The sequence below is a fragment of the Crinia signifera genome, chromosome 3, assembly GCF_055691185.1.
Source record: "Crinia signifera chromosome 3, ASM5569118v1, whole genome shotgun sequence".
Lineage (NCBI taxonomy): Eukaryota > Metazoa > Chordata > Amphibia > Anura > Myobatrachidae > Crinia > Crinia signifera.
In genome coordinates, this window is record NC_139219.1 from 45,824,555 (window position 1) to 46,401,270 (window position 576,716).

The window sequence follows — 576,716 nt, forward strand, 5'->3', positions numbered from 1 at the left end:
ATTAGTGTAAAATTAAAGTGATAGTAAAAGGGATAGGGGAAATTATATGTGATAGGACTTACCAAGGTAAGAAGTAATAATAAATGTGAAGGGTGCTACATATATATTAAACAAACTAAAGGGGTGATTGAAAGTATACGATATGATGCCATGGAGCAGCCCAGCAACAGCAGCCCAAAGAGCCCTGAGCCCCAAACACGGTCCCACAGACTAACACTCAGCATATATGTATAGTAGGACTTACCCTCATAGTGCCAAGCTGAGGTGTGCAGTCTTGAATGTTGGGACTCCAACCTAATTAAAATCAATTTGGGACAGGTGGGTGGGGTGCAAGTTTAGGAGGAAGGCGTCTCTAGTTCCTTCCAGTGTGTATGAATACACAATATATAGTACATAGGGGGAGGGGCCCTAAACTGCACACCCTGGACATATGAGGTGCTACCTGCTGAGACTTGTAGTGCAGCAAGCAGGAGGAGGAGTTTGCAGGTGCACACTAAATATATATGCTAGACCTTTTAATATCTTGCTATATTGCATTTGAGGTTATTAGCATAGTAATGGCCATTAGTATCGGCTTGTCCACCGCGTCCAGGTTACCTCATTAGGACAAGTCCCTAACACTACTCTGGGACAGGTCCAGGGCACAGGGCCCCCCAGGCCAGCCCAGCAGAACCACCCCATGGCATCACATTAGTGTAAAATTAAAGTGATAGTAAAAGGGATAGGGGAAATTATATGTGATAGGACTTACCAAGGTAAGAAGTAATAATAAATGTGAAGGGTGCTACATATATATTAAACAAACTAAAGGGGTGATTGAAAGTATACGATATGATGCCATGGAGCAGCCCAGCAACAGCAGCCCAAAGAGCCCTGAGCCCCAAACACGGTCCCACAGACTAACACTCAGCATATATGTATAGTAGGACTTACCCTCATAGTGCCAAGCTGAGGTGTGCAGTCTTGAATGTTGGGACTCCAACCTAATTAAAATCAATTTGGGACAGGTGGGTGGGGTGCAAGTTTAGGAGGAAGGCGTCTCTAGTTCCTTCCAGTGTGTATGAATACACAATATATAGTACATAGGGGGAGGGGCCCTAAACTGCACACCCTGGACATATGAGGTGCTACCTGCTGAGACTTGTAGTGCAGCAAGCAGGAGGAGGAGTTTGCAGGTGCACACTAAATATATATGCTAGACCTTTTAATATCTTGCTATATTGCATTTGAGGTTATTAGCATAGTAATGGCCATTAGTATCGGCTTGTCCACCGCGTCCAGGTTACCTCATTAGGACAAGTCCCTAACACTACTCTGGGACAGGTCCAGGGCACAGGGCCCCCCAGGCCAGCCCAGCAGAACCACCCCATGGCATCACATTAGTGTAAAATTAAAGTGATAGTAAAAGGGATAGGGGAAATTATATGTGATAGGACTTACCAAGGTAAGAAGTAATAATAAATGTGAAGGGTGCTACATATATATTAAACAAACTAAAGGGGTGATTGAAAGTATACGATATGATGCCATGGAGCAGCCCAGCAACAGCAGCCCAAAGAGCCCTGAGCCCCAAACACGGTCCCACAGACTAACACTCAGCATATATGTATAGTAGGACTTACCCTCATAGTGCCAAGCTGAGGTGTGCAGTCTTGAATGTTGGGACTCCAACCTAATTAAAATCAATTTGGGACAGGTGGGTGGGGTGCAAGTTTAGGAGGAAGGCGTCTCTAGTTCCTTCCAGTGTGTATGAATACACAATATATAGTACATAGGGGGAGGGGCCCTAAACTGCACACCCTGGACATATGAGGTGCTACCTGCTGAGACTTGTAGTGCAGCAAGCAGGAGGAGGAGTTTGCAGGTGCACACTAAATATATATGCTAGACCTTTTAATATCTTGCTATATTGCATTTGAGGTTATTAGCATAGTAATGGCCATTAGTATCGGCTTGTCCACCGCGTCCAGGTTACCTCATTAGGACAAGTCCCTAACACTACTCTGGGACAGGTCCAGGGCACAGGGCCCCCCAGGCCAGCCCAGCAGAACCACCCCATGGCATCACATTAGTGTAAAATTAAAGTGATAGTAAAAGGGATAGGGGAAATTATATGTGATAGGACTTACCAAGGTAAGAAGTAATAATAAATGTGAAGGGTGCTACATATATATTAAACAAACTAAAGGGGTGATTGAAAGTATACGATATGATGCCATGGAGCAGCCCAGCAACAGCAGCCCAAAGAGCCCTGAGCCCCAAACACGGTCCCACAGACTAACACTCAGCATATATGTATAGTAGGACTTACCCTCATAGTGCCAAGCTGAGGTGTGCAGTCTTGAATGTTGGGACTCCAACCTAATTAAAATCAATTTGGGACAGGTGGGTGGGGTGCAAGTTTAGGAGGAAGGCGTCTCTAGTTCCTTCCAGTGTGTATGAATACACAATATATAGTACATAGGGGGAGGGGCCCTAAACTGCACACCCTGGACATATGAGGTGCTACCTGCTGAGACTTGTAGTGCAGCAAGCAGGAGGAGGAGTTTGCAGGTGCACACTAAATATATATGCTAGACCTTTTAATATCTTGCTATATTGCATTTGAGGTTATTAGCATAGTAATGGCCATTAGTATCGGCTTGTCCACCGCGTCCAGGTTACCTCATTAGGACAAGTCCCTAACACTACTCTGGGACAGGTCCAGGGCACAGGGCCCCCCAGGCCAGCCCAGCAGAACCACCCCATGGCATCACATTAGTGTAAAATTAAAGTGATAGTAAAAGGGATAGGGGAAATTATATGTGATAGGACTTACCAAGGTAAGAAGTAATAATAAATGTGAAGGGTGCTACATATATATTAAACAAACTAAAGGGGTGATTGAAAGTATACGATATGATGCCATGGAGCAGCCCAGCAACAGCAGCCCAAAGAGCCCTGAGCCCCAAACACGGTCCCACAGACTAACACTCAGCATATATGTATAGTAGGACTTACCCTCATAGTGCCAAGCTGAGGTGTGCAGTCTTGAATGTTGGGACTCCAACCTAATTAAAATCAATTTGGGACAGGTGGGTGGGGTGCAAGTTTAGGAGGAAGGCGTCTCTAGTTCCTTCCAGTGTGTATGAATACACAATATATAGTACATAGGGGGAGGGGCCCTAAACTGCACACCCTGGACATATGAGGTGCTACCTGCTGAGACTTGTAGTGCAGCAAGCAGGAGGAGGAGTTTGCAGGTGCACACTAAATATATATGCTAGACCTTTTAATATCTTGCTATATTGCATTTGAGGTTATTAGCATAGTAATGGCCATTAGTATCGGCTTGTCCACCGCGTCCAGGTTACCTCATTAGGACAAGTCCCTAACACTACTCTGGGACAGGTCCAGGGCACAGGGCCCCCCAGGCCAGCCCAGCAGAACCACCCCATGGCATCACATTAGTGTAAAATTAAAGTGATAGTAAAAGGGATAGGGGAAATTATATGTGATAGGACTTACCAAGGTAAGAAGTAATAATAAATGTGAAGGGTGCTACATATATATTAAACAAACTAAAGGGGTGATTGAAAGTATACGATATGATGCCATGGAGCAGCCCAGCAACAGCAGCCCAAAGAGCCCTGAGCCCCAAACACGGTCCCACAGACTAACACTCAGCATATATGTATAGTAGGACTTACCCTCATAGTGCCAAGCTGAGGTGTGCAGTCTTGAATGTTGGGACTCCAACCTAATTAAAATCAATTTGGGACAGGTGGGTGGGGTGCAAGTTTAGGAGGAAGGCGTCTCTAGTTCCTTCCAGTGTGTATGAATACACAATATATAGTACATAGGGGGAGGGGCCCTAAACTGCACACCCTGGACATATGAGGTGCTACCTGCTGAGACTTGTAGTGCAGCAAGCAGGAGGAGGAGTTTGCAGGTGCACACTAAATATATATGCTAGACCTTTTAATATCTTGCTATATTGCATTTGAGGTTATTAGCATAGTAATGGCCATTAGTATCGGCTTGTCCACCGCGTCCAGGTTACCTCATTAGGACAAGTCCCTAACACTACTCTGGGACAGGTCCAGGGCACAGGGCCCCCCAGGCCAGCCCAGCAGAACCACCCCATGGCATCACATTAGTGTAAAATTAAAGTGATAGTAAAAGGGATAGGGGAAATTATATGTGATAGGACTTACCAAGGTAAGAAGTAATAATAAATGTGAAGGGTGCTACATATATATTAAACAAACTAAAGGGGTGATTGAAAGTATACGATATGATGCCATGGAGCAGCCCAGCAACAGCAGCCCAAAGAGCCCTGAGCCCCAAACACGGTCCCACAGACTAACACTCAGCATATATGTATAGTAGGACTTACCCTCATAGTGCCAAGCTGAGGTGTGCAGTCTTGAATGTTGGGACTCCAACCTAATTAAAATCAATTTGGGACAGGTGGGTGGGGTGCAAGTTTAGGAGGAAGGTGTCTCTAGTTCCTTCCAGTGTGTATGAATACACAATATATAGTACATAGGGGGAGGGGCCCTAAACTGCACACCCTGGACATATGAGGTGCTACCTGCTGAGACTTGTAGTGCAGCAAGCAGGAGGAGGAGTTTGCAGGTGCACACTAAATATATATGCTAGACCTTTTAATATCTTGCTATATTGCATTTGAGGTTATTAGCATAGTAATGGCCATTAGTATCGGCTTGTCCACCGCGTCCAGGTTACCTCATTAGGACAAGTCCCTAACACTACTCTGGGACAGGTCCAGGGCACAGGGCCCCCCAGGCCAGCCCAGCAGAACCACCCCATGGCATCACATTAGTGTAAAATTAAAGTGATAGTAAAAGGGATAGGGGAAATTATATGTGATAGGACTTACCAAGGTAAGAAGTAATAATAAATGTGAAGGGTGCTACATATATATTAAACAAACTAAAGGGGTGATTGAAAGTATACGATATGATGCCATGGAGCAGCCCAGCAACAGCAGCCCAAAGAGCCCTGAGCCCCAAACACGGTCCCACAGACTAACACTCAGCATATATGTATAGTAGGACTTACCCTCATAGTGCCAAGCTGAGGTGTGCAGTCTTGAATGTTGGGACTCCAACCTAATTAAAATCAATTTGGGACAGGTGGGTGGGGTGCAAGTTTAGGAGGAAGGCGTCTCTAGTTCCTTCCAGTGTGTATGAATACACAATATATAGTACATAGGGGGAGGGGCCCTAAACTGCACACCCTGGACATATGAGGTGCTACCTGCTGAGACTTGTAGTGCAGCAAGCAGGAGGAGGAGTTTGCAGGTGCACACTAAATATATATGCTAGACCTTTTAATATCTTGCTATATTGCATTTGAGGTTATTAGCATAGTAATGGCCATTAGTATCGGCTTGTCCACCGCGTCCAGGTTACCTCATTAGGACAAGTCCCTAACACTACTCTGGGACAGGTCCAGGGCACAGGGCCCCCCAGGCCAGCCCAGCAGAACCACCCCATGGCATCACATTAGTGTAAAATTAAAGTGATAGTAAAAGGGATAGGGGAAATTATATGTGATAGGACTTACCAAGGTAAGAAGTAATAATAAATGTGAAGGGTGCTACATATATATTAAACAAACTAAAGGGGTGATTGAAAGTATACGATATGATGCCATGGAGCAGCCCAGCAACAGCAGCCCAAAGAGCCCTGAGCCCCAAACACGGTCCCACAGACTAACACTCAGCATATATGTATAGTAGGACTTACCCTCATAGTGCCAAGCTGAGGTGTGCAGTCTTGAATGTTGGGACTCCAACCTAATTAAAATCAATTTGGGACAGGTGGGTGGGGTGCAAGTTTAGGAGGAAGGCGTCTCTAGTTCCTTCCAGTGTGTATGAATACACAATATATAGTACATAGGGGGAGGGGCCCTAAACTGCACACCCTGGACATATGAGGTGCTACCTGCTGAGACTTGTAGTGCAGCAAGCAGGAGGAGGAGTTTGCAGGTGCACACTAAATATATATGCTAGACCTTTTAATATCTTGCTATATTGCATTTGAGGTTATTAGCATAGTAATGGCCATTAGTATCGGCTTGTCCACCGCGTCCAGGTTACCTCATTAGGACAAGTCCCTAACACTACTCTGGGACAGGTCCAGGGCACAGGGCCCCCCAGGCCAGCCCAGCAGAACCACCCCATGGCATCACATTAGTGTAAAATTAAAGTGATAGTAAAAGGGATAGGGGAAATTATATGTGATAGGACTTACCAAGGTAAGAAGTAATAATAAATGTGAAGGGTGCTACATATATATTAAACAAACTAAAGGGGTGATTGAAAGTATACGATATGATGCCATGGAGCAGCCCAGCAACAGCAGCCCAAAGAGCCCTGAGCCCCAAACACGGTCCCACAGACTAACACTCAGCATATATGTATAGTAGGACTTACCCTCATAGTGCCAAGCTGAGGTGTGCAGTCTTGAATGTTGGGACTCCAACCTAATTAAAATCAATTTGGGACAGGTGGGTGGGGTGCAAGTTTAGGAGGAAGGCGTCTCTAGTTCCTTCCAGTGTGTATGAATACACAATATATAGTACATAGGGGGAGGGGCCCTAAACTGCACACCCTGGACATATGAGGTGCTACCTGCTGAGACTTGTAGTGCAGCAAGCAGGAGGAGGAGTTTGCAGGTGCACACTAAATATATATGCTAGACCTTTTAATATCTTGCTATATTGCATTTGAGGTTATTAGCATAGTAATGGCCATTAGTATCGGCTTGTCCACCGCGTCCAGGTTACCTCATTAGGACAAGTCCCTAACACTACTCTGGGACAGGTCCAGGGCACAGGGCCCCCCAGGCCAGCCCAGCAGAACCACCCCATGGCATCACATTAGTGTAAAATTAAAGTGATAGTAAAAGGGATAGGGGAAATTATATGTGATAGGACTTACCAAGGTAAGAAGTAATAATAAATGTGAAGGGTGCTACATATATATTAAACAAACTAAAGGGGTGATTGAAAGTATACGATATGATGCCATGGAGCAGCCCAGCAACAGCAGCCCAAAGAGCCCTGAGCCCCAAACACGGTCCCACAGACTAACACTCAGCATATATGTATAGTAGGACTTACCCTCATAGTGCCAAGCTGAGGTGTGCAGTCTTGAATGTTGGGACTCCAACCTAATTAAAATCAATTTGGGACAGGTGGGTGGGGTGCAAGTTTAGGAGGAAGGCGTCTCTAGTTCCTTCCAGTGTGTATGAATACACAATATATAGTACATAGGGGGAGGGGCCCTAAACTGCACACCCTGGACATATGAGGTGCTACCTGCTGAGACTTGTAGTGCAGCAAGCAGGAGGAGGAGTTTGCAGGTGCACACTAAATATATATGCTAGACCTTTTAATATCTTGCTATATTGCATTTGAGGTTATTAGCATAGTAATGGCCATTAGTATCGGCTTGTCCACCGCGTCCAGGTTACCTCATTAGGACAAGTCCCTAACACTACTCTGGGACAGGTCCAGGGCACAGGGCCCCCCAGGCCAGCCCAGCAGAACCACCCCATGGCATCACATTAGTGTAAAATTAAAGTGATAGTAAAAGGGATAGGGGAAATTATATGTGATAGGACTTACCAAGGTAAGAAGTAATAATAAATGTGAAGGGTGCTACATATATATTAAACAAACTAAAGGGGTGATTGAAAGTATACGATATGATGCCATGGAGCAGCCCAGCAACAGCAGCCCAAAGAGCCCTGAGCCCCAAACACGGTCCCACAGACTAACACTCAGCATATATGTATAGTAGGACTTACCCTCATAGTGCCAAGCTGAGGTGTGCAGTCTTGAATGTTGGGACTCCAACCTAATTAAAATCAATTTGGGACAGGTGGGTGGGGTGCAAGTTTAGGAGGAAGGCGTCTCTAGTTCCTTCCAGTGTGTATGAATACACAATATATAGTACATAGGGGGAGGGGCCCTAAACTGCACACCCTGGACATATGAGGTGCTACCTGCTGAGACTTGTAGTGCAGCAAGCAGGAGGAGGAGTTTGCAGGTGCACACTAAATATATATGCTAGACCTTTTAATATCTTGCTATATTGCATTTGAGGTTATTAGCATAGTAATGGCCATTAGTATCGGCTTGTCCACCGCGTCCAGGTTACCTCATTAGGACAAGTCCCTAACACTACTCTGGGACAGGTCCAGGGCACAGGGCCCCCCAGGCCAGCCCAGCAGAACCACCCCATGGCATCACATTAGTGTAAAATTAAAGTGATAGTAAAAGGGATAGGGGAAATTATATGTGATAGGACTTACCAAGGTAAGAAGTAATAATAAATGTGAAGGGTGCTACATATATATTAAACAAACTAAAGGGGTGATTGAAAGTATACGATATGATGCCATGGAGCAGCCCAGCAACAGCAGCCCAAAGAGCCCTGAGCCCCAAACACGGTCCCACAGACTAACACTCAGCATATATGTATAGTAGGACTTACCCTCATAGTGCCAAGCTGAGGTGTGCAGTCTTGAATGTTGGGACTCCAACCTAATTAAAATCAATTTGGGACAGGTGGGTGGGGTGCAAGTTTAGGAGGAAGGCGTCTCTAGTTCCTTCCAGTGTGTATGAATACACAATATATAGTACATAGGGGGAGGGGCCCTAAACTGCACACCCTGGACATATGAGGTGCTACCTGCTGAGACTTGTAGTGCAGCAAGCAGGAGGAGGAGTTTGCAGGTGCACACTAAATATATATGCTAGACCTTTTAATATCTTGCTATATTGCATTTGAGGTTATTAGCATAGTAATGGCCATTAGTATCGGCTTGTCCACCGCGTCCAGGTTACCTCATTAGGACAAGTCCCTAACACTACTCTGGGACAGGTCCAGGGCACAGGGCCCCCCAGGCCAGCCCAGCAGAACCACCCCATGGCATCACATTAGTGTAAAATTAAAGTGATAGTAAAAGGGATAGGGGAAATTATATGTGATAGGACTTACCAAGGTAAGAAGTAATAATAAATGTGAAGGGTGCTACATATATATTAAACAAACTAAAGGGGTGATTGAAAGTATACGATATGATGCCATGGAGCAGCCCAGCAACAGCAGCCCAAAGAGCCCTGAGCCCCAAACACGGTCCCACAGACTAACACTCAGCATATATGTATAGTAGGACTTACCCTCATAGTGCCAAGCTGAGGTGTGCAGTCTTGAATGTTGGGACTCCAACCTAATTAAAATCAATTTGGGACAGGTGGGTGGGGTGCAAGTTTAGGAGGAAGGCGTCTCTAGTTCCTTCCAGTGTGTATGAATACACAATATATAGTACATAGGGGGAGGGGCCCTAAACTGCACACCCTGGACATATGAGGTGCTACCTGCTGAGACTTGTAGTGCAGCAAGCAGGAGGAGGAGTTTGCAGGTGCACACTAAATATATATGCTAGACCTTTTAATATCTTGCTATATTGCATTTGAGGTTATTAGCATAGTAATGGCCATTAGTATCGGCTTGTCCACCGCGTCCAGGTTACCTCATTAGGACAAGTCCCTAACACTACTCTGGGACAGGTCCAGGGCACAGGGCCCCCCAGGCCAGCCCAGCAGAACCACCCCATGGCATCACATTAGTGTAAAATTAAAGTGATAGTAAAAGGGATAGGGGAAATTATATGTGATAGGACTTACCAAGGTAAGAAGTAATAATAAATGTGAAGGGTGCTACATATATATTAAACAAACTAAAGGGGTGATTGAAAGTATACGATATGATGCCATGGAGCAGCCCAGCAACAGCAGCCCAAAGAGCCCTGAGCCCCAAACACGGTCCCACAGACTAACACTCAGCATATATGTATAGTAGGACTTACCCTCATAGTGCCAAGCTGAGGTGTGCAGTCTTGAATGTTGGGACTCCAACCTAATTAAAATCAATTTGGGACAGGTGGGTGGGGTGCAAGTTTAGGAGGAAGGCGTCTCTAGTTCCTTCCAGTGTGTATGAATACACAATATATAGTACATAGGGGGAGGGGCCCTAAACTGCACACCCTGGACATATGAGGTGCTACCTGCTGAGACTTGTAGTGCAGCAAGCAGGAGGAGGAGTTTGCAGGTGCACACTAAATATATATGCTAGACCTTTTAATATCTTGCTATATTGCAGGCTGCACTGTGCAGTGAGTGCTCCGTCCGAGTCCCGACGCATGGAGGGAGAAGATACTGCACTGCCGCCACCGCCACCACAGGTAAGTAATAGTAATTGGCTGGGTGCCCGTGTGCGAGGGTGCCGCACGCGAGGGGGAGGTGCCGCTGGCGTGCACGAGGGGGGGGGGGCCAACATTACTAGCGGCGGCCCTGTACAGTGTACATATACTAACATGCTAATAAACATACACATAGACACGTATTGTTGCATTACTTTTAGGTCATAAAGTGGTCATGCAGAGTTGAGGTACTCATTTCCCTATTCCACCTAATTACTCCCCCTCCCCTCCCCCATTAGGCAGAGACAGGGCAAGTGGTAAGGTTTTTGGCATCCCCCTGCAAACTAGAATGCTTCTCTGTGAGAATTACTGTGCAGGGCCAATGTGGAGGTTAGAATGTTCCACCACACCATTAGAGGTGGTGGAACATCATTTCCACCCCGTTACCACTCACTTTAACCCCTGATTACTTGTATTAGTCCCTGCCCCATAGGAGCTTACAGTCTGCATTTACTAACACTCTGAAAACAGACAAAAGTTATGGCATTCCAAAAAGTGGAAGACAGGAAACACAGGCAATGGAGAAACGACCAGCAGGCATTAGCACTCATCGGGACAGAACCCCAGCGCAGGAACAGCCAAGGGTGAGCATCAGTCACCAGGAAGGAAACAAAAAAATAAAAGACATCAGGAGGTAGAGGATGTTCCTGAAGTCAGCAGGTCAAAGGAGCAATGGTACCCAGAACAGCACACATGAGAACTCTGAAACGGAGCTCAGTATCCACAATGGCCATGGCTTGCAGAACAATTGTGCAGCAAATAAAACCTTTACTCTCTTTTGTAGAAATTAAATATCTTTGCCATTCATTAGAAAAGTAAAATGCAGGAGATATCACAGATATCTCCTGCTCAGTTTTAATGCTGGGTACACACCAGGACGACTAGGGCCCGATCCCCTCAATCTAGATCCAATTCCGACCAATTGGATGTAGATTGTGTGATGATTGGGCCCTTTTCTGTCCTGGTGTGGACCGATACCGATCCGATGCGCGGTCCCGCGGGTCGGTCGGTCGTTATTGAGATCCTACCTGCTGCAGGTAGGATCTCAATGACGACCATACAGCTGGGTGCGGGTCGCCATCGGATCGGACCCGCTCACGGTGCACATCGTGAGCGGGTCGTGCCCCCCCGCGTCACCGTGAGCGGGTCGGACGAGACACTGACGACCCGCTCACGATGTGCATCGTGAGCGGGTCGTCCTGGTGTGTACCCTACATAAGTCCATATATGGCTCGCTGTCCCCATACAATAGCATGATGACCTAAAGTCATCAAGCTTTGGAAATACTATAACGCACATGGTCTATAGCAAACATACATAACTAATAAATATCCATGTATGCCAGGAATATATTATCATGCTTCTACAGGTCTAGAGCTACAGTCTAGCCTGAGAGATATCAGTAATTAATAATAACATTAATTACCTGCTCAACTACTCCTGCGCTTCCATATGCATATCTAAGTAACTCTCAGGTCACTTAGATATGCATGCGCCCGCGGGAGGAAGTGGGCGGGCACCTGACACCTGGTGATTAGATTGACGGGGACGTGATGATCCGTTACTACAGTAGGTTGACACAAGTTTTTCATGTCGACTATCTTTAGGCATCTAACTAAACGCATTTGACCAAGAGTGGGCAACCATGTGATGGTTGATCTAGATGCCGTCGATCTGTTGACTGGATACCGAATTTACTGTAACCATAGTGATTAGGGTTGCCCCTGACTTCGCAGTCAGGTGCACCACTGCCATGTTTCAGATCACAGCAGACGATTGCAATTCAGGCCCCTAATACACGCTTCACAATGCCTGCCACCAGGGCCGGATTAAAGGGGGTGCAAATGGCGGTCAGTACCCCTGGGCCCCCCTCTAGCTAGGGGCAAGTAATGCCTAGGGAGTTTTAAGTGGGAGCAGTGCTCCTGCGTGACCAGCTCCCTCGGCACAATTTTTCTAACTGGGGATTGTGGGGTATTAGAGGGGAGGAGCCAGCTTCTTAAAGTTATAGTGTGCCAGCTCCCAGCAACCCAGCTCTAAAACCCACAGTAGCTCGCCAGTGTCCCCTGCTGGATGAAAGAGAAATATATTTTTTTAGCTAAAGGTTTTGTGCATGGGAGTGGGGTAGTGCTGCAGCTTCACTTATCTGCCAATGTGACAATGATTAATGGTGCTGAGCATCAGGTGCCAAGGCACACTGACTGCACAAGTGTGCAGTGCATTACTGGGAGTTGACTTAGTCCATGACACTTTGCACAAGAGGGCAGAGAGAGGTTTGTGCTGAGCTCTGATTGGTGCAAATCATTACATGCTTCTCCGGCCCATTGAGGACAGCAGCAGCTTAGTCATGGGAGGGTTTTTAATCAGAGGCAGCACTGAGCCTACAGTCCGACAGAGTAAGGTGCAGAGGGACAAACACAAGCTTTTATATGTGGTATGTACGTGTGTGTGTGTGTGTGTGTGTGTGTATATACACACACACACACACACACACACACACACACACACACACACACACACACACACACATACACCCCTGCAGCAACCCATTGACCAAGTTTATACTACCTTTACTCTGTGTTTTGACAGTGTAATATACTCCCATGCAGTTTGCGGCCAGCAATGACAAGTGCAAGGGGGCCCCCCTGTCTAAAGTACCCCGGGCCCCCCTAAGGCTTAATCTGGCACTGCCTGCCACCAACCCCCTCCTTGCTCCAGCACTGCACAAATTGCTATATACCCTTCACTACAGTGTCTTTGTATACTGAATGCAACAAATGGAAGGTCTGTAATATGACAATCTGTACACAGCATAAGACATAAACACATATTTACCGACTGTATGTACAGTTAAATACACAGTATGTACTTGGTCATATTTAATGTAGCATAAAAGTGTCAACAATTCTACAAGTGAAATGCCCCATACACACTGGGGGTTATACTGGTTGATTCACAAGGCTGCAAAAGTCCACCAAACCTCGCCTTTACCTCACAGGGCCTGTGAATGGATGTTACACAGTAACATCCATTCACAACCTAGTGGGATCCACCCACATCATTCGATGGTCGGCGAAGGTGCACGCATATAAAAGTGACTCTGAAGACACTTACATATGCGTGGAAGGTCGGGAGGAAGTGGGCGGGCAGCTGACATCCGGTTATGTCAGCTGGCCGCCCCCTGCACCTGTGCCATCGGGGCATTTGCATGAGAAGACACCGTTCTTATGGGAACGCCCATGAAATGCTGGGTGTTCCCATATGCAAATGGCCCAGGCTGCCACCCCACGCCCCTCGAATTTTCAAATGATGTGGAACGTACACGCATATCTAAGTGACTCTCAGGTCACTTAGATGACCGTGCACCCTAGGTGTTGGGCAAGCAGCTGACATCCGGTGATGTCAGCTGCCCGCACCTGGCACCCATGTAACGGCCAAATTACCATGGGAACGCCAAACATTCACATGGGAACGCCCATGAAACGCTGGGCGTTCCCATGGGCACGACTATCTGCTACTGCCCCACGCCCCCAGCTGCAGCCTTGGCCGCACGCACCCAGCATATGCACATGCGCAAATTTGCAGCTGCGCATGCGCATATGCCAAGCATCGGTCCCCATGTGAACGAACATCAGCTGCCCATAATGCCCAAGCAGTGTTGGGTTTGGTTAGTACCTGGTAGGGAGACCACCAGGGAATACTAAGTACTGTAAGTGGGGTCATTTGCCAACAGCAATGCAGAATATTTATATTATTTCAAACGATAAAAAACACTCTCACCCGCTGTCAATCAGGCAAGATAAAAAAGCAGAATTTGTTTTCTAATTCCAGTATATATATATATATATATATATATATATATATATATATATATATATATATACTATTTTAGTCACATTTGGACAGATCAGTATCGTAACTAGATATTTTGATTATCTTTGCCAGAAAAAGAAAATGCCACCCCCCCCCCGCCATAACCAAAATAAGAACAGGGCACATTTAAGGGCCGTGCCAAAAATTTAGGGGTGTGGCTTCATGAGGGAGGGGCATGGTCACCTAATAGTACCAATAATGCCCACAGCAGTAGCACCCCTTACACACATAATGCCCACAGGACTAGCGCCGCTTATGCACACAATGCCTACATACAATACCCCAAGTGTCAGCCTGTCCCCCTTCTCCACAGTATTAGCCGTGTCCCCCTTCCCTCCAGTGTGAGCCTGTCCTCCTTCTCCCCCCCAGTGTCAGCCTGTCCCACTTTTTCACATTGACAGCTTTCCCCCCCTTCCCCCATTTTCACATACAACGATTTTGGATGCCAGTGCCCACTGCTGCTCCTGCTGCTCTCTATGCTCCCTTCCAGCACTCTACATCCTTTGCTACGGTAGCGGCAGATTTAAAAAACTGCTATACAAATAAATAGGTGGCTGCTGATTAGCTGAGAGCTCTTTCAGCCAATCAGCGGCTTCCCTTTCTGGGGAGCTGCTGGAGAACTTAAAAAAAAACTTGGTCCGACTTGTCCTCATGGGGTCCTTTAGTTGCAGATCTTAAACAATAACCTACTAAAATAAAATATACATATCCTATGTTGTATAATTAAGCAGGGCTAATATAATGTAAATATAAGCCCTGAAATACTCACTTTGTATGTTTTATGGGATGTTTCCTCTTAGTGAGTCAAAGAGAATTTCTAACCAAAAGTTATTGGTCTAAAGTCCACCCACCACCACAATGCACCACTTCTAACTGCAACATGTGCAAACTATTAAGACTAAACCAATCAGAATGCTAATAAAAGTCCACCAAGTTAGCTGCAGCATTCACTTTCTTCTCTCAACCATGACTGAGGCAATTTTTGGTGTAGCATGTATCCAGGCAGTGAACTCATTTGGCCTGCACCAGCTGACTGAGTGGGGATTTTGACGCTTAACAGCGACTTGTGATGCAAATTGATATGAGTTGGTTTGTGCTGGCTTGTGTTGTGATGTCTGCGGCATTCTTGTGAAACTACTATAGTGACTTTGGATGCAACTTCCCATGCAAAAACAACAAAATGAACACAAAATGCACATCCCATAATTATATAAAATACACCCTAGGAAGACAAAGAAGCAAGTGAATTATATATATATATATATATATATATATATATATATATATATATATATATATATATATATATATATTTTGCCTGGTGTTTATGGGCGATAAACAATTCTTAGAAATTTTCCTCCAGGTGTAGTAAAACGGATACGGTTCGTTTTATCGAATGACATTAGGTCGAATGTCATTTGGTCGACCCCACTAGGTCGAATGTGTAAAAAGGTCGACATGGGTTTATGTCGAACTTCCGACTATGTCGACTGCCATTAGGTCGACTGGGGTTAGGTCGAATTGCTCTTTTGGGGTTTTTTTTGGCCGAAATGTCAACAGTGTCGACATGGACACTGTTGACATAGTGAATCGGACCCTCGCATCGCTCGCTTCGCTCGCAATGCTTCGGGCACGGTGGCTCGCTTCGCTCGCCACAGCTTTAATAACCTCCTCCACGCCCTAGTGGATGGTAGGGCATGAACCACCGCCTGTCGGCACATGTCGGCACCAAAAAAAACCCAAAAAGAGCAATTCGACCTAATGGCAGTCGACATAGTCGGAAGTTCGACATAAACCCATGTCGACCTTTTTACACATTCGACCTAGTGGGGTCGACCAAATGACATTCGACCTAATGTCATTCGATAAAACGACCGTATCCCAGCAAAACTACAGGCCCCAACATGCTTTGACAGCTGTCTGACCAAGCCTGTAATATTTGTTTGGCCACTAGGGGCACTAATGTATTATATGGCAGCTCCTTATTATATTAATAAATACATGCAGTGAAGCATCTTGGGTGAAAAATAATATACATCTATACTTTTTATTTTATTGTTTAAATAGTGTTGCATTATTATACAGCATTTCTTTTAGCTTTTGTCTATTATTTTCAATGACATTTCATATTGCAGTAATTAGCTGGTATTTGTATAATCACCAAATAGTTAATAATGTGGATGGACACTTGAATGAACAAAGGAAGAGAAATTAATTATTAAGACCTAATTGCTATGAAATGTTTTTTTGTAGATACATAGAGGATCTTCACCCATAGTGATTCAGGAATGCAAACTTTTTTTCCTGAGAAAGTGACATTCTAGGGAGAAGAATTATACACCTTTTATACCACTGCAAAAACCCAGGTTTTTTCCCTCGTGGACCCGAGTCAACACAGGACTTCTACCCAGGTCCTGACCAGGGTAGAATACGGGCAGGACCTGGGTAGAGGACAGTGTAAACGGGTACGCTGGGTCTTACGACCCGGCTCCCGTTTACATCAATGGGGGGAGCCCAAATTCCGGACCGCAGCATCCGCAGGTTTGACGGGGGGCACACACAGCCTCTGCTGCTGTCTGCTGTACTCTGCAGACATCAGCAGAGAGGAGGTGAATGGATGCCTGTGTGTGGCATTCATTCACCTCATGGACGGGGCTGGGGGTGTGCACGGGGGCTGGGGGAAGCCCAGCAGCTTACCTTGGTGCTGGGCGATCAGCGATCCTGGCGCTTGGAGATGATGGGCGGGATTCTCTAAAATCCGCAGCCCTCTTCGCCGGCCACCGCATTTCTCTAAAATATGCGGTCATTAACGCAAGGGACAGCTCTTGCGGTAAGAGCTGTCCCTTGCGATGCGGCGCCGTTGCTGGACTTTCGGGTCTATGACCCGGGAGTCCGTCTGCGCATGCGCAGACTGACGCGCCGGCCGCAGGGCATGCTGGGAGGGATCCGTGACGGATCCCTCACACACCGCTGCGGTAAGAAGCCCATAGGCTTTTGCAGGGAACCGCCAGCATTTGCTGGCGATTCCCTCCGCAGCGGTGACACTGCGGAGGGAGGTTAGAGAATACAGAAATGCGGTAAAAACCCCGATAACGGGGTTTTTACCGCATTTCTGTAATAGAGAATCTCGCCCGATGTCATCTCCAAGCGCCGTCTCCGTTTACACTGTAGGTAGGCACCGCAGTGTAAACGGTGAAAATCCCAGATCTGACCTGGCTTGGATCGGTGTTCCAAATGCTGGGTCGCATCCGGGATTTGGATGTAAAAAGGGTATAAGTGATCTATGACAGAGAACCATGTCATGGCTACCTGATAACACACATTGCAAATGCTGTGTCACGCCTCGGGGTCCTAACACGGGTCCATCCCGGCATTTGCGGTCTGAAAGCTCCTGCAGCGACCCGGCTTATTGCCGGGTCGCTGACGTCACATGGGGCGGTGGTGTGTCATTGCCACCAGCATTGGCAAGTGTATAAGAATTCGCTGATGCTGGCACAGCTGATATCTATGGGTAGACACATGATGTAGTGTGTACCCACCTCAAGGGGCTGCGTCACCTCAGACAACAACAGAGCTGCCTCATGGTCATAATGTTGAAGTGTAGCATGTTGACATTCATCATGTGTACACTAAAATGTCACCATGATTAAAGCAGCGGTTCTCAAACTGTTGGTCATGACCCCAAAATGGGTCCCGACCTTCTCAGCATGGGGTCGCGACTCCATGTTGCTGACCATCAGGCTGATGACTTTTCTCATCTCAGTCAGTGATTTAAAGAGTCTGAAAGACTCCTCACAGTTTGTGCCTCCACAACGCTGCCATCTGCTGACTACACATGTGATGTGAAGTCTTTCTGCAGTAAATTGCTGGGGTCCTGTCATCATTTTTATTGTCTGATGGGGACCCAGAGCAAAATAGTTTGAGGACCCTTGGATTAAAGTGTTAACATTACAACCCTTGTGGTCTGACGCTGAAAAACCTGTATATATCAACGAGTGCATGTCAGCCTTTTGACCATGTCGACCAACGGTGGTAGACAAATTGACTGTCGACCTAATTACTATCGACTGATCAACCCGAACCAGTATCTATCACCAGTGCCAGCAGTGGCCTGATGATATGTGACAATCTCTCGAGCAGTGCCCAGGCTGCTGCCAGTCCTACCCCTCCTCTGGTGCATTGCACTGCCAGGTGCTGTATAGAAGTGACATTGTGTGGCCCTCTAACCTTACTAGCTATAATAACACAGCATCAGGCCTATCTAACAAGTTCTACCAGCCACGGCTAATATCACATCAGAGCAGGAGGGAGCTGCGTGTTGCATATGAAGTTTTGGGGGCTTCCAGTTGCCCATCACTGTGGTGAAATGCCCATTGCATCTCTGTATATGCCACCCACACAGGCACACACAACACACACACACAGGCACACACAACACACACTAACACTCTGACGTCTTCTGTGCATTTCCTGCATTACAAGGAGAGGGGAGGGGAGGTAGGGGTGTTGCTAATCATCATCATCAGCAACAGCACCAGCCTCCTTCTTCCAGCACCACCACCGGGGAATCTGGCTCCTGCAGCCGGCCCAGCCCAGGCTCCTGTCTGTTGCATGGAAGCAGCAGCAGCAGCGGCGGCGCCCCCGGGGATGTCCTCCTCCTCCTTCTGATGATGATGATGCAGCAGCAGCAGCGGGTGTGAGCGGCCCCCGGGCGTTGTGCGCGGACGCAGAGGAGGACTCGGGGCACATCTGCAGCACGGATGCTCTGCGGCGGCTGTGGGTGAGAGAACAGCAGCCCGCAAGCGGCCAGCTCCGGGGATATTACATGAGGATCCCCCCCATCTCCCCTCCCTCCCCACCCCCGTGTTCCCCGTCACACAGCCCCGGAGCGAGCACCGATCGGCGCTGAGGAGACGGCGCATCGCCCGCCATGGTCGTGTTCAATGGGCTGCTGAAGATCCGGATCTGCGAGGCGGTGAACCTGAAGCCCACGGCGTGGTCCCTGCGGCATGCGGTGGGTCCCCGGCCCCAGACCTTCCTGCTGGACCCCTACATCGCCGTCAATGTGGATGACTCCCGGATAGGGCAGACCGCCACCAAGCCCAAGACCAACAGCCCAGCCTGGCACGACGACTTCTCCACGGACGTCTGCAATGGCAGGAAGATCGAGCTGGCCGTCTTCCACGATGCCCCCATCGGCTACGACGATTTCGTGGCCAACTGCACCATCCAGTTCGAGGAGCTGCTGCAGAACGGGAGCCGGCACTTCGAGGACTGGGTGAGGGGACACTAGCGCTGACATATACCGCTGCTGCTGCTGCTGGAGTGTGTGTGTGTGTGTGTATCTATCTACAGTATAAATCTATATCTATCCATATAGCTAGATCTCTATCTGTCTGTCTTTATATGTGTATGTATGTATGTGTGTGTGTATATATATATATATATATATATATATATATATATATATATATATATATATATTATTGCACACATGTGCAGCTGCCTATTGTTTTCCTGCCGGAGTGTGGAGGAAATCCTCTGGTGTGGAATGACACGGCCACACATCCCAGCGCTTCCTCCTGCACACTCCGCATCCCCCCAGAGCAAAACAGGCACTGCTCCTTATAGCTGGGGGCTCTCCCTGGGGTCACTTGTCATGGTCTTGTTATTGGTCTGGTCACTATACCATTCTAGTCTATTATTGACATCATTATCCTATCTATCTATCTATCTATCTATCTATCTATCTATCTATCTATCTATCTAGGTGCGAATAGAAATGTCCGTGATTATATTCATTCATCCATATGGTTGTCACCTACAAGCACCTTTTGAAAGAAGGTAGAGTCTCTGCATTGCTATCACTGTAGCCCCATACAAGACGACTACTTGCATCATCAATATATATATTGTACTATATCGTCTGTGCTACTGGTCAAACGATATTGGGTGTACACACTGAACGATATCAACAAACAATATCATTTAGTGACATTACCGGGACCAGCTGAACATATATATCCAAGGTCGACCTTTATGGTTAACAGGCGGGGTAGGGGGGTTGTTAACAATGTGCAGGAGCCCGCATAGATAACGATATTGAGTGTATGCAATAGCATTTATTTTAAATGATATCGATATCGCTTAATTTCTTGTCTAGTGTGTATGGGGCTTTATTCATATTTCCTCTCATTTTTTGCAACTGAAATCCATAACTAACAACTAATATCTACCTATAATTCATTGTCTTGGTGCAGACATATGAGCATGAAGGAGTTAGTTCAATTAGGCGTGACTAATAAGGGGGAGATTTAGCAAAGCTTGGAGAGAGAAAGTACCAACCAATCGGCTTACATCTGACATGTTACAGGCCGTATTTGAAAAAAATGACAGTAATCTCTCTACTTCATCTCTGTAAGGTTTGATACATCTCCCCATAAGTGCGGCTTTATGCAGCACTTACTGTACTGCTAGGTTTGCAGACCTTTGCTCCTAGCACCATTGGCTGTGTACAAGTTGGGGTGAGATTGGGTCATTATGGGGCAAGTCCAGCTTGTAATAGAATTGACCCCTGTAAGCAGGAATAGATGTAACGAATTCCTTTTTCTTCCTTATTTGAGGCCTTATTAATAATACATTGATGTAAGATTGCGAGCAGGGCCCTTTCTACCTCTGTCAGTTTGTTACTACCCAGTTTGTTTTATCACGGTTTCCATTTGTAAAGCGTAACGGAATATGCTGCGCTATATAAGAAAAAAAATAAAATTATATATAATATATATTGCACACGAGGTCCGTCTGTGCGTGGATGATCCGTTGAGTGACTCGCGGTTGGCAGGTGCTGGGTAGTTGCTATGGGATTTGCTGAATTATTTTGGTTATCGAGAGACTAGGTATCAACTAAGAATCCGGTAAAAGCAGACCTCTATTGGTGTCCTAATAGATGTGAAAGTATAAATGGTGTCGAAATTTACATTTATCATTAAAAAATCCAAGAAGACTGAAATTACTACAGTATACAAAGAAATGCCAAACCAATGATTTTGGGAATCCCTGTCATCAAAATACTTTTATGAAGCGGTGAGATTTTCCCTGTTCTTCTGTCTGCTCCCAGCTTTGGTTCACAGCATTTGGGTCATGGATAAACCACAGGTGACCTCTTGCCCTGTGTTATTAGTGCGCTCAGCGGTTATAGAGGTGTCGGGTACCAGTCTGGCATAGGATGTGCTTTCTCTCAGCAGTACAAATCACATTATACCACTAATGGTCACGGAGTTTCTAATGCCCCCTATACCAACAACCATGTTTCTGAATTAACCAAAATAATTGCAGGCAATCATTACTTTTTAGGATGCTTTTGTTACTGTTAGGAATAATTGTACATTTTATAAAACCATGAAATGAGTGGAAGTTTCTTTGTTAAAAATTAGCATAAAATATGTATTCCTGGACTACTGTTACCTCTGTGGATATTAATGTATTAATGCTTCAAAGCCATAGTATGGTGATTTTATTTACCTGTTCTGTCTTGTACGACGTCTGTGTGGAAGCCCATAATACACTGTGTCTGTCACTGGGGGCTAGAGGGTAAGGCTCACAAAGGCCTGGGCCAGAAAAATGACCCCAGTCATGTACAATTAAGATTTGTTGCTGACTTCAGTTACAGTTCTCTGTGAAAGTGCTTCATAATTCAATCTGTCTAAAAATCGTAATATCTGCTGCATTGAGGATGTTTTTCTTTGTTCCATTGTTTGTGTGTTTTTTACTGTGTTTTTGTAGCACCTTTTTGTTTCTTGAATGTATTTGTTTCGACTTGTATATTCCTCTCCGCCCGCTTAGAAGACCTAAAGCATCTTCATGTGGACAAACTAGCACTTAGTTTACATTATGTACCATGACCTGCGCTGAGTTTTCTTGTGTATGTAGGAATCCATTCTTGATTTATCAGCAGCAGGCAGTCCAGAAAATTGCCGTTCTGTTGTGTTGTAACAAGCTTTTGTGCACAGTGTCTTGGTTTTTAATAGGTGGGCCTTTAAGGAAGGCATTTTTGTATAAAAAATCTGTATACAACCCAAATGACAAAATACAAGGTTTTCATTTTATTTGAAACTAGAGCTGATTATCAATTATTGAAACAATTGTCCCTTAAAAATACCTGCCCTAAAGGTATGATGTATAATGTAACATTTTTAAGTAGTAACTACTACAGAAGTAGTGTACAAGTGACAAACATTTGTAGGCTGATGGATTTTCCTTCTCTTAAACCATCTTCAATGGCACCAAATCCTCTGGGTTTCTGCTACACTAATGCTGATTTTGTGTCCTCTGCTGATGCACCTATGGTTATGTACCCTGTACTTGTCCTCTATTGTGTTCAGCTGTAAAGAGGTGTACACACAGGCTGACAGCTGGGCGATTTTGACTAAGCGATTTTGCTTAGTCAAAATTGCGCTGTTGTTGCCGGAGATAATCCGGCGGCCATCCCCAGCGGCAGCCCGCGTGTACAGCCAAATAGACACTGCAGTGTCTAGTCAAAATATTGTTGCCATATCGGTATCGCTTGCTGTGTATACACAGAGCGGTTCAGACAAACCTACTTAAAATTGCTTAGAAGAATCGCTCCATGTGTACATGGCTTAAGTCACTGTTTTGTTTATTTGTTTATGTGTTCTGTAATTGGGCGCTGCGGATCCCTCCTGGTGCCAGGTAAATAAAGGATGATACTAATAACAGATACCCATGTGGCCACAGGTACATAGGCGAGGCATGATAAAGTGACTTGCCTAATGCTGGGTACACACCTGAACAATTTGAACTCAATTCTTCCAATTTTGACGCATCGAACGACTGATTGTCAAAAGAGCAGAATTGCAGATGTTTTCAATGCGATTCCAATCCGATGCACGTCCCGCCGGTCGTTTGGTCGCTTTGGAGATTTTACCTGCTGCGCTAAAGATTCATCATCTACGTTGGATTGGGTACCGATTGTGTGCTCCAATCCAATCGTGCGACCATCGTACGATTTCAGGAAATTGTTTCACGGCCGTCGCACGATCATGGTAGTTTCGGTGTGTACCCCAGCCACCTATTTCTAATCTCATGTGTATACACCGCCTGGGATCTGGTGCACGGAGACAGCCTTGTGGCATAATTCACTCATTACAATAACACATCTGGCCGGCCACATAGTGTATGCACAGTGCTACGTGTAGTAACATCTCAGTTCTGTCTCTGTTCAGTCAGAAGAAATATTTTACTGCTGCTGTTACACTATTAGGCGCCAGAAGGGAGAGTTAGGTTGGAAGGTACATGGAGATAACTGCTTTGTGGAGACTGTCATGGATATATTGACTAGACTTCATGTGCAGCTGCAAGTTTATACTGGAGATAAACCGGGGAGTAAGCTGGTTTATGTAACAGGAGTCTGTGGTGCTGGTCCTGTCTCTGAACATGCAACTCACAAGAATGTACAACATGTGGTCTGGTTGTTGGATGGTTCCCGATTATGCATCTTTACGTTGTGCCAAAAACGTGGTCACCTGTCACACACTGTCTTGGGTCAAAGGTCGACAGGGCTGTATGGGCGGTTTTGCTGCCCTAATGAAAAACGCTCTGTATTCCTATACCACTGTCCGGCACCCTCAATCCTTCAGCATTTGCTGGATATTGTGTTATTGCTATTTCTTAATTAAAACCAGCAACTTCTATAGTTTGGGACTTGAGCCCTTGGTATGACAAGTTGGACAAAATGAATGTTATTTATCACAAATGGTATATATATATATATATCTAGTGCTGTACGTGTTCTACCATAATAATGTAATTGCTGTGTAGCGAAGCGATATCTAATTCCTAAAGCAGAACTAAAAACACTGCAGACACAATTGGTACAGTCATTTATGTTCACTTGTGGTTTGGTCAGTGAAATCTAGGCTTTTGAGAACGTAGTTATCGCTTCCTGTGACCACTGTCCGTGGTATTCTTCAGTGCTGAATACCATATGAAAAGGTTCCTTTTTATTCCAGTTTGAAGAGATGTGACAATTCAAGTGCATTTTCATACCCATTATCAGGCACATACAAGTATATATTATATCCAAAATGTAAACTTTTGTGTGTATTATAATCCACTGATTAATCAGAGATTAGAGAATAGCATTAGATTTGCAATACATCAGCTGTGCTTGGAGACAAATCAAGTATGATAAGTGGGGGACTCTGTACCCCCAATAACTCCCTTCACTCAAGACAGCCGCCTCTTCTGCCCTCTGGTATCAATTACTGTAAAAAAGGGGAAAAAAATACATAATTTATTCGGTCGGACTTTTCTATTTCATCTTCAAAGTGAAATGTCCACCCAAATGCTTGTTACTGTAAAATATGCAATAAAGTTCCCTAAATGGATCTAAATTATTAAGTCATTTACTGTTTTTTTAATGTGTTTTAAGGTTACACCTTGAGAATGACTTTGCCATGTTCAGCAAGTGCTGCCAGAGATACAGTTCCAGTTTTTATGTGAATTAGACTTTTCCGTCAGGACAGAATGGGATTAAGATAAAGGAAAGATAATGGTCTGTAGGCCCTTAATACTGTGTTACCTCACAATAGGGAAATATCTATCTATCAATCATAGGGGGTAGTTCAGTTGTTTGCGATGGCTGCGAGTTTCTTATTTTCACTGGCATCTGCCAGCCATATACGTGACAGGTTTACATACGCGTTAATTGCCGAGAATGGAATCACTTCTATAATGACGTGTGACACGTTTACCTCCAGTTTTGGCTCTGGAATTAATATGAATCCTACCTCCTATTGGTTATCTGCCAAGAGGATTTAAAAAAAATTGGTAACCATGGAGTAATCTAGTGGCGTCTAACTAACGCGCTCGACCACGCTATTGTCTATCAACTTGATGGCTAACCTTTACACTCCAACTGTTGTTGAACTACACATCCCAGAATGCTTTGCTTCAGTTTTGCTATTTGGCCATGCTAAATCTGATGAAGAGCATGCTGGGATGTGTAGTTCAGCAACAGCTGGAGTGTCAAGATTAGCCATCAAGGGTCTATCCGCTATACTAGAACCTAGTTAAGTTGCCTGGTCATGTATTTGTTCAGCAGATGTGTTGACTAGGTGACCAATACTTTTATTTATCTACTATACTTATGGATTTATTATTATTATTATTATTATTATTATTATTTCACAATTCTGAGTTTTTATTTTGTCTTCTTTTGCCATTAAAGTGATAGTACTTGTGTATTATCACGTCGCAGGTGCGCGCAACGTAGTTGGCATAGTCAGAGCTTTGTAGTCAGCCAGCGTAGTTGTAGTAAGTCAGCGTAGTGTAAAACTGCCGGCGTCCACAGGGTCGGGTGTGCTGGCAGATGCCGGAACAGCATCGGAGGACGCTCTTCACATACATCGCCAGTAACCGACAGATCCCCAACCCTGGTGGACGCCGGTAGAGAGGCGCTTCATGTTAGTTGAACGCGCGAGCGTCCTAGTCACTCTGCGGCTGTGGACATTAACCCTGCCCGTCTCCGCTTCATGACCTGTTCATAACCCCACTATCCACGTCGGCGTGGAGTGGATTTTATTAAGTGTGGTGAGCGCACGTGGAAAACCAGCCTGAAGCATGGCGAGCGGACGCGGATTACTTCACATGTATTCCACGTCCCCTCGCCACGCTTCGGCTCGTTTTCCACGTCCCCTTGCCAGGATTCGGGCTCGGTGGCTCGCTGCGCTCGCCACACTTTATAAAATCAACTCCACGCCAATGGGGATAGTGGGGGTATAAACAGGTTTGGAAGATGCTTAATGTGTCCCCTCACCACACTTCGGGCTGACATGGATAGTACGGGTTTGAAATGGAGGCATTTGCCAGAATTTGACATGGCACTGGCAAATGCGTCCTGTCCTTTTTTTGTGCACAAGACGCACGTGCGCCACACCCCCTAAGAGTTCTGACTGACTACATAAACTACTTTACGGGCGCTGTGAACTGCCGCCGTCATGGTGAAGGGACACTACGCTGAATAGGACAGTACGTAACTACTTAATGGGCAACGTGATAATATACAAGTACCAAGTGATTGCTTGAGTTAAACTTAAAATAATAATAATGTTTATGTATAATATAAAGTAGCCTATTAATACATTTTGTTATGTACCTCTCAAAAAAAAAAAAAATATATATATATATATATATATATATATATATATATATATATATATATATATATATATATATATATATATATATATATATATATATATATATATATATATATATATATATATATATATATATATATGAAAGAAAGGGGGGTTTCAGAGGGGTATCTAACAGAGGATCCCTCGGTGGTGCTGCTTCCAAAAACTTTGAGCGTTTTTTGTTTTTTTGGGGGGGGGGGTTATATTCTTCCTTTCTTTTTTTTTTTTTATATAAGTATATCGGACAGTTATGCAGGCTTCCATTCTAACTAAACCTATAGCACTTTTAAGGCAATTTATTTAATAACCGATTTACTCTGGGAATTTATACAGAGAAAAAAAAAGCTGCCAGGTGGTCCTGTTAAATAAACATTCCTGGGAGTCAGCAAAGGCTGCATCTAATGAATACACTTAAACCTATGATGATGCTGCTGCACCCAAAGCCTTTACCATTTTTCTTTGAAAGGAAACATTTAGCAAATATTGGATTTTATTTCAAATTTTTTTCTTTTTTTTTTTTGCTGAGGCTTGTGATGCAGTAGGCTACCATGGTTACACTGCATGCATTATCGCCCTGTGCAATTACCTCTCTAATTTTCCTTTCATCAATAAGAATGCCAAAAATAACATTTTTTTACATGGATTATCAAGCCACATAGCCGTGCTTTTATAGCTGAAGAATATAGACTGCTTTAACCCTTGCGCCGTCATGCGATCATCGACGGTGACATCCAATGGTTTCCATGTATATCCTACACAGGAGCTGGCAGAATATGGTGGTTGCAGTGTTTGCAATGTTCCTTAACATGGGTTTTTTAACAAGTCGTATCGATTTTGCATGTGTTTACAGTATTTTTTTAATTTTTAATTTATTTATCATTGACAATCATATAAGAAAGGTGCATACACTTAATGAATGAATTGAAGGCTTATCTATGTACTGGATAGGAATGAGCTGAGCAATTTCACTACATCGATTACAAAATTCCCCTACATCACTCGCGATAGCCATGCACGTCCCCATGTGTCGCTATCCCCACATTGACGCTATCGACACTGCAGAACACTGGCCCTGGCAAATCGCTCCGCAGCACATCGCTGTGCAGCGATGTGTGCTGTGCGATCTAGCATTGCACAAAACACTCATCTCCGGGTGTGTAGGCCCCTTAAGATCCATTCTGTCCTCATACTTAATCACAATATTCTCTGCTGTAAATAGCTTTTATATAATTGAATAATGTGCTAGATGACACATTATGAGAGAAAGAAAACGGATGAAAGACTAGAAGAGGAGTGGAAGGCTACTCAAGAGAACGAGGAAGGCACTAGGGGATGCAAACCGCTTAGAACAAGGGGGGAGGAAAATGAGTAAACTGGTACCGAGTGTCCAGTTGTGTAATAATGCTGAGATATGTTCCAGCTACTGTATATACCAAATGCTGCCTAGTGCCAGTTTTCCAGCTGCTGGGGACTCTTCTATTAGAAAGTTGGAATTTGGCAGCACAGCAGAGATGAATGATGAGCTTATCTAATGATTTAGATAAGGGTTGAAGAGATTTTCCCAGCAAGACTGTTATTACAGGGTCATCTGGGGTTCAGACACTGTAGGTTTGTTCTGGTAATTGTAGCATGCGTTGTGTTGTAATGTTGGATTGGCTCGCCCCTGCCCCAGGTGACGGAAATCCTAGTTCCAGCCCTGAATTGTCCATCTAAAGATGGCCATACACTTGTGCGATTTGGGCCCTTTTCACCCAGTTCCAACGCATCGGGCCTAGAAATCGGGTGGAAAGTGTTGAAATTCTTCTGATGCGCGGTGCCCTGTGCATAGGATCACATAGGAGCCTGAGTTTGCAATGGCTGTCATGAAGATTTATCGAATGCCGTAACTGAGATCACATATGATTCATTATATGCACAGGGACTGCATATAATGTGTCATATGCAATCCTGCAGCCCGGGAAGATGCCGGGGAGTTCAGGGGAAATCGCGTTCCACTTTTAGCCTCCCAGAAGTCGGACAAGTGCATGGGGGTCTTTACACTAGAAGCTTTATGCTGGGTACACACCAGCACAATGCTGCTTGTAAACGGGTCGTCACAGGAACGTACGTCCCGCTCACGAGCTGACGGATCCGCCGACCCGCACAGAAAAGGCACCTGATGTGATCGCGATCTGATCGCGACCCGCACCCACTACAATGGTCGTTTCTCAGATCCTACCTGCTGCAGGTATGATCTCAGAAAAGACCTAATGACCCGCGGGACCGTATTAAAACGGCAGCGAAATGGCCCCAAAAAAACATGGGCAATTTACATACAATCGGTCGAGATTCTATCTAAATTGGCTCATTTTGGCCAAATCGTCCTGGTGTGTACCCCACTTTAGAGAAGATCCGGCACACGTTGGTTGGGCCAAGTGCCGTTTGGTATATACCTTGTAAACATTTTCTCTAAGTGGCTGAAGCAATGTAATTTCTAGCAGCTTTCACTCTCAAAGCAATTTCTGTGCCAAGGAGACCCTCGGGTGTCTCTCCGTAGAAGACTCGTCCCCTTATACATTTTGATAATATGATAGTAGGACTGTATTATATAATATTGAAATCGCCCTTCTTCTTCACATATACAGAACTACAGGGATGAGAACAAAAAGTCTTACATTTAATTGTTTTTAAATAGGTTGGGGGAAATTCTTAATGTTCAGGCCAGATTGTCTTAGTACGGGTTGGGATCATTTGGTCTACAGCATTATGGTCGACACATTAGGTCGACATGGGAAAATGTTGACATGGTTATAGGTCGAAAGGTCATTAGTTCAACAGGTCATTCGTTCGACAATGTCTAGGTCGACAGTCAAAAGGTAGACATGGTTTTTTTTACCTGAATGTCAACACAGTTCGCTCACGATGCGTCTGGCACAGTGCCTCACTATGCTCGACACACTATTTTATTCTACCACCACGCCCTAGTGGATGGGTAGGGCATGAAATACCGCCAGTCGGCACATGTTGGCTCAAATAACAGTGAAAAACCCCAAGTCGACCTTTTGACTGTCGAAATAATGACCTGTCGAACTGACGACCTGTCGGACAAATTACCTTTTGACCTTTCCCCATGTCAACCTTTTCCCATGTCGACCTAATGATGTCGACCTAATGACTGTCGACCATCATGCTCTAGACCAAATGACCGCATCCCCTTTCTACATGAAGGACATGTTTATTTCCCCTCTAGATCCAAAAGTATGGAAAGGTAGCAGAGTTTCCGTGGTGGCGCTGGAACTAAAGCCTGGATACTCGGAACATTTTTATTATATGCCTCTAATGTTGTCGGTACACATTATGCTGGTCGGAAGGTCCTCGGTACCATGAGAGGGAGTGAAATGAGTCCGAAAGCATTAAGATATCTTCAATATGGCTTGATAATATTTAACCCTTTGAGTGCCATGGGAATTTGTCAAAAAAACCCCTTTGAGTGCCACATGGCTGTGAGAGATCCTCAAAATATCCGTTAAAAATGCCGGCGGCGCTCACAGCGCCTGTTCTTTCTTTTGGGTACAATACTTAACTAAACTTCAGTTAATTGACTTGCCTGTATTTGTATTTATTTCTACTATAAGAACAGTCGCTGTGAGCGGCCCCGGCATTTTTAGCGGATATTTTGAGATTCGCTCACAGCAACGTGGCACTCAAAGGGTTAAGAAATATGACGAGACCTAAGCAACCAGCTGCAGTAAGCACGAGTCCATACACACTAAAACTTATTACAGGATTATTGTAACAGGTTTATTATTTGCATTGAGAGTAAGAACTGCTAGCATTTGAAGTGAGTACAGAATTCTAATAGGTTCGATTTAAAGGTAATCTTCCCATCTATAAAACAAACATTAAATTACGTTTCCTTTCACAAATTACTGGAGTCTATGCTGGCCGATATTTCCAGCACTTGGAAAAATCGGGCAGAACCTATTCTATCCCAGCTGTTTTCGTCAGGGACTCGCCGCTGCCGATTCGGCTCTTTAAAAAGCCGAGTCTGCGTTCGCGGGAACGGATGCTAAATTTGCGGAAAAATACATGGATTCGCCAATCCGCATCTTTTCCTACGATTTTAATGTGTTCGGAAATCGTAATTAAAAGAACATTAAATAGATTGAATTCGAATTTGATCTATTCTACGCAAAACCAGCAGAAATTTGCAAGGATTGGAATATTTGTTTGGAATTGAGCACCCCCTATATGTCCAGTTTTAACATTGTGCTAAAGATCCTTAGCTATTTAGATTATTTGACGTAAATAAACTGACAAGCGCTTATTAGGGTGTAAAGCTATAACTGTGTATGGAAACCTATTATGTGATGACTTAGGTTTGTGTTCCCTCTACTTTGTAATGGTCCTTCTATTGCTGTCAAAGGCTTATCTGATGGGGAACTAGTATCTCCTGATCCAGGTCAGTCAAATTGGGCAGAAGTGGATTAAATCTATTCTTGAGCACATGGGTTAAGAAGGGATATTGGCATATACTTGTTCCAAACTTTATAATGTTTTAGGATAACATTACAAACTGAAGCTGTTGATAGCAGTGCAATATCAGATCTACCAATATCACAAAAAAATTCACGTAATCCATCCCATTTCCCTCTGCTACCTGGTGGGGAGGTGGAGCCAGAGACTAATGAGGCCACACCCCTAACTGAAAAGATGTGCTTTTATGGCATCAGATATGTGGACTGTTGGCAGGATTGTTATTTTTAGGAACCATGGAACATCCATTGACCGATAAAGAAATAAATAACTCCTTAAAGTTAGATGTCGACAGAACTTTCTTGGATGCACTGATTGATTTAGAAGGATGTATCATGATAAGGTTAGACTGGCTATGAAACGCAAACTGCGGGGCTTGGAACCCAAGGCTCATAACCTGAAATAAACCCTGCTGGACAGCGTTGGAGAATATACTTCAATCAAATGATATATGCCTTTTGATGTATTCAACGATGCAAAATACAATTTATTTACCTTGGAAAATAAGATATTTACTGCCTGAAACTGTCCTGTCCACAGCATTTATCTTCCATGGCTCACACCCACAGATCATATGTTTTTCTTCCCTGAGGTATATAGAGTTGCAGTTATCTAGGGAAGGGGAGAACGCTCCAGCTTGCCGGCAGCATGATATTTGTGTCCAGTGCTTAAATAATACATCTTTGTGCAAATGTTACTTTGTAGATATGTGCTGGAATGGTCTCAGGCAATAAGAACTGTCTCTGAGGTGCATACACACTGGGCGTTTTTGGCCAGCGTGTATGGACAGCGATGATTGCTGAAATTGCTGCGCACACACACTGAGCGATTTTTCCCTGCTGCGAACGGCTTTTCATAGCAGCAGGCTATGGAGACAGCCATTACTAGTCCTCCTGCAGCTCTAGCTTCTGTCAGTGCGACAGGTGCTAGAGGTGCAGGAGGACCTCTAGCTTTTCTTCTCTGTGGCGGCAGCCGGGGCGCAGGGTCTCTGTAATGCTGTCAGAGACTCTGTGCCTCCGCAGTGGATGGGCGGGTGGCATTCAGAGGGTGGACCAGTGTAGTGTGGCGCCCTGCTACACTTTTGGTGCCCCTAGCTAGATCTCCACCCTTTCTATGCCCCTGTGACCGGCATTGCTGGTCTCTGCCAGCAGTGTATATATTACTGGCTTATAAAGAAATGGGCATTGGTGGGCAGTGGTGCCAGTAATATAATGGATATTACATGATGATGTTTATGAGTAACATAAACAATATGAGGCTGCTGCAGTGTGCGGGAGAGCAGGGGAGGTAGCATGCGGGCAGCCGAGCATTGCGTACTGTGCTGTATATGGAGCAGGGGGAGGGAGTGGGCAGGCAACGTGCACTGTGCTCCATGTGGAGCAGGGGTGGAGGTGGGCAGGCAGCGTGTTCTGTGCTCCATATGGAGCAGAGGAGGGGGGGGGGGGGGGGCAGACAGCAGCGGGGGGCGTAGTGTGCTCTGTGTGGAGCAAGGGACGGCCTGACTCTGCCTCATCTTTCAGCTATCATCACCCAGCACCGTACAGACTGAGCAATGATGACTGAAAAAAATCTCATCGCCCAAACATGCTGGTAAAACGAGCAGAGTAACCTTCTTACTAGCGATGATGCTGGAGCGTGCATCATCGCTAGTCAGGCATCCCTGGCCCATACACACTTGCAGATTTTCAGCTGAAAATGGCCAAGTGTGTATGGGCCTTAACTCTCTGCACATGTTACATCTCCCCCACCTGCAGTGCACATGGTTTTGTTCATTAGAGAATTAGCTTTTGCAAGTGAACCAGAATCAGGCTCCTTATGTGATCCTGCCCCCCCAGCCACTGCCCCAGTAAATGGGGGCCTTTAGGGTCTAACATGGTTTGCAGAGCCTGTGGACTTGCATTATCTGTATAGAATGTTCTGTGGAGCCTTTTGGCGACTCGCATTTTCTGCAGAAACAAAAGTCTGTCATTTTACAGAGACCCCGAGTACTGAATTTTCTCTAGTGTTATGGTGTAACTGTGAGGTTGTTTTTTTTTGTGCTATAAAAGGCTTGTCTTAAACGAATTAAAACATTAAACCTGAGAACGTGTTTTTGTCGTTAACCTCTAGTAGACTGACTACTGTAAATGTTTGCGCTATGGATCTGCAATAGACATGTTTTCATCTGACCAAGAATTGATCACATGATCCTTTACTGCTGACTGTACAGCTGCTGCAGTGCTTTTAGGGAAATGGAGACCTCTTGGGAAAACCAGGATACACGAGATTCCTAATCTTCACATTTTTTTGCCAGAAACAGTCTACATTTTGACCCCTACTAGAATCAGGGAAATATTTGTTTACTTCTGCTTGAGGCACTGCCCATCTGAGTTTCCTTGGCACAGTTAATGATGATAAAAGTCTGGTTCCAATTAATAATGGAACTCCGGTTAATTCAATTAGGGTGGCCGTGCTAAATACAGAGGCACGCAAGTCTCCCACGTGACATGGATCAGGTTGACGGGAGCTTGTGTGCAGTGAAGGGTTAATCGTCTGGTGTCAGAGCTGAGAACCCTTTATCATAATCTAATAATCTATCACATGATGTTCAGTAAAATTCCAAACGCGGTCTGTGACCTGGGCTAGGTCAGTGCAGGTATTCACGATCATTATACTATGATATAAGCAGTACTTACAGCACAAGTAATGGGGCCTACTACGCACAATTTCAGGGCATTTTTTTAAACGGCCTGACTAGATCGCTTAGAAAATACCCCTACCTTGGTCCATGTATAGGAGCCATAGCGATGCCCGACATGTAGATATCACCCGACGCTTAAGATCCATCATGTTGGATAAATCTAGTTAGATTGCTGGTCAGGGCCAGTGTTCTATCTAGGTAGCCCGGGAGATTGCATTTATCATGGATTTTGTTTTGCCTATCTCCGGCAAAATAAAAAAATCTGCGATAAGCATGCATATGTTTCAAGTGCGTGGTGTTGATCCTACAGGGTTTTTTTTTTAATGGGAAAAAGAGGTCTGAAACAAAAATTAGCACTACAGGTTGCGTATCCCTTATCCAAAATGCTCGGGACCAGAAGAATTTTGGATAACGGATTATTCCGTATTTCAGAATATTTTTATATTTCTGTGATGTATCTTGAGGTATCTTGCATCTATGTTGTACAAACACATTAAACACATCAAATATACACAAATATATTTTATTTCTGCATATAACAAGGTTTCAAAACATGAAACAAAGTTTGTGTACAATACTGAATTTAAATGCCAAGCAATCATTTTCTTGCACATATTTAGTGCCAGTTACATATCATGTCCTCAGTAGTGCCAGATACAGTTGTACCCAGTAGTGCCAGTTACATATCATGTCCTCAGTAGTGCCAGATACAGTTGTACCCAGTAGTGCCAGTTACAAATCATGGCCTCAATAGTGCTATTACAGATGTCCCCAGTGGTGCTTTTAACAAAAAAAATATTTGTTAATATTTTTATTTGCATATCACTACGCAAAAAAGACAAATATTAATCATGATACAGTAAAAGGAAATACAGAGCAATAGCCACAGTTAGAATTTGCATGGTATCATGACATACATCAATATACAATATAATATCAACATTGTGTTTACATGAATACATTTGTTATATATATATATATATACTGACCCCTGCGCAGTCCAGTATTGGTAACAGCAGTGCTGCACAAATTACCAGCGTTTTGCCCAAGCACAGTAAGAGAATCACCAGGAAAATCGCCACCGCACCATTTCTCTGGAAGCCTGTGCATTTACACTAGACTCAGCGCTACTAGGGCTGATATTGTGCCACTTTCAATGCACCCCAGATCATGCATCAGGTCCAGTCCTAGGGGATACATTTTACTGAAGCTTCTAAAAATGAAAAGAAGTGATGTAGCCCATAGCAACCAATCAAATTCTGTGTATTATTTCTCTATTGCATCCTAGACAATGATAGATGCCCCAATTTAGGCTAGAACGCATACTATGAACTCAAGGCCAGGTAATCAGTAGAGCGGATGGGATTGGAGCTCCAGGCCTCCACATAAAATTAAGGCCCAACATCATAACATAGAACATGCAGGGGAGCGATTGAACCTGATTAAGGACCTTAATGCTTGATGCTTGCCATTGGCAGCGCAAGCCTAAAGTAGAACACATTTATCTGAGCTCATTTAAAACTTCTGGTAAATAAATACACGTTCTAAAAGTAGCTGATATGGTTCTGTTTGTTTTTCCACTGTTTCATCTTTTTGATAGCAATTGGCTGTGAAGGGAGGTATGTTGTAGATGAGAATGTGGTAGGAATTCTAATCTGTGCAGACTCAATATTATGATGTTTAAGTAGCCGCCACAATTACAGCACAGCAGGCCTGTGTGTGTCTGTCTCGCGTATCTTCTCCCGTCCTCACAACATTGATTATGTATTTGAATCTCTGCACTAATTCTAAGTACTCAAATAAAAACATTATCATTATCTATATGCACAGTAGCTTGCGATGTTCCCTGGACTGACCCGGCTTATTGCTGATAAAGGTTTATGGAGCCTCCGCTCTCTACCATCCATTACCTTTTTTATGAGATGAATGCAATAAAATCAGCAGGCCGCAATAAACAGTGGTCACTGCTGCTGGGAAAGGACCTGAGCACTTTACAGTTTATGCTGGTATTTCCTTGTGTGCCCCTGGTCAACTTGTCGGCTCTTATCCAGATAACTTTATATCTTGTATATACTGTAGTGGCAGGTAGTACAATTCTTCAGAAATATCCGGCAGCTCTGTTTAATCAGGAACTATTACGTTAATGATGTGTACTATATAGATGGGGGAAAAAAAATCTGTGTAGTGGACTTTTTTTGGCAGGATGACCGCAGATTAATTCCCATTACACAGTAATGTTCATGGCTCTGTCACTAACTTATAGAGACCTACTTCCTAGCCACTGACTAACTTTTCCAAAATCATTCATACGGACAAATGGCTTGGACGGACCTTATGTAACTTACTCCCCCCCCCCCCCCCTTTTCAGGGGTAAATAACATTCCCAACTTACCTTTAAAAGGGACCTCTTCAAAACTGCTCTATTTTTATCAGTCGCATGCTTCCAGCTGTGACAGATATAGGGGGAGAGTCTCTAAGAATCTCCGCCCCCCTTCGCCGCCCATCGCATATTTAATTATCGCATATGCTGTAACATATGCGATAATTAAGGCAAAGGACAGCTCTTGCATTAAGAGCTGTCCTTTGCGGTGAGAGTCGCCGGGTCCCAGCAGGTCCCGGCGGCTCTCCCCTCCCTCCCACACCCGGCGCTGTTGTTGCGCCAGGCTCTCCTCCTCCCTGCACCCGGATGAGGATCAGTGCAGGGAGGAGGTCACAGGTCCGGGCAGCACTGCGCTGTGCTGCCCGGACACAGGTGAGGGGGGAGGGGGCGGCGGGGGGTCGGCGTGGGGCGGCGGAGGGTTGCGATAGAAGCCCATTGGCTTCTATGGGGCATTGCCAGATTTTCTTTTTGTATGCGAGCGCCGTGGCCGCTTGCACACATAGCATGCCCATGCTCAGAAACGCGCATGCGCAAAACAAAAACATTGTGCTCCCATGCGAATTCGCATGGATCAGAATAAGGTCCATAGAGTTTTAGCAGGTCCCGTTGAAAGGGACCGGTTGGCAGGAAGGAGCCTGCACATGTTCTTCAAGTCCTACCACTCTGAGCAGTACTCTGCTGTTGACACACACTAACTATGGGGGAGATTCTCTAAGCTAAAAATGAGGTAAAAAACCCTGTTATCGGGGTTTTTGCCGCATTTTGGGATGCTGTAAGCATCCCCCGCCGGGTTACCACGGCGGGGGATGCTTACAGCATCCCAAAATGCGGCAAAAACCCCGATAACAGGGTTTTTTACCTCATTTTTAGCTTAGAGAATCTCCCCCATAGTTAGTGTGTGTCAACAGCAGAGTACTGCTCAGAGTGGTAGGACTTGAAGAACATGTGCAGGCTCCTTCCTGCCAACCGGTCCCTTTCAACGGGACCTGCTAAAACTCTATGGACCTTATTCTGATCCATGCGAATTCGCATGGGAGCACAATGTTTTTGTTTTGCGCATGCGCGTTTCTGAGCATGGGCATGCTATGTGTGCAAGCGGCCACGGCGCTCGCATACAACAGTGCTTCTGACGGCAGGCCGGGGGATTCGCCCATGGGAATGACCAGCGCTTCAAGGGCATACCCATTAAAACGCTGGGCGTTGCCATGCTAATTCCCCAAAGTCGTGGGTGCCGGGGGGCGGGCAGTTGACATGACCAGATGTCAGGTGCCTGCCCTGTCCTCAAACAGGACACACGCAAAACTAAGGCACCTGAGAGTGTCTTCGTTTTGCGTGTACTCACCACATCATTCGATGTTTAGCCACCATCGAATGATGTGGGTGTTACCCCATAGGCTGTGATTGGATGTTTATGCAAAATATCCATTTGCAGGCGTGCGGGCGAATTCGCCCTGCGAAGAGGGGCTGCCAGCAATGCGGGCGGAATAAAAAAGACACGCAGCGCTGCAAACCACGCAGAGCTGCGTGTCAACCTACGGCCCTTATTCTGGTTCACTCGCAAAGGCAAATTCTTTCTCAAATGGACAAACCCATGTGCACTACAGGGGGGCAGATGTAACTTGTGCAGAGTGATTTAGATTTGGGTGAGTTATTTTGTTTCCACACCCGAGTAACACTTTTCTGGCTTTTACTAAAAGCTCTAAGCAGAGCAACCAACATCTTCCTGGGATTTTAATATACATAGGCCAACAGTATTTTGTATGAAGGCCCTGTAAGTCATACAATAAAAACTTTTTATTTAAACGTATATATTGTACAATGTCATTGTTACAAGTCAATCGTGCATGAAGTTTACACATACACAATCGAAGTGGGATATATTTAAAAATAAAATAGTTTTAATTAAAAATGTAAATTACTTTCATAATAAAAAAACTATACTGTAACCGTATTATCTAAATATGGACGGTATCCCCAAGACCCAGATACCAGCACAGGAGACCAGATACAACGAGAAAATGTCTGGTATTCAATTGCTATATTGCGCCAGATCTCCCGTCTAAAATGACCTGAGATCTTAAGGCGTTATTCAATTAATCTATTTTCTTGCACACATGGTGCTCATTATGGTCGGGCTTAGCCAGGCATTTGCACATTTCATCACACCCCCTCCCCGGGGACAGCGATCTGAAAAGCTGGTGATAAACAATTGAATTCCGCCCTCTGTGTCAGGTTATTATTCCTATGCACGTTTGCATCAGACGTCATGGATGCCAAATGCAATAAAACAGTTGACTCATGTTACTTTACTATTAATCATGCCAATCGAAATGAATCAGGAGTGTAAATTATAGGTTAGAAAGCTCTCCCAAGTCTCCAATGTGTTTCTAGTGCTAGATGTTATCCATAAAATACCCCATTCCCCAACAATATGTTCCATTTTAGAATTCAAAGGCAAACTGTTCTGTGCAGTTGCGGATGATAAACCCATGCATACATATTGCCTATTGAAATGAGTCAGTCTGTTGTGTGCTTCGTATTATCTTTAGTGCTGTCACACTGATTTCATGTGTTGTGCAGGGCAGATGGCAAACTGCATAACGCCAGATGGAATCATCTATGAACACTCGAGGGTATGAAAATAACATGACTCTAGTACAAGTCAGGCTTCAGGTGTCTGATGGAACATTTCTGAGTGTCGGCATTTGTTTGATGTTTATATATTATTAAAGTCTATGCACTACAATTAATTATACAATTGCATACTGCACAACTACCATACTCCTATAGTAACACATTTGAATCTAGACGAGTTATCACAATATCTGCTAAATGTTAAGAAAAATAAATGACATTGGGGCAGATGTATTAAGCTTTAACAAGAGATAAATGCAAGGGTGATAAGGAGAGATAAACATCCAGCCAATCGCCTGCTAACTGCCATGTTACAGGCTGTGTTTGAAAAAAGTCAGTAAGGAGCTGATTGGCTGGGCGTTTATCTCTCTTTATCACCCTTGCATTTATCTCTTGTTAAGGCTTAATACATCTGCCCCATTGTCTGGAAACTGCCGTATTGTAACTGCCTGTTAAGTAACATGTCAGATACCGTGTAAGAGGCAGCGGTTTTCCTATGCTTGTACTTTATCTAACGATAATTAACTGACAGGCTTCTCTTAAACCATCGCGATTGCTAAATCAAGCATTTTCTGTTCTCACTTGACTGGCCTTCGTATTCAGCTTCGATTCCATTGCAATGTATGTTGATTCTCTCCCACAGTAAAAATGGAGGGAGGAATGTCTTCATTTTTGAAGATCATTTCAGCCAACACCAAGAAGTTTATTTACTAAAGGCCGATACTCACTGGGTGATTTTGAGCTGAAAGCAGCTCACTTTTACAGTTTGAGCTGATTTTGTGGGGGCAGGGCGCCGCTGCACGGGCGCAGCTCAAGGAGGGCGGACCGGGCCCGCTGACGTCACAGTTGTGGGCGGTCCCGGGCCGCCAACGTCACAAAAGGGGCCGCGATGTCATGAAAAGGAACAGAGCATTCTGACCCTCCTGAAGAGGGTCATGTTGGAAGGTATGCTTAGGTAAGTTTAGCTCAGGGGATAACCAACTCTAAACATTGAGAGCTACCAACAATTCACGTGTTCCAGATCACTTAGCCGGTGCACAGGTGTATTCATTACTCACTGACACAATATCCACAGGTGGAGCTAATTACTTCACTTGTGATTCAGGAGTAGATTTATTATTAGCCGATCAGGGGAATATGCGCTATCCCCGTGGGTTATGGCAGGGGATAGTGCTTCCCCTGATCTATGACACCCGCGATGTGGGTGTTAAACAGGCGGCAGTGCGGGGCAGGAGGGTTAATGCAGATGCGCTATTTTAAAAGGGGCTCCTTACCTTATATATGATCTGGTGATGTGGGGCTTCGTTCTTTATGGAGCCCCGTCCCGGAACGCCATCTTCTTCTGGCACTGTGGGTCTCATGCTTCTAAAGTTCGGCGCTTCTTGCTGCTCTCCGGTGTCTTCAAATTAAAACAGTGCATGCGCCAGGTATACAGCATCCCCGGTGAACACTACCCGGCGCATGCGCAGTTTTAATTTGACGCCAGAGACCAACAAGCGTTGCCTAACTGCGCCTGTGACACATCGCATGTCAGGGAAACCGTCGCACGTGCAGAACACACAGCCGGAGAGGGGTGCGCACACGTTATGGGAGGATGCGTATCCCCATCGGGAGGAGATAACGCACTCCCATAACAAATACTTAAACAATAATACATTCGTGTGATCTGCGGGGCCTCTTCACCATGAAAAAGTGGTGAAGCGAAACTAGATTCTTAAAGAATGTTAGGGACATAATAACAAATATACCCCTCGGGGCGAGATGTACTAAAGGGAAAATGCGGTAAAACCCCCGTTTTACCGCATTTTCCTATGTATCAATACCCGTCCGCCCTGTTTTCGCAAGGCAGGGTATCGCCACCCTCTGGATGGCGATATCCTATAGAAGCCTATGGGCTTCTTTCGCCGTACGCCGTCCGCGCGCCCCCCTCCCCCCCTCCTGTCCTCCTTTGATCTCCTCCTCCCCCTGGTGTCACAGCCGGGAGGACATCTGGCTTCAGGGGGGAGGAGGAGACGCAGGGGGACGCTGGCAGCCGCCGGGAGGTGACGGAGACCCCCACAGCCCACATCACAGGTATTGCGGGGGTCTCCGTGACCGCAACCCGATGCTGGCCGCATATGTTAGTACATATGCGGCAGCATCGCGGCGGCTGCCATGCGAAGGGCGGCGATGTATATTAATACATCCCGCCCTCAGTGAGGAGACCTAGAAACCATTAAGGCTGTGTATTTTACCTTTCCTAGTACAGCACACGTTTCAGAAGAGATCGCTTGGGCAGGTGAGGGGGAGAACAGGGATACCCGGAGAGGAGGGGCCACAAGGGAATTATCGGGAGCAGTCAGGGCTAGCCAGAGAAAGGAGAGAGAATGACAGATACTGTAATTATTGGACCAATTAGGCTAATTGAAAACTTGCAGTTGCCTACTTCATCATTTAGGATGGGTCCAAGGGATTATGAGGGGATCCCTGACATTTTTTAAGTTTAAAATAAGGAATTTTCATTTTTCTTTAGACCCGTTCTGGGGTTGTGAAAATTTTGTCCGTAATCATATTTTCCCTCTGGGCCAGGTGCAGGGATGGATGGGAATTTGTCATATGTGCTACACAGAACAAAATGTGGATATTAGTCTGTATTCTAAGCTTATGGGCATCTTGCAGTGTGCTGACCTTTTATTATAGCATGAGCATAGTATCGCCATTCTGGATTAAAGAAAAAGTAGTTGGGGGGGGGGGGGGGGTGGTATTCATAGACTGTCACACATCAGATCCCACCTAGGTCTTATGCCAGCTGTTTTCTGTGAGAACTTTCTATAATACAGGTTCCTGTGTGCACCTGTTTGAGATATTCCAGTGTTAGATCTGCTGATCTGTGGCGATAAATGAGGAGATAATGCCATTGCTTCCTCTGGATTGAGAGCAGGCAGAATATCTGCTTTTACCACCACTTTGCTTCTTTACTATTTGAGTGGCAAGAGAATTTGTCAAAATAGGTGTGAAAATTGCCAAGCAATAATGACCTGTAATGGTACATATTTTATATTTGAATTTATATACTGTAACACATGTGAGCGACGTTGGCATTTTTTAGCGGATATTTTGCACTCACAGAGATTTTCGCATTCAAAGGGTTAAGATGTCCTGAGGAAATTCTGTTCTGCTGTTATGTGGAATTTACAATAGGTGGAAGATGACTTGTGCTTTCAAATACCTTTTAGATTTGTTGACAGAAGATGAAATATTGATGGCCCAAAGCCTCTGATTACACTTTGCCTTTAGAAATAGCCATTTGCAATCTGTGTAATTAGCTCAGTTGTAAAAGCTCCGTAGTGTGATGTCCTTATGTGTAAATCTTTGATGCTCCGAAAGACAAACCAAAAATCCGTTCTTGGGAGTATTGCGTCAGTCTTCCGTTATTGGATAGATAGGAAGACAGAGACATATATAAGGAATGCACATATAATGTATTCAAGTATAGCATTCACTAAAAGTCAGCCTCTACATGTGCACCCAGGAAGCAGAATGTATTGTGTATGGCAGGAATTAATGTCTCTGGCCTTTGCATTAAGCTAGCCGCGAAACTCTTTTCAACGGGAAAGTGATTGGGCGGGACAGCCTCTGGGGGAGATTCTCTAAGAATCTCCGCCCCCCTTCGCCGCCCATCGCATATTTAATTATCGCATATGCTGTAACATATGCGATAATTGAGGCAAAGGACAGCTCTTGCGTTAAGAGCTGTCCTTTGCAGTGAGAGTCGCCGGGTCCCAGCAGGTCCCGGCGGCTCTCCCCTCCCTCCCACACCCGGCGCTGCTGCTGCTGCGCCGGGCTCTCCTCCTCCCTGCACCCGGAAGAGGATCAGTGTAGGGAGGAGGTCACAGGTCCGGGCAGCACTGCGCTGTGCTGCCCGGACACAAGTGAGGGGGGAGGGGGCGATGCGGGGGGGTGGCGGGGGTCGCGATAGAAGCCCAGATTTTTCTGGCGATGCCCCCCGCCGCGGTAACCCGGCGGGGGATGCTTACAGCATCCCAAAATGCGGTAAAAACCCAGATAACGGGGTTTTTACCGCATTTTTAGCTTAGAGAATCTCTGTTTGGAAGCTTTACCCCAAAAGGCAAGCTAGCAGTGTTGTGTAACTGGGGTTTAAGTGGAACTACAATATACGAAGTCATTTACTTATTAGCAGTGGTGCTTTAAGAGACGAGTAGACCAGTGTGTATCCCCCTCTGGTCGGGCCCTGTCCCGCTGGCCAGCGCAATAGTGTCTGGAGCACTCAGGCTCTATTGCATATGCACAGACCTCTGGAAAAGTGGCACGGTGGCTGCCTTCATCGCTGTACTCTGGGGGTGAGGGTAATTATTATAAAATGTGTGAAGTGTGGCCCCCGTGGGCACATTGCACCCAATATAAATACGCAACTGCTTATTGGTTTAAAAAACAAAAAAGGGAAAATAATAAATTGTCACCTAAATTACCTACCACACAAATGCACAATAATATTACCATGCCAGTATGTTTTTGTACTGTGACCAGAAACCACAGCACCTGAAGGAAACCAACTCAGATATAGGGGACATTTCCATGTAGATAAGCCCCTGCCTGGAATTTAATGGCCCCAGCCCTGTGAGGCCCCCTATAGCAGTGATGTCAAGAGGGCAGAGGGGCTGGAGACTGTTTGACTGGATGGGAAGCTTGTTGGAGGGGCCTGTGATATTGTCCAATTTGCAGGTCAGTTGCCAAGCAGCACTGCTGAGGAGGACCTCATTTGCAGTACATAGTGCTCCCCTTTAGCAGCATTTTCATTTATTTTTTACTTTTTTTTAGGGGCCATGGACACAACTTTTGGATTTGACTGTGTCCACCCCCAAGTTCTTGGGCCCATCCCGGCTCTTGACAGTCGTGGCACTTAGTACAAGCTACTAACACTGTAAATAGGCTTTTTTGGCTCCTATTTCACTATTAGTAGTTTTACACATGCACTCAAATAAATGAAATACATATTTGTCATTCTTTATATATGTAATACTCTGAAAAGCACATAGCTATACATTATGTCAACCAAATATGCTATTAAATCATTTGAAATTCCAATATAGACACAAAATACTAATCATTTTGTCTTACAATACAAAACAGACAGTATGAACACAAAGCAATGACGTAAGTAACTATCACAAGACGCATCACATACGTCACTTAGCAATGTTACCAGCGAAAACAGCCTGACTGCCAAGAACAGAACAGAGAGTGGGGGGGGGGGGGGGGGCAAAGAGTTGTAGTAAGCAAGACCAACACACTGACCAAGCTTATGGGCAAATCTGTTGGTGTGACCTTCTTGGTGATGTTTGCCATAAATAAACAAAATGTATCTTTAATTATAAAATGTGGGTGCTTACATTTACTTCTGGTATGTACATATTGACCCTAGCTGTTAATCCTTCCAAACTTTTCATGCCACATAAAAATGTTCCACATGCTGTGGGTCGTGTTACCCTTGTCTTATACCCCTTTTACATAGAAAATGCGGGGTTGGGCACGGGTCCATCCCAGGAGCGACCCAGCATTTGCAGTGTTTAGCTGCTTGGTGACGTCATCTGGGGGGGCGGGGTGGTGCGGCTGTGCATCAAGCAGGGGAGGAGGCAACAGCACTGAGGTAACACTGCTGCCTCCTCCATACAATTGAACGAGACCCAGGTTGCTCGACCCGTTCACGCTGCCCAGCAACCTAACACTTATTTTATCCTGGGTCGGGTTGCTGGACCTGGGATATTCTAAATGGCCTTTTAACACCGCACGCCGACCCGGCAACAATCCGGTTTTGACCCAGGTTATTTGTGCGGTGTGAAAGGGGGTATTAGTGAGACAAACCTCTAACCTTAAAAAACTAAAATGAAGAATTGCTGTCTACAGCCGAATATGTAGTCGTACTTTAATAGTGATAAATGTAAGGTTGCCCAGTCTCTAGTGTATAATACAGAGCCCACAATTCTGCGGAATGTATTAATGTGTCAGGCTCGTATATTGCTTTTGAGGGAAATTGGTAAATGAGGAAGAGTTTAATTCTACTTCCAAATATATTTGCTTAAATGTAAATCCGCTGCTGTGTAAGTCTGTCATTGCTTTGTTTGTTCCTTATTTCAGTTTTCCCTACTTATCAAGTCCTGTCCATATCACTTCCCCTGTGAACAATACATCAGGCTGAGCTCTTCTGCTCTGTGCTCAGACCTGTAACCTGAGGTATTGAAGTATAGCAGGAATCCATTAGATTTTGCGGCCAGGCTTTCTGACACGAGCACATGTCATGGATGTAGAGTTTGGATCATTGCTGCTCATTTCTTCATAGTTAAGAAATGTAGGGGGAAAATGACTAAGATGGCAGTTCTATTTCACCTGGGATGTTGCTATGGATTCTTATGCATTAAACCCATAAGGGCAAGTTTATTCATTTAATATGCCTGTAACGCTTTATTATAAATACTGTACTATATTGTATGATCAACTGTGCATTGCTTCAAGCCCCTTCAGAGCTGTCTTGCCTCCCACTCCGTAAACCGGTCCTTCCTACATCCAATCACTGTTGTGCACCGCTAAACCTGCTGAGATGACCCTACAACAGATGAACTGCCCATTGCTCGTTTTGGAAGTCCCACTGTACAATCAACTGCTTTGTGGGACCATCTAGAGCAGGCATGTCCAAACTGTGGCCCTTCAACTGTTGGGAAGCTACACATCCCAGCATGCCTTGCCATGGTTTTAGCATTCACTAATAGCAAAACTGTGGCAAGGCATGATGGGACTTGTAGTTCCACCACAGCTGGAGGGCCATAGTTTGGACATGCCTGATCTATAGTATAAGGGGATGGGGCGGGGGGATGTGCCCAGTGGGGTGCTGGGTGGGATAGGACCTTCTCCATTATATCATTCTCATTATTGCCAGTGAGGGAACTGTCTGCGGGGGGGGGGGGGGGCTCATTACTGCACTGCGCATCCCATAGACTGATACTATAGGAGATTACGTCATGAAATGTGTGTAGACATTCATAAGTTGTGAAGTGCTGTTTCAAGTCTCATAGAAGAAAGCGTCACGTCTGGACGAGCCTTCAACATTCCAGACATACCAACGCCAACCTTTTTGAAGGCTTGATAGATATGGGTGTCCAGGTGGTCGTCACTCATATCTAGTATGTAAAGAAGTTGGATGAACACTCAAATTAAATGAAAGCAAAGTACTTTACTTTCACTGTTCCCTAGCCACCTCCTTCTTTTGGAGAGAGACATTAAAAATTAGATCTCGCTGACTCTTTCCACCATATGTTCTAAGCAATGATCCAATGATCATTAACAATCAGGATTCGGCTTATAGGAGAGCTTTGCTGATGGATAAAGGCCCTTATTCAGATCTGATCGCAGTACAAATAATGTAACCTGTATAGAGAGAGCTAGATTTGTGTGAGGTATTTTGTTCCTGCAATTTAGATTTCAGTTTCAACCCACCCCACCCAAATTCAACTCTCTCTGCACACGTTACATCTGCCCCATCTGCAGTGCAACATCCCATGTGAAATAGAACTCATCTTAGTAAATTCCCCCCCCCGTAGTGATTTGACTTCTGTGCCTGCCATGGTGATACCAGGAATGGTACCTGTAGTTGCTTTTGGTAACAATTTATTCCTGAAGCTAAAATGAATATGGTTCATATATCATTTCTCTTGAAAACAATGATAAGGAATTTTGGCCCTGATTCTGGTTGATTTGCAAAAGCAAAGTCCTTCTTTAATGGACAAAACCATGCTGCACTGCAGGTGGGGCAGATGTAACCTGTCCAGAGAGAGTTAAATTTGGGTCGTAAGTGTTCAAACTGAAATCTAAATTGCAATGTAAGAATAATGCAGCCAGTATTTACTCTGCATAGAAACAAAAATAACTCACCCAAATGTAACTCTCTGCACATATTACATCTGCCCCACCTGCAGTGCACATGGTTTTGTCCATTAAAGAAGGAGTTTGCTTTTGCAAGCCAACCAGAAGGAGGCCCTTTAATTTCTTCTTCCTTTTCCTCTTTCCTCCAATTAATGAGGGGGTTACCCAAATAATGATTGCTGGGGACATGATTCACAATTTTGGCAGAACTAGCATTATGAGATTTGCAGTGCCAGGATCTGCAAATTAAGGGGGACTATGAGGAAGACATCCTTTTGTACTTAGTACAGGTGACAGCTGTGAAACTTCTAAGATGCCATCTTCACATTTTTACTTCAGAGTTTGGAGAGTGGGTATTGTGGCAGTGTTGGGTTGGGGGGGGGGGGGGGGGGGGGGGCAGTAGATTTCATTTTTGCTTACCGTTCTGAGAAGCCCGGCCCTGGTTACAGCTTTGTCATGCCCATTCCATAGAGAAGTTGAGTCTGAGGGATTCTCCTGGGCATTCAGCAAAAACATGGGTGATTAAAGCTGGTTACACACCATGCTAAGGGCCAAACCAGTAGTGTAAGGATGTATTGTATTCAGAACGACCTATCGCATGGTATATCTTACAGTGTGTGCCCAACATGTCAAAATTAAAAAGTTAAACCACATTGTATTGTGCCAAATAGGGGCCATCTTAACAACAGAATTCATAACACGCACCTGCTGTGGATCCATGCCCCATCTCTCCACTTGCTTCCATACAGTGAATGGTTGTCAGCACTCTGATTGGTGGATAGCTTCTGCCATCCACCAATCAACAGGCTGATAGCCATTCACTGTCTGACTGCAGGCTGGGAAGCACCTAGAGAATGCTGGACTCTGATTGGTGGATGGTACCAGGCAGCATTCTCTACTGCCTCTCAAAGAGATCAGGAGGCATCAGGATGCCCACAACCTAATATGCCCCAGCTCGAAGGCCCCAGAATTGGGGGGGGGGGCCCTTGGGCAATTGTTCATTGAGCCCATATGTTAAGGTGGCCCTGTGCCAGATCATGTACGAGTCCTCAGGGCTACACAGTTTTGCCAAATGAAAATTGGGACTGTTCTGCCAAAAATCTTGAGTATTTGGAGCATGAATTTTATAACATAATATACCTAAAAAACATGGAAAGTCAGAGAAATATGTGCTTCTCTAGGCTGTTTCTTCTGCGGGATCCTGTAACATTGATGCTGAACTTCATGGTTGTATTCTTCTTCGTGTCCCATTTGTAATGTGCGTTTAAAAATAAATGTAATCTATAAGTAATTAAAATGATCATGCCTGCAGCCTTACACAACAGTACATAGAACGTATGGATTTTACAAGGAGATGCTGTTGCCCCTACAGTCAAGGTACCCTTGGCCTGCAAATGCTTTGTACAGTATTTCACTAGTTGCCTTCTGTGCAGTATATTAATTCCCCTAATTTCACAAACCAATTATTAAATAGTTTAAAAAATGTTGTGATAATCTTTGTGCAGTGGAGAATAATGATCATAGTTATTAACAATACTCTGGTGAGAATATATGCATGCTTATTTATGAGGGCTGCATACCCTCCAACATGACCCATTCCATTAGGTACAAAATGCTCTGTTTCTGGCCTACTTACCAGTGGCAGTTGCAGAGGTGAGGCTGCAGCACAGTCCAATATTCAAAAAGGGGAGCCACACCTAATGCCACTCCAAACATCACTGTCCTGGACTCACTGGCAGTTGATGTGACCTCCCCTCTTTGAATTTTGGACTGTGCTGGAGTCCAACCTCTGTAACTGCCACTGGCAGGGAAGTCCAGGAACAGAGCATTTTGTACCTAATGGAATGGGTCATGTTGGAGGGTATGGGGCTGTTCAATAAGTAATGTATCAAGACCTCTCATGTGGTTTCTGTCACGGCCATTAGACTGTGCCGCCTATCCTGGCCGTGTATAGAAATAGGCATCAATCGTAGCTATTCAATTGTTCCTCCAATCAGATGCCCATTAGCCACGGCACACTGGAGTAAATTTACTAGGATCGGAGTTTTGTTGAAGATGGGGTTTGGCCCATAGCAACCAATCAGATTCTACTTATTTAGTTAGCACATCCTAGAAGATAAAAGCTGGGATATTGCTCATAGGAAGCAATCACATTCTAGCTATTATCTTCTAGGAGGTGCTAAATAAATACGTATAATCTGATTGGTTGCTATGGGCAAAATCCCATCTTTAATAGAACTCCCATCCAAGAAAATTTACCCCATTTGTATCTACATCCTCTGAAGGTATAAGGAAAAAAAATTGTGAAAAATCTGTAGTTTGGGGTGGTAAAATCTTGACTTTGAACACCAAGCCAAGAAGTTTAGACTGGTACTAATGGGTGCGCACAATTGAATAGCTCTGATGGGCACCTACTATGTTGTTGCTCTCTCAAAACACTTGAATCCCCCCTTGTGTCCCAACATCAGATAGCGGGGCTGGCATTAACATGGTCAAACAATGAGATGTTTAGTGTAATCAGGCTTCTGCTTCTAAGAGGCACATCATCAGTTAGTGCATTTAGTTTTTAGTGCCATCCAGTGAAATGGTACATTTAATAGTTAATGTTTTTAGTTCCTTATGTTATCCAGTCATTCTGAAGTGTCCTGTTACCTTTAAATATACTGTGATCCTTGGCCTGTACTGCTTAAGGCCCCCATACACTGCGGCGACTTTCCAGGGCGGCAGGATTGCATGCCCACCAAGCCTGTCTTGAGCTGGAAGCAATCCTGCAGATTGCTTCTTCTGCTGAGGCGCATCGCATCGGACCCATTGCCATTCACCTGCAATTTGTGCTAATTTCCTGGTCTTGATCACCACAATCGCAGGAAAAGAGCCAAAATTGCAGCTGAATCGCCCAGTGTATAGGGGTTATTACAGGTGAAGTACTTAGCCTGTTGGTTGTGCAGGCTCAGGATTACAACACTCACAGCAGTCAGATTCATGTATCAGACTCTCATTTGCCTCCATCTGTTATTTTGGCCAGTGTCTATTCTTTGGCAGAGGTAAAATTTGTACAAGAGCTCAGGTGAATAATTACACACGGGTGGACTCGTAGCAAAAAGACGAAGTGAGACTGAATTTAACATTTCATTGTTTAGATTGCGTGCTGCTAACTTGTCCCAGTGGTCAAACATCAGATGGTACCACTGCTTCTCTTATCTGAAGGTATTGTCCAAGGTGTCAACCTCAAAAGAAAGTGGGGGAGGCCAGATTAGGACTGTAATGAGCAATTAGCAAGACTCTTGTTTGATCCCTTATCCATTTTAACAAAAACAAACCTATAAAAAACTGTCTGGAGTAATAGGGCCCACAGGTGGGATCCTAGCTTCCATATGCCCCTTTTCACATCACACAAATAACCTGGGTCCGACCCAAGTTGTTGCTGGGTCAATTTTGTCCGATGTGCGGTGTGAAAGGCCATTTTGAAATTACCCGGGTCCAGCAAACCGTGTTAAAAGAATGGTTAATCCTGGGTTGGACACGAGTTGCTGTACAGTGTGGTCGGGTAACCCGGGTCAGCTCCCATTCCCTCTATAGGGAGGAGGCAGCATCAGCTACAAGTACTGCTTCCTCCCCTGCCCCCAGTGATGCGATGTTGTCTCCTACCGCCCCCTTTCTGACACCAGTGACCTGACATTTGCGATGTGAAAGGGGTATAACTGAATCATCCTCCTCAGAAGAGTTGTTGGTTCCTGTATTACAGCTGAGACAACACCTCACAGAGGATGCTGTTCTGAGTCTGTGACTCAGTTGAGTGTGGGCCTGGAGAAGGTGTATAGGCTGCCATATGCATTCTCCGGGCCCTTCTCCTTTTACACAATAACATTATTCATTAATTGTTTTTATTTATTTGATTGCAATACAGCAAGATGCACTGTGTAAATCACGGACAACTATCGCTATACAGACATGTAAACAAAAATGTATATGTTCTGTATTCCAGTTGTCTTAAGCTTACATCCCTCTTCATAGAAGAATTGCCACAATGTACTTTTGTTGCTGTGTATGATTTCACACTGCATGATTCATTAACAGATGATTACTACCTGCACTTCTCTCCCACCAAACCAGTTCTTCCAGATTGTACATGATACTTCGAAGGCTTCTCGGTGTGCTCTACGCAGAACCGGATGATGATCTTGTCACCTTCGGTGACACTGAATTAATCAATGGAGTTTTGATGCTTAGAGGAAGCATCACTTGTCTCAATACATCTTAACCTCTTCTACCATACATACATTAGCTGAGATAGATATTTAGTTTTACATCTTAAAGACAACCACAGTCTAGTCCAGTGTTTTCCTAGCTGTGAATTAAGTGCTCATTAGAGAATGTGGTGTAATGTGTATACTCACACCATGCAATATGAATGATGTGGTCTAAAGCTGTTGACACTTGCTGGAGGCATGGCAATTTTTACAGCTGAATCAAAATCTCACCGCTATCGCCGTAGTATAAACACGGAGCGATTCTGGCTACCCTTCACGCCATTTTGACTAGTCATAATCACCTGGCCAAAGTTCTCCATGTATACACCTCTTTTGTGTCATGGCAAATATGGCGGAAAGTGCTGAATGTTTCCACATCCTCCCCCATTCTTGCCTTTGAATAGCTGATTTACAGAGCTGTCTTTCATGAAGTGCTCATGTATGCATCTGCGGTCACCTGTAAATTGGCAGATATCCACTGTACTCCATATTGTTTAGTGCACAACTTTATATGTAATACATGGGGGGAACACCTCCACCTTTTCTCTTTAAAAATATTAGTCTCCCGTAATATTTAAAAAAAATCTTGGGAATTGATTCAGATAACTCACCACCACATATGAGGGGGGTGAGGAGTAGAAATGCCAGCATTGGGGGCTGAGCTCATCCCATTCAAGACCTGCTTCCAGGTGTCACCCACTGAGGAGTGACACCAAAATGTTAGCTCCTATTCAGTGAGTGGAACAGGGTGCTGCACTGTAACATTGTGCACCCAGGGCTTAAAGTGGTCCTGGAGAGGTGGTGGAACTCCGTTCCCCTAACACCAACCCCCCCCCCCCCCCCCTCCCATTAGGCAGAGCCTAGACCAGTGCCTGGGAGTTTGTGCCCTACATGCCATAAAGGGATAGTGGTAGCACAATCATATACACATTACACTGTAGTGCCCTTGATTCATATTAAAACACACAGTAATGCCCCTTATACACATAATGTCAACAGTTGTTCATCTAACTTTACATCACATACACTGTGCCAGAAGAAGAAGCCGCTGGGACAGGCTTTTCTGTTGGAATTACTGTTCGGGATTGTGGTAGAGGTGGAACACAGTTCCCCCTGCCATCAGAGGTGGTGATACTCATTTCCATCCCGTTCCCCCTCACTTTAACCCCTGTCTGCACTCCAGTGTGACTAAGCAGACATGCCCCTTTCAGTGAAGTCACACCCTACCAGTGAGGACACACCTATATATAATAAATAAAGGGGTAGCAGTTGATTTCCCGACAGTCGGGATCCAGGAGTTTACAATGCCGATGCAAAAATCATAACTGTTCAACTGCCTGACAGTCGCGATCCTGACCAGCAGGGGCTATTCTCCCTCGATCCCCAAAGAGGAGAATAGAACCTGTGGTGAGTGTAGTGAGCCGCCGAGCCTACAGTGACTCCCCTGGTGGGATAACGATGTCGGTATACTGACAAATCATACCAAACCCAAATAAAGTTTGTGGGTCAGATGCACTAAGCTTCAAAAGTGATAAAATGTAGAGTGATAAACAACCAACCAATCAGCTCCTGTCTGAAATTTTTTAAACCCAGTCTGAGACATGGCAGGTAGGAGCTGATTGGCTGGATGGTTATTACTCTCCATTTTCTATTCTTAAAGCACACAAATACCATATATAGAAAAGACATTAATCGTTATTATCCTAGCTCCAATATCACTAGGTTCATTTTTTCATCTAAACACCTGCCACAGAAGATCAATTTACATGATGACTGCTTGGCAAAATCTAACACAAATTAGCATCTGACAGACTTGTATACAGTAGTCATAGTTGTCTGGAATTTCCACTGTTTTGTTTCTTTCTTTTAATTGCGATTATGCAGTTCATGTTATGAAACCAAATAGAAACCAGAGTTTCAGAAAGCGCACAGCCTACACAGAGTATGCATAAGTAGTAGTGTGTAGGTATGTGATGCAACTGGAGTTTCACTGATGGTGCCCACACACAACACGTTGGTCGGATGCTTCTTGAACTTTTTAGTCGATTGTGATTTGTAGATCACATCACACCCTGTTTCTTTTGTCTTGTGATGCGCACTCCTGCGCATCGCAGATCGCAAGTCAAAAAAGTATGTGCAAGCAGTTCATTTTGTACTAGATCGAATCGCATCTAGTTCAAATCGCACACTGTTGTAGCGTATTACATGCGATTTGAACTAGGGGCCTGATTTTGGTTCACTCGCAAAAGCAAATTCTCTCTAATGGAAAAAACCATGTGCACTGCAGGTGGGGCAGATGCAACATGTGCAGAGAGAGTTAGATTTGGGGGAGCTATTTTGTTTCTGTGCAGAGTAAATACTGGCTGCTTTCTTTTTACACTGAAATATAGATATCCGTTTGAAGTACAAACCCCACCCAGGGGATAAACAGAAGCGAATCCTGATCCTAACCGGGTGCTGTATAATAGATATACAGAAATAGTCAATAGGTCAACCCCATATGAACACATTTAAAAGGTTGACAGGGTCAAAAGTTCGACAGTGATTAGATCAACTGTGACTACAGGCCTAGAAACACTAGGCCGATTTGGTTTGATTACGGATGATTTTCGACGGATCGGGATGTATGTGACATGCCATCGGGTCCGATGCACGGTCCCGTGCGCATCGAGCATGGACCCTGTGGTCACACCAACGGGCCATAAGATGTCTTGCAATTGGACACTTTAGTGGAGTCCCATCCGTAGGTGCGTGCAGTGGCATTTGCCAAGCCGCGGGGCGGAAAGCTGGTTAATTTGAAAATATATTTTAAAAAGACTGGCCAGATGCTGATTGGCTGAAAGAATTATCTCAACCAATCAGATGGGAGGCCGCTGATTGGCTGAGAGAATTCTCTCAGTCAATACCCAGCCAGCCAGACTTTTCAAAATATTTTTTGAAATTCAGTGTCACCTCCCACCCCGCCTCCCGCCAAATGCCGCTACAAGCTCTCAGCTGCCCCCCCCTCTGCCGTATTGGCTTACTGTATGTTTACTTTGGTTTTTGTAACTTCTCCTCTCAGTGTGATAAAACAGGATTCCCCAGTGTTCAGTTTTTAAATTAATTGTCAGGCACCACCAATTTCTCCATTTAAATTGACAAGTTGTCCTATATATTCAATAGCTAACGTTGGTCCTCACCTCTATGGTGGAATTTAAATGTTTTTGGCCCCCGCAGCTACTAAATGCAATCCACCGCCGCTCTGACATTACTATTGTCATGTGTCTGTAAATGGGCAGGCTACTAGTTTATCATATTTTAGTGGGTGCATTTTTGACTTAAGGGGTTGTTGTCTTCCAATTACTTTCATTGATTTGCACCAGCCCCTGTGTATCCTTTATGGAATCAGTTGCTTAAGTTTTATGACCGCTGAGGCAGTTTTTACATGCTCACTAAGCAGCGAAAGAACGCTGCTTAGCGAGCGGGTCCAAATCATGCCCTTAATCTTAATAGACTATTTTGCATCCACAGGTAGGCCAGTATGAGATCACCATGCAGATGGGCCAGTTGGCACCTGTCGAACTGATTGTATGTTAGGATAGGATGTATACAGTATTTACCAATGCGTGGGTTTATAGAATTGGTGATGTTGCCCACAGCAACCAACCCAATTCTAGCTATTCTCTTCTCGAAGGTGCAAATAAATGAGTAGAATCATTTTGGTTGCTATGGGCAACCCTCCACTTCTATAATCGCACATTAATTAATATAAATCTACTGTATTAAGCCTTGGAAAGAGTTAAAGTGGATGGAGATAAAGTACAAGCCAAACTAGCCTAACTGCCACATGACAGGCTGTGTTTGAAAAATGGCAATTAGGGGCTTGGTTGGTTGGTACTTCATCTGTTTCCACTTTATCACTTTTCAAGGTGAAAGACATATGTCCCTCAAGGGGTGTGTTTACTGAACCTTGGGGAAAGATAAAGTAAAAAAGAAACCTACCAGCCAGCTCCTGTCATTTTTCAAACACAATGATATATGAAAAATAACAGTTAGGGGCTGACTGGTTGGTACTTTATATTTCTCCACTTTGTCTCTCTCTAAGCTTTAGTAAATATAACCCTTAATTCCTTATCACATAGGGGGTATGTACTGAGACTTGAAGAGTGGTAAGGGGGAGAGATTTAAACTACCAATCAGCTGCTAATTCAAACACTCTAGCAGGGCATTGCTAAAGGGGCTAAAACAGCCTAGTGGGAACACTAGGAGTCCCCCCGGCATCTGCAGTGTGACACAGCGGACGCCAGATGTGCTGGCAGTTTTTTCTGTCCACAGCCTGTAACATGGCAGTTAGGAGCTAACTGACCTGTACTTTATCACTCTCCACTATATCTCTCTCCAAGGCATCTCCCCATGGTCTCACACATACACTAAAACCAATTAACCCACCAGTATGTTTCTTGATTCGATCGATCTGCTTAGAGCAGGGCTGGGCAACACCGGCCCTCCAGATGTTGATGAACTGCACATCCCAGCATGCCTTGCATCAGTTTCAGCATGGCCACATAGCAAAATTAATGCAAAGCATCCCGGGATGTGTAGTTCATTAACATTTGGAGGGCCGGTGTTGCCCAGCCCTGGCTTAGAGTATCTATTAATCAAAAAAATGACACGTATCACAGGATGAACACATTTACCACAAAATATATAAAAATACAGATGTGCATGAAAATTGTGCGCATTCAAATCCTCTTCTTATAATACAGCCGCACAGTGATTTGTTGTCCTCGTGGAGTGGACCGTTGCATTGTGGGTAATGGGAATGTTTTCCCATGCAGAGACGGAGATGTGTGTAACCGTGCGCACAGCTAATATTACACTGAGCATTCTCTGGAAAGCTGTCTTGTGTCTTTGAAGAGCATGTGACAGAGGAATACAGAAAGGGCTCAGAAATGAAGGAGTACATAACTGCGTTTGAAACACATGCCAAAAAAAGAAAAAAATGGAGGAAAAAAAAGAAAAACAAGCTGTCTTTGTTTAATCCATTGCAGCAGCCACTCATTCCATTTATCAGTGTCTTGCACGTATCTGCCTTTTCTGGTTAAGTAGCCTAGTGAATATGTTGCTTGTACTCTAATAACTGCATAACGGCCTAGAAATAACTTCACACGTAGACACTTATCTAAAATAAAGACGCGACACCAAAAGCTTAGATTAAACTGTCATACTTATTTATTTAAGAAGTGGTATGACCCCCGATAAAGGGGATGGCAAAGACCAGGCACCTGAGACCAGAGACCGTTCAGGGGTGTTGCCCCGGGCAACGACCAGGTCGTTCCCAAATTCCTACACACCCCTTACCAAAGGCACAGCCCGCCCTGCGTGGACATCCCCCCGCCTCTAAGGCCTGACGCGAACATATCCGCCTAAATGTTCGTCGCCCCACCGCGCTGAGTCGAGGCCCGTCCGCCCTCCTGGCAAGGAGAGGGGTAATACCACGCAGGGACCACCTGACGCCCTTCTAGAATCCTGGTCGAGGGTGCTGTCCCGCCAATTTTAAACTTATAATAGCCAATTGATTCAAATTTTTGTGAGGCAAAGCCTTTAGAAGGAAGGGAAGGGAGGGTGGGGATCAAAGAATCAAAGAGGGCGCATACCCTTGCTGCCCTAACCTATATACCCTTGACCTGGGGTGCAACCCCCTTTGCCCCCCATTGGTGGGGGCTTCCCGCCCTGGGTTAACCCCTCCTTCTATGCCCTATCACTATCACTGAACTTTATTTACACAGCCCAATTCACAGGCTCTTAACTGCACTTGGGCTTATTCAGCCCTCGTTTAAACTAAGTAGCCTAGTGAATATGTTGCTTGTACTCTAATAACTGCATAACGGCCTAGAAATAACTTCACACGTAGACACTTATCTAAAATAAAGACGCGACACCAAAAGCTTAGATTAAACTGTCATACTTATTTATTTAAGAAGTGGTATGACCCCCGATAAAGGGGATGGCAAAGACCAGGCACCTGAGACCAGAGACCGTTCAGGGGTGTTGCCCCGGGCAACGACCAGGTCGTTCCCAAATTCCTACACACCCCTTACCAAAGGCACAGCCCGCCCTGCGTGGACATCCCCCCGCCTCTAAGGCCTGACGCGAACATATCCGCCTAAATGTTCGTCGCCCCACCGCGCTGAGTCGAGGCCCGTCCGCCCTCCTGGCAAGGAGAGGGGTAATACCACGCAGGGACCACCTGACGCCCTTCTAGAATCCTGGTCGAGGGTGCTGTCCCGCCACAGCAATGGTACTTCTCTACTGCCCTGAGCACCTAGTACCAATGCCCCGCCATACCCCACAGTAGTGACACCCACTAACATAACTGTTTAAAAATATCTTCCAGAAAAACTGCCATGCCCTCCTCTGAGAGGTGCACCCCGTCTGGCCTGTACAAGCCTGGTTTCTCCGTCACAATGCCCGGGTGTCTGACTGCCCTTCCCCCTTGCCTTAAGACAAATCTAGTCACAGCGTGATTCAGCTTTTTCCTAGCCTTCTCAATTGCCACTAGGTTTTTGGCGCCTCTCCATGAAAAACGTGGTACAATGTCTGACCACACCAACTTCAAGCCGTTCCACTTGCGCAACAAAACCAACAGATCCTTCTCCATTTTTATCCTTAGAGCAATGCCTGTAGTTTTAGCCAGGTCGTTGCCCCCCAGATGTATAATTAAGGTATCTGGCTTGACAAAACCGCTGCTCTTCTTTTCCAAAAACCCCAACAAGTCCTTCCATAACATGCCTCTAACACCTAACCACCTCACCGATTTTGCCTTTGCTAAAACTGGCGCTGTTCTGGCTAGGATATTTCTTTCTGCCCAGAAAACGTATGAGTGACCTACAAACCAAATCACCCCCGTGGGGCCAAGGGGAAGGGGAAGGGCTGAAAAGAAAGCAGAACCTAATGATTAGTAACCATACTTATGCTCTATAGTAACAATTAACTGGTTTAGACTGAGGTCCAAGTGGAGGTGAAAAACTCAAAAACCTCTAGAGGGCTTCTTTGTTTGGGGCCAGATTGAATTGAGCACCTCTTAGAGGAAAAATAAAAAATTCACTCCACACCGACGATTGCGGAACGCTAGCCGTTCCCCAACCGTTTGTAAACGATACGTTTTTGGACCCGCGCAACAGGCGCATGCTATACTTAGCTTATAATGAACTTATATTACTGTACTTAACTTATGATTAACTTATACTTATATTTATAACTAAAGCATTTCAACTCTAACGTATTTCCTAAAGCTGTTGGATTTCCACCTGCCCACGGCCTTGATTGCGCTTTGTGGCAAGCCCGCCACAGCTGCTGACGTAGCTGCGCCAATCCTGAACGAATGCGTTCCGAAATCCTCAGGCCTTAGCCCTATCGCTGCTAAGCCCTTTTTCATCACTGCAGTGAATTGAAACTTAGTTAGCGGCGATCCGTCAGCGTGCGCTAAGAATTGTGCGGCTGCACCCTGTCTCAATGCCACATACTCCCCAGTTAGAGTGACTGGGCAAATACTTTTCACCAGGTGGGGTCTTAGCGTGATCCAGGTGCCCCTGCCTAGCTGGTCTGTCTTAGACCTCTTCAGCTTGCATAGCACCTGATCCTTGCCAACCACCACATCCTCCCAAAGTATTCCTGAGTGTACCTTCTTATTGCGCGCGGTTAGCTCACTAACCCTAAATGCGCCATGGAAAGCCCAGGCGTAAGCCACTCTAAAAAGTGCCAGCTCCGTGGCATTTTCTGCCACCGATGCCAAGCCCTGTAATAGCTCTACCAACTTCGCCTCGTCCAATGGGCGTCTAGTATCCGGTTGAACTGGCTGTACCCTAGACCAACCCTTCATCGCTTTACTTAGGATAAAAGACTTCGTTGGGTCTGGCATGTTAAATAAACGGCAATGAAAAGCTATTCCCGCCAATGTCGCCGCCATAGCCGACTTGGACCTGCCATTATTGTAGTTGCCCCAAACGAAAGCCAGGAGGCAGTCGTCAACAGACTTACCCCTAGCCTCCGGCAGCTGCTGGTATCTACACCAATCCTCCCAGGCTTTTTCGTATGCCCTACGAGTCGCCGGCGCCAGTGACCGAAATGCCAATTCTGTCATGCCGGCTCTATCACCTGCCAGACAGAATTTGGACAACTTAGGCCGGTCTCGGCTGCTGTTGGAGCTAGGGCGCGGAATCTAGTGAACTGAAATCTAGATAAAGCGTCTGCCACTTCATTGTCCACCCCTGGTACATGCTCAGCCCTGAAATTGATGTTGTTCTTTAAACAAACAAGGACAAGGTGCCTCAGCAATCTCAATGCTTCCGGCGCTGTTGCCCTTTGATTGTTCACCGCGTGAACAACCCCTAAATTATCGCACCAGAAGATGATGTTTCTGTTTGCTAGCTGGCCAGCCCATAGCTCTACTGCGACTATAATAGGGAAGAGTTCCAGTAATAACATGTTCACCGTGAACCCTCTGTCAATCCAGGATTGGGGCCACTTCTCACAGCACCACTCCCCCTGAAAGAAAGCCCCAAAACCAGATGATCCCGCAGCGTCCGTAAAGAGCTGCAGGTCCCAGCTTGAGGCCGCCTCAGACTGCCACATTAGACGCCTGTTAAAGTCTACCAAGAATTCGGACCATGTCCTCAAATCCTCCTTGATTTCCTTTCCCAAGCGAATTGTGTGGTGCGGGTCCCTGACCCCTGCCGTGGCCCTTTCCAATTTCCTACAGAAAACCCTGCCCATGGGTATGACCCTACAGGCAAAATTTAAAGAACCCAGTAGGGACTGGACCGTTCGTAGCTGGACCCTCTTTCTAACCTCGCAATCGTCTATCAGCTCCCGCAGCTTGTGGACCTTGTCCGCTGGCAGCCTACAGCAACCTTCCCCGGTATCTATTTCAATGCCGAGGTACGCCAGGACCGTCACCGGTCCCTCTGTTTTGTCGTGGGCTATGGGAACTCCTAAAGAACTGAAAACTCTTAAAGCTACTTGCAATGTCTCCCCACATTCTGCTCGACCTGCTGGTCCTGCTATGAGGAAATCATCCAGATAGTGGGCCACCCCTCTGGAGCCAGCCTCCCTCTGTATGCACCATTGAAGAAAAGTACTAAATTTTTCAAAATATGAGCAAGATATCGAGCACCCCATGGGGAGACATTTATCTATGTAATAGGCCCCTTGCAACTTAAAGCCCATAAATCTGAACGATTCCGGGTGCAGTGGAAGCAGCCTAAAAGCAGATTCTATGTCCAACTTGGCCATAAGGGCCCCTGGGCCGAAACTTTTAACCAAACTAAGAACTTCCTCAAATAACTGGTAGCGAACGCTTGCCAATTCCTCTGGAATGGCATCGTTGACGGAATTGCCGGGTGGGTGGGACAGGTGCTGTATCAGGCGAAATTTGCCTGGCGTTTTCTTGGGCACCACACCCAGCGGTGATATGCATAGGTCAGGTATGGGGAGTACCTCAAATGGTCCCTCCATCCTGCCCAGCTTGACCTCATTTAGCACCTTGTCCCTAACCACCTCCGGCAATTCCCTGGCCGACTTTAAATTCTTATTTGTGGATGTGTAAAAACTTTTTGGGATGGGTAATGAAAAACCATGAACAAAACCCTCCAACAAAAACTCTGCATCGGGCTTATTGGGGTATTCCTTTAAGTAAAGGGCCAACTGTCTTATGATTATAGGGGATTCCGCCTTATTTAGAGCTAGCCGCTCCCTCTCCGGTGTCCCCCGACTTACCACCCCCTTTGCATGACTTGGCAGGGTGGCCTGCTCCACAGATCTTACATTCGTGCTTAAAACGGCACTTGGCCCCTCTGTCGCATTTACCGTCGTTGTAAGCGAAACAACGCCCTTTCCCCCCTGATTTTCCCGATGCTTTTCCCCCCTGAAAGGACTTCTTCCCGGCGGGTTCTGTCATGGGCTGGCTTTTTCCTATAACCTCCCACCAGATCTCGACATGCTTAGAGCCCATGGGCATGATGGGGGTGCCCTCGTGACATAACCTGAAATTCTCATCATATTCCCTCCACGCCGGGCCCTTATAACTTATAAAAGTCTCATTTATGAGATGCAAGTATCTAATCACGTTCAAGTATTCGGTGGGTCTTAGTGTTAAGTAACATGACGAGAAGGCCAGGAAACCCCTTAACCAGTTATGGAAACCCTTAAAGGCAGCCTCGCCGTTGGGCGTGGCCTTCTTTGCTTTATCGAATTCCTTCTTCATTTCTGTTGTTATGGTGAAGAAATCGATAAATTTCCCTTTGCGGATTTTTTCCCCAACTCCCTTCCTGAGCCCTCGAGCTACCGCCGTATTAGAGCAGTGCGATGCCTCAGTGTCCGCTGGCGCTGCTGGTGTGCTACGCTTCCTCTTGCGCTTTTTTCCCTGCACCTCCTTTGCCACTTGTTTCGCGACTAGCTTTGCTAGCTTGCGCGGGCGTTTGGTAGCGCCTGATTCATCACTACCCCCTGACGATGCTGAAGACCCTGACTCACCCGAAGACGACCCTTCTTCTTCACCATCTCCCTCTTGCGACGTGTTCTCGTCAACTTCAACCACTGATTCGCTCGCCGGTGCTTCCTTTGCGGCCGAGGATTCTCCTGCTTTCCTGGGTGCCTTGACAGTTGATGCTTTCTCCCCCAGAGTCGACCGCGGAGTAACTGTACGTGTTGACCCCTCACGAGACCTTGACCCCAAAGACGGCACCGGTGAAGTTGGACGTGCTTCAGAGGCTGAAATAGAAGGGGCGTCAATGACTGTGCGACTGGGTGAAGGCGCAGCCAGATCTAAAACTTCCGCTGGCGCTATGTCTACCTGCACTGCCGGCCCGCGAGCGCTAGACCTATGCATTTCTGCCGCAACCTCCCCCTGCCTCAGGTGACTGTCCGTGTTCCCCGCGAAATGGCCCCTTGGCGGCGGCGCCCAGCCCCCGTACGGCTGCATTTGATATCCCGGGTACCCATATCCCCCTTGCTGGATGTAAGGGTTGTATGCTGGCATGCCTATATTGACAGAGTGGCCGGGCCCAGAACCCCAGTAGGGGAACTGAGGCCCGCCGTAACTCCCAAATGTCTGGTACTGCATGGGCCATTGCCCCTGCCCCTGTTGCCCCATGAATTGCTGAGGTGAAAAATGTGTTGGGCCTCCCTGGGCCCTGTTAAATTGTGGGCCTGACTCATAATTGTGTTGAATATGGGTCCCATAATCCCTTAAACCTGGAGCCACACTTCCCTGGGGATGCTGAAAGCCTGTTCCCCGACCCTGTTCCTCATAAAACATCTCCGTGGCCGGGGGGTGTGCTGCACCCTGCCCGTAATGTCCTCCCGCCAATGGGGGTTGCATACGCCAAAACCTGGGCCTCGGTGCATTAAAATGCCCTGGTATGGGGCCACCTGTGATGACCATCATGGGGCTAGGCCCCCTGCCCGGGCGACCCTCCCCCACTTCCACTAAGCCAGCTTGGCTGCTGGCACCCTGTGAGCCTGCATCCCTGGCCTCCCTTCCTGGCTGTTCATATTCCTGTGCCTGCGCTTCTGCGGCCTGGCCAGCAGGTGGAGCTTCTGCCCTTATGCTGCCGCTATATCCAGGGGAGCCAGCAGGGGGAGCTGCTGTCCCCCTGTCTCCTGACTGAGGCACCGAGACCGCGCAGGGAGCCGCGCGGTCTCCGTCCCCGCTGACACTCCCCTCCCTCCCTGCTGCTTGACGCGAGGGGGAAGCCAGGCTGCCGCCGTCTCCGGCGTGCAGAAGAGAGCCGGGTGAGCGCGGGGGGACAGCTGACGCGCCTCCCGGCTCTCCCTCCCTGCAGACCGCGGCCGCCATTCCGGACGCACCGGCATCCCCGCCGCCCGCCGCCATTACGCTCCCAGGACCCTGGGACTGCAAACCACCCGCGGAGGGAGCAGGAGGGGGAGTCCCTGCGCCCGACCCGCTTCCACCTTGAGCGGCGGGTGACACAGGCCGCGAACCACCGCCTCCAGCTACCAGCACCACCGGGCGGCCACTCACATCCCCACGCCCAGGGGCATGGCTGAGCGGGCGCGCGGCGTCCGCCAGCCAGCGCGGCGGTGGGGCATTCCTTCTGGGTCTGTTAGACATGTTTGAGGTAAGATGCTGCAAGCTTTTACTTATCTTTATTCTCCGTGACGCTGATCCCTGCAGATCAAAGAATCAAAGAGGGCGCATACCCTTGCTGCCCTAACCTATATACCCTTGACCTGGGGTGCAACCCCCTTTGCCCCCCATTGGTGGGGGCTTCCCGCCCTGGGTTAACCCCTCCTTCTATGCCCTATCACTATCACTGAACTTTATTTACACAGCCCAATTCACAGGCTCTTAACTGCACTTGGGCTTATTCAGCCCTCGTTTAAACTTGTGTGTTTGGTTTCTGCATGATACTGTTAGAATATGCTGATCATTTATTGCATGGCTTTCATTTTGAAGCAGATTCTTGTTATTTGCAACTACTGTAAAAGGGATTTGAGAAAAAGAGAAATATACAGTCAGACAGGGGAAGATATGAAGTTTGATGCTGGGTTTGTCCCAGAGTTCTTCCAGCGCTGAACTGCTGGAGTCACATGTGCTATTGGAAAGCAGGGGGGGGGGGGACGACTTTGATCCAAGACTCCAAAGTCAGACGTTTGTAGTAGCAGAGGGAAATAATTAAAAGTTGGCCTTGTGCAGTGTTTCACTTACTGATGGAATTGACTATTTTCTGTGCATTTATCAGTCGTTCCAGTGAGATACATCCTAGTACGCAAGGCAGTGGTCATATAGACAGAGTGGCTTCCAGTCTGTAAGCCCAATATCAGAGTTCAGAGTTCAAAGGTCCGTGTATTAGTCATAGGGTCAACCACTCAAGGTCGACACTTAAAATTGGTTAACCTGGTGTAGGAAGGTCAACACAAGCATTAGGTCGACAATAGGAAGGTCAAAAGGTCAACATGAGGATTCTATGGATTTTTGTCCTACATAGTCGACACGGCCACGGTCTAGGGCCCTTATTCAGATCTGATCGCAGTACAAATTTGTTCTCAAAATGGGCAAAACCATGTGCACTGCAGGTGGGGCAGATGTAACATGTATAGAGAGAGTTAGATTTGGGTGAGTTATTTTGTTTCTGTTCAGAGTAAATACTGACTGCTTTATTTTTACACTGCAATTTAGATTTCAGTTTGAACACACCCCACCCAAATCTAACTCTCTGCACCTGTTACATCTCCCCCACCTGCAGTGCACGTGGTTTTGCCCATTTTGAGAACAAATTTGTACTGCGATCAGATCTGAATAAGGGCCTAGGTGTACCACGTCCCCTCGCACGGCTTGCTGCGTTCAACACACAAATAATATTCTCCTTGAACTTAATAAATTATACATAAATAAAAAGATCTAAATTATACTAATAGCAAAACTAACTGCATGCCCAGCTGAATGGAAAGAACATTGAAAGTGTGACAAGCAGCTCATTTCTATAGATTGTAAACTTGCGAGCAGGGCCCTCCTACCTCTATGTCGGTTTGTATCTACCCAGATTGTTTTCTCACTGTTTCCTATTGTAAAGCGCATCGGAATTTACTGCGCTATATAAGAAATTGTAAATGAATTTTTGAATTGTGCGAATATTGAGCCGTGATGACTAGCTGGGTTCCACTTCGGACCGGATGCCTCCTGCATGGAATTTACAGGTCACCCTGTATTTGTAAGGCACTTTATCTTTCTCCCACAGGGCAAGCATATGCCTGGCAGATAGCCTTACCTGTGATTCAATTGCCCCTAGTATCCAGATAATAGGGCCGGTGTAGGCAACCTGTTTCTCTCCAGCTGTTGTGAGACTACACAAGTCCCAGCATGCCGTGCAACAGTTTTATCACTCTCTTAATAGCAAAGCTGTGGCAAGGCTGATGTCCGAATGAAATTATCTATTTTTGTTGTTGACTTTGTTGGTGCTGGGGATATAAAGAATGATCTTGATTGAATAAAGTTGGATAACCTTTTACATTCATTGTTGTATTTAATAGTTACATTGCATAATAATAGGCAAATATTGGCCTATTAAGCATTCACATTTCACTATTTCTACGGGTCTCAATACAGATAAACATCTGCAAATATTTACCACGTGTTGACCTTTTTGCCTGTCAGAAGATACCACGGCTGTGCACAGTGGAGTGTCTGACAATGGCTCATACTATACTGAGGGGAAAAACAAATAGACATAGTCATCCTGTTCCTAAAATAAAACATATTTAACAAAATATTTGACCAGATCAAATGGTTTTTTTTTTTTTTAGTACATATGACTTACTGCTTTGCATGTACGGTATATTGACATTTATTGACTGCTAGCATTACAGTTGGGAGCATAGTAATAGTATGACACTGGGCAATAATAGGCGCTTGCCTATCTTTGGGACCACTCCTCCGGCATGAGCATGCCTTGTAATTTGCAGGGAATTGAGGGGTAAATGTATGAAGCAGTGATAAGGGAAGGAGAAGTGAGCCAGAGGAGAAGTGGCCCATGGCAACCAATCAGCTGCTCTGTATAATTTTATATTATGCAAATTACAGATGTTACTTCAGTGCTGATTGGTTGCCATGGGACACTTCTCCTCTGGCTCACTTCTCCCTTATCACTGCTTCATATATCTACCCCTCAATCTCATACTCCACTCCACTTTGCTTGGGGAAGTGGTTGGTCTGGCAGGATCTCAAATGCTTCTCGGATGTATGGTAGAATGCTATGACATTCTGAGTCTCTAGAACATTCTGATAGCATAGTCAGAACATTCTTATAATAATCAAGTAAGCTATATATTTGTTAAAACATCTGAAGTGGTTGCTGTACAGAACTGGCAGGGGCCATTGTGGTGTGACTATATGGGTCATTAGGTGCAAATTAGGGATGGCCATCGTTGCCATTGGCATCGATGGTTGGCATCGATGGCAATTCGGCAACTGTGCTAAACTATGCAATGGATGACCATCGATATTTTTACATATTGATGGTCATCCATTGTGTTTGATTGATTGGCCTGTGGGCCAATCAAAACATGGGGTCGGGGCTTCGTGGGTGTCGGGGGCGGAGCTATGCTCCGTGTCCTGGCACTTTAGGGAAAAAGCAAAAACGAAACTATTCGTTTAAGCTTCACATCGATGGTGGGAAACCATTTGGTTCTCCCCCATCGATGGCAAAACTATTCAACATCGGCCATAAACCATCAATGATTTCTAATCGGCGATGGTAGATGGCCATCCCTAGTGCAAAAGAGTGTGTATCAGTCTAACTTCCTGTACCTCACGCCCCCACACATTAAACGGATTGTGTATATTTTTTGTCTCACAAACCTTATATATTCGATTGTTAACCCTCCGACTAATCAGCCCTCTGACCAACACCCCCCGCCCCTCCATTGCCTGCGCAGCAGCATAATTTGATATGTAGTCAAATGGCTGCAGGCTCAGCGAGGGGACTCAATGACATCAGTGAACAAAATCCTTAATGATATCGCTCAGTGTTCAGCGCAATATCGTTAGCCCAGCAGCACCGCCAGCAGTATCAATCCGCCCAGTGTGTACGCACCAGAAGGTCCCTGTATATTGCACTGAAATATAGAGCAGGTCAGAATGGTTTTTACCCTGTAAAAGCATTATTTAGTGTTTGCGCTCACATGACCCTGCATTCAGTTCTGGATGTGTGCTGGTTTGTGTTGCATTTGAACTAGAAAAGACATTGATAGCAAAATAAGGCATCTGGAAATGATTTTGTTTAGGTGGGGAGCACCAAGTTCTAAGCAGATTTTAAACCAGTAAATCATATTCTACTCCTCTGACAATAAAACCGTGACTAAAAGGAACTTGGCAGTCAGAAGAATAGTTGTCATGTCATTAAGATAAAAAAAAATACAATTCTATAAGAAAAATCAGCTGTATAACTGCAGTATCTTGTCGCTATAATCGACGTGGTAAAAGGGTCGTTGTGGCAATGGTTAAAACATGAAGAGTTTGACATGAGTTTTTTTTTTTTACTGAGATCGCTCAGTAGTGTTGCCCCATGTATAGGCCCATTACAGATTGATGGTAGATTACAGCGTCAAGAAATCACAGTTGTCACAATGTAGATTATCTGGCCTACTTTTTGGATCTCGGCTTGGGGTGATCCCAGAGGGGGTGGATCTAGGTACACAAGCATTATCAACGCCCGCCACACTTCAGAAGAAAGAGGAGCAGGTTCTGGAAGGGCCACCAATGTTGGCGAACACATTTCCTGCAATCGGTGGAGGGGTCCTGGATATTCCAGGAGCATGGGCAGGTATGCTGCAAGTGTTCCTGTCTGTCGGGTACTAAAGAAGCTAGACCATTGCCTTATTAATATGTGTATATTATTAACTATGAAACTATTTCAGTATATACATATATTTTACAGTATGATCATTAAAAGCACAGGTAAAAAATGTTGATTAAAGGGCAATTTGTGCGAGGACTACAACTATTAAACAGGTTATTGCAACCTTGTATAGTATTATGTTACACACTAAACAAGCTGCAGTGTGTGGGGAAACACTGATCAGTCATCCTAACCATTCTTTGTTACATTGTGCATGATAATTCGTTTGATTACTTTGCTCTAATACCAAAACAAGGTCACTTGTGAACAGAAACATCGTCTGTGAGAGTTACCAGGGATGAAAGATATCTGCCAGCTGCGCTGAGGCTGTGAGAGTGGGCACTCCTGTCACTGCCAGGTGCAGCCAGCCCTGTGGTTTTAACTGATGTTATGAGCCACAAAGAAAACCCCACACACACAAAACAAAACCAAAGAAACTACTGCAGCCAGCAGCCTCATGGTGTGCAAGCGAATGGTGTCCCTGATTCTGAACGCTTCGCTCCCCTGCGCGTTCGCAGAATGAGGGCCAGAGTGTTATACTCACATGGAGCACATTCAGAGTTTTCAAATCACATCTTTGCAGCTTTACTGCTGTACCTATGAAAAGATAGCCCGATTTTTTTCTTCTTGCCTCATTGCACTTCACATTTAGGGCGGGATGTATTAATATACATCGCCGCCCTTCGCCTGACAGCCGCCGCGATGCTGCCGCATATGTACTAACATATGCGGCTAGCATCGGGGGGAGGTGACGGAGACCCCCGCGATACCTGTGATGTGGTCTGCGGGGGTCTCCGTCATATCCCGGCCAGTTTTCTGCCAGTGTCCTCCTGCGTCTCCTCCCCCCTGCAGCCGGATGTCCTCCGGGCTGTGATACCTGCTGGCGGAGGAGGAGATCAAAGGAGGACGGGAGGGGAGGCGCGCGGACCACCCAGAGATACCCTGCCAGGCGAAGACGGGGCGGATGGCTAATGGTACATAGGAAAATGTGGTAAAACCCCCGTTTTACCGCATTTTCCCTTTAGTACATCCCGCCCATAGTGATTCTGGTTCAAATTAGCATGGGAGAGCAATGGTTTTAATCTGCGCATGTGAGTGTTCGCCAGGCGCTTGCACACAACATTTTTTTTTTTGGGGGGGGGGGGGGGGGGATCTGGTTGGGGGATCCGCAATGGGAATGCCTAGCATTTCATGAGTGTTCCCATGCAAATGCCCAGATGACCTCACCGGATGTCAGCTGTCCGTCCTATCCTCCCATAGGTCACACGCAAAACTAAGACACGCGGCGCTGCGATCACCCCCATAGTCTTCTGAATTGTTCTGCTCCACCAGGGGCTATGTTGTAAATACATACTTGCCTACTTTTGAAAACTAAATCAGATAACAGTAGGATGCCGTTGAGGGTCACAAAGGACGTATCTAGCTCCAGATATGGGTGTGATTAATGTGATGCCTATGCAATAAATTCCAAATGCAATTTGACCTTCTGTGACTCCATCCCTAAGCATATAAGTAAGTGTATTCAATGTTATTTTATTGTGACCACTGGACTTCATCTTGTGTGCACTACCTATATGTTGTAGATGTGCTGTGTGCCATACCAATATAGCATTAGCCAAATCAGTTTGGACACTAGATACTGTATTTTAAACAAATGTTTTTAACTAAAGAAAAATTACTAACATAGATTCTTACCATAGACCACAGCTCACTGCAAACACCAACAGCATGTTATGAATGAGTGCACACCAGCACAGATAAAGCTGTGTGAACATGTGCTGCCATCTCTCCTGACAGGGGTTCCCACAAGGGGGGATAATAAGAGTCATTACCAGAGACTCCAAAGCAACTACAACAAATCACACAGTGATTACAGCAAATTACTCATCTTGGATAGAAACTCCTTAGTGGCACAACTGGAAGAATCATGGAAATTTAGATTCGACCAACAGTATGCGCATATTTTTCAACTGGTCAAAAAAAATCTGTCACGGTTTTCGAGTAGTTGTTTTTTAGTAATTTTTCCGACCATAGTTTTGACTTTAAAAAAAGCGTGAAACTGTATTGGTGAAAAATGACTGCAAACCGTACCAAAATGAATACTAATTGAATACCCTCCTATGACTACAGTATGTAGCGCAGAACCCTAGAAATGGAATAGTCGTGGGAAATTATTTTGTGTTTACGCTTTGGACACAGTTTGAGGGGTTTTTTTTTACTTTTTTTTTGTTGTTGTTTACAATTCTCTGGTTTTATGTGAGGCACCCGCCCGAATTACCTCTCACCTGCCTTCATGTTACAACTTGCAATCCTCATTTGCAAAATGTTTATTGATATCAAATATGCAGGGTCTAGTGAGGTGTGCAATAAGCAGCCCTACAGCTGCTGCGGGACTACCAATCCCAGCATTCCCTGACAGATTTACTTTCCGGGCATGCTAGAACTGTGGCAGGGCATGCAGGCATATGTAGTTCACCAGCAGCTAAAGTGTCCACCACTTTAATAAGATGTGAATTCTATTTCACATGTGCTGTTGCTATGGGCAACCAATCAGATCCGGTTTTCTATAGATTGTGCTAAATAAATAAGCAGTAGATTCTGATTGGTTGCCCATAGCAAAATCACATGGGAAGTAGAGTACACATCTTAGTATATATCCCCCTCTATGTCAGTGATAGGGAACCTTCTGCCCTCAAGCTGATGTTGAACTATACATCCCAGCATGCTCTGCAACAGATTTAGCAAGGCCAAATATCAAAATTGTAGCAGGGCATGCTGGGATGTATAGTTCAACTGGGGGGCTGAAGGTTCCCCATCACTGCTCTATGTGAATGATTTTCTTGTTAAAAGAGCAAGACAAGCTGTGTTCATGGAAGTGACCTGGTTCTAAATATAGGAAATGCTCTCATGATAGTGGTTGGGGAAGGAAGATTACTCTAGAGAACTTTTTTGTCATTGCTATTTTCATGTTATTGACCACTGTTATCAGTACTGTACTATTAAGATAGTATGGTCGGCAATCATTCTCCTTTGGTTGATTGGCTTAGTGCAGTGGTAGCCAACCCTAGCCCTCGAGAGCTACCAACAGTTCACATTTTCCAGACAACCTAGCTGCTGCACTCATTAATCACTGACACATTTTAAAAGATACACAGATGGAGCTAATTAGCTCACTTGTGATTCTGTGAGGAGACCTGCAAAACATGCACTGTTGGTAGCTCTCGAGGACTAGGGTTGGCTACCCCAGGCTTAGTTTATTGAATGTCCTCCAATGCTTGTCTACTCTGTGAGGGCTGTTGAAGGTCAGAAAGCATTTCACTTGCTGTGATATCATTGGGCCCCACCTTTGTCTATAAATCCACCAATTTAGGTATTGCATTTCTGCAGAGCAAGGCAGACATTTGTTTAGTTTTAGAATCCTCCCCCAAACATTGCAGCCTGCTCCAGAGGAGTCGCAGTATAGTGAACATAGTTAGTATAACAATGTATAAAAAGCTTACCACATACCTCCAACTGTCCCGATTTTCACGGAACCGTTCATTATTTTTGAACAGTCCTGCTTTCCACCTGGGGACCGGCAGTTGGGAGACCCCCTAAGCAGCTGAGCAATGCCGGAGACAGAGGTATTATACGGGGGGTCCATGTGCTCAGGTATCGACATTGACACCAAAGAAAACCATGAAACTCATGTCGATGTTTTCATGTGTTGACTATTTCCATGTCGACCTTTTGCTTGAGCTGAACTTTTGTCACTGTCACCCTCCGGCATGTAAACTTTTTTTGCCAGTGTTGACTTAGTGTATGTTGACTTTTGTTGTCAATTTATTGACTGTCTACCTAGACATTGCGCGGTATTCAATCCCAGTCTTGACCCGGTCCTGTTCTCGGCCCTCTCTACTGATTCCCAGCAGACAGGATTCACTGTCCCGCCTGCCGAGTGCCGAAAAGGGGGTGTGGTCACGAGAAACGTCCATGGATCGCCGAGATCTGGCCGTGAGCTCGACAATCCACAGCCGTTCTCATCAAAACGAGACCGACTGCTTTTAAAGTCGGGCTCGTTTTGCCGAGATGCCTCTTCGATGCTGTCGGGAAAGAGAGCATTGAATAGGTGCCCACCGCTATTTCCTCCGTTGGATACCCCACTCTGTCTGAGTTAATCTACACCAGGCATGTCCAACCTGCGGCCCTCCAGATGTGCTAAAACTACACATCCCAGCATGCATTGCCATCATTTTAGCATTCCCTAATAGCCAAATTGTGGCAAGGCATGCTGGGATGTGTAGTTTTAGCACATCTGGAGGGCCGCAGGTTGGACATGCCTGATCTACACCCATAAATTCATGAGTGTCCCATGTTTAAAGAGATAGCATGGTAAGGGTTAGTGTAACCCCTCTTTGGCAGGGTGTAAGTAAGAAACAATTTTCTTATTCAGTTAAGCGAACTTCAGGTGTATATAGGGTAGAGACTGGAGACCATCATAACTGTTCATGACCTATTTAAGCAATGACTTTCGCAGAATACATGTGTCCTTTTCTGAACCACTTCATTCAAACATAGTGTGCAGAAACCTATTTCATACAAGTAGGCCACATTGAACAATTGGATATTCAGATTGTGCTCGGTCATGCACAGATATTCTGTCTGTGTGCCAATTCCGGTAATTAAAACCAAGGAAGACGTCCTCCAGAGCAATACGTAACGGGGAAGAGGCCAAACGCACAAGCTGGCAGACATTGCAGACAATCTATACAGTATTATTTTTGCCTTATTAAATTGCTTGCAAATGGAATCTTGGATCAATTTTCAAGCTTGTATAATCTTCCATTAAACTGTTAAAACCTGTTATATATGCCTGCTATGCGTGTATTTCTGAATATTCAGTGTACATCCTTATCTCTGTTCTATACCCAATTGGACACATGCAATTTGTTAACATTACATTTTGTTAATGTTATATAAAGCATGTTGGCTCTATGACTTTAGACCCAATACTTTACCATATTGTTTAAAGTTAACCTGCTTTAAATATTATTACCACTTTGTTGTCTTTTTTTGTTTGTTTAAATTTTGCTTTTTTTGGTTTTGATTGGAGGGAACATAACTACATCCCCTACCGGTCCTAGATACAGTCCTTTATGTCCCGACTTCTTTCAATATTTCTTTCTAGCTTTCTGCTCCACATAAAATTAAGCGGTGGTATCCTTTAAGCCCCAATTCATTTTGGCCGATAACAATGGCTTGATATCGCAATGTATGACCAATGGTCATTGTCGCTGTATCCAATTACAGGCCTTTTTCATTGACCGTAAATGGACCCATGATCACATAATAACATTATATGGAAATGACATGGTTGACATTCTACAGTACCTATTATTTGCCTGTTCTAGCAGAGAACCCGCACTAGGAAACCCATGTGTTCTACAGATTGCGGGTGAGTTGTTGGAGATGTGACTCATCCTTCCTTCTGTCACCTAAACTGATGCATTTTTTAAATTTGTCCTAACATTGCTTTGTGCATGTTATTATAGCGAACAGAACATATCACAAGCATTTTACAGGTAATCAGTGTGGCAGTTATGTAGAACAGTGGTTCCCAACCCTGGTCCTCAAGTATCCCCAACAGTGCATGTTTTGCAGGTCTCCACACAGAATCACAAGTGCTATAATTAGCTCCACCTGTGGATCTTTTCAAATGTGCCTGAATAATGAGTGCACCTGCCGGGTGACCTGGAAAACGTGCACTGTTGGGGAAACTTGAGGACCAGGGTTGGGAACCACTGATGTAGAACTTAATAATCCTTATCTCACTAATCGCAGCCATGAAATGGCCCTTGTCATCGTCATTGAATAACTAACGAGGGAAGCATTGATAGCAAGGTGCTCCTTATAAGTAGCATTCCAAAGAAGTAAGGGGCTGAATCTGTCAATTCGGTAAGTTTACCAAGTTGCCAAGCTATGTGTCTTCATACATCATTGCAGTCCCACCAAAAAGTTCCTCTTGGAGCACCAGGTCCATTGAGACTCTGCTAGCATTGGTCATCTGTATTTTGGCAACAATGTGTCTTATGCTGGCCACACATCAGACCAACTTCTGACCAACTTTTTTAAAACCCTTCAAACCTCCAACCAACCAACTTGACAGTCCAACTAAAACAGTTCCCCACACATCTAACCAACTTTTCTTCCAACCAGTAAACTTTTTTTTTTTTTTTTTTTAGTTCAGCCAACTTCTGTCCAACTTCTAATGTCACAGCAGTAGGCGGGCAGTGCCTGACTTTTTTTTTTTTTTGACAGCCCTGCACCTGGTACCCTGCAGCCGAGGGGCACTTCCCAACAGCCGGCCCAGACTGTGCCCTGTGTCAGTGGGTGCTTGGACCCCCCCATGCCCTGAGCTGAGCACCCAATAGCCGATCACATCCCTGCTTCCCTGTGCGGGCCAACACTGTGTCATGTTCTGCTCTCCTAAGCTGCTTTCACACTGCAAACCTGCTTTAGACCAGGTATTTACATGCGATGTGAAAGGGGTTAAACTTGTTCTGATCCATTTCAAATACCTGGTCTAAGCAGGTTTTGCGGTGTGAAAGCAGCATTATGCAGAATCAGGGAAGACTGTTCATTTTTTTGCAGCCTTCAACACCACTATAAGAGAACATTGTATTTGTTTGTTGATATATTGAAACATCTGCACTTACTATGTATCTTTGTGTAAACATTGTTGGAATTATGTGTATGGAAGTTAATTGGAATGTAACTGCAGTTTCAAGTCATTCATTCTTTATATTTTTGTTGCTTTTTAGGTAATAATTACCCTTTTCTGTGATCCATGCTGCAGCGGCTGCAACTCATCCGGAGGGGACAAACCGGATGAGCTGTATTCCGCTGGGGTCCCCCACACACACCGCAGCATATAACCCTAGCATACACACACACCCTACAGCCTACTACCATACACACACCCCACAGCATATACAACTAACCGCACACACATACCCAGCAGCCTATAACCCTAACCGTACGGTACACGACTGGGGATGCGGGGGAGGGGGGGTTATGTATGTAGGACGGCGATTGCTGCGCTTATCGATGCGAGCTGCATGGGGACGGGGGAAGCTGCTGGGGGTGACCAGCGCATGGGGCATGCTGGCGGGGATCTCCATCTATCTATCTATCTAGGTATGGGTCATTAGCTCTACATACATTGGGCCGACCACTGCAGGCCGATAGGCCTTAGGTCAACAGAGACAAAAGGTTGACATGCCTAAGGTTGACCTCCCGCCTCCACATGCATTATGTTGACATTGAGAAGGTCGACAATAAAAAGGGGGACATGGGTTTTTCGTGTTTTTGTACCAAATGTCAACATAGACACTGTATTGGTGCACCACGTCTGCTTGCTACGCTTGGCACAATAGTCTATTCTACCTCCATGCCCTAGTGCAGTGATTTACAACCTTTTTACCTGACGGCACACTAAATAAGATTTTAAAATTGCCATGGCACACCATGAGATCCCCACAGGGCAAAAAACAAACCTATTGGCCTCCATAAAAAAACAATCACACTGGTCCCCACATGTAACAAAACTAGAATACATTGGCCCTTTACATGAAAAGAAGAGGCCAGTGAATAACAGTTGAACTGGTGGAAGCTGTAAACTGGTTTGGCCACCTCTAGATCTGGGGGCACACTTGAGAGCAGCTCAAGGCACACTAGTGTGCCACGGCACAGTGGTTGAAAAACACTACCCTAGTGGGTGGTAGGGCATGAAACACAGCCTGTCGCTACATGTTGGCTCACAAAAAAAAAACAAGAAAAAACCATGTCAACTTTTGTGTGTCTGTCGACCTTCACAATGTTGAAGTAATGCATTTTTCAACAACATGATGAGCAGCAGGCTGCATGTCATTTCAAGTAATATAATGTCTGAACAGTCTGAATTAAACTGACGCTATTTTATGAGTCATCTAGACTCCCCCTGTGACTATCAATAATATCACTTTTGCTTCATGTACACACACACATATATATATATATATATATATATATATATATATATACATATATATACATACAGAGATATATATATATATATACATATATATACATACAGATATATATATATAGATATATATCTATATATATATACACATAAATACATAGAGATATAATGTAGCACATGATATATGACTGTACCAGGACTGCCCGGAACTGACCCTGGGACAGCAGCCTGAGGTTGAGCAGGGAGCTGGAGGGAAGAAGAGGAGCTGGTCTGCCTTCTCCCATGCCCAGGTGTATGAGCGGGAGCCGGAGCGGGAGGGGGGGCTGCTTTTCCGTCCTCTCGCCGAACTATTACCTGAGCCGCAGACACGCAGAAAGCTGCCGGGGGACGGAGATAGCTGCCGGAGGAGGAAACTAACCCCTGCGCTATGCGGTGCAGGCTCTCCGGGACCGGGCGGCTGCAGAGATGGTGCAGGCTGCTGGAGGGACTGTCGCCAGCTGGATTGGCGGCGGGGAGCATCTGGACCAGTGGCTGCAGAGAAGGTACCTGGAAAAGTAGGCGGACACTGCTGGTCAGTGTCCGCCTCATTATCGGGCAGTTGGGGGAACTTTCCCCACACATATGCACGATCAGCTGGGAAAAATCAAACAGGTTTGATTTTTCCCAGCAAGTTGGAACGACCGTTCAGGGCCGTTTAGCAGCGTTTTTGGCCGTGTGGGAGAAAACGGCTGATAATCGTTTGCTCCCACACACTAGAAAGATTATCATTCCAACCAGCCAAAAGTTGGCTGGTTGGAACGATATCTTTCTGATGTGTGGCCAGCATTAGTTGCAAAGGACTGTGTTGATTAATTTTATTCAGCGGTTCGGAAACTGTGGGTCATGACCCCAAAGTGGATCCCAACCTTCTCAGCATGGGGTCATGACTCCATGTTGCTGACCATCAGGCTGATGACATTTCTAATCTCAGTCAGTGATTCAAGGAGTCTGAAAAATCTGTTGAATTGTCTGTTATTTTAGACTCCTCCCATCATTTTGTGCCTCCACAATGCTGCCATGTATGTGCTGTCTGCTGACTATACTGTGATGTGACGACCTTCTGCAGTAACTTGCTGGGGTCCTGTCATTTTTTCTATTGTTGGATGGGGTCCCAGAGCAAAACAGTTTGAGGACCCCTGAGATGCCACTTGTATATCTGTGTATGACTGAGTCTTTGGTTCTGCATACAATGTGCTACAATGCAGAGTACGTGGCTTGTTTATATGACAAGTTCCTTTGGCACCTTGTATAGAGACTCAGTCACACACATATATACAAGTGTCACATAGCAAATTAATCAGCATAATCACCTCATGCACGCTAGTCCTATCACTTTGCGACTAATAAGACTAATTTTCAGCAGTCAAGACACAAAATGTTATCAGAATATCTCTGAACCTAACGGCTCACTCACACCGGGCATCTCCCTCTGCACGATGTATGGATGCTAAAGGTATGCACTCACTGGGTAGACAATGTCTAGGTTGACAGTCACTAGGTTGACCACTAAAGGTCGAGACCCTGAAATGGTCATCATACCCAAGGTCAACATTGACGAAAGGTTGATACAAGTTTATGGTCAACATAGACTTTACTATCCAAGTGGGCATAGAGTGGGAATATACAAGTGTGCCAAGCGAAGAGTGGCACCGTGCCCAAGCCGCTCGCCGTGCAAGGGGACAACATAGACACAAAAAAGTGAAAAACTTATTCACGTTGACCATGCCTATGTTGACCATTAACTCGTGTTGACCTATTGTCAATGTCGACTTTGAGTATGTTGACCATTGCAAGGTGTCGACTTACACATTGTCTACCATTTATACCGTAACCGATACTATATATAAGAAGGCGCATCTGTACTTATTTCCAGGAGATACAGGAGCCAGGTGCTTTATAATGAGCATTCTTGCTACTCTGCAGGAGGTCTGGTTGGTTGGTCTACTCTATAGTGTGGTAGGACCATGTACATTTCGGGAGATTCCAGGAGAGTGGGCGGGCAAGTTGGGAAAAAAATATGTTGGCGTGATTAAATTGTCAGCCATATCTGTAAGTAGGCGGGGCAAAGCATAAGATGGACCATGCCTCTTCATATGTGTTATCAAGTGAGCTGTGTAGGCATGTCCAAATTATGGCCCTCCAGCTGTTGTGAAACTACAAGTCCCATCATGCCCTGGCACAGTTTTGCTATTAGGAAATGCTAAAACTATGGCAAGGCATGCTGGGATGTGTAGTTTCACAACAGCTGGAGGGCCACAGTTTGGACATGCCTGGTGTAAGGTTAATGAAGACTTAATTTCACCCCCACCCGCTGTGCTGGTCAGGGAGCCACATGCTCTTACAGGAATTTGTAAGGTTTCCAAAGAAGCCAGGCAGAACTTAGGCAAGCACGCTCTAAAGAGGAAAGAATGACGCCGGTGGGGGCGCCATGACACTTGCTGCTTTACAAATGCTGCTGCTCCAAACAGGGTAGTTAGTCCTGTAGGATCAAAAACCATAGAGAAAACGTTTTAAAGAGGGCCTGCCACGATGCCACTGCCCAGGTGAGTGCAGAAAACATGTCCTGGCATTACCTGCAAATGCAGTATCTGCATATAAGAACTCACGCTTGTTCCTGCACAAGTCTGTCTTTGCAGCGGAGAGATACATTTGCACATAGACTGCGAGCTTCTGTTATCCTTCCCAGACACAGAATTTGAACTATTAGGATGTACATTGGGGGTTATTCTGGTTCACTCGCAAAGGCAAATTCACTCCCTAATGGACAAAATCCATGTACACTGCAGGTGAGGCGGATGTAACGTGCAGAGTTAGATTTTTTTTTGGGGGGGGGGGGGGGGGGTTATTTTGTTTATTTGCAGGGTAAATACTGGCTGCTTTATTTTTACCCTGCAATATAGATATCAGTTTGAAGTACAAACCCCACCCAAATCTAACTCTCTCTGCACATGTTACATCTGCCCCACCTGCAGTGTACATGGCTTTGTCCATTAGAGAAGGAATTTGCCTCTGCGAGTCAACCAGAATAACCGCCATAGTGAACCGGCATCATGCAAAATGGACTAATGTAAGCACTGCAGATCATCTTTAACCCTTTGAGCGCCAACATCTCTGTGAAAGATGTGCCAAATATCCGCTAAAAATACCTGCGTCACTCACATTTGTTATATAAATGTAAAAATAAAAAAAATTTAAATCCTATCTAAGGTAAACATAACAGGTCATTATGATGACAAAAAATGTTAACTTGGCAATTTTCACACCCCGACAAATTCACTTGACACTCAAAGGGCAATCGACTAACACAGACGAGTTAACTTAATTAATCTGTGATAAAAGTATAGTGTCCAAACAGTTATACAATAAATATGACTATTGTGATATCAGAGAGTGTAATGGTTAGCATTACTGCCTCACAGCACTGAGGTCATGGGTTCCATTCCCACCATGGCCCTAACTGTGCGGAGTTTGTATATTCTCCCCGTACTTGCGTGGGTTTCCTCTGGGTGCTTCGGTTTCCTCCCACAATCCAAAAATATACTGGTACAGATGTAGCGGGATTCATCTTTGTAGGTGATGGCGATGGCGTCGCCATCCCCTGCCCTGCCGCCATCTGTATGCCGGAAGGGGACACGTGCACACGAGGTGCGCGCGCGTCCCCTTCCGACGGTGCTGCCCTCGGTCGCCCGGTGCCCACACCGGGCGACCGCACCCCCCCACACCCCACAGTGGCCAGAGGCCCCCCCCAGCCCCCTCGAGCGGGAGGCGGACAGTATTGCGTCCGCTTCGCCGCCCGGATACTGAGACGCGCCTGCGCGGGGGACGCACGTGCGTCTCAGTCAGATAGAGGCGCCGTGTTGCTGGGATCGCCAGCAACAACAAGGCCGGCTACATCTGTAGGTAAAATTAACCCTACATTGTCTGTGTGTGTGTGTACATGTGGTAGGGAATATAGATTGTAAGCTCCACTGGGGCAGGGACTGATGTGAATGTTCTATTATTCTTTGTAAAGCGCTGTGGAATATGTGTGCGCTATATAAGAAACTGTTAATAAATAAATAATAAATAAATATCATAATTACTGTAGCTGGAATCAGAGCACTTCAAACTCACATCAATGTAGGACTTAAATAGCATTCAAAAGTTTATACCAAAATAAAATTGGATTTTCTTTTCTGCTGTTAAAATATCTAAACCATTGTTGTTTATAATGCGAGAGAGGTCCTGGACACTCATTATTTTCCGTCTCGTATTAATGATTAAACAGGTTGTACCAGTGAAAGTTACATAACCCTTACATGAAAAAAAAAAAAGTGTTCTGTTCTATTAATCCCCCGCCTCTGCCCACTGTGTTACTGCTGGGAGGTGGGGGATGGGCTAAATCCTGTGTAAGGTTAGCCTGCTCCGTTCAGCTCTCACCTTGGCCCTTATTCTGATCGGTGCGGATATTCCCGCATTCTTACGGTGCGGTCCGCACGCCACGGTGTTTTTCCGCATGCGGCCATCGTCCGTAGAAACGCCCACGTGTCCTCCGCATTCGGACGGACTCACTCTTTAAGAACAGGGCGTGTTTACGGACGACATACAAATCATGCGTGTGCGGGAGAAACACTCCGATTCGTCACGGTATTACAGAGTATTACAGAGTATGCTCGGGAATACCGCATCCGAACGGGAGCCAAGCGGTGCTACCGCACGTAAGCGGAGGATTTCCGCAATACAACCCACTATGAAGTATCTTCTGCAATACATCACATGACCCACTTATTCAATTACCTACCCTCATAAAAAACAGCTTATTTGGAATTGGAATCAATTAGATTCCAATATATCCTTACAAGCATGCCTAACACATGCATAGCACACATTAACCCTTACAGCAATGTAAGTGCAATGGTTTCTATTAAAGCACTGACAAGCGGCCTATTAGTGAGTAATGAGTAAAGGAGTAGATTCTATTGGGTTCAGGTGTTAATGGTTGTAGTCATTAGGCGTACGTTCGCCTACCGCATGAACGAGTGGTGTCCGCAAAGCAATAGTACACTTGTGGACACCGCACATTTCTGCCCTTTTTTCATCGCGTGCATTCGGAGTGGTTTCCGAATGTACGCCCCCCAACATAAGTGTACTCCCCCGTGTCCGCCCATGTTTCCGCCCCGTTTTGCCCACTTTGAAACTACGCCCATGTGTCATTCCGCATGACGCCCATAATACGCCCCTATTTCCCGACTGATAGCGGCGAACAGTTTTGGACGGGATTTGGCCGAACTGGTACGGAGTCAATGCGTGGCACATGCGCGTAGCGTTCTCCACGCATGCGCAGACGTCATAAAGACGCGATCCGTAAGTACGCGGTAAAGTCCGCATCAATCAGAATAAGGGCCCTTGTTCCTGTGCCAAGAGATCCTCAGATAGGTGTCTGCATGTCGGCAAGGACCTACACAAGACCTGTAATAGTAAATCCAGACATTTTAGAATTGATTTGACCATGACCATGTAGCTCATTTTCCAATGTTCAAAGCAAGTCTCTTGACTGTAAAGAATACTTTTTTTTCTTTGCCTCTATTGGAAAACAATTGAAATTCACAAATTCTATCTGTCTGTCTGTCTGTCCAGTTCAGTGCACTCACAGTAATCCTTATCCAATGCTGGGGTGCTATTTGTATATGCCTGCATGAGGCTAGTAGAAAAATCCAGGGACAAGGCACTCACCAGACTTCTTAAAGGTCCATACACACTGGGCGACTATGCCCAGCGTGTATGGCAGGGGTGGGGAACCTTTTTTGTGCCAAGGGCCGTTTGGGGAAAAAATCCTTCGGGGGGGCCATATGTAAAAATTTCTCTTACAAATTGTCCTGCTGCAGCTGTCCCACGCTCCAGCGGCTGCCACTAAATAGGACTGACACTCTCCGGCTGCTGTTAATAAAGAGGAATCTCGCGAGAACTACCAACCTCTCCCGAGATTTTCCCTGTACTTGACACCTGGCAAAGCCGCTGGGTGGGAGGGCCACTCAGACTGGCTATGCGGCCCCCGGGCCTGAGGTTCCCCACCCCTGGTGTATGGACAGCGATGACCGCTGTCATCGCTGCGGGGAAAGCCGCTCAGTGCATACACACTGAGCGGCTTACCCCCTGCCCGGCGCCAACGGAAGGGGAGCGCTATGCATAGCCATCCTGAAAGCCGCTCATCTGCTGGTATAACCAGCAGATGAGCGTCTTTCCCGGCGATGTTGCCGGAGTGCGCAGCCGGGCCACACACACTGGGTGGCTTTGAGCTGAAAGCCGCTCAAACCTGCTGTTTTGAGCGACTTTCAGCTCAGTCACCCAGTGTGTATGGGCCTTAAGTGTTTAAAAGTCCTTTATTCCTTGAAACAACTGCATATATCCTCCTTGGAGGATATATGCAGTCGTTTTTAGGAATAAAGGACTTTTAAACACTTAAAAAGTCTGGTGAGTGCCTTGTGCCTTGGATTTTTCTATATTGGTTGAGTTTCCCTTATCCAGATATTTGTTATCCAAATTATTCCACAAAAAAGTTTCCAGAATGTCCTTTTCACTAACGTCCTTGATGGGATACTGGGAATGGTCTTAAGACATTGGGTATTAGAGGGTATCCGCAGGAGACAGGCACATCTATAACTTTGAAGCTGGGTGTGCTGGCTCCTCCCCTCTGATTCCCCACCCAGGAACCAGTTTAGAAAAATGTGCCCTCAGGAGAGGATGCACACTGCTGGAGCTCCAGAGAGTTTGTCTTCAGTTTATTTTCTTTTATTATTTTGGGGTTACTGTGTTGGACTTCACAGTATCCCTGCTTCGAGGGAGTCAGTTGAGGAGGGTTCAGCTGCAGGCCTCTTAAGGTACCGAGCTGTCCCTGCTGCAGGACCACTGTCCTGAGAGGGTGTTTGTACTCACGGGCATTGCGCTGCAGTGATACTCACCCCCAGCATGCCGCACACTCCTGACACAGTCCGAAGACGTCTGTGGTGAGTAGAAACCGGGGTCCCCACAGTGGGGTACCCCGGCTCATTGTGCGGCAAGATGGCGGCGGCGGCAGACGCGGTACCCTGCACAGGGGCTGCGCAGACCCCCTGTCACAAACTGGCTGCGGGTGACAGTCCCTGGGCTACCAGGGCAGATCCCACTATAAAACGCTGTTCAGTGTGAGGGCGCCATTAAAACTGACAGCCAGCGCCAGTATAAAGATCAGTGAAGCCCCTGCGCCATCACAGGGGGGCGGGGCTTCAGCGGAGCGAGGCCAGAGCTCTGAGCGCGCATACACTACTTCCTGCTTCTCCCTGGGCGCCATTACTGTCTCCAGATACACTCCTCAGCGGTGAGGTGTTGGACAGAGGAAATCTGCAGAAAACAGCAAGTGTATTTAGCGCTAAGATCGCTTAATTGATCACACTGTTCTGTGTTTATGCGTGTTACCAACTCCTAAATAGGAGTTAAGGTTGTACAGGGTGTGCTGGTCTCCTCAGTGTAATCTGAGCGCTCCCCCACGTGCTTGTTAAGCTACACACTTCCAGTGATAGAGCTCACACATATATAGCTGCTATACACTGCACACTGAATATATATATATATATATTTATTTCATTGTGATTGTGGTGTGTTTGTGGAAAGAAAGGTTACTTATTCCTTCAACATGGTGAGGAAGTTAACCTGTCTCATTTGCAGCAGCAAGTTTGTGCCTAAATCCACCTCACAGATTACTTGTGAGGAATGCATGTCCACTCAAACGAGTGGGACAGGGGGTTCATCCCAGATTACTCCTCAATCAGACTCACAGGAGCCTGAATGGGCGGCAGGCATTAAAACCATGCTGCAGGCAGTGTCAACACAATTGGCTGCAAATACAATGCAGACCAAACAGGTGCAGCAGGACTTAACAGTTTTAGCCGCACGGGTGGATAATATAAGCACCACCACGGGCCAGTCACGGAAGCGTGCTGCGACCGCCATGTTGCCTGATTCAGATGATGATCTGCAGGCGGGTGACGACACAGATGATAATGTGGACGACGGGGCTCTGATCCCTGATTCACAGTCATCTCTTAGAGGCCCAGAACCTCTTATTACTGCAATAAGAGAAGTGTTAGACCTTCCTTTAGCAGACATGCAGGAAGGTGACCCGTTCTTTGGGTCCCAAAGGAAACAGCAAATTGTTTATCCTGAACAAGTTGACCTTGATGAGACGTTTAAGGAGGCTTGGAAACAACCTGAAAAGCGTTTCCAACTGTCTAAAAGGTTTAAGTCCAATTTTCCCTTTGATCCCGCCACTAGAGCGGTGTGGGAAGAGCCTCCGGTTGTGGATGCATCAGTGTCCAGACTGTCCAAGAAGGTGGTTCTCCCCGTCCCAGGGGCAGCAACACTCAAGGATAGTACAGACAAAAAACTGGATACTACCCTTAAGTCCATGTACACTGCGAGTGGGGCGTCTCAGAGACCTGTCCTCGCCAGTTGTTGGATGGCTAAGTCCATTTATACATGGGCTTCTCAAATCCAGGAAGGCATGCTGGCCGATATGTCAATGGCGCAGGTCGGAGAGAGACTTCGCCATATCCAGGATACTGCAAAGATCCTGTGTGACACGCAGAAGGAGCTTGGAGCTATAAATGCTCGCTCTTCCGCAATGGCGGTTTCAGGCCGCAGGGCCCTCTGGTTAAGACAGTGGGTAGCTGATCCAGAGTCCAAACGTAGCGTGGAAAGTTTGCCTTTTAAGGGAGAAAAGTTATTTGGTAGCGAGCTTGACGACCTTATATCCAAGGCTACAGCCGGCAAGTCGACTTTTCTGCCGACGGCTTCCACTCACGCTAAACGTCCCTTTCAGAGCCATTCGTCCCAGTCCTTTCAGGCTTCTCAGTCCTTTCGGCCTTCCAGGCCCAGGCAGAGGGCGAGAGGCTCCAGCTCGGCCACCAGAGGGGGCCGTGGCAGGTTCAGGAAGCCCGCCAGCACAGGATCTCAGGATCGTGCCGCTAATGCCTCCGCCTCTAAGCCGGCAGCATGACTCGGGTTCCGACCCTGGAGTCACTTGCGAGGTGGGGGGTCGCCTGTCAGCTTTCAGCCAAGTATGGTCAGTCTCTCACCTGGATTCCTGGGTGAGAGATCTTATTACCAACGGCTACAGGTTGGAATTCGAAAAACCTCCCCCTCACAGGTTCTTCAAATCAGGTCTGCCGGCTCTACAAGCAGACCGAGTGAACCTGCAGCAGGCAATACAACGCCTGCTGACGTCACAGGTTATCACACCTGTCCCATTGCAGGAACAAGGAAGGGGTTACTACTCCAATCTGTTCCTCGTGCCGAAGCCGGACGGCTCGGTGCGCCCCATTTTAAATTTAAAGTCACTAAACCCTTTTTTAAGGGTTTACAAATTCAAGATGGAGTCCCTCCGGGCAGTAATAGCAACCCTGGAGGAGGGAGAGTTCTTAGCATTGCTGGATGTAAAGGACGCCTACCTCCACATACCAATTTGGGGTCCACATCAGGCTTTCCTGAGGTTTGCGCTGAAAGATCTGCACTTTCAATTCAGAGCGCTGCCATTCGGCCTGTCATCAGCGCCGCGTGTGTTCACGAAGGTGATGGCAGAAATGATGGTACTGCTCAGGAGGTCGGGTGTCAACATTATCCCTTACCTGGACGACTTGCTGATCAAAGCAAGGTCGGAACAGGTCCTGCTGCAGGATATAGCAAAGACCAGGCAGATTTTATCCGAGCATGGGTGGATCCTAAATATCCCCAAGTCCTCCCTGACGCCGTCGGGTCGTATCCTCTTTCTAGGAATGTTCCTGGATACAGAGTTGAAAAGGATTTTCCTCCCTCGGGAGAAGATGGAAGCCATACAATCCCTGGTGATGGTGATTTTGGCAAAGCCTCAGGTGTCGGTTCACCAATGCATCCAGCTATTGGGCAAGATGGTGGCCACATTCGAGGCCATTCAGTTCGGACGCTTTCATACCAGGGTGTTCCAACTGGATCTGTTGGCAAAATGGTCGGGCTCTCATCTCCTGATGTACAAGAGGATTTCTCTGTCGCATCAGTCCCGGCAGTCCCTTCTATGGTGGACTCAGGAGTCGAACCTGCTTGCAGGTCGGAGATTTGGCATCCAGGATTGGGTGCGACTCACGACAGATGCGAGTCTGCAGGGATGGGGTGCTGTGACCATGGACAGGACCTTTCAAGGTCAGTGGACTCGGTGGGAAGCGAGACTCCACATCAATATCCTGGAGCTGAGAGCTGTATACTATGCAGTGTTACAAGCCCAGGATCTCCTCCAAGGTCGGGCGCTCCAGATACAGTCCGACAATGCCACAACTGTGGCCTACATAAATCGCCAGGGAGGCACAAAAAGCAGGACTTGCATGAAGGAAGCTTCCAAGATCCTGACCTGGGCGGAAACGTACGTGGTGGCTCTGTCGGCCATCTTTATCCCGGGTGTGGACAATTGGGAGGCGGACTTCCTAAGTCGTCACGCCCTCCACCCCGGGGAATGGAGCCTGAATTCACAGGTGTTTGCAGCAATTGTGGACCGTTGGGGCCAGCCATCGATAGATCTGATGGCATCCCGGTTAAACCACAAAGTCCCCATGTACTGCACAAGGACCAGGGATCCCAGCGCAGTGGCAATAGACGCCCTGACAATTCCATGGGTGTTTCCCTTGGTGTATCTGTTTCCACCCATACCGCTTCTGACAAGAGTTTTAAAAAGGGTTCGAAGTCAGGGAGTGGAAGCCATTCTGGTGGCTCCGGACTGGCCAAGACGGGCTTGGTTCTCGGATCTACAGAGCCTGCTGATCGAGGATCCTTGGCCCCTGCCTCTAAGGAGAGATCTACTCACACAAGGCCCTTGCGTCTTCCAAGATTTAGGGCGGCTACGTTTGTCGGCGTGGAGGCTGAGCGGAAAATCTTAGCTCAGAAGGGTCTGCATTCATCAGTTATCACCACGATGATTCAGGCCAGAAAGCCGGTAACAAACACCCACTACTACAAGATCTGGAGGAAGTACGTGGGTTGGTGCGAGGAGCAGAAGGTCCCCCCGGCGAAGTTTAACCTGAACAGGTTATTGTGCTTCTTACAAGCGGGATTGGATTTGGGTCTCCGTCTGGGCTCACTAAAAGTCCAGATCTCGGCCCTGTCCATATTCTTCCAAAAGAAATTGGCTACCATCCCGGAAGTACAAACATTCCTTCAGGGAGTGCTTCACATCCAGCCTCCCTTTGTACCTCCTACACCTCCTTGGAGTTTGGATGTTGTTCTTAATTTTCTTCAATCCTCCTGGTTTGAACCGTTGGAGTCGATAGAATTGCGGTATATCACCTGGAAGGCGGTGGTCCTTTTGGCCCTAGCCTCGGCTAGAAGAGTATCCGAATTGGGAGCTCTCTCCTGTAAGAGCCCCTATCTAATTTTTCACTCAGACAGAGCGGAGTTGAGAACTAACCCGCGATTTCTTCCTAAGGTGATCTCTTCCTTTCACCTTAATCAGCCAATTGTAGTCCCGTCTGCATCTAGTTCACCGGATATTCCGGTATCCCTGGATGTTGTGCGTGTCTTGCGTGTGTATGTCCAGAGGACGTCAAGAATCAGGAAGACAGATTGTCTATTCATTCTGTATGACGCACAAAAGAAAGGACACCCTGCATCAAAGCAATCCATTGCTAGATGGATTAGGACCACAATCCAACAAGCCTATGTGACGGCAGGCATGCCGACGCCTCCGGTTTTAAAGGCTCATTCCACCAGGTCGGTGGGCGCATCCTGGGCGGCTGCTCGGGGTGTGTCAGCTCTGCAGCTCTGTAGAGCTGCTACATGGTCAGGGCAACACACCTTTGTAAAATTTTACAAGTTTGATGCCTTAGCCAAAGAAGATACCCAGTTTGGGCAGGCAGTACTGCAGCAGTCTCCGCACGTACCCTCCCGTTCTGGAAGCTTTGGGACATCCCCAATGTCTTAAGACCATTCCCAGTATCCCATCAAGGACGTTAGTGAAAATAGGAATTTAATACCTACCGGTAATTCCTTTTCACGTAGTCCTTATGGGATACTGGGCGCCCGCCCTGTGCGGGGGTCTGGCTGCAGCTTTCTTCTGCTTTTAAAGTTCAGAAGTTAACCTATGGTCTTCTGGTTCTAAGGTCTAGTTCAGTGACCTTGTTAAAGAAAATCCATCCAGTTGGTGGTATTATAGTTGTTTTTTATTTTGTATGAATGCGGGTGTGCTGGCATAAATCTCACCACACTATTCACACTTATGTTTACATAGGTGACATACAAGTTATTCCTCTCATATGTACATTCTCCTTCGGGCACAGTTTTTCATTAACTGGTTCCTGGGTGGGGAATCAGAGGGGAGGAGCCAGCACACCCAGCTTCAAAGTTATAGATGTGCCTGTCTCCTGCGGATACCCTCTAATACCCAATGTCTTAAGACCATTCCCAGTATCCCATAAGGACTACGTGAAAAGGAATTACCGGTAGGTATTAAATTCCTATTTTTTTTTTCTTCTAAAAGCACCACTGGGGACATCTGTGACTGGCACTACTGGGGTTATGATATGTAACTGGCACGAATGGGGACATCTGTGGCTGGCACAACTGTGGACATCTCTAACTGCACTACTGGGGACATGATCTGTAACTGGCACTACGGGGGACATGATCTGTAACTGACACTACTGGGGACATGATCTGTAACTGGCACTACTGGGGACATGATCTGTAACTGGCACTACTGGGGACATGATCTGTAACTGGCACTACTGGGGACATGATCTGTAACTGGCACTACTGGGGACATGATCTGTAACTGGCACTACTGGGGACATGATCTGTAACTGACACTACTGGGGACATGATCTGTAACTGGCACTACTGGGGACATGATCTTTAACTGGCACTACTTCAGTGCCTGAGATAGTGCAGAAATGATTTGCATTTCATCACACATCCTCGTGCACGTATGTAGCTATCCGTGTTCTGGGGAGCTGTGCCTATTTTCTTGTACCACGCTTCTTCCTTATTCTTCTCCTCAGAGTTTCCTTCGTTGTTTTTGGAAAGTGATGTCGTCACTATGTTGTGCCCACCTGGCCTGTTCTCTGGGAGATTGCTACACTCTTCTCCAGGCAGTCAGGGAGATCACCACTATTTCAAGAAGTCTCCCAGACATTCAAGGAGACTTGGCAAGAATTAAATCTAGTATATCGATTCTCCCTCTATCTTTCTCACTTTGATACCCACCCCAAAATGTTTTTTTTTTGTATTTTTTTTTATTTACTCACACTTGGGGTTGATTCACTCAGTGATACCCCTTTTATACCAAAAACGCTGAGTCGCACCTTCAACCCGGGTGCGACCCAGCATTTGATCCCTTTTACACCGGCGGCTGCAATACCCTGGGTCCAGCAACCCGGCATTCCGACCCGGGGTAGAAGCAGTGTTTTATGTGGGTCGTAGCCCGGTTGCTTGGCATTATGAATGGGAACCCTTGGTCGAGCAACCAGGATCATGTTCACTGCTATGGAGGAGGCAGCAGCATCAATGCTGCCTCCTCCCCCGCCCTGCACGACGTGCCGCTGCTCCCCTCCACCCCCTGCTAATGTCAGCGCCTGGCAATAGGCCGGGTGCTGACAGAGCACGATTTATTGCAAATGCAGGGGCACTCCCTGGCCTGAACAGGTCAAAATCCCCGGGGCAACCCGGCATTTACGATGTGAAATAGGTATTACAGGTCACCTTTTCTGGGCAGCGATACATGCCGACTGATGTTAATACTTTAAATGAGCTATTTGTGCTGATATATTACATGACGGAAGAAATCACTTGACTATTATGCTGGGCACTCTCCAGTTGTTCTGAGTAATAGGACTTTGACTTTGTGTTGGAGAGTGCAGAAGGAAACTACTGACAAATGCAGCCCTGTATTGAAAGTGTCTCGGTATAGATAGTACTTTCGGAGTCTGGCAAACTAAATCATACAGTCCTGCTGTAGCTAAGTATCTGCGCTAATAATAAAACTTCTTCCAAATCTCACTTTCTCCACCAAAGAATTCCGATTGTCCAGAATCCAAACTAAAAGAAGTGCTGCCACTTTTTAATCCCTTAAATCAAAACGGAAACAGTCATCGTAAAAAGGATGACATTATAAAGAGAACATGATTGGGGCCCTAAAAAGTATCATTCCTTATCACCGTACGGCCTAGCAATAAAGAAGGAACCGTAGGGTCTATTTATCAGTTTTCTTTCTGATCAGAACCCATATTATGGAAGAGAACGTGATTGTCTTTTGCACCCAGATTTGGCACGTGTAAACATAGGATGCCATGCGGGGGATCCAAAGATGGAAATGTGGCTTATATAGTACAACGCCATCTAATAGTGGGGCAGACTTATTAAGCGATAAAGTGCCCCAGACAATCGGCTGTGTTTGAAAAATGACAGTTGGGAGTTGATTGGCTGGTGCATTATCACCTTCCAATTTATCTCTTCACCAGGCTTAATACATCTTCCCCGGTGTTCGCTATTAGCAGTAAAGATCCAAAACGCTCCATTGTGCACATAAACTCTTTGAGTTCCAAGTCAATTTGTCAAATACCAATGACCTGTATTGTTTACCTTTTATATAGGAAATCTCTTTATTACACTATTTGTATGTCTATAACAAATGTGAACGATGCTGAAATTTTTAACGGATAGTTTCAACATCTCTCAAGGAGATGTTGGCGCTCAAAGGGTGAAATGCCGCCACACTCGTGAAATCACAGAATAATGGGCGGGGCCTCGTCCCATCATTCTCCTGCCATTTCTTGCTAACCTGTAGTAGAAATACTGACACCCATTGTGGAACTAAACATTCCAGCGTGGTCACCAAACATTCACTTGCAGAGTATTCTAGTGTTTAGTAAACCACAGAGCACCAGCATGTGCTTCTAGTTAATGACTGCCAGTGTATGCCCAGCCTGGTTTACAATAGCAAATAAAAAAAAACCACATAGTTTCATATTTTAAAATGTTATAAATTAGTTTAAATACTCGCTGAAATCCCACGATCACCACTTTCATATAAGATAAATACTGAATAACACTGACCTAGTAAAATTTTAACAAATTGTAGTAAAAAAAAAAAAAATCTTTTTTTTTTTTATTTTTTTTTACTGATTTGTACTAAATAGTCCACTTTGGTTAAGTCTACCCGTACAGGCTACACCTGTAAAAGTAATCTTATTATTATTTTTTTATATTTACATTTGATTTGGGGTTTGTATTTAAAATATTTTGTTATTTCAGGCTTTTAATGTAAATTCAAGCGCGTTTGAGGCCCGATTCAGATTTGCAGGCAGGTGCAGTAGATGTTACGTCCTTTGCTGCATCTGTGTCGTGTTAATGTCGTGGCCGGATTTTCAAAACTGCGATGCTCGCTTGCAATGTGCATTTCTGTTTTGGTGCAACTTTAGAAACTCTATCGGTGCACCATCAGACACACCATCAAAACCCTGTTTCAGATGCAGTTTAACCTCCCATGGGAGCGACTGTGTGCCTTTCGATGCAGCCTCTTAGAGCCATGAAATGCCCACCTCTGCTTGAGCCACTACCTTGTTACCTCACAGGATTACTGACTTTAACTTGTGCATCCAAATCTGTTGTGCATCTCCGTGAGGTAAAAATTGGGTCACTTTTACCGTTCGACACCGACCCATGAACAGAAGCTTAACCATTGTCTAGATGCAGGAATTTGACATAGGATGGGACTCTGAATAAGGCCCTTTGGCTCAAATCCCACTGTCTCTGAATTCTTTAGGCCATTGAGTGTGATGGTGAATTCAATGTAAGAAAAAAAAAAATCGTAAACTTTTTTTGGCAGCATAAAATGCTTCGGGTTTGAATGTTTTTAAAGCTCAAAATTTATAGGGTTTTTCCCACGTGAAATATGAGAGAAGAGAGAAATGATTTGGCTTCGACTCCCATAACAAGTAGGTTGAAATTGTTCAGGAGTTTGAAACCAACTCTTCTGTCTGTACTATAGAATTCTCTTCACGTGCAAATGAAGTGTACATCCATGTTGACATAGTGCTCCGCTGACCATCAAAATTGTCTCGGTCACCTTAAAAAAAATAGTATTTACCCTTTATATAATGTTGTGGTGGTTTAAGCTTGTAGTAATGTACCATAAGCCCATGCATTGGATTTCTGTGGGGGAGCAGAGAGCAGCAATATGCACTCTAAGCTATATTATAAATGATTGCTCATTTTGTCCCTTCTGTGCCATATCGTTTATAATATCGTTCAGCGCGTAGACTCAATATTGTTAACGATGCGCACTCCTGCACATCTTTAACGTTCCACCATGTCCTCTGTGCTGCATGTCCAATGTTAAATCAATAATCAATGAAGCATGCCTTGTTTTACTGGAAAACACTGTAATGTTCCATTTTGTATGCAGATATAGCTGCGGGCACACATATAAGAATTTAATTTTAAACAGCATAAGCTCCTTATGGGCAATATTCAATTGATGCCGGATCCATTTTGCCGGTATGGATCCGGCATCCATTAATCAATTCATCGGCCAAATCCGGATGTTGGATTTTGACATGCCGGAAAAAAAAGCTAAGATTGAATAGATCGGAACCCCTTCCGATGTATTCATGTCGCAGACTGCTGTCTTTTCAGCAAGGTGGCACTTTCGACACTGATTGAATATACCCCTATGTGTCCAATTCACACCATTTTGTGACTAAAATGCACTCTTCTGGAAAATTTGCACACAAAGACCATTTTGCACACCTCAGCATTACCGGGTCACATGGACCACATACATCATGCAACGTGACTTGTAATGGGGATGGGGGCGTAATATGCCATTGTTCAATGTGAAAATGCACAGATAAATACAAGACTAAATTGTAAAGAATGTTTTACATACGTATATTGTGTTACATGAATTTTAACACAGCAATAAAACATTTGTCTATCTATTTTCATACAGTTTTCTTATTCTTCAGCGCCATATTCTCCCTGCCAACAGGGGAAATATTGTCACTCGCCTCTTCATTGCTGTCGTTACTGACAGTATTGAAGGCTGTTAGATCAGACTTTTTTAAATTTGGATCTGTTTTGTCGGAAACTGCCGTGGATTGTCGAATTCACTCACGTTTTCGCCAATTTGAGGGCTTTCTGACACTCGACTGTCGGAACATTGAATACCAACAGTCGAATAAGTATTAAAAGCCGGCGAAAACGGCTGGGATCCCAACAGTCTTATTATGTCGCTATATCTGCTCAATAAAGATGTTAGCACAAAAAGGTCTTCCTCTAGAAAGATTAGATCAGATACTTTTCAGGATTAGTTCAACTCTATGAGCGGGACAGGACTTGCGTCTTAAAATGAACATTTTTTTCTTCTTCTTGAACTTCTACATTTGTTTCTAAGTATTACTCACTTTTTAGGAAGTCTTTATGTAATGCAAACTGTTTACTTTATTATATTGGCTATTAAAGTTGAACACGTGCAGGCTTGCTGAGGTCATCTCTGTCTGAGGCCAGGGGGATTTGCACATAGCAGGGAGATAGCTAATGCGTGATTACATGAGTCATGTATCCATTCAGACAATGGATGAAAATAGAGGGCGCTTTTAGTCTGTGGAAGCAAACAGAGGGCGCTTTCTAGGTATTCACACACAGTGGAGTACATTGCAGGTTGAATGAGGGCAAGCACAATGGTTTCGCTACTGACTAGGGACATCTTTAGAATACTGTCACATTCTAAATAACTGCAATCTGTACATCATCCTTCGATAAAATGAGTGTGAAATAACCAGCAGCTGTAACTGACCCGCCATAGTCACAGGTGGCTTCCATCTGAGATGTTTGAAAACACTTTAGACTCTCATACCTCCCAACTGTCACGATTACAGCGGGACAGTCCCGATTTTCGGGTCCTGTCTCGCTGTCCCACCCGCGGCAGGCATTGTCCCGCTGCGGGGGGTGGCAGTTGGGAGACCCCCCAATCTAATAGAATAGACGCTGTGCGCATGCGCACAGCGTCTATTCTCGTATAAAAATGAGGTTGCGGCTAATTAGCATAAGCTGCGCCCTCATTTGCATACGCCCCACCTCCTTTTCGGACGCTCGCGCGAGTGTCCCTATTTCATCAGCACAGAAGTTGGGAGGTATGTCTGACGCCTCACAGTCATTTCATAGACTCACAATCAACATGTCTGGCGTGCATAGGAAAAAATGTTACCCTACCTTCGTAATCTTGCCTGAGATATCCTAATGGCTAAACCAGCGGTGTTTCAAAGACGCACTATACAGAACGTCACAAAAGGGGCGTGCCCGGGCCTCACCGAAAAGGGGCGGACCCGACCGCCATCATCATGAAAAGGGGCAGGCCCGGCTGCCGTCGTCACTGAAGGGGGCGGGCCAGGCCGCACCGAAGGCACTCCACTACCGGGGAAGAGCCGGGCACCGCTATATACTGCGGCGCCGGACTTCCCCTGTATCACCATAAGAGGAGGAGGCAGGTTGTTTTAGCAGGGCACTGCCAGAGCGGCAGGGCGCATTTTGCCCTTTAAAAATCGGGCAGGGCGCAGCGCCCCCGCTAAAACAGCCTAGCGGGAACACTAATATTGTTTAATACAGAATTTAGCTCTCTTCGTTCCCCATTACTTAGCCCAGTGGTGTAAAAATTAAATTCTTGGGGGTAATGGGCGCGGTCGCGCTGCTGAGACACAGCCGGGCATGCATATGAATCTATATGCATGCCCGGCTGTGTCTCGGCAGCGCAACCGTTCATTACCCCCAGGAATTGAATTTCATTGCATATAGATTCTATATGCATGCCTGGCTGTGTATGCCACAGTACTGTAATGTACAAGGACCTGATGCAGTGCAGTGCGTCAGGCCTTGTGTATAACACGCTTTGCTGCGTGATGCCCCAGGCCCCGCCTCCAAGTACACCCACTTCTTCAGTAAGGTCGACTAGTTGCTGAACCATGCCGGCAGCGCACAGTCTGTACTGCCGCTGCGGCGCCCAGTTTCTTTGCCTGGGTATAGGCTCCTGTAAAGGTATATCCATCTATAGTCTAAGGGAAAAAATGGCACAGACTGTCACTATATCATATTAAAATACTGACACTAATAGTTGCCTGGATGTCACATTATCAATGGCTATACCACACACAGCCTGGCAGCCATTGATGATGATGATGATTACCATGTATGGCTGTGTGTGGTAGAAATGTTGTATCACATACAGCCATACATGGTAATCATCATCATCAATGGCTGCCAGGCTGTGTACCGTACTAGCAGGATATATCATCAATTTCTGGGGCTGCAGCGTTTATTACCATTATATGATTACCTTCCTTTCAAATCAAGGGGGTAACGTTGGTGTATCTAAATATATTTTGGGGTAAGAGGTAATAAAAGTTCCCTGACTTAGCCTATTGGTTAATCAGGCACTGGCCAGATGGGCTGATTAGTATGCAGCCTAGAGGGCCATTTTATCACTATCCAAACTTTAGTACATCTCCCCCATAAAGAGTTACTCTACCCTACCCTTCGTTTTCCATACGCCACACTACTTTCAGTTATGTCTCTGTGTTTTTAGTAAGTTCCCTCATGCACTGTACTTATTTTTTTTGTGTAGCACTGTGGGCAGATTGTTAAACCATTAAATTAAAGATGATAATTTGATACATATATATAAATACAAAACAACTATTTGTTCTGTAAGATTCTAGCAAAGAGTGCTGCAAAGTTCAGCAGCAATAAATGGCTGTCCCCTTTTCTTGAACTGTGAACATACTTATTATTATAACAGTTATTGGGCGAGATGCACTAAGCTTCAAAAGTGATAAAATGGAGAGTGATAAACAACCAACCAATCAGCTCCTACCTGTCATTTTTCAAACAGTCTGTGACATGCCAGGTAGGAGCTGATTGGCTGGCTGGCTGTTTGTCACTCTCCATTGTATCACTTTTGAAGCTTAGTGGATCTGGGCCATTACCATTTATGCCCCTTTCAGACCGCACTTTTAAAACGGTAAATTGCCGTTTTTTTACCGTTTTAAAACGGTAATGTGTGCGGTCTGAAAGGTCCAGTCCCACTTAACCGGTTAGAAAATGCCGTTTTTTCTAACCGGTTAAAATGCAGGGTCCTACCCGTTTCTGAACCGGTATTTTAGCGCAAAAATCGGCTCAGAAACGGTATTTAGGACCCAGCCAATGAGCTGGGTCCTAAATTCAGCACAGTGAATACTTAATGAGCGCTCATTAAGTATTCACAGCACTGGAGCCCCCCCCGCGCGTGTCGACACCCCCCGCGCGCGTGTCGACGCCCCCCCGCGCGTGTCGACGGCCCCCGCGTGTCGACCCCCCCGCGCGTGTCGGCGCCCCCCCCCCCGTGTCGACTTACCCCGTGCCGGTATCTCCGTTGTGGTTCCCGGCACTGCAGCTCAGTATGCTCGGAAAGCACTTATGAAAAAAGTGTCTTTCAGAAAATGGCTGCCCCCCATACGGAAGACAGTTTTTTTAAACAGGGTTTCCTATGGGGCAGCCATTTTCTGGAAGACACTTTTTTCATAAGTGCTTTCCGAGCATACTGAGCTGCAGTCCACAACGGAGGTACCGGCACGGGGTAAGTCGACACGGGGGGGGGGGGGGCGCCGACACGCGGGGTGGGGTGGGGGGGGGCGTCGACACGCGCGGGGGCGTCGACATGCGCGGGGGGCGTCGACATGCTCTCGGTCGACACGCGATGGGGGGGGGAGCTGCACGGAGGGGAGGGCTGAAGGCTGCACTGGCTTTGACCCTGTATTTGGAAAGTTTCCAAAAACGGGTCTGCCAGTGTCAAAAAATCGGCACTTAAACGGTAATATACCGTTTAAGTGCTGCGGTGTGAAAGGGGTTTTATCTGGCAGACCCGTTTTTGGAAACGTTTCCAAATACAGGGTCAAAGCCAGTTATGCGGTCTGAAAGCAGCATTATTGTGTTTTCAAATTGCAGCATGTGTTTGTGAAATTCATATCTCTGGTGGTAAATATAACCAAAGGATTGTTCACATACAAATAATGGCTGTTATAATATTTATACTGGAATTTTGTAGATGGGGTAGCAGCACTTAGCAAGGCAAAGCTTGTTATATAAGTATTAAAACAAGCCAGGCTACAGTCTTGACATATGTTTACACTATTTACAATGTTCTAGGTCAGAGGTGTCTGTCGCTTTGAAAGAACATTTTTATCAAGTAGTATGTTTTGGGCATGAGAGGTGGAGGTGACATTACACACTATTTAAAAAAGTGTATTTACCTATTTTATGTCACATTCCATATAATGAATCAGGGAAATTTAAATATTATGTATTTTTTATATTCTTTTCAGATATTGAAAGTATTCTTCCTGTGAGCGCTGGGCCCAAGTAGGATGCGAATATTCCAAAGACTGTCCATTTGTAGACATTTTATTAAAACTTATGGGGGTGAATTCAATTTGCCATTGTAAAAACAAGCCATGTGATAAACCACTATTCATTCTTTCACAATTTGCTGGTGATATTTCTCCATAGGTTTACAGCAAATTTCACTTTGCCACCCTCACAAATTTGTAATTGAATACATTGATTTGTGTAAGTTTTCGCCGTCAATTTTAGCGATGTCTGAGAAAAGTCAGATTGTTGTCAATTATTGTGGCTAATTGAATGCTCACCCTTACTCAGAAATGAGGACATGTTTTGTTATAAAGATGGATCTCCCTGAGTATTTGATTGTGAGCAGAGCGTAATAATAGAATAGCTACCCCTTTCACACTGCACAAATAACCAGGGTCCATCCCTGGTTGTTTCCGGGTCTCTGTGCGGTGTGAAAGCGCCAAAAGGAAAAACCCAGGTCCAGCAACCCTGCATTTTGACCCAGGTTAAAAGAAGGGTTTTACCCAGGTTGGACCCAGGTTGCTGGGCAGTCTGAACGGTAACCCAGGTCCCGCTCACTTCTATGGAGAAGGCAGCAGCGTCACCTTATTGCGGCATCCTCCCCCTGCCTGATGCACCGCCTAGCCCCTGGATGACAGCAGCGACCCGGCAATAAGCTTTAAAAAAAACTGCAGCACAGTTTAAAATTCAAATAATGGAGCCACAGCAACTGTCAGTGAGTCAGTTTGAAACTGCAGTTGTTGTTACTCCCCTATATGAATTTTTGAACGGTGATGAAAATATGTGAAATTGTGAATAGAGGAGTTTTCTGCTATTAATGGATTATTGTCAGATCTTGCGGTATTTTTGTAGGACTTTATTTGGTAGTTCGATATCTATTGCAACAAGAAAGAGGAAGTTGTTGAGTTGAACAGTTTTTTTTTCTGGTTTGTTACTGTCCTAACTGCACTGAAGTTTTGTTCCCATACAGTTCTGACATGCACAACTGGAACTGTTTAATATCTGCAAGAGCAGGTTCTTATAGTGAAAGTCTGTTTCACAGTTTTCAGCCCTTACTCCCTGAGTAAAGGGCCCTACATTCGCAGAGATTTGTGCCAGAGATACATAACGGGAGATTCAGCACGAGAGATTTCACTCTCTCAGGTAATGAGCCACATACAGAGAGATTTGTGTCAGAGATTTATAATGGGAAATTCAGCACAGGATATTTCAAATCTGTCACAACTGTCACAGAAAGTGACGTAAATCACTGCACTTCATCACAAAAGTAATGTTATATATTATAGACAGTAACATTTCTTATGCACCACATAAATAATATGTTTCCAGAGCTCCTAGTGTTTACATGCATGCTTAACATTAATTCAAGAAATGACTTTCCCCTGCCTCTGATACCTTTTATTGCAGTGCCACCATAATACAGTCCACTCTGTACAGTACCATGGACATAGACTTATTGCACGCAGCAGCATTATATACATGAGCACACATGTGTGCCGGCACTGCCATGTCCTGAGCTTACCTTGCTCACCATATTCTGCACCAGGCCAGCGTGGATTTGGTAGCCCCACTCTTGGCACAGGCATGACTGGTTGTGCCCAGGCAGAGTGGCTGCAGTGGGTGAGGGTTTGGTGGGCAGCTGCTGCGGCGGAATCCAGGTGAGAAGCACCAGCCGCCTCTGGTAAGAGCCCAGTCCGCCCAGTAAGGGCAGCCCCGAGCTGTTATAGTCTCGCAGCAGCGCGTTGTACCTGGAGCAGGCTAGGGACGCCGACTCTGCGGAGAGCTGCTCCGGTGCGGGAATGGCTGAGCTGCAAGCCATTCCAAAGTTGATTGACAGGAAGCCGGTGCTTGGGGGTTGTAACCGGACGGTTTTTGCGAGTGTCAGGGAAAATGCAGGCGTACCCATGTGTGTTCAGGGAGGGTCTGTGATGTGAGCTCTGGCCTCGATCACCCAGATTCTATCGCACTGAAGAGTAGGTTCTGGGTTACGCACAGGCTGTGCACACTGGAATAACCATTAGATGTGAGTAGTGAATGGATTTGAAGCCGATCTTCGCGGTTTTCTCAAGCTATACACGCGGCGGGATTTCACTCTGGCCGGCGGCAGCTATCTCTACGTAGGGCTCTGTAATTTTGCGAAGCAACGATCAGGTCTGAACAACCTCTGTAATGTTTACTGTTTGCCGAGTGATATATACAGGTATCTGCCTCAGAGCAATTTACAGCTTTCATGCATAATTTGTTACCCTTTGGCATGCATTCTATGTGTTACTGTAGTATGGGGGCTCTGGGAAGATCTAGACATGATACTAAGCTAGAGGTAAAACTCTACAAGGTTGATGTCTGGGTCTGTGACCTCGCTATGTGGGTCACAGTTTCGCAAAGGTCGTCTCAGTATCACCTGGTTTGTCTTCAGCTCTCTTGTAGCTGGGAGATTTGCATAACACTTCCCTGAGCTATAATCCCAGCGATGCCAAGAGCAAACAGACTACATAAGAGCTGGCAAATCCGCATACAAACTAGTCTTTGAACGTTTAATGCTTGCTTGCAAAACAGGAACTCGTTACTTTTTTTTCTAATGCATTGTTAATAAATATTATCATCACAATTATAACATTCATATACGACCATTACATTCCCTACCATATCCCTGACCCAGAATCTTTTGTCAAACTTATTAAGCAATAAATTTCTGCTTCATATCCAGAAAAGCAATATAAACTACTACACTGCACATGTTGCACCCCTAATTGAGATTACTGGGGTCTCTACAGACTCAGGGTGCTTTGAAAGCTTGCAAACTGATGCAGATTTAGGGGGTTAATCTGATTTGCAGCCTTGCGAGTCCGCCAAACCCCCGCCAGGCGAATTCTGGGCCGATGGCCCCCCTCGCAGTGTGTGTTCCCATACACAGGCTGTGAATTGATGTTTAACATAAACATCCATTTCCATGATGTGGGAGAACACCCACATCATTCGATGGCCGGAGACCATCGAATGATGTGGAACGTGCTCGCATATGTAAGGTTTCTCTGAGCATCCTTACATATGTGTGCACCCTCGGGAGGAAATGGGTGATCTGGTGATGTCAGCTGCCCACAACGCCCCACCCGGGTCAAGATCTCATTACCATGCATCCAGCAATCCCACTATTCACAGTGGGTGCATGCACATGTGCAGAAATGTGCAAAGCCTGACCATCCAGAATACCCCCCTTAACGCATTGTATTTGGCCTTGTGTAGAGGTGAAGAAGTTCTGGGATCTAGTTCAAACATACATACAGTATCCACAACGTTGAGTATTTGGTTTGTTCTAATGGGGCCTACTCACTAGATCGCTTAGAAAATGCCCCTACATTGCTCCATGTGTAGGGACATAGTCATAGGGTATTCGGTGGGATGCACTAACATCTGTCGCCGCACATCACCGGCTACCGCATCAACAATAATTGCATATGCACTAAGATATACGATTATTATCACAAAGGGAAGCTCTTGCATTAAGAGCTGCCCCTTGCGAAGCGGCCGGTGACGTGACATCGGGTTCCCGACAGCTCTCCCCCTCCTCCTGTGGCTGCTGTTCCCTACCACTTGCTGCCCTAAACCGGAAGGGGAAGTACAGTGCTAGGGAGGAGGAGGTCACTGGTCCGGGCAGTACAGCAGGCGGGAACAGTACAGCAGGCAGACACCGGCGAGGGTGGCTAAAAGAAGCCCATAGGCTTCTATAGGGTACCACCAACTTTTGCTGGCAATGCCCCCCATAGCGGTAACCCGGTGTACGGGTTTTAGTTTATACGAAAATGTGGTAAAAACCCAGATAAGGGGGTTTTACTGCATTTTAGCTTTAAAGCATCCCTCCCATAATATGCAGCACCACCATGTATACAATTACCAGCCCCGGTGCATTCCAGATCCTTTCCAGGGGTAGCCAACTCCAGTACTCGAGAGCTACCAACAGTTCACGTTTTCCAGCTCACCTAACAGGTGCACTCATTGCTGACTGACACATTTTAAAAGATCCACAGGTGAAGCTAATTACTTCACATGTGAGGAGACCTGGAAAACGTAACTGTTGGTAGCTCTGGAGGACTGGAGTTGGCTACCCCTGATATAGTAAGGCAGCACTCAGGAATAATTCAGTCACAAAGGTGGCTCACTTCATATATAATATGCACATACATAAAAGACAGTGTCAAGCTTTACTGATACCTCCGGGACAGAACTTACAACTTCCTTGTATTATGTCCATGTTATCTACCCGGCAGCATTATGTTTATTTTTGCTTTTAACATGATACTGTAGGTTGCCAAGCAACCAGAACACATGGGCGTACTGTGTGTGACGACGTTACAGGAGATACAACCGTCAGCATGAATGCCGAGGCTGATTATTCCCATTTGGTGAGGAGAGCACCTACAGTATAATTACGATGTGTGTCATTTATCTGTAATTCTGAAGAAAATTTAAAAAACATTGAAACATTGGCCAGTTGGAGTATTGCCTTCTCTGAACGTTGTAATCCCAGAATGCCTCTGCTGCTGCTGGTGTATATACATTATTAAAGCTCATTAGTTACTGATGAACTGTTTAGTTGCAATGTAAACCTATAATGATTTAAGAAGTCATCTAAAAATACAGACTAAGGAATTTGCATGCGCAAATCCCAACTGCCTTGATTTTTTTTTTTTTAGTAGGTGAGTTTTTATCTGAGGGCGCTGTTGTGCATTCTTCTCGTTGCACAGGTAGTTGGGGATGTTAAGACATTGGGACAGATTCTCTAAGCTTCAAAAGTGATAAAATGGAGAGTGATAAACAGCCAGCCAATCAGCTCCTACAGTACCTGCCATGTCACAGACTGTGTTTTAAAAATGTCAGACAGGAGCTGATTGGCTGGTTGTTTATCACTCTGCGTTTTATCACTTTTGAAGCTTAGATAATCTGGTCCATTATCCGCTATGCACATTGAAAAGAAGAGGATCAGGACTGGTCTAGTGCATAAAAATGAAGTTGCTGGCTATAGATTCTGTTATTGCATTTTTTATTTCCTCTGTCATATCACCTTGCTATCTCTCTGACCATCTTCTAATAGAAATTAAAGGCAGATTTGAAGCACTTGTCCCATCTCTCTTCATCCAGATCACTCCCTCCCCCCCCCATCTTCCTCTCATCTCTCTCTTCCTACTTTCTCCACCCTCTATTTCCAATCTCTATCTCTACTTCTCCTGTATCTTCTTCACTTCTCATTCTGTATCTCTCTACTTATCCGACCCTTTTCCCCCCAACTTCCTCACATTGCTCTCCATCTTTTCCTTCTCCCCAGGGGAGGATGTGGGGGAGAGGTGGATGTGGGGGGCCACCATATTGGGATTTCTCTTGCTTGAGGAAATGGGAGGAGGTGTCTGTCAGGCAGCCGGTGTGAGCAGTGAAGGGAAGTTGCAGGCGAATCCTCCATCCAGCGCTTACTAAGGTGCTGCTATTATGACCATTACCTTTTTTATATCATAGATTTTGTTGACTAGTTTTGTAGAAATGTATTTTTACCTTGCCTACACATTTTAGGGACCGTAACAATATTATTACGGAAATGCTAGAGACACACCTAAATGTCGTGAAACATTTTAGCATTCCATACAAAATGGCTTCCCTCACTGTTCATGTGTTGTGTCAGCTTTGATGAAGTAATTGCAAACTAATAACCTGATTAGAAGATGATCTGTACTTAAGACAAATTTGCTGTAAAGGTGCATGAAGTGATCATTCTGTACTCTTAGAATTGTGCCAACCCCACTTATGCTGCCTCCACTGCATAAAAGTGACTGGTGCACTTTAAATATACATTTGCAAAGAGAATGAAATTCTGCGTTCTCATCCTTCATCTGACTCCTGTGTGGGTATTGCTGGTCTGAGGTGAGCGTTCTGATTGGCTGCCAGGTTCTGCATTTCACAAGATCCCACACATGATGTAAGTATATGCATCATTGTTTGCAGCTTCAGGTTCCCGAGCAGATTTCTGGCTTGTGTTCTTGATAGACGACCAGAACTGGTAATATGTGCATAACTTTACCCTTTTCTTCATCTCTCTTGCAAAACACAAAATCAGGCCCCCCTCCCCATGAGTTCTCCTGATGTCATTATTCCTGAGGGTGGTATTATTGTCTTATCGTACTTTTTGTAAACCTACTGTTGCTGAACTTAGGGGGTTATTCTGTTTACTCGCAAAGGCAAATTCCTTCTCAATTGGACAGAACCATGCTCACTGCAGGTGGGGCAGATGTAACCTGTGCAGGGAGAGTTAGATTTGGGTGAGTTATTTTGTTTCTGTGCAGGGAAAATACTGACTGCTTTATGTTTACACTGCAATACAGATCTCCATGTGAAGTAATACCCCACTCAAATCTAATTCTCTCTGCACATGTTACATCTGCCCCACCTGCAGTGCGCATGGTTTTGTCCATTAGAGAGTGAATTGGCCTTTGCGAGTGAACCAGAATAACCCCCATAATTATTTGAAAGGATGAAATGTGGTTGAAACATTACTGCACGTTATACAGAAACATACAGACTATACAAGGTCATCTAAAGGGACAAAGCTCAGTCATCAATGGATTTACTGACAGAAGTAGAAAAACATTTCATATTATGAAGCAAAATGAGGGGGCATAAACTGTTGGTTTTGAGATATAATAAAACTCGGACCAAGAATGCCTTCAGAATAAATATTGGGACTAATTCAGCTTGGCTATTAGATTACCGAAAATTGGTATTAGGCTATTTTCAGTAATCTGCACATATGCACTTACATTTCGGTCGCATTCAGCGGCGGCGTTGTAGGGAAATGATCCGGACAAATCAGGCATCTCTGGACCGTTTAGCTTTCTGCTTAGCTGCTGCCACTCAAACATGGCCCGGGGACTGACTTCGGAATGTATGCTGGACAGCCTTGCCCTGTCCCACACACACACACACACACACACACACACACACACACACACACGCTAATTCTGGGAGTTGTAGTTATGCTGTTATTCACAAAACTACAACTCATACTGAATTAGGCCCTTAGATAGTAATAATAATAATACATTATATCGGATGCGATATCGGCCGATATATTGATGCGATCCAAACCGATTTTTGACCTGTTCATAACCCCACTATCCACTATGCATGGAGTTGATTTTATATGGTGTGGATTACTGCTCTCGCCACACTATATAAAATCATTATGAACAGGTCAAAAATCGGTTTGGATCGCATCATTATATCGGGTGGTAAGTGTTAAGGCCCATACACACTGGGCAACTTTGAGCTGAAAGTCGCTCAAAACAGCAGGTTTGAGCGGCTTTCAGCTCAAAGCCGCCCAGTGTGTATGGCCCGGCGATGAGCATCCCGCAACATTGCCGGGCAATGCCAGCAGATGAGCGGCTTTAAGAATGTTTTTGCATAGCACTCGGCTATGCAACGGCGACCTCCACAACCCCCCCCCCCCACACACACACACACACACAACTCCGTCGGTGCCGGGCAGGGGGAAAGCCGTTCAGTGTGTATTCACTGAGCGGCTTTCCCCGCAGCGATGACAGGGGTCATCGCTGTCCATACACACTGGGCATAGTCGCCCAGTGTGTATGGACCTTTATTGTCACATGAATAGGTTCAGTTGGAAGTACGGTTTGGGAGAGGGAGACCTATCGTAAACATGTGTTGGCTTTGAAGCTCAAAGAGCACAGGACAGAACACAGCAGATGACTCTACCAGGGGAGCTTGAGAAGTTGATGTTTTACATATGGTGTCAAAGAACTGTCCTTTTTCTGTCTCTGAATCATTAATTAAATACAGGCTAAAAAAAGATTTTTAAATAATTCCCATTGACATTTTTGCTGCTGAACTAGTGCAGTGAATATGTGACACTAGTGGTGTGCGCGGAACCCCATGTTTTGGATTTTAATTCATTTTTGTGATCTGGTTTTGCCAAACCACCCATAAGTGTTTTGGTAGTGGATGTGTTTTTGTTATGTTTTTCACTTTCACAGCTCAAATCTCATTTTCCAGGCCTCTCATTGTTCCTACAGTGTATATTTACAATGGTAGAACACCAAACAGCCTGCCACTTTAATATAATACCCCTTTTACACCGCCACAAAAACCCAGGTTTTTCCGTGCTCCGTCCTGCTCCTCCTCCCCCAGCAACATGTGACAGCCGGGGATGTCCTTCTGGCTGCTGGGAGGGGGGAGGAGGAGACGCCGGGGACGCCGCATAGCCCAGGAGGTGGTGACGAAGATCCCCCGCAAACCACATCACATCACAGGTATCGTGGGGGGGGGGGGGCCTCCCACCACGATGTCAGACGCATATGTTAGTACATATGCGCTGGCATCGTGGTGTGGGCATGGCGAGTGTCGGCGCTGTATGTTAATACATCTCGCCCTAAATGTTCAATTTACCCTTGCTAGAGTCTTCTTAAAATTGAAGTGCATGTTTATGATTTCCAGGGAATGGGGTAAAATGAGATGGCAGGTTCTTCAGTTGTAGTCATGTAATCTGTACCCTGACCTTTGCAGGTCTGTGGGCTTCATTTGCGTTCCCTTGGATGTTATCACATTTCAGCCATTGTTATTGTGTTTTAGTTCTTTATAAAAGATGCATGTAGCCAAGCCATGAACTCTCCTGACCACCGAAAGGAGAGCACTAATTGAGGTACTTGTTCCTGTCAAACATATCCCACAATGCAGTGCAAGCCTTTCTTCAGGTACTCCGTTATATTTGTAAGTTTTGATACATTTGTGTCTCTGCACCTTTTAGTTTACTCTATGCCATATCCTGCCTATCCTTTGTGCCCCTAGTTTTGAAGCGGATAGGGATAGAACAAACAAATGGCACGGGGTCCGGACGGTGTTTACCTGTTCGCTAGTCTGCAAACATACTCAGCCTAGCAAACCCTTCTGAATCAGGCCCAATGTATGTTCACCCCCTGTGGTCCCTAATACAGTATGTGTGTGTGTCTGTGTCCTCTTACACCACTGGGGGGCTGGAGGCGCTCCAGAAAATATTGCACAGGGTTCTTTTTAGACAGCCCCGATAATATTTACAGCAGCACAGAATATTTCAGGAGAGGAGTGCGCTGACCCTGTGTGATGTAGAGTGTGCTGCTGAAGATGAAGTGTTATGTTTGATGGAACGAGTGATGTATGGGGCGGAATAGAAGCACACCAGAAAGCACAGTTTGGAAGTTGGTAAAAGCAGCAGCGTCTCCCAACAATAAAATAGTGTTTAAAAAATAACGATATTTCCATGGAGAAAACTTTAAACCTTATGACTGCCCCTGGAAATTAGGGACAGTTATCAAGTATGGTTTTTCTGCTGGAGAAGAAGAGGACCATGTTTCATCCATTTGCACAGTAATTATATTTACACAGTGACTCGACTAACCCCACATTAGTGATAGAGCTTCGTTGCCAAAGAACGAAGGGAACATTTATTTCGTGTGCCCAGCAAGCTGATGCTGGGCACAAGAAGTGCCTTTTAGATTTCCATTGCAAAACAGACTCCAGTTCAGGCTGACAGTGTTCTGCAGCTTCTATAAATGTGTTACTGCAACTGAGGGCCTGATTCTGGTTCACTCGCAAATGCAAATTCTCTAATGGACAAAACCTCATGCACTGCAGGTGGGGCGGATGTAACATGTGCAGAGAGAGTTACATTTGGGTCGATCGCATCTAGATTGACCATAATGGAAATGAACTACTCTTGGCACACTATTATACTCTCACTCTATGCTTACTTGGATAGTAAAGTATGAACCAAGTCAACGTGACATTCGAAAAACTCAAAACCTCGAAAAACTCACGTCAACCATGTGACCACCGCCCACGCCCCGTCAATCTAACGCTTGCGTCTAACTTCCTTAACTGTCAATCTAGACTCTGTAGTCTAACTTTAGGCGTCAAACTAGATGGGTTTCACTAAGCGTGGTCGATGTAGACATTGTAGATCCGTCGACTGGATACCGCCTGCTTATTATACTATTACCTAGTTCCCCTGCAGCAGGAAACACTGGCAATGGAACCGGTTTGGTTTGGTTCCCACTAAGATGGGAGTTTTATTGAAGATGGGATGGTGCAGACCACAGCTTACCGAGCACCCGCTTCCCCTCTTTAACATGCAAGTGAATGTGTAACAAAATTACATCCCCTCACATGTTTTCGCAACAGGATAAATCATTCGATGGTCACCAACCATCGAATGATTTCTCCTGCCTTCGCAAATAAATCAGTGGAAACTGACTTTTATTTAAGGGCACAGGGATGATGATGTGATGTCAGCCGCCCGCCCCCTGCAGACATCGCCCCGCCCACGTACCCATGGGTATGTCAAGTGTTTTCACTGGACCGCCGCCATCCGCCTCCGTGCCGCCATCCTTGGAAATGGCTCGGCGACTATGAAAGGAGCCGTTCGCAAAGGGGCGCTGCACATGCGCACAATATATCATGAGCCCCAAACATCTGAATGGGGCCGAATTCGCCCCGTTTCGAGTCAGAATCAGGGCCTTAGTGAAATCGCTGCTGTAGGTCTGGTCTATAAATACGATTATGGTTCTAGATCATTTTACGTGCCCCTTAGGTAAGTTCTGTCTGCACTGCAGCCTTCAACGCAGAACAATTTGACAAGTTGGAAATAAATGAAGCTCAAGCCACAAAATGATGACAGTTACACTGTTTTCGCACTACCGCGAGCAGTCAGCAGTTGATAGATCGCCCTCATTAAACCTGAAACAGAATTACTAATCTATTCACTTAATCAAACAGGTGCGGCCAGCGTATGAGCTGTAGAGAAAAGTGCTTTAGTCCAATTGCACGTTTTTATTTGTATCGCTGATGAACTTGTTTTGCGATATATCTTAAATATAGATTCCTAGTCTGCAGTGTCCCTTGTTCACATCATTGGAAATAAGGCATGATAATGTTGAGTTTTCATTACATACGCCCTTATTCAGATGCAGTACAAATTTGTTTGGAAAATGGGTAAAACCGTGTGCACTGCAGGTGGGGCAGATGTAACATGTGCAGAGAGAGTTTTTGTACTTAGTTATATGATAAGTCCTTGGAGAGCTTTAAATAGTTTTTATGTATTTAACTTTTTAATTCCAGGCAAAAGCACACTATATAGATTTTCTTTCCTACACTTTTGTCTGTTTTCAATTGCTGGTTCTGTTCAGACAACCTCGTTCCTGTTTTGGCGAACAATGAGTGTCTATTACATGGATGGGATGGGATGGTGCAAAGAAGTGCATATTCTATATTATACATTATGTATGCAGAGCATGATTTTGACAGAAATGTATGTGTTTGCACAAAAATTTATATTACCCCTTGATATTTATATGTACTTTTCCACTAAAATCCTGGGTCAAACTTGGAATGTTTGACCCGGGATTTGTCAGGTCTCCACACTGGGGTCCCCATTTCCACTTCACTGTGCTACCACGTGCAGTGTAAATCTCGGGAAAGCAGGGCAGTGGGAGGGGACCGGCGAGTGGGAAGCAGGTAGAAGAGCTGCGGCTAGCCTCTCCTGCCTGGGTCGAAAATCCTATGTAAGACCCATTTCCATGGCTCATTACCCAGGTTTTACCCACTAAAAACCCTGCTTGGTTCCATAAAAATCATGTGTCTCTTTACCTTGGATTTTTTCATTGTACCCATTTCCACTGACAAAAATCCCGGGTAGGTGTGTGTTCATGTGCAAAACCCCAGGATTTTTAGGTCAGTGGAAAAGCGGTATAAGAAATATGTGCTGCCCTGATCTGATCATGGTGTTTTTGTTAATTTTTTATAGTCGTCACTATTTAAATTAAAATGTTTCCAGCCAATTAATATTTTTGTGGAAAAATGTGAAAGTTGTGACTGTTTTTTCAGTACTTGTTTCCTAGCACGGCCACACCGATTTGTATCGGGGTGATCGTGTCGGAAAAATAGCGTCGGTCGCATGGCATGCGACCAAATCGCATGCGATGCGATGGACCCGATTTTTACATTGAATCAAATGTGAATAGGGCCCCTGGGACCCTATTTTACATTGGATTCAATGTAAAGTATTCCCCAGACCCCCAATTTTACCCCCTCAACGGCACCCCACGATTGACGCAAACCCGAAGCGAGGGGCGGCGGTGCGCGTCCTCCGACCTTTTCATACCCCTACTATCCACGTCGGCGTGGAGTTGAGAAAATAAAGTGTGGCGAGCGCAGCGAGCCACCGAGCCCGAAGCGTGGTGAGCACATGCGTATAACTTCACAGGTATACGCGTCCCCACGCGGGGCTTGCTGCGCTCGCCACGCTTCGGGCTCGGTGGCTCGCTGCACTCGCCACACTTTATATTCTCAACTCCACGCCGACGTGGATAGTAGGGGTATGAAAAGGTCGGAGGACACGCACCGCCGCCCCTCGCGGGCTCGCTGCGCTCGCCACGCTTCGGGTTGGCGTCAATCGTGGGGTGACGCTCACAATGGGGTTGCGTAACCCATGACGGGGCCATATACAATGTGGAATGGGTCATATTGGCCCATTTCACATTGTTTCCTATGTAAAATGGACTTAATCAATTCCATGTCATCTTGTGCCATTATAATGGCACAAGACCGACGCGATGCTCCCGATTTCAATGTTAAAAATATTTTAACATTGAAGCCTATGGCAAAATCGCATCCATCGCGTCGGTCGCGTCGGGGGCCATGTTAATGCATGCGACCGATGCGATGCCCCCGATTTTGCCTTTGCCGGCAAAATGGACCTGATTTCAAAGGAAATCGGGTCCATCGTGTACCTTAACTTTAAGGTACACGATGGACAAGATTGTGGCCGTGCTAGGAAACAAGTACCGTTTTTTCTATATATTGTTTATGTTTTTTTGCACGCTCAATTTACAAAGAGAAGTGTGTCTGTCTCAGATGTTTCCCTGGCTGAGGAATACCTTTCTGACCTTTTAAGAATGTGACTTGAAAAATGATCAATCCTGCCATCTAGTGGAGTAATGGATTCTCTGTGAAACGCTTAATCATTTATTTATACAGGAAATGCTGAAAACACAGCGGTACGATTGTATTTTGCTCAGTAAACAGTCTTTAAAAGTAAAGGTGGTTTACTGTAAATGGCAAAACAAAAACAGCAATCACTAGACTTCAAAGTACATGATCTCCCTGCTTTGTAAAAATGATTTGCACAATTGTAGGATCCATTTAAACATTATGGGCGGGATGTACTAAAGGGAAAATGCGGTAAAACGGGGGTTTTACCGCATTACCGACCCCCCCCCCCCCTTCCCCCTCCCTTGGGCTTACCTTCTTGCAGGTCCTCCAGGACCCCGGAAGGTAAGCCCTTCCTCCCCCTATCAACGCAGCCGGACTTCCTTCTGGCTGCAGGGGGGAGGAGGAGGCGCCGGGGACAGCCTGCCTAGCTGTCCCCGGCGTGTAGGCATCAGGAGGCGGCAGGGAGGAGACGGAGAACCCCCGCAGACCACAGTACAGGTATCGCGGGGGGTCTCCGTTACCGCACCGCGATGCCGGCCACATATGTTAGTACATATGCGGCAGCATCGCGGCGGACACCCGGCGAAGGGCGGCGATGAATATTAATACATCCCGCCCTATAAGAATCCATATGGAGGCGTTTAAATAAAGCACATTTTTTTGAATGTGTATAAAGAGTAGGGTAATGGGATATAGTAACTTCACAAATACGTTCCGCCTGCTACAACGATATATAAGCTGATCAATTGATAGCCCAATATATCTGCCAGTGTGTACCCTGCATAAGTCAGAACAGAAAATCTAAAAGCCCCCAAACGCCAGATCGACAGTGGACCCAAACATCCAATCTCGACAGGTCGTGCAACAACAGATTGTGTGATTGCATAGTGTGATTTTTATTTATTTATTAACAGTTTCTTATATAGCGCACACATATTACGCAGCGCTTTACAGAGTATAGTTGAACATTCACATCAGTCCCTGCCCCAGTGGAGCTTACAATCTATACCACATGTACATGCGCACACAGACATTCTAGGGTTAATTTTTGTTGGAAGCCAATTGACCTACCAGTATAGTTTTGGATTGTGTGAGGAAACCGGAGTACCCGGAGTAAACCCACGCAAGCACGGGGAGAATATACAAACTCTGCACAGTTAGGGCCATGGTGGGTATTAAAGCCATGACCTCAGCACTCTGAGGCAGTAATGCTAACCATTACACCATCTGTGATGTGCGGTATTGCTGGTCGTGTGGTGTGCCCTCAGATGTGACGTGCTGTGTGTCTCATCCGTTGGCTCTCATTATGGTCGTAAGCAGATCGTATGAGCTTTTTAAACACATACGGTCGCTCCTTCGACCGCTCCACGACCCGCATATGATCAGATCGTATGCAGATCATCCTGATGTATGGCCAGCTTTACAGAGATCATTTATATATTATTCAGAATATCGTGAATTCTCCCAGCCTACAGAAAATGTGCAGGTCCTTAAAAGCTTTTTAGGGGGCATTTTGGCCATGAAAATTGCTGAAAACTTCTAATAAACAGGGAGAGTTATCAAAGTTTGGTGAATGAGAAATTGGAGGGAAATGGGGAGATGTACAAATCTGTCAGATAGGTAAGCTAGCAGCCAAACAACTTCTGTCATTTTACAGGCTGTGTTTGAAAAAAGACAGCAGTTAATTGGTTGCCACTTTATCTCTCTCTTTGATAAACATCTCCACTAGTGTTCCATAAGAGTGCAGTGAACACACCCATCCAAACATGGAATATGTTGCTTTTTCATTATACACCTATTTATACCTGACTAAAAAATGAAGATGTGTAAGAAGATGAATTTAGAATGAACTTTGCAGCTGGAACACTGTAAATGTTTATCTGGTACTTGTGTAATGCTTGTTTATATAATGGATACTGGTTTAGAACCAGCGAGTCCAGTATATGGAAAGGGAAGAGATAGGATCATCAACAATCTGTTCAAAAAAATGGCATTGTGCCTGTAAATAAAATGTAAAAGAATACTTGCCATGCTGGGACAGCTTTAGGCCCTTATTTAGATCTGATCGCAGTACAAAATTGATCTCAAAATTGGCAAAACCATGCTGCTCTACAGGTGGGGCAGATGTAACATGTGCAGAGAGAGTTAGATTTGGGGGAGTTATTTTGTTTCTGTGCAGGGTAAATACTGGCTGCTTTATTCTTACGCTGCAATTTAGATTTCAGATTCAACACACCCCACCCAAATTTAACTCTTTCTGCACATGTTACATCTGCCCCACCTGCAGTGCACATGGTTTTGCCCATTTTGAGAACAAATTTGTACTGCGATCATCTCTGAATTAAGGGCCTTATACTCCTTTTACAGCAAACTTCCATTTACTGGGTGAAGCCATTCTACCTAGTAATTTGTTCAGTGTAAAAGGGTCAACCCGTGTCTTAAATCCTAGGTCGCCAACCCTGCTTTTTAACCAGGGTCGATGACCCGGGATTTGCAACCTGGGCTGACACTTTTACACTGAAGAAATACCCATGTAATTCAGCAGATTACCGGGTTGACACTATTAACCCCATAATTTGCTGCTCAGTGTAAAGGGGGTCTGACCGCACCCGGCAAAATTACTAATTGCCGGGTCGCGGATCTTAAAGGGGTTAAGAGACACATTATACACCTGTGTTTTAGTTAATGGTTTATTTTGTTGTCTGATGTGAAGTCTCTGTAAATGTTTCTAATAAAACTTCATTAAAAAGAGATAAAACAGAAGCATGAATCATAAAAGATCATTAAAGCAAATGGTCCCTTTTCTTATGATAAAACCCTTTTACTGTAAATTCTTCAGCTGGAGCCGTATAATTTGCGCACACACAAGGAAGCCGCGATAAAGCAGGGAATTGGTGTATTATGGAGCTGATCTGCCTAAGTGATAGCACGTAAGTTGGATGGCATGGTAGGATAAGAGGCAGACCTATTACAGGCAGGCACATTTCCATCCCCAGATTATGTAACCCTGTGTTTCTCTGCGCTCTCTGGGGACACTAGATGATTGCCGTAAAGTCTCATTGCTTGGCTGCCAAGGAATGTTTTGTGAGAAAAGTAAATAGTGCAATAATATCACTGCTGAGAAACATCAAACAAATCCCATAAGAGCGATAGTTTATCTTTAGTAGCGCAAGAGCCCGCACTGCTTATGGCAGCAGAGCACTTAGCGAGCATTGGGATCAAATGTTTTATTGTTATTATGTGTGCAGACTCCCCCCACCCCTCATCATCCACCATTATTGATGCAAACGGCTCTGGAATAAGTCGCGGAACAACTTAAGTTGGTGGCATTCATTTTTACTTTTTAGTTTGCTCAAAAAGAAGGAAATTCAGGAGATACTAATATAATCTGCAAAGAGCATATATAGGGGGAAAAAAATGAGGTAATGATGAGGGCAGCCCGGATGGCATAATGGTTGGCATTACTGCCTCACTGCACTCAGGTCCTGAGTTCAATTCCCGCCTAACTGTATTTCCGGTTACTCTGGTGGGTGCCGGATGACCTCCCAACAGTCGGGATCCTTGCTGTTGGGATCCCGACTGACTGGAGGTCCACTAAGAGAGGGAATAGAACCTGTGGTGAGCGCTCGCCCCCCTGTCAAGGTAAAAGGGTACATTTAATAATCAAGTAAAAAATATATCATATTATACATGCATGTTCATATATGCTATAAAGTTGTATTTAAAATATTCATCCAGATGGCTAGGCATCCAGCTGCTTTGCTGAAAGGTTTACAATGTGTCCGTTCCTATAAAACCCGTTTATAGTAATCAACAGTTGATGGCTGTAGGGTGTAGCGTACCTCTCTCCCCACGATATACTCAGGGGCGGATTTAGGAGTGAGGGCGCCCGTAGGCACAACAATAATGGCCGCCCCCCTGCCTAATTGTATTGTTTTTATTGATTATTTATAAGCCCTCATTTGTTAGAATAAATAAGTAGGACAGATTACAGGGACAGTATCTGCATGCCCTATCCATGTACACTCTATACAAGTTGGAATATGGAACAGTACAGTAGATATTGTGCAGTTACTGGTACATTTCAGGCTGACAGCACCAAAAGAAGCATCCAAGTGCCGCCCCCAAACATGTGCCGCCCCTAGGCACGTGCCTCACTTGCCTAATGGGAAATTCGGCACTGGATATACTGCCATCACTGTGGCAAAGTGGAGGTACTGTAGATAATGGCATACAAAGAAGAGAGGATAGAGGTAGGTAGATGCTTACTGGGAGAGTTTGTAATCCACAGGATTACAAACTCCACAAAACGGAGTCTAGGGCTGGTGCGGTCACAAAGTAGTATTGGTGTATTGCACAGTCCGAATCCAGGTCGTGATCGGTCTTCTGACGCGTTTCGCTGCTTGTACAGAATACTTTTTACCTCGGTGGTATAATTAATCAACTAGTTCCCAGCCTGTTAAAATGATGGAACAAGATACACTGATGTCAGTGCTCTGTCAGGCCCCATCTATTGGATGCCATTGTGCAAAACACTCTAAGAAAATGACAATAAAATTGCCCACAATTGCATACAGTAGGGCTGAAACAACAAAAATAATGGGCTAATTGAAAACCTATGCAGCACAGTCTATTTTCACTATCTCTGAATGAGGGCCATGCTGCTCAATGCAGCATGGCCCCTGTGCCCCCACTCCTCCCGGGACCACACATACAGCCAATTACATATACATATATAGATTCAGATTCCGTCACACACTCATATATACAAGTGTCATCAAATTGCTCATTGCAGTCTAGCAAAGTAGCTTTGTCATTTCCAGTTGCTTCGCTTGTGTGTGTGTGTATATATACATGTGTACACACACACACACACACACACACACACAGTTCTAGGTCTTATTACATCATAACTAGCTGACAGCAGTCTCACAGGAGGCCGCTGCTGGTGGCATGCATTATCTATGAGAGCTGATAGTGGTTGTGTGTGTGTTGATCACCGTCCATTGGGAGAGTAAATCTAGCTTCAAACCTGTCTTGCAACAATAAACCCCAGAGCTAATGTTCAACGCTTACCAGTATTTTTGTCGCTTACACACTAGAGAAAGACTATTTGAGGGCTGATCTAGTATTCATTAGAATGGAATCTATGGGGGAATTAAGTTGATGGTGCACTGACAGCAAGCACTTGGCGTCCAACAGAGCCACTCAAACATGCCCTGTGGGCCGCACTGCAGCTCACACCCCCTGCGACACAATGAAATCTCCGTTATTACATTTAATTGAATTCCCCTATGCTATGCTCAAATGGCAAATTCGCCCAGTGTGTATGGGCCTTAAGTCTGACACTGCTCTAAGCTCCCTGGTAACCCTTGTGATGGCAGATTAGTATCACACACTGTACTTTCAGGCCTACACTTTATAATGAACTTTCACATTTACAAATCTAGTTTGCTAGCGATGTGCTTGGAGAGATAGCGGCTGCCAGAGATTGAACTGGACCATTTTTAAGCAACATAATTACAAAGTGCAAAAAAATGAATACAGTGACTCAGGAATTGAAAAAAAAAATCTAAATCTCTCTATAAAACATACAAATATGTAATTTATTATCAGTTCATGTTTGCTGAGCAGTGCTGATTTCCAGCATGATGTGGATGGAGAAAAATGTTAGTTGCTTTGGCCTGCAGCATTGAATTCCGAGTGCAGCTGTGCTGTGTCACACTTTCTCAGCACATCAGCACAATCCCTCCTACGAAACACCAGCCACACTGGCGCATTTCTTGAAAATAAAAATCATCATCGTGAATAGTAAGACATGAGTACAAGCTAAGTTGTCAACTGAGTACAACTTCCAAGGTGAAATCACAATTGGACTGTTATGAAAGGTATGTCATTTACAGCACAGGTGTCCTCATCCGAGTGCTTTTTGCAGCGCATGGCGCGACTCACTACTTTTTCCTCAGTTTTAATACTTTTTCCTAAATTTTTCATCTGAATACGCCTACTGGGCCTGATTCAGATGTTGTGGCAACTTCATTGGTGTCACAACTAAGCGATTCACATGTGTTGTGGTTGCAGTCTTCAAATGAGATCTATATTGCAGTGTAAAAATAAAGCAGCCAGTATTTACCCTGCACAGAAACAAAATATCTTACCCAAATCGAATTTTCTCTGCACATTTTACATCTGCCCCCTGCAGTGTACATGGTTTTGTCCATCTAAGAAGGATTTTGTCAGAAAGAGTGAACTAGAATAAGGCCCAATGCCTCTCTCCCCTTCGCCCACCTTGGGTCCCTGACGCAGCCAATACTGGCGGCAGTGGGGCATCTTTAAGTGTGTATGCACTATGCCTCTTCACCCTCTGAGTCCCCGGCACTGCCAATACTGGCGGTGGCGGTGGAATCGGCAAGTGTATATGATGCTTAAGACAAGTTGCTGGTAAGGGGATAATATTGTGAGCAAGTCACATTATAAGCTCTTAATATAAATACAAGACTGGTAATATATAGTTGTTGTTTTTTTCCTTTGTGAGAAAATTTACTAAGACGGGAGTTCTACTGAAGATGAGATGTGGCCCATAACAACCAATCAGATTCTACATCTTATTTATATTGCACTTTCTAGTTAATAAGTTAATAAAAAGCATCTGACTTCTTGCTATGGACAACATCCCCTCGTCAACCTTACGGTAACCGATATTATATGTTTGCCTTATAAGATATTCTTATTTTTTTTTTATTCCATCACACCTCAGCAATGGCTATGTTTTTATGAGTTTTTTTTTTTATAGTATATATAAGTTTCCCATAACCTTTTACTCTAATTCTTTGGTGAGCTTTGCCAAGATATGAGTAGTGTTGTACGAGTTTTTCCATGGATGAAAGATCCTGATAAATCTAAACTAATTAGCTCATGTTGAAGAATGAAGAATACATGAGGGCGGCTTGTGAAGCACGATCGTGATACTCCCAATGTGAATTCTGTCTCTCAACGAAAGTGAAATCTGACCCAGGTCTCAAACAGCAGCACAAAGGGGAGAATTTCCTTTGCGCTACATATTTGACAAATTCACGCTGTGCGGGGTTATGGACTAGATCTTGGCCTTAAATTGCCCTCTGCCTTAGAAGTTATTAGATCCTAAGTATTAAAGGGCTGCAGGCAGGTTCGCATGATTTAAGACATAACTGCCAACTTTCCTGCTGTAGAAAGAGGGACTTCTGCACGTGCGTGAAATTGGGGGCATGGTATAGTGACCTTGGGGAGTGACTGTGCAGGGAATGCCACACCCCCATTTTTAATCTTGGTGGGGGAAGAGCTAGATATACTGTATAAGTGTATATGATGCCACTGAGAAATTGATGATTCACAGACCAGACACAAAGGGTGAGATTTAATAGGATGAGAGATTCAGAAAGTGAGAGATTTGGTGAGAAATCTCCAGGTTTTTTTAAAGCGGCAATCATATACAATGCAAAACCAACCAGTTTGATTTTTGAGTTTGGTATCTGGCAATAATAATGTAGACAGTGCTCATCGGAAGCACATGGAGCAATCGCCTGGGTCAAACCGCTCCAAACTCATCCATTCATTCAAGTAGCCGGAGTAGCCACAAGGAACAGTCCCGAGGTTGGATGTATGCAGAGGTCAGAGTAATGAATTGTATTGCTATAAGTTCTTCCTCTGGTTAAGGACACCTGTCTGTAATAGCGTATCATATCAGTAGGCATTTTAGACAAGCGATCTATGCTATAGCAAACAAACCACACAGAGCAGGAAGGAACTGGGGCCGCAGGTGAACACACAGAGGGCTTCCTATTGCCCATCACCGTTATTGGTGACTGAGGGAAGTCAGAAGAGTTTATTTACTTTCACTGTTCAGTTAATTGAGCTGTAGTTACATTCATTAGCTCTAGCATCGACCCACCTCCTAAAACGTAATTTCCACATCATTTTTCTTTTGATTTCCATATGTACTTGCTTGGTAAATCCAACATTCATTACCACCCCGTAAGGGTTGTTTTTGCAGTCAGAAGTGAAGGGACTGCAACAGATCTTGAAAATACATGTAAGGGGGGTACTTAGCTTTTTCGGGGGACTTAATAAATATACCCACAGTGTATGATGAGCTGATAGTAGAATGGAGTTGTCGACAGGGCCGGCGCTACCCACTCAGCAGCTCCTGCAAAGCAGGGAGGCGCCATGCTGAAAAGGCGCTGTCTCCCTCCCTGCTCTGCTAAAGCTGCCCCAGCCCTCACTGTCACTACCTCCTGCACGCTGCCCGCAGCGTCTGTCTGACAGCGGGCGGCAGTATGGAGAGGCTGAGCAGCTCCCTGCACCGCGAGTGCACACACTATCCTCCTCCTGCGACCTGTCCCCTCTTCCTCACGGACACTTGAGCTGAGGAATGTAGCGCTGTCTGTGAATGCCTGGATGACATGTCATGTCCGGATCCGCCCCCTACCCATTGCTCCCTGCGCCTGTCAGCTGTCAATCAAATGATGAACAGGCAGCAGCGCCGCCTCCCCTTCCTTCCCTCTTCTCAGTGTGCTGTGCCAGTGCCACTGCTAGTGGCACCGCCCCCTCTATCTCCTCCCCTCTTCTTCCATCTCTTCCTTCTCTCCCCTCCTTTCCCCCTCAGTCACGAGTGCTGCACATACTTTTTGTACTGCTTTTGGATCGCTTCGCACACACATTGCATGCAGGCCATGCAACGCGATCTAGCCCATAACATATGCGATTCATGCAGCGTGTATGGGCACCTTTAGTGCCTGCAACATTTTGTGGACACAGCACTGAGATGGTGTATGCATACATGTACATGCACCCGAGATCCTCCATAGGATCGCATGTTGCATACACTCCAACAATTGGGCTGCAGCTTGTTGCAATGGCAATGTGAAAGGGCACAAAATTTATGGTTTGCAGGAGGGCGCCGGACACCCTAGCACCGGCCCTGGTTGTCGACATACTGTACATTCTTCTAGCTGGTTTCCTTATACCAGGCAAGTCCAAACTGTGGCCCTCCAACTGTTAAGAAACTACACATCCCAGCATGCCTTGCCATAGTTTTAGCATTCCCTAATAGCAAAACTGTGGTATGTAGTTTTCCAAAGCTAGAGGGCCATAGTTTGGACATAGTTTGTAGTTGGAGGGCCATAGTTTGGACATAGTTTGTAGTTGGAGGGCCATAGTTTGGACATAGTTTGTAGTTGGAGGGCCATAGTTTGGACATAGTTTGTAGTTGGAGGGCCATAGTTTGGACATAGTTTGTAGCTGGATGGCCATAGTTTGGACATAGTTTGTAGCTGGATGGCCATAGTTTGGACATAGTTTGTAGTTGGAGGGCCATAGTTTGGACATAGTTTGTAGTTGGAGGGCCATAGTTTGGACATAGTTTGTAGCTTGATGGCCATAGTTTGGACATAGTTTGTAGCTGGATGGCCATAGTTTGGACATAGTTTGTAGCTGGATGGCCATAGTTTGGACATAGTTTGTAGTTGGAGGGCCATAGTTTAGACATAGTTTGTAGTTGGAGGGCCATAGTTTGGACATATTTTGTAGCTGGATGGCCATAGTTTGGACATAGTTTGTAGCTGAATGGCCATAGTTTGGACATAGTTTGTAGCTGAATGGCCATAGTTTGGACATAGTTTGTAGTTGGAGGGCCATAGTTTCGACATAGTTTGTAGTTGGAGGGCCATAGTTTGGACATAGTTTGTAGCTGGATGGCCATAGTTTGGACATAGTTTGTAGCTGGATGGCCATAGTTTGGACATAGTTTGTAGTTGGAGGGCCATAGTTTGGACATAGTTTGTAGCTGGATGGCCATAGTTTGGACATGCCTGCCTTATACAGTATGTCGCAGTTCTCCTGGTGTAAGGTAACAAGGCAGGAAGCGTAGTAGAGACCAGAGTGCAGAGCGTGCACTCTCACCTAGCAGGGTTACAGTTACTATGGCTTTTACATTATTTATTATTAATTCAATTAACAGCCAGTGTAGAATCTGGTGACAGCATCTCCGGAACTGCGCGTAAAAGGAGAACAATAGAGGACGGATCAGGCGGATATGGCTGATTGATAAGTACTGATCAATGCAGCTTTGTAGGGATGCCCCTCTTGGGATCCCACATTTGCTATATTTAGCAACACATAAAGCTGTGACCTCTGAGGATCATTTTCTGCTGCCCTCTCTCTGATTCCAATTAGTAGTGCGTATAGTCCTACTCCTTCAGTAATGAGACCAGGGCAGCACTATGGGCCTTATTCTAGTTCACTCTTTCTGACAAAATCCTTCTTAGATGGACAAAACCATGTGCACTGGAGGTGGGGCAGATGTAACTTTTTTGTCCATCTAAGAAGGATTTTGTCAGAAAGAGTGAACTAGAATAAGGCCCTAAATTACTGATCTAGGTTCAGACTATTCAGCAGGGGACTACAGAGACTGGGCGGAAGTGCTAGTGATGGTGGTTTTGGGCTTCCAAAGAGGGGGCACACACATTAAAGTATATTTTTTGAAAAGAGAGGTGACTTAGTACCGGCTACTTAAACTGAATACTCCTTTGGAATGTTCACAGAATAGAAAATCCTATTGACAAGAGAACGTCAAATTCCAAGTCACACACATGGCTGCGCTGGGCCATGGAAACGGCCAGCGTTTTATGGGCGTGCCCATGAAAACACTGGGCATTCCCATGGATACGCGGGCCGGCCGATGCCTCTGGCCAGTGTTGCATGACATCAGCTGCCTGAGACTGACTTTTATTTCCAAAAGAAGGAGAAATCATTTGGCGACTTCGTTACACAATCCCTTGGATGGTTGCGAGGGGAAACGGTGGTGGTGGTGGTGGTGGTGGTGGTGGTGGTGGGGTATTCGGCGGGTCCACCATACAAAGAGCAATATCTGGTCTATTGTGTTAATTCTGTTGATTTTATGTATGTATTTAATACAGGCTTTTGTTCTGCTCATGTTACTTTTATGTATTCAGTAAGTTTAAAAACAGGGAAAGATAAAACCATAGACGCTCATAGAATCCTCACAACATCCGGAGTGCAGCCCGGCAGTCAGAAAATAAATATTCTAATCGACTCATTTAGCAACAAATGTCTTTATAACAGCACATTTTATCCTTTTTATACATAAATATGTCCTCAATGACCGAATCTATTTAAATAAATGTAATTTCAAAGAAATTAATATTCTAATAAATGTAATGGCAGCCTTGTGTTCCGCAACCTAATCATTTAATCTCCCTAGTTTTTAAATCTGATAATTTAATCTTGTGTTTTGCTGTCTGTGATAGAAAATGCAATCTGTCACTTGTGGTTTTGGGCAGAGAAAGTGTTTTGCGATGACGGGAGGGTTATACTCGCTCGTTTTGGAAGGTTCTGTGGGCAACAAGTCTTCCAGTACCAAAAACACAAATTGTGGTTTCACAGTGAAAAGAAAAATGAGAACATTTATGTATCCAGTGAATAATACCCTTTTCACACAGACAAATATTTCCTGGGTTATTGCACTTGAACTTGCAACAATCTGGGAAATTGGTCAGTGTGAAAGGGCCCTGAAAGATGGACCCGGGTCCCTTTCACTGTAATGTCATCTCCAGCCCCGGCCCCGCCTCCTGATGATGTAACTCGCCCAGTGTTATGCCAGGTCGAGTGAGTAATCTGATAGCGCTGGTAAGCCGGGTCCAAAATCCCAGGTGCGACCCGGCTTGCCAGTGTGAATGGGGTATTATGTGATCAGACTGAAAATGCCCTCTCCTTCATCAAACTTGTTATACAGACCTTTGTTAAAATGTCCATGCCTTCGACACACAAGTTTTTTTTGCTTATCTTTTTAGCCTAACCCTAAAGGTCCATACACGCTGAGAGTCTTTGCCCAGCGTGTATGGATAAGGATTATGAGGAAAATCGATGGGCTTAAAAAACGATCAGTGCATTTCGCCCGCTTCAGTGATTTTCCCCGGGGTAGGCGGCTTTCCATAGCGAGCCGTCCACTCCCTCGCTCATCTGCACGTGCCAGGGCTCATGGCTGTGGATTGTCGAGATTCGCCCGTGATCGCGACAATTCGCGGCGGTAATCGACAAAAACGGGCCCCACAGCTTTCAAAGTCGGGCCCGTTCTGTCGATCTGCTTCTTCAATGTTGTCAGACAAGACAGCATTGAATAGTCGCCCGCCGCTTTTTCCCCTGTCAGAAAAAACAGCGGGGGATTGAATACCCCCTAAGACTCCTACATACGCTATGGACAGCACTGCTGAGTGTATTTCCTATGTCATTCCTTCTTTTGTGCTTAGGGCAAATAACATATATTGCTCCTGTGCGCCTGCTATGCAGCATGTAATGTATTTGCAATTTCAGCATGCCATTATGAGTGAAAAGCATCTCAGAGAGCATTTATGTCTAATAATAGCGCTGTGGAACTCCTAAGAGGTTTATGCCTTTCCTCCCGTGTCATCAAAAGGGATTTTGCACAAGGTGGTAAAAATAGAACCTGCAGTGCACATGTAGCTGCTTAAAGGGGCAGATATAACATTATTTGTGCAATTCATAGAGGACTCGCATACAAGAAAAAAGGTTTGTATGTGTGGTCTATAGACAACCAGATTATTCTCTACTCCATGCCTCAAACAAATCCACTGCAGCGGTGTTCAGTGTAAACAAACATTTAACTCTTTGAGTGCCAACATTGCGGTGAGAGATCCTCAAAATCTTCACGGAAAATGCCAGCGCTGCTCACAGCGACTGCTCTTTTAGTATAAATAAATCCAAATACAGCCAAGCTAATTAAGTTTAGTTAAATATTGGGTACTTGTTTCCTAGCACGGCCACACCGATTCAGATCGGGGTGGTTGTGTCGGAAAAATCGGGTCGATCGCATCGCATGCGATTTGGTCGCATGCGATGCGATCGACGCGACCGACCGATTTTTGACCCGATTTTTTTCATTGAATCCAATGTAAATTGGGTCCCTGGGACCCAATTTTACATTGGATTCAATGAAAAAAATTCCCAACCCCCCCAAATTTAAGCGCGTTAACCCCAGCCCACGATAGACGCCAACCCGAAGCGTGGCGAGCGCAGCGAGCCCGCGAGGGGCGGCGGTACGCGTCCTCCGACCTTTTCATGCCCTACTATCCACGTCGGCGTGGAGTGAGAATAGAATAGTGTGGCGAGCGCAGCGAGCCACCGAGCCCGAAGCGTGGCGAGCGGACGCGGATACCTTCACAGGTAAACGCGTCCCTTCGCGGGCTTCACAGGTGTCCGCGTCGCCACGGACACCTGTGAAGCCCGCAAGGGGACGCGTATAACTGTGAAGGTATCCGCGTCCCCTCGCGGGGCTCGCTGCGCTCGCCACGCTTCGGGCTCGGTGGCTCGCTGCGCTCGCCACACTATTCTATTCTCACTCCACGCCGACGTGGATAGTAGGGCATGAAAAGGTCGGAGGACGCGTACCGCCGCCCCTCGCGGGCTCGCTGCGTTCGCCACGCTTCGGGTTGGCGTCTATCGTGGGGTGACGACGGGGACATCTATAATGTGAAATGGGTCATATTGGCCCATTTCACATTTTTTCACATTTTTACAGCATTTCAATGTTAAAAAATATTTTAACATTGAAGCCTATGCAAATATCGGGTGCATCGCGTCGCATCGCGTCGGGACCAATGTTAATGGTCCCGACCGATGCGATGCCCCCGATATTTTACCTTTCCCGACAAGATTTCAATGTTAAAATATTTTTTAACATTGAAGTCTATGGAAATATCGGGGGCATCGCGTCGGTCGCGTCGGGACCAATGTTAATGGTCCCGACCGACGCGATGCCCCCGATATTGTCTCCTAGCCGGCAAAATGGACCTGATTTCAAAAGAAATCGGGTCCATCGGGGGTAATCGTGTCCCTTAAGTAAGGGACACGATTACTTAAGATTGTGGCCGTGCTAGGAAACAAGTACCAAATATTGCACACCCCCCCCCCCCAAAAAAAAGAGCAGTTGCTCTGTGAGCGACACTGACGTTTTTTGCGGCGTTGGTGCTCAAAGGGTGAATAACCTTTTCTAATGTCATATAAATTCAAAACACTTCAGGAAGTCACCTTGTGCTGTGTGGGTTAAATCCTGCATTGTGTGAATTAGATTTTTCATAGCAGTTTGAGTTGTGAAATGATCCCGACCACAACAGTGTATAGCGAGTAGCCCTGAGAAAAGTATAACCGGCTGTGGTTTGTTAGAACATCTGTTATGAATAAAGTTTGTAGTGAAGGAAACAAATTGTTTTTAGTAGTGTTGGTGGAGGTTCATTCAACCTAAAGAGTGGGGATGTTACCCATAGCAACCATTCAGCTCCTACTGTACAATCATATTCTAGAACGTACTTCTTATATATTCATATATATGTTATATAGTCTCTTTCTGTTTGCACAGTCTGCAATATGGTGTGGAGTTTTGGAATATCAAAATATTTGACAAGGTTGCAAGGAATGTAATGCTGGCTGGTATCTGGATGGCCTGCAGACAATGTCTAGGTTAATATGTCGACGCCACACTGTCAACACAAGTATAGGCCGACATGGAAAAGTTTGACATGCGAAAAAGGACAAAATTATTTTTTTTGTGTAGTCTTTTAAAAATATTAGGATGATTTTTTCATACTTTACCACCCAGGTGGACAGTGAAGAGTGCCGAGTGCATTGGAAGCAGAACGAGGCACCTGGCCCGAATCATGGCAGGCCATGTGATGGGACGCGGTACCTTTTTTTAATGTTAATCTAGTGCATGTTGACCTAACCTTTGTGAGCTATACCACATCCATGCCGCCCAAGACTATGCAGATGTTAGGACTGGATATAATATAATGGATATAATGGGCGATCTGTCAGAGACTTCTACTGTAGCCTTGCCAGGCTGCGTGATTAGCAAGTTGGAAGGGGATGAGCCTAATGCAATGAACTGCCCGCCCTGTTATAATCTTGTAGTGTGTATTCTTAAACCCCGGAGCACCCGCAATGTGTGCTGAGCGATGCTACTAGACAAGAAGCGGTTATATACAGTGTATCCGGAAAGTATTCGCAGCGCTTCACTTTTTTTTTACATTTTGTTATGTTGCAGCCTTATTCCAAAATTGGAATAAAGTTTTGCCCTCAAAATTCTACACACATTACCCCATGTTGACAATATAAAAAAAAGTTTATTAAAATGTAAAAAACCATGTTTTTAAGAAATCGCATGTACATAAGTATTCACAGCCTTTGCTCAATACTGTACGTTGTTGATGCACCTTTTGCAGCAATTGCAGCCTCAAGTCTTTTTTATTATGATGCCACAAGCTTGGCACACCTACCTTTGGGCAGTTTTGTCCAGTCATCTTTGCAGCACCTCTCAAGCTCCATCAGGTTGGATGGGAAACAATCCCGGTATATGTTTGGATGCGTACGGAACCACTATCGTAAGTAAATCACATACGATTTGACACTTTTCACACGATTTATCATTCCAATGCATTGAATTCATGTAGAAAATGTTCAAATCGTTCTAGTGTATGGGGGTCTTTACTCTCTCTGCAACTGTAACATGGTTTTGCCCAGGTGCTGTTACTGTTTTGTTTTTTTTATCTTCAAAATCGGAATCTGGCCCTCTGCGCTAATATGCCATATTTCAGTTATGTGCTAGTGGATAGGGATAAACTTATGTTTGTCATATATTTTATTATTGGCAGCCACTTGCTCTGGCTTTGCCTATCACATGGACTATAAGTAATGTTATTTCGTCTTAGAACAACAACCCATAGCACCCTTTCAAGTACCCCAGACATACCCCTTTCAGATGGCCAAATCAACCTGGGTTATTGCCATGTTTACCCGGGTTGATCTGCGCTCTAAATGCGCTACAGCCTGATGCGCTACAGTTGAGCAACCCAGCATTTCAACCCTGGTCATGCCTGGGGTTGACACGGCTTCACCCGGGTTTCAATGCACTGTGAACCGGTAACCCGGGTCGAGCGACCCAGGTCCTGTTCACACTACGGAGGAGGCATCACTTGACATAGATAGTGTCAGCTAAGGCACTGCAGCCTGCCCTGCCCCCGATGACGCATCGCAGTTCTGCCTCCTCCTGGCGTAAAAACCTCGGGAGCTTTCAGACCGCAGAGCGCCGGGTCGCTCCCGGAAGGGTCTTGATCCTGTGTGCGACACAGCACTTGCGGTCTTAAAGGGGTAATAGAAGTTTAGTGAAAGATACTGTACAAATGACATGTGGTTCCTAGACTTTTAAACACATACATGTATCTGCTTAAGTGTATGTATAATAGGGTGACCAACTCATCCCTTTAATCCGGGACACATATTAATTACACAGGTTCTGTGGCTGGCTTTCACCTGGTTTTAAACTGCCACACCTCAAGACTCCAATTCACCTGGTTTTAAACTGCCATTGTGTAATTAATATGTGTCCCGGATTAAAGGGATGAGTTGGTCACCCTAATGTATAAGCAAATACAATACCCCAGTGACAGAAATATATTTTTATGTTGGTAAAATAACCAGTGTGGCCAAATTGTTAAAGATATTTTGGTACTTGTTTCCTAGAACGGCCACAACGATTTAGATCGTTGTGGTCGTAAGATAAAAAATCGGATCGATCGCATCGCATGCGATTTGGTCGCATGCGATGCGACCGATCCGACCGACCGATTTTTCACCCGATTTTTTTTTTTTTCACCTGATTATTTTCAATTGCCCCCCCAAATGTTACTAAGTGGGCTAGACCCCACGATAGACGTCAACCCGAAGCGTGGCGAGCGCAGCGAGCCCGCGAGGGGCGGCGGTGCGCGTCCTCCGACCTTTTCATTCCCCTACTATCCACTAGGGCGTGGAGTGAGAATAGAATAGTGTGGCGAGCGCAGCGAGCCACCGAGCCCGAAGCGTGGCGAGCGCAGCGAGCCCCGCGAGGGGACGCGTATAACTTCACAGGTATACGCGTCCCCTCGCGGGGCTCGCCACGCTTCGGGCTCGGTGGCTCGCTGCGCTCGCCACACTATTCTATTCTCACTCCACGCCCTAGTGGATAGTAGGGGAATGAAAAGGTCGGAGGACGCGCACCGCCGCCCCTCGCGGGCTCGCTGCGCTCGCCACGCTTCGGGTTGACGTCTATCGTGGGGTCATGGCGGGCACATAAAAAATTTGAAATGGGTCATATTGGCCCATTTCACCTTTTTTTATCATTTTTCACTATGTGAGATGGACTTAATCAAGTCCATCTCATCTTGTGCCATTATAATGGCACAAGACCGACAAGATCCTCCCGATTTCAATGTTAAAAGATTTTTTAACATTGAAGTCTATGGAAAAATCGGGTCAATCGGTCGGTCGCATCGCGGCCGATTTTAATTGGTCGCGACCGACCGATTGACCCGATTTCTGTCAATCAAAGGGAAAAAATTGTAAAAAATCGGCCACATCGTGAGGATCGTGTCCCTTAATTAAGAGCCACGATCACTCACGATTGTGGCCGTTCTAGGAAACAAGTACCGATATTTTTATTATATTTTTTACTGCTTGTGGCCCGACATGCTGGGTCTAGTAGTTTTACCACAGATGGAAAGCCATAGGCTACCTTCAGTACCTCTCACAGTACCTCTCACTAGTTACCCTGCTGTTGTATTTAAGGTTCAGTCCCATTAGTTTTCACAAATGAAGAAATATGACTGGCCTTCCATGTAATATATTATGTTTATGTTTCCACGGGAACAGTTGGGAGTGGAGTGGTGAGTGCATTAGAAAGATGATGCAATTCAGAAAGTATTTGAAAAGCCATATCAGATTAACACAATACACATCCACCCTGGAGATGATGTTCTATATCTCTTGGTACTTCCACTGAGGCTATACAGGAAAGATTGCACAGCCTGTAAGAAAAAGCAGCTTTTAGAAAAATAAAAAAACTACAAAGCATTTTGGATAAGGGATACTCAACCTGTATGCACAGAGAATTGCATTTGGGTGAGCTATTTTGTTTCCGTGCAGGGTAAATACAGGCTGCTTTATTTTCACACGGCAATTTAGATTTCCGTTTGAACATGCCCCACCCAAATCTAACTCTCTCTGCACATGTTACATCTGCCCCACCTGCACCATGGTTTTGCCCATTTTGAGAACAAATTTGTCAGGTGCTCTCTTTTCCATTAGCAGGTATAAAGCTTGTAGTCCCACAGGCTGCGTAAGTCAAGTTTTGAGAATGTGTCACAAACCATGGCATATGGTACATGTACATTGCATATCTCCCAACATGACCCTCTCCAGGACTGACACAATGCTCTGCTCCTGGGCTTTCCTCTTAATGTATGATTGCCATCATCTGTGTTGAACAGGTTCATTTATAAGAAAGGGGTTTCAACACAGGTGACAGCAATCATACATTAAGAGGAAAGTCCAGGAGCAGAGCATTGTGGTCCCTCCTGGAGAGAGTCATGTTGGGAGGTATGCAATGTTCTGTAGCACTATTTATTTTGCTAGTGTTTGTTTATGTTGGTCATTTCTGTATTATATAGTTTTTAATGTTGGTCATTTTTTATTATATATTATCAAATTATAAAAAAAACCAATATATAAGTGTAGTATTCTTTGACTTAAAATTCGGTGAACCAGCTGGAATAAAGGACATATTTAAAATTCCGTAAGCCAGGTGGAAATATATTGTTAGCCGCACTGAACCATCGTCATAATGCAAACTGGCAGTGTTGCAACTCCTGCTAAGTGAAACGGCATCTGGCGCACAACATATATGAGTTTAAATCTTGCTGGTGTGTTTTCCACCCTACCTAGTGCCCCACAGTAGTGCCAATGAGCATAGATCCAATCAATTTCTCATCAAGCATTAATCTGGGAATACCGGACTTCCGTTCTTATTCTACAACACCGAGACCATCACACACACACAGGGGCGGTTTTGCAAATGGGTCTTGCGGTTTACAGCGCTGTACTGTGCTCTGCATGCAATTCAGGTGTCATTACAAGCAGTTCGGACCCGTAATCTGCAGGTTATTCCTCAGGTCATTTTGCGCTGGAATGGACTGAAATGGCTGAAACTTGAGATCTAGTCTCTTCTAGAGCAGCTGCAGACAATATTGCATCTCTCAAATGAATGGTGGGTAAGAGCATTCTGCTATTAACAATTAAATAAGTCAATTTTCTTTTGGAAGATTACGATTAGCTGTGCTGTAATGCTGAAACAACAAGCCTAAGTGCCAGTTTGGCTTCAGCAAGACTATTTTCCACAGAGGATGTGTCTCATGTTAGTTGAAATGTTTTAACCTCTTATTTGTGATGAACAAATAAGGACACCACCCCCATCCTATATGAATGCTCCTTTTGTATTGCACTCCGCTGGCAACATGGCAACACCTACTTGTTGTAGCAAGGTACTGCACCTAAGAAAACGGCAATGAAATGCGTCAGTCATATTTGAATACTTTTTTAATCCATTAGAGGCTGATAACCTATAGATGTTGAAATCTATATGATAATATCCTCTCTGAATGAAAATTATAGATCATTTTCACAAAAATATAGTACACAAAACTGTTGCTCTATCAGAGCCAGATTAAGGCTTGTGGGGGCCAGTGTATTACCCATCCTCTTCCGTGCCTCCAAGTACCGACCTGCTGACACTGAACAAACAGATAGCGAAGAGCATTGCGGCACCCTAGTCCACTCACCAGCGTCATGGGTGTGATGTCATGTGACACTGAGAGATTAGGAAGTAGAGCGTGCTGCTCAACTGTGTATGCAGTCTGTGCATGCAGAGATGTGGCAGCCACGCTAAGGAACAGGTACCGCTTAACACCTGTACTCCGCAATTTCAGAGTCACATTTACTCGCGTGTGTGGGGGCGACCACTCCTGCCAGCCCCCTCCTTAATCCGGCTTTGGCTCTATGGAGTAATTCAGAAAGCAAGTCTAGACCTTTTATTTATCTAGACATACTGTACTATATTTTATCTCATATAGGGGAAGATGTACTAAGCCTTGATATTGGGGAAAATAATACAACTACTTACTTGGATTCTGTATCTAATGTTTGAAGATGAACTTCAGTTGTTTTTTTTGGTACTTGTGTAGTTTCACGGCGGCAGTTACGTAGTTAGAGCGTCCCTGTCAGTATCAGCGTAGTGTTCCCGTGGCCGCAGCCGTTGCTGCCGTGAAACTACACAAGTAATCAGTGTCATGTTCCCACCCGTTCGCTGCCAGCCGGAGCTTACGTAGTTAGCGTTGTCAGTCAGCATTACACAGTTTGTGTAGTCAGTCAGTGCTTATTACATTGTGTGGGAACCATTGACCATTTTAACCTGGCTGACATGACAGGTGTGAATGTGTTCCTGAAACACCCCCCACTATCCATGCCAGCCCCAAGCGTGGCGAGCGCACGCGTTACGCGTCCTCCCGACCTGTTCATTCCCCCGCTATCCACATCAGTGTGGAGTTGATTTTATAAAGTGTGGCGAGGGGACGCGGATTACATGTGAAATAATCCGCGTGCGCTCGCCACGCTTCGGGCTTGGTTCACTTTATGAAATCAACTCCACGCAGACGTGGATATTAGGGGTATGAACAGGTCAGGAGGACGCATAACGCATCCCCTCGTGAGGCTCACTGCGTTCGCCACGCTTCGGGCTGGCGTGGATAGTGGGGGTTTGAAATGAAGGCATTTTCCAGTATATAACATGAAGAACTAGCAAATGCCTCCTTTATTGTGCATGAGACACACTTTCGGCCTCACCTCCCCCCCTTTGTGCAGGAGACGCACACGCTACCGAACCCCTAACCCTGTCAGCAGAGTTCTGTACCCTGCCGCAATACTTACTGTGACGCTCAAGCATCTGAGATGCTCCTGCTTCTCAGTAAATGGAGCGTCTCTCCGCCGGCTTCCATTGTGTGTTATAAACATTTTGTTTAGTTTGCTTGCTCTGTTAGGGCGGGATGCTCTAAGAAATACCTCCCCCCTCCGCCGGGCTTCGCATTGCTAATGATTGCATATGCACTAACATATGCGATCATTAACGCAAGGGACAGCTCTTGCGATAAGAGCTGTACCTTGAGATGCGGCACCGGACTTCCGGGCCTGAGACCCGTGAGTCCGTCTGTGCATGCGCAGAGCATGGCGCCGGCTGCGGGGCATGCTGGGGGGGATCCGTGATGGATCCCTCACACAGCGCTGCGAGAAGAAGCCCATACCGCGGAGGGGGGTTAATGCATTCAGAAATGCGGTAAAAAACCCAATACCGGGGTTTCTACCGCATTTGTGCTTTAGAGAATCCCGTCCTTAGCGAGATGGTCATTGTTAAACCTAACTCTCATGATTTGTGTGATCTGTCTGACCACCCTGAGCGGTACAGCTTTGTCCTATGTATCAAAAGATTGTGATAATCCTTCCATTCGCTACTTTGCCATTTGCGCATTCATTTGTATTCACACCAGCCATTTGCTGCTGTGAATACAAATGAATGCGTGATGGGAAGGTGATAGAGGTAATGCTCAGCCTTGCATTACAAAACTACTAGGTAATACGCCACTGTGACGTGGTCACTCACCAACCATGATTGTTGTTCGGCTGACGACTGTCGTCTCTCCTCCACCCTGATCACTGCTTCCCATGCTAGAGTACAAGACTTTGCCCGTGCTGCACCCCTTCAGTGGAACGCACTCCCTCGCTCCATTAGACTCTCTCTGACGTTGCAAAGCTTCAAAAGGGCACTGAAAACTCACCTATTCATCAAAGCGTACCCTTCCACTGCATAAACTAGCTGGTTCTCCGACCCCTTGCCTGTTTACATCCTGCTATCTAACCACCACCCACTTGCTTGCACCTCTTGTAATCTGTCTGTCTCCCCTTCCTACTAGATTGTAAGCTCCTCCGAGCAGGGCTCTCTTCCCTCCTGTTGTCAAAGCCCACTTCTCTTCACATTTCACTCACAGCTCTCCTATACTCAAACACTCAGTGACCATCTTCGTCTGCATACCCATCTCCATCATTGGCCTCAAGCCTCTAGTTGTATGTTGATTGAGTCCTCAATACTTATATTTAAGCTGTAATGTGTATTGAACTGTGGTGCTCTGTATTTGTACTCTACTTTTGTTATTCAATGTTATGCCAAGTTTTGTCTCCCTGTATTGTTCCTTTGTACGGCACTGCGAAACACTTGTGGCGCCTTATAAATAAAATTATAATAATAATAAAAAATAGGCCTCATGTCCTGATTCCCGGGTCTTTATAGCACAACGTGCTTTCGGCGGACAGGGTCAACTAATGGGGTACTTTGAAGCTCAGCTAAGCTATAGCTGTGTTGTAATTGAACTAGTGTCAGAGAGTCTCTTGAACTTTATTATTTTTGGCGGTTGGGGGGGGGGGGGTGGTATGTGTGTGACTACTCTTTTCACTAATATATTTCACCTTAAAAATAGTAACTGTGATGTTAGTTTATTGCCTCAGTGCAAGAATGTCTGGAGTATGTAGGAAATTCCCACTAATAAATACACAGTAATACATTATAGAAACAGCAGTCATGCAGTAACCAGTAGATTCTTCAGTATTTCCACTGTTTTGACAACTGGTTTTAGATTGTTTCCGACAGTATATTTAATAGGTTTTTTAATGCAGGTATTGTGCTAGGAAATCATTTCTGAGGTACCGATATTAACCTAGTTGTAGTAAAATGTTTGCTGCAGATGTGGGATAGAAGCAGCAGCTAAACTGACCAGAATTCAGTTGGGACGGTTCGGCTTATTTGTTGATCAAGAAGAGTTAAAATGATTGGCTACATACTAATTAATCTTGGTTCAGTGTTCAAAATGGCTGCCTTACTATGTGGGAGATTGATCAATGCTTCTAAAGAGTGCAGATGGAGTTGTTACCCATAGCAAATTATCAGGATCTCGCAATCATTTTATATAGACTGTACTTGATAAATAATATTTGGTAGCTATATTTGGTAGCTATAGGCAGCTTCTTCACTTGTCTTCTCTATCTTTGAGTGGGTTACTTAACCCGTTGAGTGCAAAGTGAATTTGTCAAAATAGGTGTAAATAATTGACAAGCAAACATTTATATTCATCATAATGACCTGTAACGTTTACCTTTTTATAGGAAATGTAATCATTTTTTACAAAACATTTTTTATTTGAATTTATATAACAAATGTGAGCGACATTGGCATTTTTAGCAGATATTTCGAACATCTCTCACGGAGATGTTGGCACTCAAAGGTTCAAAGAATGTCTGCATGAGTATTTTCTCTAATTCCAAAAAGGTGTTTGAAATTCCAGAGCGCTATCAGTAGGGGACCTTCCTCTTGGATATTTTTTGTGGTACCCAAAAAAAGAAGGAAAGAACCAATAGTGTAATATTGTTAACACTGTGAAAGACACATCTTTATTGATAGGAGGCTTTTAATCATACCACAGGGATTGGTCTACTTAGTGGGTAGACAAATGCACTTGATTGGGGGGAATCTTATTTCCACCAAATGATCCGCTTTCTTTCAATACACACCAGGAACAAATGAAGCTCCAAGAGATGAGAGAAAAAAAATGATGGTGCAGTTTTAATTTTAACAAATAAAATTTACAATGGCACAAGAGGACTATAACAGAGGACCCTCACCAGATAGGTATGTCTACAGATGTAATTGTAGACAAACAGTGCATAATGATGTTACCACAGGCGTCCCTGGAATGCTGCTGGCGTGGTGTATCAGGCAAGGTCCACCGAAGTCCCCTTTTGTGGCACAGGTCACAGGCCAACCGGTTTCGATTCACAGAGAATCTTTTTCAAGGCGAGTGATATTACCAGTGCAATAGACTGGTTTAAATACCCCCTCTCGGGAGACACATAAAAATTACCTATTTCCAGACATGGATTCCACTAACCACTAAAATCCCCATCCCTCCCTTAGAAAGGAGCGGGGCATCAGCCACTCCATAACACATCTTGAAGTCATCCTTCTGCGCAGCTGTTTGTAGATCATTCAGCGTATAACGCCGGCGTCTAGATACTTCCGGTATCCCGTCCGATACCGGAAGCGGATGTGACGCTTTGCGTTCCATCTGAGGATTTCCGGCTTTAGTTGAAGGGGCTTGCGTTCCACTTGCAACGAAGTACAATTCCCGTACTAGATTATAATCGCGGGAGAGCGGTTGCCGTGGTAACCCGCTCATTTTAAAGTGGGATGTGCTTTTCTATTCATTGAAGCCAACATTGTCCTCGGAAATAAATAAATTTAAAAGGCATAATTAATACAAAAATAGGTACTTGTTTCCTAGCACGGCCACACCGATTTACATCGGGGTGGTCGTGTCGGAAAAATCGGGTCGATCGCATCGCATGCGATTTGGTCGCATGCGATGCGATCGACGCGACCGACCGATTTTGGACCCGATTTTTTTTTTTTAATGAAATGTAAATCGGGTCCCTGGGACCCGATTTTACATTGAATTCAATGTAAAATATTCCCAACCCCCCCAAATTTAACGTCGTACACCCCACCCCACGATAGACGCCAACCCGGAGCGTAGCGAGCCCGCGAGGGGCGGCGGTGCGCGTCCTCCGACCTTTTCATTCCCCTACTATCCACGTCGGCGTGGAGTTGAGAATAGAATAGTGTGGCGAGCGCAGCGAGCCACCGAGCCCGAAGCGTGGCGAGCGCAGCTAGCCCCGCGAGGGGACGCGGATACCTTGACAGGTAAACGCGTCCCTTCGCGGACTTCACAGGTGTCCGCGTCGCCACGGACACCTGTGAAGCCCGCGAGGGGACGCGTATAACTGTGAAGGTATCCGCGTCCCCTCGCGGGGCTCGCTGCGTTCGCCACGCTTCGGGCTCGGTGGCTCGCTGCGCTCGCCACACTATTCTATTCTCAACTCCACGCCGACGTGGATAGTAGGGGAATGAAAAGGTCGGAGGACGCGCACCGCCGCCCCTCGCGGGCTCGCTGCGCTCGCCACGCTTCGGGTTGGCGTCTATCGTGGGGTGACGACGCGGACATCTATAATGTGAAATGGGTCATATTGGCCCATTTCACATTTTTCACATTTTTTCACTATTTCAATGTCAAAAAATATTTTAACATTGAACCCGATGGAAAAATCGGGGGCATCGCGTCGTGACCATTGTTAATGGTCCCGACCGACGCGATGCCCCCGATATTTTACCTTTCCCGACACAATTTCAATGTTAAAATATTTTTTAACATTGAAGCCTATGGGGAAATCGCGGGCATCGCGTCGGTCGCGTCGGGACCATTGTTAACGGTCCCGACCGACGCGATGCCCCCGATATTTTATCCTAGCCGGCCAAATGGACCTGATTTCAAAGGAAATCGGGTCCATCGGGGGTAATCGTGTACCTTAAGTTAAGGTACACGATTACTCCCGATTGTGGCCGTGCTAGGAAACAAGTACCCAAAAATACATGATAAAAATGGACACGCAATTTAATGGTATAAAAACGGGACATATAAAATATTAACTATAAGAACCATTTGGTTTCAAAATCCTTATTTAAACCATTAGGTATAAGCGTTTTATAGTTAAAAATCAACGACATCTCGGCTTTAGCCAATTTTTTTGTAAAATCACCACCTCTAATGTTAGGTAAAATTTTCTGCAATACATAAAATTTTTTTATGTGCTTTGGATCACACTGGTGACAGGTTTTAAAATGAGCGGATAGTGCATGGACATCTAAACCTTTACGGATGTTTCTTAAATGTTCCCCGAGTCTAACCTTAAAGGGCCGTGTAGTTCTCCCCACATAAAATTTGGAGCAGGAACATTCAATTGTATAGACAATGTTGGATGAGTGGCATGTTACAAAATCCTTAATTTTAAAAGGTTTATCATTAATCACCAAGTTTTCAATTTTCATCCCAAATGAATTGGGGATGCACTTACACCCCATACACTCCCCACAACGGTAGAAGCCCTTAGACGATATACCATTCTTTTTGGGGGAGGCGGGGCATAGGCTCTGCACTAACTTATTTTTAAGATTAGGAGCCCGTCTGAAGATCATATTCGGTTCTTTCGGGATCTTATCACCTATTATAGGGTCCTTTTGTAGGATTCCCAATGTTTCTTGAGAATCTTTTTTACTTCTGTGTGTTGCGAAGTAAAGTCCGTGGTAAAAGACCATTTGGTCTTTTTTGGGGACTCATCCAACATTGTCTATACAATTGAATGTTCCTGCTCCAAATTTTATGTGGGGAGAACTACACGGCCCTTTAAGGTTAGACTCGGGGAACATTTAAGAAACATCCGTAAAGGTTTAGATGTCCATGCACTATCCGCTCATTTTAAAACCTGTCACCAGTGTGATCCAAAGCACATAAAAAATGTTTATGTATTGCAGAAAATTTTACCTAACATTAGAGGTGGTGATTTTACAAAAAAATTGGCTAAAGCCGAGATGTCGTTGATTTTTAACTATAAAACGCTTATACCTAATGGTTTAAATAAGGATTTTGAAACCAAATGGTTCTTATAGTTAATATTTTATATGTCCCGTTTTTATACCATTAAATTGCGTGTCCATTTTTATCATGTATTTTTGTATTAATTATGCCTTTTAAATTTATTTATTTCCGAGGACAATATTGGCTTCAATGAATAGAAAAGCACATCCCACTTTAAAATGAGCGGGTTACCACGGCAACCGCTCTCCCGCGATTATAATCTAGTACGGGAATTGTACTTCGTTGCAAGTGGAACGCAAGCCCCTTCAACTAAAGCCGGAAATCCTCAGATGGAACGCAAAGCGTCACATTCGCTTCCGGTATCGGACGGGATACCGGAAGTATCTAGACGCCGGCGTTATACGCTGAATGATCTACAAACAGCTGCGCAGAAGGATGACTTTAAGATGTGTTATGGAGTGGCTGATGCCCCGCTCCTTTCTAAGGGAGGGATGGGGATTTTAGTGGTTAGTGGAATCCATGTCTGGAAATAGGTCATTTTTATGTGTCTCCCGAGAGGGGGTATTTAAACCAGTCTATTGCACTGGTAATATCACTCGCCTTGAAAAAGATTCTCTGTGAATCGAAACCGGTTGGCCTGTGACCTGTGCCACAAAAGGGGACTTCGGTGGACCTTGCCTGATACACCACGCCAGCAGCATTCCAGGGACGCCTGTGGTAACATCATTATGCGCTGTTTGTCTACAATTACATCTGTAGACATACCTATCTGGTGAGGGTCCTCTGTTATAGTCCTCTTGTGCCATTGTAAATTTTATTTGTTAAAATTAAAACTGCACCATCATTTTTTTTCTCTCATCTCTTGGAGCTTCATTTGTTCCTGGTGTGTATTGAAAGAAAGCGGATCATTTGGTGGAAATAAGATTCCCCCCAATCAAGTGCATTTGTCTACCCACTAAGTAGACCAATCCCTGTGGTACGATTAAAAGCCTCCTATCAATAAAGATGTGTCTTTCACAGTGTTAACAATATTACACTATTGGTTCTTTCCTTCTTTTTTTGGGTACCACAAAAAATATCCAAGAGGAAGGTCCCCTACTGATAGCGCTCTGGAATTTCAAACACCTTTTTGGTATTGTATGTGCTTATGAAGTGGTTCTTCATTGTTTGCTGATCCTAAGCTGCTGTCTTTTGAGCGCACGATTGCCTGATCTTTTCCTTTGTTTTGCCTATTTTCTCTAATTGTTTACTAAAGGAAACAAAGGTTTTGATGTATCAAGCAGCGCAAAGAGTGGAGAAATGGATGAGGGCATTTCAGTAGCATTTATTAAGTACATTCTTTAAAATGATAGGTAGGTGCTGATTGGTTGATATAGACCAGGGGTCTTCAAACTATTTTGCTCTGGGACCCCATCAGACAATAACAATAAATATAGGACCCCAGCAAGTTACTGCAGAGGTCATCACATCACATGTGTGGTCAGCAGACAGCACATACATGGCTGCATTGTTGAGGCACAAAATGATGGGAGGAGTCTAAAATAACATACAATTCAACAGATTTTTAAGACTCCTTTAATCCCTGACTGAGATTAGAAAAGGCATTAGCTTGATGGTCAGCAACACGGAGTCACGACCCCATGCTGAGAAGGTCGGGACCCACTTAGGGGTCAGGACCCACAGTGTGAGAACCGCTGCTATAGACAAACTCCTCACTAGTCCACTTCTCCCGCCTTTAGCTGGGTACGTCATTAACAATATCTTTGTGCATATTGTTCAGTGTGTACCCACGACATCGTTCACTATAAACACAATGGTCTAAACACGTAATCAAGTGGGACAATGTCGTCAGTGACTACATGTTCGTCGGGGCTCCGGGTGAAGTCACTGAATGACATCAATCAGCATTTAACCTGCAAATCGCTCAATTCATATTAGCAATGCCAATATCGTTAATGAAATCTGTGGTGCCACACATCATTTAGTGCGTACGGGGCATTGAGGGTACATTAACTAACGTGTGAGTTTTTAAAAGTGAGAGATGTTGCTCAATCAGATTCTACTTACCCATTATCTAGCACCTTCAAGCATATAATAGCTGAAATCTGATTCATTGCAATGGTCAGCATATCTCACTTCTAAAAACTCTAAATTTAGTCAACTTACTCCGTTTTAGTTTTTTCCAACTGTAACTTGACAGCCGGAATTCAATGCTCCGGCTGTCGAGTGTTGGAAAGTCCACGGATTGCCGAAAACAGATGCGGATTATCGGTAACCGGCCAGAAATTCGACAATTGACAGTCATTTCCGACAAAACAGTTCTGACTTTTAAAAAATTTGGATTTGACTACCTTCCATGCTGCTGTTAACAACTGCATTGAAGGCAGTCGGATCCGAATTTTTAAAAACACTAGGGGCCAGATTCTCTAAGCTTCAAAAGTGATAAAATGGAGAGTGATAAACAGCCAGCCAATCAGCTCCTACCTGCCATGTCACAGACTGTGTTTAAAAAATGTCAGGCTGATTGGATGGCTGTTTATCACTCTCCATTTGATCACTTTTGAAGCTTAGAGAATCTGGCCCTAGGTGAGTGCTGATAGTTCCCGTGTCGGTTAATATCGGCACAGATTGAATAACCCCTTTAGTCTTTTCACTGCTTGATAAATCAACACAGTAGCGAGAAACCAGCCAGGTTGCTAATACTGCACGCTGATCTCTCCATTGTCTGCTCAGATGGCAGTGATATCTGTGGTAAGTTATGGCCTGAGAAAGGTGTCTCCATAATTTTCTCTCTGTAGCTCCAAGCTGCATTTATCACCCCTGTCTGAGTAGAGAACATAAGCAGGACGGCACAGTGCCTGCAGCACCAATGGTAGTATGTGTCCCGGTGAGACCTCTTGTACGGACATGCCCTATCAATAACAATAGAAGTAACATTAGATACACAACATAAGAAAGTGAATTATATTGTAAATGTACACGTTATTGAGGCATAAAGGTAATTACTGTATAAACCAACCCAGCGTGTTTTAGTCTTAAGTATTTTTGTTCCTTAAACTATACAACTAAATATGTTTTTTTTGCTCATTTTTTAGATCGACTTGGAACCAGAAGGAAAAGTATATGTAGTGATAGATCTTTCTGGCTCTTCCGGTGAAGGTAGGTACCTTTCCACTATATTTAATCGTTTATGATACAGCTTTGGTTCTTGTGGGTGATAATGAATCAACGTTGCCCACTCAACACACCAATGCTCCCAATATTTTTTCCACTCTCGACCACTTGTGACTTTCCATGGAACTCGCAGCTGATCTTTAGCCAAACTATATTGATATACATGCCAGAACTCATATTCCAATTATTTAGTAAACAATTGTTTCTTTAAAACAGTACTTTCACACCTGAGCCGTGCCCCGTTTTCCCATCTGTTACTCAGAAATAAAGGTTCCGGTTACATTGACTGTGATAAAAGATTTATTGTAGCTTCCATACTTAGGACAAGTCTTCGTACACATTTCTGACATATTTCAATGGATTTTCGGTACTTGTTTCCTAGCATGGCGCCACTGATGTAGATTGTATGGCATCGGGTGTGTAAAATCGGTCGCATCGCATGTGACCCGATCGCATGCGATGCGACCGATTTGTGCCGATTTTTAATTGTACAGCCACCCTGATGGCTGATTCCTATGTGAAATGCCCCCCAGACCCGATTTTGCATTGTATACCCACCCTGATGGGTAATTACTATGTCAAATGCCCCCCCATTGTTAACGTCACGCCACGATCTACGCCAACCCGAAGCGTGGCGAGTGCAGCGGTACGCATCCTCCGACCTTTTCATTCCCCCACTATCCTTGTCGGCGTGGAGATGATTCTATATAGTGTGGAGAGCGCAGCAAGCCACCGAGCCCGAAGCGTGGCTAGCGCAGCGAGCCCCGCATTACTTCTCATGTATTCCGCGGCCCCTCGTCGGGGCTCGCTGCGCTCGCCACACTTCGGGCTCGCCACACTATATAAAATCAACTCCACGGCGACGTCGATACTGGGAGTATGAAAAGGTCGGAGGACGCGTACCGCCGCCCCGCGCGGGCTCGCTGCGCTCGCCACGCTTCGGGTTGGCACTGATCGTGGCGTGGCGCTAACAATGGGGGGCATTTCACATACTAATTAACCATCATGGTGGGTATACAATTTAAAATCTAGTCTGGGGGGGGATTTTACATTGTAATCAGCCATCAGGGTGACTGTACAATGTAAAATCGGGTATAATCGCGTCGCATCGCATGCCATTGTAATGGCATGCGATGCGACCGATTTTAAAATTGTATGGGAACGTCTTTAAACCCCGAAAAAATCGGGTCGGTCGGGTCTGATGGGACCCGACGGGCGCCATGCTAGGAAACAAGTACCGGATTTTCTTGAAGAATTAAAACTTTTACCAAAAAAAGGTTCCCATACTGGCATCAGTGGAAAATCTGCACTATATTACTAGAGACTTCCTGGACCTCTTTTAATAACTGGGACACAATCTAAATTATACCCCTTTCACACCAGAAAATGCAAGAACTTTACAGGGAATTCGGTCCCGGGATCATGCCTGGGCACTCCTGGGTTGACCCCTTTCACACCAGCCTAGCTTCCCAGCTCCCCCGGGACTTTGTCTAGACATGTGAACCCTGCTAGCTAGCAAAACTGTGGCAAGGGCATGATGGGAATTGTAGTTTCACAACAGCTGGAGGTCCTTAGTTTGTACATGCCTGATCTATACCCTAACCCGGAACAGATAGGGACTGGAGGTGGGGTGGAGAGTTTGTGGGATAAAAACTGTCACAGCTCAAAGTGAAAGTACATTGCAGAAGTCATCATCATTTTGACGGGCTTTTAACTAGTATACTAGATACATGATAGCTGGGGAATCTGATGGGTTTCTATGGGCAACGCCTCCACTTGGCCTCTTGAAAAGGTTTGATAAATCTTCCCATAAGAGCTGAGAAACTCATTATATTCAAATTTATAGTAGAGGTCATTAGGGATTCCCTCTGAGAACGCGGGAAGCCTGGAATTCATCACATCATTGTCCTTCAGGCGCTAATTATTTGTCAGATATTTGTGTTGGATGGTTACTGCAGTATCTGGTTTGGATATGAGTGGTGTAGCACAGAATAAGGAAAAACAAATGTTATGTAATCTGGTTGATTCACGGCATCCATCTGTTGTGGAAATGTTTGTGCCAGCTCACTGACTTTCCTCAACTGGTGCGCTTCGCAGTTCTCTCCCAGCCTTCCGTGTGATTTTTTTTTTTATACCCCTGTTTTAATATTGTGTGAAGTTATTACAAACAGTTAATAGTAATCCCCACTTGCTTGAATGGGCCTAATTTCTTAACGGTGACAGCCAGTGTTTATGGACGTCTGCTTCGCTGCCCATTTCAGCAGCTTAATGCCACACCGCTGAATAATTCCGGCAGTTCCTAGGCATCACTAGCCGTGCTAAGCTTCTCCGCGTTTTGCAGACTCCGTCTTAGAAAAGCACAACTCTAAAACCTGGCAAAATTCCAGTTTTAGTTCCTCAAAGTTATTAATAGGAGTAACTTGTAAGTTAGAATGAGCGACTTGTGAGTTTTTCTGACTCCTGCCCAAAAACACAATCTTCAGAGGAGCTGATAAATTGGATAACAGAAACTCCACATTATTTAATTTGCTTGTTTAAACCCAGGCGATGCAGGCCGCCCACAGTGAGCTTACTTGCCGATCGCCACAACGGTTCCAATGTCATATAAAAGAAAAGAAAACTTCTCTCATCTGTTTTTCTGTAGGCCAACTTGTGTGGCCGAATAAGTAAAGACCCGTCTCTGTTGGCACCTACTATACCGTTAAAGTAATGTCACATAAGCACATAGGGCAGGGGTGGCCAACCCGCGGCTCTCGAGCCGCATGCGGCTCTCCCCCTGTTAATGTGCGGCTCCTGCTCCCTCTCAGCTGCCCGCCACCCACCGTCCGTCCCCATCTCCCATCCCTCCATTACCCGCTGCTGCAGGACAGGAAGAGGGAGCTCACTGTCAGGCCCGCTGCAGCGTCCCTCCTGACCCCAGACTGATTGATGGCGCAGGAGCGCGGGAGAGGTGACGTCAGGCGGTGCGGAGAGGCCGCGTGTATCGGCAGAGACAGGACCTCATGCAGGAGAGTGGTGGATCGGGTGCTGAGAGGAAGAGCTGAGGTGCCGCCAACCTCCCCAGTGTGAACCGCTCCCAGAACCTCAATACACGGCAGTGTAGGGAGCAGCTGGGCGCCTACCTGACCCGGCAGTGCAGGAGCGTGACCCGCAGCGGACACCCAGCACCCGGCCGTGCATGAGCTGCTGAAAGAAGTGTCCGGCGCCTACTTCCTGCGCTGGGAGAGACAGCAGAGAAGAGGCCCCGGCCGCAGCCTTACTACCCGGCGGTGATTGACAGCCTGAACCTGCAGACGGGGGAGCAGCACCCAGGACTGGGATTTCAGAGCGTGACCAGCAGGAGCCGGCAACTGACACGGGCTGTAAGGTAGATGCACCCTAGATAACCCGCCTGTCCAACACCCCCTAAACCCACCAATCTTGGCCTTGCACCCACCTAGGCCACACAGGGGCATCAGTAGGCCTTTAAGACCCCCTTCAGAGACACAGTCGCAGAACACACTGCACACACCCTGGGACACAGGTGATCAGCAGAAAGGGGCCTTGTGTAACTGGTATTACGGCATTTGCAATAATGTGTAACGGGCATTACGGCATGCAGAATAATGTTTAACGGGCATTATAAAGTACAAAATTATGTGTAACAGGCATTATGGCATTTTCTATAATGGGCATTACAGTGTGTGGTATAATGTGGCACCGTGGGGGTATACCCAGCACCGTGGGGGCATACCTGGCACTGTGGGAGCATATGTGTATCTGGCACTATTGGGGGCATATGTATATATGGCACTGCACTATTGGAGGCAAATGTGTATCACACCCACCCAAGGGGTCCAAATAGACCACGTCCCTTTTTTGGCTTGCGCGCCGAAGGCGCGCGCATGTTGTTGGCTCTTTAGCTTGACTACAGATATTTTTCGGCTCTTTACCTCTGACCGGTTGGCCACCCCTGACATAGGGCATTGGAGGGAATTCTTGGCAGTGATGATCTTTAACTTTGACTCCTCTGAACCGGACTATAGGTAGTGGAAAACTGGGGATGGACTTAAAGCTTTCTCATTGCTTCCTCATTTTTTTTTTTATCCTACTGTACCTCTCCTTAAATATTACAAACCTCTATCTGGCATTCCCAGCAAACATTTATCCTCATTTCAGTTGATTTAAAATACTGCTCATCTGCCCTACGCTTGCTTCCCATATCCTCAAGATTTCAAATGAAAAGACTCACCTTTAAAAAGCCCTCAACACCATCACCCCTTCATACATCTTAAATCTTATTTCAAACTCATACTCTCCTGAAATATTACGTCTGACGTTTATTTATTATTTATTATCAGTTTCTTATATAGTGCACACATATTCCGCAGCTCTTTACAGAGAATATTTAAACATTCACATCAGTCCCTGCCCCAGTGGAGCTTACAATCTATATTCCCTAGCACATGTACACGCACACACAGACATTCTAGGGTTAATTTGTTGGGAACCAAATAGCCTACCAGTATATTTTTGGATTGTGGGAGGAAAAAGGGGTACTTATGTATTATCTGGGCTGCCGATTTTTTGATTGTATGCCTTAACTTAAGGCATACAATCAGATGCAATGCGATATCGCATCGCATACGACCATATCGCATGCGATGCGATGACCCGATTTTTCCATAGGATTCAATGTTAAAATGGACTAAGTCCATTTTAACATGGAATTCAATGGGAAAAGGGGGTCCTTTTCATACCCCTACTATCCAAGTGTGCATGGAGTTGGATATAAACCTGTGGCGAGCGTAGCTCGCCACCGAGCCCGAAGCGTGGCGAGTGAAGCGAGCCCCGCGAGGGGACGGTATTCTGTGTCCCCTCGCGGGGCTCGCCACGCTCGCCACGCTTCGGGCTTGGTGGCTCGCTGCGCTCGCCACAGGTTTATATCCAACTCCATGCCCACTTGGATAGTAGGGGTATGAAAAGGACCCCTTTTCCCATTGAATTCCATGTTAAAATGGACTCAGTCCATTTTAACATTGAATCCTATGGAAAAATCGGGTCCATCGCATCGCATGCGATATGGTCGGATGCGATGCGATGCGATGGACCCGATTTCAAAATCGGCAGCCCAGTTAGTACATAAGTACTGAAAACGGAGTACCCGGAGGAAACCTACGCAAGTATGGGGAGAATATACAAACTCCACACAGTTAAGGCCATGGTGGGAATCAAACCCATGACCTCAGTGCTGTGTGGCAGTAATGCTAACCACTACACCATCCATGCTGACATGCACCTCACCTCCTAGGTACCACCTCTTACTTCCACCTATAAGACTTCTGTACCCACTTATGAAATTCCCTATTGTGCCCAATATGAGTCTTACACAGCTTTCAAACCTTTAATTGCTCTTAAATAACTAATTCATACAGTTAAATCTACTCCCTCACTTATAATACCCACACTAATCCCTTATGGGAACCACTCACATTGTTCAGAGTTACATGGTACAAAGTGTTGTCAGGCACCTTGTCCACATCCTCAGAATGTTGACATGTTCACAATGTGAAATGTCACCTGTCTTGGAATCCTTCGGGAAGGTTAGGTTTAGGCACTAGGGATTAGGGATAGGAGTAAATTACCAATCCACCACTTCCTTAGAGGTCTGCACTGGAATCCACATGCCACTGTAGCCATCGGGACCAGGAAAGTACCTCTAGATCACTAGGGTGGTTATGGCCCCACATGCTGCAACATCTGCCGGGACCACGTAAATAACGTTGGGCTACCAGGGACATTATGGTGGCATGTCATCCATGTAGATATGATCAATGTTGACCTCCTGTTGTTGACCTAACATACCCCACCCCACCCTTACACATGTCCCAATCTCCAGCTTTGGCCATCTCCAGTTGGAATATACGCTTGGAGCCCCCCTGATCCTCATGTTCATGAACCTCACTCAGTGTAGGTCATACTTGCCATCTCGTCATGAATATCTACTAAATATTTTTCCGTACAAGAGAGTAGACCACCTGCCCATCCAGTCCACTTCCCCAGTGATTGCACAGACGATGGACATATTGTCGTAATTGTCAAAAATAAGATTTTAAAATTGCCAAGGCACACCATGAGATCCCCACAGGGCAAAACACATTGGCCCCCACAGGGAAAAAACAAACAAAAAACTATTGGCCCCCATATAAAAAAAAGCAATCACACTGGTCCACACAGGTAACAAAAATAAAATACATTGGCCCTTTACATAAAAAGAAGAGACCAGTAAATAAAAGTTGAACTGGTGGTTCTGCTGTAAACTGGTTTGGGCATCTCTAGATCTGGAGGCACTAGAGAACAGCTCAAGGCACACTAGTGCCTACAAATAAATAAGAATTAAAAAGGGTTGAGTTTACCTGAAGGGTAAAAAAAGGGGCAGACTAGATGGGCCAAATGGTTCTTATCTGCCGTCAAATTCTATGTTTCTATGTTTCTAGTGTGCCACGGCACAGTGGTTTGAAAAACACTGCATTACATGATCAACAAGGCCACCCTTCTGAGTTAAGCATTTGGAACCTACTTTCTGGAAATCCTGTGTTTGCCCCTGCATGATGAGGGGCCTCATTACCTAACACCTGCCAAGAATCACCAGCTTGCTGCCATAGTAAGAATATACAACATCTCTAACAGAGTAAAAGTCTATCTGTCATAGCCCCATCACCTGCAAGTATTCAGCAGGTAGCAGAGGTGTCATAAGGACAATGGGTGCAGGAGAGTTCAGTTATCCTAGAACACTTCCTGATAACAGTGGCTATAGGGTTTTTCGTTTGTTTTTTCTTTTTCCATAACAGATTTATTTCTAATGTGTTTGGCAACAGGAAGAAGTGTCTGTTATTTTATTCATTAATTTATTATTTTAGTAATCCACACTTGCAAGCCGGATCAATGTAATAGTGCCTCTACATAGGTACAAAGTAGAGGCAATATTACAGTGATCCGGCTTGCAAGTGTGGATTAATCAAATAATAAAGGGACCTGTTTGGCATCAAGGAGCCTGCATATTTAAATCTATGGCTGCGTATACACACTGCGTTTTAGCAGGATGCAGTCAAGCAGGAGCTGTTTAGCAGGATGCAGTCGAGCAGGAGCTGTTTAGCAAGATGCAGTCGAGCAGGAGCTGTTTAGCAGGATGCAGTCGAGCAGGAGCTGTTTAGCAGGATGCAGTCGAGCAGGAGCTGTTTAGCAGGATGCAGTCGAGCAGGAGCTGTTTAGCAGGATGCAGTCGAGCAGGAGCTGTTTAGCAGGATGCAGTCGAGCAGGAGCTGTTTAGCAGGATGCAGTTGAGCAGGAGCTGTTTAGCAGGATGTAGTTGAACAGAAGCTGTTTAGCACGATGCTTATGCAAGAGGATATGTACACAAGGCTGCTGCATCCTGCTAAAACACAATGTGTAGACAGAGGAACCTGCATCCTGCTAAACAGGATCCTGTTCAACTGCTTCCTTCTAAAATGCAATGTGTAGACGCAGCCTTATACCTGATTAGCAGGATGTAGTTGAACAGAAGCTGTTTAGCAGGATACTTATGCAAGAGGATATGTACACAAGGCTGCTGCATCCTGCTAAAACACAATTGGTAGACAGAGGAACCGGCATCCTGCTAAACAGGATCCTGTTCAACTGCTTCCTTCTAAAATGCAATGTGTAGACGCAGCCTTATACCTGACGACAGAGCTAAACTGTGTAAATATCCACTTATGGATGCAGTTTATATTAGCCAATGTCCACTGAACGATGAATGCGATACTTGAATCTGCCTTATGTTGTTTGTCTGTGGCAACTCTGTGGTAGCTATAGTGATGGACACCAGTCGGCACTGGGGCCGGATGCGGCCCTCTGAACCAGAATCGCGAGTGAAATAATTAACTTCACCATGTGGCTCTTTCAAAATGTGTCGGTAAATAATGAGTGCACCTGACGGCTGACCTGGAAAACATGAACTGTTGGGGGTACTTTAGGATCGAGGTTGGGAACCACTGATCTATAGTATTGTTTTAATTTCTCAAGATTCTTTGAGGGTGACGTGTCGTCCTATTGAAGATCTCTGGGTTTCCCATGCTGCCTGAGCATCCCTCTAAAGCAGTGGTTCCCAACCTTTTTTCTCTCCCGTACCCCTTGATTAGGCTTTTCATTGATGAGTACCCCCCTCCTCTCAATTTATAATATAGACAGTACTTATGAGTGGAGTAGAAGTGAGCGCTATGTGTATCCTTATGCATGTCCTTATATTAAGGAGTAGCGGACAGGAATCGTGCCCTTCCAGGTCTGGCCGCTGGCTGTGTACTGTCTCCAGGGTTCCCACTTACACCTGTAGGATTAATGCGCCTGCTTCTTCCACCCGTGTCAGTGCAGGGCAGATGATCGCTGATGTCTGAGGGCAGCACAGGTAGCTCCCATTGGATTGCTGGTCAGGCAAAGCACAATGAGACGCTGAAGACAGAACCATAAGTGACACAACATGGTTCTTCTCCATAGCAATGGGTCTTCTTCTGCCATCAAAAGACTTTTTCATCTTCCGCCATTACCAATATTATTTTCAAATACCCCCAACTGGTCTGCAGAGTACCCCCAGGGGTACTAGTACCTCAGGTTGGGAACCACTGCCCTAAAGTGATGCTGTTACTAGTTTAAATTGATTTAAGTACCTATCAATACATGTGACTTGGAGAGGGGTAGATTGGTGTTTTATTTGAATTGATTAACTCGGAATAATATTGTAAAAGTTAGTAAATCGAGGCTGTAGCCTGTAAGGAAATAGACTTTAAAACTATCTGTTGCCGTGGAGATAAAGCAATCCCTGAAAGATGCCAAGCACACAACAGCGTCTTACTGCCGGTCCAGCTTTATGAGATGTGCAGTCCAATGAAGAGCACTGTACTAAATACAACAGGTGAATACATCGTTAGGAGATAATTAGTTGGTGCATTATTTCAGGACTAGTAACGAGTGATAAAAAGAATAACACTCCTTAAATATGCTTCTCCCTTTTTTATGTTTACAGCTAATTCATTTGTTTTCATAGATCATTTTTTAAAGTGTCTTAAAATGATTTTAGCTATATAGCACTTTTGTGGCTGCACAGTCCACATTTGGCGCGATCCCAGTTACCTAATGGAACATCTGGCAGTTGCAGCGGTGGAGTGCGGAAAGATCAATGACAGTTGCCTGACAGTTTTGATCATAAGAAAGCTTGTGTTATAGAGTTGCACAAGATTAATAATGCCACCTGGCTTCGTGTCGCTTAAACCTCCCTGTGGTCCAGATGTACTAAGCTTCAAAAGTAATAAAATGCAGAGCGATAAACAACCAGCCAATCAGCTCCTGGCCTGCGATATGGACACTGGAACTGAGTTCATAATCATAACAGACATGATACATCTCTACTTGTTACCTAGTAGACTGCACAGTGCAGATGCTGTATATCAGGCTGCTTTAGTTTACAACACACAACTGTTCTATCATATCCAGATTTCTGCTTTTTAAGTCTTCTTGGTTGCTGTGTGTTACAGCTGGGATTACTAGATTTGTATTGCCCATGTGGGACATACACCGGGCACATACAGTTTTGTCGTGATCAGGCAAAATCGCCATTTTCCTTCAAAAGAGCTTGAAATATCAGCCTTCGGTTTGCTCTATCCTGCGGCGCTTATAAAATTGGGCCTGATTCAAACCTGTCTTCTAGGCCGCGTATACACACAGCCTAGAGAAGAGATCAGCACCTCCCCGCTGAATGCACAGGCCCACCGTGCCGCCCGCATCCCCTCGCTAGCATGCGTGGGAATGTGTATGAGAACACATCCCCTTGCATGCGGCCAAAGTAGAGCGAAATCATTCGATGGTCACCGATCATCGAATAATTTCTCTTCCCTTTGGTAATAAGTCAGTGTAAACTTCCGCCACAGATCGCCGAATATCAGGCATCGACCTGCCTGCGTTCCCAGGGAAACGCCCAGCGTTTTCATGGTTACACCCATAAATCGATGGGCGTTGTCCTGCTCCAGCCCCTCCCCCACCCATCCCCTCTGGAGCAAACGGCGCGGCGAGTGTTTGCTCCAGGGTTTGCACACGCGCATATTCATGCAAGCGCAAACCCCCCACCATCGGACACGGGGCCGAATTCGGACCCAAACCAACGTGTAACTTGGCAATAGCAACCAGCATTTTTTATGTTGTAGCTAAAAGTATCGACCGCTTACTAGAGCTGCCTGAAAGAGGTTTATTCCGGCGCTCGCCGGGGTAGGATTGTGTCACCACATGGAGTTACACGTGTCAGACTAAACCTAAGAATATGTTATCGGCGGCACCTCATCTGACAAGATACAGTGTGCGGACGCCGGGATCATTTTATGCCCCCTCAGCTGAATAATCAAAGCACAGGTGATTAGACAGGGAAGCCGTGTCTGCTTTCAGCTGCTGTAATTAGAATTTCACTAACCCATTGCAAGTCGCACGCGGATCAGCGGCTCTCTTTGATGTTGAACATTGTGTTGGCTGTGTAAATTTTATTAATCACTTTCAAGTGTTTGAAGCTCTTACAGGAAGAACACAGAAATATATTATGTTTCCAATGTAAACTAATGTTTTTTGTTTTTTTTATTTTAATCGCTGAATTCTAATGGCGGGATTTCAGGGAACTATTCATTTTCTATCCAGCTGCGTCTTTCACACTTCGCAAGTGCCAAACATGGACCATTGTTTAACATTGCTTCCAAGTTCCCCCCTATAATTTGTTGCCGTTTCACGTGAACCATTTTCCACATGTTTATTAGATACTTTTATGATTTTTTTTATTTTTTTAATTTTTTATTGCAAATCCAATGTTACAGGGTTTCCATATAAAGGACATTCATATACATGAATGACGTCGCAGTATGAATTTGTACACAGCCGCTGTGCAAAAATATACAAATGGAGCAGCTGCTGGGATTTGTATTGAGATGGCCGCTGAGGAATCACTGAGCTGCCCCTGGCATCCATAGACAAAACCACCAGATTTACATTGGTCAAACATTGACCTCCTGAGTAGGTCTATGGAAGCGCAGAGCCATTGTAACTGCATATGGGATCGAAGGCGTCAACTGTATCACGCGCCTTAAACATTCTTTGCAAACCATGATTTCAGTCACGACTCCCCCATAACTGCCCACAAATGCTCCCTTTCTATCAGTGTGCAATTTAGTAATAATACGCATGACCCAATAGGGGGGCAAAAAGTGCTTCACTTTGTAAAACATCGGCATTGCATCCAGTTCTGAATCGTTCCCTTATTCTCATCAGATGTCATTTGGCTAGTCCCTGCACCAGGACCATCTGTCATCTGTGCTAGACTGAGGGCTAGAGGCACTAAGCTTCAAAAGTGATAGAATGGAGAGTGATAACCAACCAATCAGCTCCTACCTGCCATTTTTCAAACACAGTCTGGGACATGGTAGGTAGGAGCTGATTGGCTGGCTCCATTGTATCACTTTTGAAGGTTAGAGCATCTGGCCCTGATGCAGTACATACAGGGTGGGCATCTATACTTACCTCAGCACTCTGCCACACCTTCATGGGCGTGTCTTTCAGTATCTGAGCCTGTCTGATCTCACTGCCTGACCGAGGAGAATGTTACACAGAAAGGGTGTTGGTACTTGTTTCCTAGCACCGCGCCCACGATTTTCAATAGTATGGCATCTTATGCATTGTATCGCATTACATGCCATATAGCCGCATGTGATGCGATACGATTTTTAATTGTATAAGCACCTAATGGGTGCTTTCAATGTTAAAAGCACCCCCACACGGGTGCCATCGCGTCGCATACCATTGTAAGGCTTATGGTATACGATGCGATGGGCGCCGTGCTAGGAAACAAGTACCATGGTGTTTACTGACAGAGCAGCCCCACACCATGCTATTGTACTTTATCATTTCTTTAACATCTTGTTGTTTGTATATATGGGAAACGGCACAAATTAGGTGTTTTTATTGCTTTCGTCTTAATGCTATACAGGTTGAGTATCCCTTATCCAAAATGTTCAGGACCAGAGGCATTTTGGATAACGGATCACTCTGTTGCTCGTCAAGCTTTCTGAGTAGTTGGGCTGCCTCAAAACCCCTGACCCCACCCCTGCGAAATACTGCAGCACATGGTTGTGATGGCAGGACAGTGCCCAAAAAGGGGGAGTGTCTCACTAAAATTGACACATCTGGGACCCAAGCAGCATGTCAATGTCATGTAGCGGCAACGAGGGTTTAAGTAGGGGAAGGCTGTCACAGTGAAAACAGAGATCACAGGGTTGTTCAAAAGACTCCCTGAAATAACAGCAATCTCCCTTTCTCCCTCATTAGTCTAGCAATCTCCCTCATTTCACCTAGCCCACATTACACTGTTACAATTTTGGGGGAAAAAGAAATGAGAGATACATTTACATTTCATTATAAGCACCATTTCCCAGCACTTTAGCAAGTTATTATTATTATAATTTTATTTATAAGGCGAAACAAGTGTTTCGCAGTGCCGTACAAAAGGAGCAGTACAGGGAGACATAACTTGGCATTACATTGAATAAATAACAATAATAGAGTACAGGTAAAGAGCGTCACAGTTCAATACACATTACTGCTTAAATATAAGTAGTGAGGACTCAATCAACATACTACTAGAGGCTTGAGGCCAATGATGGAGATCAGTATGCGGACGAAGATGGTCACTGAGTGTTTGAGTATGGGAGAGCTGTGAGTGAAATGTGAAGAGAAGAGGGCTTTGACAACAGGAGGGAAGAGGGCCCTGCTCGGAGGAGCTTACAACCAAGTATAGTATCTCTTCCTAACTGCTTTGGGGCTCATCTACATTTGGATATGTCTTTTTAAATTACACACCCACGCTTCTAGGCGCTACGTTCACAATCTCTTTTCACAATCTCTCCATATATGGATCTACACACACCCTTTGGGTGGAGCATGACACGCCCCCTCAATGGGGCACTGTGCAAAATTCCACTACCAACCATAATGTCCCTGAAACTAGTTTTCAAAAGTAGGCAAGTATGCTATGGTGTCATATTTGTAAGTCTCATTTTGATAATGTAATAACATCATCCTAATTCTACTCCACAAATCTGTAGCTGCAGTATTGCTTCAGGGAAAACATAGTATTAACATACTAGTTGTTTATAAGTGTATCATTCCGTGAGAAAATAAACATATGCAATTAAGAGAAAGGACTTTTTCTTTGTGTACTTCCCTAATCTGAGACATACATTTATAATGGACTTCATTTCATATGGGGTTGAATGTATTTATGACTGTAACTGGTTCAGCTGTTCTCAGCCTGGAATATGTTATTGTTACATCAAGTAGTGCACTGTCCTGCGGGGTGCCCTACAGCCAGCTGGCATTATCGATTCATCTGTGATGCCCACAAGTGCTTCAAACACATACAGGCTGTAGTGCTTTATCTGCATAGTGGTTCTACTCTGAGGGGCAGATGTATGAAGCAGTGATAAGGGAGGAGAAGTGTTATCACCGGCCAATCAGCTCCTGGCTGTTAAGTTACAGGCTGGGTTTAAAAAAGCTGATTGGTCAGGGATAAAGTACCAGGCACTTTATCACTTTTCCTCCCATATCACTGCTTCATACATCTACCCCTGAATATGAAAGATATTACCTTAACCATTTGCGCGCCAACATCTCAACAATGTTCAGAATATCTGCTAAAAATGCCAGCATCGCTCACATTTGTTATATAAATTCAAATACAAAAATGCGTAAAAAAAAGTTTCTATTTCCCATATAAGGTAACATTACAGGTCATTGTGATGAATAAAAAATGTTTGCCTGGCAATTTTCACACCAATTTTGACAAGTTCACTTGGCACTCAAAGGGTTAAGGTGCTCAATTTTAAATAGCGAATCTCACAACCAAGCATTTGCCAACATTCTGTAATATCTTCTGCAAGTACTACATTTTACTATTAAATAAAGAATATAAAATCGAATTACAAATAAAATCCAAAGTAACGCAAATATTCTGCTACAATTAATTGTTATAAGATACAGTTATAGGTATAATAAATGTATGTATAAGGAACTAAGGGGAGAATTCAGATGGCCGCGGTTATTTATTGGGGGCTATTTATTTTTCCCCGAAGTAAACCTGCCGGCAGTCCATATGGGGTTTTTTGTTAGGCATCTAAAAAAATTCCCGATAACTAAGGGGTTAACGGGTGACACGACCTTGTTAACGCACTAATGGTACTTATGTAGTATCTGGGCTGCCGATTTTTTGATTGTATGCCTTAAGTTAAGGCATACAATCAGATGCGATGCGATATCGCATCGCATCGCATACGATGCGATGCGATGCGATGACCCGATTTTTCCATAGGATTCAATGTTAAAATGGACTGAGTCCATTTTAACATGGAATTCAATGGGAAAAAGGGGTCCTTTTCATACCCCTACTATCCAAGTGGGCATGGAGTTGGATATAAACCTGTGGCGAGCGTAGCGAGCCACCGAGCCCGAAGCGTGGCGAGCGAAGCGAGCCCCGCGAGGGGACGGTATTCTGTGTCCCCTCGCGGGGCTCGCTACGCTCGCCACGCTTCGGGCTCGGTGGCTCGCTACGCTCGCCACAGGTTTATATCCAACTCCATGCCCACTTGGATAGTAGGGGTATGAAAAGGACCCCTTTTCCCATTGAATTCCATGTTGAAATGGACTCAGTCCATTTTAACATTGAATCCTATGGAAAAATCGGGTCCATCGCATCGCATCGCATCGCATCGCATGCGATTTGGTCGGGTGCGATGCGATGCGATGGACCCGATTTCAAAATCGGCAGCCCAGTTACTACATAAGTACCGCACTAATTCCTATATCTATCTTACAAGGAGAACAGTGTGTGCTGTATTTTGTAGATTGATATTAGTAGACAGGTTTCTTTCCTGCCATTTCACTAAGAACCAATAAATCATTGATGACAGGCAAGTGTATTAAGCTGCATCCTCCTGATTGGTTGTTTAGATCACAAATTGTGAAAATTTCAGCTGAAGTTTTCAGCTGCCTGAGTACCAGCCAGTGCATTCTGGGATCCTTCTGCCCAATTCTGTTATGTAACAATTAATCTAAGCAGATTGTTTTTTCTTTTGTCTTTGCATATTTAGAATTCAGACAATAGCAAGGACTTACATTTTTTTTTTTTTTTTTAATATTCGATAAATGTATTAAACTGGGTCCTAGTATTGAACATGTTCTTACAAATGTCTACCTCCAGAGCAGTATTCAGAGTTACTATGTCTCCTTTATTAAGACTTGGTGGTCGATTTAATTGTTTTGTGGAAGCCCATACGTAATGGGCTCCCACTTGGACCTATTCAATTGTCTGCTCCCGTTGGCCACACTTGTGGGTTAAAACAGTCTAAATTCCTGTATACGGTGCACAAACCACAGTGTTCAATTCGATTTCAATTCGCACATCAGAAGCCTGCAAGCTGAAATGTGTCTCCCAGCAGCATGTTTGCTGAATGCAGCAACATGTGAATTGCACCATTGAGCCACACCTAGTGGCGGCCAGGGAGACCAACAATTGAATTGACCGATTGGAATGCTGATGCAGGTTCTGCCAGGGTTCCTCTTATTTAAACGCCAAAATACACAATCTCCTAAGTCAACATGTTTAAATAGCTGCAGAGGATTATGGGGAAGTGTTATCAAGCCTTCTACAGAGGACAAAAAGTAGAGAAGCAACCAATAAGATTTTAGCTATACTTTGTTAATAAATTATGTAAAATTATAGATTCTGATTAGTTGCTACGAGCAACACCTCCACTTTCTTCCCCCTATGTGGAAGAGAAATAAGAAGCTGAAATCTCCTCGATTATAGCTTTCATAGTCTGCACTTTCACACAACTCTTGGGTTTCAGTCGGTGCTGAGAGACAAACAAACGCTGAGGTAAATGCTGGTTAGGCTGGTGAGTTTTTCCATTACACTTGATTCAATGAATCCCTACAGTACGGGATCTTCATGCTGCATCATAAATTAATCTGAAGTGACAAGTCTAATTTTAATTTAATTGAATCAGCCGTAAAGGACATCTAAATATCTTCTGTTGAAATAACTACTTTGTTTATGTCTATCTTTAATTAGTAAGTGAATTTCTTTTAAGGCATTGTGTATCAAATACTCCTTTTTCTTAAATTTCCTCCCATAAATAATGATCATCTGTGAATCTCTCTATAGGGTAAACAAAAATGCTGACAATAACTTTGTTTGTGCCGGTTTACAACTTTCATCGGCTTATGTGATAGCAGATGAGGGAAAAAGAGAATGTCACAGTGCATTTAGAGCTCAGAAGGGTATTCCAAAGTCATCCTGCTCATTACATCATGTGCCTGAAGCAGCCATGGTAATGCAGAGTTATATATCATTAAGGGCGGCCTGTACAGAAAAAAAGAAGGGAAACTAGTAAATACCAATGTTGTTCTCGGGCAGCACGGGCGTTGTAATGGTTAGCATTACTATCTCACAGCGCTGAGGTCATTGGTTCAATTCCCACCATGGCCATAGCTGTGGGGCGTTTGTATATTCTCCCCGTGCTTGCATGGCTTTCCTCCTATAATTCAAAAATATACTGGTAGGTTAATTGGCTCCCTGTAAAGCTTCAAACGGGCACTGAAAACTCACCTATTCATCAAAGCGTACCCTTCCACTGCATAAACTAGTCCTGAGGCTGGTTCTCCGACCCCATGCCTGCTTACATCAGGGTTGCCTACCCTCCCGGAATGTCCAGGAGGGTCCCGGAAATCGGGTCCCTCTCCCGGCCCCCCGGAAAGGACGGCAACCCTCCCGCATTGTCCTACCTCTCCAGCGGAGAGGGGGTCCGTGGGGGGTTCTGTGGGTCCAATGACGCGATCGCGTCACTTAAACCCCGCTCCCCGCAGTGCAATGCATAAAATACCGGCATTGCACGGCAGGGGCGTGGCTAAAATGACGCGATCGCTCTAGCCATGCCCCTAAACGACTCAGCACAGCCATGGCTCTGCCCCCTTTTCCTCCCGGCTTTGGGCCCGCCCCCCTGCCATACTGAGCTGGCTGCTCTCTCCCAGAGAGAGCAGCCAGAAAGTCGGCAACCATGGCTTACATCCTGATATCTAGCCACCACCCACCTCATGTAATCTGTCTGTCTCCCCTTCCTACTAGATTGTAAGCTCCTCAGAGCTGGGCCCTCTTCCCTCCTGTTGTCAAAGCTCTTTTCTCTTCACATTTCACTCACAGCTCTCCCATACTCAAACACTCAGTGACCATCTTCGTCCGCATTCTGATCTCCATCATTGGCCACAAGCCTCTAGTAGTACGTTGATCGAGTCCTTACTACTTACATATAAGCTGTAATGTGTATTGAACTGTGGCGCTCTTTACCTGTACTCTATTTTTGTTATTTAGTCAATGTAATGCTGTTTCGTCTCCCTGTACTGTTCCTTTGTAAGGTGCTGCGAAACACTTGTGGCACCTTGTAAATAAAATTATAATAATAAAATTAACCCTAGAATGTCTGTGTGTGCATGTACATGTGGTAGGGAATATAGATTGTAAGCTGCACGGGGCAGGGACTGATGTGAATGTTCAAATATTCTCTGTAAAACTCTGCGGAATATGTGTGCGCTATATAAGAAACTGTTAATAAATAAATAAGTGTCCAGCAATGAGTTACAGTACATTTTCATGAGATTTCTACTTTAATATTATTTGCTTCTCCCTTTAATCTGTTTTGAACATGATTTAGTGTTGAAATGTGTTACTTTAAAGTGATACAGGGATAAAAGAAAGCAAAATACTTTTTTTCAGAGGTATTTGGCTTTGCTTCAATAGGAATTGTGCTGAAATGGATTATTTGTTTAGAAAGTGTTTGTCATGTTGGGCTTGCTCACAATAGCACCACCTGGTGGACAATTGTATATTTATGTTGGTCATTGAAGTTTTCAACCACCCTAGAACACTATTATTTAATGACATTTTAAAAATGTTGCTATGCAAAATGTGAAAGGTACAAGGTGTTTTATTGTTTAATGATAAAAGAAAGTAAGGTGTACTTGCTTATTGTATTGATTAAGTAATATGTACATGCTTTATAGATTAAATGATTTAAGGTGCAGTAGATATAAGCAGTGTTTTCTAGGTAATGATGCAGTTTGTCCCACATAACACGGCTGCGATGAGATGGAAGATAAGATGTGCAGGATTCTGTCCTGTGCTGCAGCTCATATTTATTTGTTGTTCCTTGAAGAAACACACATTGTCCTTACCACATTCTCTGTTAGCACACTGCCCACATCATTCACGATATTCTTAAAGAACTGGCAAGCAGCATATGACGCTTTTCATGGTGACGGGATGAACCAGCAATGTCAGTTGTTCATCTGCTTCTTCAACAAGCAGATACAATAATACAAGGGATAAAGGGTTCACAGTCTGAATGTCAGTTTGGCGGCTTTGGCCCTTCTATATTTAAATTATTTCATATGCATTATGCTATATCTTTATGCCACATGGGATGTCCATCCTCTGTTCTGTTAAACATATTTTATTGGACCTCTTTCTTCTCATCAAATAAATAAAATAACAACCTACGTGTATAACCAACTAATGATTAATGGTGGCAAATGGTCGGCTCTAGGTCCAAATGAGTCACTGCTCCCTGTCAGTCCAGATAACCTAACCCTTTCCTCCTTCTGCCTAACCCTAACCTTCGCAGTAGCGCTGGATACTAGTCCTGCAGCCTAACCTTAGCCTCTCCCTAGTGTCTAATCCTAACCTAAGCGAGATCGCTGGGTCCTAGTTCCGCTGCCTTACCCTATCCTCTCCACAGTGCCCAACCCTAGCCTCCCTGGGAGCGCTGGGTCTTAGGCCCTTATTCAGATCTGATCGCAGTACAAATTTGTTCTCAAAATGGGCAAAACCATGTGCACTGCAGGTGGGGCAGATGTAACATGTTCAGAGAGAGTTAGATTTGGGTGGGGTGTGTTGAAACTGAATTCTGAATTACAGTGTAAAGATAATGCAGCCAGTATTTTCCCTGCACAGAAATAAAATAACTCACACAAATCTAACTCTCTCTATACATGTTACATCTGCCCCACCTGCAGTGCACATGGTTTTGCCCATTTTGAGAACAAATTTGTACTGTGATCAGATCTGTATATGGGCCCTAGTCCCGCAGCCTAACCCTATCCTCCCCCCAGTGCCCAACCCTAATGTTTCCAGGAGTGGTGGATCCACCCCATCATGAGGAAGACTCATACCACATGGAGGTCCTTGTAATGCCGCTTGGATCTAGCATCTTCCAGTGGAAAATATTTTCTGACATCTAGCTCCTCCCACTACTTTACATAGAATGCTGCTGTCATTAGGGCTTATGTCTAAATTAGAGAGATTATGTCACCACCATTTAAAGCTGCACAGTCAATTCACTTCATCCCTGAGAGGAGATTAGCACACAATAATAAGATTATCTGTAGGCTTTTAGGGGAAGAACAGGGGTTACTGGGGAAAAAAAGCGAACAAAAAGTACTGTGGTAAATAAAAATCCTTTCTAGTCATGCAAGTAACTTTTATAGACGTTAAAGACGGTCATATAACCAGCTAATAATGTGTCAGTCTAGCTCCGGCACAGAGGGAGGGGCCTCCATTCTTTGACTGCTTGTCCTAGAGAGCTGATGTTGACACCAGTCCTTGACTGTGACCCCACCCCCAAAGGGAGAAGGTTGCAAAAAGGAGAAAAAGAGAATAAAGTAAGGTAGTGAGATGGCAGGAAGAATGAGAAAGAAAGAATGGGAAACCGTGCTAGGAGGTGAGATAAGATAGGGAGAGACATGGAGGGATCGAGGAAGAGGGAGAGAGATGGGAGGGAAAGGGGGAGAGAAATGATTTGGAGGAAATTAGAGGAGAGAGATGGGAAGAGCGAGAGGTAAACCCTGCAATGCTGGAAACAGTTATTGATCTGACAAATGAAAGGTCCAAAATACTAATATTATTATTATACATGACTAAGTTAATATTTGAATTACGTAAATATTAAAAATAGCCTTTTGAAAATGACAAATCAGTGTGCTGAAACACGCCGCTATAACTGACATGTCTATCTCACAATGAGAACGCTGAATCACACTGTACAAATGTCTCAGCATATGAATATTGTTTTGTATATCACGCCATGACATTTCAGAAGGAATCCTCTGCCAAGACCTTCGTCTGTTCCAAGTGCCCAATCAAAGTCAGGACACTGCGCTCTATAAATCAGCTCATAGGTATCTTCTGTCCGTAGTTCCAGGATAACAGAGGAAGTACGGGAATGGCACGGGAGTTTACGCATGCAGCTATTAGTAATTTGTGATACAACACAGTTCCTGCTGCAGGAAGAAAATGTATTTAAAAAATGTGATGTTGAAATAAGTAATAGAGACACTGTGACAGAACAATGGAGGGAATTTTATATATGGTATTAGATTAACATAGAGGGGGGGATGTTCTATCATCCGCACCCCAGCTCTGCCCCCCTTCGCCGCCCATCGCATTCATAATTATCGCAAATGCACTAACATATGCGATAATTATGGCAAAGGACAGCTCTTGCGTTAAGAGCTGTCCTTTGCGGTGGGAGACAGCGGCGGGCCCCCCCCTCCCTCCCTTACAGTGCCGGGCTCTCCTCCTCCCTGCATCCGGAAGAGGATTACAGTGCAGGGAGGAGAAGGTCACAGGTCCGGGCAGCACAGGTCTGTGCTACCTGGACACAGGTGAGGGCGGGGGTCGGTGCGGGGCGGCGAGGGGTCACGTTAGAAGCCCATAGGCTTCTATGGGGCATTGCCAGATTTTTCTGGCGATGCCCCCCGGCGGGGGATGATTAGAGCATCCCCAAATGCGGTAAAAACCCTGATAACAGGGTTTTACCGCATTTTTAGTTTAGAGAATCTCCCCAGTGTGTAAACATGCACAAAGTACCCATGTTCGGTACTTTGCTTATTCGCCGGACCATTGATGATTCAAAATAATCAATGATTTGTGACCGATGTTGACTACTTTTGTCATCGATGGGGGAGAACCAGATGTTTTCCCTCCATCAATGACACAGCAAAACTGCCTATCCCCCGCCCCCGTGCTTTGATTGGTCCACGAGCCAATCAATCAAACAAAATGGATGACCATCGATAGGTAAAGATATTGATGGTCATTCATTGCATATTTTAACACTATCGATGACCTGTTGCACTGTTGCCATCAATGGCAACCATTGATGGCAATGGCAACGATGACCATCCCTGTGACATCGATCCTAGGATGAAGATTTCCTGCTTTCTGCGATGGGTGGCCTGGTGTGAGAGCTCCTTAGGATGCAGGACAGATCACTGCTGCAGCAGGAGGTGACTTGTAATAGACGTAGATGGAGAATTTGTGGGGGGGTGACTAGTCGCACAGAAAATATCTGAGGTAAATTTTATGGTGGACCCCTCCTAAATAGATCTGATTCAGCTTGACATATAAGGGGTGTGCTACCACAGGACACAGGGTTACTGGCACATAAGAAAGAAAAGAATGTCTCTGTGTGGTGCACCTAGAGAGTTTCTAAAATGTAACTTTTATTCAAATTTTTTTTAAAAACTGCGAAATATAAAACACATACACATGAAACAAAACAATGACATACAAAAAGGATATAGAATCCTCACACCATGGGGCCCCAGGGTATGCGTTAAGAGCTGTCCTTTGCGGTGGGAGACAGCGGGTCCCACAGGGACCCAGCGGCTTCCCCCTTCCTCCCTTACCCGGCGCTGGTTTTTTTTAGTTTAGAGAATCTCCCCCTATATCTTTTATGATTGACTAAAATGTGTAAAAGTCACATGTCTTTATATGAATTATTTAATGAGTAAAAAAGAAACTTCGCCATTTTTCTGCAAAAGGGGTGTGACCTAGCTGGAAGGGGGCAGGGCATCACAGGGTGGGGTATGTCCTCTGTGCTGAACCCTCTGTTTTTGACACTGCGGGGGATTGGAGGTGGACTGCACCATTGACTTTTTATGAGAAGTAGTCTGTAGTGGCTGTTACAGATATTGCACTATTCCTAGCACATAACGCAAACTGGACCGTAAGATGGAGAGACATGTTAGGAAATTGCCTGAAGTTTACATAACTACAATGGTGGTTTTCTGTATGCCTGTGCTGCACCCAAAATGCGTCATCACCCCCGCACAACGCTCAGACAGTGCCCCGTTGTTGCGCCGTGGACCGCAGTCGCATTTTTCACAATGTGAATGCAGTTCACAGGCTCGTGCACAGGTGCTTGCATGCATGCAAACATTGCCAAAAATCTCGATCTGCGATATTTGGTGATCTGAGGGGCTTCTTATATATTCCCCATAGTCTGTCATTGCAGGTTATAAAGCCCATGTAGGCTACGCAGCATTCAAATCAGGGCATTGTACAAAATACAAGAAAATCAGGCTATAGGGGTATGTTTCCAAAAAGTCTACCTACAGTAGATTGTTTTTATGTTTGCAGTACTAGCTGGGTACACACTAAAAGATTTACGTCTGGAAGAATGACCTAGCACTAAAACAGTGAACGATATCGTTAACGATATAGGGCCTGTGTTGAGCGCTGATCCAGCCACACATTGCAAAAACACTAATCACATATGTACTAACATATGCAATTCGAATCGCAAAGGGCAGCTCTTGCGATAAGAGCTGTCCTTTGCGAAGCAGCCGGCGGGGTGAGCAGGTCCCCCACGGCTCTCTCCCTCCTGCTTTGCCTGCTTAGACGGCTGCAGGGAGTTCCTGGCTCCTCCTCCCTGCACCCGGAAGGGGGATGTTCTGGTGCTAGGGAGGAGAAGGTCACTGGTCTAGGCAGCAAAGCAGGAGGCTGCCCAGATATCAGATATGGGGTGGTGGCGCAGGCTGTGCGGGGCAGCGGGGATCATGAAAAGAAGCCCATTGGCTTCTGTGGGGTTACATGCAGCGAAGCCCCGGCGGTGGGGCTTTAGTGCATCTGAAAATGTAGTAAAAACCCAATTATGGGGTTGTAACGCAACAGACATGTATGAAAAAGTAGTCCATTGGTCAAACTCAGAACGACTTTTCAAAGGCACCACTACAGCACAGAAATTTACCAAACACTACCGTAAATTTACGCAAAATTACATTTTCAAATAGCACACATTTTGGGCAGCAAGATTGGAGAAAGCTCCATGAATCTGTGCAGTGCTTCTTGGTGTTAAAGTTAATCAAAGAGTTACATGTTAAAGAAAGCAAACTTGTTGGTCCCCGTCCTAAGCAAAACTATTCAAAAACCAAACCTGTCTACGCTTCTTTAAACTTTACCTTTTCCCAGTAAGGTTCTACAAGTTGGGTTGACACTCGAATAAATTGGATAACATTTTCATGCACTCTGATGGTTAAAAACATTAAAATAATTGGCAAGACTTAATTTGCTGCCCTGAACATAAAGTAAATAAACCGCCAAAAAATGGCTTTGTGTAGCTCACTTTACATTAAAATATACAAGGTGTCATGTTACTGTGATCCATATTTGTACTTCAGGGTACAATCTCTTTATTTATCACAGTACTTGTACTTCACATTTTACCCTGGCCCCTAGGAAACCTATCCTGCAGGTGTATGTCCATCCTAACATCGCTAATACTAACACAATGGGGGCAATCCAATTAGGTCCTTTTTTTAAAAAATTTTTTATTATATTTATTCAGGATTGAGCGTCATAATATTACAATCAGTAAAATATAGTCGTATTTGTTACAACAAAGATAAATTATGTAAATTTAGGTTACGGTAACATACATTACAATTTCTGTTCTTTCCTTTACTATGTACACAGACGATAGTAACATGGATGAACAGGGTCCACAGGCCTCCCAAGTCCCAGAATCCATCATTGGTCTGCTGGAAGATCTATAGGAGCATCCCCCAAGAGATTTCTGGTTTCATACCATTGTGTGGATCTAAAACACCTATTGATCTGTATTTTAAGATTGTTTGATAGGGAATCAATAAAACCCCCAATTAGGTCCTTTATCCTGCTTGAATTTAGGCTCAACCCACCCTTTCTCAGCATATGCTGCAAGCGGTCCCAGAGCTTTCCCCCACCCTAGGCAAAACCTCAACCTACTGCCTATTCCCAACCTCACATTGCCACCAATACCCAATTTCCAGCCCCAAAGAAAGTGTGGTATAACAAAAATGTCTTCCTCACCCCCCACAATCACGTGTGTCCCTTTCCTTCATCCTGGTGACCAATTCCGTGCATGACTGGGTGCTGTAGGCCCTGGAGAAAGCCCATGATCCGTAGTAGCTGCATTCCCCGCATCCATTTTATTTACGCCACTTCCTCAGACTCAAGGGAAGAATACTAGCCTTTAATAGTGCAGCGTGATATAAAGTAATACTTTTGCTTTTTTTTTTTAAATGGAAAAATAAGAAAAATGTTCTCTCTTTTCAGATGTTCTTTTTAATGAGTACAGATAAATGCACAAAAACATGTTTGGTCTGCCAGGATAAACAAATGTTTTTTTTTTTTATGTTTTCTGGATTTGGCATTCTAGTCAGTTACTGTACCTTAAAGTTCTGTCCAAACATGCACTTTTCTCTGTCACGTAATGTGTCTCATGGTTTGCGGGAGTCTGAGGTGGTAGGAGGCTCAGTCTTTATTTATATTTAAACCCCAAAGGTCATCGTTTTAAATCTGCCATTAAGATGATATAGTAAAATGGTTTACTTATATTAAATATATAATTTTTATGGCCATCTCTGGAGTATTTAAAATAATTTTCCTAGGTTGTGACAAATTAGATTTATTGGTGTGTGTGTCCCTGTAACCTTCCCTAAATACATTAGCCTAGAAAAAGGAGTAAATCCAGCTTGAAGAGGCAATTTGACAGCATGGCAAAACCATGTGGTAATTGCCCAATTTAAAATATGCAGACAGATTTATGGTTAGGAAGGGGCCAGTGGTTGCACCCTATCATGGTTAGTTCCATTCATTTGCATCCTGCAAATGGATCTGCTGCTAATACCAAATTAAAATTGTTGGGTTTTCTTTCTACCTCCTCCATAGCCCCACCCCTTCCCCCACACACTCTCTCAGCACTCCTGCTAAAGAGTGTACATGTACAGATGTGACCTCATACCTCTTGCCTCAATACATCATGCAGCAGGACATAGGAGTTTTTCCCTGTAGATGCATCTTCTTCACATTGCTTTTCAAATAAGAAGCACAATTAGACTGCTGCATAAATGACATGTGGCATGCCTACATTCTGTGTGCAACACGCATGTATCTGCATACGAAATTCTACATTAGTGTTTTCTGGGTAAGCATGAACTTTCCTATCCAGGTACAGCCGCAGTGACACACAACATTTCATTTTAATCAGCAAAACCTGCTTGTGCGTCATATTTGCCTAGCGATGCCAGTAAGACTCATTTTAATGCAAAACATTAAATGAAAAGATGCTCTGCGCTGCCAACTTGCGCCACAGCATGGCATAACTAGATGGACTGTTTAATGTGCAGGGAGTCTAGATGTACATGGACACATCTGTAGGCATAGTACACAGGGGGAGTTTTATCACAGCTTTTAAAAGTACAGAAGCTGCTTGGTTAATTCTCTCTCTACCTTATCTTTCTCCAAGCTTTGATAAATCTCCATAGAGTGAAATCTTCTTAGATGATTTACTTACTGGCATTAGCTAAAATACCGGTGAAACATTCCACCTTGTGGCCGAAGAGGGGTGTACGTGGATGACAGTGGGGAGGACAACAACTCACATTTTTTGGCTGCAGACAGTGAATTGCTTCCATCTTTCCTGGGAATGGAGCTTTATGAGTCTAGAAATGAAAAACATTGAATGCTAATTATCCACTACTACCGTGAACATCTGGTCTTTTGGTTTTAATTTCCCATTATCCAAATTGTAATGCTGCATTTGGATAAATTTTGATACTTTTGTGGAATTCTACTAAAGGTCAAAATGATCCGTTTGCTTAATGAGTCCATTAGACGCGGCAATCAATAACAAGCATCTGACTATTATGTTTATTGATGAGCTGATTGCTCCAAGACGGTCTTCAGAGAACACAAATCCACTCTGATACTGGAAAATTGGCTTTTGATGGCCACAGCAGACTGAATTGTAGTCAACTAAGATACATCCTGCAATATTGTGAAACTCATTTGGGACTTCCGTGGCTCAGACAGCATTTGCAAGAAGCTTGTACGCATTAAGGATTGTCTGCGGCTTTTGGCAAATATCGCACAATAGCTGTTGTTGAATGAGGTCATTTTATGATTTTGTCAAGTTTTGACAGTGGAGGTCACTTTATCCCAGTCCTTTGTAGTGTACCAATAAATCAGGTGTATTGAATGTGGAAATAAGATGGAAGGGATCACCGACACCGATGTGTCCTCATATACACTACCTATCTTTTTTGTGCCACGTGGTGCGATACCCGTGCTGTGTGTGCTTTTCCCTCAATTTTGTGTTTAAGAGGTAGATTTACTAAGCTTCCATGGGAACCCCCTCCTTAGCACAACAAGCCTGGGGCTCTCTGAGCCAATGCCAGTTCTAAAAATACAGGGGAAAATTTAATTGGGGTCCCCTTTATTTAAAGAACTATCACAGGGCTCCCCTAGTCAGGAAGGTAATGCCACAGTTGGGGGACACATTTATAATGGCCATGTATTAAATATACATGCATATTTACACACTCAAACTTACCTACATCTCACAAAGCCCATGGCTCTCTTCTATAGAATCCGTAGGGATACTCACCTAATCCAGTGTACGTTGGTCCTCTTTGTTCCAAAGTGGGCATACAGGGGTTAAAAAAAAAAACATTGTTGACTTAATGCTTGTGTTGACCTCCTTATGACACTGTCGACCTTAGCCATGTCGATCCATTTCATGAGGTGATCTAAACCCTGTCGACATTTTGAGGTCGACCTAATGGTGTCGACCTTATGACCCATGCATACTGAATAGAAACATGGCATATATATTTCCGTTACTAGCAATCTGTTAGTTAATGTATGAATGAATTAAGCAGATTCTTCTTACAAGTCATTTTTATGGCTCTCAGCTTATTTGATCAATAACATTAAGTACTGAGGGAAGGAAGCTCTTGATTGAAAAAGTAAATATGGATTCTACCTACAGTATGATGACATTACCGCACACTGTACATGCACATACGTGTTTCTCTGTATTGCATATTTTACTAAATAGTGTTTACATAGAACCATGTTGTGTTTTTTTGCCATTAGTAGTACTCAGGGGATTGGTTTTAAATCCTGGCGGTCAAAATTCCGACGCTGAAATCCCGCCCGTGAAATCCCGACAAGGGGGGGGGGGGGGGGGCGTGCTATGCTATGCTCGGCACACTTATTTATTCTCCCTCTATGGGTGTCGTGGACACCCACAGAGGGACAAAGTGCCGGGATTTCGGTGGTCGGGATTTCGATCGCCGGGATTTCAACTGCATCCCGTATTCAGCATCATGCAATCGGCTCCGAGCAGATAGAAGCTTTGTACACTATTCTGTAATCAATTTGTCTCATGCCTATGACAAAGGGTTGTTTCAGGTCAGGACTAGCAGAGGCAGCCAGTACTCAGATGAAAATGTAATTTACAGACATCGTCCCTCTTGGGGCTTATAGAGATGACATTTTAGGTCTTTTTGTGCAGGTGATTTATGTTTCTTTTTTCTCTTTTCAATAAGGATTAAATGTTTAGATGCAGGAGCAGCGATGGGAAGGTTAAGCACTCTTTAAGAGCTCTCTGCATGCTCGGCAATGTCCCTGTGCTTCCCGCAGAGGAGTATGGGATAGGATTCATCTGCAGCCAGCTTTGTATAGAATCATGGAGTCAGTATATTCAATTAATTCTAATGGGGCCTACACCATACATGCCTACTTTTATCTTCATCTCTCTGGGAGATGCGCATAGCCTGGAAAGTCAGGGGGGCGGGAACAAGGCTGACATCACTTGGCCCCACCCCTATGACAGAAAACTCCATGATTCATGGGCCGCAGAGAGGGGGTGGGGCTTAAATGACATGAAAGGCCTCTGCCACCCCATTTTAGGCCCGCCCTCTGCGGACCTTTGCGATTTGTGGTATTTGAATCAGTGGTGAAGGAGGGAGCAGGGGCTCTGGCCAGCAAGCGGGAGACTTGCCCAATGTGGGGCTGCGGACCCAATTTTCAGGAGCCTGCAGGCCATTCAGCGAGAGAAGGCAAGCTTGGCCTACACACGTAGGTATTTAGGGGCATTTTCTATGCAATCTTACTAGTGTAGGGGCATAGCGACAGTGATGTGCGGCCCTGCACGTTGCTATCACCTGGTGATTAAGATCCAACATGCTGGATAAATCTAGTAGTATGACCGAGCAGGGCCATTGTTCTCACCAGAGTACACATTTTTATTTTTCATGCTTATCATGCCAGAATAGACCATGTTTAGCTGTTGTAAAACAGTTCAACCCAATCAAAATACTGGGAGCTACATGAACAGTGCAGTTTCCAGGCCCAAATCGGTCACTTGTACCTAATATTAGCTCACCACCTCAGGGGCTATGAGCTGAAATGTTGGCATGGGGCAGCTGTTCAAATCGAACAGGGTAACAATTGAATTTCTCCATTTGGTGCCATCTAGTGGCTGAAGCGAGATAAACAATTAAAATCCCAAATAAGTGGTTTATTTACTAAAGATTTCTATCGATTTTTAAATCAATGTTGTATTTCAGGGGCTAAAACACACATTTATCTACTAATAGAGGATTTTATTTATATTAATGTTTACACTTTAGAAAATGCTTGTTTAGCCCTATACACCTAGCATCGATGGTATTGGTGAAATTAGGCAATTCACATTTTTGCCCCAATTTAACGCCTCTTAGGTTTGGGGTACTTAACCTTACATTGGATCAAATGCCGCAAGAGAGGCTTCAATGGATCCTTTTTTGCTATGTGAATGCACTCCCATTTACCACACACATGCCTGACAAGGAAAGGTTTATGTTAATTGTTGAGTCTATGTGAACTCATTTTACTATACTCTACTTTTTCCTTATTGAGAGATGTAATTTACTTATAGTTGGCATATCAATGTTTCAATTCAATTGACCTCCTATTGGGCCCTTGCCCATTGTCATATCTATAATAATTCACTCACACACAATAGATATGTCCCTGGGAATAAGGTGCCATTTTCCTGGAGACCTGCACATGTGTCCACAGTGCTGCGGCCGCTGACAGAGAGGAGGAGCCTGCACATGGACCCTCTTCTCACTTAATCCCCCCCTTATTTTGTCCTACTTTATTGTTTTGTATTGCTGTACAGTGGAGCAGATTCAATTAGTGTTGAGTTTTATATTAATGCAGATTTCTCCTCTCAACCTGGAGCTGGGAAAAGAATCTGCATTAAATGCTCCCCTCTGTGGCTTAATGTGCAGGAGTTCCGGGCACCTAACAGAGTATAAGGGTTAATGCATTAACCGTGGGATTACCGTGTGGGGAAATTGATGATAACTCTTTTTAAACATTGAACTTTGTATACACTATAAATATTGGGGGTAGTTGAGTCTGCCCCATTGTGTGTGGGCATGGGTCATTGGACGGACCCTTTTGGTCGACCAGTGAAGGTTGACAGGGCTTACCTCGAAAAACTCATGTCTATCCCGTGTTTGTGGCTGTGTGATGAATTGTGCAAATCTGTTTAAACTATGAATAGCCCTCACTCCTATAGGGTATTCATACCCTCCAACATGACCCATTCCATTAGGTACAAAATTATCTGTTTCTGGACATCCCTGCCAGTGGCAGTTACAGAGGTGGGACTGCACCACTGTCCAATATTCAAAAAGGGGAGCCACACCTACTGCCACCTCAAACATCACTGTGCTGGACTCACTGACAGTTGATGTGACCTCCCCTCTTTGAATATTGGACTGTGCTGGAGTCCAACCTCTGTAACTGCCACTGGCAGAGAAGTCCAGGAACAGAGCATTTTGTACCTAATGGAATGGGTCATGTTGGAGGGTATGGGTATTATAGTTTTTTGAATGCAGCAGGGGATCACTATATCTGGTATTAAATAAGACCCTCCTGGGACATTGGCATATTTTCGCACAGCAGCTGCGCCCGAAAGACGTAAGTGCTGTGTAAACTATGTCCACCTCTGAATCACCTGGGTACAAGCCGCACATTTTCTCATTTGACTCACTTTGCTTTTAGACTAAAGTCATTTCCAGTCCGTAACTTCATTTTCTCAGAAATCTTATTGGAGGTGTAATTTTACATACTGTGATTGGTAACCGTGACAACAGTATAATGACCTTTTAGTTGTATAGGAAAGAAAAATCACATACTGTTTCTATTCTTGTTGAAAATAACAGAGTGGATGATCTATAAATGGCATTTGGGAAATGGCTGAACTGAGTAAGATTGAGCTTACATTGATATTTGTTCTCTTTGAACCCATGCCTCAATGCCAGTCCCTCAGTCTAGCACAGGTATCTCTCTCTGCTCCTCCCCATTCAATGGAATACCATTCTGCACTGAATTTGTGAGTCATCATGAGTGTATGACACTGGAGGCCCAATTCCCGCCCCCCCTCTTCCCCATTAAAATGTGTAAAAAAAATTGCCAAATGAGCATGCTTCCTCCCCTCCACGGGCATGGACTATCCCTCTACACCTCTGCTCCAGGACATAACTAGGTGAGTCACCCAGAGGGAGGGGCAGTAGTCCATAAGTCGGTGGAGGTCCCGTTGCCACAACCCCCATCTATTGCCTGTTATGTGTTTAAACAAAGAAATACAATATTTGTTCTGAATACTGGATCATCTCTAATTCCTACCTCTGTTTTTGTCCAAGCTGCCATTTTCCTTACTTTCTATTTTGTCCTTATTACTGTATTAGTCTGCTATGCACAGAGGAAGCAGGAATTTTGTGGTTTAAACCAATATTTGAAAACACCGCTTATCGTTTCTCCGGAACCACCGTGTTTTCCATGGTTATAGAGATTTAGGTATATATTCAATTGATGCAGGATCCATTCCGAAATTCTTTTGACGGAATGGATCCGGCATCCATTATTCAATGCAGGGGCCAAATCTGGATGTTGGATTTAGCTGCTGATTGATGCTCACCAGGCTCGGTAGCGGGTGGGTACGGGAGGCAGCGGGAGGGTATGGAAGGCGGTGGACAGGAGGACAGCGCCGAGTAAGCTGCTGCTGCTCATCCGGCGCTGTCCTCCCTGCCTCAATCCGACATGTTTTCATGTCGGATGGAGATTGCTGGAAACCTGGCCAAAACCTTTTGGTTTTGGCTGTTTTCACCATCAAAAGCAGGTGGATCAGTGGCTATTCCTTTAGTCCACCTGGTTTTCGGCAGGACAGAAAATTTCGAACAGCAAGCATTGACTAGATCAGAACCCCTTCCGAACTATCCATGTTGAAAACCACGTCTTTTCGGCAAGACGGCAGTTTTGACATCAGTTGAATATACCCCTTAGCGGTAGATGTACAATATGAAGCAGTGATAAGAGAGGAGAAGTGAGCCAGAGGAGAAGTGGCCCATGGCAACCAATCAGCACTGAAGTAACATCTATAATTTGCTTAATATAAAATTATACAGAGCAGCTGATTGGTTGCCATGGGCCACTTCTCCTCTGGCTCACTTCTCCTCCCTTATCAATGCTTCATACATCTACCCCAGAATAAGTTGCATTCTCATGACAATTGGCCACAAATTCTATTTATTCTGAATGTGCGTTTATGTAGCATTTTTGTTGTGTATATAATCAAGTTGTGTTTTGTATAATTTCGATGCCTGCATATGCTTTGTACAGGATAATGTGCATTTAAAGCGAGATAAGATTTTTTGGCTTATTTAATATGCATTGTTTTTGCACGTTTTGTTGTCTATACCATAGTTTCTATCGGAATACACTGTGTACATATCACAAGAACAGGCTGTACTGATATATCACAGCTCTGACAAATAATAAACGCGTTCACTAGAACAGTCATTTTTCGGTGTTGCTTTAACAGATCTTTCCAAGCCAGTTTTTCTGCCCAGGTCTCTCTGTAGGGATGTGGAATATTTTGATAGACATTCTGAACAGCCACCCATGCCATGGAAATCCATGCAAATGAGAATTTCAGTTACATAAATACATTTTTCTGCCAGGAACATTACATTTGTATATTGTTACAAAATCCATTTATAGGCAAATTTTTCTATTGGACTGGTACAAGTTCAAAACCATGTTCATGATGTTGGCATTGTACCCAAATAAGAGCGTACCATGCCAGATGTAGTTTGGCTAATCCTAGGAGAACAATATGAACCACGCAACATTTGTTTGCAGGATGCAAATAATATAATGATTTAAGTTCCCAGACATGTATCAGAACTGCGATTTTCAAAGCTGCGAGTAATGTCTGCTTCCATTGGTTTGAGATTTACTGAATGTTCTGCTGAGAAAGTAGAATATTTCTGGCAATATTGGGGGTATAGTTACTAAAGATTGTTTTGAAGCCACTGATCCTCAGTGGCTTTGAGGGATGGGTTTAAAAGGGCAGTAGTAATACACTATTGCCCTTTTAAACAGAGCCACCAAGAATCAATAGGTTTCAAAACTGATATTTAGGTAAATGGGCTCTTTGGAGTCAATTCAATAAATAACTTTTTCCACAATGGTAACCGGACCCCTTTACAACCAGCTGTATGGTTATTTTGCTCCTTAGGTGATTTGCCCTTTTATGACACATTTTTATTTTACTATGTCATGTATGTTATTATTTTTTGTGAACTTATATTCTACCTTTAGGGATAGTCTGATTTATTTTTGTATGGTCTTGAGCTAATAATGAAAAAAAAATATATAAATATATACGTGAAGCATTACTGCCTCACAGAACTGGGGTCATGGGTTCGATTCCCACCATGGCCCTAACTGTGTGGAGTTTGTATATTCTCCTTGTGCTTGCGTGGGTTTACTCCGGGTATTCCAGCTTCCAAAAAAATTAACCCTAGAATGTCTGTGTGCGCGTGTACATGTGGGAGGGAATATAGATTGTAAGCTCCACTGGGGCACAGACTGATGTGAATGTTCGTTTATTCTCTGTAAAGCGCTGCGAAATGTGTGTTTGCTATATTAGAAACTGTGGTACTTGTGTATTAGCACGGTGCCCGGCTACGCTACGTTTTCAGCGTAGCCTAAGCTACGCTGTCAGCGTAGGCCAACAGCTGCCTAGCTTAGTTAGCAGAGTGACTCCACGGCAGCCCAACAGCTGCCTAGCGTAGTTAGCGTAGGGACTCCGCGGCAGCCCGGCTCTGTCCCCCCGGCGTCCATAGCTCTGTCCCCGGCGTCCATGGCCAGCCTAGTGTGCCCCTCTCACACAGCGCCGGTAACCACCAGATCCCCTGCGCTGGCGGACGCCAGCAGAGAGGGGATCATGCGGGCGCCGGCGGAGAGGCTCTCCAGCTGTTTTAGGAACACATTCACACCTGCCATATCCCTGGCTCAAACTCTGCCCGCGGGGACACTATGCTACTTCTGACTACGCTATCCTAGCTGGCCGCGCCAACGCTATGCTGCAACTCTCTGGCTGCGGGAACAGTACACTACTTCTGACTGACTACGCTATCAATGCTGGCCGCACGAACACTACACTGATTCTGACAGCTCCGCTAATTCCGTAATGTAAGTGGAGGGTGGATCCGCACAGACTATGGTTCATATCAAGTAATTATGTTAGACTAATTTGAAAGACCAATATTTGAAACTATTGACGAAAAATCTCCTAGTCATCAATTGGTGGTGCGCCCAAACATTCAGAGAATACAACTGAATAGAAGGGGATTGACTTGCAAAGACGCAGGTCACAAAAAAGCAAAATGTGCTTTTTGGGCGCACTCTTTGTATATGATTATGTAATGTAGTATTGATTCATTAAAACGTAACTTTTATTAAGACTTTACCTAAAAGAAGGATGACTATCTAACTCTTCTTTGAAAAGAAAAATTCTCACTTGAAAGAGAAAAAGATTAAAATGTCCGCAAATGCCAGTTTTTGCTCTGCTATGAATGAGTCAGAGCATAAATTGGTCAGGCATGCAGTTAACGTTACTGGTCATAGGCATTCCTTTTGTAACGCTGCCCATTTATTGAGGCGTTGTGTAACCGTGATTACTCACTCCCTCTGATTATTTTTCAGGGCAAGTGCTGACAATTTTATTGTAACTAATAGTGGAATATATGTCCTATTGTGGTCATTGTCAGGTTGCTCCTTGTGTTCAACGCTTGTGGTTATGTATTGATGGTCTAATAGGTCTAAGTATTTGAACCATTAGTTTAATTATTCGCTGTGCAACGGACAATCAAAATAGCCATGTGGGAGTCTTGGCTCGCATTCATTAAAGGAATCTCACACACAGATGGAAATATTCCCCTGCAGTAGGTTTCTCCTTGGCATCATGTCATGACCAACCATACGTGTACCATACCAGGTGTTCACCAGGGACTTGGCCTCTGATTACTTGTCTGGCCCCCTATATATTCTATTGTTATATAGAAGTATTTAGGGGTATACAGGTACACTGTGTGTTGTAGTCACCGTTATACGATGTCAGGTTGACTGCTGTGGGGAAAAAATAGAACACTTCTGCTGTCGGGTCAGATATATGTCATCCCTGATGCGTCTAGCAGTGCAGGGAAACTATTCATATAACCTGGCCGGATGAGAGAGTGTTGAAGAGATCACAGTTTACTGGAGTATAGTCGGGTTGCTTGTGTACCAAGGCTTCTGCTTTTGAGGATCTGTATTAATACATCGAATCCCCAATGAGAGAGCCTGTTGCTGGTCACCTGCTGATCCCGGGAATTATTAGATACTCTCAAACAGTGCACATACATACATGGGTAATTTTTTTGGGTATATTCCCAGTGTGCACATAGATTTTTTAGTAAACTTAATCGTTTGTCATAACAGTCTTTTACCACAATAATACGTATTCCTTATTTGAAGCTGCCTTATAACTCCTCTGTGCACATAAAAAGATGATTAGATCGATGTCACCACCTTTTGGAAATCAAACAGCACCTGTAATAAAACGCTCTGCATACATACGTTGTACTGATTAGTGCTATAGCCTTATAGCCACCTGTATCATATACATCTATTCACTGCTGGGCTATCACACTACACAGATAGCTCCACTGTGTCAGGCTACAGCCTGTGATCCCCTACCAACTACTGCTATTTGATTGCAGCTGTTAGGGTAGATTTAACATACAAGGTTGGTTACTTACAGCGCATACACATCACGAGATGATTGGATCAATATTGCCACTTTAAGAAATAAAGCAGCACCAGAAGTCAAATACTCTGTATATGTCAATTTGCACAGAAATGGTACACAGATAGCTCCACTGTGTCAGGCTACAGCCTGTGATCCCCTACCAACTACTGCTATTTGATTGCAGCTGTTAGGGTAGATTTACATACAAGGTTGGTTACTTGCAGCGCATACACATCATGAGATGATTGGATCAATATTGCCACTTTAAGAAATAAAGCAGCACCAGAAGTCAAATACTCTGTATATGTCAATTTGCACAGAAATGGTACACAGATAGCTCCACTGTGTCAGGCTACAGCCTGTGATCCCCTACCAACTACTGCTACTTGATTGCAGCTGTTAGGGTAGATTTACATACAAGGTTGGTTACTTGCAGCGCATACACATCATGAGATGATTGGATCAATATTGCCACTTTAAGAAATAAAGCAGCACCAGAATTCAAATACTCTGTATATGTCAATTTGCACAGAAATGGTGCTATAACCATACAGCCACCTGTGCCATATCCAGATATCCACCACTGGGCTGTCACATCAAACAGTTAGCATCGCTGTATTCAGGCTACAACCTGTAGTCTCCTATCAAATATCGCTGTTTGACATCAGCTGTTTGGGGCAAATTCACATAAAAAAACTAATTATCTACAGAGCGAAAAAGGTGCTGTGTACACATGGATATGGTGTGCATATACCACCAGGCTATTATCTAACCACAAGCATATAAACGATTCCTGCCTCAGAATGTCTACTGACTCTGTAATCAGAGATCAGTTGCGTGGTACCTGACCCGGCAGGCTGGATAGCCGTGTCGGGAGGGGGTCCGAGGTAGCCGGCTGTTCAGTTCACATCAAGAGGTGTAGCGTCTGTTATACGCTACTGGCATGTCACTCTAAGCCTGGCAGCCGGAGTTCAGGACAAACGGAGGGAGTTAAGCCTGCGGAGGACGCGGAAACATGTTTCGCCGGTAGGCTTCGTCAGTCCAGCGCCACATACAAAATTACCCATGTATGTATGTGCACTGTTTGAGAGTATCTAATAATTCCCGGGATCAGCAGGTGACCAGCAACAGGCTCTCTCATTGGGGATTCGATGTATTAATACAGATCCTCAAAAGCAGAAGCCTTGGTACACAAGCAACCCGACTATACTCCAGTAAACTGTGATCTCTTCAACACTCTCTCATCCGGCCAGGTTATATGAATAGTTTCCCTGCACTGCTAGACGCATCAGGGATGACATATATCTGACCCGACAGCAGAAGTGTTCTATTTTTTCCCCACAGCAGTCAACCTGACATCGTATAACGGTGACTACAACACACAGTGTACCTGTATACCCCTAAATACTTCTATATAACAATAGAATATATAGGGGGCCAGACAAGTAATCAGAGGCCAAGTCCCTGGTGAACACCTGGTATGGTACACGTATGGTTGGTCATGACATGATGCCAAGGAGAAACCTACTGCAGGGGAATATTTCCATCTGTGTGTGAGATTCCTTTAATGAATGCGAGCCAAGACTCCCACATGGCTATTTTGATTGTCCGTTGCACAGCGAATAATTAAACTAATGGTTCAAATACTTAGACCTATTAGACCATCAATACATAACCACAAGCGTTGAACACAAGGAGCAACCTGACAATGACCACAATAGGACATATATTCCACTATTAGTTACAATAAAATTGTCAGCACTTGCCCTGAAAAATAATCAGAGGGAGTGAGTAATCACGGTTACACAACGCCTCAATAAATGGGCAGCGTTACAAAAGGAATGCCTATGACCAGTAACGTTAACTGCATGCCTGACCAATTTATGCTCTGACTCATTCATAGCAGAGCAAAAACTGGCATTTGCGGACATTTTAATCTTTTTCTCTTTCAAGTGAGAATTTTTCTTTTCAAAGAAGAGTTAGATAGTCATCCTTCTTTTAGGTAAAGTCTTAATAAAAGTTACGTTTTAATGAATCAATACTACATTACATAATCATATACAAAGAGTGCGCCCAAAAAGCACATTTTGCTTTTTTGTGACCTGCGTCTTTGCAAGTCAATCCCCTTCTATTCAGCTCCGCTAATTCCGTAAGGGGCGCCATGCTAATACACAAGTACCGAAACTGCTAATAAATAATACAGAAATATTTATGAAGAAATGGCACACATGGTTAGGTGAATTTCATGTAATACAGGTGGGGTATCCCTTATCCGGATATGCCAAAACCAAAATATTCCAAAAACCGAAGTCCCCGAGGACATCGATTTACCGTCGGGTGACCGCCAGGGACCAGGTGAGTATGTTAGAAAAAAAAATCCTAAATCGGGAATAATCCCTTATCCAAAATACTCGTGGTCTTGAGCATTTCGGATAAGGGCTACTCAACCTGTAGTCCAGATGCCCTCATAGATAATCTGTTATATAGAAGAATGAAGGTGACAGTAGTTTCTGAAATTAGTAGCACACATGCACATGTTACCCCATTTCAGCAATTTTTAATTTGCAATCATCAGGAATAATGACAAACAAATGTTCACCCCAAAAAAACATGCGGAAACAGTGATCAATTGAGACACCCAGTGAAGGCAGATTCAATGTGATCATCAACACGACATATAATTGGAAGGCTGTGCATTTGTTAAAAAAAATTGTGTGCCCACTGAACATATGTTTCAAATGAGTATTGTAAGTATATTATTCATTTATCACCTTAGATTATTCATTAAACTGATCAGGACAGAGTGGTCATGGTTACCATAGTAACCTATACATATGGACATGCCGGAATGTATCAAACCTGGAGCTGAATTAAGGCCCCCATACATTAGTCCGACTTAAGGGCAAATCAGATGCGATTTTTCCCTTGAGTTCCTCTGGCAGCTCTCTGGGAGGGCTAATATCTGACTTGGCACTTTATGTGCCATTTTTTACATACAATGAATGACATGCATTTCATCGTATGTTAAAGAACTGCCGGGAAATTCAAGGGAAGTCACCTGCGCTGTGACTCTGATGGCTGTATGTACATACCATTTAACTTATGTGCAGCATGTCCGAGTACATAGGGTCAAACACAAATGATTTGACCCTATTTCGCCCAATTTTTGGCCTGCTTTGTTGTCCCTTAACCATCCAGCTTCCTTTTTTGTTTTGTCTTTATTTACTTCTCACAAGAGTAATTTAAAATGATAAATTACAAAAAGCAAACTGTGTTAAAGTGTTTTTAATAAAGTCCCTTCACTATCCCGTTTCCTTTTTTCCACCTTTTATCTTGTTACATGAGATCTATAGGATTGCTTGGCAGTCATGGGGTGGTATTCAATGCTCTTTGGCGAGCTGTGTCGGCAATCAGTACCGATAGCTCGCTGCCACAGCTCGCCGGTCAGTATTCAACTGACCCCCCTGCACGCGTCATTTCCCCCTTGCTGGGGTTTTCCAGCAAAGCAGAAACGATGAGGCTCACGGCTAAATGCAGCAGGCTTGCTGCATTAGCGGCGAACATCATAGTTCGGTAGATCCTCGCCATCCTCCTCTGATGACGAGGAGTCCCCCAGAATGTTAAATTGGGTGAGCGGCCGGTGCTTGGGTTAAACGCTGAGGGTGACTTGTTTTCAGCAATCCTCGACGAAAACAAGCTAGCTTCGCTGCAGACACCCCCTCACCGGTGGCATTAAAAACCACCCATGATGTTAATAATCATTATAGGAGCACTGAAATGCCAGCGCCTTTCTGTGGACACAGTTGTAAAGGAGACCACATCATAAGTTTACACGTGCTGGTAAAGTCTATCACTGTCCACATCACGGTCGTGGGCAATCTAACTGCATTCCTATCGGATCACAAAGTATGTAAAATTTTGATACATGCAAAAAAAAAACTAGTTTATTCATTTTTTGTAACTTCTGCGAGAATTAATACCCTTTTATACCAAAAATGCCAGGTCGCACCTGGGTTTTTGATCCTCACTTCAAGCCGGGTGCGACCCGGCATTTGCTCCCATTTACACCGCCGCCGCATCCCCCCCCGGCTGCTTGGAGAAGACGTCATCTCCAAGCGCCGATCGCCGCCGCCGGGACCCGGAGCGCTGCGCTGGGGGCATGCCTGGCACTAAGGTAAGCTGCTGGTCTGCCCCCAGCTCCCGTGCACCCCCCCCCCCAGCCCTTGTCCGGGAGGTGAATGGATGCCGCACACAGGTATTCATTCACCTCCTCCGCTGCTGCCACTGCTGTTTGCAGAGTACAGCAGACCGATGCGGAGGCTGTCTGTGCCCCCGTCCAACGTCCGCAGGTTGCACGTCCCCCATTGATGTAAATGGGAGCCATTTACACCGCCCTCTACCCAGGTCCTAGCCGTGTTCTACCCAGGTCAGGACCTGGGTAGAAGTTACACGGCGTCCCATTTACACCGCCGCTGACCCTGGTCTGACCCACCGAAGACCCGGGGTTTGCGGCGGTGTAAAAGGGTTATATTCTAAGACACACACCTGAATCTTTTTTATACACCAATTGAATCCAAAAATAATTTTGAATGTTCTACTTAAATTGAAGTTAGAATCTCATTGGTTGCTATAGTATGTGCAAGTCGAATTCCTAGGGCATAGTTGCCTGACAATGGGGGATATCCTGTTAGCTGCGGTGAATTACTGAAGCAAATGGATTCCCCCAGGGCCATAGCCGGCATTTATCGGGGATTATTCAGCGCGTGACTCATGTATGTGAAGCATAATCCCCAAAAAGCAATGATGAATAAATCTGTCCACCTTTCCCACATACAGCATACAGGTTTTTATGGATAAGCGTTTATTATGGAGTTTTATTCCTTTGTAGGGTCTTCATAATAAGCAGTGTTTTACATTCATTTTCAAAAACCACTTTACACAACGTTCTGTAACCATATGAAATTGTGCAAGGTATCGCTTAACCTACCCAAGGGCGATTGGTTATCGCAAAAGTGTTTTTTACAGCGATAAGTCATGGGCTTGGGAACTTATCCAGATCCAAAGTTTTATCGGCCAATAGCGGGTAGTTTACGGAAAAAAACAGGTTTGATGATGCCACTGCCCTAAAACTACTATATTAGGCAATTTTTGCTGTGCAGTATTGTATATGTAGGAAAAGGGGACAGATATTTATTCATCATATATATAGTGCCTACATATTATACAGCGCTTTACAGAGCATATGTAATCTTCACATAAGTCCCAGGCAGAAATGTCAGCGGTTTCCGACAGGATTGACATTCGACCTGTTCAAGGTCAGTTCTGTTTTTCCAACTGCCATTCTGACAGTAGGAAACTCTGGGTTGGCGGAAATGGACACCGATGGTCATAAGCGGCTGCTGTCTTTGAAAATGCAGATTTGACTTGATTGAATACTGATGGCTGATAAAAATGACTAAAAATCCGGTGGATTACAGTATGCATTCACACGGGGGCAATGTTTTGTGTCAGCTGAACATGTGGTCTAAGCAGGGGTTAAAGTGAGGGGGAACGGGGTGGAACTGAGTTCCACCACCTCTAATGGTAGGGGGAACTGATGTTAGGGGAACAAAGTTCCACCACCTCTCCAGGACCACTTTAAGCCCTGGGTCTAAGCATATAACATAGTAATATAAAAGCTGGGGAAATTGTATGTGGGCATAAAGCATGAAAGACCAGATGTGCTAAGCTTGAAAAGTAATACAATGGATAGTGATAAACCACCAGCCAATCAGCTGTGTTTGAAAAATGACAGGTAGGAGCTGATTGGTGGTGTATTACTCTCCATTGTATAACTTTTCATGGCTTAGTACATCTCTAGTACTTTAAGTAAAGGCTTGGGTTTCTCATGGGCCACTTGTTACATTAGAACTAGATAGGAGTATTTCCAACTGTCTCAGTGGGGTGAGTAATATTATGCTGCTGTATAATGTCAGTATATTTTACTTTTATGGTTGATTTGTGAAAATAGAAATTTTGGTAGATTGTGGTACATTCAATTTTAGTCTCTGCAGCTATGATGTTGGAGGACATTAGTCTTTTCCCATACTTGGTTTCCCCCTGCTGGTATCTTTATAATATGACATACAAGAGTTAATAATTCTTGTGAACTTTTATTTCATCATGGAATGATCCAGAAAATAGATCATGGAACAACTGCCTTAAATTTGAAAGTGACTTGTTATTTTTATGTACGATCAGCATAATTTGGTCAGTAAAGGCTGAGTAATCCAGATTAAATGGGATACGGTCACGAGATCTACCGCATGATGGTCGACACCATTAGGTCAACATGCATTAAGGTTGACATGCAGGAATGTCGACATGATTGTAGGTCGATGTGGGTTAGGTCGACAGGGTCATTAGATCGACACAAGCATTAGGTCGATATTGGTTTTTCACTTTTTTTTTTTGAGCCGACATGTGCCGACAGGCGGTATTTCATGCCCTACCATCCAATAGGGCGTGGTGGGAGAATAAAATAGTGTGCCGAGCGTAGCAAGGCACCGTGCCCGGCGCATGGCGAGCGTAGCCTGTGCTACGCTTCACTGTCCATGTCGACTGAAGAAATTCTGGAAGAATTTTTTTTCAAAACCCCCACGTCGACCTTTTGACTGTCGACCTTTACCATGATGAGCTAATGCTTGTGTCGACCTAATGACCCAGTCGACCTACAGTCATGTCCACCTTCCTGCATGTCAAACTTAATGTATGTCAACCTAAATGCATGTCGACCTTATGCTTGTCGACCCATCCTGCTGTCTACCCAATTATCCATACCCGATTAAATAGTGGCAGGGTATTTTTAATTTGAATGTAGGACAGGATTCGCATGGCTGCTGATTATCGATACTCTGCGCATGTATACGGTTTGCAGTACGCATGTGTGAGGCCATCCTGCAATGAAATTCTGCAACTATTTCTATACGCACGCCATTCGCAAGCTGATTGACAGGAAGTACGCGCCTGGGGGTGGAAACCGGCCCTTTAGTGGGAGTGCCAAGAAAAATGCAGGGCGTCCCTGTGCTTACTAAGGGAGGGGATGTGATGTAAGCTCCAGGCCGGATATGACTTTTTCCATCGCACCCCCGATGGGTTTTGGAAATATTGGCACGCTGCAAATGGATGTGCACATTTGTTTGCAAGGCAGGCTTTCACTCCCGAAGGGGCGGCGTCTTCACTGAAAGATGGATGTGCGAATTTGCCACAATGCGATCAGTTATGAATAGGGCCCTTGGTGCCTAATTTAGAATTTCACCTCTAATGTGACAATTCGCAGCAGACTGCAAGAAGAAAGCCAAAGCCCAGACAAAAGAAGAAAATTCCCCTTTGCTAAATTGTAAGACAGATGCCAATCACTATCCACTCGCAAACCCATATGCAATTCTGAACCTTCTTTGTGCCGTTTTTGCCGTCTGTGTAAATGTGAGTATGTCTGAGGCTTCCGCTAATCTGTGACTGAGACAGGGCGGAAGTGGTCATCAATGACATCACAGACCCTCCTCGAAAACTCTTGGGCATCCCTGCGTTTTTCCAACCACTCCCAGAATATGTTAGCTTCCCGTCAGTCACAGTCCGGCTTCATTGCGTTTACGATTTATACGTATTTTCTGGCACTCAATAGCTTGATTTACAAATTCTCTAATTAGCGGTCAAGCCTGAATGAGGCCCTTAGTGCAGTCATAATAGCAAATTCAGTGCATCAAACTGAACCCCGTATGCAGTGTTAATGATAATTCTCCACTTAAGTGTTGCAGTTTGGCATTCTAGTATACAAAGACCAAGTGATAGGATCAGCCACATTCCTGTACAATCTGTCAGGGAATTCCAGCAGGTCTGAACAGGATTCCTTGCATATTCTTTTTCCCCCTACAGGAGCAGAGTATTTGGAAGGCAAGTTACTGTTCTACAACAAAAATATCAAGTTTGCTTAACTAATATGTGTACTGTAAAGTGTAAGCAGTTAATGTACAATCCTCAAACCCCAGTCTTCATCGTCTCTCTCGTTTAAATGTGCTGCAAACAATTGGGAGGCATGTTCCTAATTGCCTGGTGTACTGTAGTAGTGTGACAGCCTGAGCCAGGCCAATAGAGTATATGAAGGTAGGGAAATATCCTCAGGTGAGAGCAGGCTGCTGTCCGCAAGACTCCTGTATTATTCCAATAGCCAATGGGCCTGATATTATTGCAGTTCTTGTATGCATTTTTCATATACTCCTTTTACACTATCCTTGTAGACCCGGGTTTTTGCACGGAGCGAGCAAATCCCCGGTCGGCAGGTGGAGTAAAAGGTGTTCTAATAATCAAAATGACAATGATCGAAACCACAAATGGCTAACGCATGTTTTTGGAGGAATTTTTTTGCCTATTTTTAAAATTTATTTATTACTGTTCGGTCCACAAGGAAACCGTAACCTTGGTAATGGAACAGTAACCTTGGGAACGGAACAGTAACCTTGGGAGCAGTAGCCTTGCCAGAAGCATGGCAAGAGAAGCGGTACAGTATCGTATCGGGGTATCGTGCTCAAACCTACAATTTCACACCTAAAAAAAAAAACAGAACAAAACGCATGTTGACCTGTTCCTATGACGACTATTTCTGTGTCGATCTTTTCAACATTTTTATTGTGTCGACCGTTTCAATGTCGGCCTTTTGTGGTTGTGAATAGAAATAATTTTCCCATCCTGCAGTTGAGATATTTACTGATCCTTTCTGAATCTTTAATTTAACATTTATTTAGTGATAATTTAACATGTGATAAAATGTTTGTTAATGAAATCTAGCAATCAGCCTATTTTTCATGATTTTGGTATCTCAGGAATTTGCTATATGATGATCTTAGGAGATATCAACCATCTATCCTCCATTTAACTGCTTAACCTAGGATACTACAGTCCCCCCCTCATATGCTTTCAGTTTCAGCTTCATTTCCCAATAGCGGACGTTATCTTAAGATGGCATTATCCATTGTAAAACGCAGGTTACCATAATACATTTGTTGGTAATTGTTTCCTAGCACGGAGCCCATCGCATTGTATACCATAAGAATAAATATGGAATGTGATGCGATACTGCGCGATGTTGTACAATAAAAAATTGTATGGCATTGCAAGCCATACAATGCGATGGTATGCGATGGATTTATTGTACAACCACCCAGATGGGTCCTTACAATGTTTAATGCCCCCCCACTATCAACGCCAACCCGAAGCGTTGGTGAGCGCAGCGGTACGCGACCTCCGATCTTTTCATACCCCCCACTATCCACGTTGGCATTGAGTTGATTTTATATAGTGCCCGAAGCGTGGCGAGCCCCGCGAGGGGACGCGGAATACATGTAAACTAATACGCGGCCCCTTGCAGGGCGCGCTGCGCTCGCTACGCTTTGGGCACTATTTAAAATCAACTCCACACCGACGTGGATAGTGGAGGTATGAAAAGGTCGGAGTACGCGTATCGCCGCCCCTCACGGGCTTGCTGCGCTCACCACGCTTCGGGTTTGCGTTGATAGTGGGGGGGGGGGGCGTGGGGGTGCATTTAACATTGTAAGTACCCATTAGGGTGCTTATACAATAAAAAATCGCATCGCATGCATCGTATGCGGCTGTATGGCATGCAATGCGATGCGATGGCATAAGATGCCATAAGATGAAAAAATTGGGCACCGTGCTAGGAAACAAGTACCCATTTGTTTGCATAAATGGAGATTTGGATCTCCCTCTGGTGCCCTGTGCACATGCATGGCCAAATCCAACAGTAAAGTTATAGATTACGCTATCATTTTACTATATACACCTTACCAGGACTGGCCACTGTCTTGGTACTACCAGATAGTAAGCTACCATGAGCAGGGCCCTCTCTCCTCGTGTGCTTTTCTTCCTCACCGCACCTTAAAAGGACATAAATGAATTGGAACAGGTACAGAGAAGGGCGACTAAGCTAGTAAAAGGTCTCGGATCACTTACAAAGATAGGCTAACCAGGCTGAATATGTTTTCACTGGAGAAATGGAGGCTGAGAGGTGATATGATTAGTATGTTCAAATACAATTGGGATTCATAAGGAACTGGGAGAAATGGAACCGGCAGATGATTTGTTCACTAACAGGCCTATACTTAGGACACGCGGTCAGGTACTGAGGCTTGAGCAAAATAAATTTCTTTGTGGACTAAGAAGAGGATTCTTCACCATTAGAACAGTAAAATTCTGGAATTGCCAGTGGGGGTGGTTACAGCAGCTACTGTTAATGAATTTAAAGCAAAACTGGAAACATTTTTGGCCACTAAGGGAATCCTATAGATATGACTTACTCAAGTCAGTAGTTACAAGTCAAATAGGTTGAACTCGATGGACTAACGTCTTTTATCAGCCTTAATTACAATGTTAATAAATATATATATATATACTGTATATCCAATTGTGCTCATGAGGTTACATACCCTAGCAGAATTTGTGATTTTCTGGCCATTTGTCAGAGAATATGAATGATAACTCACAAACTTTTCTTTCACTCATGGTTAGTGGTTGGGTGAAGCCATTTATTGTCAAACAACTGTGTTTACTCTTTTTCAATCATTATGACAACAGAAACTACCCAAATGACCCTGATCAAAAGTTTACATACCCTGGAGATTTTGGCCTGATAACATGCGCACAAGTTGACACAAACAGGTTTCAATGGCTACTAAAGTAAACCATCTTCACCTGTGATCTGTTTGCTTGTAATCAATGTAATCTATTTATTTACCATATATTTGTTCTAAATTGCCTTCTACTGTCATTCGTTATTTTTTATTTTATTTTTTTCATCATTTATGTATATTTAGGTGTTGCGGAGCCCTTGTGGCACCATATACCTAAACTATAATTATAATGATTGACATAAATAGCCCTGCAAATGTATTCCTATTGGCCACGATATACAGACTCTCCTGTCACCAATCATAAACAGGTCCCTTTATAATTGAAGAAACCCTTAAAGGCTAACTGTACAGCTCAGATATTATAGTGTTTCAGAAATTGCTCTTTGCCGTCTCCATTACTTAGGTCTGAAATATCTATAAGCTGCTTTTTTTCTTTCCTTTTGGCCTAGCTGACCCATCTGCCATCCCCCAGACCACACTGATAGCAAAGTATTAATCTTGGCTACAAAATACACTTTCAATGATGAAATTAATATTAGTGTCTGATACGTTTTCATTCTATGATCTCCGTGTCTTAGAGCTTGACTCATTATTAGTAAGTTCTCCTTGAGCGCGTTTTCCTTTCCCTTTGACGTTTAATGTCAGCAAAGTACTTATCTGCAGTATTTATTGCCAGCTGAAATAGACTTTTGCAATGTTGGCTAAAGTGAGTGCTTTTAGTTTGAAGCAGGGAATCCTATACAAAGCAAACGACCCAGTCAATGGGATCGGATTTTGTGCCACTGACATTTTCATCAAGTAGATGGATGACAGAGAGTGATGCATTGGGCTGGCTCTATCCTCATTACACTGATGCACTGACCTTGGGATCTGCTTCACAGTCATTGGTTTTCCTAGCCCACGGATTACTGTTGTAAATGATCAATATACCCAGATAGGCATTACCAGTACGCAGCCGGATGAGCCCTGAGGCGACCTGTCCTTGCACCATCAGGACACAGCCCTTAGCACGTACATATTCCAGATGTTCCTATAGAGCAACTCCGCTGTGACAGGATTCTAAGACACAGACTTAGGGGCACATTTATCAACACGTTTTAGCTATTTAAAACTCCTGGCTCCTAACTTTCACGTGTTTGTAAAAATACAGTTAGAATATGATGGGCTGGAGCACCATTTGTCAAATGCAATGAATTTGTAAACACAGGGTATAAAACTTATTAACGGCGCCTGGGGTGGGTGCAGTATTTTAGCAATATATAAGGTGATAAACAGGTGATATATACAGCAAAAGAAATACTTCCTTTTTTAAAATATAGATTCTTCCATGATCCTTAAGTCCAGACCATTCAGAATTCCCCACAGGGTATAGCAATCCAATATATGCAAAGAAAAGAAGGGCTTATGATAGTGAAGCCAGTTTTATTACATACATAAAAAGCACAAAATAACACACTTTAAAAGCAAAAAGTATCCAGTTTACAGGGTGCAAAAGGTACTAATTACCAAAGATGGTATCAGAACTGGTGGTTAGACAGTTCAAGCGCATAAACCAATATTCACCAGTCCAGTGCCCGGGTGACCGGTCTGGGAACGTCAGGTCCACGGTAATAGTCCTTTGGTCTACCTGGTCTGGAACTCCAAATACCACCAATACTCGGCCAACGCGTTTCGACCAAAAGAGATGTGGGTCTTTCTCAAGGCTGCCTTGAGAAAGACCCACATCTCTTTGGGTCGAATATTGGTTTATGCGCTTGAACTGACTAACCACCAGTTCTGATACCATCTTTGGTAATTAGTACCTTTTGCACCCTGTAAACTGGATACTTTTTGCTTTCAAAGTGTGGTATTTTGTTCTTTTTATGTATGTAATAAAACTGGCTTCACTATCATAAGCCCTTCTTTTTTTTGCATATATTGGATTGCTATACCCTGTGGGGAATTCTGAATGGTCTGGACTTAAGGATCATGGAAGAATCTATATTTTAAAAAGGAAGTATTTTTTTTGCTGTATATATCACCTGTTTATCACCTTATATATTGCTAAAATACTGCACCCACCCCAGGCGCCGTTGATAAGTTATATACCCTGTGTTTACAAATTCGATTGTATTTAGGAGTTGGGAATTCTCCTTTTTTTATAACTTTGTTCGACAGCCAAAGGGAGCGCAGAACCGGAGATACTTACTATTTGTCTTCCATGTCAAATGCAATGAGTTTTAAATAAAAAGTGTTGATAAATAAGAAAAAAGATTATCTGCCATGAAGACTACAATTTCTAAAGGTGAAGTTCTCCTTTAAAATGAAGTTGCATACAGATGTGTACTCATACACCTAGGGATACATTTACTAAAGTGCATGTGAGATGCTCGCGCGTCCCAATCCACTGGAGTTCCTCTCAGCCAGCACTCACCAGCGGGAACATCCTGCCGGGCGGTGGGAGTGAATGAGAGGGGCTCCATTTTCCTGGAGACCTGTTTGACCGGTGCTGCTCAGTGTCTCTGCCACTGCCTGCGAGAGAGGAGGGGGGCCCGGTGGACAGAGACTGCACCAGGACACCCCTGTCAATAAGCCCCTGATATATAGAGCATCGGCTAACTTCCCTCAAAAATAATTTAAGACATAATACTAGTTTCATCAAACTGATTTCTGAGGATTATGATTTATCTAACATCGTCATACTTAAGTCATTTGTGAAACTGGCTCAGGATAAGCTGATTTCGGATCATTTGGGATAACTACTGGCTTTCATTAAGATGCCTTGTATTTTGGGTTTAGTGTTGTTTATAGACCAGTTTATATTTTTCTTTAAATTGATTAGTATTTCTATATTGTAAAATAATCTGATTGTGGAGCAATCTAGCGGTGAGGACTGCGCTTGTTCGCAGATAATCACTAGTCAGATACACGCCTCACACATCCTCACCAGATCCACAATGACATTATTGGACATTTCAGGTCATCTGGTGATTTGGAACCAGTTTAGTCTGAAACGTCTCAATCCACAATCTGAATCCGGTGTGTACATAGCTATATACATATAGAACACAGATATGATCCAGGTAACATGGTGGGTAGATAATGCCCCAGGTTATTACACAGTGGAATCAATTTAAGTATAACCACAAGTAACCACAGAGTAGTATAACTGCTTAGCTTACGCCTAACTACATATGTCCACTATGCGGTACAGTATCTCATCTGTGGCAGGCTTGCTTTGCAGCAATGCCAAAATGGGGCTCAGCCACATATAGTGGGTCTGGGCCCAGTGCACAATGAGGTGTGACATACCCTCTTTTCTAGCATGGAACCCCCTTCTTTCCTGCCCAAAATTCTTCAGTGCAGTGCCAGATCCCCACATAGGCCCTTATTCTGGTTCACTCGCTAAGGCAAATTCCTTCTCAAATGGACAAAACCATGTGCACTGCAGGGGGGGGGGGGGGCAGATGTAACATGTGCAGAGAGATAGTTAGATTAGGGTGGGGTTTTACTTAAAATTGAGATCTATATTGCAGTGTAAAAATAAAGCAGTCAGTATTTTCTCTGCACAGAAACAAAATAACTCACCCAAATCTAATTCTCGCTGCACAAGTTATATCTGCCCCCCCCCCCCCCCCTGCATTGCACATGGTTTTGTCCATTAAAGAAGGAACTTGCCTTTATGAGTGACCCAGAATAAGGGCCATTGTCCGTTCACGTGCGCAGTGGTGAGATGGTCATTTCATACCAATATTCTGTCAGGACAAAGTTTCAGGATGGTGAGACTGGCCACTAAAATTAAGACTGTGCCACTTAGATGGAGCAATATGATGATTTGGCTAAGAATGTAGCAGTGGATGCAGTGGAAAGTCAAGTCAGCAATGGGGCATACAGTATGTATCAAAGCTTGGTACAACATAAAGCACCTACCATTCAGCTCCTAATTGTCATAGGCTATTTTGGAAAAATAACAGGTGCTAATTTGTTGATACTTTATTTCTTTCCACTTTTTCTCTCTTCAAGCTTTGATACCTATGCACTAACATTTGTAAACTTAGAACCGGAAATGAAAATGTAATTTTTGGGTTTTATTCGTCTTTGTGTTGACTCCCTTCTTCACTCTTTGAGAATGTTACACACATATTTAGAAATGGACCTGCATTGGTCCTAGCCTTATTGAACCACTATTTCTTGAAATTTTTTGATATTCTGCCACTATTGTACATTGATTTAAACACATTTCTATTTCATTTCAGCTCCCAAAGAAAATGAAGAACGAGTATTCAGGGAGCGAGTGGGTCCCAGGAAGCGGCAGGGAGCTGTGCGACGTAGAGTCCATCAAGTCAATGGACACAAGTTTATGGCAACTTATCTTAGACAACCAACGTATTGTTCGCACTGCCGAGATTTTATATGGTAAGATGGTTTCAGCTGTTATTTGTTATATAATGCTGTAGTAGGAAATGGTCCATCTTGTTATAAATCAGCAGCTAATGCTTATTTTCTATTTGCAATCTCCGACCACTTTAACCTACTGGAACGGACCATGCAATTCAAATCATGGTTAATGGACTTCCTCTAGGAGTCATCTGCAAAGTTTATTTATTTCAACTACTTACATTGGTATACTTCACAGCCTAGGATACCACATATATTCCTGTATACTTATGTGGAATCTAAAACAAAAGAAAAAGGGCATTGGGGTATTGATCAGAGGAAAGGAAATACATGGGCCAATGGGGTTTAAAGCTGAGTAATTGGCAGATTGGGTTTAAAGTTGATTAAAGGGAAGATGGGGCATAAAGCAACGAAAAGGGCAGTTGGGGCATAAAGCAGAGAAAAGGGCAGATGGGGCATAAAGCAGAGAAAAGGGCAGATGGGGCATAAAGAAGAGAAAACAGAAGTCTCAGGTTCGGTTTGATGTTAAGGCCCATACACACTGGGTGACTTTGAGCTGAAAGCCGCTCAAAACAGCATGTTTGAGCGGCTTTCAGTTCAAAGCCGCCCAGTGTGTATGCCACAGCGAGGAGCGGTTAGCGCTGTTGCATGCTCCCGCATCATCGCCGGGAAAGCCGTTCCTTGTAAATGATTGCTGCTTTAAAAAAAAAGAACTCGGCAGACTCGAAGAAAATCCTGCACTTCCGGCAACTCAGAAGCCATTGCATTTAGTGCTATTGTATTGGTTTAGCACTGTCATTTGCCTTATGGTGTGGATAAGAATACGGGATCTGCTAAGAAGCAACCACTGTACAAGCGATTTTCTAAATTTAACTTAGTTGTAGGAAGTAGGACAATAACAGATTATGACCCTGAGACCAGTAACTTTGATTCTTAGCTGAACAAAACATCTCATTCTAGTTTTTGATACAGTACGTTGTTGTTTTTTTAACTATCTATGGACACAGTGGAGGCAAACAGGACATATTCAGCTTGCTGTGAGTGCATTCATTGCACTGAAATGGATCACAAGCATCACGCTTTAATTGGAGGAGCAGAAATCTTGATCTCATTGTTTTTAAAAATAACCAAACTATAAATCATAAACTGCCAACCAATCAGCCTCTAACTGTTATTATTCAAACACGACCTGTAACATGGCATCCAGGAGCTGATTGTTTGATAATTTATCTCTCTTCAGTTTGATACTCTCCATGGCTTTTTACTATACATCTCCCCCATTGTAACTAAAAAATGTAGAGTCATAGTGGGTGACATTTAATGGGATGCGATTTTAGCTTTTTTTGGCGATATTTTCACCCAAAACATCAGTTTTCGCACTTTTTCACTGAAATCGCAAACTTAATGAGATGCAAATTGCGGCAAAAATTTAGCATTTTTGGTGCGAAATCGCACATTTTTAAGTGGCAATTTTTAGTACCGCCGTAACTCGCATTCAGATATTTTCCCATAATAAAGTATACAAATCGCATATTTAATGAGCTGCGAATTCGGGAAAATGTGTCTAAAAATCGCCACACATGCAGACCAGGTTCTGACAGGTGAATTTGACAGAACCATGCACAGATCATTGAGATTTGGTCATGGTTCTGTCTTAAAAAATGTGTAAAAACTCCTGAGCATAACCAGCCCAGGCTCATTGAGCCGGACCTGGTTCCAAAAATACAGGGGACAAAAAGCGTAGGGGTCCCCCATATTTCTGAAACCAGCCCCAGACTATTGGATTGGTCTTGGTTCCAAAAATCTGGAGGACAAAAAATATGGGGGTCCCCCGTATTTTGAAACCAGCACCGGGCTCCAACAGCCCTTGATGTCATGCCACAGCTGGGATGCATTCAAAATCCCGACAGGGTCAAAATCCCGAATGGGTCAAAATACCGACAAGGACAAAATCCCGACATTTAAAATCCCGACAGGGTCAAAATCCCGACATTTAAAATCCCGACAGGGTCAAAATCCCGACATATAGAATGTACAGGTGAAACAGTCTACATGACTTTCGGTCGACAGGTGCGAGGTCGACATGGGTTTTTTCACTGTTTTTTGAACCGGCATGTGTCGGTATTTTGACCCATTCGGGATTTTGACCGTCGGGATTTCATACCGAATCCGCCACAGCCATGTGACACTTTTTACATAAGGTCCCCCTGCCATACCATGAGCACTGTGGCTGGTCAGCCTTGGATGGGGTACCAGGGGGATTGGGAACCCCCCCCCCCTCAATAAAGGGGTCCCCCCCCCCCAGGCTTCACCCATCCAGGGCTGAAGCCCCGGGCTGTGGACGCCGGCCTGATAGGGTTAAATCATTTATACCAAACATTGCTTTATACCGGTGAACTACAATTACCAGCAGGCCTCCCCTGCATGCTGGGACTTGGCGAACTACAAGTCCCAGCATGTGTGGCATTAATGGGCCTGCTGGGACTTGTAGTCCACCTGTAAAAAGAATGTAAAAATAAAACACACACACAGAGAAAAGTACAACTTTATTGCGCACACACAACTCAATTTTACTGTCAAAGGCTGACCAGCCGTGGTTCTCAAGGTATGTTATATAAAAAGTGTCCCCTGGCTGTGGCATGACACCGCGGGATGTTGGAGCTTGGTGCTGTTTCAAAATACGGGGGACCTTCAGATTTTTTGTCCCCCGCATTTTTGGAACCAGGAGCGGTCCAAGAGTCCGGGACTGGTTTCAGAAATATGGGGGACCCCTACACTTTTTGTCCCCAGTATTTTTGGGAGCAGGTCCAGCTCACTGAGCCCGGGGATGGTTATGCCCAGGACCTCGCCCATTATCGCACTTTTTTTGCAGAAAATTTGCATCTTATTAAATATGCCTATTACGGGAAAAAAATGGATTTTTAAAAAGTTTGATAATGTGTGATTTTGGAAAGTGACTAAAAATCTCATCCCATTAAATGTCACCAAGAGTCTTGCTCTTTTAATAACAAAAAAGCAGATAAAGGGGCTTATGTAATAGTTTCCGCGCTGCCATTTCGGCTGAATTCCAGCGTGTCAATCATTTAAAAGGTAAAAACCAACCTGGTTCTGCTTTTAAATGATTGCTGCTTTTAAAATTCAGGAGGACACACTGGGATTTCCCAGGTTATTACATTATCCCCATAGTATGAAATTATACATTTGTACATTGAAGGCAGCATTCTAACTAAAAAACATTACCAGAAAAACCGGGTATAATTAGAAGTTAAGATCATTACCATTTTTTGAGTGTTGGATTTTTCAGGTTGCTGTTGATGGTTTATACTGTAATTATGCAAAATTTCCACAGTGTGATGGCACTGCATTGGCAACCACAGTCACATGACACATTTATTTACTTAGATGGCATGTTGCTATGGGCAACCAATCAGAATCTACTTATTTGTTTAGCACCTTCTATAAAATAATGGATCGAATCTGATTGGTTGTCCAATAGAACTCTGATCTTGGTAAATAAAACCCACAGTGAACACGGAGGTTGTGGAATGCTTCTTTGATCTTTGTCTGCACTGTGTAGCCATCATCCTCCCACTAGGCTTCACATATTAATCTACAGGAGCTGCATCTCTGAACTGCCCCCCCCCCCCCAAGTTTGCTACGCTGTCATTCAGCAGCAGAAGAAGCTGTAGCAAATGCAATCCACTATGTAGCCTATGTCCTAGGCACAAATATCATTGGAACATATTCCAAGTCACACTTGCTTGATCAGGATGAAGAATGAGCCATGAAATACCTTTTGGCTATAAGTCAGTAACCCTGAACATGCACAGTGCATGTGCAGGTGAAAATGTGCACAGTGCATGTAATGGTGATATGTAAAGTTCCATACACAATGGGCATTTTTACCCAACGTCTATGTACAACGAGAATGGGGAAAATCGCTGGGCTGAAAATAGCTTAGTGCATACACACTGGACGATTTTCACCCGTCTAAGCAAAATTCCCTTGGGATGGACGGCTTTCCATAGCAAGACACTATGGAAAGCCATCCATTCCGTTGCTCATATCTTGGTAACACCAACTGATGAGCGTCGATGACCAGCAATGATGCGAGAGCGCACATTGGTGCTCATCGCCGCAGCATACATACTGGGCGGTAAAACCGAGCTGCTTTTGGCTCAAAGTCACCCAGTGTGTACGGACCTTAAGCCTTTAGTGATGTTTGCAGCAGAAATAGACACAGCTAATGATTGCAGATACGTTCTAATGGGCTTTGAGAAAATAGAGAATTTGCATAGCACTTCTAATATGTAAACCTGCACACACGTACAAATCACTAAAATAGGATAAAAATTGTTTATTTTAACTAAGGCTGCAGATAGTAAAAGCCCTAAAAATACATCGTTGTGATCGGCTATAAATAGCTCCTTTGCAGTATTTCCTTTTTGTAAATGGTCATAAAGAAAAGAGGAGTCACCTCCATTGTCTCGTGGTTCTCCATGAGCCCGGCTTCCTCCCAATAACTCAGCTGAGGACTTGGTGGAATGCGGTAGCGATCTGTAGGAAGGCTCAAGGGCAAAAGGGTCAACCCATACAGCAAATAACCGCAGGCCCTAACAACCATATAAGTCTCCAGTCCTCCACCTTTTCCAGTTCATCTAAATAAAATCTGTAAAGGTCTTTCTCTCTCATAACATTTATTATTCATTTATTTAACAGTTTCTTATATAGCGCACACATATTCTGCAGCGCTTTGCAGAGTATAGTTGAACACTCACATCCGTCCCTGCCCCAATGGAGCTTACAATCTATATTCCCCACCACATGTACACACACATACATTCATTTTTTAGGGTTCATTTTGTTGGGAGCCAATTAGCCTACCAGTATATTTTCAGATTGTGGGAGGAAACCGGAGTACCCGGAGGAAACCCACGCAATACGGGGAGAATATATAAACTCTGCACAGTTAGAGACATGGTGGGGATCAAACCCATGATCTCAGCTCTGTGAGGCAGTAATGCTAACCACTACACCATCCGTACTGCCCGTAACATGCAGGTGAGATCCAGCCAGTGGCACAACCATGGATGCAGAGGATACAGCTGCTAAGGGGTATGGACTGCCTACAGGGTCCACAACTCTCACTGCACTCAGTCACACACAGATATTTTCTGTGGAAGAGACATGCATGTTTATGGTCTTGGGCTAACACACACCAAGCAGGGTCGAGGATCGACCACGTCTGAACAACTTGCTGAGGGCAGCGGAAAAGTGTAGGGTTGAGCCTAAATGAAAGCAGAACTAGGGACCTAATTGGACCTGGGTTATTGACGGATCTTTACGTCACCAACCCAGGTCGACGTCCGTTGTGAAAGGGACACCCCTGGTCGAGCAACCCGAGAGTTAAACCCTTGTCACGACCAGGGTTCAACAGGGCTCTGACCTTGGTCAATGTGCAGTGTGAACGGATAACCCAGGTCGAGCGACCCGGGTTCACGTTCACATTATGGATGAGGCAGAGCTGTCAGCTACAAGCATTGCCTCCTCTCCCACCCCCCTATGACTCACCGCCGCTGAGCCCCACCCCTGTGTGTCATCACCGACCCGGCAATAAGCCAGGTCGGTACAAAGAGCTTTCAGACCGCAAATGCTGAGTCGCTCTTGTAAAGGACCCGTGTTCCTATACTGGGTGGGACCCGATATTTGCGGTCTGAAAGCGGTGTAAGATGGGACGTTGCCCATTGCATGACTAGCAGGGAAGCTAGAAGTATTCTTTATAGACCGTAAAAGTGTCTGAAAAAAGTTAATTAACAGTTCCTATAACTATATTTCTAAAAAGAAAAAATTACAACCATTACAGTATGCACTTTATTGTGTTATCAGTACCAATTAGTAATGTCATTGTTTTTTACAGTACAGTAGGTTATTGTTGTTTGTAGTACACAGTCAGAATGTCAACAGTGGCCCTTATTCAGATCTGATCACAGTCCAAATTTGTTCTCAAAATGGGCAAAACCATGTGCACTGCAGGTGGGGCAGATGTAACGTGCAGAGAGAGAGTTCGATTTGTGTGAGTTATTTTGTTTCTGTGCAGGGTAAATACTGGCTTCATTATTTGTACACTGCAATTTAGATTTCAACACACCCCACCCAAATTTAACTCTCTCTGCACATGTTACATCTGCCCCACCTGCAGTGCACATGGTTTTGCCCATTTTGAGAACAAATGTGTACTGCGATCAGATCTGAATAAGGGCCAGTGTAATGATCGGTGAATGCCAATGGTAGTAATGTTATTTAAGGCATTTTAACCATGTTGTCATTGTAACATTAAAACATGGTAAAGCATTATGTATAAAATGATAATGCCAATATACTTTAAATCCTTTTAATAGCAATAATAATATGATGCCGGCATTCTCTTGTCATCCCTACAATGCTGATATTCTGACTGTCCATGAATCATACCAAACCCATTTTATAAATATTTATATGTATTAATAAAGATTATTTAAACTTTTGCATTGGAGTCATTAATCTGTATCAAGGTTCTGTTTACAACTGAATCAGTTCCTGAGTATAATTCCTGTATATGTCTGTAGTTACCGTGCAGTCTGCCATTCTTATTAATATAAGTAACTGAATATATCTATATATCTAATTTTTGTCTCTTTTTACAGGGGCGTAATAGGGAAACAGGGTTACCAATGTCAAGGTAAGAAATATTTTGTATAAATACAAAGAGGATCACTGTGGGCCTAATTTTGGGCCAGTTGGTCCTGTGCCCATTGTGGCAAAGTAAGATGGGTGCCATAGTGGTAGCAGGCACCTGCTGCATCACCATACAATGCTATCACTGCTGCTTTCAAGGAAGCGACTCCAAACACATCTTTATTGCCGGATCGCTGACGTCATCCAGGGGGCAAGGCCGAGCATCGGCACATCAGGCAGGGGCAGGGGAGGAGGCATCACTAAGGTGATGCTGCTTCCTGCTCCATAGAAGTGAACGAGAGCTGGGTCACTCAACCCGGGTTACCTGTTCACACTGCTTAGCAACCCGAGTCGGATTGCCGGGTTTCTGGACCAGAGATATTCAACATGGCCCTTTCACACCGCACGCCAACCAGGCAACAGCCTGGGATCGGTGTACTTTTCCCAAACATTCATTTTTTTTATGTGAATGTTATGATGGTTACTTTAAGCCCTACTATGTTATATTATTGGGATTTAAGACAAATCCTTGCTGCCAGCACTCAGATCCAATGCAACATGTAACAAGCAGAAGTTGCTACATCTGTTATACTGATTTATTACTGCTTTTGTGGATTGAAAATTTATAGCTATGGGCAAATGTTTTGAGAATGACACAAATTCGAATTTTCATAAAGTCTGCTACCTCAGTTTTTACGATGGAAATTTCCATATACTGCTGAATATCATGAAGAGAGATCAGATGAATTGCAATTAATTGCTAAGTCCCTCTTTGCCATGACAATGATTTAAATCTCAAAAACAAGATTTTCACTGCTTTTTTTAAGCCCTGCCATAAAAAGAACCAGCTAGGATCATGTCAGTGATTCTCATTAATACAGGTGAGAGTGTTTATGAGGACAAGGCTGGAGATCCTTCAGTATACTCATACTTAATGAGTTAGTTAGAATAATAGACTGGAAGCTTTAAAATGAGTGGTGCTTAAAATTTGTGTTGTTTTCTCTGTTAACCATGGTTACTTGCATGGAAACTCATGCAGTCATCATTGCTTTGCACAATAAGGGTTTCACAGGCAAGGATATTGCTGCTAGTAAGATTGCACATCAATGAAACATTTATGGGATCATCTAGAATTTCAAGAAAATATGTTTAATAGTTGTGAATAAAGGCCTAAAGGCACGCAAGATCATCCATCAAACCCGATGACCATCTGGACTGGTGTCAAGAAGGCCAGCAAAAAGCCACTACTTTCCTCAAAAACCATAAAGGACAGACTGATATTCTGCAATCGGTACAGGGATTGGACTACTAAGTACTACGGTAAAGTCACTTTCTCTGATGAATGCCCTTTGTTTGGTGCATCTGGAAAAATGCACATACAGATGGAGCGCCTCTGCGCCGGCAATCGCCAGCGCAGGCATGCTGGCGATCCCCGGGCAAGGACCAGGGGCACTCCATCTGTATGGAGAAGGAAAGGGGAGCTACCATCAGTCCTTTGTCATGCCAACAGTACATCATCCTGAGACCATTCATGTGTGAGGTGGCTTCACTTATTTCTCTTTCAATGGTCCTGGTGACACAGCTCAACACTGGGATGTAGGAGGGTCCGAAGGAGCCAGGCACCTATCCTAAAGCTTTAGAGGGTAGGCTCCTCCCCTACTGCATCCCTGGACTCTTCAGTTCGTGTTAGGTGCCCACTGGAGTGGGTGCTATTCTAAAGGGCTGCGGGAGCAGCCGAAGAAATAGAGTAGTTAGGGAATTTTTATTGTTTTATTAACTTTCACCCTAGCTAGGTAGGCACAGTGTGAGGATTCTCATAGTGAATCCTCACACTGCTAGCGCAGCAGGAGCTGACAGAATCGCGTCCTGTCAGCTCACTGTGCACAGGGGAGACGCTGTCTGGCCTCCCTGTGCAGCGCTTTTAGCCTCTTTTAAGAGGCTGCCTGGGCTCCGGAGCATCCTGAAACCGGCTCCACGTTTAGGTGGGGATCATGGGGGACAGGCGCTCCGTGATGGCGGCGGCCATTTTATGCGGAGCTTACACGCTGAGCTCCTGATTGAGAGGACAGCAGCGCTGTGACAGGCATGTTCCAAGTGGTCCCCATTCGAGGGGGAGACACTGGAACTAGGAAATCCTACCTAAGGAGCGGCTGGCTGGGGGTGGTTGGCGCCAAAAGGTCACGGACCCCGCAGCAGCAGGGACTTTTTGTCTCTTCCTTCACTCTGACTTTGGCGCCTTTCAGAACGCTTGCAGCGGAGCTGAGCTGGCTAATTGATCCTGGCAGAGTGACTTGGATTTCCTGGGCATCGCTTCCCCGCAGTTGAAACCAACAGACAGCTAAGTGACTGGGTGCATTGCCTCTGTATAAACGCTTGTACATTGTTTGCACTGTGTATACTGATAGTTATACATTTATCGCTTACATCATGTCTGAGCATCAGGCTGTGGTTTTGGGGGAGGGAGCCCTTAGTGCACTGAGCGCGTGCAATGTTTGCACACAAAAGTTTGTCCCTGAGCAGATGGCCAAGGGGGGCTTATGTATTACTTGCGCTGATGTGAGACCCATGGGCAGTGAACCCCATAGGGCTGAGCAGAGTGAACCTGCGTGGGCCAGTGCCCTAGGCAGGTCAGTAAACGCTTTGGTGCAGCTTCTAGACAGGCAGAGTGATGTGTTGGTAGAATCACAGAGACCTATGCCATCATCTCAGCAGTCTTCTGGCTCCTTGCCTCTTACCCAGGCAGATCCTGCGCTTATTCAGGTGATGCAGGATACTGCAAAGGGGATCAACAGGTTCAGTGAAATACTGGACAAAATGGATGATGTGGCAGGGACCCCTAAAAGGTCTTATGCTATGCCTACTGTGGTAGATGAGGAGGAGGGAGCGTATACTGACACCCCCTGGGAGGGTGATGATTTTGAAGAGACCTCTGCTGCTGGTATAGAGGATCTTATTATAGCTGTGAAACAGGCTTTAAAACTGTCTGTGGAGGATAAGACTCCTGTTAAAGGTGTTTTCAAGCGACAGCGGAAGGAGGCTGTTACTTTTCCTTCAGATGAGGGGTTGCAGGAATTATTGGAAGGGGCTTGGAAAACCCCGGATAAGAGGCTACAGATGCCTAAGAGATTCCTTAGTCTGTACCCCATGCCAGAGTCTCATGCTGAACTCTGGGAAAAGGTGCCTGTTGTGGATGCTTCAGTGGCACGTTTATCCAAAGCTACGGTATTGCCTGTACAGGGCGGTGCTGCTTTTAAAGATTCTGTGGATAAAAAGCTGGAGGGAAACCTCAAGGCTATTTTTGAAGGGGTGGGGTTTACCCTACGCCCCCTTATTGCTTCAGCCTGGGTCTCTAAGTCCATGATAGTGGGCTGGTGAATTATGCACCATGCTGCAAGCTGACCCTGGTGCTTTGCTTATAGCAGAGAAGATTAAGGCTGCTGCAGAATATGCGGTGGAAGCAGAGGAGGAAGCTCTTAAAATGGCGACCAGAGTGTCCACAGTCTCTATTAATGCCAGGAGAGTGCTCTGGCTTAAGGCCTGGGAAGCAGACAATGAGTCCAAGAAGGCCCTAGAAATGTTAGCTTTCAAGGGAAAGTTGCTTTTTGGTTCTGAGCTAGAGGAAATTATAAAGCAAGCCACGGGCGGCAAGAGTACATTTCTGCCGGCCCCCTCAGCAAAGCAGACATCCAGATTCGCTGCTTTTAGGCCGTCCTTTCGGCCCTCCCCTAGAGGTGGTGCGTCCTTTCGAGGACAGTCTTTCAGGGGAAAGTTTCAGGCCTCTAGGGGCAAAACTCAAAGGTCCAAGTTTGGCTCCTTCCATAAGAAGCCTGCCTCCAAAGGAGAGGACAAACCCTCCGCATGACTGTCAGGGGATAGGCCCGACAGTGATAAAGGTGGGGGGGCGTCTCACACATTTCAGGGACGCATGGGCTTCTCTAGACCAGGATTCCTGAGTCTTAGAGATTATTACCCATGGTTACAAAATCCCTTTCAGAGGGTTGCCTCCGAAGAGGTTCATCCTCACACCCGTGCCAAAACAGGCGCTCCTTCGCACAGCTCTTATGAGAGCGGCTCATTCCCTTTTGGAAAAAGGGGTGGTTATTCCGGTTCCCAGGGCAGAGTGGAAGAAAGGCTTTTACTCCACGCTGTTCCTGGTGCCCAAACCAGACGGGTCTTTCAGACCAATACTAAACTTGAAATCCTTAAATGTCCATCTATGGGTAGACCATTTCAAAATGGAGTCTTTAAGGTCAGTACTCCTGAGTCTGGACCAGGGAGAATTTTTGGCGTCCATGGATGTCCAGGACGCATATCTGCACGTTCCCATTCACCCGGAACATCAGACCCTGTTGAGGTTTGCTATAGGAGACCTGCATTTACAATTCCGGGCGTTACCCTTTGGGCTAGCGACCGCGCCAAGGGTATTCACAAAGATAATGTCAGTGATGGCGGCGGTGCTGAGGCTCAGAGGAATCACAGTAATACCCTATTTGGACGATCTCCTGTTCAAAGCATGGTCAGCAGCCATGCTACAAAGTCACTTGGCAGAGGCCATCAGTTTTTTGCAGGCTCACGGCTGGATTTTAAATTTACAAAAATCTCAGTTGGTACCATCACAGAGGCTTCAATTCTTGGGAGTCATACTGGATACCCATCTCCATCGGGTTTTTTCTCCCGGAGGTAAAGGCCAGGGATCTGGTCACTCTAGTGCAGGAGATTCTCAGAGCTCAGAGCTTGTCAGTATGGAGGTGCCTCAAGCTCCTGGGGAAAATGGTGGCGTCATTCGAGACGCTTCAATTTGCCAGGTTCCACTCTCGGGTTTTCCAATGGAACATTTTGTCGGCCTGGTCAGGAAACACTCTGACCATGAAGGCGGAGATGATAGTGCTGTCTTCGGACACTCGAGACTCCTTGAAATGGTGGACAGAAGTAGATTCCCTTCAGTGGGGTCGGTCATTACAGACCTGGGACTGGTTGGTAGTAACTACCGACGCCAGTCTCAGGGGCTGGGGGGCAGTAGTCCTGGATCTCAGGCTGCAGGGCCTGTGGACGGCAGAGGAATCAGTGTTACCAATCAACATCTTGGAGCTGAGAGCTGTCTGGAAAGTGATTTCCTTGGCGGGAGACAGGTTACGGAACCTCCCTTTGAGGATTCAGACCGACAATGCCACAGCTGTGGCGTATCTGAATCACCAGGGAGGTACACGCAGCAGATTGGCCATGTGGGAGGTGTCCAGAATCTTCCTATGGGCGGAACAGAATGTTCCTGCTGTATCGGCTATATTCATTCCAGGAGTGGAGAATATAGAAGCAGACTTCCTGAGCAGGGAGGAGCTCAAGGAAGGAGAATGGAGCTTACACCCTCAGGTGTTTCACCAGATCACTTTGATGTGGGGAACTCCGGATGTGGACCTGATGGCATCCAGGTTCAACCATCAGGTGCCCAGGTTTTATGCCAGAATGAGAGATCCGCTAGCAGAGGCAGTGGATGCCATGACTACTCAGTGGAAGGGAGATCTTCTTTATGCATTCCCTCCAGTTCCAATGTTAGCGAGACTCTTGAAGAGGATACAGGACCAGAAGGTTACGGTGATCCTTGTGGCCCCGGATTGGCCAAAGAGGTCCTGGTACTCGAGGCTTCAGAGGTTGTCTGTGGACTCATGGCGTCTACCTCTGAGACCAGATCTGTTAAGACAAGGCCCATTCAATCACCTGGATTCCGATCGATTGATTTTGACGGCCTGGCTATTGAAGCCGCCATTTTGAAAAGGAAAGGGTTTTCTGACGCAGTAGTGCAGACTATGATAAAAGCCAGGAAAGCTGTTTCGTCGGCAAATTATTATAGAGTCTGGAAGACTTACATTAGATGGTGTGAGAGGCGAAAAGCTCACACATCTCACTTCAAGTTATCAAGAATGTTGGAATTCTTACAAGATGGGTTTTCATCGGGCCTAAGCCTTCAATCATTGAAGGTGCAGATTTCGGCCTTATCCATCTATTTCCAAAAAAGAGTAGCCATTTTGCCGGAGATTCAAACTTTTTTACAAGGGGTATCTAGACTGAAACCCCCTTACAAGCAACCAGTAGCGCCTTGGGATCTGTCACTGGTTTTGGATTGCCTTCAGAAGGCACCTTTTGAACCTTTAAGGTCGGCTGACTTTAAGTTTCTCACGTGAAAACTAGTGTTTTTGTTAGCAGTAGCATCTGCTAAAAGAGTGTCAGAGTTGGGAGCCTTGTCATGCAAATCTCCCTTCTTAATTTTTCATGATGACAGGGCTGTTCTGAGAACAGTGCCTCAATTTGTACCGAAGGTAGTCTCTGCCTTCCATTTAAATCAGGAGATAGTTCTACCTGTGTTTCAACCCCCAGAGGGTTCCAAGAAAAGGGACAAGTTGAAGACTTTGGATGTTGTGCGTGCCTTACGCATATATGTGGACAGAGTGAAGAGTGTCAGAAAGACTGACACATTATTGGTACTGTATGACGTACACAAAATTGGTTGGCCTGCTTCTAAGCAGACTATTGCTAGGTGGTTGCGATCTGTGATAGCTTTTGCATACACCAAAGTGGGTAGGCCTGTACCGGCCAGAATTAATGCGCATACCACCAGGTCAGTTGCCACCTCTTGGGCGGTTCGACATGGGGCCACAGCTGAGCAGGTTTGCAGAGCTGCCACTTGGTCATCTGTTCACACATTTGCCAAATTCTATAGATTCCATGAGTTCGCGTCGGAGGACGCATCATTCGGGCGAGCAGTGCTGAGAGCTGCAGACCTGAGCGTACCCTCCCAAAGGACCGGCTCTGGAACGTCCCAGTGTTGAGCTGTGTCACCAGGACCATTGAAAGAGAAAAAGGGATTTTTGTAAGAACTTACCGTTCGAATCCCTTTCTCTGATATGGTCCTGGTGACACAGCGATCCCTCCCTTACGCTCAGTAAGTATGCCAGAAGTTTCATGATGTTCATGTTAAAATGGTTAAAAGTTAACAGTTTCTGTTATAAAATGTGCATATAATATGTGCAGGCGTTTGTACTGAGTTAATGTATTCCAGTGGCTTTGAAAGATTGAACTGAAGAGTCCAGGGATGCAGTAGGGGAGGAGCCTACCCTTTAAAGCTTTAGGATAGGTGCCTGGCTCCTTCGGACCCTCCTACATCCCAGTGTTGAGCTGTGTCACCAGGACCATATCAGAGAAAGGGATTCGAACGGTAAGTTCTTACAAAAATCCCTTTTTTCAACTTTGCCTAAGAACACAGCCATGAATCAAGGGGTTGGGATCATTTGGTCTATTGCATTATGGTAGAAAGTCATTAGGTCGAATCCATTAGGTCGACATGCTAAAAGGTCGACATGATTCTAGGTCGACATGGGAAAAGGTCGACATGATTCTAGGTCGAAAGGTCATTAGTTCGACAGGTCATTAGTTCGACAAGGTCATTAGTTCGACATTGTCTATGTCGACATTCACAAGGTCGACATGGGGTTTTTCACTGTTTTTTTACCTGAATGTCAACACAGTCGACATGGACACAGTTTAAAGTGCACTGCATCCCCTCGCATCGCTCGCTGCGCTCGCTATGCGTCGGGCACGGTGCCTCGCTACGCTCGGCACACTATTTTATTCTCCCACCACGCCCTAGTGGATGGTAGGGCATGAAATACCGCCTGTCGGCACATGTTGGCTCAAAAAACAGTGAAAAACTCCATGTCGACATAGACAATGTCGAACTAATGACCTTGTCGAACTAATGACCTGTCGAACTAATGACCTTTCGAACTAGAATCATGTCAACCTTTTCCCATGTCGACCTAGAGTCATGTCGACCTTTTAGCATGTCGACCTAATGGATTCGACCTAATGACTTTCTACCATAATGCAGTAGACCAAATGACCGCATCCCGAATCAAGAATAGTACCAAAACATCCTCCAAAAGCAACTTTTCACAACACATTGATTAGCACAGAATGGGCGGCCATCAGTCAGCACGTGACGCAGAAGTAGATTGACAGCATGCCATTGGGAATTGCAGAGGTCAGAAAAGTCATCACTGCAAATATAGACTATGCATAAACGTAATGTAATTGTCAATAAATGACACATGTGAAATGATTGTAACACCATAGTAACATCCGACAGAAACACTGTAGCAGCAAACTTTGTGAAAGCAAATACGTTCATTCTCAAAACTTTTGGCCATAAAACAAACACACACACACATACATACATACATACATACATACATACATACATACATACATACATAAATGCACTGATCAAGATTAGAGGCTCTTTGTTAAGACTTGCTCTCTGGGAATCTTGTCTCATCTCTGTTCAGCCTTAATGGTTTAAGGATGAGAACAGGGTGGTGGGTGGAAATTGTTGGTTCTTGCCAGGTTTTATTTCTCATGCTCCGTGCTGGGTATCTTATCTCCACCCAGGCTGTCTCGTGTATGGCCTTTACTTTATGTGTGAGTCTGCTATCTGCACAGTAGGAGCTGCCAGCTCCAGCTAACATGGTCTCTGGCAGGAAGCGTGATCAGACAAGTTCTGCAGTGTGTCCTGTAAATCATTTGCAGGTTTCTAAATCTATACAGTAGATCTGCATAAAACATGCATACTGTATTGCAGGGGTGGGGAACCTCAGGCCCGGGGGCCGTATGCGGCCCTCGTACCTGGTTTGAGTGGCCCTCCCACCCTTTGCCAGGAGTCAAGTACAGGGGAATTCTCATGAGAAGTTGTTAGTTCTTGCGAGATTCCTCTTAATTAACAGCAGCGGGGGACTGTCAGTCCTATTCAGCGGCAGCCGCCAGAGCGTGAAACGGCTGCAGCAGAACAATTTGTAAGAGAAATTTTTACATATGGCCCCCGAAGGATTTTTTCCCCATACAAACGGCCCTTGGCACTAAAAAGGTTCCTCACCCCTGCTGTATTGCAATGATAAAGGCTTTATTTAATGAAGACATAAAGAAATACATGTGTTTGAAAATTGTATAGAATTACTTTTTAATCTGCATATGATACACAGCCCATAAGAAGCACCTCAGTTATCCTAATTGTAATAGATTTCTTCTGCCTGCATGTGCACTGCACTAATAATTCACACCCCCACCTGTGAAACATCCCCCTTCCTCTTCAGATAGAAACACTTTGCCTACATTTTGGAGTTCACCTCTATAAGATTTTGGAGGGTAAGGGCCAAAGATAATTATGGCTAGGCCCCCCCCCCCCACCCCCCCACCCGACGGAGACAGGTGCCCCCCTAGTACATGGGCAATGCAAGGATCCGGGAAGCATGGTCCGTGCACCACTGGGGAGGCAGCGGGGTCCGTGCACCACTGGGGAGGCAGCGGGGTCCCTGCGGTGGATGGGAAGTCAGTGGCGGGGTCCCTGCGGCAGATGGAAACTACTAGTTCCCATCTGCCGCAGGGACCCCGCTGTTGACTTATCATCAGTCGCAGGGACCCCGCCGCAGACTTCACATCCCCCGCACGGACTCCCTGCCCGCCCCGCGCCCGACCCTGCTGCCTGCCACCCACCACCGCTGCAGCACTGGGGTGGCAGGTGTGGGGGCCCCGGGGGGACCGCCCTGTCGCCCAGTGGGTAATCCGCCACTGATTATGGTGGATGTGTAGATACTTACCAACTTTCATCCACTGTCATGTCAAGTAGGTGGGGTGGATGGGGTGGGGCAGAGGGTGCTACAAATTGCATCATTATAGTCCCTGTCCCCACAATACTGAATCAATTCATCAAGCCCCCTGACCAAGCTCAATTTATAGAAAAAGAGGGTGGTATGAGAATTATCATCTTCACAGGAACCAAGATAACCCTCAAATTTGGGAGTCTTCCAGAAAGATAAACCTAAAGTGCATCATCACTGTCATACCACCCTACTATGGGCTTTATTCAGTCCCATGTGCAGATCTCCGAAAATTGCTACTCAGTTGCGACCGCAGTTTACGTAGCAATGGGGCGGTGGCAACGCCACGGGGTGGTGACAGGCCATTGAGGAGGAAGCTGCGTAGCGTTTTGTGGGTTTGGTCCAGACAACACGGGTGTCTGGACCGCATGGGAGTGGGCTGCAAAGGCTGCGTGATGTTGCGGGACAGGACCTAGCATGTGGGGCGGCCTTGCCCTGTGCTGGGTGCCCCTAACACTTGCGCTGGGAGGGGCACCCAGTACAACTCACTCTGAGTGTTCTGTCCCAAATCACAGAGGAAGTGGGCTACCATATAGCAACAAGACCATCATCAACACCTGCCCACTTCAAAAGAAAGATGCACATAAGACTCCAGGATATTATAGGGGTGTGGCAGGCTAGTATAAATTAGTCTGATGCCTGTTTAGTGGGGAAGGGAAGATGATGGGGAGGGGAAAGCGGGAGGTATGAAAGGCAGAACAGAAGACAGAAATTATTTCCGCATTTAATTACAGCACACAACAAAAATATTCAAAAACTATAATCCCTTAGTCCAGAGATTCCCAGACGCTGTCCTCGAGGCACCCCAGCAGTGCAGGTTTTAAGAATATTGATGCTTGCCCACAGGTGACTTAATTAATACCTCAGTCAATTTGATATAACCATCTCTGATGAGCCGTGGGTTTCTTTAAAACCTCGGCCGTTAGGTTGCCTTGAGGGCCTTGTCTCGGAACCTCTGCCGTAATCATTTGGGTGGATTTATTTTTTCCTCCTTTATATGTGCCTTATCTGCTGTAACCATGAATATCTGATAAGTTTCTTGTAGATGGATGATATGTAAAGAAATGTTTATATTCCAGGCTTTTATGTCATTGTGTTCAATGTCGCTGGAATTCTAGTCACAAAAGACCATCACTCTCTCATCCTTTGTCTGCAGTTTGCACTTGCGTAGTTCACAAGAGATGCCACGAACTTATAATAACGAAGTGTGCCGGGCTAAAGAAACAGGAAACTCCCGATGAGGTAAATATTTACATTCAGCAGTTGAGGGTTTGCTGAAAAACATATTTTTGGCGACACATGTGCCTTGTATCATTCCCACGTAATGTGTAATGCTGTGCTCGTTCTTCTCTATGCTATAGCCTTCCATTGTGCCTTGTATCATTTCCTTGTGGCTCTGTAGTGCTGCACTAGTGCTACTGTATTCTATATCCTTCCACTGTGCCCACATGGCTCTAGTGCTGCTGTATGTATATCCTTCCACTGTCATGAATAATTCCCACATGGCTCTGTAGTGCTTCCCTAGTGCTGCTGTATGCCTTATCCTACCACTGTGCCATGTAAAATTCCCATGAGGCTCTGTAGTGCTGCGCTAGTTCTGCTGTATGCCTTATCCTTCCACTGTTCCATGTAAAATTCCCACGTGGCTCTGTAGTGCTGCACTAGTTTTGCTGTATGCCTTATCCTTCCACTGTGTCATGAATAATTCCCACGTGGCTCTGTAGTGCTGCGTTAGTTCTGCTGTATGTATATCCTACCCCTGTGCCATGTAAAATTCCCACGTGGCTCTGTAGTGTTGCACTAGTTTTGCTGTATGCCTTGTCCTTCCACTGTGTCATGAATAATTCCCACATGGCTCTGTAGTGCTGCACTAGTGCTACTGTATGCTATATCCTTCCACTGTGCCATGTATAATTTCCATGTCCGACTCTGAAGTGCTGCGCTAGTGCTGCTGTATGCCTTGTCCTTCTACTGTGCCATGTATAATTCCCACTCTTTAGTGCTGCACTAGATCAGCCATATGGGAGAGATACAAGGGAAGGAATAAGGTATTTAGCAGCACTAGCGCAGCACTACAGAGCCACATGGGAATTTTACATGGCACAGTAGTTCTGTAGTGATGCGCTAGTGCTGCTTTATCCTTCCACTGTGCCTTGTATCATTCCCACGTGGATCTGTAGCGCTGCCTTAGTGCTGCGGTGTCCCTCCATTGTGCCTTGTATCTTTGCCATTTGGCTCTGTAGTGCTGCTGTATGCTATATCCTTCCATTGTGCCTGTATCTTTCCTACATGGCTCTGTAGTGCTGCCGTGTCATTCCTTGTATCTTTGCCATGTGGCTCTGTAGTGCTGCGCTAGTGCTGCTGTATTCTATATCCTTCCCTGTGCCTTGTATCTTTCCCACGTGGCTCTGTAGTGCTGCGCTAGTGCTGCTGTATTCTATAGCCTTCCCTGTGCCTTGTATTTTTCCCACTTGGCTCTGTAGTGCTGCGCTAGTGCTTCTGTTTGCTATATCCTTCCCTATGCCTTGTATCTTTCCCACTTGGCTCTGTAGTGCTGCGCTAGTGCTTCTGTTTGCTATATCCTTCCCTATGCCTTGTATTTCTCCCCCGTGGCGCTGTAGTGCTGCACTAGTGCAGCAAATGTTCTTTCACTGCCCAGATCTATATCAAACATCTTCATTTCTTGTATTACATCAATGCACAGCAACAGTCTCATTACACATTGAGATCTAATTTTTTAGGCTTGTTATAGGGGTGTTCTATGCCCTTTACTGGGCTAGTACTGATATTTCCGGACCTTTAAAGATATGGTGTAACTATTCCTTTTGCAAGTCGCCACTTCCCGGCACATTTCTCCATCTTGGATCTAGCAACTACTGCTTAGGAAATGTATGGCTGCTTCCCAGCAACAACAGTTTTGCTTTTCGGTCATGCTGAAAGGTGTAATACCAAGGAAGATGGAGTGCCGGGCATTGTATTCCCCTCATTTCAGAGGTTACTTCACAACTGCTCGCACACATCGGGGCCCATTCAGACCAGCTCATATAGCAGCGAATTCAGCCCCCCCGTCGATGGTGGGAGTCTGCGCATGCACTAATGCGCATTTGCAGACCCCTTCGGCTATATTTTCAGTCGGTGGTGGGCGGGCCTCAGGGATCTCAGGCGTCAGCCTGCCTGCTCGGGGCGGCCGGCTGATGTCACATGACGCCAGCACCTGCCCCCAATTTGCAGAATACTGTGCAGCCGAAATTTTAGTCACGGGCTACCTTTTGGCTGTAAGCGTACATTCGCCAGGGCGGCGTTAACCTGCTCGCTAGATGCTGAATAAACGCAGTCTAGCGAGCAGGTCTGAATTACCCCATTGTATGAGATGTTCTACAGGTGATTGATTATCATCAATAACGTTTTGCTTTTTTACTCAGGTTGGCTCTCAGCGTTTTAGTGTCAATATGCCTCACAAGTTCGGCATCCACAACTACAAAGTTCCGACGTTCTGTGATCACTGTGGTTCATTATTATGGGGTCTCATGAGACAGGGTTTACAATGCAAAGGTGAGTTAACATACAGGTATTTTTCTCCTGCTGTTGGGGAGCACCTGTAAAAGTATCTATTTTGTAACAAGGAGGGAAATTTCATAAAGCTCTGTGTGATTTATAGTACTGCCAATCATATCCCAACTGTCATTTTATAGGCTGTAAAATGACAGAAGCTGGTAGGTTGGTATTTTATCTTCCCCCTCAGAATTTTGTTTTTGTTTTTTTGCGCTGTCAAATAAATGTCACTGATGTTGAACTGCAAACATATATTTCTATTACAGTAGGCTCTAAAACATTGGGAGCTTTCCTCTGCACCTCTATGTGGTGCAAGTAAAATCTTATAGTGTGGATAGCCACGATGTGCTGTTCCAGACCAGCTTCACGTACAGATGTGCCCACATACATCTAGCCTCCCTGCGTGGTAAATAGCCCTTCCAGTTGTGCCATGCCACAGTTGCGACTCTAGCCCCAAGTGTCGGCGGTACTAAATCATGTGGAGCTCACAGGTTATGTGCAATGCTACTTGTAGTACACGGAGGATAGGGGTACAGTATGCGGACACATCAGTAGAATTGAAATATTTTTGCAGTTCGCTGACATATCACTCCTGGTGGGGCTGAAGGGACTTACCTGCCCCCAATAGATTTACCAGCGACCGCGGCATCTTTCAGGTCTCTATGCGAGTGTGATATCCGGCATAGCCATCTGATGGAGCGGCATTCCCACGAGCATTGCTGCCTTATACCTAACCGGCCCTCTAGCATATGACCCTCAACCATGTAAGCCTAGTGCTAAACCTTCCTCTAATGCTTAACCCTAACCCCAATTCCCACCTTGTAGCCTAACCTACATCTAGTACCTAATCTTAGCCTTCCCAAATCACAGCCTAAACCTGTTGTTGACATTCTGACAATGTTGACATGTTTCCTGATACCATTTTATCAATGTAGACCTAATAACTGTAGACATTGCGTCCCTCTCAGTACCAGCCATTAATGCAACATAAGATCACAAAGAATAACAAACATAATTTTGCACCTTAAGGCCCCCATACACTAGCCGATTTTGGTCCGATTTCGGCCAGATCAGTCGGATCTGTCCGAAATCGGACCAAAATCGGCTAGTTTTGATGTCCCCTCAGATCCGATGCGCGGTCCCGTGCGCATCGGATCTGTGTCGGATGGTCAGACCTGCTGCACGTCCGACCACCCGACTTGGGACCTAGTGGGGCGGCGCGGCGGTGGAGGGAGCAGGGGGGGCTGGGGACGCTGCGGGGGACACAGGCGGCATAGAGCCGGGCAGGGGGAGCCGGGAGCTGTCAGTACTGAATAAAAAAAAAAAGCCCATACAATGAATGGGCGGCCTGTGATTGGCTGAGCGCTCTCTCAGCCAGTCAGCAATTGGCTGAGAGAGCGCTCAGCCAATCACAGGCTGCCCATTCATTGTATAGGCTTTTTTTTCTAGCACTGACAGCTCCCGGCTCCCTCTGCCCGGCTCTATGCCGCCTGTGTCCCCCGCAGCGTCCCCAGCCCCCCCTGCTCCCATCAGCAGCCCTGCTCTGTAGCCCCCCCCCCCCCCCCCCCCCTCCCTGCTCCCCGGGTTTTTTACATGTGATAAATCGAGACGATTTATCACATGTAAAAAATGGCACATCAAGTGCCAATCTAATCAAGCTCCCCGGGGAGCAGCCGGGGAAGCTCAGGGGGAAGTCGGGGGCGACTTGTCCTAAGGGCAAGTCGCCCTAGTGTATGGGGGCCTTAAGAGAAACAAAGGGGTAGATGTATGAAGCAATGATAATGGAGGAGAAGTGATAAAGTGCCTGGTACTTTATCACCGGCCAGTCAGCTTCTGACTGTTAAGGCTGGGTTTTTAAAAGGGACAGTTAGGAGCTGATTGGCTGGTGATAAAGTACCAAGCACTTTATTACTTGTCCTCCGTTATCACTGCTTCATGCATCTGCCCCAATGTATATTACACTGATTCTGCCATTTTGAGTTAACACTGTACTTCTTTTCTCTTTCTTAATATTTGTCCAGTCTGTAAAATGAACGTACATCGGCGCTGTGAATCTAATGTAGCACCAAACTGTGGAGTGGACTCTCGGGGTATAGCTAAAGTATTAGCAGATCTGGGCGTTACACCAGATAAAATAACAGCCGCAGGCCAGAGAAGGAAAAAGGTAAGTCCTTATGTTAGTATGAGGTATGTGACCATCAAAGTAATATAGTGGAGATTTCCATAGCCATATAACCATGCCATGAGTCATATAGAAGATGATGTGGAAAAGTACATTTGGAGAAGCATTTCCTGTTGTTAGAGAGAGTTTTAAGGTGTCTAATGGGCCCTACACACATGCCGATGTGTGCAGGGCTACCTAGCTATGCTAGGTCGGGCTGTGCTGCGCAGCTATCGCCTAGCACACAGAGCTGACAGCCCACACACAGAGCGAGCTGTCAGCTCTGTGTGCTAAGCGAGCAGACAGCGCCAGTGTTCTCCGGTGGGAGAACACTGCCGATGCCGAGATTGATGGACACTGTCCATCAATCTCGGCCAGCGATAAAGACGCGCGGGGACGCGCACAGATGCCGATACAGCCCCCACACATACACCGATGTGAGGGCATTTGCTAAGCGACTTTGCCAAACTAAGCAAAATCGCTTAGAAAATGCCTTAATATCGGCATGTGTGTAGGCCATATTAAGCTAAATCTCAGACTATAAATTCACAATGACCTTTAGCACATGTACGTTTCATCAGAGGGGGCAAATATGAAGTCTTGGTACAGCTTCCCCTGCAGATAGTTGAGATAATTACCACAATATAAGGTCTTTCACAAAACAACTCTCCACTTCATCAGAAATCAGGCTATTGACCATTGATAAGTGAGCCAGAGGAAGTGGCCCATCAGCTGCTCTGTTTTAATTTTATATTCTGTAAATGATAAATGTTACTTCAGTGCTGATTGGTTGCCATAGGCCACTTCTCAGGCTCGCTTCTCCTCCCTTATCACTGGGGCAAAACCAATAAAAGGAGTAAATATGTACCTTGGCAAAAGCATGATGCACTGCTTGTGGTGCAAATGTAAAATGTGCTAAGTGATTTATACCCCATTCACACTGGCAGGCCGGGTCGCACTCAGGATTTTGGACCCGGCTTGCGACCCAGTTTGCCAGCCCTTTCAGATTACTCACCGGACCCGACATAAAGCCGGGTGGGTGACTTCTTTGGGAGGTGGGGCGGCGCTGGGAGATGTCCCAGCAGTGCCTTTACAGTACAGCGAACGGGACTCGGGTTGCGTCAATTCACGCTGCCCCTGGACCCGCAATGGTCCTGGGTCCAACCCTGGTCAAGACCCGAGACAAAATTCCGGGAACACCCAAGAAACACTGGGCGTTCCCATAGGTTAATGGGGCTGCCCATCACCCGACGCCCCTCTCCAGCCCCCCCCCCCCCTGACCGCTGTCCTAGGTGTGTGCACCTGACAAACAGATTGTTCGCCGTGGGTGCACACACCCTACTTCTGCACATGCGCAGACGCACACCATCAGTCCCCCGTGCGTGCGAATGGATTTGAATAATAATTCAATAATAATAATTTATATATACTGTACTTTGTATTTAATTTTGTTTTTACAAATTTCCATTTGATCCTGAAATAAATGTAAGGTGCAAATATAATAACAGATCACATCATATTTGTTTGTACTAAACATTTATTTCAACCCTATAACTAGATCAATTGTGGTCCAAAACATCTATTGTGCGCTATGTTATAGCGTTCTATATACTGCGACTGTAACTTTTGATTCTTTGAATTTGTAAATTAGTTCTCAGAATGCTGTGCCTGTCTCGGGCAACATAATAATTGGACATCCAGTATATGGTGTTTATATTCCCACAGGCCTCTGCTGCCATGCATCCCGTGAGTGCCACTCGAAGCCAGAATTCCTTGCCAGATTCTGTTAAATCATAGAGTCATGGGACAGTGGCATAGCAAGCTGTGTTACACGTCACCCTCCCCCCCCCCCCAACTGGCACAGATTTAGGGTCATTACAGAGAACAGCACGTATTAAGGACACAGATCGTGTACGTTTCTGAGGAAGGAGCGAGGCAGTGTGAGACATGACCACAGATAGTGGCCCTTATTCTGGTTGGTGCGGTCGAGCCGCATATGCGGCTCCGACCGCACCAGACGAATCCCCGCCCACCCTACGGATCGCCACGGCCGTCCGTACACGGACGGCTGGCGATCCGCATAAAAATGGTGGAGGCTACGCCTCCACCATGGTGGGAGCTGCCCCCTGCATTCGATGGTCGTCGACCATCGAAGGCAGGTCCGCACGCCGCGGCAGCTCCCGCAAGCTGAGACCACACGGACAATCGTCCGTGTGGTAGCTTGTATGGGTGCTGAAAGCTGACATCCGGCGACGTCAGCTTTCCGCCCCCATGAGTTGCGTCATGCCCTCATTAGCATGCATACGCCCCGCGTTTGCATGGGAACGCCCATGAAACGCGGGGCGTATACATAGGGAAATGAGGGCATGAAGCCCCTCACTCCCCTATACGCCCCCTTTGCGGCGTAGTAACGTTATGTGCGGCGAATTCGCCTGCACATGCGCAGATTGACCTCTGCGCATGTGCAGACGGAAAACATCGGCGGTACGGCCGCACGCGGGCCGTACCGCGCGAATCAGAATAAGGGCCAGTGTGAGACCTGACCACAGATATTATGTAACAAGTGTTGCAATGTGTGCTAGAAACCAAGACTTCAGTCCTGGGACCAGCTGGTTCTGATTCTGTAACCGTATAACTATGCTCACATTTTATATTAAATCATGCTGATATCATATGTAATAAAAGGCTAACGCTGTTTCTCACATCTGTGGGGGGAATGCAAGTGTTTGCGCCAGCAGCCACTAGATGGCACCCCACAAAGCAATTCAGGCATTGCCACGTACGGGCGCACACACCACCAGTGCTGACATTACTGTTATGATGTTCCGTCATTTTGACGGGCTGATAATTAGTTTTACATATCCATAGTGTAAACCTGAAAATTCTTCTGTTCATTTTCTGGTGCTGTTAAGTTCTCATTTCTGGCCAAAATAAATAAGATTTTTAGAAAGAAAAAAAGCCACTTCCGTTCCAATGTACAGACAGTTATGAAAAATACACAGGGAAGTGGAGCTGCAACCAATAGCAACCAGGCATTTGTTCTTTTTCTTTTGTCACTCTGTGTTTTAAGGTGCCAATACCACTGAGGGGAGAAGTCGCCCGGGACCCCCCCTGGTGTGGCAGGACTGCATACGATACAACGTAAGCATGCCTTTTACGATGTATCGTGTACGATCCCAGCCAAGCTTGCAGGAGGCTTGATGATGCAATATATATATATATATATATATATATATATATATATATATATATATATATATATATATATATAGGGGAGCCCGTGCGATGTTCAGGCTCTGATGCAATGCTCACGGGACTGCGCATCGCAGCGGACCTGATGTCAAACTCATGCGATTTTGAAAAGGTGACCAAATTGCCATGGAATCACCCTAGTGTATGGGCACCTTTATAATGATTACAGGGTCATCCTGATCAATGTCCCTGGGACATGGGTGGAACTGAAAGTAGCGCTTTTATGGAGTCCAGATTGCTGGAATTGCCGGCCCCCTAGCCAAATCTTATTTTTGGGTAGGGGGCCCAACCCACTTTTTACCCCTGTCCCCGAATGTTATATCCTCTTTTTTTATGCAAAATTTTATTTAAAAGCCTTTGTAAATGAGCGACGCCCCCAACTCCTGCGACACTACACATTCCAGCATGCCCTGCCACAGTACTGCTTAGAGCCTTGATGGCTAACCTTGACATTCCAGCTGTTGTTGAACTACACATCCCAGCATGCTCTGCGTCAGATTTGCTAGTTGGCCATGCTCAAGGGCTTAGAGCAGGCATGTCCAACATTGGCCCTCCAGATGTTTTGAAACTACACATCCCAGCATGCTTTGCAATAGTTTTAGCATTCTCTAATAGCAAAACTGTGGCAAAGCATGCTGGGATGTGTAGTTTCACAACATCTGGAGGGCCAACGTTGGACATGCCTGGCTTAAAGCATGCTAAAACTGTGGCAGGGCATCATGTGATGTGTAGCTCCTCAGCAGCTGAATGGTTACCCCTGATATAGGGAATTTTCTGAATAATATCAAATGGAATTAGAATATGTTTTGTTATTGTGTGTTTTGTGATGTTAATGTCTTACTTTGGGTATTTCTGATATTATGTTTGTTTTCAGTTAAATGCAGGTGCTGAGACGCAGCCGCCGGTTCCTGGGGGTCCATCTGTAGAAGATGATAGGTCAAAATCAGCCCCAACCTCACCATGTGATCAGGGTTCGAGATCTCACTTTTCCCTTCAATCATACAGTTTTTATTGTATACTGGGCCAGGTGCACTAAGCTTCAAAAGGGATGAAATTGTGAGTGATAAACAACCAACCAATCAGCTCCTACCTGCCATGTTACAAGCTGTGTTTGAAATTGTCAGACAGGAGCTGATTGGTTGGTTGTTTATCACTCTCCATTTTATCACTTTTGAAGTTTATTGCAGTGGTTCTCAACCTCGGTCCTCAGGGACCCCCAACAGTGCACGTTTTGCAGGTCTCTATCTCTTAAAATAAGTCAGTGAGTAATTAGTGCACCTGTGTATGTGTGAGGTGACCTGGAAAACGTGCACCGTTGGGGGTCCCTGAGGACCAAAGTTGAGACCACAGGCTTAGTGCATCTGGCCCACTGACGTTAATAGCAAGGCTGCATGCAGTCTTTGTGTGATAATAGCTCAAACATGCACATTATTATTAGAATATTTGCAAAACCGTATACTATTATCAGTCAAAGGATTTTCAAAATTATTGAAATTTAATATGTATAAAATGTATTTTAAAAATCTTTATTAACACTGGAGACACTTTCACATTTACTATCGTTTTGTTTGGGTTGTGACCAGCCCTTCGGCAACGAAACCCGGCCTGCATGGACGCATTAAAAAAGCATGATAAACAAAATTGATTATCAACCGCGGACAAGATCGGGCAAGATAAATGATTGAATTGCCCCCTTAAGTCTGTACTATTATAGCCCCTGTGTTTAGTGTGGCCTGTGTCATGTGAGCAGGTGTGCCCCCTATAGTATGTCTCTCTAAATGCTGTCATGGTTCAGGGCCTATTTGTATTTTAAGGTCCTGGGGCTATAGTCCCAATCATTGTTATTATTGCTCTAATCCTTAGAGGGCACTCATGTTGGTGGCCAACCAGGCCAACACTACCACTTTTATGTAACCAATTACCTGGCACCGTGGTATGAGATGTGACCACAGGCAGATGGGCTTTCCCTGACTTGGTCATGCCCATAGGCTCTCCCACTTCCCTGGCATTGTCTGTAGTCTCAGAGCAGCTGGGCTGCCATGTTTTGTGCATTCTAAATCTATGGTACAGTCATTATATGACTGGCTAGTGATGACATACTTATTCACTTTGGGGGTGGGTGAAGCTAATTCAGAGGATCTATGGACACACTATGGTGGGATGTTTTCTTGGCCACAGGTGCGATTTGCTACAGCATTAGGCAGAGGCGGAACTAGCATTGGTGCTGCAGGTGCGGTGCACCAGGGCCCATGAGGACTAAGGGGCTCACTGCGGCCTAGGGGCCTGATTCAGATCCGTTCGGTACTGCGTGCATTCGCAGGCGGGTATCTGCGCATGTGCAGGCGTATGGTGCGCGCACCCACGCATGCCGGCGTGGGGGGGGGCGGAGATGGGCGGGGGGCGCCGGGCTGCCCCATTACCATATGGGAACGCCCAGCGTTCCATGGGCCTTCCCATGAGAACACTGGGCGTTCTCATGGAAATGAGGCAGTGACGCGGGTGTGGGGGGCGGGTGGCTGACATCACCGGATGTCAGCTGCCCGGCCGTATCCACGCCAGCGTGCACGCATATATACGCAACTGAAAAGTCACTTATAAATGCGTGCACGCTAAACATCATTCGATGGTCAGTGACCATCGAAAGATGTGGGCGGTTACCCGAGCCATGTGAATGGATGTTTATGCAAAACATCCATTCACAGCTGTTCGGGCGATGCCGCACTTTGAGGGGGCGGTCGTTCGCCAGGCGGGGTTTGGTGGACTCGCAAGGCTGCGAATTCGCAGCCTTGCGAATCAACCTGGATAACCCCCTATGTCACCAACTGTTTTCCCCTGTCACACTCTGCCCTTGTGCTCTCCCAGTCACGCACTGCCATGTTGCATATTTTGAACTGTGGTTGTGATGGAGGAGGGGGGCCCAGATTATACATTTGCACCTAGGCTCACCATACACATGTTCCGTTAGGCTTATGTAGCAGGGGAGGAGGGTGTATAAGGCTACAGGGGTTGTGAGATAACAATTATGGTGTCCCAAGAACATTTTGATACTGAGTGGGCCTGGACACAGCATAACATCTCAGAAGACGTAGATATTGGAATCAGTCCTATTGTTTGTGAAGGGTGCGATATGCTGTTGCCGCGGGCATTTCAATGTCCCAACCTCACACCCTTTGCAGGCTGAAATCAGCCCTACTTTGCACAAAATTCTACTCAGGCCGCCATAAAGTGTGGCCAATGCCGCCACAAACTCGTGGGATTATAGGATGCGTCCCATTGTGCCTAGCTAACAGTAGTATAGTTGTTTTAGCAGTAAATTAACTGTTTAGGGCCTAGTTTGCACATTTAACCCCCAAGAGTGGCATTATGTCACCCGTGAAAAAAAACCTGTGTATTTAAAATAATTTTAGATTAGATAGATCCATTTCTCATCTAAGGCCAGATTCTCTAAGCTTCAAAAGTGATAAAATGGAGAGTGATAAACAGCCAGCCAATCAGCTCCTGCCTGACATTTTTCAAACACAGTCTGTGACATGGCAGGTAGGAGCTGATTGGCTGGCTGTTTATCACTCTCTATTGTATCACTTTTGAAGCTTAGAGAATCTGGCCCCTAATGTTTAATTGGCTGCTATAACTTTGTCCGTGTTCTTCTGTCATTTTAATGAGGAAGTCACAGGGTTTAATAAAGAAATAGTACTTTATGATACAAACTTCCGTTACCTTCATTAGGTCAGTACAGTAATATGCAGATAGTACTTCTAAGACCTCTACATTTAGAGTTTTTTGGATGTGCGCGATGTTAGCTGATCTCAGACATTTATTAATGCTGCAATCATTTACAAGGCTAAACCATGCCTTGGAAATGATCGCCACTTTAAAGAAATGTCTGAGATCGGCCGGTATGCCGTACCTCTGGCAAACTATTACATCCTGTTACCTATTACATCCCCCTCAGTTTTATGTTTGCTGTCTAGTGATTTTTTTCATTTCACTCGTATTTACTATACAGAAATTAAAGAGCTAGAAAACAACATCCGAAAAGCATTGTCTTTTGACAACCGGGGAGAAGAGCATAAAGCAGCTGCATCCGCAGCAACGGACGGCCAGGTGACAATATCGGGGGAGAACGGAGAAAACGGGGAGATCAAACTTCACCAGGCGAAGAGGATAGGCCTGGAGGACTTCAACTTCATCAAAGTATTAGGGAAAGGCAGCTTTGGAAAGGTAAGTGGTATAGCCCCAGATTGGACGCTGGGTATTTTTGTATTTTGTTCATAGCCTATCCCACTGCCTCTCCTTCAGTACCGTGGTGGATGGAACTTTGCTGACAGAGAGGAGGGCGTTGTGTCCCAGAACACCGTCAATTAACCATCTAGAAGAACGATATAAAATACTATATATAAAAGTCATCCGATCCCCAGACGCCTGCAGTCAGTATTAGAGGAATTAACGCCTTTCTTCCCCCAATCATTTTTCCACTTGCTTTAAAATGTTAGGGGTACAATTACTTGGATATGGGTCATAGGATGGACACTATGAAGGTCAATATACATTCGGTGGACATGGCTATGGTCAACAGGGTCAGAAGGACAACACAAACATTAAGTCAACAATGGGAAGGTCGACGCAAGTCGGCATGGACACCGCTCGCCATGCTTCAGGCACAGTACCTCACTGCGGTGGCACACTATTATATTCTCCCTCCATGCTTTAGCGGATGGTAGGGTACGAAATACCATCTGCTTTGGGAAAAAAATTGTGAAAAACTCATGTCAATCTTTTGACTCGACCTTCCCATCGTCGACCTAATGCTTGTGTCTACCTTTCGACCCTGTTGACCTTAGCCATTTTGACCTATATTATGTGTCGAACATTATGCTGGTGTTATATTTTGTCAGTGGGAAATGTCGGCCTATAGTCTGTGAGCCATCTGGGTCTCCCGTCTTCCTTGGCTTTCTGGTCGACATTTACAAAGATGGTGTTCTATTTCACATGGGATGTTCCTATGGGCAACCAATCAGAATCAACTTCTTATTTCGCACCTTCAAGAAGATAATAGTGTCTGATTGGTTGCCCATCTGTAATAGAACTCCCATCTTAGGAAATGTCCCCGGCTGTGTCTATGCAAAGGGCCCTTTGTTCAGGACAGGCTGGCACTCAGAGCTGGGGTCAGGGTCTATGATGTCTTACAGATCATTACGAATTTAGGCAGTAGATTAACATGTCACATGAGCATTGATATATATGTATTATATTATATATTAGTAACAATAGGCACCATACCAAATATTGGGGCAGATGTATTAAAGGCCCCCATACACTATGCGATTTTGGAACGATTTCATCCGATTTCGGCACTTTGGGCTGAGCCAATCAGAGAACGGCCAGTCATTTGACAGGTTTATTAAAAATCTAATACCCGCCACTGCGCGTCCCGTCCCGCAGCACTGCTGAATGAGAGACTGTGATCATCACACCGCCGGCACAGGTCAGCACTCACCGGCGCCGCCAGCCAAGCGCTCAGGGACCCGCTGCCCGTCACACTGCTCCACCCTGATGATGATGACCGACGCCCCCCTGCACCTCACCGCCCGCCCCCTACTCCCCGACATGTGATAAGTCGCAAGCGATTTATCACATGTCAAATTTGGCTCATCAAGTGCCAAATTGTATGTGAGCCTCCCGGGCGGCTCACAGGAGAATTGGGTCCGGACAAGTCGGCCTAATGTATGGGGGCCGTAAGCCTTAACAAGAGATAAATGCGAGAGAGATAAAGGGAGATAAACATCCAGCCAATCAGCTGCTAACTGCCATGTTACAGGCTGTGTTTGAAAAAAGTCAGTAAGGAGCTGATTGGTTGGACGTTTATCTCTCTTTATCACCCTTACATTTATCTCTTGTTAAGGCTTAATACATCTTCCCCATTGTGACCTTCCCATAATCCATTATTTATTTCCTCATTGGGGCATTTCCCTACATCTTCCTGACCCCCTGTCTCCAAGCACTACAGAGAACAGAAACCATAAATTTGGAAAGTGGTCAGATAAAATATATTTTGCAGGACATCAAGCTGGTCATTAAAGAAATGCATATTTATTAACATAAAGGTGCATATTCAATTAGCAGCAGGCCATTATCCATCTACCTGTACCTCTGTGCTAACCTGTATTACACTTCCTGGTTACAGGTCATGCTTGCCGAGTTCAAAGGAAAAGATGAAGTATATGCTGTGAAGGTCCTGAAGAAGGACGTCATTCTACAAGACGATGACGTGGATTGCACTATGACCGAGAAAAGAATCTTAGCTCTAGCAAGAAAACATCCCTATTTAACACAACTGTACTGCTGCTTTCAGACAAAGGTAATGTGAAATCTTCTACTCAGAGTGTATGCTAAATACAGTATATCTGTGTGTAATTCAATCAGTTCTCTGTGTGCACGAAATGATTCAGCGGTTCACTTACGTTTCAGAATGATATTACATCCTTTCATCAGGGTATAAGAATTGCCACCATTACTGCACTTTCTGACTGTAATAGAAATCCAGCAGCATACCTAGATACACAACTGTGTCCCTAATAACAGAAAGATGACACACACTGGGAGAAACGCGTTGGTATAGAAAGTAAGGGACAACAATACAGTGACCCGATACAATAAGCAGGACAATACATCGGAAGGTAGGAGTAATATTCAGCTCCAAATGTGGAAATACTCCCTGATTTACTAACATGAAGGACAAAATGGATTAGAAAACATCAATATCAGTTGCAAACAAAGGCAGATATACATCATATAATAAAGATTGAACTTTAGGAAATTACTATCAGACATTAAAAAGTTACAAACATAAACTAATTACATCTATAGTAACATATTTGACTACAGCAACTTTGAAAGAGTTACAATAACAGGGCCAGTGTTAATGCTGCCTTACAGGGAGGACATGTTTAATTTGTGAAGACATCATATATAAAGTCTCAGTAGTAGTTGCATTTGCCCCCACTCCCATTGACGTAATGGCAGTACATGCATTACTCCTGTTCAATTGCGCCGTGCATCTACATGTATATCTCTGGCCCTTATACCTTATTCTGGTTCACTTGCAAAGGCAAATTCCTTCTCAAATGAAAAAACCAAGTGCACTGCAGGTGGGGCAGATGTAACATGTGCAGAGAGAGTTAGATTTGGGTGAGGTGTTTTCATACTGAAATCTAAATTGCAGTATAAGAATAATGCAACCAGTATTTATCCTGCACAGAAACAAAATAATTTGCCCAAATCTAACTCTCTCTGCACAGGTTACATCTGCCCCTCCTGCAGTGCAACATGGTTTTGTCCATCTGAAAAAATTGCAGCCTTGCTAACAGTTCTGAATGAGCCCCATGGTCTAGTCCAGCAGCTTTGTTTCAGAACACAGAGAGAGGATTAGAATCCACTTTACACATATACACATAAGTGGTCAGGTTGGATGGGCAATTCCTCTACAGTAAGTCAAGCATGTCCAGACTGTGGCCCTCCAGCTGTTGTGAAACTACACATCCCAGCATGCCTTGCAAGTATTCCCTAATAGCAAAACTGTGGCAAGGCATGATGGGACTTGTAGTTTCACAACAGCTGGAGGGCCATAGTTTGGACTTGCCTGATCTAAGTGATTTTGACTACATCATCAGAAACGCTTAGAATTTCCGTGAATCACCCCGTGTGTACCCAGCGGGCGTTAGCGATGCGCAGCCCCGTATGTTTTTGGAATGTGGGAGGAAACCGGAGTACCCGGAGGAAACCCACGCAAGTACGGGGAGAATATACAAACTCCTTTGATTCACAGATGCCTGCAGTCAGTATTAGAGGAACTAACGCTGTGTACCCAGCGGGCAATAGCGATGCGCAGCCCCACAGCGTCACTATCGCCAGCCAAATAGACACGGCAGGCAATATTTTTCCTAGATGCTGCAGTGTCTATTCGGCTGTATGAACGGGCCGCTGCTGGGGATGGCCGCCAACTTATCTCCGGGAGTGACTTGACTTAGCGATTTGCTTAGTCAAATAGCCCAATCTCCCAGCTGCAGCCCGTGTGTACACCCCTTTAGTGTGCTGTTAGACAATCTCCCATTCCCACCCACTAATATGTCCACTAATGATCCACTTAACTTCAATTGGACTATTAACCAACATGGAAGCCTTTCAAACACAGTAACGACGCATCAGATCCTGGGTTAAGTGGTTTGCCTGAATCAAATGCCAGGTTTATTGCTCACAACACAAAGTTATTGTCCTCACATCCCATCATTGAAATAATGTTAACACATTATCATTCATTTCCCTTCTTTTTAACCCTTTGAGTGCCAACAACTCTGTGAGAGATGTACAAAATATCTGCTAAAAATCCCAGCATCGCTCACATTTGTTAAATGACTTCAAATAAAAAATGTTGTGTAAAAAAACATTATATTTCCTATAGAAGGTAAACCTTGCAGGTCGTTATGATGAATAAAACTGTTGTGCTTGGCAATGTCACACTTATTTTGACAAATTCACTTGGCACTCAAAGGGTTAATGATATTATGCAAGTTCGCATTCAGACTTTGTATAATATTTGTCATTCTCTTGTCTTAACAGGAGAAATCCTAGAATAACCTTTTTGTGCTAAACACTACCGTCAAATATTCTTTATTAAATGCAACAGCTGTCAGTAGTATTGCTCCTAATTATGATAATTTTACCTCAAACACTGTAAAGGTGCATACACACTGTACAATTTTTTGACCAATTTTTTTGACCAATTTCGTTCATTTTGGCTCTTCTGAACGATATTGGTCAAAATATCTTTCGATGTGTATGCGACGAATGATGATGCACATACCCGCCTGTTGTTTATCAAGGTTGGTCGTCAACTGCATGCAGCTCAATTTGGATATCTTTTTTAAAAAAAGCCTGTAAACTGTAGCTAGATCTTTCGTCTTTTGTCAACATCTTTCGTTCAGGACACTAGGTTCAAGGGAAATGTCTTTTAACAAAATTGGTCAAAAAAATTGTACAGTGTGTATGCACCTTAACATTGTAACGAGCTCATGTACTTTTTGCTTAGCTAACCAAACAGGTCCACCGTAGCAGGAAAAGATGACATTTCTATATCAAGTGGGTGGAAATACCATCTTGTTATTACATAAACAGGATCCTGTAATGCTTTAGAAAATAGCTACAAAGCATTTTTGTGCATAGCTATTTATTTTTGCAGTTCCAGCAAGTGTGCTATTTTTTACTCTGCAGACTTTAGAGCACAGGAAATAATAGCAATAAGTCGCTGATAAAAGATTGTGCTCTGCTGGTCACTTGTAAACAGATCAGCCTCTACACCTCCCCAGTTGGATTGTATTTGTCTGTACAGTTCAATCAGTTAAAGTCAATTAAAGGTTTTTGTTTAGCGTAGATGTATTATGTGCTTTTGATTACAAAACTATATTTCCACAATTAAAATAAATTTAGTGTTGCTTGCATATCATTTTAATGTTGGGTCCTAGAATGTCCACAAGGTGGCAGCAGAGTCATTGGCTTGATTTCATTTATTTTGTTAAAACATTTCACAAATTGACACAAATTGGGGGGGAGATATGTCAATGTGTGTGACACCCCAGGGGTAATTTATAATCTTGAGTGCCCCTGTGGAAAACACTATATTGGGAAAACAAAGAGACCACTGAAAGTCCGACTATCAGAACACCTGGCGAGCATAAAATATGCCAAAAGAGACCAACAGGCTGGCAAGACACTCACACCAGTGGCCAAGCATTTCCTTAGGTACCATCAGGGAAATGCCAAAGGCCTCCAAGCCTATGGAATGATGCAGGTAGTGATGGGTACCCGCCGAGGTGACATTGATAAAGAGCTTCTCAAACAAGAAACCAGACTGATATTTTTAATGCAAACTCTATCTCCACTAGGTCTCAATGAGGAGAACATCTATACAGTTTTCTTGTGAACAATAACTGATATGGTTCCAAACACTTAAACAAACGACCAGTATGGTGTGAATGAGGAGATTATATAAACAGTCTCCCTGTGAATAACTACTTACATGGTCCAAATGCAAACTATAAGGCATTTTCTTGACCAAATAATGGTCTCAGGTTCAATATGTGTGATAAACCCCTGATCTAGAATCAGATGGGCGACCACTAGAAGACAAATTAGTCTAACACAACCTATCGTGGAAAATAGCGCAAGACATTATAAAACGGTCTATGACAATGGTCTAACAAAGAAGAATGGACACAAGAAAACCCACAAGACATTATAAAACGGTCCATGACAATGGTCTAACGAAGAAGAGTGGACACAAGAAAACCCACAACTGGGATACGGCGATCTCCCATGTTCTCTTGACTGAACGCAACGCTGGTCCCCCTAGAAAAACTTTCAGGGTATACGAAAAATGATAATATACGTGAAATCACCTAGATTACTGGCACAACCAAACCCCCCTTTTTTCTCCTGATCTTAAATACGTCATACACATGGAGACATGGACACTTCTCTCTCCGGAGACCATTTTTTGTTGGGAACTTTGACCAACACCAGTATCAATTATTATCACAATATCATGTAACCCAACTTAGCCTCGCTTCCTGCTCCACCTCACTTCCACGACCAATCCTTATCACATAAATCACTGGAGACACTTCTTATCACTCATCCACGATACAGTGATCAACTAAGGAACACATCACTTATTTAGGATCCACAGACTGTCCACTTAGGCAATAAGGGTTCATAAAGAACCCCAATATAGTACCAATAAGCCTCACACGACCGTTTTTTCTTGCACGATTGTATACACAGTTTGTGACTTTAATTTTGTCTTCTTTATATTCACTGTTTTTCACTAAGCCACACACCAAAAGCATTTCAATAGACACTCAAATCACTGTTATTAGAAGGGAGAATTAGGCAGTATCCTCTATGTGAATTATTAGCACCTAAAGGAAAATACGAAGTGTTTTAATACACAGAACTGCCCATGATATCACCAGTTAATTATCTATTTTTTCTCTTTTTTAACAATAACATCAATACTCACTGACTCTCCGTTAAACCTTCACCATCCCAGGAGAAATATTGGGATATGTATCAAAGGTTCTTAGACCCGATCAAACCAACAAGATGACATGTGGAAATATGACATGGGCGCATACCTACTCTCCGCTTATCTCTCATATCGGGAGAATGATATATATGTCATTAGTGTAGACCTCATGGGGACACCCGGATCCCGCGATAGGGTGCCCGCCAGATACATGCCCTCATTTCTCGTAATCATACAAGATGACAAGTCAGCACTATTAAACTCGCCCAAAGTAACACAGACGACACATCACATGTCAACATGTTGACAAGTACAATATGAATGGAGAGGAAACACACTTTATTAGATCTTAAGAAAACCCACAACTGGGATACGGCGATCTCCCATGTTCTCTTGACTGAACGCAACGCTGGTCCCCCTAGAAAAACTTTCAGGGTATACGAAAAATGATAATATACGTGAAATCACCTAGATTACTGGCACAACCAAACCCCCCTTTTTTCTCCTGATCTTAAATACGTCATACACATGGAGACATGGACACTTCTCTCTCCGGAGACCATTTTTTGTTGGGAACTTTGACCAACACCAGTATCAATTATTATCACAATATCATGTAACCCAACTTAGCCTCGCTTCCTGCTCCACCTCACTTCCACGACCAATCCTTATCACATAAATCACTGGAGACACTTCTTATCACTCATCCACGATACAGTGATCAACTAAGGAACACATCACTTATTTAGGATCCACAGACTGTCCACTTAGGCAATAAGGGTTCATAAAGAACCCCAATATAGTACCAATAAGCCTCACACGACCGTTTTTTCTTGCACGATTGTATACACAGTTTGTGACTTTAATTTTGTCTTCTTTATATTCACTGTTTTTCACTAAGCCACACACCAAAAGCATTTCAATAGACACTCAAATCACTGTTATTAGAAGGGAGAATTAGGCAGTATCCTCTATGTGAATTATTAGCACCTAAAGGAAAATACGAAGTGTTTTAATACACAGAACTGCCCATGATATCACCAGTTAATTATCTATTTTTTCTCTTTTTTAACAATAACATCAATACTCACTGACTCTCCGTTAAACCTTCACCATCCCAGGAGAAATATTGGGATATGTATCAAAGGTTCTTAGACCCGATCAAACCAACAAGATGACATGTGGAAATATGACATGGGCGCATACCTACTCTCCGCTTATCTCTCATATCGGGAGAATGATATATATGTCATTAGTGTAGACCTCATGGGGACACCCGGATCCCGCGATAGGGTGCCCGCCAGATACATGCCCTCATTTCTCGTAATCATACAAGATGACAAGTCAGCACTATTAAACTCGCCCAAAGTAACACAGACGACACATCACATGTCAACATGTTGACAAGTACAATATGAATGGAGAGGAAACACACTTTATTAGATCTTACCATCTTCTTTCCTCTCAATACTTTTCTATAACTGAATATGAGCAATGCCACGCATAATATTAGCATTATTAATCAAATACTGACTATATACAGACCAGTGAAACTGACGTAGCAAACTACTAGAACAATGAAGGGAACGTCGGAATATACACTCCCGATCATCTCATAATTATATATGACATCTTTTTCTGCACAATAAAGACACACACGGCAGTATTACAACCAGTCTCTATTGAGACGTTCAGATCCTGCGACTGGGTGCCTGCTGGGAATATACCAGCATGTCCTGAATTTATATACGATGCAAACAATCAGACAATCCAAGTCTGACTTGAACAGAGTCGGCACACTACATGTCGACGACTGGAGCGATTGACACGCAATTGATTTTGTTAGACTCTAGTACTCTCTTCTTTAAATACCATTACACCTCTGATATATAGAGATCTTTTCTGCACGATAATGACACACACGTTAATACTACAACTAGTCTCCATTGAGACACTCAGATCCCGCGACCGGGTACCTGCTGGGAATATACCAGCATGTCTTGAATTCATATACGATGCAAGCAATCAGACAATTTAGTCTGACTTGAACAGAGTCGGCATATTACATGTCGACGACTGGAGCGAATGATACGCTATTGACTTTGTTAGACCTTAGTATTCTCCTCTTTAAATACCGTTACACCTCTGATATATAGAGAAAGGTATATCATTTACTATCGGTGCTGCTAACTCATGCCAACTACTCACCGACCAATGAAACTGAAGGGTCATACCATTAGACCAATGATCGGGACGTTCAAGCACACACCCCCGATCACCTCATGAATATGCATGATATGGGTGGAATAAAAGGAGCTTCCGGACGCACACCGGGTGGTCCTGAGGAAGCGTTCTAAGCGAAGCGTACGCTGACCGACCGTTTAACACACTCAGTGTGTTCTAAATCCCCTCTTCCCCTCCCCACTTACAATGTATTGAAATTTATCTGTACCGCTGCGCAACCCAGGTCACTGGTTACCTCCGTGACCAAGACGCGAGTCTGGCGCCAGACTCAGCGTCATCTGAGCTAGGCGGGTGAACGAGGCAAGTGCACGCCTGCACACCTCTGATACAGTTCACCGACGCTCAGCATATAGGAGACGGAGCAGTCCCAGGGACTTATAGCTGCGCCAGACGGAACTGTCTGGTCTGGATGCATTCACTAGCCTGAACTTTACGAGTCGGTCCCTGTGATTGACATAAACCCATACTAACGAATAACCAGTCTCTATGAGAGATACAAAATATACATATGAGAGAGCACCTATATGTATCAAATCGTAGAGACATCTATACTGTGCATCACAGGTCCTCTGTCTCACCAAGAGTACCTATTCTCTTGTGGTTGCATACCGTGCAAAAACATATTGACATACAAGGTGGAGGTGAATTGGGGTCACACTGAGTCAAGGGAAACATCTTACCCTTTTTTATTAAATGTTGTCATTTCTGTATGTGTGGTTTTATTTCGCTAAACTATATTTTATACCAATGAAATAAACGTTATGTATTAAGAGTCTCACTTTAATCTTTGGTGCACCAGCAAAAGGCATTTCTTCTGTTTGTTCTAGTCCCATTTCACAAATTGACTGGTACCAGAAAAGATCCCTAGTACAGTTCCTAATCGATGTTATGTCAGTCCAGGTTTTTAAGGATATCATGCTGGAGTCCAGATGGTTAAATTTAATTGAGACACTGATTAAGTTACTTGTACTCAAGCATGGATATCTTTACAACTTGACCTGTTATAGCAGAGTTTAGGAAACTCTGTCTTATTACATTTTAGACCTTGATTGAGCAATAGGGGGATAAAACAGTTTTGGATTTGATAACAATGGGGCAGATGTATCATTAAGCGTTTTACGTTTGTGAAATAACGAGTCCCGCTTCTCCTGCATAACGAGGAGAAGCGGGCACTCGTTATGGGGAGATGTATTAACATCCCCAAGCCGAGAAGGAGAGACGTTATGCCCAGCGTTAACGGCTCTCCTTATCGGCTCCCTCGCCGCCTCGCACATGCGCACTCCCCGTCGCCCCCCCTGCCCGGCTTACTGGGCATGCGCGAGATCTCGCAAAAACCGCGAGATCTCCAGCGCAGCCCAAGCCAGACGCAGGGCTAGCGTTGTCCCCATAGTGGGGGATAGGACAACGCTAGCCCTGAGCTGGCGAAGTGGCCGGGGCGAATTAACGCCTTGAAGGCTGTTAATACATCGCCCCGGCCGCTAATCCCTGGGGGGGATTGCAGGGACAGCCCCGCCGAGCGTAACTCGGCGGGCTGTCACTAGTGCACGTTAGGTGCGCTAGTAATACATTAGGGACAGACGTAATCCCCCCAGTTAACCAGCGTTAAGTGCATTTTTGCACTTAACACTGGTTAATACATCTGCCCCAATATCTTTACATCCAGGGTGAATGGGACAAGTCACTAGTGATTATTTTAGGCACATTAGTAGTGTTGTGTTCTTCACAAGAGGATGATTGCTATAATGTCCGGTTTCACTCTAGCATTGAGACAAGAATATAAGAAAGGCAATCACAGTAATTTGGGTAATAAGATATCCACTTAGAACAAGGATGGGGAACCTTCGGCCCTCCAGCTGTTGCTGAACTACACATTCCAGCTTGCAACAGCTGGAGGGCCGAAGGTTCCCCATCCCTGCCTTAGAAGGTGATCATAAGTTGAGAACAATGGGGGGCGGGGGGGGGAATTACATTGCACATGGGCAACATCATGCTGTACTGCAGATGGGGCAGATGTAATGCGTGCAGAGAGAGTAATGTTGGGTGTACACTGGGCGATATATCGCTGATACATAGACCAGTGTGTACCAGCAATATGTCTGTGAACAATGTTGGGCCCTAAAAACAGGCTTTAATAGGATTTCCCCCTCAAAAATTGCGGTAAAAGTTGTTTTTACCGTCTGTAAAATTACCGTGGACAATTAAACCCCTCTATACCTACAAACCGCGTTGTATAAGAAGTCATACATTACTATCTTTCGCTGTATCACCGATCCCTTTATTGTGCACTCTGTTCAGCAAAGCGTCCTAACACCTCTAGATCGCAGTGTACTGCATATAAACCTTAATAATACTAATTTATTTATTTGTACATTGTGTGATGGATTTTAGTGCTCACTAAGCTGCAAAGGTGCAAAAACAGTTAATTACAACTGTGCAGAATTTGATTAAATTAATATTTTAAGGTGATTAATCTTTTTATATCTAATTGTTTTAACCAGGGCCGAAGAAGCCTATTCCTGTAACGCTTTAAATTAGATTAAATTTCAGCTAAATTACAAATAAAACCATTTCTGTTTGACAATTTGTGGTCTGTGTAACAATGTGGCAGATTTATTAAGCTCGGTGAAGTGATAAAGTGTCTGATTTTTATCACCGGCCAATCAGCTCTTAACTGTGAAGTTACAGGCTTGGTTTGAAAAATGACAGGTAGGAGCTGATTGGCCGGTGATAAAATTCAGACACTTTATCACTTCACCGAGCTTAATAAATCTACTCCAATGTCTCACTTAAACCTGGATATTTTGGGTAAATAAGTGACTACTGTGCTTTCAGGATAACCATGGTAAGCTTTTCTGTGTGGACTACTAAATATATGATTTATTTCCTGTGAATTTTAAGGACATCTATTCCAGGAATGGAAATTAATGAATCTAAATATAGTTTGCAGCCTCTCTACAGGGATGTAGGATAAATTATTGTAAGATTTCGTTTTCTGTAAACAGCTCTGTACCAGCTTCATATTTAGTATCACAAGTGGGTAGTGCTGCGCCCGTCTGATATTCCTGTTTATTACTATAATGCCACAATCACACACAGTTATATACAAAGATTTAAATGTTAAAAGTGTTTATTCATCAAATTGGAACAATTCGAATTCCCAAGTAATGTTAAAAAAACTAGAGATGTGCAGGTTCAGATTTATCCGGATTTACTTATTGGCTGTCACATGTTTTGACTCCAAATCATGTGATAGCCGATAGCCAATAAGATCCCGTTTTGAGTTCCGGATAAATCCAAACATGCACATCTCTAAAAAAAAAACATGCATAATATACACAACTGTCACACTCTTGGGCATTTCCAGGGTTAACTACTACAATCTCACTGATGGAAGTTGGGGTACAACCACAAATACTATAGCTAAGATTCATAGATAAAGTATGCAGTCAGCTGTGTGTAATCTTTTGTCCTTATTCCAGCAGCCCAATAGTGCTCCTAAAGGCCCCCGTACACTAGGGCGCCCCCGACTTCCCCCTGAGCTTCCCTGGCTGCTCCCCGGGGGAGCTTGATTAGATTGGCACTTGATGTGCCATTTTTTACATGTGATAAATCGTCTCGATTTATCACATGTAAAAAACCAGGGGGGGGGGCTACAGAGCAGGGCTGCTGGTGGGAGCAGGGGGGGCTGGGGACGCTGCGGGGGACACAGGCGGCATAGAGCCGGGCAGAGGGAGCCGGGAGCTGTCAGTTCTTAAAAAAAAGCCTATACAATGAATGGGCAGCCTGTGATTGCTGACTGACTGGCTGAGAGAGCGCTCAGTAGTGACAGCTCCTGGCTCCCCCTGCCCGGCTCTATGCCGCCTGTGTCCCCCGCAGTGTCCCCAGCCCCCCCTGCTCCCTCCACCGCCGCGCTACCCCACTAGGTCCCAAGTCGAGTGGTCGGACGTGCAGCAGGCAATTTTGGTCCGATTTCGGCCAGATCCGACTGATCTGGCCGAAATCGGACCAAAATCGGCTAGTGTATGTGGGCCTTAACTCTGCAATAATAGTTAGTACATAGGGCCTGATTAGGCCTTTTCGCTCATCTTCTAAGTTGCAGATAACAGTGAGTAGTTAGCCGCTGCACAGACAGAAAGAAGCCCGCCCTACGCAAATCTGCATGTGAATTGCAACAATTTTGTAATCCGATATCCTGTCGCATATCCATAAACAAATCACAAACCATCAAATGATTTCTTTCCAGTCTGTGCAAATGTGAGTAAATCTGTCCCTTCCACAGCTCTGCGATAGAAACAGGCTGATCAAGGCCATCGTCAACGTCAAGGACCCACCCTTAAAACGCCTGGACACGTCAAAGTGTATGCGTTCCCTTGCATGGCTCGCTGCTTTCGCCGTGCTTCTGGCACTATTTTATTCTACCACCACGCTGAAGTGGATGACAGGGCATGAAATGGGTATGGTATGGTATCCGATGCCGGGATCCCGACCGCCACAATCCAGACGGGGGGCGAGCACAATGCCGCCCTGTGAGCTTGCTGCGCTTGCCGCGCTTCGGGCCTGATGCCACACTAATTTATTCTTCTTCTATGGATATCGTGGACACCTACAGTGGAAGAATATTTTTCGGGATTGTGGCGGTTGGGATCCCAGTGTCGGTATTTCAACCGCCGGGATTCTGACCGCATCCCCATGAAATACCGCCTGTCGGCACATAAAAAAACTTTAAAAACTAATGTTGACCTTTTGACTTTTGACCTTCCCATTGTTGACCTAATGCTTGTGAAAAATGTAATTGCCTGCATTTTTAATGCTGCAAATTCATAAGACTTTTTTTTTGTTGAATACGATCTTCGGGCACAACGCCTTTCTGAGACTCCTCAATAATGGAGCTCAAACAAAAGAAGCTGCTTGTAGGAGGAACGGATGTTTAGAAGATGTATGAATGCTTTATTTATTAGGAGCCCAGAAATAATCCGGTTTCGGCTCTTATTATGGAAAACAATAGATAAGAGTGTTGGGAAGTGAACAACGTGTGTTGGGTAATTCCAGCTACTGTACGTAAAACATTCACAGCTGACAGGTCCTGTTTATTTCTCTTTGATTGGTTGGTTGTGTTTTTACTGCTACTGTCCAAGGACCACATATTCCTATATGGGCACTGCTATCTAAACTTCCCATCAACTTATATTTAGTATAAATGATGGCACCTGAGCGTGTGGAGATCGCAAAATAAATAATTGATGGTTTTTGGCCTTGCGCATGCATACTGCAAGCTGTACGCATGCAGCTCGTGATTTTGCACAGCAGCTATCAGGTGTGGATAATCCCCTTTGTTGCATGGGACGTGCTTTGGTGCATGCTTTGTGTAATTGGTGCAATGTGCGCAGTGTATAAGAGGTCGCACATCGCACACCTGCACACATAACCTATACTTACCTCTCCACGACACCACTGTAATCACTGGCAAAAAAAGCGTGGCGGCCATTTTTTCATAAGATCTTCAATGCATTGTAGAGGAAGCATTAGGAAAATGGTGGAGTGACTGAGACTACCCAATGTGTGCACCTTGAAGAGGAGGAAACCACGGAGACCGCACATGGGTTTCCTCCTCTCTAAAACCAACCCTGCCTGAGAATGGTGCCTCTAATTACACTAAAACAATGATTAATAAGCTTAGTCCCCTGACCCTGTCGGGATTCCCTTCTTCAGGGTGACCGCTTCTTTCAAGGAATCCAGCATCGATATTCTGACTCCCGTATCCTGACCTTCGGTCATCCATGTGTATCCCCTCCCTGCTTGTAAGGTCAAAGCCGTTTCCCCTTTGACTACAGGACACCGAGGGGCCGATTCATACCCGTTTGGGTCCGATGGTGGAAGGTTTGTTTACCGAAGGGGAGAGAAATCATTGAGTGGATGTGTTAGAGAACACATACCCTTGCATGCTAGCAACTGGATTCGGGTGCCGTGGGGGAGGGGGGGGGGGGTTTGGCCAGGCGGTGTTTACCTGTTAGCTAGGCTGCTAGCATACGCATCCTAGCGAACAGGCCTGAATCAGGAGAATACATGGTATCTGTCGGGGATTTGGGGGATGGCACTAATGTTTTTATTGGAAACAGTACAATCTCTTATCATATAGAAGAAGAAACATGAATCTGTTGGTTGATAGACAGCTGATGCTACTTCCCATACTTCTGCTGTAACTTTTAATGTAAACATCTTAAATTGTTTAGTTAGTTCCCTCTCTGAATATAAACAGTGTATTTTGTGAATTATTTTATTGGCCTTGTAACGCAGGAACAGCTCCTTAATGTGCTTGGGAAATTGATATTTCCTTTTTCTTAAAGAAAATATGATCTAATTAATTTCGCCGTATGCAAGTTTGTTTTTGCAATAAACAGTGATTCCGCGGCCATAACAATTCCTCATTGCTGAGTGTCGCAATTTGCTCAGCAATATAATCAGTCATCCATAACACTGTTCTGCATCTCACTTGCTTATTATGTAGCCAGCTTGATAATTGGACTTTTGCATTCTAGGATACAGAGGGTGTTTCAGCGGGATCTCATTTCCTAAAGAAGCCGTTGCTTGTCGCTGCATTCAGAAACACTGGGCTCTCTGTCCCACTTGGTGACCTGGTTTTGGTCAAGTTGTGCTGGACTCAGTCTGCCGAGGGTTACACTGCGTTGTTACTGGAGAGTTGTGTACTCTTAGTGGACCCGTTGTTTAATGATTCTTTTTCTCTGTTCCACTTGCTTTATTTTAAAACAAGTCTGCTTCCTATTTTTTTATATTAGAGATCATTTCTATTGAATAACTTTATAGTTTTGTGTAATCAGATGTTTATCATTTAAAATCTAGCATCTCTAGCGCTCTTGGGGGTATGTACTAAAGGTGCCCATAAACGTTACGATGATCGCACCCGTTATGGGCTGGATCGCGTTGCATGCGATTTGCGTGCGATGCGATCAACAGGCAGTACCAACAGGCAGTACAAAAAGTATGTGCAGCACATACTTTATACTGTGCGGTGAGATAACCGCGGGAGCGCGCATCTCATCACGCGGTGCTATCGCACCGTGTATGGGCACCTTAAGCCTTGGAGAGTGGTGTAAAATGCCATCCAATCAGCTGCTAACTGTTGTGTTACAGGCTGTGTTTGAAAATGACCTTAAGAAGCTGATTGGTTGGTAGTTTATCTATTGCCATCTTATTACTCTTCAAGACTTAGTACGTATGTCTCCAAATTATTAAGCACTCCTCTAGCAATGCTGTCTAAAGGTAGAGAAAAGAGACCCTGAAGATGCTATAGGTTAAAAAGGTGGAAAGTATTAGATTTCTTCAATTTAAGAACTGTCATTTTTCGAAATGAAATAACTCCTCCATAACATGTTTACTGCAGGCCGCTAACAGAAGAGCTGGAAACATTAGAAGTTTGATTCTGGTTATTACTTTCTTGCACACAGTGTGGCTATGGGTCCTCTTGCTGTCCTGTATACTCCTGTGGTCATCTTCAAAGTAATATGTCAGTAAACTGAAGTAGCAGTGTCAGGAAATTACTAAAATACTCCAAACCCTGGCACTGTCCTGTCTAGTCTCCAGCGTGTTCTACTGGAGGTCCACCACTGGCTGTTTCATCTTCTGCTGGGTTGTCCATAGTGATTAGGTGACGGCATCAGCATGCAGGGTGGACTGTGGGTACTGGTGTCCCCTCCTGTATTCTCGCCAGCTCTGTCACATGTGTACAGCCATGTTGCAGTGAGTCAGCTGACTGCTGCACCATCAATTACAATTCTCTTTCTATATCTCTGTCCAATCAGCTCTCAGCAAGTGCTACGAAGGGACAAGCTCCCAGTGCAATGCTTCTCTATGCTGTTAGTCAGTACGCTGTGCTCACAGCATCCAGTACTACCAGTGACCAACCACAGTCCTGCTGCTACCACAGCATCCAGAACCAACAGTACCATCAGGGACCAACCACAGTGTTGCTGCTTGCGTCCAGAGCCACTAATACCAGCTCTGTGTCCAGTTACAGTCCATCTGAATTACTAGTAACTCCTGGTTCCAGCTCAGGTTCTAATCATAGTTCCTTGGTTCCTCCTACAGCCCAAACTCCATGTCCAATGCGGCTACACCTATCTGTCACCAGCACAAAATCCCAGCGTGCCTACTCTGCACTCTTTGCTTCTGTCTCCATAGACTGTATTACATTGACATTATGTCAGTACTACTGTCATTGTATTCTGTGTTTAGGAATGTTATCAAGCTGCAAAGCTTTCTCCCACTAACTTCAACTCCAGCTCCAGGCCCCAATTCCAGACTGGGAACAGGAACAAATCAAGTGACAGCTGTGACAAGAACTAAAACTTAGCACAGTGGTCCTCAAGGCACCCCAAAAGTCCAGGTTTTACGCATACCCTTAATTGTGCACGGACTGCATAATCAAACAGGCTAAGGTATTGTCATATCAGTGTAAAAAAAACATTTCTATATACTTTTATATTGTAGTTTTCCTTTTGTCTCTGTATGTATACACCGGTTAAAGATCAGGGACCAGATGCACTAAGCTTCAAAAGTGATAAAATGGAGAGTGATAAACAGCCAGCCAATCAGCTCCTACCTGCCTTGTCACAGACTGTGTTTGAAAAATGTCAGACAGCAGCTGATTGGTTGGGTGTTTATCGCTCTCCATTTTATCACTTTTGAAGCTTAGAGCATCTGGCCCGACGTCTGGTTCTTTATTATCAGCATGTAGACAGCATTCCAGGATAACAGATGTATCAAGCTGCAACAGTGATAAAATGGAGAGTGACAAACAGCCAGCCAATCAGCTCCTACCTGCCATGTCACAGGCTGGGTTTGAAAAATAACAGGCAGGAGCTGATTGGCTGGCTGCTTATCACTCTCTGTTTTATCACCTTTTGAAGCTTGATACATCTGGCCCTGAGACTTAAGTTAAAGCATGGCAGTTCTCAGGTCCCAGCAATGGCAGTTCCCACAATAACGGTACTTCTCAGAGAATCTATAAAATAATCCCGGACCCCAGCAAGCCTATTGCCTAGGCACTAATTGACATAGGAAACCCCAACCTTCTGTCTTGAACAAACATGAAACAGGAAGCACCAAGTGCTGCTAATAAGCCGGTGATTCCCAATACATCCAAGTAAAACCCTGGTTGGATCTCCCTAGCTGCTGTTCTAAATCCTGGACTGAATCTTCCACATTACCCTAATGTGAAAATATGCTGTCCTTGCCATGGTTGTAAGTGTTAATTATTTTTAATTATAGTTTGCCAAATAATTTCATCACATTGCTATGTGTAGACACATTACACAATTGGTGGGCATGAAACAAATATTACTATAATATTTAATACTTGCCATAGCTTGCAGCCTGGTCTATCCATACCTCACTTCATTGCAAATCCTTACTAACATTTGTATATCTTGTTTAATATTGCTGCATATCGACTTGTTGTTGTTTGTTCATTATCATTATTTTTATTATTAATAAAGCGTGCAAAGAAAAGTGACGATCGCATACTGGCCTTTTTAATTTCTGCCCTTAACCACTGAGCCACTCCCTTCTGCCTGCGCTGGGCTCTTAATCAAAGACCTGGAGCTACTAATTACTCACATCTAGTCATTTTCCACTTTGAACCCGGCTCCTGTTTATTTAAGCAGAGTAAACTCTCAGTGGAGGTCCCGTGGTTAGAGTGGAACACAAATAATATTCTTATAGAATAAACCAACACGTGTGCTTAACCTGAGCATGTCAATAAATAACAAAATAAAAAACATTAAGATATTGGTCTTAAATAATTTAACATCAGTAGCTCCACTGACAGCTGAATGCCGCTGAAAAGCTTCCCGCTTTGCAGGCTGCCTGTTGGCGTAGATTTCCTAAGCTGTTTGTTTGTGTACTCATTAGATAAATAACCATATCACTCAGTCAAGGGATTGTAGGCGTATACCGCTGGCCTCAGCGTGATTAATTGTGTGGGCTTTATTGTGTACATAAACAAAAACCAAATATTTGATCTGGGAGGACATTGGACGGATGTCGTGAACTCATCAACAAACATTCAAAGTTTCAGAAAAGTTGTTTTGACCCAATATCTAAAGTTACAGGAACAAGGACCCGATCTTCATAGATGACCCAAGTGGCCGTGTTTGGATCTGTGAAAGCCTTGGTCATAAGCGGTCATCGCCCCATTCCATATTCTCCAACCGTTTTAATGCACACCTGAAAGTTCCTGATCTTATTGGACAGCTTTGTTTATAGTAAAATGGATAAATAGTAAATAAGGATAAGCATGAAGAGAGGTTCTGCAACCCAGATGCAAGCGTTTTGTGGCCTAGGTATGGGTAACACCATTTGCCCTCAAAGCGCATTATACTTTTTTTCAGTAAACCCGGGTCCGACCTTTTCACACTGAACCCGGGTCAGCCATTATACACACTGCGACCCGAGTTGAACCCTTCTCTTCTCTCCTGAATCAGACCTGCTCGCTGGGCTGCAAGTCTGCAGATCCCTGACCACAAGGTGGAAATCACTCACCATGAAATCCCCCCCCCCATTCACAAGCGCAGATTGAAGGTCCATACACACAGGGTAATTTTGCCCAGCGTGTATGGACAGCGATGATCGCTGTCATTGCTGGGGGGAAAGCCATTTACTGCATACACACTGAAAGGCTTTTCCCCCTGCCCGGCGCTGTCTGCGGGGGGTGGGCGGCTTTCCATAGCGCAGCCCTATGGAAAGCTGTCCACAATGCCGCTCATCTGCTGGTAATCCCCCCCCTAAAGAGTACTATTATGGGGGCTACACAGTCTTGGTCCTATTCAATTCCATCTGGGACTCACCGCTGCAGATCTGACTATATTAAACGCCAGATCTGCTTTGTTGGAAACGGAAAGTTGTTGAATTTGTGGCCGTTTCACAGTTTTTTTCAGCTTTTGGAAGGTTTCTGAAAGTCAGAAGATTGGAATTGAATAGGTCAATTGTACATTCAACCTATTCTTGTTGAAAATAGCCAATATTTCCTACAAGTGGAAATATCATCCAGGATTGAATACCCTCCTTTAACTGTAGAGAGTGATACTATTGTATTCAAGTGGTTGGTGGAGTGCACCAAGGTTTAGGCTAGACTGGTATGAACAATGGTCCCCTTTAGCCAAGTAGAACCAATATTGCACTTACTACGGATGCTACGTGTTCAACACCATATTACTGTTCTTACTGATGATAATGCGCATTATTAACTTTAGCAGCAGAAAAAGTGTTCTTATAATGATTAATTAGGATTCATCGCTCCTATCTACCTATGTATACGCCAGCACCAATTATTTGAATTATACTCCACAAATCTTGGCAGACATCTGTGAGAGTCTCCGTGTCACTTTCTTTGTAACATAAGTATTTTGGTTTCCAACAATTATAAATATGTTGCTTTTTTAATGAAAGCAAAACAGTCTTAAGTTATTCTTTTAAAAACTTTTTGTCTGGAAAACATTTTTAGATAACTTTTCACATAGATCAGTTCCCGACATCAAGATCATTTGGGCAATACATTTCTATTCCCAGCTGCATGATGTGGGAATGTGAATTATTAGGGAAGCAAGCATGGTTTAAAAATTATGTGTCTTGTTTTTGTCTGAGAGAATAGTCTGTGTGTGACCTGGAACGCATAAAATACACAATTTGGGGGTACATTTCGGTGCCTACTACAGCTTCTGTAAAACCATGACCTTTTTTTTTTAAAGGACTGAAATGGGGCGTGATGTAGGTTTGGATGGGATTGCAGATCCACAAGGTTGACCAGTTCTGTGCATGCGCAAAACAAGTGTTACGTTCAAATTAGGTTTATAGGCAAACCATCAGGTGTGCATAGTAATATGAATTAGTACAGGCAGTAGCATACAGGCACTCTCCGCATAGCAGACTCTTGAAAGGCTCCAATGGTCCCTATGGTAAAACACCCCCCGCCTTTTCCACCATCAAGAGCAAGGTGACTCTTCCCTTGAAACCCTTATATCAGGAAATCCCCGGTGTGGCTTATTACACACCTGGGATTCTGCTACTGCTCCCAAAACCTGGTCTGGATCCTCTACATTACTTACATGTGGGGGAATGCTGACTCAATATATACTGTGTATAAATAAATAAATATATATATATATATATATACATACATACATACAGAGAGAGAGCATTTTTTTGCATCGTGTCTAAGTGCATTTTGTCAAATAATTCCGTGTGCTAGCAAAGTCTCAGGACCTGTCTTATGGAGAGGGGCTGTGGTGCCACGAAGGTGAAGGAGCAGGTACTAATTACCCTTGCTGTTGGAGGGGCATGGAAAGAGCCTGGGGCCACTGACACCCCCCCCCCCCCCCCTTCTCCTACCAAGTATAGCTATATGCAAGGCCCGGCACCATCCTCTTCAGGAAGACAGCGCCCACACATTGAAAGTGCTGAGCTCTGGTTCCTAGTTACACATTCGCCATATTCCCATATATCACTGGGTAGTTGTTGACAGCTGAGGAGGAGGGTAGCAAGTGGGTGCGCCCCCCCCCGGATTATTATCTACATGTACCAGGAGTATACCCCTTTCGCGCCATTCCGCATTCGTTACTCTCTACATCCCTGCAGAGAAGGGCTGTTTGTTGAGATTGCAGCAATGATGCACAAGGACAAATCTTTATAAATAAGGAAACAACAATAAGGTTAGTGTAGCAAACACTACAAAAACAGTTTGGTCTCACAGCTACGTCCTCCGCCTGATGTCAGTGGGTTTCTGATCACCAGGAAAAATGTCCAAATCCAAACCAACTCTATATGTATTTGAATTGTATATAAAAAAAAAAGAACGATAAAGTAAATGAAATACAAAATTAAGTCAATCTCCCACATTGCAAGTGCAGAATGCAGAATCAATGTGACGAAATCAGTGTGAAAAAACTAGTTTCATAAAAAGTGTTATTAGTGTAGACAAGGTGAGCTGGCTTTAGTCTAGGGGAGGGGGGGGGGACACAATGTGCTTTTTACAGGAACAGGACCAGTTTCCATGAAATAATTTAGTAATAACAACATCTGTCACCCACGATTTGTAACCGGTTTGAGCCTGGGCGGTTTAGTTGGAGCCGAATATGAACATTGGCAAAATAGTTTGTGGCAGAATCCTATGCATCTGTCTCCAATTCTATGTTTTGCATTACCTTGCATGATAATATTTGAGATTGTGTTTGACAGATATTCAGGGGTAAATTTACTAAGATTCCATCTATTATCTTCTAAAAGGTTCTAAAAAAAGAAGAAATCCCATCTTCAATAGAACTCACATTTTTCTGTGGCACAGTGTAGATTGTAAAGAATGGGTTGAATTTGATAAATTTCAGTCACTGTCAGTGGCTATTATGATTGGCAGCCACAAGCACTGGCTTTGCCTGATACATTGACCATAAATAATATAAATTGATCCTGGTCCACCAACCCAAGGCACCCCTGCAAGTGTCCTGAGGCACCCCAGGGTGCCTAGGCACACAGTTTGGGAACCACTGGTGTAAGGAGTTTATATATGTGTATATTTTGGGGATCATTTATATTGAGTATAATAGTATTGTCGCACTTTTTAAGTGAATGTACACCTCAGGTTTAACGATAAACATAACTGCTCCCATGATGCTCCAGGCTGCACAGTTTGGAGTTTGAAGTTAACATCATGTGACCATCTGCAGAACTTAACATTCACAGGGATTAAAGCCCAGCTGTATTGACAATTGGGGTGTTTATTGGTCAAACCAATATTTTGGGTGAAGACCTCTTTTTACACCTTGCAAATCAGGCATGTCCAAACTATGGCCCTCAAGCTGTTGTGAAACTAGTCCCATCATGCCTTGCTACAGTTTTGCTATTAGGGAATGCTAAAACTATGGAAAAGCATGCTGGGGTATGTAGTTTTACAACAGCTGGAGGGCCACAGTTTGGACATGCCTGTTGTAAATGGTTTTAATTATGTGTCTACTGGCTAAGTGTTATTTGTATATTTTTATTTTGTATCGAAGACATCTGTTTACTATGAGAATCCTTAAATATTTAAATGCTCTTTGGTTTATCCCACAGGTTCTCAAACTCTGTACCCAGGACCCCACACAGTTTTCCAGGTCACTTGTAGATTTTTAAAATGTGGCAGTTGGTGATACACAGCACTCCTGTTGGGTTACCCGGAAAACGTGACCTGTGTAGGACCCTGTGGACTGAGGTGGAGAACCTCTGGTTTATCCTATATCCTATACTGCATATTCTATTATAAGCTTTATTATCATCATGTTGTACCATACAAAACAGATGTTGTTTGGTCCCACTTGTGTCCTCCGTATCATGAAATCAGATCTTTTTTTTCCATGGCTCAGACAATAACATGTTCAAGTCAACCAGGCAGATTTCTTGTTACTGTGTTCCATGAACTTTGAAGGCGTATGTTTTCTCAATTAAGGTGCGCTTTTATTAAATTGTTGACATTGTTTTTTTGCATGTGAAAATTTTGTTTAAAACGGCTGTCCGAGTCGAGGGCACATAGCAAGTTTCAAGCCATTTCCCAGACACAGCAAGAACATTTTGTCTTGGCAAGGCTGGGTGGGGATTTAGTAATATCCCCATAAAGAAATGTCAGCTATGAAAACTACTTTCTCTAGATCGTATCATTTTGTTTAAAATGATTTGTTCTGTCTAATTGTCAACCTAACAAAAAGCATTTCTTTATGTGACTGACATGATTGCATATATGTCTGTCCATCACATAACATTCTGTAATCTCTGCTGATTATAGGAATATCAGATAAAATATACTGGATGGCCGGTTGTGCTTATTGGCTACAGTGTAGGTGGTATACATTATGTTTCTTTCTTTTGTTATGAATATAGTTGGTGCACATTAGGCATTTATACATTACCCTTTGTTTTCTTTTGGTGGTGCACATCAGGTAGAGGTACACATTATCCTCTGTTTTCTTTTGTTATGATAGGTAGTGCCCATCAGGCAGAAGCATACATTGCCCATTGTTTTATTTTGTTATGAACATAGGTGGTACACATCAGGCAGCGGTATAAGTTACCTTTTGTTTCCTTTTGTTATAAATATAGGTGGTGCACATCAGGCAGCGGTTGTTAGGATCTGCACGGGCAGCGCCTCCGCTCGCCCGGCAGTCTCCTCTGAAGTTCTTCCGGCGGTTGCCGGGTTACCTCGACGCCGTCGCGTCATCAGCCGGGAGCTTCCGGCGGGCGATGACGGGCATCAGGCTGCCGGCGTACAACCCCTTCCTCCCCTGCCGCAGCGGTTGCCAAGGCGACGGGGGACGCCTGGCGGCCGCAGGGAGGAAGGGGTGTGCATGACGCCGCACGCAGCGTCAGGGTAGTGCTTGGCGCGCTATTTAAACTGGATTGCTGGGGCACTCAGACGCCGGCTATAGCTCTTGATTTGGCGTCCTGAGTGTTTCCGGTTCCAGGCTCCTGTCCACGCTTGGCTCCTGTTTCCAGTACCTGTTCCTGGCTGCCTCCAGGATCCTTGCCTGTGTCTGCCTGTTGATCTCTTGGGTTTCAGATGAGTTGGGAGATTCCCACTCCTTGTCTCCCTACTTGTCATTTATCTATTGTATCATCATACTGTGTATTGTTACACCCGTCAGCAGTTCTTTTGTGTCAGCATATTGTGTATTGTTACACCCGTCAGCAGTTCTTATTGTGTCAGCATATTGTGTATTGTTACACCCGTCAGCAGTTCTTTTGTGTCAGCATATTGTGTATTGTTACACCCGTCAGCAGTTCTGATTGTGTCAGCATACCGTGTATTGTTACTCCTGCTTAGCATCTGGGTACACCTCGTGTATAGTGATACCGGTCAGCTTGGCCACGGTACATGGTCTTGCCCGTTGCCCACAGCATTAGCACAGCGGGCCCCAGCTTAGACTGCTATCCACTGGCACCCCCTCCGTGGGGCAGGGTGGTTCTCGCCTCCTTGGTTGTTAGGTAGATTTCCCCTTGTTTACCTCTGGCCTTGGCGGCTGCGTTGTCACTAGTAAGACCAGGTGGCATCGGGGTGGGAGCCTGACTAACGGGCTCCCACGAACGCGGCTATTATTGGTGAAGGTTAGCTTAGCACGCATCCGCCAACTCCAAGGGGTGACAACGGAGTTAGGGTAGGCGAGATCTCCCTGTTCCTAACAGCGGTATACGTTACCCTTTGTTTCCTTTTGTTATGAATATGGGTGGTGCACATCAGGCAGAAGCATACATTGCCCTTTGTTTTCTTTTGTTATGAATATAGGTGGTGCACATCAGGCAGCGGTATACGTTACCCTTTGTTTTCTTAGGTAGTGGACATCAGGCAGCGTTATACATTACTCTTTGTTTTCTTTTGTTATAAATATACTGTAGGTAGCGCACATCATGCAAAAGCATACAGTACCCTTTGTTTCCTTTTGTTATGAATATGGGTGGTGCACATCAGGCAGAAGCATACATTGCCCTTTGTTTTCTTTTGTTATGAATATAGGTGGTGCACATCAGGCAGCGGTATACGTTACCCTTTGTTTCCTTTTGTTATGAATATAGGTGGTGCACATCAGGCAGCTGTATACGTTACCCTTTGTTTTCTTTTGTTATGAATATAGGTGGTGCCCATCAGGCAGCAGTATACGTCAACCTTTGTTTCCTTTTGTTATGAATATAGGTGGTGCACATCAGGCAGCGCTATACATTACCCTTTTGTTTTCTTTTGTTATGAATATAGGTGGTGCACATCAGGCAGCGGTATACGTTACCCTTTGTTTTCTTAGGTAGTGGACATCAGGCAGCGGTATACATTACCCTTTGTTTTCTTTTGTTATAAATATACTGTAGGTAGCGCACATCATGCAAAAGCATACATTACCCTTTGTTTTCTTTTGTTATGAATATAGGTAGTACAGTACACGTCAGGCAAAGGTATACATTACCCTTTATTTTATTTTCTTTTGCTATGAGTATAGATGGTGCAAATCAGGTAGAGGTATACATTACCCTTTATTTTCTTTTGTTATGAATATATAGATGGGTCCACTAACATTAGTCCTGTATCAACATGTGGCTGTATCTGCCTAGAAAAAGCTACATTGCAGTGGTTTCCAGGAAAACACTGTAACATTCAATTTGTTATGCAGATTCGGTTACACGCTGAATATAGACATGCAGCATATTGTTGTCATAAATAGAAGCTGTTTATGAGTCCTATTTTCATATTTAAGGGTAAAGGTTGCAAAATAAAAGATGTCCGAGGCAACACATCGTACAAAGCTCACACATGTATAACGTGACTTGTATCGCATAGAGGATAGATGTCTATGGACACATCTGTAGGAAGTGCACCTCAGGCAGTGGTATATACCATCCTTTATTTTGTTATGAATATAGGTGGTGCACATCAGGCACTGGTGTACAATACTCTTTTTTCTTTTTGTTAAGACTATTGGTGGTTCACATCAGGCAGTTGCATACAGTATCCTTTTTTGGTTTATGAGCATACAAGGTGCACATGATGCAGTGATATACATTACCCATGTTTCCTTTTGTTATAAATAGAGGTGGTGCACTTGAGGCAGCGGTATAAGGTGGTGTTAGAAAATAGTACAGAAAAAAACAAGATGGCTTTTCTCTACTCAAAAGGATCTTCCATTTATTAGAAGTTAGGGCGGGTTGCAAATGGGATTTTGTGTTGTTTTCATCGTTGATCAATATGTGATCAAATGTCTGGATTTTCTTCAGATGCTCGGAATCCTCCTCAAGACATATTGGGCCTGATTCAGACCCTTGTGCAGTTGACTGAAAATGCGGTCCTTTTGCATACAATATTGCATACGATTCCAGCCAATCCTGTCTGGCTCGGCTGCCATTCCGATATATCTCTCCTACTGGCGGTGCGACTCTCAGGCTCCAGTGCAATGTACACAGGACCGCTTTACCTATGGTGCTGAAACACCTTGCACCTGCCCTGGTGTGACCTGGTACCTCTGCCCTGGTGTGACCTGGAACCTCTGCCCTGGTGTGACCTGGAACCTCTGCCCTGGTGTGACCTGGTACCTCTGCCCTGGTGTGACCTGGTACCTCTGCCCTGGTGTGACCTGGTACCTCTGCCCTGGTGTGACCTAGTACCTATGCCCTTATCCACTGAGATAAAGCCCAGGTGACACAAAGGGAATAGACCACAGAGTACAGTATATCACACAGTGTATATCAAGTACCAAGTAATTTCATTATAACAGCGTCCTGAGCATGCAGTTGTATATAGTATTATCATTTTGGCTGCACTGATAGACCCGTTTGGCAGAGATCTGTAGTGTTGGAATGTCAGCTTTCTGAGGACATGCTGCTGGCAGAGGGAAGAATGTTATCTTGCTCTCTACAGTGGTCAGAGCTGTAAAATGATGTCAATTGTGTAAGAGGCGCAGAGATTATAAAACAGGAATTTGTCACATTTGACAAATTGTGAATGTGTTTGTTTTTGTAATCTGCGTCTTCCTGGGATTTATCACACAATCCGTAAAATGTTGGTGGCACATCGGAGTGCCCAAAATCATTGGCCAGGATGTGTAAGACCTTGGTTGGATGGACAGAAAAAGCTGGCAGACAACTAAGGAGGTATCCAATGACCATACTCACATCTGCCACCAAAACTAGTGACTTTTGATTGGCTGTTGTTCGATCTCTTTGGCTTCGGTGAGTTTCACACTGGCCAAGCCATTCGCGCCAGAGGAGGGCGGGCATGGGCTGATAGGGATTGGAGCAGGGGAAAGTCCAATGTTTATGGGCGTCCCCATGAAACTGCTGAGCGTCACACTGGGAACACAGGCGGACTGATGACTGCTGGGGGCAAGCGCTGATGTCACATGACGTTAGCGCCCACCGCCTTTTTCGGCCATCTCTGTCTGAAATAAAAGTCCGCTTTCACTCCCCTTTGGCAGCATGCAAGGTGATGTGTTCTCGTAAACATCGCCTCACATGCTAGCGAGTTGGTCTGAATCAGGCCCTTAATATCAAATGTGTTTCCTAAGCAAACATAATGGTTTAAATGCTGTGTGTGTACTATCAGTAAGCAGTCGGGGATTAGCAGTATGACGAACCGAACCCGACGTGTCGGCATGCTACTAATGCGCTATGTGGCATCGTCAAGGTCTACACTTTACAACTTTCACATCATCTTCATTTACAGCTGTAAAGCGGAGAGTGGCCATACTGGAAGTCCAGCTAAAGCATCGCTCAATGTCACTCTCACCTTCAAATGAAATGAAATGTAAAATGCTAATTAATGTTTTCATGTAACACTATTATAATAGAGTAGGTTACAGCCGGCAGCGCGGACAGGAGTTACACAATCATGTGACAATAAGGATTAGCCGATGTTATACATTCTTCTCTGCTTGGCAAACGAATGTCTCTATCACTGGTCTCTGTGTAAGGTCATTGCCATTGTGTCCTCACAAGTTCAGTGTTCTACATGATTTGTCCCTCATAAGCTGGAATTACCTGCAACGATTTGCTCCGAGCAGAGCTGAAGTCATCTGTAAACAGAGTCAGAGTGCGACCTCACTTCCTGTCCCAGGGTGGTTTCAGTGCGTACTGTTTATACAAAAGCAACAGCTCTGTTGTTAATTAACTCATAGCTGTCTCATCTCAATGCTCGCGATCCCCACCCCCAGACACTGACATTTTATTTTGGGGATGCGGATGATAGGTTGACATTCACAACACGACACAAGCGAATGTTCAACATGGCAAAGGTCGACACATGAGGTTTTTTACAATTTTTTTGTTAAAAAAAACTTTTTCATCCTTTGGGGGGTATTCAATGGTAGTCGTGCTCCTGCAGCCATCTCCCGACGGGGGAGGTGGCTGCGGGGCCCTATTCAATGCTGTCTTCCCCGACAGCATTGAACAGGGGTTCTCCGCAGAACGAGCCCGATATCACAAGCTGTCGGGCTCGTTCTGCCGAGAAAAGCCGGAAATAGGCGAGCTCCCGGCCGGAGCACATCTATTTCCGTCCACGCCCCTTTCTCGGCGGCCGGGACATTGAATCCCGACCGTCGAGCTCACGTCGAGCAAAGCGAGAACGGGACAGGGGCACGGCTTGACATTGATTACCCCCCTAAATCTTACATGTGGACATGAGTTTTTCATGTTTTTTTGTGTTACAACCTTTTCATGCGTCAACCTTTTGCGTGTGTTGACCCTTTTCCAGTGTCGACCTTGTGCATGTCAACCTTTTGGTGTCGACTGTGACGTGGATACTGTCAACCCAATGAACCATACCCTTCATTTTGATAAATGAACACATGATATGTATGTGTTTATATCCACAATGTTATATGCAAAACAGTGGGGAATCCTGGTCATATTCCATGTTGCACTGAAACTCGTAGGGAGCAATTCAATTATTTTCCCAGTGCATTTCACTAGGAAGCACTTGACAGAGCAATTCATCTATTGCTCCGTGTGGGCGTGAATGCCGTGGGCGCGCATATTGTTGCTCGCACCATCCTGAGGGGACAAGCAGAATTTGTGAAACCTCTGTGGTTTGTGCGCCCTAGCCAGAACTTTGAATGGGTTGAGCCGCGATGCGTCTTCAAACCGTTGAAATCACCACCTAAGTGGTTGACCCAGGTGAAGTATTAAGAGCTATTCAATTACAGACCCACAATCAGCCCAAAGGCTGCAATTAACATTAATTTCAGCCCATACTTATGGGAGGTGTGAGCAGATATTACTGTGAATTACAGCCAGGGGGTTGATTACAGGTATGTAATTGAATAGCTGTGGGCACTGTAGTCAGGGGAGCAAACAATACAAGACCAGCTACGTTTAACGGAATCTGCTCCTAATATGGCATACACATGGTGCTATACAGGGTTTGTATAAAAAGTAATGAGACCTATTTTTTTCTGATGCAACTGTACATCGCAGTGCGCATGCTCCAGACGGGTTCAATGGAGGAGGAAGTCAGCTTCAACACGCTCCAAGCATCAGTCACGTACGAGCTTCCATGCGGTTTGTATCATGGTTCTGTTGAACCCCTGTCCCTAGGTTCGGTTGAAGCTTAAAAATGCTAAGTTCTATCGAACAGCGGCTACGCCATTAAATTCTGAGTGGGACCCGGAACATCGGCTATGGAGTCGGCCATGAGCCAATTAGAAGCGGCACCATGACAGTGCACCAAGCCACACCTACTTCGTAGTCCATGACTACCTGGCCCGAAACAGAATCACAATGCTTCCCCAGCCTCCTACTGTCCCAATCTGGCCCCAGCGGACTTTATCCTGTTCCCTGAGTGAAGACAGCCCTCAAAGAACACCACCATGGGACCGTAGCAGAGGTCAAAGCGGCTTGACGTGCTGCATGAAGGACGTTCCAGAAAAGGACTTCCAGGGCGCCTTCCAGTTGTAGATAACTTGGCAGAAGTGTGTCGACGCACAAGGGTCTTATTTTGAATAATTTTAATTGTTTGTAGCGATATCTTCAATAAATATTTTTTACCGAATTTGTTCTCATTACTTTTTATACAAACCCTGTATAGTCCATATTGGTAGAAAACATAGTATTGTGTGTATAAAGCTTGTGATGCTGATGCGTGCCCTTGCAGTGTTGGTATTGCAGGAAAAAAACATATTGTTCAGGCAGCACAATTTTTCTAGAGTTTACAATCTATAGTAGCGTAAAGTTAAAATAGTACATAGTCAAAATCGGCCATAGCCAAAATCTCACTGTGTCTGCACCTTTTAAGTGAAAAGTCGTTAACACCGTTGCACAATATTTTTCTATGTTCAAGCATCAAACACACAGAAGTTTTAGAGAATAAACTTTACTGTGACCAGCACATGTAAAACTTTATAAATGGACTTGGAGGATTAACAAACAAAATTCTGGAAGATAGTACAATTTTACCATAAAGACATACCTCAGAGAAATAACTTACAATACAGCACCACCTACTGTCCATTCATTGACGCTGATTTACCACATACTGTAACACTCAATGGGTATAGCTAATGTACAAGGTGCATTGCATTGTTCCCACGACACTTGCCACGTTTCACAATTTCCCAAGGGAACACTTTGTACTTTGTGTGTATATATATTAATTTATAAAACTTGATTTGTTCTTTTGTACATTCTAGATCATACGCACCTAATTTCCCTGAACATCGGGGAGAGCCCCAAATCTTGGGCGACTCTCCCGGAGACTGCAAAAACAAAACGTAAACAAGCATTCAAGTGGCCATAAAATCGTTTCACCATGACCCCTCCTTAAAATGCCAGGAATCACAGTATTGAATAGCGGGATGGGGGTGGGGCATGATAATGTGGTCAAGGCACCGTACCCTACCGCCACCACCTCCCCCCTGCCCTTCCAACTGACTGCCTCATGTTTCACAGGGCATTCCACCTGGCTGGGTATTCAGACGTGATGGGCTGCTAATTTGCATAGCCCTCTGATCAGGTAATGGCCGCTTCGCCGGTGTGAAATCCCGCCCTGTGCAAGCCTACAAATTGCTGTACAATGCTTCTGAAAAGCATATGAAAATACCACAGACCTGCGATTAGCAGCAAATCCATATGTAATCGCTTTTGAATGCTTTTTCCACTCTATGAAGTCTGCGCGTAGCCCAGGACTTATTCAGTGGGTGCGACAGAAACAGGCTGATCGGGGCCGAAACTGATGTCAAATGTCTGGGCATGCCTGCTTTTTCCCTGAAACGCCCATAAAACAGCAGGATACCGCCCACAAGTGCCGGCTTTTTGTAAATCAACTTGCATATGGCCAGAGATGAAAAAAAAAAAAAGGATAGCCTCGCACATGCATGCTCCGGGCTAAACACATGTGCGGTCTCTCAATTATCGCCCGGCCTGTGAATTCACAGCCGTGCGATTAGGTGTGAATAACCCCCTTGGTTCAATAGAAGCAACAGCTTGGTCATACACAAGGGGCTGTAACTGTATGGGTCAATAGCTGCCTTGACCAATAGTCCCCAAAATGGGGACTATTGGACAATAATTTTTGGGGTTCCAGGGCTAGCTCCTCCTCTAACCCTAAAAATAATGTTTTAGGGAAGAATTAGAAGCATTTTGGGATATGTCCTTCATATGACCCAATGTTCACTCTGATGTTTTGTCTTTTATCTGTTCTAGGATCATTGCCATAATCTTATCACTCTCATTGTAGACCCTTATTAAAATGGGAATGCTGTTATATAATTCCAAGTACTTGTTTAGACAGCTTATAGGACAAGATTGTTTGGCAAGAGACTGATCTTGCACAGTTCCGTAGTGGCACAGGAGAGAAGTCGGGACATGCACCTCCCAGAAGACTTCAGTACTGCCTGTCAGGGTTGATAGGAAGTTGTAGTAAGTGAGGTTATATAACCATACAGGGTTATATAATGTATGGTGAGTACATAACAAAAACAAAGCTTTAATGTCTCCTGTTAAGGCCTTATTATATTTAGTACCTATTTAGGTGTTAATATTCCTATCCAAAACAATTGATGTCCTGTATTAATTTATTCTCTTTAAAACTTATATGATCACAATGCCTGTTTTAGTTGTTAAATAGGTCTGTTATTTGTTTATGCTCTTCTCTCTGGGTCTCCCAGCAAAAGAAAAGTAGAATGCAGCTGCCCCCAGGCTGTTGACCAGGCTCGTTCCTGCCACCTAACCAGCGGACTACCGCAAGCTGGGTCCTACTGGCTGCATTGCCGGGTAATGCTGACCGCATCGTCGGGTCCCATTGGCCGCCGCTGCAGTCCAGGGTCCGAGTGCCTGTAGAATGAATTGAAAGTCAGCCATCCTGGCACATGCGGAGTATCGGCGATGCTGCTGAGCATGCGTGATTCCTTGGCTTCTATGGGCTGCATTGGCTGCAGCCAATTGAAGCCAGTTAGGGCTGCACTGCAAGGCAGCAAGGCAGCTCTCTGCCTATCACAGCCAGACTAGCAGCTCCCAACAGGACTGCCTTCCTGCAGGTTACTGGCAGGTCGGACTTAGAATAGTAAGTCACTGCCGGTCACAGTGAAGCCCGTGCAGTCTCTCCCCTGGGGGGGGGGGGCTGCTGTTTTGCAGCCCACAGGTAAAAACCGCCAGTGCACCTAACCCATTCTCTACTACCTTCACTAGCTGCCTGTTATGTTGGATTACTGACTGTCAAAACCACAAATGACCAAAGCCCAAGGTACGTGCAGCAGCCCCGGATTACTGCGCCAACTACCCCCTAAAATGCTGCTAAACATCGCTGGCCGGGACTTACTCGCACCTGGCGTGACTCCCCTATTTTAGAATTGACGCTCCACCACCAGGGCTGCCACTGATTTAATCTAGTGTAAACATATTGTCCATGGCTGTACAGAATGAGGAAACTGCATTGCAAACACTAAAGAATCAGCTAGAGACACAGAACTGGATGTATTAAAGCATCTAAAAAGGAAATGTGGAGATATTGAGAAGTAGCCAATCAAATTCTAGCACCAAATACATGCTAGAATCTGATTCGTTGCTAGGGACAACACCTACATTTTTCCTTTTTTAGAAGTTTTATTTTATAGTAACCCTTTCACCTGCCTAGTTCTAGTATAAATACATTCTTGGGATTTGTTAAACCAACCAGGGGGCATAGAACACAGAGTGCCAGTGTTTTTGAATTGTACAGTATTTGTTATATTTAGTAAATGGGAAGTATAATGTATTCAACTATTCTGCCAGCACTTGCCAGTGGAATTTTTTTGATTAATGCTCTTGGGAGACACACCTGTTTATTCAATACCCTCCATTGTGAATAGACAAGACCTCAACTGGCACCAGAAGTTCTCTCTAAAAAGCCTTCGGTCATGTAGCATTATTGTGATGGTTTGTTTTGTTTGCAAGCCTTCCAGGGCAAATTGATTAAGTTGTGTTACAACAGAACAGGTGAAAGGCTTATTTTTCATTTATTTTTATATTATTTTATTGTACAATACAAGCACAATTATTTAACTTTTCTCATGTACACTTTAAAAAATCAGTGTGGGGTCCCCCCAATTTTTATTATCACATGCTATTATCAGCCAGGGCAAGAGCTGGGGGTTTCGGATGCATTATTCCAGGATGGGACACAGTTTGGGTTATCTGATGCACTGTGTAACAGTGGGTGTGGGGTAATTCTTTTTAATAATAGAAATAACATTTTGTCTAACTGGCACTTGGAGAACCACAAGTTAATTACTACTTAGTTCCGCAACTCCAATAGAAATGAATGTGCACGCTCTGATTGGTCAGATCATCTAAACAATTGTGCTCTGGCCAATGGGTGACAGCATGCCACGGTAGCCATTAAAATTGAGCCTGACAGTTTGTTGGGACCAATAATGTGGCAGTAAATTAAAATATTTATATTTAAAAAAAATCTTTATTACTCTGAGTCTACACTAATTCAGCACAGGCAAAAGAACAGCACAAAAGGAATGACGTTTGAAGATTGATTAATATGAATGTTGCATATTTATTGTCCAATTACAGTATAAATTGTATTTCCATTATTGGCATGCAAAAATATATAAACTGGTACTTCTGTACTTTCACGGCGCCAGCATGGCGCCGCGCGTCAGAGTCCCCTTGCGGGGCTCGCTTCGCTCGCCCACGCTGCGGGCTCGGTGGCTCGCTACGCTCGCCACGCTAATTAAAATCAACTCCATGCCAACATGGATAGTGGAGGTATGAACTATCCATGTTGGCATGGCGTTAACTTAGTTTATTTTACTTAGTTAGTGGCGAGCGTAACCCGGAAGTACGCGCGGCGCCATGCTGGCGCCGTGAAAGTAAAGAAGTACCTATAAACTTAATTAAATCAATATAAACATAAAAAAAACAAATAAATGTACATAAAAATGAAAGCATTGCAATTGTTTTATTTTTAGGTATCTTTGATTTTTGAGACTCAGGGGGGTATTCAATCCCCGCTGCTATTTCCGACGGGGGAAATAGCGGCAGGCACCTATTCAATGCTGTCCTTCCGGACAGCATTGAAGAGGCAGATCGACAGAACCGACTTTAAAAGCTGTCGGGCCCGTTTTGCCAAGAACAGCCGTGAATTGACGCGATCACGCCCGGATCTCGACAAGCCACAGCCATTTACTCAGACACGCCCCCTTTTCACAGATCAGCACTCGGGACATTAAATCCCGCCTGGCGATATGCGGTCAAGCAAAATGAAAACGGGCCAGTGTCACAGCTGTCGGGATGTAGCGACAGTCGTGACTTGGGATTGAATATCCTCCTCAGCCTCCCAATTTGAAAGCTGCAGCTGATGTGAAGTAATCCCACGTTTACATAGGAGCACCTGTTTTTTTCCATTTATTGGTTCTTTTTGATTAATTCAGCACAGGTCTGTATTTTCTGAGGGGTGGTGCATTTTTGTAGGCCTTATATCCATTGCTGAATTCAGTTGGAATATACTGTAAGGCCTTATTCAGACCGGATCACTGACCTGCAGATTTGCAGAAAACTGCTAGTAGCCATCTCCCAGACAGAAAGAAAACCCGCCCTGTGCAAATCTGTGAGTGAATTGTGATAATGTCCATCCGAATGAAATTCATGAACTATCGAATGATTCTTCAAGTCTGTACAAATGTTAGTAAGTTTGACCCTACCACAACTCTACAACTGAGACCTGCTGATCGAGGACTGTGCTGATGTCACTTGAACGCCTGGGCACGCCTGCGTTTTTTCAGACACTCCCAGAAAACGTCCGGTTACCATCCCAAATCACGGCTTCTTGTCAGTCAAATCGCAAGGGGATTGTGATTAGATATTTTCACATTTTTTTCACTTTTCTGGCTCCCCCATGTGCGCTGCTATTCGTTCACTTACACACTGTGATTTTTGCACGTCAGCCATCAACTCTTCATAACCCCCATATCCCAATGCTGACCAATCCAAAGCAGGTTGGCACAATGGTGGAGAGACTCTATTCAGTGTCTGTCCATCCACCGTCCCCACTACAGTGGCACCAGCACTGGCTGGTATTGTCTAGTGCTGTTAATGAATGTTTTTGGTGACATCATGCTCTTCATCCATCAGATTTTAGCAAGACCAACATAGGCTGCAGCGCTTGTGGGATAGAGAGACATTTTATTTTCAAATTTGATTATTCGTGTGTAAAAAGTCACTAGAAACTAGCTGAAATGCCAGCAGTGTGCGGGTTTATAACGCAATGCAAATTGCTGGTAGCTTGGCCAACATTGCTGAAAAATTGCTGTGATTTCATTTACATTACGGTGAGGGCATCCAGTTGGACTTTTTAATGGACACAATTAGGTCCATCTGGGAACTGACACTGTACGATATTGTCGTCGTCACCCAGGCACTAAAATGTTTCCAGTAAATAAAGATGACAGCACATAGTTTTTGTTTATATACCGAATCACTATTTACTATTACTATAATGCTCCAATTATATTTGACTTACAGTAAAATATTGTGCGATCCCCTACTCAAGACAACAGATTTGTCAACCTTCTATGGAAATGTATACTTCTATAATGGGAGTTTTGCAAGGATCTCTGTCTCTGGTGACCTGGTAGGCTCTCTCAAATTATTGTGAAAGGTGTGTGTAGGTGTGTTTGTGTGTGTCTGTATTCATTCGCTAGAAACTGTACACCTTTCTATTTTATTACATCCACAACTTATTTGGGAATACATACAATATTATGCAATGTCAAGTGGAAAAAAAAATACAACAGCTAAAGGTATGTTTTAATTACAAATAAAAAGTCTAGAATTGGTTACGTAACTCTACAATCTTTTGCCAAGCTACGCTGGAATACAGAGCGATGTAATTCATTGTCTGCAATGTTCACCTAATTGATTAGAATGCGCGCAAACAAAATATTTTAATAAGCTTGGTAATGCATTTCATGTGCTTCATCATGAAGGTCAAAGAACCGAGAAAAATGTTAATGGAAATAATAAATACAAGATGATTTTCTAAATATTTGAATACCAAAGCACTGCTAAGTTTATCACAAAGAAATTGTGAGACTATGGGCCTTATTCAGACATGCTCGCTATGCTGCGTATATTCACTGCCTAGCGAGCAGGTAAGTGCTGTCCCGCCGAATGACCCCCCTGCTGCCCAAATCCCCTCACTAGCATGCGAGCGGGTGCTTTTAAGCACATATGATCACTCGTTTGCCGCAGGACGACCTGGTCATATGCGGGTCGTCCTGATGTATGGCCAGATTAAATGTTATGTTCTCTACTTTAACAACTAGAACTCTCTTCAGAAAACTTAATGGAGATATGAATATACTGTATATATTAAAATAAAAATTGGAGGGAAACAAGCTGCAATCTGCAGGGACCATATACTTGGGAATTTTTCTTATAAACAGCACTATGACAAAATGGATACAGTAAAAGCCACAATGTAGTGTCCTAAATAAAAAATAGAATTGTCCTGGAATGACCCAGTCAAAGTCCAGACATGTATCGCGAAGAAATTGCAAAGTGATCTGAAAATTGGTGAATACCAACTTGCTGTATCATATACGACCTGAGGAAACTCTGTATTCAAAGAAAGTTTAGTGGCCAGATGTGCAAAGTTGGTGTGGACCTAAAGGTATCGCAGTAGTGTATGGCCAGCCAATCCCCTGCGAGCCGTCTGGGACCTTTCCGGCCTCCAGGATTGCATGTGATACAATCATGTGGTCCTTTCACATGTGATGTATCGCATGCAACCCCTGTTCCCCGGGATAGGGGTCCGATGCGCACGGGTCCACACATTGGACTCAAAGGGACATCCGAGTTCGGACAATTTCTCGTCACTTGCGATTCTGTGGTAGATTGATTATAGCGGCGCTAAAAGCGCCGCTATAACACTTCCTGCTTCGCCTCAGTAGCGAGGCGAAGCAGGAGGGGAGAGCAACAAGATCTACTAATATCTTGCCCGTCGAAGCAGGGGAGCGCTAACTCCCCCCTCCGGTGATGTCCCCTCCAGCTGACAGCGCGTCAGTGTTGACAGCTGTCTGCTTCTCCCCGGCTGGCTTGACTGCGCGGGATCTCGCTACTCACGCGAGATCCCCAGCGCAGCTCATCGCCAGCAGCAGGGACAGCGCTGTCCCTGCTGTGGGCATAGGGCATCGCCGCCTGCAGCTGTCGAAGTCGATAGCTGCAAGCGGCGGAACGGTCAGCGATGCTGACCATTCATAAATGAGGCAGGGGCGCAGCACGAAATATCGTAGCTGCGCTATGCCTCCTGCCCCACAGCGCCGCACGCTAGACACCCGCTCGGCGGGTGTCATAGATCAGGGGAAGCGCTATCCCCTGCCATAAGGCACGGGGATAGCGCATATTTCCCTGATCGCCTAATAATAAATCTACCCCTCTGTGAGGAGACCTGCTAAACATGCATTGCGTTGGGTAATGAGGACCGAGTTCCCTGATCACTGCACTAAATCCACCGTAAATCAAAGTAGGTAAACAGTTCAAACTGAGAGATAGGTCCAGAATATGGTATAACTATCGCCAGGATAATGAGCACAACATCCCTTAACCTGATTTATATATATAATAGGCTAAATTACATTTAATCCCTGGATTTTAAGCACCTTCATTCTTATGTACCAATTAATTGAACTAATTATGTAGTCATTACTTTTCTGCATTGTTTGACTAAATGAGTCACTTTTTGGAAACTCACTTAAGTAACATTAAGCTTTTGGAGACTTTTAGCTGTTTCAACAGTATAAATGCCCCAATTTGCTCCTGTTATTTATAAAGGACCACGCAGTAATCTGCAATACTGATTTAGGGGTCTACAGTATGTTCTGTGCTTTGGAGGGAGCTAAAGTGGATGGAGATCAGCTCCTAAATGCCATTTTACAGGCTGTGTTTGAAAAATGACACAGGTTAAAGTGCACTGCGTCCCCTCGCATGGCTTTCTGAGCTTGCCACTATTTTATGAAATGCCGCATGTTGCCACATGTCGTGTCAACATGGACACCGGATCGTAGCACTGCGTCCCCGCGCATGACTCGCTGCGCTTGGTATGCTTCGGGCAAACTATTTTATTCTCCCACCACGCCCTAGTGGATGGTAGGGCATGGAATACTGCCTGTCGGCACATGTCGGCTAACATAAAAACAGTCAAATACCCCATGTCGACCTTTTGACTGTCGACCTAGACCATGTCGACCTAATGCTTGTGTCGACCTAATGACCTGTCGACCTAGGCCCATGTTAACCTTTCCCCATGTCAACCTAATGGCGTCGACACAATGCTTGTAGACCAACTTGTTGTAGACCAAATGACCTTATCCCCCAAATACCACTTTGTCTTGATAGTCAAATACACATTTCCATTCCTATTCTCACTGTAATTTGACAAATCCATTTGCATTCTTTGTGCAGTTATTTGGATACAAAGCTCAGTTCCCATTCCTAATAATAGCAGAGCACAATAACGTAGATTAATAGCTGGGACTTGCATTTTCATGCTGTTTTCATTTAACTTCCTGAACTCGAACAGCAGATATAATTCCTCATTGTTTTATTCTCCTTTGGTAGACTTGCATATGTGTTTGCCTTGGCACCATTTTGGGAAGTCCACCTGATGAGTAATGGAATTTCTTTATTTTTTTTAGTCTTTTACGGTTGTTTTAGGCTACTGACATTTTTTTTTTATCTTAAAACCTTAAGTGTACTTTGCCATGAAGCATTCTGAAGCAAAAATTCTAAAAAGAATGGTGACTTATGCTGCTTATTCCAGCGGTTCCTGACTGACCTAATGTGATAGATACATGTGTCTTCCCTAGATGTGTCCATTCCTGCTTTCTGCCCATGCATCTTTGTCCAACTTGCATGTTTCCGGTCACTTAGAGCCTTTTCCAGAGTCACCTGTGTCCGGGCCTGGTGCCATAGGCGCATCTGCAACAGTATGCTACTGGCAGTATAAGACCTTTCTCTGGTACAGCTGTGTGTCTGCATGTACAACATGGTTGGACCATTTTTATCAACTTGCAATTATTCCACTATGTACTGTACGTCTTTTGTTGCACATTTAAACCTGCAACACTCACAGCTCCGGGTAGCCAGGCCTCTATGAGGGTCTGAGTTTGCACCCACTTCAGCGACATGACCTGTAACACGCCCATCAGACGGTGCCTTCATAGCCACATTGTGCATCTCAATCGCAACTGCGACTCATAAACACCCCATGGTACCCATGTGCAATTTTTTTAATGAGATTTTTGTGTATGCGCAGTAGAAGATAATCACCAATTAACATGAATATTGCCTTTAATGTGTGTTCCCTCCTATGTTTTTTCAGTCAGCCTTTCCAGTGCCTCATTAACCAATAGGCTGGTTAGGCTGCAGCTCGGGGGTGCCAGTACAGCAGAAGAATACAATGAAGGCATAAATGATTCCATTCTAGCTTTCACCTAGTATCACAATACCATTCCATTAAATCATGGAGCTCATGTATTACACAGGTTCTGTGGCTGAAGGAGAAATGTAGACGTCCACTCAATCAACCAGAGAACCTGTGTAATTCAGTAGTGTCCCAGTATAAAGGTATAGTATGTTAAGTCCTTTAGTAAGTCCCCTTTATTTACCTACTACCTTAACCTTTTCAGGTCTAACATCTAGACAGGCTAAAAAGCCCTAGCGCTAATAGCAGGTCCAATGGTGAGCCACTTTAAAATAAGGACATGAACATTGTTCGACATTTAGGGGTGTATTCAATGTTTTTTTTTCTCCATGTGCAGCGAATCCTGCACTTGCACTGTAATCACTGCCAGCCAACCCTGTGTCACCCTATTCAATGCCGCAGGGGCTCGCTGCCCCTGACAGTTCATTTTCAGAGCCAGGGGATGGAGGCAGGCCGGGAGATGTAAGCCTCCCTGCCTGCCCCAGAATTTGTGGGTGAGGGCTCCTGGGGACACAGACAGCAGAAGAATATTCCCTCATTGTATTAATTATCTTCTATTATTATTATAATTCAGGAAAATGTATTGATTTGTAAAGTGTTAACATAGTTAAGGGGAGAATATGGTATGATATTGATGACATTTGAGATGGAGGGCTATATTTACAGGGATTCGGTATGAAATTCCGGCGGTCAAAATACTGACGCCGGAATCCCGACCGCCGAAATGCCGACAAGGGGTGGGGGGCGTGGATCCCCCCCCCCCCCCCCCCCCAAAAAAAAGACCCACCCACCCATAGAGAGACAAAGTGCCGGCATTGCGGCGGTCGGGATTCCGGCGTCAGTATTATGTCTGGCGGGATTCCGACCGCTGGCATATTGACCGCATCCCATTTACAGAATACTTAGGATATCTTGGCAGGTCAGGATATCAGCTGTCAATAGGTCATCCCGATACGGAGATTCCCAATAGAGGCTCCCTTAGTAAGCTAACCCTCTCCCCAACCCTCCCTTGCAGCAGTCGAACTCTAACCACCCTATCCGCAGCCTGACCCTAACCCTCCCCACTAGTGCCTAACCCTAATCCCCACTCCCCACCCAGCAGCCTAACCATAGCCCCTCTTCTAAGTGCCTAACCCTAATCCCCACCTTCCTTAGCCTTAACATAAGATCCCCCTTCCCTGGCTACACACTAGTCTGCCCCGCATACTCACCGATCGGGATGTCCTCTGCTGGAATTCCAACGCCTGCATCCTGATCATTTTCGAGGCTCTCTCAACAGTCCTCTGAGACCATGGCGATGTCGATACACTGAACACCAGAATCCTGACCCCTGAGATTCTGACTGCAGCTGAGCATTTAAAGCAGTACTAACATTAGGTGCTTACAAAAGTTGTCACTTCATAATGTACATATAGCCCAGGAAGTCCCTTCAAGTGTCCATTACATATTTACACCAATTTTTTAGCTTGTCTACAGAGCACGTATTCCTCAACCTTTGTGTCCTGTGTGTCTGTGGTGTGTGTTACAGCTTTTGATGATTAATGTATTTAGTGATGACGTTTCTTGTTAAAATGCAGATTTCTGTCAATTCTGTTTACATCTCATTTCCTGTGGCCAGATATAACCTGGGTGCTAAATATTAGTGTTATATCCCAGCCCAGATATAGTGGTGCCAGGGTGGAGAGACTGATACTGTATGTATATGTAGAAATCTGTGTAGGAAGGGCAGTCAAACTCCGTGTAGAGGGCCTGATTCAATGGTGGGAGCAGTTTATACAGCAGCTGCATCTCTGGGCACATTTGCTGCACCAATATATACAAAGGTAGAAGGAGGAGGCTTGTGTAGGTAGACGCCTCCTGCATGCTTCTGTGATTGGCTGCAGTTGTGCCCAATGTGCGTGATGTGTACGTCTGTGGTGGTTATACATAACTCAGAGGGTGTTTAATAATCCTTGTAAAGACTTTTACAGTATACAGCAGTAAACACTGTGGTGCTTACAGGATCCGGCATAGGACACCTTTTGCTTGCTATAATCTTGTTACCTACAGATAAAAGTTCATTTATAATCCATTCCCTGCTTGTCGTTGCATTGAACTAGAGTCTCTGCCTGCTACCCATCAGCCTGCTCTAAAGTAAGCTGTCAGGAGAACAAGCCATGGGTGAATGTTATCAACAGGGCCAGATTGCGGGAGGGGCAAAAGGGGTGGCTATTCAAAAGCCCCCACACACTGTTGTTTAAAGGTCCTTCAGTGTCTCAGCTGTTTGTTAACATTGGCCACCGGGGTTCTACTCCGCGATGGAGTAGCAGGCGCAGTGTGTAGTGGGATATCACTTGACTACACAGCGAGACGTTGACCCTGAGCTGCAGGGGTCTGTTTCTGAACAAAACAATGTGCACTGCCGGTGGGGCAAATGTAACGTGCAGAGAGAATTGGTGGATGTTCAGAGACATTTTTCGGAGCCCAGCGATCAGGTAAACGATGCACAGCAACTGTCTACCCCCCCCCCCCCCCCCCCCCCTGTGCATGGGTGAGAATAAGCCACTGAATAAGTGCCATAGGGAGAACGAGGCTGCGGCTGAACTCAGTGGCCCTCCCTACAAACGGCCGGGCAACACCGGCGTTTTCTGGGCCATTCCCAGAAAACTCTGGCATGCCACCACCAAACACTTGGCACCTGTCAATCAACTTGTGAACGGTCATCGCTGGCTGTGATTGCACGGACGGTCCGCAGTGCCCACAGGTGGTATTTTGATAATCACTCAGGCTGCAAATTCTCAGCCGAGCAATAGGGTCTGAATCATTTTGAGATCAAATTTGCCCTGCAATCGAGTCTGAATGAGGCCCTAGTTCCCCTATATGCTTGTACTGTATGTGTTTCACTGTCCCGTCGTCTCTTCTGGCAAGATAATGAGTATGACATGTTTCTATCTGTTCTTGGGTGACATCCACGCTGCCATGTTGTCCGAGTTACGTTCGGATTGGGCAGGATGTTACGCACATTTAGCTAATGACTTACGGTTCACTGAAACATTCTGTGTCATGAAACTTTTCAGGATCATTTTACGTAACTTGGAACATTTTGTTCAGATAATGAATAATAATGCGTCTTGGCAAGTAGCTGTGGTCACTGCTGCTATATTACCCTGTATATTTTCCATTCTTTTCCCTGTACTGAGATGGAAGCGTCTCTCTCTGGCTGGATGACCTTTGTTTATAAGTACGTGGGAACATTACTGAGACACTTTGCATTCTAAAAGACTTTGCCTGTTTTTCTGCTACAGAATACTCTTTTTATTTTTATACTCAGGAATAAAGACAAGTAGCAATACAACATGAGGACTATCATCATGTATATTCAGTGGCGGTTTTTACCTATGGGCGGCAGCCCCCCCAGGTAAAATTCCGCCAATGTCTCTGCCTAATTGAAGCCAGATGCAGTCTGTGAGACAGCACAGGCTTCACTGTGACTGGCAGTGATTTCCTATTGGAAGTCAGACCTGCCAGTCACTCAAGGCAGTCCCACTGGGAGGTGTTCCCTCCCTCCAGGATGCCTCTACATGGGCTGCTGAGTGGCAGCCCATAAAAACCGGGTTCCACCAGAAAAAGCTACTGTGCATGCTCCGGCCCGGCGGCTGAGACTAGGATTGTCCGCAGGGACCACGCGGCAGTCCCCTCGTCCGCAGAGGTAAGAGCAGCCGCTGTGTATATTCCCTCCAGCTGTACTCAATTGCAATGTACTCTAAGGAATCAATGGTCATAAACTGACATGGCCTGTATAGGCTAGGCCATCATCTACCCCAATGTGTAGGATATTGTTTGCATTATGGGCCTCATTCAGATTTGGGTGGGGTACGTTGAAACCGAAATCTAAATTGCAGTGTAAGGGCTGTTTCACACAGTACGGTTCCTGCCGCACGGTGAAATCCCGTACGGTCAGGGAGCCGCGCCGCACTCAGAATTTTATAATGGCAGGGATGGCCACAGCCCGGCAGCCGTCCCTTCCAGTGGGGGGATCCGGCTGCAGCCGTGCGGCCGGGCCGTGGCCGTCCCGTGTGAATGGACACAATAGTGTCCATTCACAACTGCTGAGTGCGGCACGGCTCCCTGGCCGTACGGGATTTCACCGTGCGGCAGGAACCGTACTGTGTGAAACAGCCCTAAGAATAAAGCAGCCAGTATTTACTCTGCACATAAACAAAACAAAGCCCCTTAGGGCTGTTTCACACAGTACGGTTCCTGCCGCACGGTGAAATCCCGTACGGCCAGGGAGCCGTGCCGCACTCAGCAGTTGTGAATGGACACTATTGTGTCCATTCACACGGGACGGCCACGGCCCGGCCGCACGGCTGCAGCCGGATCCCCCCACTGGAAGGGACGGCTGCCGGGCTGTGGCCATCCCTGCCATTATAAAATTCTGAGTGCGGCGCGGCTCCCTGACCGTACGGGATTTCACCGTGCGGCAGGAACCGTACTGTGTGAAACAGCCCTAAATGTAACTCTCTCTGCACATGTTACATTTGCCCCACTTGCAGTGCACATGGTTTTGCAAATTTTAAAAATGTCTTCTGCGATCAGGTGTGAATTAGACCCTATAGCCACTGCAATATATGCCATCAGCCCTAACATTAAAACCACAAATAATGACAGCCATTTTTTTTATATCAGCAACAGACGAGGGATGTTGACAGCAAGTGAGCAGTCGGTTCCTGAGGTTGATGTGTCGGAAGCAGGAAACATGTAAGGATCTGAGGAGTAGATGTATGAAGCAGTGATAAGGGAGGAGAAGTGAGCCAGAGGAGAAGTGGCACATGGCAACCAATCAGCACTGAAGTAACATCTATAATTTGCATAATATAAAATCATACAGAGCAGCTGATTGGTTGCCATGGGTAACTTCTCCTCCCTTATCACTGCTTTATACATCTACCCCTCTGTGACCAGGTCCAAATTGCGATGGCTAAACGACTGTGCGAGAGCATCTCCAAAACTGCACATCTTTAGGTGTGTACCCAATACTCCGTGGTTAATACCTACCAAAAGTGGTCCAATAGGTGAATGTGCAAAAGGGTCATTGGCACCTAAGACTCACCAATGCGAAGTTGATGTGCAGAGGAAGCAAAGGCTATCTCATCTGGTCCAGTCCCACAAAAGAGCAACTGTGGGACATATTGCTTTGGCATGTCGACCTAAAGTCCCTGTCAACCTATAGGCCATGTCGACTTAAGCCATGTCAACCTTTTATACGTGTCACCCTATGGTCTGTCGACCCAATGACGGTATCCTAGATAGGTGTGCCAAGCTTGTATCATCCTATTCAAAAATACTTGAGGCTGTAATTCCTGCCAAGGTACATCAACAAAGTATTGAGCAAAGTCTGTGATACTTACAGTATGTACTGTACATGTGATTTTTTAGGTTTTTATTTTCTAAAAATGGGCAAAAATCTCCCCTCCCCCAAAAAACTTTTCACGTTGTCATTATGGGGTGATGTGTATAGAATTTTGAGGGGAAAAAAATGAATATTTTCACATTTTGTTATTGTTACAACCTTATTCCAAAATGGAATAAAGTGAAGCGCTGTGAATACTTGCCGGGTGCACTGTAAGTGAAAGTTATACCCCTTTCACACAGAAAATGAAATACCCGGGTGAAGCAGTTCCACCCGGGAATTTCATTAAATACACAGGTCCTTTTTCTGTGTGAAAGGGCACACCCGTGTCGTAAATCCCATGTCTCCGACCCGGGAATTGACCAGGGTCGAGGACATGGGATTTATGACCCGTGTTGACCCTTTCACACAGAAGAAATACCCGTGTTATTCAGCAAATTACCGGGTAGAAATTTTCAACCCGGTAATTTGTTCTTCTGTGTGAAGGGGGGTCAGGCTGCTCCCGGCAAATTGACACGGCATTTGAAATGCCGTGTATTTGCCGGGATTTTCAGACTTTTCTGTCTGAAAGGGGTATAATTAAAACCGGTTCAGTACTTGTCAAGTGCTGTTCTAGCACCCCCTACCCTGCAGTGCTGTTTGCAGTGGCACACCCCGCACCACCCCAGTTACTGCCATGGCCAGCGGTAATATTTGTCAACGGATAAAAACAAAAGGGAACTTTAAATATAAATAGTTAAATCGTAGAAGGAAATGCTAGTGTATATACTATATGCATTATAATGGGTCTTTCACAATGTGCTGTTACTTGTTTTTCTATTTGTGAGTTTTTTTTAATTCTTTTTGTGTTCTCTGTACTATATATTTATGTCTGTTTTGCTATTTTTCTATTGATAGCTTCTCGTTCTCTTTTGTATACTTTAAATGGAATGACAACAAATGGGTATAGCTATTTGTGCAAGTACGGAAGTTACTGGAAATGTGCATTCATATTTGCTGGTTGGGTGGGACTGTCATTGTAGTTCTGTTCATTTTTAAACAAAGTTTTAAGCATCCTGTTTAATTAGAATTGTAATAAAATTTTATGGGAGTATGAAAGTAAAAAATGTATTCACAAGGGGACCGTTTTCTTAAACATACAAACTGGTGCAGTGCTGGTCTCCACAAATACGTTACAGACATCTACATTCAGTCCCAGAATGAACTCTTGTTTCTTCTACGCCCTCGTAGGCCTTTGTGGTTGGACAACTGTGAGACCATTCTTTGTTAGGTGGCTTTATAAAGTAAAATAATTTTATCTGATTAAAATAATAATACTGTGTACCGCAACCTATATATTTGTAATAGGACTGGTGCCCTACGCAAGCACTCCAATGGCCGATTGCAGCTGTTTGCAGTCTGAGCATGCGCCCCTATTGTTACCACAGGAAAACATAGATCCATGCAAGTTTGTTGGGTGATTCAGGGAAGGGCCAGACAGACTTGGGTGTGTCGTTGCTTGCAATTGCGGCTTTTGTCACAGATGCGCTGGCGCTAGAGGTCATGATCCAACAGAATTTCTCCAATTTCCATGTTGTGACCTATATGCAATTGTGGTATTTTGCAACTCAGCCATTGGACAGCCAATCAGCCGTAGCATTGGCATAAAGAAGCAGTTTCACTGTAACGTTGACATAAAGACACAGTCGCGCGCTGTAGCATTGACATAAGTATACATTTGCGGCATCAATTATGTCCTCCTCTGAATCAGGCCCATTTCCATTTGGTAAATACGTTTAGAAAATCTGATACTCCAAAGCAATTTCTGTAACATTTGAAATCCAGGGTGTTTGTTTGTGTGTCTGTGTGTCTGTTTGTGTAAACTGCGGGGAGGGGGATAACATTTTATTTTTCTAAATAGCATATACACATACCGTGAAATTTATTAAGCTGTAGTTTGCAAACCCCTTCTTGCCAGGTTGGTCCACCCAGGTTATAAGTTTTGGTGCATTCACACCGCACCTTGACCCAGAACAACACATCGGCAACCTGGCAAATTACCGGGGTCAGGTAACTGGGTGCCGGATGACTGACCGACAGTCATTACACCGACGTCAAAATCCCGACTGCTAAAAGCCGACAGACAGGCTATTCTCCCCCGTGGGGGTCCACGCAGCGTGGCGAGAGAAACGAGCATGCCAGGGGCTTCATTGCGCTCACCCGATGTCTTGAGTCCCCGCAGTTGGGATTCCGACTTCGGGCTAATGACTGTCGGTGTGTTACACCACACCACGGTAACTAGGAAAACTAATGGTAACGAGATCTAATTCATAAAGTTTTGTGCCACAAGGATGCTGACTAATTGAGGTTCCAGTAGGGGGTCGTTGAGGAATTTATAGTAAGCAATGGTCCTTGTTTTCTGCCAGAGCACACCAGTTTGTTCGTAAAGACGTTAGTGTTTGCAGCTGATCCAAGTTTGGCATTGGTTATGGTTAGGACTGGGGGCTAATGTAGATGTGTTTGCAGACCAATAGTTTACATAAATCTCCTATGTTTGCTTAGTTGCTAATGCGTAGGACTTGTCCTGCATATGTGAAGATTGGGTCCTGTGTTGGCAGGAAGCAATGCTGCAACTACAGCCTGATTGACATGCTGTGGATGTCCGGGGATGGTGGTGACAGCATTCCCGAAAACGGGGTCATGTTGACTTTTTTGAGGGATGCTGAGGCCAGTGTCTGCTTCTTCTGACACCGCTTCACTGGCCCTGGATGCAGGAAAACACCATCCATCCTGCGTAATCTGAGTGCCAATTGCACCATTGATGGAGATCATTGTGGGTAAGCAATCCCTACCTTAGTTACTGCTATGATTGTGATAAATAAGTCACACAAGTACATTTACAAATTGCATCACAGCAAGGATGAGCGTGGACTTGTGTGTAAGCTCTTTGGTCTATCTAATCTCTGTACTGTATATTGTTATCGATCTGTCTCACTATAGACCTCTCTCCATGATTGGAACATAGACTTGTTAAGAAAGATCATTTACTTTAATAAATAGTTTAACAATCAGTTTGACACAGAGTCCATATAGGATTGGGACAGTGATTGGAGAAGTTAAGGTGGAGATACACTAGAACAATATCAGGCCCGAATGCACAATTTTGACGGGTCGAGAGGTCGCTCTTAAGATGATCAGGTCGTACGCAGGTCGTTCTAGTGTATGGCCAGCATTGGTGTGCCCTTCACCATGAAGCGAAGCACAAGGACATGATAATGTACCAGTATGTGCTTGGCTCGGCAATATACACTACAGTTATACTGTATAAGTAAAGCAAAGAGGTGATTTTGTTGGGAGAAACTGTAGGGTTCAGCCAAAGGCTTCCATTGTTCATCAGGTGTGCGGGTAAGGCAAACCGCTGGGGAGAAAGGTGTATTTGTTGAATAAATTGCCCGGGGTTTAATATTTCTACCGGCTGATACAGTAATAGGCTGAACTACTCAACTTTCATTCAGAAACAATCAAATCCATTCTAAACCACCAATGTTTACACACAGGATACACCGATGAGTCTCCTTGTTGTGTGCAATCCTAATAAATACAGCAACAATACAGGGCTATATACGATGTTGTAATAATCAGATTAGAGCTAACATTACATAAACCAGCAACACACAGTATATACAGTATTGTTTGTTTGGTTCTTTAAATGGAAAGTAATATGTTCCATAATATCACCGTTAAATAAACATTCTATACGTAATCGTACATAATCAGGCGCGTTTACACTGAGATGCTGTTTGCAGGGCAGACCTGGGCATTTGGGGCATTACTTTAAGTAGGAGTTAGGGTTATTTCGAATGAGATAACTGTTGGCATTTACAGTGAAGTCACTATCGACAACATTTACAGATCATCATGTTGGATGGAGAGTTACAGTTTCTACTTTGCTGTATAGAAAATGTTAGTACAATGTAAAATATGGAAAGTCTGGTCAGTGTATGGCAACTGTATGCACGCATGTTATTAACCCCTTCCTGACAGAGCCTGTTTTTGCCTTCCTGACAGAGCCCTTTTTTTCAATTCTGACATGTCTCACTTAAGTGGGGATAACTTTTTTTTGCTTTTACTTATCCCAGTGATTTTGAGATTGTTTTTTCGTGACACATTGTACTTCAAGTTAGTGGTAAATTTTCGTCGATACAGTCTGTGTTTTTTTGTGAAAAATACCAAAATATCGTGAAAAAATGGAAAATTTAGCGATTTGCAAAATGTTAAATTTTCTGCTTGTGAGACAAATAATCTTACCACTCAAAATAGTGAATAACTAACATAGACCATATGTCTACTTTATGTTGACATCATTATTTCAACTTCCTTTTAATTTTTTGGGACACTAGGAGGCTTACAATATGAATAGCAAATTCTCAAATTTTCAAGAAAATTTCAAACACTGATTTTTTTAGGGACCAGTTCAGTTCTGATGTGACTTTGAGGGACTTGTATGTGAGACACCCCCATAAATGATGCCATTTCAAAAACTGCACCCCTCACAGTATTCAAAACAGCATTTTGGAAGTTTGTTAACCCTTTAGGTGTTTCACAGGAATTAAAACAAAGTGTAGGTGAAATTTCAAAATTTCTTTTTTTTTGCAGATTTGCAATTTTAATACATTTTTCTAAGGAACACAGTACATTTTACTAGAGAAATGTGACTAAAAATTGATTCCCCCAATTCTTTTGTTTTCATAAATATCCTATATGTGGCCCTAGTGTGCACGGTGACCAAACCACAGGCTTCATAATAGAAGGAGCACCTACTTGATTTTGGAGCCTCCTTTTTATGAGATTATTTTTTAGGCACCATGTAGGTTTCTAGGCACCATAACATGCTAAAAGTTAGGAACCCCCCCACAAGTGACCCCATTTTGCAAACTACACCCCTCAGGGAATTCAGCTAGGGGTATAGTGTACATTTCAAACCCGCAGGGGTTTCACCAATTGTGGTACAACTGGGCAGTGAAAATGAAAAATTATTTTTTTTACACAAAAATGCAGTTCTGGCTCCAAATTTGTCATTTTCAGAAGGTATGAAGGAGACAAAGCACCCCAAAATCTGTGCCCCAATTTCTCCCGAGTACAGCAATGCCTCACATGTGACCAAAAAATACCAGTTGGGTGCATGGCAGGACTCAAAAGGGAAGGAGTGATTTTTGGATTTTGCAGCTCAGATTCTGGTGGAATTTTGGTGGGTGCTATGTCGCATTAGCAAGACCCCCCAAGCACCAATACAGTGGAACCCCCCCACAAGTGACCCCATTTTGCAAACTACACCCCTCAGGGAATTCATCTAGGGGTATAGTGTACATTTCAAACCCCCAGGGGTTTCACCAATTTTGATACAAGTGGGCAGTGAAAATGAAAAATTACATTTTTTTACACAAAAATGCAGTTCTGGCTCAAAATTTTTCATTTTCAGAAGGTATGAAGGAGAAAAAGCACCCCAAAATCTGTGCCCCAATTTCTCCCGAGTACGGCAATGCCTCACATGTGACCAAAAAATACCAGTTGGGTGCATGGCAGGACTCAGAAGGGAAGGAGTGATTTTTGGATTTTGCAGCACAGATTCTGGTGGAATGAATGGTGGGTGCTATGTTGCACCAATACAGTGGAACCCCCCCACAAGTCACCCCATTTTGCAAAGTACACCCCTCAGGGAATTCATCTAGGGGTATAGTGTACATTTCAAACCCCCAGGGGTTTCACCAATTTTGATACAAGTGGGCAGTGAAAATGAAAAATTACATTTTTTTACACAAAAATGCAGTTCTGGCTCACAATTTTTCATTTTCAGAAGGTATGAAGGAGAAAAAGCACCCCAAAATATGTGCCCCAATTTCTTCCGAGTACGGCAATGCCTCACATGTGACCAAAAAATACCAGTTGGGTGCATGGCAGGACTCAGAACGGAAGGAGTGATTTTTGGATTTTGCGGCTCAGATTCTGGTGGAATTTTGGTGGGTGCTATGTCGCATTAGCAAGACCCCCCAAGCACCAATACAGTGGAACCCCCCCACAAGTCACCCCATTTTGAAAACTACACCCCTCAGGGAATTCATCTAGGGGTATAGTGTACATTTAAAACCCCCAGGGGTTTCACCAATTTTGATACAAGTGGGCAGTGAAAAAGAAAAATTACATTTTTTACACAAAAATGCAGTTCTGGCTCAAAATTTTTCATTTTCAGAAGGTATGAAGGAGAAAAAGCACCCCAAAATCTGTGCCCCAATTTCTCCCGAGTACGGCAATGCCTCACATGTGACCAAAAAATACCAGTTGGGTGCATGGCAGGACTCAGAAGGGAAGGAGTGATTTTTGGATTTTGCAGCTCAGATTCTGGTGGAATTTTGGTGGGTGCTATGTCGCATTAGCAAGACCCCCCAAGCACCAATACAGTGGAACCCCCCCACAAGTCACCCCATTTTGCAAAGTACACCCCTCAGGGAATTCATCTAGGGGTATAGTGTACATTTCAAACCCCCAGGGGTTTCACCAATTTTGATACAAGTGGGCAGTGAAAAAGAAAAATTACATTTTTTACACAAAAATGCAGTTCTGGCTCAAAATTTTTCATTTTCAGAAGGTATGAAGGAGAAAAAGCACCCCAAAATCTGTGCCCCAATTTCTCCCGAGTACGGCAATGCCTCACATGTGACCAAAAAATACCAGTTGGGTGCATGGCAGGACTCAGAAGGGAAGGAGTGATTTTTGGATTTTGCAGCACAGATTCTGGTGGAATGAATGGTGGGTGCTATGTTGCACCAATACAGTGGAACCCCCCCACAAGTCACCCCATTTTGCAAACTACACCCCTCAGGGAATTCATCTAGGGGTATAGTGTACATTTCAAACCCCCAGGGGTTTCACCAATTTTGATACAAGTGGGCAGTGAAAATGAAAAATTACATTTTTTTACACAAAAATGCAGTTCTGGCTCAAAATATTTCATTTTCACAAGGAATGAAGGAGACAAAGCACCCCAAAATCTGTGCCCCAATTTCTCCCGAGTACGGCAATGCCTCATGTGTGACCAAAAAGTGGCAGGACTCAGAAGGGAAGGAGTGATATTTGGAGTTTGCAGCACAAATTCTGGTGGAATTTTGGTGGGTGCTATGTCGCATTAGCAAGACCCCCCAAGCACCAATACAGTGGAACCCCCCCACAAGTCACCCCATTTTGAAAACTACACCCCTCAGGGAATTCATCTAGGGGTATAGTGTACATTTAAAACCCCCAGGGGTTTCACCAATTTTGATACAAGTGGGCAGTGAAAAAGAAAAATTACATTTTTTACACAAAAATGCAGTTCTGGCTCAAAATTTTTCATTTTCAGAAGGTATGAAGGAGAAAAAGCACCCCAAAATCTGTGCCCCAATATCTCCCGAGTACGGCAATGCCTCACATGTGACCAAAAAATACCAGTTGGGTGCATGGCAGGACTCAGAAGGGGAGTGATTTTTGGATTTTGCGGCTCAGATTCTGGTGGAATGAATGGTGGGTGCTATGTGGCATTAGCAAGACCCCCGAAGCACGGTGAAATTATGAACCTAATATTCCATAGATGTGTGGTATAATTTAAAACACTCCTTTATACATAGGCCGGGTTTGTCGGGGCAAGTGTCACACTGGAAAATAGTTTGCTTTCTTATTCCCTTTTTATAGCAAACTTTGCACCTTTTTTGTGTCCTGCCCTTTTTTCCAGTGGAGGGGATTTCATCAGGAAAATGCTGCCCTGGTACAATACGGGGGCCAGTACTAGAAGTACTGGGGCCCTCTGCCTGCTGGTTCCCAAATATTAGGCCCTTTATGACTTCCTCTTGAAAGTGCATAAATGTCCCCCTCTGGCCGGTAGAACGGAATAGCACGTAAGCGTTATACAGTGCCATCTGGATGATATACACGGCCACCTTCTTGTACCAGATTTTTGTTTTCCGCAGGGCACTGTACGGCTTCAGTACCTGATCTGAAAGATCCACTCCGCCCATGTACCTATTGTAATCCAGGATACAATTAGGTTTTGAGGTGTGGGTACTGGTACCTCGTACAGGGACGGAGGTGGTACTGTCTCCGTGAATTGTTGTCAGTATAAGGACATCCCTCTTGTCCTTATATTTGACCAACAACATATTTTCGGTGCATATTCCCCTGCTTTCACCCCTTCTCATTACTTGGGCAATGTGCGTTTTTGGGAGGCCTCTTTGGTTCTTGCGCACAGTACCGCAAGCTGCTGTACCTCTTGAACCAAGGGCCTTAAACAGGGGGATGCTAGTGTAAAAGTTATCCACATAGAGGTGATAACCTTTATCCAGGAAGGGGTGCACTAAATCCCAGACAATTTTCCCACTAACACCTACGAGGGAGGGGGGGCATTCTGGCGGTTGAATTCTTGAATCCTTCCCTTCATAAACCCTAAACCTGTGGGTGTACCCTGAGGTGCTTTCACACAGTTTATACATTTTTATGCCATACCTTGCCCTCTTACTGGGAAGGTACTGGCGGAATTTAACCCTTCCTTTAAAATGTATAAGGGACTCGTCGATACAAATAAATTTTTCAGGGATGTACACCTCTTCAAATTTGGCACTGAAATGATCAATGACCGGCCTGACTTTGAATAGCCGGTCAAAGGTGGGATCATCTCTGGGTGGGCACTGTGCATTATCGGTGTAATGTATGAATTTAAGAATTGTCTCAAATCGAGTCCGGGGCATGGCCATACGGTAAAATGGAGTACTGTACAGAACATCTGTACTCCAATATTGCCTAATTTCTGGCTTTTTTACTATGCCCATATGAAACACCAGACCCCAAAACGTCATCATCTCTACTGCATCTACAGGGGTCCACCTAGCAAATGATGACGTGGGGTTTTGAGCAATAAACTGCTGGGCATATAAATTAGTTTGGTCCACCATTAAATTTATAAAATCATCAGAGAAAAATAATTTGAAAAAGTCAATTTCTCTGAGACCTGTGGAATCAAATTGGATTCCTGGCATGGCCAAAAACTCAGGAACCTGGGGCTCAAAATTGTCTGGTGGTGGGGTCCATACTAGATCAATTATTGGGGGGGGAATCTCAGCTGATCTACGGGGGCGTCTTTGAGGGGGTCCCTCATCAGCAGAGGAGGAAGAGGAGCTTAAGGCAAATCCTTCAAATTCCCCGCTTGCATCACTGGCTGTGTCAGAGTCAGAAGCAAGCATGGCATATGCCTCCTCCACTGAATACATTCTCCTGGATGATTGGGAGGACATTTGGGAGGACATTTGGGAGGACATTTGGGATGCCATTTTTATTTTTGTGTTACCGGTAGTGAAATGTTTCAACACGTGTATAGTGTAGGGGGGGGCACAAACTTTATTTCAATCCGGGGGGTATGTAGTGTGTAGTGTGTATGTGGTGCAGAAAAAAAAAAAAATACTTTATACCAATAAAAAAAAAAAAAAATGAAGGGGTTAAAAAAAAAAAAAAGGAAGGGGTTAAAAAAAAAAAGGTCCTGCGCCAAAAATTGAGCACAGATGTTGGTCAGTAACGTCTGTCACTGAACAGCGCTCAAAGGCAACAGGAATTTGATCAAAAAAAAAAAAAAAAATAGATCAACCCTGTGCCGAAAGAGATGATCAGTGATGTACGTCACTGATCAGCGCACAGCGGCCACAGGACACCCACAAAATCACAGTGTGTGTAAAAAAAAAAATTAAAAAAATACCCCACAGCACACACACAAAAAAAAAAGGTGATCAGTGATGCGACACTGATTACCAGTGAGGTGCAGCAGGTGCACAACCTTTGGTGCAACTGACAGGTATATATAAAAAAAAAAAAACCTCTGTACCCCCAAAAAAGTTGCTGATCACCTCAGATATAGTGATCAGCACAAAAGGCGGGGACAGCAGACACAAAATTTAGCACTCTCTATCACTATCTCTCTCTATCTCTCTATCTCTCACTATCTAACACTATCTAACACTCTATGACACTGCAGCAGCAGCACTCACAGGTATATCTATATATAAAAAAAAACCTGCGCCCCCAAAAAGTTACTGATCAGTTAATTTATACTGATCAGCACAAAAGGAGGGGGCAGCAGTCAGTTATATAAAAAATATATAGCACAATCTGTCACTATCTCTCTCTATCTCTCTCTATCTCTCTCTCTCTATCTCTCTCTATCTCTCTATAACTATCACACTGCAGCAGCACAAAATATAGCACTCTGTCAGTAGGCCTCTCTCTCTATCTCTCTCTCTCTATCTCTCTCTCTCTATCTATAACTATATCACACTGCAGCAGCACAAAATATAGCACTCTCTGACACTATCTCTCTCTCTATCTCTCTCTATCTCTCTCTATCTCTCTCTATCTCTCTCTATCTCTCTCTCTCTATCTCTCTCTATCTCTCTCTATCTATCTCTATCTATCTCTATCTATCTCTCTATCTATCTAGCTAATACTAATACAGTGCAGCAGCACAATATCACAGTATGGCACAATTATTGCACAGGATCCAGGAAGCAATCAGCAGCGATCAGGTAAGTATTGCAGCAAGTATTTCTGGTCAGTATGGCGGCAGGGGGGTACGGTGACCGCACTGCACGCTTTCCAGACCGGAATGGCGTCTGCAGTGCAGTCACCGTTAGTTTAAATCTCCCTCCTTGGCTGTGATTGGTCCGTCGGTCCGACGGACCAATCACGGCCTTTGGGGGCGGGCGGGGTGAGGTGGGGTGACACCAGTGTCACCCTTACACCCCGCGGTGATTGGTGCTGTACTTTACAGCACCAATCACCTCTGATCCCGTGTCACCGGCGAACGTTATTCGCCGGTGACACAGGAAAACGCTGTGAATGGCTGTTCACACTGAACAGCCAATCACAGCGATCGCCGACGGGGGGGCGGCATCGCAGCCCCCCCGGGGCATGCACGGACATGTCTGCTGTCAGGGACAGCAGACATGTTGAAACTGTCACCGCGTCTATAGACGCGGTGACAGTTTAAATCCATGACGTACATTTACGCCATGTGTCGGGAAGTGCTTCCCGACCATGACGTAAATGTACGTCAAATGTCGGGAAGGGGTTAATTCCTTTCTCTCCCAATATAATTATATGGGGGGGGGGGGATTATAGTCCAATATGTAAGTAATGCTCACACACACAAACAGCTGGTTGCACACCTACTTTCAGTTAATGAATAGGCCAGGGGTTCCCAATCTTTTTTGAATCACGGCACCCTAGAATATTAGAATTTTTTCATGGCACCCCTAGGCCAAAAATATATTATTAGATTGAGTTTATATGCGATTCTTAGGGTCAGTTATGTGGTAAAGGGCAGGATTTGCTTCTGTTTGTACACATTTTATGATTGGCAGCCACCAGCACTGGTTTAGCCCATAAATGTAATTTGAGTTGGTCCTGGACCACCAACCCAGGGAACCTCTGCAAGTGTCCTGAGGCACCCTAGGGAGCCATGGCACACAGTTTGGGAACCACTGGAATAGGTGCTAAGCTGATTTCAGTAGAAATCCTTATGCCTGGGCCAGTCACAAACTGGTCAGTAGGTTCCAGTTTCCAACACTACAACACCAACAAGCACTCGGTGTAGTATGCTTACAATGGGATATTGTTACTAAGCCTTGGAGAGAGATAATACCCCTTTTACACCGCTGCAAAAACCCGGGGTTTTACCTTGTGCACCCGAGTCAGCGGTGGTGTAAAAGGGGTTAACCCGTGTCCCTTTACACAGGACTTCCACCCAGGTCCTGACCAGGGTAGAACACGGCAGGACATGGGTAGAGGGCAGTGTAAACGGGTACGCCGGGTCATCCAACCTGGCTCCCGTTTACATCAATGGGGGAGGGAGGAGGTGAATGGATGCCTGTGTGCTGCATCCATTCACCTCACGGTCAGGGGGTGAACGGGGGCCGCCCAGCAGCTTACCTTGGCAACCAATCAGATTCTGTCTGTCATTGTCTAGGATGCAATAGAGAAATAAGAGACAGAATCTGATTGGTTGCTATGGGAAACATCACCTCTTTTCCTTTTTAGATGCTTTAGTACAGTTACTTACTTCCTATGTCGGCTTCTCATTCTAGTTTGTCATCTGTCAAGTCTCAGAGCTTGGGGACAATTCACTGCTCTGAACTTCATCCTTCATGGGTTTATTTGTTAAGTACACTGTAACCTATGAGAATAAACACACAAATGGTGGGTTACAGACCATCTGACAGATCTGTTGCCCCTGCACATTTTGCAGTTTATGATTTTAGGATTATACTAGAGGAAAGGGTCCGGCAGTCCTGTATGCTTTAGGAACTTGCACATGTACCCGGGGTAGCTCCCTTTAGCCTGGAGCGGCAGGATATGATTATAGAGACTGTTACAATATAAGAGCTACCTACATCTAGGGTTTATATTATCTCACGATCCCTCCTTTCTCCCACAAATCCCCTGATAGATCCTGTGCCTCAAATATGGCATGTTCTGATATTATCCTGGCCTATGTGTGTGTCATAGACTTGGCCTTTAGATATACAGGGGGAAGGATTACAGATGACACAGATCACTCTACTCCTTGGCCAATTTTACCCCTTTCACATGCACAAATAACCCGGGTCGATGTACGCTGTGAAATACCTGTGACCAGCAACCCGGCATTCCAACCCGGATTAAACGAATGGTTAATCCTGGGTCGGACCCGGGTTGTTGTGCTGGTTGAGCGTGTATCCCGGGTCGTGCGACCTGGGTCTCTTTCACGCTATAGAGTGGAGGCAGCATCAGCTCCAAGCGCTGCCTCCTCCCCACCCTCCGTTGACGTGTTGCCGCTCTGCCCCGCCCCCAGTGACATCAACAACCTGGCTTATTGCTGGGTCACTGTGGGGGACCTTGCATCACAAATGCCGGGTAACTCCCGGGACAGACCAGTGTTCAAATCCTGGGTGCGACACGGCATATGTGATGAAAGGGGTGTGATATAGACATCATGGAAGAGATCCAACCATTGAGTGTTATGGGTTTCGGTGACAACCTTTTGGAGGTAAAGGTATACCTAGGGCTGCAATAATGCTCCATATTCAGTGTCTACCGAAAAACTCTGTATTAGATTTTACAGTTGCCAATCCGATCCTGGCCATGCCCTGGTTCGCTTCTCCGTAGACACAATGATAACTCAGTATTTGTGTTTGAATGTTTCTCTTTTTTCATAAAAAATGTAAAGTACAGTACGTGTTCATGTACAGGTGATCTCCTGAGTACAGTACGTGTTCATGTACAGGTGATCCCCTGAGTACAGTACGCGTTCATGTACAGGTGGTCTCCTGAGTACAGTACGCGTTCATGTACCGGTGATCTCCTGAGTACAGTACGCGTTCATGTACCGGTGATCTCCTGAGTACAGTACGCGTTCATGTACCGGTGATCTCCTGAGTACAGTACGCGTTCATGTACCGGTGATCTCCTGAGTACAGTACGCGTTCATGTACAGGTGATCTCCTGAGTACAGTACGTGTTCATGTACCGGCAATCTCCTGAGTACAGTACGCGTTCATGTACCGGCGATCTCCTGAGTACAGTACGCGTTCATGTACCGGCGATCTCCTGAGTACAGTACGTGTTCATGTACCGGTGATCTCCTGAGTACAGTACGTGTTCATGTACCGGTGATCTCCTGAGTACAGTACGTGTTCATGTACCGGTGATCTCCTGAGTACAGTACGTGTTCATGTACCGGTGATCTCCTGAGTACAGTACGTGTTAATTTACAGGTGATCTCCTGAGTACAGTACGTGTTCATGTACAGGTGATCTCCTGAGTACAGTACGCGTTCATGTACAGGTGGTCTCCTGAGTACAGTACGCGTTCATGTACCGGTGGTCTCCTGAGTACAGTACGCGTTCATGTACCGGTGGTCTCCTGAGTACAGTACGCGTTCATGTACCGGTGGTCTCCTGAGTACAGTACGCGTTCATGTACCGGTGGTCTCCTGAGTACAGTACGCGTTCATGTACCGGTGGTCTCCTGAGTACAGTACGCGTTAATGTACCGGTGGTCTCCTGAGTACAGTACGCGTTCATGTACCGGTGGTCTCCTGAGTACAGTACGCGTTCATGTACCGGTGATCTCCTGAGTACAGTACGCGTTCATGTACCGGTGATCTCCTGAGTACAGAACGCGTTCATGTACCGGTGATCTCCTGAGTACAGTAAGCTTTCATGTACCGGCGATCTCCTGAGTACAGTACGCGTTCATGTACCGGCGATCTCCTGAGTACAGTACGCGTTCATGTACCGGCGATCTCCTGAGTACAGTACGCGTTCATGTACCGGCGATCTCCTGAGTACAGTACGCGTTCATGTACCGGCGATCTCCTGAGTACAGTACGTGTTCATGTACCGGTGATCTCCTGAGTACAGTAAGCTTTCATGTACCGGCGATCTCCTGAGTACAGTACGTGTTCATGTACAGGCGATCTCCTGAGTACAGTACGTGTTCATGTACAGGTTATCTCCTGAGTACAGTACGTGTTCATGTACAGGTGATCTCCTGAGTACAGTACGTGTTCATGTACAGGTGATCTCCTGAGTACAGTACGTGTTCATGTACAGGTGATCTCCTGAGTACAGTACGCGTTCATGTACAGGTGGTCTCCTGAGTACAGTACGCGTTCATGTACCGGTGATCTCCTGAGTACAGTACGCGTTCATGTACCGGTGATCTCCTGAGTACAGTACGCGTTCATGTACCGGTGATCTCCTGAGTACAGTACGCGTTCATGTACCGGTGATCTCCTGAGTACAGTACGCGTTCATGTACAGGTGATCTCCTGAGTACAGTACGTGTTCATGTACCGGCGATCTCCTGAGTACAGTACGCGTTCATGTACCGGCGATCTCCTGAGTACAGTACGCGTTCATGTACCGGCGATCTCCTGAGTACAGTACGTGTTCATGTACCGGTGATCTCCTGAGTACAGTACGTGTTCATGTACCGGTGATCTCCTGAGTACAGTACGTGTTCATGTACCGGTGATCTCCTGAGTACAGTACGTGTTCATGTACCGGTGATCTCCTGAGTACAGTACGTGTTAATTTACAGGTGATCTCCTGAGTACAGTACGTGTTCATGTACAGGTGATCTCCTGAGTACAGTACGCGTTCATGTACAGGTGGTCTCCTGAGTACAGTACGCGTTCATGTACCGGTGGTCTCCTGAGTACAGTACGCGTTCATGTACCGGTGGTCTCCTGAGTACAGTACGCGTTCATGTACCGGTGGTCTCCTGAGTACAGTACGCGTTCATGTACCGGTGGTCTCCTGAGTACAGTACGCGTTCATGTACCGGTGGTCTCCTGAGTACAGTACGCGTTAATGTACCGGTGGTCTCCTGAGTACAGTACGCGTTCATGTACCGGTGGTCTCCTGAGTACAGTACGCGTTCATGTACCGGTGATCTCCTGAGTACAGTACGCGTTCATGTACCGGTGATCTCCTGAGTACAGAACGCGTTCATGTACCGGTGATCTCCTGAGTACAGTAAGCTTTCATGTACCGGCGATCTCCTGAGTACAGTACGCGTTCATGTACCGGCGATCTCCTGAGTACAGTACGCGTTCATGTACCGGCGATCTCCTGAGTACAGTACGCGTTCATGTACCGGCGATCTCCTGAGTACAGTACGCGTTCATGTACCGGCGATCTCCTGAGTACAGTACGTGTTCATGTACCGGTGATCTCCTGAGTACAGTAAGCTTTCATGTACCGGCGATCTCCTGAGTACAGTACGTGTTCATGTACAGGCGATCTCCTGAGTACAGTACGTGTTCATGTACAGGTTATCTCCTGAGTACAGTACGTGTTCATGTACAGGTGATCTCCTGAGCACAGTGTAGTGAGAACATATTCATCCTATAGACATACGGGGGTACATTTACTGAAGGAAATGAAAAGTGGTGATGTTGCCCGTAACAACCAATCAGATTCTATCATTTTCTAGGCTGTAATAGAGAAATGATAGACAATCTGACCAGTTGCTATGGACAATATAACTTCTTTTCATTTTTCAAAGCTTTAGTATACAGTATTTACCCCAAGGCGTGTCTAACATTGAAGGGGCTATCGGCAATTTCCGGTACGGTATTAGGGCATTGGCCAGTTGCGTAACACCTTTTACTATGTGCAAGCGCAGTTTTACAGACGATCACCATTAACATACCATTAAGTCTCATAACACGCAACATAATCAACCGACACATTGCAGATCTTCCTTCTTTATAATGTGCTGAAGCCTCTGTTTCCTGATGACTTTTCGTTTTTCTTAGAACTCCTGTCAGTAATAATACAACAAATAGGTGTTGCAATGTAACTAACCAATAATTAAAGTATAAACATTGTGATTTCAATTCTCAATAGAACATTTAACCATTTCCAGCAATCACTTCACTGATGCACAGAAATGGTTGATTGCATTTTGTGTTGCAGTGTTAGTGCATAGCAGAACAGGTTCTGTAGGACACTAATACTTTGGGGGCATTAATAAAAAATACACGATAATCTATAACTCTGCAAATTATAACACTGTAATCAGAATTCCGGTCCTAAACTTCTTTCCCTTTAGTGTGTTCCTATAAGCGTATAAATCACAGGAGAAAGTTGTCCACATTACTCCTTCAACCCGATGTCCGGTTCTTACAAATTATTATCATTATCTTTTATTTTTAAACTGACCACAGACATCAAAAAGCGCAGATCTAGTGATTATGGAACTGGGGGGAGCGGTCTGTCCTCGATGTCTCCCAGGCATTTTATCTGATTACCGCACACATGAAATGTACCAACCAGATTCAGACCTGTCCTATCAAACCAGACCAGGTTCTCTGTTATATTGGCAGCTTAATACTTTCTGGGGGAGAACAATAAATCCAGCACAAAAGAAAGTATACTGTAGCATCCTATCCCATTCCATTGCATTGTTACAGTCTTCAGTTATCACATGTATTTAAGTAGTATTTATTTTGATTGTATACAGTATAATTCTGCATTAAAGCGTATGTACAGTATGTATATTTGTGTGTGTTTATATAGTTACACATACACTGCATGTTTTTATAGTGTGTGTATGTGTATGTCTATATATTGTTTAAGAATGTATTATTTAGTATTTAAACTAAGTAGCTTGGATTAGATGTCTATTAGGCTGTGTTAATTACAGAGAACACAGCTATACATTATGTATGACTCAAAACCCATTCGCTTGCCCACACTGTTATTTGCCTGTTTACCACAATACAGGTTCTGAACCATAATGTCTGCACTATGGGTTCGGGTCTGATTCAGTTATGTACGATGGTGGGGCACATGCTCAGAACCCATTGCGCGCATGTATAGAACAAGCCCTCTTCCTTACACACATTAAACCCAAGGCGCAGCCTGATTGACCTTGTCCACACCATTCTTAGTAAAAGGGCCACCATCTAATGCTTAGTAAATGGGGCCATCTGCTTGTGATGCACGATGGTGGGGCAGCTGCGCTGCGCAGGACCCATTCTGCACATGTATAGAACGAGCCCTCATCACCCGCATTGCCCTAAAGGCGCAGCCTGATTGACCTTGTCCACACCACTCTTAGTAAATGGGGCCACCTGCCACCCATTTTCTGGGAATGTCGAGACCAGGGTCTGCATCCTTGGGTTTAGATATCTTGGTCCCAGTAGTCTGGCCATCCTGAGTATCTACTTCGATGGCCAATGACCTTTAGCAGCGTCTTTGAATGCAGTCGCGGAACACACAAGCATGCCGGAAGCATTTATTTACATAAGACACCTACTTTGGTGTCATTTTGTACAGCGCCCATCTCTGAATCAGGCCCATAGAGAGAGATAAAGTGGGACATTTGCTCAAATCAGTCAATTGGTTTTTGTCATTCCTGCAAGCACAGCCTGCAATATACTACTATACTACTTGTCAAGGCAAGTTCTAAGATGATTATATTGTCTCTCTCTCTTCTTTATAGGACCGTCTTTTTTTCGTCATGGAGTACGTAAATGGAGGGGACTTGATGTTCCAGATTCAGCGTTCACGTAAATTTGATGAGCCTCGTTCACGATTTTACGCTGCAGAAGTGACCTCCGCTCTCATGTTTCTTCATCAGCATGGCGTCATATACAGGTAGCCAATGTACAGTATTACACAGCGCTGTACGATCAGCAAGATATACCAGATCTACTTGTTCTTATACCTGATATATACATACCACAGAGATGGACTATTGTCAGCCTCCCGTACAGTCACAGAAATAGTGTGTGAGCAGCAGATATTCAGGGAAAATACACAATTGGATTACAGATCTTGGGGAATATGTAATGGGGTCTGGGTTTTTTAAAGTGGCAATCATTTACATGGCGTGGTTTTGCCTTGTAATCAATTGCCGCCTTAATGAAACATCCAAGATGGTCCGGCAATTTACACATCCGCCAAACTCGGACCCTATTCCATATGCCTTCACCCCTGTGTCTCATACGTATCTGAAGTTGTAAATTGTGGTATTGTAGTGATGATACGACTTTGTTGAACTGAGACAGCTTTATGTCAGAAGCAGAAAGAGAATAGACCTTTATAATGTAAAATCTGAATATGGCCTTTTCCAATGAAAGGTTTACACACCTGAGCTGTTACCGTAAACCAGCAGCAGGTGTTATCAGGGCTAAAAGCATTGGGGCATTCAGGCAGCATATAACAGTAAGTGCTTGTTCTAGATTGCTTGCTTGGGCACTTCTTGCTGTTTACCTTTTCTGAGTGTTGAGGTTTCAATAGCGCCTGCAGCCATCAGCGACTGTGTGTGCCAGAGTTCTAATCCAAATACTGGCTTATGAAACGCCTGGCACACAGTGGCCCACAAGTGACCCCGTAGAGATCAAGGCAATCTCTTCCCTTGCGTCTGTACAACCCATTGTCACTTCCTGAGTTTGTTTCACTCATCTCCAGGGTAAATGGGCAGCACATGGGAGGCTTTCATGTTTGTGCCCTTTTCCGCCCATCGCTCTTGAAGCGTGCACAGGAAGAGGCTGCAGGGCTGGCAGATTGGTTTGCTCTTCCGTGCCATTACTTTACAAGCATAGATTGGCCTTAAAACAAATTACTGTAATGTTTCCTAATCATAGGAAACAGTGAGGTCCACTAGGGCTCGTCAGTAATTTATATAACATAAACTGAGCTAATTATACTGCAATCGCCTACTGGGACTTACATAATACTGGGTTACAATATACCCGAGAAATGCACAACCGTAGAATAGAATGTGCAAACTGAAAGTAGCATGTGTTTCTGTAGCGGGGGAACTTCATTGCTCATCCTATTAAAATATTAACCAGAATATAGGGCCTAATTCAGACCCACTCGCTAAACAGCAATCTTTCGCTGCCTAGCAAGCGGGAAAACGCCGCCTGCCCCCCTTGGCCACCCCAGTGTCAGCTCCTGCATGCAAATGGACGTGTACGCTTCCACATCCATTGGCAAGCGGCCGTATGGGTGAGAAATCATTCGATGATCTCAGACCATCGAATGAATTTTTGCCCGCCTGCAGATAAGTCAGTCTGAACTGACTTTTATCTGGGCCGCAGATGACCTAAAGGGGGCTGATGTCATGTGATGTCAGCCGCCAGCCCCAAGCAGGCATCAGACCGCCTGCATTCCCAGGGAAATGTCCAATGTTTTCATGTGGACGCCCATAAAACACTGAGCGTTTCCCTGCCCCAGCCTGCTCTCCGCCCCCTTTCCTTCCCTTAGTGTGTGAACGAGCCAACCTGAATCACCCCATAGAGCCTTATTCAGTAAGGACTATAGGATAAGCCGATTGCAGCAGCCTAGCATATGTGCGGACCACCCCCCTGCTGGCATCTGCGATTGCATCGCAGGTTAAGAGGAGCATTGTCACCATTGATCGCAAAGTCCCTCTGCATCTGCAGCCTGAGTAGGTCTAACCTTAATCAGGCTGCCTGTCGCTACTCAGCTTGTGAGGCCAAAGAAAGCTGTGCCTCGTGGAGCAGTCCTCGACCTAGCCACTTCTGGAAAACGGGGGCGACTCGAATGCCTGTAGTTGTCAATCAGGCAAAGGCGCATACAGTTCAAGAAAGGAGACTTTTCCTTGTATAGGAGGTTCCTTTTTCAACCAATTTTCATTTCATACAGTGAGTTGATGCTCTGAAGTGGAAAAAAAAAAATACAATTTTAAATGGTATACCATCGCATTGTATGGCAATGGTATGCGATTTAAAATTGTATAAGCACCCTAATGGGTTTTTGAATGTTAAAAGTGGCCCCTATAAGATAATTAACCGTGATGGGTGCTTAGTATGTTAAAAGCACCCCCACTATCAATGCCAACCCGAAGCGTGGCGAGCGGTGACGGTATGCGTCCTCTGACCTTTTCATACCTCCACTATCCACGTCGGTGTGGAGTTGATTTTATATAGTGTGGCGAGCCACCGAGCCCGAAGCGTGGCGAGCGGACGCGGAATACATGTAAAGTAATATGCGTCCCTTCGCGGGGCTAGCTGCGCTCACCACGCTTCGGGCTCGGTGGCTCGCTGCGCTTGCCACACTATATAAAGTCAACTCCACGCCGACGTGTATAGTGGGGGTATGAAAAGGTCATAGGACGCGTACCGCCGCCCCGTCGGGTGTATGGCATGCGATGCGATGCGATTATATGTCGTACGACTTAATATCGTAGGAGCCGTGATAATACACAAGTACCCAAAAAAACTGTGTTAGTGTCTTATATTAATACCTTCAATTAAAGAAACCTTTTATAAGCTTACAGACTTCCTCACCTACCCTGAGTAGGGGTACGCCCATCATCCTTCCTCACATCTGCACCATTTAGATTGTGATTTTCACATATCAATGTAAGACACTAAGACAGTTCTTTTTTTTGCACTTATATTTTATTCTTTAAAAAATCATCACTTCAGAGCATCAACTTATGAAATGAAAATTGATTGAAAAAGGAACATCTTATACAAGAAAAAGTCTCCTCTCATCATATTATATTCTCCCTCCACGCAGAAGTGGATGGTAGGGTATGAAATACCTCCTGTCTGCACAAGTCAGCTCAAAAGTTTGTAAAAAAAATTGCATGTCGCCATTTTGACCATGTCGACCTTTTCGCTGACGATCTTTGGACCCTGTTGATCTTTTAACTGTCGGCCTTTTGACCATCGACCAATAGTGGTCGAACTTATGACTGTCATATCTACAGTATCCTGAGTCCGGATGTCCCCAACTCTCTGTGCACGTTACATCTGCCCCACCTGCAGTGCACATGGTTTTGTTTATTAGAGAGAGAATTTGCTTTTGCAAGTGAACCAGAATCAGGCCCTTACATGTGAAGTCCGACAATTTATAAAGTATGTATAGTCCGTATGTCCTTTATGTCAAATAGTGGCTTTACTATTGCTTAGAAGAATCTTAAGGATTTTCGAAAATATGGATTTTATCTGAAAATTAGCTTAATAAAAAAAATATATATATATATATATATATTAAAAAAAAAAAAAAAAAACATTTTTTTGCAAAATGACTTTTATTTGACCTAATTTGGTGTTAGGGACACTAGCATTACTGGAGGCAGCATTAATGTACCTTTTTTTCATTTGACACATTACAGCCATTTGCAAACTAATAATTACAGCATGATTAGCTGCAGCACTCACATCCATCTTTCCTGGAAAGAAATGTGGAACACAAGTAAAACCGTTTAAACGTGACTGTGATCGAATCGTTTTCGAGGCAGCCAAACACTAATATTTTTGTTTGAGCTGCTTGGTTTGGCCGGCCCTCCGTCTGCGGCTTATCTGCGTTCTCTTTATCTAGCATCTTATTCACAAATACAGACATGTTACATTTTTAACTTGTACAACAATATTGCAGTTTAGCCGTATATCAAAACTGTTCAACGTTCTCTACAGGCATTTAGAAGTGTCCCTGAATAACTGACAGAAATGGCTATGAGCACTAACTCTCCTGGACAACTGGAATATACTGTATCTGTGACGTAAAACTTGCATGCCAGTTACACTTTAAATAAAATAAGTTGTGACATTGCACGTAGGCAAACAATACCATGACTCGTTTCAACAGAAATTGCGCCTCGCGTCCTCGTGTCCAGTCAGTTTCACTGGGAAGTGAGCTGGGAGCGTTGGCAAGTGTGGTTGTTGAACACCTTTTGTGTTGTAGTTGTCTTTTGTAGAAATTGTGAGATAGAGTTTTGTATGACTGATGTTAGTGTTGTATGAAAATTATACCATTGCATTAAAAGTGGGCGTCTCAGGCCTCGCTTATACAGATGTGTACAGGGAAGGAGTTTGTAATGACAATTGCAAAAACTTGCAGCAGCCAACAGAAGTTGCTGTGTCTATGGTTCAGATCCTATATATTTTTATGTTATATGGCCATATTAACCAATAGCTTACCCGCACTGTCACCCCACTGGCTGTGAGAGTGAGAAAACTCTCCAGTGACTGTGGAGCCTGAATCTAGTTGCCATGGACAGTAAGTGATCGATTGGGTAACATACCTAAGAACCATAGCATTGGGACATACTTGGGTGCAAGGAGTTGTGGTTTTCCTGAGTGACTCTGGGTATTGGAGGCAAGCGTAACCTCCTTGGAGGTCTCGATATGTTGGAGGTCTCTAAGAACAAATAGGGTTTTCTCTGTGTTTATATAAGCTTCCTTTAATGTAAACCCTTTGCTGTTAAGAAACTGAGGGATGGGTTCTGATTTATACTAGTGATAAGCATGGCTTTGGGAACTAATCCTGGATCCCCATGTGTTTTGCCCAAAAAATGGGTCATTTAACATGCAAAAATCAGGCCATAATTGGATATCGTGTGATGCTATTATGCTTTTTTAGGCCATTTTTGCCCAACGCTAGCAATTATGCACTTAAAGTACAAACATTTATATACAGTGTATTATTTAAAGGAAGGAAAAAAAAAAAGAAGTAGAACAAAAATATATTTGGGCAAAAAATAAAGTTATCTAATATAATAATAATAATAATTCTATGTAACATGCTTATTGCTGCGAGTACAGACCTGTCCTGAACTCTCGCTCACCCCGGCCTGTGTATTTTGTTATAAGCGTTTCTTTAATGTTTGATTAATGATAGACGTGTGCCAATTTCAACACATAATTCCGTTGTGAGGTTCTATGCTTCATGTGATTATAATACCAAATTCATATTTGTGTTCTGTGTATATTCTATAACTTACACAGGTCATGAACAAATTCATAATGGATATCTCAGGCAGTACAGTATTAATAATGATAATATTAATAAGAATATCTGCCAGTAGCGCCATGCACAGAATTTTACAAATTGACAATAGCGTAAACAAAAAATACAATATAAAAAGTTAAAATCTATAGTACAGGAGCACAAATCAAATGGTGAGATAAAAATACAGCAAAATAAGAGACCGTTATTAAATATTGCACTCAATGATCTTATACCCTGCCCGCTAGCACGTAACCTTCCATAACTCGCACCCTAAACCAAACCCACCCTTAAGTCTAACCCTAACCAACACTACTAAGGGCCCAACCCTTCCTTCCTGTAGCCCAAGCTCACGCCTGCATGCAGACTAACCCTAAGTAGTCCCCAGAATCTGGTCCCTACAACATAATGCTAACTTGTCCCGAATACTTACATCCTGGGTACTGACTGTCGGGAATCCTTTGTTGGCCCTTTGCTACACAGGAGGTTTCTGTCCTCCCTGAGCTCGCCTTAGGACACCTGCGTTATGGTTTGACAGGTGTACCGCCCCAGTTGGCATCAGGGGATCATTGTTCTCAGGATGCCGACGTTGGTATTCTGACTTCTTGCATACCATCCACCGGGAACGTCACTGCATCCCAGAGACAAGGATTGTGCATGATGAGATCTAAAAGGATGGAGGGTCCTGCTCTTTAGAGCTACAGACTAGGGAATGGAACTGAGAACATACAACGAGGAGTATAGCAGAAGTAGGTTCAAAGTATTAGGAGGCTTGGCGCATATGAATCCCGGCAGGCTGGTTGAGGAAGTGCACCATGGGAGTTTATATACACATGTAAAACTGTCAGAGGTCTGTCAAGAATGACATGTAAATAAACTATTACACAATCTCATATTATTCTGATGTGATGGTTAGTGAACCTGAACCTAGTAGTAGTAGTAGTACCTTTATTTATAAGGCGCCACAAAGTGTCCGCAGCGCCGTACATAGCAAACAAAAAACTAATTACAAGAGTTAACGTACAGGGTGTGTTTATAACATACAGCATAAATAGGGTGAAGGTGGGTGGACGAACGAAAACCAATAGGATAAGTAGGAACGGATGGAGGACTAGGGTAGGCAGGATAGGAGGAGCGAAAGAGCAAAACACTAGACATGAGTGAACTATCAGATCCCATTCAACTCTGCTAACGTCAGGCGTATTTTAAACTGAAAATGTGTCCTGGTTGCAGCGTAATGTGACCAGGACACACCGGGAGACTGTGCTTAGTAATTTGATTATATGAAACTTGTATATTGTGTGTGCCTGAGTCTGTATATGGAGCAGGACCAAATCTGTGCGGGTTCTCTACATTGTGTACAATGCAAGAGATACAGATAAGTTATCTGATTAGGGCGCCTGTATCTGAGCTGCCTTGCCAAGCAGCAACAAAGAAAAAGGGTGTCACCCACTTGGATAATACAAAAAATATATAAAAGTGGTAGTTGCGCTGAATAAGGTTGATAGATGTTGTGCAATTAATATGAAAATATATGTGTATAAGTGATTTACACTTTACGATTGGCTATGTAGCCTAATAAACATAAAAATATTTTGTTAAAAAATGATAAGAAAAGTGGCTGCATGTATTTCTATAGATATCACCTCCGTTCTTAGGTGGTCCTTCTCCTTTTGGGCCCAAAATTGTGGTTGGTCTCTGTAAATAGGCTGTGAGTGGTCTCTTCAACTGCTTTGCTCCAGATGGTAATAAGAGAGGTGGCGTTCCTCCACAATTGTGATTTTGGTCTGATAGTATGGGGAGTCCCCTTGATCCTTAGGCAAATTAGAGAGTTGGCATTCCTCCACATGACTAGTGCAACTTGTTGGAGGTTGGAGAGCCTCAGGAGGGCTATGGATGCGAGAAGGCACACGGTGGAGGTGTGAAAGGAAGAGGTGATGAAAGCAGCAGCAAGTCCTGTGTACCAGAAACTGACGCGTTTCGCTGCTCCTGCAGATTTTTCAAGGTGGTTCTACATTGTAGCAGTTTGTATACAGATTCAGAGACTCAGGTAAATTTACTAAGATGCGATTTCTATTGAAGAGAGGATGTTGCCCATAGCAGATTCTACTTATTTATTTAGCACCTTCTAGAACAGTGATTTTCAACCTTTTTACCTTGCGGCACACTGAATAAGATTTTAAAATTGCCAAGGCGCATCATGAGATCCCCACAGGGCAAAACACATTGGCCCCCACAGGAAAATACCAAACCTATTGCCTCCCATATAAAAGACAATCACATTGGTCCCCACAGGTAACACAGATAAAATACATTGGCCCTTTACATGAAAAGAGACCAGTAAATAACACTTGAACTGGTGGTGGCTGTAAACTGGTTTGGGCATCTCTAGATCTGGGGGCACACTTGGGAACATCTCAAGGCACACTAGTGCGCCACAGCACAGTGGTTGAAAAACACTGTTCTAGAAGATAATATAATCTGATTGGTTGCTATGGGCAACATCCTATCTTCAATACAACTCCCAACTTAGTACCTTTACCCCTCGGTGTCATACTGTATATTACATTAATCAGCACAGTCTCCTTATGGGTCCTCCATTGCATTGTGACGGAACATGCACATTCATCACGTAAGATGCCTGGTGCTAGCAGAGTCTCATGTGACATGGGGCACCATGAGGGGCTGTATGGTGTGACTGCTGTAAAGATGTATGAGGACAGATCTGTAGGTCATACACAAAATGATGAACGGTGGGGAGGGGATTATATAATATAAAGCCTGCTCTGGGTGTTTCTTCCAGGCAGCTGAAATAATAGATAGAGTCCGTCTCCACAATAGGAATACTGTAATACAAACAAAGATATACAGCGAACCAGTGACCTCAAGACCTGTGAACATTAATCATTTGCATACAATGTATTTATTTATTAACAGTTTCTTATATAGCGCACACATAATCTGCAGCGCTGTACAGAGAATATTTGAACATTCACATCAGTCCCTGTCCCAGTGGAGCTTACAATCTATATTCCCTACCACATATACACGCACACACATTCATTCTAGGGTTGATTTTGTTGAGAGCCAATTAACCTACCAGTATATTTTTGGATTGAGTGAGGAAACCAGAGTACCCAGAGGAAACCCACACAAGTACGGGGAGAATATACAAACTCCGCACAGTTAGGGCCATGGTGGGAATCAGACTCATGACCTCAGTGCTGTGAGGCAGTAATGCTAATCATTACACCATCCGTGCTGCCCCAAAATACAAGAATAAAATATATAAAAATACAATAGATCTAAAACAATGCAATAGCTAGCAGTATGCTGACTGTCCCATGGGGAAGCTGCAGCCATGCTCTGTAACAGGCTGTCAGGCTGATGGTAGAATACCACTGAGTACATGCTGATCACATGCTCACATTGCTTCCTATTGAAGTATAGGGTATGGGCCATTCATTGTCGACCCATATAAGATCCATATGCATTGAGTTGACCACAAGGTCGACATGGCTTAAATCGACGCATGGTCGACATTGCTACGGTCGACAGGGTTGGAAGGTCGACACACGCATTAGGTCGACAGTGGCTAGGTCAACAGTCAAAGGGTCGACATGCGTTTTTCATTATTTTTGTGTTGACTAAGCACAGAGAGCGCTGCCCTACTTTGAATGCATTTATATGTATATTTATACTGAGCCTTAAGCGTTCATTCACCCTTCCTTCTGTACAGCTGCTTGGAGGTTCCTCAGGACTATCCAGGCTGTGCTGCACTCTGCTCTCTACATGACATCATGCGCTCATGGGGCAGATCCGGCACAGGGCAAACTGCAGCATATATACATGCAGACATACACACACTGGGCCTTATTCTGATCGGAGCGGCCAAACGTGCGTACGTTCGACATTACCGCACGCTAGCCGTACGCGGCCGTTAGGGTTAAGTCCACCCACAAATCAGCCGCTTACGTACGGCCAGAAATACCGTAGAAGGGGAGTGCCGTACAAATGAGCGTACGGCAACGTACGCGGACGGGCCAGGCCTTGCACTCCGACAACAGGCGTACAACTGAGCGTACGGCGCCGTCTACGGCCGTCTTTCCTCCGTCTCCCCACCGCCTTCTTGCGGAGATCTGAGCGTACGCCAGCTTGCACGGACGGGTCCCTATTGTTTTCAATGGAAAACTCAGCTTATGTCACCGCTCGTGAGAGTGAGCGTACGTCCGTGCACGCTGGCATACCCTTCACATATATGGACCTGCAAATCTTGCCTCTCAACTACTAATCTGACAATTGATTAATTAATCTATTTGTTATTCACTTATTGTTTTCTATTAACTCAATTGTCTACCTTAATAAAGACCTAATAAAACTACATTTTAACCCACATTACATGTATATTTGTTATGTTCTAATGTGGCATTTTAATCACTATCTATGTGTCCCCATATTGCTGTTACTTTTAAATCAAGTTATGTTGGTGTTTCTGTATATGTACTAAATTATGTCCGTAATTAGTTTGTCCAAAATGTGTAACATGTATACCTACCCTGATGTTATGTGTGATGTTTTAATCTAACAACATTAAACATTCATGCATTTTCACTATGTGTTATTTTACTCAAAAACACACACATTCACACATCAATCATTACCCCTCACCTCAAATTACAAGTATAACTTACAGTACACATCTGTATGTACCTACCCTTACACGCCCTCTAACATATTTATTATTAAAAACACAGGCAATTTCGAACTGTAATCAAACTTTTATTGGATACAAAAATAAAAAGGGGGGGGGATAAATAAAAAATTAAAGGCGGGCCTCCAGAAGCCCAAAAAGTAGCTGCAGGTACACCAGGGTGAGCATTATTTCCCGCATTATTGCGGCCACCTCCTCCTGCTGCTGTTCAGTGTCTGTAATGAAGGGATAAAACAAAAAATTAATATACACAAATGTTTGTTGTATTTGTACATAATAAAAAGTTCAGAGTTATGTGTGAAGGCCACATACATTTAGAAACTACATTGAAGATGGGTCTGCTGTAAACACAGTACTAAAAAAAAATATGTTAACACACACATACTGTACATAGTAAATAACATTAATTCAATTACTCCTTCATCAATGAATGTATGCTGTATCCCAATTGGTACTTTGGTTTTGGGGGACTCTCCTCTAACCTCACAATTAGCCTGTGCTATTTAAGGGTTATGACATTGTTGTGGCTTAAGCACTCCTTACTATTTTAAATTTAGGACATTGCTGTACAAATTATAGGCCTACAGCTATGTTTGTAAAGCATGCATCCGCATGGCCTCACACACTATTACCAAAACAATCTCTACATTTAAGTTGCACCAGTGGCAGATTAAGCCTTTGGGGGGCCCGGGGTACTTTAGAGCGGGGGGCCCCCTTGCACTTGTCATTACTGGCCGCACACTGCATGGGCGAATATTATACTGTCAAAACATAGAGTAAAGGCAGAATAAACTTGGTCAATGGTTACCTGCAGGGGATATATATATATATATATATATATATATATATAGACAGGGGGTTGGCGGCACTCGGAATAATAATAGACCCCATATATATATATATATATATATATACACACACCACATGAAAAGCCTGTGTTTGTCCCTCTGCCCCTTACTCTGGAGGAGACCTCACAGTCCTAGTGCTGCCTCTGATTAAAAACCCTCCTATGACTAAGCTGCTGCTGCTGTTCTCCATGGACCTGAGAAGCATGTAATGAGCTCCACCAATCAGAGCTCAGCACAAACTTCTCAGCCTCTGTCCTCTGGTGCAAAGTGTCATGGGACTTAGTCAACTCCCAGAAATGCACTGCACACTTGTGCAATCAGTGTGCCTTGGCTCCCGATGCTCAGCACCATAAATCATTGTCACATTGGCAGATAGGTGAAGCTGCAGCACTACCCCACCCATGCACAAAACATTTAGCTAAAAAAAAAAAAACATAACTTAAACATGTTATTTGTAAAAAATACATGACAACCACAGGGGGCCCCTAGCTAGAGGGGGGCCCAGGGGCACTGACCCCTTGCGCCTCCATTATAATCCGGCCCTGTGTTGCACATCATGCTGGGAACTGGAGTTACCCAACACCTGGAGCCACATAACTACCACACCACTAATGTCGGATATCTCATTGGATGTACTGTTATGTCAATTATTCAAGGGGTGAGGCATGGCCACACTCAAAAAAACCACCAAGGGGAGCCTTGTTCCTGGAGAAGGACAGGACACACCTCATGGTCGGCCTGCAGTGATATGTTGCAACTAATGTTGATGTTGGATACACATATGTGGTTGTTGTGATTGTTTATGTGTAGAAATGTGTAGGTCAACATTAGACACATTATTTACTTACGGCTATTTGAGCCATCCTGGTTGCCGTTGGTTGGCTGTGCAGTGGTTGTGGGGGTCAGGAGCAAGGTGGATGGTCCTGTAGTTTGGCCCGAGGTAGTGGGTGTGAGTGGGGAGTGGAGAGGTTTGGGGATGGGTGGTGGAGAGGTGTAGGGGGGTTGGAAATGGGGAGGGGGGGGGGGTGGGGGTTGTGGAGGGGGTGGGGGTTGTGGGGGGGGGTTGTGGAGGGGGTGGGGGTTGTGGAGGGGGAAGGGGATGGGGAAATTGTGTGGGTCCAAACTGCACCCTGGGTCTCCTCTTCTTCCTCCTCCTCTTCTTCCTCCTCCTCTTCTTCCTCCTCCTCCTCTTCCTCCTCCTCCTCTTCCTCCTCCTCTTTCTTCTCCTCCTCCTCCTCCTCTTCCTCCTCCTCCTCTTCCTCTTCTTCCTCCTCCTCTTCCTCCTCCTCCTCGGCTGCCTGGTCCCGGGCTGCCTGCTCCCGGGCTTCAATGCGTGCCCTTGCCCGTGCTGAAATGTTCATGTTGATGGCATAGAAATCGAAGATTGGGTTTCATAAAAAAGGGGGAAAGACAAATTCACATTAGTCATGCTCATAACCTTCAAAATTATCATTGCTGTGAAATTTCAGACATTTATCATGCAAACTATTTGATATCCTACACCCAAAAACTGATCAACTACTTAAACCCCCCCCCTATACACCCCCTATACACCCATATACACCCATATACCCCCCATATACACCCATATACCCCCCATATACACCCATATACCCCCCATATACACCCATATACACCCCCTATACACCCCATATACACCCCATATACACCCACATACCCCCTATATACACCCCCTATACACCCATATACACCCCCATATACACCCATATACACCCCCATATACACCCACATACCCCCCATATACACCCATATACACCCCCTATACACCCATATACACCCCCATATACACCCATATACACCCCCATATACACCCACATACCCCCCATATACACCCATATACACCCCCTATACACCCATATACACCCCCATATACACCCATATACACCCCCTATACACCCATATACACCCCCTATACACCCATATACACCCACATACTCAGGGACACATTTATAAAAAGTACAGAAAACATTTGCAAAATAACCCAGGCATACTAGTAAATAAAAACTTACATCGGGCAATATGGCGGCAAAGTGTGCTGAGCAACACTGGCTGCCGCCGGCGCAGGTCCGACCAGCGCCGCTCCAGTTGAGCCAGGCTCCTATCCACGCCGGTCCTGGCGAAAATTAGCCGGCGGGCAGCATTGTATGCCCGCCGCTTTTCACGATTTGATACATAAGGGCCCCTGGGCCCCAGGCGGCGGTCCATGACCTCAACCAAGGCCAATAGCTCCTGGGTAGAAAACGCCCTAGCCCTGGTTGAAGTCATGGTGGCAATGGCGCAGTTATTAATTGCAGGTACATATATCACTTTTGGTGCTTGCTGATTGCTGTAAAAAATTGTTTGTTTGGTATTAACTTTATTAATCCTTCTTACATTAACAAACTGGATGCGAATAGAAACTTACGCGGACCGTTCCGATATACACACACCACAACCAACAGCATGCATTCAATGAAGAGAGAAGTACTGTATTTACAGTGTGCGGAAAATAATACACGCAACCCTCTACTTATAACTACGCTGCTTAAAGGGGGCACGATACACCGATATGCATGGAGAGGAGTACTGTATATACAGTAGGCGGAAAATAATACACGCAACCCTCTACTTATAACTACGCTGCCTAAAGGGCCACAATGCAACATGTTGCTGTATGACAATTTCATACACATTACATATGCAAGGCAAGCATGATAACGTGATGTTTTGAAATGTGACTCACAAAGCATACACGAACTCCAACAGATACCAGCTGACAACACTCATCATTGGAATGACAGGTGCACACATTTCACGATGTAGCCCACAATGCTCCACAACCTGTGTATATACATATACGGGTGATTGATCAGGTGCATTGAGACCTGCGTAATTTAAGCGGCAATTATCGGCGGGAAATATCGGCGTAAATTTGCATCTACCTTGCGGGGAAATATATACGCCCCCTTGTTCGTGGCGGGAGATTAACATATAAATATTCAGTCAGATGCAGCCCACAATTGCTGCAAACATGTCTGACTCTGACGATTCAGCAGCAGAGGACGCTCTGCAGAGAGCACAAGCAGAATCCCTGCTTGAAGCATTACAGAAGAGGGAACAGGAGCGGAGAAGGAGGGCCCAAGAGAGGAGTCGCCTGCAAGATCAAGCGGGCCCCTCAGTAACAGGCCCTGGTGAACCTCCACCAGCTCCACAAGGGCCAAGCAACCAGCCAGAACAAGAGGTTGCATCTCTCCAAACAGGTGTGACCCAGCAGGTGCATGGTGAGAAAACTGGGGCCACCAGAAAACGTGCTGCAACATCTAGGGTGATGACTGAGCAGGATACCACCACCAGAAGGAGAAACCCTGCATTTGTAGAGGCCGAAATGCGAATTCTAGTGCCCAGGGCACGCGAATGGATTGAATTGGCAACCAGGAAGCCGGGTGCCAGTGCAAGGAGAAACCTTTGGGACAAGATAACAGAGGAAGTGAACCAGGTGTCACCAGTGGTCAGAACTTGGGACGCGGTGAAGAAAAGGTTAGTGTGTTTGTCAGGTCAATTTTTCAGCAGTCTCCAGCAGGAACTGAGGCCCTTATTCTAGTTCACTCTTTCTGGCCAAATATTTCTTAGATGGACAAAACCATGTGCACTGCAGGTGAGGCAGGTGTTACTTGTGCAGAGATAATCAGATTTGGGTGGGGTTTTACACCTGCCTCACCTGCAGTGCACATGGTTTTGTCCATCAAAGAAATATTTGGCCACACATGGCAAAAAAACATAAGATCACCCACACTAGGAAATGTCACGTAGCTAGGGGTACCACCTAGTCCCTTTAATTCCGGACACATATTAATTACACAGGTTCTGTGGCTGGCTGACTTCAAGACTCCACTTCACCTAATTTTAAACTGCCACAGAACCTGTGTAAGTAACATGTGTCCGGAATTAAAGGGACTAGGTGGTAACCCTACACGTAGCACAGTGGTGCACATATCTCATGGTGATATTTGTATTTTTAAACTTGTAGGTGGACTGACTTCAAAAGTGCCCTGAAGAGGAAGATGACTGACCGGTACAACCACAGCATGTCCACCGGGAGCGGTCCTATGCCTGACCATTTGGAGTATACCCCCCTGGAGCTGGACTCCTGTGACGTCATCGATGTGGGGGAGATCAGGGGGATCTCCAATATGGACAGTGAGCTCCCGGCGGAGGTCTTTGCTGCTGCTTTTGATGGTAAGTCACAGTAATGCATTGTATTTAGAAAGATATTTTTTATTGCGTATGTGATGGTGACATTGTTTTCAATTCTTATCCTAGCAGAAGCAGAAAGTCAGGATGTACCGGCAGCATCTTCCTCTGCAGAGCCACAGGTGGAGCAGGTGGTCCAGCCTCCAGCAAGACGTCGCCCCCAGCCCCAGCCACAGGAGACATTGAGTGAGAGCCTGTTGGTGACGCTGGACAGGATCGAGCAGCAAGGGGTGGATGCTGCGATCCGTCAGCAGCAGGTGGCGGATTTTCTGGCGGAGTGGAAGGCCACAAACCAGCTGCAGGTTGAGGCCTTGAACCGCATTAATGAAACTCTGGCGGCTGGCATGCTAAGCATTGGCCAACACCTCAGCCGCCAGAATGAACTTATTGCGGAGCAGCTGTCCACCGCCAGGTCCCTAAGGGACAATCCCCCATCTGCTGCCCCACCCCAAGCTGCTCCCCAACCTTCCACCTCGGCTGACCCTCCTGTGTCGACTAGGGGAAGACGCCGAAAGCCAGCTGAGCCAAAGGCCCCTGTCCCCAAGGCCCCATCTAAAAGGGGCAAAAAAGGGCCCAAATGAGACCTGGTTCACTTCCTCTGTGGTTGGAGGCCAAAGGTTTAAATTGCACTGGACATCCGCTTCCTGAGTTGCCCATCGATCCATTTGCGTGCCATGGGCATGAAAGTTCGTATTTTGACCTCTACAAATGCAGGATATTTTTTTTTGGTGGTGTGTATCTTGCTTAGTATTCACCCTGGTTGTTGCAGTACGTATTCTGGTGTCCCCATTTCTTTCACCATTGCATTTGCAGGGTAACACATGTTTGGAGATATGCAACCTCTTGTTCTGGCTGTTTTATTATTTGTGTGTCTATTTTATTTGTTTATTTGATTTCTCACATTAAAGTGTCAAGCTGTGATGCTGAACAGCAAATAAATTTATTTTACAAATTAAAACAAAATTGTGGTATGTGTAATTTCTTGTGTGAAACAAATACTAGATTTATGTGTACTTACTGACCAGGGTATTTTTGAACATTTGTTGAAGTGTGGTGGAAGTTTCCCATGTGTAACCCTCTCCATGGCCATTCCCATGTTCCTATCCAACTTTTCCCTGCTAATTAGTTTGTGTCAGCACATGTGCAGAGCAACTTAATAGGTGAGAAAGCAGTTTGTGTGCAGGTGAGGTAGCTCCTACAGTAGTAGGTAAAAGCAGGTCCAGAACAATGCTTTCCTCATGGAGTGGGTGAGGCAGACAAACAAGGGTGAAAAGGTAAATTTCTGTAGGAATGCATATGTGTCCTCCCTAAAAAAAGATGTGTGAATGGGCCAAACATGATAAATTAGCTTGTGAACAAACATGCATAACTTTTAAAATATATATGATTTGACAGTGTCATAATCAGATGTAGGAATCCTTTGTTAGAGAGATGAGAGTGCAATAATGTGATTGGTGGCATCTTACATCCAGAGTGTAGTGAAATCCAAATCATAGCAGATGAGATAGTGGTACAGGTCATTATTTTGGGTACTATACAAAGATTGTGTGGAAAATAGTGGTCATGGGCTTCAAACATTGCTGAAACATCGTTTGTAGGTGTTAGATGTGGTTTATGTTATTGTATCCTAAATACAAAACCTATGTTCGTATTAGAGTGAACACGTTGACACATGTCGACTTGTGTAGATTGAGTGTGCTACTGCGTAAAGTCTATGAAAGCAGGTAGTGAATGTGTCTGTTTAGCAAATACCTACCTTAGCGTATAAAAAGATTCTTACCTTAAATTAAACAAACCTTTAAATGTGGAGAAGTATAGAAACATAAGCTTCCAATGTGTTTGCGTGCTGCATGTGTGGCTTGCAGGCAGTGAAATCATGGTTTGGAGTTAATAGACTGCAGCATTGCTTATTACATTCAGGTGTATGTGTTTGAGTAGTAATCAGCGTTAATTAGCCAACTCAGGCGCACGCTGGCAAGCGGTATCTGTAGGGGTGGTTTTAGCTGGCGGTTGGCGGCCGCCTGTTTTGTGTCCGAAACGAACGGTGCCTTAGTCGATCGTGCGGTAGTAGCACCGCTCATTTTTTGTGCACACCCCCGTGTACGCCCATATTTACGCCCATTTTCCCTCATTATTTCGGCCGCTCCCATCAACACGCCCCCTATGCCGCCCCATTACCCGTACGCTCGCGTACAGGTTTTTTCGCACGTTGAGACACCGGCCGTAAGCGTTGTAGAGTGTTCGCGCCGGCGCATTAGCGTATCTGCACATGCGCAGATCGTAAAAAACCCCGGAACGTACGCGTACGGCCCGGACGCTCCAAGCAGAATAAGGCCCACTGTATGCACACACACCAATTTCTACTTGGATACAATATTTATGGTAATTCATTGTTTAATCAAGATTGCGACTTCTAGAGTCGGTGCTATAAGTTAGTGGGTTTCTAGACTTAGGTTAGGTTGTTCTCCTTACTTTTATTGTTATATGGTTTTAGCCTGTTTTTTAGTGGTTACTTATCCGCTTTGCTTTGATTCTCCTAGGATTAATATTATTACATTTTTTTATTGTTTATTTTACTTTTGATCTATTTCTGGGATATTTGATGATTTCCTTTTCATTTTTATGATGTTTTTGTGCTACTGATTGTTCTACTGATTGTCTATAATGAAATGGCTTAGATGGAGTAAGTGTGCTACTGGCGTCAAGTGACTGACCAGCTTCACCAGACTCCTGGGCAAACTGTATTCTAAGTATTGTCTGAGGCACACAGAGGGAAGATAAAGGTGCATTTTATATTCACTCTACAATTTAACATGGAGCAAATTTTAGGTTCTTGGCACACTTTTTGTCCAAAAATGTGAGTCCACCTACCACAGCTAAGTGACCTCATCAGGGTAGGAGGAGCAGCTGCTGAGTGCCCCGATCACCCTACACAGTGCACAGACAAAGTACCGGGAGGGTCAGTGCTACTTGTTCTTGTCACAGTGCTCCCTGTATCAGTGGCAGATCTAGACTATTCCTAGGAGGAACGATTGCCCCCTTCGCCCCCCTGTACCGGCGTCTGTGTATGAGGCTTTATTCCCTCTTAGTGGCTAACACAACGGTTTGTCAGTCAGTAAAGCTGGGTACACACTAGATGACAATTTGATGTGATGCAATGTCATCAATGATTTCCATTTAACTCCCTAAAACTCCTAGACATACCATATAGTGCCTACACAGGGCCGGATGTACTAAGCTTGAAAGTCATAAACTGGAGAGTGATAACATAGCCAATCAGCTCCTAACTGCCATGTCACAGGCTGTGTTTGAAAAATGACAGGAGCTGATGGGTTGGTGCTATATCACTCTCCATTTTATCACTTTCCAATGCTTAGTACATCTTGCCCACAGTGAGCAGTTTTACAAATAATAGTGGGCACATTCCAATAGTATGTTGTCATTGACGATATCCTCAAACTTAGCTGCATGTACAGACGATAGAGGAAGTTGCTAAAGACCCCCAAGAGCATGCATCATTAACAATATGGGGCCAAGGGAACTAGGGTGTGAGAATCAGAAAGTGAGAGATTTGGGTTTTCCCATTTTTTTTTAAAGCGCAATCAATTACATGGCAAAATCAACCTGGTTTTGCAGTGTAAATGATTGCCGCTTTAAAAAATGGGAAAACTCTTCCAAAATCTCTCACTTACTGATTCTCACACCCTATTACATATGGCACATAGTGTGTGTACACTCTTGGACGATAAACATAAAATGTCATTCTGATCGGTTGTTATCTTTCATACCCTTTAAAATCTCATCCAGTGTGTATGCAATAATCTGAATGATATCACACAGTACATGACAGATCATTCCATTATTGGATCATAATTCACAAAGGAATAGTTTCATGAAACTCTTCCTCATTAGGAGCTAAGGGAACTATTTAAAAAGCAGGAAGCATTTTTTAGAAGTTTATAGCAAGTTATGTAACCATCGCAAGTTATGTAATAGGATCACTTCCAGATGTAAAATTGAGTTACAACAGGAATGTTTTTATTTTATATTAGTGGTTCAGACTTTTTTTTTTGAATCATGGCTCCCTTGAGTATGAGAATTTTTTATTTTTTTATAGAACCCCCAAGGCCAAAAGTTTCTTATTGAGGATTTTAGAAAAAAATATTACATTTACCATATTTTAAATTGTTTTTAAATGTCCTCCTTAGTTTCAATTTTGTAGTGAGGGACATGATTTGCTTCTGTTTTGCCACAAATATTGAGAATGGAAGCCACCACCACTGGGTTTTGTCCATTACATCGACCATAAAAAATTGTATTGGTTCTAAACTACAATGCAAGTTTACAGAGGCACTGCCACAGCATACAGTATGGGAACCACTGTGTTATGATTGGACACTTTTGAAGGCGAAAGTTTAATTGGCTGTTGAATAACTCCCTGAGGAGTATAAGCCAACGGTACTTGTGTACTATCACGGCTCCCATCTCATCCCATCTCATTGCATACTATAAGGCTTAAGATGGTATGCAATGAGATGAGATGTGCTGCGATGGGACCCGATCTTATACAATTTAAAATTGTATACCATTGTATATGGCATACGATGAGATGAGATGATATTTTAAATTGTATAAGCACACTAATGGGTCCTTTCAAGGTCAATTGGCCCCCCTTTAAGATTTTTAATTGTATAAGCACCCTAATGGGTCCTTTCAAGGTCAATTGGCCCCCCTTTAAGATTTTTAATTGTATAAGCACCCTAATGGGTGCTTACAATGTTAAATGCACCCCCACGCCACCCCCACTATCAACGCCAACCGCGTCCTCCGACCTTTTCATACCCCCACTATCCATGTCGGCGTGGAGTTGTTTTTATATAGTGTGGCGAGCGCAGCGAGCCACCGAGCCCGAAGCGTGGCGAGCGCAGCGAGACCCACGAGGGGACGCGTATACAATCAACTCCACGCCAGCATGGATAGTGGGGGTATGAAAAGGTCGGAGGACGCGTACCGCCGCCCCTCGCGGCCTCGCTGCGCTCGCCACGCTTCGGGTTGGCGTTGATAGTGGGGGTGGCATGGGGGTGCATTTAACATTGTAAGCACCCATTAGGGTGCTTATACAATTAAAAATCTTATAGGGGGGCCAATTGACATTGAAAGCACCCATTAGTGTGCTTATACAATTGAAAATCTCATCTCATCTCATTGTATGCCATATACAATGGTATACAATTTTAAATTGTATAAGATCCCATAAGATGGAAATCGTGGGAGCCGTGATAATACACAAGTACCAAGCCAACTGTATTATCTTATGGACCATGGAAGGCTGGGGACCATGCATTAGAAGATAGACTTGGGTGATTTATTTAATTTTCTTAGTTATCTCAATCCTTTTTCTATTGCTTTATTTTACTCAGTTTATACCAATTAAATTCATACATTTCAGTATACAGGCTTGTGTCCGTATTTATTTCTGCACACACACTTTGTAGTGCATTTGCATGCACCTTTACACCTGCCCTATTATGTTTGACTATGTTTTATTATTCAATATTTTTTCCCAGCGCCATTTGATATGTAACCACATTTTTGACGACTTCAGATATGTTGCGGGACTTTCTGCGAGTCTGCCTGTTTCTTTTAAAGCAGCAATCGATTACAAGGGAAGACCAAACATTGCTGCTTTAAAAAAAACGGACAGAATCTCAGAAGGTCCAGCAGCTTGGAAGCCATTACATTTACCCCATTTTCTCCAACTGTCAAATGAAATTCGGTTTTCTATGGCAAGCAAAGCAGAATTATGTAATTATCTTCTACAGAATGCATCCATCCCAAGTGTCATTACTTGAAAGGGAAAATCTATAGTCTTGTTTGCTGTAACACATCCTGCTGCAAAGACATAATTTACGGTTTTGCAGTTGGCACAATGGAGTTTCCTGCCCCGGTTCTAAGTATTTTGTTTGAAGTTTGAAGTCTTGATTAAACGAAGTGAGCTAATGTTATGTAGCTGCCTAACCGGATTTCTATGTAGGGAATATTCTTACTAAATATTGCTCAGGAAAGAGAATATGGGAGTTTTGACCCAACAGCTTGCAATTAATCATTATAAATAAGATTAACATAAAATTGTACAAATAGCTGAATAAGCATTAAACACTAGACATTATATAACTTAAAAGTATAAAATCATTTAAAAACAATTGGAACAATTAATTTAGAGCCAAGGGCTGGCTCGCAACTTCTAGCCAGTTGGGATTGTCTACCATAGTGCTTTGGGTGAGGATGAATAACCAAGCTACAGATGAGGTGTGCCCAGTTCTAGGCTGCCCTTCAACTGCCTCCATCTGCAGTTACCACCGGCAAGATGCTAGGCAACCACCTGCAAAGCAGCCAGCATCCCCAACAATGTCCCCACTTCACCCATTGAATATAATTGTTGTAATGTCTATTCCCACAAATAGTGATTTACTAACCAATGTATTCCTGATTTACCATAACTAGGTGTGGTTTGTCAGTGCAGTAAAAGCCTTTTCTTTTAAAATTTGGGGTATAAACCTGTTTGGAAGCGCCACCTTGTCTAGCATCAGGCACATAGAACTCTGATTCCAGCAAAGGTGTTAGACAAAGCCAGTGGTGCTCATTACCTGATGTTTGTACTCGACAGACTGCAATACCAAACCGAATCTGCTAAACACGCTGCACCCAAGTTACCAGATGGTGAGTATCAAGGGTATAAATTCATCCAAGTCCCCTAGAGGCACTTTGATGTTTGGTGCCACCCCTTTCTATAAAAAAAAGAAAACAAATATGGTGTGTGTGTGTGTGTGTGTGTGTGTGTGTATGTGTATGTGTGTGTGTGTATATCTATATATATATATAGAATGCTTGTATGAGCTGGCACTCCCTGTATGGAATAAGTTGCCCAGGTGCCTCCAATGGAGATGGGTACAAGTTGCAAAAAAGATGCGGCACTCTTTGTACAAATGTATTAAATGTAAGGTCATATATGTCATAAAAACAATTTAAGGTCATATATGTTTTTCTATGTAAAATATTTTTCTGTTTGTACTAAATTTTCATATAGTGCTATTGTGCACATTTTTATTAAATATAATTTTATAGCAAATCACAGTTTTATGCACAGGTATTTTTAGTCGCTGAACCTCTATCCCCAGGCATATTCCCATTTTTATTATACGCCACTCACCAAGGTGTTCATTTTTAGAGGGTAGCTGACACCTTGACAAATAAGGGAATACCTTGCACATTTTTGTCACTTTTCTACACCTGTACCAGTTATAGAGGGTACTGACCAGTTCAGGACACAAGTGGCGCCTTACATCTCTTTTCCCTATAATATAAATATATTCATAAATGTTTTGCAAAAATACAAGTATCATAACAGCTTACCGTAAAAGGCTTGAGACCCACGCTTTGGTGTTTTGCCTAAAGATTAAGCATCCCGGCCCTTGGCACTGGAAAACACTGAAATGAGTAATTGTATTTATAGGAAGACTGAAATTGTCACCCATGATTTATGGCTGCTCTGGCTCGCACTTAAGGGCCGATTCAGACCTGTTTAACCATATGCCACTCTAATTAGTGGAAACGCATTGTCACGCAGTCCTTCCTTTGGGCAAATTGTAGTCCATATGGATAGTAATAAAGCCAAAGTTTTTAAAAAAGTCAGAAAAAAAAACTGTGTTTTGACAACATGTGTTTCGACCAGTGTAGCTTATCAAACCTTGGAGACAGATAAGGGAGAGAGAGAACTAAAGTACCAACTTATTTCTCAAACAGTCTGTAAAATGGCAGTTAGACACTTTTTGATTTGTAACTTTATTTCTCTTCAGATAGTTAGATCTGCTGGGATCATAATTACTATTTGTAATTATGTCCTCCTTAGAAATGTGTGTGCGCCATCCATACATGTTAGGCCTGTGACATGGTGACAGAAATATTACTACACTACTATATTACTACAGTATTTCCTGTAAAAAAAAAAAATGACCTGTGCATGTGGCCTGTGAGTTATTCATCTCATAGGGTGCCGGATGATGCTCCGACAGGGGGGATCCCGACAGTCAGTATCCCGATGTCGGAATCCCGACTGCTGGTGCTCCGAGAGGGGGGATCCCGACTCACAGGGGCTATTCTCCCTTGTGGGGGTCCACGAATAGAACCTGTGGCAGGCATAGTGAGCCACCAAGCCCACAGCGTGGCAAGCGCAACGAGCACCGGCAGTCGGGATACAGACCGTCCGGATCCCCCCTGTCAGAGCGCCTTACCAAACCCATCCCATAGTATCCCAAGTGTAGAAATGGATTATAAACTCTTATGCCTGAATTAACTAATGGTTAAATCTGTTCAAGAAATACTACATTATTCAGATAAATAATGTACAAAAAGAACAGAGTGCTCTTCCTTCCCCCTACCCACCAAGATCTGGGCTTTTCCTCAAATCCGGGCCTTAATCGTTTTCTGGCTGGATAACAGCAGTATATAGGTAGCTGTCTTCATCTGCCGGATGTATTTGTTCAGCGATAAACTAGGAATGAAGCTGGGCTTAACTGGTATGTTGTAGCATGATATTTAACTTAGATGAACTTTAAGTACATAAAAAGCATCGGGAAAAGTTACGTCACTAACAGATTGTTGACATTTTTTAAGCATTCGACCATCAAGGCTTGATCTGACAAGACTCCTAATGCTATTGGTTCCTTTTATCCCCTGTTTGTTTGGTATTTTATCTCCTAACTTTCATAAATGATTTTACTTAAGTAGATTAAGAACATACACAATTGCACAGTTCACTGCAGCGTGTAAAAGGACGTCTTTCTTAAACTGTTTAGGCTTTTTATTTCAGTACTTGTTCTTAAACTGTGCGGGATAAGTTATCGTGTGGGACCGAATGTTATAGGGAGTGCCAGTGACCAGCATAAACGTTGAATATAAAACTCTGTATCCTCCCCCGCTGGGCACCTTGTTCTCAAAAGCATGTTCTGTGCTTCCCTCATTTATACAGAACAGCACAGACTGAGATGAGGAAAATGGGCAAGACGTCTTGTAACTAGACCGAAATAATATCTGTTTATTTGAAAAGAAAGAAAAGTCTCTTTAAGGCACGAGGTCAGCACAGGGTACAGCTCACCCCTGAAGGGAAATTTAAAGCAATACCAAAATTAAAATGAGATAACTGGCAAAACTACAACCACCCAGTGGCAGCCCACCACCACCAGCAAATCACTGACATATTACTGGTAGCTCCTGGCTGTGTGGCCTAGTTGCCGGCCCACCTTGTTTCGCTTCACTGGTTGCGCATGATGTCATGCAGCTGCCGCAACCCCACAATGCTGCATTGCCACCCGGAAAACCCCAACCCCACCCCCCCAAAAAAAAAAGAACTGAAAACTTTCAGGGTCATGCTTCCATTCATATTGTTATTGTTTTTACTGATGTCTAGAAGGTGGATATCTGTATGGATCATGCAAAGTAAAGGTGCCCATACACTAGTAAGATTTATCTTCAGATCTGGCTGGTTGGAACAAAAACATGGTTATGGATGAGAGCAAATGACAGTTGACCATTTGCTTGGAAATGCTGGAAAACTGACAAACTGTCATTCAGAAATTACCAGATTTTTGTTCCAACCGGCCAGATCTGTAGGTGTATGGCCACCTTAAATTTAAGAACATGGAAACCAGTGATGCTGTGGAAGCCGTGGTGCTTATTATATTGAAAATGACCTTCAATTGTTAGACAGTAAGGATCAGGAAAATGCACGGGGGGGGAGGGTCTGGTCTGGTTACCTCCCTCCTCTTGGCAAGTGCCTTAAAATGTGACAACAATAGCACTGGTATATAATATGATCATTAGAGCTGACACCACATCTGTGTAAGGGACAGAACGAAGCTGCTACACATGCACTGTTGGAGCAGCTTCTTCTACCACCTTTATGCTATGTTTGTGTGTGGATCTGAGCCCTCAAACATCGCAATAAACCAGAGAGTAGAAGAGGAAGAAGAGACAGAAGCCTTAACATGAGGTGGGAAAATGTGACCTTAGAATGCGCAGTACTGGTTCTATTATATCTGTATATTTATTTATTTTGGCATGTTGACCACTTACCTTATTTAAATGTTTGAAACAGCCTGTACTATAGACCAGGCATGTCCAACGTTGGCCCTCCAGATGTTTTGAAACTACACATACCAGCATGCTTTGCAATAGTTTTAGCATTCTCTAATAGCAAAAATGTGGCAAAGCATGCTGGGATGTGTAGTTTCACAACATCTGGCGGGCCAACGTTGGACATCTATACTGTTAAATATTAATACTCTTTCATACTGTATCCAGTGTATAAAAAGACCAATTTTCAGGGCTGTTACCGCTCCCCAAGATGCCCGCACTTACTCCAATGTGCTTCAGAGTGGGAGACTTTGGATTACATTTGGAAACCCCCTTTAAAAATGCTGCATTTGCCACTGCAAGGTGCCCATACACGGTGTGATGTACGAGTGCGATGTGATGGACACATCCCTTCCCACAGCACAAAAAGTATGTGCTGCCCAAACTTTTTGAACTAGATCGCATCGCATTTAGTTCAAAATGCACAGTGCTTTAGAACATTGCATGCATTTTGAACTAGATGCGATGAAATCTAGTTCCAACTGCACAGTGTGTATGGGCACTTTAAGGATGTTTTCAATTATAGGGGATGTCCTGCCGCATGCATCCCTCTGAATTACAGGACATTACAGCAAAATCTCAGATCAGTGCGCACCTCTGCATTTTGTAAAGAAAAATCTGCCAATTTGGTGACCACAATGTTCTGAAATGGTGCATGCCACTTCCGTCCTGCATTTGGGATTGGTAAAACTTTGATGCGATCGCAGTTCTGAATAACCATCCTCATCGGTCGCAATGTTCATCTGCAATATTTTTGTCTTGTAAATAACATTAATCATTTATAATATTACTCAGGGTTGCCGACTTTAAAAAGCTCCTCTCCGGGGGGCGGGGCTTAAACGTGACATCATTAAGCCCCGTCCCCATGAATGAAAGTGCCTACATTTGATGATCTCTGCTGAGGGGGCGGGGCTAAATGGCGCGATTACGACACTTTGGCCCCGCCCCCTCCCCGGAGATCATCAGAAAAAGGTAGTTTAAACGCTGCGGCCGGGGTGGGGGAAGCCACAATCGGGGGGGAACGGGGGTCCCCCAGAATCCGGGAGGGTTGCCCACCTTTTCGGGGGGCAGGGAGGGTGACCCGATTTTCGGGACCCTCCCGGCCATTCCGGGAGGGTAGGCAACCCTGATATTACTAGGTTAAAGCCTGTCAAAATGATGGCTTAGTGCCTATCTGCTCCTACCTCCAATCTCTGTCTTCACACACCCTCTCTCCTTATACAGCAAGTTTGAAACCTATCATTTTGGTTTCACTTTCTGTTAAGTAGTAATTTGGTCTGTAGAGTGGCCTCTAGTGGTCATTGGTGGATTGAGCCTTTTATATACAGTATGATGAATCATTATAGTAAAAAAAACTATATTTTCCACAAAAAACTATATATAATGTAAATTAAATCTAATCTATCATTGAAATATGACTGCAAACATTTAAACAATTGCGAGTTGTGTCTGATATCTGCTGTTGCAAATTTTGATTTAAATATGTAGAGAGAGATTGTTTTGTGTGGGTTATGTGCTTGTTTCTAAGATATCATGTGCACAAATGCCTGTGTCATAAAGCACATCAGCAATAGGAAATGAATGGCACAACAGGTGTCCTATCAATGCGCTTCTCAGCAGTCACATATAGTGTAATACTGTGCTCCGCTACAGACAGAAACGCCAATGTGTTCCGTTTCATTTCTGCATTTACTAGGCACACAAAGCTCCAACATCTCTGCCAGGTCCTATGACTTGCCAGGAGAATAGGACTGAACAACATACAGAGGAGTAGAGTGATTACACAGATAGTGTCCCCTCATCCCCTAGGAAAGTAACATTATTAAATAATGATTTGGGTACTTGTGTAGTTCTACGGCGGAAATATCGCATGCAATTTGTATACGATTCGATCCGCAATGTGTTTTAGCACACCCCCACTATCCACATCAGCCCGAAGTGTGGCGAGCACAGCGGTACGCGTACTCGCGATCTTTTCATACCCCCACTATCCACGTTGCTGTGGAGTTGATTTTATAAAGTGTGGCGAGCGCAACGAGCCACCGAGCCCGAAGCGTGGCGAGCATAGCGTGTCTCGCAAGGGGACTTGGAAAATGAGCCCAAAGCATGGCGAGCCCCGCGATGGAATCCGAACTGCTCCAAACACAGTCTGGCTCATTGTCCGCGAGCCGCGCTCACAAGTTTCCGTCTTTGTTCAGAAACATGAGCGTGGCCGAATGGTAATCTCACGTAATATTCTCGTGAGTCTTTAAAGGCCCGACATCCCGAGAATTTGGCGCCATTTCACACATGCTTCCATGTGTGGGGTTTGTGCTGCACAGAGGGTTTACTTTGTGCAGTGCAGAGGGGTTTGTGCAGTGCAGGGGTTTGTGCTGTGCAGGGGTTTGTGCTGGGTTATATTGTACTGGTCATACGTTAGGCAGACTGTCAGTCAGCTTTTCATTTTTAGACTGTACTGGTCGTGTGTCAGTCATCTGATGGGGACGCACGAGCGTCTCTCTTGCTTGCGTGTTCCCGTCAGCAAGGTGGAGGAGAACGGCTTCCCTGCCCATCTCTGCTTCAGGGAGACGGGCAGGGGATCAGGGGGGAGCTGGAGGCAGAGCTAGTGGAGGAGCAGAGCGGGTCAGGGGGCTGCTGCAGCCTCCGACAGAATGGGATGCAGGATTTTCTCGTGCACACGCACCCCCTTCTGGTGGCGAATGGCGATAGAATCGCCAGGAGCAGCTCAAATGAGTGCTGCTCCATCTGAGGCACTGCTTCAGTTCTTGTGTTTTTGTTTATACTGTCTGTAGGGGTCGACTATACCCCTACCCAAGCAGCTGCTTTCTTAGATAAGAAGCACCCCTTATCAGCACCCAATTTATTCTTACCTTTGGTAAACCTTCTATGGTTGCAATTGCTTGGTTGATGTGTGCTCTTTGTCATTCTTGCCTGGCCGGGAACCTCCTGGAAATCAGATCCCCTTCCCGGCACCCCTGGGAAGGTTGGGCGCAGCGGAACCCCCACACTTAATAATGTCAGCCTCTTTCTTTCTTCCTCCTATGCCATTTGGGTCTCCTCTAAGGGCTCCTCCCGGAGAGCCATTTAGCAAAGTAGGCAAGTATTCCCTTTGTTGATTGGTAGTTGGCTTTACCACCCTAACAGGGGGCAATATTATTACCCAAACAGTTGGTTAGTCACAGTCCAAGGTGAGGGGGTACCGTTTTGTTTCTTTGACTTTTTTTCCAGATACTTTTGTGGCTGGGGTACATCGTCCTCCAGTGCTGCAGACAACTGACCATGTTAAATGATGTTTTTAATCATAATAATGTTAAGTTATTGTCAGTTGGGCAATATGACTGAGGGTGAAACGTATCAAGCTAAAGGGAACAAGTTGCAGCTTGCAACCAATTACTGATAAAGTAGCTTTCATTTAGCAATTACATTTAAAAGATTGGTTGCTATGTAAAACTCTTATAAAGGTTTGGTACGTCTGCCCTCAACTCTTTCAAACTGTAACAACTTCAACTTGTGAAGTTTGTGAAATAGAGCAGTTATGCGTGGACTAAAGGCATCATCATGCTCAGATAGGCTGGGAGGGGGCGTGGCTTTTTAAATATGTACTTAATTCATCACTCTTGGGGGCGTGTCTAGCACTTAGATGCAGGGTAGTATGAATAGATTCAGGACACTGCATTCTGCAGCTGGGGACCGCAGGGAGCTGTTTCAGCTGGCACTATTTGTTATGATAAGGGGAATACAATTTGATGTAAGGGCAGGGTGATATTTGTCATTTCGAAATTGGGAAAGGGATGACACCCCACTGAAACAGCTAAATATAGTTTCAATATAGATTAAATAAACAGGCGTCTCTTTGATATTTTATGCTAATGTGAAGGTGTATAGGGGTAGATCCCAGGTATTTTCTGCTAATATGAAAGTGGTATAGGGGTAGACCCCAGGTATTTTCTGCTAATGTGAAGGTGGTATAAGGGTAGACCTCAGGCTAGGGCGTAACTACCATAGGTACAAGGGTTGCAGCTGCTATGGGGCCCAGAGTTGAAGGGGGCCCATCTTTACTGTTTAAGTAATGTTTTACACACATTCAACACCATCAGTTTCTAAATAGGGGGCCCTTAAAAAAATTTTACTATGGGGTCTGCGAATATCTAGTTACGCCTCTGACCTCAGGTATTTATGCTAAAATAAAGGTGTATAGGGGTAGACCCCAGGTATTTTCTGCTAAAGTAAAGGTGTATAGGGGTAGACCCCAGGTGTTTTCTGCTAAAGTAAAGGTGTATAGGGGTAGACCCCAGGTATTTAATGCTAAAGTAAAGGTGTATAGGGGTAGACCCCAGGTATTTAATGCTAAAGTAAAGGTGTATAGGGGTAGACCCCAGGTATTTAATGCTAAAGTAAATAGGGGTAGACCCCAGGTATTTAATGCTAAAGTAAAGGTGTATAGGGGTAGACCCCAGGTATTTAATGCTAAAGTAAAGGTGTATAGGGGTAGACCCCAGGTATTTAATGCTAAAGTAAAGGTGTATAGGGGTAGACCCCAGGTATTTTATGCTAATGTGAAGGTGTATAGGGGTAGACCCCAGGTATTTTATGCTAAAGTAAAGGTGTATAGGGGTAGACCCCAGGTATTTTCTGCTAATGTGAAGGTGATATAGGGGTAGACCCCAGGTTTTTTATGCTAATGGAAGGTGATATAGGGGTAGACCCCAGGTTTTTTATGCTAATGGAAGGTGGTATAGGGGTAGACCCCAGCTGTTTTGTGCCAATATGAAAGTGGTATAGGGGTAGACCCCAGGTTTTTTATGCTAATATGAGGATGGTTTGGGTATATAAGCCAGGATTTTTGCCTTTGTTTGTATTGCAAAGTATTGAAATCCCATTCAATGAAGTAATATTGCCAAATTAAAAATATTTTTTGTTCTTTTTTGTAGGGATCTTAAACTGGACAATATACTCTTGGACGCAGAAGGCCATTGTAAATTGGCTGACTTTGGGATGTGTAAAGAGGGGATTCTGAATGGCGTTACTACGACAACCTTTTGTGGTACACCGGACTACATTGCTCCTGAGGTAGGTGTAGGACACATTTGGACTGTTCTATAGTGAGATCAGTAATCTGTAGCTTTTCTGTGGCTCCTGCTTCTTGGTGAATCTGTGTGTAAAAAATAGGTGGTAGCCGCTCCAGATAAATATGTTCCTTAGATCAGAGCCCATCTTAGTCTAGAGACACTTACCTTTCCTGTAGCACATAGCTGATATACAGTAGCTCGCAACCATTACCTGTATACGTAATACCAATATAGATAGACCTCTTATCAGTCATCCAGGTCTGAGAGAGAAGGCACATGACTTCCATTTATATACTTTTCACACATAAAGCAAAACCCCGGATTTCTGCACGTGAACTTGGGTTTTTGCTTTGTGTGAAGGTAAATGACCTGGGTTTTTGACCTGGGTCAGTCCCAACTATTTCCCAGACTGTATATCTCAAATAGGTATAATAGGGGCGTGCAAGGAAAGATTCTCATTCATTCTACAATTTAAAACCAAGACCCTATGATATCATGACCCCACCTTACAATGTGACTATAACAGGAGTGGATCATCTACTAATTCCATTTGTGACTGAGGGTTCTCTTCTCTAAGCCCTCTTTGGTTCTCCTAGGCCCTTCTTACAGCAGAGAGTCCAAAACGTGAACCCATAATCAAGTTCTGGTTTAAGTAATGAATTCTACAGTGGTACAGGTTGAGAATATATTTTATTTGTGCATGAAACAAGGTTTCAAAACATAAAACAAAGTTTGTTTACTATCTCGGGCACTAATTTGAATTCTACAGTAAGAAATAAAAAAATGTGCACATATTTAGTGCCAGTTACATATCATGCCCCCAGTAGTGCCAGTTACAGATGTCCCGAATAGTGCCAGTTACAGATGTCCCCAGTAGTGCCAGTTAAATATCATGACCCCGGTGGTGCCAGTCAAAGATGTCCCCAGTAATGCCAGTCACAGATGTCCCTGGTAGCGCTTTTACCAAAAAACAATAGTACATTCAGGCAACTATGGTTTTCGGTATAACTTGGATAACCGATATCTGCATACCTAACTGTCTGACTCTAGGCCATCTAGGAGGTAATTACCACCTTCACTGATCAAGATGACGGTGACTGGCCCTGTAGCTCATGGCTACCCAGCTCAAGTCCCACTTATCTTCAGCAGCGCACAAGCGTCAGGTGTGAAAAGAACTACACAGCAATCACTTAGCACAAGGTGTTTTTTTCCTCCACTGTCATAGTAAAGGGTGGACCATTATAACATGTCTTGGTCAACTCCATCATGACAGCCATCATGGAATTCTGTTGTTCTGTGGTTTGAAAGCCAGTGGTCCTACAGTACCTTAGTAGATTTTGCCTGGATTCCTAGACAAATACAGGAGTTGCTGGCTGTGGCAGCTTCCAAAAACAGACCTTCAGCCACAGGACTGGACTTTGATGGAGCAACCGACGTTGCGTCTTTCCAGCGGATTAGCGAACGCAGCCAGTGGACGTCTCTGTACAATTTCCAGGGGCTGCGGCATTAGCATATACTCACAGTACCACTGTGTACAAAGACGTTGCCTTGAATTAAATAGCATCCACGGCTGTATCAAGACCGTAAACATTGACTATTGACTTTCTGTCCCACCATAGCCTATGGAAGAACAGAAAGTCAGTAGTTTGATGAAGATTGTTTCCGTTTTTTTTGTTTAAAGTGAAACCTGTTGGCTTCTGTGTGACAGGGGGAAATCGTTGACTGCAGGGTCCTTACCTTAGTAACGGGATGTCTGGTACATGAGATTTTGTGTTTGCTGATCTTTCATTGATTCCTCTTGAATAACATTTTTTCCTTTCTGTTATTCCCAAGTGAAGACATACAGTGCCAGAAATACTCGTTTTCATTATTATTGGGTCTAAAAATACATGTCTGACTGTGACCAATTAAACAGATGCAGGCTTTGTAGCATAATAAGTTAATTCAATACATTTCTAAATTTTTCCGTTTCTTCTGAGAAATGCAATTGGGTTGAGGACTTTGACGGTATCTTCATTGGCAGTTTATCAAAAATTCCTAGCATGTTAATGGCCCGCCGATCTCACAAGTAAACATAATAATAATATTTTTTCAGATTGTCTATGAAATTTGAATGTTAGGGAAATTACTTTATAAATGCATGTCATATGCTTGGGTTCACTTATTATGTTGTCTGTAATGAGAAATACACCATGCAGCCAGGTCTGGAGTCATAGGCACTTTAAGAGAGGAAGGGGCTCAGGTGCAGGCTTCTATTGGGCCCCCTCCTCTCCGGCGGTGCAGTAGACTCCGGCATTGTATCTACTGTGCATGTGCAGGTCTCCGGGAACATGGCTCCCACATTGAGTTCCCAGGACATCTCTATTGCACAGGCATGAATCACCATAAATGGCTACGACGGCCATCTTTCCAGTGGTTTGCATCTGTGCAGCCAGCGCCAGGCTGATGGAGAAGTTAGTATAGTTAAATGGATTTATAGATAAACCAGGGTCTGGAGTGCAGGCCATATGCTCAGTGGGCTTTTGCCTAGAGGTGGCAGTGCCCTAGAGGCAGCATTTTCCCCGCCACCTCTGTATACTAAACTTTTAATTTCCCTACAATCACTGACTAATAGACATACTGATCTTTTCCCCCTTCATTTGTTGGGAAAATAAGAACAAAGTTAGGGTAATCCGGGACATTCAGTGTCCACTGAGCCCTAGGCAGGAGCCTACGTTGCTTAATTGGGGGATCTGTCTGTAGTGGCCAGCGTTAGAATCCCATTCCCAAAGCCACATATGACAGCGAGCTTCATTCCAGTTTCCTTTTTCTTGTTACAGATTCTACAGGAATTAGAATACGGGCCCTCTGTGGACTGGTGGGCACTAGGTGTCCTGATGTATGAGATGATGGCTGGGCAACCTCCATTTGAAGCTGACAATGAAGACGACCTCTTTGAATCCATCCTTCATGACGACGTGCTGTACCCAGTGTGGTTGAGTAAAGAAGCGGTCAGCATTTTGAAATCAGTGAGTCGTCATTGCATTTGTTTTTTTCTGTTATTCCTAAAAACTGAAATTGTCTAATACAGAGCAGCTACCCGCAGGGAGTTCAAGTACAGTTCATGGTGCCACTGCTGGGATAATGGGGCCTGGGATAAATTACACTTCTTGTGGGAAAGGAACATGATGTTTGTGTTCTGTGCTGTTGTGTGTTGCTAAAAACCCAAGCAATGGAGAATTGTGTTATAGGGGAAAATCCGACAAAGCTGATGTCTCTTATCTGTCTGACCGTTTCCAGTTTGCTTTGCCTGCCAATCTTTGGGACACAAGTAAGGACAATCATGTTGTACAGTCACTGCCGGATTGCCACAAGTGCTCCTCATGCTCATACATGTATTTGTATTTCCAATTCAACACAGTCATTTTTTCCCTCAAGGTGCACAACAGGGTTCTTGCTATTGAATTAGAGGAATACATTCAATCTACTGTATATATCTATCCGGTGGGATGCATCACATATAGAGTTTAAAGAGCTTTTGTCCATATGTATATATTTCTATATATGTCCACACACATCTGTCCTCTATTTGTTACAAGTCACGTTACACGGTGTGAATAGTACACGCAATCCGCATGCGCTGTTCCTATATTCTGTGAGTGACTGTGTATCTGCAAACCAAATCATTTTAACGGGAAAAGTCAGGCACAAAAAACAAAAACTGCTCTGCGTAACGGAATCTGAGTCTATAAAGATAATTTCACCATAGTCCTCAGTATGACATTATGTAAGGTCTTTCAGGGGCCCTGAAAATGTGGTGGTCTTCCCCACCCCAGACCCTGCCCTATTAGGCTTTAGACAGATATTCTCTGAGATGGTTCCTTCCAATGCCAGAGGTACAACTAGGATTAAGGTGCTACAGTATATACAATTCTGGCTGTATGCTTATATGGATACTAAAATACACATTGAAAACACAAGTAAAAGAAGCGCAAGAGCAGGGTAAGACCTCAAAATGACTGGTATAACTAACACACACACACACACACTGTTGTTTATAGGAAAATTGAAAGTGAATGGCCAGGGGTCTAGGGGATTCTTTGGCCCCCCAGAAGCTTTAGGGTTTATGATAGTGTTATACAGTATGGACTCTTCTTTAGCCCTCCTGCTACCAGCTGAGACTACAATGCTAAGGGACAGCCAATCAGCTCCAACTTGCCATGTCACAGGCTGGGTTTGAAAACAGGTAGGAGCTGATTGGCTGCTTGTTTATTATTCTCTTTAATCACTTTTTGAAGCTTCATACATCTGGCCCAAGTCATTTAAAATGAAAAGCAATGTTCGCAATCATGAATGTCACAATTATCTTGCTACAAACCTTGTCGCAGCAAATGCTCCAAATGGTGGATCTGTTGGAAGGGAATTAAAACAATGCAATGCACATTATCAGACAAAAATTGACAGGATGCCAAAGATCCTCCCACTCTTCTGGGAAAGTTGGAATGCACTGTTCCTTTAAGGTTACTTTAAACTAACTCGTTGGATAAAAATGTTTTCCTGTTAGTGGCATTCTAGGGCATCAAAACAAGACAATTGTTCTCTAGTTTAGAGCGGTAATATTAGGAACCATACCCAAAGTATCTGGCATGGCTTACACTGTACATGCCAGCACGGTTTTCTGGCTGGAATTAATATTTAAGGTTGTGTAATTCTCTGACTCTAGTTTCCAAATATTAACAACAGAATACCAATAGCTAAAAATAATAATAATTAAATACACAAGCAAATGTGATCCTGCTTAAACAAGAGAGGTGTGGAGAGAATAACAAAATAATGATGTATGGAACACGTAAACAGTAGGATTACTTTTGAAATATGATTCAAAGCCTTTAATATGTAGGACACCTGGGGTTTGATATGAAGCCAGAATACAGTGTAATCCTGTCCAGTGTACAGGAAAGTCCTTAAAGGGAAAATTATCTTTTTTATAAGAAAGGATTATTATAAAAATAATATAGTACAGGTTGAGTATCCCTTATCCGAAATGCCACAAGCATTTCAGATAAAGGATTTTTATGGTTTTTGGATTATTTTTTTTTAACATACTTACCTGGTCCACCCGATGGTCCACAGCATTCCACGGAGGCCTTCAGGATCTTCTTCAGAGGTCCCGGGGGGGAATTGCGCGACTTTGCAATGCAATGCACTCCTGGGACTGCTGGAGACGCTGAAGAAGATCCTGAAGGCCGACGTGGACATCGAGGGACTTGGTTAGTATGAAAAATATCCATAAAAAACACGTTTTTGGGAATATTTTGGATAAGAGATCTCCGGATACGGGAGACTAGACCTGTATGTGGCATAAATAAATTATTATGTGATACATTTTTTGTGCCACAAAATTTTTAATTCATGTTGTTCCCTTTCTCAGTAGAGCTTAATATAATATTTCACATATACCATTGACGGGGGTGTTATGATGTGTCAACATTCATAATATCGAAATGAGAACATCGACGTTTACCTTCTCATAATAATTCATCATACAGACATGTTAGAATATCATGCAAACATTTAGAAAAAACCTATCTGGCGCTCTTCAAGATGGGGGGTTGTTCTGTGATATGAAGCCTCAGATATCCTTCCAGCTCACAGGTTGATGGACCCTGGTGGTGCCCCAATGGTCCCCCGGCGTCCCCCCAGCATGCATGGTGGCTTTCAGGATCCTCTTCAGTGGTCCCAGGGGTGCATTGCACGAGTGCGCAAGCATGCCGTGACATCACCGGCGCACTTGCGCAATGCCCCCTGTGACCAGAGATGCCGCTGAAGAGGATCCTGAAGCCCGCCGTGGATGCCGGGGGACGAGGTAAGTATGAAAAAAGGGGCAGGGGGGAAAAAGACAACAACATAAAAAAAAATTCTGAAAAACCACGGTTTTCGGAATATTTCGGTTTTTGGATATACGGATAAGGGGTACTCAACCAGTACAGCTATTTTAATCCACACAGAATGACATAAAACAACATACGATCACACTTTTAAATGTAACAAAAAGCAATTCTTAAATTCCTCATTGGTAAGCGCTACTTTTTCTTGCCTTTTTTGTTCTTCTATTCTGGAACCTACTCAGTCCCTTAAGTAGCAGCTTTGTCTTGACCTCACACTCCTTATCAGCGCCCATCTGTCCGCCCTAGGGTGGCCTTTTGTTTGCAACAAAAAGCAAGGCTGGGAGTGGTGAATAAATTGGTGCAGTGGGTTATTACCGAGTTATACAGAACAGTTCTATTTGCGCATGTGGTAAGTAAATGAGTCCCGGACACACTATCGTTTTCCCAACGAATGCTCACTCAGTCTTAGTCTGCCGTCTCATTCAGCTCCACTCCTACAGCCACCACCGACGTGTTTCTACCCCAACTGGGGTCTTTTTCAAGGTGCAAATAATAGACACAGTGTTAGAATGTTGATATGTCATCCCTGCTAGTCCAGCGGTCACTTGGCTGTCCGTGATGGCTGCATTGGCTCCAGTGGTTCCATTCAGGCCCCAACAGTCACGTGACAGTCACTTCTGGGTCAGATCCCTATCCTTCATTGTTTCAGTAACTACTATTACTATCCCTACCTTAATCCCTCCACCTAACCCTCCATCTATTGCCTATCATCCTGCTCACAGCCTAATGTTCACCTCTTACAGGTCAGAAAGCCCTTGCCCTTGATGCCTTTCTCTATCTTTCCTGTATGGCTGCTTCATCAGAAGGTGCTTCTGTATTGTAAATTATTATTTATATTATTGTTTTTATGGGATGCTTTTAACATCCCAGCGTTCATGATGCCAACAGTCAGAATACCTGCGCTGGCATCTTGACTTGATGCCACAAGAACGACGCCAGAATCCTGATATTGTTGTGCATCCCTATGACCTTTATTCAGATCTGATCGCAGTACAAATTTGTTTGGAAAATGGGCAAAACCATGTGCACTGCAGGTGGGGCAGATGTAACATGTGAAGAGAGAGTTAGATTTGAGTGAATTATTTTGTTTCTGTGCAGGGTAAATACTGGCTGCATTATTTTTACACTGCAATTTAGTTTTCAGTTTCAACACACCCCACCCAAATTTAACTCTCTCTGCACATGTTACATCTGCCCCACCTGCAGCGCACATGGTTTTGCCCATTTTCCAAACAAATTTGTACTGCGATCAGATCTGAATAAGGACCAATGTGTTCCGCTCTTACATTTACAGTGGAAGTAATAGGCATATTACGTTCCGGTTCCACTGCCCAAGTTCCTGTGCACATCCCTCCAGACTGGCTCGGCACTGCACTTTATTAACTCCTACTGCTTAGGGACAATGCTGATTTTATAATGATACATTGCAGTGATAGGTGATATATTATCATTGCAATAATAATATTTTATTATAGACAATTTTTTTTTTTCTTTTTTAAAGTTAAATAGATTATTAAAAATGAATATTATGTATGCCTTGAGATTCGTTGTCTCCCAAGTATGAATAACGGTGGACTAGAAGCGTTGTGATCCAAGTCACATAGTCCTGTTATGCTATGTTCTACAGGAAAGGCAGAGGAAGCGGTGAGGCGTCTGTGCAGTTTACTGTAGAATGCGAACAGGGGATTAGACTTGGAACCCTTGATTTCCTCACATTGTGCTAGCAGACACTGAGTTTTATACCTTATTGCTTTAGCCAGAAGTACTGCAGGTCCTTTAAGGCTGACTGATTTTTTTTTTCCTTTACTGTGTGAAATTGCTTTTAGCAAGAAGAACCTCTACTGCTACTGGTTGGCCCACCACATACAACCCATTCCCTGTTATAAATGTGGGCCGTGAACCCCTATGTACACATTCAGGCATAAAACAGTGTAGTGTCCAACAGTGGGAACATAGCTCTTCAGGCATCAGTTGGACAGACAAAGATCCCTATAAGATAATATAAGCAGAAACAAATACAGAAAGATGGTGATAAATTTAAGCTTAAATAAAAAAAAAGTGGGAAAAACCCCATAACTGTCTATCCTATGATCCATATCCCTTCTATGTCGGTGTGTTACTACCCAGTTTGTAATTGTTCCAACTGTAAAACGTAACGGAATCTGCTGCGCTATATAAGAAACTGTAAATAAATAAATAATCGCATGTGCAAATTACAGACTGCCGGAATAAAGGGGATCTCTGCCAACACAAACGTGTGGAGGTCTGGATAGGCCAAGTGTTTTCTTGTATTATATAGTCAATGTATACATCCTGCTTTCTATATCACTAAGGCTGAGTACACACGGGGGCGATTTTGTCTAATATCGCGGACAATATGGTCGCTGAGCGACCATATTGCCCGCGATGGGAGTGTGCACCGGCGATATATCGCCGGGTGCGCGCTCCCGTTTTCTCCCCCGTAGTGATCGCTGGTCGCAGGAACATGCTCTTGCAACCAGCTGATTTCCACTGCCGGGCTCCAACAGCAGTTTCTTTTTCATCAGCAACCCTCTCTGGTCGCTGATGCAAACGGGACACTGAGCGATATATCGCTCATCGCGAACGATATATCGCTCAGCAATATATCTCCCCATGTGTACAGGGCTTAATCTTCATTTATTAATGTGTAACTTTTCTATGTTCTAAGCCAGTTGATGTGTAGGAGTACCAAGGTTAGTGACACCAGAGGGTACCATAGTACCGCATTGCCATCCTCAGGGCTTTTGTGATGTCAGTCTGTCTATATGGCGAGTACTAAGGCCCTGCTGTCGGCAGCATATGGGAGCTGCAGTTTCTGGATGTGTCGTCCCCATTCAGGATGTGGGAAATTCCTCTTTTAAAAGTAATGTTCTGGAATAAGGAAACTGCCCACAATGCTAGAAAGCAAGGTCCTTGTAGATATATCAGCATAAACCCATACACCTCTAGTTCTAAAGCTCATTCCACCTGTAGCTATATTAAGTTGTCTCTACTATACCAGCCAGTAGAATATTGTAATCATGCTGTGACAGAATGCTGGTGTAATACATTATTTTATGCCGGCCATTTTTTTTCAACCGTTATACAGTATTGTCTCACATTATATTGTCCACTGTTAATTCATATTCTCCTACAGTCAACATGGTTTGGAAGCATTGCAATTAATTTTCAATAACATTTAACTATATAGACATTACCCTCTAGGATCATGTTCAGTTGGGCTATGGGCCTAATTCAGACCTTATTGCAGGGCAAATTTGTTCTCAATATGGGCAAAACCATGCTGCATTGCAGGTGGGGCAGATGTAACATGTGAAGAGAGAGTTAGATGTGGGTGAGGTGTTTTGTTTCTGTGCAGGCTAAATACTGGCTGCTTTATTTTTATTTAGATTTATGTTTGAAAACACCGCACCCAAATCTATTTCTGTGCACATGTTACATCTGCCCCAACTGCAGTGCAGCATGGTTTTGCCCATTTTAAGACCAAATTTGTCCTGTGATCAGATCTGAATTAAGCCCTCTATATTTTTTTGGGGAGGGGGGGGGCAACAGTTGGGTCATGTGATGACTTTACACGCCTTTAGATTGTGATAATGTGACCACCTTTTCTAGCGGCATCTACAAGGATATAACATCGATTTATTCTCAATTTTATTTGAAATAATAAAAAACACCGGGGTGCATGGTTATTACGCATTGATGGTTAGCCACTGGTAGTCAATAGTTTGGCTCTGCAGTGGCCAAGCTGCATTTTGTTTTTTTATTCTGAATACCACTAATCCCAGACCTTTGTTCTGATTGGCTGCTTTCAGGGCTGCCCTTACTGGATGATCCTAATGGGGGAATTTTGCAAAATGGGGGGAAGTTTGAGGTGGCCATGTACTTTAGTGTATATAAATGATATAGAGTATAGGTATATTTAGGTATTGGGTATATTGGTATATTTATCTCGTATAATTGAAAAGGGAAGTTAAGATCGAGATGGTTCCAAACGACACCCCCTCCATGTAAAGACCACAGCCCCACAGCCCTCCCCACCCCGACATGCTGCAGAATAGGCCCCAATACATTTCAGCTCCAGGCCCCTGTGGACCCTAATCTGGCACTAAGCTGGGGTGTTTGTATACTGTAGTGTGCTCATACAGCAATGTCTCACTGGAGGTTAATGTCATTATCTCAAGACTTAACCAGACAATCCCCTATTGTACATTGACTAATACATAATAATGTCTTCTCTCCACAGTTCATGACAAAGAATCCAAACAAGCGCTTAGGTTGCGTGCCATCCCAGGGCCTAGAAGAGGCCATTAAGCAGCACCCATTCTTCAAAGAAATCGATTGGGTTCTTCTAGAGCAAAGGAAAATTAAACCTCCATTTAAACCCCGAATTGTAAGTAACAACATTAAACCGAGCACTGAATGATGTGAATATTATCTGCAGTGTGAAGTTGTACTCCCGGATATATTACTGATGAGATACAGCTGTGCATTGCTGCATAACCTTCATGTTTTCACATTTCTAATCTGTTCTACTGCTGCTGATAGAGCACATGACCAGGGACAGGCTGTGATGGGGAGTTCCTCTAAGAACTTCAGGAACAGTGGACAATTAACAGGAATGCCAAACTTTATATGGAATTCTTAGAATCCCAGTTAGGCCGTCCCCTGGCAGTATTCTCTATGGTGCAGTCAATAACAGTAATATCATAAGGAATAGCATGAAAAGCCTAATGTTTAGGAACAGTAAGTCCGGCCACACTAACCGATGTCACCAGTGATGAGTCAAGTTGTCTTCTGAGTTGCTGCATACAGTACTTTTTATAGGAAAGTGTTCTACACTAAGCATTTCTACCTGCCGTGACACCCGGTGCGGGAACACAGCTGTGCCTGACCTCATGGGCACGACCATGAAACGCCGGGTGCCCACCCTGGGACGCCCCTGCCAGTCAATCAAGCAGTGAGCACGCCCCGGTGAATGAAAATCTTGCTGAAGGCGCATGGGTTAGCGCATGCGCATTATTGCCTATGTGCATGCACATACCCCCACCTACGGGGACGAATTCGGACCTGCGCGAACAAGTCGAATCGGCCCCTTTGAGTATTCTGCAGATTTGTACAGTAAATGTCACAGGAGGCTGAAGAAGTGAATGGAAACAAATGACTGCCCAAAGCTCTAGGCTCTAATGCTGGCTGTTAGTTCAACAAAGATGATGACGGACTGTTCCTCCTGGTATAGGAAAGTGAAGGAAAGATTTGATACCAAACATTTTGGATGAAATTCAAATGCCCATAGTTTAAAGGTGCCCTCTATGGGCCTAATTCAGACCTGTTCACTAGGCTGCGTACAAGTCAGAACTTGTATCGGGAAAAAAATCTGTAGCTTCTACATTGTAGCACTTCCTGTACAGATTCAGAGGGGATCCGGTTAGCATACTGGCGGTTGGGATGCCGGCAATAGGAATACCGATGACGGAGTCTCCTGACACTGGGGAGAAGACTGGTGCCGGTATCCAGACACCTCTCTTAGGCCCTTATTCTGATTGATGCGGCCGGAGCCGCATATGCGGCTCCGACCGTGCAGGCGAATCCCCGCCTTCCATACGGATCGCCACGGCCGTCCGTACGCGGACATGTGGTGGTCCGCATGAAAATGGCGGGGGATACGCCTCCACCATCTTGGAGCAGCCCCCTGCATTCGATGGTCGCCGACCATCGAAGGCAGGGCCGCACGCTCCACCAGCTCCCGCAACCATAGACCTCACGGACACTTGTCCGTGTGAAAGCATGTATGGGGGCGGGCAGCTGACATCCGGCGATGTCAGATGCCCGCCCCCAACACATGCGTCACAGCCTCATTACCATGCGTACGCCCCGCGTTTGCATGGGAACGCCCATGAAACGCGGGGCGTATGCATAGGGAAATGAGGCTAAGTAGCCCCTCACGCCCCTATCCACCCCCTTTGCGGCGGTAAAAAAATTGTGCGGCGATTTCGCCTGCACATGCGCAGAGTGCCCTCTGCACATGCGCAGAGCGAAAACATCGGCGGAACGGCCGCAAGCGGCCGTTACCGCTTAGATCAGAATAAGGGCCTTAATGCAGACTCTGGAATCTCTACTGTTGGCATCCCAATCATAAGTATAGCGGGGAGGGTTAGGATTAGGCAGCAATGGGGAGGTTAGGTTTAGGCATTAGTGGGAGGGTTAGGCTGTGTGGGGGAAGGGAGGGTTAGGCTGTGGGGGTTTGTTAAGGTTAGGCACTAAGGGGGGTGCGGTTAGGGTTAGGCTGTGGGGGTGCGGTTAGGCACTAAGGGGGGTGCGGTTAGGGTTAGGCTGTGGGGGTGCGGTTAGGCACTAAGGGGGGTGCGGTTAGGGTTAGGTTGTGGGGGTGCGGTTAGGCGCTAAGGGGGGTGCGGTTAAGGTTAGCCTGTGGGGGCGGGGGTACGGTTAAGGTTAAGCACTAAGGGGGGGGGTTAGGGTTAGGCTGTGGGGGTTTGTTAGGGTTAGACACTAAGGGGAAAGGGTAAGTGTTAGGTATTGGGGGTGGGGGGTTAGGCTCATCCAACACGTCTCAACTCTTAACTGAGAACTCTTGGCATTTATATGGCGCCATTCAGTTGTTCAGTCTTTTATAATGTCCTTGACATATACATAAATGCCTTTCACAGTAAAGTGAATTCTTTGAAGAGAAACTATTTTCTTTCCTTTGTATCCTACTGTGACCTAATAAGACAAGGCAGATGTTTTTCTGCGGTAATGTCTTGTTTTGTTGCTGTAAGCAACATCTTCCAACTCTACAAATAGCCGTTAATTTATTATTAATCTGGTTGTGATCATATAAGCAGTGCAGTCTTCTGCACACTACATAATACATTCATTATTATACCTTTTAATCCTCTTGATATACTACACTCATCTCCACTGTTCTTCATAAATAGGAGCAGCCCAAAGCTTGCCAGTTTCGGGTAGGCATTGCCAGGGATTATTTTGGCACGGCGCCTAGAATATAATTAATGTTTCTTTTAATTGCATTTTCCTGTTTGACAGATTGGTGTTGCTCACTAATTATGTGTAAATGCTTTAGCTCTGCAAGGTGTCCCTTCCTAAACTGTATTTACGACATAGTACATGCTGACAAATTTATAGTCACACGTCATGAGTATAGAGGGACATATACAGCACTTACACTATTAGGGTTGTAGAAGTTACTAAGCATTAATGCCTTACCTTCAAATGTCAGGACAGCTTGTTGTAAACTCTGCAATAAGAATTCTTAACCACCAATCAGCCCATATGCTTACCTGTATACATATAAAGCAAAGTGCCATATAATTGGTCGTCCTCATGACATGTGACCACACAATGTGCAACCTTCCCCCCTACTACAGTACTGCTGTAAGCATACCTCCCAACATCTGTGTCTCGCTTACAGGACACTCGGGTGATGGAGGGGGTGTTGTCGCGTGGGATGATGTGTCCTCAGGCCACTTCCCCAGTTTTAGCCCCTCTGCATCGCTGAATAGATGCTGTGCGCATTCGGCACATTCCCTTCAGGCTGGGGGGACTCCCAACTGGGACATTCCCATGCTTTATCAGGTCCATTTTGTAACTATTCCTGCTACATACACTTAATAAAGGCAGCCATTTTGTAGGGTGAAGATAAATTCAGTCCAAAATGCCTCCTGCATTTGATTTTTCTCCATCTTAATACCTTTGTGTGTTACACAGAGCAGTGTCTTGTGTGTCCTGCTGACACTGAGCAGGGCAGGTACATCATCTGCTAACATGGACTATACCCAGCATATCACTAAGCACAGGGAATGGGTTAGTGCTAAGATGTTTTCACTGAAGACATCCATGTAGGTCAGTGTTAGATTTATTGGTGTTTGGAGCCAAGTTAGAGATGTACAGTGTTGAAACTGCCTCCCACGCCCATGTATACTGGCACCCGGTTGGCTTCATAGCATTCATAACAAGACTCTTCATGTTTGTTTTCAGAATGTGAGTTTTTCGCTTTCAGTAGAAGCTTCCTTACATAGTACGGGACAAAGACCAAGAATGAGCAACAAAAATTCTAAATTTCTTACAGAATTCCTCATAAATCTGTTGATAGAAACTGCACTTTGAGGGTATAGATTTCCCCTCCAGCCCACACAAGCGTTGGCTATTGCAACAAGCTGGGCTTTAGCGGACTCCTTCATGCCGTCTTTTCCTGTGGCTTTTAAAAAGATCCATTTTGCACTCCCTGGCCTCCCCCTGTCAGCCAAATTCAGGCTTGATCTGCCCCTTTTCCAATGGTAAGGGTCTGCAAATGTGCAGACCCCCCTGTGCAAACGACTTCGGCGAGTATCACCCTCTTCAAGGCATATGCACTGACGGGCTGGGCGAGGGCAGACAGTGGGTGGTAGCAGGGGAACACCCAGCATTTTCTGGGGCCGTTCCCCTAGGAGTGCAGGCGTGGCAGGCAGCTTATGTCACATGATGTCAGCGCCCGCCTATGTATTCGGCAATCTACGGCGGAAATAAAAGTCACATTACGTGATGTCAAGTTTAGATGCAGATTTATCAAACAGTGATATTCTTGTTATGACTCATGATGAATGATAACTAGTGCTCCAGCCAATCAACGGTCATTTTTTAAATACATGAAAGGTAGGAAATTATTGGCTGGAAAACGCTCTTTCCTTCACAACGAGCAAGGAGAATATCTCTGTGATAAACGTGAACCGTGTTATACTTCTTCTGAAAATATCATTTTGAGATGTCTTTCTCTTTCATGCACAAACACTGGACACTTTCATGTGGTTGCTTTTATTTAATTCAGTTCAATCAAATGATCAAATTTTTATTTATTTTTTTAAACAAAAAAAGCTATTGACACATGGCAGGAAATACATAAATAAGCAGGTATTCATTGCATAAGCCAATGAGCTTAGTCTCCCAATTAAGGCTTTTAGGCATTACTTTAAAAAGAGGATCATAAATATCCTTCCAATTATCTACTTATTATTTATTTCATTTTCCCACTTGGGAATTCTGGGGGTTTCCATTCGGCTCAGGAGATGCTTGATTACACCTGCTTTGTATGGGGAGCCTATCAAGGGATCTACATCTTACTCTTTAATGTCATTAAATGAAAATCATATATAGACAGCAGCTCATTACAGTGCAGAGAAATAACTGAATGCCTGGAGCAAAGCTCCTGTGGGCTACCACTCCACCTGTGGGCTACCACTCCACCTGTGGGCTACCAATCCACCTGTAGGCTACCACTCCACCTGTAGGCTACCAATCCACCTGTAGGCTACCAATCCACTTAACGAAGGCCATAGCTGTGCAGTGTGAGCGCTAGCAAGTTGGAACAGGATGCCGGATGACTGCCCAACAGTCAGGATTCCGATGGACAGTACTCCGACATCGGAATCCTGACTGTTTAAATGCCAAACAGTCCAGGACCCCTATAGAGGGAGAATAGAACCTGTGGCGAGCCCACGAGGGGCTTCTTTGCGCTTGTGCCCCTGTCGGAGCTCCGGCAGTCAGGATTCCGATGTCGGGATACTGAACGTTGGTATCCCGATTGTCAGGCCGATACCACATCCGTTGGAACAGCGCCACTAATTCAAAATAAATGAGAACGATGAAATGAGTGTGACTTTAAAAGGGAGGAGCAAGGTGAGACCACAATGGAAGATAATATGACCTACAGTAATAGCTGCTTATAAATAAATGCACAAACGTAAATGGTAGAAATGTATGCCATATTCATCATGCTGTTAAAGGTCATTCATATAACAAAGAATCCATCCATTCTGTCCCCCTCCTCTAAGCTTTGCTGGAGGCTTTGTGGAAGGGTGGCTTCCGATCTACAGTATGCTTGGTGCTCATGTCCAGTAATCCAACCACTGTGGCTAGAAATGTTTCTCACATGTTACTGTGCAATACAGCATATATCCCACCTCCATGGGATTCTCTTCTACATCACTTCCCTGAATCAGGCCCTAAGTTCCACTGAAGCATTGCATGAATTTCCAGAACTGAAAATACCTCCAGAAAGTGCAGTGTAAATCGTACTTTCTGATAGACAATAGTTTGGTAAATGCAGCAAGCATGTTATAATAATTTGCCCACAAGGGGGCACTGTCCTGTTGGACTTGTTAGGTAGTGAATTAGGTTATTTGGCTGAATGCCAAGTACATACACATTTTTACTCAACATGTTAAAAATACAAAAAGGAGAGGTACATTTGCAGCCAGCGTATCTTCAGCCAGGGAGAGCTAGAACTACCTACTGCAGCAGCCCAGCGCATGGCGTATGCTTCTGGCTTCTCTCTTCCCCTGCGTGAAGTCCGGGGAATGCCATCACTGCCACCGTGAACCGAATCTGACACAAGCACCCTCCTGTGCGATTCGCACGGCCGCTTTGTGGCTGCACATTAAGTGAATTTTGTCTTTTTTACCCCTCACAAATCCTGCATTTGCCATGCCTTCTGCCAGTACAGATGTGTCCACATATATCTATCCTCCATGCGATACAAGGTGGGTTATACATAACGCGTGAGCTCTGTGTGACTCAATAGCACCGGGCATCTTTTTCGCGGCTTTTTATGTATAAATAGTGTCTTATTTGCAAAACGAAGTGAATAGGACACAAAAACACTGTAACGTAGCATTTCGTATGCAGATAAAGCAGCAGTCACAGGCTGAATACATGCATATCATTTTAATCAGCGGATGCTGCTTGTGTATCTACTGTATTTGCTCCATTTTGCAAATAAGACACAACAGAAAGAAAGTCACAAAAAGACACCCAGTGCTACTGATATGGCGCAACTAGAAGAGTAATACGAAAGGATGGGATGCAGTCAAAATCCAGACGGTCAAAATGCCGACAGGGTCAAAATACCGACAAGGTCAAAATCCTGACATGTAAAATCCCGACAAGGATTTTAAATGTCAGGATTTTGTCCTTGTCAGGATTGTAAATGCCGGGATTTTGTTCTTGTCGGTATTTTGACCCTTTCGGGATTTTGACTTGTCGGGATTTCATACCGAATCCGAAAGGACACATCTGTAGCAATACATTGTTAGCAATGGCAGGTTATGGATGTGTGCAGCATGGCCACAGATATACGACCCACTGGCCATAAATGTATCACAGCAGTGTATGGCCATCTGACCACCTCCCCGTGCTGCCCAGGACTTTTGCATGCAGTCCTTTCACATGTGACTCCGTTCCCCGTCACCAAGATGGGGGCCCGAGTCGGAGATCAAACCGACAGCAGGTCTGACCTCTGGCTCCGGTCCAATGCGCACAGGACCACGAATCGGACCCAACCGGGGTCGGGGGCATGTGAAACGCATCCCGATCGATCAGGTGATTCGTCCCACGTCAGACTAGTATATGGGCACATTAAGTGCAAGCTTTTTATTCTGAGCACGCACAGCATATCTGTGGCCAAGGGGTATCTGTACATGTGTCCACTATTATAGCCCAGTAACACCATGTTCCGGACAGCCATGCCCAGTGCACTTTATTTTCCATAAACATGTTGTTTTGTGTGTGTTGTGAGGGAACTGCTGGCAGTAACAATAGGACAAGAGATCAGGCTGAAACTTAAACAAAGCTCCAGGGAATACTGAGGAAGTGTATCTCCTATATATAAGAACACAATAATACGTTCATTAAATCTTGCCTTGTGAAAGAAACAGACATATGTTTTACAGTTCTAGAATGTTCTGCATTCTCCTACTGCCTTCCTAGTCAGATTATTGATTACTCCTGCAAGTAAACACTTGTAGTTTGGGACTGCATCCTTGCTGCGTTGTACAGTGTTATATTCCACACTTACTGTGAGGCCCCCATTACAGCTGCAACTGCCCGCTGGGGAGCGGCTGAGCTCCCCGGCGGCTGGACCACATACGATACATTGTATTCAGTCCTTTAGCATACAATGTATTGTATGCGACCCTTATGCACAGGGGACTACGGATTGGAATCGGAGGTTGGGCGCATATGATTTGCCCATTTTTCACCCTATTTCTTGGCTCGAGCCGTCAGAATTGGGTTAAAAGGGCCCAAATCGTATAAGTGTTTGGACAGCATTACACTGGCCATATAATACTACCAGCTGACCAAATGAGTGATAGGAACATATTATCAAATGTTCATTTGATGTACAATGTAGGTGAGGTCCAACTACCATGGGTGCAGGGGGTGCACCTGCTTTACTACATGTGTCTGCATCGCTGCATAGCATTGCCTCCTGCAGCACAGCTTTCTTCATTGTCTGCTATTAATCGTAGGAGCGTGTGCCGTTATGGCCGCCGCTTCAGCCTGGTAGCGGGAGCTCCACCTAATAATGGGTTATTGCCCGCTACCTCCATTGGCTGTCCCCACTCGGTGCCTGCTGCTGGTAACGGGGCTCCCCCTACTGATCTGCTATCCGCAGATCTGAGCAGCCTCAAGGGTGTACAAATTTTTTTCTAAAAACGGGGTAGACTCTGATGATCGATGGATTTAAAATGGCAACGATAATAAAGGCTGAACAAGCTTAATTTAGCTTTTACTACAATCTGCATTTTAAATCCATCAATAAAAGCTGCAAGACATTGGTGGCTTTGATAACCGTGCTTTAGCAAATCTGCCCCAGAATGTGGAGAGGCTCTCTGGGTCTTCGTTACCCCAGGTTGCATAATCTCTGGTTGGTTCTTATGGGGCCTACACATGGGCGAATGTTCTAGATCGATCAGCACACAACGCTGCATAACAATGTGCCGCTGAGCGATCTGTCAGGGCCAGTGTTTTCCGGTGAGAATACTGGCCATGACACCAGCGATTATAGTTTTATCCAGCATGCTGGATATTAATCGCCAGGGCGATAGCGATGCATCGCTATTGATATGGCCCCTACACACGGAGCGATGTAGGGGCAAATTTCTAAACGATCCATTGAGATTGCTTAGAAAATGACCCTAAATCGCTACATGTGTATGCTCCAGTAGCCGTTACACAAGGTCTTATGGTGACTTCCGTGGAACATGCAAAAGTGAAAAAGTGCAGTCAGAAAAAAGATGGTTGGTGCTACAGTTCCAAAAGATCCCTTTACTTGTATGTAAAACCAATTGTCCAATGTGATCTTCTCTGAAAGGTTTACAAATATTGGGTTTTTGGCGGAGGGTTATTTGTAGGGTATTATTGCATATTGTCTTCTTCTACCTATTCTGACCTATTCTCTGCTTGCCTTGCAGAAAACCAAACGTGACGTAAATAATTTCGACCAGGATTTCACAAGAGAAGAACCTGTTCTGACACTGGTGGATGAAGCCATAGTGAAACAAATTAATCAGGGCGAATTTGAAGGGTTCTCTTATTTCGGAGAGGAGCCCCTGGCCTGACGTACCGCCACTTTGTCATTACGCCCTCGCGCAGTAGCCCTATGGTGACAAAACACATGACTGAGATTCAGCGGATCAATACAAACTTGTTTCATTATGAGCCTGCTACTTGTGTAAAGATATTATTTATTATTGCTGTTTATTAAGTTGTTTTTTTTTAACCGAAGGCACTCTATTTTCCGTTTTACAAAGCAATGCAAAATAGTGTTTTTTTTCCGAAACCATAGCTGTAACAATCTGCCTGGTCGGTGACCACAAAAAATACTAGACAATCTGAGAAAATCTATATTACAAAGAAACTTTATTTTCTTTCATGTTTTTGAATGACAGAAAACATAATGATAGGAAAACAGGTCAGGGTTGACTAGGAAGTCTAAAGGTTTTAATTACTTTTTTCTTGGTCCCTTTAACCCCAGAAAAAATTGGGAGGCCCCATAGAAAGCTGGAGTAATTCTGCATTTGCCTATACTGTAGATCAGTGAGACCTTTACAAGTCCCGTTGGGTACACATCGCATTGGCCTATCGATCACTGACACCAAGTCCAGTTAAGTTCTGAGATTTCACGATATTTGATAAGGATCAGCTAACACATTGCCTGGATAAAATTGTTTTATCCCCGATGGCATTGCAAGGCATCGCCACCTTCTGAAAACGTCTTTTGAAGACTTTAACACTCCCCCTTCCATGGGCCTAGCAGAATTGAACATCGATGTGAAAGTGGGAAATGGAACCTGATTTTTATTGCAAAAATAATTCCCATTAAGTCACATTATGCTGTGTAAAGAAAGAACCAGGTTCTCAGATCGCTCCACTGTACCCTGATCTACATAAAGTATCAGGTTCTATTTGGAGTCTTAATTACCCAGAGGCCCAGATTGATATGGCCAAGTATGGGATGCATTTTTAAAGGGATGCATCCTATGGTGGCATGTCCTCCAGATCGTACAGCGTCAGCCATTATTTTTAAGCAGCTTTTTAAGGGCTAAAGTATTTTAGCAGTAGAATAGATGCTGGTGGCATATTTTAGAATTATCTATCTTTTTTCGTTAAACGAGACCAACTGGATGACTGACATTCTTTGACGCCTAATAATACAGGGTTTCTAAAGTCCATTTAATAATGCAATCCTATTTTAGAATTATCCAGTGTTATTTTATTTTCAGGGTAGTATATGATATTTGAGTGACTGGCCACTGCGGTTTCCCGCCAACTTTATTAAGTTGGTTGAAAACCTAGAGCGCCGCCGTGTTACAGCAAAGCTGAGGCTCAGTTCCGGCCAGCGAGTCATGCTGGGACTTGTAAATAAAAAACCAACTGGAGAGCTGCCTAAATCCACTATCGAGTGTGCAAGAGAATTATAGGTCAGTGTTGTATATGATGGTGATCTAAGCTTTAAGCATTATATAAAACCAAGACCCTAAAAGTAAGGACTCGTTCACATACGTCCACTGGGAAAATAGATAAAAAGGCATGGAAACAAATGCGTGATTAATCATGCCGTTTTACAGTGTTCACCATGCACTTTGCACGCCTGCATAATTATAATGGTAGTGCACAGAAACATGAAAAATCCTCTGGCTGCAGTCTGAAATGTTAAACTCTGCGTTAAAATGTAGTAATGGCACCGTAGACTCGTATTAGTCCCAGATTTATATTAGCACTTGTGCCATATAGTGATTCATTGTGAACGAGCCCTGAAAAGCATTTTACTGCACTCGTGTGTCTCTTGCACACTTAAAATAAACTCTAGCACTACTGTGTTGTTTTTTTCTTCGATTTGTCTATCACAATGTGATGCACAGAAAGGAATAACGACACCAGACATACGACACTTCGGGAAAAAAGTGCGTAGATGATCAAATATTGATACTGACATTCTTAAGAACTGTACATTGTTTCCGTTTATTTTGTGTAGAAATTTGAATAACGGTAACTGTGGCAAATGATCTTGTTGTAGATGTGCTAACAGTGTTACGTATGTTTTTATTTGCAGAAGTACTCTGTGTATTTGTGTATACATGTATTGCATTTTCCGATGTATTTTACTGGACTGATTTTTAAGCAGTTAAAGGGATTCGTTGTAAGTGATATGAATCTCCTGCTTCTTGAAAAAAAAAAATATATACAAAATACTTGTGAGTGGCACTAAGGAAGGTTTATTTGCCTTTTTGTACAGGTGAGATTTTGTAAATAGTGTTTGCTGCAAAAGCCTGTGGAGTCTTATTCATTATAAAGGTATCAACTGCTGCATGAAACAGAAAATTATAAAATGCTAGTCCATAAAAAAAAATTATAATAAGGTCAATGTGCAATACTCTGTATGTGTATTGGTTCATGTTTCTGTGAGAGATTATTTTTTTATTATTAATATTATTATTATTGGTTTGTTTTAAAGATGTAAACATATATTATGCTATACTAGATCTATTGTATAGTATGTATAGTATTTCAGAAATGTGTAACAGAAAGAATAGGAAGGAATACTGGCTTGAAGCAGACGTGCTAGCGCACTGCAGCATTTTTTCATTTTAAATTAGTTTTTTACATTTATTTTAGGTTGTTTTTTTGTTTTGTTTTTTTAATCATTTAAGTTTCATTTTCTGCAATTTATACGACTACCTAAGTTTTTCAGCATTTTCTTGTTAGGTCAGAGATTAGAATATCCCTATGGCTTTTCATGATATCAGATTAATGTCAATGGAGGTCTGCAGTGATATAGGACGATGTTGGAGATGAGATAGAACGAACATGTAGGCCGCCCCCATTAACAGTCTGCTTGACCCTTCTTCTCACCCCTCCGCTTAGCTTATTTTAAGATGTTAAACAAAATTCAATAATACATTTTTAACTTTGATACATGTAAAAAATGATCACTTATATATTCATGACCTGTGGTAAATAGGTATGTTGAAAAAGGGCCATTCATATATCACGCCAGAATGCAGACATTGAAGAGGGAAGGTTAGGCTTAGACTGCGGGGGGAAGGTTAGGGCAGACAATTAAAATGGGGGTTAAGGTGCCCATACACAGTGCGATGGCACCGTGCGATGCGTGCTCCCGCGGGCATCTCATCACACTGTACGAAAAGTATGTGCTGCACATACTTTTTGTACTGCCTTCTGATCGCATTGCATGCAAAATGCATCCCGACCATAACAGGTGCTATCATCGCACCGTGTTAGGGCTAGTTTGTGGGGTGAGGGGGTTAGGTTTAGGCCGCAAGGTAGGGAGGTTTAGGCACTAGTGGAGAGGGTAAGCCTGTGGGGGGGGGGGGAGCGTTTGGCTTAGGGTTTGGAGGGGGGGGGGTCATTTGGCTTAGGGTTTGGAGGGGGGCAGGATATATATGGGATATGGCCAAGCCTGGTAGGACATCATTTGCAGAAGAAGAAGCTGACCACCTACAGATTTGGGCTACAGGGCTTTACTGATCGTCAGTCTGAGGGTTGCCAGTGAAATGTTTTGGGGACTAATTGGAATTTAAAAGTTTAGTACATTTGGCCACCCTTTAAAAGCTTTCTCAAAAATTCATATGGACAGAAAAACACTGGAATTAGTATTAATTTATTTATGCTTTAATGCATGGTGCAGAAAAAAATAGTAATTCTGAAAGCAGGGAGAGAGATCAAGTTGAGAGAAGTAAAGCACAATCCAACCAGCTTCTTACAGTGTTTGAACAGAATGACAGTTAGGAGCTGATTATTATTTTTACTTCATCTCTCTCTCTCTCTCTCTCTCTATGCCTTGATAAATGCCCCCCTAGGTGTCATCAAGTTGGGAGATACTTTTAGCATACTGAAAGGCTTTTTGAACCTTTTACGCCTAATGAATTTGTCTCGGTGGCTTTCCCCTTAAAACAAGACTGTTGATGTCACCAAATCCAGTCTTCAGCCAGGGAATAACATTAAAATGAATATAAATGTAAAAACAAATAACTACATGTTACATAGGAAGTTTTATTACTGCATAGAAATGGTACAATTTTACAGGTTTACTAGAATTATTTGCTAGCACTGCTGCTATTTGGTTAGGACATTGGTATCTCCGCGCCATTTTCCTTGTCCTCTATGAGATGAGCCCTTTTTGTCAGTTTTGTGTCTGGCTGCTGACAGCCTGTATTAAATGCAACAAAATACAATTCCATTTTGTCTTTTTTTTCTTGTTTTTATCTTTTTGTTTTTGTTTTTTATATATTAACTCAGGTGTAATTATATATGGTTACAAATTTTTTTTAAATACTAAATATTATTCTAAGTATATTAACTCATTTGCTTGGTAGATGAGTTGAGGCTTGTTTATAATTGGTCAGTAAATTAGATTATTTTAAATGATCAATCCATAACATTTTGAACTTGGAAAATGAAAATAGAAATAACACATGTTTCTGGAATTGAATTTTAGTACAGAATCCACTTTTAAATTGTATCATCTCATTTTTAGGGGCAAAAGATCATTAAAAAATAACAAATCACAGCATGTCCATATTGGCTTTTTGTCCTTACCAGTAAGTTCAATGCTGTACTTCCATTCGATTAACTGATAACAATGCTAAGTGTCCTTTCCTATAGCGAAGACTGGCTCACAAATAAGTATTTGCATGTAATAATTGTGGAATTCGGGTGGGGATAATAGGATAGGCCATTTTCATTGGACATATTAGCCAAGCTTTTATTTCCCTGCACATAACATGAATTACTTAATTGGACAAACTAAACCTTAACTGGCATCCACTTACTAAAGAATATTTCTACAGTAGAGTATATATATATATATATATATATACACACACACACACACACAAACTCCATTTCGGCGGCACTCACGGCAAATAAATATCAGTCAGACAGCAGGCTTCTTGGATGACACCGGCTATATTGGAACTTTAATATGTGAGTGCCGACCCCCCCCCCCCCCCCCTTTCGCTCTCTCTCTCGCTCTCTCTCTCTATATATATATATATATATATATATATATATATATATATATAGGGGTAGGAATCAGGCGGCACTCCCGGATTTTGTTGCAAAGTGAAGAAAATTTATTCAATCATCCATAAATAAATTTTCTTCACTTTGCAACAAAATCCGGGAGTGCCGCCTGATTCCTACCCCTATACTAGGACTGCATGTCCACGCTGGAGGGCACCAGGTCAGTTATCGTTGCATCATCCCCATTTGGAGTGCCGGCTCATCCCACTACTATATATATATATATATGTATATATAGATAGATAGATAGATAGATTAAATGTTCTGCTTAGGTGGATGTTACATGAATGTATATAATTAGATTCTCAAAAGTGTTTACACACTACAGTCTGTTACTATTAGTTTAATAACCTCCCTTATGGCCAGTGTTTTTATATATGTCAAAACTGTGGCCCTCCAGCTGTTGTGAAACTACACATCCCAGCATGCCTTGCCATAGATTTAGCATTCCCTAATAGCAAAACTGTGGCATAGCATGATTGGACTTGTAGTTTCATAACAGCTGGAGGGCCATAGTGTGGACATGCCTTATCTATATAGATAGATCTATATTCTATATATATATATATATATAGTGTGTGTGTGTATATATATATAGATATAGATATATATATATATATATATATATATATATATGGATAGATAGATAGATATATCTTTGATTATTTATTTAATGGATGCGCTGTTACACTTTTAAATTGACAATTTTCTTCCTTATGTTCCCACCTGTATTGTTACGGTTTTGCGCAAACTGCCAAAAGAGGCTGGGGAAAAAAAAGATCATTGTTGTCTTGCTTTATCCCATTGCATTCCTCACAAGATGTTGCCGATTGAACCCATGTCCTGATAATCCAGGATCTTTCCAAACATTACAGAAAAAAAGGAAAAAGCTGAAAATTACCTCTAATAAATTATGTGCAAATAGTTCTGGCTACATTTAAATATATAAATATAAATTGTATTTTGTTTTTGTATTGTGATGCTTTATTTGTACAGGACACTTTTTTTTATCGATGTGTTTTAAATCTATTGCCATTCATTTGTGTTACTTCATCTTAAACATTATTACTGTGCCAAATGTACTGTACTCAAGAGGATGTGAATGTGTATTTGTTTCAGAACCCAATAAATACAACAATATCAAATAGAGTTCTTTCTTCCTTCACAGATATTGGTGTTAGAAGGGTTATTTTGGGTTTAGGCTATTTTACTTGATAGTCTTTTCAACATTTGAAAATCCTGTCCCCTATGTATGTACTGCCGCCCCTATAATAAATAAGGATTACATTTCTGATGGGTCCACTGATGTTTGCTAAAGAGTAATGTTTTTAAATGTAGAAGACGTGGCCCACCTGGCCTCTGGGTCCAGGTGGGCCCACACCCTCTCTGGTGTCCTGTCTCGGTGTGGTTACTGCAGCAGAAAACACTTGGAATTGTGTCAGTGTTCAATATTCTGAAATGCGGAACAATCCGTTATCCAAAATTCTTCTGGTCCCGAGCATCTTGGATAAGGGATACTCAACCTGTAATTGATAACAAGAAATAAGAAAGGGCAGCAATGTTATGATCAACTCCTGAAATTTTCCTAAAATGTTCTATAGAAATATCTTGCAACATGCATTTAAGGATAGGTGAACCCATACGCATACTTGCATACTCTCCAAAAATCGAAGAGTGATCATGTCTTCCAGCCAGCTGCCACCTATTGCAGCCCTGCGTATTTCTCCAGCAGACAAGGGGGCTGAGGATGCGATTTACCTCACAGTGACTATAATTGTGTAGCGGGTCGGGTCTACGATGATGCAATTTTTGTGCACATGCCGGCTGGCCCATATGTGAAGTTAGACATGCCCTTTGGGTGGAGCATGACACGCCCCTTCATTCCTACCTCTTTCACACCGCACCTCTGTCCTAAATTATTAGCAGGTTGGTGACGTATGGACCCCGGTCAAGGTGTGGTGCAAAATCACCGCAGCTTATAACCCAGGTCGACCATCCTGGTAATTTGACCAAGGTTATAAGAAGGCTAAAACCCTGGTCTCCCTCTGTATAATGGGTGACCAATATACACCGACCTGGCTTAGCGTTGTGAAAGTGGTGTTCTAATACTGACTATAATCATCCCTGACGCTAGTTTTTAATGGGCGATTATGATTTCCCCTGCACTTTCAGCACTGTAGTACTAATGACAAAGGTTGATAATTAGTTTATATCTCAGAGCTATCGAGAAGAGGTGAGACATGATCTACAAGAAAAATCCCCTTAGAAAAGGTATAATTATGTGTGATATAATTGGTTTCATGGTTTGTCTTTGCTTTTCTACATTACATCTTAACTTGCATAATACTCAATTAGAAATAGTCCAATTTTACTTGTTGCATAAAACCACAACAAAGATACATTCAAATAACAAAGCTCTAACTTGCCCCCAGCTCTCACATGCCACCTCTGTAGAGCATGTTTCTCCACCTTCAGTTGGAAATGAGTTTGTTATTGGAAATATTTTGCGTTGTTGCTAGTACATTATCTTCCAGGTATCTGACAGGTGGTGGGATAATCATTTGTACTAAACAATTGACAATTGTAATAAAAGTACATGCCTGCAGGAACAGGATTTAAATGTGTGTTGTATAACTGAAGTGTGAAAAATACATTAAAGCATGAGGAAATTTAAAGAAACAAAGGATTTGAAAGCTGACAAACGTTTATTCCATAATGTTTTCCTATTCACCCTATGCCTCTAAGTAAGGGGTAGGCAATGTGTGACCTTCCAGATCAGAGGTTCCATGATTACCCATTTGGGTACCCTGAAGACCGGTTGGGGGTACTTGAAAATAATATTGGTAATGGCGAAAGAAGTTTCCCAATGGCGGAAGTAGTATCCGGTTGCCGTGGAGAAGAACCATGTTGCATCACTTTCGGTTCCATCTGCAGCGTCATCAGCATCTCCTCTGGCTTTTGCCTAACCAGCAATCCACCGGGAGCAACCTACGCCGCCCTTGGACATCAGCATTTATCTGCCCCACGCTGCTATGGGTGGAGTAATCCTACAGGTATTAGTTGGAACGCCGGAGACAGCCCACAGCCAGACACTGACGTGATTCCTGACCACTCTACTCTGATACTCCTTATACCCCGATCACTTTCAATCCACTAGTAAGTACTGGAGATATTGAAAATTTAGAGGAGGGGTACTCAAAAATTAAAAGCCAAATCAAGAGGTATGGAAGAAAAAAAAAAGTTGGAAACCCGGTGCACTAAATGTTGAGGAACAATAAATCTAAGCATTCCCTACGTCCGTTTTAGCAAGCCTTAACAGCAAAACTATGGCTGCTGTCCTCTTAGATTGAGAGTTGTAGTTTCTATATTATAACGATACTATGACCTATCCCATTTCTATCATTACCAGTGATGGAGATAGGACAGACCAAGAGAGGGAAACCCAGCAGCACCAGCACAGAGTAGACGCAATGAAGGTGGACCCAGTACACAATATGTCCAAAACTATCTGTGTATAAAACATAAGAGATGGGTTTTTTTTGTTAATGGTAATTTCTAATGAAATAGGACTAACTGGAAAGATGATAGTATGCCCAAGTGTGACTAGGCAAATAGCAATATAATTTGGGTTAACATGATATTTGCTTTTTAGGGGGGTATGCAATCTGGGATCACGGCTGTCGATCCCCGCCGACAGCCCCATGATCATGGCCCATTTGCGGTCAGATCGACCGCATAACGACAGACGGGATTCAATGTCCTGCCTGCCGATGGGTGCAAAGGGGCATGGCTGCGAAAACGGCTGTGGATTGTCGATCTGCGGCCTGGATAACGACAATCCACGGCCGTTATTGACAAATCGGGCCCGACAGCTTCTGAAGTCGGGCCCCTTCTGCCAAGATCCAGCATCAATGCTGTCGTTAAATAGCAGCACATTGCATACCCCCCTTAGTCTTTGTTCTTTCACTCAGATAAATTTAAAAATGCCAGCCAATGCCTAAGGTCTGTGTTTTGTTTTTTTCCAGGATGGTCTCGATAATGATGCCAAATATCTGATTATTGTTATATAATACACCATGTTTTCATAATGTCCTAAAAAAAAGATGAATCCTGTAGTTAGTGTGAAAAAGTATGAAAATTGGTAAATACGGTTCCTAAGCTCTACAGTTGAACAGACCAAATGCATTATTTGAGCAACCGGAACGGACTCAGCCATAGATGAGATCACTAAGAACATTGTACCAATTTTTAAATACGAACTGTGAGTCTTGGACACTAGCTAAAACATGCGGGGTAATTCAGACCTGATTGCTTCTCAACTACTTTGGAGAGCCTTGCGATCAGATAGTCACCGTACCACCAGAGTGAAGTCTCTCCCTGTCCAAGCTTTTGATAGGCTTTCAAAAATATCGCAGATTGGCATTAAGTTGCAAATCCATGCGGTCAGGCCTGAATGACTCCCATTGCTAAAATGTTATAGAGTGGGGCCAAATGTAGGCCAAAGTGGATTGGGAATGGTAAACCAACTCAGGAGATATCTGGAAGCAGCCGTAATGGAGGCTGGGTCTGTTAAGTGTGTGGAGTCTGTGAACGGTGGAGGAATATTCCCTCCTCATAGGGCTGGATTCCAAATACACAGAACCTCTGCATCAATGAATCTAGCATAGGCATCATAGTCCGCGATCATTAGATCACTATTACAAGTGATCTATTGCTGTATTGTATGGGAATATAGGGCCTGCTACATACCAATTCTGCAGCCCTCCCGATTATCAAACAACCTCACGATAACATGGTTTGTAGTGTGCATGCCGTGCAAATGACCAGGGGGAAATCCTTCCGATGGTGAGGGATTGTGAATGGATTTCCCCCTATGTGCATGGCTACTAACGCATTCACAGCCTTGCACATGGGCGCGGATCCACGCTGGCAGGGCGGCGTTTACCTGATCGCTGGGCTGCAAAGATTCGCAGCTCAGAGATGAGGTCTGAATCAGGCCCATAGAACAGTTCCTATTTGTACTCATCTGGTCAACCTAAAATTTGATGTTTTAGAATGTTAGAAAAGCCTGCCATAAAAATAACAGTACCATGGTTTATAATTCATATTAAGGTTCCTATAAATTAATAACTGCAGAACATTCATTTTCACAGCGGATAATTTCATTTTCAATGGTAATTTCTAATGGAATAGGACTAACTGGAAAGATGATATGATGTTATGCAAACACATCCCCCCACATGTGCCTGCAGCAGGAGAAATCCTTCGATGGTTGGTGATCATCGAAGGATTTCTCCTGGGCTCGAAAATATAAGTCAGTGGAGGGTGAATTATATTTGCGGGCACCAGGAAGAACACAGGGCGGGCGGCTTACGCCCCCAGCAAACTTCGTCCCGCCCGCATTTGCATGGGAACGCCCATGAAACGCTGGGCGTTCCCATGTCCCAGCACTGCCACCGTCCCACCCCCTCTGTCCCCTCTGCGAACATTGTAAATTGCAGAGGCCGTTCGCAGTTGAGGTACGCATGTGCAAATGCCGACCACCGGGCAAGGGCCGATTTTGGTTCATTGCGAATGCCGCCAAATCTCGGATTGGTTTTTATATAATACTCCATTTTTTTTGCATCTGTTTCATAATGTCCTAAAAAAGGTTTACCCTGTAGTTAGTGTGAAGGAGAAGCGTGAACATCGGTAAATACAGGTCTAAGCTCTATCTCTTCACAGACCGAATGCATTATTTGAGCAACCAGAACGGGCTCAGCCATAGATGACATCACTGAGAACATTGAACCAATTTTTAAATATAAACTGTGAATCTTGGGTAGTAGCTACAACATGTGGGGTAATTCAGACTTGATTGCTTTTTTGCTAATTTGCAGAGCTGTGTGATCAAATAGCCACGGCCACAGGAGAGTGAATTCACCGCTCCCCGTGCAAGGCTGCAAAAGGCTTTGCGAAAATATTGCAGATTCCCCTACTATTTACTGATCATAGCGAAACCCGCAGGGACAGCAGTATCGTTAACGACTGCCCTACAAGTTACTTCCCCAACAGTTTCACATTTGGTTATTCAGTCCTGATCACAAAGCAGATTTTTTTTCTCAAAAGGACAAAACCATGCTGCACTGCATGTGGGGCTGATGTAACATGTGCAGAGAGAGTAAAGCTGGCCATACATCTACAGATCGATTGTCAGATTGGGCTGTTGGAACAAACACCTGGTGATATCTGAATGACAGTTTTTGGCAGTTTTCCAGCATTTAAAAGCAAATGGTCAACTGTCATTTGCTCTCATCCATTTCCAGGATTTTGTTCCAACCAGCCCAATCTGACAATCGATCTGTAGATGTATGACTGGCTTTAGATTTGGGTGAGTTATTTTGTTACTGTGCATGGTAAATACAGATGGGGCAGGTCCCATCTTTACAGGGGATGGTGATGGCGACTACAGCCCCCATCCCCCGCCAGCGCCATATCTATAGCGAGAAGGGGACGCGCGAATCCCCTTCCAAAGGCGCTTCCCCCGACAAGCCGGCGGTCACCCGGGGTCCCCGCCGCCTGCCCACACCCCCCCCCAACCCTGTCCATCTCCCTGAAGCGGAGACGGACAGGGTTCCCATTGCCCCGCCGACGGAGATTGAGACGCGCGTGCGTCTCAGTCAGATGGTTAGCGAGGCTGCTGGCGGATCGCCAGCGCTGACGTTCTGGCGATTCACCAGCAAAGAAGAAGCCTGCCCCATCTGTACTGGCTGCTTTAATTTTACACTGCAATTTAGATTTCAGTTTGAACACACCCCACCCAACTTTTGCTGCACTTTACATCTGCCCCACCTGTAGTGCACATGGTTTTGCAAGCAAGTCTGAATAACCGCCACAGAGGTCAGATCGTAGTTCCCATTGATAATAATGGAGACTGTGAGCTGTAGTGCTAAGGTAAAATCTCCTGCATACTGCAATTAGTACGTAGCAACAAGCCATACAATAATGCAGAAACTTCAATTTCTACATAATTTTATGGAAAAAGAGCTTGATAAATAGGTCCCTAAAGATCTTATTTTCAAAACAATTGCGAGATTGCGCCGCACGAGTAACCTTTGTATAGAGCACAAGTCAGAGGCATAACTCTGGGAGACAATGGAGTCATCTGCTGCTGGGCTCCTGCTCCCAAGGGGGCACCTCTCCTCGCCTGTTAATTTGAATCATTTAATTGAAAGCTGTTGATATCACTTCTGTGGCTGACTCCCCCTTCTAGCAGGAACATAGACACATCACACTCTCTTTATTCCAAACATATACACACATACATTTATATAAGGTGGTGTGTGGGGGGAGCACCAATATTTATCTTGCCTCCAGGCAACCGGGACAAACTTATGCCACTGGCACAAGTACAGTATTACCAGCAAAGGCCTTTAGCAGATACGCCACCACTGAAGCTAATAGTGCCATTCTCACCCTGTTCATGCTAGATTCTACCTCACCAGTCTTGTGCTTGGACCTGTATGTCGGAATTTTATTGCCTGTATTTTTGACCATTCCTCCAGTCTACAGCCTGCACAAACCTGTGCCAGTCATTTCTCCGTTCTCCATTCTGATTTCCTTTTGACCTCACCCTGTACCTGACTATTCTTGTGTTTTGTCTTGCTGGTCTGTGTGTTTTCATTCGTGCTCCACCACCTGCTGCTGCTGTTAGCAATGCTGTACTGCTGGGATTGTGTCCAGGAGGCATCTAAATACTAGTGAATGCTGTAGTTCTGGGAAATGTTGGTGACGCACGTCCCACACCATAGGTTCTATAGCTATCACAATCCGCAACTGCGCTGTACAAACTCTAACATGAACCCTATAAGGTCAGGCAGGGGGAATACATTCATCTACCCTCTCTTTCTCTTCTTAAAGGTTATGGGCCAGATTTACTAAGCTTCAAAAGTGGTAAAATGGAGAGGGATAAACAACCAATCAATCAGCTCCTGCCTGACATTTTTCAAACACAGTCTGTGGCATGGCATGTAGGAGCTGATTGGCTGGCTGTTTATCACTCTCCATTTTATCACTTTTGAAGCTTAGTGAATCTGGCCCTATATCTGGTCCACAAGGTCAAAGTTCAGACCGGTGATTCTCATCCTTTTCTGGACCTTGACCCTTAAATCTTTGTTGAACCCCAGGGGTAGTCAACTGGTGGCACTGCACAACCCTAAGTGCCCTCCTGCTGGTTTGCTGTTAGGGCACGTTAAAACTATGATGGAGTAAAAACTGGAAATGGTAATAAAAATAACCAAGGTGGCGCATAAAATAATGTAAAAATAAATTCTAAAATATTTATTCACTAAAAATCATATAAAGGATCAAAATACACAATATACTGTATTAAAAATGACCATTACATTGCTGGCATCTATAAACCTAAATTATATTGTCAAAACTTAGAGGGAAATATTCTATAAAAAGTCCAGCTCTAATAATAACCAGTGATTGTAGTAATAATGATTGCTGGGGTGATAAAGAGATTAAGGGCGAGATGTATCAAATGGAAAATGCGGTAAAACCCCGGTTTTACTGCATTTTCCAATGTATCAAAAATGATACCGCAGTGTAGGCTATCCTATACCGATACCCTATAGAAGCCTATGGGCTTCTTTTCGCCGCCCGCCGACGCAAACCCGCCGCCTCGCCGCCCCCCCCCACCCCCCCTCTCGCTTACCTTCCTGAAGGGTCCTCCTGGACCCTGGAAGGTAAACCCCTCTTCCCCCTAGTGACGCAGCCGGACGTCCTTCCGGCTGCAGGGGGAGGAGGAGGCGCCGGGGACAGCTTGCTTAGCTGTCCCCGGCGTGAGGGATGCAGGAGACGGCTGGGAGGTGACCCCCGCACACCACATTCCAGGTATCGTGGGGGGCCTCCGTCACCGCATCGCGATGCCAGCCGCATATGTTAGTACATATGCGGCGGCATCGCGGGGGGGGGGGGGGCGCGAAGGGCCCCCTAATTATGTTAAATACAGTATGTCTTTTATCCGAATCCTTATTAGCAGTCCCTTTAGAACACGAGTGTTGCCATAATAGTGACCCAAAGAGCTGTTCTCCTATCACGTGCTGAGGTGGAATTAGACCTCATGGGGCCTGAGGCAAAATACCAGTTTGGGGCCTTCCTATCTCCAACCTGGACTGCGAGTGTTCGAAGCCCAACGAGCAGGTAAACACCGCCCCACCGAATGCACGCACCCACCGCCCACAGCTGTGCACGCAGGGGAAAATCATTACCTTCAAATGAAAAATACACCTCTGATTACATGCACTGCGCTATGCTCCACCCTTATGCTGATGTCACAATAAGAGGCGGGAGAATGCTAGCCGCTGATGGTCTCTAGCTTTAGCACTATGCTCAACCCCTCCTTCCCTTGATGAGCCCTCAGTGTATTCCAGATGTAAAGCAGGACAGTGGCAGCATCACCATCTCATATACTGTACCCAGGGCCGGATCAAGCCTTTAGGGGCCTGGGTCACTTTAGACCAGGGGGGGCTCCCACTTGTCATTACTGGTCGCAAACTGCATAGGAGAATATTACACTGTCAAAACACAGAGTAAAGGCAGTATAAACTTGGACAATGGGTAACTGCGGGGGGGGGGGTGAATAATAATTAATAATATAAATATATATAAAATACCACATGAAAAGCCTGTGTTTGTCCCTCTGTACCTTACTCTGTAGGAGCCCTGACAGGCTCAGCGCTGCCTCTAATTGAAAACCCTCCCATGACAAATCCGCTGCTGCTGTACTCCATGGGCCTAAGAAGCATATGATAAGCTCCACCAAGCAGAGCTCAGCATAAGCCTCTTAGCCTCTGACCTCTCTTAGAAAGTCTCATGGGACTTAGGCCCTTATTCTGGTTCACTCGCAAGTCCATTTGATAAGGAATTTGGGTACTCCTAGCACGGCCACAACGATCATAATCGCGGTCATCGGGGGTAAAATCGGGGCCATCGCGGGCATCGCATGCGCAAAAAAATAGGGTGCGATGGGCCAGACACGATGCCCGCGATTTCCCCATAGAGAACAATGTTAAATGCCTCAATTTACCCGCGATGACCACGATTTCCCATAGGAAACAATGTGAAATGGCTCAATTTACCCAAATTATCATAGGAACAATGGTAAATGGGCCAAAAACACCCCTGAACATTGAAATGTCCCCCCAAAAGTAGTTTACGCCACCACGTGATCAACGCGAACCCGAAGCGTGGCGAGCGGCGGCGGTACGCGTCCTCCGACCTTTTCATACCCCTACTATCCACTAGGGCGTGGAGTGAGAATAGAATAGTGTGGCGAGCGCAGCGGATACCTGTGAAGCCCGCGAAGGGACGCGTTTACCTGTGAAGGTATCCGCGTCCCCTCGCGGGGCACGCTGCGCTCGCCACGCTTCGGGCTCGGTGGCTCACTGCGCTCGCCACACTATTCTATTCTCACTCCACGCCCTAGTGGATAGTGGGGGTATGAAAAGGTCGGAGGACGCGTACCGCCGCCCCTCGCGGGCTCGCTGCGCTCGCCACGCTTCGTGTTCACGTTCATCGCGGGGTGGCGTGAACTACTTTTGGGGGGACATTTCACTGGTCAGGGGGGTTTTTTGGGCTTTCTGGCCCATTTACCATTCTTCCCTATGATGATTTGGGTAAATTGACCCATTTAACATTGTTTCCTATGGGAAATCGGGGTCATCGCGGGTAAATTGAGGCATTTAACATTGTTCCCTATGGGGAAATCGCGGGTGGACCATTTAACCTTTTATCGGAACACACGACACGACCGACCCGATTTTTCACTTTTTTCAATGCATTTCAATGGAAAAATCGGGGGCATCGCGTCGGTCGCGTCGCAGGCCACTAAAATTACCCCCGATGGCCAAGATTTGTGGCCGTGCTAGGAAACAAGTACCGGAATTTGCCTTTGTGAGTGAACGGTATAAGGGCCTTACTACCATGCACAAACCCTTTAGCTAAAAAAAAAATATTTTTAAAAATGCCAACCACAGGGGTAGATAGAGGGGGGCCCAGGGGTACTGACCCCCTGATCCACCCCTTAATCTGGCCCTGACTGTACCCCAATGTGGCCTGGGGCAGCCCAGCGGAACATAGAGTATAGTGCCCATGGATGTATCAGTCCTTAGGGACAGGGTGTTACCATGTACTATACAACATGTTACTCTGGTGTAATGATAAGTAAATGATAGGAATAGTAGAAATTCCATTTTCAAAAGAATAATTCTGCACAGTCAGCTGAAAACTAATATAAGGAATGTTATACAAAGCAATGTTTAAAACATACCAGAAATTATAATCATATTTCTTAAACAATAAAACATATTTTCGCTTTTGCCCTTACGGTTCATAACTGGTTTGGAGAACTCACAATATCAAATAGAAAAACGTGTCACAGCCTAAAGCAACCCCTGAGGATAAAAGACAAAACAATCATGACAATGACACTAAATCCCACCTTTCCCTTGTACACTTGCAAGAATATAAATGAAGGTTTTGAAATGTTTGTAGCAAGACTAATTATCGTGTCATTAAGACATCTCTATCCAAAATCAATCTGTTTTATTAGTTGACAAGTAGATACGATTTTGACCTAATGATTGACAGCTGAAACCAAAGCACTACACGTGTTGTAGTGATGTATCTGTTGCAATATGTAATGATGTATCTGTTGCACTATGTAATGATGTATCTATTGTACTATGTAGTGATGTATCTATTGTACTATCTAAGGACATGTCTATTGTACTATGCAATGATGTATCTGTTGCATTATATAATGATGTATCTGTTGCACTATGTAATGATGTATCTGTTGCACTACAGTATGTAGTGACCAGTGGCGTAACTATAACATTTACGGTACTTGTGTATTATCAGGGCGCCCATCGCATTCGCGTGAAAAGGGCAAAATGTACAATTAAATATCGCATTGCATGCCCGCAAATTGCATGCCATGCGATCGCATGTGCTTTTTAATTGTACAAGCACCCTGATGGGTGCATACAATGTTAAATGCCCCCAGATTGTTAAATGCCCCCCCATAGTCAACGCGACCCCCAATATGAACGACAACTCGAAGCGTGACGAGTGCGGCGGTACACGTCCTCCGACCTTTTCATACCCCCACTATCCACGTCGGCGTGGAGTTGATATTAGATAGTGTGGCGAGCGCAATGAGCCACTAAGCCTGAAACGTATAGACGATAAACGATAGTGTGGCAAGCGGACGCGGAATACGAGCCTGAAGCGTGGCGAGCAGACACGGAATTCATGTAAAGTCATCCGCATCTGCTCGCCACACTTCGGGCTCGGTGGCTCGCTGTGCTCGCCACACTATCTAAAATCAACTCCACGCTGACGTGGATAGTGGGGGTATGAAAAGGTTGGAGGACGTGTACTGCCGCCCCTCACGGGCTCGCTGTGCTCACCATGCTTTGGTTTGCCGTTGATAGTGGGGGTGGCGTTGACAATGGGGGTGCATTTAACATTGTAAGCACCCATCAGGGTGCTTGTACAATTAAACATCGGATCGCATCGCATGCATGCAATGCATGCGATGTACTAAGATCAACATCGTGGGTGCCATGATAATACACAAGTACCAAATTTACTCCCCCCCCCCCTTGCCAAAATAGTTTCTGGCGCCCCCCACTACCATCAGTTATAGAGTCGATATAATTATTTATAGTGCATCAGGCTGGCTTTTACGTTTTGGTGATGCAGCCAGCACTACATCCCTGCTCCTCTCTTCTATGTGACTGTATACTGGATTGCAGAGTTTCAGCTTTGAGCCAGTGGTGATGGATAACGTAGGACAGGCGGCAGACTACGAAGGGAGTGAGGGCGGGCAACAGACTACTATTACACGTGCACAGTGAAAAGGCTAATAATGTGCTACTCCCTTGTGGAGTGCATGCTTCAGTAACACAGTAAATAGTACTCATAGCTCTCCGCCTTCCTATTGCCAGCGTATAGCCTACATAGACACCCTTATTACCACCCAAGCCCCATGCTAGCCTGTGTAGGACTTTATTTGCCACCTATAATTACACATTGATGCCTTTGTAAAGCATTACAGTTGGGTGAAATCACATGGCAGGCAAGCAGGGAGGAAGACCACGAACGCAGGGACGGAGGAAGACTATGGAGGGATGGAGGAAGACTATGGAGGGAGGGTGGGCGGGCAGCAGAGAGGGTGGGCGCACTGGACAGGTGAGCGGCAGACTATGGAGGGAGGTCGGGCAGGCGTCAGACTACAGAGGGAGGGCGGGCTTCAGACTGTGGAGGGAGGGACAGGGGAAGACTACGGAGGGAGAGAGGGAGGGTGGGTGGGTGGCTGACTACAGAGGGTGGGTGGATGGGCAGACTATGGAGGGAGGGTGTACTTCTATTCGGCGCGGGTGGCTGTCAATGCCTGTCCCTGAGAGGTGCCGCACTGCTTTTCCATGGTGCAGCAGCTCCATTATTTTTGTTGATGCTGGCTCTGGCTCCCCCAAGCCACCGTGGGGTCTGCCTCAGCATAGTTACACCACTGGTAGTGACTTATCTATTGTACTATGTAATAATGTATCTATTGCACTATGGGTCCGATTCAGACATGCCCGCCGCCCCACCAAACACCCCCCCCCCCCCCCAACACCTGCACCGCCTGCATCTCCTAACTAGCATGCGAGGGAATGTGTATGAGAACATATCCCCTTTCATGTGGCTGAAGGTGAAGAAATCAGTTGAGCGTCGTCATCAATGCTGTTTTGCATGTATTTTTTCTCTGCTCTAAGGTCCTCATTGGGAATCTGAGGCCAGGTCTTGCGTCAGAGCATTACCAGGTATATAGCTTCCTCAAACAGAACATAATTGCAACATCTTATACAATAAGACTCTCTTTGAGTCCTACGGATTGCCTTGATTCTGGTGCGGTCTCTGGACTGACTGTTCTTAATTGACCATTAAGAGAGGTTGTCTGTTGACTTGGTGGCTCCTGGTTCCATTTCAGTATTCTTGCATATAACTAGTCCTTGCTTATGTGTCACTAATGTGTTGGATATCTTGTATAACCAATGAGTAAGAATAACATCAAGCCTCCTTGTTTTCTGTCTGCCTAATATCATATCCAGTGTCCCGATCCAGATCCAAAGAATCCAAGAACCGTGACATTGGCACTGCAGACTGACTGGTCCCTGCCCTGGGTGCAGCCCAGCATTTCAGCGATGAAAACAGTGGCCATTAAAAATTTAAATTGATGATTTATTGATTGCTTTATATATTTTGGTACTCTTTACCTAGCACGGCGCCCATCGCGGGCATCGCGGCCATCGCATGCACTACAGTAACGGGTGCGACGCGACCGACGCGATGCCCGCGATTTCCCATAGGGATCAATGTTAAATTTTTTAATGGACGCGATTTTTCAGTTCAATGCCTCAATGCCCGCGATTTTGCCATAGGAAACAATGTTAAATGGGCCACAGAGCCCAAATAGGCACCCTTAGCAGTGAAATGTCCCCCACAATTGTTAACGACACCCCACGATCAACGCGAACCCGAAGCGTGGCGAGCGCAGCGGTACGCGTCCTCCGACCTTTTCATACCCCCACTATCCACGTCGGCGTGGAGTTGAGAATAGAATAGTGTGGCGAGCCACCGAGCCCGAAGCGTGGCGAGCGCACGCGGATACCTGTGAAGCCCGCGAAGGGACGCGTTTACCTGTGAAGGTATCCGCGTCCGCTCGCCACGCTTCGGGCTCGGTGGCACGCTGCGCTCGCCACACTATTCTATTCTCAACTCCACGCCGACGTGGATAGTGGGGGTATGAAAAGGTCGGAGGACGCGTACCGCCGCCCCTCGCGGGCTCGCTGCGCTCGCCACGCTTCGGGTTCGCGTTGATCGTGGGGTGTCGTTAACAATTGTGGGGGACATTTCACTGCTCAGGGTGCCTATTTGGGCTCTGTGGCCCATTTAACATTGTTTCCTATGGCAAAATCGCGGGCATTGAGGCATTGAACTGAAAAATCGCGTCCATTGAAAAATTTAACATTGATCCCTATGGGAAATCGCGGGCATCGCGTCGGTCGCGTCGCACCCGTTACTGTAGTGCATGCGATGCCCGCGATTTTTTACACCCGATGACCGCGATGGACATCGCGGGCGCCGTGCTAGGTAAAGAGTACCTATATTTTTAATTTAACTGTTTTGCATATGTTATAATAGATTTATTAATTGTGTATTTACTTGCTCTTATGGTGTGATTGCAATTGTTCTATAATGAGAAATGTTATTAAATATGACTTGTTTGATCTATATTTAACTGCACTGCTAATTTATTTAAATAAAGTTGGAACACTTCCCAGAACACTGACTATACGCATCGGAGCTATTGCAGAGGAAGACCTACTGTACGTTAGTTTCTGAAGTGTAGAATAGGTAATTTGCACATGCCCAGAATAAAGATGGCAATCCTTTGTGTCTGTGCAGGATTGTGTAATCTGATACGCCCACTCATGTCGGAGAGGCGTGCTGGAGGGGAAAGGGGTGTGGAAGAAAGGAAATGGGAGAGGCCAAGTAGAGTACAGGCTGTATCATGCACAGGTGCTTGGAGGCAGATGCAAATACATGATGATAATGATGACCGTTGCAAGCACTAGTGAATCCATTATAAATTGGTTAATTATGAATGTACCTGTAACCTGATAAATTATTTCTTTGCTGTTTGTACATATCCTGGTTTGGGTATCTACCCCCAGACTGGTTCCTCCAGAAGTTCGTAGGAGGCAGGTAGCGAATTCTTGCTGTTGTGATAATGAGTAAAGGCTCGTACACACGGGACAATTTCAGGGCTATTTTTAAAGGATCTGACTAGATCGCTTAGAAATTAAGCACACATCGCCCAGTGTGTACTCCAAATAGTGACTGCGAAGCGCGGTCCCGCGCATCGCTATCGTCTGACTAGATCTTGACTGCATGCAGTTAAAATAGTCAGATAGCCAGTGATCTCACCAGTCAGCACTGGTCCACAGATCGCTCAGCGCATATCACGGGTGCATTACATGTGTGTCAGCAATGAGTGCTGAGCGATCTGTGCTTTAGCGCATCACTCTGCACCCTATCCATGCATCAAGGCCTTTGGGGCATTTTTTTTCATCATAAAAAACAATGTTTTGTTATTCGGTCCCTGATCTGCCTTGTGAATAATCAAGAATTGCTGCTATAGCCTGATATTAGGAAACCAGGCAGTGAAAAGCGTTGTGAAGCACAAATGCTAATTTGTGGGGTTAAAAATGTATTTCCAACTTTTCCATATGGTATTGTGTTTTGATTACTTTGATTATTGCAGTTTATAATTTCAAGTATTTCTTTATAACATGCTCTCCCACTGTACAAGTGAGCGTAATTCGAAGGCTCCTGTGCAATCTGGTTGTCATAGCTGCATACTACATTTCTGCTTGAGGGTAGTATGCTTCACCTCCCTTGGTGTTTTAGCATTTTTTTCGAGATTGTTTATTAACCTGTTTATGCTTCTTTTGGTGATGTTATGATAGTAATTTGATCATTGAGTCATAAATTAAGTTTTAACTCAATTCTAACAATGTTTGCATGGCTGTTTCTCTCCCTTAAAATTAGAGATAAGCGGTTCGGATTTCGTGGAATCCGAACTGCTCCGAACATCGACGGCCCGATGGCCCACGAGCCGCTCTCACGAGTTGCCGGCTTTGTTCAGAAACCCGAGCATGGCGGAACACGGGAATATGGCGTTGGATTCTCGCGAGACGGCGAGTCTATAAAAGCCCAGTGATATCTAAATTTTGGGATGAGGTAATGCAGTTGGCATCGAAAATAACTGGTCAATCTATTCCCAAAGACCCTCTACATACCCTTCTTAGTAAACCTTTTCATTCCCTATCTAAAGCTCAGGATTAATTTTTTTTCTCTTTTCTCTCGCCTTCTCCTTTTGTATTCTTCTCATTAAATAATCATAAAAATATATAAAAATGAAAATAAAAATTACTAAAATTTAAACTTCAACTTATTTATTTATTTATTTTTCAAGATTAAGAATGGAATACTGTAAGTAACTGAAATCCGTAAACAAACCCCCACACCCTTCAAAACCACCCCCTTTTTTTACGGACACCGCTCTTATGAATAGATAGGCGGCTAAAATTGCCCAACTATTAGGGATACATGCATTGATGCAATCCAAATGTTCATATACATTTTTTCTAATTATCTATCTGCATTCTTATATGTATAAATATTTGTATCATTTTATAATTTCATGTGTCCCTAAATTTATAATAATTTATAATAATTAATCAAAATCTCCTATCATTATTAAGTGACATATTCATCCATTTCATAAATATATGCGCATGATAAATTGATGGCTACTTGCCAACAGATTGTATAAATTTTATATATATATATATATATATTTCTTTATATATTTTTTTGTCTCTTTTTTATATATATATATATTTTTTTTTTTGTTATATATATATATATATATATATATATATATTTTGTCATATTTTGTGTCCTCTTTAGATTCTTTAGATCTCACATGTATTACAATATTCATGCAGTCGTTTCCATGTAATTATTTAATATATACATCCGTCTTCTTCCTTTTTAAAAACTGTCCCCCTCCATATATGTGTGATAAGTGTCCCCCCAACCGTGGGAAAACATCATTTAGAGTCACTAAGGCTACCGCATTCCCTATATCAATGCGGTGACACGCATATGCGGCTCACGGCGATCTGTATATTCTTTAACACCTCAGAACCTCCGATTTCTGGGTTTACAGCGCCGTGACACACATATGCGTGCCACAGAGCCCAGTGTGGGCTAATACATTCAGATGCGCCGGTCTATCCGGACAAGCATCATCTCTAGTGGACGCGCAATACATGCGTTCCACAAACCGGAAGCGAGGACGCGGCCTGCGTTCCAGCCGGTTTTCGTCACAGCAATATACAGTGTTTTCCGCTCTATGTAAGGTAATTAATCTGCATTATACTGGTATTAGGTCTGCCTCCTATATCACTATTAGCACTATCATTGATTGCATTTTAATCTGATTTTTCAACATACGTTATTTGGATCAATTGGATAATTAATTACATGTGCATGTATACTTCCTGTTTAAGGGTATTTAAACCCAGCCCACTGACCAAGTGCCATACCTTTGATAAAGTCGTGACATCACGACAAAACATGTTAGGCAGCACTTGCTATTTTTAATTGGATCAGGAAGAATCTCTGCCTCCGCTGGCCCCCCCCTACCCTGGCTTTTTCCATTTCATTGTCACCACTCCGGATTGCCCTCCTAAATTCCACCCCAATTGGGGAATTTTCCACCAGTACATCGTGGACTCCATCACTCGCAACATCGTGAGGACCCTTCAATCAGAAGGAATCAGATCATCCTCCAGCGAGCAATCTACTACAGTCCCCCCCTGAAATCAGCGCAACATAGTGAGGACCCCATAATTGGGAATCAGATCATCCTCCAGCGTTCATTTACACCATCCAGGACAGCAACTTGTTCACCCTTATCCTCCAGGGCTACACTCAGCGAATAAAAGCCCCAAAGTTACCAAGGACTTAACGGCAGCTACGCAGAGACATAAGTATTATCTTCCTTGTCCATTCCTTTTATTGTTATTGTCATTGACATAAATGCTATTGTTTATTTTCATCCATTGTTTTTAAAATATTTTTAAAATATAAAAATTGTGATATCCAATTGATCCACCTAGCGCTCCACCTTTTTTCCCCAGGATTCATTGTGCCTTCAATTATTCAATGCACAAAAAATACTAATAGCGACTCAATGGAAGCAATCAGAGGCCCCCTCTTCAAACGCATTGTCTAACAAGATGTGGTATCTTGCATCTATGGAGTACATTACGGCCCTCCTAAATGACAGTGTCAAAAAATGTCATTCAATTTGGGACAGATTGTACCAAAGGCAAATACCTGGCCTGGAGTGAGCTGGTCTCACACCAGACCCATTTAGCAGTATACAGTGTCTGCCCCTTCCGCTCTCCATTACCCCCCTCCCTTTTGTTTTTCCTCATATTTCTTTCACCCTCCCTTTTTCCATTATTTTCTAAACTCTTTTTTATATGAATACTACATATGTCTCTGATAAAGATATAATATGCTTTTTTTAATTTTTCTCTTTATTATATTTTGTAAAAAATTTGAAAACTAACAGCCATATTTGTAAGGTTATTGTATGTTGGCCAGTTACTTGTCTATATGTTTTGCTGTTTTCATAACATTACTATAATGTACTGGCCTTTTTGTTGTAATTGCCTTTGGCTATTCTAATAAACTACGCGCACAGCTCTGCTCGTGGCGGGTCTGTGGCTGACGTTGTGCACTGGGATGTTGAACTTGAACTGTCATCAATCACTTGTCACATTAATCATCATTACTGTGCAGAGGGGTGTAGTGCAGAGTGCAAAGTCAGACAGAGGGGTGTTGTGCAGTGCAGAGTCAGAGGGGTGTTGTGCAGTGCAGGCTAGAGGGGTTTGTGCAGTGTGTAGAGGGGTGTTGGTGCAGACTGCAGAGGGGGTTGTGCAGTGTGGATAGGGGTGTTGTGCAGTGTGTAGAGGGGTGTTGTGCTGTGCAGAGGGGTTTGACTTTGTGGCAGTGCAGTGCAGACTCAGCGGAGGGGTTTGTGCTGTGCAGACTGCAGAGGGGTTTGTGTGCTGGGTTATATATAATATATATAATATGCTTATATTGTAGTAATTGTACTGGTCGTGTGTTAGGCAGGCTGTCAGTCAGTGTAGTGGGGTACACAGGCAGGCTGGCAGTCAGCTTTTCATTGTTTTTTTTTTTTCATTGTGGTGTGTGGTCACTGTGGTGTGCTGCACTGCAATCCAATACACCATACATAATATATATACTATGGGTGTGGGATTGTTCGGCCTTCAAGCAGTGTTATACAAGCTGCGCATTAAAAACCAAATTCAATTAATTAAAGTAAAAAATCCAAATAATTTTTTCTCTTCTTTATTCATTGTTTGTGTGTACTGCACCCCAATACACCATACTGATACTGTCAGAAGTGTGTGTTTTGTGTGTTAATAACCAGCCAGCTTGCAGCAGACCTTGCCCTCAATTAAATGAAAACAACATTGTGAGATGTAAAGTGGTAAAAATTGTCTGGAAAGGGCTGGAAATTAATGTTATTGAGGTCAATATTACTCGATTTGTGCGTTTTTGACCATTTTTGAAAAAAATCCAAATCCAAAGCCTGTCACTGCTGTTTGACAAATCCAAATCCAAATCCTGGCGACGAATCTTAATTCAAATCTTCGGCCCTGGCGCTCATCTCTACTTAAAAGTATGTTTGATAAAGACAACACAACAATGTTTTCCATACACTTCACTTTCGTTTCTACAAAAGAATGTCTCCTTACGTACAGCCAGAATCAGGATGTTGAGCAGCCAAGTCCTTTGGAGAAACATGAACTGAACTTATTTGTCCTAGATTTAAATATGCAGTAATCTATCGTGTACTATAACCTAATAATGTGACTAGTGCTCCTGTACCTGCAGCTACAGCTAAAGGTTGACTTGCATTGGGTCGACCACTGAAGATCAACATGGCTTAGGCAGGGTTGCCGACTTTTATAATCTCCTCTCCATGAGAAGCCCGGAGAGGAGACTTTCAGCAGGAGTTCGGGGGTGGGGCTTGACGTGACATCATTAAGCCCCGCCCCATGATGGAATATGACCCGATCTCCGTGGAGTGGGTTGGGCTATAATGGTGTGTTTACGACATTTTAGCCCCGCCCCCTCATCGGAGATTGGCAGATAAGGTAATTTAAACTGCATGGTCAGGGGGGGAAGCTTCGATCAGGGGGGGGAGCGGGGGTACCCCAGAAACCGGGAGGATCGCCCACCTTTCTGGAGGGAGTGGCTCATTTTACCCCTCTAAGGATGAAAACGGTTAAAAAGAAAAACATTTTTGTTTCACCTCTACCAAATGGAAGATTTTTATCTGGCTGCTAAGCTGAAAGTACCGGATGAACAGGTTGGTTCATATTGCTAAAGAGCAGCGATCTCCAGCATCTGGAAATTCCTGGGGACAGGTGATGGTAAAAGTATGAACTGTCAGAAGAATAATGTCTCAGGAAAGACATTAGGGGTACAGGTAACTAACTCGTTTAAACCCTAATCACCCCTCTTTTTTAAAACATAAAATAAGGGTTAGGGCATATGTATCAAAACTTTAGCAAGAAATACAATAGAGAGAGATACAGCTCCTGTGATTTTGAATCTAAGTGGTTTCTTCTGTCGAAAATATCAGTAATATATGCTGTGGTCTCTCCATATCAGAAATATTAACAAAGAGGATCATTAATATTTGTGGGTCCTGGGTGTTTTAAGAGCATATACCAGAGGCGTAACTCTGGGAGGCAATGGAGCATCTGCCGTCGGGCTCCTGCACCTTTCCTCCCCTGCACGTTTCAATCAGTTAATTGCAAGCCATCAATAATGCGGCTGACTCTCCCTCCCAGCAGGACCTTAGATGTCACACACTCTTTATATATATATATATATATATATATATATATATATATATATATATATATATATCAGTTTGATGTGGTCACAAGGTCGACACACACAATAGATCAACATGAAAATGTCAACATGAAAAAGGTCGGGATGAGGTTTAAACCTTTTTGTATCTATGTCGTCATAGGTCGACATAGATATTGTACAAGTGCAGTGTGTCCCCGCACATGGCTCGTTTCTAACTATGGGCCTTATTCTGGTTCACTCTCAGAGGTGCATTCCTTGTTAAATAGAAAAAAACATGTGCACTGCAGGGGGCAGATGTAATATGTGCATAGAAAATTAGATTTGGGTGAGATATTTTGTTTCTGTGCTGGGTAAATACTGGCTACTTTATTTCTACACTGCAATATAGATCTCACTTTGAAGTAAAACCCCACCCAAATCTAATTATCTCTGCACAAGTAACATCTGCCCCACCTGCAGTGCACATGGTTTTGTCCATCTAAGAAGGATTTTGTCAGAAAGAGTGAACTAGAATAAGGCCCTTAGTGCTGCCCTGGTCTCATTACTGAAGGAGTAGGACTATACGCACTACTAATTGGAATCAGAGAGAGGGCAGCAGAACATGATCCTCAGAGGTCACAGCTTTATGTGTTGCTAAATATAGCAAATGTGGGATCCCAAGAGGGGCATCCCTACAAAGCTGCATTGATCAGTACTTATCAATCTGCCATATCCGCCTGATCCGTCCTCTATTGTTCTCCTTTTTAGATCTCACTTTGCCGTAAAACCCTACCCAAATCTAATTCTTTCTGCACGTTACATCTGCCCCACCTGCAGTGCACATGGTTTTGTCCATTTGAGAAGGAAATTGCCTCTGAGAGTGAACCAGAATAAGGCCCTACATGTCCACTTGGATGGTAAAGTATGAAATAACACCTTTTTGTGAAAATATTTTTGAAAAACTCATGTTGACCTTTTACATGTTGACTTTTGATCATGTCGGTGTAAGGTATGTCGACTTTTATGTGTCGACCAATAGCGGTCAACTTATTTACTGTCGACATTATTATTGTCGACCTCCCAACCGAATCCCATATACCACAACTAAAGTATAAACAGGCCTCTAAAGCGCAGTAGGAGCATACGTCTCATGGGCCCCATACATCAGCAATTAATTGTGACAATCCTGAGATCTGGAGATGATTGCCACAATTAATTTGAGATGTGTGGGCTCCCCCTTTTGGCAATCCCAATCAAAAAATGAATAGGGATCGCCAATCGATTGCTGAATCAGATTTTTAAACATGCTTAATAATCTGGTACAGGTTGAGTATCCCCTATCCGAAATGCTCGGGACCGCGAGCATTTCGGATAGGGGAATTTTCCGGTTTTTGGAATATTTTTTTGTAGCCATACTTACCTGTCCCCTGATGGTGTCCGGTGGTCCCTCGGTGTCCGCGCAGTCCCCGGGCGTCCACAGCAGGCCTCCGGCATCTTCTCCAGGTCTCCAGCGGTCCCAGGAATGCATTGCGCCAGTGTGCGCGTGCACCGGTGACATCACCGGCGCGCGCGCACACTCGCGCAATGCATTCCTGGGACCGCCGGAGACCAGGAGAAGATGCCGGAGGCCTGCTGTGGACGCCCGGGGACTTAGTAAGTATGAAAAGAGGGTTAGGGGGTTAAAAAAAAAAAAATCGAATGATTCCAAAAACCACGGTTTTTGGAATAATTCGGATAAGGGATGTCCGGATACCGGATACTCAACCTGTTTTATCTGCAGATCTTTTTTATATGTGTGAGCATCCCCAATTCGTCTTCTTCATCTATTTACATTATGAACAGCTGAAATGACAATTGATTGGGCAATTTCCAGATATGAAGATGCAATCTTTAGATGGAAAAATCTGCCGATCACTAAAATAAATCTGTAATGTGTGGGCAAAGTCAGATAGATTGTAAAATCCATTTATCTGGCCAAAAAATTCCTGGATCTGGAAATCCATTAATTGTGATTGCTGATGTATGGGGCCCATTACTCTCTCCCGTCCAGTGAGACGTATCCATACAAAGGTCATCTAATACAGGGACTGATTCAGACCTGTTTTATTTTTATGGGGACATCCATAGTTCCCCTGCTGCCGCCACCGGTCCTCCTTCCCTGGAACAAATAGCCCTTTGCTCCTGGGGTTGTGCATGCGCAGACCCTGAACATCGGGGAAGGGGCCGAATTCGGACCCATACGTCTGAATCGGCCCGCAGTTCTTCTAAATGTTCATATTTAAACCCAAAGTAATTAACCGGAAGCACTTTTCCAACTATTTTTAGAAACAAACAATAATAACAAAGGTTTTTATATTTACAGTAATATTTTTTTTCTAAAATACTTTATAAAATAATATCAATTATCAATATCAACAATTGTTTCTAAGATAATTTATTTTAAAAAAAATAAGCCACCAGATAATATTCCGGGGGAACAATTTTCTTTATTAGATCTAACCATAGTACCTGCAGCCCAGGTAGCGCAGGAAGGGTCCAGTAAAGGGTCCCTTTGGGCCAAATACCTCTAGGTAGGGGATCATCGATGCCACATTCATACCACTGGAACCTGAGGCTATGGGTCTATTGAAACACAGGTGAAAGCCTTCACACGTTTTTATTTCTTCTACAAATTACATACACACATCGCCGGCAGGTTTTTACATCGCAGGAATTTGAGACTGAATTCTTGTAATGTAACAAGGAGTAAATCCTCCCTATACAATATAATAAGAATACATGTTGGTTTACAATTTGTGTTTTTTTAAATGACTTTTTTTTTATTGTGCATCAGAAACCAGAGCACTATAAATAAAATCACAGTAACGTTATATCATCAATCATACAAGAGCTCACAAGTTCAATGCAGATTACAAGTGCATACAAGATAAGTACAGATTAGTCCTCCTCAGAAGTACTTAAGGGACTAAGCATTCCTAGCGATGCTAGATCACTCAGAACGCTTCGGTAAAGGGCCCTACATACGCAGAGATGTGTGCCAGAGATACATAACGGGAGATTCAGCACAAGAGATTTCACTCTTGTGGCTCATTTCAGACAATGAGCCACATACAGAGAGATTTGTGTCAGAGATTCAAATTGGGAGATTCAGCATGGGAGATTTCAAATCTGTCACAGAAAGTGAAGTACAAAACGGCACTTCATCACAAAAATGTTATTATTACTGAACATTACTTATTACTCTTTAATAAGTATTCTTTCACCTCCCCCTAATAGTGCCCCCCCCCCCCAAAAAAAAGTTAATCATTGGTGGCTAGTGGTTCCCCCTGCACTGACCGACCCCCCCATATGCAAACTTTTAAACATTGGTGGTACAGTGGGAACGGACATAAAAAAAAATACTTACCAAGTTCGGGGTCCAGCGTCTCGTCCTGTCATACAGACAATCATTTTGTAAAATAAAAAAATGGCATGGGGTCCCCCCCCCAGGCATGACCAGCCCCGGGCTTTTTGAGTGGTCCTGGTCCCCAAAATCCAGAGGACAAAGTGCGTGGGGTCCCCCGGATTTTGGGGACCAGCACCAGGCTCTTGAGCTGGCCCTGGTTTCCAAAATACAGGGGGACAAAATGAATAGGGGTCCCCCGTATTTTGGAGACCAGCACCAGGCTCCACTAGCAGGGGGTGTAATGCCATAGCCAGGGGACACGCTTGATGGTGTCCCGTGGCCAAAGCATCACCCACCCTAACTAGTCAGCCCAGGCCGGGAGTTTTTGGGGAGGTGGGGACCCCCCAAATAAGGGGGTCCCCCCTCTCCAGGGCACCCCAGGCCTGGGCTGCAGCCCGGGGCTATCCCCTGCACCCCTGGGCGGTGGGTGCAGGGTTGATAGCTTGTTTAACAGTAATATTGTCTTTTACAGTAGGACTACAGGTCCCAGCAAGCCTGCCCCACATGCTGGTACTTGGGAGAACCACAGGTACCAGCATGTGGGGCATAAAAGGCCCGCCGGTACCTATAGCCCCCCTGTAAAGGAAATATTAAAATAAAACACATAAACACTGGTTTTAAAATATTTTATTAATCTGATTCATCTTTTTTCACCCAGGGGAGCTCAGCCCCCCAGGGCTTCTGCGGCATCTTCACCTGGGAACGGCAGCCGCCTAAGCTCTTTTGCATGGCTGCCGCCTCCCAGGGCTTCTGCCTCTTCATCTGTGTTCTTCACCTGGGGGCGGCGGCCTCTTAAGCTCTTTTGCATTGGCCGCGCCTCCCAGGACTTCAGGAGCTCTTCTCTCCTTCTCCGCCGTCGGACTGACTGCCCCTACCCCGTCTCGAGCTGGCTAATATAGCCAGCTCTAGGGGGCGGGGCAATGACGCGGCGAGCCGTGATTGGCTGGCCGCGGCCATTTTGAAATTTATTATTAATTTTTTTTAACATGTCCGCCGCGCTGCCGCCCCGCTGCCGCCGAGAGGAGAGGTGAGGTGGGGGTGGCGATGGGTGCTACAGCTGGTGGGGGAGGGGGGTCAGGGGTGGCGGCGGCGGGTTCTGCGGCGCGGGGTGCGGCGGGTCTGCGGCGTCCGCAGTCGCTCGGCCCTGCTCATCTGCCCGCAGCCACACATGCGGGAGATGAGCAGGAGCTTTCTGAGCGACTGCTCTGTATTGTACAGCCCGTCCGTTCTGAATCTTGGACAGATTCAGAACGGCGGGTGCGCGCATGTAAATCGCTGTGTGGGCTATATACACAGCGATTTACATGCATCTTCAGGCATTTTCTGAGCGATTTGTTAGAATCGCTCAGAAAATGCCTGAATATCGTGCTGTATGTGGGGGCCTTAAGATCGCTCCGCACACATCAATGTGCCAGCACTGAGTGCTGAGCGATCTGACAGGGTCAGTGTTCTCCGGTGCTATCGCTATGGCCCCTACACACGGAGCGATGTAGGGGCATGTTCTAAGCAATCTAGTGAGATTTTCCCATGTGTGGGTCCCATTAGAATTGGAGCTTTTTAAAAGTCTTATGGTGCCCAAGTTTATTTTTCTCACACCCGATGTCCCATGCCACCTCCGATGCAAATCAGGTGCTGGAAGAGGATGGGCGGCAGTGTAGTAGAGCGGGCGGCAGGAGGGCTGGCGTGCGGTGGTAGTCAGCAGAATACTGCAGAATTAAAAAAAAAATAATTCAAAACACTGGAAGGCCCTCTGGCTGGCTGAGAGAGCTCTCAGCTATTCAGAGGCTTCACATTCAGGCGGCTGCTGATTGGCTGAGAGAGCTCTCTGTCAGCCAATCAGATGGCTGCCCAGTCTTTTGAAAAAAATTTCAAACTCTGCCCTCCACTATTGACAATCGCCGCACGGCAGCCCTCCTGCCGTCCGCTCCACTACACAGTCTGAAACATAACAGCTGACCATGGTGCATGTATAATTGTATATTTTCTAATAGGGATATTACTTCAGGATAATACATTGCAAGAAAAATAACAATTGTTAAAAGAGACTTTCATTGGATGATAAAATTCTGGATATATAGAGATTTTTAGAATATATTGACAGTCACATAGGGCAGTATTCAATGAGAATTTTGACAATGTGCAGCGAATCCTGTTTAGTATTCGCTGCACATTCGCCACTGCCCGCCGCGTTCCGGAGCCTCGCCGGCTCCAGTATTCAACGAGTCAGGGGCTCACTGCCCCTGACCGGCGAATTTTAACTCCTGCAGTCATGCCGCAGGGAGCCTGAGGACGGCGGCAGGCAGGGAGATGGAAGTCTCCCTGCCTGCCCCAGAACGTTTGTGGGGGGGAGGTGGGCTCCCCGGGAGCCAGGCAGCACAGGCTGCCCCCCGGGATAGCCAACAGGGGACCGGGTATTCACTACACCCGATCGTGCATATGTAATGATCGGGTGCAGTGAATATATGAATATCTAATGAGCGGCTCGGCTCCCGGCCCCCTGCTGGCTGCTCTGTGTAAAAAAAATATATATATTTTTTTAATTAAATATATATTCATGTGCTTACAGCACATGAATAAAAATAGCATGCCCCTTCTCTGAATAAAATTCCTGATTTTTTTACACCAAATGTAAAAAACAAAACACTTTAATTTAAAAGTTCACATTCCACTTCACCATAAAAAGATAGCGATTGCTACTCGGTGAATCATGGCGATAAAAACCTTTCCAGATTTTTGTTCCCACCAGACAGATTGCACAGATTAATCTTTAGTTGTGTACCCACCAGGGCCGGTGTAAGGTGTGCACCCAGCTTTAGATTTGGATGAGGTGTTATCAAACTGAAATCTAAATTGGAGTGTAAAGAGGCTAATACGGCCTACACACATGCCGATATTAAGGCATTTTCTAAGCGATTTTGCAAAGTCGCTTAGCAAATGCCCTCACATTGGTGTATGTGTGGGGGCTGTATCGGCATCCGTGCGCGTCCCCGCGCGTCTTTATCGGTGGCCGAGATTGATGGACAGTGTCCATCAATCTCGGCATCGGCAGTGTTCTCCCACCGGAGAACACTGGCGCTGTCCGCTCGCTTAGCACACAGAGCTGACAGCTCGCTCTGTGTGAGGGCTGTCAGCTCTGTGTGCTAGGCGATAGCGGCGCAGCACAGCCCGACCTAGCATAGCTAGGTAGCCCTGCACACATCGGCATGTGTGTAGGGCCCATTACACATGGGGAGATGTTTTACATTGATGTGTTAGCGCTGTGTGCTGAGCGATCGGTGAGAACACTGGCCCTGACTGATTAATATCCAGCATGCTGATATCGACACACGGGCCGTGCGCCGCTATTACTATGGCCCATACACACGGAGCGATGTAGGGCATTTACTAAGTGATCTAGTGATATCACTTAGAACATGCCCTGAAATTGGCTGTGTGTAGGCCCCACAAGAATAAAACAACCAATATTTACCCTGCACAGAAACAAAATAACTCCCCCAAATCTGACTCTCTCTGCACATATTACATCTGCCGATAGTTGCCTACCCTCCTGCATTCTGCAGGAGACTCCCTGAAATAAGAGCAATCTCCCTCTCTCCCTGAAGAGTCTACAAATCTCCCTGATTTGTCCTAACCCACCTTATGCAGCTCTTTTTTGGGGAAAAAAAAAGAAATCAGAGATACAGTATATACAATCAGATGGGATTTGCACTTGGAATTTATTACATAGGCATCACTTTTATCATCACGTATGTTGTGATGAGGGAGAAGAAACTACCGGTAAATATCACATATAATAATTGCAAACAAATAATGCAATATTGCAGGCAGATATGTTATTGTCAATACTCGCTACATTTCCCAAAGTATATAGTTACTATTGTTATGTAGAAATATCTAGCAACAAGCATTTAAGCATATATATATATATATATATATATATATATATATACGCTCAGTGAAAAAAAACCATGTAGACCTTGCAAACTGTCGACCTAACCCATGTCGACCTAACGCCTTTGTCGACCTAAACCCATGTCGACCTTGTCCCATGTCGACCTAGACACCTGTCGTGTCGACCTTCACCCATGTTGACCTAGAACCCTGTCGACCTTGTTGCCTGTCGACACAGTGGTGTTGACATGTTGAATGTCGACCTAAGCCGGGTCAACAATACGACCGTATCCCGTATGCATCTGCTCCACCTTCAGTGCAACATGGTTTTGTCCATCTGCAAAAAATCGGGCTCATTTAATTATTTGATTCCATTGCATTTGTACCTTGATACATCCATAATGTTTCTGCAGTTGGTAATTTGCACGCAATTACTTTATGCAATTGCAATGCAATTTTGCAATTCAATGGCGGGTCTTAAACAACTGAACTTCTATTCTTTTGAAATATACAGTGAAAGCTGAAAAATGACTTCCAGAGCTGCAGAAATGACACTTTCCCACAATGTTCACAGAGGCCAGTCACATGACTGCTACTAACTCCGCCATGACTAAGCATTTTCCTACCAGCTTACAAAGTCAGCATTGGCTCATCCCATTGCAGAGACACAGAAAATCTTTATATTAATGTTTCTGAAAGATTATTGTACCATTTCATGAATTACTAGCCAAGAACAATTTAGAAAAGAAGAGAATCTGAGGTGACGTTTATGATGGAATATAAACTAAAGTCAATTTTGTATATGTAATAGCTCAAATACTTCACTTCCATGTTTGCATGTGGTCTGATTCCAGCATCTCTCAGGAAACCGGGGATCACTAGTTAATGTGGGATACTGACACTTGGCTTCTCTCCAAAGTGTCTCTACCACATCTGGACACTGGGTTCTGCACAGTTACGTATTGGTCACATTGACTTACTTCTCTGTGATAAGATCTTCACATTCAGCTATTTACATAGAACTCAAAGCCAATGACTGTTCAATTCGTATGGTTTGCTTTTAACGTAATGATTATATTCATTGGGGAAAAAAATTAATTATGATGGAAACCACATCAGAGTGATGCCAGATAGAGAAGCTTTCATGTCTCCTGCCCCAACAAACCCTTCATAAAGATGGAAGTTGACAGTAAAGCAAAGCAAGCTGGACGGATATTATATTGGGGTGTGGTATGCCGGACCAACACGCAGGATTCCGACGGTCAGTATACTGACATCGGAATTCTAACTGCCGGTACTCCGATAGGGGGTTGTGCACAAAGAAACCCCTTGTGTGCTCCCTGAGCTCACCAAAGGTTCTATTCTCCCTCTATGGGGGTCATGGACCCTCACGAGGGAGAATAGACCTTGTAAGTCGGGATCCCTACTGTCAGGCATTTAACAGTCGGGATTCCGATGTCGATATAGTGACCGTCGGGAGGTCATCCGGCGCCCATTATATTACATATTTAACATTGGGTCACTTTATAGTTTTAATCATCTATCAATACTTACCGGGCCTGGGCCACACCTCCAAAATGGCAGTCGCATTCTTCCAAGATGCAACCATAATTATAGCCAGTGGCGTAAGTTTGGCCCAGTTGCCAGGAGGCAAGATAAATAGTGCTCCCCCCCCCACCTCCTCCACACAAACACACCACCTTATCATCTATATACAGTATATTGAGTACACAGATTCTCAGGGAAAATGCACACAATAAAACCAGGAGCAGCTTAGTACATATAAAAGTGAAATCCCACTTCCACTTATACTAGACAGAATAGGTAACAGAAGTTATATGTTTCCATGGGCTCCAGGGGCCAAAAGTAATAGGGTGAGAGTTTCAGAAAGGGGGAGATTTTGGAAGAGTTTTCCCATTCTTTTTAAAGCAGCAATCAATTACACTGCAAAACCAGGTTAATTTTGCCATGAAGTTGATTACTGCTTTAAAAAGAATGGGAAAACTCTCCGAAAATCTCTTACTTTCTGAAACTCTCACCCTATTACATTTGGCCCCTGGTGTTTACAAATATAATGACACCCAAGGTGAAAGGTAATAAAAGGATTTTCCACAGTCACCACAGATGGGGTAATTGATCCTCTAAGTGTCAGCAGAAATCTGTTGTCCGTCTAACGTACGTCAGTAACAATTCCTTTATGCTCTAGAATGGACGCATAAAAAGAAATGCATATAGTGTAATATGTTTGTTACATAAAACATTTAATAAGATACAGTAGTGCACTTACAAAGGTAGACATAAATAAATGCATGATAATGGTTCTCCAAGGCAAAAGCAGCAATCAGATGTGTCCCAGATGAGAAGATGGGATGGCAGCTCCAGGTCTAGACCAAAGAGGTGCTCCAGCATATGAATAGCGCAAATACCAAAGGTTACCAGGTAATTGTGAGGCACACTTAACGCGTTTCTGACTTAAAAGTCCTTCATCAGAAGCGATGCTTCTGATGAAGGACTTTTAGCTCAGAAACGCGTGGGGGGGGGGGCGCTACACTGCATATACACATCGTATATGGTGGCCAAGGGGTACCCAAGATTAAAAATGACTGTATGGAAGTCTTGCTGAAAAGCAATGAAATACATGACACCAAATTATGGGCTGACAAAGACACAGATATGAGAAAAACAGGCACAAACGACTTTTCTATTGCAACCTTTGGGTAACATGGTCTTTCCACCTAAGTTCCCTGCAGACCATGCTATGACTACTATGTAACAAGCCACAATTTCCTCCAATAATGGCTCTGAATGAGTTCCCAATCGGTGCAGGGCAAGGTTATGTTCCTCAGCAATCTGGCTTGACTAATTTCTTCTCAATTATTTCTAAGATACAAGGGTGTAATTACTATAGGTGCAGGGAGTGCTGCTGCTATGGGGCCTGGAGCTAAGAGGGGCCCACCTTGCCTGTCAAAGTATCATGCGCTATGTTCATTTTTCATCATTGGGTGGTACATAGGGGTCCTTACATACTTTTGCTATGGGACCTACAAATATCTAGTTACACCACTGCTAAGATATACAAATTGTATTATATTTAGATAAAAATCCTTTGTAAATAACTTAGGGGGTTATTCTAGTCCAATTTTTCTGACAAAATCCTTCTTAGATGGACAAAACCATGTGCACTGCAGGTGGGGCAGATGTAACTTGTGCAGAGAGAATTAGATTTGGGTGGGGTTTTTCTTCGAAGTGAGATCTATATTGCAGTGTAAAATCATGCAGTCAGTATTTTCCCTGCACAGAAACAAAATAACTCACCCAAATCTAATTCTCTCTGCACATGTTACATCTGCCCCCCTGCAGTGCACATGGTTTTGTCCATCTAAGAAGGATTTTGTCAGAAAGAATGAACTAGAATAAGGCCCTTAGTAACACAGCATAGTCATACATAACATTACTGTGTCATTTGAATATTTCCTTCTGAAAGCCCTCAGTTACTGGGTCCATAATGCACCGCATGTAGCATGGACCTAATGTGATGCAATGTATTTCTGAATGCTAATCTATTTGTGTCATCACCACTAGAATATGAAACCGAATCAATTCAAAGCAATCAGTGGGCAGCAGTCTGTGTTTCAATTACAGCTATACTTTTGGAGAGCACTGGACCAGTACCCAAAACTTGGCACCTTCAACAGTGTTTACAAAAGGTCTTTCAGGGTCACATTACCAGATGGTAAATCAGCTCCTGGGAACCTCAGACTAACACTGAGCGGGAAACTGAAGCGATTCCTTTAAAATGCAAATAATTTGCCCAAGGTGTCAAGGTGCAATGAAGTTTGTTTTTCCATAAACCAGTCACTAAAACCAGGGCCGAAACTAGGGTTTCCGGCGCCCGGGGCAAGGCAGTCATTTGGTGCCCCCCTCCCTTTTGTGAAAGCATACCTCCCAACTTTTGAAGCTTCGTAGTAGTGATGCTGCTGTGCGCCGGAGGCTCGCCGAAATTTTCGGGGGCGTGGCCTAATTTGGGGGCGTGGCCTATAATCACGGCTCTCCCGCGAGGCCACGCCCCCATTTTTCCGCTATGGGGGCATGACCCAGAGGCTCTGTGAGCCTCTAGCCATGCCCCCAGCCCCCTGGCTGCGGGAATAGACGCTGTGCGCATGCGCACAGAGTTTATTACCCGCTGCTTAGCAGCTGACAGGGGGGACTGGACCAAATGACGCCTTGTCCCTGGCGCCGGAGACCCCCCCCTCCCCGCACAGTCCTCTCACCGCCACGGCTGCTGCCCTTCTCCTCCTCATCCCATGCTGCTGCTGTCCGGGCTGGGTCACGTGGGGCGGCGGCGGACAGCTGGGTGTGGCTCTCCGGGCTTCCTAACTCAGCCTCCTCTCCTCCGTTGAAGCCGCAGCATGTGAGGCAAGAATGGTGTAGCCGCATCTTACTTTGACTTCGTCCATCTCCTACTAGCGCTGCGGCGGGAAGCGCTGATGACTTCAAAAAGACTTGCCGGACGCTGATTGGCTGAATTCAGCCAATCAGCGTCCGGCAAGTCTTTTCGAAGTCATCAGCGCTTCCTGCAGCCGCGCTAGTAGGAGATGGACGGAGTCAAAGTAACATGCCGCTACAGCGTCTACACCTGTCACCGGACCTCACCGCGCCCCTCACCTCCAGCGCCCGGTGCGCATGACCCCCCAGCCCCCCCCTAGTTACGGCCCTGCTAAAACACTGTACAATACAAATATGTATTTTTTTTACTTTTGTGAAACGCATCTGGCCATGCAAAATAATAAAATTAAAACCAAAGTTGTCTGCTGACATCTGGTGATGTCAGCTGCCTGCACCCGCGCCATCGGCCAATTACCATGAGAATGTCCAGTGTTTTCATGGGAACGCCCGTAAAATGCTGGGCGTTTCCATATTGTAATGGGTTGACCCACCTCCCCACGCTTCCCCTGCCCTCCGTTTGCAGGCACCCAGTGAATAGTTTGTTCGCTGTGGACGCACGCACACAGCGCATGCACATGCGCAGAAATGCGCAAAGTGAAAATGTCGGCCACTGCAAACACACACGACCAGAATAAGGTCCATATTGTACAATTATCTACTATGATTGCCAATGGTTATGTGAATGGTTTGTTCTGTGATGCACTAATAAAGGCCCTTATTCTGATCGGTGCGGCCGGAGCCGATTATGCGTCCAGGACCGTGCGTGCAAAACCCCGCCTTCCATACGGATCGCCAACTCCGTCCGTACGCGGTAAGAAGCTGGCCGAACGGACCGCACGTGTATTTTTCACGGAATACGCCTCCTCCATCTCAGGGAACCTCCCCCATCATTCGATGGTCGCATACCATCGAATGCAGGACCGAGTGCTCCACCAGCACCCGCAACCTCAGACCACACGGGCATTTCTCCGTGCAAAAGCAGGGATCTGGGCGGGCAGCTGACATCCGGCGATGTCATATGTCCGCCCCCTACACGTGCGTCACGGCCGCATTACCTTACGTACGCCCAGCGTTTTCATGGGAACTCCCATGAAACGAGGGGCGTATGCATATGGTAATGAGCACAAATAGCCCTTCACGCCCTTCTCCACCCCCTGTTCGGAGTGTTCACATATCATGCGGAATTTGGCCGTACGCCCCGCTCGCACATGCGCAGAGACGCCTCTGCACATGCGCAGACACAAAACATCGGCGGGCCGAACGCACGCGGATATATCCGCACCGATCAGAATAAGGGCCAAAGTGACATAGTGATTTCTTATGTCTGAGGTGCCTAAAATGATAAGATGATAGTTGATAACTGTGTACTGCCCACAAATATACTGTGTAATGCATTAATAATATCTAGGCCTAAAGGAGCCCATACACGCTCTGATAGCAGCGGTGCGATGTGTGCTTTGAGGTGCGCGCTCCCGCGGCACCTCATCGCACAGTACAAAACGTATGTGCTGCACATATTTTTTGTACTTGCTTTTCATCACATTGCATCGCATTGCATGCACAAGGCATGCAATGCGATGTGATGGGTGCTATTTAAGCCCAGAACGCACACCGGGATCGGAGCATGTATGGGCTCCTAAAGGCTTGTGTTTAAAGCTATTTTGACATAATAAGGGAATATTTCTAAGACCGAATGGCAACAAATAAGAGTATTCTTAGCCATTCGATTGCATATACGGCCGTAAATTCGTATTTTCCGAAATTACTAAGGCCAGTATACAGCTGTTTGTATTCTTTTACGACCAGTATATTAAATCGTATTTAGATTTACAAATGAATACACCATCGAAAGAATATGAATGGATTTCACCATTCAGTTGAATGGTGAATCCAAATTTACTATGAGGCTGTATGCTAAATAGAGTGGTAATTCTGCTGAAAATACGCATGAAAAATATACTCCTCATTTTCCGGCGTATTCCGTGCAGGCTTCTCTGTGTAAAATATAGAAAAAAATTATAATTTTAAAAAACAACGTGCGAGTAAATAAACACTATAATTGAACATATACGTATAAAATTGTCACTTAAACTTAGATTTTTTTTTATGCAATAAAAAAAGGAAGCTGAGAAAACCTGTCTCTTTCTGTTTCTAGACTCGACTCATAGAAATAGAGAGAGGAGTGGTTGAGGGAAAACCAAGAGAGTAAACGTGAATAGAAGGGAGAAGGTCTAATCTAGTGGACCCAATAGGGGATAAGAGATACAATATCGAGGAGCCAACAGATAGTGTAAAAACTCCCGATAATCAATAAAGAATGAGCAGATTAGTTAGCCTCAAAGAGAAAAATAGAGAAAAGAAAAGGGGGATAGAGAAGGGAAGGAGAGGGAAGAAGGAAGGGAGGAAAGGAAAGGGAAAGAGAAAAAAAAAAGAAAAAAAATTAAGTAAACGCGATATCTAGCACCTTAAGAAGATATTCTTTAAATCATGTTAAAGCACCTACACAAGCTGTATGTATGTATATAGTCATGTTTGTAATGTATTGTATGTACTGTGCTTGTAATATAAAAGGATGTATGCAAGTATCTATGTTTGTAAGGTATTGAACGTACTGTGTTTGTAGAAAAAAATGTAATAAAGATTTAAAGTAAAAAAACAACAACAAAAAAACGTGCGGTCCCCCCTGCCCAACAATGACCAGCCCCGGGCTCATTGAGCTTGGCCCTGGTTTCAGAAATACAGGGGGAAAAAAGTTGGGTTCACCCTGTATTTCTATAACCAGCTCATTGGCCAGTGCTGGTTCCCAAAATACTAGAGACAAAATTACTAGGAATCCCCAATATTTTACCCAAACTGCCAGCTGGCTAATGTCACAGGCGGGGGGAGTCTTTTAATACAAGCTGTGACCTTGGGGGAGTGTGGTCCCCCTCCATGGAACCCCAATCCCAGGCTGAATAATTTCCATTATTGTTATACTGTATGTTCTGTGTGTAGTGTGTCATCAAATTTTTTTAAAGTTCTAATTATATATAAAGCTGCGACCCACAAAAAGAGAGTACGTTCTCCTTCATCCTAAAGTACAGTTTTTTCTCTCTGTGGAGCACCTCCACTCAAGTATAATGGAGCTAGGTTCCTCAATCTACATATTGTGGATATTGGGGGGATTCTAGTTTAATCGGACGGGGCCGAATTCAGCCCCATTCCGATGTTTGGGGCTTTGTGCATGCGCATGGTATTTTCGCATGTGCAGTTCCCCTTTGCAAACGGCTGCAGCGACTTGCATAACCACCAAGCCATTCGCAAGGATCAGGGTGGCCCGGGGGCAGATGGCATCGGAGACTGGGGTCGCCCATGGGAATGGTCAGCATTTTATGGGCGTCCCCATGAAAAGGCTGGGTGTTCCCATGGGTACACGGGTGGGCCGATGCCTGCCATGGGCAGGCGGCTGATGACACAGGTTGTTAGCCACCCACCCCACAGCTCTGGTGCTCAGTAAACTGCAATCCTCAAAGCTTACCGGGCCATCCAGAAACTCCCCCACCTCAGATTTCCTGTTCAGATTATTTTTTGGAATTGTGTATGTTAGGCTTGTGCACTGGTTCCTTCCTCATTTCCCAGTTCTCCTGTATCTTGTTTGTTGCCAGGTGTTACATACTTGTCGCCAGAGGTTTCTTGCTCGTTGCCAGGCGTTTCATGCTCATTGCCAGGGATTTCTTGCTTGTTTCTAGGGGGTTCTTTCATGTGGCCAGGGGTTACCTATGCCCCTGTGGTGCCAGGTGCCCCTCCCATGCCCTTGCTTGGGCTGGAGTTATGCCACTGCCTTCATTATCTCCATGCTCTCTATATTTTATGAAAACCTTTTCTGTACTTTATTATGTTAATTCTGTTAAGCGCATTGAGTCAGATTGGAGAAAGATTAAAATTATTATAATTATTATAATGATTCAATGAAGTACAGAGGTGTGCCACGGCCTACAGTCCAGTTTAGTATTACTGTGCTGACTAAATATAATGTCATTTAATTATCTGATAAAATGGTTGATTGACCAATTGCTACATTTATCTTATTTTTGCACAGATCTGGCCTAATGCTGAGTACACACTTATCGATTCCCGCGGCCGCTGATATCATTCACGATATCGGTCTGTGGCGTCACCAGACCCCTGCTCCGTACATGCAGCCTACACACTTACCAATGTTTGCGATGTATTGTTATCAAAATTGGTATTGTGGATATCGTTAATGATCTATTTCCCAGTGTGCAATCCGTTTTACTGAGGGCAAATGAAAAAAAGTCAGCTCTCGAAAGGCAAAAATGTGACTGAATTTTCTGACTAGACCAATCAAAATTCCTGTTTTTTTTTTTGTTGTTTTATTTTGCACATTGGATCCAAAACTGCAAAGATCACAAGTAATTCAAACTATCACATGATTGGTCAAAAAATACATTAGGGCGCATTCAGGTGTAGTATTAAACTATCTCAGTAGCAAATATTTTTTATGTGGGCCATTCCACTTTTTTCAATGCTGTAAATTTAATATACAGTATATTAAACATAATGGTGTATTTAAATCATTCCCTAGTAAGCCTACAAATTACTTTACCAAATGAATGTATCATTTTAATGTAAGGGGTCTGCCACTCCCCCTTGTGATCATGTGTGTTACTGCGATTTTTGTGCCATTGTTTTTCTTGTTTTAGGTATTTCATGCACCTGTAATCCACCTTAACAAATTAGTGCACTGATTTTAACAGTACATTATTTGTACTAAAACTTCAGTATGGTGAGGCGAGTTGAGGTCCAGAATAAAGGGTATTCTGTATGTATCAAATCTTGGAGAGAGATAAAGGGAAAGATATATACTACCAACCAACCAGCTGCTAGCAGACATTTTTTTAAATACAGCCTGTAACGTGACAATTAGAAGCTGATTGGCTGGTATTTTATCTTCAGCCATGTTATCTCTCCCCAAGGCTTAAGGCCCCCATACACTAGCCGATTTTGGTCAGATTTCTGCCAGATCAGTCGGATCTGGCAGAAATCGGACCAAAATCGGCTAGTTTGGATGTCCCCTCAGATCCGATGCGCGGTCCCGTGCGCATCGGATCTGCGTCGGGTGGTCGGACCTGCTGCACGTCCGACCACCCGACTTGGGACCTAGTGCGGCGGTAGAGGGAGCAGGGGGGGCTGGGGACGCTGCGGGGGACACAGGCGGCATAGAGCCGCGCAGGGGGAGACGGCGGGAGCTGTCAGTATTGAATAAAAAAAAAAAAAGCCCATACAATGCATGGGCGGCCTGTGATTGGCTGAGCGCTCTCTCAGCCAGTCAGCAATTGGCTGAGAGAGCGCTCAGCCAATCACAGGCAGCCCATTCATTGTATAGGCTTTTTTTTTCTACCATTGACAGCTCCGAGTCCCACCGGCTCCCCCTGCCCGGCTCTATGCCGCCTGTGTCCCCCGCAGCGTCCCCAGCCACCCCCGCTCCCTCTACCGCCTCGCCGCACAGACGCTGGGGGGACACAGACGTGTCACCCGCAGCGTCCCCAGCCCCCCTGCTCCCGCCTCGCCGCACAGACGCTGGGGGGACACAGACGTGTCCCCCGCAGCGTCCCCAGCCCCCCCTGCTCCCTCTACCGCCTCGCTGCACAGACGCTGGGGGGACACAGACGTGTCACCCGCAGCGTCCCCAGCCCCCCTGCTCCCTCTACCGCCTCGCCGCACAGACGTTGGGGGGACACAGACGCTGTCCCCCGCAGCGTCCCCAGCAGCGGGGGACACAGAGTCCCCAGCCCCCCCCCCCCTGCTCCCCGGGTTTTTTTACATGTGATAAATCGAGACGATTTATCACATGTAAAAAATGGCACATCAAGTGCCAGTCTAATCAAGCTCCCCCGGGGAGCAGCCGGGGAAGCTCAGGGGGAAGTCGGGGGCGACTTGTCCTAAGGACAAGTCGCCCTAGTGTATGGGGGCCTTATGTACATAGACCACTTAATTGGCCAAATGTACTAAACTTGAAAAGGGATAAAATGGAGAGTGATAAACCACCAATCAATCATTTTGTGTTGGTGGTCTATCATTTTTTAAACACAACATGTGGCTTGGTAGTTAGGAGCTGATTGGTTGGTAGTTTATCACTCTCCATTTTATCACTTTTAAAGCTTAGTACATCTGGTCCAATGTATTTTCGGCATTCTATGTGTACAGTACAGTATATATTGTTGTGAATTTACAAATAGTAACATTGCTTGAAATGAGCTAGAAAAAGAAAAAAACTAGGGGGGACATTTAATAGGATAAGAGGTTCAGAATGTGAGGGGGGACATTTAATAGGATAAGAGGTTCAGAATGTGAGAGATTTGTTAAGAAATCTGCAGGTTTTTTTAAAGCGGCAATCATTTACACTGCAAAATCAAACTGGTTTTGCAGTGTAAATGATTGCCGCTTTAAAAAAAACCCTGTGGATTTCTTACCAAATCTTTCACTTTCTGAACCACTCATCCTATTAAATCTGGGGGCCAGATTCTCTAAGCTTCAAAAGTGATAAAATGGAGAGTGATAAACAGCCAGCCAATCAGCTCCTACCTGCCATGTCACAGACTGTGTTTGAAAACACAGTCTGATTGGCTGGCTGTTTATCACTCTCTATTTTATCACTTTTGAAGCTTAGAAAATTGGGCTCCTTATCTGTTATTTTTGCCATTTCAGTGGGGTGATCTTTCAAGATATACAAGTTTTGTAGAAAATGATGCTACATACAAATTAGCTAACTAATTAACCTTGGAAAGTATTACTTTCAAATGGAATTCTCCTTGTTCTAATGATATGTAAGATGGACATTGGTCATTTATCTGATAAGCATAGTGTTAATTGCTTGCTAGATCAATCTTTGACAAAACCCTGTTTTCCCTGATGCTGTAGGGGACTGAATTCTGACCAAACAAGTTAAACTCCTATCTAATGTCGGAAATTCAAAGCTTGTTAAAACAATACAACTAATATCTAATCATGTAATGTTGGGGTCATGGAGGGGTGAATTTACGAAAAAGAAAAGAGGTAATGTGGCCCATAGCAACCAATCAGATGCTAGGATGCAATAGAGAAATTATAGAAAATATCTGATTGGTTGCTATTGGCAATATCACCTCTTATTTTTAGAAGCTTTACTAAATTTACCTCATAGTTTGTTCCTCATATTTTTTATATATTTAGTTTTTTTAAATGTAGTCACAATGTATGCATCCTGAGTAAATATTGCATTTAAATGCAAATAAACATAGTTGTTTGTACTGTATGGTCATCAGACAGTTTCTCTGACATATGTTGTGTAAAGCCATGTACACACGGTGAGATATTGGCTAATGGCAAAAGCTGACTCATGACTTTGACTAAGGGGGGTATTTAATCATGTGCCACGGCTGTTGAGCTGGTCCGACAGGTTCCATGCCTCAGGTTGGTCTTGAGGAAGGTCACTAAGAGGACCGAAACGTCGACCTATTGCACTGAGATGTTTTGAATAAACACCAAAGTTATCAGCATTAAGAAGAAGTCTGGTGAGTGCTCTCTGCCTGTTTGGAAATATATATATATATATATATATATAAATATATATAAAAGATACAAAGATAGGGGGTGGGAGTAGCACTCCAAACATCTTGAATAACTGCACTCTTAGGTCGACAGCTTAGTGACAACGTTTCAGTGATCTTTATTGATCAATTTCCTCAAGTCAAAATACAATACATAGATGCGCTTACCTTTATACACCCTATTATTATTTTTTATTAAAAAGAAGTTCCTTTCAGCTCCAGTCCTAAAACAACCTGACACTTTGCTTCCTTTTACTGCAGAGGTTGATGCCTCATCTGTCGGAGTGAGTGCAGTGCTATCCCAAAGAGCTTCTGATGGCCATCCCCATCCCTGCAGTTTCTTCTATAGGAGGTTTACGCCTGCAGAATGCAATTACCTCGGTGATTAATAATTGCTTGCTATCAAGTTGGCATTAGACTGTGAAGATATTTGCTTGAAGGAGCATCTCATGAAATAGCCATTCTGACTGATCACAAAAAGCATTTATATTTGAAGTCTGCACAATGTCTTAACCCCCGTCAAGCCAGATGGGCAATTTTCTTTTCTAGATTTTGCTTCAAGTTGTAGTTCTGTCCTGGGTGCATAATAAGGCTGATGCTCTTTCCGGTTCCTGGGAGGAATAAAACAAGTAAAGGTCCACTGAAAAAGCATCTAATCATTGATCCAGTGGCATTCTCTGTTGTGGGATCATTCCTTGATCACAGGGACAGGGCTAGGAAAGGAGCCCGTCTCTTCGATGTGCTGAGCCACAAGCCCGGGGGTCTGCGCATGTGTGGTTAGCCCTGACCCCCCGCTGAACCTGCTGACCACACTGCCCCAGCAACAGTGTGGGTGTAGCCCTTAGGCTACAATGGGCTACCACCATCTCAGAATGGTGGTAGCCCAAGGATGCAATGCGCGGCTGCCCGATGTTGATACATCAGGTAGCTTCGCATCCCCCATAAAAACCTATGCGGGAGGCAGCCGGCGGCGGTACAGGAGGGATCACAGCAAGGATTGGTGATCCCTGCTGCGGTCCCTCCTGATGCATTGGGGTGATACTTAATATTTGTGGCTAACCCCTTGGTGCCTTCCTTTCAGCTGCTACCCAGCTCACCAGCATGTATTTTCTCTCAGAACCAGTGGCGGTTTTTACCTATGCAGCCCCCCCAGGTAGAATCCACCACTGTTCTCTGCCTATGAAGCCAGATGCAGTCTGCGAGACTGCTCTGGCTTCAATGTGACTGGCAGTGAATTCCTATTGGAAGTTCGACCTGCCAGTCACTCAAGGCAGTCCCATTGGGAGGCGTTCCCTCCCTCTGGGATGCATCTCTGTGCACAAATGCAGCCCCAAAAACGGGATCTGTTTGTGCACAGTAGCGCGGATGACACTGCGCATGCGCTGGACTCGGGAGCCTGATTAAGCCTCTGGGGGCCGCTGCAAAGGCAGCCCATGGAGGCTTGGACCAGCACATACGCAATATGTATGAGCAGGGGACTGGCGGCTGGCAGCGGGGAGCACAGAGGCGGTGGCAGCAGCGGAGGGGGGGGACCCCTCCTCCACAAGGGTAAGAGCCACAACTGCTCAGAACTGTTGATTTGGCCACTCCTAAGGATTCCGTTATCTTTTTGATGGGTTATTTATGTTTTTGAAGGATGGCCTCTTTCACTTGCATTGAGAGCTCCTTTGACAACGTGTTGTGGGTTCTGTACAACAGCTTCTAAATGCAAATGCCACACTTAGAATCAATTCCAGACCATTTGCCTGCTTAATGGATGATGAAATAACAAAAGAATAGCCCAGCCCTGGCCATGAATCAGCTTTTGAGTCAATTGACCAATTACTTTTGGTCCCTTGAAAAAGTTGCATAATAAACAGCTGTAATTCCCAAACCCAAACTCTAATTAAAGCTGTTAGCATGCACTTTTAAACAATATTTATTATAGAACTGTAACTTAAATATTTTAGTAAATGGCTAAAACGTCTAAAAGGTATTACTGTCCAAATATATATGACACACTGTATTGCGCCCAATACATAATCTGCCCTCATGTCGTCATGCCTCTTTATGTCCCATCAGGTCAGAGATAGTCCCTTCATCAACTGTCATGAGCCAATGCTGTTATGTAAGCAAAGGCCCCCATACACTAGTCCGACTTGTCCTAAGGACAAGTAGGACCAGTTTCCCCTTGAGAGCCCCCCGGCAGCTCCCCTAGAGGCTCGCTTGCAATTTGGCACTTGTGATCTATTGCATGTAATCCCAGGGAGCTGCTGCAGCAATGGGGCGGGCAGCAGGGTCCGGGCAGTGGCATTCAGGCAGCGGGGATCCCGGCAGCAATGGCTGGGAGTTTGTAGCGCTATTTGCCAGGTGGCGGAGCGGGAAGCTCTGCTGAATTCGAAAACATTTTGAAATGACTGGCCAGATGCTGATTGGCTGAATCTCAGCCAATCAGCGTCTGGCCCAGTGGCGTAGCCAACGTGCAGCAGACCCCTGGTGGCGGGGAGGCGCTGAGTAATGTGGGTGCTAGGGTCTGCAGGAGATACTGACCTGCCTTATACTGCCACCGCGTTCGTGGCCGGGAGCCGGGACCTACTTTGTCTTCGTCCCGGCGGTCCTAGCCTCCTCCTAGCTCCTTATGACAAAATGTCCCTCAAAAGATGTCCGCCCCCTTACAGCAGACAGTATTTAGGATGCTAGAGGGAGCAGTAGCGGCCTCCTTTAGCATCCTTCAAAATGGTCTGCTGTAAGGGGACGGCCATTTTTTGAGGGACATTTTGTCATAAGGCCTCGGAGCCCGGAGGAGGCTAGGAGTGCAAAGTACTGTAGATCTGCGGTCCCGACTCCCGGCCACGAACGCGGACAGGTCAGACAGAGGGGAGAGAGGGGGGGGGTGGATGAGGGGGGACACATCATTTTGCGGTGGGGGGGGGCGCAAACTTTGGTGCTACGCCACTGGTCTGGCCAGTCTGTTCGGTACTTATATGTTAGTTGGGCGCCCACTAATCTATTTGCTTAGTTTTACGCGTCCCCTCGCGGGGCTCACTACACTCGCCACGCTTCGGGCTCGGTGTCTCGCTGTGCTCGCCACACTATATAAAATCAACTCCATGCTGACATGGATAGTGGGGGTATGAGTGTACTTACTATAGAGGGCTCCCAACTAACATATAAGTGTTACTTATATGTTAGTTGGGCGCTCACTTCCCAGCCCACGCTGCCTGGATCCGCTGTGCCTGGACGCCGTTTCCCAGCTTCTGCTGCCCGGATCCCCGGTGCCTGGACGCCACTTCCCAGCCACCACTGCCCGAATCCCAGCTGCCTGGATGCCACTGCCCGGACCCCACTGCTACATATAGGTGTATGATAGTGGTGCTTTATCACTGGCACACACCTATGGATTGGACCAACACATCGTGGGTGCTAAAATGCAGGTTCAATCTGTAGGGTCCGACCCGATGTGCACAGGACCACGCATTGGGTCGCATGAGGTGTCAAACACATCTGATTTGGCCCGATTTCTTGTTCGGATCCGTCTATATCTGGTTAAAGTAGTCCCAAATCTGACAATTGTATGGGCACCTTAAATCCAGATCCCCTTTAAGATGTTCCTATCTCTTTAATATTTAATGCCCTAAGAACCAGGTACCCTGGAGGAGATTCTGTTTGGCTCGCAAAGCAGCGATAATTCGCTGTTTAGGGAATCTTCTAACACCACCTGCCGGGCCACCCGCGCTCCAAACATCCCCGCTGCTTTGTGAATGGATGTTTTGCATAAACATCCATTCGCTGGGTAGCATACAGGGGACAAACTCATTCGATAGTCGCCGAACATCAAATGATTTTTTCACTGCTCACAAATCTAATTAGATTGGGCTGACAGACTTGCAGCGTCCGGTCCAAGAATGGGGCAGGCTGCTGGCGTCCTGTGACACCGGCCGGTGTTCACAAAAAGGTTTCTTTGTTGTAGATTCCCAGTAGAATTGACAGCTTCTGTCCATATAACAGGTAAAAATCCATTTATTTTAAAATGGCGACAATACACACCGGATCCACCCTCACGTTCTCACCAGGAATGAAAAAAACAAATCAGTCCCAAAGGATAAGTCCAAAAAAATATTCACACCACTAAAATTAGTGTCTACAGGAGGTGGGCAAAACCAGAGCACAGCGATGGATTGCCAGTCCTCTGGACAGATCTTCCAATTACCAGACTGTCCAGATGATTCCTGTACAGGTGGTAACAGCAGACGCCCTCCTAGACACCAGGGACCCGACTAGAACCTGCCCATGTCATGTGTACTTCAAGTGTACATACAAACAAAAACAATAAAGGAATTATGTTAATATTACCATTCAAATCGACCCATTGTACTCTGCATACAATGCCATGAACATCAAGTGGAAAAGTCAGTGGGGAATACTAGTAGTAGTTTGTTTATTTATAAGGCGCCACAAAGTGTCCGCAGTGCCGTACATAGCAAACAAAAAAACAAAATTTTGCTGCTTATATGCAATCAGGGGCGTGTGGTCCCCGGAAGCGTCCCATTGGCTGCTTGCTGATTGTTGCTGTCTCCTGATTTAATTAAATTGCATTGTGGCTAGACTGAGGGTTATGAGTTCTTGATTTATTTGAATTTTAAGATTTACAACCACTGTACCAGATAAGTAGAACATTCATATTGTGCTCAAACCTGGCACGCACACAGCTGTGGCGCTGTTTCTAATTAATCACTATCTGATTGCTTTAAGGTACACTAATCCAATTTGGGCCAATTTCACCTGATTCCTACGGATCGGGTCGAGATATTAGCCCAAATTGATTGTGTTTGACATCACCCTCGTGTCCGATGCATGGTCCCATGCGTGTCCGACCTGAGCCGGAAGTTGGCTCCCCTCCTGGTGGTGGGGAATTGGGTCACATGCGATAAATTGCATGTGAAAGGACCGGATGCAATGTTTCACATGCCATCCTGCCACCTGGGAAGGTCCCCGGCGGTTTGGGGGGGTCCAATGGCCCTACACTGTTGTGATACATCGCAGTAGTGTATGGCCACCTTAAGTCACTTGCTGCATGCAATTAGTAACACTGCAACACACAATAAAAACATGTTTTCTTGAACCTATACTACAGACATGGCCACAAGGGAAATACCTTTGTTGTTTTTTCAGTTTTGCAATAACCACATTTCATAGAAACACAGCAAAGCCGTGTCACGCCTTATGATACAGTATGTCTGACACATGGACTTGTAACTATAATTAACATATGCCTTATTTTATTTAAATGCGTTTAACTCTAAGCAGGGGTCTAAAGGCGCATGTAGTGGTCCCTTTTGCCGCCTGCAGTGGACCTGATCCATCCTCTGGGTCGCACTATTACTATATAAAGAAAACTAATTTTTGCACTACTAGGTATATGCATTTTACTGCCGCAGTGACAGTTAGGGAATGGAAATGACGTCCTTCCACCAACTATAGCTGTTTCCCCTGTGGAATATTTCTCATCTGAATATTTTTTTTTACACCAGGTTACCACTGTCCTATCCTCACTTTGTTTCACTATATATTTCTTTCAGTCTTGTGTTGCCCTGGGGTCACTCGGCTGCACCGTTTTGGGGTGCCCTGTGCCCTAGATTTGTACCCCCCAAAATGTTAGGTACTTGCCCGACTAATGAGGTCACCTGGACGTGGTGGGCAAGCCGTTACTTATGGCCATAAATAAGCGAAGAACCTCGCTAAAAATGCAAAATTTTATTGCAAAATTTTAAATTGGGAGTTTGATTTGTGCACCTGCACCTTTGACTTTGTATGCAGTTCTACTGAAAGGTCTCCGCAGGGTCGCACCTCTCAATTGGTGTGCACCCCAGGACCCCACCCCTGTGCTGCATCCGGTTGAACTCATGCTTCCGTTGCCATGAAAATAATATTATTACTGCTGCCTTTGAGCAGCATGATCAAGATGGCGCCGCTGATGGCTGCCTAGGAGCTGTGCAGCTCAGCCAAATATGTTCCATGTGTGATAACTGTACTGTCTCTCTGCTTGTATTGTTACCTACCTGGCTGTTTCTGTGACCAGTGGCGCCGCTGATGGCTGCCTAGGCGCTGTTCAGCTTGGTGGGTATGTGCTCCCTATGTGATAACTGTACTTAATGTTACCTTCCTGGCTGTTGCAGCGACCAGTGGCGCCGCTGATGGCTGCCTAGGCGCTGTGCAGCTCGGTGGGTATGTGCTCCCTATGTGATAACTGTACTTAATGTTACCTTCCTGGCTGTTGGCAGCGACCAGTGGCGCCGCTGATGGCTGCCTAGGCGCTGTGCAGCTCGGCGGGTATGTGTTCCCCACATGTAATGTCTTAATGTAATGTATGTAATGCCTTCACCCCCCCACCTTCATCCCTGCTTGATGCTGCACTGTAAATCCACAAAAAATTCCTAGTGTGCGCAAGCATACATGGCCAATAAAGTTGATTCTGATTCTGATTCTGATTCTGTATATCTAATGCCGTGTATTTCCATACACATTAGAAGGCCAGAGACCCCTTCTGCGCCTGGTGGTAGCACCCAGGCCCACCTGTCCAATATATTGGTTTTAATTAGGTTCCTGACATTTCTTAGACTGCATGCAGAGCAAGGGGAGACCTGCACAAATGTTTAATGGATTATCAGATGGGGGGGTGCATTTCTGGGTTGTGGGCCCCCTGGACTGGAGTGGCTGTTTGGCCTCAGGAGCAACACAAATTAACACTTATTTTCATATTCACTTTCATCCCTATTGTGTGTTTTATTTCAATGTAATTCATTTCTCACCTTTACCTCTCACTACTTCATCTCTCACTACTTTATCTCTCACTTCCCTGCTATCTTTAGCAGCCTCTCTCACTAACCTATCCTCACTTTGTACCACTATATATTTCTTTCAGTCTTGTGTTGCCCTGGGGTCTCTCGGCTGCACCGTTTTGGGGTGCCCTGTGCCCTAGATTTGTACCCCCCAAAATGTTAGGGACTTGCCCGACTAATGAGGTCACCTGGACGCGGTGGGCAAGCCGTTACTTATGGCCATAAATAAGCGAAGAACCTCGCTGAAAATGCAAAATTTTAAATTGGGAGTTTGATTTGTGCACCTGCACCTTTGACTTTGTATGCAGTTCTACTGAAAGGTCTCCGCAGGGTCGCACCTCTCAATTGGTGTGCACCCCAGGACCCCACCCCTGTATACCACTGTCCTGAGCCATGTGTAATCAGACCAGAACCAATTATTGATGTATATATAAAACCCCTTTTTGTACGTGCGTCTATTCTAATTATATCCGATAAAACTATCCATTTGGTGACTTACCACTAATATTGGATGCAGAAGCTACTGTAATATGTAAAATCATGTTACATGCATCAAAAAAATATATAAAAAATATGACCCTATCTTACACAAGACACTACTAAATCTCTTATCCATGCATGCATTATATCCAGCATTGATTATTGCAATAGTCTCCTAACTGGTCTTCCCAAGAACAGACTCTCACCATTACAGTCCATTCTGACTGCTGCTGCTAGGCTGATCTTCCTAGCAAGACGCTCATCGTCTGCTAAACCGCTCTTCCAGTCCCTCCATTGGTTGCCTGTATTTTACCATATTCAATATAAAATACTTGTACCCCGGTGCATGGCGGCGGGGGTCGGTGCGGGGGCATCGCCAGCTTTTGATGGCCATGCCCCCCATCGTGGTAACTCGGCGGGGATCTTTAGAACATCCCAAAATGCGGTAAAAACCAGATAACAGGGTTTTTACTGCATTTTTAGTTCAGAGAATCCCGCCCTATATCTCTTTACTTATATCTAAATATCGCCCAACTCGATCACTCCGCTCTGTATAAGATCTGCGTCTATCGTCTGCACTATCTCCCAAAGACTGTTACTATCTCCCAAAGACGGCCCAAGGCATAGGCATACTAGGCAATTGCCTAGGGAGTCGGCCTATGCCTAGGGGCGGCAGCCTTCTTTACAACTGGTGATCAGTAGTGGGCGGCCGGGCAGCCGATTGTCAGTACTGCTGCCACCGCAGCTCAATTGAACACTGCCCGCCCGCCGGTGCTTGGTGGTGTTGCGGCTATCTGAGGGTCTGGGCTGCGATGGGGCTTCGAGACACTGAGTGGCAGGCGGGGCAGAGGCTGCTGATCAGGGCTGGCAACAGAAATCTTGGGGCCAGGTACACTGTTATATCTGTCGGGCCTCCCTTAACCCCGCCCCCTTGAGCAAAACATTTTTAGTATACTGCATATTGAATGTGTTTTATTGTTACAAAAGAAACATAATTAATATACACCAATACCGGAGGAGGGTCCGAGTAAGTACCCTTACAGGAACCAGGGGGGTGCCTTTATAAACCATTGCTCAGCACTGCACTGCCGCAGGTATGCTTACAGCCCCTGAGCCCATCAGAACTTTGAGGCCCCTAAAAAGCTTGAGGCCCGAGACAGGTGTCCCCTTTGACCCCCCCTGTCACCTGCCCTGCTGCTGAGGAGGACTGGGAGAGCTCAGTGAGGTGAGACGCTGGGCGGGACTGAAAGGAGCCAAAGTGCTGGTGAAAATGTTGATTGACACTAGCACGTTGGCTCGACCCCCCCCCCCCCCCCCACACCATGCAACATACAGGGAATCTTGGAGGAGACTACTTGGAGGGCTACCTGCTGAATTTCTCCTCAGCGGTGCCAGCGGCCCCAGATTATAGAAACGCATGATATGTTTTTGTGTATTTTTAAAAATAAAGTGGGCGTGGCCACAGGGGTCCACGATTAGGCCATGCCCCCAACTTTGCTGGGGCTCAGGTGTGTTCTGTGTTTGGTCCGACTACTTTCGGCATTTACTGTGCCAAAATACCACAATTCACATTCTTATTCATGGCACATTCGTGTTCATATTTATGAATACGAATGTATACGCCATCGACAGATTACGAGTAGGAATCACCAATCATTTGACTAAGGGGCCTTATGTAAAGTACAGCCGCTAATTGCCTCGATACAGCCCCTAATTGCCATAAAAATATGCCTGCACGGATCAGCCGTGCAGGCTGCAGTGTAAAAAAATAGAACAAATAAATAATTAAAAAAATAGCCCAGATAGCGCTATTGGCCACCTAGTGGCCAACTCGGCTCCTGATTGGCTGTTAGATGCCTATTCAGGGGGAGGAGCCGCAGAATGTAAACAAACCTTCTGCAGCTTCTGCCAGTGTCTGTAGGGATCACATGCCGGCGTTTTCTTTTTTTTGCCAAGTACGTGGATGCCTACAGGGATCGAAGAGGAAACGATCCACGGCTAGGAGGTGGAAAGTATGGTTTCCTTCCACAGGTACCCACAAATTGGATTTCTGCTGGAGAAGTGGACCGATCTACATATCAAGATAGGCAAGTTGGTATGTGTGGGCTCTGTATGAAATAAAGTTTAATTTTCTGGTGTGTCTGTGTCTTTATTTGCCTATTGGTTCTGTTGTGGAACTAAGAGTCCTAGCAAGCCCATTAATGGGCCGCATGCAAGCCCATTAATGGGCTGCACTTGGTTCTCCATGTCCCAGTATGCAGTCCAGGCTAGCTGGGACTCATAGTTCCACATCAGAACCCAAAAGGTTCGTCTTTGTTTTACACAAAAGCATCAGCCCGGTGCCCACACCCCAGCGGCACCGAGGACAGCACCAGGCTTCAGCACAGGCAGGGGTAACTCTGGAGGGGAGGACCCCTTCATTGGGAGGCTTCCAACTCCCCCAGGGCCCAGCCCAGGCAACCAGTCAGGGGGTGAATGCTTTGGCTGGGGGGACTTGCCGGTTGCTGAAATACGGGGGACCCCTACTCATTTTGGTCCCCGTATTTTGGGAACCAGGACTGGCCCTTGTGCCTGGTGCTGGTTTCAAAATTCAGGGAAACCCTTATATCAATTGTTCAAATGAATTTTTAATCAGGATCAGCTCTTTGAGCCCAGGCTGGTTGCGGCTGTGGGGTGGCCCGTTTTTTTTTTAAATGATTTATTAATCTGTTCTATTTTTTTACACTGCAGCCTGCACGAATCTGACTGATCCATGCAGGCTGCTGACTCGTATTTGTATTTAGCAGCCGTATATTCATGTTTGAAAAATGTCAGACAGGAGCTGATTGGCTGGATGTTTATCACTCTCCATTTTATCACTTTTGAAGCTTAGTGATTCTGGCCCTGTGTGTGGCATCATGAGCTAAGCAAGTCTCCATTCTGCTTTGACAGCGGGAGATCTTTGGACAAAAGGCAATTTTAAAGCGCCCTGAGGGCCGAACCGTTAGTGCTACAGGATACAGGGTGTGAAAAGTACAATGCAAGTGGCTAAAGAAGAAAACAATGTTTATATAATTAAGCCTTTTAAACAGGTTAACGAGAGTATTTAAACTTGAATAAAATGAAACACAATTAAACAGAGAATTAGTGATACCCTTTTCAGACATACGGCAAAATCCCGGGATTTTTCACGTGCACGCGCACAATCCCGGGACTATGGTATGTCTGAAAGGCTCTACCCGGGATTTTAGTCCTCTAAAGTCCCGGGTCCTGCGCACCTGCAATGGACCCGGGATTTTTAAAAACCCGGGTTTGAACCGTACCATTTCAGGTAGTATGATTTTTTTTTTTATTTTAAATGTTCATGTAAAGAAATTCCTTGACTAAAATAATCACTGTGACTTTTTTTTATTGGGGAGGTGAATGTGCAATCTGGGGGGTAACAAATCAAATTATTGGTGTATTAAACCTGTATCAAAATGGGAAAAATGAGCGGAAACAGGCTTGACCAATTTCTGTCTTTTCAGACTTTGCAAATTTGTTCCACCTCGCTTCGCTACGCGTCTTTCACCCAGCAAAAGTTCCTACTTTGCGAAGATGTTTCATGTAAAACACTACCTTTGCACGCATACGTATTCAATGTCATATAATCTAATTGTTTTCGATGATTTATGAGGTGATTTTCGCAAATGTACATCCAACTGCTATTTGGCTTGAAAGCATCATACGTTTCCTTTTTTATATATTTCTTTATGATTTCTCTATATTTATCTATATGTATTTATGACTACTTGTTTGAAATATATTAATCTTTGAGTTTTTTTATATGGTCTATAGAAGAAAAAAAAAAAATATATATATATATATATATATATATTAAAGAAAAAGATACCCAGACCGCGCTAACGTTTGCTATTGGTGCTATCTTGCAGAAGACACTTTTGAATAAAAGTTGTTTTTTTTAAAACATTTTATTGTAACTCATTGAAGTATTATTTGTGATTGTAATTTGAGGCGCACTCTGAACTCCCTTCTATCTCATATATATATATATACATATATTTTTTTTTTTCCTTTCACTAACCATAATGCACTTTTCTACCCATGTGATGGTGATTTTTACCCAGGAGACCATTCACCCCTCATAACAGTTACTGCTATATGAGACTTTAAGGAGATAGCAGCTTATTGCAGTCAGCTGTTCGTATAGCTTATTTTAGGGCAATCCTTGTTCTGTCATTATGCACATATATTTTTACACTGTCTACAAAATGGAGGCTACTTGAGGCGATGCAGAAGATGACTTCAGGATCGTGGTCAGGAATTGTCTACACTGAGTGAGTCAGTGCATGTTTCAATTCCACCTCCACACCAGAATTGCACTAGGGGTGTACTGGAGAGTCTCCCCGTGGATTTCAAAAACTACTAGTTGCTTTACATTTTTTTGGGGCGGGGGCGTCAAGCACATTTCAGCCTACTTTGTCTCAGAATTGTGTTTTTTCACAGCCTACTCATTTGCGTTATATATCCCAGGTCATTAAGGCTTTCCGTAAATTAACGACACAGTTTGGTAAATTGTGAGATACAGACAGCGGATTTAGAGATCTTAAATTTGTCTTTTATCAAAAATAGAATTTTTCCAATGTTCTGGGCACGATAGACTACACGCATGTGCAAATTGCACCACCCAGGGAATTAGAAGAATGTTATCGGAATCCAAAGTACTTCCATTCCCTGAATGTGCAAATGTTGTGTGATTCCACGATGACAATCACTGATATATGTGTGGGATTTCTTAGGTCGACCCATGACTCCTTCATTCTAAGCCAGTCATTATTGTTTAAAGACTTCGAGTCAGGAAAGATGCACGATGGCTGGCTGATAAATAATATTAGAATTTTTTTTGTGTGTGTGTGTGTGTGGCTTGGGTAATAAAAACTTAAAAAAGATATTTTTTTTTCATACTCAATAGGTGATGCAGGTTACCCCAATAAACCTTGGCTGTTGACCCCATTGCCTGATCCCAAAGGTCAGTGTTCTCCCCCGAATATTTTTCCAGCTGGGCGGCATCAAGAAGTAGCCGGCCCAGATAAATGTCTGCTGGAGATGTGGGGAAGGAGGAGCAGATTTGATACATGTTTTTTGGACCTGTAATAAGATAAAAGAGTTATGGAGAAGTGTAGAGGATGTAATTGTACAGGTGATAGGGGAAGAGGTGGAATTGACCCCGCAGAAGGTTCTCTTGCACATATACCCGAAAGACTCCAAACAAAAAAATGTATATTTTCTAAATCAATTATTTATGGCAACCAAAACAGGAATAGCTCAATATTGGAGACAGGAGCAAACGCCACATATATCACTGATTATGAATAAGGTTAACACTGCCTTTAGAATGGAAACAAATGATATAATAGAAAATAGCAAATTAAAAAAAAATGGAATGTATGGAAATACTATATGGAAGGGGCAGGAGAAACCTTCTGGGAGGTCATGAATTCATGAATATATAAATACTGAAATATTGAAATAAGTTAAACCGCTGAAAGAATAATCCCCCATCGGTACGTTTTGGTTTACTGTACTATTGGTTTATGGGCTACTGCTCCTTTCCCCAAAATCCCGAACTTGAAAAAATTTTTAGAAGTCAAAGTAGATTATAATTGGTTAAAAGGAAACCCTGTTATAAAAGGAAGGGTGAAAGGTGAGGGATGAAAGGTTTAGAATGATAGGGAAAGTTGGTAAGATTGAAGTGGGAAGGACGTAATATGAAATACGTAAGATAAAAGCTTAGGCCCGGATAGGCCTTGATATGACGTGATGAATGTAATAGATGAAATTGTTTATGTAGATATGTAAAAGATATAATACATATTGAATGTTATGTGAAGTCATAAAAAAAAAAAAAAAAAGAAGTAGCCGGGGGGAGGGGGGGGGGGGGGGGGAGGTCTTTGCAATAAAAATAGTGGGGCACTGCACTGTAATAGGGCGTTTTTGGCACTGCCTATTGCTATTTATTGCAGTTAAAAAAAGTCTCTCAGCCCACACCCCCAAACTAAAAAATGCAAACAATGTAATGCCTACTACACATCACACACTCATTACATGCCGTAATGCCCATTACAAGTTATACCACACACTGTAATGCCCATTACACATTATGCCATAATACCTATTACATATTATACCACACGCCATAATGCCCATTACATATACCACATTCCGTAATGCCCATTACACATTATGCCACATAAGTGCCGCTTACCTACATGCTTGTTGCTATGGTTGCACGCTTGATGCCAGGGGCTGCATGCTCGTTGCCAGGGTACATGCTCATTGCCATGGTACATGCTCATTGCCAAGGGTTGCCTGCTTGATGCCAGGTGTACATTTTTTTGGCCAGAGGTACAGGCTCTTTCAGTGGCGTAACAATAGCAGATGCCAGGATCATGGGGAGGCGGTGATTAAGTGTGGGCGCCGGGGATCTGCAGGGCTATTGAGGCGGTGGCCTCCTCTAGCATCCTCGAAAATGATCTGCTGTTAGGTGCAGCCATTTTGTGAGGGTCGTTTTCAATAGCAGGAACCAACCAGGAGGAGAGCCGGGACCGCAGAAAAGTAGATCTGCAGGTCCCGGCCCCGGCAGTAAGCACCAGGGTAAGGCAGGGTGTGGGGGGCAGGCTTTATTTTAGGGGGGGGCTTTACTTTACGGAGGGGTGCTGCCAAAATTTCCAGCGCGGGGGGGGGTGGTGGCTCAATTTATACTTACGCCACTGAGCTCTTTGCCAGGGGTACCTGCTTGCTACCAGTGGGGATTACCCCACTCCCTCCTCCTCACCGCACTGGAGAGAGGGAGCACCGGCCAAATGAGATGGGAGACACCATTCCAGAGAGGGGGAGCCCCATTCAGGTGACATCGGAGACACCGCGCCAGAGAGAGGGCCCTGGTCATAGTTGCCAGATCATCCCTTTAATAAGCCCAACATATAAATTACACAGGTTCTTGACTAGTTTTCAAACTTTTCAAATGTAATGACCGTTGGTATGAACTCTTGAACTCTGTCACCTCCCAACCATAACAGCTGTGTTTACATTTGAAAAGTTAAAAAATTAGTCAAGAACCTGTGTAATTTATATGTTGGGCTTATTAAAGGGATGATCTGGCAACTATGGCCCTGGTATGGTGAGAGGGAAGCCTCGGCGTGGTGAGAGGGTGCCAAGCAGAGCACTGGACTCCATGTATGTAGCACTGCGGCGCTACATACAGGAAACTCTCTGGTGGTGATTGACAGCTGCCTCCGGCGGGCATAGCTGCCGGGACCCAGGGACACGCTGCACACACTCTGTCACTGCTCTTTCACTGCCACAGTGCGGACAGGGCTGCCAAGAGAAATCCTGGGCCCCGGTACAACAGCTTCCCAGGGCCCCGCTGGAGGGGGATGAGACCACATAATTTTGGGCGCATATTTAGCACATAGGAGGATGGAAAAGTGAGAAGTAATATGTGCGCCTAAGGCATATGCTACGTTCAAGGGGTGTGGCCACTCAAAAGGGGGCATATCCTTGAGTGTAGTGTACCACACCATATACCCCTTATTCAATACAATAGTAAACCCCTTACACATTATGCCTCACAGAATTAGCCAAAAAAACACAGCATGAGCCAAAATTCCCATTACGCCACATAAATTGAGCCAAAATTCACATTATGCCACATGCAGAGACAGAGAAACCATGAACGCAGAGACAGAGATGGCGGGGAGGCAGGGATAGATGTTGGGGACGCAGGGATAGAGATGGCGGGGATGCAGGGACAGAGATGGCGGGGAGGCAGGGATAGATGTTGGGGACGCAGGGATAGAGATGGCGGGGACGCAGGGACAGAGATGGCGGGGAGGCAGGGACAGAGATGGCGGGGACGCAGGGACAGAGATGCATTATAGTGGGCTAATTAATGTGCAAGCCTACCTACCAGGGGTCCAGTGATGGAGTCTGGCGGTGCTTCAGCAACAGTGGGGATGGGGTGGGCTCCAGCAGGGTTTGTAAGAGGGTCAGTGGTGGGAAACACAGCCTTGCAACCAGCAGGATTCAGCAGCAGCAGAAGGGCCCAGCGGCAGCTCCAGCTGTTGTGGGGATGACAGCCTAGTGCACTGTGAGGGGTCCAGGGCTGACACACCAAGCAGATGTGACAGAGGCATATATGAGGAGAATGTGTCATAGACACACATGGGGAGGGGAGGTGGAGGCATGCATGGGGAGGTGATAGAGGCACACAAGGGGGGAGGAAGGTGACAGAGGCATACATGGGAAGAATGCAGCATTGATAAACATGGGGAGGGGAGGTGTTAGAGGCACACATGGGGAGAGGGAGGTGACAAAGGCATACATGGGGAGAATGTGAGACACACATGGGGAGGGGAGGTGGAGGCATGCATGGGGAGATGGAAGAGGCACACATGGGGAGGGGAGGTGGAGGCATGCATGGGGAGGGGAGGTGGAAGAGGCACACATGGGGAGGGGAGGTGGAGGCATGCATGGAGAGAGGAGGTGGAAGAGGCACACATGGGGAGGGGAGGTGGAGGCATGCATGGGGAGGGGAGGTGGAAGAGGCACACATGGGGAGAGGGAGGTGGAGGCATACATGGGGAGAGGGAGGTGGAAGAGGCACACATTGGGAGGGGAGGTATGCATGGGGAGGGGAGGTGGAAGAGGCACACATGGGGAGAGAGGTAGATGACCGAGGTATAAATGGGGTAGAGGGGATAAGTGATAGAAGGTGGAGTAATGGGCCCCATACATCAGCAATCACAATTTATGGATTTTCAGATATAGGGATATTTTGGCCAGATAAATGGATTTTCAGATCTATCCGACTTTGCCCACACATTACAGTTTTTTTTAGTGATCGGCAGATTTTTCCATCTAAAAATTGCATCTTCATATCTGGAAATTGCCCCAATCGATTGTCATTTCAGCTGTTCATAATGTAAATAGATGAAGAAAACGAATTGGGAATGCCCACACATCTAAACAAGATCTGCAGATAATACCAGATTATTAAACATGTTTAAAAACCTGATTAAGCAATCGATTGGCGATTGTGATTGTGATTGCCAAAAGGGGGAGCCCACACATCTAAAATTAATTGTGGCAATCATCTCCATATCTGAAAATTGTCACAATTAATTGCTGATGTATGGGGCCCTTAACCCAACCAGCTTCCTGCAAGTCCATTCCCCAGGAGGGGGCACACAACCCCACCAAGCCACCTTCTTAAGACTGACACAGATATGCCCAGTGGTGCTGATAAACCCAGCCCCAAGCTGCTTCTTCCACTCACACTTGTACATGCAGACTGTGAGTGAGATTCAGGCTGCAGCAACTGCAGAAGCATCAGTGGGCCCCCTTATGTCAGTGGCACTTCCTATCTGTGAGTATGCCCTGCATGTTAGTCCCCTCTCCTCACCTTTCCTCTGATGACGAACACCTCAGTCAGTTCAGCTTCTCTCCCATCACGATCACAGCCTAAGAAGAACACTGTGCTGCTCCATAAGCTCCGCCCACCATGAGGCCTGCACTGCCAGTCAACCTGACTCTTAGCTGAGCAGCTCCTCCGTTGCCTAGTCCAGTTCCTAAGTTCTTCAGCGGCAGCCTGCCATGTGATGTGACACAGCACACCCGAACTGATGGAGGGGGTGGGGTGTGGAGCGGAGCGGTCTGATGATAAGGCAGTGACTGAGGCAGGTGGGGGATGACTACTGTCACTGTGGGCAGTGGTGTTTTCCTTTAAGTCTGCCACCATTCTCCTCCGTCCTCACAGCCTCCCTCAGCTGCCCCTCCCTCCCTAGTATGTTCGTCCCTTTCCCCCAGCTACAGCTTCCTGCAGACTCCGCAGTGGTGGACTCGACTGGCTGCGTGTGAATCACTTGTCATGGACAGGCAGTCAGTTTACTGCTGCGGAGTCTGCAGGAAGCTGTGGCCGGGAACGGATGTAGGGAATGAGCAGCCACTACATAGCTCAGCTCATCCACCTCCTCCCGGCCACAAGCAAAGGCGCCGAACGAATACAAAAAAAAAGTGTGCGTGAGCTCAAACCCGGGCCCCCCTGACATGACCGGGCCCAGGTAAATTGTACCCGCCTCCCTCCCCTCTCGGAGGCCCTGAGTGCGGAATCACCTACTCTCATAAGGCGCGCTGTTTACAACTTACACAGCGTGCAGGGAAAGGGGAATGCCCACTGCTGGGTATGGGGATTGCAGAGGGACACAGCCTACAGGGCAGACGCACCACACCAACAAAGTGATCACTCTGCCCGGCTAGAGGAATTCCAGACGGCAGGGTGTGAGAGAGCATCAGAGAAAATGACAAAGACAGGGAGAGAGATGGGAAGAGAGCATCAGGGAGAGAGCGTGACAGCATATGGAAGAGAGGAGTGAGAGCAACAGGGAGAGTAACAACATTAGGGAGAGAGGGAGACAGAGAGTCAAGGAGGGAGGGGGAGAGAGAGCATCAGGGAGAGTTGCAGAATCAGGGCTAAAGAGAAGGTCAGGGAGAGAGAGTGACAGTATCAGGGAGAAAGAATGACAGAGCATCATGGAGAGAGGACAACATCAGGGGAAAGAGGGAGAGCGTCAGGGAGAGTGAGAGCATTAGGGAGAGTGAGGGACAGTATTATCAATCGAATAGCACTCGAGTATCATGGAAAGTGAGTGTCAGGGAGAGTGACAGCATCAGGGAGAGAGGGAGGGAGAGATTGGGAGAGAAAGCATCAGGGAGAGAGAGAGTGTCAGTGTCAGGGAGTGGGAAGGAGGGAGAGAGAGGGAGAGCATCAATGAAAAAGACAGCATCAGGGAGAGAGATGGAAAGAGAGCATCAAGGAGATAGAGCAACAGCATCAGGGAGAGAGAAGGAGAGCATCAGGGAGAGTGTCAGCATCAGGGAGAGAGTGAGTCAAGGAGAGAGGGGGATAGAGAGTCAGAGAGATAGCATCAGGGAGAGTGGCAGCATCAGGGAGAGAGAGAGAGGTAGAGATACCATCAGGTAGGGAGGGAGAAAATTACAGTGTCAGGGAGAGAGAGTGACAGCATCAGCGAGAGAGTAAGAGAGAGTGACAGCATCAGGGATAAAGAGAAGGTCCGGGAGAGAGAGTGACAGTATCAGGGGATGAGAGCATCACAGAAAGAGAATTACATTATCAGGGAGATAGTGGAAGAGAGAGCATCAGGGAAATATCAACAGCTTCAGGGAGAGAGATGGAGAAAAAATGCATCAGGGAGAGAGTGATAGTGTCAGGGAGAGAGAGTGACAGTGTCAGGGAGAGTGAAGGTTTCAGGGGGAGAGAGACAGGGAGAGAGAGAGAGACAGGGTTAGGGAGAGGGAGCATCAGGGGGAGAGGGAGAGTGAGCATCAGAGAGAGAGAGAGAGAGAGAGAGAGAGATTGTGACAGCATCAGGGAGAGAGTGGAAGATAGAGTATGACAGCCTCAGGGAGAGTCAGGAAGGGGGAGGGACTAATATGACCCTGCAGAGGTACCTGATGGGGATTGGCACCTTCTACCATTAAGCTCTGCTGCTCTATTTTTCCCTGGGACTTGTTGCAGGGTGGGTGTCTGTTCCCCGTAGCACCCATGCCCTTACATTCTCCGAGTGGTTTGCAGCACTGGCATCTCCCTTCCTCCCCTCTGATCAGCAGCAGCGCCAGCACCTTAGCCATAGAAGGCACCTGGAGCACAAGCTCCACCAGCACTACCAATGCTACACCTATGCTATTCAGAAATTATTTGAACCAGGACTGTGTCCGCAGACATTTTTCAGATGTTCAATCCTGAATAGCTGTGTCAATATCTGGGATCTTGAGGCAAATCCTGCTGGTTTAGTCCCATTTGTGGTGAATCCTGAATAGCTGGATCAGGATCCATTGGTGAATCTTAAGTAGCTGGTTTAATCCCTGTGTTTTGTGTCGAATTCTGAATAGCTGGTTCAATCCAAGTATCTTGTGGAAAAACCAGTATATTTTGGTAAATCCTAAATAGCCAGAATCTTGGCATATAATAAATAGCTGGTTCAATCCCGGCATCACTGAGGCATATACTAACTAAAGGAAGACCTCCAAGTTTTTATTCTAGCTGTACAGGCCACATTTCTTCTGCAAGAAACACATACGTGGCAATTTCTAGTTGAGTTGCAACCACGTTCTCAATAACCTGTTCTGGAAAAGGAAGGTTTGATACTAGTTTGTTGTAGTTAGTTATGTAGTTGGGATCCAAATTAGGGTTTTTAAGAGTTCTAACAATTGCTTCCTTTAGTGCAGGGGTGGGGAACCTTTTTTGTGCCAAGGACCGTTTGTATGGGGAAAAAATCCTTCGGGGGCCATATGTAAAAATTTCTCTTAGAAATTGTCCTGCTCCGGTGGCTGCTGCAGAATAGGACTGACAGTCTCCTGCTGCTATTGATTAAGAGGAATCTCGTGAGAACTACCGACCTCTTGCGAGAATTCCCCTGTACTTGACTCCCGGCAAAGTCGCCAGGTGGGTGAGCAGGCCACTCAGACCAGCTACAGGGGCTGCATACGGCCCCCGGGCCTGAGGTTCCCCACCCCTGCTTTAGTGGCTCAGGAAAAATATGTGTCTGCAAAGAGCATTAAACTATTTTTGCAAATGCCGGGACAGTTATTAAAAACTTGCTTGAGGCAAGATCCAGATAACAGGTGATGTGATGAGATACAACATTCAGGTAATTGTGGGGACATCTTTTTACGATCTGTTGTGCCAAATCTTGCCCTTGAAGACATGTCAGTGGCAAACGCAGGATTTTCAGAAGGGGGTTTCCAGAGGGGCGGAGCAAAGCATGGAGATGGACACTTAGGTGACCCAGTATATGCCGGGTCAGTTAAAGTATTATAGATAGACCAAATGTATATAAATAATAATAATATTAAAATAATACACACACATGCACATATACATACATAACAGCAGTGTAGACCCCTGGGCATAGCAATGTATTGGGGCCCCTACCGATCCTCCAGCGGTAGGGGTGGGGGGAGCTTTGATGTCCCCCGGGTGGTAGGGGGTATTATATCAACCACTCAGCATGTAGGGCCTGGATCAGTAATTTCCACTAATTACCCCTTTACTGCACAGATGGTGGGAGATCGGGTGGGAGAAGGGGGCATTGGGCTGAATGAAGGGGCCCTGACACATAACTTCCAGGGTGATAGAGGAGGTTTAATACGCAGAGGAGGGGTGTATAGTGGAGTGGGCTTATTATTCATAATTTTCTGGTGGGAGGACAGCTTGCTTGACTGCAGATATCTCCAGTTCCCAGAAATAGATTTCTTAGATTTTAATGGAATTAAAAACGAGAGAATCCCACCTACCAAATCAGAATTCAGGAGGCAGAGCAATCTGCCAATGAGTATATAAAACTACATACCAGGTGTGTGGAGCTGGAGCAGTAACCAGCTGCTGGAAGGCTGATATCTCTAGTTCTGGGAACAGTAGAGACAAGCTACTAGTATTCATCAAAGGGGGAGAGTCCCAGCTTTTGGAATATACCCTCAGAAAAACTCTAAGTCAGACAGAACCTGAAATATCTGACTGGGAAGAGCAATTAACAGGCTTGGATGGGGACCACTGTTTTGAAGTCAGATATCTCCGGTTCCCAAGGGCCGATTAAAATTCTTGTACCCATGGAAAGAGGAGACCCTCAGCTTTCAGCCTAGGGCCCTTAGACTCCTGGGGGGTTTCTGGGTGCTCAGAAAACCCCCTGCGTGCGCTACTGATGTGGCTTACATTGGCAGGCTTGGACATTTGGCACTCCTCATAGAAAATGCCAGGGGATTGAAGAATGGAAAGCTGCACAATAGGAACTGCAGCACATGGTAGAGTGGAGTTTAATAATAAATCTGGAGGTGTATAGATAAATTGACTCATCAACGAGAGGGTAAATATGGCCTGTGTCTGCTGAAAAAGGGGCGATTACATTTTTTTTAAAACTTTTTTAAATTCTGTGTGTGATACATAAATGATATTGGGTTTATGAACAGGGTCCAATATATCTTGGTTATTCTCTAATCCCAACGGTATATTTTAGGTAAGGAGAAATTCAATAAACTAGCTTCTTTTCTGTTGCTGATTTAAAGTCCCCCAAAATAATTTGAGAACAAAGCATGTTTGTGGAGAGGTGTGAGACTCCATACCTATTGTGTGGGTGTGAAATCTCAGTATGAGGCCCCTTTTGAAGTAGACAATGCTTGCAAGATTAAAGATAATGGGGGAAATTTACTAAGAACACGAATATGTCTCAGTCATATTCGTATTCGTAATACGACTGAATACGATCGTCATCAATCATATTTTTCCCCAAATAGGAATTGTAAATATGGCAGCTTTCTTTGAGCCCCGGGCTGGTTACGGCCATCGGGGAACACCACACGCTGTTTTTTTAAATGATTTATTTCTTTAATTCTTTTTACACTGCAGCCTGCACGGATCTGACTGATCAGTGCAGGCTTCTGCCACATACACCTGGAAAATTAGTCTTATTTTCCAGGCGTATTTTTGCGGCAATTAGCGGCTGTATCGTGGCAATTACCGGCTGTATTTTACATACGGCCTCTTAGTAAATTAGGAATCACCATTTGAATGAATGGTGATTCTTACTTCTATTCTGCCGATATCGTATACATTCGTTTTTGGAAATATGAATAGGAATGTGCCCTGAATACGAACTGTCGTAGTTTCGGCATAGTAAATGGCGAAAATACATGTAGGCAGTTGTAATTGCATACAAATACCTACAAATACACCTGAAATAGGCATCTTGACCTTAGTAAATTTCCCCCAACATGAACATGAACGGCTCTCTATAAAGTCATAGGTTCAGAATAATAATAATACTAATAGCTATTTTCTTCTAGAATGTGATAGACAAATGGTTAATAGAATCTGCATTGTTGCTATGGGCTCCACTTCTGAAAACCCTCATTTTAGTAAATATACCCTGCAATACACATCTGAGGTATTATGGGCAGAGACAAAGGTTTTAATCCAATCAAATGTGAATCTCTGTGCAAGAATGTAATCAGCTGATTGTAGAGAGATGTCTGCAGAGAAGCTCCGCCTGCTCTATTGTAACTCTGTCCCTTTATCATCTATATTGTCTCCTGATTGTCAGAGGCGTAACTACAACTTTGTGGGCCCCACAGCAACATTTTTGAAGGGCCCCCAAATCAGATTTCTACTAGAGTGGGTATGTAGCAGTGATATTTGGTGAGGTCAGAGACAAATTTACACACACATATACTGTATATGAACATTTTACACAGGTGCAGAATTATACGCTGCTGGATATCTGGTGAGTCTTGATGAGAAATGTGCAGGGAAGTTAGGCAGGTAAGGCAGTGTCTCACCTGTCAATCTCCAGAGTTTTGACTCTAAAATTTGTTTAAAAAAATTCAAAAATGATATTTATAATATCTCCTTTGTATTTTTCTTATAATTTTAAGAGACAAAACGCTGAAGTCTAATAGGATGGGTTCTACGTCAGCTGACTGCACCTCACTTGTAGAGCTTGTGTCACACATGAGGCATACCTCCCAACTGTCACGCTTACCGCGGGAACGTCCCGATATTCAGGGACGTTCCCGCGTCCCGCCCGGGGCGGCCATTGTCCCGCGGTGGGGGGACAGTTGGGAGCCCCCCCAGCTTGCCAAGAATAGACGCTGTGCGCATGCGCACAGCATCTATTCAGCGCTGACGAGCGGAGAAAACGGGGGTGTGGCTGGAGTTCGCGTCACCCCGTGAGGCCACGCCCCCTTTTCTCGAGGTCGCGCCCCCTTTTGGCCGCGCGAACGTCCTAACCTCCCAACTTCAAAAGTTAGGAGGTATGCATGAGGTGTGGATATTGTAGTGTGATAAGACAGAGAGTGGCAGCAGGGATATAGAGTCAGAGGAAGCAGAGACAGAGAGAGGCAGTGGGGACCTAGAGACAGAGAGAGGCAGTGGGGGCCTAGAGACAGAGAGAGGCAGTGGGGACCTAGAGACAGAGAGAGGCAGTGGGGACCTAGAGACAGAGAGAGGCAGTGGGGGCCTAGAGACAGAGAGAGGCAGTGGGGACCTAGAGACAGAGAGAGGCAGTGGGGGCCTAGAGACAGAGAGAGGCAGTGGGGACCTAGAGACAGAGAGAGGCAGTGGGGACCTAGAGACAGACGCAGCGGGGACCTAGAGACAGAGACAGCAGGACAGAGTGAGGCAGTGGGGATGTAGAGGCAGAGGGCGGGAGTCTCTAACATTTGCCACCCCTTACCCCCCCCCCCCCCCCTCCGTCGGCTACCGCATCAATACTAATCGCATATGCTCTAACATATGCAATTAGTAAAGCAAAGGACTTGTAATAAGCAGGGCCGAAACTAGGGTTTCTGGTGCCCGGGGCAAGACATACATTTAGTGCCCTAAAAATATATATATATATTATTTTTTTTTCAGAAGCAGGCACACATTTGGCATTTGGTTTTGCACAGAAAGAAAAACATTAATCAGAAGCCATTTATGTGCTTACTGACAGCAGAAGGGTGACATTAAACAGGGACAGTGCCTTGGGGGGGGGGGGGGGGAGTGATGTGCCCCCAGTGCCTTGGGGGGTGGGGGGGAAGTGGTGTGGTCACATAGTAGTATCAATTCACATTATAGAACACACCGTAATGTCCAGTACACATTCCAGCACACACCGTAATGCCCAGAGCACATTACACCACAAACCGTAATGCCCAGAGCACATTACACCACAAACCTTAATGCCCAGTACACATTATAGCACACACCATAATGCCCAGTACACATTATAGCACACACCGTTATGCCCAGTACACATTATAACACACACCGTAATGCCCAGTACACATTATAACACACACCGCAATGCCCAGTACACATTATAGCACACACCATAATGCCCAGTTCACATTATAGCACACACCATAATGCCCAGTACACATACCAAACACTGTGATGCCCATTATACATAATGACACACACCGTAATGCTCATTACATATGCCACACACGCTAATCCCCATTACGCATAATATTACACACTGCAATGCCCCTTACACATATTACATGCTGTAATGCCCATTACACATAATGCCACTGACCGTAATGCCCACTACACATAATATCACATGCCGTAATGCCCATTACAATTTATACCACACACCGTAATGCCCATTACACATTTTTATTTGGGTAAAAGGTTTCACATACACACATAAGGGGAAGAGGGGATCAGACACCAGGGAAATTGGGGCAGATAGGGTCACAGACACAGAGGAAGGGGGTAACAGGGGACAAGGTGTCACACATGGGGGAAGGGGGTACAGGGGGGTCAATCCCTGGGCACTCACCAATTTGTGGGGGGAGCTGCAGGGTGTCCAGGTAGCCAGTGGATCCAGGGACAGGGCGAAGGGGGTGCCTGCTGCAGGAGGAATCCAGACTGTGCAACCGAGAGGCTCTGGCTGAGCAGCGCGCAAGAGGATGTGGAGGAAGAGATCTGCAGTTCCTCCACGGCGCTGCTGCAGGGGGAGGGAGATGTAGTTTCCCTCATGGTGCCATTGAGGAGACAGGCAGGGCAGGTCCAGCCCCAGCGCGTATCGCTGGGCGCACTGTGTTCATCACAGACACTAGAGGTCAAGCGCACCTCTAGTGTCTATCTTCTTCATGGCGGCGGCCATCTTTGAAGTGGCCGCGGCGCCGCAGACATAGATCTATGTCTGCGGCGCTAGCTCCCCGCTGCTGCCGCTGCTCACACTAGCACCCCCTGCCTCCAGAGCCCGGTGCGCGTGACCCCCTAGCCCCCCCCCTAGTTACGGCCCTGTAATAAGTGCTGTCCTTTGTGATGCAGCACTGTCCCTGGACTTCTTCGTCTGAGACCCAGGAGCGCATCTGCAGACTGCAGAGTGATGGCACTGGCCGCGGGGAATGCTGGGAGGGATCCGTGATGGATCCCTCACTCAGCACTGCGGAGAGAAGCCCATAGGCATGATAGACACACCCCTCAAATGCTGCACGCCTATGCACAGCAGCCCGAAAAATAGGGGGCATGGCTTAAATTCGCATCATTCTCGTGAGGCCCGCCCCGTTTTCGCCGCATTGCGGGCCTGACCAGCGGCTCTGTAAGCTGCTGGCCAGCCCCCATCCCCTTTGCTGCTTGAACAGACGCTATGGACCCCAACTGCCCCCCTGCCAACGCTTTATTGCCAACCGCCGCCGTCCATTGGCCTGCTTCTCCAGTCTCCTACTGTGGAAAGTGGTTCACCACCCCTGAAAATCACTGGGCAGGGTGAAAATTGCTCGGTGTATATGCACTGAGCAATTTTCCGGTCAGTGATTTTCACATGATTCTCAGCAAAGAGGCCCAGTATGTATGCACCTTGTGGGACATATTGAAAAGTCCTGGATTCAGGTGATGAAGGCAATTTATCTATCCTGGGTTTTACATTTAATATTTTTATTTTTTTCAAATAAAAAAGCAGAATATTTGTAGCGAACTCCATAACTGTATGCAAACAGCGTGGAGAATTAATTTTTTCACTTAAGAATCCATTCTGCCTTAACACACAAATAAAATAACAATTACATACAAAATTCACATACTAACATATACAACATTTATGAACAGTGAGGTGCCTGATTCATTAACCTCTATTTACCTGATTATTAATGCAACCATGTCTCAGTTGCTTTATTGAGCCCCGTATACCTGCTTATAGAATTCCCACTGGTTCTCATATCAGTTTGTCATACCGTGTAATCTATCCACATATATACTCTGTGTTGTCATGAGGGTATCTATATAACAAAATAACCAACTTTTTACTTGTACATTTCTACTGATGACCTTACCACACATTGCCACATACTGTACACTTTACTCCAAATCTATACTACAACCGTGTGCCTTTTGCTATCTTTTGTGAAACTAATCATTTATATTACTTTTATCTATTCGCATATACTATGTAAAAAAAAACAAATTACACGTGTTACTTCATATATTAGTACATTATACAATAAAGACGAGTACTTTCTTCTATACTGTGTTTTGCTGTTATGCAGCTGAAATACACCCCCCACATTTACTACTTGATTGTGTTACTGTGCAAGAAAACCTAATGGCATATGCCCAGAATTTTGCCATCTGTGCCATATTTTTATATATTTTTTGCCCCCCGTAGATATATATATTTCTCGTGCATAACCGTAGAGTTCACCATTGCAATGAATGCAGCAAATTCTGGCCCTACCTTTGCCAGCCAAGACCTGGCTATCAATAGTTTGGCCATTGCACATATACTGGTTACGTAGATTTTATCATACTTGTCTACTATCCCACCTGAACAGATGTTTAATATACAACATTTGGGGCTTAACACATTACCAGGTATTCCAGTGCTAATCAGGACCCTTTTTACCTTGTCCCAAAACTTGACCAGTATTGAACACTCCCATCTATCCTGGGTTTTAATAATGACTTCCTAAGCCTTTCCGCTCCCCACTCGGCAGAAGATCATTTGTGTTGCTGCAATGATTTTTTACAATTTTGTGGTTTGTAAATATCTGTTCCTGCATCACAAGGGAATGCAAAATTTGCATCATTTAACTTTGGGTGCTGGTGTGACAACCAATCGCAAAAATCCGAACTTGCGATTTTGGTGATAAGAACCGATTTAATCCAAACTGCACATCTCTAGTGTCTATGTTCTATAAACGTGCACATGGTGCAATTTGTTTAGGGCGATTTTCAGTAGATAGTCACAATTGCCTAGAAGGATAGCCAAAATCGCACCGTGTACACTGCAGGCGATAGCAATGTGCGGCCCATTGGCGTCACTATCGCCTGGTTATATAGTCAGTGATTGGCCTTCAGTATTGCCAAATAGACACACACAGTGAGATTTTGGCAAGAGATTTTGACTATATACTCAAAATCTCCTAGGTTAGCAAAATCTCCCGCTTTTTCTCCTGCTTAAGGTGCCCATACAGGTACCAATTATCTGGTACTTTTTGTGCTAAAATAGCATCGCATCGCATGCACAACGATGCTATTTTAGCACAAAAAGTACCGGGTAATTGGTACGTGTATGGGCCCCTTAGGCAATATTGTCTAGCATAAATTGCTTAGCATAGATTGACTGTGCAGGCAAGGTAATTTTGACTAGTTCAGAATCGGAATCAACTTTAATTGCGCACACTAGGAATTTTTTGTGGATTACAGTGCAGCATCGAGCAGGGATGGGGGAGGGGATTGCATCAATTTGTTAAGACATTGCATGCGGGGAACACATACCCGCCGAGCTGCACAGCACCTAGGCAGCCATCAGCGGCGCCACTGGTCATTGCAGCAGCAAGGTAGGTAACAATATAAGCACCGACAGTACAGTCATCACACAGGGAACACATACGCCACCAAGCTGCACAGCACCTAGGCAGCCATCAGCGGCGCCACTGGTCACCGCAGCAGCCAGGTAGGTAACAATATAAGCAGCGACAGTACAGTTATCACACAGGGAACATATACGCCGCCAAGCTGCACAGCGCCTAGGCAGACATCAGTGGCGCCACTGGTCGTTGCAGGAGCCAGGTAGGTAACAATATGAGCAAAAACAGCACAGATTATAGCAGAGACAGTAAATTTATCACATGGGAGACATGGGGTTACAAAAGCCTGAGTGCACAGTGTTCCTAGGTAGCCATTTGCGGTGCCATCTTCCTGTAGGGAAGGCCAGCATGGGGTGGAAAGTCAATGAGGCTGGGGGAAAGTCAATGATGCCAGGGGGGTGCCGCAGCACTGTGCGGCATGCTGGTGGGTGGGGGGTGAGGTTATCCTACCGGCCCCTGGGTCATGCCGGTGTGATGCAGGTCCTGCCAGGATCCACAGGCTGTTCCATCTCTGCTGTCACATTACGTCCAGGACAGGCAATGACATCCCTGGGATCCCCAGGCTGAGCCGCTGGCTGCCCCCATCCCATCAGCGCCACCGTCTGGACATTCAGTGTGACCCACAGATGCGCCATCACTTCCGGACCAGGCCGGACTCCATGGCCGCCGGGACTTCCTCTCCCTGCTGCCATCTCTCTGGCCGCCGCTATTCCACTGCTGCTGGGCAAAGGGCACACTCTCCGGGCTGACCCGCAGCAGCCCAGTCCTGCAGGCCGACCAGCAGCCGATGCTCCCCCACGCCGGGCATCTCCGCATCTGGGGGGGGCCGCGGTGTCTCCATCCGGAGGATGCCTCACCCGGCACCAGGGACTCTCCGGTCACCATCTCCCACCTGCATCCTCCCCGTCCATGCCACGCTGAGCTCCCCTTGCCGGAGGCCAGGGATGGGAGCTCCGAGGATGGAGGGCGGAGCTCTCCTAGTCATATACTGTATTATCATTAATAAGTCAAAATCGCTTAGTCAAACTCTCCAGTGCATCTAGCTAAAATCTCTTGTGCTTCTAGTCAAAATTGCTTAGTCAAAATTGGCCATTAGCCAATATCTCACCATGTGTACAGGCCTTTAGCCAAAATCACAGGTGTAGATTTTGGCAGGAGATTTGGACTAAAAAGTCAATGGGCGGTATTCAATGAGGCTGATTCGCCATGTTTTTATGGCGATTTTGTGCTGTAAGGCGAATTTTTGACTAAAACGGTGAATCACCCTATTCAATGACCAGATGGCGAATACATTTCAAGGTTTTTTTCGCCATGATTCACCGAGTAGCAATCGCTATCTTTTTATGGTGAAGTGGAATGTGAACTTTTAAAATAAAGTGTTTTGTTTTTTACATTTGGTGTCAAAAAATCAGGAATTTTATTCTGAGGAGGGGCATGCTATTTTTATTCATGTGCTGTAAGCACACGAATATATATTTAATTTAAAAAAATATATATATTTTTCTTTTTACACAGACCAGCCAGCAGGGGGCCGGAGCCGAGCCGCTCATTAGATATTCACATATTCACTGCACCCGATCATTACATATGCATGATCGGGTGTAGTGAATATACCCGGTCCCCTGCTGGCACCCCCGGGGGGCAGCCTGTGCTGCCTGGCTCCCGGGGAGCCCACCTCCCCCCCACAAACGTTCTGGGGCAGGCAGGGAGACTTCCATCTCCCTGCCTGCCGCTGTCCTCAGGCTCCCTGTGGCATTCGCCGCAGGAGTTAAAAGCCCCTGACTCGTTGAATACTGGAGCTGGCGAGGCTCCGGAACGCAGCGAGCAGTGGCGAATGTGCAGCGAATCCTAAACAGGATTCGCTGCACATCGCCAAAATGCTCATTGAATACTACCCAATATCTCCTAGAATGTTAGCCAAAATATTCCAGTTTTTCTCCTGCTTTTAGATAGCATAGATAGACTGTGCAGGCAAGGCAATTTTTACTAGGTCATACATTATCATTAATTAGACAAAATTGCTTAGTCAAAAACTCGGTACTTATGTAATATCTGGGCTCCCGTTTTTCTTATGACACCGCGTACCCTCGCGGGGCTCGCTGCGCTCGCCACGCTTCGGGCACGGTGGCTCGCTGCGCTCGCCACACTATATAAAATCAACTCCATGCGTAATTGGATAGTAGGGGTATGAAAAAATGGGGTGCATTTAACATGGGAGCCCAGATAATACATAAGTACCAAAAACTCCAGTGCATCTTGCCATAATTAATTAGTCAAAATTAAGTCAAAATCCCTTAGTTAAAATTGGCCATTAGCCAATATCTCACCGTGTGTACGCCCCCCAAAAATTGTTCAGTGCACTAAGCTGCCTGCCCACGTGCCCATGTGTACACCCCTTAAGGCAGGGGTGGCCAAACCGGCCATCTCTGGTCGCTTATGAAAAGGAGAAACTGAGCAATATATTGCTCAGCAATATATGGTTGAGCAATATATCTCCCCCCCTGTGTACGCACTTTGATATAGATCCACAGGTTGCCTGAAAAACATTAACTGTTGGTAGACCTTGAGAACAGGTTTGGCCACCTCTGGCTTAATCCATGAAAATAGATGAAATGGACAGAGAGAAAGTAACAACCAACCAGCTCCTTCACTTTTTTCAATCACAGCCTGTAATGTGGCATTTAGGAGCTGATTGGCTGCTCCTTTATCCCTGTCCACTTTATCGCTCTCCCCAATCGGTGTAAAATAACAGCTTTGTGACCTTTGTATTTCAGTGCTGTTGGCAATTTGGGGCTGATGCAGCGAGATGGACCCATGTTACTCAAATAACAGATCTCAAGGTGCATCCACCTCCTTATTGACAGCATATGCAGCTAGTATTGGGAATGTGGAGAGATGGAATAGATCCGGGACTGTCAGTCCTGGATTGTGCTTACTTGTGCAGCATGTAATACAAAGTAGGGTAGGTATTATCTAGGAATACAGTAGTACCTACACCAGGTACCAGACTTGACTGGCAGGAATGGGTAGTCAGGGAAGAGGCAAGGCGAGCTGTTTCGGAAAGACATGGATGGTGTTACCATGAAAAGTCTGCCCAGCGACACTGAAAGGTCCCAGACAGACTACCAGAACCCAGTATTTGGGAGTTTGTTACAATGGCACTAAATAATGTCCAGTGCTGCCATTTTTTTTTTTTTGTGGTACAACTTTAATGTTTATAACAATTTAAAGAAATGGTAAGAAATCAGTGACATAATTAAGAAATTATAGAAATACATGCCTGAAGACTAACTAAAGGCCTCCATCCACTTGTACAATTTGGGCTCTTTTCATCCGATTCCTAGGCATTGGGCCAACAGTTGAATACAATTGAATTCATCCCTTAATTTGTAAAATTTACACACAGTAAGACATGGTTTTAAGAAAGCTGAGGGTCACTGAAAGGCCAGGAAGGGCCTCCTTAAATTCAAGTTACTCCAGTTCTGCAGCCTTGCAAGAGCCAAAGATCTGTGTTGTGAAATGACAGAGATGAATCTTGAAATGTTCCTCTACTGTTACATCTAGTTGTGGTGTGGTTGTAGCTATGTGGTGAGGCGGCTGCCATTACTGTTTTCTTGTTCAGTGCTGCACATTCTGCTTTTAACTTTAAAAAATGAGAATGACATACACCAAACAAAAAGCACACAGCTACTTTTTACCATTGTCAAAAACACTAACCTGTAGTAAACATTTTTATTGGTTCAAGATTAGAAAGGTATAATATTAATAATAATAATAATATATGTATATATTATTATCTATGAGAGAGATAAGCGAGATGTACTAAGCAATGTCGTATTTATAATGAGTGCAGTGTGCGCAGAGCACATGGGCCCCTTAGTCCAAGGGGCTGCGTAATTTTTCTGGAAATGCGCACATACTATGCGCTATAGTGCTCAGACCCTACTACTCACAGCACTTATGCGCTGAGAGGAGGGCGCCAGGCCTGAAGAGAGGCTGCACACAGGCCCCCTCTTCTTTAAAGACACCCCTGGAACTAAAGCTGCCCACACAAATTTTGGACTAGATCGCATCGCATCTAGTTCAAAATGCATGCGATGTGCTAAAGCAGCATACGTTTTGAACTTGATGCAATCTAGTCCAGAAAGTACGTGCAGCACAAGGTTTTTGTTCTATGCAATGTGTGCGGGAGCGCAAGCCCAAAATGCACTATGTGTGGGCAGCTTAAGCCTTGAAAAATGATAAAGTGGAGATAAAGTAGCAATCAGTCACGTGTGGGCGATCCAGAGTTGGAGTACCACCAACTACAAGTGAGTCAGTTTGGAATGGCAGTTGGTGTATGTCCCCTATTTGAATGTTAGAGGCTGTGTTTGGGAAATTACAGTATTAGAAGTATCTCCCCCACTTTATCTCTCTCCAAGGCTAGTACATCTGCCCCAGTCCATAGAGAGAGAGACAGCACCGCTGTCAGTGTGTACAGCATGTGTATAATATAGTGCAGTACAGTACACAGGGGAGAAGGGACTCTCCCACCGGAGTCTCCTGTCAGCTGTGTGCCGTCCACTGTCATACAGGCGGGCAGCAGCTGTGGGAGGGCCGTGGGTGTTGGCAGCAGGCAGGGCGGGCATCGCCGGCGCCAATCCGAGCCCGGACATGTGTTTTGTTGCCTCTACTGGAACGGGAGAAGCTGTATAGAGCTGAAGATTCTCCACCCACCACCAGCCCGGAGAGCAGGGGGAGCTCCGAGCCCAGCACACAACTCTCTGCCCGGCTGCGGATAAACGGCGCTGCACCCGCTCTGCCAGGGACTCTGCCCCTGCCTGGGCGGCTGTACAATCCTCAGCAGTGCCCTGAGACTGTACGGCCAGCCCGGAGCCCACACGCCGAGGACCCACTGCCCACTCTCTATACCCGACTACTGTCTCTTACTTTCTCCACGTTTTGTTCTGTTGTTTTTGTACTTTTTGCTTTGTGGCCCCCGTGGCCCCGGGCCAGAGCAGCACAGATTTCCCCTCACCCTCTGGGACACTTGCCAGAAGCACAGAATTGCTGCAATCTATAATATTGTCAGAGACACAAGCCATGGCTGCAGAAAAGGAGAAGAAGAGGTAGGATCAAAACTACTAATAATTATTAATATTATCATCCTCGCTCATACGTTATCACTGTGCTGTGCCTGCAGAAGTTGGGCCACCCTGGCACCCTGTGCATATTACCTGCTAATGTATATTCTGGGCTATTTATGCACTTGTCACAAGGTGCATTGGATATCAGTACCCAGTGTCCCACCACCTGCATGTGTTACCCTACTAATAACTATTATTTCTGCAACTGGATAGCAGCTATTACAACTTTTATATGTCTTTATAAACCATTTTAAGACCTGTTCATAAACTGGGCAATTGCAGAACAGGAATATACAGCTGTCACCTACATGGTATATGGTGATCTGATTGGCACCGTAGTATAAGTGCAGTAGTTTTATAGCTGCCCTACAGTGTATTCCTGTGTGCATACCAATATGTCAACGCAGCGCTGCTGTGCTATATATCCATCTGTCTAAACTTGCAGATTTCATTTTTGGGGGGTTCTGCACTATTTTTTATCTAAAAACAAAAACTGCACCTTTCAGGTAAAATGTTGTTTTTCGTTGTCTGCTATAGTATATGAATACGTATACCGTATAGTAGTGAATGTGGTTTTAAAAGTAGATACATCTATCTATGAAATATATATGGATAGGTTACCTATTGATAAATAGGTCTATATATATGCAAAGGTTATGTGCATTGTAAAATAATAGTTGTATAAAGAAAACCAAGTTTCAGACATAAAATATGAAAGTTGCTCATTAGTAAGAGCAGAAGTTTGTGGCGTACTGTACACCGTGTACACTGTAGACAAACATAACACGGTACCAGGGCCGGCGCTGGTATATGGAGGTTAAGTCCGTATACCTTTAGTACGTTGACTGCAGACTACACAAACTATGTTCTTGAAATGTTTCTTCCAGTGAGACAGAAGATTTAAATGATTTGTGCAAGATGGCGACTTATTAATAACATGGGGAACACTGGAGATGAGAGGTTTAGTAGGGAAAACACAACACAACATAAAAAGCCAGTAGGCTTTTTAGTAAATGCAAGTCAAGGGTTAAATGGGGGACATGAAATCACTTTACACTCTTTATACTTAGTGGGACATCAATAGGGCTGGTGTAATATGTCTGTCACCTCTAATCTATTGGGACTCTCATCTTCTAACCTGTGACTGATAAGGCTTGTACACAATCCTGTGACTGATAAAGTGTCTACAGAGAAGGAGTCTTGGTTTCCTCTCATGCTGTATGGAAGGTAGCGGCCATGTGAGCTAGCACTTTAATGCTAAAATTATTCACGTTTATCGTTCCAAAAACAAAACATAAGACCAGTTTCATCTAACCAAAACCAGATTCCTATTTATTATTATTTTATACCAATAAACCAAAGTCATTAACATCCTGGCACCATTTATTTAGAAACCGGTCAAGTGATTTGTTATTAATGTTTTTTAGGTTTGTTTTTTTACACAAATAGTCAAAAGTGATTTTTAGCAGTACCTGCTCCCATGTACTGTAGGTACATTTACGCCACAAACCAATTAAACAATTCTCCGACCTATCTTCTGGACCTCTCAAGTTAATCGTGAGTCTCGGATGACTCCATCTGAGCACTAAGGATCTCTTCCATTGGGCTTCCCCGAACCTGCCCCATGATTTTGTTTGTTCATACAGCATTTAACGGGACAACAGTTGACATCATGTTTTTACTATATCTTATCTGTCCTGCAGGTATATTCAATAGGTCACATTCCACCTGCATCTTAGACCTGTATAAAAATCATTTTCTGGTATCTATCTTAAAGAATCAAAAGAAATGCGGGGTGAACCCAGTCACCCCCCCACCCACCACCCCTGTAGTCATAATAAAGGAAACCTGCTATTGGGAGTTTTTCCGCTGGGACTGTTTCTTTCAGAGACTGAAGTCTGTAGCAGGAAGACTTTGCTAAATAGCCCAATAGCCTACTTCCTTCTATTCAGACAAGCCGAGCCAAGTAAAAGCACAGCTCAGTGACAGTCAAAGTCTACATTGGGAATATAATCGTGATTAAAACTATTTTACACCAAGTGAAGATGTTAACCTAATTTTGTCATTCCAATGGCCTCTTGTGTTTTTTTGCGATTGCTATGTGCAGTTGTATGTCCAGTTGTATGCCCAGTTTCGAACTGTTGTTATCTAGACCAGTGCTGACAGCGATCTATTAAGACGATCACATATTGGGCATAACTACAAATTGTATGTTGCAAAACTAATTTAAATGCAAAAACATATGACGTAATAATGGCAAAAATGTTCAGCGTGAAAGCTCAGGAACATTCCACTTGTGGACATAGGATTTATTGCAAAGACTAAATCAGACAAGTGGATTCTAAACTATTATAAAATAGCAAAAGAAAAAAAAAACTATTAATATGGCCTACCTCTTCAATCAATATTTAAATAGAAAATGTTAACTTAATACCAGTTGTTCCTGGCTGAATGATAACGCTACAATGTAACTCGTAATACATATCTGGAAGATTCCACATTTATTAGAGAATTTTGATTTTCTTTTTTTTTTTTTTTTGCTTTACCCATATGACCAGTGCTGCAAAAGGCAAAGGCTTATTAATATATGCATGTATAACTAGAATATATTTCCATTTTAATGTGGAAAAGGCAAGAAATTAGAATTCTACATGTTGCATTACAGGTACCACATATGCACATGCTGTCCGTGGCCTGTAATTGCTCTTCATGATGGTTTAGGATTGAGAGAAGTTCATTTATTTAATTAAATATAAGTTAACATTTAAGTCATGTATGTTCTAGTTCAAAATATAAGACCAGGTAATGTCTCTGAAAATGGCCTTCCCAGTACTTGTGTAATATGCATCACAATACACAATAGTGTTCATTCTAGCACCCGCTATCTTTGAAAACCCATGCAGTTCCTCTTCCCTGCCTGGGGTGTCGCTGTCTGCTGTTGTGCTACAAGCAAAGTATGGTCGGTATATCAGCACTGATATGAAAACCAGACCTGTGCTAGAAACACCACAGCAGACAGCGGTACCCCATGCAGGGAAGAGGAACTGCATGGGTTTTCAAAGATAGCGGGTGCTAGAATGAACACTGCACAACATATGATACTCAATCTTTTCACAAAACTACGTACCATATTCTGAAAAGATTACAAACTTCTGTCAGACAACAAAAGACAGGGAGGGGATCATATCTCTAAACAGTTCCAAATAAGTCTGCAGTGGTAGTGGGGGGGTCACTTAAAAAAAAAGAAACCATTGTATTTGATGCAATAGTGCATGGTGGTGTAGCTCATTGACTGTGTATATCTTTAGTCTTGCTTTGGTATATGCTGTATTTAAGCTGGTGTTCCGGCTGTGTTGCTGTGCTTAGTGGTCCGCAAGGTCAGTGTGCAGGGTGGTTATGCACGTAATAAATGTAACATCAAAGTATTTCCTACTTTCCCATTACATACATTTCCAATTTTTACGAACTACTTGCAATGTTTTGCTGGTTTGACCCACAATTAAGGCCTTAAATAACTTAAATAACATAGGATATTTGCCGGTGTAGTGCTAAACTATATTTGTTTCTCCCCACTTCCCCCATCTTCATCATTACAGAAAATAGGGGAACCCTCCTCTGGTTACTTTGTTACCTTTGAAGTGAATAATTGCGAAAGTGGACACTTTGATAAAATAAGTGTTTTTGGACTGTGGGCGGAAGTTCAAATAAAGACAGGGTCAACATACAAACTCCACACAAATTGTGCTTCAATTGGAAGTTGTGACTGGCCAAAGTTCTCGAAAGAAGCCTCAGTGTCACCTGTTTTTGTTTTATTTATCTATTTACAGAAGTCATTTCCTATGATGGTTATTTATTGATATAGTATATTGGGCATTTTTACAGAAAACTGTTGGAGGTTTGATACTGGCATGAAATCACTCTAGATTAGGGCAACTTTTTGAAATCTGATTACTGAGCTTCTGCTGAATGCAGACAAACTTGGACAGTTGAAGTAGATCCTATCAATTGCTTTAAAAATGTATGATTGTCATTCAGTTTTATGACACTATATGATATCAAGGGGAATTCAATTAGCCCTGAAACTTAACAAGGATGAAAAACTGGTTAAGCCTCAAGCCTTTCACTCCAGGTAATACAATTGCAGTCTGTTTTTTGCAACCATTACATTTTCTGTTTCTGTGCGTTTCCACACATTACCGTGATAAGTTTACGGTCGTACATATACGCTAACACTGCCAGATTCACAAAAACAGGCTAGTTCACCTGAGTTGCCGGCAGATTGCATTCAGGGCTAATTGAATAGGCTTGAGTGATGAATGTTCCCTTAAGTGGTTTTACATAGGTACATAGTGGATAAAATGTGGGTTTACAAAAGTGGAAAGTCAATTTATAATTCATCTAAATTCTATATTATAATAGCTAGGACATTTTCCACTGCGCAGTATATAACTTTGCATCGATAATTTAATTAATTATATAAATATTACTTTAACAATAGGAGAAAAGATTGCAGTGTTTTAGCTGCAAAGGTTAAGTGGAATACACACTGAAAGATTTATCTGTCCAATCTATCTGGTGCTAACAATAATCTAGCAATGTATGGAAGCAAAGGACAATCAACCATTTGCTTGTGAATGCTAGAAATGGATAAAAACCATTGTTTTTCATACATTTGTTAAATCAATTTACTTTGTCTTATTTGTCTGAACGACTGTTGTTTGCTTTCCAGCATTTGGGAGCAAATGTTTGATTGTCCTTTTATACATTGCCAGATTATTGTTCCCACCAGACAGATTGGACAGATAAATCTTTAGGTGTGTACCCAGATTTACATTATGTTTATAAGAAAATTCCTTATCTTTATGTTTTTTAAAAACGTCTTTATAGGTGCATACACACAGTGATATTTTGGCTATGTACGATTTTTGACTATCCAAATTTCCCTTGAACTCCACAGATCCCAGAACCATATAATCTTGACTATATTTGCTTGAGATTTTGACTATATTTACTTGAGATTTTGACTATACTAGAACACTAGACCATATATAATATGGTCAAAATCTGTACTTGAAATTTCTGAATGTTTATCTATGTGATGCAATGTTTATTTTCTAATTAAAATCTGAGTGCGCATAACCTAAATCTGAGTTAACATAACAAGGAAATAAGGAAATGGATCATAAAAACACAATACCAGTAATGACGGCTACAAGTCTTTTAGCTTTTTTTTATTTGCAGTGGTTTTCTTCCCTCTAGTATTTATCTGTATGTTTTGAGCAGTACTGTAGTTAGATTTCTCAGTGTTTCAGAGACTCCCGGACACTAGACATATATATATATATAAATTCCTGGAAGTTCCGCACCTATCACAAATGAGTCACCACGGTGGTGCTCACTCCAAGGATGAGATATCCAGATAATAAAGAGCAAAAAAAGAGGGCACTCACCAATCGTTGAATAAATTTGAAGAAAAAACGATTTATTGATGCTTACATGACAGGGCTAACGTTTCGGTCTCAACAAAGACCTTTGTCAAAGCCAAGCAATATCAAGAGCAGGTCCTTCCACCATGAACACCCCATGTGTTCATGGTGGAAGGACCTGCTCTTGATATTGCTTGGCTTTGACAAAGGTCTTTGTTGAGACCGAAACGTTAGCCCTGTCATGTAAGCATCAATAAATCGTTTTTTCTTCAAATTTATTCAACGATTGGTGAGTGCCCTCTTTTTTTGCTCTATATATATACATATATATATATATACATATATATATATATATATATTAAGCATTGCTATAAAACCACTATGTATATATATATATATATATATATATATATATAATTTATTTATTTTTTTCTCCCCTATCTGGCCATAGCATAAACTGGGTGGCTTCGTCACAAGTGCACTTAACTTAATTTCAATTTGAGACATAGTTGCCAACTTCTTATTTGTCTATTGACAGCAATCGCATAAATACTATTTGCACTCTGGATTACAGTACGATTTATTGGGTAGTTACTAGGTCACAGTAATGTTATTAGTCTCAACAAACCACTCTGTCACCTCTAAGATGCTTAGTGCATGCTTTATGTTCTTATTAGGGCACAGGACATGCTAATTGTGGTAATTATCTGCAAACAGAATTCATTATTTTCCATGGAGGAGCATAACGTAGGCAATGTGAAAGCTGCTACTGTTTTGTTAATGACACTGTACCTGCTCCAGAGCAGCCTCTATATAGGGCAGTGATGGCTAACCTTGAGACTCCAGCTGTTGTTGAACTACACATCCCAGCTTGCCCTGCTACAGTTTTGCTATTTGGCCATGTTAGAACTGATGCAGGGCATGCTGGGATGTGTAGTTCAACAACAGCTGGAGTGTCAAGGTTAGCCATCACTGATATAGGGCTGTCTTGAGTGTGAACTGATCAACAGTGAGTGACACCTATGTTTAAGTAAAGCTTGCTCAGGTCTATATTCTGTTCTTTAGGACAAAATTGATTCTCCCTGTAATTGCGTGGGTTTCCTCCAGGTACTCCGGTTTCCTTCCACATGCCAAACATATACTGGTAGTCTAATTGGCTCCCAACAAATTAACCCTAGAATGTCTGTGTGTGCGTGTACATGTGGTAGGGAATATAGATTGTAAGCTCCACTGGGGCAGGGACTGATGTGAATGGTCAAATATTCTCTGTGAAGCGCTGCGAAATATGTGAGCGCTATATAAGAAACTGTTAATGAATGAATAATGAATCAAACCTACTAAACAGGTGGATGTGTTTCCCATTGCAGGTCAGATTCTAGATATTGTTTACCTAGGATATTCTATTAACCCCTTCAGTGGTATGCCGAAGTCATCCCTGGCAAATCGCACTGCCGGCAAGATTTCTGTGCATGCTACTGTAACGAGGTGTTCACCATTTGGCAAAATCAACAACTTGCCCGAACCTTGGTTTCGGCTAATACACTTTAAATATGGTGCCGGCTTGTGATTGGCTGCTGGACCATGAGTTCTGATTGGCTAACAATCCAGCTCCATATTTGAAAGTGTGATCTCCACTCTCCTCACTTAAGAGATGGCTGCAGGGAGATGAGGGGGCTAGAATTTGGATGGTTGCCGTGGGCAACACTTCACTTGCCTCTTGAAGTTTTGATGAATTTTTCACTTTGAATCCTAATATGAAAAATATGTAAAGGTGCCTATACACTTATACAATATGGCTGTTTTTCACATCGGGACGATAAATAATGTTAAAGTGCCATTTCTATGTGTTTTACCTCCGGATCCGATGCATGGCCTTGTGTGTATGGAATTGTATACGGATTTGTCAGATCCTGTGACAGTCAATGGCATTGCATATGCTGGTAGATGGCAGGGTATCACATGGTTTTTTAAACCAAAATCTGAATCCCAACCAACAAACCAAAACATGTGAAGGTGGTTTTACCAAAACACAGCAGTCCTCACATATCTGAAGTACTAACTGTAAAATGTGGTTCGGTACAATACCTATATGTATCAACCTCCAGAAAGCTAAACTTTATAGATGGCATTGCCTATTGTGGGCTTTGGGTTTGACCACAGAATTCCCTGGATCCAAAGTATTGAGTTGATTCCAAAACTAGAAAGTTTACAATATGTTATATGTAGAACAAACTAATCTGACATATAGCCTCACCAAAGCTCATAAATAGGCATCATGATACACAGATATATTGATTTTTTTGGACCCTTAAGCCCTATACACTCTGTATCAGTGGTGGCCAAACCAGTCCTTGAGGGCTACCAACAGTTCATGTTTTCCAGGTCCCCTGTGATCTGTAGAAAGTGTCAGCTAGGAATTAATGCAGCACATGTTTGAATATGTGACAGTTAGTAATGACTGCACCTCTGCTTCAGCTATGTGATCTAGAAAATGTGGACTGTTGTCAGATCTCGAGGATCGGTTTGGCCAGCCCAGCTCTAGATCACACATTTCCTTTGAACCTGGAGAAAAATAAAGTGCATACACGCTAAATGATATCGGTAATGGTGAAGTCTCCGCTCAGATCATGCAGTCGTTGAAGATGTAATCAAGATTAAGCTGCAGGTACAGACGACAGGGGTTGTTGATGACCCACGGGAGTAGGCATCATTAACAATATTAAGCGTAGGCAATTTTACAAACGATATTGCTCAGAAGGGCCTTTTTATTGGTAACATCGCTTAGTCCGTATGGGGCTTTACTGTTTCTTTGATAGTTTCCTCTTCAAATAAAACAATAAAAAACAAAAACATTTGTACTCAAATTCGCAAGCTACAGACAAGGGAAAAAAAGTCCATTATGGAAGGGAATTTATTTCACTATATTTAACATTATCAGGAGGATTTTTTTTTCTGGTCCCTGACCCCCAAAAAAGCTAAATGCTATGTAGGAAAAAATACACATTGTACTAAGTCGCATAATGCCGCACTGCTTTAGCCTCTTTTACTGTAGTCCAGTCGGCAACTTTATGCAAAAGCTAGCAGTACACCTTCCCCTGGCGTACAAGTGTGCATCTGTATGTGCAAGGACTGGGGTGCCCACTTTGTGCATCTTTAATTGCAGTAGTCCAGGTTGTAGTGCCTTTAGATGCTATCCCCCGGTGAACCATTGAAACTTGCACTCTAAAGGTGGCCATACACTACCGCGATGTATCTCAGCAGTGTATGACCAGCTGATCCCCCACAAACTGTGACCCCGTGTTCCCTGCCGCTGGAAGGGGGCTCCAAGATCGGAAGTCAGACCAGCATGTAGGCACAACCTCTGATGTGCAGGGGACCGCACATCGGACCCAAGGGGTAATCGAAGCATCTGATTTGGGCCGATTTCTCAGCCGGATCCATTGGGAATGGGTTAAATTGGCCCAAATCGCTGTAGTGTATGGGGGCCTTAACTCTCTGCACATGTTACATCTGCCCCACCTGCAGTGCAGCATGGTTTTGTGCATCTGCAAAAATTGCAGCCTTGCTAACAGGTCTAAATGAGGCCCAGGGTTACAGTATTCAATATGGGAATGCATTAGGATAGTTTAATGACAAAGAAAAGGGGTGTCCTATTAACATTCATCAGAGGATAAGACAAGATTTTTTGATTATTTAAATGCGGGAAGTGAAACAGAGTGACAAAGTCAAGTATAAAAACAAGACCACAGGCCTGGGGAACTGACTCATCAGAGAAGGTGATGACTGTATATTAATGAAACTTCATATACAGGCTTAAGGGGAAAAAAATGGAACCTCGGTTTTATTCAAGCAAAGTATAAAGCCTTTGAGAGTCATCCGCTTAAATCTACCTGATCATTAATGAGCAATTCCCGTTAGAACTCCAGGTGAATGATTGTGATACTAAATCCAATGAACTTCATGAGGAAGCCTAGTGACTGCTTATAAATAGAAAGCGGTATACCGACAGATAATTCTACGACATTTGATGATTATTGTGATATGAGCAGAGCCAAGGAAGAATAATGCCTGAGAGTGATTCACAAGAGAGTTGTGTGTGAATTCGCAGAAGCCAGCGATGAGATAGTTGCTCCCAGACAGAGTGAGAACTTGCCCTGTGCAAGTCTGCGAAAGACTTGCGATAATATCGAGAAGCCAGCTGCAAAACTCACTCACCATCGAATAATTTTCTCAGTCTGTGCAAGTGTGCGTAATTTAACGGCTGTATTTTTCTGACCACTCCCATAAAACATCTGGTTATCACCCACAAATGGAGGCTTACTGTCAGTCAAGTTGCAAGGGGGTTCCGAAAAAAGTAATTGCTGAGTTTTGTCGCTGTTTGGCCTAGCGCATGTACGCTACAATCCATACGCACGCTCAGTTGTTCGATAATCGATCACCTTGTAATTACGCACAACAGCGATCAGCTCTGAATTATCCCCTTAAGTACTGAGAACTTCCTATTAGATGAAGCCCTATGTCGGACATTGACAAACTTCATAGGAACATCATTTCTAAGTTATTGAGAATATGTGTTCTCAAGCATTTTATTATATCCTTAAGCGGCTGATATTATAGCTTGTGTAAAAGATGATTTACCTGTTTACATGTTTTCTTGGTATATTTTGAGGATTTCGAGTTTAGTGTACAACACAAAAAAAAATCTGTGGGTGGAAGTGAAAAGGAAATACTGTGTATGATTCATTCAAAACTGAAGACTGAACTTACGTCTGAAAGGTTAAGAACATCCGAGTTAATAACGTAATGAAGGCATTTAAGTTCATAGACAAAAGTGTAAAGATCTCTTATCACATATCAGCTTTTATATATACCAGGGAAGAAAACTTTAGTTGTTGCCAAGTTACAGACAAATAACTGTTCCTGTGGCTCAAACACCTACTTTATTATTACTTAATAAAGATAACTATTACATTTTTGCCCAGCGCTTCCTCCCCGATCCATAGCCCTGGGGTTATGTGGGTTTAAGGGCTGATTCAGGTGGTTGGATCAGGTGGTTGGATCAGGTGGTTGGATCTCATAAACGATACAACCTCCAGTTCGCACAAAGCTTTGGCTGAAGTGCAGAACGGACAGGCAGAGGGCGGATGGCATTTCCAGAAATGGGGACGTGTCATCTTTGTTCACAGGGATGGCCAGGCCAAGGACATCACAGTATCCTTGTCATCGCAATCCTCCTTGTGACACGGAGCCTGAGTAGGATTAGACTTTCTCTTGAATTGCAATTGCATTGAAGTTTACTTTGATCGCAAATACAGGCAGGGGGTGGTATGCAGGCAGGGGGTGGTATGCAGGCAGGGGGTGGTATGCAGGCAAGGAGTGGTATGCAGGCAGGGGGTGGTATGCAGACAGGGAGTGGTTTGCAGGCAGGGGGTGGTATGCAGGCAGGGGGCGGTATTTAGGAAGGGAGCGGTATGCAGGCAGGGGGCGGTATGCAGGCAGCGGGCAGTATACAGGCATGGGGCGGTATGCAGGCAGGGTGCGGTATGCAGGCATGGGGCGGTATGCAGGTAGGGGGCGGTATGCAGGTAGGGGGCGGTATGCAGACAGGGGGTGGTATTCAGGCAGGGGACGTTATGAAGGCAGGGGGTGGTATGCAGGCAGGGGGTGGTATTTAGGAAGGGAGCGGTATGCAGGCAGGGGGCGGTATGCAGGCAGCGGGCAGTATGCAGGCATGGGGCGGTATGCAGGCAGGGTGCGGTATTCAGGCATGGGGCGGTATGCAGGTAGGGGGCGGTATGCAGGTAGGGGGCGGTATGCAGACAGGGGGCGGTATTCAGGCAGGGGGTGGTATGCAGGCAGGGGGCGGTATGCAGGCAGGGGGCGGTATGCAGACAGGGGGTGGTATTCAGGCAGGGGGTGGTATGCAGGCAGGGGGCGGTATGCAGGTAGGGGGCGGTATGCAGACAGGGGGTCGTATTCAGGCAGGGGGCGGTATGCAGGCAGGGGGCGGTATGCAGGCAGGGGGCGGTATGCAGGCAGGGGCTGGTATGCACCTCCTCCTGCATTTTCATTGCTAGGGATCTCATATGCTAAGCTGCTGGAAGCAGCTTAGCATATGTGATCCTTACTGAATCAGGACCATAGTTTGGTTTATATTAGTATCTGCAGCAATCTCTGTACATACTTTATGCAGTGCCCAATGTTAGTTGTGTAACCATCACAGTCACTGGAGGGTGATATTTGTCATTGTGGCCTAGTTGTCTTGGTGTCTCCATGCTGTGAGCTCAGTCAGTAAGGGAAGTGCACAGAATATTACATCAATCCCACTTATGAGAACATCCAAAATGTAGAGAAAGTGTTACTTGCCGGACCTACTGTAGGGTGGACATCGATCATTGATGATTGTTAACCATGGATGGTCGGATATCGATGTAAAATATTGGCTCTCTAGGTCATATGGCAGCCGAGAACCACAAATGCATGCAGGTGGCCTGCAGATGAACGACTGGGTGCCATAGATGGGTGATAAATCTATAATGGGTTACCAGGCGATGGCCATCCCTAACTTATCCTCTAACCTGAAGAAGGACATTTTTGACTACATTTTGTAAGGCAGCCATTTGGTGAGCTTCGTTAATGTTAGAGATCAGACAGTCTATCCATTGACTAGTCTATTAATAGGTCTTGTAGACTCAACCCACATGATATCATTTGTTAAGCTTCCCTTGGTATGTATCTCACAGCCAATGCCTCTCTGCAAGAGGAATTAAACATGGTAACTGCTTATGGCGCCCGTACATCAACAGCCACAACTCCCCAACCTGCTGGCACAGCTAGCCGGTGGCCATCAATGATGTAAGATGGGTCCTTCAGTATCCAGTTGCTGTGTGACAGTCAGGGAATGCTGACCAGCCTGGAACATCACAGGGAACCCCAGCCTCATGCTGTGTGTGTGCATAGTATGAGTGCTGTCTGAATCATGTCCCGGGCTCTACGTAATAGAACACAGTTGTGTCATTAATGGGTTCTGAACATGACATTCAGGGAGAGATAGAGGCTAGTGGGAGATAGAGTAGTTTAATGGGGAAAAAGAAGATTGGGGAAGAGATTTTGCAGTACCAGACTCAACGTCTAATGACCCAGCAAATGATATCTGTTGCAAAATGGTCCATCCAGATTCTCCCAATTACGGCTGCTCAGAGATTGCTGGGCATTTCCCTCGGTCATGCCTCCTCGTCTTCGGCTCCACCCCTTTTCTGGCGCAATGAGGTTGGGTAATATTATGAGATGACAGAAAAGATGTATGATGTTGATTGGTTAATAGCCTTGTGTGTAAGTAAAAATATATTATGTTGAATACAGTATGTTTGGTATATGGAGGGACTGATGGTATATGGAGGGAATAACAGAGTGGATCACCTGATGAACATTTAGTAAAGTAGATTAGTCTTGCAGTTGCATTCAGGATGGATTGTAGTAACAATCAATGCGAGGGATAATGAGTGCCTCGATTAGAGTTTTTGCCGTGTCTTGTGTAATGTATGGTTGCATTTTATATACCGTATTTGCCGGCGTATAAGACGACCCCCAACATTTCCACTCAAAATATAGAGTTTGTTATATAAGTGCACCCGGCGTATAAGACGACCCTCCCACTTGGAGGCATGTTTTTCAGGGGAAAAAAGTAGTCTTATACGCCAGCAAATACAGTATATATGTTTTTAGATGTATGTAGCATGATGGTAAGGTTCAAATGCAAAATCATATTATGACCACAAGAGGCACCAGGAGTAGATCCTTGTATAGGGCACCTACAGGATAACAGCTTGACTAGAACACGCATTTTATCCAGGTGAGGAGAACCTCCAGTCAGTATCATGGCATGTGTACATATGTTTGTGTGCGTGTATATAATAGATGTATCTAATGAAACAAACACTTCAAGGTAGGTAATAAAAAACCTATTAACATATTACATATTAACATATTAAAAACAGAAATTAAAATCACAGCATGACGAAAACACTGGCGTCAGAAAATAGTATAAAATCCTCAGCTGAATAATGGCACACAACTAGGAAAATAAGCATTATACTTCTCTCCTGATGTTTTCTCAGATTGGATATGGTGTTTTCAACATGTGAGACATACGGAAATACATATATATATATAGTGTAATCCTGTGTTTGGAGTAGTTCAGATGTGCTCTGTTCACACTGCACAAGGGTGCAGTGTTGGCACTAGGAGATCTCCTTACTCAGGGAAAGCCCCCATGCTGTTAAAGGTTCCCAAATCAGATGACCCGGGTTACCCATTTATACCTCAGCTCATCTAGGCTTTTGTGTTGTAAAATCCTGTTAGGTTGATACCCGTCTCTTTGGACCTGGGTGGACCCTTTGCGTAGGGTTACCACCTCATCCCTTTAATTCCGGACACATATTAATTACACAGGTTCTGTGGCTGGCTGACTTCAAGACTCCATTTCACCTGTTTTTAAACTGCCACAGAACCTGTGTAATTAATATGTGTCCGGAAATAAATGGATGAGGTGGTAACCCTACCTTTGCTACTGATTTGATGGGCATTCACATGCAGTAACGCAGGATTTAGCTGTCCTAACAAAAGCGGTTTACCACACTGTCACCCTTATGTTAACCACAACTGTATTCTAAGAGAGCTGCAGGGCTAATCTATGAATTATCACTAGTACTCTGTTCACCGGCCACAAATGAGCTGCTCCATGCTTCCAGAAATTAAATGGCCGAAGGGTGTGTGTCTGCACTCCTGGTTGCCTAGCAACCTGACAACAGCACTTTCCAAACCTGCAAAGAACACATGAAGGCATCAGATTAACAGTTTTGCCCCCAGAATATGCAGCAATAAAATAGGGCCTGAGTGCAGCATTGTAAATGTAATAAAAAATAACATTGTCTGATAATGGTTGCCCCCTAGAAAATCAGGGCCCCTTAATACTGTAACCCTGTAGACTGCTGATCCGCTTAAAATATAAGTATAACAGAATAACATACAGTTCACCACTTGCACTATACTCTAGCTATTTTAATGAAAACATCTACTTACTTCCCATCAGTTGCAGTAGCACTTTATGCCAGTAAACAGATTTGATATATCTGGTTTATCAAAACATGTGTCTCAGCAAAAATGACTTGAACAGCGCCGGTGGGACTATAGCACTCGTCAGCCTCTGTTACTTCTGAAAACTGCTACCATCCAGATTGTGGTGACTACTGTTGTAAACTGTGCGTTAAAGGCACCGCAGGAAATATGAGAGCACAGTTAGGTGTGACAGAAGCTTGCACCAGCAGGAAGACCTTTTTAAAAACTTTATGAACAAATAAAGCAACTGCAGTTATGGGAGCACTGGATGTACTGTATATGAACCTATGTACCTGTATCTGTGCGGCAATGTGCATGCCGGTTTGCATAATCTTGTATGGTAAAAATTCATTCTGATCCAGATTTGCATGGTTGCCTTTTCAGTGTTTGTAATCCGCCATTATTAGCGCGGCATTATCTTTTCTTCTGGCGTGGTTTTTTTTCTTCGTTCTGGAACCGAATGACCTGTGATCATGGTATTAATAAGTGCCGCTATCACTTTTGAAGCTCAAGTTAATGGGCCCATGAAGCTAATTGATGCTGCGCTGCATTGACTCATGACAGGGAACTGCTTAGTGTTTAATTTACATTTGCAGTAAAATGGAGGCAAAGTGTTTCCCAGGACACACATTTAATTAAATCTGTTTGATTTTTAAAATGATCCTTTAATGGAGCAGTCAGTCTGGACACAGTGCAGGTGACCCGCGCTACTCACATATGACATAACCCAGCTGGTCGGGTAGCTGTGCTTATTTGTTTCTATAGAGCATTAGTTATGGTCGTGTATACAGGATATCATTTAGAAATAAAAGCTGACTGGAAAATCACTGGTACTGGGTTTATTCTGCAGCTTATTAGGCCTGTGTCTTGTTCTTTTACTTGACATAGAAAATTCTTCTATCTATAGTGACGAGATTTATGTGCAATTGCTGGACGATCCATGATGGGACATTTACACAGTGATCTGTGAACATTGCATTTGATGGGGTGTAGTACGTATTTCTAACCATAACATGTTAATTTTGGTTGACAGACAGCCCCCTTTAGAGACTCTTCAGGGGGTACTTTTTTCCAATTTAGAAAGCCACTGTTAAGATCTGTCACTGATCGACGTCTGGGTTGAGGGATCAGGACTATTTCCTGATTTGCTGACCCCAAACGCTGCCACCGGCACTCGCTGGTATTTGGTGCAATATTGTGTTTTTTTCGTACAACATAAATACTTCAAAAGTAAAGTGTTAACAATTTTTAATTAAATTAAATAAAACGCCCAATGAACCTTTCCATATGCTAACCAAGGTTTACAGAGCAGACTGTATGTCATGTGCGTGTTTGTTTGAGTGGCACAAAATTAGTACGCCATTTTATAATGATATTGTGACACTTAGGTGGTAGTGTAAGCAGTGGCGGCTCCATGCAGTCCAAAATCTAAAAAAGGAAACACCAACTGCAATTGAGTACTGGCTTTGATGTTTGAAAGTGTGCGAGTTGGCAGTGGGGGTGGCTCCCCTATTTGAACTTGGACTGGGCTGCAGCCCCACCTCTGGAGTTGACACTGATCGACAAATCCGGGATGTTACCATGCAGAATTCCCTGATTTTTTCCAGTCTGATCGAGGACCATCAATGGCGTCTGCATTTTGAACGGCGTCTCAGGAAATAGAGGAAGTGGCCACTCGGTGTATAAACAATTAACAATATAATTAATATAATATATTTTTTTTTAAGTAAATTGTTGTTTACACCTGATGAGATATATTGGGGGTGGGAAACTTGAGGATTTAAGAAGAGGCATCTTTAGAATAAAAACTGCATCAACGTTATTTAACAGAACCTTACAGCAATTTCATCCTACTCGGGTCATGTTGGCAAGAGACTGATTTCATGGTGTTTGGTGATGATGTCGTCTCAAAGCCCCCAAAAAAGACTGCACCTGTATTCAGTGCCAACAACACCGACCTGGGAATAACCCAGGTCGGAGCCGCAGTGGTAACTGGGTCTGTCCCGGGTCTAACCTTGATTGGAAGTTTTTCAAATCCCGGTCAGACCTGTGATTTTGGTGGAAAAGGGGTATTAGTTACATTGTGCTGTCTGTTTACATGACACAGCAAATGTGCAATATTCCCTTCTATAGAGACAGTTTATCTGACAAGGAGCAAAGTTGCTTTAGTTGAATTTTTCTGTCTGAACTTCAGTCAGAGAGGTGCCCCAGTGCTGACACTTGCTGTATGTTATGTGAATGTGTACAGTCAGCATTTGTATTAACCCAGTGTTTTGGGAGTCCCCTTAGTAGTGTCTACAAAGAGCTGCATGTATTAATTGCCTGTGTAACTTTTAAAGAATGAAATCAGACCAAGTCAATGCATTATCAACTGCGATGCATCATATTTACTGCGGCAAACAAAAGGTTAATGGCAATTTAGACAATGGGGCTCGCCACGGTTTCAAATGGATGCATTTGCCAGTATGTAACATGGAGCACTGGCAAATGCGTCCTTTATTGTGCATGAGATGCACTTGCACACCGCATCCCCCCTTTGTGCAGGAGATGCACGCGCTACCGAACCCCTTACCCTGTCCGCAGGGTTGCCTTACTCTGCCGCAATACTTACTGAGATGCACAAGCTTCTGAGACGGTCCTGCGTCTCGGACAGATGGAGCGCCTCTCCGCCGGCGCCCGCATGATCCCCTCTCCACCGGCGTCTGCCAGCGCAGGGGATCTGGCGGTTACCGGTGCCGTGTGAGAGACGCTCACTAGGTGTGCCAGGGACGCCGGGGACAGAGCTGCAGCTCCCGGGGACAGTACGGTGACTACGCTAACTACGCAGGGCTGCCGCGGAGACACTACGCTTACTACGCTAGGCAGCCGTTGGGCTACGCTGACAACATAGCTTAGGCTTGGACAGCATTATTATTGGCAATTTCGATTTGAGTTTGGACACGCCCCTCCCATCTAATTCTTTTTTTTTTCATCATTGGTTTTTATTAAAGAGAAATAAAAGAAAAAGGTAGGACATACAATGATATATAAAACAGCTTGTCAGTTGGGAGCAGGATTGTACAAAACAGATAGAAGACAGTGACTGGTACATTTCCAGACTCCAGCATGCGGTCAAGCATATCCTCCGCTTCAGGGACAATAAAGCCGGGAGTTAAAACCTGCTCTAATACATAACCGTGTCCTAATACCACAACAGCAAAATACTATCTATTGGTAAGAGAAGAAAGATAACACAAATATAATTACAATTAAAGAAAAAAAGAAGAATAAGGAATAAATAATAAATAAAAAATAATAACTAAAAAAATAAAGAAAAAGTGGTACTCTTTACCTAGAAGGGCGCCCGTCGTGGTGATCGCGGGTACATTTATGTCTGGCCGCGACGCGACCGACGCGATGCCCGCGATTTCCCATTGAAACCCATGTTAAACATGGAAATCGCGTCGGTCGCGTCGCGGCCGGCCATAAATGTACCCGCGATGCCCGCGACGCGATGCACCCGATGTGGGCATAGGAAACAATGTTAAATGGGCTACAGAGCCCAAATAGGCACAATTAACCCTTAAATGTCCCCCCAAATTTTTAACGCCACCCCACGATCCACGCCAACCTGAAGCGTGGCGAGCGCAGCGAGCCCCGCGAGGGGACGCGGATACCTTCACAGTTATACGCGTCCCCTCGCGGGCTTCACAGGTGTCCGTGGCGACGCGGACACCTGTGAAGCCCGCGAGGGGACGCGTTTACCTGTGAAGGTATCCGCGTCCCCTCGCGGGGCTCGCTGCGCTCGCCACGCTTCGGGCTCGGTGGCTCGCTGCGCTCGCCACACTATTCTATTCTCAACTCCACGCCGACGTGGATAGTAGGGCATGAAAAGGTCGGAGGACGCGTACCGACGCCCCTCGCGGGCTCGCTGCGCTCGCCACGCTTCGGGTTGGCGTGGATCGTGGGGTGGCGTTAAAAATTTGGGGGGACATTTAAGGGTTAATTGTGCCTATTTGGGCTCTGTAGCCCATTTAACATTGATTCCTATGGCCAAATCGCGGGCATTGAGGCATTTTACATGAAAATCGCGGTCAATCAGCCTTTTTAACATTGTTCCCTATGGGAAAATCGCGGTCATCGCGGGCAGCAGATTTTTATGTACCCGCGATTTACCCGCGATGCCCGCGATGACCGCGATGACCGCGATTTTTACCCCCGACGCCCGCGATTCCAATCGCTGGCGCCCTTCTAGGTAAAGAGTACCGAAAAAGTTAAAGAGAAATAAAGATAGGAGGAATAGGACAGGACAGACACAATAGGGAAGTGTACATACGTGGGGGGACATATAGCAGGGGGGTGAATCCAAATATCGGGACCCAAGTCTTCAAAGAGACTTGGTCCGTTTTTGAATTATATATACTACTTATGGTGAGTTTAGGCTGGACAAATTCACTTGATCACTGAGACCTAGGGGTTGGCCGCTCTTTTCCTGGAACTCTCCCCATCTGAACCATTTCATGTGCACGGAGGAGGGGGAAGAGGAGTATTTACAGCCTGCGGTTTCAAAAACGTAGTGTTTATGTACTGCATTAGTGACATTTTGTATCGTAGGCACAGAGGGGGACTTCCACATTCGTCCAATAGCCGCTTTAGTTGCTATTAGAATGTGGCCCAGTATATATCTATCACAGCTAGGCACTGGGAATGGGAGCTGATGTAGTAAAGTCGCCAGGGGGTCCTCAGGGATAGCGATACCCAAGACTTTGTCTATCAGGGAGAAAACCTCTCGCCACAGTGATCTTAAGTTCGCACATCCCCAGAAGATATGTACTAACGATCCAACAGATCCACACCCTCCCATCTTATTCTAATTTGCTGACGCCTCAGAATAAGGCCCGGGATCTCCTGTGTCAGCAGCATGTGCTTGGTTATTCTTAGCAATGCTGGCATTCTAAGGGCCAGATGCACTAAGCTTCAAAAGTGTTAAAATAGAGAGTGGAAAACAGCCAGCCAATCAGCTCCAACCTGCCATTTTTCAAACACAGTCTGTGACATGGCAGGTAGGAGCAGATTGGCTGGCGTATTCCGGGCAGCTTTAATCCGCTCTCTAATCAACAAATGACTGCTGCTTAGCGAGCGCCGAGCGGCACTGAATCAGGCCCTATATCTGCAATGATGAGCAAGCAGATTTTGTTGTGATTGCGTTGGGCTGGTCTCTGATGTGACTGCTTATTATTACGTAAAACATGCGTAATTTACATGGAATAATCCAGTTGTTTCTGAGTAATGTCATTCAGGGTGAAGTACTCTGATTAACCTTTTAACTCTTTCCTGTACACTGAATATACAATAATGACAAAGGTAGATAGGTTAAATCTAAAATAGCAACAGCTGCATTTTGAAATACAAATAAATATTTTTAGCCAGACTACTACTGTATAATAATTTCACTTGAACTTACTAAAATCCTCTTTACAGGAGACGGACTCTGCGTCCTTGTATGGGTCCGTAACTGGCAGTGCGCATGCATGCCCATTGGATGCGTCAGGAGGGGTCGATGGAAGGGTCCAGTATGATTTCCCGACCTTCAAAATACTGACATGTTGAAAATACCAACATGCATTATGCCGACATGGTAAAATACAGACTCTGTCAAAATGTCGTCATTTCCAATGGTGACGTGCCCTCCAAAAATGCTACTTCGACATAGGCAGACATGGTTACTGTATAAGTGTACCGCATCCCCTCGTGCTCGCCACACTATTATAATCATGATAGACTTCTCGACTTTGACATATTGACATTTTAAATGTCTGCATTTTTTACCATGTCGGCAATAGTGAGGCAGCACAGATGGTGTAATGGTTAGCATTACTGCCTCACAGCACTGAGGTCATGGGTTTGATTCCCACCATGGCCCTAACTGTGCAGAGTTTGTATATTCTCCCCGAGCTTGCATGGGTTTACTTCGGGTACTCCGGTTTCCTTCCACAATTCAAAAATATACTGGAAGGTTATTTGGCTTCCAACAAATTAACCCTAAAATGTCTGTGTGTGAGTGTACATATGGTAGGGAATATAGATTGTAAGCTCCACTGGGGCAGGGACTCATGTGAATGTTCGAATATTCTCTGTAAAGCGCTGCGGAATATGGGTGTGGTATAGGGTTCAGACAGTCATTAGCCCGACCTCTGGATCCCGGCTGGCCGGAATCAGACAGCATGGCGAGCGCAACAAAGCCCTTTGCGGGCACGGTGGCTCACTACGCTTGCCACCTACTCTATTCTCCCTCTATGGGGGTCATGGACCCCCACAAGGGAGAATAGCTGGTGGCCGTCGGGAACCCGTCTGTCGGCGTTTTAAGAGTCGGGATCCAGACGTCGGGTAAATGACTGTCGGGATCCCGATTGTCGGGACCCCGTCCGGAACCCGGTAAATTAACTTCATCCCAGATGGAAAAAGAAACAAATTAGTAGCCCAGATAGCAGTATCCTATTGGCATCGAGACCAAAATGATTTTTATTCTGTTGATTGTCCACCTCCACTGCAGCCCTGTATAAAGGGGGCTACATTTGCTGATGAGAGATGTTAGGACAGGTGAGATGTTGGGCACAAATATAAGTTTAAAGCTTTCTTACAACTGTGTTTTCAAAGTGTTGCTTGTTTGAACGCTCAAATCTAAAGTGATGTACAGTAAAATCTAAGTACGGGTTAGCACATATAAGACTATATTGGGGATGGCCATAAATGGCACTGGGGCAAATTCGCCTACAGTAAGAGCCGTCATATTACGTATATATTGTAGAAACATACCATTCTGTCTTTAGTGGATTTCAGTAAGTGAATGAAACCTGGTCAGCTGCCAGGGTAGGCCCTGGTAACTGCAGCTCCCGCATCGTTGCAGGAGCCTGGGGCCTAATGGCTCACACTTGTTGTTTGCAATTCTTTAGTCAAGAAAAAACTTGCTCTGGAGCAGCCATCGGAGTTTAAAAAAACAACCCACGGCCGAAGCCCGTAAAGGTGGAAAGCAGCATCTTCAAAACAAGAGCAGGCATGCTTGTTTGGGCTAAAGTTCACTGTTGTGCACTCTGGAATTTTGTATACCTTGTCCTACGATAAGACCAGCTTGTTCACAAATGCATGGTCTCAAAACTTACATAGAGTCATGCTAGAGACGTTCTAGATTTAGCAGTTGGGGGGTGTTGTTGTGGCCATACACACGCAGATTTATCTGCAGATCTGTCTGGTTGGAACAAAAACATGGTTATGGATGAGAGCTTGTTCAACAAATTGGACCTGATTGACTCAAGATTTATCCTATGTGCAGGAGGATCAATCTCTTTCAATCTCTTGGTTATATCCAATGGCACTGGATTGTGCATTGTGTCCTACACGTCAGGCACATCAGATTTTGTCAGACAGGCGCATCAGATCTTGTCAGATAAGTTGACTCAATCCACCTGAATTGGATCAAATCTCACAAGTGTAATGGCCCCCATACATTAGGCTGACTTGTCCTAGAGACAAGTCGGACCAATTCTCCTGCGAGACGCCCGGCTTAAACCAGGGAGCTGCCGGGCGGTGAGGAGAAGAGGGGGGGGGGGCACCGGCGGTGCCGGTGAGCAGCGGCGGCAGTGGGGGCTGGCAGCAGCATCTCTGGGTGCCGCGGAGGATGCCGGTGACAGTGGGGTGGGCGGCGGTGATAATCACCGTGCTCTCACTGTGCAGCTTGCTGGCAGCAGCGTCTCTTCTTGCAGCGGGGGATGCCAGTGACAGTGGGGCGGGAAGCGGTGATAATCCTCATGCTGTCACACCGGCCGCTGATTGGCTGAGAGTGCGCTATCTCAGCCAATCAGAAGGCGGATAGTCATTTGACATGTTATTTTAAAGATGTAATAGCTGCCGCTGCCCGCCCGCTGAGTGACAGCATGAGGATTATCACCGCTGCCCGCCCCACTGTCACTGGCATCCCCCGCTGCACCCAGACGCTGCTGCAAGCAAGCCGCACAGGGAGAGCACAGTGATTATCACCGCCGCCTGCCCCACTGTCACTGGCATCCCCCGCTGGGCACTCATCCCCCCCCCCTAGCCAACTGCAGGAGGTCGGACGTGATCGTACCTGCTGAACGCCCGACCTCCTGATCCGGTCCGATGCGCACGGGTCGCGCATCGGATCGGATCACATGTCAAACACATGCGATTTTGGGACGATTTCATGCGATTTATCGGCCCAAGTGCCGAAATCGCATGGAATCGGCCCAAAATCGCATAGTGTATGGGGGCCTTAAGGGGCCCTTTAGGCACGAGGCACTTTAAGAGCTTTCTACCTCCTCATCCATAGGGGTTTATTTACTAAGACGGCGCTCTATTTCAGATGGGATTTTGCTAAGGCCAACCAATCAGATACTATCTATTATCTTGTAGAAGGTGCTAAATAAATAAGTAGATTCTGATTGGTTGCCCATCTTCAATAGCACTCCCATCTTAGTAAATAAACCCCCATTGAGTCAATGATTTATAGTTATGGTGCTTGCTTCCTCTACGTCAAACATGATTTTTCTAATGCTTGTAGGTAATCAGCCTTAGAACTAAAGAGTATATAGGGATTCCTGCACTCTATACACAGCCGGAGGAACAAAAAGACGGACTGTGCTTTGATTGGTATTTAAAAATTACTAAAAATATATAAATTAGCAGCTTTTATCTGTACTGTATATATAGAACCATCATAAAGCAGTGTCTTTAGATTTTGTTCTCCTTGGGGTCTGTATGTCCATATACGGATGGTGTTATGGTTAGCATTACTGTGGTCATGGGATCCATTCCCACCATGACCCTAACTGTGCGGAGTTTGTATATTTTCCCCGTACTTGCGTGGGTTTCCTCCGGGTACACTGGTTTTATCCGACAATCCAAAAATATACTGGTAGGTTAATTGGCTCCTGACAAATTAACCTTAGAATGAATGTGTGTGTCTGTACATGTGGTAGGGAATATAGATTGTAAGCGCCACTGGGGCAGGGACTGATGTGAATGTTCAAATATTCTCTGTAAAGTGCTGCGGAATATGTGAGCGCTATATAAGAAATTGTTAATAATAATAATGTAAAGCGACGGCTTGCCTCCGAGTATTTATAAGCCTAAAACATTGAAGGGAAATTGTTTTTTTTTTTTAGATTTATTTATTTATTAACTCTTTGAGTGCCAACTCTGTGAGAGATTTTCAAAATATCGGCTAAAAATACCAGCGTCGCTCACATATGTTATATACATTAAAATAAAAAAATGTTGTGTAAAAAAAAAAAAAAATATTATATTTCCTATATAAGGCAAAAATTACTGGTCATTATGATGAGTAAAAATATTTGCTTGCCAATTTGTACACCTATTTTTGACAAATTCACTTGGCACTCAAAGGGTTAAAATGCAGGAAAGTGGCAGTTTTTGCATATAAACTATAGTACAGTGTTTCCCAAACTGTCGTGAATCACTGCATTCGTCATATCCATATTTAGACACAGCTTCCTTAGGCCCCTAAAAATAAAAAAAGTTTCTTCATTTTAATATTTTTTTTCCTGAATTTCTAAAGAAGTTATTTGTGCTCGCCTGTCATCCTCAGGTTAGCTGTAGTGGCGGACAGGGCTGCGATTCTGTTTGTCCACATGTCATGATTGGCAGACACCATCACTGTTTTGGCTATCACTCTAACTGTAAATAATACGATTTGGTCCTGGACCAGCCACCTGCAGCTCCCGGTCTGGGAACCACAGATATAGCATCTTGCAGACAGGTATTAGGGAAGAGAATAAAACTATGGCCCTTATTCTGATTGACGCGGACTTTACCGCATACTTTCGGATCGCGTCTTTTCGGCGTCTGCGCATGCGTGGAGAACGCAACGCGCATGTGCCACGCCTTGACTCCGTACCTGTTCGGCCAAATCCCGTACAAAACTGTTCCCCGCAATCAGTCGGGAAATATGGGCGTATTATGGGCGTCATGCGGAATGACACATGGGCGTAGTTTCAAAGTGGGCAAAACGGGGCGGAAACATGGGCGGACACGGGGGAGTACACTTATGTTGGGGGGCGTACATTCGGATACCACTCCGAATGTACGCGATCAAAAAGGGAAGAAATGTGCGGTGTCCACAAGTGTACTATTGCTTTGCGGACACCACTCGTTCATGCGGTAGGCGAACGTACGCCTAATGACTACAAGCATTAACACCTGAACCCAATAGAATCGACTCCTTTACTCATTACTCACTAATAGGACGCTTGTCAGTGCTTTAATTGAAACCATTGCTGCTTCAAGGAAACCGTACTAATCCCCCACATATGCTGTACTTGTCACACACTTTAAAACTGCTAACAATGGACATGACTGAATATTAATACTAGCAATACACATGTGTATTCGACATGTACTCATGAAACCACACATTTTTGGTAAAGTAAACAAATTTATTTATATACATGTCACAGTCAATGCCACTGTGATGCAATGACCAAAAAATAACAAATCCCAAACAAAAACAACATGGCAGGAATGTACAAAAATAAATAAGAATACAAAACAAATATAATTGCACACAGATGGACTACAGCACCTCCTATGTGCCACTGCACATGCAGCCAGTGGGAAATGAGGAGGCTGCTGGCCCTTCGACAGCAGGCCAACCTGCACCTGACCATTCTACAGCAGGGCAACCTACACCTGGCCCTTCTGCAGCAGGCCAACCTGCAGCTGGCTCATATGCACCATCAGCAGAATCATTTGGAACACAACCGGGGACTTCACAAGATAGTACCATGGCCATCACTTCAAGTACAGCTGACAGTAATGGCAGGCAAAAGAGGGCAACAGGGGCACCAAAAAGGACATATGAAGCAAGGGCTCATCTGGTTACCCTCAGCACGTGATTGGACAGAAGAAGCTGACACACACAGCACAATGGAAGATTTGGGACCACATAACGGTGGAGATTAATGCAGCCACAAGTTCATTTGCGACCACGTTTGGCCTTGGGAGGCTCCTTGGCCTGTGCAGCAGCTCTTCTGGCACGGGCAGATGCTGGGGCAGGTGGAGCAGATGATGTTGAGGGGTTGGCTGGTCTACCCCTCCTGCCAGCAGGGAGTGTTGCCGGTGGTAATGCACCAGAAACGGATGACATTAGGACCCTGTTGCTGGTAACCAGCTCCACCATAAGCTCATTATGGTGGAGGAGGAGATCATTTTGGCGGGTGGCTTGCTCGGCCAGCACCTGAGCACTTGCAGCCATGGCCTGATGTGACTCAGCCATGGCCTGCATGCTCGCAGCGATGGCCTGCTGGGTGCTGACCAAGCTCGCCAGGATCTCCTCGGTCCTATGCATCCGTTCTGATGCCAACTCTCCCTGCTGGTTGATGTCCCCAAGCATGTTGGCCAAGGCGGCCAAATCGGCTTGGGCCGATGGCTGCTGCTGCACAGGCCTACCCCTGGGGCCAGGTGGCATGGACTCCTCCACCTCCTGAGCAGAGTCGGCACCAAGCGGTGGGTTGTCTGTGGAAAAAGATAAACAAAATTAGGACACATTCTAAGATAATTACTTGCACAAGTTTATGGCATGACCAATATTTACCTTCAATAAAAGACGCAAACACTTCAGCTGGGGCCTCGCTATCCATCGTGCTCACCCCCCTGATCTCCTCAACTGATATACAGCTCTCGGCCATCAACTCCAGGGGGGTGAGCTCTAGCCCTGATGGCATGGGCCCGGCCCCAGATGTCTGGCTGTGTTCCCACCGCTTGGTCATCTTCCTCTTCAGGTTGGTTTTGAAGTCCTGCCACCTGCAATGTAAGTTGACATATTAATACATGTCACTCCAGATGTTAGCTGTTGCAGCCATTGCTCTGTGCTACATATTACGACATGTGATTAATGTCCAATAGATAATATTACATGCAACTATGATATCAACCGTTACAATACACATTCACAATCACCCTACTCTAACTCTCAACGAAATAACATGTCAATAATGTCTGTGTATCGTAACAACCTCACGGGCCATTTGCAAAATCCATCTAAGCATGAATTCAATCATTACTTGCCTATTACTGGCCACATGTATCACAAAACAACTTGCCTCTTCTTCACATGGTCCGTCTCACGAACTTGTGGCGCAACTTCATTAATCTCTGCCGTTATCTGTTCCCAAATCTTCCATCTGCGTGTGTGTGTCAGCTTCTCCGATGGACACTCAATCCAATCACGTGCTCGGGGAACCAGGATGGCAAGCTCCTGTGCTTCATATGCCTTATTTTTTTTTGGTGCTTCCTCTGTTGCCCTCGCTGTCCCCTTGCCACGTCCATGGCCACGCCCCCTGGCACGTGTCGCTGCACTTGAAGTGCTGGCCATGGTACTACCTTGTGAAGTCCCCGTTTGTGTTCCAAACGATTCTGCTGATGGTGCATATGAGCCAGCTGCAGGTTGGCCTGCTGCAGAAGGGCCAGGTGTAGGTTGCCCTGCTGTAGAATGGTCAGGTGCAGGTTGCCCTGCTGTAGAAGGGCCAGCAGCCTCCTCATTACCCACTGGCCGCATGTGCAGTGGCACATAGGTGGTGCTGGAGTCCATCTGGTCAAATAGTTGCTGCAGGTCTGGGTCCACCTCTGGTTGTGATCCAGACATGTTAGCAACAACATTGTCACCTTCTAATACACCTTTATATACTGTTTGTGTATCCTGTTTGGCGGACATCAGCGGCAGCTGCGTTCCGTGCGTGTGCGTACGTCGCTGTTTTTTCGCGCCGCATACGGTGGCGGAAATTCCATTGTGTAAAACCTGGCGAAACTTCGACATGAAATACTGGTCACCAATTCTAACATTGCATAGAATCTTCTGATACACCTGTGACTATTGCACAATACACATGCTATTTGCTAGCATGACATGACATTTGGTTCATGACTACTGTGGTATTGTGGAGTTTGATTGCAAGCTAAAAGTAGCCCAATCCCTTAGAAAATCCAGGCCACAAATCATGCAATACTCATCACTACTGTTATAGACCACACATGTGAGAGGCCTATAAATAGTGAGTTGCTGCTAGAATCATTTGTCAGCAGATCTGGACTTGTCAGGGTCTAAGGTAAGCTCTTCCATGGTACAGCTATGCGTTGCTAAGCTATAGCACGCGTTGCTTGGCGGAGCGAGGCGTCATTGGATTTGCTAAGTGCATACACACTGTGTTTTATATATATCAGATTTGTTCATTGCCATACATCAGCACTACTGTTTTGAAGGCATGCGAATTTGTCACCATTTGTGTTGGCGCAGAGACGCTGTTCATGTCAAGATGAACAATAAAGTTATTAACACAAATAACTGTGATAAACCAATGACACCACCTGATTGGTTGATAGATGCCATTGTTAACATGGCGGAGACAAGAAGGGCAGACCCCTTTTCACATGCGGAGCTGAGGGTTCTGGTCTCCGTCATGGAGACAAGGCTGGGCCGTGCGGGGCCCTTTATCAGTAACCGCCATAAGCGGAGGGCCTATGCTGCGGCAGGGCGCCGTATTTACGCCCGCACTCGGGTGCGGAGGTCCCTCGGGCAGCTCGAGAGGCGGTGGTCGGACCTCCGCAGGCGCCAGCCCCAGCTGTTGCAGCAAATCAGGGGCGAAATTGCTGATTGTGAGTATTTTAGCTATGAAATTTCGCACTTACAACATAGCATATATAAACAATAACAGGTGTCTCATGATAAGTGGGTGTCCATGGGTTTAAAAGTCCATAGACTGTTATGTGTGCTTCTTCCTGGTTAACATGCAGTCATGTGGCTTTTATATGTAATGACATAGCATTGAGGATTCTGATGCATACAATGTGCCAGATCTAATATGTGTTACACATTGATAAATGCCAGGGTTGTAATGTTTGAACAAATTACTAACAATCACATAATAATTTAAATGTCACATTTTTGAGTCCATTAACAGTAAGGAGCTACTTGCCTGCATCGTTTGCCATCATTATCACCCTTCCATGTATGTCTTGTTATGGATTAATACATGTGCCCCAATGACCCGACATTGACCATGATTTTTTTTTCTACCACACAGCACGAGCCCGAGCCCAACAGGCCCGTGAAGAGGCCGAGGCAGCCCTGGACCAGGAGGAGGCCCAAGACCCTGAGGAGGAGGTGGCGGCAAGGGTGGAGGAGGAGGAAGTGGAGGAGGAGGAAATGTTGGAGGAGATGGTGGAGGAGATGGTGGAGGAGGTGGTGGAGGAGGAGGAGGTGCCTGAGGAGGTGGTGGTGGAGGAGGTGGAAGTGGAGTTGGTGGCAGAGGAGGAGGTGTTGGTGGCGGAGGAGGAGGTGGAGGAGGAGGTGGTGGTGGTGGAGGAGGAGGTGGAGGAGGAGGAGGTGGAGGAGGAGGAGGAGGTGGAGGAGGAGGTGCTTGTGGCGGAGGAGGTGGACGTGGTCATGGTGGCAGAGGAGCTGGCGGAGGAGGGGGCTGAGGAGGCCACGGTTGCCCCAGAGGATTCAGATTCCGAGGGGGAGGAGGCGTGCCAAGCCCCGGAGTCCCAGCAGATCGGTATGTTTACATAATGCATCATTCATGAAGTAGTTGTACTGGTATTTGTTATGTAGCACTGGTGATTAAAAATTTTGTTCCAATACTATTCATATAGACCCCAAAGTGGGTAGCTACAGATACAGGTACGGGTTAGATGGGGTGTCCAAGGCATCCCTTTCATCCAGGACACCTCTCAATTACACAGGTTTGTGGGATGGGTTGGAGCTCCATTTTGACTGCCACATAACCGTTGTAGTTAAACAGGATCCTGGAGTAAAGGGATGAGTGGATCATTTGTGGATTAAATTCACCTGCTGCAATCGTAGATTATGACCCATCAAATAGTGGAATCTATATTGTTGGTGAATGTTATTTATAAACTCTAGGATGTATGCTATAAATGGAGTATGGCCCGGCCTACCTTGGAATGGAGTCAGAAGTTGCCAGTGTCCCAGGAGCCTCCTCTACCTAAACACCCCCTGTAGTTCAGATTGTTTTTTTGCCCTCACAGAATTGTAGGTTGGTTTAGACAGAATTATGATTTTGAGGATGTGTACTGTGCATTCCTGACATTTGCATAACTCCCATGCCACGAACCATCACTGAACTTAGACTGAGCAGATTGTGACAAGTTCTTATTGACGGAGGCCATGACATGCTTGTCATTGGTTAGTCATGGGTGGGTTGTGACTGAGAAGAAACACTATGACTGTTATGTCTTCTGCAGAGTAAAGGGTAGAGGCAAAAAAAGACAGTATGTAGTAAATAAGTTTGCATGTATGTATATATGTATGTGTCATATCTATTTATCTATGTGTGTCTCTATCTCTCTACATAGATAGATATATATATATATATATATATATATACACACACATGTCACCTAGCATTTGTGCAATTTATGTCGCAGTATGTGAAATGTATGCATGAATAACATGACTAATTTTTGCCCCTTTGACATGCCCACAGATGACACCACACCGGCAGATGAGGGGGTGCGTGGGGCCCTCCTGCGGGCGGAGCACCACTTGAGGCTCCTGCTAGCCGACCTGCAGGACCTCAGAGATCTGCTGATTTAATTTATTATTTGATATTTTTTTATTTATATGTTCATTGTGTTTTCTAATAAATTGTTTATGCAAGTTCACAGTTGTTGGTTTTCTTTGCACATTAAACAGTATATGTGTAGATTGTTTATAATCTTTTACACAGGGTGTAATACAAACCATTGCACTTAAATTGCTGTAAGGGTTAATGTGTGCAATGCATGTGTTAGGCATGCTTGTAAGGATATATTGGCATTTAATTGATTCCAATTCCAAATAAGCAGTTTTTTATGAGGATAGGTAATTGAATAAGTGGGTCATGTGATGTCTTGCAGAAGATACTTAATAGTGGGTTGTTTGGCGTAAATACTCCGCTTACGGGCGGTAGCACCGCTTGGCTCCCGGTCGGATGCGGTATTTCCGAGCATACTCTGTAATACTCTGTAATACCGTGCATAATCGGAGTGTTTCTCCCGCACACGCATGGTTTGTATGTCGTCCGTAAACACGCCCTGTTCTTAAAGAGTGAGTCCGTCCGAATGCGGAGGACACGTGGGCGTTTCTACGGACGATGGCCGCATGCGGCAAAACACCGTGGCGTGCGGACCGCTCCGTAAGAATGCGGGAATATCCGCACCGATCTGAATAAGGGCCTATGTTTGCTATGTTTTATAATTTATATTTATCGTGTTCATAATCAATTTTGTATATTAATTAAGCAGCAGGCTTCGATCAAATTTTATTACAATTTAAATATTGTGTCAATGTGTGTGTTATCATTATACTGCGGTATTTACTTATTAATATGTTTATATTTATAATAAGTAACTGATTTGTGTAATTTCACTCGAACAGTCATTTTGTGACAAAATATAAAAATTATCTTGTATATGTATATTTAAATGGGTGTACACACTGTGCAATTTTGCTTGCGATTTGATCAAACGTGATTGAATCGAATGACAAGCCAAATGCTTTCGGTTTGGACTAAATAATACAGATCTGTAATATATATATATATATATATATATACAAACTCCAAGAAATTATTGGCACTCGAGAGGCAATAGTAACAAATCAAAGGATGTGTATTAAAGCTTTAATACACATCCTTTGATTTGTTACTATTGCCTCTCGAGTGCCAATCATTTCTTGGAGTTTGTGTATGATTGTTGCTGGGGCACCGAGGCCCGTTGTCTGCTACTTTGTCCGAGTGCCGGCAGGTTTGGAACTATATATATATATATATATATATATATTCTTGCCTGCACAGTCTATTTTTCAATTTGATTTCGATTCCGCTGGGCTGCACATCGGGATAGAATCGTCATCGTATGCAGCTGAAATTGAAGTATTTATGTTGTACGAAGAAAAACACAACTTCTTCGAACGCTGTGTAACAGCAAACTCCTATTCGCCAGGAAAAGTTTTAGACCTGAAAAACTAGTTGTTTTTTTTTGCAAATTATACAATAAAACCTCGTTTTTACATCTAAAAAAGTGTTGTTTTTTTTCCTTTGCGAAAACACATAGGATCCGCAAAAGTCGTAGACCTGTGTATGTTTTCAGCAGTGATCGGGAAAGAAATAAGCTACTTGTTGCAGCTTTCGTTTTGCCTGCCCGAGGCAGGCAAAACGAAATCTTCAATAAGTGCCGGTACTGGGGCTCAGATAGCTTCGGGAGAGTTAATTAGATGCGGCAATTTACTACAGCTAATAGGATACCGCCCTGTTTGAGTGAGTGGGGTCAAACTTGCAAAACCCTTTTTAGGATAGTCCGAGTGATTCCACCTCAATAATTTTAACTCATGCAGTATTTTTTTTTTACAAGTACAGTCTAGTTATTTCATAGTTACACCTCGTATGTGCATACACGTGTCTTTTTTTTTTTTTAAAGTCTATCTTTATTTCTTGTCATACGTTCCAGAAAAAATGCAGAGTACAGCTCACGCGTACATGAAATGTCCACGCGTACATTAAATGTCCTTATTTGTCAGGCAAGTAAAACGTGTTTGTTTGAAGTCATAGCAGTGTGAAGAAGCTGGTTATGTAACTTCAGCAATAGACATTTGTACAGCAACATTAATTAAGTTTGTAGATCGACTGTGCAGTACTGTACATTGTTATTAGCAACTGATTGCATTTGCATAGTTCTGTGACAGTTGATGAATGTTCACTGCTGACATTCTGGGCAAAACCAATCTCCGCTTCTGTCGAATGTATTTCTTATATTACTTCATGGTATAGCTTCAAATCGGCACCCTGTTTTGGTGATGTATCCATTCTCACTGTCATGCTGCAAAATTATTTACATCTCGAGACAGCACAGTTTTGATTCGACCCTGTTGTTTGGATTTCAACAAAGACTGTGACGTCTTCAGTTCTAATGATCATAAAATTAGAGACATTTAAAGTAGTAACTTAAGATAAGTTTAAATCTGATGGTCTACAGCAGGGGTGGGGAACCTTTTTTGTGCCAAGGGCCGTTTGTAAGGGGAAAAAATCCTTCGGGGGCCATAAGTAACAATGTATCTTACAAATTGTCCTGCTGCAGCTGTCCCACGCTCCGGAGGCTGCCACTGAATACTACTGACAGTCTCCGCCTGCTGCTGATGGAAGAGGAATCTCGCGAGAACTACCGACCTCTTGCAAGAATTCCCCTGTACTTGACTCCCGACAAAGCCGCCGGCCGGGTAGGAGGGCCACTCAGACCGGCTACGGGGGCTGCATACGGCCCCTGGACCTGAGGTTCCCCACCCCTGGTCTACAGTATTTATCAGTATTTCTAGCAAAGATTAGTATTGTCGCTGGTGATATGGTCCAACCTTGCACATCAAGGTACCACCACCAGTAGTAATGTGGGGCGGTCTAATTAACTATCATTGGGGGAATATGTGCTCTTATTTGAATAAAGCATTTTTTTTGATCTGTGTTGAAAGATTTTTAGGGATTAGTATTTTTTTTTACATGTGTGAACTAGGTAGCCGGGTCACACAAGTGAATATTTCCCTAAACTGTCCCGGCCAGGAGGTAAGTTAACTGTTCTCATTTACAGCCGCTATTCCCCGGACTGTATTTTATTGATAGATTTTACTGATAGTCAGTCTTTTCCCTGAATACCACTAGATAGAGCCCTAAATAAGTGTGCTGTACCACTGCTGCTAACAAAAAACCCACCATCAAAATCGGTGGTCTTGTATGTAGTAAGACGGACCCAATAATAGTCGCATACATAACAATACTAAATATTATAGCTCCTGGTTCCGGTTGATAGGTCGACAGTAATTCGATTGACCACTATTGGTCGACAGGCAAAAAGGTCGAAATGCAAAAGGTGGACATTGACAAAAGGTCGACACAAGCAACAGGTCCATATGGCAATGGTAGACACAAAAAAAGTTTTTTCTAAATTTTTTCACTCATTTAACTGTTCGTCCTTTGCGATCCACATGGAATACAACTGGGAACGGTAAAGTGACGAAAAATGGGGAGAAAAGTAAACCATGCGAGGGGATGAAAACTCATATCTTCATTTTTATGTGTTGACTTTTTCCCTGTCGACAAATAGTGGTCGACATGGACCGTTTTGCCAATGTTGACCTTTTCCCTGTGTCAACCTTATCACCGTCGACTAATGACTGGCAACCTAGTTGCTGTCTATCTCATAATGCACAGCTTTGCATTCTAATTCTGTTGAGACATACAAAAGGATTACTGTCTAATGTCGGCATTGTCAATCAAGTATTTTAAATTATGATTTTTTCCCCCTTCTATGCTTGGGGAGACTTTTGAGTGTTAATACATTGGGGTAAATTTACGAAGATGGGCCATACCTGCCTATGAGATTATAGTTGGGGGCGTGTCATGTTCCACCAAAAGGGCGTGTCTAGTTCCATATATGGAGAGATTGTGAAAAGAAAGCGTGAACGTGGCACATAGAAGCGTGGGTGTGTACTGCTACATCTGAGAGGAATCTTGTAAAATTACTAATATCCAAATGTAGATGAGCCCCAAAGCAGTTAGTAAAAGCTACTATACTTAGTAAAGTGCTGGGAAATGGTGCTGATGATTCAATGTAACTGTATCTGTCTCTCATTCCTTTTTTCCCTAAAAATATAACAGTGTAATGTGGGCTAGGTAAAATGAGGGAGATTGCTAGACTAATGAGGGAGAGAGGGAGATTGCTGTTATTTCAGGGAGTCTCTTGCACAATGCAGGAGGGTAGGCAACTATGAGATGGGCGTTATATTTCACATGGGATGTTGCTATTGGCAACCAATTTGCCAGGTTTTGGACTGTGCAACATCTCACTGCTTACACTATTTGGGCAGTGTGACTTGCAATGCACTAAGCAGAGACTATATTGAGGGCTGCCCTGGTGGAATAGTCAAGGCTAAAGGTCAAGCCTTTAATAGGTAAACAGCTGTGTACAAGTGAGAACTTTATGGAATGTGCACTTTATTTACTTGAAGAACAGGTCTGGTTACCAGGGGTGCCTATCTAAGCAAAGTGTATGCTGCTCATTATTATATTTACATACTGTATGTCATGGTATTGTTAAGATGCAGTGTCCCGATACATATGTATGTAAACTTTTTTGTGCCATGTGTGACTTTGCAGCCGTCTTTAATATACATTCCCATGGAAACTTTTGGATGCATTTTTTTTTTTTTTTTGCTAAATTTTTGTCCATCGCCTCCAAACCTGAGGGTCTCAGGGTATTTTTGTAGCATCTTTTTCTACAGAACATATTTGGGCTCAGATGTAGTGTTGGTGAGGTTTGTGAAGATGCAATAATGGCAGAGACACCTTCATCATTTATGCTTGTAAAAAACTCCATGGCTAAACTCTAGATATGTTTTGGATTTTTTTTTTTTGGTCTTACTTTAGATGTCATCATTGATTTGAGGTAATTAGCTAATAGGATTTGCTGACATTTAGATTAAAAAAAAAGTCTGTCTTTTGTGTCTTTTGTGGTTGTGGCCAAATATTGACATTTTTGTTTTGTGAGCGCACAGCACTATAGATCGATCAGGATCGCTCAGCACACAGTGCTGCACAGCGATTTGTTAACAATGTGCGCTGAGCGATCTACCTGGGCCAGTGTTCTCCGGTGAGGACACTGTCCCTGACCGGCGATTTAAATAGATTTATCCTGCATGCTGGATCTTAAGCACCGGATGATAGCGACGCGCTCTACACATGGAGAGATGCAGAGGCATTTTCTAAACGATCTAGTGAGATTGCTTAGAAAATGCCCTGAAATTGCCCTGTGTGTAGGGCACACTACCCAACAAACAGGTATTGCTGACCGATTTATGAAGTGTTTCACGTGGGAATACACATTACATCAGTGTCGTGTACGCAGAAGTAGGGAAGATCGCATACAGCCAACCTGATGTTTGCATGAAGAGTAGTGTTCATTCTAGCACCCGCTATCTTTGAAAACCCATGCAGTTCCTGTTCCCTTCCTGGGGTGTCGCTGTCTGCTGTGGTGTTTCTAGCACAGGTCTGGTTTGCATATCAGTGCTGATATACAGATCACACTGTGCTAGAAGCACTACAGCAGTCAGTGACACCCAAGGCAGGGAAGAGGAATGCATGGTTTTTTAAAGATGGCGGGTGCTAGAATGAACACTAAAGAGGTGTCATTGATTATACATTATTATATATGACATTTGCCATAGCTGCATGCAAAGAGAAAGATACAATATTAGTACTCACAATATTAGTGCAATTGGTTACTCGCGAAAAAGGAAAAATATTTCTTGCAATTGTTCGGAAACTTTTTAGGATGGGTTTTTTTTTGTAATGAAATGTCTATTCTTATAGCATGAAACTGTTTCCTTCCTAGACCCTTGTGACCCTCACGGAAACCGTCTGTCGGGCTGCGCATACTTGTACAACTTTTTAAGGACAATAATCGTCATTATAAGACAGCTTTAACATTCTACTGGATAAACATTTGGCTTCATGAGAGAGATCACTTGAAAAGTTATTTTTAATACGGGACTAAGAGAAATCCTGAAAATGAAACACGTCTTTGTAGTTTTTTTCATATACTTCTGTGGGTCCATTCTTCTTATTTGTTTTTTTTTGTTTTTGATTTTTATTCAGTTTGTTTCTTTCCTACTGTATATCTTGGATTAAACCCTTTATGGTATCTTTTGTCACAATCAGCAGAGGCAGAATGCCACTGAACAGGGTGATCAGTACTTTACAGAAGGGCCTTCGCTTAACTTACATTGATTGGCACCCTGTTCTGTGCACCCATGTCCCTCATAGCAGTGACAATATTACTTGATAGCTTGTTTTGCTTTGTTCTGCCTGCTCTGGGGTGACTGTTAACTTTGATATTGTCTGGCTCAAAAATGTACAAAATTGGTTACCGGCAAGTCTCTACTGGCAGAACGTGATCTACCACAAGCATCCAACTAGTTCCATATACAATATACAACTAGTTCCATATACAAAGAGATAACAGTGTCACCCCTGTTTGCCTGCCCATCCCCTTTATGTGGGGTACACACCAGGACGATATGGCCCAAAACGAGTCAATTTAGATACAATCTCGACCGATTGTATGTAAATCGTCCGTGTTTTGGGCCATTTCGCTTTCCTTTTGATGCGATCCCGATCCCGCGGGTCGGTCTGTGTTTTCTGAGATCCTACTTGCTGCAGGTAGGATCTCAGAACCGACCATTGCAGTGGGTGGGGGTCGTGATCGGATCGTGATCATATCAGTGGCATTTTCGCGGCGTGTTGGCGGCGCCGTCAGCTTGTGAGCGGGTAGTACGTTCCCGTGACGACCCGCTCACGAGCACCATCGTCCTGGTGTGTACTGGGCATTAGAATGTAAGCTCTGACGAGCAGGGCCCTCTTTCCTCGTGTGCTTTTCCTTCTCTTGCTTAAACCATCTTCGATGGCACCAAATCCCATGTTTTTTTCTCCACGCTGATACTCATTACAGAGTCGTCTGCTGATGCAGCTCCGTGTATGTATCCTGTACTTTTCCTATATGGTCTTCTGCTGTGTCTTTTTTGCTAATTCTTTTATGTACCGTGGATCCCTTGTGGCACCATATCAATAAAGGGTGATAAGAATAAAATCTCCTAAATTGTAGCTTAGTATATTAATATTAACTGGCCCCATAACGTGTTCAAAATAGGCGTAGGCAAGGGGGTAGCTATGATAGGTGCTGGTAGTACAGCTGCTATGGGGCCCAGAGCTGAGAGGGGCCCACCTTCCCTGTAAAAGCAGCAGCTGCTTTATATATTTTTCATCATTGGTGGTACACTGGGGCCCTTACAAATGGGGTTTATGGTCAGGTACACACTGGAGCTATCTTGGCCATATATATAGTTTCTGGCTGAATCAGAATGACACATCGGGCAGATCGGACAGTGCATACACTCAGATTGGGCCCTCCTGTGATCACATGGCATGTCAGCTGTGCTGCACAGCCAACCAGATGATATTGCATGCTGCACCGTGCAAGATAATGAAGGACAGAAGAAGGGATCATTCCGAGCTTCATTACATCATTCTGATCTAAACCTCCTTTGTACATGTTGCTCCATTGTGTGCCTGACCCTAAAGTACCAGCAAACCAGCTTCTTCCTGTCATTTTTCAGCACAGCCTGTTACATGGTTAGTACATAGGTTATGGTTATTGCCTTTAAACAAATCAACATTACACTGGCATTGTATATAATAGTTTCTCCATCTGTTTGCCAATTTCCCATTAATTTACCGTTTACACACTATGGGTTACATAGAAAACCCTCCAATAGTGCATGAAATGTTTAAAGTAATTTACACATTTATTCATACATTAAAGATCTCATTGTAATACAATACAGGTGTGTTCTCTCAGGAATACATTACAAAGGTAACATAACTAAATATGTTGTATTACATTTGCACTTCTAAGTTCTCCTTCTGTACTTGTTCACATGAAGTTAGACCTGTTGTGGGAAGGAATAAATATTAATGAGTATATTATGGGAACTGTGCTTTTCATTAACTTTGTGGGACATTGAGTGAATAAACAAACACGCAGTTGGCAACATATGAATCCCATTTCCCAGCATGCGTATGAATGTCTATGCACATAACACATGGTGCACTGTTAGCAGGGCAGCTGAGAGGTATGCCGGGCCACAGTAAAAAAATTTGGGGTGTGGCCTAAACATGGTGTGGCCACCTCCCACAATTAGGCCATGCCCCCAAAATGTTTAGAGGGGGGTGAAAAACCACTGAAGTCAAAGAGGGGGGTGTGTTATTGTCCCCCCCAGCAGCAGCACACAACTACAGCATGTGTTGTGCTGACAGCAGGCTCAGCATGAGCTCTCACTCTGTCAGTGCGACGCTCATGCTGAGCCTGCTGTCAGCACAGAACATGCTGTAGAGCTGTCATTATGTGCTGCTGCCTGGGAGGGATGGAGGGGAATGGGGGGGGGGTTGGACCAGGGCCCCCGCCGGGCCCCTCCAGCAAGCCCGGTAATTAGTACCTGCTCCCCCCCCCCCCCCTCTTGGCAGCCCTGACTGTTAGACACTACAACATTGTTGCTATTTTTTGGTAACTATAAATTCAGTTGTGTTGTACTTATATATATTTTTTTACCTAAAGCAGGGATGGGGAACCTTTGGCCCTTCAGCTATTGTTAAACTACACATCCCAGCATGCCCAGCTATAGTTTCAGAATTTTGCCATGCTAAAACTGTTGCAGGGCATGCTGGGATGCGTAGGTCATCAACAGCTGGAGGGTTTAAGGTTCTCATCCCTGACCTAAAGCTTCACTTGTAGAGTATACAGTAGTAAAATTGACACTGAGAATAGAGACCGCAGAACATGAAAGCTGGTAGTGACTAGTCAGTCAAAATAGGAATATGATATACAGTACTACCATTTCAAGGGCATGTCTTGTATACCACACAATCAGCAGCAGTCAGGGATGACATTGTTAATTAGTTATTAAGTTTTACAGAAGATGATGGGGTTAAAACAGCTGTAATATTATTGTTAATTACTAATAATAGTTATTAGAGAGGTAATTGTATAATTATTACACTAGTAACAATAATAAAGTAAAAATTTGTTTTCAAAAATATTTTTATTAAACAATCATTTTTAATAATAAAATATATTGGTGTTAATATTATTCCTACTAATGATTAATATTGTTGTTATTATTGTAAATGTGTGTTAAGAATAACATTGGTCATTGTTATAGTTTCAATGCTTTCGTTTGCTCTTTACTAAGTCACAACAAAACCGATTTTATTAGAGAAAAAAAATCAGAAACTTCTATCCTTTATCCTGGCCAAGAGAATACATAGATTACTCGGGCCAAATGTAATAGGGTGAGAGTTTCAGAAAGTGAGAGATTTTGGGAGAGTTTTCCCATGTTTTTTAAAGCAGCAATCAATTACATGGCAAAATCAACCTGATTTTGCAGTGTAATTGATTGCTGCTTTAAAAAACATGGGAAAACTCTCCCAAAATGTCTCACATTCTGAAACTCTCACCCTATTACATTTATGTCTTATCTGTGACACCTGATAAAGGTTCAGATGTATCAAGCTTCAAAAAAGTAATAAAGTGGAGAGTAATAAACAACCAGCCATTCAGCTAATAACTGTCATTTTTTTCAAACCCAGGGGGAGATTCTCTAAGAATCTCCGCCCCCTTCGCCACCCATCGCATTTATAATTATAGCATATGTTCTAACATATGCGATAATTATAGCAAAGGACAGCTCTTGCGTTAAGAGCTGTCCTTTGCGGTGAGAGTCGCCGGGTCCATTGGCTTCTATGGGGCATCGCCAGATTTTTCTGGCGATGCCCCCCGCCGGGTTAACCCGGCGGGGGATGCTTAGAGCATCCCAAAATGCGGCAAAAACCCGATAACGGGGGTTTTACCGCATTTCTTGTTTAGAGAATCTCCCCCCCAGTCTTTAACATGACCTTTAGGAGCTGATTGGCTGGTTGTTTATCACTCTTTATTTTATCACTTTTTGAAGCTTGATACATCTGTTCCTAAGAACTGATTAAATAAAACATCTTTTTCCCCCTCTCCTTATCGGTTATATGTATATACAGTACTATACTGTATGTGTGATTTACTATTTATATTGCACGGGTCGTGAACAGAATAATCTCTCTGTAGATAAACATGTTCTTGGTAACTGATTAAGTAAAGTTTGGGCATACATATAAAATGAATCGCTACTGTTATATTTAAAAGGCAACTTACAATATGTATACTGTTTAAGATTCAGTGTAAACAAATTGATTTAGGCTTAAATACCCTTTCCTTTGTTTTGTATTTTATTATTATTCATGCAATTGTCTTTTTTCTCTTTCTTTTTTTACATCTTTTGAGGTTTTACATGTGACATTCAGCCAAATATAAATCATGGTGCCCAAGAGTGTCACAATTCTTTTACAACACCACCTAGTCCTGGGCCCTTGATGGCTAACCTTGACACTCAAGCTGTTGTTGAACTACACATTCCAGCATGCTCTGCACCAGATTTAGTATGGCCAAATAGCAAAACTGAAGCAGAGCATGCTGGGATGTGTAGTTCAACAACAGCTGGAGTGTCAAGGTTAGCCATCAAGGTCCTAGGCCAAACTTTCATATTGAGAAGTTCAGATTTTTTTTTTAGTACATATTACATTAGTACATTAGTACATTTTGTTTACCTGTCACCCTTAGGTTGAGTTATGTGGTGGTGGTGGACATGGCCTGTTTGTCCACATATTTTATGAATTGCAGTCACCAGCACTGATTTAGCAAATCATAAAATATGTGGACATTGATGATAAATAATTTGATTTGGACCTGGCACACCATTCCAGCGTCCTCTTGCAATCTGCCTAAGGGAGGGACGGAAGCCTAATTCAAATCACCTGGAGGAAAACTTGTGTGGGGTTGACTCCCCCCCCCCCCCCCCCCCCAAAAAAAAAGGGTGGAGATAAACATGGTATGTGCATATATATATATATATATATATATATATATATATATATATATTATATATATACACACACACATACATACATACATACATATAATCGCTTGTATAAACTCAGGAAACTTAAAAATTAGATCACATAACTTTGCATTATTTCCCAAATTTCTCAAATTTGGTTATTCAATTATTTCATCTCCTTTCATGTAGTGTTTACAGATTGCTAATCTGGTTCCATTCTTGTGCCATTAATTAGCCCAAAACAAGAAGAGAAGTGATGAAACGTGAGGGCCAGTTTCCTAGAATTTGAGTCTATATACAGGATGATGCTGGGGTTTTCTGAGTTCAGGCATTATACTGATGCCATGAGAAAGATACCAATCTTATCTGCCTCACACAAGCGACATGTTTACTGTATCAGGACAATATTTATGATGGGCAATGCCAAGGAACCTACGGCATTGGGAGTTAAAGTAGGAAATGCAATGACTAAACCCGTGCACTTAATAACCTTTTGTTAGTGGTGCTTCCCTTTTACCCAGTGAAGATTGGTTGAGATAACATCTACAATTTCTCCAAACCGGATTGTACGCTAATTACATTGCAGATATTTACAGATGTTTAAAGGTGGTGCCAGCCAATTGAGGATGTTCCAGACATTTCCTCATCTAGTATAGCCAGTCCCAGAGGCCCAATCTGCAGTTTTGTTTATGCATTATGGTATCCGGATGACAGACACACAATGGGCTTAGTTCAGACTTGATCGCAGGGCAACATTTGTTCTCAAAATGGACACAACCATGCTGCACTGCAGGTGGGGCAGAGGTAATTCATGTAAATGAATTAGGCCCAATGTCTAGGTTGACCGTCAATAGGTCAATACTAAAAGTCAACATGTGCAAGTTCAATTTAGAAAAGGTTGACATAAGAAATAGGCCAACATGCCTTTGTCACGATTTATTTTTACATTTTCATATGTTACTGTCCATGTGGACTATGATTGGGAACGGTAATGCTTGAGGATGTGGTAAACTAACCTGCCCAGGTGTCGGCATTGACCAAAAAACCCAGTGAAAAACTCAAGTCGGCCTTTTTTCCGTTCAACTTTTTCGATATCGAGTTTGCTTGTGTCATTATCGACCTTGTGTATGTCGACCTAGACATGGTCCGTTGGCTATGCCACACCCGTACATTATCATTGTCCTTTCTTGTGTTCTATATTCTGGTATCTGTAAATCCATAGACATATTTGTTTTCTTCTGTTGTTCTTCGTATCTTAGGGAAATTCTGATCTTCTGATTTTATTGATGCATTTAATCATTCAACGTTATGTGTTAAATTCTTCAAAAGTATAACATTATGGTAATCCCAGTGGTCTGGTCACATTGGAAGCTTGGGACATACCAGTTTAATTGTATTCTGATCATATCGCTGGCATAGATCATTTCATCTTGTTATTTTAGTGCCCTGTGTCCACTCCTTGTGGGCATAGATATGTTGCAGGGCACCAGGGGTTTATACATGTCCCAGTTGCTTTAGTCCATTTTCGTTTATTGTTGCACCAAATCGATTGATAGAGCAAGTTATTTAGCATGGTGCTAGTAATACCTCAGCCACCCTCTTGCCTCGGACTTTGACAATAATCACGGGGATTTACTAAGATGGGAGTTCTATTTCACATGGAATGTTGCTATGGGCGCAACCAATCAGAATCTACTACTTATTTTATTAGCACCTTCGTCTAGAAGATAAAAGAAGCTGATTGGTTGCCCATTTGCCCATGGGAAATAGAACTCCCATCGTATTAAATTTAGCCCTCAGTCTTGGTTATCTGAGAAGAAACTTGTTCTCAATGTTTGCAAGACCTACTTGTTTCTCATCCTCTCACCTGATTGGTTTGGGATGAATCATAAATCCTAAAACGCTTGCATGCTGACATAAATACTGTACAACTGTGCATGCTAGCCTGCCTTTACCTGCACGACTAGGCTAGCTGTGGCACAACTCCAGCCTTCATTAATAGGTAGAAAGAAGGACATGTGTCCACACTGTCCCTGCAAAGCTGTGAGAAGGCAGGACAGTCGCCCAAGGCTGTGACTGCTGTGCCACATAAGGCAGGATGTCCTGCTATTTCTCCCAAATGTTCTTGCAGCATTCACTGCTACTGCTGCTTTCTTCCCAGATCATCGAATGTTGCCGACCTATTTGGAAAAGTACATGGTATATTGTACGGAAAGCCTAAAGCCCAAACCAGCTCCATTGTTCAATCAATAGCACTCACATTTAATGAATAGACTGCATCCAGCCTATGGACCTATTTTATTCAAGTTTAAATCATCCTTTCTTTTCCTACCTACTAGGTCATCCACCCCTCTAACTCTTGAACTCTCTCCTTACATACACTCATTCCTCCTATATTATTAAAGCCTTTTCCCTATGAACCTCACTCATATTCATACTTGCCTATTTCTAAAACAAGAATTTCAGAGAGATTGTTAAAGCAGCACCCCATTTGCACGGCGATAGTGGATGTGTACTGGTCCTTCTGAGAGGTGTGTCATAAAATTGACTTACATCCAAATATAAATGGGCCCCAAAGCAGTTGCATGGTTTGGCAACTTTATTGTTGTAGTAAGACCTACTTGTTGATGAAAGCACACCGAGGGACAGAGTTATTACGCCTGGAGAAGTAATAAAGTGACCAGCGACAATGCAGCAGCCAGTCACCTTCTTGGCATTTTTCAAACCCCATCTGTAACTTGACAGTTTGGCGCTGATTGGCTGGTGTGTTATCACCTCCCACTTTATCACTTCACTAGGCTTAATAATTTTGCCCCTGAGACTTTTCAGGACAAGGTCAGTTATGGAGTTTGATATACGGTGGCTTGCATGGTTCTAGGCAAGTGACCATTAAAAATGTTTTCTTTTTTTTTAAATACTTGTACCTTATAACCAATGCAGGGAAATATCATTGTTGGTCCCTTCTGAATGTATTTCTGTTTTATTTATTCTTTTCACCCAATATATAAGGGCTAATTGATGGGGGTAAGGTGTTCTCCACTGAATCATGGAGATTGCTACAATTTCAGTAAGTCTCCCGGACCTTCCTTTCCACCTCTGACCTGTTAGTCGCAGAGTTCCAACGAGATATACAATATTAAAGCTACACTGACTTTTACGACACTAAAAAAAAAAATAATAATAAAAATAGACTTCATTCATGCACTTAACTTGAGAGCACTTTGTCGTTCAGTTACATTATTCTTTAGTCACACATTTCTCAACAGTTATACCCAGGACTTGAACACAACACCTCTCACATTGCAGTCAGACACCATAATACATAGAGCCCGTAGACATGGCACATGTCAACTTATGTGTTTTTTTTTATTTATTTTTTATTTTACTGCTCCGATGTTGAACCATAAGATATCATGTACATGTTGTGGCAGGACCATCTTCTGGTGGGAAGATGGCTTATGTGCAGCTGATAGCAAAGAGTCTGTCACAGTGTCAGAGTCTTTGCTATCTCCTGTACTGCCCACTGCCAGTATAGGGCGGGGAAGCCACATGGGCACAGTGGTGATTGGGTCCCATGGTAACTTCATATCCTGCACCAATAGATAAGTCACTAGTACTTCTCAGACAAAAATGATTGCTTCATTGACTTACCAAGCCATGATTAAGTGGGTGATGTCAAATTGTGGCTGGTTTCACTGTCAGTCTGAGGGCATACTGTTCTGCTTAATTCTTAGTGTGTGTATGTGTTTTGTAAGCAAAATACCACAAATTGTTTGGTAGAATACTATGTACTCAGCATTTACGAAAGGTTGAAAATATGCAGATTCTTTAGATAGTGGTCTATTTTTACTTGTTTATTTATATTTATTCCTCTGTTTTGGCGCGCATTATTGCACTTAAGATTGGTTCAAGAGATGAATGTGAGCAGCCATTTTGTACTGGAAATTGTCAGGAGAATAAACAAAGCTTTGATATGGCCTATCTAGCTGTTACCTTTCCGGTTGCCTATCTTTTTATTTTCTTTCTTTTATAAAGTGCTCCCAATTTATTTTCGTTCTCAAAACAGAATGCATTATGGGCCTGGTTTTGATTTACATTATCAGAGCAGTACCCACACGCAACCTTTCATTCATCCAATTTCTTTAAAATCCAGAATTTGCAGCCGCGATGACTTTCTGCGTTGATGGCCAATTAGGGTTCCCAGTGGTGGATCCACCAAGGGACGACTAAGGGAGGTCGCCCCGGGGCCCCTACACATCAGGGGCGCCCATACTCCAGGTGGGTGGCAGGCAGTGGGGTCCAGGCAGCGCGTCCCTGGGGTCCGGGCAGCGCAGGGTGGCCAGGGGGTCCCTGCGGCGCCTAGACAGTCACACTGTCTCCGGGGGACCTACCCTGCTCTCCCCACCTGATCACCCCGTGTCCCAGGCGCCATGAAGCACCTGTGCCTGTGCAGCAGCTCCGACTCCGATGGGCAGCGAGAATAACTACTCCGGTGAGTGCTGCGGGGGGTGAGGAGGGGGGCCCCACAATTTTTGTTGTCCAGGACCCCCACAGACCTTAATCTGGCCCTGGGGGTTCCTATTGAGTAACCCGTAATCGCTGGCCCACAGAGACCGTGCGTCTGGAAGCACAATATCGGGAATCATAGTTGCAGGCTCATTAAAAGCTAAAAAAGAAAAACTCAAATAAGTAAATAAATAAAAATCAAATAAACATATTTTAATATGTTATAAAAAATACTTTATGGACAGACACCTGTATAAAAGGAAACGGATCCCCTTATGTGGCAAAAGTGTCCACTACTCCCTATTTATCGATTCTTGCATGAAGCGATGTCCAGCGCTGGTATTGCCGGTGGTGGCTATGGCTTCCCTCAGTCATTGATATTGGATGCTTTTGCCGCACAAAGGGATCTTCTTCCTATAATACATTGGCCCCATTATTTACATGTGTGAAGCTAGAGGTGTGGTCTTGTGGAACACAACGTTTTTATTGCGCAAACTAGTTTCTATGTACATGTGATCATATGAGTGTTACATAATGAGTCTGTCTTATTTTATGTTTAATGAACCCTATCAAAAAGGTTTGCTGGAAAATGAAATAAATAGACGTAATTTGGAGTTATCTGTTGTCCATCAGGTACACAGCGTTCTAGAGGAAAGTACACTAACACAAATACATGTGCTGTGTTATCCTGTGAAGCATTGCGAGTTCTGTAATGAATTTGGCCTCAGTGACCGAGCAGTGCTTGCTCACTGCAGTTCACACAGACTGCTTGCCAGGCCTGCCCAGAATACTGTCTCCTCTAACTTCCTGTGGTCTTGGATAATATTTCCTTACTCCTTGAATTATTGTGTAGTTAAGCCCGGTCTCTACCCGGTTGTCAATGAAGGAGGAGAAAAGAACATCTTGGCTGCGTACTGGTTAACTTCAGACCATTGTTTGTCTCTCGTACTGTGCAGTGTGCACGTAGTATCATTTGAATATCATTTGAAGAACATGCTAACTGCTTATACGTCAGTGTATTGAAGTGTTATATACCCCTTTCACATGGCACCTGAAACCCAGGTTATTGGCCACCTGGTCTATGAACCATAGACCTTATTCAGGCCTGTTCGTAGCAGCGCTACATTCGCACGGGAACCGATGTTGTCTTACTGCACAGCACCCATGGCGAACAGCACGCACCAAGGACATCGGTGGGGGGCGCAGAGGGGCGGCGGGTTGCTCCATTAGCATATGGGAACGCCCAGCGTTTCATGAGCATTTCCATGAGAACACTAGGAGTTCTCATGCTAATGAGGCCGTGACTTATCGGATGTCAGCTGTCTGTTTATTTCCTTCCCAGCATGCTCAGAGCAACCTTACATATGCATGCACCTTCCAGATCTTTCTATGGTCGGCAAACATCGAAAGGTGTGGGAGGTTCCCCCTGGCCTGCAAATGGATGTTACTGTGCAACATCCATTCGCATGCCCTGCTTGGGAATGGGTGGTGGTAGCCAACCATTCAAAAGGCGGGGTATGGTGGATTCGCAAGGGTGCAAATTCACATCCAAGCGCATCTACCAGAACAACCCCCATGACCATGTTGACGTCATCCATCATGATACTCATTGTGCAATACTCCAAGCGTGTATATGTTATATAGGGTTTAAATATTATCAGCCAACAGATCGGATCAGAAGGTCAGTAAGCTCTTTGCTGTTGACACTGCCTTGAGGTTAAAATGAAAAGTAGTTGTACAAAGTTTGTCACCACATCAGCAGTAATAATCATGTTTTTGTAAGGGAGCTATCTGCAGAAGACAGATACAGATGGGGGAAGATATTAGCAACTGACGTAGGTGGGTTTTCATAGTCATAGCTATATAAATGCCAAAAAAGTACATTGAGAATAATGTTATTTGTTTTATGAAAAACTAAAGCACAATACTAGTCTGCTCAGGATTGTAGCACATATGTAAATCATTTGGTACTGTAATTGACTGTACAAAAAATTACATTACACTCATGAGGAATTGATCAAACTATTGAGCTGGGTTTACACTAGACTATATGTCGCCCGATCCCACAGAACGGAGCAGCATATTGGGTGGATCGTGGGATCGGTAATCATGATTTGCGTGCTCCCGTGGGCGCTATGAACATCCTCCTTTGGCCTCTTCAGCAGGGCCGATGGGATAACGCGGGCGATTTGTCACGTGCCCCTCCCACCATCGTAAATGTGAATGGTGTTGCCACATGCAGTGTCCCACTAAGCTGCAGTTTCGGGCTGGGTACACATTGCTAAGTATGTACCAAGCTTTAGATTTTGCCAAAGAGGACAAGTGAAGGTGAGCAGATTCAAACAGTCATTTGATAAAATGGGCACAATAAATGATAGCTATAAGTAACACCTACACTTGTCTTTGTTAGTTAAATCTCCCAGTACAGTTGCTGCTATAAGGTTGTTCTCATGACTGTGATTGGCTCACACAATCAGCAGCACCCATACAAAAGTGTTGCTTGTCAAATGAATCAGCACTGCTTCCTAGTGCATCCTAATCTCATATTGTTGTGACTACTGTACAACACATCTGGGGCAGTATGTGTGTGGTGAACAGTATGGGATAAATTTACTAAGGTAGGAGTTCTATTGAAGATGGAATGTTGGTACTACAAACTGTGTATGGGTTTATGTGTGTGTAGGGGGGCAGTATGTGTGTGTTGGGGGCAGTATGTGTGTGTAGGGGGCAGTATGTGTGTGTAGGGGACAGTATGTGTGTATGGGTTTGTGTGCCCATAGGGGGTAGTATGTGTTTGTGTGTGGGGAAGTGTTTGTGTGTGGGGGAGGTCTGTATTTGAATGTTATTGTCTTATCAGAGAAGAGTCTTTACCCTATAAAACTATTCTTGTTTTGGTAGTAATTCAAAGTGCTATAAAGGTGCAAGTACAAAGGTTTTGCACATAAAGCGGATGTAGACCGATTATTCTATCTTCCTGCTAGGAGGTTCTGAGGCAAATTCACATGTGATTCTAATTCTTTGGGTGCCGTATGACTCACCGACAGTCAGAACTTACACGGGCTATTTTCCCTTGTGGGGGTCCACGACCCCCATAGAGAGGTCGCCACCAATCCCGCAGCGAGCCCACAAGGGATTTGAATGCGCTTGCCCCCCTGTCGGTCCTGACAGTCGGGATTCCGTTGTCGGAGAATCCCAACTGTCGGAGGGTTATGCCATACCCAATTCTTTAGTCATTTTCTATACTAGACTTTCAATTACATTATTTTACTTAGAGCATTTCTACTTACACTCCCTTATTCAGTTACAATAGAGAGAACAAATAACTAAGTATGCTGTTATCTAAAAAAGATTTAACTAATTCATTAAAAAATACCTGCATGCCCATTTATCTAAAAAATAAATACAAATATATTCTCAACCAGCTCCAATTATATAGGAATGTCATACTTTTATGAGAAAAACAACATCACAAACTGCAATAAAAGCAATGCTTGGGCTGACGTAGGGGCCTAGTACTGCTACACCCCTTACCTGTGTCTCCTCAGCCAGCATACGCTGCTGTGTACTGTGCTGCAATGGGGCCAAGAAACAGCCTCTTTTACTTTTGCGGGGTGGAGCAATCACATTAATCTTGCCTCTAATCCCCCTGGCCCAGCCAAGCTCACACTGACAGCCAATCGGTTACCAACATAGGGAAGTAACCAAGATTTCCTTCCGCTACTAACCAGTCACTAGTTGCCAACTTGACAAAGTATCGGAGAGTTCCTCCCACTGCCAGCCAATCATTAGTTAGTTTCCAATATTGAAAATATCAAACTCCCTTTCACTGCCAGCCAATCAGTAGTTACCAACATATTTCTCCCTCCCAAACTCCTTTGCTTTCTAGACATGAATGGCACCTAAATGGTAAATTAAGTCTATAAAAACGAACGAATCTCATTGGAGAGTCAGCAAAGTCCCTCCTGCTCTAAAACTGTACTGATTTATCATGTGCTATGTATTTCTGCACCATGGAATTTGTGTATTACCTTGTCATAACTTATTGCATGTACAAGATCACAAGGTTTCAGCATTCACTTTTAACATCGCTTTTTGTTTGGTCAACCCCAAAAAAATCTCAGTCTCTATGTAATGAAGTCAGTCTGCACCCGCTTGTGTCACATGACTGGTTCTGAAAGCATTCTGTAATGGAAAACATTAATTGAAGGCAAAACATACCATGTTATGAGGGCCACCTCCTGTAAATACCTTGTTTTTACATGCACTTGATATATTTATAGAAGAGGTAAAGTCTCATTCATCCATAGAGATGTATTGCTCTACTGCTGCTCGATATTATTGAGTGCACGTACTCGTTTTTTTTTAAATGATCATTAAAGGTAATGTCACCTAATTCCTATACTAGTTTCGCCATTGCCAGTTTTTATAATGTACATAAAGAAGTATATGGGGAAAGCAAACAGTGGTGTCATTAGATGTGGGGGATCTCTTCTAAGTTTTTCCCAATTTAGCAGCTTATACAGTGTTGCATACAGCAAAGAAAATATGGGATATCATTGAGCACACATTCGCCCCCATATAAAAAAAACAACAACAAACAAACTGGTCCCCACAGGTAAAAGAAATAAAAGTTTTGCCCTCACATGAAAACAACAGACATGGGAATAACATTTGAACTGGTGGTGGCTGGAAATCAGTATGGACATCTCTAGAACTTGTGGCACACTTGAAAACAGCTCAATGCACAGTAGTGTGCCACGGCACAGTGGTTAAAAAATGCTGCCCATGACCTACAGCAAATGTTGCTTATTGAGAAATTGATATATTAAATTGAGTAGATTGTGTTGATATATTATGTTTAGGTTCAGTAATGTGGTGTGGGACATGATTTGCTTCTGTATGTCTGCATAGGTTATGATTGGAAGCCACAAGCTCTGGTTCCTATTGCATCGACCATAGATAATTTAAGTTGGTCTTGGACTTCCAACCCGAGGCACCCAGTTTGGGAAGCACTGGCTTACACTATAACTGCCGGCGTGCACTCTGCTCATATGATGTAGGCTGGAACTTCAGATTCTCTAGACTCGGACTAGATAGATGACGTTCTTGTGGTTTGGGAGGATATAAGTGCAATGATTTTTCAGAGTTTTTGCCCAGCGTGTATGCACGATGATGGGGAAAATTGCTAGAAAGTCTTTTGAGTGTTGACCAACTTTAAGCTTGTGTCAACCTACTGTCAAAGCTGACCTATGGTATGTGTGGTTTATTTAAATTGTTGCATTTTTAACATTTCCTTGCTTTCAAAGGAAGAAACCCATGGTGAAAATAGGACAATTGGTGTTAAAATGTCCCTGTCATAACTGTAAGGGAGTTATGGGGAGAGCCCCTATATTTATATATAAACAGCCCCACAGTGAAAAACAATCCCTGGAATTATGTCCATATAACGGGAAGAGGTATGCCAGGCATGTCCAAACTATGGCCCTCCAGCTGTTGTGAAACTACAAATCCCATCATGCATTGCCACAGTTTTGCTATTAGGGAATGCTAAAACGATGGCAAGGCATGCTGGGATGTGTAGTTTCACCACAGCTGGAGGGCCACAGTTTGGACATGCCTGCGGTATGCCATATGACTGCCGGGGAATCCATATCCAAATCAGCCATAGTCAATACCTGACCGTGTGTGTATGCACCGTAAAGCCACATACACACAAGAGCACAGGTTCTCAAACTCGGTCCTCAGGACCCCACACAGTGCATGGTTTGCAGGTCTCCACACAGAATCACAGGTGAAATAATTAGCTCCACCTGTGATCCTTTAAAATGTGTCAGTGAGTAATGAGTGCACCAGTGTACCTGCCGGGTGACCTGGAAAACGTGAACTGTGCGGGGTCCTGAGGACCGAGTTTGGGAATCCCTGCACAAGAGGATATTGTGAAAGATATCACTCAAAAAGGGGCTTTTAAGCGATATCTTTCACAATATCGTCTAGTGTGTACACAGTAACGATTGTGCGCTCCCGTGCACCTTAACAACCATTGATGTCTTCTGAACATGCAGGTCAGTTTGATTATATAGCCAACAACCAGCATATTCAGTGGGTCACTAAATGATATTGTGTACTGATTTTGTTCAATGTACACCAGTGATGGCTAACCTTGACACTCCTGCTGTTGAACTACACATCCCAGCATGCCCTGCATCAGTTTCAGCATGACCAAATAGAAAAACTGTAGCAGGGCATGCTGGGATGTGTAGTTCAACAACAGTTGGAGTGTCAAGGTTAGCCATTACTGGTGTATACACTCAATATCAGGATCCGTTAATTATTTGGCCGTAATTATTTCGTCTAGTGCAGGGGTGGCCAAACCTGTTCTCAAGATCTACCAACGGTGCATGTTTTCCAGGCAACCTGTTGATCTATATTAGGAATGAATGCAGCATGTTTTAAAATATGACAGTTAGTAATGACTACAGCTGTGCACCAGTTAGGTAACCTGGAAAACGTGGACCGCTGGTAGATCTCGAGGACCGGTTTGGCCACCCCTGGTCTAGTGTGTTACGGGGCTTATGACTGTGCTGGAGGTAAAAGAAAATGTAGTTTTGCAACTGTAGCAAGTACTGTGCAGGAGGAAGTGAGCGAAGCCAGGCTTGTAAACCATTATGATGTCAGCATGAGGCAATTGGTGATGACAGTGTTCTAGTTTACGGGATTACTGTAAAAACAAGTTATTTTATTTTTTAAACTGAAATCCCTGGTTTCCAGTTCCACAGCACATGTAGGAATTACCAACCCCCATCATAAATGAGCAGATGCCCTTTTAATGGCTCGATCGCTACTAGCCAGTTTCGCCGAGGCACTTCGTCCGGACTTGATAACTGTATGGAAACCCGTTCACTGATTATGTATAAATGGCCAATTAAACCTGTTGATTTGTTTTAAAGTGTTTTGCATATTCCCATACCACACTGGCATCAGGACTTGAGTTTTCCGTCAGTTCAACTGTTTTATTTTTTTACCTCAATTATCAATGTCAATGAGTATTAGAGACTTCGTTTATCACCAGATACCTCATGCATGGAGTTAACTAAACAGAAAAACATGGCAGTACTGTACTTATGTGTTCCATGGTACACAATAAAAAAATTTGTATATTTTTTCCTGACATTTTACATTGCTGTTCCTGTACACTGATACGTTTTATCCGGGAACTCCATTACAATACACGTTGCCCATAATCTGATTAATCATTGACCAACGTGAGATCCCGGTAACACAGTAGCTGTGCTTTATGGAGTAGGAGTGTTCACTTCTGTGGCTGCAGGATGACATCTTCAGTAAACCCTCGCTGGAATGCAGTTGCATTTTTCACAGTGCGCTTGATAAGGGCTTGGGAGAGTTTCAAGATCCCTGTGAGAAGCTGCGGGACTCAGTCTGTTCACACTAACTGTAGCTGTGTTTCAACGCTTAGTTTTGATCAACTGTTATTTCTGCTATCTGATAAATCTTGAACACATTCTTTTCCTACGATATTGCATCACGGACGATGTAATGGTTAGCATTACTGCCTCACAGCACTGAGGTCATGGGTTCGGTACCCACCATGGCCCTGTGTGGAGTTTGTATATTCTCCCTGTGTTTGCATGGGGTACTCCGGTTTCCTCACACAATCCAAAAATATACTGGTAGGCTAATTGGCTCCCAACAAATTAACCCTAGAATGTGTGTGTGTGTGTGTACATGTGGTAGGGAATATAGATTGTAAGCTCCACTGGGGCAGGATGTTCAAATATTCTCTGTAAAGCGCTGCGTAATATGTGTCCACTATATAAGAAACTGTTATTAAATAAAATAAATAAATTTTAAAAAGTACCTATTATAAACCTATGTGCTTACAGGAATGTCTTACTGCAACTTTTATAACCCTATATTGCTTCATCCTTTTGCACTTCCTAGTAATATATGATCTCATATTTAGGGGTGAGGGCATACCTCGGCACAACAGTAACGGACTCTCTCCCCTGCCTGATTTTATTTATTTATTGTTCCTTTGTACGGCGCTGCGAAACACTTGTGGCGCCTTATAAATAAAATTATAATTATAATAATAATAATTATTATTATTATTTTTATTGATTGGCTATAATCAAATGAGGGCTTATAGCCAATTTAATAGAATAATTAAAGAAGCTATTATGAATTGAAAAAAATATATATTATGTATAAATATTTATTAAGTAGGACAGCTTACAGGAGCAGTGTACATCATACGTACCTACTTTTTGTGGCACCTAATACTGGCCCTTATTCTGGTCGGTGCGGATATATCCGCGTGCGTTCGGTCCGCCGATGTTTTGTGTCTGCGCATGTGCAGAGGCGTCTCTGCGCATGTGCGAGCCGGACGCACGACCACATTCCGCATGAAATGTGAACACTCCGAACAGGGGGTGGAGAGAGGCGTGAAGGGCTATTTGGGCTCATTACCATATGCATACGCCCCGCGTTTCATGGGCGTTCCCATGCAAACGCTCGGCGTACGTATGGTAATGCGGCCGTGACGCACGTGTAGGGGGCGGACATATGACATTGCCGGATGTCAGCTGCCCGCCCAGATCCCTGCTTTTGCACGGAGAAATGTCCGTGTGGTCTGAGGTTGCGGGAGCTGGTGGAGCACTCGGTCCTGCATTCGATGGTCTGCGACCATCGAATGATGGGGGAGGTTCCCTTAGATGGAGGAGGAGTATTCCGTGAAAAATACACGTGCGGTCCGTTCGGCCAGCTTCTTACCGCGTACGGACGGAGTTGGCGATCCGTATGGAAGGCGGGGTTTCGCACGCACGGTCCTGGCCGCATAATCGGATCCGGCCGCACCGATCAGAATAAGGGCCACTGTTTGTTATTGCCATTTTATTTTATCTGTGTGTCCAATTGTAAAGCACAACGAAATTTGCTGCGCTAAATAATTTATTTATTAACAGTTTCTTATATAGCGCACACATATTTCACAGCTCTTTACAGATAACATTTGAACATTCACATCAGTCCCTGCCCCAGTGGAACTTACAATCTATATTCCCTACCACATGTACACGCACACATAGACATTCTAGGGTTAATTTGTTGGGAGCCAACAAACATACAAGTATATTTTTGGATTGGAGTACCCGGAGGAAACCCACGCAAGTACGGGGGGAATATACAAACTCCACGCAGTTAGGGCTATGGTTGGTATCGAACCACTGACCTCAGTGCTATAATGCAGTAATGCTAACCATTACACCATCCGTACTGCCAGATATAAGATTCTGATAATAAATAAATATATCTTTCTGGGAGAGGCCCAGAGAGGAGACACTTCAAGGGGCGGGAATGGGCTATGATGTCATCAAGCCCAGCTCCCAATCCAATAAATACTGCAATTCACAAATAACGAGTAAGGGGGTAGGGCTAAGATGATGCCATTTTCATCATTTTAGCTCCACCCCCTCCCTGAATCCCCATGATACCCAGATATTGTATCATAGTTGAGAGGAGTACGGCGGATTGGGCAGGATGTGGGGGACTTGCCCACCTTTCCAGAAGGTCAGGAAAGCTATGTGATTTTCAGACGCCTCCCGGTCATTCCAAGAGGGTAGGCCTGTACAGTTAAAGCCCCATACTCTCTAAACAAGTCAACACAAACGCTGCAGTGGGGTGCCGGCATAGGCAAGTGCATACACACTTGTCGATGCGGGATAGGAAGGAAGCGGCGGGGGAGGGGGGTGAGACGACACACGGCCATGATGCAGCTGCAGCATGGCTATTGGGGGTCATTATCTATGGAGAGGAGTGTGCAACGTTAATGATTTTGAGTGTACACATTAGATGATATCACTCCATACAAGATGTTTTAGGTGCCTAATGGGAAATGAATTGCTCAAATAGATATGTTTGTTGATCTAGAACAACAAACAGGGTTCTAACAGGATCTAGAACAACATTCAGGGTTCCAGCTGCTGTGGAACTACACTTCCAGAATTTTAGTATGCCCAAACAGCTAAACTGGGATTTGTATTTCCACAATAGCATGTTGCATTGTCACCAGCCAATTCCCGAAATGCCCAATCTCATAGAAATGCAGATCAAGGCCCTTATTCTGGTTGACTCACTCGGGTGCGAATTGACACCCTTGAGAGTCATCCAGAACCCGCCCGGCGAATGGTTGTACACCAGCCCCCAAAAGCATGCTGGGTTCGTTTGTCCGGCACGAGTAATGGATGTTTTACATAAACAACCATTCGCATGCCAGTGGGAACCTCCCCCATCTTTCGATGGTCGGTGACCATCGAATGATGGGAAAGGTACACGCATATGAACGTACATATAAACGAAGAAATGCAGTGATATGGGCGGGCAACTGACATAACCGCACTTGCGTTATGACCGCATTACTAGTGTTCATTCTAGCACCCGCCATATTTGAAAGCCCATGCAGTTCCTCTTCCCTGCCTGGGGTGTCGCTGTCTGTTGTAGTGCTTCTAGCATAGGTGTGGTCTGTAAATCAGCATTGATATGCAAACCAGACCTGTGCTAGAAACACCACAGCAAACAGCGACACCCCAGGCAGGGAAGAGGAACTGCATGGGTTTTCAAATATGGCGGGTGCTAGAATGAACACTACATTACCATATGTACGCCCAGCGTTTTCTTGGAAACGCCCATGAAACGCTGGGTGTATGCATATGCTAATGCCCCTGACCAGCACCCCACGCCCCTCTCTGCCTCTTGCTCGCAAGGCAGGCAGCGTGCAATCGTGAACAGATTAAGCGCCGAGATCGCACGCTCCCAGCGTATGCACATGCGCAGAAATGCAGCTACGCATACGCAAAACATCAGTCCCGGTGCAAATTCGCACCCGACCGAATCAATCTGAATAAGTGCCCAGGTCAGGTTCTGCACAATTCAGTATGGAACCGAGAAATAATTGTACATATGTGCTCAGAAATCAGTCACCTCCGAGTCAGCGCCTTTGTGTCTCACTCCAGTGCAATAAAATCGCTCTCTCTGATTATATGACGTATAAATGAAAATGTCATAAGGAACCTGGAAAGCAACAGTATTTATTGTGAAAGTTGCAGTGTAATGTAGGCAGATTATTAAATGAATCATTTAAAGATAAGCCCTTCTAAAACTGTAAAGTAACGTAGGAGTAAGTAATATGACTGTTTACACTGGCTTGCGGTAACTTGTGTGGTCAGTATAATATACGGTCATTTATGTAAACGTAGGAAACCAGGATAATGCATTTTGCAGCCTCCCGTTTGCCTTACATGCTGGACTTAGCACTGATATCGCTGTATAAGGAAAGGAAGTACTTATAACTTGGAGATGGGAGTCAGTAATTGCATGCTCTGGGTCAAAGGAAAAAACAGGATAGAACTGTGTTTGTCTAAACACTGTTAGACGTCTGTTATGGATCGTTTCATGCAGCCCTTCAGTTGGATAAAAACATTCTTTACAGATTTACCCCAAAGCATTTAAATGATTTAGTTAAGTCTCATGATTTGGATCAAATGGGTTAGCAGATGAAGTTCTCATAATTGAGGCACACGAGGTATGGAGCTGTACACAGTTCTGTGCTTTGTATGTGCCCAGTTCAGTGACTGGCATCCAGTGGCCCCCTGAGCTTTCAGCCACCGCGGCCCACAGCTTCTTCCTGCAATATTGCCAGACTCATTTCACATATAATGGTGCGATTTGTCGGCTCTTTTTTCATTCCGATTATGACTATATAGTCAAAATCGAAAGGACAGATAGCCAAACTCGCACAGTGTAAGGGGGCTTGCGATACCGATGTGCGGCACCGATGCATCGTTATCGCAAGTACAGTCTATTTCTAATAGATCGTAAGGAGGGCTGGCCCATGTTCCGCCCTGCCTCTCCTCCCTTCCTGTGAGCCGATGCTGGCATCCCCCAGGGTCCCAGTGACTGCCGATATCGAAATCGATATCGGCGGCCGCCAATCGGCCCGTGTGTTCTAAAGAATACCTATTGCCTACCAGTAAATGTATAATGTATTTTATTCACATTTTGCACTAGATACATGGGGTATATATTGCTACACACATTATTATTATTATTATTATTAGTATTAGTATTATTATTAGTAGTATTATTATTAAGATAAGAGATAAGTATGACCATTTTTGAAGGAGGATTGTTTTCATTGGATAGCTGACTATTTATCCATTAAGGGTTTATTAATTTAATATGCAGGTACTTATAATAAACTCACCATCGGGTATCCCTTTGGTCCCACCTGCTGTTGATACACTTAAATATATAACTTATCTAACCTTATCTAACAAACTTATCCTAAAATAAAGACACGACACAAGTGCTGGCGTTTCAAAAACAGAATGTCAAATTTATTTGACAAATTAAACTAAGACTATGAATGGTGGCGGCGCCAAAGAACGGTCATTATAGGAAGGAGGGGGTTAAAGATCACTAATTCATACATACAACGCTGGATGACAACTCTCCCTGGTCAACCACCAGGCCTGGTGGTGACGGCCATCCCCCGGGCAGAAGCGTGGCCCATGACAATCGTTGTCGAGGGAGAGTGTACCCCACTACCTACACACACACAGAGTTCTTAAAGCATGACCGTTCTTTACCGCCGCCGAAGAGGAAAAGAAAAACAGGGAAGGGTGGGTGGGGCTTCTTGGACAGGGGCAGATCACTCTAACAGCGTGATCCTTCCTACCCTGCTTAGACCCTCCCCCCTGTTCTGATAGGCCTTGTGCCCATCCTCATCAACATAGTCATGTGACCAAACAGCAGAGTGTACCCTGTGAGAACCCTTAGTGGTTTATGTCACTTCAGGCTTAATCAGCCTTCTGTGTTTCTTAAACTCACCATCGGGTATCCCTTTGGTCCCACCTGCTGTTGATACACTTAAATATATAACTTATCTAACCTTATCTAACAAACTTATCCTAAAATAAAGACACGACACAAGTGCTGGCGTTTCAAAAACAGAATGTCAAATTTATTTGACAAATTAAACTAAGACTATGAATGGTGGCGGCGCCAAAGAACGGTCATTATAGGAAGGAGGGGGTTAAAGATCACTAAGTCATACATACAACGCTGGATGACAACTCTCCCTGGTCAACCACCAGGCCTGGTGGTGACGGCCATCCCCCGGGCAGAAGCGTGGCCCATGACAATCGTTGTCGAGGGAGAGTGTACCCCACTACCTACACACACACAGAGTTCTTAAAGCATGACCGTTCTTTACCGCCACAGCCAGGCCCTAGGCCGCAGCCACCGCCACCACAAGTAAACGCTCAGCACCGTGTCGCTAACCAGGCAAAAATGTTGCCTAAAAACAGAGCCATACCCTCTGGGCTCAAATGCACTCCGTCGCTCCTGTATAGCTCAGGGCGCTGGAAGCTGATGGCGTTGTGCCAAATGACACCCCCGCCATTAGCTAACAGGTATCTTGCCACCATAGAGTTCACCTTCTTGCGTGAACGCTCTATGCTGGTGCATGATCTCGCTGTCCTCCATACAATCCTGGATATCATGGAGGACCACACCAACATACATGAAGGCAACACCTGGGCGATGATGTGAAGGTCCCGGACAATCATGGAGCGCAGCTCCAGGACGGATCCCCGTCCAAGGTCATTCCCGCCAAGGTGGAATATAATGACCTCCGGGACCCCAAACTGCTTAACGGCACTGATCATTTGGGCCTGCAGTGAACACCACCTCATGCCCCTCACTCCTAACCACCTAACCTCCCCAGCTTGCGGAAACATGCATACATCAGAGGCGATTTTTGCCTGCGAGGCCCAATACACAAACGAATGGCCCAACATCCACACGGACTTAACGTCCCGTCGATCTGAAATATGCATACAAGAGGTTAGTTAGTTGGAGGAAAAACTCATCATTGCACTCACACGCTGAACAGGTTATGAAGATAGGGAGGAGGAAAAACCGTGGCCGACCAGCTCTTGAGGCACAAAACACACCGCCCGGAGTAAACTACCAAGTACGCCATGCCAGATTGTAATTATAGCCAAATTGTGCCCCCGGGCGAATGCGAAAACACACCTCAAGGCCCCCACTGGAAGTTGGCGAGCGCTTATGCGTCCAGTCGACCATGGTGATCAGTGATAGATAGAGACGGCCGAATGTACCTTCGGAATGCTGCAGAGCGCCATCGACCCAGAGATTGAATCTCTGCGTCGGAGCGGCCCTCCGCAGCCGCCGAGGTAGCAGCCCCGATCCGGAAGGAATGCGACCCAAATTCCTTCGGATCAAGGCCTATGGCCTCCAGCGCCCGTCCCAAGACGTGCCCAAATTGGTATTTGGTGAGAGGCGACCCGTCCTCATGCATCAACCAAGCACCAGGCAGATCCGGGCGTGCCTGCGTCAAGGCCGTGGCCAACGCCACAGGGCACGCCCCCTCCACCGTACATGGGAGCAGGGACAGCCATCTCCCCCTACCAGCCTGGTCTGTCTTGGATCGTCGCAGGTGACAAAGCACCGAATCCTCCTGGACCACTAAATCATCCACGGACAAAGGTGAAGGAGCCCGTTTCGACGGAGCCACCAGCTCTCCAACCCTGAAGGCCCCGTGGTACGCCATTGCAAACGCCGTTCGGAACAAAAGGACCTCGTAGGCAGGCCAACAAATGTCCCCTAGGGCGTCCAGCAAAGCTGGTAGCAATGCCATATCAATCGGGCGCCTCCGGTCTGGGAGCGCTGGCGAGGCCCTCCGCCAGCCACGTAATGCTCTTGACACCAAAAACGACCGGGACGGGTCCGCCCTACCCTGCAAGGCAGAAAAGAAAGACACCCCTGCCAGTATCCTGCGCACGGAGGCGACAGAACGACCTAAGGAGTATAAACTCCATACAAAGGCCACCATGGCCGCATTAGGTGTCTTACCTGCTTGAGGGGCAGACAGCCGAAACTGTTCCCACTCCTGCCAGCCTGCCCGATAGCATTGCAGCGTCGTGGGCGCAATAGCCCGCATGGCTAGTCCCTCCATTCCGGCCTGATCATCTGCCAAACATAAGAGGGACAACATTCACCAACGGGAGCAGCATGAGGTGCCAGGGCCCGGAACTTGGCCCAGTCAGCCCTGGACAAGGCGTCCGCCACGGAGTTATCCACCCCGGGAATATGTCTTGCCACGAAGTGCACATTTAGCCGCAAACATCTTAAAACCAGCCGCGCTAAGAGGCGAACCACTGGAAGGGAAGAGGAACCCTGGCGGTTGATAGCGTGCACCACTCCCAAGTTATCACACCAGAAAACAATGCTAGCATTGCACAGCCTATCGCCCCATATCTCCAAAGCCACCACTATGGGGAGCAGCTCGAGGAGCAACAGGTTTTTAGTGAGGCCCTCGGTGACCCACTCCGGAGGCCATGGTGCGGCGCACCATGACCCGTCCAGGAATGCTCCAAAACCCACCCCTCCCGCGGCATCAGTAAACAACTGCAGTTGGTGATTGTCGCAGGGGGGGGAAGGCCATATGAGGACCCCATTAAACTGTTCTAAGAAGGAGAGCCACACTCGCAGGTCCCTCTTCAGCTCGGCTGAGAGCCGTATGAAGTGTAAGGGATGTCTGACCCCAGATACGGATCTCTCAAGTTTTCTACAGAAAACCCGTCCCATGGGAATCACCCTGCACGCAAAATGTAGCAGACCCAACAAAGACTGCATTTGGCGCAGCTGCAGCTTACCTGTGGAGAGCGCGAGGGATATTGCCGCCCTCAGACGGGCCAGTTTGTCCAGGGGCAGCCTGCAGCATCCGGCAATGGTGTCGATCTCGATGCCCAAGAAGGAAAGGCAGGAAACCGGCCCCTCCGTCTTGTCAGCTGCCACCGGTACCCCTAGATACTGGAACAGGCCCTGCATGTATGATAGCAACGTTCCGCAGCGCGATGATTCCGCGGGGCCCACACACAGGAAATCATCCAGGTAGTGGGCCACCCCGGACTCCCCTGATCCCGTAACGACGCACCAGTGCAGAAAGCTACTGAAACGTTCGAAGAAAGCACAGGAGATCGAGCAGCCCATGGGCAAGCACCTGTCCACATAAAAGCCTGTGGGGAGGCGAAAGCCCATGAACCGAAACGACTCCGGGTGCAGGGGGAGGAGGCGAAAGGCCGATTCGATGTCAATCTTTGCCAGCAGTGCACCAGGGCCGAAACCCCGAACCATTGTTAAGGCCTGTTCGAAAGACTGGTACCGAACCCGGCACAATTCTTCGGGGATGGCGTCATTCACCGAACTGCCCACAGGGTGGGACAGGTGTTGAATGAGCCTATACTTGCCGGGGGCCTTCTTGGGCACCACTCCCACTGGTGATAAAACTAAATTGGCCACTGGGGGGAACTGAAAAGGACCTACCATCCTACCCAGTGAAACCTCCTTAGCCACCTTATCCAAGACCACCCCGGGCATCTGTATGGCCGATTTTAAATTTCGGGGTGACGAGGTCGACACCTCCCCGTCAATGGGGAGGCGGAAACCCACATCAAATCCCGTCCGCAAGAAGGAAGCCTCCTCCTCATGAGGGTATGCCGCCAGCCAACTGGCCATGCGGTCGAGCCTAACTGGGGAAGGGGCCTTAGTGAGGGTGTCCCCCTGCTGCTTGTGCAGCCGGAGGGCCTCCCTGCTTTCCTTTTTTGCATTCCTTGACGGAGTGGGGGCCCCAACACTTGGAACAGCAATGCTTGTACTTGCATCGCGCCCCCAGGGGACAACACGCCCGTTGTATGCGTAACAGCGACCGGCGGAGGTTCCCCCGGCCCCCCCTCCTGCGCGAACGGGCGCCGTGGTCTTCTTTGGAGGAGGGGTGGGGGCCGCGGTGGCTGGAGCTGCGGGTTTTGGGCCCATCCAAATCTCTACGTCCTTGCAACCTAGGTTCATGATTGCCAAACCCGACTGTTTCCTTCTGAAACTCTCGTCATAGGATCGCCATGTCGAGTCCCCATCCGTAAGGAACATAGCATGAATCATGTGCATATAACGCACCATATTCATGTGTTCCTGGGGCCTAGTTTCCAGGTAACAGGCGGCAAACATGAAGAGGCCCGCTTGCCACCGGTGGTAGGTGCAAAAGACCTCTTCCCCAATCCCCCCTTTCCGTGTCGCTGCGCGGTAATCTTTCTCGTCTTGGGCTGTCATTTTAAAGAAATTAACATATTTCCCATCCCTGATCCGCTCTTGTACGCTGCGCCTCAGGCCCCTTAGCACAGCGGTATTCTCACACTGCACCACCTGACCTCTAGGGTATAGGGGGGACCCTGAACTGCCGCTAGAGCTAGAATGGCGGCGGCGTCGCCCGTGGCGACGCCGACGTCTCCGCGACCTTCTTCCTCCCTCTTCCCCGGACATAGCAGAATCTGAACGGCCGGAGGATGAGGAGGAGGTGCGGGAATCCCTACGCCTGCGCTTCTTGCCCTTCTTTTTTGACCCACCTGAAGTGCCGTCCCGAGGCACGAGGCTCAATTCCAACGATCCACCCTGGATAGGGGCATCCGTAGAGGCTGGCCGGACAGCTGCAGCCGCGGATGTGGAAGCCTCCGGAGCATGGGCACCACCGACTCCTCCTGATGATTGGGCCGTCACATTGGGCAGCGCAGAGGGGGAAGGGGTGGATGATGCTGCATTTGGGGCCTGCCCCAGAAAGGAAGACAGCATAGCCAGGAACTGCCTTGCCTCCTCTCCTGCCATAGGTGTTTGGGGGGCCGGGGCCGCCTGCACTATAGGCGTGGGCCCACTAGTGAGGGCCGCTGAAGACCCGGCCCCGGCGACCCGCTGGGGAACCCTCCTGGCTACTTGCAGCAAGTGCCTCCTAGCAATTTGCAGTGATGAAGTGGTCCCCATTCTACCTGCCCTGGTGGGTGTGGCAGTAGGGGCAGCTACCTGAAGGGTTGCCCTCTGCCCACTCTCCCCCCTGGGAATAGCAGCGGGGGCCCTGGGAGTCTGCTGCACCCTAGAGGTGCGCCCCCTACCCCTTGCCCTTATACTGGGCCTGTTAGCTGCTGGGGGAGTGGATGGTGCAGGCGCGACCAGGCCTGAATCAGGCCCCGCCTGGCGGGCGCCAGACCTGGTCGCCACCCGCTGAATTATCGTGCCACGCGGGCTGCGGGTACCTAGCCCGCGCCCGCGACTATCAGCACCACGGGCGCTACCCCTGCCCGACCCCCCTGCAGCCTGAGAAGCTGCGGCGCCGCGGCCGCGGCCTCTCCCGGCGTGTGACGCGGCCGGGCGCCCGGCCGCGTCATCACCTCGCGCCCCGGACGGATCACCGTGCACACGTGCGCTAGGAGCCGCCGGTCCCCGCCGCGCCCCCCCCCGGACCACAGGACCCGGAGGGGCGGCGAAGCCGGACCCAGCGGGCCCCCCAGCAGTGAAGGCAGCATCCGCGAGCCGGGCAGGCAAGCGGGAGAGCCTGGCAGGCCTTGGCATCGTGGAGCACGCTGTTAACGCTACAAGCTACCCTGTTGACTGCACGCAGACCACAGGTATGGCCTAATGGATAAAGGAGGGGGAGAAAAGAAATATATATATCAGCTATCGATATAGAGTAAAAAACCTGACTCAATGGGGGGGAAGCAGCACTGGACGTCTTGCCTGGTGGACAGCTTCTTGGACAGGGGCAGATCACTCTAACAGCGTGATCCTTCCTACCCTGCTTAGACCCTCCCCCCTGTTCTGATAGGCCTTGTGCCCATCCTCATCAACATAGTCATGTGACCAAACAGCAGAGTGTACCCTGTGAGAACCCTTAGTGGTTTATGTCACTTCAGGCTTAATCAGCCTTCTGTGTTTTTTTATAGCTGTAACCCATGGTTAAAATAATTTGGGAAATGTGATCTTGTGGGATCTTGTAATTACAATATAACAAAGGAATAAGCTTCTGTATTGGCATGAGAATTTGCTGACCTGTTTTATGTATGTAGTGTTATGAATACTGTAGTGTTATGTTGTTCTTGTTCTTATTTTATGTGTAATGGGCACTACTACATGGAGCGATATTCAGCCATTTTCTGAGCGATTTTACATAATTTCAATAAATCGCTCAGAAAATGGTTAAATATCGCTGTGTGTTTGTAGAACACAGAGCGTTTCAAATGCGTGTACGGCCCTTAACTGAAATAACAATAAAGATGACTCAATTTAAAAAAAATATGTGTAATGTGTATTGCATCAATTGTAGCCATACTTCAGTCAAGGCTGCAGTTTGTAAATAATAATAATAATAATAATAATATTTGTAGGATTTTCAAAACTAATTTATACCCCTTTCACACTGCACTTTTAAAACGGTATATTGCCGTTTTTTTTTCCTGTTTAAAACGTTTAAGGCTGCAATGTGAAAGTGCCAGAGTTGATTTACCGGTTAAAGTTAACTGGTATTTCAACACGTTTAAAAAGCAGAGTCCTACACGTTTCAAAGCCGTTTTTTAGGCAGTGTGAATGGCTCTATTTCTATGGCTTGAAACGTGTCCCTTGGGGGTTAAACAGGTTTGGTATTAAATGCTTTTTACAACGGTTTTCACCTGCAATGTGAAAGGTCTTAAGGTTCAGACCCGTTTTAAAGTCCCATATAAGAATACAGGGTCAATACCCGTTTCTGCAATGTGAAAGCAGTATAAGGTAGAGAACTCTTTACTTTTACTCCATCTAGATCAGAGGTCCTCAAACTATTTTGCACTGAGACCCCATCAGACAATAAAAATAATTATGGGACACCAAAAAGTTACTGCAAAAGGTCACATGTATAGTCAGCTGACAGCACATACATGGCAGCATTGTGCACAAAATAATGTGAGGAGTCTAAAATAACAGACAATTCAACTGATTTTTCAGACTCCTTGAATCACTGACTGAGATAACAAAAATCATCAGCCTGATGGTCAGCAACATCGAGTCGCAACCCCATGCTGAGAAGGTCAGGACCCACTTTGGGGGCAGGACCCACAGTTTGAAAACCGCTGATCTAGTTTAATAATGTATACATGCAGAGTAGCCTATCTTGTTTATTTATTATTTATTTATTAACAGTTTCTTATATAGCGCAGCATATTCCGTTGCGCTTTACATAGGGGACAGTGATACAACAAAACAGGGTATTTACAGACAGTCAAAATGTAGGAGGGCTTGTTATTGGTAAGTGCATCTTACACAATGACATTTCAATTGTTGTAGTCATTATGAGATGACTATGGCCCTTATTCTGGTTGGTGCGGTCGAGCCGCATATGCGGCTCCGACCGCACCAGACGAATCCCCGCCCACCATACGGTTCGCCACGGCCGTCCGTACACGGACGGCTGGCGAACCGCACGAAAATGGTGGAGGCGTACGCCTCCACCATGCTGGGAGCTGCCCCCTGCATTCGATGGTCGACGACCATCGAAGGCAGGACCGCACGCCGCGGCAGCTCCCGCAAGCTGAGACCACACGGACAATCGTCCGTGTGGTAGCTTGTATGGGGGCTGAAAGCTGACATCCGGCGACGTCAGCTTTCCGCCCCCATGAGTGGCGTCATGCCCTCATTACCATGCGTACGCCCCGCGTTTGCATGGGAACGCCCATGAAACGCGGGGCGTACACATAGGGAAATGAGGGGATGAAGCCCCTCACGCCCCTATACGCCCCCTTTGCGGCGTCTAAATTTTTAACACGGAGAATTCCCCTGCACATGCGCAGAGTGACCTCTGCGCATGTGCAGAGAGAAAACATCGGCGGTACGGCCGCACGCGGGCCGTACCGAGCCGATTAGAATAAGGGCCATTGTCTGGGTGACAAAGTGTTTGGGTAATTTTTCATACTTTTCTATTCAAGTGGGCCTAGAGAAGCAATATAATAGTGTGCCGTGCATGGCGAGCGAATCGGTACACTTATACGGTGTCCCTGTCGACATAGACATCAAGAACCCGTAAAAAAAAATTCATGTCTACTTTATTCATGTCGACCATGTCTATGTTGACCATAAGCTTCTCAATGTTCACCTTGGGTATGTCAACCATTTCAAGGTGTCGACATAGTCACTGTCGACCATTAGTGGTCAACCTACTGACTGTCTACCTAGACATTTGTCTACCATTTATACTGTAACTATATTTATGTACTGTATGGAAACATGCAATAAATGAGAATCAAGTAGCTCTTGGCAAGATAAATCTGAGCATACGTGAAGCCAGTTTATGTGCACAAAAGGTGCTGTATCTGTATGTATGAAGAAAAATTGCATGTTCCTTGAAAAAGTTTCCCCCAGGAGACGAAGCATTGCACTTCCGCCAGACCTGAAGCCGTTTGTGTGCCTGACTTCCACCCGCCTGTGTCAATCTTCTACGTACTGCAGATCCCTGCCACACCAGGAGACTCGAGTTCCACACAGCTCTCTCCCACTCTCTTCTCGCTAATGAGGCTAAGCAGGAAGTATTATAGCGGCGCGATAATACATCTACCCAATATTTCATCTTTGATTGTGACTGTCACATTGCCTAACTGCATATTGGAACCAGCTGCGTGGAAGCCGACATGCTAATTATATTCACTGCAGTTTGTCCACTAACAAGTACTATTATGCTTACTTATGATTACTTATGGGCAGTACGGTGTGTTGTATAATGTGTAATGGGCATTATGGTGTGTGCAAATGCCATAATGTATACCTCCCAACTTTCTGGTCGCCGGACCCGGGACACTGCTAAGGCGCGCCAAAATTTTCGGGGGCGTGGCCTAATTTCAGGGCGTGGTCTATACTCGCAGCTCTCCCGTGAGGCCACGCCCCCATTTTGCCGCTATGGGGGCATGACCCAGAGGCTCTGTAAGTCTCTAGCCATGCCCCCTGGCTGCGGGAATAGATACAGCGTTTATTCCCCGCTGCTTAGCAGCCGACAGGGGGGACTCCCAACCTCACCTCACCGCGGGACACTGCCGCCCTAATAATCGGGACTGTCCCGCTAAAATAGGGACTGTTGGGAGGTATGCATAATGTGCAATGGGCATAATGGATTGTGTCATATTCTGTAATGGGCACTACGGTGTGTTCCATAATGTGTAATGGGTAACGCCTCCTTTTTTTGATGCCACACCTCCTTTCCACGAGGCCATGCCCCTTTTCGCCATGCGGCTTCGCCGCGCAAGGGTCCTGCCTCCTGCAGGTGGGACTGTGTGCTTGAAATGCCAGGGCCGATTTCTGGTCCCAGTCCGGCCCTGTGTCGATCTAGACACTGTCTCCCTAGACAGTGGAGACCAGGGGTGGCCAAAGAGGTCCTCGAGATCTACTAACAGTTCACATTTTCCAGACCACTTAGCTCAGTGGTTCTTAACCTCGGTCCTCAAGTACCCCAACAGTTGATGTTCTCCAGGTCTCCACACAGAATCATAGGTGAAATAAGGAGCTTCACCTGAGGATCTTTTAAAATGTGTCAGTGAGTAATGAGTGCACCTGCCAGGTGATCTGTAAAACATGAACTGTTAGGGGGTCCTTGAGGACCGAGGTTGAGAACCACTGACCTAGCTGGTGCACATGTTACTAACTGTCACATTTTCAAACGTGCTGCACTCATTGCTAAGTTCCTAACTGACACATTCTACAGATCCACAGGTGGCCTGGAAAACATGATGTACCGTTGGTAGATTTTCGAGGACCGGTTTGGCCACCCTCTGCTGTAGACCATTCAATTGCTTCCCAAATTTTATGTATGGTTGGAATTCATTGTCTAATCTAGATACAAGGTTGTAACCACATTTCTTGACATTGCAGTAAATGTTAATGTTAGACTTACCGTGCTATTCTTGCCTGGTTGTTGTTATTAAACGTCATATTCATACAAACCTCATATTCAAATATCATATAAATTCTTCTTTCCAAAAGATTTGCAATCTTATTTTTTGTTTTGATGGGATCATTCATAGCCAACACTTTCATTAGGTTTATGTAAATGCAGTTCTGAATTAATAGAATCGCAATCTGTAGCAAATGACGGACAGATATTAATATGTTGGTGACAAGCGCCATTGCTGGCAAGCAGCGTCTTTGGGGCATGTTCTCATGACACTGCATGTTATTTTTGGCTGCAGTATTGCTCCCTTGGTAGTACAGAATTGTACTGCAGCCCATGGCTCTCTGATGCCTTCATAAGAACACATTGTGCAGATCAATGAGTTGCAGACTTTTCCTGTTGTGCCTCTGTCAAGAAACATTTGCTTCCTCCTCTTGAATAAAGTAAACACACTTTATATTGGAGCTTATGAAGTCTAAATGAACAAAACAGGGGGGAGGGGGTGAAGATCTCTACTTAAGCTGGGTACACAGGTTGACGATCACTTGGGTTAACTTTCCTGATCAGCAGAGCAGTGTCAGGGGTCAGTTGAATACTGCCCCCCGGCATTGAATACACCCCTAAAAGTGCATTGCAGAAGGTAAAGCGGAGCCTGCCCCATTGAGCTTACAATCTAAATGATTGGGATTAAAAAGCATTTGGCATCTGTCAGCAACCAAATTTCTTTCATACCTGGAACTTCCAGACTCTCCAGACTTCATACATAACAGTATTTATTGATAATTTGGGTAAAATAAATGTAAGGGTCAGGGTTGTATAAAATGAACAAAAACCTTTCTGTAAGTACCTGTCATGTTTTAAGTAGGCAGCACAGAGACCAGGGGTGAGATTTAATAGGATGAGAGATTCAGAAAGTGAGAGATTTGGTGAGAAATCTCCAGTTTTTTTAAAGCAGCAATCATTTACACTGCAAGAACCAGTTTGATTTTGCAGTGTAAATGATTGCCGCTTTAAAAAAACTGGAGATTTCTCACCAAATCTCTCACTTTCTGAAACTCTCATCTTATTAAATCTCACCCCAGGTCTGGCTTTTATATGGTTACAGTATCCAGTGTTGCGTATTGCTTGAAAATAGTATAAGAAGCTTCAGTATGTCTTCTGAAATGTAAATATGGAAAAAGTAAATAATTCACATACACACATGATTATTGTACATGTATTCACAGCATATTCATTCAATGATGTCCTATATGAAAACTGGTGCATACGATATTGCATTGCCCAGAGCATTCAGTTTAAAAAAAATAATTTTTCCTAGAATACATAGGCAAACACGGGGGGTGGGGGGTGTTTCTGGTTGCCCGGAAACCCCCCTCCTCTTGGCAAGTGCCTTAAATGATGACAATAGCACTGGTATATAATATGATCAATAAAGCTGCCACCACATCATGCAGTCTAAGGGACAGAGCAGAGCTGCTGCACTTACATAAACCCTCAAAACCCACTTCTTCCGACTAGCCTATCCCTCCTCCTCCTAACCTCTTTCGCTCCTCCTATCCTGCCTCCCCTACCCCTCCTTCCGTTCCCATCTGTTCCTACTTATCCTATTGTTTTTCGTTCGTCCTCCCACCTCCTTTTTGTCTGTTAACTCTTATGAGTAGGGCCCTCCTTCCTCACGTACTCACCCTACCTCTTTACCTCACCAGCGCTCCTGCCCTGTTCTTCCCTTCCTCTACTTCATCTTCAGTCTCCTCGACAATTTCGACACCTACTTCAGAACTGATGCTGATTTTAGTTCTACCAGCTATACCCCTATTTATGCTTTATTTTATTAACACACCCTGTACGTTACCTTGTAATTTGTTTTTTTGTTTGCTATGTACGGTGCTGCGGACACTTTGTGGCGCCTTATAAATAAACAAACTACTACTTGCATAGTGTGTACCAGCGTCTTCTACCACATTTACTGTCCTCAAACAATGCAATGGACCAGAAAGTAGCTGGCAGGAGGAAGGGACAGGAGCCTTAACAGGAAGTGGGAGATTGTGAACTTAGAAAGTGCAGTACTGGTTCTATTATGTTTGTGCATTTATATATTATGATATGTTTAATCGTTTCCTGACCATTATCTTATTTAAATGTTTAAAACAGCCTATACTGTAGACAATCTGTACTGTTACATATTAATACTGTATTCCATTCCAGTATTCAGTGTATAAAAATACTAATTTTCAGAGCTGTTACCACTCCCCCGGACTCTCGTACTTACTCCAATGCGCTGCAGAGTGGGAGATTTAGGATTACATTTTGAAACCCCCCTCTAAAAATTCTGCATTTGCCACTGCAATACATAATACATTGAAAGGCTCCATATAATTGGTTATTTTTTTCTCTTTTTATCTTTGCGACCGCTTTAACAACCCTCCTATATACAGTATAGCGCACTAACAATTCTTATCAGATAATAGATTCACTTTATATACTGTTCAGACAGACAACTTCGCTTCCTATCTGTCGCTTGCCTCATTTAGCTTGTCTTATGAGAACAATGCAATGGGAAATGCTGAGGTTTTATAGGATTTATAGTTGTTTAAAAAGGTAGCAGTAAAACATAGAAATGATTTTCAGTTATATTAAAACAGTATAGTTCCTTATGTAGAGATGGAAAACAGGAAATATAAATGAAATGTGCAATATTAAGTGCATTTTTTGATCATCAATTGCCGCTCTTTCCTGTATTGTAATTTGTAGCCTTTTTGATCTTGTAATTTTATTGGAAATATATATAAATTACAAGTAGAAAGGTAAACAAAACGTATCTGCCTTACGTACTGCTGGACAGTTCTCTGTATGTTTCTGCATTGGTGTTTGAAGTGGGATGAGTAGGTCTAAATTGGGCTTTGTTGAGGTGGACTGCATTTATGAAGATTCTGACTGTGCCATCTTTGCCCTTCACTGAAGTAAACCATTGTGTTGCAACCCGAGTAGAGGAGATGAACTCAATCTTAGTCATTCTGTTCAGCTGTACAATTATTTTGTTATTTGTAGTCAGTGTTATGCATCTTGGTACACAGACTGTAGGGTGAACAGATTCCACCAGCCACATGTGGTAGTTGACTGTGGATTTTCACATCATTTTGCAATCTAATACTATTCAAAAAACTTTAAACTTGGTGGCTTTTACTGTACGGGGTGTACTTCAGCCCCAAGTTCTATCAGTGACAATTTTATGCTGCCCGATGTGTACGGAAATGGCCACCATATTGAACTGTAGGTATCTACTAGTAATATCCAAGTCTGCTGTACCCTAGTCTCTTTCTGATCTGCTTCGATACACTACTAGATGCACTGTTTGGTTTTTGCTCGTAGATTAATTTAGGTTGGTTAAGTAATAATTTGGCGAGTGTCCATTTTCACAGCCCTGTTCGGTTGGTCCTGTATTTACAGAGGAGAAAAGAGGATGTTGGGCGCACTCTACTGGAATTTTGTAAAACGTAACCTTTTAATTCATTTTTAAATTTGGTAGAGGTTAAGTTTTACAACATTCCAGTAGGGTGCACCCAGCCTATACAACTCTCTTCTCCTTTGTTCAGTTTCAGTTGTTGTAGTGCAGCACCTTCGCAACCACCAATATAAACAAGTTGAATTCTGCAGGTTTTGCTGACCTATTGATAGGTCCAGACCAATTAATAGTGTGCTGGTATGCCCCCATTCCTTCTTCTCTCTTTGTGTATACTTGTTTCATGCTGTGATGGTTATTACATTTGCCACACGAGTTGCACCATTTGTTAATCCTTTGTAGCATCTAATTTTCAGTTTTTTTTTTATTGAATGTGAGTATTATTCACAATGTGAGCTTCACTAGACTTCACTAGTTTATTTTATTTGCAACATCATGGGTGAGATTTAATAGGATGAGATATTCAGAAAGTGAGAGATTTGGGAAGAAATCTCCAGGTTTTTTAAAGCGGCAATCATTTACACTGCAAAATCAAACTGGTTTTGCAGTGTAAATGGTTGCCGTTTAAAAAAACCTGGAGATTTCTTACCAAATCTCTCACTTTCTGAACATCTCATCCTATTAAATCTCACCCCATCTATCTATCTATCTATCTATCTATCTATCTATCTATCTATCTATCTATCTATCTATCTATCCCAGTTCCAAGAAATGATGGCACACAAGAGGCAATATAATACAAAAATTGGATGTGTATTGGGAAGCTAAGCTTTCGGGGTTTGACCCCCTTCTTCAGAGCACAATCCTACAGCCAGGCACAATCCCACAGGCTGTAGGATTGTGTTTTGAAGAAGGGGGTCAAACCCCGAAAGCTTAGCTTCCCAATACACATCCGTTTTTTGTATTATTTTTGCCTCTTGAGTGCCATCATTTATTGGAACTGGTGTATGATTTATTCGTTTGGGCAGCGGGGCCCGTTGTTATTTTACTTGAGTGCCGGCTGGATTGGACAGTGTATGTATGTATGTATGTGTATATATATATATATATATATATATATAAATATATATATATATATATATATATATATATATATATACAATGTCTAGTAGCCATTTGTGTGTCTCCGAAACACTGCCATCTTTCTCTCCCACACATGCACAAACACAGAGGCAATCACAAGGTACTTGTAGCAGACTAGCTTTCAAATCATTTCCTTCGAGCGGGCTTACTAGTTTTTCTATATGTGTGCTAGTCTGAATCTGTATACAAAGCACAATGGAACTTCACAGATTCAGACTTTTGCTGCTTAACACAATTTATTAATACACTTCCTCGAAGTCAGCTTAGTAATACTTAGCTACCTCTGTGATACTAGACTATAATGGTAATGGGTAACTTAATGCTTGGTTGAGTCAAGTCTCAGTACATGTGGGCAGGCATCTTCCTGAATGTGCAGTGGTGCGGAAAGGGCAGTCACTTTTACAAACAAAATAAAAAAAAATGCTAATAAATTATTTATAGACATGTGCTTGTAATCTGAAAAGAAATGCCAATTTGAAAAATGCTTTAAGGCAGTGGTTCCCAAACTGTGTTCCTAGGCACCCTGTTGGTGACTCGAGGCACTTACAGGGGTGTCCTGGGTTGGTGGTCCTAGACCAATTATGGTGAATGGATAGCGCTAAAAATAAGTAGGGTTGGATCCATTGTACATACTGTAGATAAATGTTTGTATGTACAATTGATCCATCCCTACTTATTTTTAGCGCTATACCTTTTTCTTTTGACTTTGTTTACAATTCCCCCGGGAAATTGACTATTCCCGTAGATAGTAGCTTAACACCAACTCTTACGCAGGCGCCAGGTTTACCTTGGTAACCCCCTCTACAATTATGGTGAATGTAACAAGAAAAAACAGTGCTTCAAAATAATAAAAATGTTGACAAACAGAAGCAAGTGCTGTACCTCATCACATAATTAAGCCAGAAGCCCCATACACATGGGACGATGGTGCAGGGGGGCTGAGTGACGTGCTTAAGCATGATTGGTCAACACACATTGCGGTACACTGCGCTGTGTGCTGAGCGATCTGTGCAGAGAGGTGCTTTGACTATTGTTTATATGCAAAGCCCCGCGATGTAGCAGGAAACACGGAGCGATCAGTGCTCCATTTCTAAACGATCTAGTTAGATTGCTTAGAAATGAGGTGAAAATCTCCCTGTGTGTGTGCCCCTTAATATGAATCTTTTGACCATATGGTGCTCTAGGGTACCATGATTAAAAACATTTGGAAACCACTGATTTAAGAAATATAATTTTTTTTCAGTTATTTTCTTCTGTCATTGGTTCAGGCACCTGAACCGGCGCATGGTCAGTACTAACCTAGGTACCGTGCATGTCCTTGGTTCTATGGGCTGCTATGGCTGCAGCCCATAGAAGCCAAACAGGCAGCTTTGGAGAGGGACTGCCTTGGGTGACTGGCGGGTCAGAATTCCAATAGGAAGTCACTGCCAGTCACAGTGAAGCCAGTGCAGTCTCGCGGACTGCATCTGGCTTCACTTGGGCTGAGCACAGTGGCGTATTTTACCTGGGGAGGGGGGGCTGCAATACTGTAGCTCATAGGAAGAAACCGCCAGTGATTATTGGTATCTAGTGTTCTTTCTAGCACCCGTGATCTTTGAAAACCCATGCAGTTCCTGTTCCATGCCTGGGTTGTCACTGTCTGCTGTGGTGTTTCTAGCACTGGTTTGCATATCAGTGCTGATATACAGACCCCACTATGCTAGAATCACTACAGCAGACAGCGACACCCCAGGCAGGGAAGAGGAACTGCATGGGTTTTCAAAGATAGCGGGTGCTAGAATGAACACTAGGTATCATAATGCTTGCTCGTTCACTACAATATATTACCCTGTGCTTTGCATAGGGAAGCTTATATTATGCCCCATAGTAACTGGATTAATGGACTGAATTTTCAATGGCTGGAATATTTGGAACAGTCCTTAGCCATAATAAAGAGTTCCAGTTACTAAATTATCTGTGAAACAAATTGAGAACTATAATAACTGCTGCTTTTACTGAAGAACATCTTGGGGTGCACTGTAGCTGCTAAGTATTATGGGTAAAATGTTGAATGTCTACATGTTAGAGAAATGGGCCTAATAAAAGGCTCCATCCTTTTATCAATCAGTCATATGCTTGACTTTTCTGGGCCAGTGTGAGTGCTTATAGCCTTTACTACCCTGGCTAAGTTTATACTCGGTTGTATTTAAAAAGTGCCAAAGGTTTGTAGTTGGTAAAGCTTTCTGCTGTTGTGGCCAGGTCTCTGGTCATCAGACAGAATGCTTTGGGAAGTACATGGTTTATATATAGATGTCTGTATTATATAAGGTGCACCCATCACCTACACACAATGGTGGAAATAAACCAGTACGAGAAGGGTTCTAGAACCAGTAATCCCTCTGTCACATGTGCCTTAGTGATGTCACTACAGTAGGTTCATTCTCACTGGTCCATTCTGTTTACTATTGGCCACACCCTCCTGGTATAGGTGCCATATCCAGTTTAATTGTCTTTACTTTAGAACTTTGAAACCTTTCCAGCAATGTTTATAATGCTATATCAATATGCAAACCTGTTCCTTGCAGTGTATCATAAGATGTCAGAATTTTATTGAATCATTCAGTACAAAAGGCAAATTAGAGTGCAATTAAACTATACAGTAGTTTCTCTTTAATGAGCTTTATAAAGTTCCAGTCAGCTTGCCAAGACAAGTGGCACATTGATACTGCACAATTCTTCTCCATAAATACAAGCCTTGTATCCAGTCCATCATTTGTCATATTTAATGTGTTTTGGAAGGATATTCAGTGTGCAGAGATTAGGTGAAACTATTGTTATGAAATCTCAAAGTCGCCACTTCCCTGTGTGTCTGTAACTCAACAGTTGGCCGCATTACACATCAGCACCTGTTGCTGTTGGGAATGAATGGTCTGCACAATGCAGCGACTTTGCCAACAGTTACTGATTAAAGACTTCCATCATCCAGTCACAGTGTTTTAAGCGGCTCTCAGTCACCTGCAATTTGGGCTCTTTTCCTGTGATTGCTGCAATTACAGGCAAAGAGTCAGAATTGCAGGTATGTGTATGGTGGTCGTTAGTGTTGTGAGGCGGTAATGCTAACTACAGTACTTCATCTTCCATGCTGGTAGCTTATGGTGTAGTGCAGGCCTAGGCAACCTGTGGCTCTCCACCTGTTGTGAAACTACAAGTCCTGGCATGCCATGCCACAGTTTTAGCCATGCCACACACTATAGCAAAACTGTGGCAAGGCATGCTGGGACTTCTAGTTTCACAACAGCTGGAGAACCACAGGTTGCCTATGCTTGGTGTAGTGTAATATGCTTTTTTGTGAAGAAATGGGTCTAAAGCCCCATACACAGTACCCAAGCAATATCTTAAAAAAATAAAAATAATTAACGATGCCTTCTCCCACGCATCATTAACTCCCCAACCCGTTGTCGGCTGAACATGCAGGGCAGTTTTGGCTATATGGCCAACAACCTGCACTTTCAGCAAGTCCCGGTGATGTCACTGAACAATATCGTTTAACAATATCGTTCAGTGTGTATGCTCAATTTGTTCACCTGCGGCCGATATCATTAACGATATCGGCTGTGGTGCAGGTCATCTATTGTGTATGGAATCAGTTTTAAAATTTACACCCCAGGCACCAATCAGCAATAATATTTTCTTAGAGATGTGCGGGTTTCGGTTTTACCCAGATTTACTCAGTTCTCACAGTGGGATCTTATTGGCTATACAAAACACGTGACGTGACAGCCAATAGCCAATCGGAAGATCCGAATTTGCGATAATTTGGTAAATCTGAACCTGCACATGTCAACTTTTTATCTTTCTATCATAATTTAGAAAGTGTCTGATTGGTTGGAGAATTGACCCTTAAACACAATGGGGCAGATTTATTAAGCCTGGCGAAGAGATAAACTGGAGATAAAGTGGAAGGAGATAACGCACCAGCCAATCAGCTCCCAACTGTCATACTTCAAACACAGCTGATTGGTTGGTGCGTTATCTCCTTCCACTTTATCTCCAGTTTATCTCTTCGCCAGGCTTAATACATCTGCCCCAGTGTTAGGAAATGTGAACATCTCTGAATTAACCATTTGACTGGCAAGCCTTTATAGTGTTCATTTCATTCGTATTTTCTAATTTGCATGTGGAATTACCTTTTCAGGAGCAGCTCAGAGAGGAGGAAGGAGAAGTCACGAGATGCGGCCAGGTGCCGGAGGAGTAAGGAGACGGAGGTGTTCTATGAGTTGGCACATCAGCTGCCGCTTCCTCAGAACATCAGCTCACACTTGGACAAGGCTTCCATCATGCGCCTGACAATCAGTTTCCTCCGCACACAAAAACTATTATCCGGTAAGAATGATAAACGGAAATAATCTTTTTTTTTTTTCCCCCGTTAAGTATTATGCATCCTGAAAGTGTTTTGAGAAAAGTTGTTTTCAGAATTTTTGGTCATAACAAGCTAGGCAACATTCTTGCTTTTACTGTCCGTAAAGGGATAACATTTTTGAAACCTAGCAACTGCAATCTAGGTGGCGCTATTGCTGTCTGAAATAATATATTGGATGTCAATGAACATAAATCGATTCTTTAGTTTTTGGTTGGGATATCTTGTTATTGTGTTCCTTTTGATTTACTTTGCCATAGATTTTGTGCTTACTAAAAATAATGTGACTAGAAACAGCAACAACCATTCCTGCGGAAAACACTTCACGCTACAGGAACACATAAAATAAAAGGCTGATGACCCTGCCAAGTAGTTCAAACCATTTCAAGTATTTGTGAAACCTTTATAACTAGAGCTTTATTATAATACAGTATAAGGCTTGTTTATATCATTGAGTATTATCTTACAGATACAGAATGGAGGTTTCAAAACCTCTGCTTACTTGCTTAACTGGCAAAATATGCGCCCATAACAACTAAAGTTATCTAGGTCGCACATAGGGGGTTATTCTGGTTGACTCACAAAGCTGGGAATTTGCAGCTTTGTGAGTCACTTAAATGCCACCCGCGCGAATGCCCATCTGCCGCACACACCACGAATCTCCCCACATGCATGAAAATGAATGTTTTGCTTAAATGCTCTAAAAATCGCTCCCCTGTGCGAACGTCAGAGCCGGATTAACAATAGGCCTGATGGAGCTACAGCTCCAGGCCCACTCTCTAAATAGGCCCATTTTGTAGCTTTTCAACTAGCCCAACCCCGCGTCTTTAGCCCCCCGGGAACCGGAGATACTGCCAGGCAAATCTGGACCGTTTTCCCCATAGGATAACATGAGACCCGCAAATTCCGACTCCCACCTGGTTCCAACGGCATCACAGAAGCTCAAGGTTGATCTCAGTCTAACCCAAATTGCTGGGCCATCAATCTGATACCAGGCTGGCCCATATGGGTTCATTGGTTCTAGAGATTTTTTGTGTAAACCGATTTTTTTTTTATTTTTGAAATGTAATTTCATGGCTGTTCATGTTGTTTGAGGACAGATTTCTCTGGAACCAAATGGCCCAGTTTCATAGGACCAAATTAATTTGAAAATAATTTGAATCCCTCGTGTAAATGGGTCAGTTGGTTCCGAAGATATAGCTGGTTGTTTAAAGGAGGGAGGGTAGTTTTCTCTCCTCCTCACGCCAGAAAATGCAGGAACTAGGCTGGTGTAAAAGGGGCCAGTCCGGGAATGTCCCTGCATGATCCTGGGACAATATGCCTAGGTAAATCCCTGCATTTTCTGGTGTGAAAGGGGTATTATTTCAAATAGCTGGGACCTACATTGCTCTGAATACAGCCGGGCAGCCCCCTGCTCTTTGTCCGGCTGTCAATGGCTGTCATTTCTGCCCGGCGGCGGCTGTCCCTCAATTACCACAAGCATGTATTCCCCCTTGGCAATGAGCATGTAATCCCACATGGCAATGAGCATGGAAACTCTTGCAATGAGCATGGAACCCCTGGCAATGAGCATTTACTGTATGTAGCATAATTTTTAATAGGCATTATGGTGTTTGGCTTAATACGTAATGGACATTATGGTGTGTGGCTTAACATGTAATGGATATTATGGTGTAATTTTTAATGCGCGCCTTTGGCACGTAATGCCCGTTTATGAATCATATTGTCAATTATTGCTCTGTTTGGTATAGTGTGTATTTTGTGTGTAACAAAAATCTGTTTGGTATAGTGTGTATTTTGGCTCAATCCATGTGGCAGAATGTGAATTTTGCCTTAATCTGTGTGGCATAACGTGAATTTTGACTCAATCCGTGAACCATAGTGTGAATTTTGGCTCAGTCAGTGTGAATTTTTTTCTCATTCCATGTGGCATAATATGTAAGAGTATAAAGGGGTGTGTACAGTATAAAGGGGTTACTATTGTGTTGCATGATTTGTCTAAGGGATATATGGGATCCGGTATGATATGCTGGCGGTCGAAATACCGACGCCGGACTCCCGACCGCCGCAATGCCGACAAGGGGGGGCTGTGGATCGCTCCCCCTTGCGGGCTCGCTGCACTCGCCAAGAAGAGGGCACACTATTTTATTTTCCCTCTGTGGGACACCCACAGAGGGACAAAATGCAGGCATTGTGGTGGTCGCGATTCCGGCATCGGTATTTCGACCACCGGGATTCCGACCGCTGGCATATTGACTGCATCCCGGTATATGGTGTGGTAAACTTAGACGACCACATAAAAGGTGCTGAAATGTTGTCTACCAAGTTTGGGCTTTCAGTATTTTTTTTATGACTGGAGTGCCGCCTCACCCCGCAAGTATCTTAGGATCTTAGGACATCGGCATCCTGCGGATGCACCTTTGGATATCTCCCTGCATTTTTCCTATGTCAGCCCCCTGCTTTTTCCAGGCATATATAATTAGTTGAAAGTATTTGCAAAAATAGAGACACATTCATGAGCAGACCACCCAAACAGAACACTGGTCATGCCCCCCACATTGTGCTGGCCACAACCCCTATTATTGCGCATAATAGGCCCTTGATCATTTTCAGCTCCAGGCCCATTTAGACCTTAATCTGGCTCTGGCGAACGTGCAGGGGAGCGAATCAATAAGAATAACCTCCATAGTCCTAGGTGCAAAGCCACATGTCAATACTGCAGCCATCTTGTTTTTGTCTTTTTATATCTCATTAGTGCACATTAGTTCAAGACATGCATTTATGGCTTCTGCATTTTAGGTCTTGGAAAACCCAAACAGTGCTGGTGTGCTGCTTGATCATTTTATATCTACTTGTAAAAATAAAATAGAAAAAAGATGGCTCTCTTTGTTGGGGCACTACTTGTTGCAAGCAATTTGTGTAATAATGTCATAAATTCAAGCTTGACTGAAGTGTTATAGACAGGGGAGGCTCCAGAGGAGGGGCTGAAGTGCAGTTCAAAATTCAAATACGGGAAGGCACAGCAACTGCCATTCCAAACTGACTCACTGGCATTTGGTGTTGCTCCCCTATTTAAATTAGACTGTGCTGCAGCCCCTTCTCTGGAGCCGCGACTGGTTATAGACCACCAGCCATGTAATCATAATTATTTGAAGGCACCTCAAAACTTGTATAACAGAGCAAGCAAAAGGCAACTCATTAATAAAAATAGAAGAAGAACATATTAGCCGGTACTGCTTGCGAGAACTTAGATTGCCGATCCCTAATTTAGACAATATCGGCTAACATCTAGTTAATTTTCAGATTAATCAGCATCTATATTATGATTATCATAATGGGAGCAACAGATAAATGTAACACATATTTAATGCTAGAATGTTTTAAAATATATTTAAATGAGTCAACTATAATTGGGGGGCAGTGACATTGGTAGGAACAAAGAAATAGTGGCAGCTGGCAAGACCAACCACACTTATAGTTAAATCAGTGGATTTAGGCTTACCAGTATTGTTTCCAACGGATTTCTATAACTATAAAATATTGAGGCCTAATTTAAGTTACATATTGTCTCTAGGTAATATATCATCCAAACCTTCAGTGTTCCACTTAAAACTGTTCCACATGCCAAGTCTGGAACACTTCCATGAGCATTGCTGACCCCTGGTCTAGATTGAGTGCCGGATGATCTCCCAACAGTCAATATTCCGACGGTCACTATACTGATATCAGAATCCTGACTGTTAAATGCCCGACAGTCAGGATCCTGACTTCCAGGGGCTACTCTACCTCATGGGGGTCCACAACCCCCATAGAGGGGGTAACCTGATGTCGGTATACTGACACACATCATACCACACCTGTCTAGATTAGTCAGGAATCACCAATATTTTGAAGCAGTATGGGTGGGATGTACTAAGCAACTGCGGTACATCCTGCCACACATGATACTAATCGCATATATACTAACATATGCGATTAGTATCTCAAAGGAGGAGAGGAGGACACTGGGTCCAGGCAGCACAGCAGGAGGCTGCCAGGACAGCAGTTGAAGGGGCGGTGTGGTGTGTGGGGTCCGGTGCGGGGGATGCGAAAAGAAGCCCATAGGTGACGCCAGTCGGAAATGCGGTGGTTCCGCATTGATACCCCGAAATATTTTGTTGTTTTTTACCACATTTGTAGTGTGATACACCCTGGCCTAAGTGACCTCTTGTTTCTGTCAACCACCTTCACAATGATGGGACAGCAATATAAGCCACCTGTTAGCTATAATTCAGTTATTGTACTGATTGGAGCTGCTGTTCATTTCCTAGTACACGTACCACAGGTTATGAACCTTTTTCCAATACCAGTTATCTCCAATACAGAGTGAAGGACTTTCAGATGCCATCTGTAGCAGACAATTAATAATTTGATTATGTCCTTGTTCGGACATCTCTTCTTTTGGTAATCCGTTTCATCTTTCATCCATTTTAAGGCGTTAATGCTGGACGGGCAATAATAGGCAGTAGTACATTATTCGCTGTTAGTTAAATGTCTATTAGTGTATTAAAGTATAAGTATGCTGTTACTAACAGTGATCAATTGTAAATGTGCTGTCATTATGTAACTAGCATTGGATTATGGGCAGTATTCAACGTGAAAAATTCTCTGTGCATGGCGAGATATTTTTTTTCTCTCGCCATGCACTCGCCCTGTTCCGGAGGGCTCGCTGCCTCTCCTGCTCCCACTATTCAATATGGTTAAGACTCGCCGCCACTCGCGGCGAGTCTTAACCCCTGCAGCGGACGAGCGTCCGCGGCAGGGAGCTGGCAGGGAGCCGGGGGACGGTGGCAGCCAGGGAGATTAAAGTCTCCCTGGCTGCCCCAGAACATATGTGGAGGGGAGGTGGGCTCCCCGGGACCAAGGCAGCACAAGCTGCCCCCCCCTATAGCCAGCGGGGGACCCAGTATTCACTGCACCCGATCGTGCATATGTAATGATCGGATGCAGTGAATATATGAATATCTAATGAGCGGCTCGAGAGCTCCGGCCCCCTGCTGGCTGCTCTGTGTAAAAAAAAAAAAAAAAATTTAAAATATATATTTTTTAAAATTAAATATATATTCATGTGCTATAAGCACATGAATAAAAATAACATGCCCCTTCACAGAAAAAAAATCCTGATTTTTTGACACCAAAATTAAAAAAAAAAACCTTTTAGTTTAAAAGTTCACATTCCAGTTCTCCATGAAAAGATGGAGAATTGCTACACGGAGAGACACGGCGAAAATCACTTAAAAAGACGGCGAAAATATCACATTGAATAGGGTGGTTCACTTTTGGAGAGCAAAATGCTCCTTCCAATGCGAAAACAGCACAAACTCGCCATAAAACAAGGCGAATTTTTCTCATTGAATACTGGCCTAAGTCAAAATATTTGCAGATTCCCATGTTCAACTGCGCCCTTGCACTTTTTTAAATTATACCCACAATCGTGCCCTTGCATAGGCTGTATAGTACTATAGAAGTAGAAATGTATATTGGTGTGTATTCAACATATGTTTAATGTGAGATTTTTTTAAATAATGCATCTAAAACTTTAATAAAATTATTTTAGTAATCCTAACAGTAAAAAGCGAAAAGCGTTTGTTTTTTTGCTCCTGATTTTTAGCAGGGCTAAGTGGATACCCATATATATATATATATATATATATATATATATATATATATATATATATATATATATACTGTAGATATCTATATAATATATCTATATAATATTAATATATATATATATTTTAAAGAATATATATTAAAACATATGTACTCCTCACCTCTATGAGGAGAACTACGATAGTGACCACCAGAGGCCACTCGATGGACCAAATGACTCCTTTGTTTGCTAAAAGATGTCATAACAGAAAGTGAAAGCAGGGACTTATCTGTTTCAAACTTGCTGGACGAGAGGGAGCTGTGACGAGAGATTGGAGGTAGAAACTGATAGAGAATTGGGGTGGGGTGGAGAGTTTGTGAACTCAAGGTCACAGCTAAAAGTGAAAGTACATTGTACAAGACGTCATTTTGACGGGCTTTTAACTAGTTGTGTTATAAAGCCTTTTTATTGCATTTTACAGCGTCTCTTTTTGAATGTATTTTATACACTGCATGGCCTTTATTGCTGGTTTTACCTTGTGTTAGATGTAGCACTTACATGTGTTCTTCTATACACTGGTAACACGTCACATTCATACATGTGCGGATTTAGGTGTGAGGGCGCCCCTAGGCACAACAGTAACAGACGACCCCCCCACACACCCTGCCAAATGTATTATTTTTATTGATTAGTTATAATAAGCCCTCATTTGTTGAAAACCAATTTAATAGAATGATAAAAAGCCACCAACTATGACTTTTATTATGTTTTTATGTATACATTTGTAGAGCAGCTTACAGGGACAGTATGGGTATCTCTTGCCCATTTACACTCCATTCAAGATGGCATATGCTACAGAGTACAGTGGAAATGTTTTGCAGTAACTGGTACATTTTGGGTTGACCGTGCCAACACAAGCATCTATGTCCCGCCATCAACTAAGGGCCACCTCTAGGCAAGTGCCTAATGAGAAATACTCTATTATGTTCATATTAAGTACAAGCTATTAATAAGTTGGATGTAACTGTCAACATTTCAAAAGGAATAAGCATCTCTTCCAACACACCCATGAGGTGGCTGCGGGTATTTTTTTTTTTTTGGGGGGGGGGCAGGCATTGCCTATAGCCCTAATACCCAGCTTTCCTTTCTGTTAATTTCTGTACATTTTCTGTCTTCCCATCTCCATTTATGATTTTTGTCAGTTATGTTAGTTGGGTTTTGATTATTTCAATCAGGTCATTTCAATTATTGTTAATTTGTCAGTTATTACAGTTCATTAAAGTTCAGAATCCACTTCTTATTTATTTCGCACCTTCTAGAAGATAATAGATAGATGCTGATTGGTAGACCATAGCAACATCCCTCTCATAGAACTCTCATCTTAGTAAAATTCCCCCAAAGGATTTGTAGACCATGCTGTTTAGATTTCTTTTTTACAACATGACTCATATAAAATACCTGTAAGCAGCACTGTGGTTTGTGTTCCCCTGTTGATATGCGCTTACAAGAGAGTTTAACCATGTATCTGTGACAAAAATTGAAAGCAATTGTGTTCCCTATGGAATTGCTCCTTAACCACATTTCCACCGAATTACCCCCCTTCCCTCTCCCCATTAGGCCGAGCCAGAGCCAATGCTAGGGTTTTTTGGCACCACCCTCCAAACTAGAATGCTTTTCTGTTAGAATTACTGTGCAGAGCCAAGGAGGAGGTTGAGATGTTCCACCTCACCCATTACAGGTAGTGGAAATCAGTTCCAACCCCCTCCCCCCTGCTTTAACCAATGCAATACAGTTGAGTCCTAGAATCAAGAAGGTCAAGAAAACCAGAAACAACAAAAGAAAATAATTGTTGTTGCCGGGAGACTGATTACGGATTGCCCCCTGCCACAGTCACTGTGGGGAGCACTGCTATACTATTTAATAAACTGCCTTGTGGGAATTCAAAGTCCCAATCTGAACAATGCATTCCTAAATTTTTATTATATATAATTCCTTTCATCACAAATGAAGCTAGGCTGCAATCCTACTCAGATATTTTTAAATACATGTTGAAATTTTGGTTTATAAAAAAATATAATGATTTGTTTAGGGTATATGACTATAGTAGACCCGTTGTCCTGAATGTGCTCAGTCGTTTTGCATATAACCCCTGTAAAATTGAATATTTTCTCAAAGTATTATCATGATTCTGTATTTGTGGCTGAGCATCTGCCCCAGACTTTTCCAAGTCGTGGTTTTGCAAAAGATTAATTAAGTTTGTTTAGCAAATATAATGGATTCAAATTATAAACACACTATTTAGATCACAGATAGCCGGTAGCTATTTATCTCTGATGCTTCCCAGAGACTTGCTGTCAGATACGACCAAAATATGGTTCAAATCAAAGACAACAAAACATTTGGTTATTAGAGGGAGCTGAGCAACCGTTTCCATGCCCTCATGACAGTCTGTTCACATGTGATGCCAGGTGATGGGCAGAATATTGGTAGCTGAGGGGTTATCGCTGATATTTTTGGGTTGTTAGAGGGTGGGACTGCTCTGATAGAATATGTGTTTTTGTCCAGAGTTGACTGGTATCTCAGTATGTTTTGATGAATAGGAGGACATGATAATGTTATAGGATTTTAGCTAGATCGCAGCACATTTAAAAATTGAACTAGGGGAGGCACAAAAACTACCACCAACTGCCATTTCTAACTGACTTACTGGCACCGTTTTCGCCGATCCACAGACTTTCCGATAAAGAGTACAGAAGTTGGCAATAATAACCAATTAGCATCTTACTTATTTATGAAGTCCATTCTCTAAAATAGTTGCTGTGGGCAACTTCTCGCATGCACTTCTCCACATTTTAGAAGGTTTAATACATCACCCTCCTATACCAGCCAACAACATTATCATGTCCTTGTATGTGGGCTGATCACAGTTATGTTGTCTCTGATATATAGACAAAACAGATAGGAACAAGTGTGTAATTGTTATCTATAGCCGATGTGGCAGTTGTGTGCATGGAAAAGCCATTTATTGGTCATATTCAAACTTTCAACACGTTCAAAAACGCGTGAAAACAATTTCACAGATACACGCGGTTTTTGCCGATGCTGGATTTTTCTCCCAGGCAGATATCATCCATGGGATTGAATAGGACGAATCTAATTTGCCCAAAAAAAAAGACGAAAACTGCAGATTTTTCGTCTGGTGAAAATTTAGCCGGGATTGAATACGGGCCTGTGTAGTAAAAAAACCCAGCAACTATAACATAAGACAATGTCGCAATTTATTAAAGAAAAAGTAATATGGAATCAGATTAAAAGTCATTGTCTGTGCTTTGATCTGGTAGAAGTTACACCACTAACAGTTGGTTGGTTAATGTGCTAATGTTAAGGTTCCGGATTTCTGAACTTTTGCACCTATGTTAGCAAATACTTCCAACCTGTGCCAAAGTGGAACGCCAAATCATGAGTCCAGCAGCGTTCTGGCTACTCTGCTCATATTTCAAGCTAATGCTATCCAGGTTTCGGTGTAGTGCGCCAGATGTGTGTTAGGAATATTGTGTTGTCCTTTAGGAGAGAATTAAAACTGCTAAAAAGTCTACAAAAAAGTTACGTTTAGTCCATGGCCAGCCTTTTATACAGACTTGTTTTAGTTGCTAATTTAACTTCTTCGCAGCCACTGCTTCTATCACCCCTGCGCTGACACAATTTTTGCGAGGAACGTGATTTTGCATTACATTTCACTCCATGAGTGGCATGCAGAAAACCCACTTTTGCAGGTTTGGACTGGTTCCGATAATTTGGGGACTGCGCACATGCGATTATGTAAATGTGCAGCCCTCCGGTGCGAATGGCTTTGGTGACTTGCATAGTCATCCGGCTGTTTGCAAACATCGGGGCGGCCTGGGGGCAGGCGCAGGGGATGCCCACAAAAACGGTGGGTGCGCCATAGAAAACGCTGGGCGGGTGGATGGGAACGGGGGCAGGTAGCTGACATCACCGGATAAGGGTGCAGGCAGCTGATATCCGGTGATGTCAGCTGCCCATCCTGTTCCCGTACAGGGCGCATGCAAAACTAAGGCACCTGAGAATGCCTTCGTTTTGCGTGTACGCTTCAAACCATTCGATGGTCAGCAACCATTGAATGATTTGGACCCGCACCCAAGGCTGCGAATGGATGTTTATGCAAAACATGAATTCACAGCCATGCGGGGAACTCGGCGAGCGAGGGATGTAAGTGATTAGGCGGCACTCCCATAGCGTCCCCATAATGTCCCTGTCACTACCCAGGAACGCCCAATACATTTCCCGCACTTTTGTCAGACCGTGAATCTCTATCACAACTGGACGCTATGGGGTGCATTCGCTGTTCAACTTTTTATCTGCCTAAATGCATGCGCAGTACAAAAACATCAGCCATTTTGGCAGCGCGTACAGGAATTCCACTGCGATTCAAATTCAGATTATAGATAGATTGTCAACGGTGTCTTTGGATGCAGCAGCGGTTTTCTGGAGTTAGATCCAGTAGATGGTGCACTTTTTGATACTGAAACAAACAAAATGGTAGTAACGTTTGATTGGTAAATAAACGTATATGACGAGCGTCTACATCAGTTGGCTGTGTCAGAGACAAGGCCACAGAGCTGCAGTCTATCTGTGAGTAAGGGCACAATACAATCTACAATGTATTGGAGGGTCATTTTCAAAGAGCAAATATGTCTACATTTATGGCTCCGTGATCTTAGTAGTACAGGCTGCACTGCACTGATAATAGCTAGAGAGTACAATTGGAGATTATGCAATCACTGTTTGTTCCTTATTCTGTACTGGGAGATCTTGTGATATCACAGCAATTTACAAGAAGAATCTTTTGTAAAAAAAACATGACTTGTGGAAAATGGTAAAAATGCAGAGCTGTAATGTAAGGTCACACTATCATCCCGGACTCCTGTGTTGGAAACAGATAGGTAAAAATCACTTCCATAGATAGTGCTTTAATGTGGCTGGTACACTTACGTGGGACCAAGGCATTTTGTAACTCTGGTCACAGTGCTGACTTTAGCGCAATAAGCATGTACTGTAAGTCATATTTACCTACTCTCCTGCAAATTGCGGGAAATTAAAAATATCTTAGGTAGTTCCCTGCATCCCCGCAAGAAAGCAGATTTCCCACATCCCACACGCATCATTATGAAGCAGGCAGGATGGTGACATAATAAATTAAGAATCGTGATGCATTATGTAGGGGTCCGGGAGATTAATTAAATTTTAGGCCATCACCTCCGCGTGGCCCCACTAGTTTTCCCAAGGTGGGGCCTAATGACGCAAGCATTCACCTCTCTGAAGTGGCCATTATATCTTCTCTCTGTGCTTCTCCTGGGGTGTGGTGTATGTATGTATGTATGTATGTATATAAATAAATACTGGTTAGTGACCGGCACTCCACTGTCTGTCAACAACAACCACAGTGCCCTCCAATACTCTAATACGTGAGGTTTGATATCCAAGACACTATGGGCGGCACTCCATAGAGTCACACTTCAAATAATAATGCAGACCAACACCGCATCTGCCTGATGTTTTTGTAAGTTTATTACCTTTATCAAAAACAAAAGCTACAATGCAACACTTGCATACATATAGAAGAACACCCATGTCAACATGCCATGCCAGCATCACCCAGCCCGCTCCAGCCCAATTGACATAATCAGACACGGCCATCAGCTGCTCTGCCAGGAGGGTTGCCACAGTAACCACTGGACGCTAAAGAAAAATAAAGAAAACATGTGAACAAACTAGTTAGTGTACCGCTTCGCTTGCCATGCTTTGGAGTCCACATGGATGGTAAACTTTGAAAAAGTTCAAGAACTTAAGATAAAAAAATCCAAGAAAACATTTATGCTGACTTTTTCACATGTAGCCATGTTGACCTTTGACCACATCGAACATATGAACTTTTTGATCGCCAACCTAGACATTGTATCCCTACCATCCATATACCCTTATTTACTAGACTCCAGTGGATGGCCTTGCCCCGCCTACTTAATGATGAAAAAGTTAAGGTCAGTAAACCAGAGATTCAACCAAAAGGTAGATTGCCACCTGGCTGACACGGACATGGTTACCAAGTTCAGTCCAAAGAAAAACATTCAAAAGGGAGATTTAGCAAAGTTTGCAGAAAGATTGAGAGGTAAAATACCAACCAATCAGCTTTCGTCATTTAAAAAGCTTTGTTCGGAAAATGAGAGTAGCTGATTGGATGGTACTTTATGTCTTTGATAAATCTCTCACTCAACAATCTTTTGTAGATGTGCAGTGCTTTATCTGTACTGGGTAGAAAGATCTTTGTGTATATGCGAAGTGGGTAATAAAGACAATTAGTGATTACTGTGGAAAGATTATTTACGGTTGTGTAGATATAATTATACACACAAGGACGCATGACAACGGCCATACAATAGATGTTTGTAGTCACCATCAAAACAACTGAGAATGTAGGTCAGCGCATATTAGAACTACTGTTCATGTCAGGCGGCAAATAAAATAGAACGTTTATATCACAAGACAGATAATGACATACTGGAGTATACTCCCCTCGTTCTGAAGCGCCCTCTATAGGGACTAAAATAGAAGCGCAGGTTTTGTCATTCCAATGGTGTCCGCTAATTATTGCACCTACAGTAGGTGTTTGCAAGATTACCATTCTCAATCGCTGTCCACGTCATGTAGACCGTTTCATATCGACGTTTTGACCATGTTGACCATATGTATCGACCGATTGTCGGTCAATCTATCCTCTTAGCAAGCAGCGATTGGAAAAAAATACTATAACTGGTGTTATGACTTTTGACAAACGTATTACCCAAAAACTGTAATAATAAAAATATTAAGGGGCAATATTCTAAAAAGATTTTTAATATTTATGTGGTCACATACAGTATGTTATTTTAGGGGCCCAGCTATCATATACCAGTAACCATAAAAGTGACACCGTTATTATTAATCATTAGAATGTAAGCTCTCACAAGCAGGGCCCTCAACCCTCATGTACCCTTTCTTACCTAAACCATCTCTATACTTCTATACTTCCTTTGATGGCATCTAATCCCTCGGGTTTTACGCTGCCCTAATACTTATTTCAGTATCATCTGCTTATGCAGCTATGTTTATATACCTTGTACTTGTTCTGTAGTGTCTTGTACGGTAAGTTTCTGTAAAGTGCCCACAGCAGACAAAGTGGATTTTAAACCTTTAAATTGCCATAAAATAAATCTGGTGATTTGAAGGGCAGAACCGGCAGCGGATATACTGAGAAAAGCACCGATTCGAAACCCACTGGCAAAACCGGTGCCATGTGCACAGCCTTACGTGTCATTTGGCACTTCTGACAAATCCTAGAAGGGCTGATGGCTAAATGCCTTGATCCCACATCCTGTGACTCATGGCACTCCTTAATGTGGTATGGCCATGGGCCCGTGGCACTTGAGGCATGACCACTCCTCTTTACCGTGCATGCCGAAATCGAAGGGGATGCTGGAGCAATTAGAGCGCCAGTCACTACCCATGAGTCACATGGTGATATCTCTTGTGCTGTTTATTAATGGTCCCATTGCCGACCTTTGGACAACAGTCAGCTAATGAAGTATAATACAGCTAACTGTTATTTTTGAAGTGACAAGTTCTTGAAGGGGAAATAGTGCAGTGATAACTGCAGCAGCACTGAGCATTGTCCTATGAAGAGATGAGTACCAATAACACAGAGTGCAATTATAAAGCCTGTGTATCACCATAGTCATTAATATTATTTATTAATGTTTAAATATCAGTTCTTCACATTTCAATCGATAGTGTACCTTTAAGAGATGTTGGGAAACATGTATGGATGGCTGTCTGATGAGTGTAGTGTACATTGTGACACTGAAGAGTAATTAAAGCTTGTTTGTTACATTTATTTTTAGACTGAAAGCATTTAAGGCTAAGCCCACAGAAAGAGCCGTCAGCAAGTTTCATTATCCTGTTATTTCAAGTTTACGTCTTCTGTTTTCCCAGTGTTGTTTCTATCATCATCGGTCATCAATCGGCTCACACAAATCACAAACACATCATTTATTAAGCATTATTGGGAAACTGATCTAGACCAATAGACTATTGCGGCCTCCAACCTGTACAGTTGTGACACTTATACCCCTTTCACATTGCACTTTTAAAACGGTATATTGCTGTTTTTTTTCCATTTTAAAACGTTTAAGGCTGCAGTGTGAAAGTGCCAAAGTTGATTTACCGGTTAAAGATAACCGGTATTTCAACACGGTTAAAAAGCAGAGTCCTACACGTTTTAAAGCCGTTTTTTAGGCAGTATGAATGGCTCTATTTCAATGGCTTGAAACGTGTCCCTTGGGGGTTAAACGGGTTGAATTTTGAATGGTATTAAATGATTTTTAAAACGGTTTTCACCTGCAATGTGAAAGGTCTCAAGGCTCAGACCCGTTTTAAAGTCCCATTTAAGAATACTGTGTCATTACCCATTTCTGCAATGTGAAAGCAGTATTATAGGAAACATTTCATGTTATTGTCAATGCCCCCGGGAAATACATCCTTGGCAGCTGCACATTTCTGCTGTTATGGCGTCCAATATGTTAGCTACAGTAGAACCACATAATACATATTCCCAGCTATTGGGTACCTGACGTGATTCAGGGGCTGGTTTAGAGTTGCTGAGTGTACCCATCTGTGGTATATAGATATATATATATTTACACTTTAGGCAACGTTTTAAACAACATGCACGATAACAACCAGTCACAACGCCATTTAACTGTATATTGGCTAATATGTACGCACCATATCCTTAATGCTGCGCACTCCCGTTGGTCGTTAGCGATGTCCTCTGTCGTCTACACATGCAGCTCAATCCAAGAATATCATCGCCAGCTATAGTCCTGAATGTGGCCACTGATGATAGCTTTTGTGAAATCGCTCCGTGTATATGTACTATATCGTTCGTCCTCGAGTTCAAGGGAAGTCGCCAGCTGATATTATTCGCAGTGCATGTCGTCTAGTGTGTGTGCATATTAAAACCACTAGTGCAGCATATAGATACTTCCCCCTGCTGGTTGACAGGCAAACATCAATATTTAAAAATAAATAAAGTTCTGTTGTGTCCTAAAGTAATTTTGGTACTTATGTAGTATCTGGGCGCCCGATTTAGAAATCGGGTCGGATCGGGCACATCGCATCGCATCGCATGCGACCAAATCGGATTCGATGCAATGCGATGGACCCGATTTTTCCATAGGATTCAATGTTAAAATGGTCTGAGTCCATTTTAACATAGAATTCAATGGGAAAAAGGGGTCCTTTTCATACCCCTACTATCCAAGTGGGCATGGAGTTGGATATAAACCTGTGGCGAGCGTAGCGAGCCACCGAGCCCGAAGCGTGTCGAGCGAAGCCTAAATCCTATGGAAAAATCGGGTCATCGCATCGCATGCGATGGTCGTATGCGATGCGATGCGATATCGCATCGCATCTGATTGTATGCCTTAACTTAAGGCATACAATAAAAAAATCGGGCGCCCAGATACTACATAAGTACCGTAATTTTTTCATTGTCACATCTAGAATAAATTTGTTTTTGAAATTTGTATAGTTGGTCTCCACCGAAATGAACAGCAACCAAAAAGTCCAACTGTGAATGGGCCAGTCCCTGCAGACATGGGGTGGTGGTATGACAGTAAGGGGTAAATGTACTAAGATGAGAGTTCTATTGAAGATGGGTTGTTGTGCAAAGCAACCGATCAAATTCTATTTCCTTATTATTTACTACGTTCTAGAAGATAGAATCTGAATGGTTGCTATGGGCAACCTGTCTCTTCAATGCATTAGGGAATTGGTTGTTGTGTGCACCATGGACATTCCTAGGCAGATTAAGGGTTATGGATGATGTCTAGATGTGTATTCTGGAATGCTGACATCTTCCAGTGTTATTTCCAAACACAAGAGAGAAAACATGGTTTATTTTGAAAATGTCAACATACAGTATATTAGTGAGCACTCCACTAACTGCCATATATTAAGCATTACTGAAATGCCTCCTTGCTTTAGGGTCTGTATTTGTTTCTGTGCTGTCAGTGCTGTTTGTACAGTACAGTATAGAAGGAACCCGTGTGCTGTGGGAAGCAGGATGCAGATCACTTACTGTGCGGGTCACAGGAATGACCTTAGCTGGCTAACACTGTCATTTTCTTCTGGAAATAGTAAACGTCCTTGAAGTTCTGTAAGGACAATTACCATAAATCCCGTGAGAGGGGAAAGGCCACATTCATAGCTCGCTTTATAAATCTCCGGTTAGAGTACATGCTCAGCGGTGACCATTCACATATCCCAGTGATAATGCAAAACTTCAGCTTCGCCAAACTACTTCTGATTGGTCATTTTACATATATAACACCTTTAGGATTAAGAGGTTGTCATTTTAAAATAATGTTCCAACTATCGATTATACAAGTACACAATGAAAGTAGGCCATGTATATAAAATGTCAGACGGTCCCTTAGTGGGACCTCTGGCCCCAGCAATATGATATGGTGCATCCCGGTCCAGCCCACAAAATGCATTCTACTATACATCTTCCTTTAATATATATGTACATTTTCTGCCTGCTTTTGATATCTGGAATACTAAATAGACATCAAACACAAATTAATGCATAAATGTAAAACATACTGACAAAAAATGTGCTTTCACGACTACTATCCAAGATTCGCTATACAGCATACTTGCCTACTTTTGAAAACTAGTTTCAGGGAGATTATAGTTGGTAATAGAATTTTGCACAGCGCCCCATTGAGGGGGCGTGTCATGCTCCACCCAAAGGGCGTGTCTAGTTCCATATATATAGAAAGAGATTGTGGAAAGAGAGTGTGACGTGGCACCTAGAATCGTGGGTGTGTACTGTCACATCTGAGAGGAATGCTGCTATAAAATAAGAAATAGTGGGAATTTAGTTTACCATGGACTGACTTATCACCTAGGGCTATCCAATTAGCCCAGAATGCAGCCCACGGGCTGCACTTAAGGGGGACTTTTTTGTGGGTCTAAGCAGACCTGAAAATTAAATCCCTGATAAAAGACCTGTTTTCAGGTGCCGCAATCACGTTAAATCTCACATTCTAAGGGGGATATTCAATCGCCGTCGAGCATCTCCCGTAGGGGAGATGCTCGACGGGCCCTATTCAATGCTGTCTTCCCCGACAGCATTGAACAGGGTTTCCCGGCAGAACGAGCCCGACATCTCTAGCTGTCGGGCTCGTTCTGCCGAGAACAGCCGGGAAGTGACGAGCTGCCGGCTGCAGCTCCTCACTTCCCGGCCGCAACTCGCGGCCACGCCCCCTTCTCGTCCCGCTGCAGGCGGGACATTGAATCCTGCCTGCATGTTCTCGGTCGAGCTGACCGAGAACGGGACCGGGTCACGGCGGGCAAACAAGCTTGCCTGCCGTGACCTGAAGATTGAATACCCCCCTATGTGTTAACACCAAAAACCAGTTACTTTAACTGGTGAGAAAAAGAGGCTCTAATTGAATAGCCTTAAATCTTAAGACTATTACATTTTCACATACGTTAAATGAATTGATTTATTTGAATCTCCCTAGCGCACGGGTGTCAAACACAAGGCCCGTGGGCCAAATCCGGCCCGACAGACCTCGTCATGTGGCCAGCGCAGCCGCCGCCAGCCTTCACCTTTTATTCTCTTTTTTGAGAGGTTTTTTTTGCACTGCCGGCGGCCATGTTCCTGTGGTCTTTTAAGATGTCTGCGGCCACAGGAACATGGCCGCCGGCCTCCACGGCTACGTGGAGGAGGGCCTGGCAGCCTGTTCCCTCTTATCGAGGCAGTGGCAGACGCTGGGTGGGGACGTCATGACGATGACGCCTCCCACCCACGCGTCTGCAGAGAGGAAGGAAGGCAGGCCGAGTCGGGGGGCAGCAGCAGGACAGGCCGCGGCGCAGAGAGTCGAATTGAAATTACTGGAGCCACAGCAGCAGTAAAGGAGCCTGAGGGATAAAATACAGTAAGTTACATAAAAAAACAATATATCTGGTGGTGGTGTCATGGCATTACTTTTATATTATACAGGGGGAGCAGCCTGTGGTGTCATTGTACAGGGGGAGCAGCCTGTGGTGTCATGGCATTATGCCATGACACCACAGGCTGCTCCCCCTGTATAATAATAATGCCATGACACCACAGGCTGCTCCCCCTGTATAATATAAAAGTAATGCCATGACACCACAGGCTGCTCCCTCTGTATAATAATAATAATAATGCAATGACACCACAGGCTGCTCCCCCTGTATAATAATTTGTGTCATGGCATTACTATTGTTATATTATACAGCGGGAGCAGCCTGTGCTGTCATTGCATTATTATTATACAGCGGGAGCAGCCTGTGGTGTCATTGCATTATTATTATACAGCGGGAGCAGCCTGTGGTGTCATTGCATTATTATTATACAGCGGGAGCAGCCTGTGGTGTCATTGCATTATTATTATACAGCGGCCCTTTGAGGGTGACCAAACTGCTGATGCGGCCCCCGATGAATTTGAGTTTGACACCCCTGCCCTAGCGGATAAGGTTTTCCCTGCCTGCAACATTTGATAATGTTTTATGTGCTACTATTGAATGAGAAATGTCCTGTCTGATACTATTGAATGAGAATTGTCCTAACTCAGGTTCCATTGAATAATACATTTTGTGCACACTCCAAGTGCATGAAGTTCTCCCATCTGCTGGTAATAAATAGGATTAGAACTCTTATGCATGCTACTAGTTTATGGAGCGTGGCCTGCTGCTATATTTGAGAGCGTCTTGCATGCTGATCTTGAGATTTCTAACGATATGAAGCAACTTCTAATTTGTTAAAAAATTTAAAATAAAGTCTTTGTAGTGTGCAGTCACACATCTAATTCCATGCAGCGACACACTAGATAGATTTGCTCAGCTACAATACTGATAATTTTTACACAAAATACACGGTGAGCTTCAAATAGTTAGAATTCTCTAACTTTCGATGCAAGGGTAGATAGCTCAATAAATATAGTGTTTGACTGCAATGCCATAGGCGATGGGTTAGAATTCCTGGTATGTCAGCATCTTGAATTGTAATAAAGGACAGTGTGACTGAATAACAAAGAGCTCTCAAGTTAAGTTCATATACAGATGGAACAACTCTCATTTTTGGCGCGGCGGGGGCCGGAATCCATAGGGGGGGGGAGGGGAGGGGGGTGTGCAGGCACCAACAGGGGAGCAGTGTGGAGGCTCCGTTGGAAGGGGACGCGTGTCCACTTCCGGCAACTGGCGGTAGGTGATCCGACCGGCTGAATGAGGCGGCTACATCTGTATGTTGTATAGGTATTAGCAACAATACTGTATGTTGTATAGGTATTAGCAACAATACGGATGATGCTCCGACAGTGGGGATCCCGACAGTCAGTATCCCGACATCGGGATGCCTACTGCCGGTGCTCCAACAGGGGGGATCCCGACTCACAGGGGCTATTCTCCCTCGTGGGGGTCCATGACCCTCACAGAGGGTGAGTAGAACCTATAGCGAGCCACCGGGCCCGCAGAGTGGAGAGTGCAGTGAGCCCGCAAGGGGCTTCTTTGCGCTCACCCCCCCCCGTCGAAGCACCGGCAGTCGGGATTCCCACTGTCGGGATCCCCACTGTCGGAGCCCCATACCACACCCAGCAACAGAATGGGTAGGGGAAGGAGATGGGCGGTCTGGAGATGCCGGGCCTCAGCTGCAAGTGTGAGTAATTAAAACAGATAAATGACAAATGCTGCCAACAGCGCCCCCTACCCTGTAATGCTGTGTCCTCACCACCCTAGTTACAGCCCTGCTATATGCTACTATAATAGCAGAATTGTCATGTCTGTCACTATGGTATACATGTTCTTTAGAATCTTCAGATCAGCGGATTCCATTAGATAATGTTTAATGTGGTTGCACATAAAGTTTATATTTTATTCTTTGATATATACAGTATTTATTTTATGTTATTTACTGTGCATGTTTTTTTTTTCATTGATAAATTATATTTTTATTCATTATTTATGAGCCTGTGTGTGTCATCACTTAACAAAAAGCCATTTAATAATTTTTCCAGTCATTTATTCAATTATCTTCACTGGAGATTATCATAGCGCATGTTTTTGTTTGAACTTTGTTTCTTTAAAATCTTGGTTAGCCTTATTGACTTGCAGCTGGATAGTTTCTTTTAATGAGCTCAATTATACAGCGCTGAGGAAAAGGACTGCTCGTTGAGCTCTTTTTTTGCATAGTCCGAACTTTTTGAAGTTGTTGTTTTTGTGTTTATGAAATTATAGCATTTAATATGATTTTTGTGCTGTGTTTTTTTTTTTTTCCTGGCAGTATGTTTAGAGGGCGACCTCGACGCAGACTCGGACAAGCAAATAGACAGTTTGTACCTAAAAGCACTGGAGGGGTTTGTAGCCGTTGTGACTCAAGATGGTGACATGATCTTCCTCTCTGAAAGCATCAACAAGTACATGGGCCTAACACAGGTGAGAAGTCAGCCATGATGCGGCTCCTGAACGAGGCACACCCCATTTCCGGTATTGCAGAGGGCAGTTACCAATGACGTTCTTTGACTGTACCAGATAAAAGAAAACCCTATAGGGTGAAATGTAATAGGATGAGAGATTCGGAAAGAGAGATTTGGCAAGAAATCTCCAGGTTTTTTAAATCGGCAATCACTTACACTGCCAAATCAGTTTGATTTTGAAGTGTAAATGATTGCCGCTTTAAAAAAACCTGGAGACCACCCTCTTCTATATTAGGCATAGTAGATTGCCTTTCTAGATATAAAGTTTTAAGACACTAACTGACGCAAAGGACACGGGACAATATACTGGCAATTCCCTAAGGTTCCCAGGAACCCAGGTGTTTATTTGTTCTTGGTTCGCCCCACTCGGAGGCCTCCAACAGGGAACAGGCCAATGTGGGGAAAGAGTTAGGAAACGTTTGTATTTTTCTATTTTGTCTCTTGTGCCCTAATTAGGGTATAGCATTTCATTATACATCTAAACTTGTTATGTGTTTGTAATTACAAAAGTTTCTGTACAACTATATAAATTTGAAAAACCAAATAAAAACTATTTTCAAAAAAAAAAAAAAAAAAAAAAACCTGGAGATTTCTTACCACATCTCTCACTTTCTGAATCTCCTATTAAATTTCACCCAATATATCAAAAATTCCACCCATCTACTAACCATGGGTTAGGTGAACATAAGACAGATACAAACTCGTGGAAGTGTTATTTTTTAGGTATGAAATATATTGAGACTTGTTGTGTAACTAATGACAGATGTAATGTAAAATGTGAAAGCTACACCACATATGTCCTTATGCTAAATAACTAAGAAGTACTGTAGATTCTGATTGGTTTCCCATAGCAACATCCCATGTGAAATACAACTCACAATTTTCCCCAAGGTGTCTGAGATCGCATGTAGGTGCACAAATGATGCATCTTGTGTGAAGGAAGAGCAGTGTCAAATAGGCATTTCTGGGTGGCAAGTAAAAAAATGCACGTAGCGCCTGTTTCTGTGTCAACATAGGTTCAACAAATTAAATTGCTGCTTCCATTCTGTATATGTAACATTTAATTGGGAAAGCAGTAAGCAAGAAAATTGTATTATGTTGAAATTGACATATAAGAGTGAAAAAACATTACAGGACATTCCTGTATGGGCCGGTTCACACACATATCTGCCCAGAAGGGGATAAAAAACACACAATACTAACAAGCTTTAAGCAGATTATAGAGGTACATTTTAAATGCTTATGTTTGCACTTTTGATGTGTTACGGTTTTGCCAATGTTCCCCATGACAAATAGGTTGTGCTATTCTCAGTTCCATTGCTTTTGTGCCTCCGTATTCTCTGCCTAAACTGATGGCGCGAAATTCAATTGAATTTTTTTATTTTTTGCACAGGTCCTGTCCACATAGCCCGGATTCTTGTTGCACTTCATCATAATTGGCATATAACAATATATCGGCATATATTAGCATGTATAAGAAATATATACTTTGAATTTTAGGTTGAATTAACAGGACACAGCATCTTCGACTTCACCCACCCATGTGATCACGATGAAATCAGAGAGAATCTAACTTTGAAAAACGGTAAGAAATACTTTTTCTCGTTTTGCCTTAGTCCAGGTGTATCAAGATTTAAAAAGTGATAAAGTGGAGAGTAATAAACAACCAGCCAATCGTCCCCCAACTGTCATTTTTTTTTTTTTTTTTCAAAATCCGCCTGTAACATTACAGATGCTGATTGGCTGGTTGTTTATAACTCTCCACTTGATCACTTTTTGAATCTTGATCCACCTGGACTTTATAAAGCCAAATTTTGACCATCTCAGGACGATTTAGGGCTGTATTTAACCCCTTCCCGCCGCAGCCTGTTTTTGCCTTCCTGACAGAGCCCTTTTTTTCAAATCTGACAGGTATCACTTAAGTGGGGATAACTTTTTTTTGCTTTTACTTATCCCAGTGATTTTGAGATTGTTTTCTCGTGACACATTGTACTACAAGTTAGTGGTAAATTTGGGTCGATACAGTCTGTGTTTTTTTGTGAAAAATACCAAAATGTCGTAAAAAAATGGAAAATTTAGCAATTTTCAAAATGTTAAATTTTCTGCTTGTGAGACAAATAATCATACCACTCAAAATAGTTAATAACTAACATAGACCATATGTCTACTTTATGTTTCCATCATTATTTCAACATCCTTTTAATTTTTTTGGACACTAGGAGGCTTAAAATATGAATAGCAAATTCTCAAATTTTCAAGAAAATTTCAAACACTGATTTTTTTAGGGACCAGTTCAGTTCTGATGTGACTTTTAGGGACTTGTATGTGAGACACCCCCATAAATGATGCCATTTCAAAAACTGCACCCCTCACAGTATTCAAAACAGCATTTTGGAAGTTTGTTAACCCTTTAGGTGTTTCACAGGAATTAAAACAAAGTGTAGGTGAAATTTCAAAATTTCATTTTTTTTGCAGATTTGCAATTTTAATACATTTTTCTAAGGAACACAGTAGATTTTACTAGAGAAATGTGACTAAAAATTGATTCCCCCAATTCTTTTGTTTTCATAAATATCCTATATGTGGCCCTAGTGTGCACGTTGACCAAACCACAGGCTTCATAATAGAAGGAGCACCTACTTGATTTTGGAGCCTCCTTTTTATGAGATTATTTTTTAGGCACCATGTAGGTTTCTAGGCACCATAAGATGCTAAAAGTTAGGAACCCCCCCACAAGTGACCCCATTTTGCAAACTACACCCCTCAGGGAATTCATCTAGGGGTATAGTGTACATTTCAAACCCCCAGGGGTTTCACCAATTGTGGTACAACTGGGCAGTGAAAATGAAAAATTATTTTTTTTACACAAAAATGCAGTTCTGGCTCCAAATTTTTCACTTTCACAAGGAATGAAGGAGACAAAGCACCCCAAAATCTGTGCCCCAATTTCTCCCGAGTACGGCAATGCCTCACATGTGACCAAAAAATACCATTTGGGTGCATGGCAGGACTCAGAAGGGAAGGAGTGATTTTTGCAGCTCAGATTCTGGTGGAATGTTGGTGGGTGCTATGTCGCATTAGCAAGACCCCCGAAGCACCAATACAGTGGAACCCCCCCACAAGTGACCCCATTTTGCAAACTACACCCCTCAGGGAATTCATCTAGGGGTATAGTGTAAATTTCAAACCCCCAGGGGTTTCACCAATTTTGATACAACTGGGCTGTGCAAATGAAAAATTAAATTTTTTACACAAAAATGCAGTTCTGGCTCCAAATTTGTCATTTTCACAAGGAATGAAGGAGACAAAGCACCCCAAAATCTGTGCCCCAATTTCTCCCGAGTACGACAATGCCTCACATGTGACCAAAAAATACCATTTGGGTGCATGGCAGGACTCAGAAGGGAAGGAGTGATTTTTGGATTTTGCAGCTCAGATTCTGGTGGAATGTTGGTGGGTGCTATGTCGCATTAGCAAGACCCCCGAAGCACCAATACAGTGGAACCCCCCCACAAGTGACCCCATTTTGCAAACTACACCCCTCAGGGAATTCATCTAGGGGTATAGTGTACATTTCAAACCCCCAGGGGTTTCACCAATTTTGATACAACTGGGCTGTGCAAATGAAAAATTACATTTTTTACACAAAAATGCAGTTCTGGCTCCAAATTTGTCATTTTCACAAGGAATGAAAGAGACAAAGCACCCCAAAATCTGTGCCCCAATTTCTCCCGAGTATGGCAATGCCTCATATGTGACCAAAAAATACCAGTTGGGTGCATGGCAGGACTCAGAAGGGAAGGAGTGATTTTTGGATTTTGCAGCTCAGATTCTGGTGGAATGAATGGTGGGTGCTATGTGGCATTAGCAAGACCCCCGAAGCACGGTGAAATGATGAACCTAATAATCCATAGATGTGTGGTATATTTTAAAACACTCCTTTATACATAGGCCGGGTTTGTCGGGGCAAGTTTCACAGTGGAAAATAGTATCCTTTCTTATTCCCTTTTTATAGCAAACTTTGCACCTTTTTTGTATCCTGCCCTTTCTTGCAGTGGAGGGGATTTCGTTAGGAAAATGCTGCCCTGGTACAATACGGGGGCCAGTACTAGAAGTACTGGGGCCCTCTGCCTGCTGGTTCCCAAATATTAGGCCCTTTATGACTTCCTCTTGAAAGTGCATAAATGTCCCCCTCTGGCTGGTAGAATGGAATAGCACGTAAGCGTTATACAGTGCCATCTGGATGATATACATGGCCAGCTTCTTGTACCAGATTTTTGTTTTCCGCAGGGGACTGTACGGCTTCAGTACCTGATCTGAAAGATCCACTCCGCCCATGTACTTATTGTAATCTAGGATACAATTAGGTTTTGAGGTGTGGGTACTGGTACCTCGTACAGGGATGGAGGTGGTACTGTCTCCATGAATTGTTGTCAGTATAAGGACATCCCTCTTGTTCTTATATTTGACCAACAACATATTTTCGGTGCATATTCCCCTGCTTTCACCCCTTCTCAGTACTTGGGCAATGTGCGTTTTTGGGAGGCCTCTTTGGTTCTTGCGCACAGTACCGCAAGCTGCTGTACCTCTTGAACCAAGGGCCTTAAACAGGGGGATGCTAGTGTAAAAGTTATCCACATAGAGGTGATAACCTTTATCCAGGAAGGGGTGCACTAAATCCCAGACAATTTTTCCACTAACACCTACGAGGGAGGGGGGGCATTCTGGCGGTTCAATTCTTGAATCCTTCCCTTCATATACCCTAAACCTGTGGGTGTACCCTGAGGTGCTTTCACACAGTTTATACATTTTTTTTATACATTTTTATGCCATACCTTGCCCTCTTACTGGGAAGGTACTGGCGGAATTTAACCCTTCCTTTAAAATGTATAAGGGACTTTTTTCAGGGATGTACATCTCTGCAAATTTGGCACTGAAATGATCAATGACCGGCCTGACTTTGAAAAGCCGGTCAAAGGTGGGATCATCTCTGGGTGGGCACTGTGCATTATCGGTGTAATGTAAAAATTTAAGGATTATCTCAAAACGAGTCCGAGTCATGGCCATACGGTAAAGTGGGGTGCTGTACAGAACATCTGTACTCCAATATTGCCTAATTTCTGGCTTTTTTACTATGCCCATATGTAACACCAGACCCCAAAACGTCATCATCTCTACTGCATCTACAGGGGTCCACCTAGCAAATGATGACGTGGGGTTTTGAGCAATAAACTGCTGGGCATATAAATTACTTTGGTCCACCATTAAATTTATAAAATCATCAGAGAAAAATAATTTGAAAAAGTCAATTTCTCTGAGACCTGTTGAATCAAATTGGATTCCTGGGATGGCCAAAAACTCAGGAACCTGGGGCTCAAAATTGTCTGGTGGTGGGGTCCATACGGGATCAATCATTTGGGGGGGGTCTCAGCTGCTCTACGGGGGCGTCTTTGAGGGGGTCCCTCATCACTAGAGGAGGAAGAGGAGCTTAAGACGAATCCTTCAAATTCCCCGCTTGCATCACTGGCTGTGTCAGAGTCAGAGGCAAGCATGGCATATGCCTCCTCCGCTGAATACATTCTTCTGGATGACTGGGATGACATTTGGGATGCCATTTTTATTTTTGTGTTTCTGTAAGTGTAATGTTTCAACACGTGTATAGTGTTGGGGGGTACAAACTTTATTTCAACACGGGGGGTATGTAGTGTGTAGTGTGTATGTAGTGCAGAAAAAAAAATACTTTATACAGGAATTTGATCCCAATAAAAAAAAAAAAATTGAAGGGGTAAAAAAAAAAAAAAAAAAAGGTCCTGCGCCAAAAATTGAGCACAGATGTTGGTCAGTAACGTCCGTCACTGAACAGCGCTCAAAGGCAACAGGTGTAAAAACAATTAAAAAAAAAAAAAAATACCACAGCACTCTCCAAAAAAAAAAAAACAATTTAAAAAAACTGCAGAAAAAAAATGATATCAACCCTGTGCCAAAAATGCTGTTCAGTGATGTACGTCACTGATCAGCGGCCACAGGACACCCACAAAAGCAACGTGGGTGTAATAAACCACAGCACTCTCCAAAAAAAAAAACAATTTAAAAAAACTGCAGAAAAAAAATGATATCAACCCTGTGCCAAAAATGCTGTTCAGTGATGTACGTCACTGATCAGCGGCCACAGGACACCCACAAAAGCACCCACAAAAGCAACGTGGGTGTAAAAACAAAACCCCACTGCAATCCCCCCCCCCCCCCCCAAAAAAAAATGCAGATCAGTGATGCAGTGATGCGACACTGATTAGCAGTGAGGGGCAGCAGGCAGACAACTGTGGGTGCAACCTGACAGGGTATATATAAAAAAAAAAACCTGGACCCCCAAAAAGTTGCTGATCAGTTAATTAATTTAAACTGATCAGCACAAAAGGGGGGGCAGCAGTCAGTTGCACAGGCAGCACAACCTTTGATGCAACTGACAGGTATATATATAAAAAATTTTTTTTTGAGAACAAGCACAATTATGGAAAAGAAAACCAGAATGGAGGGGGTTATTCTGGTTCACTCCTTCTGGCAAATTCCTTCTCAAATGGACAAAACCATGTGCACTGCAGGTGGGGTAGATGTTACTTGTGCAGAGAGAGTTAGATTTGGTTGGGGATTTACTTCAAAGTGAGATCTCTGCACATGTTACATCTGCCCCCCTGTAGTGCACATGGTTTTGTCCATTTAAGAAGGAATTTGCCAGAAGAAATGAACCAGTATACCCCCCGGAATGATTTGCGACCATTCCCACAATAAGGTAGTTATTCTGCTTCACTCGCAAATGCAAATTCACTCTCTAATGGACAAAAGCATATGCACTGCAGGTGGGGCTGATGTAACATGTGCAGAGAGAGTAAGATTTGGGTGGGGTTTGTGCTTCAAACTGATATCTATTTTGCAGTGTCAAAGCAGCCAGTAGTTGCCCTGCACAGAAACAATATAACACCCAAATCTAACTCTCTCTGCACATGTTACATTTGCCCCACCTGCAGTACACGTTTTTGTCCATTAGAGGGTGAATTTGCCTTTGCGAGTGAACCAGAATAACCACCTAAGTGCCAAAACCCAGACTTGTCTCCCCAACACTTAAGACACCAGGAATGTTCTATCAGGCTAGCAGTTAACATAAACCTTGGTGATACTCTCTTCTAAGACATAAAAATGCAACGGTTGATATCGGAGACGTCAAAGATTTGCATCCAATGTCCATCTGAAATAAATCCTTTAACTGACTCCCATTTTAATCTGAGACATTAGGCAACTGTGGTAATGTCTAGCATTAAGGATGGCATATAATAAAGACACTTTCTCCTTAGGCCCCAAATTGGCCATATTGAACATGTGGAGGAGACATTGCATGAGTGTTACAAGTAAACTGTGTTTGCACCGCATGTCGAAACTGTAAATACCTAAAAAAGGCTGTACTAGGAATGTGGAATTCGGCCTGGAGCTGTGAAAAAGATTTAAAAGTACCTTCAAAATACAGCATGCCTAGAGTCAAGGCTTCTCTCATAACTCATATGTTGTCTGTCAAAATCTAAAGTAATTCACGGTAGGAGGTAGAAGACCCCACCCTCTCAGCCAGAAAACCCATCAGATTTGGCCCAGCAGTACCATTAACCCATCCAACTGGGCAGCAATATAATTAAACCGAAGATTAGGGAGTCCCAGTCCTCTAACAGCTTTAGATTTATACAAAGTTTTGATCCAATTTACGTCCCTATGTAAAGGACAACAAAATGCTATCAATGGTAGAAAACACTTTCTTTGGAATATAAATGAAGGAGTGTTGCAATATATATCATATATATTTATATATATATATATATATATATATATATATATACACACACACAAGTTTTTAGGTTGAATGGACATTTTGAACAAGTTAATATGACCTAGAACTGACAGAGGCAACTTTTTTCTAACGCAAGTCCTCAATGGGATCTGTATTTTGAGATACATAGTCCGTAACCCGGAGCGTTGTCGAAGTACTTGAATTGAAAAGTCCATTGCAGAGGGCAAGGAGTGCTCTCTACACCCGGTATAAGACCTGCAACTGGGAAAATACTGGATTTATCCCATTAATAAGTGTATTTGACCATTGTTGCATGTATACTGTACACTAAAACTTTACTGAGATTTTATTTATTAGCAATTATTTATATAACGCACATATATTCCACAGCTCTTTTCAGAGAATATCATCCTAATTACTAGAGACAGGATTATATGCATTTGCATATTTGCATATGCATTTGCATATTTTGCCCATTCTCACTGGTTATTGCATATTTTACCTAAAATCTAGTGATGGTGCATATTTTAGGCCCTGCCCCCTTTTCCCCCGCCAGTCACAGCACTGCTTTGCCCTGCTGCTGCTGGCCAGGTAGTGGTAGAGTGTGCAGGCTGGGGCAATATGTGCGCAGAGTGGGGAACCTTGGATGTACGCTATGTCTGACACTGCTCTAGGCTGCCAATCCATGTTGATAAAAGTCAGTTGGGGCAGATGCCATTATGAAGCTCCTGAACCTTTGCCTGCCCCTGGCCTGGGACTTTACACCAAGAGAGACTTCTGCAGCAGAGGAGGCGGGCAGAAGTGTTGTGACATCACGCGTCGTGGAGGAAATGCCGTGTCACAGTGAGTATGCGGCGCAGGGAGGAAGCCTTCCACTGCACCGCCCTCACACACTATGCTGACATTGGATCCACAGCGCTGGAGATGAGGGTCCGTGTAGTTGATGCAAGAAGAGCCTAGGACGCTGCAGTCTGCTATAGCAGCCAGGGAGAAAAAAATCCTGTGTACAGCACTAGACATCTGCAGATGCTGTGGGCCTATTTTTGAGGTTTATTTGCAACTAATTGTATGCTGATTTTTAAATAAATAAGTTAAAAATAACTTTTTTTTATTATTTAATGTAGCATATTTTAACACTTTTCATGCATATTTTAGGTATTTTTCATGCATATTTGCATGCATATTTCAAGCTTTTTCTGTTGCATATAATCCTGTCTCTACTAATTACCATGCAGATAAAACAACAGAATAACAAAACATTGCTGGAACAACACTTGATCTGCTCCTTCAGGCGTCATCTAGTGGCCGCTTTGTGATCAGCAGCATTAGCCGTTTATTATATAGGATACATGTGGGGCCATAGTCAGATGAGTCTGATAATTCTATAAGCTTTCCCCTTATTGGATCAACATTATGAAAATTCTCCACTCATTTTCACTAAACCAAATTACCATTACTTGACTTGGTCTGTGTACAATATGAAAAAAGCTGTTTGTTGATGATGATGATGATGATGATGTTAACAAATAAATATGTGTGGAGTCTATGTCATTTTACAGAATCCTATTTATAATTTCCCTTGCGTTCTTTCATCAGATCAGATCAGTGTAGCCAAGCTGGGCTTTCCCTGACATGGTCGCATCTGATGAGACCAGTTAGAAACAGCCCCACCCGTGTGGTTTCTGGAAAATAATCTTTCAGCAGCTGCCAATCAGAGAGGGACCTCCCATCTCTTTTGCTTCTGGGTTCCTTCCGCCAGTGCCTGCCGTGCTACTAGTCACTACTGGGGAAATGTAAATGAAACCGCTCTCATCTTCCCTGTGTACAACCAGCAGTTGCAGAGAGGGGCAGTCACCTGGGAAAAATAAAGCTGTGATGATCAGTGGCCCGATATACTGTATTGGTCTCTGATGTATGAGAAAAATCAATATTTTGAAAAAAAAATGTAAGCATTTTGGATAAGTTTTAAATAGATTTTCTTAACCCAATTCCACCGTAAAAATACCTATCAATTTTCTGAAACTTTTTTTTTTAAAACATTTTAGCTAGTTTATTGGTGACATTTTTTTTTGTTAAAGCCTAGTAATTTTTTACTAGTGTTCTTGTTAGTGACTATTTTATGCTCACATTGTATATTGGGCTTAATTTAGACCTGACCACTGCTGTGCGACTTCCTGTCAGTCAAATTGCGAGGGGATTGTGACTAGATTCATTGCTGGGTTTTTTTGTCGCTGTTTGGCCTTGCGCATGTATACTACAATCAGTAGTGGTACAATCGATAGGCTTGCGAATTTGCACAACAGCGATCAACTCTGAATAACCCCCATTGTTGTAAATATTTGCATTGTATTTCTATTTGGGCTGTGGCAACATCTCCACTTGTCCACATCTCCACTCTATAGAAGGCTTGGCATATTTCTCCCTCATGTCCTGTAATCATTTAACCAGTGTGTATCTTTTTACATAAAGGTGCCGGGATCGGAAAGAAGAACAAAGATGCAAATACGGAGCGTGACTTCTTCATGAGGATGAAGTGTACTGTCACCAACAGAGGAAGGACAGTAAATCTCAAATCTGCAACATGGAAGGTACTGTAAAACAAGGGGCTGGTGACTGATTTGGAACACTTATCCGGTCGTCTCGGTTATACTGACCATTGTACTCCTTTCCGTCTAGGTGCTTCACTGTACTGGTCATGTCAAAGTGTACAACTCCTACAATACACACACACTTTGTGGCTACAAGGATCCGCTACTCAATTGCTTGGTGATGACATGTCAGCCCATCCAACACCCCTCCAGCATTGACATCCCACTGGACAGTAAAACGTTCCTGAGCCGTCACAGCATGGACATGAAATTCACGTATTGTGACGACAGGTGAGATAAATCATACATAGCCTCCATATTATTTCTAAAGCCTGACCTTTCATTGACAACTTCTTGTTGCTTTTGGCAATCAACCTTCAGGGACGAAGATCCTATATGAATGTTTTCTGACACAACCAACCGCAAACTTCCGGCCTAGATTGCTCCCAGGCAATATTCTTGCTTTTCAAATCCTATTCAGGTCTCTATTACCCCTTTAACCCTTTGAGTGCCACCGTTGCTGTGAGTGATCCTCAAAATATCCGCTAAAAATGCCAGCGTCGGTCTCAGCAAATACGAATACAGCCAAGTCAGTTCATTGAAGTTTAGTTAAATATTGCACCCAAAACAAGAACGGTTGCTGTGAGCGACGCTGGCGTTTTTAACGGATATTTTGACACTCAAAGGGTTAATAAAGAAGGTCTGCTCTGCAATTTTCGCACCTATTTTGACAAATTCACTCAAAGGGTTAACTCCGTTGGTTTCATTTCACTGCAAGCCTTTGGTGTTTAACCTCTATATTGCTAAATAGCTCTTCCAAGTAGCCTGGACAATATGCTGATAATATTGCTTTGCTGTGGTTGGGGCAGTGGACCGAGCCCAACCAAAGTACAATTGTTGATGATAGAAGTTATTTAATTCAAAATTATTTTTAAAGTTTTCAAAGCATTTCACCCAATCTCGCTGCAAATTATGTTGCTTTTGGTTAAGATTATGACCTTGAAATGTTTTGAATGTGAAGTCTTCAGTGAAAGGAGGGAGCGTTTGTTAGGCTGGTGTTATTTTTTTTTTTAACCTATGTAATAAAACAATGAAAAGGGAAAGCTCTTGCAGACTTCAGTCAAGTAACTCTTTATGGGATCTTCCATTATAAACCCACAGTATACTGTCATAAAGGAAGTTAAACAATGCTTTTCTGATCTCGCTTTTATGTTATTGTGTGAATCATAATTATACTGTAAAAATATGGATAGAGACAAATAAACTGGTTATGTGCCAGCTCTAAACACAAGAAGATACGGGCAATAAAGAATCGCATCCATCTCTGGCTTTGTGCATCAGAATTTTACATTTTATTGAACCATACGATTACATTTGACACACTGAGTTGTAGATCACGTCTACACTTGAGACCTATGAACCAAATGTGTTCAGCGTTTGGTTTAGAGGCCAATATTCCTTACCGGTTGCTTTTGTTTTCCCTTAATAGAAATGGGTATGGGTCATTAGGTTGACCCTGTGTAGGTCAACATGCATTGGGTCAACAATGGCAAGGTCGACAGTCAAAAGGTCAACATGAGTTTTTCACAGTTTTTGCTCCAAATGTCAAAAGTGTACCGCGTCCCCGCGCCATGCTTCAGGCATGGTGCCTGGCTGCACTCGACACACTATTTTATTCTCCCATCACTTGGTAGCGGATGGTAGGGCATGAAATACCACCTGTCGGCACATCTCGGCTAAAAAATGTTTGGCGCGAAAAACCTTGCCATTGTCAACCTAATGCTTCTGTCAACCTTCCAGTGCTGTCAACCTATTTCAGGCGCCAACCTAAGCTTTGTTGACCTTCAGTGGTCAACCCAATGTATGTCCACCTAATGACCGTATCCCCTAGAAATGTTCTTGTGGGCATCATTTATTTTAGCTGGTTGCTTGGGGCAGTACTGACCACCTGAACATTTGTAGAGCTGTAGATATTATTCCGGTCATAATGGAAATATCACGTTACCGGCCCATCACTGTAGTCCCATTTGCCGGCAAGCTCCGTGCGTGGATTGTCTCCTTGCTGGAACTACTACAGCCTGGCTTATATTCTGCTGCCGAGGCACTTCTCAAGAACAAAGAAAAACTGCTTCCATTTAAAATATCTCCTGGTCCATAATATTCATTAATATGGGCTCCAATGCCTATGTCAGTGGTTCCCAAACTTTTGTCAATCACGGCACCCTAGAGAGTCAGATATTTTTTCACGGCACCGCTAGGCCAAAATTTTCTTATTGACACATTTTGAAAAAAAATATTAAATAACCTAATTTGTGTTCATAGGCCATTCCTAGGTTAAATTTAGTGGCAAGGGACGTGATTTGCTTCTATTTGTCCACATAAATTATAATTGGAAGCCACAAGCACTGGTTTTGCCTATTTGACCATAAATAATTTGAGTTGGTCCTGGACCACCAACCCAGGGCACCCCTGCAAGTGTCTTGAGGCACCTCAGGGTGCCTAGGCACACAGTTTGGGAACCACTGGCCTATGTAATATAATGCATATAATGAATTCATATTATTAATAGTAAGCACATCTCAAAGCCTCTGAGATATACCTAGTCATTATCAATGGTTTTCAAACTCGGTCCTTAGGACTTCACACAGTTCACGATTTCCAGGTCACCCGACAAGTGCACAGGGTGCATTCATTACTAACTGACACATTTTAAAATATCCACAGGTGGAACTAATTATTTTACTTGATTCTGTAAGGAGACCTATAAAACATGCACTGTGTGGGGTCCTGAGGACCGAGTTTGAGAACCTGTGTACTAGATACTGTAAAATATAACCACTGATCTCTATGTGACAAGGTGACTTTATACTTTTATTTACAAACTATAAAAAAAAAAAACTGTCATTAAAACTTTACATAAAAGGAACGGAAATGATGGGTGTTTTGCTGGCTTATTGAACGTCATCAGTACTGGCTTATTGAACGTCATCATCAGGACGCGTATATATTCACAGGTATATGCGTCCCCTCGCAGGGCTCGCTGCGCTTGCCACGCTTCGGGCTCGGTGGCTCGCTGCGCTCGCCACACTTTATATTCTCAACTCCACGCCGACGTGGATAGTAGGGGTATGAAAAGGTCGGAGGACGCGTACCGCAGCCCCTCGCGGGCTCGCTATGCTCGCCACGCTTTGGGTTGGCGTCAATCGTGGGGTGACGTTCACAATGGGGGGGGGGGGCATATACAATGAGATTGGCCCATTTCCAATTTTTTTCCCGATTACAATGTTACAAATATTTTAACATTGAACCCTATGGCAAAATCGGGTGCATCGCGTCGGTCGCGTCGCGTGCCATGTTAATGCACCCGACCGACGCGGTGGACCCGATTTTGCCTTTGCCGGCAAAATGGACCTGATTTCAAAGGAAATCGGGTCCATCGGGGGTAATCGTGTACCTTAAGTTAAGGTACACGATTACCCCCGATTGTGGCCGTTCTAGGAAACAAGTACCTTTTTTTTTTAATGTATATAACAAATGTGAGCGACACTGGCATATTTAGTGGATATTTTTCCCATCTCTTACAGAGATGTTGGCGTTAGAGTTCCCCTCAGAGATGTACAGCGTATTATATAGAAACCTATTCCTGGGCTACCATATACTGTACACCCACTTGTGGGTTCATTTGTGGTGGTACAATAAGTAAGGTAACAATATACCTCTCACATGTGGAATGTTCTCTAGTTCATTCCCACCAGACCAGAGCAGGTAGACCAGTGCTTCCCATCATGGCAATTAACCTGTGCCTAATATCAGTCATACTGTCCCAACATGTACCAGCACAAGTATTCCCTAAGCCCTTAGGTTTCAGGGCTTCCTGGTGCTGGCTGGGGCAGTTATGATTTGCGTTGGTTAATTATTGCATTCTTTTATGGGCGGCATCAGTGGTGAATGCTGCCTGTCCCGTGCAGCTGCTGTGATGGAGGCTATATTTACCTGTAGTTGCAATGGGGGAGGATGGTTGTTCAATGGTTGTTGCAATGGGGGAGGATGCCGCTTCAGGGATAAGGCTACTATACCTGACTAGGAATGGCCATCGACCTTCAATGATTTGAAATCATCGATGGTTTATGTTAGATATTTTTTCCATCGATGGGGGAGAGGTTTCCCTACATCAATGGCACAGCAAAACCAATGTTTTACTATTTATTTTTTTCAAAGTGCCGGGACGAAATCCCGAAGTGTTTTAATTGGCCCACAGGCCAGTCAGTCAACTTAAATTGATGACTATCGATAGGTTAAAATATCGATGGTCATCCATAGCATATTTTAACACCCATGTTCTGCAGTTGCACTATTGCCATCGATGGCAACAATGGCCATCCCTATACCTGACTGAAACTGATGTAAAGTGTGTAGAGGTTTTTACGCACACTGAGCCAGATGTGTCAAGCTTCAAAAAGTGATAGTGATAAGCAGACAATCAGCTCCTACCTGTTGCTATTCAACCCCAGCCTGCAACATGACAGTTAAGCTCTGATTGGCTGGCGGTTTAATTTTCTCCACTTTATCACTTTTGAAGCTTGCTACATCTGGCTCACTGTGTTTTGATAGGTGTGTATAGTGTGAGTGTTAGGTGTATCCAGCTTTTTGTGAGCAGCAAGTTCACACTTGTCATATTTTTTTGCAATTCACTTATGTGGGGCCAGGCTATCAAATCTCAGTCCTATGCCAGTCCTTGTGACCCCATACATTTAGCAATTTAGCAGGTGGTCTAAAGTGCCCCCTACCATCAACCGACATTATTATTGACATGCCTGATAACGTATATGTGGGATTATATTTGAGTATCGCTATAATCTAGGCCTATTGCTTGATATGCTGGGCCAAATGTAATAGGGTGTGAGAAGCAGAAAGTGAGAGATTTTGGGAGAGTTTTCCTTTTTTTTTTTTTTTAAAGCGGCAATCATTTACACTGAACAAAACAGGTGTATTTAAAAAAATAAGAAAACTCCCAAAATCTCTCACTTTCTGATTATCACACCCTATTACATTTGGCCCCCCGTAGTGCAGTGAGTGTGTTCAGGAAACATTTGGTTATCGATAGCAATATCAGTAACTTCGTAATAATTCTAAGAACCTATTTTTTCTGTATTAGGAAATGCGACCAGCGATTGTTGTTTGTTCATTTCATTCTAGATGTAGAGTTAATATTACCACAGGGCCACATCATGCGGAAAAGATATTTTAATGAGTTGTATAAATAACATGGTTTCTAGGCTCACATGTGCCTGAGCTGATCTGTTGGCTTGGCACCTTGCAAACAGTTTCCCCTGACCTCCAAACATAGAGGGCGAAATGTAATAGGATGAGAGATTCAGAAAGTGAGAGATTTGGGAAGAAATCTTCAGGGTTTTTTTAAAGCGGCAATCATTTACACTGCAAAATCAAACTGGTTTTGCAGTGTAAATGATTGCTGCTTTAAAAAAGCTGGAGATTTGTTACCAAATCTCTCACTTTCTGAATCTCTCATGCTATTAAATTTCACCAGAATATTTATTATTGTAGTAGCCGATCGTAAAGCTCTATTCTAGCTGTATAACAGGGAAAAAGGCCAGTAGTTTCCACTAATGCTGGCTTCCTTGAAAACTTCTAAATAAACCGTAAGTTACTCGAAAGTTTTAAATGTTTCCCTGTTTTCTGCTTTGTTATCGTAAGCCTGGTGATGTCATTCACGTGACATGCTTCAGGCTTCACACTGCATCACTGTGAACAAAGGCTAATAATGCGAGTATTCTTTACGGTTGGTAGTTGTAGACCCCAGATATTCAGCATTTAGCATAAATACATCTTTTAAATTTAATCAATGAAATTCTGTTCATTTATTAGCTAAAAAACAAACAAAAACAAAACAAAAGCATGCAATACAATATAATCAGTATGTATGTATATGCAATGTATATGTAAAATACTAAAATTAAATAAATAAATCCTCAGTTTTGTTACTAAAAGTGGACATTTATCAAACCTTTTGAAGGGCATTAAAGAAGAGGTTGCTAATCAGGTTCTACATACCATTTTATAGATTGTACTAGAAAAATTATAGCCTGTATCTGTCCTATTTACAAAGTTTGATCAATTTTGGCTAATTGACTTTCGGTTAATTGCACCTTAGTTATTTGATTAAGTGCCACATCCCCTGGGTTTTGAAAAACGGAAGAGTTGTAGAAGTTGTTAAATATGTGATGAGGTGTATTCTCAGATTTCAGATTGGGTAGTACATATAGGGCCCCCATGTAAAAAGTCTAGCCTATTAAAATCTCAACCTTAGATCCTGTGTTCATGGCTTACAGCATACTGTGATGTTCATTCTAGCACTGCATCAGTCACAAACAATGCAGTTCCCTTTTTCTGCCTGGGGTGTCTCTCTCTGCTTGTTTACCACTCACTGGTCAGTATTTCAGTGCTGAGATACATACCAGGGTGTGCTAGAAGCATCGGAGCATATACAGACCTAGAGACCTGCACAGAACTATTTTAATTCCATACACCTAAGGGAAAATCAATGTTTCCAGAGATTCTGTACAATAGTCATTAATGAAGGCCCAGTCATGACTGACATACTGTGTGTTTATTTGTAACACATATTATTCTGTCACAATTGTTTATAAAAAAAAAATCAAATCCATTTGTAAAGCACATAAGTGATGTAAACCTAAACTTTTTTTTTTTTTTTTTAAGAATTGCTGAATTGATTGGGTATCACCCAGAGGAGCTGCTCGGTCGCTCTGCGTATGAATTTTATCATGCTTTGGATTCCGAAAGTATGACTAAAAGCCACCAGAACTGTAAGTATATTAAACCTTCCCTGCTTGTATACTGTGACACCCCAGAATGGCACTGTACAGGTGTAAGATCCAGAAAATACCTCGCCAGTTGGTTTACAAGCAGGACAAGGGGAATTCAAAAAGACTTTTATGCAGAACATATTTAAGTATCCCTATTCGGATGATTCACATTCTTACCTTTATTATTTGGGTGAGTGGAGGTAGCCATTTTGGGTACTAGTAAGAAGTGAGGTAAGCGCCTTTTCTAAACTAGAATAGTATCCTACTCCGTTTTATAATGTAAACAGATTTATTGTGTGAATACAATTAGTATATAAATGTGTAAAATCCAAAAAGTCTAAAACACAATCCAATACATCATGGGCCTTATTCTGGTTCACTCGGTAGGGCACGAATTTGCACGGGGGACTGATGTTTTGCGTATTCGCAGCTGCATTTCTGTGCATGTGAATACGATGGAAGCATGCGAAATCAGCGTAAAATCTGTTCTTGGAGCGCATGCTCCCTGCCTTCTGGAGGGGGGGGGGGGTGCTGGCCAGGGGTATTAGCATATGCATACGCCCAGCGATGGGCGTACATATGGTAATCGTGACGCGCGTGCAGGGGGCGGGCAGCTGACATAACCGGATGTCAGCTGCCCGCCCATATCACTGCATTTCTTCGCTCATATGTACGAGTGGTCTGGACTACTCGTACATATGTGAGTACCTTTCCCATCATTCGATGGTCGGTGACCATCAAAAGATGCGGGAGGTTCCCACTGGCATGCGATGTAAATGTTTATGTAAAATATCCATTCGCGTGCCAAACGAACAAACCCGGCGTACGAATGGGGGCAGGCGTACCACCATTCGCCGGGCGGGGTCTGGATGACTTGTAAGGGAGCGAATTCGCGCCCGAGCGAGTCAACCAGAATAAGGGCCCATATGTCTGTTCTACATAAGCTAAAGTCAATCAGAAATCTTCAGAAACCTTGTAAATAATAGCAGTCACTGGTATATACAATACCTGACGGATATAATACAGAGCAGCAGATGAAAACCCTATAATGCCGCTGCTGTCTGCTGTACTGTGCAGACAGCAGTGGAGGCAGGAAGGAAGTGAATGGATGCCTGTGTGCAGCATCCATTCACCTCCCTGACAGGGGCTGGGGGGGGTGCACGAAGGCTGGGGGCAGCCCAGCAGCTTACCTTGTTGCTGGGCTTGCCCCCAGCATGGCGGTCCGGGGCCTGGCTCAGCAATCGGCTGTCCAGGCGCTTGGAGATGATGTCATCTCCAAGCGCTGCCCCCGTTTAACCTGAGGGTCGGCACCGCAGTGTAAACTGACCAAAATCCCAGATCCGGCCTGGCTTGGAATCCTGTTCCAAATACCTGGTCGGATCCGGGATTTTGATGTAAAAGGGGTATTAGTAAGTTCTACTGTACTTGTTTATGAAAAGAAACGGATAGGTGTCAGGGCTTGTCTATGTACTGTGATTTACATGTGGTCTATAGAAGTTGCCACAGGAAACCTTATTTCAAAAGCATTTATCCATATGGATCATTGTGCATTATAACTAATGTAGGAAAAGGCCACTGATGATACCATTTGAATGTATATATAGCTCTGATATAATCCCTCCCCCCCCCCACCCCCATCCCCCCCAAAAAATGTAACCGCTTCATAATGTGGGTTAGGTGAAATCTCCCTTACCTTTCAGGGAGTAAGGGAGATTGCTGCTACAGTATGAGCAAGTTTCAGCTGCAATATGTATTGTATTGCAGCTGAGAACAATAGAATAGCCATGGCTAGCCATGACCAAAGGATCAAAGATGAAACTTGCTCCTACTGTATGTCAGGGAGCCTCCCGCAGAAGGCAGGAGAGTAGCGTTAATGTAATATGTTAGCTCCTGTATTAATGTAGCAATACAACTAAGGAAAAATAACCACTGGATTAATGACAGATAATGTTCCATGCCCTCAATGTGCAATGCATTCCAGGAGTGGCCTGGCAAACACTATGTATAAATGAGTACTAATAGTGTGTGTCTATAAGCCGGCAACAGTCATTAGGCAAAGGAGACTGAAGTCATCACACTTCATTTCATTTGCACAATGTTGTAATGTTTCACATTGAGGTGAGGTTATTGTTCTGAAGAGTCCCAGCTATGTGTTGTTTAAGGGTAGGTTTCTAGTGTCTAAATACTTAATTTGACTGAGATCATTTGGAAGTTAAGTACTTCATTTGGCAAAGCATGCAGTACATAGTGTTTCTTGTGTGCATGAGACAGTGTTAATTAATTGCTTATTATTTGTACAGTAATCGTAATTCAAAACATTTACTTTGTTCAATGACTGGGAATTAAAGGTCTAATTGGTGTTTTTAACAGATAATGCCTAAGCCTTGCATTGTTGTTTTATATATATATAATGCACTTCAACGCACACAAAGGAATTGGTCACACAGCCTTGGTGTGGTTGGAGTGTTTTTAAAATCTAAAGTTTAATGGGTGACTGAAGTTCCCAAATAGTTCAGGGACTCTGGGGATGATTCTGATTGGATGGAAAGTGTATCTATATTTACTACATCCTTGTGTGTATGTGTATTGTGTTGTGTGTGTGTGTATACAAATGACAAGTGTTCCTCAAATGTCATCCAAGCCTTTCAGCATAAATTGAACAATAAAAAATATATAAACTAAATCTGATAAAGGGACAATACAATAGTAAATAATTTATAATAATTTATAAGTGGGTAGTTAACAATACATTTGCAAAGACAGTTAAGTTATGTGAAGCTAGATAGTACAAAGTAAAGTAAAGGTGGGTACACACGGAACGATGTCGGAAGCGTTCCGACATCGGTAATGAGTGTATCAAATCGTTCATCGTGCGTACACACGGAACGATTGGATACACTTGACAAAAGATTTGTCTATGATCTTCCTGCATGCAGGAAAGATCATAGACCATCGTTAACGATTCACGGGTACGCGCATCGTTAACGATGCACGGAACGATTTGAACGATTGGTCGTTTCCATCGATCGGGAACGCCCACATCAGGCTTCAAATCTATCCGTATGTACCCAGCTTAAGAGCGAAGTGTAGTGTTTGCTTTCTGGTAGATAATTACAGTATCTTTACAATACACCCACTGTCTGTCTCTGATGCATTTATACCATACACATAAAATGATGAATCAGTCATGATTACACATTAGTAATACAGGTAATGAGTTTGGTTCATTCCATTAATTTGTTATTTATCTTTATGGTGCGTGAAATAAACATAATCTGCCTTACATTGGTATTCTGTTCTTACACTGGTTCTCCAATTGTTCATTGTATCAAACATGTTTGCATATGGTGTTCTTCGTGTAACGCTGGCTTATCATTATGTGATTTACTAGTGTGCACAAAAGGTCAAGTGGTCAGTGGTCAATATCGGATGCTTGCAAAGCATGGTGGGTACGTCTGGGTGGAAAGTGAAGGCACAGTCATTTACAACACACGCAACTCTCAGCCGCAATGCATCGTCTGCGTCAACTACGTGCTGAGGTGAGGAAAGTAAAATCCTGTTAACGCCTGTGCAATCTGTACGGTATTGGTAGCACTGCTGTTGTTTTGCATTTTTCATTGGGGATAGCTGTTGTTGATACAAGAACCACTTCTTTTACATACTCATTGCTTAGATTCAACTTAAATCTAATGATATTCATACTGTACATCTCTGTTCTTGTACATGTAATGGGGAACATAACATTCTTCATAAAAATAATCTCAATAAGAATATAAAATAGAATAAAATAGAACTTACCATAGTGCCAGTTAAAGACATAGGGGCCGATTTTATATGATTCCCATAAGAAAATACTGTACAGAGAGAGATAAACTGCCAGCCAATTACTTACATACAGTGCATCTTGGCTGCATCACAAGAAGCCTCAGGGGCAGATGGACAAAGCCTTGTAGAGTGATTAAGTGGAAAGAGAGAAACTATAAACCAATCCGCCCCTAACTGCCATGTTATAGACTGTGAGTCTATTTACTAAGCCTTGTATGGGGATAAATTGGATGAAAGTAAAGTACCAATCAACCAGCTCCTGTCCTTCTTCAAACACAGCCTTTAACATGACAGTTAGGAGCTGATTGGCTGCTACTTTAACTACGCCCACTTTATCATCATCAAGAGCTCTGTAAATAGACCACCTGTGTTTGAAAAAAAGATGGTTAGGAGCCGATTGGCTGGTACATTTTATAACTCAACTTTATCACTCTTTGAGGCTTAGAACATCTGCCTATGGAAGGGAAGATAGAGGAGTAAGAGCAGATATAAAGTCTTCACATGAAGATGTGTTGTCGCTTTCGCAGTCTACTGGTTGACAAAGGCAGGGAACAGTGAATGAGACAGTTATATACTTCTATTCAGCGGAACTTGAATAAAGTGAGGGAAGTATGGAAAAGTAGAGAATATTTCTGCTAAATAAATAGCAGAAGAGACCTGCCCTTACTGGAGAAATGCGAATCGGTCCTTCTCGGGACCCAGATGCACCACAACACTCTATTTATTATAATATTTTCTATATAAACTTCTAAAGATTGCCCTCAACCTTATGAGTGCCGTCTTTGTCTCTTCTTGTATTGGTAATGAAGTATTATCATGTAGGCACACGGAACTGGGGCCTGTGCAGTGCTGGACAGAATAGTAAATATGCCAGGTTCCAAATGTATCTTCTGCACCTGGTATAGAGTACGTACAAGTGTGCTATGATGATGTTAACTAGTAGCAAATCAGACATACACCTAGTGGCAGAGGCGTAACTAGAATGATGTGGGCCGCATAGCAAAATCTTGGACGGGGTCCCCCTAATGGCACTACAATGACCGGGGGGGGGGGGGCTTGCACCAGAAGAAAGAGTGAGAGAGGGTGTCAGGAGAGAAACAGTGTCGGGGAGAGAGAGGTAAAAGAGGGGTTGGAGACTTCTAGAGAGAGAGAGAGAAAGAGGAGATGGAGGAAAGAGAGAGGGAGGAAGCGTGGGGAGGAGAGAGGACTAAGACCCCCCCCAGAACAAAGTAAAGGTGCCGCTGTGTAGAGCCCTCAGGGCAGATTACGTTACCTCTGGCAGCAGTCTTCATCCTGCCGGGTCTCCGCAGCACGCCACCTGATCTCCACCGCACCGGGTCTCTGCATCATGAGCCGGGAGATGCACCAACGCTGTGTCTCCCGCGCCTTGTCTCCACACTGCACATCAGTGTCGGAAACTGCACAGGCGGCTGGGTCTCCCGAGTCCTCATCACCGCGTCGGTCTGCACACCGGCGCACATCAGTGCCACTGCCGGAAACTGTGCACAGGCGCTTTTGTATGTCGCGCTGGGGCTGGTCACTACTAGAGAATGATGTTGAGCCCCAGGACCGACTAGTTGGAGTCTGGACTACCGCTTTCACAGTGCTATGCTGTCCCTGGGACACGGGACAGCGGCGCTGTCAGCCTGCCACTGCCCGCAGCATTACTTAAAAATTAAAAGGGTGCAGGGGATGTTTGCTTGGCCCCGGGCCCCATAGCAACTGCATCCCCTGCACCCTCTATTGTTACGCCACTGCCTAGTGGGATTGCATTACTAACATGGGTGAATATACAACCTGTCCATGTAGACAGTTTGTGAGCAACATATTCCTTATTTACTTACTCTGCATCTCCTACATCATGTCCACAATGTGTATATGTGTACTTAGTATATGTCTTTTGGTAAATGTTTTGAAGATCGTTAGCATATAGACTATTGTACCAAATCAACTTTGCTTGGTAACTTTTTTTTATAGTATGTTTTTGAATGCTTACCATTTTGTGAACACATATAGTTGGGCTCTCATTGGTACTTTTCTTTGTTTGACATTAGGTTAACTGTAAATTCTAGGGCAATATTTGCCCAGTAAAAGTACTCGTCCCCACACCCCTTCCGCTTACTTCTCCCTTTCAACACCCTGGATCTTGGTTGGGCTCTAAAGGTAGTTACATGCTGCTACCCATTCCCATGGCAGATTATTACGGAGTCTTCCAGTGCTTTGTCTGAGCATCCAGTTGTTTGAAACTTTTTGGATCCCATAGCACACTCATACTCCCATGTTTAATAGTATTAGATTTGCACTCCTTGCATTATGACATAACTTGTTGTTTTTTGTAATTTGCTCCTTTTATGTTTCTCCATTTATCCTGAATCAGACCCATGTTTTGGAATGACCCAGTCCCTGAATAATTTAGCATAGTAGAAAATCACTGTTATAGATCAGCCTTTTTGATCTGGTTTTGTTTCTTTCTCTTCAGTGAAATTGAGAAGGATGATGTTGTATTTTCCATGGACCAAACAGAATCTCTGTTCAAACCACAGCAGATGGCCATGAACTCCATATTCAGCAATGCCGTCCCTGATAAAACGAGCGACTACTTGTTTGCTAAGCTCAAGGAGGAGCCAGAGGAGCTGGCACAACTTGCTCCCACCGCAGGAGATGAAATTATCTCTTTGGACTTTGGTTAGTAGATTTAGTCCAACACTCTTGTTGCAAACAAGCACTTAGGTTTTATATTATTATCATCATCATCATCAACTTTTTAACATAAATCAAGTGAAACAACAAGAGAAATTCTGGTTAAAATTCTACATCTTTGTGGTGCTCAATATATGACACATAAATGAAGGAAGCAGTATGGGACAGGTAATTAAAATGCCATTCACCATTTAGGCGATACACTCATACACAATGGGGGGAATTCAATTGACAGCAGGAAAAAAAAACAAAAAAAACACAGGTGTGAGTTTTGCTATTCAATTAAAGGAGAGAAAATGGGATGCAAAGATTTCTATAGAAATCACTGCATCGTTTTAGCACGAACCTTCAGAGCAAGCCTGATTTTTCTTACAATTGTTAATTTTAGGGGGGAAAAAATCACCATGACTTGCTCTGGCACGCAGGTGGCACCTCACCTATTTAAGCAATTGGATGTTTCCAATTTGCTTAATTAGTCAGTAATTGCTCATGTTTTTAAAGCAGTGTCTTCTTCTCCAGGCAGCCCCCTCTCTAGTGTAAATATAGGAGCTGCGGAGACCACCAAATGGGCATACCTGCGGTAGACTGTAAGCTCCTTGGAGCAGGGCTCTCTTCCCTCCTGTTCTCACAGCCCTTTTCTCTCACCATCTATACCCGCATCACTTCTCTCTTGTGTTCATTCAATTCTATCACTGACAGCTTACCACTGGTAACATGCAGACTACTCTACTGCTTCCCTACATATCAGCTGTATTGTGTACTATGAATTGTGCCGCTACTTGTTATCTTGTGCTCTGTTTTTGTTCTTCTGTTACTGTTATGTTTAGTCTTGTGTACCCTGTTTTGTTCTAATTATATGCACTATGTACGCCGCTGCAAACCACTTGTGACGCCTTATAAATAAAATGTAATAAGAATAATGATAATCGAAAATTGGGCTTGAGGGTTTTTTAACCTACTAAACCTCGCACTGAATTAAGTTAATGTATCTTTAAGTTTACAGTGTACAGTGACTTCAATGCTGTCTCCTTTTCTTTCAACGCTTTTTGCCATTACTGTTACAGTTGGTTATGTGACCTCTAAACTTTATCTTTACAGTGGTTATGAATATGTAATAGACACATTGGAGTTTATTTTAATATTCTGCACCTGGGTAAAATGATATGTCATTGTCTGAACAATATGTCACATTCTTGCAGGTGCTCAGGCTTATGAGGAGCCATCAACTTATAACAGTGGTGCTAAGGCAAGCCCAAGCACATGGCCATTGGAAGTCCAGAACCACAAAGCTGATATAAACCCTCCGTCCTTCAAAGCACCACAGGTGGCTAGTGGAGATGCCACACCCAGTGCTAGCAGTAACAGCAGTTGCTCTTCGGTAAGAAATGGCCCAAGTAAAGTATCCAAAGAGATATGCTAATGTGCACAGTGTAATTGCAGTAATAGTTTTATATAAATAAAACAAAAAATAATAATTAAAGTTTTGTTAAAAAACAAAAAATAGAGCAGGCAGCTGTTAGGAATGTCCCTATTCTCTTGGTGCCTAGGTCTGGGGATTGGTGAAATCCAAATAGCCAATTCTGAACAAAACATGATCAAGAAGGGTAAGCAAAGGATTTTTAACCTGCTGTATTTTGACAATTTCCCAATGCAGCGCCAGTTATCGATGTCTTCTGATCTATGTCTTTGATCGGCATTAGCAGAGCCGGGAATTGTGGCTCAGATGTATGGTCCAAATTAAAATCATGGAGTCGGATTATGACCTTGGACCACATAGTGCATGACTTACATAAGTATTAGATGGTGGTCTCATTTCTCCTGGACCAAGCCAACGTCTTGCCAAGAGTCCAATAAGTAGCCTACACAACACTGCCTGAGAAGGCGTCCATCCACATCTCCTGCTGGCACATTCTGGGAAGCCTGCCCAAACCACACATCTGATTCCAGAGATTTTCTCCATAGTCTTTAGGTATTTCACTTGCAATTAAATGGATCGAGGTGAACAGGTTAAAATCCTATTTGGCAGGAGCGTCGTCCTTGTGAATGTACCTGTGACTAAGTACTCAGTGTTCTGTACAGTCCCCACCCCTGAATTACATCAATCAGTACTGAGCTACAGGGATAGTTCTCTGCTGTTATGTTGTTGTTATTATTATGACAACTTTACAACTGGCCCTAAAAAATGATTCATCAACACTTTCTCAGTGTGTTACAGTACACGCATCAGTACCCAACCATAGCATTTTATATTAGGTTAGTGTCTATTCTCCAGCAGGGCATGTGGCCATCACTGACCATTAACCATGCAAGATTTCCAGCAACTATCACTCCTGATGGAATTTTAGGTCAAGCTAGTTGAAAAAAAATCAAATAAGCTAACGAAATATGCCCATTTGTGGTCAGCTTCATTGTTCATCTAAAGCATTACTCTACAGAGCTTGCTGATCAAAAACACTACATACCAACGAAAATATGGAAGGCTGCTGCAGAGTTTGTTGCATTGGTGCCCCACATTCTAGGCACCGTTTGCAATCATTAATAAATCCATATGCAAACCACCAAATATATTTAAGCTGCAGGCTTGTTGGGAACTATAGCGTTTGTATCTGATTTATGCCAGGCTTATCTCACATTCAAAATGTTCCACTTTTGGCCATTTACATTATTTACCGCAAATGCTTTCATTGTCAGGGACTCAATAAAGTAGCTGTAAAAATAACTCCCCGTCTAAAGCACAAGCAAAAAAACGAATTTGCTTGAACATGTACACAGCATAACTTGTGCCCGAGCGATGAAGGAGTCACCAATCATCCGATCCTTTGTGTTTTAAAAATATTTTGACAGATTCCATTTTTTTTTAAATGTTTTTGCTAAGTTGGTTTCAACATTTAGCTGTTGTAAAAAAAGTTTGTAAAACAAATCTAGAGACACGTAGTTTTAGTTTTAACTTTTTATAGACAGATCAGACTGAACACGTTCTAGCTAAGGGGATGATGACCTCAGCTTCAATGAATTGATCTTACTGCCAGTTTGACTGTCAATTATAATTATTATTATCATTTAAGTTTTGGTTTGCTGCCATTTCATTTCCAACTGTCTCCTTCCGTATACCAGCCAAGAAGCCCAGAAGAATATTACACTACTTTGGAGGAAGATCTCAAGATTGAGTTGATTGAAAAGCTTTTTGCTATGGATACAGAGGCAAAGAATAAATGTAATACTACACAGGTATGTTGATTATGCCATAGGTTTTCTGTTATTAAAGGGACCTAGTTGTTGACAGTTTTTGTGTGTCCATCGTGTGGCAGGCATTGCCGAGGAAGGAGGTACGACAGGATCATGCACAGCGATTGTGTTGCACAAACAGAACTTATAGGGATTATTGCTAGTTACAGTTATTTATATAGCGGCTGTGTATTCCTTTGGGTTTTGCAACTGGGAACAAAACAAGACTGGGTAATAAGAGACAATCAAAGAGGTAAGAGGGCCCTGCTCGCAAAGCTTTTAATCTGTAGATGATCTGGAAAGACCAAGTAGTTATAGTGTGACCTGGGGCTCTCTATTCAGTCAAATGTTTGAATCAAACAGCACATATGTACAAAAGGTCCATGAGATGCATTCAGTCTAGTTCAGGCCTGTCCAAACTGTGGCCCTCCAGCTGTTGTGAAACTACACATCCCAGCATGCCTTGCCATAGTTTTAGCATTCCCTAATAGCAAAACTATGGCAAGGCATCATGGGACTTGTAGTTTCACAACAGCTGAAGGGCAATAGTTTGGACATGCCTGTTCTAGTTAATTAACCAGTTTGTTCTTCTTGATTTCCATAGAACGACTTCAATGAGCTTGATCTTGAAACGCTTGCTCCCTACATTCCGATGGATGGTGAAGACTTCCAGTTAAATCCCATATGCCAAGAGGAATGTCCACTCGGCGATGGTGCTCAACCACCCCAGCAGAACTTAAGTAGCATGAATACACTCTTCCAGTCCAGTGCTTCCCCTCCTCAGACCCAGTTCCTTCACCAAAATTTTTGTCCACCTATGGCAGCTAAAGGGAGTGATCCCAATCAGGAGTCTCTGCCTATCAGGATTTTTAATGGTGAGAGAAAGTCTCCCCCGTTATTGGCATACCATACTGGTGCTACTACTCCACTCTCTTCAATAGGAGGCCGGCCTAATACACAGTGGCCTCCAGACCCTCCAGTCACTTATATGCCACCAAAGTGGAGATCAATGAATCCTTATCCTGAGTCCCCAGCCAACACGGCTTCAGGGCACCCAATGCATCTGCACAGCATGCCGTTATATAAGCAAAGGTGAGAAGAGCGAGGTGGAGGTTCTGCTTAGCTCACGTCTGTCGCTTTGCGTCATATCAGTTTGTCCATCTTGTCTATTGTATTCTTCAAACTGGACCTATTTACTTCTCATATAGGGCTCAGTTCTAGGTCAGACGCTAGTCCATATACACATGGATCCCTTGTATACCTATAGACTGCACATGTACCTCAGAAAGCAATTGCAGGCTGTGTATGCGCTGTACCATATATACTCCATACTGTATGTGTACGCCGGAAACAGAACGTGCAAACGGATTGGTCAGTTCTGTTAGAGATCTCTCTTTGTATGGAATGGGTGTCTCTGGGGCTCAAGTAGGCAGTTACTATGCAGATGCAGGGGAAAGATTTGTCTTGTGGGAGTATACGCCAATTCCTGTGCTCTTGGAGCATGCAGGGGGTGATAAGATGTCTGCTTCTGATAGATATAAGCCCCTGTAAGTATAGTTCCTGTGGATGAAAAATCAGCATGAAGACGGATGGACATTCAGCACAGACAGGCAGATACTTACATTATTATTATTGTTATTATTATTACATTTTACAGTGGTTTGCAGCACCTTATCACACATATGGCACACATTTGTACAATATAGGGTACGCAGTACTTCAAATTATACAAAAAAGACACAGAGCACAGATTACAATTAGCAGCACAATTCTCAGTACGCAATACAGCTGAGATATAAGGAAGAAAAGGAGTCCCACATACTACTAAGGGTGAGGGAAGAGGGCAATGCTGCAAGTAGCTTACTATATAGAGGTAGGGGGAGGCAGGTGACCTGATATCAGGAAGAAAGCGAGGCAGACAGAGAAGGCCAAGCCATGAGGCAAGTAGTTGGGAGCAGCCTCAAGACTAGGGTATCATGGTATCCTTCCACTGCGGTGGAAGGATACCATGTGATGAACAGTTTGTTTTTCTCAGTTCTCACAGTTCTCGTGTGAGACTGCACGGTCGGGAAGAGTCTAATAGGGCGAGGAGCTTGCCAGGGAATAGGGTCAGTACAAACACAATCTTGAACTTGCACATGGTATGCAGTGACCAGGGTAAAGGTGATGTGTCCGCCACTGGCTGACTGAAGCGGAAGGGAGGGTGTATGCAGGTAAATATGGTATATAGGGAGCATTGGAGTTAGAGAAGGTCTTGTTTGTCAGGGTGAGGCATTTATAGAGGATCCTGTAGGGGAATAGTATCCAGTCCAGATATTGTTGAAGGACAAGGTATTAAGCAACCTGCTTTCAACACTCCCCTCTTTGGAAATGCCCATTACTGGCAGAACCTCTTATATCACAGTGAAAATGGCGCTGCGCCCATTTCCCTGCTGTTTTGTGCATGTAAAGTGAGGAAATCCCAGGGGAAATGGCCTGCCATGGCATTTCCAGGGAGTTTTGCACTTGCATAATAAAGTCTGTGCCCCTAATGCTCAGACATTACTGCACTTCTGGCTAGAGAGGAGGGGGCCTGGACAGAGAAGGCCTCCTCTTCCTCTGTTAAAACACCCCTGAGCCCATACTATCTATCTATCTATCTATCTATCTATCTATCTGTCTGTCTGTCTGTCTGTCTATCTATCTATCTATCTATCTATCTCTCTCTCTCTCTATGTCATATCCATTTATCTTTGATGACCATTTCCCTGTTTAATTATCTTCTCCACATCTATATTATAGCTTAATGACTGGTGATATAACGAAATAACTACCTGTTGTCTACTAACATTGCAGCCAGTATGTAAGATGTCCCTTATTTATTGTTGGGATATCCCATTCACATTATTATATGATTTTACTGGTGTACTGTATGTTGTGCTAGTGTACAATGCATATGAGAAATACCTTTATGTACACCAGTATCCTGCTCTTCTTAGTACTTACACACTGATTGTATTATTTTCTATTTATTTCAATGTTTATTACTTTTTTTTTTTTACTTAGCACCTGCAGTGTGTTACACGGTGAATGATTATACATTGACATCGGTCCCTTTACACAAAATTGTCTACACTCAATAACAATACATAGCTACTATATTTAGCTTTAGAGCCAGCTTTATTATGGCCACATTGCCTGTTCCTTGTTGCCTTGTTTCCGACACTGGCTAGGTCCTGGCACATGGACATGTCCATTTGAGACACCAGGATACTGCACTAAGCCTGGCTTTTTTGGTCTTCATCAGCTGCAGCCCATAGATCGTGGCTAGGGCTGACCATTATGCAGGGAGTGGTTACCTACAGGAAGTCCGCTCTCTTCTAATCGCAGCCTGGGCTGGCAGTCCCAGAGGGAGGGAACACCTCTCAATGGGAGTACCTGTAGTGTCTGTAACTGACAGGCAGGACTTCCAATTGGAAGTCACTGATAGTCACAGTGCAGACAGTGAGCGGGGTGATGGATTTTACAATATCCACCATTGTTTATAACTATATACTGTATATACCGAACTATAATGACTAGAGAATTTCTTGGTATAATGTAAACAATTTAATGGGAATGTTTTTGTCAGGTCACTTGACAGTTTTGGGCAACGAGAAAAGGAAATACACCCCAATGAGAACTTTCTCTGCCACAGCTTGAAAAGGAAACGACAGCATGACTATGGAGACCAGGGCTTTCCGCAGCTCAGTGTGGTAAGAAGTTCCATGTGTGTGTGTCACTCTGGATAATTGTATGGAACTATGCCATTTATACTGTACAACTGTGACTAAGATGCCTTTTTGGTATACAGTATACGTGTGTGTGTGTGTGTGTGTGTGTGTGTGTGTGTGTGCGTGCAATATAAGTTCTTTATCTTGCACTTAATTGATTGGAATTAATTGTTCACAGACCTTCTATGTTCATTATATGTCTAGTGAATATACCGTAACTTTATTTTGCTTGTATCGTCTTTAGGGGGAGTTACCCGATAATACAATACCATTGTTAATGTGGAAGAGAATGAAGTCCCTCAAATCAGACATGTGTCCACTTGGTTCAGAAAAGAAGTCTCTGAGTACAAGTGTTCTAACAGGTAAGGGGAAATTGAAAACAGGATTCAGTACCTCTTAGCGGTGTATGTCTCAGTGTCAGTAGAAATCACTGTACCCCATAGCATCCAATCCACCTAGCAAGTTCTGTTCTATCCTGAATCAATACCCAACACTGACTCTCCAATGTTTCAGTCAGTGTAATGTGACTAAACCTTTAGTTTTCATCTACTTCAGTGGTTCCCACCACTAGGATAAATGATTTTTATTGAAAAGTTTGGAGAACATTTAATTTAGTACATTGGGGCAGATGTATTAAGCCTTAACAAGAGATAAATGCAAGGGTGATAAGGAGAGATAAATGTCCAGCCAATCAGCTCCTTACTGACTTTTTTCAAACAAAGCCTGTAACATGGCAGTTAGCAGGTGATTGGTTGGATGTTTATCTGTCTTTATCACCCTTGCATTTATCTCTTGTTAAGGCTTAATACATCTGCCCCAATGTGCCTATTGTACAGTACCTGTCATCCTATTGGCGGTATTCAATGAGGCTGATTCGCCAGGTTTTTATGGCGATTTTGTGCTGTAAGGCGAATTTCTGACTAAAACGGTGAATCACCCTATTCAATGACCAGATGGCGAATACATTTCAAGGTTTTTTTCGCCATGATTCACCGAGTAGCAATCGCTATCTTTTTATGGTGAAGTGAAAGGTGAACTTTTAAAATAAAGTGTTTTGTTTTTTACAATTGGTGTAAAAAAATCTGGAATTTTATTCTGAGGAGGGGCATGCTATTTTTATTCATGTGCTGTAAGCACATGAATATATATTTAATTTAAAAAAAAATATATATATATATATATATATATATATTTTACACAGACCAGCCAGCAGGGGGCCGGAGCCGAGCCGCTCATTAGATATTCATATATTCACTTCACCCGATCATTACATATGCATGATCGGGTGTAATGAATATACCCGGTCCCCTGCTGGCACCCCCGGGGGGCAGCCTGTGCTGCCTGGCTCCCGGGGAGCCCACCTCCCCCCCACAAACGTTCTGGGGCAGGCAGGGAGACTTCCATCTCCCTGCCTGCCACCGTCCTCAGGCTCCCTGCGGCGTCCGCCGCAGGAGCTCAAATTCGCCAGTCAGGGGCAGCGAGCCCCTGACTCGTTGAATACCGGAGCCAGTGAGGCTCCAGAACGCAGCGAGCAGTGGCGAATGTGCAGCGAATCCTGTTTAGGATCCTGTTCACATTGAATACTGCCCTTTGAGTCAGTTATGTGCTGTGTACAGTTGTGCTTCTGATTGTTTACGTGTTTTATGATTGGCTGCCACTAGCACCAGTTTTTCTTCTCAACTTTGACCAGAAATGATTTCATTTGTTAATTGAAGCAGCAGCCTGTTCCTGGACCTTCAAGGTCCTCGTGGCAGCTTACAGTGGCAGTTTGGGAACCACTGACCTTCTTTATATAGGCGGAGTGTGTGTGATTCTCTCTGATGACATAAGCTTCATTTCTGTATGTGGCTTATTTCCCAGGTGCCCCAGACTGATTAGGATCATTGCATATTTTGTGTTACTCACTTTATGTATTAACGTTTATTTATAGATGACTACATCTGTAACAGACACAGAGGATTAAGCCAGCATCTGACCCAACAGTCACAGTCCCAGCAGCCCTGCCCATCCAGCTCCAGAAGCGACAGGAAAACTCCATATCCGACCACGCTTTTCAGCTGTAATTACCATGACTACAACATGCCGCAGTCACAAAAAGCTAAAGGTATATGTTAGGTCTGGTTATTAGCGACCGCTGATTTGTTTTATGTGCTACCATAACATTTAAAGCAATGGCTTATTTATGAGATGTACCACTGGCAACAGTTGGACTTGTGGGGTACAGGGGATCTATTGGAGATCAGCGCAACGTTATAAGATTTCGTATCATATAATAATTTCTTATCGCCGTATACCATGGCAATAAGACGGGTTGGGTATGAAATCCCAATGACCAGGATGCCTACAGCTATGTCCCAATGGTGAAAATCCTGATGGATCCCAGCTAGTATTGATGACCTCTTCTTAAATTTAGAGGGTAATTCATTATTTTAAGTATACACTGAGGCATGTACTTGAATACACATTAAGCCCTCAACATGGCTCCACTGTGTGTAGGTTGTACAAGCACTTGAGTTAGAGTGCCACCTTTGTCTGGTTTTATGACTGCAATGTGGCACAGAGGTGTCCTTATACACTGTTACTACAGCTGCGTCCAAACAGCCCATCTCAGAACACCATGGGGGAAATTTACTAACAACGGCAATATACAGACGATCCCTGTACGAACGGGATCGGCCGTATACAACCCCCAAATATGAATGGAGCATATGGCAGCAAATTTACAAAGCTGCCGTATTCTCCAGATTCATATTTGTCGATGTGGTAGCCGTTCATATCAGCCAAATAAAATCAGCCACACCTGGCAGCTTCATATACAGGCTCTGGAGAATATAGAATTCAGTCCTTTTTTTTTTCGGTTAGCCTAAAGAAAAATTTACTGTTCCATTGCAGCCGTTTTCGGATAATTTTTAGTCATGTTTTCGCCTATGCCGTTTACTGCATGTTTCAATGTGTTTACTGACCGTGCTGGATTTTTTGCCATCAAAAAATCAGCACTTTATTTGAATAAGTCCAATTTAATTTATGATTTTTATATATGCCATTTTTTTTTTCAGCAATGACCAACCGTCTCATTGGCCCATCGTTTCAACCCTACCTGTTGCCAGAACTGACGAGATATGACTGTGAGGTTAATGTCCCAGTGCTGGGTAACTCTCACCTCCTGCAAGGCTGCGACCTTCTCAGAGCACTGGACCAGACCACCTGAAGGTCAACTGGATTAAACCACCTGGACAGAGAGACTAAATGTTTATTGGCTTATAACTGTTCATACAAAAAGGCTTCACTTTCTACAGAGATCACTTTATAAAGATATTTTTCAAATAGCCAGTTTCTATCACTGATAATCATTGTACTCGCATACGGAACTTTGTTCACAGTACCAAATAGTGGCCTTATTGAAATGATGTCATACTGAGAAAAAAAGATATGCATATGTTTTCTCGCCTGCTGTATTTTTCTTTATTTGAATAAAGTATATAGTATAGAGATGTTTTACACAAACGTATACCCCTGTAAAAGTAATTTATATTTTTTTAAATGGCCACAAATGATTTTTGTCATATATAAATATATATATAAATGTTTATCCTGAAGAATTGAGTTTGAAGATGGAAGATGTTACTGATACAAATAGGCACATTGTGTTGAATTATTTGAAGACTCGTGGCAGTGCCTTGTTGCCTTTGTGGACGCAATGCCATAGCAGAACTCTTACAGTAAATGTGCCCAATGAACACAGGTTGGTTCAGGCTAGACAGACATGTGGTTTGTAGTGGACTTTAATGTATATAAATTCTAAACTCCAATTAACCTTAGTGTTGGCTGTTTATGGGAAGAAAGATTGACTTATAGAAAAAAACTTTTTGTACTAATTGTGTAACTAGTTAATAACCCATCAAAATGACGGCTTCTGCAATATACACTTTGAGCTGTGCCAGTTTTGACTTTCCCTTTGAGCTGTAACAGTTTTTAGCCCAAAAACTCTCCACCCCATCACCGCTCCCTATCTGCTCCTACCTCCGATCTCTGTCTTCACAGCTCCCTCTCTCCTTATCCAGCAAGTTTAAAACAGGACAGTGTCCCTGCAAAAAAGGGTTTCACTTTCTGTTATGACATCTTTTAGCACACAAAGGTGTTATTTGGTCCGTCGAGTAGTTGTAGTTAGCCATTTATATATGTTACAAAGGTCAGATTGGGCAATTACCTATCTTTTAGTGCTGTGTAGACCTATATGCACCCTTGGTTTCTACCTACTGTATCTGTTCTGTGAGCTAACCTATTGTTTGTAGCACCTTTATAACATGGCTAGGGACCAGAGCTTGAATCTAGAATGTATCTCGTGTCAGCAAAGCTCAGGGTTCATCTATAGGATTTTTTTGTATGGACATCGAAGTCCTTCACCAACTTTTTACTTTTTATACTGCATAACTCCAGTAACATTTATTTCCAAGCATGCATTCCAATTAAATGTAATATTAAATGTAAGAGCTTTGTATACATTGTTATATATCATTGTGGCCAGTCAGCCTCAGACATTTAATGATCATATTTGCATGAGTGATCTAACGGGCTACCGTCAGTGATCGGGGACAGTGGTACCTAATACAGACAATACTACACTATGGAACGACAATGACGCGGGGGAACAGAGCATCCCATGGCATAATCTGCATTCTGCACACTGTAAAGAAGTCCCCCCAGAAACTAAACTGTTCTATTTTCAGATCAGAAAAGTTGAGAATGAAATGACCAAGTACTTTAATGGATCTATAAAGCATTTTGCATTTCTTGATTATCCAGATGCTCTGGTTGTTCCATTTTTTTTATTATGTTACTAATCTACAAGGTGTTAATGATAATACGTAATGGGGCATCTCCTGTGGCGTTGCACAATTTCCCCTAACAAACCTTGTATGCACTCTTTGTATAGACAGGTAATACTGTTTGTGCTTATTACATTTAATGCTTTAGGTAAATGCTTGTTTTATTGGTACAGTATCTTTTTTCATTTGTATAGTGTTTTTTTTGTCAGCAAGACTCTTGCTCAAACCTTTGTATTCTTCAATGTGGCAACAGTTATTGTTCAGTTATCAATACTATTGCATTATGTAATTATATCCAAAGGAATTTACTAATATTGTTAATCACACTCTATAATGGCAATCTTTCACTTTACTGCACAGTAGCTACATTTATGGTGGTATTCAATTGTTGTTATCCTATTCTCCCATCTAAAATGATGTGAGATCGTAGGCTGATATTCAATTGATCTTTTTTTTTTTTTGTGCATATCGCCCTCATTATGGTCAGGTTTAGCAATGCATTCGCGCATTTCAGCTCGCTACCCCTGGGTAAAGTGAGCTGAAATGCTGGTGAAAAACAATTGAATACCACCCTTAGAGTCTATCTGTCACTTTCACACTGTAAAGGTGTCTGGTCCATTATATCAGTCCACTAGGGACCATTGATCGGCTGCATTCATTGGTTCATAATATGAAATAGATGCCTCCACTGTTTGAAAGTGAACTGTTAGATTCAGTAGAATTATTTTTTTCGTTTGCAACATTATGTTATGGGTCTTTTTTATTATTGTTATTATTATTAATAAAATTATTATTATGCATATAAAGATATATATATAAATTTACATACACGTGATTCAGGGTCTCAAAACTGTTAGCTTAACCTGCATCAGTTGATAGCTCTTCAAGTGCAAATAGTCGGGTTGTACTGCAATATTTTAGCGAGGACATTGTTTGTTTGTTATATAGATCTATATATAAATATATATGTGTGTATAGATATACAGCGTCAAGCCACTGGAGTGGTTTTCTTTTGGCAAATGTCTAGATGGGCATAATGACTCTTGCCACTCTCAGGAATTGGCCATATCTTGGACCTGCCCCTTAAGTCACCATGTTGATTTATGAAGCAAGTTTTTTACCTTCGTGTTCAATTTCCTATTATCTAGTCAGGGTTGTTCATTTTAATCCTCAGCTGCCTTTTCAGCTCTCCAAAAAGGTGCCTTATTGTAAGACAGAAAAGTAACATAAACAGTACCACATGAATTAAGAATGTGAATTCATTGGTTTTAATGTTATTTGCCCTCATTCTCTTATGACTTTTTGTTCTGGAGTTTTTCAGAAATATCAAGAAAAAGTAGTGTTCCGGGTGTCTAAAAATAATTGATCCAATTTGGATTTGTGGTTACAGCAGGTGATCACAGACTTGTGTCAATGCTATATTTGGTGGCACCCTGATATTGGAGCCAGAAGGAGACCACATACAATTGGTTGCCCACCATAGCTGGAAGCTATTTCTAAGCCTACAAATGGCTACTTTCTTTATGTGAAAACATAACTACAGAGTATTATCCCAACCAGCCAACTGGTTGGAACAAAAATCTGGTAATGTATGGGAGAATACTGCATCTATTTCATCCTAAACACCAGAAAATGGGCAAAAGACAAATTAGTTACAGTCAAATTAGTTACATTTAAATGGATTTACCAATCTTGTCTGAAAAAACAGTTTTGTCCATTTTCTAGCATTTGGAAACAAATGGTCATTTGTCGATTGCTCCTAGACTTTCATTCCAACAAGTCACATTGTTGGCTGGTTGGGAAGGTAATCTTTGTGAGTGGCCAGTATACGCAGTAGCTGCACTTTAATGATACAGGGGGTGATTTATCAAGCAGTGAAAAGAGTGGATAAGTGGACCGGTGGAGAAGTTGCCCGTAGCCGCCAATAATCTATGAGTTACCATTTATCAAGTACATTCTATATAATGATAGGCAGAAGCTTATTGGTTCCTATGGGCTTCTTAACTTGTCCACGGTTCCACTCTTTACACTGCTTGATACATGAACCAAGAGTGAAAGAATAAGCAACAGTCTTTCCTTCAGTTGGCTGTAAACTACATCTTGCACCACTAGCCAGGAATGTAACACCCTGTTACTCTGTACACTATGGGCCTTATTTTGGTTCATTCTTTCTGACAAAATCCTTCTTAGATGGACAAAACCATGTGCACTGCAGGTGGGGCAGATGGAACATGTGCAGAGAGAATTAGATTTGGGTGGGGTTTTACTTCAAAGTGAGATCTATATTGCAGTGTAAAAATAAAGCAGTCAGTATTTTCCCTGCACAGAAACAAAATTACTCACCCAAATCTAATTCTCTCTGCACATGTTACATCTGCCCCCCCCTGCAGTGCACATGGTTTTGTCCATCTAAGAAGGATTTTGTCAGAAAGAATGAACCAAAATAAGGCCCTATATATTGTCAGTGGCTCTTAGTCATTGTTTGGTCAGTTTCTTAGCTTCAATACGTAATCATTTGCAAAGCTTAGAACATAAGTAGAGGGATAGTTACTGCATTTAATGATCTGGAAAAGAAAAATGTGTTATTGCAACTTGAGCATCTGCTCTAGGTCATTAAGAACCAATATTAAAAAACTGTAATTGGAAAATATATTCCACACTTAAAGCTGTGGTGCTTACATCAATTATTTAGGCAAATATATAACCCCTGGACGACATGTACACTTTTTATTGCAATGTTTGAACACTTGGTCTAATCCGGAGAGGGGGCATTTTTGATTGTTTTGTGTTTTCTTGAAGTGACTATCAAAATGTTTGTTTGTTTTTTTGAATAAAGTTGCTTGCTTACATTTTATATTAAAAACACTTTATTTGGTCTTTTTAATGTCCGGCATTTGAATAAGAATGTTTAGAGGTGCGACCTGCACTGTACAATGTTCCCCTTGGTGAAAGTTCAACCAATGATTAATAACAGAGTATCAGAAATGTGTTGTAGAGCATCGTGGTCATTCACTCCAGGAAGACTAACCGGATGGTTTCTCTGGATTACAGTACATTTTGTGTTACACTGTTCATTCATAAGCCTTTAAATAGCAATCCTTATGCTAGGCTTCAAATTTCACACCAGAACTAAAATACGCTCAATGCAGTCTAAACATAGTCTTTGTACATACAGTTCATCGTGAACTATGGCTGTGTACATTGAACCTGCTTCTCTGACTATTCTTCCAGGAGAGCGGATGCTATGACGCATTTCTGACCGTAATTGCTGTGCCCCATAGTACAATGCTGTCGGGTTGGGAGTCTGGTTAGAGCAAACATGGCCAAACTATCGCCCTCCAGCTGTTGTGAAACTACAAGTCCCATCATGCCTTGCCACAGTTTTGCTATTAGGGAATGCTCAAACTGTGACAAGGCATGCTGGGATGTGTAGTTTCACAACAGCTGGAGGGCCACAATTTGTCCATGTCTGGGTTAGAGCATGCTGACATAATTTGCCTGCATAAATTACTGCAGGAGAACTGGGAGGACTCCTAAAAGCATCACGTGTACTTAAACATATGAGTTAACATGTTTTAACACCCTGTTTCTCCTAAAGTATACTTGTGTCTTTCTCGCCAGCAAAATGATTGCTGTTACGTTAAGCCAAATGAATCCTTTTATATTATGTCATCACTTTAGGCCAAGCTTTTTAGCCAAAGCGTGTGGTGTCCTTATCCGCTTCCTGGGGCTGCTGGTTTAAAGCACTTGAAGGGTTTATCGCACTTTTGAGTAATATTGGTTTACCGTCTGAGCAATGAGCATTTATGTCCGTGCAACTTTATCAGACAGTTCAACAACCGATATTAATCAAATCTGTCAGCATAGATCATTGTTTCTTAACAGAATGTTGATGATATCACTGTATGGAAAGTGATTGATATGGAAATGTATTACAACATTGATATTATTAAAGTTTACTGATCTTTCACTGTGGGTTGTGAGTCCTTGATATACTGTATGTTAGACAGTCATTATGTGGGTGGTACTGAATGATGTGGATGAGGAGCTACCAGAAATGCACAATATTGCTTACCGTAGTTGCAGAATGGAATCGGATGCCTAATGAGGGAGATAATTAACATGTTAGAAATGGCACAATTATTAGTTATGGTACGTTATTGTATACTTTGGAAAAGTACAACAATTTACAATAACTATTTTCTTCCCGCCAACTACAAAAAATAAACCCTGCACAAGCCATATGGTAAGAAAGCGGTGGCCTACGTCCGTGGGATGCTGACTCTGCGGACAGCACTCAATATGGAAGCAGAAATAGCGGCACTCGCAAATAAAGACACCTAGCATATGATGTGTATATATATATATATATATATATATATATATATATATTACACAATATGATACATGTATATAAAGTCATTGAATACTGTATATACACACTTTGCGTGTTGCAATACCTCTGTGTCTTGTACGGTACCTAGCCTTAAACAGATTGTGCGCTGGGTTACAGTTGGTTAAACAAATGCAATATCTTGCTCTAATTCTGGCCTGGAATTAGCATACACACAGTGCGGTTATCTGCATGGTTTAGGAGACAATTAGGCGCTGTGTTCCCCATGCCAATTCTAGCTCTGTGAATTTACAAGCAGATCACGGCACAGACCACAACCACGTGAATGGACAAGTGTACAGCTGAACACTGCTTTCCTCACATTGGGACTCGGTATCCTGAGCTGTTGAGACCTGTCCGACAAACATCTTTGTTTGTGACTGCTGTGAGTCCAGAAAAAGCCAATGCACCTGTCGCGTTTTGTCATCTACACTGTTATTATGACATATGTCCGATGGGAATCTACTGGGTTTATTTTTACAGAACTAGCTGGTTTTGCAGTACTGTACTTCATGAATGTTCAAGCGCTCTAGAAATGTACAAAATGGTATAATTTGGTCACTCTGGAAAGCATCACTTCGAATCTACTGTTCATTGGAAATCTTCAAAATGCTTATTACTGAAAAAAACAACACAACATATATATATATATATATATATATATATATATATATATTTAACCTTATGGGCCTGATTCACTAGCAACAGTCGCTCGCTGCTTAGCAAGTGGCTTAACGCTGCCCCACTGTATGAACACCAGCACTGCCCACATCCCCTCGGTAACATGTCCGGGACCACATCCCCTCGAATGCAGCCGAAGGGGAGAGAAATCATTTGATGGTTGGAGACCATCGAATAATTTTTCTTCCCTTTGGAAATAAAAGTCAGTATAAACTGACTTTTATTTCCATTGGAGTCCACCAGCTAACAACCCTGGGGATCGGCCAGGATTTTTATGTGGATGCCCATAAAATGCTGTGCATTCAGCTGCTCCAGCCCTTGCCTGCCCCCCTACCCGTGCGAACAGCCCTGCACATGCAGTTAAACGCCCATGTGCATGCACAGAGCCGCACCATCAGTCCCTGGCGCAAATATGCTGGGGGTTGAATGATGTTGAATCACCCCCTATACTTCCAAATTGCTTGATCATGTTGTCATTATGGGACTACTGGAGTGAACAAAATCTCTCAATCTTTTCCTACATATACGTTCGATGCCGGTTTTCTCACTAAACTACATGTACGGTTTTCCACAGCAAACAAGCCCAAAGTATATGACATCTTTATATAACTTATTGGGATATTCTATAGTCAGAGAGCAAGAGGATGATGCTCTTGAGCAGCAATTCATTTTAGAGTGGTGCTGGCAATGTATATTGTAAGTTGACCCAGTATTGCTCCACACTGAATTGCCCCATGGCAAGAGTTAGGTAGAACTCGATGGACTAACGCAGTGGCGTAACTACTGTAAGGCAGCCCCAGCAGCCGCTTGGGGAGCAAGCAGCAGCAGTGTCTGTGTGGGCACCGGCACCCGCTCGATGCACTGATATGTTGCTGCCTGCCACTGCCCACTGGCTGAGCACCGGAGGCTAGTCAGCCTTAGCGCGGGTGGGGCCATGGCAGAGATGACAAATTCCCCCACTGATTCAATTGACTGTACACAGAGCCGCCAATTGGCTACTGTGGACAGGATGGGCAGGCTGATGGGCATGCTAGGGTGGCCTGGGATGCGTTGTAGCCAAGGGAAGAAGCAGTGTCTGCTGGTCTCTCTTCCTCTCTCCTGCTTCAGTTTCTCCATTATGCGTGTGACATCATCACGACGCTGGGGAAACATGCTGGAGAGGAGCCTGGAGGGGGGGGGGGTCGCAACACATTTTTTGGCAGGGGGGAGCAAAAGTTATAGTTACGCCACTGGACTAACGTCTTTACTCAACCTTAATTACTATGTTACTAAGTAGGGATCCTATAGAGTGTTAGCCTTTTCCACCAGTTCTAAATAATCATCTGCAAATACCATTTTGTGTCCATGCATACTGCAGTCAATCCCAGCTGAAATATTTTTGTATTACTTTTTTAAGCCTATTTTTCAACATTGGTTGGAAACAAGGTAGTGTTCAATTAAGAGTCCATTTACTAGGAGCTGTGTGATCAATGCATTCGTCTGAGCTTACTGTCTAAAATGGAAGACATCCACAACATTTGTTACCAGACTTGTAGACCAATGATCAACGCACACAAGCATTGTCTTTTACCATAACTTCTCACTACCATGATTCATTAAATCATAAATGAGAACTAAGAGCAATATTTTAGGTTCAAATGTATTAATAAATAAAGAGGGCATTTTGGGACATAGAGGTTCACAATAGCTGTTAAGTCAACACTTGCCTGTTTCTGATGTGTGTGATTTACTATACAATTATTATTCAAATTAATCATTGGGTACTTGTTTCCTAGAACGGCCACAATCGGGGGTAATCGTGTACCTTAACTTAAGGTACTTAACTTTTCATAACCCTACTATCCACGTCGGCGTGGAGTTGAGTATAAAAAGTGTGGCGAGCGCAGCGAGCCACCGAGCCCGAAGCGTGGCGAGCCCTGCGAGGGGACGCGTATACCTGTGAAGTTATACGCGTCCCCTCGCGGGGCTCGCCACGCTTCGGGCTCGGTGGCTCGCTGCGCTCGCAACAACTTTATGTTCTCAACTCCACGCCGACGTGGATAGTAGGGGTATGAAAAGGTCGGAGGGCGCGTACCGCCGCCCCTCGCGGGTTTGCTACGCTCGCCACACTTCGGGTTGGCGTCAATCGTGGGGTGCCATTGACGGGGTTAAAATTGGGGTCTGGGGAGACTTTTTCATTGAATCCAATGTAAAATAGGGTCCCAGGGACCCTATTCACATTTCCATCAATGTAAAAATCGGGACCATCGCGTCGGTCGCATCGCATGCGATTTGGTCGCATGCGATGCGATCGACCCGATCAACATCGGTGTGGCCGTTCTAGGAAACAAGTACCAATCATTGCATTTCAAAGACTTTCCTAGACAGCAAATGGTTGCTGTTATGTACCTGATGCAATGGGGAAGCCCTTTCATGGCTCATGTTAATATCTGTCTTGTGGGAACTGACTATCCGTCAGTTGTGTTTATTTCTATGCATTAGCTCAGGGCATTTAGCACCCATTACAAAATCTGATCCAGGCTATTACTCAATGAATAACCACAAAACAACCAGATGCAAAATACAGTTGATTTTGCACAAAGTTTATCATTTTGACAGCCGGCTATTTCTTAAGAAGAGCCTTCATTCAAATGCTTTGCACGACTAGTTGGAATGCTAAAATATAAAGTGCTGCTTTTGGACCACCTCCTTAAATTAATGTGACTCTTTTTCAGCATACGTAAGTAAGTAAGCATAGGACCAAACTGTTAAGATCTGAATATGGATATTTGAGAAAAATTCCCAGGGACAAGCAGTGTATTGAGTTGGGTATTTAAATATTTTTTGAGAAAAGGAGAAAAAAAATCTAGTCACTGCCTTAACCACGAGCAGAAAAGTCTCTAACTTTCCTACATACTGGAACACAATGATTGTGATGCCAAACACTAAATCCTAGAACGATGATTGGTATTCCTTGGCAACAGCAGTGGTGGCTTTTTTTTTTTTGTGGGTTAAAATTTTGATGCTAAGGCATTGCTTCTTGGCCTTTTGGCTAAGACCAAGTGTAGTATCTCTTCTTATCAATGGGTGTGGCCCACCCCTGGCAGAAGAATAAAGAAAGGCTGGACTGAGTAACTGCTCTAATGGGTGTAGTGTATGGGACACCTCATGCCTGGGAGCAGGGAAAGGTTTAGCTGAGTACCTTCCCTCTGCCAGGTGAAGCAGGAATAGGGAACTAAGATACTCTTTCTCTACTTCCCCCACTGGTAGGGAGGGAAGAAAAACCTGGCCTAGTAGGTGGCTTTCTTGATGGGATTTGTAACTCCTGAAGGATGAAAAAGCGAAAAGCCCTAGGCTAGTATACATTCCCAAGTAACTGGGAAACGTTGCGACTGAGTAGATTGCTCCCATTCCAGAGGTTCGTAGCCTCTGATGGGGAGACAGTGAAAAGCCCAGCTTAGAACCTTAACCTTGGGATACAAGAAACACTGGGACTGAGTAGATTGCTCTTACTAGGGGGCCTCAACCCTCAAGGGAGTAAATGGAGAAGAGCGCTGGAGTATTCATCCCATGCCAGGGGTTGGAAAACACCCTAGGTGGGAGCAGAGAAACACTTGGTCGGATGCTGATTGGCTGGCAGCCTGAAGCCCGAGGCTGCACTGTGCCCCCAGGGAAACCCGGGGTACCTGAAACCTGCACTGGTTGTCTGCATACCATGCACTAGTATAGCACCTACACTCTGCATTCCTTTTGGCTGGTGAGGGACAATTTTTCACACCTGGCTGCAGTTTTATTTTATTTTTTTATTTGCCCACACACACAGCACTTTTTCATGGTTTTTGTTTGTCACGTTTTTTATGGGCTGTAGGAATGACCCTTATGGGCTTCCCACGTACCGGGGCTCTCTCCTTTTGGGTGGTGCTTCAGCTAGCCCTGGGGTAGTTGGGGCAACCCCAAGCTGCAAGGAGGAGGGTGCTCAAGAGGGTTCCTCCAAACTTCAGTGCCGAGAACCCACCCGCCCTAACCTCTCAGGGGTTGGGGAAGAGGGTCTCTCCAAGCTTCTGCGAGGAGGACCCACAGTCCCTATTTTCCCCTCATGGGACTTTTGGCTGAGAGGGTTGAAAGGTGCGGGGACCTTCTCATTTTGGAGAGGGTATATAAGTACATATGCAAGGAATTTTCACTTGCACAGGTTTTTCACTTCACAGCATGCTGGATAAATCTAGTTAATCACCAGGCAGGTGAGTGTTCTCACTGGAGAACACTGTCACTGACCGATCACTCATACATATAAATGACCAGTCAGAATGTCAATGCCGGCAGCCCGATGGAGGAAATCCTGACAAAGGTCATGTAAATATACTTACCTTCCCCCTGCCCCCTCCTAACCCTAACTCTCCTTCCCCAGAGCCTAACCCTAACCTTTCCTTTTAGTGCTTAACTCTTGTTCCCCTGCTGCCTAAGCCTAACCTTCCCCGTTAGTGCCTAACCCTCACTCCGCCACTAAACCTAATCATCCCGTTACTGCCTAACCCTTGTTCCCTACTACCTTAACCTAACCCTTGTTCCCCACTGCCTTAACCCAACCCACCATCCAGCAGCCTAAACCTAACTCCTCTTCTATTCCTCACTGTAGCCTAACCGATATCATGAACGATACGGGTGGAAGATATAGTGCGTACATGCTGAACGATATCGTTAACAATATTTTTCAATAACATCACCGGTGCCACGTTGAACATGCAGGTCGTTGCCTATTGGGCGCTTTAAGACAGGAGAGTGCCCGTGTGCAACCTCCTCCAGCCAGGCCCCCTCCTCTCTGCTGGGAGCAACGCCCGCCGCCTAGTGCAGTAGAGTGTGAGCTCTAGAGTGCACAAATTCTACTGTTCATGCGCGAACCGCCAGAAAAATGGCATGGTGACCATTTTTCCTGCAGTGTTGCTGCCTTCATCGCGGGACTCCGGAGGGTAAGCATTAAACATTGGGTGCAGTGTGTGCGGAGATTATTTAAAAAAAAAGTTTTGTTTCCTGGGAAAAGCATCGGGCCATGCTAATGTCCTCAGCAGCGTCATACACCAGTGGCGTAACTAAGTTTTGGGGGGCCCCCCGCCGTTAGGGCCATTTTGTGGTGGTCCTCAGCAGAAGAACGGAGCTGCCGGGACCAGTGAGATAGGTAAGTCTGCGGGGGATTGGGGGGGGGGTGTAACTATAGCACCACAGCCCCCGGCGCCCCCACATGCACAGCGCCCCCCCGCGGTGGCAGGGGCTGCGGTGCTATAGTTACACCGCTGTCGTACACATACTCATTTCAATCATGAAAAGCTTCTAACATTGTGAAATAGAAACCACTGTAGGAAAATGCAGATGAATAAGCCGATGATCAGTTTACATTTGTTCCTAAATGTTCACACAGGAAAAAGCTTATGATGATTAGATCTCTGCTGATTTCCAGTAACCTACAAGATTATCACTTGGTTATACTTTCTGCCTTCTTACATGTTTGCTGGAACCAGGCTTTGTTTTATTTCACTGGTTATGCCAATGTAGTGGCAGAAACTGTTACCGTCACTTCACGTCAATGTCATCCGCATTATACAGTACCATGCACATAATTGGACTAATGAGGTTTACTGTTAGCAAATTCTTTTGTGTTGTTTTGGCAATTTATCAAGTCAAGCTGTGCATTGCTGGTCTCTGCAATCTATTACTTACACATTTCCCCCTTTCGGTGTCCTTGTATTACACATGGGGACACTGTAGTAGAGGTAGTTGTTGGCAATACCTATGCTATCTCTATCCTGTACAGCAGATCTTTTCTGCTGGACTCACATTTTATCACTTTATGAAGCTTGATACATCTGGCCGATTGTCTAGTGTGTTCCCAGCTTTACTTAGGAGAGATCTTAGAATCTATTTCCTGCAGCTCTGATTCCATTGTCTGTTTCCTGGACAGTGGTGTATCTATAATGGGTGTGGTGTGCCCCTGAGTCTCAGGGGGACCTCACTGATTTACTTGCCGAAGTCCAGTGGCGCTGGCAGGTTCACTGCCAAAATCCCCTGAAAAATGGAGCAGCGGCCATTTTTCTGATGATTTGTGCATGCACAGTGCAGCCTGAGTGCTCTAGTGCTCAGACTCCACAACGCAGCTTCTGGCAGAGAGGAGGGGGCTGCACACAGGGGCCTCCTCCTTTCTTAAGACGCCCCTGTTCCCGAAAGGAGTCTCACAAAGGAAAAGACTTGGGAATAAACTCGTAGGGAGAGCAGTTATCGCTGTCCATACAGATTTCTCTTAGGGCTTGATTATTTTGTAGTCAAACTGGATTGTATCCATACATATCTAATGGTGCCCATACACTAGGGCGATATTGCTCACAATCCTTCTGTTTGGACTGCATCGGTGCAATAAATCGAAGGATTGCATACATATTAAATGTGTAACCCGAACCAACGCCGATCGAATGTCACATTGAAAAATATTGTGTGCTGCACATAATATTTCTGACATTGCATGTGCAATTGCATGTGGTTTTTAACCACATGTGATCACTCACAGTGCGATCAAGGGGCGGTGTGAGGGCTGGCGGGCATCAGTGTAGTGGAGCGGGTGGCAGGAGGTGGTAGTAGTCAGCGGCGGGGGCAGAATTTGAAAAAACATTTTAAAGCACTGGGCGGCCCTCTGATTGTATGAGATAGAGCTCTCTCAGCCAATCAGCGGCCGCCTGAATGTGAATGCTGAGAGCTCGTCCGATGAGCTCAGAGATTTTTTCAATGCAAAGAGGTGATCATTCTTTTACTTGCACAGATATTTCTTAAGCTTTTAATACGATGAACCTTTATCTTAAAGCTACACTTTGATGGAATAAAGGTCCGCTTTGTTCAAGAACGAATACAATTTATTGCAAACATGCCTATGTTCTTACATTACCTTTTACAGTACCAGCATATGGAAAGCGCGCCCTCCATCAAACTTGTATATAAACCACCCGGCCGAGTTTCCTTAACGTAGACAGAAACCTTTCAAAGTTTTAATGCCATGGGTTCTGATTGCTGTTTCTTATTTCTTATTAATTAATGTAATAATGTTTGACACTTAACCTTAAATAAGCTTTGACACCACAAACATACTAATAAACGAGGTATGTGTTAAAGGCCAAAAAAAATGTTTGAGGATAATCGGGAAGTGAGATATTATCTTCAGCTAATAATGAGTAAAGCCCGCAGGTTCATTTTCCACAATCCAAGGGAGATTACTCTGCCACAGAACCAACTGGCTCACCCAATTGCTTTATATGCCAACTGTGAATCATGGAGAGGTGCCCACGGGGCGTTTTCATACCCAACTCAAAGATTTGTCTCGGAGGACAAGCGTCTCGTTTTTTTTTTAATTCTTTGATGACTGATGTTTGCTACCAACACATTCATGTTATTCCATATTTTGACATACTTGTTTTTCAGTAGGTGCCAAACTCACATTACTCTGTGTTTTTCTCTGGGATGATAATAGCTTTTACTCTATTTCTGCACACCTGTCTTGCTCTTGTGCCAAGTGAAATGAATGGGCCTCTGTCCTCAGCAGCTCACGTACACATTTACCACTAATACTGTCATACATTAAGTTATGTTGCTCCTAATAATGTGTCTCCATCCCTGCAAATATTGCGTTCTTAATCCGCTCACCTTCAAAAGAAAACAACGCTCTTCTATTAAACTGTCTCACCTGCTCGCCTCCATTGAGATCGCTTGAAGGGACTGTTGACATCATTACTCTACTTTGGCATAATGGTTTGACTATGGACAAACAGTCTGTTTACATGCGTATTGTATAGAAGCGCCAGCATAGTAACGGTTTAAGAAGGTTCACTAAGGCGAAGCGCTTAACAAAAATAAATAAAAGCTGTGGCCCAGCGATTGGCGAAATGTGTCTTGGATTTTATTCCAGATTAGTGCAATCGGCATGTTCTCAACACATTTGTGAGGGTGTTATCATTTACACCGTGGAGTAACTTTATCTGAGTTACCTGGAGTAAATATATATAGTTTAGTGACTCTCGGACAATACTGAGAAGTTATTTGTGACCACCAAACATTATCATATCATCATTAAACAACCTTTCTCAAAATCATTAACTACTTAAGCAACAACCCCATTCAACATAACTGCCACTTAATAGTCAGTGTTGGACTGGGGAAATAAGGACCCACCACAGGAATGTAGGGGTGTGGTCAATCTCCAGGGGTGTGTGGTCAGCTTCCCTAGCTGCTGCAAAAGGTGGAGCTAATTACTTCACTTGTGATTCGGTCAGATCTGTAAAACATGTACTGTTGGTAGCTCTCGAGGACTGGAGTTGGCTATCCAAGGCTTAGTCCATATTTGGGGGTTCCGGACGGTTCCCCGACAGTCGGGATTCCGACAGTCATTACTCCGACGTCGAAATCCCGACTGCTCCCTCGTGGGGGTCCACGACCCCCATAGAGGGAGAATAAAATAGCGTGGCGAGCGCAGCGCGCCCACAAGGGGCTTCATTGCGCCCCGCGCTGTGCAGTCAGGATTCCGACGTTGGAGTAATGACTGTCGGAATCCCGACTGTCGGTGTGTTATACCACACCCATATCTGGGCAGTACGGATGGTGTAATGGTTAGCATTACTGCCTCACAGCACTGTGGTCATGGGTTCGATTCCCACCATGGTTGTAACTGTGCAGAGTTTGTATCTTCTCCCCGTGCTTGCATGTGTTTCCTCCGGGTACTCCGGTTTCGTCCCACAATCCAAAAATATACTGGTAGGCTAATTGGCACCCAACAAATTAACCCTAGAATGTTTGTGTGTGAGTGTACATGTGGTAGGGAATATAGATTATAAGCTCCACAGGGCAGGCACTGATGTGAATGTTCAAATATTCTCTGTAAAGTGCTGCGGAATATGTGTGCGCTATACAAATGACTGGTAATAAATAAATAAATCTGCTCCTACCTCCAATCTCTGTCTCCACAGCTCCCTCTGTCCATATCCAGGAAGTTTGAAACGTATCATTTTGGTTTCACTTCCTGTTAAGGAGTAAATTGGTCTAAGTGGCCTCTAGTGGTCACTGGAGGTGCTTCACCTCAAAAAGGTGAGGAGGATTTAGGCTTATATATATATAGTGATTAACTCTCTCATACCCAGAATAAGTAACCCCCGCATAATTAATAATATTTATATTCATTAAGCAGCTTAATCTTATCAAAATAAACACTTCTTATACCATATGCAAACATTTAACCAACCATACAGCATTAACCCCTTAACCCTATAACAGTAGTTCCCAAACTTTCTTTACCAGGGTGCCCTAGAATATCAGCATTTGTTCAAGGCACCCCTAGTCAAAAAGTTTCTTATGGATAGATAAAAAAATAAGGTAAATTGTGCTTAACTGTCACCCTCAGGTTCAGTTATGTGTTGGTGAACATTGCTGTGGTTCTAATTGTCCATACATTTTATGATTGGCAGCCACCAACACTGGTTTTGCCTCTCACTTTCATTTGTTTTGGTAGTGCACCCCCAACTCGCTGCACCCTTGCAAACATCCCGAGGCACCCCAGGGTGCCTAAGCAAACAGTTTGGGAACCACTTCCCTATAATAAAACACGTAACTTAGCCCCTTATACTATGTCCACGGCTTTCAGCTCCACTGTTGCTGATGGTCACTGTGGTGTCATCTCTGTGATGCTGTGTGTTCTGCCACCTACCCAATGCACTACCCAATGCAGAAACTGATAAATGGTATTTATGGGAGGTGCAAGCCACCAGTGAACCCTTACCTCCTCCATTCCAATACCCCAGCAGCTGGTGGACGGTGGAAGCCAAGGTGGGGAAGGGGGAGTGGGGTGGATTGAGAAGCACACAGGGGAGGGATGGTTTAGTCCAGCACTGGACCATAGAGTAGAGTTGATGGTACAAAGTGTGAGAGGAGCAGCAGCTGTGCCTTGGGTGCTTATTGCTAGGGGATAAAGGAAGCTGGGACAATAGAGTAGCCCTTCAGGGCAACCATCTTCCTTGTCTCCAAAAGTCCTGCCCTTGTCATATTGGTAAATAAATTGCTTGGACAGTACTGGTCCTAATGAGTCTGTTAGTGTAGTTGTGGAAATTAAATTATACTCTGAGATATGGGTTTATACTTTTAGAAGGAGTTTTGATAGAAACATGGTAGAAACTGTAGGACCAGTCTATTATGGGATCATGGGAATCCAACAGTTTTGTTGCTTCCAGTCATTTAATTTGTCCAAATAAGACAAACTTTTTGAGGAATAAAGAAACTCCATGCGGCACAACAAGAACAGACGTCCGAGATGAATGAAGCCATGCCATTGCATCCCGCCATTGTCCGAATGCATAGCATCGTCTATTAATGCTGTAAGCTATGAAATAGAGAGATTTCCTCGTGGTGTGAGAACTTCCGGGTCCATGACCCATGAAGTTCTTTTGTGCATGTTTTGCTTTTGAAGTTTGGGGCATATGGAGAATGCAGTCAAACCACTGAAAACAGCATATTTAGAGGTTTGTCCACATTTTTGCCATTGATGCATCTTGCCATTAATAAGGAAACATCTAGTCCTACCGAGAGTTTACTCCATGGGCATGAGATTAAACATAAGATGAAACATTATGCATTCTACAGTATCCATGCTAGGTAGGGTTCATCCATTCCTCAAAATTTCTAGACCATTTACAAAGTTTCACAGTTGATCTCTCCTGTTCATTCATAGCAGGTTGTTGTGACTGGCAAGGATTGGACTATTCTGCAGTCAAACCCTTGAAAGATTTTATCAGCTGCATGTGCCCGAACCCTTGCCAATAACTTAAGGCCTGTGCTTTAACTTTAGGATTATCATACTGCTTTCAGACCGCAAATGCAGGGTTTTAAACAGTTCAGTCCCAGTGCGACCCAGCATGTGCGGTCTGTTCAGATCGCATCAAGGAACAGGCAATATTGCTGGTTCGCTGACGTCATGTGGGGGCATGGCGGAGGGTCATCAGGGGTGGGGGAGGAGGCAGCACTTAAGGAGCCCATACACGCTCCGTTGTGTCCGGATCCGTTCTGTACTATGCGATGCACGCTCCCGCGCATCACATAGTACGGTACAAAAAGTATGTGCTGCACATACTTTTTTTACTAGCTTTACATCGTATCGCATTGCATGCACAATGCATGCACAAGGCATGCGATGCGATGTGTACTATTTAAGTCCCGAACGGATCCGTTAAACGGACCGTCTATGGGGACCTTTAGAGCTGGCGCTTCTCCAAGCGCTGCCTGCTCCATAGTGTGAACAGGAAATGGGTCACTCAATCCGATTAACCTGTTCACACTGCACAGCAACACGGCACAGCAACACGGCAACAAACCGGTAAGAACCCTTCCTCTTACCCGGTTCGAATTGCTGTGTTGCTACCGGTTAGCTGTAACCAGTAACTTCTTTCACATCACACAAATTACCAGGTAAAACTAGCAAGAGACCGGCATGCACCAGTAATTTTGTGCGATGTGAAAGGGGTATTAGTGTCTTAATACAGAACCATGCAGATAAACTTTTGTTTTTGAAAACTTGAACACCCATGAACTTAGTCGATTCCAGTGTTTCCGAATCCCAGCTCTGGCAGTAGCGCACGCAGGGGGGGGTTTATGGGTACCCAGAAACCCCCCCAGGAGTCTAAGGGCCCTATTCTGAAAGCTGAGGGTCCCCTCTTTCCATGGGTACATGAATTTTAAAAATCGGCCCTTGGAAACCGGAGATATCTGACTTCAAAGCAGTGGTCCCCATCCAAGCCTGTTAATTGCTCTTCCCAGTCAGATATTTCAGGTTCTGTCTGACTTAGAGTTTCTCTGAGGGTATATTCCAAAAGCTGGGACTCTCCCCCATTGGTGGACTTTAGTAGCTTGTTTCTACTGTTCCCAGAACCAGAGATATCTGCTTTCCAGCAGCTGGTTACTGCTCCAGCTCCACACACCTGGTATGTAGTTTTATATACTCGTTGGCAGATTGCTCTGCCTCCTGAACTCTGATCCCCTATTCCCAGTTCCATTAGTAGGTGGGATTCTCTAGTTTTTAAATCCTTTAAAATCTAATAAATGTATTTCTGGTAACTGGAGATATCTGCAGTCAAGCAAGCTGTCCTCCCACCAGAAAATGATGAATAATTTGCCCACTCCACTATACACCCCTCCTCTGCATATTAAACATCCTCTACCACCCTGGAAGTTATGTATCAGGGCCCCTTCATTCAGCCCAGTGCCCCCTTCTCCCACCCCATCTCCCACCATCTGTGCAGTAAAGGGGTAATTAATGGAAATTACTGATCCAGGCCCTACATGCTGAGCGGTTGATATAATACCCCCTACCACCCGGGGGACATCAAAGCTTCCCCCACCCCTACCGCTGGAGGATCAGTAGTGGCCCCAATACATTGCTATGCCCAGGGGTCTACACTGCTGTTGACGCCCTTGTATGTGTATATACTGTATATATATGTGTGTGTGTGTGTGTGTGTGTGTGTTTATATATTTTTTTATTATTATTATTATTATTAATATTATTAATATACATTTGGTCTATCTATAATACTTTAACTGACCCGGCATATACTGGGTCACCTAAGTGTCCATTTCTGTGCTTTGCTCTGCCCCTCTGGAAACCCCCTTCTGAAAATCCTGCGTTTATTTATTTATTATTATTTTATTTATTTACAGTTTCTTATATAGCGCAGCAGATTCCGTTGCGCTTTACAATAGTAGACAGTGATAAGACAAACTGGGTAACAACAGACAGACTTGGAGGTAGGAGGGCCCTGCTGCAAGCTTACAATCTATAGGGATATAGGGGGAAACATAAGGACAGGCACCAGTAATAGCATAGCAGTTACAAGTCCAGAAAGGAAGCTATATAATACATAAGTGCCTCGGAGGGTTATGCATGTAGAACATAAATATGATAGGCTTGCCTGAAGAGGTGAGTTTTCAGGGAACGCTTGAAAGTTTGGAGACTGGTGGAGAGTCTTAATGTGCGTGGAAGGGCATTCCATAGGATGGGAGCAGCCCGATAAAAGTCCTGTAATAATGAATGGGAGCTAGTGATCCGTGCAGAAGAGAGACGCAGATCTTGTGTAGAGCGTAGTGGTCGAGATGGGAGATATTTTGTGATAAGTGCAGAGATATATGCTGGTGCAGTATGGTTAATAGCTTTATAAGCAAGTAGAAGTGTTTTATATTGAATACGGTAATATACAGGCAACCAATGGAGGGACTGGCAGAGCGGATCAGCAGACGATGAGCGTCTTACAAGGAAGATCAGCCTAGCAGCAGCATTTAAAATTGATTGCAGTGGTGAGAGTCTGTTCTTGGGAAGACCAGTTAGTAGACTATTGCAATAATCAATGCGGGATATAATGAGTGCATGGATAAGAGATTTGGTAGTGTCTTGTGTGAGATAGGGTCGTATTTTGGATATGTTTTTTAGATGCATGTAACATGATTTGGAGACAGATTGAATGTGGGGAAGAAAGGACAGTTCAGAGTCGAGGATGACCCCTAAGCAACGAGCTTGTGGGGTAGGGTAGATTATCGAGTTGTCAACAGCGATGGAGATGTCAGGATGGTAACTGTTCTTAGTTGGCGGGAATATAAGTAATTCCGTTTTGGAAATATTGAGTTTGAGTTGGCGACAAGACATCCAAGATGAGATGGCAGAGAGACAATCAGAAACTCGACCCAAAACCACTGGTGACAACTCTGGGGTTGATAGATAGATTTGAGTATCATCAGCATACAAGTGATACTGAAATCCGAAAGAGCTGATTAGTTTGCCAAGAGAGGAGGTATAGATTGAGAAGAGCAGAGGACCTAAGACTGAACCTTGCGGAACTCCGACTGACAGAGGTAATGAAGAGGAAGTAGAGTTAGAGAAGCGAACACTGAAAGAGCGATCAGATAGGTAAGATGTGAACCAGGAAAGGGCTGTATCATTAAGACCTAGGGAGTGTAGTGTTTGTAAGAGAAGAGAGTGATCAACGGTGTCAAAAGCAGCAGAAAGATCAAGAAGAATAAGTAGTGAGTAATGGCCTTTAGACTTAGCCGTTACCAGATCATTCACCACTTTAGTCAGTGCTGTCTCAGTGGAGTGTTGAGAGCGAAAACCTGACTGAAGTTGGTCTAATAGGGTGTTAGAGTTAAGAAAGTTTGTGAGGCGAGAGTAGACAAGTCTCTCCAGTAGCTTGGAGAGGCATGGGAGCTGAGATATAGGACGATAGTTAGAGAGAGAGTTAGGGTCAGAATTCTGTTTGCTACTGCTCTGGTATTCCGGACAAACTCAAATACTAGAGGCACAATGTCACTTTCCCTGAGTCAGATCTCATGCATTTACGACTTTCTTGGAGTTGGATCTCACATGTTTCGGTTACCAGATAATAATCCTTCCCTCGTGATCGGTTATGGTATTTTAGATCTACAATGTCTACTGTAGGTCTATAGTCATATGGTTGACCACTAATGGTTGACAGGGTCAAAAGGTCGACAGGGCACAAAGGTCAACAGGCAAAAGGTCGACAGGGTCAAAAAGTCAAAAGGTTGACAGGGTCCAAAGGTCAACAATCAAAAGGTCGACAGAGTCCAAAGGTCAACAGTCAAAAGGTCGACAGTGTCAAAAGGTTGACATGGAAAAGGTCTACATGAATTTTTCATGGTTTTTGGGTGTCTATGTTGACATAGGTCGACGTGGACACCGTCTAAGTGTACCATGTGTCCTCGCATGGCACGCTACGCTCGCCATGCTTTGGGCACACAATAATAGTGTGCGCTTGGCACACTATTATATTCTCCCTCCACACCGTAGTGGATAGTAGGGTATGAAATACTACCTGTCGGCACATCTCGGCTCAAAATTGTGTAAAAAAATGCAACTTGAACCTTTCCATATCGACCATTTGACCCCGTTGACATTTTGGCTGTTGACCTTTTGACCCTGTCAACATTTGACTGTTCACCTTTGGACCCTGACGACATTATTCAGTTGACCTTTTGACCCTGTTGGCCTTTTGACTGTCGACCTTTTGACCCTGTTGACCTTTTGATTGTCGACCTTTGGACCCTGTTGGCCTTTTGACGGTCGACCTTTGGACCCTGTTGACCTTTTGACTTTCGACCTTTGGACCCTGTTGACCTTTTGACTGTCGACCTTTTGACCCTGTCGACCTATTGACCGTCGACCTAGAGTCAATCTATCATGAGTCTGGATACCTCGTAATCAGGGGAAATTTCACACTGCAGAGCACATGGAGAGGACCTGGGACAGACTGGAGCATTGGAAAAAAAACACCCACACCATTAGCACACCTTTAGGGCAGGGTTGCCGACTCTCACGGAATGTCCGTGAGACTCCCGGAATCTTGGGACATCTCACGGACTCCCGGAAGAGGACCCCTTTCTCCCAGAGCGGCCCCTTCTCTTAAGCGATTTGTACTGCGCATGCGCGATGACGGTGTAGCGTCATCACGCATGTATCCGCAATGTGTACTGCGCATGCGCAATGACGCTGTGCCATCATTGCGCATGCGCAGTACACATCGCGCGGAAGCGCATCGGTAGCTGCACTAGAATGGGGTGCTTTCCGGGAGTGAAGAAGCTGCCAGAGAGAAGTGAACTGTGTGTAAGTATTCCCTGGCTCTCTTCACTGGCACTTTTTTCTCTGCTGCGTTCCGTGTCAACAGCCCATGCTTCCCTCACCCCTCTCCTCACTCACATCCTTCTCTCCCTCCTTGTAGTAGTCTATCCTCCTCCTCCCCATCTGAGTATTACTTCATAGTGTGTAGAGTTTGGTGTGTAAAATTGGTACTTCTTTACTTTCACGGCGCCACTAGATAGGACAGATAGGAAGATAGGACAGATAGGACAGATCGGACAGATCGGACAGATCGGACAGATCGGACAGATAGGACAGATAGGACAGATAGGACAGATAGGATACTAGATAGGATCCGATTTGTATGCGATTTGACATAAGATATCGCATAAGATATAGGATAAGATTTACTATCCATTTCATTACCCCACTATCCACTAGGGCGTGGAGTTGATTTTATATAGCGTGGCGAGCGCAGCGAGCCACCGAGCCCGAAGCGTGGCGAGCGCAGCGAGCCCGCGAGGGGCGGCGGTACGCGTCCTCCGACCTTTTCATGCCCTACTATCCACGTCGGCGTGGAGTTGAGAATAGAATAGTGTGGCGAGCGCAGCGAGCCACCGAGGCCCGAAGCGTGGCGAGCGCAGCGAGCCCCGCGAGGGGACGCGGATACCTTCACAGTTATACGCGTCCCCTCGCGGGGCTCGCTGCGCTCGCCACGCTTCGGGCCTCGGTGGCTCGCTGCGCTCGCCACACTATTCTATTCTCAACTCCACGCCGACGTGGATAGTAGGGCATGAAAAGGTCGGAGGACGCGTACCGCCGCCCCTCGCGGGCTCGCTGCGCTCGCCACGCTTCGGGCTCGGTGGCTCGCTGCGCTCGCCACGCTATATAAAATCAACTCCACGCCCTAGTGGATAGTGGGGTAATGAAATGGATAGTAAATCCTATCCTATATCTTATGCGATATCTTATGTCAAATCGCATACAGATCGTATCCTATCTAGTATCCTATCTATCCTATCTGTCCTATCTGTCCTATCTGACCTATCCTATATCTTATGCGATATCTTATGTCAAATCGCATACAAATCGTATCCTATCTAGTATCCTATCTGTCCTATCTAGAGTGGCGCCGTGAAAGTCAAGAAGTACCGTAAAATTTTGAGAACCTGTCAGATACACTGATTTGAACCCTCACAGACCTGATGGGTTGCAGGAGCCTGGCTTCTGCCTGTAGGTGCCAATCACTTATTGCTGTCGAAATTGGCTTTATTTAAATCTATATTTAATGTTGGATGGCAAGAAAAGGTCATTGGCCACTTATTACTGTACTTGAGAGTGATTAGATGAATGATGCTTTATAAATGGGCTTTTTTTTTATACCTGTTCCTTCATTTTCTAAATATCATCTGTCTATAGTTTAGTAGAGGTGGTTGGTAACCAGGGCCGGTGCAAGGCACCGGAGCGCCCCAGGCGAGGGGGGGTGGGGCGCCCCGGTGCCTACGGGGGGGGTACCTGCGGTGCTGTGTGATCTGGCGGCGGGGTCCCTGCATTGATGTGCGCTATCCGGCAGCCAGGCGGCGGTGCGGGAAGCGCTGATGGGTTTGAAAACTCGCCGCACGCTGATTGGCTGAATCTCAGCCAATCAGCATGCGGAATGTTTTCAAACCCAGCAGCGCTTCCCGCGCCGCCGCCTGGCTGCCGGATAGCGCGCATCACTGCAGGGACCCCGCCGCCAGATCACACAGTGCCGCAGGTACCCGGCACGGACACCCCTGCAGCCTCCATGCGAGAGGCGAGGGGCGAAGTGCCGCCCTCCAGTGGCTGGCGCCCTAGGCAAATGCCTAGATTTACCTAGTGGTGGCGCCGGCCCTGTTGGTAACTGCTATAAGTCCAGGTTTACAGATGGAGCCGGCCTTAGTGTTGCTGGCGATCCGCCAGCAGCATGCTGCTGGCGGATCGCCAGCAACACGGTGCCTCTATCTGACACGGCGCCTCTATCCGCCTCTATCCCCCACGCACGCGCGTCTCAGTATCCGGGCGGTGGGGCGGCGAGGCGGACGCAATACTGTCTGCCTCCCGCTCGAGGGGGCTGGTGGCCACTGTGGGGGGGTGCGGTAGCCCGGTGTGTGCACCGGGCGACCGAGGGCAGCACCGTCGGAAGGGGACGCACGCGCACCTCGCGCGCGCGCGTCCCCTTCCGGCATACAGATGGTGGCGGGGCAGGGGATGGCGATGGCGACGCCATCGCCATCACCTGCAAAGATGAATCCCGCTACATCTGTACATACATTACAAATACAATAGGGAATAGCATTGTTGCTATATGCTTCATAAAAAGAATCCAAGGTTAAAGCAAGGCTCGCCCCTTGGCGTCGCAAGACCCGCCCCCATTGCCGCAATACCCACCCCCTGGCTTTTACTTTTCTCCCTGAAATTATTTTTCAAAAGTAGGCAACCCTGTTCAGGGTGTCATTAGGGTGCTATTAGGGATTAGTTTAGCTTCGTGTAGGCTGCAACCATAGTCAGTGTACTGTTTGTATGTATGTATATATATATGCATACCTCCCAACAGTCCCGATTTCAGCGGGACAGTCCCGATTATCAGGGCCTGTCCCGCTGTCCCTCCCGCGGCCGGCAGTGTCCCGCGGTGAGGGGGGGTTGTTGGGAGTCCCCCCTGTCGGCTGCTAAGCAGCAGGGAATAAACGCTGTGCGCATGCGCACAGCGTCAATTCCCGCAGCCAGGGGGCTGGGGGCATGGCTAGAGGCTCACAGAGCCTCTGGGTCATGCCCCCATAGCGGCAAAATGGGGGCGTGGCCTCGGGGGAGCCGCGAGTATAGGCCACGCCCCCGAAAATTCCGGCGCGCCTTCGGCGCGCATCAGCGTTGTCCCGCCTGCTCCTCCATCAAAGTTGGGAGGTATGTATATGTGTGTTTGTCACACACACTGCAGTACACATACATGCAAACTGTGTGTTCTGCTGCACAACAAAGGTAAAAAAAAATGTTTGTTAAAGTGAACCTGCACTTTTCTTATTTTTCCTAAAGGGAATGATTCTGTGGTATTTCTGTGTATCTCTGGGCAGAGAGTGTTTATTTTTAATTATCTGTTTAAAATACTGCTGTGTCTGAGGCGAGCTGACCACCAAGAAGCCATCTTTTGAGAGGTTTCATGTTTTTGTTTTTTTTCGATTCTAAGTTTTTCTCTGTTTTTTTTTCTATTACAAAACTGTAGTTTTTTCTAATTCAATTTAAAAGCATTGGGAGGTCCCCCCTGTCACTGGCTGCTCTGCACACAGCATTTAATCATGGATACAGAGGGGCTTGGGGCATGCCAGTAGCTCACAGAGCACTGGCCATGGACCCATAGTGACAAAAAATGGGAGCACAGGTTGCGTTGCCCCTCCCCCATTTACAGAGGCCATGCCCCTTTTTGGGAGGTATGTACCGGTGCCACAAAAGTATTTGCATAGTACGTTATTATTAAGAGTGAGAGCATATATAAGGGCTGTGTTACTGGGTGCCTGTTATGTACCCTCTGAGGGAAATTTACTAAGATGGGAGTTCTATTTCAGATGGGATGTTCCTATAGGCAACCAATCATATGCTGTCTATTATATTATCTTCTAGAAGGTGTTAAATAATTAAGAAGTAGATTCTGATTAGTTGCCCATATAGCAACATCCCATGTGAAATAGAACTCTCATCTTACTAAAATTCCACCTTTACCTGTACTTTACTATTCCTCTGGAATAAGTCTTTTTGTTACTGTTTTTTTTAAAACATTTAAACAATTGCCTGTCATTATATATATATATATATATATATATATATATCCTTTTTTTATTATTAAATAATTTGTATAGTGTTATATTTATAACATTGATGCATACCTCCCAACTTCTGTGTTGGGGAAATAGGCACACTTGCTTGCCCGAAAAGGGGGTGGGGCGTATGCAAATGAGGGCGTGGCTTAGGCTAATTAGCCGCAACCTCATTTTCATACGAGAATAGACGCTGTGCGCATGCGCACAGCGTCTATTCTATTAGATTGGGGGGTCTCCCAACTGCCACCCCCCACAGCGGGACAATGCCTGCCGCGGGTGGGACAGCGGGACAGGACCCGAAAATCGGGACTGTCCCGCTGTAATCGTGACAGTTGGGAGGTATGTTGATGCAGCATATATTAGGGTTTTGTTACTGGGTGGAAAAAAATATAAATCTTTTAATGCTAAATGGCAACATGCATAATATACCCCTGGACAATCTCTGTATAGTATACAGCTGCATGTTGGAAACTGTCATCCAATCGGTGTATGTACAAAACCTGCACCCGCCCATAAAAATGTGGCATAGTGGGCTGGTAGCAGAAGAGCAGGAGATAGGTGCAGCAGGACCACTACACTACCACAACATGTGACATGAAACCCTCTGCATAATGGTTAATTCCATCTTGTCAAGAGTTGCGTATTAAGCACAAAAAAGATTTAACAATAGACTAGCGCTATATAGAGACCAAATAAATGTATCTGGAATATGGAGCAGGTTCCTGCAACGGAATTCTTCCTGGTGCTGAAAAACGATTAGGACTTACAATGAAATTCTAACAGGTGTTCACGTAATGGTTTCTTTAGTGATAACTTCAGGGTAGCAGGAAATGGACAGCATGAAATCAACTTACATTTGCGTTCTGTCTCGCGTGCATAACAAAGGTTTCTTTACCAGTGGACGCCAGATGACAGGTGACACGAAAATTTATTCACAAGAAGTAATCCACATGGATCCATACGATAAACAGTAGGTTAAAAGTAGGTAAAAAGAGTCCAAGAGAACAGTCAGTAGCTGGAACAGACGTGCAGCGGCTTCTCCCGTAATGACAGGCGTGCTGCAGAAACGCCGGCAAGGGAGATCCGTGTGATGCCGCTGTGTGGAGCTCAGCAGTATCAGCAAGTCGGACTCCACACAGCGGCATCACACGGATCTCCCTTGCCGGCGTTTCTGCAGCACGCCTGTCATTACGGGAGAAGCCGCTGCACGTCTGTTCCAGCTACTGACTGTTCTCTTGGACTCTTTTTACCTACTTTTAACCTACTGTTTATCGTATGGATCCATGTGGATTACTTCTTGTGAATAAATTTTCGTGTCACCTGTCATCTGGCGTCCACTGGTAAAGAAACCTTTGTTATGCACGCGAGACAGAACGCAAATGTAAGTTGATTTCATGCTGTCCATTTCCTGCTACCCTGAAGTTATCACTAAAGAAACCATTACGTGAACACCTGTTAGAATTTCATTGTAAGTCCTAATCGTTTTTCAGCACCAGGAAGAATTCCGTTGCAGGAACCTGCTCCATATTCCAGATACATTTATTTGGTCTCTATATAGCGCTAGTCTATTGTTAAATCTTTTTTGTGCTTTGTATGTATTTGGGTTTTCTGGGCGTTAACCCGTTACAATAGACCAGCAGCTCCACTAGTCCAGCGCTGGGTACACATACAAATCTTTGTTCTCTAAGAGTTGCGTATTAGTTGTCTGCTCATGGAGTACGTACTTCCAAGGACTTCAGATCACCTTATTCCACTACTATTGTATGCATTCAGGGCGAAACAATAGGGGGGTGCTGTGGTGAGTACAGCTGTCCCAGATCCCGGCCTCTGTAAGGTCCTGGGCAGCTCATTTTGCCCACCACAACTCCCTGCCTGCTGCTGTGCTGAGCTCAGTGCGCTGAACAAAGCAGGTCCTAGAGCGCAGGCTTATTCAACCCAGGATGCCGGTGGCCAATTAAAATGCTGCACCGGCTTTTGAGCCAATCAGAGCTTGCATACTGGCAGCCAATCAGAGAGGCTGCCGGTACACGAGCTCTGATTGGCTCACCAGCCGGTGCTGCATTTTAATTGGATGCCGGCATCCTGAGCTGAAGAAGCTTGCGCTCTAGGACCTGCTTTGTTCAGCGCACTGAGCAAGTGAGTGAGAAGGGGGGGCCTGGGACCTGGACTGGAAATGAGTCCCAGGCCCCAAAATTTCTGATGGCATCCCTGTATGCATTGATTCATAGTGTTTATGCTGTGCTTTGATGGGATACAAAGCTTTACACTTATGTCATGTGTCTTTTTATAATATTTTGAGCACAATAAAGAATGTTTTCCGCAACAACAAATCCTGCTTCCACAACACGTGCTAATGGATCAGCTTTCTGGCGGTTCAGCTGGTACTACTATTAGAGCACAGGTGTGGCATTTATTTAATAAGTCAGACAGAGAACAAAAAGCTGTGGGAACGGATTATAAATGATGTAACTCCTGTTTCGGCATTCATATATCAGCGTAAAAGGATATCATTGAAAATGCATAATGGAGGCCAGTTACAAAGCAAATACATTGGCAACAATGTCACAACTCAATCCACTGAAGCTACAGGAAGCCAGGAGCTCCGCACAATAGGCCTGATTCAGATACATACGTAAATACGCTGTCCAGCGAGCAGGTAAATGCGCCCTGCTGAACTCATGCCACGCCAAGAGAATCCCCGCATGATGTGTAGACTAACAGATCCGCTCGCATGCGGCCTCCAGGAGAAGAAATCATTTGATGGATTTTTCCGGCCTTCGCCCCGAAGTCTATACTTAGACTTAGCCTATACTGCGAGAAGATGCCGGGGCACACCTCCGTTTGCAGGGGTACGTCCAGCGTTTCCATGGGCACGCCCGCCGTTTTTGTGGTCCCTTGTGACCGGCCGATGCCTGCCTCCTATCCCAGTGCCAGATTAAGGTTTATATGGGCCTGGAGCTGAAATCTCTGAAGGGCCTATCGTGTGCCACTGCAAGGGTCGTGGCCAGTGCGGTGTGTGTGTGTTCTATGCAGGGGGTGTGGCCTGTGTGGTGGGTGTGACTATCTGTGGAGGGCATAGATGGTGTCCACATTTAACCAGGGCTTAAAGTGGTCCTTGAGAGGTAGGGGAATTCATCCCCCTTCCCTTCAGAGCCAGGACCGGTGGTAGGATTTTTGGCACCCCTGTGAGTTAACATTTTAGAATTACTGTGCAGGGCCAAGGTGGAGGTTGAATTTGTTCCACCTCACCATTGGAGAACTGTATTGTCTGATTTTTGTTGAGTGCTAGAATAGTTTCAATTACAACTCCAAAACTGTTCCCTGTTTATTGCCAGATTTCCAGCCACTGCAGTAAACATTTTTATTTATCATAACGACCTGTAATGTTTATCATATATAGGAAATATAATCTTTTTTTAACACAACATTTTTTAATTGAATTTATATAACAAATGTGAGCGGATATTTTGCACATCACTCACAGAGATGTTGGCACTCAAAGGGTTAATGACATGAAAGCAATGAAATAAAAACAACTTTGTGTTGAATATAGACTTTGAATAGCAGCAATAAATGTTCCCTATACAAGGTGCTAATTGCAATCTCCTTAGTGGGTTACTTATAGCATGCTGTATGTTTCACATAATATTAGACAAAGCTAAGTCAGTATTTCTTATGTGATGTCTGATATGCGTCCCCACAAGCAATACGTGATGTACAAGCTGGCTCAATGCTTCATGTTAATTGTCCTTCCGGGTGCAGGGCAGTCGAGAGGTATGGCGAGCCCCGGTAAAATATGGGGGCGTGGCCTAATCATAGAGGCATGGCCACCTCCTCTGACTAGACCACGCCCCTAAAATGTTTAGGGGGATGAAAAAAACACTATAAAGGGGGTGTGTTATTGTCCTCTCCACCCTCAGCAGCACACCCACGCTGTCAGTGAGACGCTCATGCTGAGCCTGCTGTCAGCACAGCACATGCTGTAGGTGTGCTGCTGCTGCCCGGGAGGTACGGGACGGAGGGGGGTCAGACCAGGGCCCCCGCCGGGCCCCTCCAGCAAGCCGGGCCCAGGTAATTAGTACCCGCTCCCCCCACTCTCGGCGTCCCTGACCGGGTGCTACCCAGCCGCTCTGGTGACTTCATTGCCAGGCCATGTCCTTTGTGCCAAGAGTTCACAGACATGTGGTGCCGCATCTCTCACTCACAGCACCATCATGTCCCACCCCTGCTGAAGAGATGCTACTGCACATGCGGCTGGGACTTTTCCAAAGAGTCACGGAAGTTCACGGAATACACCTGCACAATCATCCTCCGGATACAGGGTCCCCGGCCGCCAAGTCATTTTAATTCATTATATATGTGTGTTTTAATGTGAATTTGGCCCTGGTGCACATTAATAACTATCACAGCATCTTTGGTCTTCTGATTCTGACCTGTTTGCAAGGCTGCAGTATTTGCAGATGGACAAAACCACATGCACTGCAGGTGAGGCAGATGTAACATGTGCAGAGAGAGTTAGATTTGGGGGAGCTGTGATCAAACTGAAATCTAAATTGCATTGTAAGAATAAAGCAGCCAGTATTTACCCTGCACAGAAACAAAATAACGAACCAAAAACTAAGTCTCTCTGCACATGTAACATCTGCCTCTCCTGCAGTGCAGCATGGTTCTGTACATCGGCAAAAATGGCAACTTGCTTACAGGTATGAATCATGCCCAAAGTTTCCATTGTACAACCACATAGTTTGAATTGTAGCTTTCAGTTTGGTTTAAGACAAAATGTTAGGATTACTATCACTAGCAAACATGATGTTGACATGTAGACATTGTGTCAATGTTTGATATGTCAACATAACAACAATGTCAACATTTTGAATGTCTGACATTCTGAATGTTAACATTTTTTAACACACAAATTTTGATCTCATAGCTTTTCCAATTGTAATATTATGAGGATTGTTTCTAATTCCAACTCAGGAGAGAAGGTACTGGCACGGGTGTGGTATGGGGTTCCGAGAGTCGGGATCCCGACAGTCATTATCCCGACATCGGGATCCCGAGTGGCCGGACTCAGACAGCATGGCGAGCGCAAAAAAGCCCCTTGCGGGCTCTCTGCGCTCGCCATGCTGTGGGCGCGGTGGCTCGCTACGCAAGCCACCTATTCTATTCTCCCTCTATGGGGGCCGTGGACCCCCACAAGGGAAAATAGCGGGTGGCCATCGGGCACCCGACTGTCTGCATTTTGACAGTCGGGATCCCGACGTCGGGTAAAAGACTGTCGGGATCCCGACGGTCCGGAACGCGTCTGGCACAAACCTGGCACATGAGCAGCATCGAGCGGCGTCCCTTTAAAAAAAAACTTTAGAGTTTGGCCAGAATCCCACACGGCCGCTGTGTGTTAAGGATTGTAGACCAAACAGTGAAAAAAAACAGTGTATTTTCTGATCACTAGCCATTCACAAGTAGATAGAAAGGATGCCGGTGTTTGATAACCGGCCCAAGCATTTTCAGAGAGGGCGCCTAAGGTTGCCTCCATCAGCCTGTCTCTATTGGACATGCAAGCTTGCACATGGCAGGATATCACTCTGGTGGGGGTGGGGGTTTATCTGATTGCAAAGCTCTGCAATCCCGCTGAGCCGCAATCATGTCTTAATAACCCCCAACGTTTGTTCTATTACTAAATGTGTAGCAGGACCACTCGATTACCTGATTACTGGGCACAGCTGTAAGTGCTCCGCTGCTTCTCTCCCCAACAACTTGTTAGTAGTGGTTTTTGCAACATTTTATCATCGTTGTATCATGCAAAACCCAAACATATGAGTCATCAGGTGTCACATTACCAAAGGCTCCCCCACTATCATTTACTTTTACTTAGCTTCTCTTTATCACATAGTGTAAGACATGTATTGTTTTACCATGTTTTACAACACACACCCTGTAATAATTCTTCACCGATATGTTACGTTGGCAATGTCATCATCCCTTCTTCTTAGTATGTAGATTTTAGTATCGCTACAAACACACCTGTATCTAGACTTTTGAGAGAGAGAGAGAGAGAGAGAGAGAGAGAGAGAATCGGTATACCCACTCATCAAAAGTCACTGAAACAATACACATCAATCAATTTAGTTTTTTTCTGATTATACACAAATAAAAATGATCAATACAATACATAAAACTTTGAAGCTTACACTTAAAATATGGTGTCTCTGAAACCATCACTATAGAAGAACTGGATTACAAACCATCTGTTCCCCTACTGGGAATGAGCTCAAAGATAAAAAGCTTCAAATGTGACACCTGCACCCTACACGTTTCATTCAACACAGAACTTCTTCAGGGGTAATCTTAAAGCTGATTCAAATAAAAGTAAGTGGGTTACTATAATAGACATGTATAAAAATTCACTAGGGATGAGTGTGTTCAGATCTCTGAGATCCGGACCCCCCCTGAACTTCATGATCCGAGCCGGGATCCCAGTCTGGCTCATGTTTTTCCACCAGACTCGGATCCCGGAATGAGGCAAAGCATACTCATCCCGCTGTCAGATTCTCGCACGATCCTTACTCTATACTCGGTGCCATCTTCATTCCAGCATTGGAAAGGGAGATGGATGGATGCGTCTATTGTCTGACTGAGCGGAGGGTGGTGTGGGGTGTAATTCTTTTTTAGGGTGTAGTCCTTTGTGGTGTCTTGTGTGTTGTCCTGTGGTGCCAACTTGCCACAATTACACACTTGCTGGGGCTGCTGTGTGGTAACCTATGATGCTAGTGCTGGGGCTGTACTGCTGCCCTGTCTGCCATATAAGTGGGTGCTGCCATGTTCTTTAAAATTTAGGGTTGCTGCTGAGATCCATGTATCTCTACATTGAAGTTCACAGTATATCAAATTAGAATGGCGCTCATTAACATAATATATCTATCAACAGAGATGTGAGCTGCAGGAGACAATTACTCTATATTATTCCAAAGTTGCAACTCAAGTAACCACTGAAAAGAGTTTGGTACATCTATTTACTGTAGGTAAACTGAAACGTTTGTATTATACCCCTTTCACATTGCAGCTGTAACACGGTATATTGCCGTTTTTTTAGTGCTTTAAAACGGTTCCAGCTGCAATGTGAAAGCTACATTGTCAATTTACCGGTTACAGAAAACCGGTATTTTGACAC

The 576,716-nt window shown here is 44.3% G+C and overlaps 3 protein-coding genes and 1 pseudogene across 3 annotated transcripts; 3 read left to right on the forward strand and 1 right to left on the reverse strand.

The window, feature by feature from the left end:
• Positions 1-18,640: 18,640 nt before the first annotated feature.
• PRKCE (protein kinase C epsilon) lies at positions 18,641-335,151 on the forward strand. Its single transcript, XM_083175726.1, has 15 exons — positions 18,641-19,431; positions 139,186-139,249; positions 189,569-189,728; positions 196,394-196,428; positions 207,282-207,367; positions 209,548-209,677; positions 211,699-211,841; positions 215,965-216,061; positions 219,097-219,311; positions 221,275-221,448; positions 283,326-283,480; positions 313,525-313,663; positions 316,482-316,670; positions 323,854-324,000; positions 332,855-335,151. The coding sequence occupies exons 1-15, from the start codon at positions 19,084-19,086 to the stop codon at positions 332,999-333,001; spliced, it is 2,229 nt and encodes a 742-aa protein (XP_083031852.1). The 5' UTR covers positions 18,641-19,083; the 3' UTR covers positions 333,002-335,151.
• Positions 335,152-411,159: 76,008 nt separating this feature from the next.
• EPAS1 (endothelial PAS domain protein 1) lies at positions 411,160-548,986 on the forward strand. Its single transcript, XM_083175729.1, has 16 exons — positions 411,160-411,756; positions 488,953-489,140; positions 509,235-509,386; positions 510,928-511,012; positions 519,725-519,843; positions 519,932-520,134; positions 526,582-526,688; positions 530,080-530,227; positions 532,993-533,198; positions 534,413-534,591; positions 536,328-536,441; positions 537,043-537,530; positions 540,049-540,172; positions 540,435-540,552; positions 542,121-542,294; positions 543,247-548,986. The coding sequence occupies exons 1-16, from the start codon at positions 411,731-411,733 to the stop codon at positions 543,396-543,398; spliced, it is 2,583 nt and encodes an 860-aa protein (XP_083031855.1). The 5' UTR covers positions 411,160-411,730; the 3' UTR covers positions 543,399-548,986.
• Positions 469,912-474,935, reverse strand: LOC146063396 (uncharacterized). The gene is made up of 2 exons (XM_083175727.1): positions 474,912-474,935; positions 469,912-472,482 (listed from the first exon to the last, which is right to left on the reverse strand). Exon 2 carries the CDS (start codon positions 472,466-472,468, stop codon positions 471,557-471,559), a length of 912 nt encoding a protein of 303 aa, XP_083031853.1. The 5' UTR covers positions 472,469-472,482; positions 474,912-474,935; the 3' UTR covers positions 469,912-471,556.
• A 4,115-nt stretch (positions 548,987-553,101) lies between the features above and the next one.
• Positions 553,102-553,239, forward strand: LOC146066119 (U2 spliceosomal RNA; annotated as a pseudogene).
• The last annotated feature ends 23,477 nt before the right edge of the window (positions 553,240-576,716 follow it).

Excerpts from the sequence above, each read along its gene's own strand:
- LOC146063396 (XM_083175727.1), bottom strand. The coding sequence starts at position 472,468 with ATGGAGGGACTAGCCATGCGGGCTATTGCGCCCACGACGCTGCAATGC.
- EPAS1 (XM_083175729.1), top strand. The coding sequence starts at position 411,731 with ATGGCTGCAGAAAAGGAGAAGAAGAG. Across the intron at positions 509,387-510,927 it reads AGTACATGGGCCTAACACAG|GTTGAATTAACAGGACACAG; the intron begins GTGAGAAGTCAG and ends TTTGAATTTTAG. Across the intron at positions 540,173-540,434 it reads GCTTTCCGCAGCTCAGTGTG|GGGGAGTTACCCGATAATAC; the intron begins GTAAGAAGTTCC and ends TATCGTCTTTAG.
- PRKCE (XM_083175726.1), top strand. The coding sequence starts at position 19,084 with ATGGTCGTGTTCAATGGGCTGCTGAAGATCCGGATCTGCGAGGCGGTG. Across the intron at positions 211,842-215,964 it reads CAGGCCAGAGAAGGAAAAAG|TTAAATGCAGGTGCTGAGAC; the intron begins GTAAGTCCTTAT and ends GTTTGTTTTCAG. Across the intron at positions 324,001-332,854 it reads CTCCATTTAAACCCCGAATT|AAAACCAAACGTGACGTAAA; the intron begins GTAAGTAACAAC and ends CTTGCCTTGCAG.